The sequence below is a fragment of the Bombus affinis genome, chromosome 15 (assembly GCF_024516045.1).
Source record: "Bombus affinis isolate iyBomAffi1 chromosome 15, iyBomAffi1.2, whole genome shotgun sequence".
In the NCBI taxonomy this organism is placed as follows: domain Eukaryota; kingdom Metazoa; phylum Arthropoda; class Insecta; order Hymenoptera; family Apidae; genus Bombus; species Bombus affinis.
The window spans coordinates 6,869,340-7,413,690 of NC_066358.1; the positions used below are offsets into that span (position 1 = coordinate 6,869,340).

Below are 544,351 nucleotides of genomic sequence, written 5' to 3' on the forward strand. Positions count from 1 at the left end.
GAACTCACCTTGAAATCTCAGTTTCCTAAAATTTCTGCAGCGTAACGAAATTAGGAACGGACAGAGAAAGGTTGACCATCCTGGGATTCGGAGCAAAATCGTGAAACGAGCACGGTTCAGTGCACAAGCATCGATGAGGTCGTAGAAAGAATTGGAGTGGTATTCCGTGAGACGCCCATGGGTGCACGTCACTCGACGCTGTTTTCGCATGAGTTTCATGTTCGTGGCTCCTGCCATCAATAGTCATGTCGATGTATTGCAAGCTATGACCCGATGACTATCTAAAGGCACACGGCTACGTGACGGAAAAGCGGATATTCCGTGCCGGAAGTTCCCGTTGCTCCCGATGCGCGTACCTGAAAGAATTTTTCTAGTTTCTCCTGCGGTATTCGCGCTGATTATGAATATAATCCTCCTTTCTTGGTGTTTGTCAGACAACCGAGAGGCAATTAAAACGTGGTTACTAATTAAGGAAGAAAGTCGAAGGGAAATTTATTACTTCTCATGGATCTTCTTTCGATCCTAGTCCATATGACTTATTTATCATTTTCTTTTTTCATTGAAATTTTGCAGGTTTGCTATAGCATAGTCTGGAAGATTTTTATGATATTTGTGATGAAATGTATGCTAGAGCAATGAGAGGCAATCGAAGCGTGGTTACTAATTAACGTGGAATAAAATCGAAGGGAAATTTATTACTTTTCATGGATCTTCTTTGAATAGTAATCGAGATGAAGTATTTGTAATTTTCTCTTTTAATGGAAATTTTATAGATTCGCGATAGTATAGTTTGGAAGATTTTAATAACCTTTTGTGTAAAATATATGGACAAGGGTTTGTACTTGTTTGTTAGACCACTAGGAGGCAATTAAAGGCAATTAAAATAAAGTCAAAACTACAGAAACAAAGATCATTTTCGTATGTACGAATGGACTCTATAAGAACGTGTAATATTATTCAAATCGATTCAGAAAGATAGGTATCGCGAAAACGGACAATAATTTCTAGATTGCGTGCAGCAAAATGATGTTTACAAAATGTGTTTCTCAAATATTAGAAATTTTATTTTATCAGACATTTCGAATGCATTTCTCGGAGCATTTCGCGAGAGCATTCTTGAGAGACTATCAAGAATGTTTGGTGCAAGTATCTTGGTGCATATTAAATGAAGTGTTAATTAATAGAAGGAATGTTCAGTGGAACGACACCCGTTAGATTGGCAGGGCAACGACGTCTTAAGTCGGCCGCATTAGTAAAAGTGAACCGCTATGGAGCAACACACCTCATCTCTCCTTCCGTTATTCTAACTGGCTGGAGATTTCAATGCGCGCATATACACAGCGCGAACTATATCGAAACAGTGCACTCAATAGATGGTTGAGCCTTATGGTTGAATGAGATTACCACAACGGGCGTACTAAGAAGGATACTCTTAATATAAAAATGTAAAAATTAATTTTTATAGTTCATTAAGCCGTTTCTTTACGATATTAGCTCTATTCAAATTGTATTCTTATTTTACTTTCAAATTTTAGTTCATCACATCGAAATTCATTAGAAGCAAAAGTTGATCACTTTCATATCATGTTTATGTATTTATGAGACATTTAAAAATACAATCGTATAAGTATAGTGCTCGTACGATGTTCACCGAATGAAAGAAATTTGTGTAGGTTCCATTTAATTTTCTATAGTTACGTTCATAGGAAATATAAATTTGCATAAACACTCGCCATCCATTTGTATATGTTTCGAAAGTGAACAGCTCAGTTTAATAAGCGAAACCGTAAAACAAATCATAGGAATAATCATCAAACGGTAATTGTCCAATTTTCCAACCACCGGACTAGTAATTTAATTATAGAAAAGCGTTCAAGCTGAACTCCTCGACTTTTATACTTTTGTATTCATCTAGCTTTCGATACTTGTTTTATGATAAAGGAGAAAGTTTCGTAATAATCGAACTGCAAATATTTTCTCAAGACGTAAAAACATTCCGAAGTAATCGCGCTTATTAGCAGAACCGATTTCGCGTTTCTTAGACGTGCTTTCCACGGATCGAACGTTAACCAAATCGTCTTAATTAACACTCTACTCGTTTGGCCAGTCGCCACGTAACCGGAAGAGCGATCATTACGTCAATGCAACCCCTATTTTTACGTTCGACGAACTTTCTCGCGTTCCTGCGACTCTCAAACGATCCTCAGACTGAAAACAGCTTTCTTAGTGTTGGAAAATGATGACGCGAGATGGAAAGTATGAGGTGTTTGAAGTGTTAAGGAGAGATTCTTACGTGCGTCTCATAGCCTACGGCTTATTTGCGTAGAACTTTCGAAGCTTCCTCGGCACGAGGTAGTAGAAAGCAGTCAAGATCGTCGACGTGCCTTGCAGACGATTGATCTACGACTCAAGGATCTACATGGTACGCGGCAAGGTTGAACTTCGCGGAAATCGTGTACAGAGCGCTCAGATAGAAACGTAAGAAGGAACTATTTAGTCGGTGAAATAATTTGATTGCGAAACAGAACGGTAGGAAATTTAAAAGGACTGTGTATTTTGGGCAAAAATAGTTGATATTTTTATATTGAAATAAATATCACATAAACAAAATATTCGAAATATATAATATAATAAATATTAATATGAGCAATCGATGATATAAATGAAATGTTAGAAGGTTATTTGTGTAAGTGAAAGCATTGAAATATTTTAATCTTTTAAGTATGACGTGACTTAAATGTTCCTGGTAAATAAAATATTCCGTGGTTAGATGAATGTAAATTTCAATTATTTAAGAGTAACTTGGTTTCCATGTGTTTGCTGAATAAAATACTCAAATTAATCGACATGAATTTAATTTGATTTTTATCAGGTGTAAATTACATTAGGATTTAATTAAATCTGCCTTAGCTATATGCATATAATATAGTATTATAAATTTGAATATAATATTCTCGTATATGAAATATCGGAAGCTTATAAAATTAATCGAAGAAGAACTTAAATTTTTTGAAAATAATTTCGTTTTAAAACAACTTACTCTCTCAGATGGAAGCATCTTTTCGATGGAAAACGAAACATTCAAATAACGATTCCACAGACGAATATAAATATTTCTTTTTCGCAAAGAATTTAAAAATACACGCGAAGCGCTCGGGTCGCAGACGAGAAAGGATACTTTCTTTCCTTTTTATCGGGGTACCGTGACTCGAGTCGCTAACGGTGAGGTTATTGCATTTCCACCGGACAGGATTCTCTGCATATCTCTTGGCTTTTCTTCATACCGCAATTGAAACACACTGGATCATCCCGTGTCATTAGCTCGCTCTTTTAATTTCTCGCTCGAAATTATACCTCTTTTAATGATTAATATTAACTGTACCACTTTTTCACGTTGTTCTCTTGAAAAACATTAATTCCTTACCTGTCAAAGACGTTGATAAATCGTGTAAAAAGAGAATCATCAACCGCGATCGTTCTCACAGAGAGCAATTAAATTAAGAAAAAAGTCGCCGATCTTTTTGAGGATGTTTTTAACAAATTCGAAACGGTATACCGTTTTATACCGGAAACTCCGAGGCTGTGTCATGCATCGACGCTTAGAATATGTTGACCGATATTACTCTTAGTCATGGGAAGGCTTTTTGTTGCAGGCTCAAGCCGATCAGAACGGTGATTCGAAAAAGATGTCAGCGTTCCTTCGGAAGATTGCAATATCATTTGTGCATCGTAATTTTTCTTTTTATTCGTATTACAGTTACGCCGGCCATAAGTATTTGGCAATATAATGCAGTTCTATCAAATGGCTGGTATTTTCGTTACTAATGGATTGATGAACTGTTTGCAAACGTACAAAAACATAATGTTACAAAGTATGGAGGAAAAGGAAACGACATCGTAACATTGACGATCATTAGAGGCTAATTAATGATTTTTCTAGTAAAATGTGCGATTGAAGTTTAAGTATACAAAAAAGGAATTGAGATTCCTCGTTGAAATCGGCATAAAAAAAATATATGGGATGCATATAATTTACAATTTACTGGCTGAAACAAATTTGTATAGGTTTCACTAAACTTTCACAAAAATTGTATTATTCAAAAATTGTTCAATTATTAAAATAGTAATTTAATTATAGTAATTTATAATAATATAATTATTTGTACACGCGATGCAATTCGATGAAAATATTGGTATTTCTATTACAATTGGATTGACGAGCTGTTTGCAAATGTACAATGAAAATTACAATGTTGTGAGCTGAAGTATGGAGGAAAAAGGAAACGAGCAAGTGTCCCAACATCGTTAACCCGGAAAAAGAGAAAGAAGATTGCCAAGTATCTTAAAAGCTTTCCCCGGCTACCTCGAGACCGGTATTGCTCTTTTACCGGAAATATAAGTGGGATTTCTTTGTAGCTTCGAACTCTCTGGTAAAAGTTTGTCACGGTTCTGGTATTACTCGTTACTCGACTATCATTATTCGTAATTATTCAGTCGCAAACCCAAAGACGTTTAAGCAATTTGCCGATAAATATCGCACAGTGGAGTATCCTAGAATGGACAATTTTTGTCAATAAATTCAGGACGTTATAATGTTATAACGAAAGCAGTTACGCTATAACGATCGCAATTTATCCTCTTCATACGAGTGTTAGATTATTTATTCTTCCTTTTAGGGAAAGTTTATTCACGATTTAACAAATAACGGTATATGAAATTTAAATAGGTCATTATTATTATTTTTATGTTATTTTTATCCAGCGATGACTTGAAGTTTCTCTAAATAGAAAATTTTAATATTTTAATTAAGCTGTCGGCTCTAGCGTATAATTGACTATACTGTACGTAAACGGTTTCAATTAAAATAATGTAAGGAGAAGGCATAGGTCTGAATAACAGCCGTAAAATAATAATCGCCCGTTATTCGTATCAAATAAAAATCAATTTTCCTGAAACCACTTACATATTTTCAACAATTGGAAAAATTTGAAAATGAAACTCATCAAAATGCCAAATCTCGCTACGAAAAATGGGGCTAACGTATCCCATTGTGTAAATTTCGGTATAAAAGATATTTTTCATTGCGAATATGAGTGACTTGAACAAAATATGATTTATATGACAGGAATGTACAACGAAACGTTTCATTTCCATGTTGTGATTGTCGGAAATGGCGAGAACGAAAAGTAAAGGAGGAGAAGCGAAGAGAATTCCTGTACAAGGAGGTGATTGCTCGAGGTGTACGCAGCATCTGGATTCCTCGTAATTAACGTGACAACGACCCACTGACCCACTCGATCGACGATTTCAGGAACCTTCGAAACGTCAGGGTGCAACCCACTCTGTTCTGAAATAAAATCGCTCAACAGGAATATTTTTCGCATACCAACGATATTCTCACCCATGAACCGAACTAAGCTGTCTGTTCTATAAATATAGAATCGTCGTAAAATTTCTAAGAAAGTCTACCTATCTACCTATCTCTTTACCAAGTAATAACGTAATCGATTTATACAGATATTAAATTTATTATTTAGCAAAGTTTCTGACAACGATTAGAAAGCTCGTCCTTCTCAACGTTCTTCTCATTTTCTGCGAAGAAAATAAAATTACTAGCACCGTGGAACAGTTCTCTCGGCGTCGATAAAAAGCAAACACGGCACAGAAAAGGACACGGTTCGAGTTTAGATAAGATCGCAAGGAAAATCATAAAACGAGGATACAGCGAGTCGAACGATTTACGTCGATTTCAATGATCGTCCTTCGAAGGATCTCGCGTGGTTCCATCTTCTGAAATAAATACGCGAACGAGTCGGCCCTGGACCCATTTGCATACTAATGTTCCATTCTCGACTGGTCCAGTGTGCTCGCGTGTTTTCGGCGTTCTGCCTTTTTTATTCACTTCGAACAAGACCGTAAAGATCGGAAGATACGTCTGGTATTCGTGATATCTCCGCGGGATTTTATTTTCTAATTATAGAAGTTAGTGGATTCTGTCGGAACTATTTTGAAGTTTCTTCGATGCTTCGATGCTTGATTCCAAGTTGTCTAAATCCATTAATATATAATATAATCGTGTTTGATCGATTTGACAATTCGCTCAAAATGTTAAATTTTGTATTCTAGTTATTATTCTAACATATTTTTCAACGTTCTTCTTGTCAGAAAATTTCGTTACAATGGTTTAAACAAACTACTAGATTTATTTAGAAATAGACGTGAAAGTCGTCTCTATTGCAAATTCGTCTACCTGACAATCGTGCAAAACATAACTAAAATGCTGTTTTATACAATTTATTCGATAATGGGTATATGTATACCTGAATGATTACTATAAAACGATATTTCCAACGATAGATTTTTAGCATTGCCTTTATTATCGTTTATTTTCGACAGTTACAACATGCCTATGATTTTGTGAAATTTTTCTCACATAAAATTGTAAGTACACGAGAGCAAAATCTGGCGACTTTTCGTCCATTATAATTTCAAATAATAATGAAAAATATTTCCTTTGCTACTGACGAAAGTGTACAAATAATTAACGTCCAACACGCGCTTCTTTACAGAACAGTTTATTTAGTAACATTACACCGTCTTTTTCCTTAATTTTAGTTTTAATTAACATTTACGATTTATTTTCGAAAGGTTCGAAAATACGCTTATGAAAGAACTCTTCAGTCATTTTATTCCATCGTAATTTCCACTAATAAAAGTGAAAAATATTTCTTTTACTGCCGTGGAATTAAACGATCGAGTGAAAAAAATACGAAGCTATTAAGAATCCTGTTTGCGGCGTCATACGCAGACTATGAGTAATTCCGGTTGGAATTTCCGGCGTGGAAGAGCCGTTCCCCCACAATTTCTACGTCTTCCCTTTGGATTAAGAGCGGACGACGTTTTCCATATAATTAGTCGCGAGTACAGGAAGCGGCGAGGAATCGTAGAACGCGAGCGTGTCACGTGAAGCCAGAAAACATGGAATCAGGGTCGCGTGACCGAAGACCCTGACAGTGGCCAACTCGCGAGATTTTGTCTTGTGAAACCACTTGAAAACGAATAATTATATAAAATACAGGAAATGTGACTTAACATGTTTCCCACCTGTGGTTTACAATCACGGGGCATCCTGTAAAACGAACAGATAGATAGAAAAAAAAGGTAACTAAGAAATTGTAACTTTGATTCGATTTGGAATTTATTAGAAATAAAAGCAAGGTCTATAAATCTTTCTCATTAGCGCGTGTAATTAATGTTTCTTATCGTGGGTTATTGGAGTGTGAAATTTCGAGATTACGAAGTGTAGATGTTAATTCTAGATGGAGGGAAAAAGTTGATAATGCAACGTGTACCTGATGCTATTTATAGCGATTAAATTAATTAAAGAATTCGTGCGAGATAGAAGTTATTCGACTGTGATAAGCGGAGAGTATCTAAAGATTATATACATGTATGCAAAATGATAATTAATTCCTAGTATATGTATAATCATTCGCCAACATTTACATGCTGTTTCTTCTTTGGAACTAATAGGGGATAGTTTGAAACATATGTTGTTTAATATCTGACAGCCGTCTGCTTTAGGTAATTAAAAATGTTATCTCTAAGAGGTAGGAATCGCTAGATCTCATAAATAGTATAAAAAATTTGTATATCACGGAATGACAGAATCGTTGCAATTTCTACTAACTAACGGGAGTTGAGGAAGTTACAAGAGATTTATTGCAAACATACACCGAATAAGAAATTAATATACACTAGGAATACCAGTCTTAAACGTGCAATTAATGCATTATATACACGATAAAGTATATGCGGTTTGTTAATATAGAGAATAATTGATCGTTCGAATACTTTGATTTTCTCTGCTTCCAGCTTCTAATATAAATTTTCAAACCCTTTCCAAGTTTTATCCATATGATCATGATAGTCTCATTACAGCGATCTAATAAGATTTCAAAATGTTTCCTATAATATGCACTATAAAAAGATTCTAGAAGTGTTCGAATATTTGTATGAATCAATGGTCGCATTGTCTACGATAGCTAATGGTCCTCCTGTCGAATGAAATACAAATACGTTGCAGATAAAATGACAGATGAGAGAAAACTAATCAAGTGGCAAGTATCGAACATTTTGACACCTGTATGTAAGATCACATATGCCGACCTGTCCTTTATAGGTCAGAGACTGCACGATCACAGTGAACGAGGTGAACGCTTACAATTCTCTTTTGACAGAGGCCGATTCCAGGTCTCCAGGTCGAGTCGTCTGGATGTCCGCTTCGCTTCGCGGCTCGTCGCGTGGCCACGAAGGCGAAATCGCGAATATTTATTGCGCAACTGCACGAATCGAAGCATTCGCCGTTAATGCTTTGAAAAGGGAACGCGCCTGTGAAAATCGAATCATTGCCATTTAATGGTAAACTGGCGTTGCAATTCCTTTCGTTATCTAATCCACTCTTTATTCCGAGGAATTTCTCATTTATTACGTACATTTTTCTTTAGCGCTTGAATTTGTGGTTGGCCTAACGAAATTTCCAGCCCACTTTCATCGAACACTCGATTTTTTTAAACAAAGAAAGAACATGTATTTTTGGGAATTTGGAGAGGCTCCAAATTCCCAATTGCTCCTTATGTATTTTGTTCCTCTTTTGGAAAAATTGACATAGTATTTCGAGAAAATTTGGAAAATGTTTTCGTTGAAAAACGTATCTGTGATTTAATCGTGAAAAGGACGTTCGTCACTAGAAATATATTGTGCCGTAGTTTAAAGGAGAGCTGAATTTCAAAGTTCAGACGTCGATGCTTAAATCTTGCCGCGAGATATATCGCTACGACGCGAAACTGCTTCGCTAAATATTTATGAACGGGGTATTCATGAATTCGATCGTAACGTGTATCGTTTTCGCGAGTAATCCGTGTTAACCCTTTGCCTGCGATTTCGTCCGTAAATCAGGGTGTCGAAAATACTGTGCCGACATACAGACTCTGTCGATTTTCATGAAAGCTGCCTTTGCAACACAAAACGCTTACTTTCTTCCACGTTCTAAACAGCAAGATTTAATCATTCCTTATTAATATTAATAGAACTATCAATGTGAATAAAATTCTAATTCTTAAGTTTTCAGATATATGTCGGATTTTAAAAAAATGCCTTTTACCGAATTTTGTCTGATTTGTTGGAAAAATTTGTAAATATGAACGCACCTGTTGTATCACGAAGTGTGATATTTGTTACACGTTGAATGCTTTTCATTACTTTAGTTGTGTGCTTGTGTTTAAAAGAAAACCTCGTTGTTTCATTAGTATAGCACATATAGAATATAAAAATATTAAATAAATTAAAATTTGTTAGATTCTGCAGAAGATTGGTGTCTTAATACCTGCATTTAGTAATGCACATTGTACGTGGTTTTATCTTCTCCTGCATTATGTAACATTTCTTATACCATTCATTTTAGTTTCTTTGGCGTTATTTCCAGCAAATTACTTGAATGGCGTCGAAAAAAGAAAAAGGTGGTACCCATTCGTTTCTTCTCTTCCGTAGCCATAAACTCTTCTGACTATAAAATTTACGACTTCGCAATTCAAAACTTATAATTAATTCTCAGAAATGCTGTGAGTATCGAAAGTGATATATCAGATTCTATCAAACCGTCTCTTGTTCCTCTTGTTTTCATTTTCTTGAAACCGACTGGAATAATTTTGAATCTTAGAATCACCAAATTGGCCAAAATAAATGGTTCCTTTCAGGTCCTCTATTTTAGCCAAATATTCCAAAAGTACTTAAACGTAATTTTCATGCTTCGTTCCTCGCTAATCCTAATCCTAGTCCTAATCACTTCTCCATTCCCATTACAAATTTCTCCAGCTTCCTTCATCGTCATCAGGAATCCATTCAACCGAGAACAGCTCGGAACAAAACACTGTTGGTTGCATCACTCGATTCCGCGAAAAAGAAGTACCATGATAGAAAGAGAAGGCTATCGGCGTTCCTCGGCAAAATCGGCTCGGAAGAATGTCCATTTTCCTCGGCACAGTTCCAGACACCCCATCGGGCGAAGGGTTCCCGAGGCAGATACGGCCTTTACCAGGGAGTGCCTTTCCCGAAGCAGAAAAGCGGCAGAAAGAGAATCAGAAGAAGAAGGAAGAAAGAGGGAGAAGAAGAAAGAAAGAGAGAAGGGGCCTGGTGGAATAGTGGGGCCCAGTCGGTCGAGGTCTCACGCCTTCCGTCAGTCCTCAGTCTGACGGGGAGCGTACAAGCGTCAACAGCCTCGCTGTTCAATTCCTACCTTCTCTCTGTGCGCGTTCTACCATCAGAAACCTCGCTGTGGAACAGCAATCTCGTATTCCACTTCTACGTACCCAACACGATCCTCCAGGGACCATAAACAAGAAATAAATTCGTCAAAGTGGGACCAGTCGTCAAGTGAATGCGACCTCAGCGCCATCTATACGAAACACAGTACAGTAATAGTGAAGAACGTCGGAAATAATCGTTGAAAGTTCGGCTAATAATATCGGATAAACGCAATCAGGATATAGGTACACGTATATCTGGATATTTATCCAAGTTGTAAGTGCCGATGAGACATAGAGGAACGTCAGAGACGACGGCCTGCGTGGCTGACGAGGCCTGTCGACCGCGCCTCTGGATTCCAACGGCGGCGACACACTCAGCGCGCCCGTTCGATCGTCGGTGAGCGTTCCCTCGGTGAAAAGAGTGTCTACCTGTCGGTGGATCGGTACACGTGGAGGTAAGGGGCAACCAGGAGGACGTAGACGCCACTGGTGTACACCGCATACCACAGGAGGACCTGGCTTGAGCGGCTGGTAGAGGAAGGTGGGAGAAAAAGGATTGGTGGGGGGTTGAAAAAGGTTGGTAAGAGTCGGGCTGGGACGCGCTGGTAGAAAAAAAAACGGACTGACACAGAGGAGGAGAAGGCCAGGTAGAAGAGGAGACACGGCCAGGTAGCTAGTTGGTGGGGAAGTCGTCAGAAGGCGGCCATAATGGCCTGACGCGATCTCTCGCGAGCGGCGGCTACAGCTGCTGCGAAATAGCCGAGAGCGGCTCTCTCGTCCACGCACGCGTATTTTGCAACCGGGCTACGTCTTTGGAAAGTGACTGCGTAATCGCGAGTGGAGTGTGTTACCGGGTGGAGTCCTCTGTAACGTTGTTCCGTGTGTACCTTACGGTCGCGTGTGTTCCTTGAATTTTATTCAATCGAATCGATGGTTACACGGTGTCCGATGATTCGATGGTTCTGAATGGTTGTTGACTTCTTTACGCGTAGTATGTTTCTGCTCCTCTTCCGAGAGTATTCATCTTGATAGAAGAGGATAATAAGCCAAAACGACGTAGAAGGATCATCGCAAGAATCTTCGGTCTACTGATCAGTGATCACTAGTATTGGATCCGACGGGCTGACCCAGCGAATACAAAAATGAGAGGTGCCAATCAGGATACGGCGACGCCGTACTGTCGCTGCAGAGTCCTTTACTTAGGCAGTTCGGTGCCCCATGCGAGTAAGGAAGGTTTGCTAGGGGTGCAAGAACCTTTGAGAGAACTATACCCAGAACAGGGTGCCTTGGGAGCACGTGGACTGGACTCCTGGCTGAGCGTCTGGAGCAACGGCCTGCTGCTGGAGAATGTGGACGAGCACCGCAAGAAGGTCACCAGGTTCTTTCCCATCGAGGCGCTGCACTACTGCGCTGCTGTGAGGCATGTCAAAGGCGGAAGCGGCGATGCCTCGAACACGAGGTTCCTTCCCTTGGACTCTCCCTTCGCTAGAACGCCAAGTGCCAACCATCCGCCGCTTTTCGCCGCGGTTCTGCGACGAACCACGGGTATCAAGGTTCTCGAATGTCACGCATTTATATGTAAGCGCGACATGGCGGCCAACGCCCTGGTCAGGTGTTGCTTTCACGCGTACGCGGACAGTAGCTACGCCAAGGGCCTTGATCCCTCTGCCACAACGACCAACGGAGTCACCAGTGGACATCCTTCGAATAACAGTCTCTACCATACGCTAGGAGGATCCAGTACTACTCTAGACAGTCCACAAGCGACTCGTTTAGACGCTACCTCAACAGACGACCTTAGCTTGTATAATGGAGATGAGAATCATAAGGTCTGGGCCAGAGGTCGAGAAGAGGTAGACGGCTTATATCAGGAACAGGGGACCCTGAGAAGCACCAAGGGATCCAGACCTCGTCAGCTGGTCGCTCCACCTCCTCCACCGCCTCCGCCCCCTCCACCTTCCCAACCTTTACTCCTCGAAGAATCTTCATCGTCCTCAGTCCGCAGAAAAGCGAACAAGAAGCTCAAAAAGCTCAAAAACCGATCCTCTCACGAAGATCCCTTGCAACAAGCTCACCTTCATCCTCAGTTGCATCAAGGAATATACACTAATGGCCATGGACACCATACTCTGGGTCACCCAGTGAGGCAACAGCACTATCATCCTCATCCTCTGCCACCTAGCAGTCGATCAGTCGCAGGAACTTTGGCCAGACCAGCGCCAGTTTTATTGGTACCAGCCGCAACTTTACCTAGGAAGGCTCACCATCATCCTAAAGGGCTCAGACCGATTCCAGCAGCCGCTCCAATCGTTCCGGTGTACGCTCCACTACCTGTGGTGCCTCCTCCACCCGCTGCAGCCATTTATCCAGCTGGAACTTACGGGACAGCTGGAAACAGAGGCAGAAGACAGCATCTTGAGGCGGATTCTTCGACCCTAGGAGCTTCCAGAAGACTAGCTGCCTCTCACGCGGATCTTACCACCGCAGAGATGAGCAGAGCAGCTGATAGCCCGGAGAACGAATCGCGTTTTGGAACTGGAATCTACAGAAGAAAAGGTCACTTGAACGAAAGAGCGTTCTCATACAGCATTCGCGCCGAGCATCGTAGCAGAAGTCACGGAAGTTTGGCCTCTTTGGGCTTCAGCGGGCAAAATGGAAACGCGCTGCCCAAAGAAGAGAAGAAGGACAGGGAGATTGCTCAGTTGGTGGCTGGTTTGAATCTGGATGACAGCCCTGAGAGGGTACAGCCGATGCCAGCTAACTCGAGGAGCGGTTACTCGCACCATCAGCAACAGCTTCAGCCCCTACCTAGGCCACGACCTCGTTAGGAATTTTCTGGATGTCGATTCTTATTGTAATCATGAGAATTAATCGATGTGTCAAGTCTGCAAGTTATACAGTCGGTCCAATATGAAGGCAGATGTTGTTCTATTTGGATTTTGGTTGTTGAAGACGCTTTGTTGCTTCATGGTAATGTGAAAAAGCTTGTTTGAGACTGGACCGTTTAGTCAGAGACCAGATAACAGTGTGAACAGACGACTTGGACCGATTGTCTTTCTATTTGTTGAATAAGAACGTACGGTGTTGTCCATTGTTTTGGATGGAAAGTGATTCTCATAGGAAATTTGGACTCGGTTTCTGGAGTCTATGGACTGTTAATCGAGGCACTAGTTTATGGGGGAAAAGATTGGTTCGTGGTGTTAGCGTGGAAAATCGCGATGGGTGGTCGAGTGCCCGACTGGTTCAGTTGGCTTTCGTTTCTTGGAAGAACCTTGCCCGAGTAGGAAAATTACGGATAGGCAAAAAGCTGAAGAACACCCGGCCTCATCTTCGTCTCGCTGGTTTCTACCTGTGACCTCGATCGTCTTATCTCGAGAGTCGATCACCTTTGTCGAATTCAGGACTTTGATCGTGGGACGCATCGAAAAAACTCGAGTAGAAATCCAATTCGAATAAATTGAGTTTTAAAAGATTTTTGTGAATTTTCAGATGGGGTTGTAACATTTTTATTCTTCTATTTAGAATTTCTTCGGTTTTATTTATATCTTACTTATTTTCTTCGTAAATTGCCAACTATTTCTATTTCTACTTTTTAATTTGGAATTTTATAATTTTTATTTATGTCTCGATTCTCTATATAATTTGAAGTTTTTCGTTCTTTAACACTGATTATTTCTGTTGTCGTTTTTCGTTTGACAAAAGGTCCGAGAATTTTTATCGCAGCTGGCGGAAAAGATTGACGACGACGTAATATTTTTGCGCGACCTTCCTGTCGCGAAATGAACAGGCTAATTGGGCGAGCTCGAATTATTGTCGTCCAACGAAGATCGTTCTAATGGCCGGAGCTCGTTAGACACAGACACGCAACTTTGCAATGCTTCCTTTGAATTCGCAGAATTACAACTCTGTTTAGGATCCTCCTTCACTAACAGAAAATTACTCAGGAATCGTAAAAATTCGTCAACAATCAAGAAGTCGTCTTTTCCAATATTGCAATCGTTCTTTATTTGGCAATTCGTTAATGAATTTATTGCGCACGAATTTTTGAAATTTCTACAAATTAATCATAATATAAAATTTCGTTTAATACAATTAGAGGATTTATTAAGAACCTTTTTAAGAATTTTCTCTCTTTTTATTTGTTAAACCTTAGAATTTCTTATACTCGGTTACAATATGAAATTTTGTATGAAACTATTGGAAGATCGTCTTTGTTTAATGAAATGGTCATTTTTCGTGTTATAATTTCTCTATGAATTCGATTGAAATTTCTTTGCCGTATTAATGATGATTACCTCGTTATATTTTGTTATAATCGAGGAATGGTATCAGTGGTTTCCCCTAGAAAAGATTACGCGACGGTTCGAATCTCCGACGCACGAGTTACAGCCGACTTGCTCGTGAGAACGTGAACGTTAATCTTAATTGCATGAGAAAAAGTTATGCTGCGAGGGTTTCGAGAGCCTTAAGAAACAGAGAACTTTGCATTTCACCGCCTTTCTTTCGTATAATGCTTCGGGAAAAGAGCGAAATAATTAAGACGCTTAGAAACCATGTTGATCGATTCAATGCATTGAAGCACAGCAAAAAAATAACTATATTGCAAACATTACTTCTAAAAAGTCTGTCTTGAAATTTACAATTATTTATCATAAATGAATTTATGAAAATCAGTAAACTTGTTCTTCAGAAATGGAATGTTTCATAATATCTAAGCGATCTTGCGCAGTTAAACTAATATCGTTAGTAAAATTTTACAACTTACAAGTTATCAGTATTAACTTTCCTATATAATAATCAACAAGTTTGACGAGAAATGAAATTTTAAAAATTGTGATTAGATTTTTTATGGAAACCTTCTAAGGCGTAGAATGGATATAAAATGCGTGTAAAATAAAAAAATATTCAAAGTGTAGTACTCGTTATAATATCGATGACAATATTATTAGTTATTAAATTGTTGTGCAAGAATGCTCAAATATAATAATATTAACTAATTTACAAAAGACAGGATAGAGCAGATTTTGACTTCCGAAAGATTCTCATCCAACATTTTCTACGCCAAAATTCTTCACCAATAATTTACACGAATCTATCAGAAAGTTAACGCAAACACGAAGAATGAACGATCAACGTTATCGCTTTCACGACAAATCAAGTTTCGTAAACGCGATTAATCGCGAACCGGCCTTGCGGTATTAGCCTCAAATCCTGTTACGACCGCTAATTACTCAGATCTATGAAATATCCCACGCAACGCATGATAATTACGATCGTTTGCATGGTGTTCGCTTCTTTATCTTTTTATTTGACCTGCAACACGATGAGAAAAATGAGAGGAGATTGTAGGGGCGCCAACATTAACACGAGGGGGATTTGCATCGCATTCCTTTGACGTACGGCCTCGTTTTTCCATGAGAAAATACAACGATAATGAACGACTGTTTAATAACCACGGAGACATCGAGATTGCTTAAGTCTAATAGTTCGACGCGATTTCGCGCTTATGAGAACGAAATCTGGGAAATCCCAGATGCAATCTCGAACACTGTGCAACAGTATCACCAGCTTACGGAGCTGGCAAACACGTTCCAGACAATTAACCTAACGATCGTAATTAGAACGCGGTTTAATGGCGAGGAAAATTTCGCGAGACCTCTGATTCTCCACGTTCTAATAAAAAATTGAGAGATCATTTTGATCTCCGTGCCTTTTTGTCGAAAATATTTGACATTAGAAAATTTGCACGGATTTGTCCTTGGCGATAATTTGAAAATTTCGTACTTTGAGAGAAATATTAAAAATTGAAAGGGTGAGCCGAATAGATTGGATTCTTGTTTTTCAATATAATAATTATCCATAATTTGGCGATAATAAATATCAAATTATTTGAGAAATATCGTCGTTTCCTAATTTATTTGGAGGCTACATTATTGTTAATTCAAAAGAATGATAGGTATTGTTTGAAAAGGATGATAGAAATACGATATTTTGAACATGTATAAATAATGAAATAAAAATATTTAGTAATCGTTGTTTTAACAAAATGATGAACATACTTGGATTAATAAGTCGAAAATATTGAAAGATTATTTTTTAATCAAGATAAATTCCTCGTCCGTCGAAAAAATTACACGGAGGGATTGGAAACTTAATTAACAGCAACGATGAAATGGAAAAAGAGTCTGAATTAATTACCTGAAATTTTACTATTCAATTCAGAGACGCGTGTTTGCTCAAGCATCGAGCATGCCTGTTTCGAAACTGGTTACAGATATCTCGTATGCTCGGATGAATACACATTCCTATCGTCGCGTATGCATATACAATTAGGCTCAATTATTATCGATTCGTAGTCGACGCGAGTCTGTTACGCTTGCCGCGACATATTTCGTCATTCAACGTGGTTTTTCTCTCTGGCTTTCTCATCTCTGCACTCTGAAGAAATATGTACTTTAGCCCGATGAAAATGAAAAATATCTTTATCCATCGAATCATCTGTCTTGTTTGACTTTGCTAATATTTTTCAGTTGTTTTTATAGGTCTATTAAGCCATCGAATATGTACTTATGAATATTATTTAAATATTAAAAAAGCCAGTACATTTGATGCTTCAGCTTAAGAATAATCCATGGTCATGGGAGTGAAAGGAATTCTTCGTTAAGCAAAATAATGTCAGTGTATTATATTAAATAATATCGGTAAATAATAACGAATAATTTCATCGGTAAATCTGCATTTCCTTGAAAAACCGGCAAACTTGCTTCCACCGATCTTATTAAATCAAGAATCGAACACTATTGTAATTTCTTCAGCTTATAAACGTTTCATAATCTTTCGGAAGGAGTAAATCTTTTTTTAACTGCATGTTTTATTATTAAAAGACGTCAATCGCCTGTCTGTGGCTGGAAGGAAAACAAAATCGGAAAGATTACAACGTCTACGATTCTCGACGTTCCTTTCTTGCTAGTCGAGATTGCGCAGCGATCTTCTGACAGGACGAGAAAAAGGACCTAAAAGGATTAAAGGCATAAACGTGGTTAATGATCGGCAGACGAACGTATGCAAATGAATGGGTATCACGCAGCATAGCCTGGAAGCGTTGCTTTTTGCTGCTCGCGCTTCATCGATCGCATTGATCGACTCGGTGAAAAGTGTCGCTTCGGTTTCGCAACGAGTTTCTCCGTTCTCGCGACACGTAACTCGCGACGATTGCAATAAGAGAGAGAGAGAGAGAGGGGGGGGGGAAGAAAAAAACTGGAGAAAAAAAGAATGAATTGCGTGGTAATTTCAAGGTATCGCGAGTGCAATGGACCGAATTATGCCGCTGAATATATTATTCATAGATAGCAAAATCCCACGTGCTTTGCATGATTTCGTTTAGCAAGGTCGTAGATACATTTTCGATGGAAGAATCGAAAGGAGAATTGAAAACAATCTTTCTGCATCGAAACGAAGTGATTTGCAAAAATTGCTGGAGTTTGCAAATTTTCGTCAAAGGCGCGATTAAAATGATGTTAATGAATATATGAAACTGAATCTTTTTCATAATAAAATATAAAATTCACAAGAATTGTCCATACAAGCGAAGAAATCGCTAAAAATCAAAAAAATTCACAAGTTGTCCATAAGAACCACGTTTCAGAGTTGATTTTTCCAGAAGATATATTCACGAACAACTATTTCGTCTATTCTTGCCTCCACCATGTGGTTATGGGTTTAACAAACGGAAACAAGTACGTGGACAGGCCACGTAATCACTTTTCGTAACCACATTCGGTGGTCGAAGGAGTTTATGAAACACTGACGACCCACTGACACTTATCAGGCAACAAACTGAAGTCTCTATCTTGCGACATGACGAAAATTCCTTTCACTGTTCGCAAATTGGTTGTTCTCGAGTGGACCGTTCTTCAATTCTGATGGCGTCACTATCTCAAACGAATCTGAATACAGTCTCGTTATAGCAATCAAAATGTTTCGAAAATTTCTGTGAAGAAATTTCAACGTTAATTCGATTTTATGCAAACGATCTACCAATTGTTCCGTTCGTTATAGTACTAGAAATAATTTGCTAAATTGGCCACTAAAAGTCAGAAAGAACTGGAAAAATACACAGAGGAAATCTCAATTTCAGTTGCATTTTATGACAGGGATCTTCCAATTGTTCCATTCGTTATAGTAATAAAAAGAAAAAAAGATTTGTCAAATTGGTTATCCAATTTTCCACGCTAAAATCGCAAATTCTTCCCTTCGACAGCGAACTGTTAACTGTGCACGCAACGAGTGCCGTAGCTTTTTTATTCTGTAAAAGTTCGATAAACAGCGACAGCTTTAGCAAAGCGTTAGCCAGCATGGGAATCAGTGCCAAACGCCATAAATTGTCCGACTTTGCAAAATTGTATCGCGACTGTTTTTGCTCCTTTCAGAATGTCACGTTTAATTCCTTCGCTGTGCTGAATTTAACAGAAAGAAGTGTCCTGTTCCTTCAAACTTAATGGGGATGACACGCGAGTTTTCGTGAATTCGCCTAGTCATTAAGGTTATCAGGCTGGAACGGAAGTTTCGCTCGTTTGTTCCTCGAGGTTGACAAAAATTAGTTTTAGTAGCCTTTTTAACACGTTGTCTACCACGATGAACACCTACGTTACTATATCTTTTTAGTATGTTCAAAGGAAGATAAATTTCATGTACTAAAAAATTATTAACAATATGAATGACTTAGGTAACATTGTTAGAAAAAGCGCAAATGTGATATAATATTTTGTAAAAATCGAATATTACACGACGCAGTGTATATATCAATGTATCGCGAATCCCAGTGCAAAATAGTATATAAAAGTGTATATAAAATTCGCGTGGCAGTCAACGTGTTAATTATCAGATGGTAGCATAAGTAATCTCTAGACAGCGGATTTTTATGCATTTGTAGGAAATTTGAAAATACAAAATAGTAGAGAGAATACACATAATATAAAGTATCCGAAGTAGATAGCGCTTTCTATGATACTTGGTAGGTAAGACAATTTTCTACCAAAGTTCCACTTTTTTAAATATATATTCACATGTATACTCATAACATATTTATATTCTCAAAAATATGAATTTGCATAAAAATCCGTCATCTAGTAATCTCACTTTTTATTTTGCGTGCTGATTCGTAAGATGAAATGAAATAATACGTAGACTGCGGATTTTTACGCAATTGTGGGATATTTGAAAATGCAAAATTACACGGAATGCGCACAATATGTGCGGTAATACAGAGAATATCCGAAGTATAGCACTCGTTATGATATCTTAGCAGGTAAAGAACATTTCTGCTTAGGTTCCATTGTCCCAGTTGCGATCAGAAAAATTTTAGGTTTGCATAAATATCCGCCGACTAATAATAAGTAGCACGATGATTTATATCGATGCTAATAAAACGCGCAACCATTGAAAATACCTTACGATATAGTAAAGCCAATATCACATAAAATGAAAGTTATATTTTTCATTCCTGTTAACTTTAATACATTTATTTTATTCTAAAGTAAAATTTACTCGAAAATAAAATGAAAGTATTGAAAGGGATACTAAAAATACTTTGTCCGCTTTTCGTCGAGCTTATCGAATTTTCTTATTCGTAAATTTAGCTTCACAGCGAAAGGATCGAACGAAATATCGAAAGAGCGACACACGGCTGCCTTCGACGTTCTTAAATCGCGATCGAGGACAAGGTTAACAGTTCCGTAACAGAGATCAGCCCGGTGTCATAAAAGAAGAAGAAAGAATCGATCTTCGAGAGTTGCAAGTCGAGCAGGAGGTGTGCAACTGGAACTTATTTATTTAATCGTATGTGCCAGATGATTGTATAGGAAGTTTCAACCAGTGGAGTGTTTTCAACTCGACGATAATTATTGTACTCGAAACGAACCCTTCGATCGAACAGAATCGTATAAATCGTGGCAAATATTTGCAGAGAAAGGTTCTCTTATATTCCTTCCTCGATGAAGTTCAACCTTCGATGATAATTGCATCGCGGATAACAAAAAGATATCGTGTTTTACTCTGCGAATAATTGTACATTTCTGTTGAAGGGTGAAACGAATCGTTCACGGTCGATAGTAGTTAGAGTTTCTTAGGATTTTCTAGGCGGGAATTATTGTTATTAACTCTTCGTTTGACGAATAAAATCAACACTAACCATTAAAGAGTAAAGCAAAGGAGAAACAGGTGAAAAGAAATTAACAGATCAAGGGAGAAATGGGCTGCTCAAACGAAGAGTTAAACGAAAAGCGGAGATTGGGCCATTCAGAAGTCAAATTTATCGAGGAGTCATTTTTTTTAGAATCTTTTTATTTTACTTCAATAATAATAATAATAATAATAATAATAATAATAGTAAGTAAATTATTGTTAATCGTTGTTTACTAGAATATATGATTTTACGTCGTTTGATTTTCGAAAAAAAACGCAAGATAGACGTCGATGGAGTTGATAAGTTTGGTTTCTGTGTGACTCAGTTGCGCGAGATCATGACGAAGCGCAAACGATTATTTATTTATCGTGGTCTGTGCTTGTTTCGCGGACGTGTACCGTAATGAAAATGTATTTATCACACGGCGAACGCGATCGAGTCTCGCATCTGTTTTCTGGTAGCTTCGTGTTGCCCTGCATAATGCAAACTTCTCTCGTGACACGCTTATGTCTACATCCATCCTCTTACGTAAGCCTTTTAAAGATCACCGATTCGAGCATGCAGAGTGCTATTTTCTTGTGCACGAAATATTCAATAAAAGTCGAGGAATTTCCCTTTCAACTATTTATCTTGTATTTTTCTGGGATATTTGTGTAGTTTAAAATTAAAAAGAATATTAACTCGGGTATTCTTTTATTCTTAAGATAATGCGATTTTTGTTTCTATTGAGTTCTAAATTGATATGAGGTATAAAAATTAAAGTTCCGCTGTTATTAATTAAAGTCTAACTCTGTTAGCCACTTTTTTAAGAAAATAGATATTGCTCCGGAAGAATGTTGTTGGAAATCATAAGATGAAGTAATTTTATCTTCGTCATTTTGGAAGATCGACAGGCATATCTGATTTAATTCGATTCAATTTTGTTGTGTTGCGGGTTTTTTGTTTTTCATCCGATATTTGGTTTCTATAGCGTGTGCAAAAGCGTCGTGGTAAATTTTGTAAATTGAATGGTAAGCATTCTGCATGGGACGAGTTCGATTCAAGCTCGAAGAAGAGAGCGAAGACGTTTCTCCTAAAAATGGCGCGCATGAAGTACCAGAAGCGGAGATCCGTCCTATCCTCTTGAATTACTTGTGAACATATTATGTATATTGTTACGTGTCGATTGCCATGCAAGATTAATTAATAATAAACTAACAATGCAACTAAAAATCGGTCAGCAGAATTTTAATTTTCTAAACTGAAAGCAAGATGGAAAATAATAATCGAGAGGTTGAGCGAAGAAATAGCACAAATTACAAAATCTCCGATTTGGGGAAATTGTTTTTAAAAATGACTTAACAAACGAAACACTGAACATAGTATAAAAGAAGTATGTTATAAAAAAGAAAGCTTTTATTACCTAAAACAGAAATATTCCTAACAGAAAAAGAAGAGAAATGCAACTCTAGATGTGGATCATCTTACGAACCATTCAGAAGCCACATTGATCAATTCCATAAATTGAAAAGTGCAGAAAAGCGATGATATTGCAAAACGTCGCTTTTTTCCATTCACCTTACAATTTACTATTATTTATATGACATCTTTTTACAAATCTTTTAGGCAAACTTAAGTCATTTGTTTCTTGAGAATTAAAGATTAGATATTAGAATCGTGTACCGATATGGTGAAATTAAAAAATTAATAAAAAGTGGAATTACGATCAATTCGAAGTCACTTCTAAGAGGTTCATCGATATTTAACACTCTACAACGTCAGACTGCGGATTTTTGTGTATTTAGAGGAAATATGAACCTTGCACGTACTATGCAAAAATATACGAAATATGCAAAGTAAAGTACTTATTATCATTTGAGTAGATAAAACAAATATCTATCTAATCTTCATTTTTTATCTATATTCATAAAAATATAAAATCGCATAAACATCCGCAAGTCTATTAACAACAATTGTATCGATATGTAAGTATAAATAATTTTATGACAAATAGTACGGTCTTAGTTTTCTTGGCGAGATACGCAGAGTTCGATAGATGTTAACATACAAAGCAGCTTTGATAAAATAAGCAATAAATAACGTAATACTTGAGCGGTGCTATGCGCTATGTGCTATTTTCAGTCGATAGGGATAATTAGTCACATGTGTAGACTTTCGTAATTGACTATACGCTGGTCTCTTCACGCTCACACATTCGTCGACCACATTCCATTCTCGCGTGCAATTTTCAGGGTTAACCACAGCCGACGATACGCCAGTTTCGCGATCGCGGTAAACGTCCCTGGAATGCAAATCGCCTTGATTGGCAGCCTAAGTGGAACGCTTTTTTTCCTTCTTTATTTCTCCTCGACGGTTTTGAAAACGAGTCTCGTTGAACTCTTCTATCGCGAATCCTTCATTGGTAGACCTACATTAGACGTGTTGTATTTCCAATCCAACGTGTCGAGAATTTTAATGAAATTTCCTTGCATCTCCTTTATTGGCTCGTTTCCTTGTTTTCATCGACTTGTTCGCTTCGCTGGGATTTCATTGGAAATTTCCACGATTAAGTTTATTAATAATTGAAAATTGATTTCACGAATGTTAGCTTCTAAATCGTCCATTCGAAGATTCAGATATTCGCGATTAATACTTCGTCGTGGTAAAGTAGAAATTAATCATTGAAGATTAGTTGCGAAACGTTTAGCTTCAAAATGAAAGCTTTGGAGATCGGAAAGTTCTCGATTAATAATTATAGAAGATTAATCTCGAAGCGTAACAATGATCTTCCCGATATTTCTTATTTTTTATTTGCGCAAACTTTACAACCATAATAAACAGGATTCCCATTAACTCGTCTCCAATAAACAGAACTAACGAGTCTCCTAATCACGAAGAAACGTGTCTCCTTGCACATGATCACTGCCAATCGTCACGTTTAATCTGCAAAAACAGCATCACGGTTGATCAGTCTTAAAATTCTCGTGATACGCAGATTACCGGGATCGAGGCGATGACACCAGCTGTTTAGACGTGCCAACCTTACGGCAGGTCGAGTGCATCCAACCGATTCGCGTTCCTACAGCTAATTATCGTATATTACGCGTTCGTACGCCACTTTCTTCCCCCTCAACTCTATGGAAGTCTCAGAACATCCATCTAAATTACGATTGAAATTACACTTTGATACCTGGACGAGCTTCTGGAATAGTCCTCGATGATGATAGACGATTACTTTGAACGATGACAAGATATAAAGAATATAAAAAGACAGCCTTGGATTATGAACGCGCGAGAATCGACCTTCGTTGTGCATCTGCACCTGACGTAACTCAGAAAATCCGTGTCCCATCCTTTAATCCGTTTTCCTTCTTTTGAAATCATCGATATCGCTATTTTTAATTTTATCTTTAAAACTTGCATAATTAATCATATAGCAACTGATAGATCACGGGTTTTCATGCAATTATGAGATATTTGAAGGTACAAAGATTACTTTATACGTATTAGTTATTTTCTTAAATTTAAGAAATAAATTGTACGATAGTTGAAGATAATCAATTTTGTTTGAAGAAAAATTATAAAAAGAAAATTATTCTCAAAAAAGATTTTGCTTTTTTTTTATAAAATCTTTCTTGCTCAAAGGATTTTTCAATTTTAAATAAATTGATTTTTCCCAACAGCTATACCGTATCAACGTGGGAGTGAACGGTATAACAGTACTTACTAAAACAATGGTAACACAAGCAGTCCCGTTACAGATTGAAATTTACAAACAAGAGTTACCGAGCACTGCGAATAATTCATAAATTATAATATGATGGCGATTTACGCAAACTGCCGGCAACTAAATCGTGGGAAAGATTCAGGAGAATAAAGATCCACCCCCACCCCCCATAGAAACTTCTTCAAAATTTCTAGATACGTGTTATTCATAATAATTACATTTTCTAAATAACTAAATTTTCGGCATACCATTATCTAAGCAATCGATGATTCTTTTAAAAAATTTTATGAACGTTCAGAGACTTTTTCATAGACTTTCCTCTAGAAAACTTCCACGTTGATTATGAAATAATTATTCTCAGGATTTAGATTTTTTAAATGCAATTTCCGATAAAGTACTATCCACAGCTTCAGAGAATTCTTCGTATACCTTCTCTGGAAAAACTTTCAGATTCTTTTTAAAACTATTTTTTCAAGGATTTTCCGCAATGAAACTATTCAACCACAATCGTAATTACAATCGAAGGACGAATACGCATAATCTCCTAAGACGTGATTACCAGATAAGAAACGCGTCCTCGTTTAAAAAATACGAGAGAAGGGGTGAAAATGTAGAATCGAAAGATTTTACATGCGTAACTGTGATTTTCACATTGAAGGTAATCATCGATTGGAATGTGCCATCGAGAAAATTACTCGTTCCATTCGAAGTACATGATTTTACAATTAACTAAAACTTTGATCGAGCAGTTTTCATAAATTTTACGACAATTAGAGAAAATTAATTTTAATTAAAGAAAAATAAAAAAGAATATTATTTTTCTCTTTTTACGATATTTTGTTCCTAGAATTTTTAATCTTTCACAACTAGAGAGTGAGCAAGATTAGCAAAAATCATCAAAGAGAAATCTTAGTGTCAAGAAAATTGATGAAACAAACAATTCAATGATAAAACAAATGCACGTATACTGCTGCTCATAAGAGTATTATGGCAATATTCTCGTTACATTTATTGAGAAGCTCTGGAAAATTTTATTTTATTTACTACTTTATTATCTACTTTAAATTATAAGACAGCTACGAAGCAACTGAAACAACATATCTGTAGAAAAATATCAAGTAGATAAAAGCTGAAGAGAAAAACATTCGATTTGTACGAGACATCAGAAAGTGTTTGAAATAGTTACGTTCGGCAGTGTACGCAATGCGTAGAGAGAAAAATGATCTTTGTTAAGTTTCCATGTAATTTCGCCGTGAGAACATCAATAGCCTGCATTACAGTTAGAAGGTAACGCGACAATTTTACAGTTACATATACGTGCACGCACAAGCGTATACGCTTTTAGGTAGAAACAAGGTCAGCGACGAAACGACACGGTCATTCGTGAAATTCCGTGCATCAGTTATCGATCGATATCTAATTACTCGTAAAATTTATTTTTCTAACGGGACTATGTAATTGAGGCGATTTGCGAATCGAACGCTGCACCGTTACCATATTAAAGTAATCATTTTTTCGTAGTATAACGACTTTGTTATCTGCATCTTCGATCTTTTCACGGGCAAGAGTATTGGTACTTTAAAGGTACAGGGATATTTGCAAGAAACGATGCTAATGTAAATATTTTCTGAGAAATTCCAAAAATGGTAAAATATTCAGGGAAATTATTGTATTGAAATAGAAAATAAAAAAGAGATACTTCAAAAGGTTTCTGGATACATTTAATAAGGATATGATGATGATTACTTTGAAAAACGTACATTATCACGAGCAAGTTTGAAAATGCAAATTATTACGAAATGGAAAGTGTAATAATTACTTTTTTAATTATTTTTTTTTTTTTTTTGGAATCTAAATTATGATCGAGTTATTTTTACAAATTCAAATGACCATTCGATTCTTTTAAAAATCTCATTTATGCTAATTATTTCTAAGAACGCAAGAATTTCAGCAAGTGAAAGATTTTTAATTTCTAAAGAAAGGCAAGACCAAACTACATGCAGGCACTTCGGTTCGCACGAGAGATTTTCCTCTACAAATGTGGCAGATGAAAGATTAAAAGAGGCCTCCAAAGCAAATTACACTTTCAATCGTCTAGGTCAGCGAATCCGAAAGAAACACGAAGGTTAAAAGACGAGGTACGATAAATTCCAGTATTACCTCCAATTGTCCACGCGTTTCTCAGTCGTTGACAATCGCGCGTTCCTTTTCGTACGAAGCAGACTGTGTAATTGCATCACGCATGCTCGCGACTGGATCAAGAGGAAACAAGCGGAGAACAGCACAAAGGAAACTTTTAAAAGAGGTCTGTATTATAAACGGGGAACTTGTAAGTGGATAATGTATCCGGTTTTGAATAGGAATGAGAAAGAAACGACCGATGCATGACGCGAATTAAATTAATTAGATTAAAGTTGATAATGGGGATTTTAGTTTCGTTTTAAGGTAGAAACGACAAAGGCCTTCTTGTAGAACAATTTGATAAGTAATAATGTTGGTCAATTGACAAATTATCAATTGTGCATTGTAAATTTATCTTTTATAATTTTATAGCTTTATGTCAAATATAATAATCGAATGATCAAAAAGTATGGCGAATCGTTTGATAGCTTATCATAAGGAAACGTCAAATTTCAACCTGGTATGTCAAAAAGGAGGGTTGTTACAATGGAAATTCAGATTATTCATTTTTGTACTATTTTTCTTATTTAATGGCATGTAAATGTGTTAACAAAATTCTGAAATATGTTATAGAATATTTGTGGATCCTTTTGCCGCGAATCCTAGACGCAAGAAATGAGAAACGCTAAAAAGTATAGATTTCGTGTTAGGATTATTAGTTAGAATGTTAGGTTAGGATATCGGCGTAACTATTGTCCTCAATATTTATTTTTCTTCAAAGCATCGATTGCAATATTAGTACAATAAATAAAATCGACAACACCAATGAATGTAATAAATATTGTTGTGTTCGCTATATTAGGAAATATATGTCTGACACCAAATGGCATTAAGGACTAACGGTCAGCCATTTTCTTCCAGGAATTCCAATTGTATTTCGCTCCACTTTTGCAGAAGGATATAATTGAAGAGCGATTATCACTGAAACACAGTTTCAGCGTCCAGTTGTCGCCTTCGGAAGGAGATAATAGAACCAATTATGAAACCAATGTGAAAATATGATTGAATGGTGTAATTACCGAACAAATAGCAGTGCTAGAGATCATTTTCGAAGATCAAAGGATATTTATAAATTTTGATATTTGTGCAAAAATCTACAATAACCAGAAATGCAAAAACATCGAAAACTTCGAAAGAAAGCAATGCAGTATTGATGTATCAATGTCATCATATCAAATTGAAGTATCAATGTGAAAATATGGTTAAACGATATGACTATAGAGGAAACAACGATGCTAGAGATAATTAGCAGATACCACTGGATATATTTATGAACTTGGATATTTGTATAAAAACGTTGCATAACCGGCGATTGAAAAAAGAAATAGGAGGCAGCGACAGCTGCGAAAGCGAGTCGATGAAAAATCAGCGGCCACGATAACTTCCGCTTCGAAGCGGTATCCACCAGCTGTCGTTAATGAAACGATACCTACGTAGTCGTATAATGGTACAATGCATAAAATAACTGGACATTATTGTAAAATTGCCGGCATGTATTAATCAAAGCAACCGCAAACATGGGAAAGGAGGAACTTCGCCTGTCTTCCGAGAACCTGAAGAGTAGGTGCAATCACTTTTTGCTGTCAATATCGGTTCTTGCAGCTTTTAACAGCCTTTGCCCTCCCCCCCCCCCAAGTTTTACGTTCCTTTAGAATAAATCGTAAAGAAGTGTCCAGTTTTTTCTTTTTCGCCGAAACTGTCCGTATTTTTATAAACCGAATTAAGCAAATATAATCAATTATAAGCAGAGATTTATTTCATCAATTAAATGTTATAGCGAGTGCTATACTTTGAATGTTCCGCATACTTTCTTGTATTTCTATATATTTCGGTATATTTTTGTATATCTTTGTATGTTGCGGAATAATTTTACATAATTTTGCATAATTTTGCATATTTTTTCATATTTCTGTATGTTTCTGTATATTTTTGTATATTACGTGTATTTTACTCCTGTTTGGAATTTTACTTTTCCTATAAATGCATATTACTTAATTATTATTTAATTATTAACAATGCTCTCTTTTCTCTAATTATCTTTAGAATGAAAACGAAACAATTCTTTTTTTACGAATAAGAAAGAAATAATTCTCGATTACTACGAAAATAATTTTAATTATAATGTCGTGTTTCATTTTTTATAAACCTACTAATGTTGACAGCTTTCCAAATTATGATTGTTTATGAATACATATAATTGGAAGCATAGGCAGTATCCGAAATATAAATTTACTAATTCAAGGGCTAGTGAATAATTGTTTACCTTAATATCTAGAATAAATAAATCATTGATAAAGCAATGTAAATTGTTGCCTGTGTCAAGGGATTATGTCTCAAAAATTGGAATTGAAAAAAGGGAGGGCTCAAGCTAAATTCGTGGAATAATTGTCGGTTGAAAGCAGAAGAATTTGCTGAGAGCGCGTTTATCGTTCAAACGATTACTTTCGCCGCGATAATGTCGCCATAATGGAGAAAAAGGCGATCAGATACGAGGATCGTAAACAAGAAATTAAAATATGCAAATGGATGGACAGGGAATATACCTATAAACAGGGGTACTTTACAGCGTTCTTGTACCGTTAAAATTACTATTTCCAAGTCCACCTTATTTCAAGATGAACTTTGATCCCGTCGTGTATGAGCGATCACATTAGTGATTATTACATAAGAATAAGCGTGTCTAATGCGATCCATCTAGGCACACACAGCTTGAATATCAAGTTCAGGATGAAAAGAAACGAAAGATTCGTGTGGGAAAATATTTTTTTATGGAAACATCACTGGATGCATTTTTCTCCTAGATTTTTGTCGTGGATTTTTCTGATAGATCCCTTTCATCGTTCGAAATATAAATTAAATCTTTAGAAAGCGCAAATGTATTATAGAATATGTCGATTTTGCAACTTGCAGCTGTTTTTATAAATGTTATTTCAAGGTATACATAAACAATTTTAAAATTGAATAATCGAATTCCATATTACCAAAACTGTTCTTTTAATCGGTTATGAACTTACACATGTATTTTTATACCCTCTTCGCCGTTCAAAAAATGATTTTTTTATTAAGATTTCGTAGCTATATTACCCATTTTCAGGAAACTAAACTTTTTAAGTTGTATGACTATCAAAGTTGTTCGAAATAAGAAAGATGAACAAAAATGGCCATGCTTCGTCCATGTGCTGCATCTATTATTAACGAAATAAAAGTTAATATAATTGTTCTGTAAATATCCTTTATTTTAACGACAATGATCTCGTTGAAGTCTAAGAGCGACTAATTGTAAGAACAAATTTCATCCTTTCTCTTAAAATTAAAATTTTCATTTAATAGCCGAATATGTAAACCCTTTTGTTACTGCTTTCTCATTATCACTACTAAATCTCGTCTACTTGATACCCACAAAATTACCATTTACTATTACATATTCCCAATATATTCTCGTTATCGATATAATCTATTCAAACCCACATCTAATTTTTTTAATTAGAAATTTCATTTAATAGTCACTTATGTAGAACCCAATCTCCTGCTCCCCATTTTTCTCAAAAAATCTCTTTCATTGCCACTACTAAAATCTCGCCTACTTGGTATTCGAGAAAATTACCATTTACTTTTACATATTCCCAAAATATTCTCCTTATCAATTTAATCTACTCCATGCTTAATTTTCTAGCATTCCTCCGTCAACAACGTTCCTGTCGAAGGCCAAAGAACGACTAACAACCATCCGTGTTGCTTCACGCTCGCCGGTCGGTGAAGGAGCAGGACAAATAAGACCAACTAGTCTATGGTGGAACAGAGAGGGCAACTGCATCGTTGGAATAACAGTACTCTCACATTGGTGAACGCCGTCGAAGCAAGGTACCGTTATCGGTTACCGCGTTACCACGCCGACGAGGACCAGCGACGGAAACCAGAGAATCCAGACTGCTCCTCAGCTTCTCCCGTAAGGCTCCTCCTCCACCTCCTCCTTTCTTTCTTCGTGTTCTCGTTGCTCCATGTGTTTCCTTGACCCCACGCGTCCTTTCCCGGACAGAATAAAGATGTTGGTCACTAGATATACGATGCCAGTGAAAAGTATTATTATCAAAAGTACTACTAAAAGTATTATTATAAGTATAATGATACTCTAATGGTATTATAAATATGTTGATATTTAGTATGGGTCGAACGCTTCTCACTGTTTCTAGTTTCTAGTTGCTTTATTATAAACCTGTTGTTTCTTTTGCGACATATCTGTCTTTATAGGAATTTTGTCAAATTTTCTATAAGTGTATAAAAATGTGTAGTGATATGTTAATAACTTTTGTATTAGATATTTTTCACGATGTCGTTGACAGTCACTTATCCTGGAATTTATTCGTGTATATGCTCGTATAGTAATTTTTATAGATATTTTTTTAGATATTTTTTACTGTTTTGCTGATAGTCGCCTATTCTGGAATTTAGTTTTATATATGCATATATTAATAAATCGTGACTTGTATTGCAGATTTAAACATATTTTGTAAAATTATGCTGGCTTTTATTAAACTTTCTTCCGTCCGCTGCTGTATATATTCAGAGTAAATCTCGTTATAGTTGTTTGGTAGTCTGATCTCGGTTAAACATTTTGGTTTATGAGCTGTCTTTTTGAATTTATAGAGATGAATTTGGGGACGATGTTAATGGATTAACAATTTTGGATTGCTTTCTATATGCTAATCTCAGGTCAACTGTTTGGACTTTATTTTGACCGGATGAAATGGCATGGTTTCTGATGACTGACGTTTAGTTGAGTGGAGGATTTTAGGGCTAGAATTTTTGGATTTTGCGAAAATTATAATTAGGTACTAATTGAAATTTATTGAAACTAAATTTTGAACATTTTGATTATTAAACAGTTTAATTTATTATAGATAAACATTTTAATTAACAGATCATTATCAGAATAGAAAATATTCTTTTTAGAAAATATTCGCTGTATTCTTTAGAATAATTATTTTCGGCCCACAAAAGTCGAAAGAGTTAAGAGTGTCTGTTATTTTCTCGAGGGAAATTGTTCGTTAGAAAACGTCTCGAAATTTCTTCGATAGTAATCACACGTGTTCCTGCTGTGAGAGACAATGGGGTTTGGTTTTCTTCTGTAATTCAACTTCGATGTAAATGTTTCAATTTAGTATTATAATGGTAATAAGAGACAGGAACGTTTTTCAGTTCCTCGATACTTTCGGTCTTCCCTGAATGATGGTTACCACATTAAATGCACCGTAATTAGCGTAATATACGTAACTAGTTTTCGACCTACTTTCCTACTGTTGAATTTCTTCGGCTTGCTAAAGCGCAGGAGTTTAAATAAACTATCATTACCAGTAGTCTATTGTAGTTTTCCAGTACCTTTTGTTCCACAAAAGTACTCATCGAGTACGTGGAAACGTTTAATCGTGATCTTTGAAATTTCGAAATTGGTATTCTCGTGTGTCCTACTTTTCCTGTCTCTTTTTGAAGAATATTCCGTATGATAGTTATAGTGGAAAAGGGACGAAAGGAAACAGGAATGAAGTAAATTTCGTAAAAGATGTTGTTGGAAAAATTAATACTAATTAATAATAAAATTAATAATAATAAAGAAACACAAAATATCTTTAATTAATTGGTATTTCTCACGATCGAGAAAAGATTGGCATTTTTCTTATTAATATTTCCTACTGTTAAAAATTAATATTTTCCTCATTAATATCTTTTAAAAGGAAAATCAATAGTTCAAGTCATCGAATTCTGCCTCAAAATATTGAAGTGTGTAATTCTCCTCAACGAGCAAAATAAGCAAGAAGAAAAATTATCTCTCCACATCTTCCAAACTATCCACTTCCCCAAAAAGTGCAAAATTTCTCCAAAAAATAATTCTCTAATATATTCCAAACTGTGCTTGTTTTCTCAAAAAGGCCAATAGTGACAAATTTTCCTTAAGAATCGAACAAAAACTAACATTTCTTGAAAAACTAATTTTCTAAGATATTCTAAATCGTCTATGCTCCGAGAAAAATGATAAAGTACCAAATCTCCATTAAAAATTCAAAAGCTAATATTTCTTCAAATATTCCAAATCTTTGTGAAAAGCCCAAAATCGTTAGATTTTCGTCGAAAATCGGTCACAACAACACGTCTCATCTCTTACCCTAGCCACGAACGTCAAACTCACGAGAAGTAGATATCGATATTGGACCAATTAATCGCAATGATGCGTACGTGTCAGGCGAGGCACGACGCACAAGATTTCCGGTAAAAAGCCGCGACCAGACATTCACCCTTCCCGTGGAGCAGCAGAAAGGCTCTCTCCGTCGATCTTTATCCTCCTGCTCCTCCTGTTCTTCCTCCTTCTCCTCGCTCCAGCGTGGAGGAGCCGACTCACTGGCGAGAGAACTCGAGTCTCTCCTGCGGAACATCCCCGGCAGTTTCACGTCGACGGTCATCCGGATCGACTCGTGGCCAAGGTCGATCGTCAACGGCAACGTTCTTTTCGTGTGAAAAACGTCGGTTTTTTAATATTTCTTGCTGAGCAGTCGATTGTCTATTGAAAATCTGTGCAATTATAACAGCTGATCATCCATTGAAAATTTGTGAAATTACAAAAATCGATTGTTCATTGCGACAGTCGATGATCTATCGAAAATTTGTGGAATTACGCCAATTGGATTATCCATTTGAATATTTGTGAAATTACAAGAATCGATTGTCCTCTGTTACAACGATCGATTATCTGCTGAAAATTTGTGAAATTTGAAATCGAACAAGTGTTTCTTACATTTCATCTCATATTGTGGTATCGATACAAAGAAGATGGAGGAGTCCGGGGAACCGTGGATCTATACGATCTAAGTGATCTATACGATAATATGGGATTCGTGGCGGTGGTGCGCTGGTGTTTTTCGAGAAACTTTAGAAAACTTTTGTTTAGGAGACTCTGTATGAGGATTTTTGGGCGAAATTGAGATCGTGGAGCGATTGGAAAGTAAGTGAATGAATTTTGATAGTTTGTTGCATATTCGAGATCACGTTCTACAGAAGCGTCGATGGATCTCTGACTCTGGGATATTATGGTGGGGTACTGTGTCCTCCATTTATTTTTGATTTAGTTATTTTTTAGATATCGTAGCTTTCTGTTATTTACACTTTCTTGTATCCGACACGAGACTGTTTAATCATCGGTTTGAACTTGTTTGAAGTAGACATTATGATATTAAAATCGTACTTTTCAATCATCTTAATACCCTACTTTTACTCATTCTCATTATCTATTAGGCTGATTAGAGTTCACATTTGCTGATAATTTTCTGACATGGAGAAATCAAGGTTATTTAATAACAGGTTTGAACTTGTTTAAAGCAAGTAGTATGTCAGATTATGAATATTTTTCAACCATTTAAAACTATCTTTCTATCTTGCCCCTCATATATCATAGAATTAGAAATGCAAATAACGAATTAGAATTAGAATTACAAATATCATCTGCCTCCTCGATTTTAAGCAGATATCTTCTTTCATCATCTAAGATTCGAACGGTTGCTTAAATTGTACTTTCTTCTACCTAGATTTTATTTACCTATCCGAAATTGGCACTTCTATCGCGAAGAGACGACTCCGATACGATTTTCCCTGGCACGCGAACAGTTTCGTGCGTCCGGTTACTTCCGTTCGTTTATTCGATTCCCATTAGACCGAACTCGGCTGGTAAACGAACCGTGAACTTGGTAATTGCAAGTTGAACGATCCACACACGCTTTAAATCCGGCCGCGCATGTTAGCTTCTCCACGCGATTCGTCGACACGTGATGCTGTAATCTGTTTGTCGACCTTAATACCGTTGCCTTCGACGCGGCGAACGAGGATCCTTCGTCATCCGTAGCGCTGACAGTCGCCTAAACGTCCAACAATTGGTTTACCTTGTAATTGGCTGTAAATTAATGGAAAGTGGCAAACCAAGAAAACTAGTGGCTTAGAAAGATTAATAGCAGAATATAACAAATGTTTTAATATTTCGATAGAGATCCTGAATAAGAATTTCTTAATTAATATAAACCTTCTTCCTCGAATCATTAAATTTTGAATATCTTAATTTTTGAATACTTCAAATATTAGATATTTTAAATTAAAATCGATATTGTTATTATGTTTCAAATGTTTGAGTCTTTTAATATTCGCAACTTCAAGCTTTTTAGATTTTGGCAAACTTTCATTTGTATCCAGTAACTTTCAAATCCTACGGCACTGCAGTGGATATAATTCGGACTCTTTCCTTCCAACGATTTGAAATCGAAGTAGAATCTTGTCCAACGAGGTTTAGCCGAAATGAAAATAAGAATATTTAATTGATACGGTCAAAGATCAGAGAGACGTATAACTGTGAATCGAGTCTAGTTGTAAAATTTACCCTCGTTATTCATCTTGAGCAAAAATTAAACGCGTGCCTTAATTGTCGTTAATTGACCGTGCCTTAACTTAATGAAGCATTCAACAAGATTCCATTTTGTAAACGCACCAGAAACAAAATAGTGGTCCATAAAATTGAACGAAATCTGTTTCTCGTGTTCACGAAGCGTTAACTTTACGACTACATCTTGTCAATTAGATTTATTTTATTTTTAAATAAAAAAAAACAATACGTTTTAAAATAAATTAATAAACATAATAAATCGTATTATCCTTCTAACCAATCCATCTTTCAGCCTTAGAATTTTATCAATCGACTTTCCTGGTTTCATAGTATGTACGTGATAGCAAATATTCAAACGAAGAGCATAAATTAAAAATCGCTAGGATTTAAACGAAATTTTCATGATATTCATAAACGAAACACATACGTAAGATTTTCCAACACAGAAATATATTTATACAAAAATTATTTATCAGCACATACATAGGATAGAAACTAAGTCGTTAAAGCAAATTTTGAAAGAAATTTGCCATCGGTATTATTGTGTTACTAAATCAAAATTTCATATTAGTCCATAATTCGAACGAACAAGTAATCGAATTGAAAGTTCAATTGAAAATCTATGACCAGGATTCCAACTATGATCATCTCGAAATCGATTCGTTCCCGTTGCCGTAATTAGCTGGTCGGATCGGTAATCGTCCAATTTTCGATAATCAGTTTCGTCACGACCTCGGCGTGCAACGGTGAACACGTGAACAGATGGGCTCCGTTTACGTGTACGTGTCAGCGACAGTTATTCTCCATAATACGCGAGCCGACAGACGCCTTTCTGAAAAGTCCCTCGATCCGGCTAACTGTAAAAGATTTCACGCTGCTTCGTTTCCCAGCAGAATACGACGTAAAATTAGAAATTATAATTACCAACGGATATTCTGTACCTTCGACTTATTTTCGACAGAATTTTATATGGTTCGCATCAGATATTCTTTTATCGGTTATTCTTTATTCCTTTCTCTTCCATTAGACCACTTATACAGGTTTCAAGTGGAATAATAAAGAGTAGCGTTAATCACTAATCATGACGACATCGCTAACGTTTTTGGGGATATCAATATCCAAATGTCGAGTGGATCAATTTTTATATACAATCGGTGACAAAGTTTCGCAATGATATATTAGGTTTTACGTAAGTGAGAATTGAGTGGCGGATTAAACGAATTCTTTTATTGTATGGAGAACGATGAAATTTGGCAATAAATTGGGTATTTCTACGAAAAAAGGAATTGAAATTTTGGGACTATGAGTTGGGCGTGCAATGGCTGAGGACTGCAGTAAACCATTTTAATTCTACGAGAAATTGGGTAGAAATTTGAATACACTTTTTGTTTCGAAAAGAATTGAATATCGAGTAAGGAGGGATTGCAATAGATGTTTGATTCTATAGAAAAAGGTTGATATCTGCGGACGATGGATTGGAAATTTAATAGTTAGGTATAGAAAAGAAAAAAAGAATTGAAATTTTGGAACTGCGCAACAGTCAACGTATTAAAAGAAACGCGACGAACCTCGCGTTGAAAATCGAGCGGCGGTATGCCGATGGCATGCACGCGATAATTCTACACGAGTGGGTATCGAGTGCCGCGTACCCGCGATTTCTACCGCGGTGAACAATGCGATCTTTCGCGAAATGCAATCCCTTCTTGCCACTTGGAGAACCATATTCTTCGTGTGATTGGCGAGCTTGTAAATGAGTGACGGCGCGGCGCCACGAGTGTGAAAATTTCGCTGGAATTCGCTGATGCAACAATAGCAAAAACGTTCCAGTTATTATGTTTTGCGAGCAGACACGAACTATAGGCAAACAACGATTCATCTGACATAGTTATGGGACAGTAAATCTTTTCGATGATATACACGAAATGTTTGTCGGGAATTATAGGCTGAGAAATGTTCGTAGGAACGATATTATTAGGTTAATTAGACTGATGATGTTTATGCAATTTCATGTTTTATGAATGCGACTTACGATATGGAACTTTAATTAGAGCTTTGAATATTTCATAAATTTCTGCTCTTTGTTAATGTCCCCAAAACTTAAATCAACACTCGTAGAGTTTTATATAAATTATAATGAATATTCTTCATTGATGATGTTTATCATTTAAAATGTAAAATGTTAGGTGATTAAGTAGGTCAAAAACAAGTAACCCGATAAAACTTGTCCTAGCTATTTACGATCCAGAGATACTTGTTAAGATGGATAACCGATCATAAATGTCTCACAATCTCTGTTCCAACAAGCACGTTTCACGCTACATGTTTGAAAAGGATACAGTCGATAGCCTTGATTAAAAGTACCGCCTTAAAGGGTGAAATTACGAGCTGCCCGCCACTTTTACTCGAGCCCAGATTCGAAACGGTGTCTGTCGATCGTTCTTCATCCAGTCCCGTCTTGCAATTACAGTTTTAATTGCCATTATCCGACGTGATACGTATTCTCGAATAAATTTAACGCAGACTGCGGACTGGCAGCAAGGGTCCGTGGAAACGAGGTGAGATCCTGTCCAGATCTCACCTCTTTCGAATCTTTCGAACTTTGTTAACTGCCAGTGTTTTTAAACAAATTTCTGAGGCGTTCATTGTTTATGCTTAGGTTCGATACAGATGTTACGTGGTTGATTTTTCAATAGCGATACCGTGTAATTAAACGGGTCTATAAATACAGTCACAAAAGTCTACACAAATCTCTTAAATGTAAAATACAGTAAAATCTCTATGTATATGTTTTGAACGCGTTAAGACACATATTGTTAAATATATAATAATTTACGTGTGGTGTCTGTACTTCCATGAATTAACACAATTAAGTGAAGATGCATTGATCGATAGGAGAGATGGTGTTTCCATGAAATAAAACACGATTTTTACATTGACTTTGTATTTAACCTTTTTACGTTTACATAATACTTAACATTTCTATAATACTTAATATTAATTAGACTTTTATAGAGCAGATTTCTGAAATAAGTAGACTAGTTTCTGCTTTATTTTTATTATTTATTTTTATACGTCCATAGAAGAATTGACACAGAGTGTATATAATATAGAAAAATATATAAAATATCGAAAGTATGTCATTGGTCGTTACAATATTTAACGAGTGAAACAAATCTCTCTACTTATTTTCAGATTCTATCTCTTTACTTGCATTTATAAAAATTTAAGTTGGCATAAATATCCGCAGTCTAGTTATAAGAATTGCTGTTTGATATAAAATAATTACTATTTCATTGGTATAATTAATCGATAAAATTATGAAAAGAGATCGCACATACATATTTAGAAAACGATCGAGACTAGATATTCTTCATAAGGATGGTTGAATTGTTCCAGAACGAATGACGTCGCTCGATGAAAACACGACGAAGAGAAAAGCTCCAGGGAGCTTAAAAGAGATACAGACGTGGATCGTGCTCTAGTTTAGATCTAGAGCCGAATATGTCTTGCGTGGGAATGTCCTGTTACGAGGATGGCTTCCGGTTGGCTGGTCCCGCATCGGAATGCTCCCTCAGAAGCAAGGCTCGCATCGATGCCCTGTTCGAAGATTCGAGGTATGATTTTCAGTTAGTAATTCAATCGAGACTCGTTTTAGAATTTTTAATACAACTTGATAAATTGTTTTGACTCGCTTTACAATTTTTAATACAAGCCAGTAAAAAAGTACTGTACCAAACTCAAATAACAAACTATACATCTCTTCATTAATTTCGCAAGACAATACAAATTTTATAAAAAGATTCCTAAAAGGCTACAGTGAAACTTATTGATTCAGGTCGATCTACGGATCGAACATTGGCGGTTGGTATGGCGCGGTATCAACCATGAACTCGAATCGTCTGGAGGACATGGGGGTGGACGAACAGAGAAGGGTGAACAGCGCCGTGCAGGCGAGGATCGAGGCGATGTTCGCTTCCGTGGAAGCCGAAAGCGAAACACCTGGAGAATGCGCCGCCGCGATTTTACCGGTAAATATATCGATTACTTTCGTCCGTGGTTCTTCGTCGTTTTCGTGCCACCAAACACTTTTCTCTACTCTCGTGAACCAGTAGAACGATATTATCGCTCATTGTTGGTACACTCATTAATCAAACTCATCGTTGGTATCACTGCTAGTAGTGTATTGATCTCGAAAGTATGCATACAGTGGCGTTTATATTAGAATCTTTCTTCCGAAAGAATTTTTCTTACATTAAAGATGCAATATCGTAATTTTAACTGTAGCAATTGTGGTCTTTGTAATGAAATATTACAGCGTAAGTTTCAATGCACTTAACTTAATATTATTAAATACACGACTTACATTCCAATATTATTAAAAGACATTTCTTTCTGCTTTTACTGTCAAAGTTTCTTTTATTAAAGATAGAAAATATCACAGTACAAATGTGTTAATGCACTTGTCGTTTCAAATGTCGTTAGAAGACATTGCTTTCCTTTCATTGTCAAACTAGAGTTGGTCAGAAAATTCTTCCATCGTTCGAATTTCTTCCATCGTTTGTATATTCATTCGTCGAGATACGAGAACGAAGTCAATTCGATCGAAATTAGTTGTCGTAGAGTCGAATGCAGCGCGGATCCGCGCAACAAAGATTTCACTGCAATTAGACGGGATCACGAAGAAAAAGAGGATTTTCACTTATGTTAATTCGATCGTACGGCCGCGTCGCCGCGTCCCTGCCCCCGTGCACAGAAAAATCTCGGGGAATGGCCATTCGTTCCACTCTCGAGACGAGTTCGCAGCTGTTCGCGCCTTGGCCAAGGATTCACCTACTTCGCGGCCTGAAAATCGCCTCGAAACACGCACCGACCGCGTATTTCATATTTCGCTACGAAAACCTCGGACTTTTACGGACGTTGCACGAAAACGCCTCGCTGTCTTTCCATATTGCTTTTCTCGTTTAATTTCATTGCATTTTTTTTTTAGAAGAAATATTAGCAGAGCGTACGAATAGACTGGGGATTTTTATGCATTTACGAGGAACTTGAAAATCCAAAAGTGCACGTAATATGCAAAAATATTTAAAATTATAAAGTTATATTTTGCCTGAGTTTCTTTTTTTTTTAATTATATCTGCAAAAATATGAATCTGCATAAATACTCGTAGTCCAAATATGGGAAATACGAGAATATAAGAAAGAATGAAATATTCAAACGTCAAACGAGTTTAAAATAAAAAATGTTCTAATCATTTTATATAATCCTGACTTACTCGACAATTCGTTCGTGTACAAAAATCAACGAATTTATCTGATACATTTACGAATGGAAATAAAATTGAGATCGACGTATAATTGGTCTGGTGAACTGCTTGCTCGTTCGAAGACGAAGAGAAGCAAAAAAAAAAAAAAAAAAAAAAAATAAAAAGGTAGAAAAAGGGTAATAAAAATAGAATTTTTGCAGTTTTGTGCTCAACTGGAATATGATCTAGTGTTATTTCTAGTTAAGTATGAATTTAGGTGGATGATTATGAAGAATATTTTTCGAATATTTTTGTTTAATGTCGAATTAAATATCTTTGCTATCTGATGCTTCCATACAGGCGTGTATTAAATAATATTTAGTTGAATGAGAGTAGAACGAAACGTGCTGGCAGAGATTAAGAACGTCGTAACACTTAATATTGCGTACTACTAATTATGCGACACGGTCGAGCGCAATTTTCATCGAGTAGGAGGCGAATATCGTTCTTGATGTCTAGGGAACGGTGGAAAATATGCCGATGAGGATTGTTCGTACTATGGAAACATTATTTCCGTTCGATTTCAAGTTCCATCGCATGATATCGTGCCATAATCTTTTTCAAAATTTGATTTCTCCTGGGAAAAACCTAATTTGAAGTATATAGCTGCAGTATGAAATATAATTGGTGTAGAAATTGAACGATATATTATATTTTCTTCAATTCAACAGAATGATACACGACTTTCTTTCTTTTTTTATTTTTCATAGTTCTTCCTCTCCAGGTTAGGGCCTAATAGGTACTTCCACTTACGTTTGATTTACGCTTATGGTCTACTTTTCAATCAGCAAGCTTAACATTTCTCGTACTTAAACTTGACAATTACAAGAGTTAGAATGTACAGTGGAATCTCGATTGTTCGAGTCCCGTTTAACCGAAGTGCTGTACTATCAGAGGTGCTCTGAACTTTACGGTAACTACATTTTTTTTCGAAACTTTAACGCGAAGAGTACGAAAGTATAAATAGTCAAGTATTGTGAAAGTAGTTAAAAAAACTTTCAACCGTTTAAATAATTAATTAAACCTAAATACGTGTTCAGCATCGTACTATCAAAAGTTTTCTACGATTTTACGATTTTATAATTTATGAAATTTATAATTTAAGAAAGTTAATAGATTATTCCGTATTATCCCAGTTTTCGACTGTCCGACATCGGCCCGGTCCACATCACCTCGGATAATCGAGATTCTACTCTACCTCTCCTATCCTTATTCTCTATACGTTTATTAATTATATTCTATCGACGTCTACACTTCGATAACATACAAATCCAAAAGGGGAGATAAAATATGAAAGTTCGATAATATAAAATATAAAGATGCAAAAATATAATATAAAACACACAAAGTAAAATTTGTTTTTTCCAGTCATGTCGGTCCGGTGGTAAAAATGCAAAATCATATTCCCCCGAACGTAATTACGTAATTAGAATTTGGATAAAAAATTGTTTTATCTGTTAAATATTGTAAAAGGTACCATACTTTGGATATTTCATATATTTTCGCGCGTTATATACATCCATTTGCATTTACGCATCTTCAAATTTTTCATAAATACTAAAAAGTCCGCAGTCTCTCGATAAGTACCCTAAGTCATTCTTAAAGACAAATTGCATGACTTTCCTCGAGCGGCCGTGGTCCCAGCGATTTTTAATCATCACTTTCATTCCGTTCACGATTCGCGAAGCGTGACGGGGCTTGCTCCTGACTATTTGGAGCATTGAAAAATTCCCCTTCGTTGCCGCGGATCGGTATGCGGATTTTTCTTATTGCCCCGCTTTTATGGCCTCCCTCTTCCGCATCGTTTCGTTGCGCCATCCTCGATGATGCCTTCGTCGAGGTCAGCAACAACTTCAGATCATTGCCTCGACGCCCATAGAGATACGATCTTAAGACCTGTAGAATTTCATCCACGCTTCGAATTTATGAGCTTTTATACTTATCAGATCTTAACCGTCCAATATGTGCGGATGAAGAGCACGTTTTATGAAAGATAGCTGCTCTGAAGCTGCGATGGGACGATAAAGAAAATGGGTAAGTAGGTTCCTGAGAAATTTGAAAAAGGGATGCAAGAAGAACTCATACAGCGTCTCGTGAAAAACGTATTCGAACACTTGTAGAACACTTGTAGAAACTTTCGTGAATACACGTATATCACGTGTTACGTGAAACATTCTGAAATTTCATTAACACAGATCTATGAAATTTTATACAGAATCGAGCAAAGGATCATTTTCCAAATGTACAACGGGGTGCAAAAGAGATACATAATTAATTCTTCAACTAATTGTAGGACTGCATTGCTAACATTAAATTGATTATTTAATTTTTCAATCATGGAATTCTAAAATTTTGAAATATATGACAAAATATCTGATAATGATAATAATATTAATTTTACAAAGATTATACATTCAAGATAGTTATTAATATTTTTTGGATAAATATATATTTCTATTAAATTACATACATTTTCAGAATGTTTTCAAACTTGACCAATACAATCATGAAAATCGTGTCTCATTAAAAATATTATTAATACTATTAATTTACTGCAAATAATTCGTAGAATTTATATGCATATTCACTGGAAATTATGTACATACTCGACCTTGGTACATTCAATATATTCTTTTACGTATTTTATAAACCGTAAAAATGTCAAGGTATCTCAATTTCTTTCGTCGTGTGACGTTCAAATATAATCCATTACCATATCGACTATTGTCCATCATCCGCAAATATGTGTCCCCATATGCAAATCAGCCTCGTCATTACATCGGAGGATGGCGAACAAAGACTCGTAGAACGATAAAAGAATATGTCACGTTGTTGTCTCTTCCAGAACAGGATAAGAATTCATCATTTTACTGCCTCGATTATAATCGCATAATTGCGTTTAGAAATAACTTCTTCATTAAGAGCCACTACAGTCTACATCTTCATGAAATAAATATCCATTCCTTAGAAAACACGAGAGACAGGAATTTTTATAAAAATGGCACTTTATCTCGTGTTTTGACGTTCTTCCAATGAAAACACGCTGCGTCTCATAATTACAAAACCTCAGAGAAACTTTCAATTTTTATATATTGTATTAAAAATATTTTACATGTCGACACAAAGTTTGAAATTATATTAAGAAACAAGTTAGCCTTTCCTTTCCTAAAAAAAAAAGGGTAAATTATGTTCAGTGGAAAAAAGAAACTCGTTAGAACGTAAGAAAAAAGTAAAGAACCGTTTATCTTCGTTTCATAATTGCAAAACCAGCATGACATCCAAATTATACAAAAAAGTGGAATTGGACAAGTTGACTCAACAATCGAACTCGCGACAAAAAGAAATTGTAATAGGAACTTTCAGTTTGGCTGCTCACTTCTAGATATTTCTAACCGGACTTATCCTATCTGTTATTATCCCATACCAAGTACTTGTATAAAAATGGAGAAAATGGTTTCACGCTTATGACAGGCAATATACTTTTCGTTTCGTTCATAGAAGATAAGGAGATAAGGTTTAGTAAGTATTCTAAGCGTGAAGATAACCGATACTTTACGTTTCGCTTTTAATGGAAACGTGTTTCGCGCGCATCGTGAAACGTTTTACACTGGTCGTAGTTGGTGCTAATGGCCGATGAAAACTCCTGATAACGGCTCACCATCGATTAATCTACGTAATTTACACCGTACTTGCATCTTGGTGAACTTTCATTATCCTGTCGTTCTTGGCGCCTCCTTGTGCTTCTAGTAGATGTTATCTCTTTCTCGTCCTGGTGATGTCGGTAAAAAGCGAGGTGCTTGCCACGAACTTGATGCTCTTCGATATTTCCTAATTTGGAGTACTATAACGATGTATCGATGAATCACATTCTATTGTATTTCTTGTAATTTGGTGCACTATGAAAAAGGGGCTTAAGTGGCCATTAAATGGCCATTAAATGACCATCAAATTATCCTTCCAGGTGAAATATATGGGCGCAGCACCTGTGGGAGGTCGCGTGGCAAGCGTTCGAGGCCTCCAAGAACCCCTACGTCAGCTTCTGGAAAGAATCCAATGTTCTGTGCGGGCGGAACTCGAAGTCTCCAGACGAGGGTTGACTTTCCGCACGTCTGACACCTGCGAGAAGAACAACCCCTTCCGCAGGATCGCCGTGTGGAGTGCACTGAGGCTTCGCAATAAACGCATGCCATCGGGAGAGCTGCATCACGCTTTCTTGCCGTTGGTCGGCGATCACGAACAGAGCCAGACAAGCGAAGAGAAGCACGCAGACTTGTACAGGTGAGCATGGCGATGGAAAGCGCCATCAGGTGAAATTAATGGCGTTGTGGCTACCTGTAATTAATTTTCAGTTCACGCTTGGATTGCAAAAATTACTTTGAAAAGGTTTATTCGGTTGATTTCAGGGAAACTTTGGTTTGAGAAACTTTGTCCAGGATGTGGATATTTCAGATTAATCATTTTAGAGTTTTAGGTATCTCGGTATTATGTTTTCCAGTATTTTACAGGAACATACTGAATTTTTAGGTATTTCAGGAATTTTCAGATAATCATTTTAGGATTTTAGGTGCTTTGGATAGCCAAATTTTATATCTTGTGGTGTTTCGGATAATCGTCTAAAATTTTTATATATTTTAGATAATCAATCTGGCTTTCTGGATGTTCTAGGTAATTATTTTAGACTTTTAAGTATTTCAGGTAATCACTTTAGGTTTTCAGATATTCTAGATAATCGTTCGAATACACATAAATAATGATTAATTACGATGATGGATATAAATATAAAAAATGATTGCTTTTTAATTACTCTACATTATTCTACGTTTTTGAAGCGTATTTTTGGAATAGTTGATATTTTTTAATTAGCGTTATACTTCATTCAAACAAAAGTCCAAATAGAACTACAAAAGTAGGTTTACAACGATTTACGAAATTACAACTAAATTTAAAACACACGTGTTTCAGAACAATGCGTGGCCTGAAAACGACATCAGACCACTATTCACCGATATTTGCAGTAGTAATGCGACGACCAGGGGCGACCAGGTTACTAGAATGTCACGCGTTCGTGTGTGAGACGGAAGAGGATGCAGTGGCTGCTGCAGCGACCCTCTACAGATCTCTACTCGCTGATTTGGACGCGAATCGACGTCGGCCAAGGCACACGAACGGCGTTGGTTGCATGAGCATAGCCTCGGTAGCCTCCAGCGTCAGAGAACCTAGTCCAAGCAGCAGGCTCAGCACCAGAATGAACATATTACAATCGGAAGCTATCAGATCGACTCCTCAACACCCTGTGAGACCTCCAAGAACGAAGAAGACCTCCGTGTCCAGCTCGGTAACGGAGGAGGAAACTGAAAAATCATCTGGTTTACAAAAAGCTCCCAGAAGAAAGAAGAAAAATTCCGATATCAAAGCAGAAGACGTTTTGGAGGCTCGAGGAAGAAGAAAAGAGGCTAGTCCGAAAGAAAAGATCGATCCAGTGGTCCAGAGCTTCAGTTCTATTCAGACGAACTTCGACGCGAAAGTTTCCAAGAAAGAGGAACGCGAAAATTCGAAAAATAAAACGTTCGGAATTAAACAAGAATTAAACGCTCCTGAAAATATCGAAGTAGAAAACTCGAATAATTCTGCGAACAAGATTTACGACATAGGGGCCAATGGATTCTATGAAACAGTCTATAACAAATACGAGAAGCATCCGATAATTGGAAAAGCGGGGAAAGTCGAGAGTCCGGCGCAAGAAACTCCGATTAAAGAAGCAGATGACGCGAAGGAAAGGATGTACGAAAAATCTCATGGTTCCTATGACCTGAATAATCCCGCGTCCTCGAGAGACGCGTCTAAGGATCAAGAAACACACTCTGCGAGGTCAGACGTTATAATCTATGACAGGATCGAAAGACCAGACTGCAAGAGCGAAGAAAATGCATTGTACGAACGAGCTTTGAAGAGAAACAGCAAAGAGAGGCTCTACGAGGAACACTTTAAAGATGTTGACAAAATATACAGTCTTGCCCAGGAAGAAATTTACAGTGGCAGAGGTAGCAAACTGGGACCAGGGAAGATAAAGAGTTCGCAAGAAGATATATTCTTCGGTAGACGAGATAATAATAACGAGATTTATCAGTTGAGCCAGGAGAGTCGTGGGGATTCTGTGTCAGTGGAACGAAGAAGATCCAGGGACCAAGAGAAGATCATACCTGGAAGACGAGTGAGCAGAGTGGTTACCATGGATAAACCTTTGAAGAAGCAACTGAGCGATTCCACGTCGAATTTGAATTTGATAGAGCATAATCAGCCAAGAGTCAGGAAGAGAAGCAGAGCTGGAAGTGAACCACCTGTTAGCAGGTCTGAGGATGCTACGAAGGCTCTCGAGGAGACTAGATTGAAGAGATCTCAGAGTGATATAGACGTGGATAGAGGAGATTTGATGACCAGAGTCGAGTTGCCCAGGAGAGGAAGCTTTTTGAATCCTGGAAGCGCTAGGAGACCTAATAGTATCAAAGGTGGCACTCCTTTGGGATTCACCGAACTTTTTGATGAGTTTAGGAATCAGGAGGGTCTGACTAGTGTCGACGACATCTTGGCTGCTATTATCGGTAAGTATTAATCGAGAAAGCTTCAAAATTGAAGATTTACTATTGTTTGATTAATTTCAAGAAGCTTTGAAGATGCAGATTTATAGCTGACCATATTGGTTTTTTATGAATTGCATTTTTTTTTATAAATTGTAGGGGAATTGTAGGTGTAATTGTAGGGGAATAAAATAGAAACGATGACGAGGAAGAAACGTATATTATTATACTAATATTATTATAGCACTTCCTCTTACTTTTATGTTAATAATATTATATGTATTCTTTTTCTTTTATACATATAAGTTTCGTTTTTTAGTTAACTTTTACACGCTGTGTACTATTTCATTGTGCCTAGTCCTTAATAGGTTAATATGAAATGCTTTTCTATTTCATATTAAATGCCTCTTCTATTATCACATTCTATTACTGTGTTATTCGATTCCTTTAGATCCTGAAGGGATGTCATTCAACGACTTGAAACCCCTGTACAAAGAGTTCTTGTTAAAATTGGCCGCCACACTGACACAGGATGAGCTATATCAGAGATCAGCGAGCATAATGAGGAGGCGTCGAAGGCCGCAACGAAGACGATCCAGTCGACGAACCTGCTTACTTGGCAGAGCTATCAAAAGGTCTGTGTCGAGGTTGAAGGGTGGACCGACGGAATTCACTTCCGTGATCTTCCCTGCGAGAAGACTGAACGATAGTTTCGGTAGTAGCTCTTCTTGCGACGCCAGGAACAATCATAGGAATCGTGTATTGGCTAATAAATTGGGCAAGAGAAGATCTTCGTGGAGGACGAGTAAAAATGGCGCCTGCCATACTACTTCTGAAGATAGCGACACTTGTAAGTGTTGTAATATGTTTCAGCATCGTCTCAATATTTCTAATTTCTTATCTGACACTAATATGATACAAAACTGATGTATCCGATGTAAAACTTTCTGAAACAACGTATACGTTTACACGATGTATCGTTTAAGATTCAGCATTTTTCAGACAATTCCGATAATCTGTCAAAGAAATGCTTTGAACAAAAATATTAAAAATTTCAAGGCGACCTTAACTTTTTATGGGATTAAACATTTATTGGAAACTTTTAATATCCAAATGTATAGCGCACTGCAAGTTGACTAACTTTTGTTCCAAACGTTTCTTTCGCAGATGATCGGAAATGTACATATATTTCGTTTATAGAGCAGAAAATTTGTATAGTCGTATGAAAATACTAAAAAATGATACGAAACTTAATGTACTTAAACATAATTAATTAGTATGTAAAATAATGCAATGGTGTTCAAATATGTTTCTCCTTTTTTTTTTTTTTTTTGTACCCACTGTAAAATAGGTTTTACTAAAACCCGATGATATTGCTGTTCAGGCAGAAGACTAAACAAAAGCGCAGGAGCGGCAGCGAACAGGAGCAGCAGCGGTTACGTGAGTTGCAGCGAGTGTAGCTACGATTCGGAGTCGTGCACCTGCGTGTCAGCGGACAAATGCTACTGCTCGTTGTCGAGGAGGATCCCGACGCAGCCTCACGTTCCTCCAAACACGGTGGTATGTGCTTGTGACACTGACAGCTGCTCTGAAAGCAATAAGTGTTACTGTGCTCGGCAGCCGATCCGGCCGACGATACTGGAGCAGCTAAGGCAGAGAGGCATCGTGCCCTCTGAAGGCACCCTCAGCCGAGCCGGAAGCCCGGACAAAGCTCGAGCGGTCAAGACCGGCAGATGTCGAACGCCCTCCCAAGGTTTGGATGTACTCAAGGTAATTCGAAACGTAAATATCCTAATCCCTATACAGGATAAGTTGTAAATGTTCGTATTTCAGGAGATGAATCTATACACATTGCAATAAGTAAAAAACATCTGATGAAAACACGTACCATATACTTCAGTTTTTGAGTTGTATACGATTATACAGGGTGGTTGGTAACTGGCGGTACAAGCGGAAAGGAGGTGATTCTACGCGAAAAAAGAAGTCGAAAATATAGAATAAAAATTTTTCGTTTGAGACTTTGTTTTCGAGAAAATCGACAAGGATCTACAGTGAGATCCGTTATAACGAGACGTGATAAAGTACACGCGTACCGAACGAAAATTCAAAGTCGATTTTCTCGAAAACAAAGCCTCAAACGAAAAATTTTTATTCTATATTTTCGACTTCTTTTTTCACGTAGAATCAGCCCCTTTCCGCTTGTACCACCAGTTACCAACCACCCTGTAGAACATTTTTGAACTTCATAGGACAATTCTAAAATTCGATATATTCTTCGGTAATTTTGTATCGAAGCTATCCTTTCATTCGATTGTTTCATTAAATATGCGTTTTTCTCGTTCTCTAGAACGCTTAAACAGTTTCAATAACATTAACGATACAGAGTAATATTAATCAAGTTAAATTAAATCGAACTGTAGGAAAGTTACCCCATCTCCGATTTCGATTATTTTTGGATATGTTGTAGAAATCGATATTTTGAACAACTTTTTCATACGGTGGTTTTGCTTAGTTTCCGAGATATTCGCAAAAACCTGTCAGTAGCGATACAGTGAATTCTGCCTATAGTTGTGAGTTTGTGGCAACGTGTGTATCAGCATTGATTGGTAAATTAACGTAGGTAGTAAAATAATCGTTTCCTAAATTGTTGATTGTTTTATCAACCCATTCTCTAATCTCTTGTATTTCTTGATCTTTTATAGAGAATTGTTAAGATGAGAGGAATGAACGGTTCATCGGTCCATTTCAACTATTAGAAAAAATGTTTGTTTGATTATAAAAGAAGAAATTTTAGTTGATTATAATACGATGAATGAGGCTTCTTATTGTTTTTATTCGTTTCCAGAAGCAGTCATCGTCAAGCTACGGTAGTTCGAACAACTTCGCCCTAGATTACGACCTGTTCAATCCAGGACGAAAGTCTCAACAGTCTTCAGACAGCGAGAAGGTGCTAGTCGTTAGTGCTAGAGACACGCAGGGCCGTTTAGTGTACGTCGGTGGCGCTGACAGAGACAAGAAATGCCTTTCCCATTGTTCCAGTCGATCTGGAGCGCATCACGAAGCCCTTTCGATCAAGAAAAGCGCGGAAATCGCGGCCATCTTCGGCGCTGAATCGAGTAGAATCAGCAGGCGAACCAGTAACGCTTCCAGCGTCAAGAGTTCCATTAGTCTGGAGGCTGGTTTAGGATATTTACCATGAAGATCCTTTTTTTCCTTGATAAAATTACACCCTCTACTTGATCTGATTGGAAAATTATAAGGATTAGAAAATATAGTTATATCACAGGATGATTGTGAATTAAATTAATGCGTCAAATTATACAGTAATGACATTTACATGACCTTAAGTAAAAAATAAGGTACCGAAAAGATTAAAAGATATAAATTTGTCCTAGCAATTTTCTAAATTCTTTTTTGATAATTGTTTTCTTTTTTTTTTTTTTGTAGAGATAATATCAAAGCAGAGAAATTTCTTTTTCGCGTATAATTTTAATTTTTAACATTTATATGCGCATTCTTTTTAAAATTAAATAAAGTATAAATCATTAATCAATCGTCATGTTACAACTTGATATCGAAAAATATAAAAATGTCTATTCTTGAGGATGAATTTCCGATCAGATTTAGTAGATATTATACATAAATATACATAAATATACATAAATATACATATATAGCTATTTTTTTATTTTTTATTAAAAAAAGACACCATTTAGCAAAGAGGTGTATATACTGAAATAAATACTTCAAAGAGAACGTCTAGGAAGAAATACGTAAAAGATATCGAACTATTTTTTACGACGGCATAAACGCTCCAGCGATAATAGTTTCTATTTTTACTTTTAGAATATTATTTGTCTTTTACTAAAGAAATACCTTGAACTCGCGTTTTTGATATTCAATTACTATTTAGTTGATTCAAGCTAATTGGCATGAAAAATCACGGGAATGTAATGTCTACGTATATATTGATATTATAGCGCGTGTATATTAATTAATAACGGTACCATATTCTCGTTTCCGCGAGACTTGATCTCAGCAAAAGTGGCTCTGAGTCGAGCATGCTAAAATTAGCGATTTACTGTTTGCACTACAGACATTATAAAAAAGGAAAATATTCAATACCGTCATTCGTGATAACGTGTACGAATATCTTGCAAGTACCTGCATTATCACTTGTAAAATTTTCTTTCCTTTATTTTTGCATTCTTGACAATTATTTATAGATCAAAGTATCTATTGAGATTTAAACAATTTTTTTATTCGTCTTTTTGACTGCTGTTTAATGTATGCGTGAAAATAATTCGCAATGATAGCTGATCCAATTTAGTATAGATCTGTTTGTAAGATTTTTGATTGAATATGATCAATTATTAGTTTGTATGTTTGTCAATCCTCTGTTGCTACACAGGACCTGATAACTTGACTAAAGATAGTTTAACAAACGAAGCAAGGGAACAGTGCAATACCACGCGCAGCCTCGTCTCTCCTCTCCTCGAGTCGAGGTAAATTATCGTTTTATTATAATATGTACATTTCTCGTGTAATGTGTATGAAATATGAGGCAATTCATATTGCTGCACAGATATTTCTTCATGTACTATTAATAAAATCTTGATCCATTTTATGGAATTTTTCTGTGTACTCCGAGGGAACTTCTATGTCTTTCAGATTATCCAAGCCTATTTCCTCTTCTGTCCTAAAATTTAAGAAATATTCGCTAAGAATTACAATTTAAAAAGGAAATTGGAAAAGATATAAGATCGTAAAATAGGAGCAAAAAATTCGTACCTGATCAAAATATCTACAACATTCTCACAGGTTAACAACGCATTCTTATCCTGTTCCCATTTATGATACTCTCTGAGTATTATATATGTATTTTGTGTTCTCAATATTTCCCTGCCTTTCCTTGTTGCACAAAGTTGAGCTAAGGCTTCTAGTAATATGATCCTAAAACACAACAGAAAAATAACAATTTCCATTTAGAAATATTATTGATTTCATAGACACGTTTCTGCACCTGATATCCAAGTCTGGCTCTCTCTGTTTCGTCTCTGACAAATATTGCAGACTAGTTGGTAATTTATCATTGTCTTCATCATCAAACTCTTCTGGTCCAGCCAATGGCAACAGAAGGTATGACAAAATATCCACTTCAGGACTTAATAACCATTCATGATTTTGTACGTCAAAGCAACAGTTTTTTAAAGTGCCAGCAATTCCACCGCGTCTCACTAAGCTGCCTGCATATTCTGTAAAAGGAAGTAGTCTCTGGATGACACTGCGTTCTTTGTCCATTAAATACCTATGGACAGTAAATTCGCAATTTGATGAATTATAATTTATAAACATATTAATTAGCGATTAGATATCAATTGTAAAAGATTAATTAATGATCACCTTCTTACATGTGGAGACTGACTGAGATTACTGAAAACTGGGCCTAAATAATGAAGGTTGGCTCCAGAATTGTTATAATGCTTTGCAGTAAATGCTGCCACTATAGAGTCCCAAGTATAACCGCTCGTTTCAATAAGTGCTATAACTCTATCAACCAAGTGCTGTGGTCTGGTCATATTGGAAAGGATCATACAGCATGGATCTGCCAAGATGCTTTCTTTGTCCATTATACAACTACCATGGAAAGGAAACGATGAAAGAAAAAAAGAGGAGTGTTATTTGGTTTTGTTAATAATGTGTTTACCTAATACAAACATGTATTAGATTGTAATTATATTTTCCATCCTCTGGTTGAGTTTCTGATATCAACAGAAATGCACTGGCTCCTGCTTCATCTGCGGTTATGTTTATTAAAGCCAGAGCTGCATCTTTGGAGATTGCCGCAGAAGACTCTTGTGTCAACGCAATTAATTGCGTCAATAAATCTGGAAGTTTTAATAGCAGCTCTCGTCCTTCTGTGGTTCCAGTTACGCCTGACATTCAAAGATTATTATGAAAATTAATAAAAATAAGAGGTTAGGATCACAAACATTCACACTTTTTGATCATAACTACTCACTGAGGACATTTTCTAATGCAACAGCTTTTAAGTCTAGTCGCGTATTCGGATTTAAGTATTGACAAATTTCTTGAAGGGACTCCATTGTAATTCAGTAACTTTATAAAATAAAATATGTATCATATATTGATCGAACACGCGTGAGAAAACAACTATAGTGGCATCTAACGGTCAACGCGCTAAACTGAATAAAATGGTACTAGGGTAACTATTGGCAGTACCTGTTGAAGTCAAAATAAGTCACGAATTTATTTTGGGTAGAAATTTCCAGCATATGTTGACAGATGTCTCTAACTTATCAGGACCATTTTCAATATGGTGTTCGTAACCACGTGGGTACATAACCTGTTCTAATTGTTTACTGGTAAAAAAGCAATATTTATTTATAATACTGTTATTGAAATAAAAATCGTTAATGAAAAATGACGACTGACGAAAAAGTAACCACAGCAGAGGAAATATTGAGTGACAAATTGCCTGATATTGCAGACACAAATAATATAATTATTGCCAATAATACGAAAAAAGTAAAAGCTAAGAAAGAGAAATCATTCGAGCAACAAATTCCAAAAGGTAAACCAAAGTCTGGTAGGATATGGAAGGAACAAAAGAAGAGGTTCGTAGAATAAAGAAGAAAAATATATTTGATTTTGTTGAGGTTAACCTTAAGGGCTGTGTTTATTTTATAAACAGGTTTTCATCTATCGTGAAAACACGTGGCATACGATTGTCCTTTGACAAGAAACAAAAATTGAGGGATGATTTAAAACACGTTAAAGAAATGTCAAGAGCGATAAAGGCAGAAAAACAAGCAGAAAAGGAGGCGAAGAAAGAGAGAAGGAGGGCTAATCTAAAACGCACAAAGGAGAATGAGAAGAAGGGTGAAATTGTACAAGTTGTAAGTGTCATTGTTAATAATTAAAATTGTTCCAGTATAAAATTAAATTAATAATTTAAAAAAATGTAAAATTACAATTAAATATAACGTTTATTTATAGATTACAAATACTGCAAAATTAAAGAAGATCAAGAAGAAACATCTAAGAATGATACAAAAAAGAGATACGCTCAATCTGTAGAAAAAAAGCATTTGTTGAAACTAATGTTTGTGAGCTATTTAAGATGGATAACAAAATTGTCTTCCTTTTATGTATTAAAAAAAAACAACAAATGTTTGTGATGTATATAAAATCTAAGACTATGTCATTCATGGTAAAAGTTAGTATATCATGTGATATATCAACAAAATGTGCATTTCGTTTACAAATACAGTTTTTAAATCGAATATATGTATATGCTTTTTAAATGTCATCACAATTTGTAACACGTACATAATCTTACTAAATATCATCATATTCCTTAATTTAACCAGTTTCGTTAACTGTTCGTAATTCCTAATTGTTTTTCTTCTCTTGCCTTTTGTTTTGATACAAAGTCTTTAAGATTCTCTCTCAAGTTATATCCATTTTGGTTAACCCACTGAAAATAAATCATTAATGAAACTATTAAAGCAATTAAAGCAATGCTAAGTTAAAATGCTAAAAAATTTACCATCGTTTTGACCCATTTTGGGAGATTTTCCTTATTTTCATGCATCAGAAACCTAAAGAATGAACGAATCAATCATACTTCTAACAAAAACTTTTCATTTATATTCTGCTAAATTATCAACAACCTTTCATCGACTAGCAATACAGCTCCCCAATCGTTTATATGTCTCAAGCAACGACCTAAAGCTTGATTCAATGCCCTAAAAGCCTGTATACTGTACCACTCTGAACCCTTCAATAATCCTCTCTTAACGTTCATATCATTATAACTCAATTTCATATCAATCACAGGATCTTTCCTTACTGCATATGGTATTCCAACCTAAACAACAATATTGTAGATTTGTTCGTGATTTTCTCTTTTCAATTCTATTAAAGTGATTTAAGTGGTAGAAACTTACAGTAATGACACAACGTGCTTCATTATCCTTGAAATCAATTCCTTCTGCTACTTTTCCTCTGAAGACAGCCAGAAATAAAGCTCCAGTGATTTTTCCTCTTTGTTTATCAGATGTTTGCTCTATCACTTGACGATATTCATACATGATATCTTTAAGATCACCACCATGGCGTGGTTCTATAAAGATTTGCTTCACACTGGTGATTTTCGTCCAAATGGAATTATTTATCCACCTCTGCATTTGTGTGTGCATCACATTATAGGATGAGAAGAAGCAAAGGATTCCATGTGGCACTGATTCACAAACATCCAACAATACAGCACCTAGTTCATCCTGGAAAAAGATCATATATCAGATATCTCAAACAGAACAGGACAATACTTTGAAATAATAAAAATCTCCAATTAGTTAACGCAATGACTAAAAAAGCGATTTTATTATAAGTGCTAAATTATTATATAAAGGGAAATCAGAAATTTTATCAAAAATTAAATAAAATTGTAAAGAAAGTGACATAATACTTGAAAGGTTGAATTTTAGTATGCAATAGTGAATACGTTAAACTATTCTCAAGAGAAAATGTGTAATTTTGTTATTAAAATTACAAAGAAGGAAATATATATGCATAACATACTTGAAAAGCCCAGCTGTTCACAGATTGATAATTCGCCCTCAGTTTAACTTCATTCGGTCCTTGAGGTATGCAGATTGCGTAAACTTGTTCCTTGGGTATCACGTGGCCGGTGTTGAGCACGTGTGCAAATGACGTTCCCAATTCGCTTTGGAACGACGCAGTCGGACTCAGAGTACCGGACGCGAGGATTATAGAGCGCGCTTGTCGAGCAAGCGGTGCAAAGGTCACACCCGGATTCATGCACAGTAGTTTCAAGGTTCGTACACGCTGTGTACACACTTTCGAAGACAACCATGTATTCTCAGTGGCCTGCGATTTTGGGAAGAAATCAGAAATTCTGTGAAATTCCTTTTAAATACAATCTTTTTTAGGGGAACAGAGATTTCAAATTCTATTAAGTCAATTGAATCTGAAATATTTCAAAATAGGAGAATATAAAGAATTTGTAGATCCTAAAAAAGTAAACTTATCATCTTTTTATTCAACATTTGAAAAAATAACTTTCCAATGATTCCTAAATCCTAAATATAATATCATTGGTGGTTGCAAAATTTTTTAACATAATCGTCTTAGAGAATTCTTCTATTTCAAATTATTTTTTCCATTCATAACTTGGAAAAATAATTTATATGTGCCTTGTAAATTTGTTTAATTCTCTTCAATTAGACGCAATTGTAAAAAACGAATTTTCAATTTTACACTTACGTATTTGAAATCCTTTACTGTGGTTTCTGTTATACAGGCCCTAAAGTCGTTCATGTATTCGCTAGAAGTGATCATCCGTATAGTGAACATTAGTTGTTCAATTAATTTCTTGGTGGTGGGTGAAATGACCGGCTGTAGCACTTTCTGAAATATTCTCCTCTCCTCTTTCGCTCTATTCGAATCTGCAATTGCTGCGTTGCACGCTCCCAGGAAACTAGTATACATGGCTTCGTTTAAACCGTTCATGTTAAATAATTCTAACAGCTCTGCACCGGTCCAGTACGGACTTGAAAGATTATCGCTGTTGTAGCCCTGTTAACAGAATCTACTATATTGCAATTTTAGAGGAAGATCTTTAGAAAATATTTAACTGTTCGAAACAATAGTTTTACAATTTTATAACAATGACATAATCGGGTTAAAATGAATGTGGTAAAAGAATTAATAGATTAGATTTCTCTAGTATTAAATAATTTGAAATTAGATTAACTAAAAATGAACTAAATACTAAATAATTGTGGAATTTCAATTAAATTAATTAGATACCATAATAAAATACATAACAAGGTATAATATCTTGAATTGAAAACTGGATTGAAGTGCCAGATATACCATATGTATTTTGATATTATAATCAAGCGATCGTGTAATTTTATTGTATAAATAATTTCTTGAGTAATTAACAAAAGGCTTACGACTTTATCGACGACCGTGGTTTTCAGAAAATTCACCAGCTTGAGGGAATACGTTTGAAGAGTTCCATAAATCTCGGAATCTGCAGCTCTTTGTTTCATAAGAGATTCACATTCAGTCGCAACGGCTGTAAGGTGATCCTCGCGAAAACTAACGCTTGCAACTTCTCTGCAGATGTCTTCTATATTATGAGCTTCGTCCAAAATAATCACATGGCCGGCCACATCGAGTTGCATCTGAATCAATTATAAGATATTCTATGAAACTTCAGTAGAATATTTTCTACGTATTATTATAATAAACAGACTCACGCTTTCACGAATATCGGGATCGACGATGTAGTTATAAGGGCAGAAAATAATGTCCGCCTGTTCCATCAAACTTCTGGCGGCAAAATATGGGCACAGTCCTTCGTTTTTTCCGATGGTTACCAAGTCTTCGATGTCCCATATATCGTCCAAACCTCGACTTTTCGCCCCGCGAAACGTTGCAATGATCTTTTTGTTAGATTCGTTGTAAAACGGACAGCCTTTGTGCTACAAGAATTTTTTGGATTTTTAACTATATTGGAAAACTCGGCTTCGAAGTTGGGAACAAAATGTAGAAGTTCGTCTGGAGAACATTTTTACGCAAGGCAATTGTTTGGGAAGATTATCGAAGAAATTTTGGGAACTTTGCAATTTAGGAATTTCTCCACGAAGATTTCCTTTTCTCGAAACATTGGAACATTTCTTCGAAAATTAGAACTTGGAATTTGTTCACGAAGATTCTTTTTACAAAATTAGAATAGAGTCAAAGCGTTGGGAGGAGCAGTTTCGAAAAATTTCACGGACAATCAGAAAGTCGATTAATTTTCGGGATCTGAGTGAAAACAAACATTTTGGGTGTCCAACAGGTCGTTGCAGAGCTCAGTTTTATTTTTCGTAGTCTCTTGGATGCAAGTGTGCTCTCTACTGCTCAAAATAGTCATTCTGAAAAAAGAAGAAAAAGAAAGAGCAATCAAATTAGAAATTTCCTTCCAATGTAAGCCACTGAAGAACTTCTTCTTACTTTTTGTGCCTGTACGAAGTTTTCCTTAATTCCCTTACAACCTGTTCGATTTGCTTGTGCGTTCGCGTACCGTAGAATATTTTTGATATCTTCTTCTTCTTTCTAAAACGATAATATACATTTATATGAACGAAAATGAATTGAACAATTTGATTACGAAGTCGGAGTAATTCTCACGAATTTTCATACGAGTCCTCGAAATCTTCCTCCTCGTCGTAGTCTTCGCAATAGTCCGTACATTTTGTATTCGAGCTTTCAGCAAGGTCTTCTCCATTGTTTTCGTGCGACGCCGTTGATTTGCAGTCCCCTGAAACAAATTCCGCTCGATAAAAATATTTAAATCTGTGCTCTACCGTCGTTCAGTTCAAGAAATTATGCTTGAGATTCTTTGACGAGAGAAAAGGTATGTCAATAATTCTTTTCTTCGGTAAGTATCTTTCTTCTGCAACCACACTTTTTACAATTTATCCGCTATCAACCGAGGAACTCGTGTTATTAACTCAAAACCTTCCAGTAACGTAGAATCGTAATACCAATGAAACATAAGAAATTTTCTAATTTTATTTTTTCGAATAAAAATCTTTCTTCCACCTCTTGCGCCCAAAAATGTGACAATACAAAAAAATACAAATTATATATAAATTTTCTTTCCATTTCTAGAAGCTTTGTTTCGTTTCGTTTATTAAAGAATTTAGTGATTCTTTACTAAAATTAAAAAAATCTATATCTTCCTTAATCTAATGTTCTTCCAATCCCTGCGTCTTCTTATACACTTTGAATTTGTTTATTTATATACGATAAAAATACAAAGATAAACAAAGATGCGAAGTATAATAAAATACAATGAAACACTATATAACAACAAATGTCATTCCATTGGAAAAGCTTGCCAATTTGAAATCTATATGCGCTACATCTCAATCTTCTCCAACCCTTTCTCTCATATCTTTCCTTGTATATTAAAATTTTTATGGAAAGAAATCCTACGCAAAGATTATTAGAGAAATTACGAATTTTTCCCTGAAGATTTCTTGAAAACTTGGAATATTTCTTCCCGGTCGTTCGTAGTAATACATTGCGAGATCCTGTGCACAATAAAAAAAAGTCGAATGCGAAATAAGCGCCGAATCCGCCGATTCGTTCGTGGATCGCAAAGAGCAGAAAAAGCAGCTGCAATAAAAAATATCACATTCTCAAGAAATTTCCTAATCTCGTATAATAAAAAGTAGCTCTCGAATCTATATCCGTTATATCTCAGCCCTCTTCAACCCCTTCCCTTATACATTCCAAGTCCCGCGCCATTTATACACAATGAGGAAGCCGAATAAGAAATAAGCAAAAATCCGCCGATTCATTTTCAGATCACAAAGAACAAAAAAAAAAAAAAAAAATACAGAGAGTAGAAAGAAGAAGAAGAAGAAGAAGAAGAAAGAAAATAAAAACGAGGCCAAGGGGCGAAACGTCGAAAAAGGGACAGGAATCTTTCATCGAATTCGCATGATCCCCGGGCGCATCCTCGATGCGAGCGATTTCTAAGGGGCGCGCTCGACTAACTGAAAAGGATTACGCTTATTTAGGAAGTTCCTCGCCGTTGAAAAGGATCTCTTCTCCGCAATACAGACAGAAAGAGAGAGAGAGGGAGAGATCATCTTTCCTCTCGTTTTCGCTCGTTCTGTTCTATTAATGCCTGTGAAAACGAGACGAGGAGACGAGCGAGAGGAATGTCAAAACAGCGGGATCGGTGGCAGGTGAAAGGGCAGGGAATCCATTGAGCGGGATCAATAGGGGTGGTTTAATCCACCCTCTCGCTGGATGTCGACAAAAGGGGCCAAGCTACTCGAAGGAAACGCACAGATGGGGCCGAAGAAGATGGAGAAGGGGCGGTTTTAATCCTTTCGCGTGCCTCGGTTTGCTTCGAGTCAGAAAAATAGAAATGATGGTGAAATGACAGTGAAAAGCCAATGAAATGGATGTTTATTCGTAAGCGGATTTCGACGAACGCGCACGAAGATCACTGGCAGAGGTCCTTCACAGGCTATTCGAAGATTTTCGAGAGGTAAATCCATTTCTCGATGCAGATGGGGTAGTTTGATGAATGATATTTGACATGATGTTTGACGAGGAGGAATGCGAGGTGAAGCCATTTCGTGATTGAGGACGCGGTACTGTGATGGATGATATTTGACGTTGATAAGATTCGAGCAGCAGGTGGATAAATTTCTACCGATGTAGATGGGGTGGTACGTTCGACGTTATTTTTGTGTTCGTTGACATCGTCTTTATACAGACAGATTTTATTTTTATATCGATATTTCGTGTGCATAATATATTTTAGATTGTCTTTAGACTGTATTTTAAGATTGTATTTTTGGATGGTTGAACCAATATCGATAGGATACGAAGATTCTGTTTTGGAGGTGGTATTATTATGAATATTAATCGACATTATTTTAATGATTCTTCGTGAGTTTCTACATAGACGTTTTGTAACATTGTGTGATAAGATTATTTATTAATTTAGGACGATCATAAAGTATCTGATTTTATCTTATCGCTTCTCACGAAAATTCTTCTTGGAGATTTAAAATAATAAATATTTAGAATGAAGTGTAAACAGTGTGTCGTTTCCACATTAAATACATAAAAGTTAAAAAATACACATTTTAATTACGAAACTATCGTCTTCTAACGAATTTCACGTCGAACCATTTCCTCGAAGCGATGTCTCCACCAATATTCAATATTCAATATCCGTATATGAAGGAGAAAATCCTAAGTTTCAACATGATATACAAAACGATCAATGAAGATGAAAATATTTGACGAACAAAAGGAAGGTTTCAAAAATTGATACAACAAAATTAAACAATAATTCATATAATATAAATTTTCTCGACGCGATGTCTCCGTCAGTATTCAGTATCTGTATAAGAAAGAGAAAATCCTAAGTTTCAACGTGATATACAGAACGACCTATGAAGATAAAAATATTTGTTGAACAAAAAGAAGATTTAAAAAATTAATACAATAAAATCAAATTATAATACGTACACCGTAGTGTAAATAATTAATAATTCATATACGTATGTTATAACACCTACTTTTATAATCCTTTAAAATACAATTCCATTTTCATAAATGATTCGCTCCAAACGCAGAGAAATGAAAAGTTAAATACCAATATGAATAAGTAATTCTACCTTGGAGAACCACTTACGTACAAATACAAATATTTATTTCGTAGAAAAAGAAATCTACAGGACAAACACAAAATGCCAATTACTCACATAGTAAAGTAATCTATAAAACAAATTTGTCAACAATTTTCTCGAACTTTATTCAAACGTTAGTACATTTATAACTAACATCCTATAGCTATGAACAAATAGCTAACAATAAGAACAAGAAAAGGATATTCAAAATCTACTTCTTTAAACGGAAATTTACACGTTCATGGCTTTGGCATAAACGAGACGATACCATGTATAGTGTAAATAATTAATAATTTCTCGGTATATGCCTCCGTAAGCAATTCCAGCCGATATCGACTATCCTATCGAAAATTCCGGCTTAACGAACAACCATTTTCGAACGAATTCGAGGTGGAAGCGTGTCCTCGACGTCTCCATCGATCCCTTTTGGCTGGCACGAACGCAACAACCCGCAAGTGTCCGGACGTCGAGGGCGTAATTCGATGGCGACGTTAAAGGGGGCGTCTCTCAGGGGTGCGATAACTTTCGGCGTCGACTGTATCGCTGGATGATACCCCTCGGGGTTTTCTCCCCTCGGGTGTTGGGGTGTGTTTCGTTGCCAGGCAACGACACCCTCAAAGTCCCCGCTCTGATTGGCCCCGTCCCGCTTCTTCCTGTCTTAGCCTCTCTCTTCTCACCCCCTTCGACAATCAGCCAGCCGCGACCGTGCCTCCTATCGACGATCAAAACCACCCTTCCCCTCTGCGCCCCTCGCTTCGCCCATCGAGCTGTTCCTCAGCGACGAAAATGGAAAGTCGAACACCTTTTCTGCGCTCGATTGAGCCGAATTCGATTTATTTGATATCCACTTCCACGATTTTGCTAATACGCGATTAACCCTCCATTCATGAGTCACCTCTTTATTTCTCTGTACAAAATCGTCGAAGCGATTTACATCTCGTATAGATTTATCATCGATGGAATTTTGAAGAAAAATTGAAGTAAATAGAAAGAAGAAACAAAGGAAATATTTTTGTTCGTTAACTTATGACTTACAAACAGTGTGATCGGCTAAAATTAATAGAATAGAGCGCGATTTCGAATCTCTCGACTTCTGTGATTTCTTCGATCGTTTCGACTGCAGTGGATCGAATTCGATTTATTCGACGTATCTACTTGTACGAGTTTCGAATATGATATGGATATTTGATTAATTTTCTTCACTTGTGATTTCTTTGATCATCGCTTTCGACGAGTAAACTATAACGCGGTTGGGTTTTATAAAATCTTTCATTAAGATTTTGCATCTCTTTTCTTTTTGCTTTGATACAAATGTACAGTTTCGGTATAAATTTACAGTCATGTTTGAACCATCGATTTCGTGCAGGATTCCGTGTTGAGGGAGAATAATCTCAACTTGCCCCAAGGACCTACTTTAAGAATCTTCTCGTCGAGATGTTCCATTTTTCGTTTGTTTTAAAGTATCATCACAAAGTTTCTGTTACATTCTCTGTAAAGTAGGACGCGAACGTTAACCTACTCCAACAAACGATCCATAGATCCACAAATAGCAATAGTTTCACGACACTATCTTATCAAACGATGTATGCAAAATACATGTAAATGAGTTCACAAAAAAAAAAAAACATTAGAATTATATCTATAGAAATATGAATTTTTCTCAAAAATTTGTAGTTATAAAACAAAATTATAAAATAAAATAAAAGTAGATCACAAAAGTAACAGAAAGCATTCGACTTCTGATTAGGCACAGCATAGGTATTAATACTTATGGGCGGCAGTATGATTGCTAGAAGCATAAATTTCTAAGTGAAATAAATAAATTTAACAATTACACTTTACTACCTTGTGCTATTAAATTATTTTAACTAAATAAATTTAGCTGCTTACGCGTGGCCAGTGTAATCGCTAAAAGTTTACATTTTCGGTATAAATAAAAAATACTGGTCGCTAAAAGCTCCAATAAATTATTCTAACAAGATAAATTGAACTACAGTTGATGTAACTCATTGCGTAAATGGATTGAAACAATTTTGCTGATCACGAACGAAATTACAATATGAGATAATAAAAACTGTGCGGTATTCGAATATCAAAGTTACTCGCTGTACTTAATTATACGATGTACAAATTCAAATTGGAATTAACCTCGTCGAAAAGCGATACGCGAGAAAAGTGTTGCATTCGAAGATCATCAGTTTGGCGCGCGAAAATGTCAACGAGACCGCTCGAATCCGGCAATTAATTTGATTCTCGGTCCACACGAGTTAATTCGTATCACCGTGGCGATATTTTGAAATTTATTATACGGCGCGTAAACCGAGCTTCCTCCGGCAAGCAATTATACCAATTAACCATCGGCTCTCATTTCCATTCGTTGATTCGTTAAAGTATCGCGCTACTCTTTCATTCGATCCATCCCCTCTTCCTCGCCGAATTAAAATTATCAAACAAAAGATTGACTATAAAAACGGTATGACTGCGTTAAAAATGAAAATCGAGCGCAGAAATATGCGCTCGTATTTTTCTTTGATCGAGGAGGATTTAATTGATATTTAATCGCGGAGAACGACCTTTGTTTGGAACGAAATCGAGGTCAAGATGCGTTCGATGATATCGCGCGTTATTGACAGACCCCAAATGAATCGTCCACTGTGCCGCTTCTTATCTTTGCGAATAATTCTGGCCGAGAAGGAAGAAGCAGAAAAAATGGAAGAGAAGAAAATCCAAGAGGAACAATACGGTATCGTGTCCCGTTGCGTATTTCATTCCCATTCATCGTGGCCAGTATGAATGAACTCGTTTCACGTCGATCACTCGCTCCGTATCTCGCGCATACTCGTTCACGTATATCGCGAATAAATAAACAGTTGATTCCGCGAGCATAAAGCGGTCGATTCTTCGATTCTAGCCCGTGGATCGTTCGTACGATTTGCTGCGGAGGATAATTAATATCGGTTATCGTAAGCATAATCGCTACTTGGAGAAAATATTGGAATATACAGGGTGTGGTCGAATAACGTGCACAGATGGGTACGGGGCGATTCTTTATGGAAAAATGAGAACGAAATGTGGAATAAAATTTGTTCATTTAAAGTTTAGTTTTCGAGAAAATCGAGTTTGAAAATTTATCAAGTATACTTGAACATGAATATTAGCTGCGATCTGTGGATCGTGAATTTGACGCGAATTCTTCTACGTCAATTTTTCTCACGTTTAAACAAACGAAAAATATTTTCTAATTTCGTAACATTTCGAAAAGATGTCGAACGTAAAATTGAAACGAGAACACGCATGCCAATGACATGTTCTTCCATTTTGTTCGAACAAGAGATAATTTTTAAAATATAATGGGTCAAGGAACGTAGCGACATTAAGAAACAAGGGGTAAATAATCATTCTTCAAAATTCGTACGAAACTACTTTGTTCCTGAGTTCGTAGCAAACTTCCTTCGAAACTATCTCTCCTGAAAAAGATCTGAATTTTTACTTCCTAGAAGCGAAACGTTCTCCATCAAAATATCCGTATTTTTTCTTTTTAAAGGGTTTAAATATCAACACATTTTTGCGCAAAAGAAAGAGAAACGAGGAATACGAGGGGATAAATTAAAATATGATTGGTATCGTAATATCGTAAACGAATTTATCGAAAGTTGGAGTAGAGTCACCCCGGCATTCCTTTTGTCCGAAGTTGTCCAGAGAATTAGAGATTATTAGCGGGGGGATTTCGGTCTCTATCGATATGGCTTTTGTCTTGGCTCGCCATAAAGTTTCGCGAGGCACCGCAATCCAACCAATTAGCAACGATTTGCTAAATCAAGCCGCAGCCACGAATTAATTGGTCCTCGACTTTCTTCCAGTACCCCAACCCCCTGCCATTCCGCCCTTTCTCGTTTTCTTCCTCGTCTGTCGTCGACAACAAATACTCTAAGTCCTCTTCGATGAGAGAAACCACCGCTCCTCTCCAAGGTTCACCTCTTATTTTTCTTGCTCGTTTTTCCCCGCCCGGCTGGAATATCGCGTTAAGAACACCGGAAGAAGCCGCGATCCGGGATCCCAATTATCGGTTCTGTCGAGGCGATCTCTTCTTTTTTAAGCAAGAATCCGTTTTATTCTTTCCTTCGGGACCAAATAGGGGAGACAGTGTTTGATCGATATTTTAGAGCAGGATAGAACGATAAAAAAAAAAGACACTCAAAAACAGATATTTTGAGATCGAGATATTTGGTAGATGAGGTCTGACTTACTATTTAGCCAAGATAGATTGTTGCTCAGAATTATAACATTCATCTAATTCTCTATCTATAGTGCAGTTAATTAATTATCGTACGATTCTTCCCTACATGTATTTTTTATAATATGAGATAATATATATGTGGATCAGTGAATTGGATTCTTTTTTAGAAATGAAGTTAACACAGTCACGAACTAGGGCAACGAATTGTTTCTTATCTTTGATTTTTCGAAACGCAATACCTCGAAAGGATTCTTTCCTTCTCCTTTCTTTGTTCTTGTCGGCAGGCGATAAACGAAAAAGAGAGGAAAAAAGAAAGAAAGAAAGAGGAATCGATCGTGGCCATTGTACCGCTGGAGATGGATTAGGAATTCTGCGATGCTGTGGCCCTCGACAAAGGGATTACGGGAATTTAAACGATTCGCCGTAGTTTACGGGTGCATCGTGTCCATATGTCGCGCACATCGGCGCCGGCATTGTGTCGCCGGATCGTTTCGCAATTCGCTCGCGCAGCGGGTGCATCGCGAAAACGCGGCAATTTCAATGCGAACGTTTCTGCGATGCTGCGCCCGAATGGGGTCGACGCCAGCTCGTTGATTAATTCGCGAGATTTTTCTCTTTTTTTTTTTCTTCTTTCGCTTAATTATTCGCCTGTGATTCGAATGCAGTTAGAACAAATTAGAATTCCGAATGAATGCAAGTAAATAGAATCAATCTTCAACGTTGTGCGACGCTTTGAATTTATTATATGTATTTTACATACGTAATTTTATTTAAGTTTTATTTGTTATATATTACTAAATATTATAATAATTAATTGAAATTGATATTTTCATTGGTATCTATTCTTACTGGCTGTCCATTTATTTGTCTACCTAACTCTGTATGAGGAGCAAGGGAAAATCGAGGAATGTCGACTTTTCGTGATTTTCCGTTTTATAACTGTGACATATTTCACAACTATCAAATTAGAGAATTGCACAACTATCAAATTACAACGATTATGATGCTTCGAAATTTCTGCATAAGACAGCATTAAAAATTTGGTATAGGTACTGATTAAAAACAGGAAATGTTCACTCTGTACTCGAACAAAACACGGATAAAAATATTTTATAAATCATATTAGAGTTTGTTTTATTAATCATTCCTTTCTTATGACGACTAATTGTAAGTATGTAAACTTCATTTTATGAACAGTGCAGTCGAATTCACTGAATCTTACTCCTCTTCTGGTGGACTACAATATTCAAAATTAATTTTCCCAATAAAACCATTTTGTGACATTCCTTGTTTTTCTCCTTTTCCTTCATCAATACGTATCTAAATGAAAAATAATTTCGGAACTATTCCCAGATTATCAATATGGAATAAAAGAACGTTTTCTTCCAGATCCTCGTATTATCCTTCGTCCTCGTCTGTTCGTATCGAATCTTACTAAGTTACTCTATCTTTTATTTCTTCTTTCGTAAATTTTCCCTTTGTTTCTTGGAAACAATCATTGTACGATATAGATAGATGGAGAACCTTAAAACAACACCTGAATAATCAACAGCGAATGAAACAATAGCCTTTTTCAGTTTATCTATTGATTCTGTGTGGTCATTTCAAAAGCTGTTCATAATTCAGTAATGAATAATCTACAGTGTGGCATAGAATTATTCGCACAGTCGAGAATGAAACAGAAATTTACGAAACAATAAAACGACGGAAAGGACTTCTTAATATTTGCTGTTTAAAATTGAAAAATTGTAGTTTGAAAATTTACGAAATAATTAGTCATGACAATCCTTTAAAATTTTGCCACGTCACAAAATTAACGCTGACAACAATAGCAACGATACTAAAAAAACAGCTCCTCTAAGTTATAACGCAAAAAGAATATCCTACGTTCCAATTAATATTTCATAATGAAAAGTATTATTTTCAATTCCGCTATTTGAGAATCTCGATCATATTATGTCTAAATAAAAAGATGTCAAAAGAGCCAATTTTATTACATTTTCACCTGTTGACGTACTAAAATTAATTCATAGTACAGAAGATTAAATTGTAAGGAAATGAATGAAATGGAACATCAATTGTCTGTCTTTCCACGTAAAGCCAGAAAGAATTAAAATTGCAGCAATGGAAGCTACGCGAATGGTGGTTGAATATACGCCATTTCTTTGGCGGAATAAAAGCAACGTGGAATCATTACATTCCTGGGCAAATAGGGGCGACGTGATCGCAATCCTCGGCAATAGTTCACGGCGTAGAAAAGACCGAGCCAGTGGAGGCGGCCAAACAAAGGGGGTTGCTGGCGATCGGGGCCTCCTCGTTTCGCGAAGAAAACGGGCAAAGAGTCGACGAGAATGCGGCATCCGGGATAGCATCCCCCGTGTCGTACAGAAACGTTATTAGCACGAGCCTCTGCTTGTACAACCACCCAGTGACCTCATCCCTCTGTGCGTTGCCTTTGCAAGGATGAAGAGAACGCGGAAGAGGAAAAATTGAGAAAAAGAGGGTGCATTACGATGTAACGTATGAGATGCACGTTTGATCGTTCCAGATTCTTAATTTGCATTGCATCGAGAAACGCGTACGTTCGTAAGCATACGGTTATGGATAAGAGAAATTTAATGAGAAATTTAAATAAAAAATCGTTCAGCTAAAATTTCTCACTGAGAAACCAGTCGATGTGAGAAGCTACGATGAGAAGTGGACGAATCGATTATGAGAAATTCAAAGGAGTATGCCAAGCATCCGAATCTAGTTTGTGGAATTATTTACCAAACACCTGGGATAAATACAACGGAAAATTTAATAGTGCAAATACTGAAAGACGAACGATGAGATGAAAATGATACGGACGAGACAAAATCGTAGCTGTATTAGGAGGTTTTCTTCATATGCTTTGAGATTCTAAACGAAATTGTAATTTCAAAGGTCGTAACAAGTTGCTAACGATTTTTTAATAACATCTAGTGTTCAAGAAAGGAACTGTATATCTACGGAGATTCGATAAAGTTTAGAACAAAAGTATCTTTCGAAAATTGACGGCCTTAAAAAAATTAACGATATTTCGTTAAATTATTATTTCAATGAAACGTAATAAGATATTTATTTCGAGTGAAAAAATTGACATCTTTGTATGTTGCGATCTAACAAATTCGCTCGAAGAATACCAAAACTATTTTGATAAAATAACGAGAAAATAAGAAACGAAGAAAAGATGAGAAAAGAGCCGAAGTTTCTAATCGAGAATGCTTAAGGGCAAAGCAAATACGCAGGGGAGAAAAATGCCTGCCTTAGTCGGATCGAGATACGGTTACTGGCGGAAAGTGAAGAAATAGGTCGAGCAAATACATAAATAAAAGGAAAAGTAGCGAGAGGAGCGTTGGGATTAAAGTGGGATGGGATCGGGGAGGCAAAGAAATACTTTCAGCGTTGGAAATACTTTTCTCCCAGCGATATTACTTTTTCTCGAACCAAGAAAACATTAGCTCCGAGTGAAAATGAGACACAGAGAACCTGGCAACCACGTCGATATTACGTTGAACGGAAAGAAAAAGGGATGAAAAACCGGCCGGAAAGAAAAACGCAGAAAAACCATCAGATGGAAGAACAGAAAACTAAAACTCAGAAAAAAAGGATAAGTTTGAAGGAACAAGATGGACGGGAGGAGAATTGCAAGAATCGTGAATGATCTATCAGTACATATGTCGATTACTGTTGTTAGCCCTGCTTGGAGGAAGGGAAAAATCGGGAAACGACGGAAAACCATTCAATATTAAGAAAACCATTAGAAAGTGGAACAAAATGGAAAGTTAGAAATGGTGCAAGAATTCGAATGACCGAAAAACGGCCAAATAGTAAGAAAATCACTAGAAAGAAGAAGAAAATTAAAACTCAGGAAATAGATGAAGATAGATGAGGTGTATGACGCAGGAATTCTACGTCAACTACTACCACTAACGCTAATGCTGTCCCTACTCGAAGAAAGAAAAACTTCGAAAACTATAAAGAGCCTTGCGATACTATAAAAACCATTAGAAAGCAGAACAAAATGAAAGCTCATAAAATAGACGAGATCGAGGAGAGTTTCAACGTGGAACAGAGTACGGCGCAAGAATTCGAAGAATCGCGGATGATCTACCACTATACTACAGCAAACTTGTAGCACTAATACTACCCCTTGGAGAAAACGAAAAATCGTAGTGGAGGAAATGGTTCGAGGAGGAAGCAAAGAGACAGCGAGAAACGAAGAGGGAAGTGTGTACCGAGGGACAGGAACCGGTGTTTGGTCGACGGGGGTTGGGCGAGGAGGGTTCGGTCGCCATGGCGACAAGCAACCCCCGGGACCCACGGAGCTCGTCGCCGGGGTTGGTCGAAAAGGGTGGCTCAGGGCGTCTGTCGGGCAGGTTAGGCCGGGCGTATAGCCCGAATGTCACTCGACACAAGGGGGACACAAGGATGTCCTGGACGCGAGCGAGACGGAACGTTCGTTCGTGGGCTGTGTGAGCGAGCAAGAGGTTAGGGTGCGAAAGGTAGACGGGAAATGGGGGGATCGAGCTCGGTACAGAGAGAGACTCTGAGCGGAGGAGAGGGTGCAGGCAGGCCAAGATGGCCGACGACGCGACACCCACCATGTCAATAACACCCTTCTTCGACGCAAAACCGAGCCAACCTCCCTCGTTTCGCCCCGAGAGTCACCCTCAGCCCACCCAACGTCGCCCACCCACGCCACTCTCTCACCCATCCCTGCTTTCTAGCAGCTGCTTTTCCTTCCACGACCTTTCGTCAGCCAGCCAGCCAGCCAGGCCTCGCCTGTTCCTGGACTATATTCACCGAGGACGACGTTGATGCGCTCTCTCGCCGCGATTTTCCCCGGCTTCTTGCCTCCGCTCGCGGTAATTAACGCGACGGATCCCCTGCCACCAGAAAGGGAAACGACTACGGAGGGTGGCAAGAGGGACAGAAAGAGAGAGGGAAGAAGAGAGAGAGAGAGAGAGAGAGTATGAGAGAAGGGAATTCACCGACACACGGAGCGAAAGCAGCACTCGCAGAGGCCATTGCTAGCGAGGGCGTAATTCCGTTAAGTGTCTTCGTAAACTTCGTTAGCTGCATTTCCCGACATTACTCACCCCAGCGCGCGTTTCTACGCACCCTGCGCGCTCGCTAGCTCGCCCCTGATACGTGTACCGAGCATGTTCGATGTATCTCGGGCTACGAGTACGACCAGTGAAAGTGCGAATAGTTTTTCTTTTTTTCTTCCTTTTTTTCCTCTTTCTACCGAGTGTTCCTACTCTGAGAATTTAGAGAATTTAGTAGAGACGAACGTAATGTCGAAAACTTATGATGAAACGTACGAGCTTCTCGGAGACCATGCTGATCAGCTGAAAAGATTAAAATGCAAGTGTTTTCTAAAATGTAACTTGGAATTTGCGATTATTTGTGTCACGTCTTTGTGATAAATAAATTCGTAGAGGAATATCCTCTGTTTTTTGAACAGTAACCACGCGCGTAGGTACATGGCTCGCAAATAGGGGACTTTATAGAAAGTGGAGTCGGTCAGTTTGGCTTTTGAGAAGCTCGTATTTTAATTTAATAGCGAACGATGACGAGATGGAAGAAATATTTGGAGATATTTTATGAAATAGTCGCAAGAGAGGATTTATCTTTATTGGAGGAATCAATTACTAATATTCGGATCGTGTAGTTAATGCGCGATTGTTCTTGACAACTTTGGCGCTAGCAGGCATTAAACGGTATCAAACGAACGCATTGACAATCTGTTTGTACTTGCTAAGCCCCCTTAGGACATTCGATTTGCAATTCGTGTCATAATTAACGATCATCATTATCATTCGTAGTCATTGAAATGAAACTACAATCGGATTCGCAACATTAATATGCTTTACATATTATCGACGGAATTAATAACCGCGTATGGTATTCATTACATCTCTGCCGGGCCATGCATCAACATCACTTAACATTCTAATTTAACAATAAAATCATTCGATCCCGTGTCCCACGTTTCCGTGCAATTTTCGATGACGATCGTACTTGCGTTTGTTACCGTTCGATGTGAACCTACCGTGTCTAAACAATTTCGATTACGAGCACGCGTTATTTTATCCATTAAAATTGCTGTATACATTAAATAGGGAAATATAATTAATCATAAATATTCCACGAATCGTATGGTTTGGACTGCAAACTTACTTCTAACAGAAAATCAAGGATACACTTCGATATGCTCACAATGCTCCAGGATTAACCAATTAATATTGGTTCGCGTTATTAATACGTAATTGAAAAAAAAGTAATTCTTCCTCCCACATGCCAGAAGCATTTAGAATCGTTGAAAAATTCCTGAAATTCTTTAATCTAACGTCTTCGACATTTTTCTTTAATTCCTCCGCTTCAGTCTAAAAAGAACAACAAAACGCCAGGAACGAAACTTCATTTGAGAGTCATTCGAGGGTGTGGAAACTATTTTCACGGCGCGTCGTTCAATACAGCTTCAGAAACTGAACGAAACAAGTTCCTGTTTCCTTTCGAGATAATCAATGCGGGTCGAGCTTTAGCTTTTCAAAAACCGGCCACGCGTTGTACCGACGCGGGAAAAGCAGATGTTGCAAAATCGGTTAGGTCTATTAAATATAATAACCGACAGGGGTTTTCATGGTTGAACGAGCTGGAATATGTTACGTAATATTCTTCGTTCTTTTGCTGACGGCCTTGCACAATGGAAGCAAGAGGCTGGAAGCTACGGACGATGCGGACTTGCATCCGCTTCGAAAGAACCTTTTTCCATCGCGAACTGTTACCATATTTTCGACTAGGTTAACCATGATTAACTTACGTGAAATATCCTCCTGGATTTGCTTTTCCAGTTTCTGGTTCTGCACTTCGGCTGGAACAGAGAAAGTATCGAGCATATTAGAAATTTGAGCTATATTTACACGTATCGTGACATACTGTTTGAAATCAGTTATGCAATTAGCTAGACAAAACTGATCGTAATTTCATAGGAAAGGAGTGTTGAATTGTCCTTTGTCACCCTTTCGGCACAGAATGGCTTTGGGATTATGCTATCGCTTATAAAATGTAACTTAATTTAATTTAGGCCCACTCTTTTCAAGGAGATCGCAACAACTAACTGGTTAACAATAACCGGACATTATCTGATAATATTCTCATAATAAATGCGTAAAGGTATCTTTTAATGTGGCAATCAGAAAGAAATCATAAAAATTTATTTCGACTGATTAACGCGTAAATCGACGTAAGATTACAAATATAAAGACATATATGTAAAGATTATAAAAATCACATATTTTTCTGTGGCACATCGAGATCCGCAAAATTTGTTTGAAGTTGTTTCACCGACGTGTAACAATGTTCCAGTCTTATACAAGCTTAAATATAAGAAAGTTAGAATACCACAGTGCAATAACCACTATTTCGCTGTACCTAAAAGGGAAGTCCTTAAATGTTAACGTTAACGTTTCAGTTACTTCAAGAACCCACGTCGCCAAGTGTTCATACGTAGCTGTATCACGAGTCAAAGAGTGCCAACATGCCCGAAAGAGATCGCAGCCGCAGATTAGCGTCGTTTCGGAGGTGATCCCATTCGAAACGCTTAGCACGCGTTTTCCGGTAGCACCCAGTGGCACGCATCGGCTATAAAGCTAGACTCTATCTAGGGAGCGAGAGCTGGCAAAGGGTAGCAAAATGGAACGAGACGACGAATACTAGTTTACCATGGAGCATAAGAAAAAAAGAAAAAGAGAGACGAAGAAGAAGAAGAAGACAGAGATCAAAGGAGAAGGGAATTGAACTGAGTAGTAGGAGGCAAAAGAAAATATCCCAGGGCAGGCACACACACGGCAACCCTCTGAAAAGATCTCTGCTAATGGGCATTATATTTTTCGTTAGGAGAGCCGACGGGATTATGGGCCTGTCAGAGGCCTAATAACTGGTCCCTCGGTGGGCCACCTCGCATCTGATACGGGAAACGGGGCCCTTCTCTTTATACAATGTGCGCATTAAAAACACTAATCGCAATGCGCACGAGCACGATCGCGTATTGTACTAGCGCATGGGATCATCAAAGGCCGCCGACCAAAGGCCGGGGGAAAAGCTTTTGCACAGTGGCCTCTCTTCACCTCTCTTTCCCGCTCGCTCCTCTTTTTACCGGCCGACCTCGTGAGACTTCTTCCAGGCCCAGCGAAGAGTTTCGTTTCTATCGCCGCCCACTCTTTCGCCTTTTGTGACCCCCCGTTTGCCTCGCGGGATTGATTTAATTTCTTGTTCCGCGAGAACTCGGTAACTTCGACAGAAACCGTGGTGCGATACATTTTTTCTTCGTTTTCGTATTTCTAATACGACTTTCGCGCCATGATCCTTTCCTAGCAAGATAACTCGCGGCTCTTCGTAAGAATAAATTTTTTTAACATTCGGAATAGATGTCTCGGAAGAGAACTTCTCAGCTCTATGTAATTTGAATATGGAGCGTCCTATGATCTTTTCCTGAGTCACGACCTTCTTCTATAATGGGGAAATAGCTAACCTTTAATCTCTTCGTAAAAGAAAACTTTTGTAAGAATGTATATCATTTGTTCTATAAAAGAATATTCTTGATAAGGTAAAGAGACTTGATAAGGTTACTAAATAGAAATTGCAGAACAGAGTTTTTCATTTTCATTTCTTTTCAACATAGTGTCTTCTGAGTCACGACTTTTCCCCTATAATAACCGAATACCTTTAACTCCTTTGTGAATGAAAATCCCCTTAATACGATAAAGAAAATACATAAGAGAGGTGTCTCAGAATATAATCCCAAGTTGGTTTTTAATTAGTATTAGAAACCTTCACCACTAAAAAGATCACGACGACCCTCGAATAGAAAACACTTTGCGGCCCAATATACCATTGAGAACACAAGTTCCATAAAAAAAGAAAAAGAAAAAAGAAAAAAAAGATGAGTTATTGAGCGAATTTAAACTGACTTAGAAACGATGGGCACGATTAGGAAGGGTGCTAGATCGAGTGGTTGACATACCTTGCTTTTACGTGCTTCCTTTTGTGCTAGACTCGTGTTTCGAGTACTATAGATTGATCTTTGTTTTGTTGTTTTCTGGTGCAGGGGATATAGATGTAGGTTTTTTTTGTTGATCGTAGAGGCAGGATTGAGTGAAAGGGTTGTTTCGGGGATTGACAGGGTGGAATGACTGTGGGAGATTATCGATGAACCGTTTCGCTGATTTCGAACGATGAATATGAGAATTAAGCAGGGATGAAGCACTTTACAGAGGGTAGTTCGAAATTTGAAATAAAAAAGGAGAACCAGGATTTTTTTTCATTGCAATATTCTAATAAAATAGATTTGAACGCGACGAAACGTAAATTGTAAAATGATTTTAATTAGTTAATCTGAATCGAGGCTCTCGGTCAATCCGATCAACTTAGCTTCCCCTTAATTTCTCAATTTCATTACATAAGTACACGATTAACGTTCAATTCTTAGAAAGAAGCAAATTACCTGCTTTACTACCAGAAGAAGACATAAATAATGGGAAATCCCAAAGCAAATTTAAAAAGATAATGTTCGCAACATCATCCTCTTTTTTCTCCTTTTCAATTTATGGGGTTGATCAATGTGAATTCTGAACTGCTTAATTATTGGTAATGTTTTATTAACCAGCGAGCTGGCGCGGCGCGGTAATTTCTGGTGAATTTGTAATCGGAGTCGAGTGTTAATCAGTTTTGACAATTTCGTTGGAATTAATTGCGTGCACGCGATTTCAAAACTGCATCCGATATTCAGCTCGCGTTGGAATACGTGATCCCGATAAACGCCAATTTAATGCAAAAAACAAACACCTTAACGAGATTTATCAACATCGATTTCGCGCGGAAATATTCATAATTTCATTACCAAAATTTTCCACGAGGCAGACTTTTCTCTCATTTTACTTTACTTTCTCATTTCTCATGCATTTCTCAGAAATTTGTTTCGCCCTACGAAGAGCGTAATATATACTTCGTATAGTTTTGCATATATTAATAATTAACTCTCTAACGAACCCTAAAAAATTCTCCTTTTATCTAACATTCATCTAAATTTCCCTACAAAGAAATATAAGTTCCAATTAATCCTCCAAACAACTCCAAAAAGTTTTCTTCGTCACTCACCATTCCCATTACAGATAAATCGCTATAACTAACCCTATAAGCAATTCTAAAAATTTCCTTTGTCACTTATCTTCGCCTAAATCCCACTAGAACTAAATACTAAATGTGGCTACTCCTCTAAACTATCCTGAAATTCCGCACATCCTATTAGAACCACAACTCCAGCCACGATAAACGACTCAACAAATTTTCCCCAGTCACCTATCATTACCTAAATCCCTAAATCACCGCCACAACTAAATGCTAAGTAGAAACTAACCCCCAAAGTCACCCAAATCATTCTTTCTGTTCGCCTATCTTCGCCTAAATCACGCTAGAATTACATATCTATATCATCTACAATTACAACTACCCCTCTAGACGACCTCTTACCTTACTAAATGTTCACGTTCATCTGAATCTCACTGAAATGAAATATTAACGAAAACGCAAAAAATGAAAACTGGATAATCGAGATCGGCCATTTTCCGTGATCGAACCTGCCCCTCGGCGTGCCGACAATTTCCTCCATCGTTTCGTGAAGGGGTTGCGGGTCTCCTGGAAGAAGGGGGGTTAGCGGTGGTGACGCGCTGACGGCGGAGGGTCGCTGGTACGGAATTTGAAGCCTGCGGGGACGGCCAGCGAGATATCCGAGGATATTATCCCTCGGGAAGCCGTGTAATGAAACCGTTCCGGCGCCCCCGTGCTATTATCCCCCCTGGCAATATAAGCCGGACAAGGATATAGGTGGCTGATACGTGGCGCACCAGCTGCACCCCGCCACGCCTTCCCCCTTTTATATCTTCGCCAGCCGCAGCCCACACCAATACACCACCCAGCTCGCCTTTCGCAGATAAGCGGAGGCGCAAGATAGGCGAGCCGCGTCAGCGGAATAACGCGACGTCATCGTCATTCGAGGGTTCGCTTAATTGCCTGACCGTTCCAAGAACCGAGCAGCAGTAGCAGCCGCCATCTCGCGCAACCCTTTCGCCAAGGGTGGCAACGACGAGGCAAAACACCTCAAGGGTGGAAGAGGATAGTGGTACTGCGACAGGGGCAGACGAGAAATTCTTTGGAGATTTTTATCGGTTCTTCTCTCAGGTCCTGGACTCTGTTGGTCTTTTCTTTCTTCAGGGTTTGAGAGGAAAGTCGATTTAGTAGGTTTTTTAGTGGGAAACGAAGCTGGCTCGATAATTACTGTACGAAAATAATTAAACATTATAATGAACGGATCCGTAAAAGTCGTTTTGTGCAACTCAAGGGATAGTGTTTCGCAAGTGACGATATAGATTTAGGTTGGGATACATAGTTAATGATCTCCGACGTGTAAAATATAGAAATTAACACAACAAAATTGAATATAATGTATAAATTCATAATTTGGCATCAAATTTGTCGCGCAAAATACAGAAATATAGGACAAACTCAACTAACCTATTGTCGAGAAGTATGCATCCTAATGTTAGGAGAAAAAGCAAGATTGATATGTTTATTTCAGAATAAATTCTTTTACATATTTCATGAAACACGTAAATTACACCAGGGCGTTGCATCCGAAACGCAAACGATAACAAGATTGACCGCGTGGTAGGGGATTATCTCTCGTTTTTCCGCTTTTCCACCCTCGTTTATTTCGTCGACGAACGAGCGGAATAAGGGCGCAGGCTAGCAATTACACCATTTTTTGTCTCCCTTGACCTTCGCGGAAATTAAGCCGCTGCGGCAAAAAATAATTCGCCGGCGAGCAAACATTTCCGTCCGGCCGATTTTTCCCTCGGCGTCCCCGTGTTTATTCTGTTTACGGTAATTAAATGTTCGCTTCCGGACCAAGCATTTCGCCGAAACGGAACGGAACCGTGTCGTGGCGCGATTAGCCGAATTAAAGAGCCAGCGAAAGCGTCGAATCATCCCCTAACTGTCTCTGCCGTAGTAAAAGAACGCGTATCTAACATGTTTTCGGAATCTCGAAAAACATTTTCACGCTATTATAACCGTGCATTGTAACTAATCCAATCATGACGTCTAATGAACGCAATGGAAAGAAATGGAATGTGAACAGAAATTTATTTCATCCTGTAAACGTTATAGCTAGACTGCAGAGTTTTATGCATTAACGAGAAATTTAAAATTGCAAAAATGTACAAAATGCACGCGATAAAAAATATTCAAAGCGAAATACTCGCTACAATAATTTAATGGGCGAGCAAGTCTTCATGTAGGTTACATTCTCTCAGTTATGTTGATAAAAACATGGAATTGTATAAAAATCCGCAGTCTAGTCACGATCTACAACAAACCATCTTCTCTAAACAAAGTCACTACGATATACTCCAAGTGGAAATCCTACGAGAAACCATCTTCTTAAACAAAAATCTATGAAAAACTTTGCTCTCTTCGTACAACTTTCTTCGACGAATGAATCGACGTCTTTTAAAACCGATCACGAAGAGATCGACTACGAAGTGTCGTAAGAAAATTCAAAGCAAAGAGCAAAGTTTAAGATCGCCAGAGAGTGTGGTGGTAACGAAAGCAAGAGAAGGAAAGGAAGCAAGAAGAAGGAGGAAGAGGAGGAGGAGGAGGAGGAGGAGGAAAAGAAAAACTAAGAGAAAGAAGAGAAGAAACGAGAGAGGGCAGAGAGAACGATATATTCTGCTCTCGGCACGTGCACGCGGTTAAAAAGGTTCGCCGCAAGAGAGAAGTTTCGACGTGCCGCGCGCTGGTTTATAAAAGCGGAACCGGCTGTCGTGATACGGATCTGACCAATCATAAAAGCCGCATAATGGCCACTTATTCATCCATGCCGGGCCGTGGAACGAACAAAGGCGGAAATTAGTCAGCTTCGGTATGCTTATTAATTGACTGACATTTCCGTCATATTATTGTACAATGAATCGAAAGCGGACGGTAGAGCCCTCGAAACCCCCGCGGCCAAGTTCTACCCCCCTTGACAAACCCCCTCCATGCCGCCCGTCTCTCCATCCACCATACACCATAGTCGTCATCGTCGTCGTTACTTGGGGGTTGCACATCGGGTTTCATAGAAGGTTTGGAACGTAATGCCCGCGTTTCTCGTCGCCATCGATGTCTTCGTCGTCGATTGGGAGGATTGTGTTAATTGTACGTGGCGCTCTTTCATTTAAATTTCATTCGAATATTTTTATGGAGGGTAACAAAAACGTACACTGAACGGGTTATTTCAGTGAAAAACCCATTTTCCGGATGGTTTTGGTGATTTTTTTAAAAAAGAAACTATAATACTCTTTGCAGTCAAGCTTTCAGACTATATTTATACATATTTTAATAACATTTGTCGTTTCTTTCGTCGAGAAAGAATCGAAATTGATGACATCATATGCCTCACGCAAATGACAAAAGAAAAAGCTTGTCTCGCGATATCCGCCACTTCGTTCTACTTATTTATAATGAGAACCACTCAAAGAGATTCTTAATTAGGATGACTTCGGCTAGGGCAGGTATTAAAATGAAGAAAGTAGATAATTAAAAAATAATTAATAAATTGTGTGGTCTTCATATTGGCAATTATTTCTATTATAGCTATTAATTGCATCGTAGAATTAAAAATCTATTAATTTACATCTGTTTATGAAAAATCTGTTTATCTTTAAATTGCTCAATGAAGAAGTTTCATAGTATGGAGATTGCAATGAGATACAAGAAGACACAAATATCTCCGTGATTTATAATTTTACTAGTTGATAAATATACAACAACGAATGAAAAATCTATTAGTTTATAGATTTTTTTCCTTCCTGGCGACCTGATACAAGATTAATTAAAAAAAAAAAGACGAGGAGAAACAAGGATAACGGATTTCACAAAGAGACAGACAGAGATCCTTTGGAAACTCGAAGCCAGTATTAGGCAGGAAGGAAACGACAGAACGTCGAACATGCCGAATGGCGAACGAGCGGCCGACTAAATGGAGTCGCTCCCATCCTCGAAAACTAATGACAGTCGAAAACGCGATCGCTTTGCGAAACGAAATGGGGTGGCTGGTACAACCGAACCAACCAACCAACCAATCCTCGCCACAACCATGGATGATAAAAAAGAAAGCAAATAGCGAGAGAAGAGAGAGAGAGAGAGAGAGAGAGAGAGAGAAGAGAGAAAAAAGAGGAAAGAAAGGAAGGAAGAACCGCATGTCTCAAGGGTGCTTGGTGCGATTCCATCGCGAAGGACTCATCCTCGGCAGCCTGAATACTATGGGCATTCAGAGCCCTTTTTTCCACGATAATTACACGCGAAGCCACTAATTACGGCTTTGCATGGCGCGCATCCTCCAGCCAGGAGAAAATGGAAGAAAGAAGGAGGAGGGTGGACCGGTTGAGAGACAGGGGGTGGAGAGATCGCGGAGAACAGGCGAGACCCGGGGATTGGAGATAGACGAAAGATGGAAAATGGGGCGGAAATTAAAACGTTCGCCGCGGATTTCTTCGATTTTCCCACGAGCCAGTTCTCTTTCTTTATTCCTTTTTTCGAACGAGTTGCTTTATATTTGAGGTATATTTCGAGAGAATTTGATACAATAAACCGAGGTTTGTAAATAGAAATACATTTACAGGTAGAAATAAATTTCTGAAGGAGAATCATTGTTTCTAATGTTTAATAATTACAGACATTATCGCAGGATTAACGATCATTGACAGTCTCTTTCTTCCGAATTCCAGTCATTTCTTTGTGTTGTAGGTAGGTAGATAGATTGGGGTTGAGGGTAACTCCGTCTTACGTTATTAAACGATCGTTTAACTTTATGGCGAGTAATATTAAAATTATCATTGAAAAGTGGGTAGAAGGGAAAATGAGACACCACCGCACTAAGTCAATAAGACTATTAGAAGCCCAATATAAAATATACGACAAAAAGTACACAATACGCGATACCCAAATTATAATAAATGAACATTCAAGCGAAACGAGACAGTTGTCTTTACAAGTAAAAAAAAAAAAAAAAAAAAAAAAGAAAAAAGAAACACAAGAAACAGAGGATGTCGATTAAATGTTCACTGATTGAGCGGTGATAATATTACATACAACCGCTGAACGTGTAAATATTTTATCGAATTTGGAAAAACAAACGTAGCACTCCCGAGGAAGGGAAACCTGTCCTGAAACGTAAATTCAGAGAGTGCCCTGAGGGAGCGCCCTGAGGGAGCGAACCCCGGACGACACTTTCATCCCGATTCCTGTAATTAGAATATTAATCGCGGGGCTGTTCGAACCCGGAGTCTGCCCTCTTCCCGATTATGCATTCCGTTTTCCATCCCCTCGCCATTCAGCCGGTACGCGAGTCCCATCTATTTTGTTTCTCCCTCGAATGATGTCGCGAAAGGGGTTGAAAACTTCTGTGAAGATCACCGACGCTTTAAACGTTTTCATTTCGTGCCACTGTCCTCTCCTCCATCTTTCTCGCGCCCTTTTTTTTCTCTACGTGAACAGGCATCAGAGCATGAGAAAGAGAGAGATAGCGAGAAGAAAGAGAGGAAAAGGAAATAAAAAAAGCGACAGAAGGGGGAAGAAGGAAGGAAAGCAAAGGGGAGAAGGGTCGCCATGGCGTCCACGGATCTGTAGCTGATTGGACGATGGCAAGGGTACGCGTTTTTAGCCTCCCTTCGGATCTGCCCTCATTGTCATTTTAATTTCAATCCCCTCGGGGCCAACCAAAGGTGGAGCGAATCAGGGGCGAGAGCGGTGCACGCACGGCACCCTTCGCAAGATTACCACGACGACTTCGGTATAACCAAGGGGACCCTCTAACGGGTGTCCCCCGAGAAATTTCGGATACCACATGGATTACCCGGGATGAATTTTATGGGTAGACGACTCGTTTTATTGCATCGCTAAAAGCTACGTTTTAGACGCTTGAATGTTGATTTGGTATTGGGAAGCGTGGTTCTGGGGTTTGATAGTGGTTTTTGGGAATGGCTTTTATACCTATCGACAATAGTCATTCGTTCTATGATATTTATTCTACTATTCTACTATTTATTCGTTTCTTTTTTCTTAAGATATAAATTCATTTTGTAAAATTATGACGACGCATTTTTACGTTTCTCTATATAATAGGATTTCTTAAATGCAAATAGAGATTGAATTAGAGTGGACGTTTTAATTCGAAAAGGGTTTACTAAAGAACGAGAAAAATACGTACTTCAGGGTAGAATTGTTAATTATTGATTTCCAGCTTTTTCCCGAATTTTATTGTCGTTCGCGTATTTTATACGCCACTATCCTTCCGCAGCCACTTCATTAACCTTTAAAAGCTACCATCAAAGGAAATCACGTTAAATTTATTGAGGGTAAGATTCCACCGCGGCAGACATTTTTTCATTTTAAAGATCAATAAAGTCAAACAAGTGGAATTATATATTTTACTATTTTTTAACATTAGACGAAAAGTGTCGAGATTATCGTTTGTAGTAGTTATAAACAATATCGATTAATATCGCTGATGGCCTCTAAACTTTCTGTGATGAAAAATTTCGACCTTTAAAAACATCATATTCGTCAATTAAAAAATTAAAAAGGTTCAACTTTTAAAAATCTCCAATTTCTAATGAAAAAGGTTCAAAGCCCGAAGCATACAGATCGTCAAAGGGTACGCGCCAAAAACAGTGAAGCCAGCGTCAAGATACCTCAAAGCATGGAAATTTGCATATTTATGAATTAATTCTAGCTTAAAAAATTCAAGCTCCGAAAATGTCCAGTTTCAAACGAGAATCTTCCAAAAGCGAGAGCATCCAGATTTCCACGCGTACATACGAAAAAGCTGCAAGACCAGTGGCAAGAAAAATCAAGAGACAAGAGTTTCTCGCTTTCCCGTGACTCTCTGCGAGGTACAGAGTTCATGAGCGGAAGTGTCGTCGGCGGAACTAGTTTTTCCGGGGGTGTTCCACGGGCGAGAAAAAAAGCCGTGGCAGCCGGCGGTGGTTGTTCTTTCGCCGAAATTAAACGAGCGCGGTTCATCCCTCAGCCATCCGGCAGCTTTTATTCGATTCGCGATGCGACAGCCGAGATAGCCGACACACACCGTGCGGCTCATCCTCGTCCCCTCATCCCCCCTTAGACGCCTCTGAAAGCTTTTCCACCAGTCAGAGGGAGTAGATAGGAGACGGGGAAAGACACGAACCGTAGGAGAGGAGAATAGAAGAGGGAACGGCCAACGACGACAGAGATTCGAGATAGAAAAGGCGAGATGTTAGGTATAAGAAAGAGACAGAGACTTAGCTAAAAGAAGCGATATAGAGAAGGGAGTGGAAAAGAGAGAAAAATGAAGCAGAGAGGGGGTTGAATGAAGGAGGATGGCTGATGTTCCATCATGGGGAATGAAAATCAGGGACCCCCTGGGGGCTCGGAATTAAAATGGCTGTCACACGCAACCGGGGGTTGTGCTCTTCCTGCGGAAAACCTCGCCGAGAGGAGGCGGCATGAAAAGAACCCCTTCCTTCCCTCCGATCCTATCCTCTTTCCTACTTCTGCAACATTTTTTCCCTCATTACCTTATCTCTCTCTTTTCCTCTTTCTATACTTTCTTTTTTGTTTTCTGCGCTACGCTTTTCCCATCGCCCTTCTCATTTTTGTTGCTTTTTCTGTTTGTTGTTTCCTTCGAGGGGGTGGAAATATCCGTAGGGGATGGAAGCGCGAGTAGTAGCTGTCGTTTTATTTCGGTGTTGCAAATGAGGTCTAGACGTCGATTATTGTAACCTAGAGTTAGGAAATGTTTACGGATGGCGAAGGGTTGTTTTGACCACGTGATTCGAAGTACGGTGTGTAGACACGCGATTGATTTGAGTAGGTTGTAACATATGTGACACGCTCGATTCTCAAACGAATCTTAAAAGACGCGGCTCTTAAAGAAGATAGATTACAGACGTGTAGAAATTAAAAGGTCGGAACTGAGGAAATTTTAATGATTCAATCGTCTTGAAAATAAGGGAATTTAATACATAGATATGTTTTTATTGTAAAGATATTTACCTACATTTAATGGAGAAAATTTTAATCAAAAAAATATGGAAGCACAGTTTTCAAGGTAGAGGAAATGTATTTCTTCATTCTACATTGCAGAGAAAAAGCTTTTCGTAGCAAAATTAATCGAATTTGTCTATTTACCTATTCATAAGCCTGTTAGTACAGTGTTTACAAATTTTAGTATGATACATTTCGATGAAGAATAATAAATAATATTGAATATTCAGCAGCAAGTCAAATGGTAAAAGCGATCTAACTGTTCCTATCTACAATTATGTCTAAGTGGAAAAAACTGGGGTAATTTGAAATCGCTAGGTTAATGGAGCGTGACTCGTCGTTTAAGCGAACGTTTCAGCGACTACGTTCAATCAAACGTGATGCATTAAAGTACTCGACGAAATACACGAAGAAACGGTATTCCAACCGGTAATGAGCTATAAACGTTTCTATTTATTCAACATTACTGACACGAAAGATCTTCTTTTACATCAATATTTATCGAACTAAAACACATACACATACAAAAAAAGAAAAAGAAAGAGAAATTGAGTAAATTATTGACGAATTAAGCAAGGTTTCTATAAACATAAATTTTTCTGAGGCTTCAAGAGGCATACATCGATCGTTGGATCACGAACCGAATGAAAACCATGCCGATTGAAACGCTGGCTTTTAAACAAAAGTTGCAAAACCGAGATAGCCTACAACTCACGCAGTGTTTCATAAAATCCTGTCAGGATAGAGTTGCGTTACAGTTAATTGGAAATCAACTGTGATCGCGTTTGCCCTGTTTAAAATAGTATGAAAGGGGAAACCATCTAGCAGGACGCTTGCTGAGCCGCTTTGAGCCGCGATAATCGCGGAATACACAGTGAAGGCTCGATTTTTCTTCAATAACGACCTCCTATTCATCTTTGAAACCTCATAAGTTAATAAATAATTAACTAGATCAAGTAAAAAAAATATTTATACACCATTATATTTATTATAATATTTACATACTAATTAATTGCAAGTGCATTAAATTTTGTATCATTCAGTAGCACTTTACATGATTGTAGAAATGAAACGTGTATGGAACCTGATAAATAGATGCTCTATAGGAAAACAAGATACGCGCAAATACTGTTCGCAGTTACTATACAATTATAAAATAACGCGGAAACCCACCACATGCGTCAGAGATATATTTGCAAATATCGGATGATCTTTCGTTGAAGGATCGAGTCGACCTTAAAGTCGATCAAAACTACCCACGTTAACTCCGTAACATACAAAGATGTCTGGCAGATGTCAGGTCTGCGAGATGCCAAGAATTGTACATAGTAATGTACAAAAAAATGCTATTTTTAATACACATCGAGTCCTATTTCATTATAATCGTGCAACCAGAAGTTCAATTCATATATGTATATTGGTTGAACCTCCAAATGTTAGCGGCGGATTCTTGTGTAATAACCTGTCGGCTAAAACTTGCCTGGTACAAACGTGACGTAACCCAGTATATTTTTCAATTAAAAAACGACCCGAACCCAGCCTGAACCCGAATGAGAAAACGAGAAAGAATGTTAAAAATCAAACCTTGCCTAATCCGCGCACAACGTAACCCGCGAAACTACACACTCGCAAAAAAATTACACAACAAAGCTAAACAACCCCTAAAAAGAGAAAAAGGAAGGAGTACTAAAAAAGACGAAGAGAAGGGCAACAAAAGGAAAAACTGGTGGCTGGAGCTGGTCGAACGACGTGGCCTTTCTTCGCCGCGAGGCTAGACGAGGGGTTAATCCCCCGTTGGCGGACGGGTGATATCACGGGGGGTGTGGGCGCGACGCACGCGAAAATTGCGCCTTTTTTTTCGCGACGATGCCTTTTTCCCGGGCGTATCTGGCGCGCGATATCTCGCTGTGCGCGCCGTCTTTTCTTCTCATTACCCGGCTGCCCCATTCCTGGCGTCTCTCATCCCTCTTTTCTGGTCGTCGACGGGGGAAGAGGGGGATGAGCGTCGCCCGTGCAGCGTCGTCATCCACCCCTGGCCTCACTGACTCATCGGGGGCGTCTAATAATGTCGCCAGCCAGGCGTTCCGCGTACCACATCCCCCTCTCGGCTTCGGCCACCCTCCTCCACCTCCTCCTCATCCTTCTCCTCCTTCTCTATCCTCACTCGTGGGGGTTGACGGCGGTGGAAGGAGGGGGTGTGACGGGTGGCGAGATAAAGCGGGGAAGACGGACGGAGTGAAAAACGAGGCGAGGGCGCGAGTAGACGGTGACGGGGCGCGGTGGGTTCAGGTGAAAATGTGAACAGAGGGAAAATACGAGGGGGTGAGAGAAGGGAGAAGCGAGACAGAAAGAGACGAATAGGATAGAGGGAGCAGAGAGAGGCCGCACCATCTCTGCCGCCGACAAAATGAGCCTCGCCAGCCACCGTCCTCTTCCCCATCCCCTCTGCCAGCCGTGCACAGCCCTTCTAACGCAGGCTGCAACCCCCCGCAACCGATGCAGCCGCGGGAAAAGCAGCGAGAAAACGATTCGCGCCATCGGCTGTACTTTCCTATCTTCGTTTCTCTTTCTCTCCCTCTCCCTATCTTTCTCTCTTTGTTTCTCTTCCTCTATTTCTCTGTCTTTCGAAATGGGGAGGAAGAGTTTTCCAACGGGCTTCTGCAACTTGTCCCGCGATTGTTTCGTCCCTTTTCCTCTCGTCTATCGTATCCGCCTCCCTGTCTGCAATACCTCGCGAGTTCCTCGTCTTTGTTCTCGCGGATTTGCCCGCGTTTCTCGCAGGCGGCTGCACGGGTATCATGCCAGCTAGTGGAAATTTTGCAGGGATTTTTGGTTTTCCGTTTTGGTCTCGCGGTGGGTCCGTTTCTTTAGCGCACCAGGTTGATTCTATCGCAACGTTTGATCGAGTCGCGACGCACCGCTTTTTAACGCGATGCGTGGCAATCTGTAGACATGTTTTTCAGACTGCAAATTGTCTCAGGTTTGAATTATTAGGAATTGTAATGCGAATATATAATCCGTTAAGATATACAGATATAAAAGACTACAAAATGTAGTATACCACCTGTGTCACGTTTGAGATTTCGAATTATTAAAAATTTCGCCAAAATATTTTTCAAACGCCATAGAATGTTAAGTTCAGGATTGCTTTTATCCTAATCTTTCGTCCAAAATGTTTTCTAGAAAAGTTGCTGGAATTTTCATAGACTGCTTGATCCATAAAAACCAATCGTAAATAGAGAAAAATCTAACTTTTGTTATTACATCCCTGTGCATCGCTCGGGATGTTACAATACGCTGGTAGACGGATTAAAAGAGCCAGTAAATGTTTAATACTTTAATAGGGAAAGGAAAGCGATACCGCGTAAATCGAGTCTCGCAATATACGTAAAGCCGGCTTCCTGATATTGACAGGAACCGGGAGAACTTACTCCCCTATCGCGACGATTTGTTTTGCCCTTATACTGCCAGTGACACGTTGCGCAGATAGGTGTGGTGCATGCCTCCGTATAACCACCCCCGCTTGTCAAGCTCGTGCGCGCACGCGGATGCGTGAAACGGTGGAAGCGGATGGTACATCCGCGACAACCAGCAATAATTAACTGGAAACTAAATAAAGTAACCTCGTTCTGTAATTTGTCCGCAGAATTGTTCAGTTGTCGCTCGAACATTTTTTAGTTTATATATTTCGAAAGTTGACAAATTTATACGATTAGCAATTGAAAAATTGGGATATTTAGAAATTGGAGATTTTTGCGTTTGATTATTGGAAATTTGTGACCGACGAAGATTAAAAATTTGCGAGTAAATCAAAATTTCTACATTTATGGAAATCGGAGTTTCGAAATTTGTTATGACTAATCGAATGTTCGGGAAAGTGGAAACGTAGGAATTTCTATATTTCTGAATCGAAGCGTGGGAGTTTCTGCGATTGAAAATTTGACGATCTCAAAATCCAGAAACGTCGACATACGCGACTCGAAAGTTTAGGAGAATCAAAGAGCGGAAATCTTCATGCTCTCGAATCGAAATTAAAAAATTCGCGATTTTGAAATGACCAGAATTGAAAATCAAGAGTGTCAAAGAATACGAATTTTTACAAAGAAGAAAACGCAAAATTTTAAGCTACCCAAATGAGCTGTAAAGTTTTCAAATTCGAAGTACAAAAGTGACGAGAGAAATTTTGCAGGTAGCAGCGTCCGAGAAAACTGATGATCTGCGCGTTATTAATTATCTCCAAGTTGCACACATTGCGCGGTGTAATTCGAGTTTCTCGTAGGATCAAATTATTTGCGTTTTACACTTCGTTAAATGAATTGAAACATAAGTAACCAACGGTTTAATGAACGCAGCGCAGAGTTCGTTTATTTACGTTTTAATTATTCTCGCTTTCCCTTCGCCGGCCCGAATAAACACGCCCTTAAAAATCCACCGCACGAAAGAAGTTTATTATTTTATGCTCATTACCATGCACTGCACGGCAAAAATCAATTATACCAAGATCCGCGAAAAATTGTAATTTTCTACCATCCTGTTAACGCTCGAAAATAATGAATAAAATTAATTATGCCGAAAATCGATATAATTCCACAGCGAAACTTTTCTTTCGTTTTATTTCGATTAATTCGTTCCGCCTTTCCTGTCTTAAATTAATTTATATCATTTTACACTTCTTCGATTGTCGTTTTTCATTCGGTAATAGCAGAAAATAAATTTCTATCATTATAATATAATTTCATTCATGAAATTTCGCTCATTCAGGCATCGTTTATTATTTTCTCCCTCGCCTCCTACGCATTTCATTCAATCTTCCTGTGTTATATTTCCGAATAAGAAGATTCAAAGATTCATTTGAGAAAATTTTTCACAGAATCGCTCTTTTTTCTTATCTTGTTCTACCTTTCAGACTTTTCATGAAATATATCGTTCACAACATATCTATTACGTTATTATTGCAGATTGAATGGAAAATCGACTGGCTAACGACGCTTGTGAGAGATAAAAGTCGAAACGTAGAACGAGTACTAATTCAGGTGAGCGTAGGTTGCTTAGATCGTAATTATCATTGAAAGAACGCCTTCGTGATTCCTTTTTTCGTAATTTAATCCGGCGCGGTTTGCGTTCCCTCTTTCCAGTCAACCTAATCCGCTCGAGTTATTTTTGTTACGAATTAATGAAGCAACAAACGAAGAAAAATAGAAGAGGAAGTAAAGGAACGCATGTATGTATGTGTGTATATTTTTTATTATGAGAATTCATTAAAAAAGTATGTATGTTTATTTCCAGTATCTATATTTTACTAGAAGAAAAAAAAAACACTTTACAAAAGAAAATTTTAACTTATCAATTGTTTTCATAGTTCATATTTTATATTTGTATTATTAAATTGCGTAATTAGTTAGATCGTCTTTTCGTGACATATTTATTATAGTGTTTTAACGAGCAATAAGATTTTTAATTTACTAAGACAAATTTTCACATACATCTACGACGGGAGATTACGTATATCAGAAACGACTTTTTCGCACATTCTTCAAACTGAAGTTGGTGAATCATAAAAAGCCACGATTGGGTCTAGAATGGTTCAAGAAATTATTGAAATATTTATTGTACCACTAATGTTAAAAAAATCGCAAAACGTAATAAAATTACCTTCTAACGATCGCTTCGATGACAGAACAAAATCTCCAGACTTAATAGAACACGTAAATTACTTGATAGTGAAATAAAATGACACCTAAATCGTTATTTAAATAAAGATTACACAACGACCTTTATCCTTTGAAACAAACACGAACAAACTTGCCGCACGATGTGAATACATTTTTATCTTTCAAATGCTGCGAACTGTAACATTTTCATTTTCGAAAAGTCACGTCCGTTCGAAAAAAGAAAAGAAACAAGAGAGGGAAAATAACCAGTGGAAACAGTTACATTATCGAAACGAGCGTTCTCAATTACACGGAAAAAGAGCGCGCTCGAAAACGCCCGAAAATAAATATGACCCGAGGCTAGAATGCGCGCGAACGGCCTTCACCACCCCCTTTGTGAACATACACAGAGAGAAGGGGTGGGTGGTTAGTGACTGTATTTTGACTTCTACATCGTTCGTTCTCACCCCGCGAAATATAATCTCGCCGATCGCGCACCGCCATCAAGTAGCAATATCCTGGAGTAGACACGTGCAATGCCGGACAAAGCGCTTCGATTTCGCTGATAGCGATCAAAGTAACTTTGTTCGCGGTTCGCCGAGCCCTGTATTCTCGTCCGCCGGCCAGATTGTTTCTCGTTCGTGTTCCGTACACTCTTCGCAATTGTCGCGAAAAATTTCCCTTTTTTACTTCACTCTTTTATCAATATCCCTTTTTTCTCCCTGTTAATAATTTGACAGAGAAAAATGGTCGACGGAGAATTTTTATCTTGCGAATAAGACTGAATTTTGTTGATTAGAATTGATACAGAAATTTCGAAGAATTTCTTCATCGTTTGTCCTTTATTATTCGAATTTTATTTGCCGTGTATATTTTGGATCAACATGTTGGAGAAACTTTCGCTGTTTGTTTTTTAGGTAAAACAGGTAGAAATAAATTAGATTCGAGAAATAAATCAATATCCTTCGTTTTGTTTAATATATCGTTGAATATAATTTCTGTAGAGCGCAGAACGTCTATCAGAACCGGAAATAAAAAGGCAGAAGGAAATAATTCAACTGTTCAAGAAACAGTTAAATTCAATTTAACCAAAATCGAAGGTCGGTCTTGCCCAAAAAATTGTCAAATTCCATGTAAAGCCTTCATCAAAGCGAGAAATAAAAAATAAAAGGAAGGAACTATTTCAATTTTATAAAGACACACAAATCCGTTCCGAATAAAATCATCTTTCTCGAAAGAATCTTCCAATCACAACCTTGTAAAGAATCTCTGCAGAAACTAGGAATAAAAAATAATAAAAGAAAGCTATTTCGACCTTCCAAATCCACGGTACACAAAATTAAAAGTAGACTTCATTTTCCTGAAAAAGATTTTCGCACAAATTACAACGACGTGTAGAATCTCTTTGCCATAATTAGAAATGCAAAATGAAAGAACGAAGCTATTGCAATCCTCAAAAGGACATACAAACCCTATCCAAATTGCAACCCTGTGCAGAATCTCTGCCAAAATTAGAATTGAAAAATAAAAAAAAGAAGCGATCTACTTCAACCTCCAAAAGAACAACCAAATCCGTTCTAAATAAAATCAAAAGTACACTTTATTTTCATCCCCCGAAGTTAATAAATTACTATGTGCAGATTCTCTGCCAAAACTAGAAACAAAGCAACTATCCCAACCCCCGAGAGAAGCTAAAATCAATCCTAATCAAAACGAAGACTAGACTCCATCGTCTGCAAAAAAATCTTCAAACTAAAACCAGAAACAGAAAAAAAAAAGAAAAAAAAAGAAAGAAAGGAGAGGAGGAAGAAACTTGGAAAAGAGGTTAGGTCGAAGAGTGGAGCTGGCGCGTAGGAGGAAGAAGAGGCCAGCGAGGAAGAGGGAATTTCGTAAATCGAGTTGGCCTTCCCGTGGAGGGTGTCGGTGCGTCTGTCCACCATATTGATCGCGAAGGCACCCCCGGTTGCCTATACAGTCACCTACACTCCCGTACCCACTCGTACACCCTCTCACTTCTCTCTGCACACACAGCGAATCAATGTGGCAGCCACAGGCGCACACACAGACGTTCACGTCTACAGCGAAAGATACACGTCCACGCTAGACGGTTGGCGCACATAACGTATAATATGTACATGTATATGTGTATGTACGAGAGGACAAGAGGGTGGGAATAGAGAGAAAGAGAGAGAGAGAGGGGGAGAATAACATAGGAGAGAAGTACATAGAGATCCGTTACAGGACCAGGGTTTAGGGGTGGCTTTCACCCTACGGTCCAGAGGGGGCTGTCGGCTGGCGCCGGAAGGAGGGTGAGAGCAAGAGGGTTGGCGGCTGCTGCAGGCGTGGGCGAGGGGTGGCTCCAGCTCGCGGGGGTGGCCAGGAAGGGAGGGAGATGAGGGACTCGGCTGGCGTTGGAGCCGACACTCACGGGTGCCGGCGTTTCCATGGCTACCACCACCCTCGCTGTGAACAAGCCCTCCACGTCATATTGGCATAGTATATTCCCCGCACCATAAAGCCAAATAATCTACCGAGTGATCCAATCTGAGGGGCCGCGCGATATACTGGCGCACAGCTGCGTAGCGACACGCAGCACACGATCATCCCGTTTCTTCCCTATTGCTCGATGCCTTTGGTCACGAGGAGTTTGGCGAAGAGAAATAATGGACCAATGGAAGCCATCGAGAGTCTATTCTGTAATGATGACTGTGTATAGCTTCGACCCCTTTCCCTGTTTATGATTTTGCAGTCGACTACATGGTGTTCATGATTCTTTACGGTGCATGTGGAGGTAGGAGAGCTTCTTTATCTGCGTCTTAGGATTTGCGAGTGACAATTAGCAGCTGGCATTTGCGAACGAATGAATCGTTAGTTTGAAAATATATACCAATTACCATTTTCCTGAAACACTGTATATATGAAAGTATTTCGACACTTGTTATACGAAGCTTTTATGTATATATTGCATGTGTCATACTAAACATTTTGAAACTTCATTGGCACTAATTATATTGGACAAATTTGAAACTAATTTGAAAACGTATGTAGAAGCTACAAGATAGTTGCTGCAGACATACGCTTAGTAAATAATTAGTATACAGCATGTTAAAGATAATCCCAATAAATATTGTTGCTTATTAGTATAGTAGATAAATTGCTGTTTAAACATGTTTGTATAAAATATCTTCTAGTTACTATGTGCATTTTCTGATTTGTTTCAAACTTCGCCGATATAATCGTGATAATCAAGTCTCACCACAGTGCTAGTAAAATTTCAAAATGTTTTACATAAGACACATAATATATTCATAAAAATGCGTTCGAAAAAGCAAGTGTTCTAGTACTCTCGCGAACAACTTTATTATTTATATAAACAATGCATATGTGTATATAAATAATGTATGCCATTATATATATGATATCGTCACATTTGTGATAAAAGATATAAATAGTCGGACGAACAAGAATGATTACGTAGAATGTTGATGATGTTTTTGCTGGTCGAAACTGTTTTCATCCGAACAAACATGTGATCAGTTGAAGCGAAACTAAATAACCGGAAATCTACCGGAGATTTTGTTCGTAGGAGTAGAAGTGTGGGCAGAGATCTTTCTTTTTTTTTCTGGAGAATGAGACGCGGGGAGGTAGAACTCCTACGTTCTCGTCTAAAACTCTTGGAAGCCTGAAGAACACTCGCGGATGGAGTATTCCAGCATCAGCTTCTGCTTAGTACACTCTCGCTCGAAAACTTTCCATCTTTGTAGGTCGTAAATAAAACTACGTGCAGTTGCTTGCTGCTGTTTAACTTCCGCGACACCCCGTCGTTACATCGGTATGCTACACCGAGTGTGGTTCTATCAGAAGCTCGATTTTCCGATCTTTCACGGGTTTCATCTTTGGATATATATATCCATTCGATTAATCGAAAAAATATTGCAAACAAAAGCTCGTTGATATGGAGCGAAAAATTTACCGACGTATAAAGATATTGAAAAACATCATAAAGAAGAGAAGTTGTTTCGTACTTTACAAAAAGCGTCATAGTTTTTATCCTATTTATTTATATTGTAGAGGAAGATGAATTCAATGACGTTTAGTGGAATATGTATCATTGTATCGTCGCTCGAAAAGATCGTAGCGTTTTTGTTAGACAACGAAATGTTTAAACAAGCACTGCTCTTTGTTAGATGCTAAAGCGAGTTAGAGGCAGAAACATGCAAAGTTCGTTAATAAAGTAGGTTCTTTTTTCTCAGTAAGACTATGTCGAACCTCGCATATACAAGAAATTTTGCATCATGGCTAGAACTTTTATCTCTGTCTCATTCGCCACATACGCTATAGTCTAATTATTATTTATCAGTCTTTGCAAAGCTTATTCGAAAGACAGGCGACAAATAGCGGTAATTCTAATCTCAGTTAAACTTTTCTTAACGTTCGCCAAGAATTTTTCGATATTTTGTGATTTGTGGAAATGGAAATTTTCATTAAAATTATAACGTAACAAGCTGCTCGTACTGTTTGTTTCGGAGTGTAGTCTCTGTTTTCTGTTTTTAAACGAACATGGATAGCTTTCGTCGAGGAAGATACACGGTTGGTAAAAAATTAGACGCAGTACCGACGTATTGGATCGAGACTGTGGAAACAAACTGACCGCCTCGAGGTACTTTCCGCGAATCGTTTAGTTACATTTGTTTCCGCTCCCTGTTTCTGGACCATGGGTTTCCCCTTTTACGTGTACGTGTCTCGCGATAACTACTCGACAAAATTGCACAAGCCGCGATTCGCCACCATCACGCGAACCAAATTATGAATTTTTCTCGCGATATTTCAAGAATTTTCCTTTCTTCCCATTACAGTGAACGGAAGATTCTACTTATTTTTTTACCGAAAGATTTCTCGTTGATTTGAGAATTTTCTGTTTATTATTGTAGTTATTATTGTAGTAGCAACATTTTCTTTGTTAGTCTGACGATGAGATTATAATAGGATTTAGGAATTTTCTTATTTCATTTAATTCGAATTTTTATAATTTCTTTTAATTTACAAATTTTTCTCCGATTTGAGAATTCTTATCAGCGGTACTATCTGCTTTATTTGGTAATTTGAGGGTGAGAAGTTATACTTAGGTTTAACTTAAACAATTTTCTTCTTGCATAGTGGCTACAAATTGAAATATACAGCTATTTTTCAATAAAGCATTTCTTTTACACGCTTTCACGTTTCATTTCCTAATTTCCATATACGTGTGAAAAAATACTATGAAATTTAATATATCTGCACGTAATTTTCCTGTTACGTTATCCAAAATAATTTTGGGAACTTTGCTCTGCCAACAGCAAGTAGTTTTACCAATTCGAAAGCCACAGATCGAGCCGTACGGACTTACAAAAAATTATAGCACGCAGCATGGCGGCAACGAGATCGCCAACTAGAGAAATCCAATTCACTGGAACTGGAAAGGAAAAAAGAAGAAATCGCGTTGAAAGTCGATCGAACGAGTACGGCGAGAAAAGCAAGCAAAAGCTCCGGTCGGATTTATGAATTTATATCGCGAAACGTCGGCGACGCTCGATCTTCCCTCGAATTTGTTAAACAAATCTTCGCGTGCAAACAGGTCGGCTCGCCGGAAGCGAGTACGCGCGCGCCAATGAAATTAAAGCCCGCGCGTTGTTCGTGTGCGATCAAAGAAACAAGAAGAAGGAAGAAGAGAGAAAAAGCGAGCAGAGGAGAGTGGGCAGGAAAAATACACGAATTGCAACGATTCAAGGGCCATCGTCGAGAGTTGAAATTACGAGTCGATTTATAACGCGAGACTGATAAAAGCGATCTGAAACTAGTTGATATAGGTTTTAAATTTTTTTCCCCGAGAAATAAAAAAGATACGTAGGAAGGAAGGGTAAGGGGTAAAAAAATTGAGGATTATTAAAATATTTATCGACGCATCTCTTTACGATCGAACACGTCGGCTCCAGTCTCGAATTTTAATAAAATGGAAAAAAACGTTCCGGGCTTCAGGAGGATTTGACAAACGCGAATATAATGTATTGTCACGGTTTCATTTTATTTTAAACCCGTATAGCTAGAATTTCGCTTCCTCGTATGAGAAAAGATTCTCACCGATTGTAGTCTCTCATTGAGATCGAAAAATTAGAAATTGGTTATTGGTATTTGCAAAGGATATACAGTAGAATGAGTACAGGGACGAATGAATAAGATGTGAATTACGAATTATATATAGATTGATGTAAATTTCAAGTCACATCATGTTGTACAGAATTATATCGTTAATGGCAAACGTTGTATCATTGCGATATTTCATTAATGCTTTTCTTAAACCACTAGTAGATCATCCAATAATCATTTCTTGATCGATTCAGATACATTCTAGAACTCTGTTTTTTAACATCGAAATTATGAAAAAGAATTTGCTATTTCAAGGATTTTGTCGTTGTTTATAATTCCACCTGAGTTCTACAATTTTCTGAAACTCGAAGAAACGGAAGTATTTCAAACACCGTGGTAAACCATGGAAATTTTTGTTCTTTTACGTTGTTAATTTGTGCAATGGATTCTTGTAAAATACCTATTATTCTAAAAAATGTTGTTTCTAGTACGAATACTTAGCTTCCACGTATTATATTGATCTTAATAGATTAAATTTCTGAAATAGGATAGAAAAGGATAATAAATAAATTCTGGAAGAATATAAAATTACATCTAACGCTTCCTGATTTCACTGTTGCGTACCGCCACGACTCTTAATTATGCCAATAATCCGCGACGGGCGAGAAGTTTTCGGGACCCCGGCTTTTTCCAAATAAATTTCACATCGCGCACACGTAACTTATCATAAACTGCCTCGTAACGACCGGCCAGAATAATCGTATTAAATTAATGGTCGCGCTCCTGAACGTCCAATTAATTACAACTTTTGCGATAAAGCCGGTTTAACGCGTTAACACGCTTTAGATTCTCCCTTGCCGTAGTTCTTCAAAGAATCTGCTATTCACGTGTTTTACGTATAGGATATTAACAACGAGTTTCGTGAATTTATTTTCTTTATATCCAAGCTAATTGGCGTCAACCAGATTGGTGCAGGTTTTATGAAAATGTAATTCTAAAGGATGTTTCACTTTGACGAATTTTGAGAAACTGAGAACATGTCGCTTAGTTAAGAAGTTTCAGAATTCTGTCTAATTCTGTTGTAATTTCTAAAAAGCTCTGCTTTTATTTCGTTTCCATTTTCGTGGTTCTGTTCCGTTCTATTCTAACTATTGAAAGGTCCTATTTTTATTCCCCTTTAATATTCTTAGGGTTGCACTTTGTTCTGTTTGGTATTTGTTGTACGAGAGAAAATTTCCAGTACACAAGGAAACGTCTAATATACAATAAATGTACTAAAAGCACATAATATGAAAAAATGCCGTAAAATTCAGTGTGAGCTATATTTTAGAGAAACTGTGCTGATTCATTGTAAATTAATTGTAAATGAACGTTGTTGCTATTATTGAAAATTTGACGCAGACAACCAAATAAAGTAACGTAGGTATTCAATCCGATACAAAGTAAGGAATAGACGTGTTGCAATTCATGTAACAGAGATAAAAAATAGAAAAAGAGTAAACATTTCTAAGGATGTTAAACTGAAAATGAGGGAAAGGAAGAAGAACGCAGGAACAGAAAATTTCCCAGACAGAGATCCTCAAGGGATCGGTCTTTCCTATCAAAAATACGTGACGACGAGGAAACACTGGTGTCGCGCATGGAAGAGCAATTAATAACGCTCCCACGGAATTATATCGGCTACGGAGAGTAGGGCTCAGGTGTGCAAACAAGCCCGCGGCTGAAATTACCGAAAACTCTCGGCTGCACCGGGATTTAATCTCTCGCCTACGGCCGATTGCCTTTGCTTTCCGAGCGCACACCTTGTCGCCATCGGCGATGCAGCTAACCCCTACTAAATATACCCCAAATCTAATTTCAAACTGAAATAAATAGAAGAAAAAGCAGAATTCACGAAAAGAGAAAAAGAAAACAAATAAGAAGGAAGCTGCATCAATTTTCTTTAAATCTTCACTAGAATAAAATCTCGGAATAAATTCAACAGACAAAGAACGACGTCTATGGTGATCCCAGGGATATTTGCGTTTCTTATTTCGCTTTAATTCTTTATGCGTAAATTAAATACCGATTTCTGGAAATATCGATTGGCGAGGGAAAATTGTGGAGGGCAAAAATCAAAAAATGGCAAGAGCCGGAATGGCTGCTCCCAGGCGGATTTCCTTTGCAGGCAAAGTCAGGTAAGGGAGCGACAGTTGGCCCTTTGAAATTCGAATTGTTCGTCAGCGGCGAGTGAGCAAGCGTTTCGTCGGCTTCTCCGGTTTCAACCGTCTAACCGCTTTCAGCACACTTCGGCCTGGACACCGTGCGACAATAAAACACATGAAAAAATGTAAAATAAATCATGGACCGCTTCCTTTTTGGGGACGCGGCCGCCAGGGCCACGGACGGAACCGCGGCTTATTTGCTAACACGGCATCATCCGGCGCACGCTCTTTTAATCCTACGATTATACTGCTCGCGATGCTCGTGAAAATTTCTCGAGATACAGCTGAATAGATTTTAAAGGGAGAGTTGAATTTTGCACGTTTTTACGGTATCTATCTCTGAGAATATTTTTCTTCCCCAGCTGATTAGAACAGGAACATTGAAAAATTCTGATTTGGTTTTTTTTATAGGCCACGAGAATAGAAATAGGTTTACACGTTTTTTGGAATATCCGAATATTAATTGAAAAAGTGTTTGGGATTGTACGTGTTCATTATCTGTTTGAATTGTTTGCAGACTGCAAGATTAGAGTGGTAGTTTGCAATTTTTCGGGTAGCTGTTTCACCTTCCAATTTTATACAACAATTCTTCTTAATAGATTAAAAGACTCTTTGGTTATGGAAACAAGAGCAGAATCGGGATATAACCATTGGAGACTGCGTTACTTCGTAAAATATCGTTTTTAATCGGACCATTCTTCTTCCGGTGCTATGGAACAACGGCGATGTAACGAATTTCAATTGGGAAATAAAATTTCACCAGTGATTGCACGTGAAACTCGATACATTTTCAAGGGAAACCCAAAAGTGAATAGAATATTGCATCGAGCGGTTTAATTTGTGTTACCGCATCCTGCTAATTTTTGAAAAATGGAAGAATTGATCTGTTCGTTTCGATTCATAGTCCATAAATCTCTGGATCGCTCGAAATCTACTTAAAAAGCTCTGCGTGCTTATCCGCACACTGTATTCGTGTAATCTACAAACCAACACAAACTAAAAATTAATCGATTCACCAATCCTAACCAGCTGAAAGACAAATCTACAAAAAACCTAAAATTACCCAATTATCCTACTCTTTCTATCCTAAAACGGTACCGAAATGTCTTAAAAATCGCCAACTTTATTCTCGCAACTTGCAAAATCTTAAACCTGTTAGAACTGTTCGCTAAACTGCGCGCGTTATTGCATTTTTGGGAGGTTTAAGGTTCCAGAAATATAGAGAGCGCATGTAATATCCAAAAATAAATAAAACATTTAATACAGAGCATTTACTGCGATATTTACTACGATAGACGAAACAGGTTTCTATTTAAACTTCATTTCCTCGATCAAGTTCCTAAAAAGCACAAAATTGTATCAACATCCGCAGTTCATCGTTCGCCTCGTCTATCCAACTCGAAAAACAGACAATTTCACAGCAAATCCACGGCTCGAAGAATCAGACCTTACAAATACCAATTATCCATTCCGATTCGTACGAATGAGGAATTCGTTACGCGATGTTTATGCCGCGTGTAATGGACTTAATGCGATAGAGAGACAGAGTCTGGTACGAGGTGGTCAGATGGACGCACAAGCGGCAAGCTGATTGTTAGAAAGAGAGATCCATGGAATAGGTAAGCTCGGAAGCTGGGAATTAGCAATGCAAGTGGAAAGCGCGCTCGTGCACGCGCCGGCTGACCAATCAAAGGCCTCGCGGCTCTCTCTATGAGGCCTATCGGATCCCTTACGTTTCACCCCCGTGTATGCATACGGGCACACGTGCACCCGGAACGTGGACGCGTAGCCAGGCCACCCTATTAACTGGCCGGTCCCTTCCCACCCTCGATTGAATTTCCATGTGTGGAATTAATTGCACGCCGCGCAACGGTTTAAAGCTTACAGGATGGATGCGCCGAATAGCCGCACGCGCGATGCGTAATATCGTTTGCTCTGGCGAAAGACCATCGGGCTCTGTGTTTTCCTTCATCGAGTCATCAGGACTCTAAAGAGAATCCTGCCTCGTCTTTTGTTCGTTCCTGTTGCCGTCGATGGCGGTTTGTATGGAGCTGTGGGAATATTTTTGACGATGATCGGCAAACGACAAGATGGATTTTTAAACGGTTGGATTGGATGTTCTAGGTGTGCAGGGAAATGCGTAGGATTATTTTAGGTGGTAGAAGCATGGACTAAATTAAATACACGATGTAAGTTTCTATGGAATTTTAGGACCAAGGATTTTCTTACGCGAGCCAGTTGAATATTTAAAGAGCTTCTTGGTGCATGGATTAATAAGGAGGATTATCGTAGGTGAGAAAGTATAGACCGAGCTAAACATGTGCCGTATGATTGTTCTTTATGGATTGTCAGAAAGAAGCATTCTAAATTACCTCCGTTAAAATTACCTTTATGAAAAAAAACTATTTCTGCAGTGACAGTATCTTCTCTTCTCGACCTAAGCTAAGCTTCAAATCTCCAACACTTGAATCTTTCTTCCAGGTCACCAAGAGTAGAACCAGGCTGATTCCGGTACTCGACAACCTGGCGTTCAGCCCGAAAACGCGAAAAGCTTCATCGTAGAAAGACAGTGACGGAAGTGGAGCCGCTTGTTCGTCATTTGCCAGGGGGTTTGTTTGCGCTCGCTGTTCTCGCGTAGATACCGGAGCCCTATTATCGCGATGGCCGCTTGTTTCCTTCGCCGTGGCGAGGGGAAGAATGTACGAAGGCTATACGAAGGGGAAAACACAGAGAGAAAGAGGGAGAGACAGAGAGGAAAAGAAGCGAGGAAGCTGGATGCTTGTTAGCAGCGGTAACTTGTTAGTCGAGCCACTCCAGTAGAAACTAGAGGAGGAGGAGGACTCTTCTTCTCCTCGGATTTGTTCCAGAGAGACGTTTCTGACGCGAAACTCGCCCCAAGAACAAGGAAATCCCTAGGTTTCTTTCGCAGCATCCTTCCTCCGGAAAAGCCACCGGAAACCGATCGAATCTCGATCGTTCCACCAGCTCGATACGCCCTTAACCGAGGTTCGCCTTTGTTCGAATGACCTCTGCTACTTTCTTCGAGAACCATTGTTGCTCTTCGATAGAGTCTTCCAAGAGCTTTCTTAAGTTTTCTCGCGAGTGACGTGGTAAAAGATTTATTAGGAAATTGGTACGAAGCTTGCGTACTTGTGATTTATAGGTAGATGATGAAGCATTTGGCAGATTATGGGATTTTTGTGATCTTTCTTGAAGAATTTTTCAAAGAAAGATATATAAAATATATATTGGTATGTTGATTGGTATTTTGTAAGCCTATCGTTCTCTTCGTTTCTTCATGTTTATATCTCTTTGTATATTTCGTTTTGTTCGAATACTTTGTTCACAAGAAATTTGGAGTAAACAAAAGGGAAATTAACATTGAATACTACAACCAAATAATTAAAAACCATCGATATTTTAGTAATATCTATCGAGATGTAACAAGATGTGAAGTCAATACTCTTACAATAAATAATTTTATAGAAGTAAGTCAATCAAATAACGTACTAGGCAATGAAATTCTCTTACGTCAAATAATTTTATGCGAGTAAATTATTTGTCTCTGAAAAATTCAGTATCAATAATTTACTTTGGTAGTGAACTAGTGAAATTTAAAAATTTGCAAAAGATGAAATAATAGATCAGTTTTTGTCTTCTGAAGTGCATAAATACGTATGAATGATGATATAACGCAATGTGAATGATGCAAATATGTACGAGATATAACGTGCAAATTGTATAAATTTGTTTATAACCGAATTTTCTCAGGTTATAAGAATATTTATGCGATTAAATGATTAATATGCGCAAGAGATGTTTCTGTGACACGAAAAGGGGTTGTTCGATTGGAACAGGCCGCGTACTTTTGGCTGACACTGTACACCACTTACGTGGCGAATATGGGCACCGTGAGGGCAGAACTCCCTACAGGGTTGACGATCAGGGTAAATATGGCCACTGTAATGGCGTCCATGCGACATTTTACTCTTTGACGTGCCGAACGCCTTTACCAAAGGGATACCCTCTCTATTTTACAAAACTAACCGGACAAATTCGATATTTCACTTTCAATCAATTTCAGCTAATCAACGATAGAGGAAAAAATGACATTTCGATCAGACTCGTTTATTTTCCTTTCGACATGTTTCGAAAGATCAAAAAGAAATTTATTTTCTATAGAATACACGAAAGCCATCGAGTGTTACTATTTTAGAAGATTTCTTTTACGAATTGTTCAACCAAGCTGAATTATATTTATCTTTTTTTTCTTTTTCAAATAAAAAATTTCGGACAAACAAACAAACAAAGAATTTCACGATTCCACAGCCAAGTTGAAATAAAAGATCGTGGTCCATAGTTAAAAACATTCGACGAAGCGCGCGTATAAAAAATAGAGAAAAAAGAACGAATTCGAGAGGCAGGAAAAAAAAAGAGTTCGTGTTAGTGTTATAAATGCATTAAAATGGATAATTCGCGTGCTGACGTTTCGTGCGATATATCGGCCGTTTTAGTCTTTTTTTCTCTCTCTCTCTCTCTTCTCTACTTTTTTCTTCCTTCTCTATCACTTCCTTTTTTTTTTTAAAGCCCACACGTTTTTTTAGTTTGAACAAAGTTTGACCACGTTGAAAACTGGAACGTTCACAGCTCTCGTGTACACGAACGGACTTTGTTTACTTTCATCGACCACATGATTTCATTTTTACCGACGATCTGCTTCAACGCATCCCAAGTGTTCTCCTCGAGCTTTTTTTCCTCCGCGTACACGGAAAATACCATCGGCGGTTTTTCAGGTTAATTAAGTCCGTTAATTTTTCACCGGCTTTTCGTATCACCACGACAACTTTATCTCCTTTTTTTTTTGCACGCTGTACGTTGTACTTTAAGAAGGTTCTCTTTCAATTTCGGCGTAAAACTTAAGCTTTACACAAAATCGACTTAAAAATTACACACAAACATCAACATTAAGCAAGATTTATATTATTGGCGGGAAGTTTGAAATTATTAGGCGTCCCTTAAAGCTCAAAACTATAAAATTGTCTGACGTTAAGAAACATTTTTGTCAAAAATCTATTGAACTGGAGGAAATGATAGTTGAAGAATTAATTCAGAATTAATAACAATATATATCCATGTTCGTGGTCTTCGATTCTATGCGACTCAATCGCGAAACTTTTAATTCCAAATTCCTAGTCAATAATGTATTTCTTATAAAAAGAAAGAAAAAAGGACATGATATATACAGCTTCGTTAATTCGTTTCGTCAAGAGCATTCGACAGGAGCACCACCTCGCAGCTTCCACTCGATGCTCGACATCACTCTGATGATCATATCATTTTACCATTTCAAACGATTCTCGTCGGACGAATCGTTTTCGAAGGTCGCGTTGCGCCGAAGAACGCTCACTCGAGAGCGGGAAGGGAGCTAAAACGAGGAAGTAGAAAAACCTTTATCCTCGTTTAAAAAACACACCACTTCGATCCCTTTATTAGCCGATAAACGAGGAGAATCCGTCCTCCTGGTCTGAAGATCGCGTTCTATCCAATTAGAAAAAGAACGAATCCTCCCTTTTCCTTCCGGCATCGATCCTTACTCTTTCTCTCTTTTTCTCTCTCTCTCCCTTATAGGATACACGCGACGAAAGAGATAAAGAAAAAAGAGAGAGAGGGAGAGAGGGAGAGACAAACGTCTGGCTAACCAGCTCGGAGAGAAGGGTGCAGGATATCGAGAGGAGAGACAAGAACTCAGCATTCGTAAGGAGGAAAGGAAAGAGAAGAAAACGAATGTCGAGGTCCTGCGGGGATCCTCCCTGTTGGCGGGAAACGAAAACCTCGGCAACGAACAAAGAACAAAAGAGGGACGAGGCAGCAGCTTCCTTCATAAAGGCACAAAAGTACCATCTTCCTCGAGGAAGCCTCGAAGCCAGGAACCAGAAGCAGAAAAAGAGACAGTAAGAAGGAGAGAGAAAGGGAGAAATAATAAGAAAGAATGGGATATCTATTCGGTAAACAGACGGACAGACAGATGGACGGACAATGATGCTCATCGTTCGATGGACAAAAGCGTCTATTGCGTAAACACTCGAGGAGGAGCTGACCCGAACCAGCCCGTGCAACACAATGCTCCAGCCAGACGAGAAACAGGTCGTCGTGCAACAGCTACTTTTCACCGTAGATTAGCGGGATCAACAGGAACCTCTTCGTTCTCTCCTCCTGCCCCTTTTTCCATCAAACCGTTTCCCTGTTTCTCTACCGTCGTGTGTTTCGATCGATTTTACCGTTTGATAGGATTCAGCGAAATTCAACGGAGGTTCACGGAGGACGCGGAGGTTAAGGATCGTTTTTCGCGCAGAGTCCGATTACCATCGAGGTTTCCCTTTCTATCACCGAATGTGTTTCTATTATTGAATGGAGTAAACGATCTGATCTGTGGTCGAACCGGAGAGGTTACGATTGTTAACTGTTGCAGAATGGGGACATCGAGACGATTTTTTGGTACAGGTTTCAAGAGCTCTCTCGTCTTCTTGGGATTGTTTTGTACAGTGGGACGAGGATTCTTTGGGAATGGTTTCGTTCGATGGAATTCCTTGGGAAGAAAGTTTCGATTGGCGATAGCAACGCGATTACAAGCGAGGAAGCCTGAAAGAAACACAGATATCGGGGAGCGTAAGGTTTCCTGCAAACTTCGTGAAATTTCATTTCGATTAACTCTAAGAAACCTTAGAAACGAGCAGCCGTGTCTTTACAGTTCTAAATCTACGATTAATTTTCTTGCTCGAATTGGTAGGATTAAATTCGGGAAAATTGGAAGATAGTTTAGTAGAGATATACTCATTGTATCTGTACATTGTAATATCTTTTTTCGATTTAAATACAGAATTTACCATTGCTAGTATTCAAATATTGAAATATAACAGATATCTCGAAGTATAGCTTTACTTATACCTTAAACCAACATATATATACACCTATTTTTTTATCTATATTAAAAATGTTAAAAATGTTATCCATATTAAAAAAAGTCAATACGTTTATGGCCACGATTAAAGCAACACAAGTTAAATAAAAATTCGTTTTACCGATTAAAACTTACAACGAGTATTCTACTGCACGTATATCACGTACCCTCTACACACAGTCTGTATATTTTTGCATTTTCACATTTCGCATAAACGCATAAAATATTCGCAGTCTATTTATAAACGTCATTTATCATTGCAAGTGCTAAAACATCCAAATGTTACTAATATACCGTTGTAAATGATTCCAGTTTCAAAATACGAACATATTCTCGCTTCGCGTGTAGCTAAGCAAAACGCGTACGAGGAAAGGAATTAAGGAGGATCAAAGGGGCCAGATCCCGGAGTATTTAATTAAAGGAATTAGAAGCTATGCGATAGACCGACGGCCGGGATTACCAGTGTACGCGTTACGGAGAAGAGGGATACGAAACATCCCGCGGGACACTTTGCTCGTCTAGATTTCCCAGCAACGGTTGCTTATCGTTTCCTCTCCCTTTCTCTCTCCGGGGAACGCGAGTCGATGAAACGAATTTTGCGGCCCTCCCACGGGACTAAATTAAAAGCTGCAACGCGCCCGAATCTAGTTTGCCCTCTACTAGACTGTTTCAATCATTTAGAATGCGCTTCTAGAGATCCCTAGACCGACAATCTTAGAATTTTCGTGTTTCGCAAAGTTTTGATGCGAACTTTCAAAAATTACATTTATTTATATTTGAATCAGATTGAATATAATATATTTCGTGTTTCGCAAAATTGAGAAAATGAAATCAATTTGTTCTTCATTTCTTATAGATACGTAAGATAGAACACGATACATCTAGCGTTTCAACTGTGCTACAATTCCCGAATTGTTTACGTGTTGACCCTGTTATATTTTCCCGATCATTCTCGACCTTGTTATATTTTTTCAACGCTAAAAGATACCTTCGATTCGAACGAAATATGGGGAAAGTCTGACTGGCGTGTACGATTTCACCTTAAAAACATCGCAAGTTGTTTTTGCTTGCCAGGATGAGAACGAGATTGAAATGCAAAAATTCGCGCATCGTAACAAGATTAAATCTCAAGTGCAACGAACACCATGATCGACTAGGATTTCCAAATCTTTCGCGCATGAAATAAAATTACAAAAATACATCTCGTTTCTTCTCTAACTTTAATTACTTCAATCGAACGGTGATTAATATCACCTGTAATCTCCAAGTTACACAGAACAAAATGTTAAACTGCTAATTATTATTTCACAAAGATATCGCGATAAATCTATATGATATTGATAGTAGGAAGTAATTACGCTTTTGCTGAAAATTGATAGCAGTGTTTTTTTTTATCGACTACATACTAGCCCCAATTCTCGATTTCATTCTTATTTGAAGAGCACGAGCTCTTCGCGCTCAGTTTCCGCACTCCTTTCCCCCTTTAGTTTTCCCAACCGATCCACCACTTCTAACTTTTCCTCTCTACATAATAGTTCGTTTACTGACCATTTCTCTACAACTTCTCATCAACCGTTCCCTCCGTGCAAGTTCACGTTTCGTTTTTTTTTTTTCTTTTTCTTTTCTCTCCGTTCTCGTTCGTTCAAAAGCTTACAGGCCACCCCTCTTCTCCGCGTTTCACAGCGATAGATCCTTGGATCCTTCTTTTCCGCCCTCGAATACTTTCACGAAGGTCTACGGAGCATAAGAAACAACTTGCCCCTTCGGAGGTTGAACCTTGCACCGGTAATAAGATTTCCAAGCAAATCGATCGACGCTCAAGAGTAAATAAATAAGACGAGTATGTTAGATGTTTCTCGAAAGGAGAAACGTCAAATTGGATCACCAAAATCGCAGCAAAAGAACGTTGAACTCGTATGATGTTGTTGGTGATATTGGCGAAACATCGTGACTTTCATACGATAAATTATCCAATATTTAATAAAGATAACAAACAAAATCGTGGATTTTTTTGGTAAAATATTAAGTGTCTCGGAAAACCGTGGCTTTTGCTGTAAATCATTTGAAATTTTAGACCTTTGGAAACGTAACAAAGCGATAGAGGGAAAGTAATTGAATTTTCGCAAATATATGAAATTTTCAAATACTATAAAATTTTCTATTTATGCTCTCCTTGTTATAAACTGCCGGATTTTTTTTTGTAAATTATTTTCGAATAAAAATATTCATTTCGAGTACCTAATACAAGCAAACTAAATTAAAGCTCTCTATTTACATTTCCAAAACCACTGAATGTATCAAAAAATACGCAAGTGCCTTGAATAAAAACGTGAAATAAAAAAAAATCGAATTTACCTATTTATGTTTCTGCCACTATAAAAAAGAGTATGAAACATAAGAGAGAAATTATATTCTTCAGAAATATCCCAAATGGCTGTGCTCAAATGAAAACTGCGAAAACTTTCAACACGATCTATACCATCTATGATCTATCAAAGCTGATAACCAGAAAATTTCACAGCACCCGTTATACCGTGCGTCAAGAGTGGCGTCTAATGTCTGCGTTCTCATCTAACTTCGCCAGCCTTCTCCGGTCGATCTGGAGAAACAGGGGGGAGAAACGAAAAAACAAAAAGGGGAAAAAAGTGAAATACAGGCAGAGAACGAGAGGAGAGAGGCGAAGAACAGAGAGAAGAGGGGACGAGTTATAGTGGAGGAGGAAGAAGAGGCACGCTTTTCTCCGGAAGATGGAGTAATGAGTACGGTCAGCTAGACGAAAGTCTAAAAAGCGAAGTAGCTTCGTCCTCCTTCACATGTGTTCAACAACAAACGGCTTGGCTGCCACTCGAAAAACTCATCAGTGCTCCTAGATGCGCCTTGTCCCTCCTAGGACCAGCTCAGCGATAGACTCGATCCGATCTCTGGTTCCAAGCAAACGTTCTCGTCGTGAATGTATAAAATGTAAAAAAAATATATTCTTCGTTCGTTTTACGTTCTTTCGTAAGAGCGATGAAAATTCTAGGGATTTTAAGAATCACATAAGAATTACAAGGATATCGTTCGTTCATAAGGATAAGTGAGAAAGAAGAAGCGTATTTAGAAGAGGGTGTAAAGTATTTAAACTAATTTCAGAGAAAATTAAATTGATAATTTTTAAAATTCTACTTGGATATGATTTTGAAAACTCTATGGGTATTTCTAAGTCTCCAGTTACGAGATAATTTTCTTTGGATAATTTTAAACTCAATTTGAGCGCTTTTTATTCGTAACAAATTTCGCAATATCGAAGAACGGCTCGTTGTTAATACGCATAATTTCTTAAGTGTATGCTATAACGTTACCTGAGGCCCTAAAAATTCTTGTGCCCGCTAACGAGATCGTAAAAATCCCGAGGCTGTATCACGGTTAGTAAAAAGTCTAGACAAAACGTTAACGAGTTTGATATCTCAATTTTGTACAAATTATATGCCGAGTTGAAACAAAGTATTCCATACGCATCTCCATGTGAAAAAGTAACTTTTTAAATTTATAGAGATAGAAAAACACGAGCAAATTTGATAAAATTTAAACTATCCTCGGATCGATTTCATCAGAGCAATACAAAGTCAATGCAAAGAGAATTCAAGAAAGCTTGCCCCATTTTAATTCTCACCGCGACAGAGGATCCACCCTTGTTCGCAAATTTTAAGCAACCCAATACTAAAGCTGTTTTTGTTGCCAAAAGTATTGCGATTATTCAACAAGCGTATAACTAATTGCAAGTTTAAATCTGCGATACTTGAAATTCCTTCACAAATCTCCACCTGTCGATTCAGGATAATTTTGTAACATTTTCGCTGGAAGCCCCAACAACCGCTAAAAGAAATTAACCTACGCTAGTACCTACTAAACGCTTGAAAATATTCTCATGCAAGGAGGCGCTACTACCAGGAAGTTTTCCACTTCCGCTATCCTATCAGTTACAGTACGACTCTGGCTCTAATCACAAGCCAGAAAACCGCAAACCCAACCTAAACCTACAGTACCGAGAGTGAACGTGAGTGCAGGTGGAGCCAAAGTCCAGGGTGCTTAAATTATTCAAATGTAATCGCATAATCGTCCACTCGATTCCAGGAATATTTCCTGGCTCGTTATCTCGAGTAGTCTGACAGGAGATGATTGGCGCGGGCCGATCGCGACAAAGGAAGTACAGAAATAAATCGCGGCCGCGGCTCGGAGCTCTCGCTAATAACTCTGCCTCTCTCTTTTCCTCTGTGTTCCTCTGTTTGCGCGAGGGTAGCCTGAATCCCGGTTACACTCTTCATCCGTCGCTCTCCACGGAGGCTCTCCCGGTCCCTCCGGCTGGAAACGGAACCGAATAAGAGAAGCGGGAGAGGCGGCGTGGCAAGAGAGCCACAGAAAAGAAGGGTAGGACTCTACGTAGGGTGTGCACAGAGGGCAAAGAGACGACCGGTGCATGTGCAAGGAGGAACACGCCTGTGCACATACACGCTCGCATGATTCTTCGTACACACACGCACGCGTGTGCATGCGTTTAATTAAACGTGTACGTGTACACCTAGGTATGTATAAACACGTATAAACGCAAGTAAGGAACATAGGTACATACGATGAACACGTATCTGGATATATGTGTGAATATACATATGTACACACGTATATGGGAAACATATATTAAATATGAATGGGGAGAATATACGTATAAACGTGAATAAGGAAAAATATACGGACAAATGTATATACGAAGAATGTTGCACGCATACATGAAAAATTTATACAGTACATATGTACTGTACATATTCCTCATACACATGTGTTTCCGTATATTCTTTCTTACCTGCGTATATACGTGTTTGTACGGATATACGTACACGTACAACGCAAATAATGAAGAATATCGGAACAAATATATATATGAAGAACTACGTACATGCTGTTATACACTGTATATACATATATACTGTATAAATTCTTCATACGTATGTGTTGTCCATTATTCATATATTTTTAGACACTATGTATACATATATATGCATACGTATATATAGGTGTGTATGTATGTATACACTGTACATATAATACATACACATGCGTTGCCATATATTCTTTATACCATATATATTCTTCATACCTGTTCATACGTGTATTGTGCACACGTTTCCAAATATACACACGTGTACATGTACTTACACGTATAAACGCAAATAAGAAAGAATATACGATCGTACACGTATAAGTATGTGGAACAGAGGAGGAGAGAAGAAACCTTGTCCGGGTCGGAGAGAACCAGACGAGAGAGAAAGAGTCTCTCTCGCTTCGGAAGCTATAGGTGAGCCTCTATAGAAGGCCAGATGGGCGTGGTGGCTGTGACGGTTTTCGTCCAATGGGAATTGAGGATCCTCCTGGCTAGAAGGACAATGTACATGGGCATTTTGCGTGTGATGGAGACCATCCACGAGGACGGATCCTCGACAAAGAGCACCAAGTCGAACGACGAATGCCATCCGCCTCGGCGAGATCCCTCAGAGAGGCCTCTTCCTACGAGCAGCATCCGGTTTAGTCGGACGCGGAGGACCGTCGCGGAGGGAGATCCCGTGGATCGATGCCACTGATCGATCCGAAGTGCACTCGTATAATACGCGGCGGAGACGTAGGTCTTCCGACACGATTCCACGATTCCTTCTCGGTGATGGAAAACGACCATGGTGTTCCTCCTGGGGATTTTCAGGCAACGAAGAAATTGCGACTGCGGGATATGGACTGAGCTGCTTTTTAGACTCATCTTCTCTTCTTCAAGTCCTTTCTGTTTCAACTATCGTGCTGTTGGTCTACGCGGTCAATTGGAAAAGGGAAATTTTCTATTGTCTATCAGAGACGGCTCGGATTGTTGTTTAGTCATATGCGAGGAGATTCTTAACTTATTTTTATTATCGGCGTTCGTAATCGGGAAAACGAAGAAACGGATATTCCTGTTTTCACAGGAATTTCGCAGATCGTAATTTCCAAATTACAGGAATAATGGGAAAGAGTGTAATATTAATGGCTATCGTTGATGTTCGTGGGAAATTGAAGAGCAAGATTCCTGTTCTTGCAAGCAAGCATCTTCGAGATTGTAATTTATTTGCGCGCGAACAGGCGGATAATTTTGATCCGCGTATGAAGCCGAAGGAAAACGTTTCTGTTGTGTATAGAGAAATTCGTAAGACTGTAATTTATCCTCTCAACAGAGAAATAGATCATTTTGATCAAGATAAATGAACGAAACGGTTGCTCTTCAGGGAAAATGAATTGTGTTTGTAATTTATTTTTAACTGGAAAATATCATAAATAAATTCAATCGGAATAATAGGAAATTCCGGGTACCTGGATTTCTTTGAAGCTCTCTCTAAATAATTAATAATATACGATTGCTCGGTGAAAGATGTATTTTCCGGGAAAATAGAACGATACGCCATCACGATAATTGTAAGTTAAATAAATTTAATGACTGTAATGCACAAGTGCTCGAAAATGTGATATACATCGAAACACGATAATGGCAGAGGGTAATTTCGAGAGTGGCGATGTTTAATAACGCATCAGGCACGGAACGCGTAGTCAGTTTCCAGCGATGAAGGTTGCGGATCGGCGTTAATCCTCTTCCGGATTTATTAAATGTAATATTTAATTCTCGATTAATCGTCCGCCAGGTCCGATTCAGGCGTCGATGCAAATTACTCTCGTCGACGAGCGGTGGCAAACAAATCGCGGGATACCTTGTCGAATATCGAATTTTGCAAATATTAACTCGACAGCTTTCACCACTTTCGCGGGCAAATATATCGTCCGCTTTCACTCGCGGTTTATCCCCCTTTGAAAGAAACCGTGTAAAATGTTTACCAATGATAGATAGAGATATTATATAAGCATACTAATTTGATACAATTTGATAGAAAATTGCAAGTGTAATAAAAACAACGGTGAAATTAGAGATGGAAAGAATATAAGCACCGGTTTAGTCGAATGTTACATTCTAGGAACGATATACATTACAATGTAAAAAAAATGTGGTTTTATATGAATAATATAACGAATAAATATCGCAGGTTCTGTTTCAATGTGTAATTCTTCGGCTGAATATGTTCATTACGTATGAATAGCCGTAATGAAATTGATATAAGGACAATAAATTTATGGATAAATATAACCGTGTTTCTGCCTCGATAAAAGATGAAATTATCTAAAATTAACAGAAATAATTACGAAATGGAAGTCTGGACGTTACGAAAGGAGTTTAGAAAAAGGATAATCCTAAGCTATAGAAATCTCAAAGGAAACTGATCCAAAAACCAAACTATCGCAAATCAAAGAAATCTATCCTAAATCAAACTACTATATTGGGAAAACAAATTCAAAAATCAAACAAATCTAAAATAAATCTACTGCAAAACCAATCAAGGATTATTCGATAAAAATAAAAATGTACATGAAAATATCTCTATTGATCATTTTCCCGTGTATAAATCAAAGAAAACTAATCCAATGCAAGCTATGATAATGCAAAGAAAACTATGCCAAACCAGAGGAATCTAAAATAAATTTAATCTATCGTTATATTCTCTGATAAAAACAAGAATATCGCATGAACATCAAAGTAAACCTACTGATCATTTGCGCGTGCTTAACTCGAAGATACCTAACCCAACCCAAAGCATCATAATCGAAAAGAAACTAAACGAAAGCCAAACGGATGAAAAATAAATCTACTTCACCAACCAGAAAGAAATTTTTCAATTAAGAAAGACGACAAATATCACATAAACATCAAAGTATCCCTATCGATCATTTTCTCAGTTATAACTTCAAGATCAATCCAATCGAATCCAACCCAAACCACCATAGCTGTAAGGAAATCAGGAAACCAGGAAAAAGTCAAGATCAAACAAATGTAAAATAAAGCTACTCTAAAACCAAAAGAGAAATCTCCAATAAAAAAGGAAGAAAGAAATGCCAAATATCAAATCAATAGGGTAAATGAAGCGCATTTATCGCTTCCCAATTTTTATTCTCCCTAAAATAAGATTGTTGTCTAAGGCAGAACGCTGAAAGGCGCGTAAAATAGAAGCGCGTGTATCCGTGTTTGCCGTCGGCGTAAAACAAAATGGAAGCCCTCTCGTTAAGAGGCGAACGGGACTGGTCGTGTCTCCTGGCCGATCGATATTATCATAACAAATTCCCATCGAGTGGTCGAATGCCCGATGAAGCTCCGTACCGGTGGTCTCATTAAACGCAGCCTCGTATAGCGCGCGCGGCCACGTAATGAGAATCAGTTAATTAGTGCCGTAGCACGGGGCGGTTTCGCTTCGTGTATACCAAGTGCATCACGTGCATGCTCGCCTTACACGCGTGTGGAAGGGAGGAAACGGATATCGCCAGCGTAGGTACCGAGAGACCGATGAAGAACTTACGGTACAGACGTACCTGACGTATACTAACGTACTACACGTTCATATAGTACCACACGTATACAGAGAAGTACAGACGAAGAGGGAAATTGGAAGAAGAGAGACGAGGGATAGGAAGCTGTGAGTGGTCGTGAAATTTACTGCAACATGGAAGTACCTTCTCTCTCTCTCTCTCTCTCTCCCTCCCCCACAATAGATCACTGCTACTACTCTTGATCATAGGTGGACTGCGTATTTCTATGCAAATTAGTACCTTTGGAAATCTAATTAAACAAATGGTACCTAAGTAAAAACTGATTTTTCATGCGGTGAATATCACGACAAATGTATATATCTAGTCAGTTTGAGAATTGTATATTTACTTTAGCGTGGAAGTATCTTCTCCTTCTGAAGTGATCACTGCTACTCTGCTTGCTACTCTTGGTCATAGGACGGACTTTCTCTTGAGTTAGAGTTAGGTGTTCTTGTTTGAGTAGATGAGGTGGTTGAACTGCTGCGATGGCCATTTTGAGAATCAGTTGTCGAGTTGCGACGAAGCTACACAAGTTCTCTTGTCCTTGATTAAAGGCTATTTCATATTCTGTGGAATTTTCTTTCTGACGTTTTCTTTATGGAGCTGTTGAGTTATTTCTACGAGGATGAGATTACGTTGACATACAAAACTTGAAGTCCCTCTACTTTTGACTATAATTTTTATTTTTTGAAATTTCTCATAAGAATCGACTTTTACTTGCGATCTTCTTAGGTTTGCGATGACTACTTCGAGAATAAATCGTCCAGTTCTACCGAGGAGATTCGATCGATACAGGAAATATGAAGTTTCTTCAATTTTCTTTCTATTGGAATTTCTCTACAGTTTTATTAATCGCAAGCTTTACGATTAATATAATGTAATCGAATTTTATGTATATCGCATTTATTACGAAACAGAACACAGGTAACACCGCAAATTTCTCGTGTCCAGAATTTCGTTTTCTTCGTTGGAATTATCGCAGCATCTTGAATCGGCGCATCCTTTTTGACGATGCTTCACCCTCGAGGACGAGTCGAAGCGGCTACGTTCTTACCCTCTGTTTTACGTATCACGTGGCCGACAGTCGCGTAACTATAAAACCTCCATTGCCTGACTACAGATATTTTGAAAATAGATCAAAAGATAGAAATACAAACATGAACTTTCCTATATTTCGCTTTCATCCCCATCTTTCGTGCTACTATTGCCAATTCTAATTCTCTATTCGTCAGATTGCAGTTCACATAACATAAATGTGTTCTTTGAACCGATTCAAAGAGAATTCGTAGACTATTTTCGACGTATTATATTTCGAAATACAGGATCTATCGACGGGAATGGAGAAAAGTTTTCGATAAAAGTAAGACGCCAGATCTCTGCAGACTCGCGATTTATACTTTCATTTCGATACAAAACTTGGGAAGTTTTATCAAAGCAACATGGGGTTGAGGATTCAAGAAACTTCTCCGATATGAAGTTCTCATGTGTTAGATTCGAAGATCACAAATTAACGCTACGTCTTGTTTTAACCTTTAGGGGAAATTATAAATTAATCATTTTAATTCTTTCGCTATCAGAATATCCACTAATTCGGAATCTATCGATACCTAAACTGCACAGTTTCTGTAAAAATAAACGAAAGTTCCTCGAGTGTTTCCAACCGACTCTAATTCCCAAAATGAAGGGCAAAGGAAAAGATGAGAAATATTTCCTTTTTGTAGCACATTTTGATCGTGGCAGCTAGGATTATGGAACTATCAAAATGTACACAAAATGTCTCCATAAAATAGCGTCGAAAATTTAACTAGCAATGGAAAACAGGGGATGTTTACTTTGCATTGAAATGAAACACGAAATTCGACGAGAATTGTAATTACTCTAAAATAATAACTCGAATGGGGATTCTTATGGAAATTGATATTTTTAAAAATATAATTAAGGAAACAGAAGCCAAGTAAAAAACTTTCCTGTGATGCCTAATCAAGGTATAAGCTTCATTTTATAAACGATACAGTTAAATTCATCGAGTATCGATCGTTGAACATGGGTCATATGTTACAACCTAATATAAAGGTACTAAAATATTGAACAGATTCGAAACGAGCGCAGGAAACGGCCGCGAAGTTCTTCGATGCCCATAGACATCGGTGGGATAACCGAAGCCAGACAAAAGCGCGCGATGGAAGAAGAGGGGTGGATGTTGCAGAAGGAAAGGGATAAATATTCGAACGTGGTTTTCATGGAAGTTCATCGACGCGACGCGTGGAGGGCGCAGTGACGCGAAGGCGGCTTTGTTTTCCACGCTCGGGAATATCCTGGAATCCTGGAGGAAGCTCTCGTCCCAACTCTCTTGCCTGCGACTCCTTTCCAGTCGCATTTTTAATTTCCATTGTCGTCGACCGTACCTCCTACCGGATGCATCGCGAACGCCCACGACCAGCCACTTCTCTCTTACCCCTCTCTCTAGCCACCCCATTTCAACCCCTTCGGTTCTACATGCGCAAAACGGAGACGTCGCGATAAGCCTTCTGGCCCGCGCTATCCTGCCGCGCTCTCCTGCCGAGAGTAATCTTCGCCTGACTTCACTTCGAGTGCCCCTGTATGCGTCTTTTCGAAAGAAGCAGCGGTAATAACGAGCAATTTGGGCGGTATCTCCGATTTTTTTCAAAGTTCAATGCGTTGAAACGCGTGGGTGTTTGAATAAACAGGGTATCGCGAAAAAGAAAGTATCGCAAACAATTCTACGTACTTTTGATTGTGAAAGGTAGACGGGTTAAGAAGAAGTTTAGTTTAATGTATATTAGTAGAGTAGTCGATTAACAGGATTAGATTTAGCGAAATAAAAATGACGGAATAAAAGTTAACACGGTATGTGCTACACCGAGGTTTAGGTAGTTTTATATTGGCTTGGCAACTAAGTGATTTTGTCAATACCGTCTAATGGCAAAACCCACAATCATTTAATTGCCCAAGTGCTTATTTCCTTGCGATATTTTGCTTATTTAGATGGCCCTTTTTAACGCGTTAGAGCTTGAAACAGTCGAAAATACAGACCAAATTGCTCACTATCATCGAAGCTGTATAGAAGCTTCCCTTTTTTGAATGTGGAGGTTGCTAATTAGAGAGAGAAATAATTGGCGAATATTAAATGTTTGTTACTACAGATCATCATTGATTGCAGACCTAATAACAATTTAGAGTGGTTTCTTTCAATTCGAATTAATTTATTTATACCAATGACGAATATTTGGTAGTACAAAATATTCCTCTTGTCTTTATAAATCTATTTATGTTTTCAATTCATCAGGTCTAGTAGGAATTTAGGGTGGTTTCTTTCAATTCGAATTAATTTATTCGCAGACAGAGTGTTCGTTACGATACAATAGTTGAATTTATGATTATTGATCACAGATGTAATATCAACTTGAATAATATTTGCCTATCTGAATTAACATGTCTATAATCTATATTTATTACTTTGTCCATCGACCAAAATGATTGATGAATGTTGCACATTAATTACAACAGAATATTCAAATTTATTATTCCTCACAGATCTGGTCTTAACTCGGACAATTCTTTCCGATCTGACTTAATTTATTCATAAATAAAAATGATTATTATTATGATAAATAAATATAATGAAATATTAATCGCAGCAGAAAGTTTCAATTTAATTACCGATCACGAATATAGTATCAACGTGGATGATCTTTGCAATCATGACTTAATTTATCCGTTGACAAACATCGAATATTAATTACAAAGAATATGTTTATGCAGAATACATGTTACGCATAATATACAAAATGAACTATGAAATAGCAATTTGTACAACTTCCTCAACTTGAATTAGCTAATTCAATTTCTAATTTCAAGTAGGAGCAATTACTTTTAAACAGGTGAAAAATTCTATCAAATTCGATAAGCCAATTCAATTTGACGAGTCATAGATGACTCGTTGTTCAAACTGATTGGAGAAAGAGCTTTTAAAATAAAAATCGAATCATGACGGTTGAAATTTTCGAAACTGAATAGGTTGACAAAAACGTTCGAAACGAGAATAAAGATGAAGAGGACAGAATAGGAGGCAAATACTGCGGACAGACGCTTTTATACGACTGCGATCCCGACCAAGAGAAGCGCATAAGCTTTCCAAACGAATTGCTGCACGAATTTAATGCTCATTTCCTCTGTGTGCGGCTCATTTAAATTTTTGTTGCATAAATCCCACTTATTGTAATGAAATAGTTGTCCCTCTGCATCCAGTTCATCGAGTTTCCCGGGATTTTGTTCCCATTCGTTTTCGGCTTTTACAGTTGTATGTTTTGAGATATTATACTTCCTAAAATACGAACTAACGCGTGAGTATATGATGGATGGGTAGATAAATCGACGACTAGTTTACGTGGAAAATACTCAAAGGTCTTGCGTACAAAATTTTTCCAACCAAGATACCAGATTTTTACCGTTCTTTAATTTTCTCCATACTACGTGGGTCACAAATATTACACCAATGTACTAACTAATGTACTAACAATTTGTACTAAATATCAGCATGTACCCTAATACATATTGCTAGCAGTGTATTTATCATTCCATACTTTAATGCAGTCAAAAACGATACTCCTTAATCAAATAATGGATCTTATTAATATTAAAAAAAAAAGAAAACAAACAACTTTCTTTCCAAAAAAGAATTTCTCTGCAGATTATTCTCAAGATTTATTTGTAAGTAGACCACGGGATCTCTATGCAAATTTACATTTTCACGAACACAATTATAGATCTACGAGGAAACTTGCTTTACCCATTAAACATTTGTAACGAACGCTTTAAAAAATCTAGACATTTCGCATATTTCTTCGCGTCGTATACGTTTTGTATAAAAAATGTCAAATCTCTCATGAACCTTCCAAATAGCCGCGGTCTACTTACGAGTCACCGTGTATGTAGGGTTCTGTTCCATTCTAACCGCGCCAGTAGCTTCGCACCGCGTCCACCAGATGGAGACACGTACACCAGACCTGGAATCCTGCATGGGGGCGCGATCAGAAATTCGTGACCTTGAAAAATTAATCGAAGGATCGCGCGGAGGGATCGATCCATGGTAGCATGGCCAGTCGACTGTGGGAAAGCATAAAGGGGCTAAGCGTAGCTCTCTGGAAAGTCACGGGGCGGCGTGAGTGCCCGCGGATCGCCGCGATCGCCAGTGACCAATTAAGAGAATTAAGGGTCATTAATTAGCATCCGCTTCCGCGACTCGCTCGACGATTCTTCGCCGCTGTGGGCACATTATTCGACGAAACGATGTGCCCGCTTCTCTCTTCCGTTTCGCAATCCGACTGAGTAGTCTCTCATCGCCGGCTGCCAAGAATTTTCTCACCTAGTTTAATTCACGTCGTTTTGCGCTTCGATCGCAATGGCGGTTCGCCGAAGAGCGACGAGGAGAAATACCAATGCGCCAAGGGAAAACATAATAACGAGGAATTGCTTCGTGGAATGACAGAACCTCGAGGAACTTGCGAACTCTGGTCGTGAGAATCTGGTGTTTCGATCGAAAGCTCGAAAGATCACGAGCAGTTAATGAGCACACGAGGAACGATCCCTTGTTCGCGTTTAGAATTTCCTTTAGAATCTTTCGTGTCTCATCAATATGTAATTCCAATCTTTTTTTCGAACCAGAGCTTCCGGATATTTGTCCCTGATTCTTCCTCGTCTGTAATATACCTCTGTCACTCGAGCACTTAGCAAAACATCGAAACCGGCTTGAACAAATGCAAGACAAGTTCGCGGTTGTTCGTACGTTTCCTATCGTTCGGGACAAATACTCCCGTAGAATGGATTAACCACGGCTATAACGATATAATGTGTAGATCCAATGTTACACCCTTCAAATAATGTATCGTTGTGGAGATCGTGTTCCTTTACAAAATTATCGACAGTAGGTTAATTGACCAGCTCGCATTAATCTTAATCTAGTGAAATTATGTGTACCTCGTCACACTGTTAGACAACCGAACCTATTTTATCAGGCTTCTTACACATCTAAATACGGTCACGCGGATACCATTGGTAGAGTTTGCAACGCGGCCAACAGATTTCACAATGATCTCGATCTTTTCTCCGATACCGTCGATAAAGTTGAACATTCTATATATTGCTTATCTTCGCCATACTGTTCCTGTGCCGGACTAATCTCAGCGCCTCGATCCATGTTAACCGATGTATTAATTCGCCTTCGTTACGGACCCACACCACAGATACACTGACATTAACTTGCGTAACCTATGAATAGTGCATGCGCCCTCGCGCACTATCTCTACTTGTGCTTTTCATCGAGCGGAGCATTTTGTTTCGTTTTGTGCCTTCTATATCGTAAATGTATTCTAATTGTGAGTTTTTCGTTGTATAAGTCCCGGAAGGACTTTGCTCGTTTATTATACTAAGGTTCGTTTAGGTTCATAATTAGACCCATATAAAAGGATCAAGGTCTGACTTATCAGACGAAGAAATTGAAATATTGTAATTAACAACGTTCTACATTGTTTTTGTAAAATCGACTGTTGTGTGAATACCTCTTACACCCACTGTATATCGTTTTATATGAAATTGAATTGATTATGTCATGAGGCCCGCGCCTGATTATTGCAATAATTAGTAATTCACATCATCAAGAAGCTTAACGAAGATCAGTTTTAGGAATGACTTATTAAAAATTTTTAAAGTGTCTTTTTAACGCGCGAATAGTCGATATAGGAATTTCATATTTTACGTGCATCATTCACGACAATTACCGATTTTCATGTTGATCGATTATCGATTAATTACCGATGATATTTGATAAAAAATATTCGAGAAATGTTTATATAAATAGTATATCAGCATAAATGGTATATAAAGGTTATATATATAATTATTTATATATTTATTTAATTACATGTATAATAGTATGAAAAGGAGGGGGAACTGGATTGTTTCGAGAGGAATGCGGATACAGTTCGAGAGGCTGTGTTCGGCATGTGAGAAATCGAAATCGAACAGAGGCAAAATAAGGGCAGAAACATCGTTCACGGTACTTTAAAGTTCCATGAAGATGAAAGAAGACGAACATACTGACGAGGAACTTTTCTGAAAGCACACGCGTTTGAAAAGTTCTGTACTTAATTCGCTGTACTTGAAAGTTTTCTCGAGGTATATTTTGACGAAGATTGTTGAATGCGCGTTCAGTCGATAACGTCGATGGACTTACGAAGACCTACCGCAGTCTAAATGAAGACATTCTTTTTCTGAAATTCACATTTTCGCAATTGTAGAACGAAAAGCTCATCGAAACAATAGACAAATTTTGTACATATGTTGCCCAAACTATCGATTTATTCGCGTTGCGGATTAAAACATTCTGTCGAGATAAATATTCGGGGTAAATGAAGTTTTATTTGAATCCTTTTTCGAACTTCGAATCACGATTTTCATAGAATCGTATAAAATAGAACGACCTACATTTTGCGCATTTTTGCATCCTCGAATTCTTCATAAATATAGAAAAATACGCGCTCTATTCGCCATTGTTCGAATCGTTCGTTATTTAATCCTATCGCGAGTAATCAGGTATCTATTTATATATTTACATTTTCGAAGAATCTTTTCGATTTTTTAATAACAAAATATCAAAACCATTGTGAATTCTCACTCTTCTATACCAAATTTCGACGCATCAAAACTTCACGCTTACTCGTATAATTACATATTCGAAACTAAAAAGAATAGATCGTTTCGAGACTCATCCGTCGAACGCTAGAAAATCAAACTCAACGAGAATAGTAGCAACATCGCAAGAAAATAGTTACATCGCAAAAACAACGCCAACCTATTCCTCGATGCCGGCCCGAAACTTCGGACACCCGTTTAAATACCCGATAGCGTTTATTTGCCTCGCAGGTTGCGCGCTTATGGCCGCTGATAAATTTCTGCGGCAGAAAATCAGGCGCGACCGTGGTTCTCGCAAAACGAGAAAGAGTAGAACGAGAGTACAAAGAAAAAGAAAAAAAAAAGGAAAAAAGAACAGGAAGAACAAAAATCCAGCAACGAGCGAACGAGCGAGATAGAGAACGTTATATACGGAGAATCTACGGTTCGCGTAATGTACACTCGCGCGAATAAAGCTGGTTGACGTGGTGGGGGTTTGACAGGGGCCGCGGAGTGGGGGTAAGAGGAACCGCAGAGACGCAGGAGAAGAAAAAAACACGATGCGAGTAGAAGCGAGAGAAAAGATAGGAGAGAAGGTAGGAGAACGAGGAGAAGAGAGAAGTGGTCGATTAACCGGCAGAGAAACGAAGAGAAAGGATTAGCAGAGAAAGGAGGGGGGAGGGGTGGTAGAAAGAAGGTGGACGGCATCCTTTGATCTTACGCACACACGCTGCTGGAAAAAGGACACGCGCATATCTTCCGCAAAGACCCATACATATTCATGATGCCGGTGTGCACGCACGCGCAAAAAGCCGCGCGAACACGGCTCGCACACAACGCCACTAGCGTTCGCCGGCGACGCGCGCTATCGCTTTTGTTCAACGTCGTGTGCACGCATATTGTGCGTATGCACGCCATAAATTCGTACGGAGAAAGAGAGAGAGAGAGAAGGAGGGAGGGAGAAGCGCGCAGAATGCGCGGGAGAAGTTTCTGCACTTAACTAAGCGAGGAGGGTGTCGCCCACCTTCCACGGCCGCCACCATTCCTTGCTTTTCTGCAAGGTAAGGTCCCGGAGTCGTTCGGTGAAGCTTGCGATAATGAAACGCTGGACCTGGACACGCGATCCGATCCTACGGAATGGCGCGCGAGGATACGCGCGCAGTTCGCTGGGTTCGTGGGAAAAGAGGGTTGCTTATGGTATAGTGCGTTTAGAGCGAGGGAGCGGACGCTCGCTCTTCGTCCGCTTTAGCTTAACATTGGAAGATGAACAGATTAACGCGGCGAAATTTTGTCTTTGGTAAAATTTAGAAATGACGCTGCAAACGAGGCAAATGTTTAGTCGAGAGGCGACTGTAGGTTGATCGTCGTCGTGAAGAGGACAGTTGTTCTGGCTGTGCAGGTGGAACGATCGACGCGACCTTGATCTTTCTTGAACAGCACGTTTACTGCACCGAGGAACGATGATCTTTTATACGGAGAGCGAACAATGATCAAGACATGACACAGTTTGACGATTAAGTAAAATACGGAAGCTTCGTAATTCACGATGATTAAATATACAGCTGAATTGTTGGCGCCACGACGTACGATTCTGATTTCTTTCGTCGTTGGGCGATTGCTTGCCGAATCGGACATCGAACATCCATTTGATTTAAGAATGCTTTATGTCGTGCACGAACGCGACCAAGTAAAGACCGCAAAACTTAGACCGAGCAAGAATCGAACGAGCATTTTTGTAGCATTTTATGAGCATCTTTTCGATTCAGCAAGCGAGTGCCAAACAGCAAACTTTTCAATTCCATTTTCTCGAAACCGTCTTAAATGGAAAGAATTATATTGTACATTTTCGATACAAATTTTCATGTAGAATCACCCGAATCTCATTTGCGCGTGTAGTTTCAATAAATATCACGCTTGTGACTTAACAAACCAGATTTTATAGGGAAGATTCTTTAAAGTGAATTGTTCAAAATGCTTCATAACGAAGACTGTTTATACACTGAATTAAATAATTCGATATTATATAAACGAAAAATAGGGTACACCATAGTATGAAAGATTCTGTGTGACAGCGATATCCGCAACAAAAATGTCAATCAACGCAGCGACATCTAGAACACTAACCTACTTTATTATCACAAAAATCGTCAAAAAATCACTACACTCACTCGAAACGCTAAAAAAACCGCGCACGCTAAAAACAGTTCGTGTAGCAAAAGAGGACGCGGTCTCGTGTTATCGCAACTTTTCGCGTCGTTATCCAAACGCATTCGCCCGAAAAGCTTAAAACCCAGTACAAGCTTCTCTGCCAAACAAGAAACGGAAGGGAAAAAACGGAAAAGTCGCTGAAAAAAAAACGAAGCGTTTCACGCGATCCAGGGGGTTGAATTTCTCTCTTCTATCCGCGTGTTCTGTTTAGATGCGCACGGGGTTGCGGGGAAAACAAGCTATTTTTATATCGTTGAACACAGCAAACTGTGGAAACAGAGGTGGAAAAAGCGCGAGATGGGACGCGCCGATCGCGAGGATCAAGAGGTCGAAGGTCCAGCCTTCGAACAACGGTGGGGAAAACAATCGAAATTTCGATGCCGTTAATTCCCAGAGATTCCACTGTCTGCGGTCGGAAAACCCTTCGGTTCCTGGAACACGCGAAATTCCCGCGGAATTGGAGCGTTACAGTGACGATTAAAAAGCCGATTGATCGACGCTGCTCGATCGAACGCGTCGCGCCGCCTATCAAAAATTTATTTATTTAGACGGTTCCCTGTACCATCCTGTAATTCGACAAACTGAGTTTCCACGTTCCGAGCTTCCGTTCGATGAGGATTCCGAAGCTACGAAATAAAAACGAACGAGATAAACAATCTCGATAACCACTTTTGTGCCTTCGTTCGCTCCATTTTTACATCTACTTTTGTTTCGTTTTTTCGAAGGAACATCGATGCACGGTTACGTAGAATATCGCATATCTTATGAATTGTAGTGATTTTGAAATGCGTTGTCAAGGCCAACGTGCTGAGTAGTTTCATCGATACACGTAACAGTCGCTTGGCCTGGATTTCTAAGATACGTGTAGAGGACAGAATTTTCGATGCCACATGTCGTATTTCGAAGATTTAATACAAGTTTGAAATAGCCTTTGATTAGATTTAAAACACCTATACGTCACTACTCGAAATTATTCGAATTACTTCGATAGTTCCTGGACATTGCCTGAACGTAATTTAAATATAAAACAGTTTTTATAGCCCTGTGTTTGGATATTTTTGCATATTCCGTGTATTTTAACGCCTTGCAATTCCTCGCGAATTCGCAAAGATCCGTAATTAATTTATATAATATAAAATACCAAAACGTGAAATCAAACGTTAGATATCGAACTTGAACGATGGTTAGATGACACATCGAACGTGAAAATTACTTCGAAATGTGCTCTGAAGAAGCGAACTTGGATATTCGCAAAGCGCCGGAACAAGCTGCAATATACCGATAAGAACGCTATAATTATTCGACCAACTGAATCTCCCATGAAGATGCTACAATTTGATAATAAAAGCAAACAGATAAACAATCGTCCTTCCGCGATAACCATTCATCTACCTTCGTTTGCTCCTATTTCGGCTCCATCTTTTCCCCTGTTCCTTCTTTTTTCTCTCTCTTTCCCTCTTCTTTTTTAAGCTTGGAAGGCTGAAAAGGAACTCGAAGTTCCAGCGTGGGAAGGCTGGACGTTTTGGTAGCTGAATGTTGCCGTGCAAAATAATTCCGTTCGCGCACGACTCATTAGAAATTCAGACGGCGCGCAATTCGTTCGGGAATATATGTGTTTTACTGCTGGATTATGCCGAATTAAAAAGCCCGAATTACTGCGATCTTTGGCGCACACCAATTAAATCTAATTAGCCGATATGACTGGATGCTTTAGTAGAAATAAAGGAACGTCAACCTCGCTCCTCACCATCGTTTACGGCCTTTGCCTTTTTTTTATTTTTCATATTTAGTCGCATCGTTGAATCGTCGCGTGACATCTCAAGTTTTCGAGATCCCTCGAGGAATATGTAAATTTCGCCGCGCTCGAAAAAAGTATCTTAACGATGTTTGCACTTTCGCCACGTGAAAATGCTGATATTCCACTGGCTACCGGTATTGGTCCCTGTAATCTTCAAGGCGGCGCCGACCTCGAGCTAATCGGTTGGAATTTATTAACACGGTTCGGCAATTAGCTTTTACAAATTGATATATATTATGTGAATCCTATCGTTTGCAAGTCCAACAGATTTATAAGTAGACTGTGGATATTTATGTAAATATATATTGTTATGAATTCATCGAAGGAGATCGTCGAATGTAGACACCGGACACTGAGTTTGTCGAATCAAAAAATTGGACAAGGAGAGCCGGTTAACCACCTGCACGAATCACCAACGTAATTTTAATGTACTATCGATAAGATTTTAAATATACAATTTTGATTTCATATGATATAGAATGACGGATAGAAGAAAGTTTAAAATTAATACAGTGTGTGAATTTTAGCAACTTTGTACTGTATAAATATTGTATTGTATATTACATCATTACATTTATTCATTGCTTTTACTAAATATACTTTATACTTTCTTTTATCCGCCACTGCGTATCTACTCAGACCATAAGAAAATAGTAAACGTTCTTTTTCATTATCAATCTGTCACTAAGGAAATCACAGAACCGTATTCGAAGATCGTCAGTCAATCTCGAGGTACGTCATTTATGAAAATCATCGATAAGACTTTGACGTATATCATCCATTGGAAATAAATTAAAGGCCCCACGCGCACAAATGCGCGCAAACGAGTACGTATTCCTATCACGTGTCGCCAAATTTCTACCTAGCATTTCCAAGTAATAATTCTCCACTATCTAGATCATCGCTAACATTTTCAACTGCATTGTTCGAATCATTCTAACTTACACAGACCAACAGATAAATCCTACATTGGTCCAGGAAAGCCAACACCATGTGGACAATTTCGAGCAACTCAAAGTGTCCACTCCCCTTCGTTCTCCAAAAAAGTGTCTATCACCGTGTCCTGTTTTAGTCTTCCTATTTTTTTCTTTTTTTATTTTTGTACAATGCGTATAGCACGGTAGCGCGTCACCAGAACGTTAATCGTGACGGAAGAGCCGGGTATTCGAAATGAAACGAAACGAACGAACGCGAGAAGGCGAAATCGACGCGATTCAGGAGAGGGAGAAAAATTGCTCGCGGAGGATCGGCGTGAATTGGCCGAGCTGGGGCGCCTGGCGCCCGCAATTTACCTGCAAAACATTTCCGGCCGAACGAAAAATGGCCACAGCACGTCGGCCCGTTCCACACAAATATACACGAACGCACACAGGCTGTGTGATACACACGAATACAGAGACGATCGATTCCACGTGAATTACATCAGGGAATGCGCGGTCGAATTCGTCGGACGAGCCAATTCACCGGGCCGCGGATCATTCAAGGCCAACAGTCAATTTATCTCCAGACGGTTTATACGCGTCATTTTTCATTAACTTCGAGCAGCGCCAGCCGGAAGGACTACGAACGGGAACACGATCGCGTTCCCGAGGGCAATGGATGCTGGTTTTATGGAAATTAAGCAGAGCTAAGGAGAAACATGGTCGACAGAAAGAGAGAGATAGACTCATAATGGTCCTCCGAGTGTCGGGGCGTAAGTGGAAATCTATGGTGAAAGGTAGCAGACTGATTGGTCCAGAGATGTTTTTTCTTTCTTCTTGAAAAGTTAGAGCGGTAGAAGCTTGAACATCTTAGCGCACCTTGTATTTCAAATGAAACTTTAATATCTGGCGAGGATCACAAACTTTAAATTACGCGTGTTTTTTGGGAAAAATGTGTGAATACATTACCATCTCATATATCAACTATTTTATTCATATACAAACTAATTATGTATAAACATAAATGATCTGAAGATAGTATGGAAAATTTAAAACTGTCTTCTACATTTTTAATTATATTCTAAAAAATATGAATTGTAATAATTGATATCGAAGATAGAATGTAAAAAAAGAAAAGATATTGAAATATGTGTAAACATAAACCATCAGAAAATAGTATAGACAATCCGAAAGTCGTTCGTTTTCATGGTTTCGACAGTGTATTTGATGTATCATAGGTGGAGTCGCGTAAGGAACTCGATCGAGCAGCAGCGATTGCACGCTCGGTTTGACCAAGCTGGCGGCTCCACGGCTCCAGGATCTCCCTCTACTTCCGAGAAAGGATTCGCGATTCAAAAAGCGCCGCCCCTGCAGATTCCAGACGACCCGCGATCTTACATAATTCCGCGCGCCCAGCGAGAGAAGATCGGCCGCCGTCCTGGAATCGCCCGTTCCAGGAGTTCTAGGGCTGGGCTAACGATTCCAGATAGCCGACCCCTGCTTCTGACTAGCATCTCTCCCGCAGACCCCCGATTCTTTTAATCCGCCGTTCCAGAAATTCGTTTCTTCCTCCAACACCGTGCACCCTTTGTTTCAGCCAGCACGCGTTTCCAAGGAATCAGCAAACGTTCAAACAAAGTCGAAATTTTAGGGACTAATCCCGCTTTCCCTTGCGATTTTCTTCCTTTCTGACTAAATTTCAGGTCTCATCTCCTTATTTCTATGTATATTGGGTCATGTGTCCGAAGCAAAGTTGCGATTTTTCGATTGTTATTTCTTTGGTAAGAAATGGATTAACGATTGCTTTCTTGTTCATGAAAAAAGATCGTTTGCTCGAAACGAAGTGAGAATTTCTTGGTTTAGGATCCTTTTTTCTCGAAGACATTCAGAATTCTTCCTTGTGTACGAAATCACATTCGTTAACATTACTATCAATTCGAAACTAATGCTACAGAGATATCGATAGAAATTTCTGGCGAAAGAAATTCGCAAGACAGAATTTCAAGCAGAGTTTTGCCATTATGAGATTCTTCGTTTCACCGGCGCAACATAGCGATATTAGATTGATAATTAGAACAAGTTTATGAAAATACTCTACTTTGCACAAGCCAGGAAAAATTCCAAATTACTGTGATGAATTCTCAAACCGATATCTCTACTAATTCAATAAATACAATCCCCGAAGAAATCGCTTCGTCCATAATAAAGTATTAACTATAACCCGTAATCGACACCTACAGAATATTTAATTACATATAATCACGCTAATAATCATCATCCTCGCAAGGAAAAAAATCTGAGACTCCACCTCTTGCTGGAGTCAGCCACGAACCGGAAAAGAGTTAGAAAACGGTCGATGAAAATGGACGAATCATGATCGTGGAAGGACGAAGAGGAGCAAAGACGAAGAACAGAGCGCGGAAAAGGCACAGAGGGGTGAAGAACGAGGAACGTATAAAGGGAAAGGGTCCGGAGAACGTCGGGGACCACCCGAGAGAGGAGTTCAGGACTGGTTGGCAACCGGCGGCGCACGCCATACCTTTGGGGGGTCCCTTATCTTCCGCGTCTGACCAGGACCATCCGGGACAGGCAAGACCTGTCCGCGAACCTTTTGCTCCCGCGAGCATTCTGCATCCTATTATCGATCAATAGCCGCGTATGCTCTTGCATAACGTCACGCTGTTACCGTACCTACCTTTTTGGGAAAATTCCAGTAGATCGTATTTTACACAGATACAGGTAATTCTTGTCTTACGAGTTTCTCTGTATTTATATTTTGACGGATTTTTATCTTTACGAATCTTTTGGATCAGAATTTTTACTTTAACACTAAATACGTATAAAACAGTATAATTTGAATGGTATTAATTCAAGTAAATAGATTTATATAATTATCCTTCGATCTAAAAATAAGAATCGATATTGATTTTGGGAAAAATAGCTGTATGCTATTAGCAATTTTAAAGAAAAAAGAAAACCTAAAATCCGTCGTTTTGACGGCCTTGGCGGTTTTTCTGTTGGATTGTAGGCGACGAAGAAGACTGCGGATTCTAATACGAGTGTGTAATTTTATTAACATAATTAAGGAAATGGATCCTACTAATGGAGATCTATTTGCCTATTCAAGGTCATAACAATTACTTCAAATTGAATATTTTTAATATTTTTGCACGCTACGTGCATTCTGTACATTCTTGCAATTGTAAGTTTCCCATGAACGCCAAAAAAGGCGGCAGCCTAATGACCATGTATGTTTGGGATAATTAAGGTTAATTAATCAGCATTCTGATTATTGAAAATTTTGAAACCTGTATCGATAGGAGATACGAATCATTCGAAGTTGGCAATTGGGAGAGAGCTGTACGAATACTTCGGTGAGTCGTATTTGCGAAATTATATCGTATTTTCAAGCTATATTTTGTATTTACAAGACTCGAGCTAATTAATGGTTCATTAAATTGATATAATATTTTTAATATCCGAGATATTTCAAGACCTCGCACTAACGGTTAATTATAGATCATGGCTTTCGAGAATCATTTGAGAATTCAATCTCAACACCGTAATGATTGTTGGCTGTTAAGCTTATAGAAAACTGAAGAAACAAGAAGCAAAGTTACGTACGAACCTCAAACATCGCATGGCACGTGATGTTTGAAAATTAATGGGAATACGTACTGAAACAACACTACTTTGCATAAACACAGCATAGCCGAGGATAGAAATAATAAAGAGGAGTAAGAGGTAGCCGGGAGCGACACGAATCTTCCCTTGGGACACGTCCACGAGGCTGGGTATCGGTGGATATCGGTAAACAGAATAACGATTAGCCGATGTATTATTTTTTCAGCGTAGTCGGGGCTTCGTATCGACTGGCTGTGAATAATTGGCCTCGTTAACCGCCGCCACGCAATCAATTACGTTCCCCGGCCCCGTAATCCCTGAACGCCGCGGTTTATTATTGCAAACTTGATAATTTCGAACGTACCTGCTTACCCCCGAGGAACCAATCATCCTCGTCGAATCGAAAAATCGATCGTCAAAATAACGTCAACGAGATTAAAAAAAGGGAACAAAAAAAGAGAAAACTACCACGTAAGCTGTCGTGGTCATTGAATCATAATAAGATCACATCCAAATTGCTCGGCTGCAAATCAAATTGGTTAATGGCATAATGATGTGATATAACACGACGCAGCATATTATTCTAAATTACAGTAGCTCGCGAAAGTGCTTCAACACTCATAGAAATTTTTTAGGAATATAATTAGGTGTGTTATACGAAACGTTTTGAAATTACCATTTGACATTGGTCGAATTTGAAAAGAAACAAAAATGCATATGCAAGCTGCAAGGCATTTATCGCAGATATATATCTCAGAGATGGTGCAAGTATTTGAGCGAGGCAATCTTAGCCACTAATTATATGATTAAAATCACTGTTTTCATCACCCACGTTTTTGCTCGTTCGTTCTCTCATTTCTGATGTTTCTTCTAGCTGAACTTACAATGTATTTGCAACGTTTTCTCTTTCTTTCGTTATTACTCCATCTCCACCGATCATATCTCGATATTTGCAATGGTTTTCATTATCCTGTACCAATTTTCAGATCGAATTCCAAGACGTTGAAGTCTAAGCGATTACCTCGCTACCTACGACCGTTTCATCCGCCAAATCGCATCGAAACCAAAACAGAGAAAACTGAGAGAATCATGGAATACGAAGCAAGCGTGTCGCCATTAAAATATCAAAACTCTCAAAAACTGGAGTTAACCACTTTGATTTGCGTACGGCTCGTGCAGTACACATATGGTCGTGCTTCTCGATTCTTTCTGTCGAACTTCACAGACATTTGGCTTCCCCCTATGAGGAATAATCGCGTAGCGATCGCACGAGCCCCCAACGAGAAAAATCGGCTCTAACGTTTCGGCGATTCGCGAAAAAGGAGGAACAAGCTCTACCTTGCGCGTATGCCAAAGCAGGACAAAGAGCGGTACGCCGGCTGAAAGCTGAAAAGAGAGGGAAATAAAGGGAAGAACGGTAGTTGAGGAATGGTGCAGGGCTACCCGCAGAGCACGCTACTTGCTGTGGCAGCTTCACGAACGAAAGACAAAGGAGGGCCCACGCTTTCATCCATGCCGACATTAAGGTACCTACCGTATACGCTCTTTTGGGACACAATAAGGTCCGCATGCGGGTCCAACGGATCTCACGTCTTCTACGTACGCATACAGCTTTCTTCACAATGAGAATCTGTCTCTCTTTCTCCCCCTCTGAATCTCCCTTCCTTTCCCTCCTCTCCTCCAGGGTTCTCCACTGTTCTCGTCACTCTATCTCTCGATCTCTGTTCCGTTTGTTGCCCTCCTTTCGCTCCCTTTCGATTTTCTCTACGCTTTTGTGTCTTCCTTTGCTCGCTTTCGCCGACATTCTCTCCCTCTTTCGCCTCCCTCCGCGATTCTGTCTCTTCCTCTCGCTGTTTCGCAGCGCCTTCCGAAAACTGTCCTCCGCGTGCTTCGTTTTAGTGCACTCGCGCGATGGCACGGCTCTTGGTTATTGATACAATTAGGAGAAATTTGTGAGGCATTTTATTTTGTTCCTTTTTCTCGTTAGGAAAATTGGATGTCAGGACGTAGAGGTTCGAGTCGATACGTATTTCTAAATCTGCGTTTTGTCTCATAGTTTCTCTTCACAAGGCTCCAACACTAATCGTAATGTACATGTACATGTCTTTACATGTTGTTTTAGAACGAATACTCGCGAATGGCGAGTAAAATCATGAATACAATTTGCGATAGTGTTACGAGTGTTCGACAGCAATACGAGTGTCAACGCCAATGTGTACCGCGACACAGTTTTAAGAAGACCGGAGAAGACTAAAAGTATTCATATTAAGGGTTTTATCGATAATTCGCATTTAACAGAAAGGACAATGCATCATCCAGACGTATTCCAAAATAAATATCATCGTATGGTGTATTGTAAAGAATGATCGCACAGAATATTGAAAAAGAGAAAATACGCAAATAGGGAAAAAATCGATACGAATTAGAGACGATTTGGCTTTGAAGGAGGAATAAAGTGGGATTCGTTTTAAGATTGGGTATCATCTACCGGTGAGCCATTAAAATTTCACGAGCCACCAGTTGAAACCTGCAAAAATTCTACCTCCGCGCAGCCCTTTAAACCATTTTCTCCCTCCACTTTTTTTGAGAAAAATTCTCTCAGAAACGCGACTCCATCAAGAAACGCGATCCCGTGAAAAATGCTATGTAACTTGAAAACCAACCGGGGAAAAACATTTTCGCTGCCAGTAAAATATTCCATTTCAAAGGTAACAGATTTTAGTTTTAGCTACGTTTCAACGTCAACGTTTCTGTTAGCCCCGCTTCCATTACCGACTCTTGTTCAAGATGTCTAGATTTTAATAGATAAAACCTCAAGGGAACAAATCCCTTTTCCTTTGCCAAGAACAGACCGTCGGCACTTGTTCTCCCTTTTTTGGCCAACTTCAAATGTTCTGCCACGATCCTCCAAATTAAATATGATAATTAACCAACATGTAAAATTATGAAATCGCACACAAAGTTTCGTTGGACGTTGGAAAATTGCCAACTTCTACTAAACCGTCTAAAAACATAGTTTAGAATTTAAGATAAGGAGATTCTAACATATGATCGAACAGATTGCTGGTTCTTCGTAGCTCGCGACAGAATCCTTTCAGTTCGATTCAATTCTTGAAATTGCCTGTGTGTAACGTAGTAATCGAGCAAGATAGAAGATTGCCATTTTACAATGTGCAAGTGAAATTCTACAAAATTGCTCGAAGGTTCACAGAATACTACAGGAGTTTGTAAACTTACATGAAAATTCTACAAACTGTCATAAAGTACTACGAAGTTCCATAAAATTTCCCAGGGATTCGCAAAATTCAACAGAATTCAACAGAATTTACGTGAGATTCTAGAAACATTGACAGCAAGTTGTACAAAGTTACGCAAAATTCCACAAAATCCCATAAAATTTCCTCAAGTTCGTCGAATATTTGCCGAGCTTCGTCTTTCACAAAATTTCCTAAAACTTGTCAAACTTTCGCAAAATGCTGTGAAACGTCAGTGAACTTTCGAAAATTCAACAAAATCTCTAAAATTCCTTAAGAAGCCACTGGCAACCCATGCCAAAAGATGCAAATAAGCTTGGAAATCAATTCAGACAGCGGTATAAACAGACGATTCGTGCAGCAGGAGCCGGATTGAGTGCGGTGAAGCGATTATGTTCGTTTCTGGGAACGATGCTCGACGATGGTACCACGGTTGGTACCTTTCGTCGCAACAAAAGCCCCGGGAGGACCCGGGCCGCGGGTTATTAATGTCAGAACGTCACAGAAGAGCGTACTCCGCGCGGCGGAGTTGCATGCTGAGGCGCAAAGACGATTCACGACGACGTCGGGGCCGACATTGCCCGGGACACAATATATAATTCCCCGTTCGCCGATAATTATTGCGACTCGGCAACTTTCATACAATGGCCCCTTCTCCGTGGGCCAGCCTATTCCGAAACTCTAGCTCGTACACGGCGAGTCGAGACGAACCTGCGCCTCGTAATAAAGTGACATTAGCAGGCATGCGATTCCGCGATAAACTTTCGAAATTTATACCCCCCACGACTTCTCACGATACACCCCTTTATCCCCTCGAAGCCAGAAACATCGTTTATTTGCTGTTTATACGGTAAGAGACAATTTCGACTTTGCAGATTCTTCGATAATGACGAGGAGCGCCGGGTTTTAGCGATGGCTGACTAATACCAGCTGAATTCACGAGATAATAAATCTTTGGTTTGACTGGAGTACGCTTGTTGTATGCGCTTGTGCGAGCTTGTTGTTTGGTCGAGTGCTTTTGCAGTTTGGTGGACGTGAGGTTTTTGACCCATCAATAGATTGGGTCGAGAGAGACTCGTTGTTAATTTTTTATTAACTTTGCCATTTAATCGAGAACGTAGTCATTATTAAACTGGGATTTTTATGCAATTTTGTACTTACTGTAACGTAGCCAAAGGACGCGCCTTACACAGCGATTTATCGCGTAATTGTTCATTCTAAACTTTCTGTCATTTTGTTCCCAAGGGACTGGGAGAGCCAGTTGTTGCGTGTTACGTTCACGTTATTTGAGATCAACGATTTTTCTCGTGTCCGTTGTTTTATATCGTAATATGGGATTCTGACAATTTGGGAAGATGGACTCATTTATGGAATTACTGCTTTTTTTCTTCTTTTTTTTTTGTTGGAGAAGAACGACGATGCTACGTGGTCGACATCGAAATTTTTCGGTAGCTTCTAGACGTCACTGATTGATATTCAGATCGAGAGGCATAGCAACTGTCATATGCGGAATTTAGATTTTTGGTATTCATCTACGTGCTCCATTTTGATAACTGTTTTGTTGCTTGCCATCGTTGAATAATATTTCAATTTGCAAGTGGTCTTAAAGTCAATTCTTCTTTCATAAATTCCGGAGCAATTATTAAGAAGACTATACGAATGTGTAACTATCGGAAATTTCTAATTTATGGAAAACACATCTCACCGGACAACCAGAGAAACCATGTCTCCGTTGCGAAAACAGATTACGTTTGGTTAAATAATGATCAAAAGAACGTAGCAAGATTAACTTAGTTCGAAATCGTATTGAGAAACAGTCAAGTTACACCTTAAACATGCAAAACTTCAGCAAGCATATGTATAACTTCAATTTCCAATTAAAAAATTTCTTTCTTCTTTTTTAAGGAGCAACTCGAAAAAAGGAAGGTTCAAACCATCCTGTAATTTTCATTATTCTATGTCAACAAGGTATTGTATTACATTCTTACAGAATCTTGTTCTCTCACAAGCTTCTGTATATTCCTTATTTTTTTAGTGAAATCCATTCGTAATCGCGACTTGCTTCAAGACTATATTAGGAAATATATAATATAATATAAATAAAATGATATATAAGAAACGAAAGAGAGAATGAATGATCCCTGTCTAACGCCAACGAAAAAGTGGATTATACTTAATATTTATACTTAAATATCAGCGCGTGTGATTAGACAGAGAGATAAACATTCAAAATATTTCAACTGAGCCAGAAAGTAGGAATATATTAAAAAATGTCATTCAAGTTTCAGGAAAACTGCACATTATATGCATTTCTTCATCCTTGTTCCGAATCCTCATTCAAATGTCGCACTGTGCGCAACCTCGATGGTCATCGTGGATCGTGTGTATCGATTAAACCAACGTCATAGGGAGAGTTTTCTAGCAGTGGTTGGAGGAGCTAATGATTTATTTCCGCTCTCTGAGGGCACACGGGTCTACGGCGTTTCGGCGGCTAGCAGTACCACTCGACCTCCGTGCTGGAGCGTGACAGTGGCAGATTTAAAGGAGCAAGGGAATTATAACTGGAAAAAGGAGCATGTCGTGCCCGGGCCGAGTCGCAGGGACAGGCTGTCATGACTAACGCTAATCGAGGCACCGCAGTACACTCTTTCGTTCGCCTAATTACGAATGCGTACTACAAAGCGTATCGAGTGTCGCGCGACACGAGTGTTGAAATCAAAGTAGGCCGCCGGGGATCCGCACGCGCCTCTTTCGATCACGTTCGAGGGCACCAAACAGCCAATTTTTGCTCAATATGAAGTAGAAAAATATTCGAACGCTCGTTCCACATCTTTTTTACGAGCACGTTAAGTGTGTTATGGTTGCACAATTTTGAAATTTCGCTGGCACTGTTACGAGACCCGACTATCGTGATTATATTGGTAAAATGTGAAACACATCTGGCAATATACATACACAGGAATGAGAAAAACAAGGTGTATTTAATATCAATTATATATTTCACGCGGATTAATTAAACAATCTATTATCTGTTATATTAATATAGTAGGAAAAGAGGAGAAATTCTGCCAGATTTTACATTGATTAATATTAAGCAATGATAATCTTCATCATCCTTATTCCTGTCGAATCACCGCACGTTTTTATATACAAATTTTGTTCGTCGTTTTAATATCTACAATATACCCTATAAATATCTACCACGTATTTCGTGACGCCCTGTATAACGTATGTTCTCAAAGATTTCTCACAATTAATGTTAAATATCGAAAAAACGACCCATAATAGAGAAATTAATAAAAATTGTTTAATTTAAAAATTACCGAAGAATAAAATCGCCCTATTATGTAATATATCTAATCTGTATTATCTTCCTATGTTACTACTATTATCTTCCAATCCAGAGATCAAAGATTCAGTTATTTTCTGATTGAAACGAGTACGTAACACCTTGCACGATTTTCCCCTGGCAACGCGACATAGCGTGGAAACGCGAGGGAAACTGCTGGCAACGATGATACGCTAGCATCAGAAAGGTACCAATTAATCCCAGGATTTCCTTCCTCCACGCTAGGACACATTCGATCCGCCAAGCGGAAAGGGGTTTCACGTGCTCGATAATTCCAGATTCACGAGGACGTTGTCACGAGAGAAGGAAGAGAAGGCGGAGGAGGAAACCCGGGGAGGTTCCATCCGTGATTTCGGAAGCGGAACGATGCGCTTCCTGACTTGTTCCAATTGCTCCTTCGACGTTTTCAATGGGAAAATACACAGTGCACTGTGTATCTCATCGTGGATGAACAAAATTTTATCCTTCGTGAAAATGCAGAAATTTGTCATCGACGATTAATGTGGCAGAGAAAGTCAATTTTTTTGTTATATAAATTATATGAAACTTATACGAATCAGGTATTCTTTCGGCAGAGAATTACGGACGACTAAAATACGAAATTTGTATCAAAGAAACTAAAATGAAAAATATGTGACAAAATATATAACGCAAGAAGCGGGACAAAAAATCAGCCAAATCTCATAACATTTTTTTAATACTGAAACTACGGACAATTAAGATGTGTAATGCAAGGAGAAAAATAAACTAAAACATTATTTATATATTTTATAAAAAAATCGTTTAAGTTTCCAAAAATACAGAATGGTAGGAATCTATAAAATTATTGATGTCACTTTCATCACTCTGATGACGCTAGTATCAAAGACTTGTTACTTTAATTGCATTAGTATTTCAGTATTAAGATCCTCAATTTCACTAATTAATATTTAATAAATAAATCGTTCAGAGCTTATCAGAAGCTCCTACGCAATTCGGCGATAGATATCACGAATAGAAGAAAGAAGAAGCGACGTTATAGTCTCCATTCGGTATCCGGTCGAATATTAAGATCACGAGCTATGATACGTAACCCCCTGAAGAGTTTGTGAATCATCGGGCCCGACTCTCGAACCTAACTCCACCCCCAAAGAATTTTCAGAGAGACAATGGCCCGTCTGCGTCGCGACTCTCCTGCCAGATAAGAAATGACGCGATTGTCGATAGAGAACGCTCATTTTTCCTCTCCTCGAACCGTAAGAAGCATCAGATAAAACGTTTACGAATCTCAGATTGTTCTCTTCGACGATCAATTTTAGATACAATTCTCGCGTCATATTTATTCCTTGGAAAAACACATGAAAGATGATTTTCATATTATGCACTATTAATTCTATGATTCACATTGTTGCGAAATATTACACAACCATCGAAGAATCTCAACGCAAAAAAACGTTTCAGAGTCACCGTGTCACGATTTAATAGTCTGTGAATATTTATGCGAATTCACATTTCTATAAATGCAAATAAGAAAATGGGATAGATATATTGACATTTATTTTATCTTCTAAATATTATAACGAGTTAGTACTCGTTCTATATTAATAATAACTCTTATACAATATAATTATACTATTACTGTGATACAAACATAAAGTCTAATGTATAAGATACACAATAAATTTGAAGTACGCAAAGTCGAATAATTAAATTTACAGAGAATGTATATCTGTCCTGTACGCTTTCGCACACCTAAACTTCCTACACACGCACGAGCATCCTCAGTCCACGAATTACAGAAGAAACTTGGATCGTTACTTTCCTCTATTGCCAAATTTTACGTTTATTACATCGAACAGCCAAAATTAGCTTCACGAAGTAACATGACACGAAACATTGGAAATTCCAAATGCTCGTAATTTTTCGTCCTTTGGTATACCTCTAATTTTAGCAACGCTGCCATTTCATGCCCCTAAATCAACCGCCAACGATAGTTTCCACAGTGGAGAAAACTACCGCGACAAAGTAAAGTAGTCAGGCAATTATGCAAATGCGAAATAATAACCGAATGGTAAAACGCAGACGCGAAACTAGGCGGAAAGGACGCGTCGTCGTCCTTTCGCGAGCTGGTACCGGTAAGGACGAGGCGATTGCGACATCCAATCTCGATTCTAATTGTTTAGAAATTGCGCGAATCCCGACCAATTAGCGGCATGCACTGTGAAAACAAGCACGGAATCCGGCTAACGTAAGGGCTAACCGAAATGGTCGAATAATTTAAATTAATAGGACAGCCGGAGGACAAGCTGACAGCCGGTTCACCCCGACTTCCACCACGGAACTTCTTAAACGTTCTCCTTCTCGTGCTGCTAAAGTCCTTGATTACACGCTTCGTACTTTCCGCACGCCACATAAATTCCTGCTTCGAGCGATTTCGAGTGAGGTTTTAATTATATCTTGGCGACTCTTTATTTTATCGGAGGTAACGACTACTGTAGAAAATTGATACTTTCTTTTTTTATTTCCTGTATTGGAAATTCAACCTCTTAATATAAAAAGTCTTGTTTGATTTTTAAGTCTACGCTGGCGATTCTTTGTTTTATTGGACGAGAAAATTGATTCTGTTGTTTCTCGTATTGGAAATTGAGAATTGGAGAGGAAAATTGAAACTGACAACGCACAAATTTTTCTTCCGTCTGTTCGATGTATCAAACTTGTTTAGGGTAAAAGACAACATAATAAAAAGATAATAATACAAATGAATATTATATAGATTTATAAAGATTAACGACTAAAATAAGCAAATTTTCAAACAAAGGTACAAACAAAGGATCGTATCTACTGTCCATTTGGTTGCTGAAATTCAAATTTTTCTTTTTTCTATCTACCAGTATTTAGTATGTATTAGAATGAGAAAATATCTGGATTCCTATTATTTCACTGCATTGACTTTTAATTCTAAACAAAACATTGTTTCCTAGGATAGAAACTTAAATTATGGTGTAGAATTACCATATTTCGTATGGAAGAAAGTATGTACAATAATCAGAAAGCTCCAACTCCAGATTTCTAACTTTCTACATTCTAATTCATAAATAAAATCTTAATATTAAATAAATATATGTAAATGAATTTTAGAATGCAAGTATTTACTCACCACGTTTTTCCATGGAAGTCGACCTTGCATCAAACATGTAAAAGCTACTACATGTTTATTCTAAATAGATGGTTAATTTTCCAATCATTTCTCGAGACCGTTCACGACAGTAACAAGTTCCCGAAAAGTTCACGAACTCGAGCAGCGACGAGCCGGCCAATTTAAACGACGAAGACGTGGCGCGACGTGGAACATTATGCATCTCCCGCGAGACAGAGCACGTCGTTTGTTGTACTGACGCGTTAAGAAATTGTCTGCGAGACTTTCTGAACTTTCGAGCGAAACTCGACGAAACTTTAATAAAGTAAAGCAGACAGCAGTGTTCAAGTTTGAAATTTGTACAACACTCGAAAATCTGTCGCAATGGGGTGAAACGTTTTCGATCGAACGCGATTTCGATCTAATAACCGATTATCAGGAAGTTATTGCGAAAAGTAAATACGAAATACGACGAGTTATCGGTAAAATAGAACAAAGACATGACGCGAGAAGACAGGCTTAATTTACAAAACTGTTTAGATGACTTTGAGATACGGGAGAGAGTTTGCAAACATTATCAACACCGTGACCGTAAATAGAGAGGTTCCGTAGTCGATACATGTAAGTTCATTTTTTCTATCGTCTCATAAGACATTGAAAATTTGTAATATGTTGATGTATATAATTTATATATAATAATGTAATAATACAGTATATATTATATTATATAATATATATAATTATGTAATAATATAACATTATTGTGTATATAATTTATAACTAATTAAAAAATTAATTAAACTCACCAACATGATGATCATGCCATGCCAGGACACCACAAAGAAGAGCCAAAGTTTTCCCACTTCCTGTTGGACTCTCCAGAAGGCAATTTTCCTGTTTTATACAACCTTGTATGAGCTGTAAAAGTACAATTATTAGTTACTATTAATAAATCATTATAGCAATATTCCATCTCTTCAATTAGATACTTAAATTATAAAAATTCTTACCTGATTCATTACAGCCACCTGACACGAGTAAGGCTTCACAGGAAGCTTCACTTTAATTCCAGATATCATTTGCTCGTGTTGTATATTCACTTGAGCCACAGTTTCTTCTTTCTGTTTATCGTCTGGTTCATTTTTTATTTTGGTTTGTTTAATGTGACTACCTTTGTGTTTCTTTTCATTATGTTTTTTTTTAAACCATGTTGGTTTTGAGTTGAAATCATCAGAAGAATCGGAATCATTGTGATCGTGCATGTTTCTTTTTTTTGGACTTGGACCTTGTTGGTTCCAGTTAAACATGGAAGTCTTGGATTTTGAACTCGTGTTGTACGTAAGTTCTTTAATATCTTCATCTGATTTTATACTGTCTGTAGATTTTTCAAATTTAGATAGTGTCTCTTCGTCATAACTTGTATCTATTATCGATGGGTCTGAAGAATCCTTTTCACTTTCTATTATTTCATTAGTTAGCACGATATCACTTTCATCAGAAGATATCTCGATATTATTTGGGCTTTCTGGACATAACCTTTCAACCTGGGATCTTTCATACGTTGAATTATCTCTTTTCAGACGTAATCTACTCATTCTATGAACAAAAATATGCACAATAAGCTAGAATCATCAAACAACGAATGATACTTAAACAAGTATCTTGAAATACAAAAATGTATAATATTTTAAAAATGTCTTGTAACTTAAGAATTTTTTTAACAATTACTGCATCACTGTGAAGTCTTTTCAATGATATTCATAAAATGTCATACAAAATGAATGCAAAAATCTGAGGAAACAGAGCAACAAGCTAATATAACCTCAAAAATCATATACTATCACGTGTACAGTTACATACTTTGTTTCTTCAAACCACTCTTCTAGTTTTAATTTGACTCCCGTGTAGGTGATGAACACGACCACTGCACTAATCACATAAATCACAAGCATCGATTAAAATTGATTAAAGTGGAAAGAATCATCTGGTGATTATGACCACACGTCACACGTGTTTCCCGCGTCTTTATTTATCCTTCGAAACGCGATAGTTTATGTTATTCACATTACGCGCGATATTTAAATTACATTTTCAAAGAAATTCATAAATACGGTTGCGTGTTACAACGAATGGAACTATGAAAGTATAAATTAAACGTGAGAAATATAACTCTGCAAGACTGATAGATGTCAAGTTTTTGAACAGTCACGTGACTGAAGTATCACGTGCACGATATTTGAATTTTGAATGTCTTTCGTGGAAAAAGGTAGCCTTACAATTTATTTTCTAAAATACAATTACACATCGTTATAAACATACTTTATAGGAAAAATTACCGGAAAATAATTATATTATGCTACGTATCATTTCATAGATATGCGACACGATAGAAGAAATTTTCTCTTTCATTTTCATTTTTGAAATTCATATTATTTGAGCCGCTTATTTATTAAATCGATATCCTCATAAAACAAAAAATAGAGAAAATTGATGAAATTATATAAGATAACCAAGAACCAAGTGCTTCGGCATTAAAATTTCGATAATCTCTACTACTTTGACCAATATATGACTCATTTAAACATTACGCGCAGTATTTTTTCAAAAAAGCCAAATTTAACCTAGGAAGACGTTGTGTATCTTGCGGTAATTCGCTTTCATAACATATAAAGGAATCCTGCCATCAGCGTCGACTAAATATACGGGACATTATTCCACACGAATCTCGCCGCGGAAACATAATTTCTGAAGCGAACAGGATTAGACAGGTGAAACGCGTAGCCCCTCGGAGTCTTAATTCCGATGTTGTTCGGTGACCTTCATAAACAAGATACGTCTCTTCCTGACAGAAAGACGCGGGCAAAAAGGAGAGAAAGGTAAAAGGAATATAATTTCCGCGTGTGATTTATGCCTCCTGGCTGGTCCAACGGATCAAACTTCTGATTTACGTGGCTGTTGTGTCCCGCAGTTTCGAAAGCGGTCCCCATCAAAGGGGGCCACGGAATTTAAAAGCCATCCGGCGCGTGTGCGACTTGAATAAGGAATCTCACTCTGTCCATGAGAAGAGAAGCATCTCAAGCTGACATGAATCCTTATCAAATTATCCGAAATTCCCACGCGCGACTGGATACACGACTTTCACGTGTACTTATGTACTGTGGCACACGGAAATATTTGAACATTTATAGCAACATGGGATTATTTTCGTTACCTAAGCTTCAACGCTATAAAATTGAATCGTGAACGTTGCATAGAATAATCAAACTCGTTGTACACAGATTCGTGAAAGTATTCGAACATTAGGATTAAATATTACAGGTAAACCTTTTGTGAATATTATTGCGTGTCGAATTTCCGCATTTCGAAATCACAAAATTAATTTAAGAAATTAGAAAATATTTGGTACAGGTAGTCGTATATGTGTCTCGGAGATTATACAAATATTTAAGCAGTCAATCATCCATTATATTAATAAATCTTAGTTTTCAGCGGGACTGTATTTAACATTCATTATATGCTTAAGACGGATGTTCATGATGTATAGTAACTTTTTACTGAATATACATTTGCAATAAACGTAATGAAATTTCAGAAAGTTTCGTACAATACACATAGTATATCTGTAAAATTTTTTATGCTAAATTGTTTCGAATACTTTTACGAACCAGTGTACGTACGTCCGTACGGACATGAATTGAACGTGTACGCGTTCATGTTTCCATATCACAAACGTAGAACGTCTGAGAGAGACCGTGTCACGTATATGCAATGAAATTACTCAGACTGTAGAGAGCATTTTCAGCTCACGTACTTTTACTCGAATGATCCTCGCCGAGGAATCCTTGCGTTTTCACACGGTTATGATGTATATCTTAATGATAACACGCTGCATGGGAGGAATACGTTTCTCTCATAACTCTCGATTCACTTCGCTGTCTCTGGTAGGTAGTCGAAAAATGTGTAGATGAAAAGCATATATCGCCGGTTCCTTGATCATTTCAAATCCTACTTTCAAATCGCTTACAGCATCCGAACGAATTAGGTGAGCAAATGTAAGAGAATCATTAGTACACAAGATGTCAGTTACAATAGCTTCGAAGAATAGATCGAATGAAGTAGCTTCCTCAAAGATACTTTAAAAAAGTTAGTAAATTGCTAATAAAACTAAAAAAGTTCAATAATAAATAATGTATGTCCACATTTGTTATTTCGTTACTTATTTTATACACCAATGACAATTTAATTTTTGAAACCAACGAATTAGAGCAAATTAGTTGATTTTATTATTATTCATACATAAAATTGAATAATGATTTATTCCTCTGCTTAACAAATATATGTGATTACTGGTTCACGTAACATTTAGTATCATTCTAGTTTCTTTTCATCAGTTTATTAAAAATATAAATATAATCGTTAATTTAGATATCGACGCGACTGAACAAACGTGAAGTTTAGAATTTCTTATTTTATTGATAGGAAGCAGAATCAAAGATGTGCGGATTAATAATACGTGACTATATCGAATACGCAATATACGAGCCATAAACGCGTGCCGAGTCTTCAACATTTCGGTTTTACGATCAACAGACGTGATTTACTTCTTGGTTCCCGGCGTCTGGTCGCTTCACGCTCAACGAGGGTGAGCATCGTGTTCGTCCACTGGGCTGTAAGTTATGCACAGCCAGTGTGATATCCATAAAATACGCCGAAGGGGCCGAGGAAGTCATTACTATAGGAAAGTGTGGCAAATTGCGTGTAACACCCCTCCCGAAAAGTTACAAAGAGTCCTCGGCCGGGTTTACGCGCCGCCGACTGTGTGACACGTCGATGAAACTCAACTCTTTTTCCGTTTCCCATGAAACAGCCTAAATATCCATAAAACGATCAAACAATATAAACATAAAACAAAAAAACACATATAGCTGTAATATGTACAGCACGATGAATCACGAGTATCTGCCGCAAATTTTATACAAATCTTCCAATCTGTCGGCTTGTTTTTCAACAATTCGCTAATTGCGCAATGCATCGATGAAACTCAACTCTTTTTCCGATTGCCAAAGTATCTGGCCAGATTGTAAATCTGCATCAAACAATTCACCGACATAAATACCAAAAAACGCACGCAATACGACTCTAATGTAATACAACGAACGAATAATCGAATCTTCCAATTTTTCCATCTGTTTTTTCAACAATCCGCCGCCAATCGCGCAACGCGTCGATGAAGCTCCACTCCCTTCCCGCTTCTCGCGATACTGCCTAAGTATCGAGCCTACAATTGCGATCTCCATAAAACAATTACCCAATACAAGCATGAAAAACGCACGTAGCTGCTATACTATGTGATGAATGGCGAGCGGCTGGCACAAATTTTACACAAATTTTCCAATTTACCGGCCTGTTTTTCAACAATCCGTGGCCGAACAAACACAGGCTGGTAAATAATGTCCGCGTTGTAATAACAAGCGGGGAGTACTCCGACGAATTAACACGAGTACCGTTCACGGTGTTCAATTAATCAAGCGAAACACGGGGGTGAGGGTTGTCGCGTGATCCCATCGAATGATCTGGGTCAAAGCAGCGCCCTCTCTCCAATTCCTGTCAATGCGTGCGACTCGTTCGAAACGGCGAGATACCTTTTGGACAAAAGCTTTCCACGAAGATATGCCTGATTTCAGGGTTCGGGTTGGTGGAATGGGCACGTGAATCGAAAGCTGAGGCGAAATTACGGGGTACGGTGGGAAGGAAAAAGAAAAAAGAAGGAAAAGAAAAGAGGGAACAGAAATATGAAAGAGCGGGAAAGATCCCCCTGTCGATCTCGCTGGTATCCCGTGGTCACCCTGTGCGAATCCCGGGAATCGGTCTTTCTCGTGGTGGTCACGAAACCGGCCAGTGGAAGACAGAGAAAGAAATATGAAATATAAATAAAACATATTCTTACCAGCAGCAAGTGCAATAAAAATGCGGGGAGATCAAGAGGGATGCCGGAGGAATACGTAATGTGCTCTCTTCTCTGCTCTCCGCCTATCCTGCTCTCTATCTCGTATCTCTTTCAACGTTCGCCTATATACTCTCCGTCGCTGCGTTTCTAATTTTTATTTTCCTGCTGGTCGATGATCGAAATACGTAAGAATTTCTGGACATTGACGGTGAGATTCTATTTTAAGAACGATTAAAATACATTTCTTACCTTCAACTTTTATCTATATACAGTTCCTAATTTTCATCTTTGTCGATAGTTTTAGACATTCGATTAGCAACGACTTCTCTTTCATTCTGTCCTCTGTAAAATAAGCTCGGAGGCTATTCGTTAATCAACTCTATAATCGAAGAGTAAAGAACAGTATGTGGAATGTTACAATTTCTCTAAAATGCTCTTGGAATTCGTTTATGTCATTTTCTTGCAACGAATGATCTCGTGGAAGTAAATAATTTCCTATTCACTGGACTGCGCATTTTTACGCATACAAAAATACACACGATACGCATAATACGCAAGGATACATAAACTCTTCAAAGTAGAGTACTCGTTGTAATATCTAATAATTAAAACTATTCTCTAACTAGATTCTATTTTTAATAGCCGCAATCTATTAATTAGATTAGATACTGAGAAGTTTATGAAAGATAGAGCTGAGCAATTTGCTTTCTGGAAAGCTAAAGTATACAGTAGCGAACAAAAGAAAGTGTATAAAATAAGAAGCATAGAAAAACAAAATTACATCTAACAACAACGACGAATAAATATAATATACGTGACAGGATAAGCGACTGTTACGAATATGATAAAAAAGTTTTACTTCGCAAGTTATCAACATTAAACGTTCTTTCATCAGTTGCTGTATCTATCTCCCTTTACACCAATTTTTTCCCCCCAGAAGACGAACACGAAGAAGAATAACGCGAGGAAGAGACACGAGAGAAAGAAACAATTCCATAAACGAACGTAACGTCGCTGTATTCCCGGCAGCATCTTCGTCACCGAGGGAAAGGCACGCGGCAAACAAGCCAATAAACCGAATAAACGGTCGTCGGGACTTAATTAAGGAATGGCGACTGCATCCACGCCAACGGTGCCTTCATTTCGTCCGGCAGCTTTATCGCCGGTGCTTATCTATCGGCCATGAGATAAGATAAAAGGGTCAGAGTCGAGGGGGACAGGCGTAGATAGCCACCACCCTCTCCTCTTTGCCCCAAGTACGAAACTTTCGGGGGTGGAGGATACCATATGCGACCTTCTTCGTCCGCTAGAACGGTCCTATGTTCTCTTCTATCTTCCTTCTCGCACTCTCTGTCGCTCCCTTTTTACCCAGGGACAGAGACTTTTCCTCTTTGTTTCCTCGGGAGCTGGAGGGTCGAAAATCGAGCACGTCGTGTCCAGGAGCACGGCAGAAAGTAAAATAAAAGAATCATGCTGGCTGGGGACCGGGGAAACTGTCCATGTGCCAACTCCTACGAGATGCATATGTTTTGTCCTCGATTGCATACTTTTCCGGGACTTGTTAAAGTCGAAGACCTCGAATTTCGTCCCTCGTGTCTGCAAGATCGAAGAAAACTGATTTACACGGAGCGTAAAATGCGTCTGTAGTTTGGCTTGTTTGAATCTTGCAACAGTAGAATTTTCGCTCGAAAGATATGTAACATTCTAACATTTAGAGACGCAATACCCTAAACTCTAAAATATCAAATACGTTTCTTTAGTCCATAGCTTGGAGATCGAACGAACTGGCTATAAAAGTGTCTGTAGTTTGATCTGACCGGATCTTGGAAAAATGAAATTTCCCAAGGCGGCTTGCAGTTCGAAGTATAATCGTAAAATTCTCAAATACAAAATTGACAAGTTGTAAAATACCGTTCTAAGATTCCAAGACATAGTACCCGAAAATACAAAATGTTGGAACCTCGATAGAAACGTCTGCGATTTCTTCGCTGTGGATTTCGGAAAAGTTCGATATCCGGCAATGATGTCTAATTTGAAACGTACGATTCCAAGATCAGGACGCGAGTCTCTAAAATATAAAATGTCAGAACCTGTTACAAATTTCAAGAATTGGAATTGCATTCTATATTTCAGTTAGAACCGCTAGGATTTTGGAAAAGTAGATTGTTAGAAAGTCACAACGTTGTAAAGTTATGAAACATTGGTCCAAGATTTTAGAACGCCCGTATCGTAAACGTCAAAGACGTTACACGAAGAATCTGTAACGAAAGAATTTGAGTTTCGAACAGGGGAATCACGAAGTATAAAATTTGATTTCGTGGAAATTTTCGATTTGTTCGTGCTCGGTGATATCGTAGCAGCTTGAAAAATTCCATCGAAGCATAGGTACAGAAGGTAGAAGAGTGGAAGGCGAGGGCAGGACTGGAAGGAGCACGAAGGACAATAACTTCTCGACGAGGGCAGTCGAGGGACATCGATCAGATGCGATCACGGTGGAATTAGCCGTCCCTTGCAGGACTCTGGAACTCCTTTCGCCACCCCCTTTTGCTCGGAACCACCCTTGTCTGTGTTTCTTCGACCTCGACAAAAGGTTCGTCGACGATAAATGATTCTATTAGTGTACGCCGACAGAAATGCGTCTAGAACTGACGTAAGGATAAACATTTAATTCCCTTTGTCACAATATATTCATGTAACCATCAAATTTGCGTTACCTTTTTCGCTTTACTTCTGAAAATTCATTTCCACATATTCGTACAGATTAATGCAAAGTTTACGAAATACGCGTAATATGCAGAAATATATAAAATATCACGATTGGAGGCATTCGTTGGAATATTTAGCAGGCGTGACAGCTTCTCGATTTGGATACCATTTTCTTAATTATTCTCACGAAAATACGAATTTATGTAAACATCCATTACACTCTGTGGAACAATTAGTGGTCAAAGCTTGTCGTAATAGAAATAATATATCAAAGATTCTGAATATTCGTATGTATGTGTTTTTAACGTTTGTGTGTGTGTGTGTTGGCTTGTGAACGAGTGGCCACAATATTTAAATTAAATTCGATAGTTTAACAAGAATCCATTTACTGATGCAAAAGAGAATTTCGGAAGCGTTAGGATTCCTTAAATGGCTGCATATATTTTTATTATGAGAAGATGACGCTTTTGATACGTCGATAAATTCTTTATCTTTTTGAATTTGATGCCAATAAACCGTTGTTAAACTTAGATCGATTCGTAGAACCCTCTGTATATGTATACAATATATATACACTATATTATATACTATATATTATACATTTTATAATACAAAGTATTGTTAAATCGAATAAGGTAACATATACGCGTTTGAGGATTGCAGGAACAATTTCGGAAATTCGTAAGCAGCTCGCAAGCCACAATTTGCAGAGTTACGGAATGCTTGAAACACGTGTTACGAGGGTGAGCGATCAAGAATGCCATAAAATAGCGCTATAGTCGAGGACCTATCAAATATTGCGCGTGTTCCAACGAAAGACGCGCCGAGGAAAGTGAAAATACAAGGTGAGGGGTGGGTCGGTATGAAATATGGATAAGTTCGGTCTGACGCCACAAAAGGAAGCGTCATGGTAAATTAATCGGTCGGCGAGGAACACGCGAGACGTGTGATTTAATAAAAAGCCTCCCTTTTAGGATGGAAGGGGTGGAAACCAAGTCGCCACCCCCCGCCGTGTAATAAGTTTAGTTTCCACGAGGAGATAGTCATAAAACAGGACGTGCGTTCGCAGCGTGGTGCCTTGTTCCGCAGATTTCGCGAAGACGTTTAGGGGACAAGCGTTTTTCTCCCTTTTACCACCATGGTCAATGCCGAGACATTGTTTCGCCTGAAGTAAGGTTACAACGTTGTTACCAGATTACTGATATTTATGCAAATTCATACTTTTCTACAGGCAATTAAAGAAATGGTACCTGAACAGAAATTTGTTTGACCTATTAGATATTGCAATGGGCGTTATACTTTGGGTATTTCACATATTTTTGCGTATTATTCTGTGTATTTTGACATCTCTATATTTCTGATAAATGCATAAAAATCCACAATTTAGTTATAGTATTTTCTGGTAGGATTCTCTTTTCCTGCACATAATATCGCCGAATATGGTATTTCTGAAAAATCGTACATCAGAATTGATATTTCCTTTCCTGTATATTCATCTCTGATGTAATTCGTGATTTGTTCTATCGATATAACACAACGTGTTTACGTCGTTTGCTTTTCTTTCACTGCCCAGCTTCTCTTTCTCTTCCTTTTTTTCTTTCCTAACGATGTAGAACGTCTGATTTAGACTGGGCGTGGCTGAATCTACTTTGCGGCAAACGGCTAATTAATTTCACGTAGACGGAAGGTGTGCTAATATGGATATTTTTCCAATGGCCCACAGGCTGAATTTATACAGCAAATTAAGTCAATTGAGTATTTTTGTGTGGTTCGTTTTTCTTTCCTTTTCTTTTCCTCTTTGTTCCTTTTTCCCTTTCTCAGGATGTAGAGCGTCTGATGTAGATTGGGCGTGGTTAATTCTACTTTACAGCGGAATGGCTAATTAATTTCACTTGAACGTAAGGCGCTAGTTTGATTTAGTAACAGCCGTACCTCGCATATTTCCTTATAAAGGCATTTAATTCGGTCACACCGCTTATCTTATTACTCATGCAATCTTTAAGCCGCCGCTTTGATAATTGCATAGCAGGTAATCGCGCCAGGTGGCTTATTCGAGAAATCATGGTTCCATGTTGCTCGCATTTTATTCGACGCCCGCGTTTAACCTGTTATATTGCACAATTGGAGGAGTCGTGTTTTCAAGCCTGCTGAATATTAAAAGGTTCAATTAAACTGAGATAAGCGTCGTCGAATAAAAAACGCGAGGAAGGGATCGAATTATATTCTCTTTTCTTTTTTTCTTTTACCAAGCCACCGTGTCGTTGCAATTTCCTCTTTTAATCGTGTGTGTACGTGGTATTCAACGTCGCCCCGTCATGGTGTCCGCGTTTGTGACATAAGCTGTCACGAGTACGAGCTACGGGCGCCGCGTAAAAGAGCGAAGAAACAATTGGAGTTTCGCGTACGATTCTTATCAACACGCGATCGTCGTTCGTCACGCGCTGGACAATGTTAATTTTTTATGTTTTATCACTTCCCTCTTTACAATCGGCCCGGGCCTATTATTAATTCATTATCGCGGCAACCAGCTGGTCGTTTAGTCGTTTATGGGGATCTCGCGAGCCTAGACCCCTTTAAGCTTCCATTAAAAAGTTGTTAGCAATATTTTCTCAAGGATCTTTCTCGTATCGTCGATTTATAAGACGGCGCACTCGCCATTCCTGAACCTTTCTTTCGTAATAATAATTTTTCCGTACGAAATGATTCGTTAAACTGTCATTAATTCTGCCTTATTACACATTTTGAGCGTCGAGTATCGAGTGGCACGGGGAATTCGTAGAGTTTTTGACAGTTGATATATTTCATTGTAATCTGAACGTTTATTTGTAATTTGTATTCTACGTTCGCGAATATTGTACGATTCGCTTAAGCACCGTATCTACTGCCAGTGCTAATAAAGCTATCAATTGGAAATTAATTGCTAGAAAAACACGACTGGTCGATTAAATATTACAAATTTTGGAGGAATCGAAGTTATTGATGGAACGTGAAATTTCTGAAAAACTGCACATCGAAATAAATATTTCCTTTGTCCGATATCTATTTGTGACTCGCTCGCGCAATAAATCCACAACGCTACAGCGAACGAAATTAATTTAACCATCGCTGCCGGCATCGATAAAAATATCGTCGAATCCGAAACCATCTTCTTGGAGCAGCAATAAAACAACGACAAACCAGCGTGACCAAATTATTGTCAGCCCGAGCGAGTGGTATCGTCATCGACTCGCCACGCGTTCTCCCCGCGGTAACACGAACAACCCCATGTTTTCCATCCCTCTTTCGCTCTTCGTTGATCCTTGACCTCCCCGCTGGATCCTGCAATTAATCTGGAATTGGATAGGGCGTCTTCCGTGGTGCAGAAACGCGCCACGCGAAAATATCGAGGAATTGCGAGAAAAGAGGCGGTGGCTAAGCAAAAGAAGGAAAAGGAAAGAAAAGATAAAACGAACTGCGAGGGAAGACTCGGAACGACCAGCCGCGTTCGGGAAACAGGGACGATCGTGTAGAGGTGGTGTAGTCATCTCAATTCTGTCGCAGAAAGCGAGGGGGTAAAGTTCAGTCGAGTGAGAGGGCGGTGATCATACAGGACATTGAGCATCGCGACGCCGACTGCGCCAAATTATAACTTATTTTATGACTTTTTTGCACCGGCCATTTAACCTGCCGCGCTACAGGGGGTTGCTATGGGGAGCCACGGTGTCCTGGCGAGAAATTCGGAAACGAAGTCACACCCTAATCACTTTCAGGTTTTTCCGAAGATGGGGTTGGATCGGCGTTTTCCAGAATCTGCCCTGAGAAATGATAAGCGAGCTCCTTCCGTCGCAAAACCATTGTCATCGTAAACAATTTAACTGCTAATTAATGGTTCAGAGAACTTCATAGATCGTGGAACATTATGGCAAGGCGTTATTTTATATCGAGGATACTCATTTTTATTTTGCCTATCTCCGTGAAACTTAGGTTGTCCGAAAAATGTCTTTCTTTCGCAAACCTGTTTACAACAATGCACCTCCATAGAAACGTGAAACGAAGTCTGTGAAATGTCGCGGTTTTTATCTCAACAAAAAAAAAAAAAAAAAAAATCGATCGTACGTAATTCGACAAAATGATATAAAACGAAAAACGTGCGTCTATTATTTCCTCATAAAACGAAAGAAACTTTTCGGACAACCTTTGCCATTATTAAGTTGATGTTGATACAATTCACGTTTCGCTATTGCAAATTTATAATAATTACAAATCGCGTACATTCTAGAAATACAGTTGTTACAGTCTCTTTCGTGTTGCACGGCAGTTCCTTTTCAAACAACTTACCATACATTGGAAAACTCTTCGATAACAGATGGAACTACTTTCAAATCGATACTATACGCAAAAGTATAAATAAATATGCATAAAAAATATAAATTGACATAAAAATGTACAATCTGATCGTAGAATACTTGCCGGCAATTTTTACAGAAGCTTCGACTTGCTGGAACGTCTCTACGAATCGGAGCGGCCTGATTATTATCGTCGCAGCGATTCATCGATCCGCTGCTCTTTGTGCGACTTCAGCAATTATCATGGCGGAGGGCTACGTGGGAACGTCGGTAGCGTTGATACGGGGCGACGTGGCCGTGTATTGTAATGGTTATTAGCGTCATTTAATTTTCTGTCGACGTTCGTTAATCGTGGCCCCACCCCCCTCAGGTTCTGTACCCGAGGAAATGGTCGATCCATTTGTCAGCGGCGCGCCGGAAGCGACGAAAGATTCGTCCGATGGACGGACGCGCAAAGGACTTCCTGCATATCGAGCATATTCCTATTTATTCCACGAGGATTATTTATTCCAGAGGGAATAAGCACGATGCTGCCGGTGTTCCACGTGTTTACCAGCGTTTCGCTTCTCTCGTTCATCCGGTTATTAGTCGTAAAATTGGGAAAATGCCACGTCTCTTGGATAAGATCGTGTGATCTCGTCCGATATTTACTGGCTGCACCGTAATTCGTGTTTTCGACCTGCATTCTCACGAATCGAGATATTGAAAACATTAGCTCGTGAGATATTAAAAATTGTAGAAATGGTTTTAATTCGTAGCTTGGTTTCCGTGCTTATAAAATGGCAGCTTCGGTAAATGAGGAAAATAGGTACCATTAGCACAAAGTATTTCGAACGGATTTAATTGATATTTAAGACACGATAGAATTTTTAGATTTCCTGCTGCCTTAGAAATAACGAGAGAAGGGAATAGGAAAATTGAGCAGATTTCTGTCGCATATTTTTCTATATATATTTTTCGACTTGCTGTAGCATGAAAATTACTCGGTTCTAGAAAAACCTTGTCTTCTTGTCATAATTTAATCGTTGTATTCTATTATAATTTATTAGTTTATTATAATTTAATGAGACACGCTTGGTCCGCGATATAACGACAAATATACGTACTTATAGGAATTATGCGACATAATGAATGTTTAGTTTATTAAAAGCGGAACATATTGGACAGAAACGTGGATCCCTTTCGTTACGAGCCTGTCAATTATTTAAGAAGATTGCCTGGTCTATTTCCAAACAATTCGACTTTTCCCTGTCACGCGATACGATTAGCTTTAAGTTCCAATATCCCATTCAGACGATCCAGTGATACTCGGTTTCACCGATCCTGGTCATCCGACAAGCGATCCTGGCTTATCTCCGCAAAATAATCTCTTCATCCACACCGGGGGCTAATCCTTGGGGTTGATCCCCTTGGAGCCACGATCCACAAACCAACAGGCTAATCTGTGTGTCCGCACGAATAATCGTCCCTAAGACAGAAGAAAGAAAGCAGCCCACTGACTTTCGGATACTTTAAAAAGACGAAATCGAGCCGGCTTCGTTCAGTTATTCGGTCAAGAGGAAAATTCTTTCGAAAGGCAGCTCGTTGAAGATGTTCCCGGAAGGAATGTTAATTTCTGTTACCCTCGTGATTGATCGTTCTCGCTTCTTGTCTCGCAACGAAGACTCTTCAGATTATTTTTCATATTTTGCGAAAATGTATCTCTCGAGTCTTTTGATTTTCAGATTAGATTTTATGTAGAGTTTAGAGAGATTAAGGTTGATTTCGAACTCTATTCTGCAAAATAGTAATTTGGATAACAAACCAATTCGTGAATCACAGACTGTAGGGTTCATGCAGATTTTTAATTTTCCAATGCCACTAGCAGAGGCTAACGTTGCAACAAGTGCTACATTTTGGATATTTTGTACAGCTTTGTGTACTCCGTTGCATCCATTCTTGAGCTTTTTAGTTTCTCATAAATGCTTAAACGATGTTATTGTTAATAATCGTGCAATTAGATAGTCTTACGAATTAAAATATTTCTACTGATCGCATTAGGATCTATAAAACGTCAATAGTTGCTTATACGCAAGTAATAAGTAAAAGCTGATTTCTTTTTAATCTACAAATCAGCAATTTTTGTTTACGTTATAAAGTAAATATCGTATTGACTATGGGTAGTCGTCTGTAAATATATCCATAGAAATTGGAAAGTTCATTCGAAGATAATTCACAAAACGCTTAAACTATTGGTACTTAGCGATGACCAAAGACATGATCTCTTGCGTGAGCATGTTGGAGCCATTAAAAGAGACACGTCGTTAAAACGGTTTATCACGGGCGAACAGGTGTACCTCGTCCGTTATATTCTCTTTTTTCTCCTACTCGTCGACCTTTAACTTGACTCCATTGGGTCGTTTAAGGGCAACACGACATTTTCCCTCCCCTAAGGACACGCTCGTTATGATCACCATATGTAGCCGTCATTTGGGGCCGGCTGCTTCACGGAATGCCGCTCCAAGGAATATCGATTACGGTAATTACGCTTATCTAGTTTACTACCCGTGTAATCGATTCGGCTACTAGAAACCTCACTTAACGCAAAAACTTTATTATCTGCCGGTCAGCCAGGAAAAGCTGTAAAAACTTTTATGCCGTCGTCATCGCCGTCGAAGAAAGAAGACGAGGAACCGACCATTCCCGAGACGATGACGGAATTTTCGGACGAAGAGATAAACTTTGGTCGAAAAACGCAACAGCGACTAGCGAACGATCGAAGCAAGTTTTTCAAGCCTGGAGAAATATTCCAAAAATTAGTAGAGAGGGCATAGACGTTTAAAAAATTGGAGAAAGATATTTTGAAAATCAGAAGAAATTTAGAAACCAATAGAATTCTTGTCAGTCATCAAACTTTTGGAATATTGAAATAAACGATATAAACGATAAGCATTGTTCTCTTAAAAAACACTATTGTTCATTTCGACCGAATTTTTCTCATTGATTCGCCTCGTTACTCTCTACGTTTAACAACTCGTAGCCTTATCGTTTCACATAAATTTACAGTAAACAATCATCAATCTTTGACAAGCGTATAATTAAGAGGTCGTTTCACCGAAATCTTGCCGCAACCACGGAAACTGGAAACTGGTGGCACGCGGACCGATACGGTAGTTACAATCCAAACTGCCGATCGGAATTGGTAACAAGGTTTCCTCTGGCGGTGGGCAGTGGAGGGATCGAGCGGAAACGATGGAGCCGTGAGCGGGGGTAGCGGAGAAGCGCCATAAATCTTGGTACAACCGAGGGTGTGGTCAAACGCAGTGTCGAATGACCGTGGTCTCGTCTACAAATCTATAAAGGGACGGTGGTGGCCGCCGCCCCCGCTCGTCCGCGAGCGTTGCACGCGTGCACGCTCCGATGCGCGTGTCTTTGCACGGCGCAGGAACAAACGAGCCTGTGGGACCGCTGGTCAAACACACTGCACACCTCTCTGTCGTCCGTAATATGTTCTCGTCACAGCCAACCGCCGTTTTCCCCTTTCGCGGAAATTGCCGTTTTTCGGTGATTTATCGTAAACCACCCCTCTCGCCCTGCCGCGTTACCTCGTGTCGTTCGTCGCGATGCTATTTTCCGACTGGGAGGAAAGAAGAGACGAGAGCGAGTTTCGAGGTGTTCAGCACGATTCCTGGTTTCTATGCAAAGTGTGCTGTGATGGTGTGCGGGGTGGCTCGTGGCAAGCTTCTTCGAGACGAACGTTGAGACGTCCACTTTCTACGTAATTGGACATAATGGTTTAGCCTGCAGCGAGTAGCGTTAACACGCGGATATATATTTCAAGAATTTCAAACGTTATTTATTTTGCTGCGTTCTTTGCACGATCTTCTTTATTAGTCGCGTTTTTCTATCACTAAAGTCTTGGTTAAGGATCAGTATCTTGGTTGAAATAATTTTGTTTAGGAATAATAATTACAAATGATCAAAATTCTCTTCGATTAGTCGATCGTCAGTAGCTGGCTTTTTCACAAAGCGCTATTTCTCAGTTCTATCACTAAGAGTTTCTTAAGCGCCAAGAAAAAGCGAAAGAACTGTCACCATCGCGCGTGAACTTTTATTCCAAGTTCTTGTCCTAAATCTTAGAGGTTCTTTTTGCCAATACTACGTCTTTCTGTTGGTTGAAACAATAGCGAGATTGGAATATAAAAATTCGTGGAATACATCAGAGTGAAACACGCGAAATAATACGTTACTCTACCAACTACTGTGGTTTAATACATTAAGAAACCTTCAGCTGGTCGACTGTTGCGAACAAATGTATACGTCGATTATGCCTCGCACACTGTGTACTCAGAAACTAGTGTCTCCCGCTCTTTCTTTTCCTTCCTTTCACATGTTTCAACGTTTATGTATGAAATCTTTGACAGCGTAGAAATTTTTGAATAGAATTTTCCATCGGAAAAGGAAAGATGCACCTGTCCGTAACGCGCGTATCCCACATATTCGGCGGCCGTTTAATTTCCCTCGGAACGATAATCGAATCCGCGTCCGGCGGGCGAGCGTGACGCTTATTGGCGTGCAGCACACGCGTGCACCGCGGGACGCGGAATAATGACGGTGAATCGACGCCGGTAGGAAGTGTCCCATATGTCAAATCGTTGCTGGACGACCGCGACACGCCAGTGGTTTCTGGTGTTGCGAAACGAGCGCAGCCGACGCTTAGGGGAAGACGACAACGATGGTCTGCCGTTATATCGCGCTATTGTTACATCCTTTCAAACGTGAAATCATATTCAAACTTTCCAATTTCATTCGTTTTACAATTAGTTCTGCGTCGATTCGTGTTACTAGAGGAGTTGCTGTCACGTCGATTGAAGCTTCGGAATTTTCTGAACTCGTGTTTATCTCAATTTGCTTCCGCACTAATTTTTTAGATCAAGCTTGAGCTTTGGCCTTTCAGCGAGTTTGGTTCTGCTTGCACTTTGATCCTTTTTTGGTTCGGTTAATCCTCTAATGTTTGGGAGTAAATTTTACGACGCTGTAACCTTCTAAGATAGTTTTAGTACAACGCAAAATCATCCTGCCATGTTCTATTTGCAATATTTCAATTGGATTACGTGTCTCGAAAATAGGCGGACATGCTCCGAACTTCAATTTTAGTAGAGCAGCTTTGATAAATATAGGTCTTAAATGGTAGATACATGGTAAAACACAACATTGTATGGTAATATGGTATCATTGTATCGTATGAATACAAATTTTGTAATATTACGTTATATCACATGAATATCATGAATATCATGCCATAATATCGTATAATTATGTCGCACGAATATAATATTTTGCGATAATATTATGTCGTTATACCATACGTAACATAATATTCCGACCACATTGTATCTATCTTCTTTTCCTAATCTAATTTTCCTAAATCTAATCTTCTTATAATTCCACGCAACTTTCTCTACGTTTAGATCCACCCAATGCCTGGCATTCTAAAGACAGAAATATTCCGAAACCGTCTCCCTTCGAGGAAGTAACGATACTTTCTTTGAAGTATCGCGATACTTCCGAGAGATTAATTAACCTTCTAACGGTTGCAACAGTGCGTTCTCCGGAACCATATGTCCGTAGAAAAAATCCACGATGATAATGATTGACGTGTTCCGCTAATAAAAGACGCTCCCCAAGCGGTCTAGGAATTTCTCACAGCGAGACAGGAAGGGACACCTGGAGGATTCGCGTGGAACACAGGTGAATCCGTGAAGTTGCCGCTTCGACGCCGCGCCGGAAGTCACTTCCTGCGAATCGCCACCAGCAGAAATTTCGCCTATTATTATCCCTCGATTCTGCCTGTCTTTTCTCTGCAAAACGTAACCAAGTCAATTCTTACGCGTGTCGCTAACCCAACTATCCATTTGGTTCCCTCAAATCAGGATAATAAAGAAGAGTCTATAGTGACAAGGCGATCGTAACGATTCCAATTGGACTATTAGCAAATTGCAAGGATCAGTATCTTGGTTGAAATAATTTTGTTTAGCAAAGATAATTATAAATGGCCAAAATTCTTTTCGATTACCGGCAATCGTCAGTGGCTGGGTTTCCTTTAAAGCGCTTTTTCTCAGTTTCTATAAACTCGTATGTGCATTTCATTCTCATAGCGTCGAGGTTTTCTTATTCAAACGAAGTACTACGAAATCATACGAAATTTAGTACGTTTGCTTACGTTTAAATAGCATAATAGATACAACTGTATACAACTGAGAATATTCATTCATCTCTGAAACTGTCAGCTTCTCTTGCGTAATTAGATTGGGAAAGTAACTATTTTCGCCAGCTTCGTTCGGTTCTTCGGAACTAACATTTGCTCGATCGTAAAAGAAAGGATTAAAATATATCGGTTAGGATTTCCTGTACTCGATAATCTGAACATTTCGACTGCAACCGAATCAAACGATAAAATCACGCTCTTAACCTTCCGAAAACTCAGTAACCGTTAAACACGCGTATCAAAAGATCTGGCTACCAATGAGCAACGTTCTTGACCGACCACCGATCTCTTCGAAAGACGCAGGAAGTGTTGATATCAATAAAACCTGAACTTTTATTCCTCCCATGGCTTATTAGCCAGCATTAGGTGGACAGTTTGATCGCCGGTCTACCTGCTATCGGACACTACGATCGCCCTGACGAAGCGCAGGAAAAAGGAACATAATAAACAACTCTTTAGGGTCCCGGGTTGAAAAGAAGAGAGCAGCGCGCGATGCAGCGAAGGATTAAATTTCATGACGACCGTCTACTAATGACTCCGTCCGAAGAATTGGCCGATCGAATCGATTATAACCAGTCACCGTGGGCCCTCTAAAGAAGAGAGAGAAAGATGATAAAAAAGGAAAAAGGAAAACCACGAGAAGGATGTTGAAAAAGAAAGAGAGAGAGGCAGAGAGTCCTCGTTCGTCGTCTCGATGGATCGTAAACAGGAAACGGGCGGACCTTTTTTCAGTCGGCACCCAGGGTCCGTTTTTCTGACCAATTTGCAGCCATTAACGACTCGATCTTTCGGTTACACGCGCAAGAATTACGCTACGCGGGGCCGAAGAAGGAGACGACAACCGGGTATCGACCGTTCCAACCCGTCACAGACAATTTAACACCTGGCCTAAATGGTTTGTTAGCGCATAATATCGGCCGGCCTCGACAGGATACGGGACATTACAATATGGAAATGACGGGGACCCACCGGCCCGTCCATTGGACAACGCACCTCGGGCGCGGCCAATTTCTGTCATTTTAATACGCCCGCTCCGCGGACGAATCTACTGATAGGGAAACCGAGGACACGCGGGTAACGATGCTTCGGTATAGTAAGCTTTGATCTTGTATGTGGAAGAAGCGATGCTTCTCCCCGATCCTCTGTCTCTCCTCAAAGTTTGATTCGTCATTTATGTCACATACTGTAAATTTATTTCCGAATTGAATTTTTCATATTTCAACTGCACTTTCTCCTAAGATCGTCAAACGAAGAGGTGACAGCTACCGGAACAACGATAGTCGTCGAAATGTCCTGAACTAAGTATAATGTGTGTAATATACATATATAAGAATAATCGCAGTGATTACTTTATGTGCGTCACGAGAGGAAAAAGATCGAAAATCGCCGGTCTACATGTTTGTTAAACGTAGTACGGTGGAGTCTCCGATATTCGAATTTACAGGGAGACAAAAATATTCCGATAATGGAACAATCACTTCTCTGACATCAAATCCCTTTCGTTCGAATAAGGGTCAAGGATATCGTCGGTTTGCTATAATATCCAAGGATATTGAATGGCGAATGCTTAAACGCGAGAGGTGATTATATGGAAATTAATTTCTTAAAGCTATACGGTCTGGATTATCCTCGTATAAAAAAAAAAAGACACACGTTGGGTAGTGTAATAAATGTGTATGTAACTGAATGATGTAAATCTGAACTTGTATGAACTGTAAATGAATATGTATATGTAGTGGATACGTCGTTAGTATAAAAGTTGGAGTAAGAAAAATCACGGTCGTGCGAGATAAGGAAACCCGGTGCATTAAATTGCCAGCCCGGAAACAATCACGTTGCCGGTGCTAATGGCGAACGAGCAAGCTTCGCGACAGGTTGGTATATGTAATATATCTTTTGGCGTGTGCAATTATCCTGATGCTCGAAGAAGGAGAGGGAGGATCGGGCGGATCTGGCGTGGACGCGTAATCGCTCTAAATTGGCCGGAAAACAGGCGAAAGGTCCCTCTGTGTTCGGCACACCGAAACGCGATCTTAATCCTCGGTCATCCTTGAACGATTTTAATGCCATTCATCGCTCACCACTGAGCTTTTCCACGAGTTTAATGCCGCTCATCTGCCGAATTTGTAAAGCGTGCGTTGTACACGTACGTCGAATGAATCGAGATAATCGTTTTCGTTGATACGCGATTCGTGGAAGACAGACGGAAACTGGTGCAACACGAATGACCTTCTTCCAAAAATGAGGTATTTTTAGGATATCTATTTTCATCCTCTGTTATAAGTTTCCGAGTTTTTCGATGTTCGATAGCATATGAATTTTCTCTGCATTTTGAAAATTTTGTCATTTATACTTGTCTTAAAATCTTTTTGGGATAGCATAAAGGTAATGATTCGACGTAATAATTTTTATAAACGAAAGAATGATTCTCGCGTGTTTAGAAAATCTCGCAATTTTAACGTTAGGTTAAATTACTTCGAGCTATTCTTTGTAAACAAAGAATTCGCTTTAAAGTACGATCTAGTGGCAGAAAGATCGGTTGCAGCGTCTGATCTCAGCTGACAACCAGTTGCCGATAATCTTAACGATCTGTTGTTGACTGCAAACGATGAATCAGTCAAAGAAAAATTGGAAACTTCCTGGTGAACGAATTAAAGATAACGTTGGATGGTGAGCAGCGATCAGCGACCTGATCACGACAAATTTAAACGACGATGATGCGACACCGAAATAAAAAGAATCCGCTACTTAATGTGTTCCCACAGCATGTGTGAATTATACTGTAGAATCTTGCCTTTGTTACACCACACCTGCGGTGTCGCGGAATAATTTCTATTTCCATGAGCATCTGTGAAATTTGTCTAGCCACCCTGTAATTCCCCGTGTAAACGTCAACGAGGCCGATTAGTATCAGCAGGAAACGTAATTTATGCTCACGAATTAAAGGGAAGCCGAGTTTCTCTAAATTCCGCTACCCACAGCTGTCTTCAATTACTCAACCGCTATAACAATCGCTAACTTGTACGCCAGACTGCTGTCACAATTTGCCTGAAACGAGGAAACGATCTTTCAAACGCTATGTGAATGCAGATCCTCGTGACGCGAACACTCCACACAGCTGACTTGGGATCGAAGATTTTAAGACTTGAAAATTCTAGATAATATTATACCATCAAGGAGCGACGTTGCATCAACGCGACATTTAACTTGTAATCTTTGTCCAGTCAATCTAAATTAATTGAATCTTGAATTTCAACATTTTAATTACGAGAGGATGTTTCAAGGGTTTACTTCATATCCTCCCTACTACTTCTACATCTACTTCTTCCTTCGCTTATACACATTCTACGATATAATGAAATTTGAAGAAATCCAGGTACGACAAACTATGATTTTCTAAAGTTCCCTTGCCAACTCAATCTGCGACTTACGCGATCAACCTTTGCATAGTTTCCCCTTCGATTTATATTTTTTAAACATTCTTCTACCTGACGCTAAAACGTTCCACACGGAAGCTAATCTTATTTCGTAATACAAAATCGTACAATTTTTGACTGAATAACTTAATAACTGAATAATTAAGAAACTCGAATCTATGTCGCACAATTCAATTTTGCCCAGAGGAAGCAAGTGTAGGATGAGCCGGACCTGGAGGATCGTCCATAACGTTGACGCGTGAAACAACGATCTCAAAAGCGACTCAAAGCCACTGCTACTCGCGCGGTTGGTCACAGTAAGTGAGCATACCTCGTAGCGATAATTTCTCCGCGGAGAACGTGAAACACCATCAAATAAATGCGTGGCCCCACACACTCTGTTCCGACTGAGACGCGTGGAGGAGGACAGTACGATGGTCTGGCGCTGCGCGTTCGACGAAGATAGGCTTCTGGGCCCTGAACGACGGTGGTGGGGTGAGTCAGCTGGCGGTGGCTTCTGTGTGGGCCCCTAAGCAGGGCCCTAAGGGCCTTAAGTACGGTGGGGCGCCTTATCTCGCCTCGTTACTTCGCCTTAACGGCGGCGAATGCTTGAAATATCGGCGCGGCGGCTTCCGTAATTCCGTATAGAAACGCCGCTTAATTTGGCCATTAGTGCGACCACGGTAATTCAGACGACCGCGATTACGCTCCGGCTTTACGGAAACCTCTGTCCGCCAGCCGATTTTCACCTGGCACGCCCCTGTCTTATCGGGATTCCAAGATTGTCTGCGATCCGTCGCGTCCCCGGGGTGAAAACACCGCTTTTAGTCGGCGTTCGAAGAGGCTTTTTTCTTTGCTGAAAGATTGTCTTAGCACAGAGGTTTCGTTTGCTTTCGAGCGTATGGGTTGCAGTGGTGGCTTGATGGATGTTTGTACCGTGATCGAGAACACAGATACGTAGTTTGCGGTAGAAACGACCGGTTGGTTTTTAACGTGGTTTTGTTAAGGTGCGAGAATGTAGCTATCAAGTAGGGCATTTTTCGTGAAACGTAACTCAGCGAATAGTCTTCTTAGATCAAAATTGTCGAAGTCTTTTTAAATTTATAAAGAAGGATTTATTAATACTTGGCATAAATTAGTTCAAAATATAAACAATTCTGAACGAAAAGAGTATATGAACTGAAACTGTGATTGATTTCCTACTACATAATTCGTATTCTTCTATGATACTATTAGGTTGTCCCAAAAGTTTCTTTCGTTTCATAAGTAAAATAATGGATGCACAACATTTGTTGTTTTATATTATTTTATGGATTTATGTATGATCCATTTTGTAGTAATGAAATAAAATGGGTTAATAAAATAATATAAAACAAAAAATGTTGTGCATCTACTTCCTTATAAAACGAAAGGAACTTTTGGAACAACCTAATACTAACCAATATCATAACATACTGAATCTAATTTATCATCTTCTTCTCAAACTTTCATTGTATCTGTCGAACTCACAAATTTCCATTAACTGACGAAATTCTCCTGAAATTTTCACCCGATATATATTATCAAACTTAAACCGTGCATACATACCAGAGGCGGACGAGCGATCTATTGGTACGTGTTCCATTTAATTATACAACGCTGGTCATTATGCAAATACGCTCGGCGTCATCGATAATTCGAGTCCATGACTGTCAACGTTTCCCGTTGGAATATCACCGATACTACAGTTATCAAAAGATACCCTAAACGATATTTGCTAACGAATGGTTACTCGAGTTACCTTAAATTCAGCATTGTGAAATTCAATCTTCAACTTTGCACGAAACAATGAGAAATTTCTCATACCATGGGTAGACTAGCGATTCTTCTGAATTTATGAGAAATTCGATGGTGAAGAAATAGGCCGAACGTGCGCGTGCTAGGAAAACACAAATATAGAAAATACCGTAAGTATAATACTCGTTGTATTATTTACAGCAGGTGAAATAATTCTATACCTTTATGTACCATTTCGTTAATTATATTCGCAGAAATATGAATTTGCATAAGTATCTGTTAGTCTAATCAGGACAGACCACTAGTCGGTAATACGCTAATTAGAGCGCGGATGTTTATGCAATAATGGGATATTCGAAAGTGCAAACATACGCGTAATACGCAAACACGAATAAAACATCCAAAGTACGCCACTCGTTTGTAATAATCGATGGACGAGGCAAGTTTCTTCCCAAGTTTCATTTCTCCAATTGTCACGAGAAGAATGAAAATTTCCACGAATAACCGTAGTCTTTTCATCGTCAAATTTGCCTAATTACCACGTGAATCACTTAACTCGACTTTAATATACTTCTGGTCTCAAATAACCCCTAGCCTACCCTATATTTGGGGGTTCGAACGTTCGGTTCTGTGCGGTTGGGAACCGGTTTTCGTCGCAGAGGACCGCGTTCCATCGTCTTTTCGCAATATCGGGAGATTGCATGAGACACGCCAGCGAGCGTCCGACCATTACGAATCAATAAGGGAACGAGGACGAGAAGAGACTTTCCGTGGGACGTTTAATTTGCCCGATGGATCGCGGGCCTGGCTTTTAACGACTGAAAACTGCGAACCGAGGACGCCGGTACCGGCTGTCACGGGACAGGGAGACAGGATAACGAGACGTTGACGGTCCAATTAGGTCCTAGACGCGCCTCTAAATTGCATTGCGAAACGATCCATGGATATGAACCTTCCCGCCGTTCCAACGGATCGTCCAGGCTTCCTCGATAGGTTAGGATTATTCCATGCGATGATGGCTGTCTTTGTACGGCTATTGATCCGAATTTGTTCGATGTTTAACCCATTCGTGATTGAGTCTTCCGTTTCCTCTTACTCTTGCCGCTATTATTTCAAGCTTACAGAATTTTATATTCGTCAAAGTGCCTTCGTTCCTAGTGTAGTATATAAATTATCGTTCATGAGAATTTGAACATTTGGGTTGGATCGTAATAAATTAATGTAATTACACGAGATCATTATACTTTAGACAACGATGTTCGAGTTTGATTGAAATGTACGGGTTAACGATGATATTATTATATATAATTGGAAGACAGTACTCGCTATCCTTTTGTGGAATCACCAGGCTATGAACTAATTTGCTATGTAATATTCTAGTTGTTATTTAATACTGGATACACCATCTGGTATTTATTATTAAAATATCACCGCTTCGAAAACTCTCGAAAACGCTTGTTGATGTTATAATTCAAAACTTGAATTTTGATTTGTGTTTAAACAGCTATTACTAGATAATACCTGTAGATGTTAATGGTAAGTATCATATATGTGTTAGAGCATACATAGCAAATTAATTCATAGTCTGCTGATTGCACGAGACGCTAGCACTTACTGTCTTCCGATTACAGACTTATCATTAATTTGCACACCATAACCAGTTAGCTGTTGCAAACCTCTTTGAAAAGCATACCGTGAAAGATAATCTATGACGAGTATATTCGTCAAAAACAACTAACTGGTTATTACACTTGAACAAAGATCTAAATAATGCAAAGCGAAGCTCTGGAAAGCCCCAAGCCAACATCCGAGACGCATCCTGGTCCATCATCCACCTACTCCTCCGCGTCTCCTGAGAAACTCACACGGTGGACTCGCGTTTAACGCTATCGTCCGATTTATCGAGCGTCCGATGAAGATCGGAACCGGTCTCCTGTGTTCAGCCACCAGCTTCCATTCTGCCGTGTTCACCGCGTCCGTAGACCGGTCCCGCGCGTTCTCGTTCGAAGCTTTTGCCCGCCGCTTCCGAAGTCACTTTATTAAGCATAGCCAGCCAACCAGCCAACCAGCCAGCCGCAGCCACCGCCACCGCCGCCGCCGCGAGAAACGACAGAAAAAGCGAGAAGAGAGAGCCGCGAACAAGACTCGGTGTGAATCTCATCTTTTATTCAGCCAGCAGCTACTTGTATGCGCTCTGTGGCGATAGGAAGGGCGAGGCGGTGTTGGTGGCCGGAACAGAGGCACCGCGCCACTTAGGGTGTGAAATCGGCGACGTGCCATCGAGAAATCCGACTGAAGCACCCCGCTGTCCCCCTGGCGAATCGAGAGTCGCCAGGAACCCCGATCGAAAGAATTCAACGAGAATCCAAGCGACGAACGCCGCCCATAAAGTCGTCGTGGTCCTGGTATGCGGAGCGGAGCGGTCCGCGTCAAATCGTGCGGCACTTGACACGGGCTACGTTCGCTCGTTTCGAGTACAGGTATTTCCAGATGGTAGGACGCTCCTTCTGCAGGGAGGTATGGATGAGTGGAAGGTTTTGGATTGTTGGATCTTGTGGGGTGAGAATGGTGCGGTTGGAAAGGTGGCACAAGGTGGTTCTTCAGATGCGCGGTTCTTAACCCGCGGCTCGCGGATCTCTTGCAGCCGCTAAGTCCTTTTACATGCGAGTTATTATCGTATTTTTCCAATAAAACATATTTAGCACGTATATGTGCAATATATTTGTTTGCAATAGCGCTTCTTTCCAAATTTGGATCAGCTGATGAGCATTTTAAGCAGACACATTACGTATTTGCCGCGTTATGCGTTTAAATTTCGAGTTTACTACTTTAGAACAGGAGAGAAATATTATATAACGACTGTAGATTAAAATTTAGCGTATCAGACGTCCAATTGTATCATACAAATTTGTTAAATTGATAAATCAATTTTTCTATCGTTGTATATTATTTATAATCGAAGCGTTGTCGAAAGGGAATTTCGTATGTAACAACTTGATACCAAGATTCTGCTGTTAATTAGAAAATACTCATAAATTTGCTTCTCAAAAATCGACGCTGCTTTGTAGAAACCAAAACTACCATTATTAAGACAGAGAATATTTTAACGCTACAGCGAGCGATACTTTTGGAATGTTAAAGAAGACGAAGAAATATTATTTCCAGAATATACGAGCTTCGATAGTTATCTCCTTGCAAAAGAACTTATTTCCCTGGCGAATTTCTTGCGTCCCTCTTTAATTCTCTCTGGTAGCCGGCTAAGGGCAATATTTGTTTCATTACCTGATAAAAATTCATCATAAAAACGCAACCAACTGTTCGAACGAGCCCCGATACTTTCTCCAAATTGAGGCAATTTGAGAATTCCACGGCATTCGTTTGAGGAGAATGTCAAAGTTACGGGAAAAGCGGAGTCACCGTAGTGAATTTTTGCCATAGTGAGGGTCAATTACCGAAGGACAAAGTTCGAGCAAACGGGCGCCCTGCGTGTCCCGTGGCAGTCATTACGCGGCCTTTATGGCCGGTCATTTAGTATGCTTTTTAGCTGCGGGTTTAACAGCTGTGCGTTTCACAGCTATACGCGGCCTGGCGTGCCGCGTTTCACTCTTCGTCGCAGGGAATGCACGCAATCGTCAGAAGAACCGAGTGCGTGCGGCCCGCACTGTCTCCGAGGAACCGGGACAAGCTGTCGAAGAACCGATTATCCCTCGGAACCTCTCGCGACTTACCTACGGCGATTCCGCCACCGGGATATCGAGCGTTGTCCGCCTGCTCGTAAATTGCTTCCATAATTGTCTCTCGGATGATAGGTCGGCCAATTAACGATGGTAATTAACAGAGGTCGCCGCGGTGGATATCCTCGTGTGGCAGGAAGATACCGCGGCTTCAACATTTTAGCTGAACACGTACTAGATCGTGCAATTATTTACGGTTCACCGTGAGCAGCAGTTAACACGACGTTACCTTTACTTGCAATTTTTAACAATTTTTACAATTTTTATCTACGTGCAAATTATTAAGACGAACGTGTTTGTTTTCGGTAAAATTAGTTGGAAATGTTAGTAGAAAGAATTTATGGCCAGAGTATGAATCGGTTTTAATTAAAACGAAAATGCTGAAGTGAAAAATTGCGTCTCGTAACGATAACATAGTAAATCGAAAGCATAGTACGTTTAATTGTACCTATATAAGTAAGTACATTTTGGTGCTCGAAAGATGGGCTTGACATCGTCGAGGGAAAAACAAATCTGGGTATGGAAAATCCAAATCAACGTACTGTTTGAGAAGAGTGCAAATATACAAACGTGTTTGCCGAAGCATACGTGTTTTTTTATTAGTAACGGTCAAGCAACGGCTAAAGAAACGTTGCATCTCAGTTAAAAGAAGGTTTAATAATTTCTCAAACAAGATTCTCCAAGTAGAAGGAAGAATTTTCATAGCTATGTTTGGTTTCGTAGTCGAAACTTTAAACTACTCTATTACGCCGCTGTATAACAGGAACCTTATAAATAAAACTAAGAAATTTTCAAGTTATCGTCGACAGGTTTGACAGGCTGAATTTTAAGCTACCCTATCACTAAGCTTAACTTCAATGTAGATACCTCTAAACAAGGAAGGGACGAGTTTTCATGCGACCGTCAATCACGATCCACTACCAGGGATCTCGGTACCAGCTGTCACGACGTCTTCTTTTAACAAAAAAAAAAAAAAAAGAACAAAAAAGAAAGAAAAAGGACAGGGAGAAAAAGAAGGAAGGAGCTTGGATTACGGTGAAAGAATCAGGATAACGAGACGTTGACGGGCCAATTAGACCCTAGAACGTGGCAACAGTTTCCTCAGGAATGACACGTTATGCCAGTTTTAGAGGGTTGGCGTATCCGGTTAAAGAAACCCCTTATTTTCTATACCGATCGAAATTTCAGGAAGAGACGAATTATCTTTGATTGAGATCTCAGTCGCCATTATTCTCGATATTTTCAGATTATAGAAACATATCCAGATTTCGATCGATTTTCGGACTAAATTTTTCCTCTATGAGTATTAAATGTCATAATCAGAACTTAAAAGAATGAAAATTCACTTAATCTTCTAAATCAATTAATTTACATAAAAATTTATTTACCATGTTTCTTTATTTTATCATATATTATATAAGGATTGATGTACGCACATAGGGAATTTTTATTATAATTTAGGGAATTCACTGAGATTCTCCTGTTTCTCTTGGATTCAAAATTGGCCTGAAGAGTAACAGTGTAATCATCCGGACGATCGCTTGGATGATTTTTCAAGCGATCGATTAGCAATTCTTACAAAATTCTCTTTATATAATAATTTTCCTCTTTAAGAGACGATCCTTATTAAATACTATGATATCTTAGATCAATATAGAAAAGGGAATTTTTACTGAAATGTCTGTCATTCTTCTTCTTTCTTGGAACTGGTTCAAAGTTAATTTCAACAGACCAGAAACCATAGTTGCAACAGGAATTGCTTTAGCGATCTTTTTTTGAGGATCTAGAAACTTTCAGGAAATTCGCAGTAACTTTCCTCGGGAATAATATTCGTTAAATTTATCATGAAATCTTGAGAAACGATCTTATTATATTATCGATACTTTACTCTCGATTACGATAATGGTACGAATCTTCGCTATTAATTTTCATTTTTCATCGTGATTGGCATAGATCTAGGAACTTTCTGAGGAAACGCGTCAGATCTAGATCCCAGAAACTTTTTGCAGGAGTGGCCAGGTCGAACATAGAGTTCTCGTTAGACATCTATTTGCAATGCAAAGGAGAACGCGTTGCAGAAATGTGTTGCTCGTTAGAAAAGAACCGGACGAGTGGCTCCCCTCGCGAGTAAGTTTCGTGCCGCTAGTTTGGCCGGCCTGCCGTCGGCCGGTCGAACGGGAAGCCCCTTAAAACTCTTTGCGTGTCCGCGTTGGGAAACGGAAAACAGGAAAGGAAGATAGGAACGAACCGTTCTGTTCTTTTTCCTCGAGATTTCCTTTATCGACTGGTGTGTCCTGTATTTCTTGGCTACTCGCTAGTCCAGGAAATAAGAAATTGATATGTATCTTTGCTTTTATCTCAGCAAACTTCAGTACCTCTATCATTGCTTCCTTCTTTTGGGACCTGACGCTTCCGCGTATGACGGTTTCATTTTCGTACCATTCCTGTTTCGCAATTGAGAAACTTCCACGAAACAAATCTCGTAAAGACTGATAATTGGCGAATGCATTGTTCATTTTTGGATGTCGAACTTTCACGATAATTGGCGGATGTCACGCCTTCTGGTTTTCGAGCATATACATTGCCTTTTGATATTTGTTAGCCAAATTTCTACGCATTTATGGGAAATTTGAGGCTGCTAAAGCGCTCGCAATACACACAGGTAATACATATAAATAATATAGCCTTTGTTATAATATTTGCTAAACGATATAAATTCCTATTTAAATCTTATTTCTTCTTCCTTTAGCCACGTCCATAAAGATTCAAAGATGCATGAGAATCCACAATCTAGTTATTACGTTTGCATTAACATTATAACGTTCAAAGAAGTGTCAATCGAAAGCACACAATGGTAGAATATATTTGAAGTTAGAGAGTACAGAGGGAAGAAAGCCTGTACCAACGTCATATTTGTTTCCGTTCTCTCGTAATTAGCAGATCGGAGCACATCAAAATTTGGTATACGTAAAAAAAAGCAAAAATCTTAGATTTTCGAGAAGCAAACATCCGACGCTGTTTTTCGCAGCGACAACTGTAACAGGTCGTGTGACTTACAATCCCGTTGTCACGGATCGTGTTAATTGGTCTTTACAGCCCTTTACAGCCGCGCGGCGGTTTAATCGTGTCGCTTTACAACCCGCTTGGAAACCCTTAATTCGTTTACGATCGCACCCACGAGGCTGGACGCGTAGGTGTCATAGTAGAGAGCTCGTTTCGAGCCCCTGGGTTCATTAAAATCCGCCTTCGCGTCTTTTGCTTTTACTGTTACACGGGCGACAAGCTTCGGACAGCTGGAATCGTTCGGTAGACTTGAGTTGAAAGATTATGTTAGTGGCTGCAATTAGTGTTGCGAATCGGTCACGGATAAGATAAACCGCGAAGGAGATCCGAGTTTCTGCTTTAAGATTATTTCTCCTGATTAATTTCAGATTCTGCTTCCAGATTAGATACTTTTTCGTACTGGTATTCGAAGACGGATTTATTTTTTACAATTCGGAGGAGCTATTTTTGTTGCACGTTGATTCACTCGTTGTTTGCACAGAATTTTTTTAAGATTTCTTCTTATTTATTTCTTCAAGATGAAGTTCTTTGTAAAATTTTCTTTCGTAAGTTGCAGGATGAATTTATTTATAAAACTTGGAGCAACTGTCTTAGTTTGAAATTACAATGCACTAATTACCATGCAACAGACGAAAAACGATAATCAAGTTCACGCGTTACCAAAATTTTGACTCGTTTGAGACACAGACTACGTATTTTTCCATCCCACCGAACATTTCGGAAAATCATCCCTTGCTTGATCGTTTGCGAAATTTGACAAAGTTTCATCTACTCTCAAGAAGCCTATATTCGGGAACCTAACGAATTGTTTGAAATTACGAAGTTTACAAAACACGAACTTCTCACGTTCTTCTCGCGTGTTCTTCGTGTATCATCGTTCACGAACGTGACCCTTTCGTAGAGAATTACAAAAAATCCCAAGTATTCCTAACCTGAAAGATACGAATATGCAACGTATAAGACATAAGAATACTTGAGCCTATCTCTGTAAAAATCACCGAAAGCCGTTCGTGAGGTTCAGAAGCCAGATTCTATCGACCTTTCCTCGTTACTTCCTGCGCGATTGAAAATTTCCACGCGCGCAGGGTGTCACGCGTCGTCATTGTAATTCCTGGCCGTGTCTGGCGAGCGATCGTCCCTTAGAAAGTCTCTAAATAACGAGTCTGGCTTATCTGGTCGCATCGAGGCGAGCCACCCTTTGCCTTTATAGTGGAACGCAGCGTGCGTTGAAAAACGTACACGCGTGTTTCTGGGGACCAGGTCGGCCTGTTAACGGGAGTCTGAGGTGTCGCTGTTATTTAAGGGTGGCCGTGAATGGGTTCTGTGACGCGTTACCTGCGCCACCAGCTTTTTTCGAGGAATTTTTCCGGAAGCCCAATGGAGAACTGGAAGGATTTCGTTTTCTTCCAAGGACGATTAATGACGGTTTCTAGTGTATCTTGGTGGGGCGAAAAATGATCGCAGTTCTGTTATAATTTGCTGGATAATTTTTTAATCGAATACAGAAATTGGGATCTTTTTTTCTTTTGTTACAGGAATTTCTTCTTGCGTTATCCTCTGAAGGACAATTAATGATAATTTTGAGTGTTTGTGGTGGGATTTACAAGATCGACAGGATTATTGCAGCGTTGGTATAACGTGATAGAATTTCCGAAATAGCCAATTTTTCATCGAATATAGAAATTTGATTTATTTCTGTTGCATCTAGGTTGTAATTGTTACGAAGAAGATTTGTCCTTCTTTCATCGTCGAGCCCAGAGTAATTAGGTTTACTTTGCATCGTCTTTTAAATATTTACGGTTATGAGAAATTACACAAATTATTCGATTATTTTGTATTTGTATAATTGAAGGGAGGAAAAGAGTAAGGGTATATTTAATTTGGAAAACCTGGGGATAAACTATCATTTTAATAGAGAAATATGTTTAGGTTTGAATAGAAAAACCTGTATTTACACTCTGCTGGAGAAATTTGCATGTTAGAATTTTAACATCTGTATGTTTCTAAATGTTATACTTGTTACATCATTGCAGAGTAACTGCATAGCAAACAGCGCAAATGACAAAACTCTTAAATTAAGTACCAATTTTATACATCATTTACTGTACTTATTTTGTTCGTGAAAAAATACACGTGTACCATGATTTTTCTACTGAAACCCGCAATTTAATATTCACACAATTACTATCAGCAAAAACCAAGGTATAGTTTTGTTTCATTTTAAATTATACAGTTATCAGTTGGATTGTTTTTGCAAAAAACTCATGAATATTATATTCCAAATACATGCCACTTTACGCATTATATTTGGATTTCTATTTCTAAGACTTATCTTAATAATATGGCTGCAGAATTTATCGTAACTATCGCATTTCTGGGTGGTAAAATCCTGTTTCACTTAATTAGCTCAGTCCTACTTAATTATTCGCTGTGTATGTTTTATTCAATAAATTACATACATAATTGTTTCATATTAGTCAAGTGTACAGTCCTACTTAATTATTCGCTGTGAATGTTTTATTTAATGAATTACATACATAATCGTTTGACATTAGCTAACTTACTCTAAGCACAACACTATATAGAATAATGCGTGTTATTTATTCGATCAAATGAAATATTTTCTTTGATATTTGCTGATCCCAAGCGTTGAAACTCGCGCGTACTCGTTAACGAACCGTAGAAGCGACGCGTTGCGATTGACCGAGCTACTGCGAGTCACAATTTTTCCATGGAAAATTATCGAGCACGTGGAACGCGCCACGCGTTTAGCTATTTTCCTGCATTCTACATCTACGCTGTCCACCACCACTTTTCCTCTGGCTAAATGAATCCTGCAATTAACAGCGCGCATAACTCACTGACCTCGCTAATTTACTACCGATACCTTGCCGCTGTAAATCACTTTTTCCACGACGGATATACAACGTGGCGCAAAAGAAATGCATATAATCGGAATACATTAGCCATTTCGTTACTCTTTCGTTTTTCCCTTTAATTTTCCGACGCCGCGCCACCACATTGTAATAGTCGATACAACGCTATGTTTATAGTTGCAAGATCGCAGCCGTGTTAATTGGTGTCGTGCTATCAACGTCGTTCCTTTAACATCTGTACTCTGATTTGTATTTGTAATTTCGCGTATTAAATCGCACTGTTGGTAAATTCTCATTTTTACTTTCAGCGATCTCTGACATCGCGAACAGTTTTCGCGTTTCTTTATGCTTCGTTGATATTTACCAAGGCCAAAGTTGGAACTTGATGGATTTTTTATCTTAATCGAGGTAGTGGATTTTACCTGCGCACCCCGTAAGGGATTTTTGATACTAAATTCCGCAGTTAACAGATTAATGGCTACTTTTTCCAATGTACGAAACGACGACAGAATATTTTGCTATTAAATAAATTTGCTGGAGTTGGTGTATTTTTAATTACGTATTAATTAGCAAGCTACGCATATAGCTATAAAGAGCAATATGGGATAATCGTGATAATTGATCGAAAGTGGTTAAATAAAGAAAAGTGGAAACCTAGCGTAACCTAACATAACGATGTAATGAATAGTTTCACCGATGCTGCCATAAGAAGCTCATAAATAATCGATTTCATGGGGGTAGAGATAAGTTTGAACAACGGATCGAGCGCTGCGTATCGAAAATTAAAATCGAAGCGTCGGATCGCGCAATTACGCCGCGTATTACGACTTGCGACGTGCGCACGCTGTGGGCTTTTAATTAAAAAGATAAAACATCGGCGCACAAAGGGCAATCGACGCCACGTTCGATAGCAGTATATTTATTAATTAATAAAACGACCTATTAATAAAACGATTAACAGGATTTATTAGGTAGGTCGGCGGAAATTGAATAATACACGTCTCGGTAATTTCACGCTGTTACAGGGGATTTATTATATTTATCACGACCTAACAGCTGCTATTTTTATCGTTTTCTCGCGTCGATGAAGCAACGTATCGCGATCGTAATTGATTTAAAACGATTCTCGCGGTCATAATCTTTATATCTTGCTATAGTTTACCTCCTGCTCTAAGAGATTATTTTCAACGGTTCGTAGTAGACCGTGGATCATCTAAATTGAATTATTCGATGATAAATTCAGAGAGCAGAAAATTATTTAATTATTAAAAAAAAAAAGAAAAAACAGTGAGACAGACGTTGTGATGAAATGAATAATCTTGTTTACGAGAAATATCGGACTGATTGATTTTGCTGTTTTCGATAACTTATTTTCGTGAATATAGAGAAAATATCTGAACAGTAATGAAACAAGCTTTCAGCTTCTTTAGTAGTAAAAATTGTCTAAATGTATACGGTGTGTCTTAACTTGTCGATTTCAGTACAAATGTACAGAGAAGTACGTGGACCACCATACCACGTTTCTAACCATAACGCAAACAATTTTTGTACGCTATTTAATATTTATCATATAATATATTTATGTAATAATATTTTGTAGAGAAGAGAAAACCTTACCTGGGCATAAACAATTTTTGTAAGCAGGGAGAATGATTCGAAATACACCTGCGACTTAACTAAAAATACTGTAGCCACAGCGTGAAAGGAACTTTACCCCGATAATAAACAATTCCTGCAATTATATAGAATAATTTAAAATACACGTCCTGATGTAAATATCGGTGATAGACAAATTTTTATTGGGCTTCCATAATCGATGTACGAAAATAACGGTAACCTAATCTGACTACAGAGAGGACAGTGCCGTGCCTGAAGCAGCCAGCGCCCCTGATCATCGAGCCCGGAGGAAAAAATCGAGAAGAAAATCCAGCTGCGTGGTAAAAACGAGGGCCAGGACGTAACGGAGAACGCACTGTTGGAATTAAGGTTCAACAGGAATGAAGGATGGTGGATGGAGGTGGAATGAGGACAGGAATGGTCCAACGACGCCAAGGGGTAAAGGGGGCACCGGTAGAGAATACCAGAAGACGACCGTTCACCGCTGATGGATGGAGCTCGGTGTCTCCATTGGCGCCGAACTGATCGTCGCCTTTTTTAATAATTTGGTACATTCCTAATAAATTTTAGAAGAACCATAATATCAGATACATCGCAAGTGCATTGAGGTTGTCATCTGACGAAAGATTTGTTACCATATCTGCGCTGTCACAATGTTTAGAGATAGCCACAAGTGACAGAAACAAAACAAGAAATGAGAAATTGAGGTCGACGCTTGTCAATCACGCGCAAAGGTAAATTATGCTACGTTTCGAGGATTTGCTTGGGGATAAAAAATTATGTGATGAAAAACGCGACTCGATTCTAACGCTACGTAATATTCTTCGACCTTGACGAAGATTCGCCCAGAATCAAATTCGTCAAATCGTGTGTGTCCTGTTCCGAAGATAAAAGCATCAACCACGTACAATACCATGTATCATCCTCTGACCTTCAACCTCGCTGGTCTCTTCTCATCCGTATCATATTTTCCAAGTAGCGAAAAATGTCTCAAGTTTGAGAAATATGTCGAGTCGAGGCACAAAGTATAGAATAAGATAGAATTGAGAAATATAGAACAATCTAAACAATTCTATACAAATTGTAGATTTGCTTAAGAAACGAAGGTGTTAGTTAGGGTGAAAATTGCCATCGCGGGCCTCCAGTACCATCGAAACTCTGCAAAAGCTTCACGGGATGAAACCGAGCAATTTCCACGCCATTGGTCGACGACCAGGAACGTCCAGTTTTTCACGAAGAGACAAGTGTCGCTCGACACCATTGCCCCCTCGCGAAAACCACGTTCACGTGTGCTACCTGCTGCAGAGGGATCCTCTGACTGGTGACGCTCTTCCAACGGCCGGTCGGACAGGTAATAACGACTCGGAGGTCGTTTTCTCGGCTTTGCCTCGCCTGACATCCGCTTCATCCGTTTGATCCCGGGCTGCCGGCATGTCGCCGGAGAACGAGGAATTAATTAAATTGTTGCCGGGTAAGGTTCGACTGGTGGCGGTTGCTGCTGCGAGTCTGCTCTTTCGACCAGGGGGTTGAACTCAGGTAGCTGTATCTTAGATCCTGTACCGATCGGTTCGAAGGTGTCTACCGATGATTCTAGAGATCTCTGTTCCTTCGAGAACGCCGTTCTTTATCGCTTCGCTCTCTGTCACGGACTCTCTGACACTGAGCACTTTTGCGTATGGTGGTAGCATGAAGCGTTGATTTTAGATAAAGAGATTTGTCGTTAATTAGACCACTTGGGTTCGGATTATTTTTTATCTTACTCGCTATTTGATCGCTTTAGGAGTGATTTTATGAAGGGCAGAAAGAAACGTTGTTAGAATTATCTCTTATTTGGGATACGAACATACGATATCCAATTTTCGAGATCAGTATCGACCTCTTTACGTGGCTGACGCTAGAACAAGGGCCATACGCTAGACATAGGCACCATTCAAATAATCTGGCAAAGGGAATTTCTGCTCGAATTGACGTAGGCTCAAACGTTTTAAACCCTTGGACAATAATAACAGATTGTAACTCCATCAGCTATGCCATTAAGAAACGAAGATACGAACCGATACAACGTATATGATCATCGCTGTACTGATTAATTAATTAAAAGATTTGCTTACTGCGATGGATTAACAGATAGCTGGATATATAATAAACGTGGATGTAAAAAAACATATCTTTAATCAAATTCATTCTTGTATGGTGGTAAAGTATGACCTTGATCGTAGATAAAGAAATTTGTTAATTAAATTAGTTACGTCAACATTATGTTCGTACACTGTTCTTTTCAAGGAAAAATGAACTAACTTACTGATTGTACGTTTAAGTAACAAAATCGGAAAATTTATTGAAATTCATAAGTTGATCGATTTAGTGTCCAAGAGACTCGTTGATATTCGCAGCGATGGGCTTTAAAAAATTAAGCGAAGTACAAAATATTCGTTAATCGCCGATGAACGTTAGAAGACATCGGACAACTGACCTTCAAATACGTACACTTTCTATCGAATTTGCTTGAAAATATCCAGAGACGATTTCCAAGATTTGTAAAGAAAGGAGAGGGTTAGGCGAGTCGTCGACGTATCGAACGAGCGTTCGAATAAACAAAAAGCTGACAAGTTGCTTCCGGAACAGTGTCGTCTTTATCGGCGATCTAATTGATTGCGAGAGATCGAGTCAGCTTCGTATAAGGTCACGGCGCGCGGGCTTCGCTGAAATTCCGGTTCCCTCTTCAGCTTCCTCTGGTTCGCATAAACGGCCACTTAAGGTCTCGCTGCTCGACCAAATCACCGGATCGTATCGGCAGGCATGCAACAAAGCGAAGGAAAGCGACCAGGGGCCAACGGTTATCTCCACAAGGAAAGGAGGAACTGCGAGTGCTTTTAAATTCACTCCATGGACTTCCATGGAGCAATCCACCGACTTTAAACCTTATTCTGCTTCTGAAGTTTCCGTTGTTCATCCTGTGTTCGACGAATAATACTCGTCTGCCATTATTTTTTTTCTTTTTTTCTCATTTCGCCATTATTGGTAAAAGGAGTAGATATTCATTTTTTTGACAATTTTTATTCGTTCTGAGTAGGCGATGGTTAATTGACTTCTCCGGGTTAACCGAGTTTGGTTAATTTTTTAGGTCGTTGATTATTTATATAGAACATAGCAAGATTTTTACATAACTCGTCGCTTACATCAACAATCTTTTGGATACAACTCTGTCATTATCGATCAATCGAGTAGGTGTTCGTTTTATCGAGAATTTGTACTCGTTTTGGATGTAAACGAAGATTAATATCTTCGGATCAGCTGCTTTGATCGGTCTTCAAGTTTGTCGAGTATTACGTACGATTGTCGATTTTTACAACTATCACAAATATATCTCGTTACTCGGGTCTCTCATCTTCCGCCTACAATTACTTTACTAATCGTTTGAAACGTCGATTTAATTCACTCGCAGTAAAAGTTTCAATTATACCATATTTACATTTGCAACAATTAAAATATTTGAAATTCACTTGTCTTAGTCCACTTTCAATTTCGCGTTCGCCAGAAATTTCCCGTTAAAGGACCACACGGTTTAACGATTTAACAAATTAAGCATACCAGATTATTGTTCCATGAAAATCAGCAAAAAGCACACGAAGGAGGTTGCATAATTGAACATGTAGCAGTCGCAACAAAATTCCAGAAATTTCACGCTCATTATCTCTACATAGACATTTTAGTTCCACTATTTTTCATAAGATCTCATGAATACGTCGTCGTATTAAGACACCAAGGAGTTGTAGGGCCGGTTGGAACTTTGATTGCGCCACGATCGTTGGTTATTAGTTATTAAAGTACTGGCCGGCCATTACACTGGCCGCCTTTTCGAGGAACTTTCCTGTAGTACCTCACGCTCGTCCAAGTTTAATAGACTTTATTGTTTTACGAGCCAATTATAGATTACTTTTACGAGGCTAGCCCCGACCGCTTCTCCATGGGCTAATCGTACGTTTCTAATGAATCTACCAAAAAAACCCTCACAAATTTCGTGACCCTCCCCACCCTCACGCTCTTTCACAGCTATTAACTTCCTGCTCGATCCCGCCGTGCCACAAATTTTATCTGTTCGTCCACCGAGTACGTTATCAGTCGCTTCTTCCTCTTCTCTTCCCCAATTGTTCCAATTATTTTTCTCTGTATTAAATACGGCAAGAGATTGACTCCACGTGGTTTATGGAGAATTTTATGTAACTTTACTCGAAATATGTTTCTTGATTCATTTTTTCGAAATTTCTCCACCTCTTTTGCATATCGTGGATTCTCTTTTTATTCTGGATTTTTATCTTCCATATTCCACGTTCTTCGTCCAACTTCCAATACTCTTTTTCATTGATTATTGAAACATTCTTCTAACCCTGTTTCATTTATTCTTCCCAATTTTTCCAATTTTCATCACCCTCTTCACCAGGAGCTCTAACAAAAACACACGAGGACCAATGAAACTGTGAAGAAATCCTCTGTGCTTCGATGCTAACTCTCCTCCGAGGTTCAAACCTATCGGGTCTATTAACCGACGAAAACGCGACAAGAATTTGCAGCACGACGATCTCGCAGTTTGCAAAAAGTCGACGCGAACTGTCAAGTTGCGAAGCAACGTCACTCCGCCTTCCCCCTTTCTTTGATCTCGACACTGTAACCTTGGCTTCCGGTGGAGGAGCGCCTCTTTGTGTGTTCCAGGACCCCGGTGTCTGGATCTGAGACTTGCATAGAACGAGGAGCGCGATGGGGTGGGAGGGGAGGGGTGGGTGGACGAAGAGATGTTTATATCAGGTTGGACGTTGGTTTCTGGGTGGACGAGGCGCGGGTGTCAGATGCATTCGAGATAAAAAACGTGGTTCGTGCACGGTTTCCGGTGCACGTACTCCCTCCATCGAGAGGGAGGAAGGGGGGCGAAGGATTCTTCCCGTTCCCTTTGGCTACGACCGCAACGAAAACCGAAAACGTGGTGAAACTACGAAATATCCTCTCAACTCTTTTCACGAGCGAAGATAAGGATCGACGACCGAGCCTCGGACCCTGTCCTGCATCCTCGAGATCAGGATTACGCTGCAAGCGACATGGCGCTCGTTTCCAGGCGAAACGCCCGGATAAAAAGCCCTGGGAAAACGTGCTGCACGAGAATGACACGATTCTCTGGTCGACATTTGCGGCCGTTAGTGAAATTGTGCAGGGAAATTTGGTAAACGGAACAAGGATGAAAATGTATGGAGAACGAAGGATGAGAAACTCGTAGGAGTCAAAAGGATATCTGACAAATTTAGCGAAACAACTAGGAAGGTTTGTATTGGGTGAGAACGAGTTTTCTAATTTCGAAGAATGATATATTACGAGGATGCTGTGAAGTATACTTGAAATTTGATATAATCGTAGAATTTAGACGAGGGACAATATGTTGATTAATTGGAAGCAAAAAGTTCGTACATAGGTTGCTCTTAACTCGATAATATCCAATATGATTTATAAAATGCTGATCGAAAACTTAATCTCGAGTATCTGCAACGACTTACAAGCTCATATATCCAAAGGCAGATATACAACTGGAACAAGAAGAAAAGAAGCGAACGCAAGATTTACCTGGCGATCGTCGAAGAATTCAGAAGGATTTCGCCGGCAAACAAATTGACGATATCGGCCTGTGAAGTCACCGATTCATGCATATTAAACAGTTCTCTTTAGGGCCTGATTGCGAACCAGGCATTAATCGCTGATTAATTATTTCAACGGCCGTGTGCTGGCCTGCTTATAAACGATATACAGTATGTCGCAGAAATATTCGTACCGTCGCAGCTACTCAATTCGAATGAAGATCACAGCAGAGATATCTGATAAATTGTGTATTTTTATCCATCTCTTTATTTCCCTGTTATTTTATTACTAACAAGTAGCACTTTATTTAATGTAACATAGCTGAGAATGAAAAGAACGTGCTATGACCAAAAATGATGTTCTTTCTTCCTTTCCTAAATATCGTTGGTCGACGATGGTGTTTTAATATCTTCGATATTGCAATATTATGACGATATTTTTCAAATTACGGGCAGAATGTAAAAACCAAATAGGAAGACGAATTTGGTAGCACTGTCCTCCTCCAATAAACGATAAATGTGACTTGTTATGTTCTTCTTCTTTTTAACACGAGAACTAACACACCAATGCAAATGATCGGTTTTACAATTTCATAAATGTGTCAACCCTCGTTTAGGGACCATAGTCCCAGACGAATTAATAATACCAAAAACGTACCACATAACATGGAATATAAAAATATCCTATTATTACATATCTTTTACCATTTTGACTAGTTTTGGTAGAAATAGTTTCGTCTTAACTGTCGGTAGTTTTAACGTTAACATTCTCTGATATTCTCCCACAATATACAATTGGCAAATATCTATCAGTATAGATATATATTATAGCGTGGCAATTAGGCTTCTGATTGAAATATATCGTTTTCTAGAAGATAGCAATTGGCGAGGATATAAATGGAAATTTAAAGGAATCGTCGAATTCGATAATCGCGACAGTGCGGATACTTCTGTGACTTACTGTACGCACCAACACAGCCAGTTTCTCCTTTTTGCATGAGAACGAGGCAACCGTTGGCGTTTCTATAATTGCACAGACCGACGCTGTTAAGATTAATGCGCGTGTCCACTCATTCTGATCAGCTTTGGCCGAGGCGTAATCAAGATATTTCGCCGAGGCGGAGCGCTACAGTTTCTTTACGGTCAATTACACATATCGTGCAATTTCTCTTCGTGGCCCTGAGTATTTACTTTGTGCCGTAGTTATGCACCCCGATTGTTCAAGATTTACCAACGCGATATTTCGTCGAACGATTCACGCGAAACTAGGGCGCATCCGATCGATTCGATACACGAAAACCAGGAATTTTAACACACCTGTTTCTCCTCCAGCGTGATCCTCGTATTTGCCCTACTACGTGGACGCTTATTTATTTTTGGTAGAACGTAATACAGGGTGTGTCACGACACGTGAAACTCGCTTGGGGAGTGGACAACAGACGCAAAAGCAAGGAGAAGAGTTCGCACGAACATGCGTTCTATTTTACTCCGAATTTATGGATGGATATACACGTTTCTGTGTTTCAATAATCCGCAATCGATTACGTTCGTAGAAGACGATGGAAATGACTATCCTCGGTCTGTATCATTCGACGTATACCTAACATTTTTGAAAAATCGCGAGATCTTCTTACGCGACGACCGCAAGCTCGTACACAGACCGAAGGTAGCCACTTTGAGCGGCTTTTATGCAGGTGAACAGTTGCGGATTATTGAAACGCAAAAATGGTTACAGTTTTGAGGCAATATCAGATAGGTACGTCGTACGAATTATTTTCATTGTATCTGTGCCGCTCTTGGAGTGAGTTTTACGCGTTACGTAATTACAAAATTATAATTAGGAAGATTCGGAACGATTCGATCCTTCATGAGAGCTATCATAGAACACTATGACGCGACTAAAAATTAATACGTGGTCTATACGATGAAAGAACAAGCGTAATTTTATAAAACATTAAATACCACGGGATTAACATAACTTTTCTATTACTACGATATTCATCGAGTCTAGGAACGATACATATATACGATAATTAATGAGTTTTATAAATATTTTCAAATACAAATTCCACGATCCTCGATCTCCACGATCTACGTTACTCCTGTTCGATACCTCGACTGTGTAAAAAACGCTAAAAACGACGAAGATCGACGACGATCGAATGCAGCTGAACTCTTGTAGCTGCAGGCACATTTACTCCCCTCGAAATTATTAAAATCTGCAATCTTGCGCGATCTTTATTCCGCCATAATGTCTCAATCGCCGGCCAAATCGTTTCCAAATGCACACCCTTACGAAGGGACCACCACCACAAGCAAATTAATCGTCCGGTCTCGGCGTCATAACGATCGTAAGTAGGCGCCTCTGGTAGTGTCATCGGTTCTGGCTATCGTGCCATCTCTCAACCCCTTCCCCGGCGATCGCCCCTTAAATCAGCCTGGTCCGACTATAGGGAACATAATCGAACAGAAGGGGAAAGAGAGAGAGGCAGAGAGAGACGGAAGCCTTTTTCGATTTATTCCTCATACTCGGAGGCCGGTGTGGTCGGGTGTCGAAACACCTCGACCAATTATCGAGAAACTGGAATCCGTGGCCGAGGCAGCGGCCACCCAGAGGGCCCGGGCGTCCTCGGGGCCCCGCCAAACGAGCTCGCCCCATCGTCCGCTCTCGGAGTTAATTAAGCCCGATCTCTGCGCTGGCCGTGGACTTTATGCGCCGCGGCCGCGGCTGCGCGGCGATAACTCGAGAAACGTGAAGTTCGGTGTCGTTTAATACTACGACTGCTCCGAACGAACGATGCAGATATCGAGGCGAAAGATACGCATACATTTGAAAGTAATACAGGCGAAAGTATTCCGACACTCAGCATAGAATATTTTTGCCAATGTATTGCTTGCTGAACTTCATTAGCTATCGTGTAGCGAGACTCGACTGTCGTCGTTGTACTGGTACAATTTCGGACAGCACACTTTTAGCCATTGTATGTATCGCGATATATGGTAATTGCATTTCCGGTGAGTTTTTCATTTTAACGTCACTCTACGAGGAAGAATAGTATTTTAATACGACGTAGCTGAAAATCGGAGGAATCCGAACGTAGAAGCGATTTAGGAGCAGCTCGTAGGCTGTCCATGTTTCAGGAAACCAAAACTTATCTCGAATCAGAGATACGACATTCGAATCTTTCGACGATTTAGTATCACAACAGCCACTTTGCTATAAATTTCAATAACGTTAATCAACGCGTACATATTTCTCCTGGACCACCCACTTTCTCACAAGGTACATGGGCTAAGTGCACCTAATATCGCCCATGAAATTCCAAATCGTTCTCGAGTAAAAGATAAGGGAAACTTGCATACGAAACCATCAAACGAGAAAGACGTTAGTCGTGTTTCATGCGCGTAAAACACATATGCGATGTAGACTACAGCTTCAGTTAGTTGCCGATTTCTACCGACGCTATTTTTCAAAATATTACATCTTAAAAGACTAAAACACTTACTGAAAAACCGTAACAAAAATTTTACAATATCTACCACTTTACATTATAAGACCCATACTTTACAAACGGTGTAACAGATTTATAAAAGCTACACTGATGCACATACGAAATGAATGCAACGAAGAGCGATATTGGGACGTTTGACGGTTTGTCGAGAAGAGTTTGCGTTTGCGAAGATGAAATTGCTCGCCGTTGACGAAGAATAATTTCTTTCGCTTGGTCAATCTGTGCTTTGTCGATTTTTGTATTAAAGCCACACGAATATGTGAAAAATTTAATTTTAGTCCTACGGCTGAGGTAGATTCCAGAAGACATCATATGTATTAAATATCAAGAGCTGTCTCGATATGCTCATGGCCGGTAGCGTATATTAAAAGAACACGATCGAGAGATGCTGGAGGATTGGCAAGACGTAGGATCGTTGTTCGTGGGGCGCGACGGCACGAATAGAGAGATCGGCCAGACCGTGGTACGCGGTCGAACGCCGGTTTTATCGGCGAGGGTGTCGAAAAGATAGACATCGCCGGGGAATACGGCGACCAAAGCGAGATCACCGCCGCTGCTCAAGATAAGATCACGTCGGCCCCGCCAATACAGATCGTTTACCGAGACCGATCGGAGATCGGCTTTATGGTGTCCCTGCGGGATCCTTCGGAACCGATGCAATTAGATCCGGACAGTGGACATCCACGGAATCGAACGATTTTTAGACCGTTCCAACCGTCCAAACGTCCTCTGGCTTTCGAAGATTACGATGAGAATCGTACAAGTCCCAGGGCCGTTTTCGGATATTTTTATTACAACGTCTTTTCGAATGGTACTTCCGATGGATTCTTGCAGCAGATGATTTTACTTTTCGATATTGGGACGTTTGACGGTTTGTCGAGGAGAGTTTGCGTTTGCGAAGATGAAATTGCTCGCCGTTGACGAAGAATAATTTCTTTCGCTTTGTCAATCTGTGCTTTGTCGATTTTTGTATAACAACCATACAAATATGTGAAAAATTTCATTTTCGTCTTATGGCTGAAGGAGATTGCAAAAGACATTATCCAAGGGTATGAAAGAAATTCCATCAAAAGATAGAATTTCTAAAGACAACTCTTCCGTTTTAAAAGATAAACCACTGCAATCACAAGACACAGAATTTCTATCGGTCATCGAACGAAGCATCGCGCACGACCAGGATTTAAAAAGGTTCATGTCTCTGACGAGTAGTTCGAATAATCGAGAGCTTCGTATCGCTGAATTCGAACGCGTTAAAAGTAAACCGAGAAAGAGAAGGAAGTCCAGAACTATCGCGATAGATTTTTAAAAAAAGCTAATCAAGCTTTAAATTATTCAATTTTAAAGGAATTTTCCCGAAGTCAGAATTTCCAAAGCCTCTTCCGCATCAACCGGAGCATTTTCATTTTACAAACCATCGAACGGGACATCGTCTACTTGCCATTATCTAAGAGCAAAGATTTCCTTACAATATAAAACTTCAAAGAAGAAGAAGAAAAAGAAATGGTCCCTGTCTAAACTGAGAATTTCCATTTTACAAACCATCGAACGAAACGTCATCCTATTCGCAATTGCCGGAGAATAAAAATCCCCCAAAATACGAAATTTATAGGAAAACTCGGCAAAATGCAAAATTTCCAAAAGACAACTCCTCCTCGTCCAATGAAATTCAACGACGCTGGAAACGTCCTGCACGACGTAAATCCTGCGAAAATGATTCGGTTCGCCTAATAACTATTATAAACCGTGGCCGTGGCTCTGCAAGGGACAGGGTAGCGCGACTAGAACACCCTCGGTTTCGCTAATATCGACGGCTATCGTGGATCGCCCTCGGTGGTCGCACGTAGACACGACAAAACCAGCACTAATTTCACAAACGAATAAACGCGGGCTGGCCGCTGATCGTGAACGAGTCGAGCGTGGAAAACGAGTTTCGGGGGTGGAGGTTCTGCGAGAGGCGGCCGAGATGGAACGTGATAACGCGTGGGGCGATACCGATACACTGCTCGTCTGACGGAGATGAGTCAGCTGCGTCGACGAAATCGACTCACCCCATCGACAGGACTCGCCATTGGAACCATGCGATGCGTTCGATGCTAGCTGACCGCGATCTTCGTGCGCTATCGATCATTCTGAATCCCCGGATTTCGAATCGGTGGAATGGGCGGTGGTGCCTATCGGTTAAAATTGCTGGATCGTATTTGCGATCGTTAGACCGTGGATACCGTGCTACGGATTTTAAGTAAACATATTTGAGGCTGTGATTCTTAAAACTGCTCTATCTGCACTAATTCGTGAACTGAGAAAATCGAGTTGAAAGTTTACGAAGTTTAATACGATTGTCTGGAATTAGGAGTTAAAAGAATCGTATATTTGTTAGTCTTCAAGTAGAATTTTCATCGTATCATGATACATTCGTACTCTGTACACCAATCAGATGCACGTGGACTGGATAATTATTGGATTGGCAACTAAGCGAATGCGGATTTTGCTATTACCACCTGATGACAAAATCTGCAATCGCTTAGTTGCCAAGCCAATACATTCTTTCTCAGAAATGCAGTTAGCACAGTTGAGAAATGGATCAACGATTTGTGTCTGTGCGTAATACAACATCGCTTGGAACTCGTAATCTTAAAGAACGCGATCTCCACCGCGCAACGTTGAAAAGGAAATTGATCGTGAACGAGAAATCGGAATATTTCGAACGTAAAACGAACGTATATACGGAAGAACGAGGAGATCGGAAAGAATTACAGGGTTGGCTCGGTGAATGAAAAAAGGCTCGGAGAACAATGCGGCGAGCCCCCGCTGAAGCCGCAAACTTTATAACGTCGGGACCGCGAATTTTGCAGAGCAATCTCCTTCCCGACGACGAGATTGCGGATCACGCTGATGACGTGAGTCAATTGTCACGCGAGCCGACTGAATCCAATCGACCGGCGACGCCCTTAATGTCGGATTTTAACAAGCGGCTTAATCCTTTCTCCCTTTTTTTCTCGCTCCCCTCCGCGATTCTTTACCCTCGCCTACTCATCCTCCTTTTGCTCTTTGCTCTGTCTCGAACTCTCCCCTCTTCCTCCCCCGTATTCCCTCATCATCTCGATTTTCACGATTTCTCATACGTTTTTTGAAATCTTTCGTCATTTTCCTCGATCTCGTGCGAAATCGCCCGCTTCTTTTCGTTTCACTGTCGTTCTCCTATTTTTCCTTGTAAATTCCTCCCCTTGTCTCTTCTTTCTTCGCGAATTTCCTCGTAACTTCCGCATCTACAACCTCCTCTCCGCTTGTTCCATTTCCACCGTATAATTTTCTTCCATTTCTCCGTGAATTCCCTCTTATCCTCAACATTTACGACTTCTTCTCTATTTCCTCCACTTCCGTCGTTTTCTTCCGTTTCTTGCAAATCCCTGCTTCCTTCTTCACAGCCATTCGTCCGACAACCCTGCCGACACGTTTCCCTCGCCATCAAAAAGTGCGAAAGCTTAATTGGAGGAATTGGATCTTCCGGCCGGCTGCACGCAATCAGATGATTCCCGCAGTTCGAGCTCGCTGAAAATCCAACCGTGGAACCATGGGGAACCATGCGACCCAGGAATAGCAAGTGGGAGGTTTACGGGGGTGGCAGACGTCGTAACAAACGACGGCCAACTGTCTGCCCGCCATAAGGGGCTTTTCAGCTTCTGGATTATATAGAGAAGCCGTAACGGACAACTTTATACCAAGCCAGGTCTTCGACCAGTCCCTATCGATTCTCTCGATCGCCGATCCCTTCGTCTTCGCGTGTCCAAGATCTCCAACTCTCGTCTCTGGATCCTGGTAATTTCACGTGATTCGCTCCTCTTTCCACTCTCTTCGTCTTCACATCTTTTTCTCAACTTTAACTTCATGTTCCCATGTAAAGATCGTACAGGAAGAATACGACATGCAAGTAGGATTTTTATGCAGGTTTATACCGTTTCGGACGCGATCGAACAAGTGGAACCTGCTAAATACAGTGGACTGCAGATGTTTGGGAAGCATGTTTCGTTTTTATAGATCTGTGCCACTTTTGGGAAATTTAAAATTGCAAAATGTATGACAAACAAATATATACAGAATGTATGATACATAAATACACGTATGTAAAATATTCCAAGCAGAGTATTTGTTATAACATTTAGTAGACGAGACAAACCTGTACGTCTAGCTTCCATTATTTTAGAAATATAAAATCATAAAATCATAAATTCACAGTCCAGTGATTAAAACGATGGAAGTATACGTACGTCGATTAGGCTCGCACCTGGTTCCTTTCTGATCACATTAAAGTATTGTTTCTTTAGTTACAAAGCGACTATTAAAGTGAAAAGATCAGTGAAAACGTAATCGTCATATTTTTCCTATTATTTTCACGGGTTCTTCCACGTCTTTTCTTTCTCTGCTTCTCGTTTTCGTCTTTGGTCTTCGAGTTTGGCCTTCCGTTTCTGTTCGAGGGATGGGGAATTTGTTGCATCCGTTCGCTGCCACGTCGAAGATGGTCGTTTCGGTTCATTGCAGCTTCAGTCATCGATATCGCGCATCGATCGCGTTACCCGAAGCCCTGGGACGAGGATACGCCTGAGGATCGGTGTCGTTCGTTTCCTGATTCGTTTTCTTCTTTCTCTCTCGTGGCTTTCCTCTATATCGTTCGCTCGAACGTCGATCCGGGGTTTCTTGATGTTTCAAGCTTCTTCAAAGTGTCCCTCGTTTCCTGCTGACGTTATTCTTTCTTTTGCTTCTTTCTTTTCCCTGCATTCGCTTTATTTAATCCTTAGCGTTATTCTTCCCTTGCGTGGATCGATTCTTCGATTTTTTCGAATATTTTTCATTCAATATCTTCAATTCTCTCGTTTTCTAATATCTTGAGGCTATTCCTTACTATTACTTCATTCCCTCTCTGATTTCTTGAGCCCGCGTTTCTGTTTTTCTATTTCTTATTTTTTACATTCTAGGGAATACTTTTTTAATCTTCTAGAAGATCGTTGAACGTTCTGCTCTTTTCTGATTGATTCTTTCGTGGTTCTTTTTCTAGTTCGAATCTCGACATTTTTATGTTAGTGCAATACTTGGTCTTTACAAACGCATCGGGTAAAAGCGCGTTTCTATTAAAAGATCGTTAAGGATCACGGTCCAATCGAAGTCGGTAAACTGGCGAAGAAGTTGAAGCGGCATGCTGAAAGCACTTACGCGTCGATCGATTTCTGGACTAGTGGAATCGATTGCAAAGTCGACAGGTTCGTGCAAAGCTGCCACGAGCAGACTGTAAGACGGTGTTCCGCTGTCAGCTTAGGGCAAAGCCGATTACACAGCGATGAAATTCGAAAGATAGAGTCTGCTAGCTGCATCCTCCACGCCGATGAATCATCCACTCTTTCATTTTCTTTTATTTCTTCGTCGAAATTAAACAAGTTTTCATCCATAATGAAAACATACGAATACCGTAAAATCTCGGATGTAGAAATGATTCAATATACGAGTCATTGTATGGCAAGTAATTCAGTATATAAACTATTCTAATTGTACAAATATAACTTCTCTAACACTTGTCGTATATTTAAGGTGGCAATCCATGCTTACATTAACTGTTTATACTATATATTTTCAATAAATATTTCATAGTTTCTATGTACAATCTGAGACTAGTTTCAAATTTCACCAATATAATCGTAAAAATCGTGTCCCGTTACAACGTTAATAAAGTTTCTGGATACTTTATGCCACGCATGAAATTTTTCTTTAATAAATATTCAAATACTTTCGCGTGATACGATAATTCTACAGAGTTGACGAGAAGCAAGGATAGAAATCGTAAAATTAAAATTTATTATTCGGTCTAATAAGAAAATCAGGGAGTCGTCTATTATCGGGAAACTCGGGCTGTTCGAATGAACGAGATTCTATGGTGAAATTGTAAAAGCATGGGAAAAGTCGAAAACGAAGGAAATTTGGTATTTCGACTGGCAATTTTGCGAGCAACGCGTGTATTTACACGAAATTATTTACGCGATTTAATTTCACGTTGGAAGGATATCGCGCGACGCGCGAAATAATCGACGTGTCGTTTTTTTCCTTCTTTTTTAAAATTTTTATCGTTTCAGCGGAACCGATGCGTTTCAATAACGCAAAATCGGCGAATCGATTTGTCAATGTTATGCCGTGCCGATTTTTAACTCGTCGCGCGCCGTTGAAGAGGCGAATCGCGTAATGGGCCCTTGCTTTTCGGCCCCGATGCGATTTTATGCGGCGCTAAATCGAGAAACGTACGCGAAAAATTGTCGCACGATCGACGTCGAAAGCGAGAAACGAATAAAATCGGCTCGGTATCATTCACGAGCTTCTCCGATGACTGGAAAATTGTGAAGCGCAATCTGTGGAACTGAGTGAATAGGAGAAACAATATGCAATATATCTGAGCGAAAAAGGCGTTGGCTTTTAGATCAGTTTTCGTATTATTGAATGTGAAAGAGAAAAACCTCGAGAGGGTCTTCAAAATTGGGAAAAATATTTAAGAATTCCTAGAAGAAGCACTTTAGACGAATTGTTAGTAATTCATAGGAAGAATTGCGATGAAAAAAATGAGCAATGGAAGGAGCGATTAAGGAGAAAGAAAAATTAAGAGAGGAAAAGTAGTTGCGAAAAAGTAAGAGGCCACCGATTCAAAGTAAATAATCGTAAGAAAAACTCGTATCAAGGAGAGGAACTTAAATTAAATCCAACTGGTGTGAGGATTCCAATGACTTGATTGCACTTTCTAAGGGTCCATTGACTACGATGAGTTTGTTTCGGAAGAATAAAGAGAAGAAAGAGAAAGCTTAAAAAGAATGAAGTATATTTTTGAGAGAATTTGAATAATCGCATCGATGAATAAAAATACCTGAAAGCTACGTAATTGTTACTAATTCGTAAAAAGAGAAAAAATGTCTATAATCCAACAGAAATTCGATCCTGGAAGAGTTAAGTACAGGAGCTTTTACTGAATTACATCCCAAATTAAATCCAACCAGGGTGAGCAATTCATTGACTTGATCGGACTTTCCAAGAGCCTGCAAGAAGTTTGTTTCAGAAGAACGAGAAGTTAGAGAAGAAACTTAAAACCGATCAAGAAATCTGAAGAATTGGAATAACGTTAGACATTGGAATTTTAGGTTGGAATTGAACATTGGAATATTAGTAACAAATATACATTGAGCTACAAACATACTTCTTCCATAAGGTTTAACTTTACTTTGTAAGTATAGTTCTTAAACATAATTAACCTAAACATAAATTAATATCTCTATAGAGAATTAGTCTAGTTTTGAATATAGTTTCTTTATAATCTTCTTTATCATTTTTTCTTCATAATTTCTTTCACCGGACACAAAGAAATTTTCACTCCGAAGAGTTCGATTTTCGTTTGGTCACAGAAGGATCAGCTTGAAAATATTCGAGCTAATTAGACCGAGCTAAAATTGGACACCAGCCCAATAGTGGAAGCTTCATGGCTGATGTTCGTCCAGAACCAAGTGCCACCTGATAAGATCTGCTCCCTTAGAGAGCTATCAGACGGCTGAGAATAACAGACCAGCGAGTTTATGACCTGTGACAACTTTTTATGGAATATTTTCAGCCAGCGCCGCTTGTAATTGCCTGCATTAATTAGCCTTCGCCAATGATCGCCTTTTCGAATGCCGATACTGTTTAAGATTCTCGGTTACGGTATCTCCCTGTCCCTGAAGATGATAAAGATGATAAATATATTTCCATAAGTCTCATTGCATCTCTGTAAATTATTATTAAACCAGGAAATTATTTTTAAACTAATCTGGACACGGTGTACGCTAGTTTTTGCATCTAAGATTAAACTAATTGGTATATATATAGGTTACTCGATAATTTTCATAGATCGACAAAAAATTAAGCGCTTTGACAAACTATAAATCCTTGATCAACCTACTAATAAACTTTCACATTTCCTAATATGAAGTTTCCCTTCTCTCGTATCTATAGGTACCTTTTAAATACTTCAAATACTTTTTCGAAACGTAAAACCTGTATGAAAAATGCTGACGAAAATGGTATTAAACGAATACATGAATCTTTTTTCACAGTCATAATCTTAAAGAAATACCAATACACGATGTAAATTAATTGAAAATATTGCAAAGGAAGAAAGAATAAATGATGATGTGCGACTTCCAAACGGCAGCGCATTTCCTGCAACAAATTCTCCACGAAACCAATCTTTGCTATATCGACGAGCCTCTAATTGATCATCGCCAGGCCGATAATCTCGTAGAACGAGGGAATATACCGAAGAACCGTGCGAAAAACAGTTCGAAACGAACCTGCCCGGTGAGCCTGCGGACCGTTCAACACGATTAACAGGAGGAAACGAAGGAGAAAGAAAAAAAGGTGTACCAGGAACGCGATAATCAGTCGCTGGCCGGAAGGTGCTAACGGAATTAAGCCGGCGTTTCCTTACTCCTGGCTAATTTCTTGTGTGGTCCTCTCCCTTCTTCTGGAACGAGAGAGCTAAACGAGTCGATAAATCTTGCCCGCGTTCGCTGCATGCACTGCCGCATAACGGCGTGCTCGTGTCCGCTTTATATCGAGTCGCGTAATTAGGCCCAGAGACAACAGGTGAGCAGCCTGTGACACAGCTGCCGGCTTCCTTCGAAACGCTGACGTTTGGCCGGGCTTTTATCTATTCCCTGGATCGACCGATTCGACCGAGAGCATCTTCCGGATACGCTTCGTTGGAGCTGGCCAACGTGCAACGACAGGGAAATGGAAAATTCGAACGACGTTCAGAGAAAAGGAATCGTTGCGAGCTACGTAGTCCTTACGGATCGCTGGGGTAATTAAGGCGGATGGAATAGGAATTTTGAATAAGCTGCACTGTAAACTGACCATCTGGGATAACCGAGAAATGGAAATTTCCAATGTTGCAATTAGTTTGCAACGAGTTGAAAGATAAATCGGATCTGAATTGTAGATGCAGTGTGCATTTTTGCAATGTGTACTTTTACTACAGCACGATCTTTCGAATAGACTTTGCTGGAGTTGGGACGTCGACGAAACGAAATTATATTACATCCGTGGGTGAGAATTATTGAAAAACACGTGGTTTTATGGAAAAGGTGAAACTATCGATTAATTCGTCGATTGGTTTAATTATCATATACGTGAATCCACAGAAATGGAATTTCTTGACGAAACTATTTCTCTCCCAAAAACTCGTTCACTTCGAATATCATCGACGATAAAAAGGTCCAAATATTGGTATTCCTAGAACCATGAGGAAATTATAGGACAGTCAGGCCGTGGATTTACTCGTTAAAGAATCGACACCAAGAGCAAGAGCCACCCTGTATGGCTCGCTGGCAAGCTCAGACCTCTCGAAGATATTAATCGCGAGCGTCGCCGCTTTGCATAATTTTGTAATGCATCCCGTCAACGAACGATAGCATCTTTCGCACGGCGAGGGAACGCACGTGGGTGTTTTGCACCGCTCTCGTACTCCGCGCTTACGTAAGTCTGATAGATTGGAATTATCCGCGAAATTTATGTAGCTCGCCGGTCCGCACCGAGGAAACTCGCCCTCGTGAGTTTATTAACGCGCGTACGCCCCGGGTAACGAGATACCCGCCGTTTTTTCCTCATTCACCGTTATTATAGCAGAAAATTATACCAGAAAAATCCTCTTTAACGTGGGTTAACAATTTTTTTTTCCGAGATCATCGCTTTAGCAAAAACACCGTCGACGTTGCTCTATTTTTTAACCTCGCCCCTTTTAATTTTAGAAGTTCCGCCGGTGTTTCGTTTCATTCGATCAGTTTATCGTATCGTGGAAAAATTATGGCAAGAAGACCTGTACCCTTCGTCTATTTTGCCGATAGAAAAATATCCAAATATTTGGATCGATACAAGTATCGGTAAATTTCTGTTGTAAAAATTGCTGAAAACGAACGTTCGTTAGGCATTTCACCGTTTTACGGATGTATTCTGAAAAAAGAAGTTGGGTTTACGTATGTGGAAAGAAACGTTAAATAATTAAGATACATGTAACGTATTTTTGCGAATCCCGAAGATCTTTCCCGTAAAACAGTCTATCAATAACGAGAATAAGAAGCAAAGTTATCATCGATCCACGTTCATTTACAATTTTACAACAGACTTACACTCTGTCAAAAATATGTAAACGAATATTCGAATATTTCCAAGAAGTAATTCGTCTAAAGAGCGGAGAAAATGGATAGATCTCCAGAAATGAAATATCAAGTCGCGTTTCACGAGGGACCATCGCTCATAGGATCTCCACGATTTCCCTTTGCGCGGGCTCATACGTCAGAATCCAAGGCAGCCCGCTTCTAACAGCGAACACGACTCGTTTCACTCGGACTATTTGTCGCGGCGAATCACGGCGATCCGTAAAGAAAAAAGCCGACTTGACGGATACCCGACGGACGACGAAGCTCGTTTAACGAGCCGTTGCTTGTGAAATAGGAAAAAAAAAGAAAAAAGAAAAGAAAAAGAAACGAAAAAGAAAGAAAAGTAAATGGTCAGAGCATCGGGGTCAAAAGAAAGCACGAGGACATTGTAATCGTTTTGCACGATAATTTAACGGGCCGTCAGACACGGCTACACGAAAGCATCGTTCGTGTTTCATTTCACATTTTCGATTAGCCGAAACACAACGTTCCTTCCCCTTGTCCATTCCCTTTTATTAAAGCCTCTCTATTCCCTGCGACTTCTTATTCTACTTTTTCTTTCTGGCTGTCTTTCATGTTCTTGAAGTTGTTTTGGGGTATTTTTTGGCCCCTCTTTGCCTCCGTATTTTTAACCCGGTTTTCCATCTTTTATATTTCAGCGTTTTAGCAAAGGGGCAAGACTTCTAACGCTTTGACAAAACATTTTACGTGAATTATTATGTACAATTCGAATACTTAATGATAGTTCGTCGATACTTTGTTAAAGACAATTTTTAAAATTATAATTAGGTCGAAAATGAGCTGTTTCTCATTTTCTTCTTCGTATTCTAACTCGTACAGGTCCATCTAACTTCCTCGTTTCTCTTTTACTCTCAACCTCGTAGCACTCGATTTTACTTCGCTTCTCTTACCTCCGCCTTACACAATCTTCTTCCTTCTTGACGTTTTCCTATATATTTTCTATATTTCATCTTTGTTCATCTTTCATTCTTTCCTACGCATCTTAACTCGCGCAAACCCGTCTAATTTCACTTCTCTTCTCCTAGTCTCGGTTTGTTCTTCTCCCCTACTTCCTCTCACGCACTCTCTTACCCAATACGCGCCTTTCCAATACTTCAACATCCACTAACCAGTTCCTACCTCGACTCGTCCATTGTTCTCTTTCCTCAATCACTCATTCGCCAACATCCTCTAGCCACTTTCCTCATTTTCCTCTTCCATCCACTCCTTTCACCAATTCCTCCCATTCCGAATTTCCTCTCTCCGTCTTGAAACGCACGCAAACACACGTATACGCCGTCGCAGCCTCGAATAGCCCTCTTTCCTCTGGAAGTCGGGCGGCTGTGTTCGCGCGGCCTCCGGCTCTCGACAGCAGGCGCGGCAATAAATTTTCGCGCGCCGACACCGAGCAATATTTCCTTGCCGTTTGTACGCGCCAGTTCTCCTCTTTTTGCCGGGGCCCCCGGTACACGCGGATAAACGCGCTGCGTATTACGGTTAAACGGCGAGAAAAAAACCCGCCAGCCCGTTCCATTTCAATTTGCGAAATGGCGCTCTACGGCTACCGTGGCCCGTTGCTTGTCGCTGCTGTCGCCAGTTACCTTTCGCTTCGTGCAATCCGAGACCAGGATTAGGTCGCTTATTACGCAATTGATGGCCACTTTTCAAGGAATTTTGAGAAATCCCACCGAATTTTGATAAATCGCTAGTTCGGTATTTTCGAGGTTCAAGTAATGGTAATATCGCTGTTTCATCGGCTACCATCCGCTTGGCAGATTCAGCCTAGGGATGAGTCGATTCAATTTATCGTGGAATTGATGGGAATTCTTGAGATATTAGGTACGGTAGTCCAGAGCTTCGAGGGTTCAAGTGTCAGAAATGGTAATGTTTACCTGATTATCGCTATTCCCCTGGCTACCTTTCGCTCAAATTTATCGTGTGTTTATAGCGAACGTTCGAGATATCAGATATGGTAGTTCAGCGTTTTGGGAGTTTAATCGTCAATCATGATGATAATTAATCTGATCGTCCCTGTTCCGCCGGCCAGCTTTCTCTCGGGAGATTTGAGAACGAGGAAGAGACGGTGGATTTTATCGCGGTATCGATGAGAACTTTTGAGAAATTGGTTATGACAGTCGAGTGTTCTGTAGCAGGATACCACGCAAACTCCCTTTTTTCGAATTTGCGAAGCTTCTGATACTTTCTAATTAACCAAATAAAAAGTGTCACGATAGAACTATCCTCCTCATCGAACGTCGTGACGACGTTAATTCTCGACAGAGATTATCTCGATCGGAAAGATCGAGAGCCAGGGTGGCAATCGGTCCGTGACAACGACCAGCCAGAAGAAGGACACGAGAGTCATGGCTCGTTCGCGTGGTTTCCGCCGCTGGTTCCCGCGCTCTTCTACTTACAATGCCACATAAAATCGGGCCACAACGCACCGGCCAGCTTATTAAATTATGCTCGTTAGGAAGTTTCGAGTTGAAGCCAGCGCGTTTAACATTCTGGCCATACCAGCGCTTTGTCCCGCGGTCGAGAGGATTCGCCAGGAATCGAGGATCTGTTTCCTATCTGCATCAATCAGGAATTTCCTTCTTTCGTTCTTTTTCTTAACGGAGAATACCTTTTTGCCAACATAGGATTTTAATGGCTCGTTGATGCCATTTACCAACTGTTTTATCATCGAGCAAGTAGTATATACCTTCGTGTGTAATACTTTTCATTGTGTTTGCTTCATTCCTGTAATATTTTTAATATGGCTGAGTTTCGTGGGAGCTTGATGACGGTTTTTAGCGTTTTCCACTTGCTGTTTTTCTTCAACATGGGTATTTTAGCTATTTTCATTTATTCCGCAGTGATCTTCCGGTATCGTCTTCCGACGACGTAATCTTTCGCCTTAATCTTCTTCGCGCGATTATCAATTAACTTAGAAATTTCACTTGGAAGTAAGAAATGTTTGCACGTTTCAATAGATGTTACCTATGGCTTTTCTCGAAGTTGGATTAAAGAACGAAATTTCTTTTGTCGAATCATCCATACAAATTTTATTCTTTCTACAATTTTACAATGAACTAGCGACAAACTATTTTCAGTATCTTCGTGCACTCTGTATTCTTCCAATCGTTGCTCAGCTTTCAGAGCATGTAATCATTCAGTAATTTTAATTTTCTATAATTATTGATTCATGATCGAGCCTCTACAAGTGATCCATGTGTCTGAAATATTCCATCGCTAATATATTTATTAAAAACTAAATTAAACTTAATTAAAAACTAAGCATTGGTTGGCCATAATTTCATAAATACTTCAGCTTCGTTCGGTTCCACAAAATTGTAGCGACGTGAAAAATATTAGTCGAATCCTGGAATTCTCTTTCAGAGCCACGATATTAAAAAATTTACATTCGATAATGTAAATTGATCGAAAAGAAATCATCGCAATCATCATCGTTGCACCGGTGCCGCATAATCTGTCGCTTCCTGCTTTCAAATAAAAGCGAGACGATTATTGCTTCCTACACGCGTATTGTACATTCCAAATGAAAATGAAAAATCGTAACCACCAACAATCTTCGTCTTACAAATTCCACTCTGTTACACAGGGTTATTATTGCGATTGGCATAACGAGCTTATGTCCTGTTTTATCGTTTAAGATTGCAATAAGATTTTCTATTGAAATCGAGAATCAGGAAACCTGATTTCCCAGTGTGGCAGGCTAATCCAAGGTCCATTGTGAACGCGAAGCCATAAATCAACGCGATCGAAAGCTTTTTCCGCGGCTATCCACGTTTTTCCCCCGATGATTCTCATGATAATTATTATTTACGAGGTCCCATAGTATCGTCGGTTGCGTTACGTTACTCTACGATTATTTTTTTCATTCGTTTCTTTATGCGTCCTCTTTACTGGCGCCTCCTTCTCATCGTCGCTTCCTGCTTCGCAGCCAAGTCGTTCCCATTTTCACTAATCCGCCCTTTGTTGTTATCTTTCCCATAATTGTTGCTGCCCAACACGATCTTCCAATAGGAATCCTACCTTTTTATCGCTTTTGACGATCGTCCGTGCCATTTCTGTTTCTATTTCGTCCTCGTTTCATTTTCCCCTTTTTCAGCTACTTATCGTTTCATTTGTTTCGAACACGTCACGGATTTAGAAACGTACGAACGAAATTGGTTTACAAACGCGAATGATAAAATTTCATTTAGCAAGAAGGGAATTATCGTGCTTAATTTTGATTGGTTGCGTTCTCGCGTACAGTCTGCGTTGCTAATTATTGTCATGTCGTTAATTATATGCCGTTAATTATAGATTAATACCGCTGTCTAGATTTTTATTAAAGTATAATTATTCGCGAGCTTGGTTGATTATATTAAACTTTATAAAACCAACGAAAAAGTTGATACTCTGATATGAAAATAATTTACAGTTCTGAATCAACAGCAAATATACCTTAACCGTCCGTAGCGTGGAATCTCATTCCGCTCATTCTTACGATATAAAATTCATTTAAGCGAACATTAGCATCGACGTTTCAAAATAAGTCTCGTTTAAACCAGCATTGACATCGACATTTCTATTTTATAATTCGTGTCATTTATTTAAATAAGGTCCGTTTTATCGAAAACAGTACTCGATAGTCGGTACAGTCGACTGTTTCAAGTGCTGCTGCCTGTCAACAAATTGGATGCTGTAAATCGCGAGCGAAAATCAGAAGACCGAAAAGCAGCTGGGCTTCGCGGGAATTAAACGCATGGCCGATTAATTGCGGCCACGATACGATCGTTTCGTTTCGTTCGTTCGTTATCTGTGTGATCCAGCGTGTCCTCATTACCGCCTCTTATCTGTATTAAAATTAATAAAGAGAGATCGCGAGAGGCGTGCAGCTGCGTTGACCCGAGCGGATCACAGTTTCAGCCTCTCGAACGACGTCTGATCCCGTATAAATTATAGTCTTTATACTCGGCGTGAAACCACGATAGCGGTTTTACAGTGATCTTCGTCCTACGGTGGAATTAGTTCACCAGCTTCATGTAAAATTAATGAGAAGGAAGGAGCTGCACGGTATAAATGTGCTTCGAGTTTTTCGATTTATTCTGCAGATTAAAGTTCCAGCAGTTGTACAAGATTGTATTAAGATTGTCAATAAAATTCGATAGCGGTTTTACAGTGAACTTCATACTACGAGGCAATCGATTCGCCGGCTTACTGTAAAATTAATTAAACCCAAGAGCTTGGTAAGTCGTCCGACTTGTCGTAGACAGTAGGTTTTTTTCCGAGATTAGATAGAAAGTCGTGTTGAGATCGTCAGAAATGATCTTAATCTTTTAGTACCTTAGGTATTGTAAGGTCAGACATAACCATAGTGACTCAGTGATCCAGACTATAGTAAAGTGCTATAATCCTTTAAACCTTCTTTGGTCTTCGACCATAGTCTCAAGTAGATTACCCAATTCCAGTATTTCCTTCGAAAGTGTATTCTACGTTCTACGTAAGATACTATTAATAATTTTCATCGCGAGAAATATTTCTAAAATGTAAACGGAAATGAAATACTGTGAAACCAAATATCTTCGTTCGAAACGTTGTATAGATCGCCAACTGACGTTTTGTATGCAACAACTATATCCAATTATAATAAAAGTCGTAGTAGCTGTAAGATTGCGAAGCAGGCAAAAATCGTAGGACGAAAATGGAAGAGAAGAGAAAAGAGTGGGAAGAGAGAGAAGAAAGAGAAGAATCGGCGCGACGCGGCGCCCTGCGCCGTAAATCCTGTTACTCGGTGCCGGCGAGGAGAGGTGCGCGCAGGTGTTGCCGAGGTATTCTCGTTATTTATTGATTTACTTAATTCGGCCAACAGAGGACCGCGGGCCCCTGCCCGTTTGAAGAGAGCCGGCTCATTTCGTGATTAAAAGACGTTACGGACGCCTCGACGCAGCATGTGTGTGGCGGCAGTCGGCCCCTTCCCAACCCACACACCGCCCTGCACACCGTTCTGCACGTCGTTTGCACCCCTCCGAGCCGGTGTCCATATTTTTCCGGTTAACGGCTCTCGCCTTTCTCGGTTTATTGCGATTAGACAAGCCGAGAGTCGGATAAGCGCGGCCGAAGGTCGCTTTATGGCCGCCACAACGTTTAAGGACTCTGTTCTAAGGATTTCTGCAGACGTCTTAGAAAACCTAAGTTGCAATTAAATATGTTACGTTGCGTAAGCAGTTCTAAGCAAATAAAAGTGAATATAATGCAACAAGGTAGGTGAAATATCGAAAATAGTTTAGCGAAGGGAACAAATCTCCGTTTGGACTCTATTTCGTTATTTGTATTCGTAAAGATATAAATTTGCATGAAAATTCGTAATCCGCCTTGTGGCGAGACAGGCAGAATTTCATTTGGCGGATCTACGAACATTATACCAAACTTCTTCCAAGAAAAGAAAGCCACAGTTACAATTGATGCATATTCGAACTGGCGCAACGCGAGGACGTGGCCTGCAAACGTGCCAACGTGACCTGCGAACGTGGCTAGCGAATTCTGATTTCTGTGCGGAATCCGCGTTCAAATGCCACGCTGTCTGACGTTTCGAACCATGCGAAGGCTACGCTCGTACACTCATAGCGATCTACAGTTGCTACAAGAAGTATCGGCATTCTATTTATCCTAAAATTTATATACTAATTAATCAAGGTCCATAATATACTATATTAAAAAAGGCTCAAGTCTATTAAATTTCGTATCGGTACTTCCAACGGTACTTCCGTATGTCTACAAAAGTTTGGTACCATGAAATAGAAGCGTAGAATCTGGCAAAGAACCGCTTCATTAGAAAACGAGACTATGTGCTAATACCTCTTGTAGTCACTGTATATAAATATTCGATTACATTGATAAATATATCGATTTATCCAGAACGTCAACTCGTCTGAACAGGTCTAACATCCACGAAATTATCATTATTATCATTAGGTGGTAATAACAAAATCCGCAAGCACTTAGTTGCCAACCCAATAGAAGCTCAGTCCCACAAATCGAAATCCTCGATCGTCGAAAGTGATCAGGCTGGATCGGAGCGAGTGAAATCCCACTGTAGGACCGGACAGAGCTGCTCACCAGCCGGGGGTCCCTATTAATGCCCATTTCGCGTTTAATCTGATCGCTGATCTCTCAGAACGCGAACGGTCGCGACTGACCAGCAGATAGAGCGCGAAAAGTGATGAGAAGCGCCGAGATAAGGGAACGTGGTGGAACGGGTGGTTCGGATGACGGCCACGAGGCGGGAAGAGCGACAAGGACGATGGAAATACTAATAGCGGTGGGGATATCGGGCCCTGGAGCAAGCGGGTCCGACGCTGCGGGGGGCCTCACACGCACGAGCCAACACATCGCCTTGAAAAACCAACATCGGCGCCGACAAATAACTACCCATATTATCCGATCTTGTAGGCTACCATCTCACCACGAGCCCTTTGTGAGGGGGCCAGCGTTATGTATAGCGGGCCCCATGCAACCGAGACGGTAAAATACAGCCGTCCCCACCACCGGCCTTCTTCTTGGTATACCTTTGCGTTTCTCGTTTATTTTAAAGGAAATTTTGGCGCGCGTATTTTTATCAAGTTCGTCTTGTTGCCATGTTTCATTTTGGTATTAGACGGTTAATGTATCGCTTGGTGTCTTTATATAATTAAATACAGTCGTCCTGTCCATTGCTTCCCTCCTTTCGCGCTTCTTGTCTGTTCTACGTGAAATTTTGCCATAGTATGAGCTTTCGTGAAGTTTGTTGTAACGTTTAATTTTGAGATTAGACGCTAAATGTCTAGCATTAGCCGGCGTCGTTGTAACTTTAATGCTACAGTGGTCTTATCCACTTTGGTTTCTCTCGTGGGATACCTTTGTGTTTCCTGTTCATTTTCAATGAAATTTTCACGATGTTTAATTTTGAGATCAGGTGGTTAACGTATTGGCTGACGTCTTTATGTATACGATATGTCTATTATGATATACAGCCGCCTACTCTACTGGTTTTCTCCTTGGTACACACCTTCGCGTTTCTCTTTTATTCGAAATGAGATTTTGGCGTACGTCCTTTTATGGAGTTTGTTCCGTGGTTTTTGTTGTGACGTTTATTTCTGAAATTAGATGGCTGATGTCTTTATGCAAATTATACAGCCAAAGACAAGAAAAGAAAAAAGACAGAGTTTTAACAGAGTTGCCAGTCCTAACGTTAAATTTATCGAATCTCTTTCCTTTCTCACCATTAAAAATTGATTTCCTCAATAAATCTATCTCGTACCATTTTTTATATTTACTTCGACTCATTAACTCAATTTAATTCCACCTTTTACAACTGATAACAGACAACGTTCTGCTTGTCTTTCGTGACCATCGAAGTGGTTCACCGAACAAATAATAAAGTAATTAAAAGAGTGTGTCGTTGCTGAGGAACCAGTCTGCCGGTCGCTTATCTCGCCGTCACAGCGAGGCGAAATTTATATTTCCTGCCATTATTTTTGCCGCGTATTCCGCAGGAGTCTGGAAACGAATAAAACTCGCCCGAAGTACCAGGAGACGATACCGTTACGCGTAAATCCGCCGTTCTCGCCTGATACTAATAAAGACTGACCTGTCTGCTCGTAGGTGCGAAAAACGTCTCGAGCTCCAGCGGAAACGTCCATTCAGCGATAAAACGGGGATTAATCAAAGCGATAGAAACGTTTTAGCGACTCGAGAACCGCTCAAGTAGTAGAGCTCCTTTCCGAAGACTTTGAGATTGGATCGAGCAACGAGATCTTACGGTTAATTGAATCTGGCGCCATTGAATCTCTTCAAGTCGTTTACTCAATATTTCTCGAAATGTATACGGTGACCCGCCAAACCATTCGAACATTTATCGAAGAATGTTTCTGCGGATATATCACGCGCGTTGTACGAAACTCTCTAAAGTTCCGTTCGCACTGTAGCGAGACACGACTATCGCGATTACGATAGGAAAATTTGAAATCAAACGGGAAACGCGTGTACAAGATATTTATTGCAAATATACACTGAGAGAAAGATTAGTATATGGCTTGCATATTACGTAGTAGTCTTAAACATACAATTAATGCTAAAGATCGTCACACTGTATATCGTGGCTTGTTAATATAGCGGATAATTTGATTGTTTAAATAGTTTGGAGGTACGAATAAATATCTGTAAATGTAACTTGTGCGTATACTTTTAGATCCGTTTTAAATTTTGCCAATATAATCAGGATAGTCGTGATCTCGTTACAGTGCTGATGTGATTTCAAAATGTTTTGTATAATGTATGCATAAGAAGAAAGAGCCACTGTATATAGAATTTTTCATTGCTTTATATCTTCGTTGTTTTTTAAAACGTTTCGACTCGATTAAACCATTAAAAGGAAATGTTAAATGTTAAAAAAAAAAAAAAAAAGAAATTGAATACATCGAATTGATATATTTTGACATGAAAATTTGTAGAACGACGTGAATGGCATTCAATAAACAAGCATAGGTGTATCGAGGTATTAATTAACGTGGCATCAGCGCGATTAACGAAGGCGGGAAATTAATTAGTCAAGCGCGGATTTGACGGGGCGGTGGTTAATGAAGTGTAGAATTGTCGGAGTTTTATTTAATTACTCGGTGCCGAGTGGAGGACGCTCGTTAAAAAATTATAACGTCGTTAAAATTTTAACGAGGCTGGCTGGGCAGAATTTTCGAAATGTTCTATCATCGACGCCGCGAGAAAGTTTTTAATTAATTAGCCATAGCTCCCGCGCAGAATGTCAATGAATTTGTTATGACGCTATTAAAATGCCGAGCAATTATTTATAAATCTGACAGACTAATAGCTCAATCATTCAAAAAATCTTCCCGTTGTTCTTCCATTTTTTTTAAATCCTCCCTTGGCTAAATTTTTATTCGTTCCTTTATGAAGTAACCTCGAATTTAACCCTTTCATCCTTCCAGAACGATAATTCCATCCAATGTTCTATGATTTTTACAGTACGTTCACACTATGCAATATCCTTTTTCGAAACTAATTAACAGAGAAATACTACAACTGAATTAATACATCGAATCGAAAGTTCAAATAAAGAGAGGTAATTTGGACAGAGTTTTTCAAATAAATTTCGACGTACTCAGATTAATATAACACGTGAAAGAATAATTTCCTATAATCTCCATTAACACAGTATTTCAATGAATATCTTCGTAGTCAAATATCACGTCGAGCCATGTACGTCATTCGGACTACTCGAATATCATATTGATAAACTTCTCGAATCAACAATTATCACGTCACCTTCTTACAATAAGTAATCTTATAGAAGTAAATAATTCGTTTAAAAAAAAGTCTAATTGTAGAATAAACGATAAAAAGTATCTCACTAATTGTATGTATTCTAATGAAATTGGGAAAGTTACAAAACACGATGTTGATCAATTTGACTTTTAAAGCTTCGTTTAAGAGTGCAAGAAAGTAGCGTAGAATGTTAATTAGATGCTTCCAGCTTGTTCCCTTTTCTATTCACGCGGCGTAGCTAGACAACTAGCGCCATCAGGCCAGATCTCCTTCTAAGAGCATTCGAAGCGCCACAAAAGCGTTCGAGCGGAGTGAACGAAGGCCGTGCGACGTTTACAAGGCGTCCGATTAATTTCTCGTCGGTCGGGATGAATCTTTCGGTCCGCAGGAGGAACGTAAGGGCCGGTCTTCTGGCCTTTCATGGCCAGGAGACGCTGAAGGCTCCGCGGCACCCACGGCACCGATTGTAAATTAGGGCAAATTGATCGCAAATCAGCCGCGCCGGACGAGAGTCACTCCCACACGATCCGTCCGGGAAAGGGGAAGAGACGCAAACATGCCCAGCCCAGGACTTTGTACGCGAGACCAGGCCTTGAACGACGATGAGAGAGAAAAGTAATGCCCGAACGGTCGCGGGTTTATTGGCCATCTTAGTTTCCAACGATCGCCGCGAATGTAAATCCTCTAAACGACTAACGCGTTTAGCTTTGGTGTCTTGGCTTCAGGGAACGTTCCTAGGATTGGTGCTCGTTTATGCGCTCCTTTAAACAATTAGGCGATCGTTCTTTGCGTCATTTTGATTTTTATACCCGGCCTTTTGCGGTTCTACATATATATACACCCTGTTCATAATTATTAGGACAGCGTAACTTTATACCATAAGATGCGATGATTGGAATAAATTATCAAGAATCAATAGATCGGACAGAATTTTGCATTCATACCAGATAACGATTCAAGAATGAGAGGAACGATTATGAGCATTAATAATTATGAACATTACAAATGATAAGAGGAAAAATCTGGAATCGAATGATTAAAATAATCGAGGAAACAGCTTTACATTGTGACACTGAATACATGAATTTTATTTATCCCACGTTCTATAATCTTTATCTGTCTTGATCTAAGATCTCCAATCTTGTTCCAGATAGATGAACTTTGGCACTCACGTTCTACCAAAAATTATAAAATTATAGTAGAAATATTTATAATCCATTTGTCAATACACAATGATAATAGTAGTTGGAAAATTATCGTGCAGGAGATGGCGGGTTTAAAGGAGTGTGGCCCACGAGTACCTAAGAATCTTCCTGATAACGATTTTAAAAGGATCCTTGGAATCCCTGATCATCGGCAGAGCACCGTGTCGTCGAGCTCTGTCCCGAAGCATCTCCAGAATTCAACCACCCGTTCTCACCTGGACACCAGAGAGGCAGGCACCTTTCGAGGGTGAGAGAACTGTACCAATGTAACAGTTCGGTGCCTTTAAGCGGCTTCGAGGCGGCGGCATCGGCGCCCTCAAACGCGCCGACAAACGTTGTCCCGCTAGAAAGCCCTCGTTCCGCTAACCCTTTCCCAAAGCCAAGCCGCGTCTCGTTCTCTCATCGTGAAACGGCGATCGAAGGACCGTTTTCGGGGACCAGGTGCGAATGGAGAACAGGCCGAAAGTTTCACGTCGATGTGGTCTCGTTAGGCATTCGCAAGCCGAGGATTCCATTCGATCAATCGCTCGCAATACCATGAAGCTACCCTAAAATTTTCAATCCTTATGCTATACTATAAAACGCAATTACATCATCAGAGGACTGCGAATATTTCGGCTTCATTTTTAGGAATACAATTAAAAATACGGAATTTAAGTAGAGAATTTGGTTGACGTATCGAATATTGTACAAAGTAGTATTCTTTGGATATTTTATATCCATTCTGTACGTTCATTAAACTTTAAACATAAGATTGGACAAAATCTAATTACAAGTAAACGATTAATTGGACAGTCAAGCTTCTAAGGTTCTTCCTATAACTTCAATCGCTTGTGTTCTGTGTTCAATTTTTACACAAAACTCCTTGGACACTAGCCATTTTCAATAAAACTTCCATACTTGGTGTGGGCTATGACTTCTAAGTAATATACTTTCATCGTCGTCCAAACTGTCAAGTTATGCAAAATATTGGAACACAATTAAGCCATACAACTCTTTTCAACTTTCAAGAAGATATGGTAACTGCCGTAGCAGTTTTGGGCTACGGTGTGTATGCGTGTAGTACTTCATAGTCCGGTTCTCAAGATTCCACTCGCATCGTACGCGCGATAGCAACTTTCATCACAAACAGGAACGATCAAAAAGCTGCATCAGAATGCCTCCGGTCTTCCTTTATCCCAAAGCAAGAACTCAAACAGGAATCCCAATGCCGAAACTCTGAGAACTTAAAGTTGACGATGTCAATTAACAATCCCAGCCGCGGCCCAATTAATCAGCCAGGGCATAACCGAAAAACGAGAAGCAAGAACCGTGGACAAGCATCAATCTCGCGTCGGTTGCCAGCGTAAATCCGCTCCGTCCGACACTCTCCGTTTCCATTATTCCTCTTCCCATCGAAGACACCAAGCCAGGACCGAAACAAGCCGAGTCCAGAGAGAGAGAGAGAGAGAAAGAGAGAAAGAGAGAGAGAGTAGAGGTAGAAGGCTCGAGCCAAAGCGACCAAAGCCACGGATATCTATAGCTCACGACGAAGAGGTGTACACGACTAGAGAGGATGGCTCCCGGTCGCGCTGGATGGACACGGACAGGTCCGCATTGTATTCTGCGGCCAGTAAATCCTGGTGCTCGTAGTGTAAATGAGAGCCAGCCGGGGCGGGGAACGGTGGTACCCGGCTAGGCTTGGACCAGAAAGGGCCAAGGCTCCTCTCCGCTTCCAACTAACGCGCCGACGATGGCGAAACAGAGACGGAAAGATTTATCTGCGAGCCGCGAGCACGCCACGGCAACCCTTTGTCGCTGGCCGCGGTGAGAAGTTCGCATTTTTCGCCATTTTTTTCCTACCGTTCCGCGTCCGTTTCCGTCTCCTTCCGATCCTTTCGTCGGATTTTTTTCATAGTTTCTTCTTCTTCTTCTTCTTCTTCTTCTTCTCCTTCGGAGTTCTTCGTTTGGTGGACGCAAGGAAAGGCGGAGGAATCGAGGGAATCTGACAGGGCTCAACGTGCTTGATTGTCCACGGCTTGTTAGGGATACTTTGCATTTAGAGGAGAATTGCCAGATGGAGTACGAATTGGAAAAGAAGTTGGAGGTTGCACGATTATGTCTTAGAGGCAGATCGATTTTATGTTTGGTTTCGGTAATGGATACTGGAGGGTGGGTTGGCAATAGGTGACACGAAACAGATACGAGTTAATGTCGTGTGTATTTCGCAGGGAATTTGTAATTAATCCAGCTGACACGTTGTTGACTAGGCGTGACTAGGCGTGGTTGCTTTTATTTCCTATCACTGTTCTTTATTTCTTTCTACTAGAGACAAAATAGTCGACGATTATATATTATACAAAGGTTAATCTCTATATTTTGGTTGAACCTGTGATAATACGCGAGATCTTAGGCTACCAAATAAGCTGTCAGTTTCGTTAAACAAACAGTTACATGAATTTAATTTAGGTCGAGTCAGGGATCATAGCCGCCATGAAAAAAAAAACAGAAATGTAAGTAGTTACATTTCTTACTTCGATATAAAGTTTGTGAAACGACACGCAATATACCAGGCAAGCTACAAAATTCACATTTTTCGTCTTTAATTTTTCCTCTACTCGACCCACTTCCATTCTCTCCAGACAAAGCCATAATTACAATCAATTCCTCTCGATCTCGCGATCATTGCTCACGAAACCATTCCAATCGTTCAGAAGCACACTAACGGCGTCCTCCATCATTTCTTCCATCTCTTCCAGCCCGAAAACACAGCCACAAAAGTCCGTTTCCCCCAAAACCATCCAGCCCAGATAGACAGTTGGGTCAGACGTCGGAGACAGATCGATCGATCAGTCTAAAAACGCGTGCAACCTTAATTTCTCCGGATGGATCGTCACGTAGGACGTCCCTTCGCGTTCCACAGGGTCGGCCAAGAAAGCGAAAGCCGACCGCCGAGTCGGCCACTTTGCATAGTTTAGCGCTGCGACACCTCCCGGTGTCAATTAAATCCTCGTCGGCTATCGGACTGTGTCGAGTGGTCCATGGGTCCCCTTCAACTCCGAAACTAGCCCCCTTGCCTCTGTCGTGGACGAGTTTCGACGCCGATCAAAGACCACCGGGCATTCCAATTGCTTCCTAATCTTCGTATCGTCGGAGCCAGGCTTTTTTCTTACCTTTTAGCCTTTATCGGTTACGAGTTTTTGATTGATCTATATGGTTCCCTGGGGTGGTATTTTTTTCTCGATAGGATAGCGAGCAGGGACCAGTTGTCTCGAAGTGATTTTATCGAGCTTCGATATTCGAGATGAAGTTCTTCGTGGAAAGTCATTCGGTATAGAACGATGCTATGATTAATTACTTGATGAAGGTAATTCCGTGTTACTGTATATTAAATCTACTGTTTCATTTGTATATTGATTTATTTATACACTTCAGCTTCTGATTAAGGAATTTGAAAAAATGTTTACATGGCTTGAAACGAAGAATTGAGAAATGGTGCTCGATTATTTATTCGTAGCTGTTTTCTGTCGCGAGGAAACAAAATTCTAATTGTAAGCATACTTAATTATTAAACTGCGAATTCCCATGCACTCGTAGGAAATTAAAAATCGATTACTAAACATCGTTGGAATCTACATAATATGCGAAAGTATGGAAGATATCCAAAGCACAACGTTAATCGTGATACTCAGTGGATGAAATCCATTTTTACTTAGGTCCCATTTGTTTAATTGGATTTATAAGAATACGAGTTTGCATAAAAATTCACAGTTTACCGATCGCTAACCCTGAAACTACCCCTAAGAACTTCTTCAACGCTTCGAAATATCTTGCAGCAAGAAAATAACAATGGCTATTAATTTTCCCTCACTTTCTATTTCGAAATGGTTTCTCGGGTGGAGAAGCATTCTACGTGGCAGACAGACGCGGAAAAAGGATCCGTGCCTAATGGGAATCGAAGGAAACACGCGGCCCAGCCGGAGGTCCTCGCCGAACCAATTTGTATGCTGATGGCTATCTCCGTGGAATAATTTATAAACGATATTAAACCGTGCTCTTTGGCCTGAGCACGCTACACGCTTGGTACCGGCCAGCCCTCGGGCCCACCCCTTTGCCAAAGGGGGTGGTCTCGAATTTATCGTCGGGAATGCAATCTGTCATCGCGTATTGGCCGCGACTTCTGCGACTATTAAATGTAAATCCGTTTCGATCCACCGGGAACGAGTCAATCGATTCTACCACTAACAGACGACTCGCAAGGTGTAAGTGGCTTAAAAAGGGTGATTTTTAAATGTTTTCTCAATGGCCAATTTCCTTTAATTTATTTGAAATGTATTTATTATTTTCTTAAATTTATGTCATAATTAGGAACCGGGGATATTTCTCGAATGTATTTTCTATTTGTCCTTTTCCTTTTGGAGATGCCTTTTGATCTATCGAGGAAGGAAATAGAGTTTCCAAGTATAGTATTGGAAAGTGGAGTTTTCGAATTTCTCGACGAGTTTTATGAGATAAAATATGGAGATTTTAAGTTTCATATTAGACAAATAAAAAACTGAACGGGACTCTAAATGCAAGAGGAAATTTAACCTGAGAAATTCCATCGAAATAAGCGTCCATTTTAAATTCATAAAAAAGAATACTATACTACTATCACTGAAACTCAACAAAATAATGAATTATCGTTTAATTTCGATAATTACCAAGAGTTGTATTTTCTCGTATGTAAGCAAAGCACCGAATACGATAGAAAATTCAAGCCGAGAAACTCCAACCATACGAGCTTCCACCTTAAACGTTCCAAAAATATTTATGGAAACTTATCATGGTCATACGAAAGCTATTAAGAATGACGATAGCCTAACCCTAATCCTAAACATGGCATCTGCTTGGATTTCACAAGGGCGCAATTTGCGCATAAATGTTGCTAACAGGGAAAAACACGTTAAGGGAAGGAGTTTCGTTTCGCGAACGACTTTTTAAGAAACCGCTAATCCAAGCTCGAGGGGGTGGCGGCTATGCTAATATCGAAGCGGAAGGGGATACAAGGGGGTTGGCCGTATTCAGAGACAACGAAAAGACGAGCAGCTTTCGTGATCGAATCGATTACCGCGAAACTGGCTGGCTGCTCGGCGAACGCGCGGAATAAAATCGAAAAACGAGCCGCATAAAAGTCAACCGATACGTATCTCTTGCCTCCGCTGGAATCCCTGAGCCCCTTCCAACTGTTCCCGTGTTTCGTGATGGTTAAGTGATCGCGTTTTACGTGCCTCAACTCGGATCGTCGATTATTGCTTTCGTCGAGTTTAAAGGGCAGGACATTGATTCGTTATCGAACCCGGCAAATTACTTCTGCTTGTCTTTCGGCGTTTGAAAGCAAGGAGGACATTGAAATAAGAGGGTTAAGAGAACGTAATTATGTTAGGAGTATTGGTTTCTTTTGTAGATTTCTCTGCTGAAAAATTTCTATTACTCTAAATAAAGAGATTAAACAGAACACGATGCAGTGTATCAAGTAGGAATATCGATTTCTTTTATGGATATACTTGGCTTCCAACAGAATTTCTATTGGAACTACAAGCCAATTTTAATTCGATGCTTGTAATTCGTTGCTTATGATCGTTTTCTTCATTCAAATGTATTTCTGTAATTTAGATATTAGACAATCTTTAGTTTAAATAAATAAATAGATGAAATTGAAGATGAGAGAAATGCCTGATAGTCATGTGACACTTATCGTAGCTGAATATTTACCTTGCTTCTTTATGACATGCATTAAAGAATATGTCAGATGTTGAATATTAAAGAATATTTAGTTACAAGGAATAAATAAATAAGATGATGGAAGTAGGAGGAATAATCGCCTGCTTTTGCTGACAATTTATAGTAATCCAATCCTTTTCCTCTCTTTCTAACTGACACGTTAGATATTAAACTTAAACAAGTTGATAAATAAACTAATGAAAAGAAACTGATTAACTTCAGTAACAACTTATTCACAGTAGTTTAATGTTTTCCTTTCTTTTCTTATGTCACAAATTATACATGTTAAAGAGTTCCCTTAAAAGAATAAATAAATGACAGAAGAGAGATAAACCTACTAAATTACTTTCTGAAGCAATTTACATTTTAATGTAATTGAAATTTCTGCTATCTGATACGCGGGCTCAGAATGAAGATTATTCTGTACCGAATGAATTAGTACGATTAAATTCTACGCGACTGGCAAGGTTCATGAAGTGTTTCAAAGAGGCAAGTCTGAACATCGATGAAAATAATTCTGCTAATAGTTTCATGCTGAACACTAATGACAGCCTTGCTACCAGAGTTTCCTATAATTAGCGCCAAGTCGAACTTCAATCTCTTTGGTGCCCGCAATAATTCACACCTGCAACAGCCGCTGCCTGTCTTATTAACTTCGATACAGGGAGATACTTTGTAATTCAAACGCGTCCCAACCACCAATTAGCCAGAAGGAATTCCATAAAATCGCGAGTCTCCCGAGTAAACTGTTATATCTATCTATCAAATAGTTTCGTCGTTCACACTATTAACGTTTAATGAACGTCTTTCTAAATCCTTAATATCTTCAAGTTTCTATCATAACATTGGTAATTTATGAAATAAACTTTGAAGCATGGAAGTCATTGATCTAGCTAACTTTAACATATTAAAGACCAAATTATTGATAGACATATACAAATAAATAAAGTAGATTAAAATGTTAGATATGTGCATTATATAAATCAAAGGCACAATAGAGATTTCTGTAGCTTAAAGGCAGTGCTATAAATGGTTCAAGTTCTTCGAATATTATTAAATTGTAATATCTAAATTTTATTCTTTAATTTCAGTACCGATATTACTGCCAATTATAACAATTATTACTTGCCAAAATTTTCTCTTGCGAGCGATTTCATATCTACAAGAATGTAACTAAGCAAATGGAATCTCGATAAAGATTTATTTCACATACTATATGTTATAGCGAGCGTTTCGCTTTAGACGTTTATTAGAAATTCTTACACGTCATGTAGGTATATTTTTGCACTTTTAAATTTCCAATAAATGCATAAACATCCGTGATCTAATTACGATTATGGAAGATTAATACTCCGAGGCATCGAAATTATCAACATAAATTTCATTAGTGGCATCACACATAATGCAATTACTAATTATTTATTTCCTACTGAAACTTCAAGGTATAAATTTTCTGTATCTGATACAGAGATGAATGAACACAAGACATTTTGAAGATAAAGTGATCATCGTTTCCTAAATTAATCGCTCTCAATTTTTTGCCATTTCATTACAAGGAATTAAATGATCTCTTGAGCTTATAGACAGTATTACTCGTCGCAAAAGAGAAGAGAAATAAAACGTGAAAGAAAGAAAAAATTCGGGTGGAACGTTCCATTGGTAAATAAGCGGGCAGGCCATGACCTACTCCACCGCAAAACGCTCGAGCCCAGCCACATTTCCTGGCAGTTAGTATTTTCTCCCGACCCGAAGGTTCTTCCTTCCCTTCAATTTCATCTTGCTTCCTGCAAGACTATCCTCGACTTAATAGCGTTCGCGGATTCAACGTGCACGCACGCCACTCGTAATTGCCTGCGCGATGTTTGCAGATGTAATTGTGTCTCGCGGTCGAAGCGACCACGATAGAACATTTATTGGCACGAAGTGGTTGTTTACCCTTCGATTTTAATATAGACGGTCCTGGTGGATTTTGCTTAATCCGGCACGAACCTTTGTTTGCACCCGCTTTCAACTAATTCGTGTTTTACACGTTTACTTTGTTGGTCAGATTTTTGTTATTTATAATGATACATGTTAAGAGGTGATTTTATATAAGACAGTCGTCTATGGTATGTTGTAAAATTTCATGAATTATTTGAGAAGATAGTGGCAGGAAGATTATCACAGTAGCGATGAGTTCAAGCTGGAAAATGAATATTTGAGAATATTTTATTATTTACAATGCTATTTGTTAACGAGGTTTAATTAATCCAGGCTTAAAATAAGTTTCTGTCGTGGACTGACCTAGGTATAACCGAAATTTAAATTTGCATAAACCTAATGGAATTTTAATTTAACACCTTGTATGTCAGCAGAATCTGAGCTGTTCAACGCGAGAAGTTATTGCCACATAATGCAAATCATCTTTAAATGATAGCTTCCTGATTCTCTTCTTTTATTATCTACTGTACAGTTGCTATGGAGACAATATACGTCATGCATATTTGTCGCATGATATCTTAAATTCACCTCGAGACCTGATATATATATCCAAAAGTAATTTAAATTCACGTTAAATCAAATTTATTTAATCTCATACGGAACACGTTCAGTTCCTGTTTATTTCGAGCATTATTGCAAGAGATGAACCAAAAGATACGAAACATAGTATCCAAAGATATAAAGTCTAAAATACACTACGATAACTACATACGTAACATCTACATTATTCCAAAGGATGATACAAAAATACAAAATACATAGTGGCGGTCAAAAGAAAGTAAGATTGGAATGGATGCATTCCAGCAATTTTTACACTAAACACTTTTTACTATATTAGTAACAATTGTCAATTCTATAATATATATTGCATTTATTCATTACATTTTAATTTTTAAACTTCCTTTGGTTCGTCACTCTAAGCTCCAAATAAAAAATCCATAAGACCTACTAATGATATATAATTAAATTATGTTCAGCCATCCGAAGATACCATTCCAGTCTAATCCATCAGATATAAAATTTTGAAATATCTACTAACCAAATACAATTAAAAGATAAAAAATAATTACATTTTCTCACCTTAATAAGCTCGTTCCCGCAGAGATTAATTTGCACTTAATTCAAGTTAATCTATAATCAAGTTCTATTTAACCAGGACTTAACCGACGTCTAAATCACAGGGATCGGTAATGAAAGAACGCTGAAGTAATCCCGTGTTCGCGTTCACCGTTCGTTAATTGATTCCGTTTAGCTGGAACTAGGCAACAACTTGGACGAGCAATTATCGCCTCTGGCCGTGGTAAAAAATCGGCGGGAGACACGAGTGAAAGGATTGGAACGGTGTCAGCGGCGGCGGTGAATCGATTGCGTTGCATTAATTGACCATGAAAATGGAATGTCACGGCTCGTAGATTTTCCAGATTAGGCATTGCCGTGACTGCCACTCGTTTCTGCTCGAGAGATTATCGCCATATTCTCACCGACGTGTCCAACAGTCCATACGTTTTTTTCAACCGTAGCAACAGTTGCAACACCAACGTGGAAAATCTGCACGATCGTCCGCCATTTTTATCGTATATCTATCTGAATTTCTCGCAAATATAAAAGCGTTTCATTAGACTTTCATTTTACCTTTTCGTTCCTCCAGTTTTTCTACTTCGTTCTACTTCATTTGATTCTTTGTATCACCTTCTGTTAGCTACTTCCGGTTTGGACTGTCTCCATCGTTATTTGATCCTTTACAGTAAAACTCCATTTACCTGAATTATATTAATCGAAAGAAAATTTGTATTTATGTTAAAAGTAGCAACGTTGACAAGAATAATGAGAAACGGATAAAATAATATCGCGAATATACGTTGTATCACCAATGTATGCTGTTAGTTAAGTAATAGGTAATGGATGGAATTGATGAAATGCTATTTTAAAGTTCTATTGTATTTGATTTAAAGATTTATGCCTTTTCTGAATTACCTCGTCTAAACATTTGAAGAATATAAAAAGGGAACAAAGGAGAAAGAATAACAGTGGAGATGGACATCGTCAATTACAAATACTTTTCAATTTTATAATGGCAATGGAATTTCGCGGACACGGCGTAAAATCGCGCACATGAAACATTCATCGCGCTCGAGGATAATCGAAGGAGGTTAAGCATGCGACGAATTCGCCCTGGCGAGCGTTTCAAACATTTATGGATTAACATTTTCATCACGCGACGCTCGCGGTTCGTGCACGCCGAGCGGAAAAATTTATTTCTACCAAGGGCCAAGACGAGAATCCTGTAAATTTTTTACAGGTTAATCGTAAAAGTCTCCGACGCCGGTAAAATAGTCCTCTCGTTTTGCTCGCTTTCTTCCATTCGACAAAATGAATATAGTGCCCCGTGGAATCATTCGAACGCTTATCACAGGAAATTTTCATGTACATATTCCATTTGTTATGTAAAACATTTTAAAATTTCATTAGCTGTAACTAGACGCGAGTGTCATGATTATGTCGAGAAAGTTTGAAAGCAACCTGAAAATGTAATGTACAAATTGCAGGATATTTACTGCGCAAATATATCTAATAAAAGTAGTAAAAGTAGTATACAAATTAATTTATAAAAAATTAGTATAGGGTATGAATAGCCATCTTGAATATGCTATGTGTTACAGGTGGTTCCACTGAATATCGAGGCTTACTAACGTAATGGACAATTGTTTAAATCGTTTGTGGTAAGAAATATATATTTGCACTAAATATCTTGCAACTTCTATGCATATACATTTTCAGATTAGTTGGAAATTTTATCGATACAATCACAGTAGTCGAGTCTCGTAATGGCGCTAATGAAATATCAAGATATTCATAAAAGTTATCTACAAGTGTTGGAATATCTCCGCGAGCTACTGTATTCTCGAAAAATAATGGAGGGAATAAATATTCATACAGAGAGACCGTCTGCGCGTTTTTCGATACACCTTGAATCATCATCGTTCATGGCCCCGGAGAAAAAACGAGGAAGCCATTAAAAAATTTCAACATCGATTACGGTGATCGTTCGTTTCTTAAAAATTGCAAAATTAATGGGGAACACCCAGGCGAACCAGTCGACGTTCCGGAGATTTCGCGATTACGCCTTAACAGTTACAACGTGTTGCCATTGAGAAAAAAGCTCATAATTACAACTCGCGGCGGTAAACCGTCTTTTTTCACCTTTTTCGCGAACGGAGGTCCGGCTCGAGACGATGCGCCTCGTGAAAGATGAGAGATAATTCATCAATCGTTCCATAGCCATCGATAATCGAACTTTACTTTTTAATCGAGTACCAAGAAATTTCAAATACGCCGCTATCTTCTTAGGTCTGTAGCCTGATTAGTCATCGAGGTTACGAGGTTTGACGTATTCACATACAGTAGCTTACGAAAGTATTGGAATACATTACACGTATTAGTCGGAACACTTTGAAATTTCATTAACATTATAATGAGACCTGGCTATCAGTAATAATTTGTTACTATCTGTTGCCACATTTATCTATTTAATTTTGCTTGTCAAAATGAATAAGAATGAAAGTTGAATTTTTTTAAAAAACGTTCAAGAATGATTAAGAATATGGGACATGGTTTTGAAAAATGAGACATTACTTACGCAATCATTTGGTAATAGATATTAAATTAATATTAATAAACCACGATACTTAATGCGACCATCTCTAGCGCTAATTATATATAGACTGCGATTGTCTACGCGATTTTATATTTTTCTTAACGTGACTAAAGAAATAGATTCAAAATAAAAATTCCTTGAATATTCTAATAAGTGTCTTACTTTGAATAGTTTATACATTTGTACATGTTATATGCATTTTGTAGATCTTGGAAACCTTAAATATCCCAAAAACGCGCAGACATCCGTAGTAATTTGATAAGTGTATGTTGTTCCTCATAAAAGTACCAATGAAATTTTAAAATGCTTTACGCAACATATACACTATACACATAAAAGATTTCTATGACAAGTATTCGAATATTTTCACGAGATAGTATAGGTTAAACCTACCATGTTACCATTGTTGCACGTTGGAGTTCGATTGGGTCGAATATAGGTTATAGCCGGGTTAACCTAGCTTAAAACCACTGAGCACGGGTATTAACGCCATTGTTTGAATAATAACGATATGGTTCGCTGTAGTTAATCAAATCTGCACATGCAAATACTCGCGACGATTCAATATGTAAATGTCCTCGGCTCCCCATCGAATTTGCACAAAATTAACAAGCAACCCGAAATTTCCGCGGAAGTGACCCCAATAACAATTTCCTCGTCGTTACATCGTACACACTCGCACACGCGAATCGTATACGAGAATTCATCGCGAACCACTTTACTTCTTTTTTTGTTTTTGTTCGTAAACCTATATGTATACAAGAACAGACTCTGCTTTCTCCCCTCCCCTCTCTCTCACTCACTCACTCCCTCTCTTTCTCTCTCTCTCTCTCTCTCTCTCTCTCTCTCTCTCTGGCGAATTGGCGCGCGTGCATGAATTATTTATACTCACGTAGGCAGCTTGTTTACAACGTGGCCGCGATATTTCGTGGTAGGAAGAAAAAGGTAGCCGTGGAGCCGCACGTTTCCGACGACAAAAATGCCCGCTTACACGATCCCGGCCGGTTCTAATTATACAATCACGCAATTTGTACGTTCACGTGCGATTAAGTCGTTAGCTTTTATGGCGGACGCGGCGGAAAAATTAAGAGACTCGCCCCCCCCTGGGGGACCGATTTTTAATGGCCCCGATTTTATTTATTTCACCACCGTATTTTATCGTATGCGGAGAATGACCGTGTCCGCGGTGCTACAACGATTATTACGCTACTTACGCTAAAGATCGATCACGTGATTAACAGTGATTACTAGATCCGACGCCAGGTGGTACACATTCGCCTGACTCGTTCGCGCGCATAACCAACTTTGAAACTTCTGCTTCGTCCGTGATTCCTATATAGGTCAGCTTACCTGATAGATTTCCGATATCGTGGATTATCGTCTCATTCTTTTTGCGGGAAGAAAACATGGATTGGCCGGCTAGAACGCAACCCGTTGAAAGTAACCGGTTCACCGGAGCCGCTGTATCAGGTGATCTCTCGTTACGGAACGCAGCCCCGGAGCAGCTTCTTCGGTAAATTTCTGTTCTCGATCTCGTTTAACCTCACCCTTACACGAGTCCAATCGTGCACCTGGCGTACGAGCTCAATCGAAAATTAATAAAAACCACCGGATCGAATTTACACGGAAGTAAAGTGGTTGGTCAAGGCGAGCTCTAATTATCGAAATAATGAAACTCTTTGAGCTGATTCAAATTGAATGTTTGCGGAGATAATGACGTAACGGAGCGTCATGATGACGTTAATCGATCTGTTATACTTTTTAGTTACGAAGTATTTCCTTTTAGTCGTGTCTTAAGGTGTATGAACGTTCTTCGTACACCGTGCAAAGAAAAGATATTTAATCACGAGATAGGGTGAAAAAATACAGAGAAGAAAGTCAATGTCGTATTTTTAAATTAATATATGTATATATATATATATATATATATATTATATAATATATATATATAATTTTTAGTCACGTGGATCTCGGAGGGCGTTTCTGGGAGGTAGGGGCGTAGCAGGATCGGGCTGGATGGGTGTACAATATACAATGCAAGCCACGGAATATCACGGATTCTCGTGTTAGTTTAGAACGTTTCGATTCTCCTCGAGTTACACTTGTTTCTTTGTTTCCTTTTGTTCATTTATTTTATTGCTTTTCTCTCGACAACGTGTTCTCTTTTCTTTCTCTCTCGCGCTTTCTTTCTCGCTTTCTCTCTCTCGCATACTTTCTAAGCACATAGGACCGCACGCAACGCGCTTCGAGAAGTAACCGCAATGAAAATACAGGAGTGAAACGAAGATAAACAAAACGGGACCGATGATGGTTGAGCAAGATTCTCACGGAACTTCGATTGTGGAAAGATCGCAGCTTGACGTAGGGCCCCGTTACTCGACGATACGGCCCTGATTTGCGCATCAATACTGCGCGTTGCATTCGCGTCGCTTTCGAGCCTCGTTTGTGCTCGAATCTTATATTTTCGCTTCGACTTTTCTTATGCTGTTGTCATTCAATGGTTCTTTCTCGGTTTTTTGAAGCCGAAGAAGTTAACATTTTGCTCTTACAAAATTTCCTGTGCAGTTACATTTTCGTTTCAATCGACAGATGTGGCCACGTTTCACTCGTTTTCCTTAAAACAGCCCTACTTTTGTATAATTTTGAATTTTTCTCTGTCGGTTGGATAGTAGTATGATTATAGATTATAGATTTTAAGCAGCGGAAGTGTCGAGGAAAACGAGCTTCAGTCGCGGAAATAGAACTCGATCGGTCGAGTCTGGTGAACTTAACGCTGTTAACCCTTTGATCTCGATTTGATCAGATGAACATTTTTTATCTAACGATATTGATATTTTTAACGAGATTTTTTTGATTTGCCACTATGTCAACTGTTTAAGTGTCAAAGGAAGGATGGTGTTGGATTAATTTGTTTAAATCATCGGGATGCAATTTATATCCTAAAAAGTAGAATAAATGAAGGAAAGCGAGAAAAGAAAAAGAGAGCGGGAGAAACATTTAACGCATTTATTTAAAATTTTAAATAGGAAAAAAATATTTTAAAAATCATTATAATGACAGTTTGTAACTGGCAAAGTAGCATTAATTAATTAAAAAAAGACGTAGGAACAGAGATATAATAGGTATTCACATTTTTATACAATAAAACACGTCGGAGGTATCACGAGTTGTTCTATCATAGAATTAAAAAAAAAATAAAAAAAAAAAAAAATGAGAAGGACCCTTCGAAAAATAATTCTAGCGACGCATCGAATTCACCACAGCTGTAGTTCACTATTTTATACAATCGCAACATTGCGTGGTGTTACAGAACACGACATTTACATAGGAATAATATTTCGACTACCGTTAACCACAGTTCGCAAAACTGGAACAAACTATAACGTTAATCACTAGAGGCGGATTAAACGGAACTAATTACAAAACTTCACATTTTTACACGGTAACAGCAACAAAATTTTATATCGTATACTACAATCCGTCCCGTTGCTACATTCTCATTAAAAAAGAAAAAGTAAGGAAAAGAACGAAGGAATAAGGAGAGGAGCTCTTTATCGGCATGGAAGAAAGTAACTTTACATTTACACATACATCGATTGACGAAATCGAGCTCCGAGAACGCAAATTGCACTCCAACCCCCGATAAGACATCCACCAGTACTATCACCCTTCCTACAACCAAGCAGTTCTACCAATTTTCATCCAGTACGATATTAATCTGGTCGAAATAACCACCAGAATTCAAAAATGTTACCGACCAAAGGGTTACTTACGAGGACACACGAAATTGATCGGGTTGCGAGCATTTTCATCTTCCAGAAACAACACAGGCCCTGAATTTCTTCTTCTTTTTTTTTTTTTATAACGTTCTTAGGTATTTTTATTTTCGAGAAACTGATTGCTCGATGTTCTACGACAATTCCCGCGATTAATCTACATCGATCGCTAACGTTTATACAAACAGGAGGGACGCAAGGGTTGGGAAGGGCGAGTGGTGTTCCATTTTCGAAGCAACGACGTCGAGATGGGGTGGATGAACGCCTCGAGAGAAATCTTTCGGTGTCGTTTCGATTCGGTATGGAAACGTTCATGAAACGAGGTTGGTGACGGTTGTGCCCTCTATGCAGGCTCCGAATCGAAGAACGACGATCGATCATTCGATTTTTTACTTTTGATCATCTAAAACACGCGTCGACGCGATTTTCGCGGCCGAATAGCGAGTCGAATTCTTTTTTTTTTCTCGAATTATATCGTTCGTTTGTTGCACATCTTCACCACTTTCTGTATGGTTTGTTTGTTTTTTCGTTTTCTTCGCTACTTCCGAGGGCGTCGAGGCATGATCGGGTAGCGTGCGTTTATGCTTCGTTCACGTCTCTCTAATAATTAATATAATATTATATTCAATAATTAATACAGAGAGAGAGTAGTTATTTATATATATATATAATATATATATATAATATAATATAATATCACTAGGGTACATATGTACAGGGGCTGCAAATAGTAGAGGTGCTCTCGTATTGCAATGTCTCCCTCTCGCTTACACCTAAAACGCACGCGGGTAGAACGCAACCATTGTCGCTAGCCACGCTATTCGTTAATCTTTCCATCCTCGTGAAACACATTCATGGCTTTCTAGTTACTTTCCGAAACACTTTGAGCGTGAAATCTCTTGAAAACCCCAAAAGATCAAACATTATAGAATTGACGATCATTGAAAGCTTGGAATTTCAGAATTTTGTACTTCGAATCTTTTACACGAACTCAGTGTCTAAACAATTGATCCGACAATAGCCAAATGTATCTATAACCAGTGACACTGCACGTACTCGTTTCCAAGCCTTCCAGGACCATCAATCAGAGAAAGCCATTTCAAGGCTTCGTCAAGAAGCTAATCGTTCAAGACAATTGGATATCCCGAAAGTGTTTTCTCACACTCTAAGTGATTCGAAGAGTTCCTCTTGAAATTGTGCCCGGAAACAACTCTCACGTCCATGTAGCAAGGTCTCAGCCCCATTTAGCCACGCTCGTCCCACCCTTTCGTGCCCCGTAAACAGAAATGTACACCAGCAACGGTCGCAGAGTCTTGAAGCAGTGTCCAACGCGCGGAGAAGCCGGGCCCCGCGCGATTCATCCCGGCCATTTTATGTACACACTCGCAGGAAAACGGCGTGGTGTCCCGGAAGATCGAACCCGGCGAACACACGGCCAGTCCTCAGGCTAAAATTGCACTTCGTTATGTCGAGCGTCCCTCGTCCAGGTGCCCGGGGCCCGGCTCGCCATGGACCGACCCGGATCGGGGCACGGAGGATGTCAGAGACCGACGACCTTCTCCCCTGCTACGACGGCTCGGAGGTTGAGTCCGGCTCCCTCTCGTCGCCGGATAGCTCTTCAGGCTCGCAGGGTTCGGCCAACTGCTCGTCATCGGGGTCGTCGTTCGTGCTGGTCACGGGCTCGTTCTCCTGTCACGGACTCCCTCCGCCAGCGTCCGCGTCCCCTCTATGTCCACCGGGTGTTAGACTAGGGCTACGCCTCCTTTTCTCTTGTAAGCCGTTCACCATGTTCTCTATGGATTTTAGTTCACCCGCTGAACTACCGCCCGACGTTAGGCCAGCTGTTGGTGTGGGAGAGCTAGTTGGAGGCCTTGGAGGTGGAGACCTTGGGCTGAGTGTCCTACTACCAGGGGTGACAGTTTCGAACGCGGATCCGTGTGATGGTGCTGGTAAGGTGTACGGCGCGAATCGATGTCCTTTTAGTTGATGTAGAGGACTGGCCAGGGGGTGAGGATAGTGAGCGAACAAGGCTGGGTGCTGGGACGCAGCTAAAGCCAGTTGCGCGTTGAACAACATGCCTGGAGTGACTCCACCGTGGATTCCCAGGGGACTGGGTGGTATTAGAGGCCCTGGACCTGGGTATAACCCAGGTACCGGTGGATAGAGGTACGGTAACAGGGGCGGATGAAGCGGTGGACCAACCGATACGTCCGGTCGAGGCCCTTCTGAACCCGTTGGGCCTGGTCCACCGCCGCTCTCGGAACCCGATGACTCGCTACCCTCCCCTCTTTCGCTTGTTCGATCGTCCCTCTCGCGAGAGTGTTCGCGCTCGCGCTGATGATGCGCTGGATGGGGTGTATCGGGTCCCACGACGTCTAGAAGTTTGTCCTCGTCATCTAAGAGATCGTTAACCGAGTTGGAAGAACGACGCTTCTCGGGGGATGCTGGCCCACCTGCTGTTAGACGGGAACCGCCTCCTGACACTGTCAACAGCGCCTGCCTTCTGCAACAACGACGCGGAGTTAGCAATCTTTTAGGGCTCGTTGGGATGTTTTCATTTAATGGATTATTTTTTTGGGCAGGGTTAGCTTCATGGAAAGCTTTTTGGATTTTTTTAGTCACAGGAGGTTAGATTTATAGAATTTTTGGAAATCAAATGGTTATCATAGTTAGCCTTCAATTAGTTTGCTGCAGGCCAAATAGTTGACAGACGAAATAAATTTTCTTCCACGTTTTTCTTTTTCTAGCTAGTATATTACTGTAATATCATTACCATACAGGGACAGTTGGCCAAGTTTCTTATTAATTTATTCTTTAGTTAGTTAGCAGCACTTATCAGTACTTTGCATCACATTGGTTGAATACTACTTTAATAATTCATTGTCAGAAGCATTATTGCGCGAAGTATAGAGAATAATGATTTTAGGTTTCTTATTAACGTTGAAAGTCATATTATATGTTATAAAAGGAAAGGTTGTAACAATAACTTTTCACAGATTAGACTGTGAAAACAGAAGGATCGATTTTATGAAATATTTTACAACTATTTCTATTCAATTAAACATTCTATATATTTTAAACTATTACATTATTTTTTAGAGTCCAAGGAGTATTATAAATATTATTCCAGCGATATTTAGGGTTAATTCGTTGTATGTCAAAAATGTAATAATTATCGGTTTAGTAGATGCAATCATTTGAAATTCACCCTTTAATCGAGGTGTTTCGCACCTGTGGCAAATTACAGGCGTTTTAGCCGTCGCGTGTGATCGCTGTAGCGACACTCGTACGGCTGTTGCTGGCAAGCGTGCGTCTAAAATGTGTATTGATCGTGTGTTGTATGTATGACGTGTCAGTAGATCGATTATATTGGACCAAGTTTGTGCAATAAAAGACTATGTTTTAATTTCAATGCAACACAAAATATTCGATGCTTCGAAAGTACAGTTTCAATAAAATTATAATAAGACATGTAAATTCATCTTAATTGTAGTGAAACTTACATTTTTTTTTTTCATTTTTTTCAAATCGATTGCTTGAAAAAGAATTTTATTTATCATTTTTCTTTCTAATGTTTAATTACAACTTTGTGTTTATACTTTAGAAATAATGGATACGTTTAATTGTATCTTGTTATTTTCATTTCAAATTCTTTGATAGTTTCGACATATCGCGATATACGAAGCAATTTATTTTTAAACAATGACACGCTTCAATTTTCGAAGCAATTCCCTTCGAAAACCCTCGCGAATCCAATTTTCAAACCAATTTACCCTAAGAAACTTGACGATTTCGGGTTGAAAACCAATTTACCCCAAAAACCGCCGTTGCTCGACACTCAAATCGACCTATCTGCGCGCCTATTCCAAATCTCAATTACCCGAACGACGTAACTGGAAAATTTTATCAGCCGACTGATGTGAAACGAGTCGTCTGGAAAATTTAGAACAGCTCGCGCCTATTATTATTTTTAACAATAATAAAACAATAAGCGTAAAGTATTCTAAACAAAAATAAAAAGCATACAAACTCCCTCTTATTCTGTTCACCTTACTTGTATCCCCTCGAAATATCTCTGAGCTTAATGTCTCTCAGACAGAATTTCCTATTTATCTCATTAACATTAATATTACTCTATAAAAACACTCTTAACAATTCTCACAAATTTCGAATCACACTATCCACTTACTTAGCCTGCACATACGTAACCAACAAATTGACAGAACCAAATACCCTAAACCACATTCTCCTAATATTAGTTCCAAGCACACTAGATAATTTGAAATTTCGCATTCTATCGCGTTTTTCCACCAAATGCCAACAGATCGGATCTGTGTCGGAAAGTTCGGCCACTCGAAACGAAACCGACGATCGCTGGTGCGATAAAGCTTTTTTTAAGCGACCATCATGCAAATCAGCGTTTTTTAACGAACACGTTTCGGGAACGTAAGTATCGTGTAAGACTCGGCTTGAGCCGCTCGAGAGCCGGACGTAACGAGAGGCTTACCGATGCCTTAATGCCGCGTAATGCGATCAATGCACCGACACAGCCGTGGCAAAACGTCGACAAGGCTTGAAACAGAGAGCAACCGAGTCGATGGACAACGCGAACACGATCGAGAGAAAGAAAGAGAAACATTAGCGAGTACATTGTCGGTGTACTGGATGAATCCGTGAGCGTGGAAAGGGTGTTACGCTACTACGGTTCTCCGGTTTCCGACGCGCTTAAGTGCAAAAACACGTTAAAATCAATAGTTTGCGTGGACGACACGGGATTTAGTAAGCGAGCTCTACTCTCTTTTCTTTCCCTCATCCCTATGGTCTTCGATGGTTGAACGATCTGAAAGATCGAGAAGGGGAGCTTTCCACGGACTTGGAACAGATCCACGGTATTTACTTTTCCCGGAGTCGAGGGCGACATTTTAGGGTGAGATTAGGAGAGTGATTTGTATCCTTTGATGGTGGTTTGCGATAGTTTGCGAAGAAATTTTCAGACGTGTGTGAGAAATTATTGCATCTTGTTGGCGAATAAACGATTGAGAAATGATTAACCTCCACCCTTGATCGTAAGTATCGGAAGATGTGGTGGTTTGATACATAATTTCTCGAATTTGCGATGATCGAGATTTAACGAACGATTTATATCGTTTGGTGGTTTGAAATGGCTTTTCCTGAGACTCTGCTGGTGAATAAAAAACAGAGAAATATTCGATTTACATTCCCGTTTAGAAGCATTGGCTGACGATTGCAACGTTGAACTTGCAAACGAGAAGATAATAATTTAATAAATAGTAATTTCCATGTTTGACAATTCTCGGTTTGAAAGTAGTCCTCCCATAGACAAATTACATCATTTGTTTCGCCCTTTTTTCCAAAATTTCTACAATTTCTCACGTCATAGCGATTCGAAGATCGAGTATACTTGTGGAATTTAGTAGCCAGTAGTTTCTCGTTTCCTATTCTAATCTTCGCTTAAGCATCTGTGTATCAGCATTGCGATTCAACGGCTGACAAATCGCAAGATTATCCGCGGAATACGCGCGTCTCCTCGACCGATCTTGCTGCTACTTGCACACGCAAGTAGGATGAAGCAGGTAATTGGATTCACTATGTGTGCTTCTACTGTGCACACGGTCGTTCCAATTTCCAACTAGTTCACGCCTTGTACTCGTGATTTCAATGTTCTTATCATTCCAAATATCTTCTTACATCTGTAATCTCGCGGTAAAACACGAAACAAACAACAATTTCACCCTGCGATATCTGCAAATTCATATTTTGACGAGCAAACAGAAACTCGCGAACGAAACAGAAACTACGTAGAGATTTCTTTCTCTAAATATTAAATCTACGGTATTTTCTACATCTTCGCATGTTATCCATTCTACGTTTAACACAGACTTCTTCATCAATTCAACATAAACCTAAAGCAACTCCTATCACTAGCACCCCTCTGAATATTACAATACACTATACATCTTCATATTTCTTTGCGTATGATCATTATAATACATCTAACACAGACTTCTTTAGCCCTTTGCCAAAAACCCAAAGCAACTTTTATCACTTGCACCCTCTCGATAATCCCTTAGTGAAAACGCAACACCTACAAAGAATCCCACTAATCCTCCTAACCTAACCACCAAACTGCTAGCACCCCCGGCAACCCTTTTTCTTAAACCGCGATTACGAGACGAAGGGTGAGGTTGACTTCGTTAGAGGGAAAGAACGAGTCAAAGGTGGCGCATAATTTCACCATAATTAGCCAGGTCGCCGATCGAGTGCCTGTGATCGAACGTTCAGACAGAATAATGAAAAAATCCAGCAGCCCCGGGGTTTTGCCTTTGACGTTCGGCCTTTGGTGTATCGGTGTCATCCCACCCCAGAGATCGTGTCATCGTCGAGGATTTATAATCAACCCCTCGGAGCTTGCTGGGTCCTCGTTTTTGTGTTTCCACCACCACGTAGCCACCCCCGTGGAACAGCTTCGGTTCTCTCGTTGCGCACACCCCCGCTGATACTCTATGAAATTCTGTCAAGGCTCGATGATTCCCGTCTTCTTAATGGATCGTTGACGGTGAAAACGTCTTTCTCACGCTATACGTATATATATATAGATGCGCTCTTCTTTTTTTCCTGAGATATTGTCAGGATCGCGGAGGGGTAAGGGGATGACGACGATGCGATGACGGTTGGATATCAGGGGAATCATTATTATTTCCTATCACTCGAAAACACACGAGGGCGCAGGATTCGAGTGGCCGTTTCAGCCACGATGGTTCTGAATGCTAGCTGACGTATCGCGGAATTTCAGTTTGGAGCTGTTTGGGGTGTGATAGAAGAAGGAGCACGGGGTTTTAGGTTTTCACTATGTTGATTGTTTTAAGTGTTTGCTGGCAAGTGGAGTTTCACGCTGATGGCACTTTTGATTGGTTTATCGATTGGTTTACTTTGATGATCCTTCACTATATTTGTTCATATTGCTTCGTTGATTACGTGTTGCCATGGCTATTTATTATATAATATTTTATCTGGTTTTTTGGCGTTCCTTTGGAAATGAAGCTCTATGCTGGAGGGATTATCTTATCGGAGAAATTATAGTCAGTTGGAGAACTAGTTTGCACATCGAAGAAATATCATGACAACGGGTAATTAGAAGAATTCGTTCGTAGATACAAAGCTTCTTGGATATTAATACAATTTCCAGTCTGTATGAACTACAGAAGATTGACTAATCATCTCAGTTTCAGAAACAGAAGATTCAAAATCTAAAGTCTTTTGGATATTCTTAGACCACTTTGCCTTGTATTTACAGAAAAGACTGAAAGGTAGAAGGTACGACGTTTATACGATAGTCCTTTACATTTAAAAAATTAGCAGCCAGTTTGTAAGATTCATTTTCAATATCATTATCACAGTGTCAAATCAAGTTCAGTTTAAGAATCCGTCTGTACAATAATAAATAATTTATTGACAGAAGCGGCTCTGAAGAATACACTGCATCTGGCGTCTTTGGTTCAAACGAAGCCTCATAAATCTACAACCTCATCCCAATGTGATTCACAATCGTTACAAACGATTCGTGATTCGCGCTACGACTATAGCTGGGCATGGCGGTCTCTAAGATTCGAGGATTACGTCGATAGTGTCGCGTAAACGCAACAAATGGCGAGGCGTGGCGATTAATAACGCGAAGCCAGCGTGGAAATGTGGCCGCGGACAGATTGATTCTTCGTGAGGCACGATACGATCGTTCCGGCGCGCGCCTTGATAAATGACGTGACAACGAGCCACGCCGGGGCCAGTGCTGCCCTTTTTTTATTTTATCTCCTCCTTCGCTTCGTTCTTTTCCCCTCCTTTTTTACACGAGGAAAATATTTCTTTTTAACCGGCATGACGAATCGACTGGCCACGCTCGAGCAGCGTTCCGCGCCTCACGACTACTCGCAACTTAAAAACTTAATGAAATAACGCGACCGAACTCGCCGACACTAGGCACGCGATTATACCAAATCAGTCCAGTCATCGTGGCTTCTTTTTTGGTTCAGGGAAAATTTGATGATCGACTTAATCGAGATCCAACAAAGAAGATTATCGGGGTTAATGTTAGGGCCCCATTTTTAAGGATTCGTCCTTCACTGTATGAGCATCACGGCGCAGGATGACGTTCATACACGCGAAAACCAAAATGATATACAGATGACGATATGTCTAGAGAGAAATGATTCAAACTATTTCATTTCTTATAATCTAATTACGCTCGTAGATACGCGAACGAGGTTCGACTATTTGATCATTTTGCCTTTGAAACTACTTAAATTTCCTGATTTTCTCAAAATACCCGTGATCTTTAATTTGAGTCACTTAGTTTTGAGAAGAGCGAACGTTCGAGGCAACCATTGACTCGTCTGACCATTTTAAAATAACAATTTTTTAATGATGTTACTCTGCATGGTATCGCTGCATAATCCGAAAGTTTTGTAATTTTCGGGAAAGAAAGCAGTCGATTAGGCTCATGTCTGAAGCGAGATATTTCTGCTCCGTCTAATGTGTATAACGATTAGACCGGGGATTTTTACGCAGGTTCATATTTTTTAGAGTAAAATTGAAAACGTAGAACGCCGATAGACAATTATTTCACTTGCCAAATATTACAGAAAGCGCTGTACTTTGGATACCTCGTCTACCATTTCACGTCATGTACATTCTGCGCAAATTTTGCACTTCCGAAGTTTCTACGAACGCAAAGAACTCCGCGTGAAAACTCCAACAACGATTTCTACGTTTCTTTATCGCGACGAGAAAAGTGGCAGCGACGTATCGATACGAAGGATGTTTAAACCATAAGCAAGGAAAAAGGATCGAGAAAGGGAATAACGAAAAGAAAGAGGAAGGAAAATAAAGCAGGAGGCCTTGTACGCCGGAAGTAGTCCGCCCCACCACGAAACCGGCCTTTATGCGCCAGTTACTGGCTGTAGCGGCGATATAAAATTCAAAGCCACCAAGTAGCACCCTCCACGCTAACGACAGCGCCGCCCCTGAGCATCAGTATGCTAATCCGATGATTGGCTATGTTCCAACCCCGTTCGCTTCTCCTTCTCTCCCTCTCTCTTTCCCTTTCTAACCAGCGTGGCTCCATCTCCCGGTTCTCTGCGGCTTCCTGATGGGATCCGACCACCCTTAACCGAAACCATAAGCCAAAACTAACCCTTATTCTAATTAGGCGGCGCCACGACGCGCCCCCCTGCTTTGCATATTTTCTCGATTAACCTCGCCCTTTCTTTATCCGGCCGGTGCGTCGGGCGTCGCTTCAATTTCCGCGGAATTTCCTCCGTACTCTCCCCTCCTCCCGTGGTTTTTCCCATCGCCAATCCCACCTCCACCCTGCAGGGCACTTATCTAAGGAACCGTTGAAACCACCGGCCGCCACCTAGTATATTTTACGTTCTACGTTTGGGAAATAAACCGAAATTCGATGGCTTTAGGCTAATTGTCTTTTTTTAACGACGTTAGATTATTTCCGTAAAAGAAAATTTATTAAGTTCGAAGGAAGAATCTCTTCTCCTTCATTTCGTATTTCGTATTCCGCGTTCTGTTCGCTCTGTCTTCTTTTATGTTTATTATTCTATAATATTTTTACAACGTATAATCTATCTTATCTTACTGTATTTCTATTCTATTCTGTATCTCGGAATTTTCTTAATTCGACTGCAACAGGATTAAATAGAAGAAGTGTGGAAACCATAGATCTGTTACCTCTGTGGTAATAAAAATGTCATTTACCCTACGCTTTATCCTTCCAATTCGATTCTAAAATAATTAGAAAGAAAGACAACGACCCATCCTTCACCAAAAAATCACCCAGCATCCAAAAATCCAACTGTATTAATTATTAATTATTCTCTTCATTCGATTCTAAAATAATAGTGAAGAAAGGCAACAAAAACTGTAAAGATATAGGAGGGATTCGGAAATACAAATAATTTCCTTTATTTAGCACACAACAGCTATACATGTATCTTATACTCTGAAGACCTCGAAAACCTACTCGCACGCACGCTTGTTGTCAACCGACTCTTCCAGATGCTTCTAACGACTGACTATTGTCTTTTGTCCCAACTAAGGCCTGGACGCCCTCTGACGCTTACACACACGTTCGCATGTACAGTGTAAATGTATCATGTTCCTAACAAAAACTCATCCAGTACCGAAAAAACCAAGCTCTCATATTAATATACAGTGTGTCTTAACCGAGTTCTAAACTAATCGAAGGTACCAAAAAACCACATGTCACCGAAATTCGCCGCAACCCTAAAGCCAACCTGTGGACACAATTAAATTCCCATAAACCACCCCAAAGTCCGTCTAGTTGGTCCGTTTGTTAAAGTCCTCAGTGACGATACCTGAACGTCCCGTAGACGACAAATTGGCGAAGCTTACGCAGCTTTGACTCGCGTGTAGCAAGGATTAGCGAGGTTAACGAAGCTGGCACGAGGTTTATATGCATAGAGCGACTTAACCTCGTCAAGATTCACTCGAGGGCCAACAGAAACCCCCTGGATGAAATTGAAACGGGTCCGAGTATACGCGACCCTCGCTTATATAAGCTCGTAAAGCCGCGATATTGAATACAAATGGACGATACCAGGGTGCAAATGAGCCCCGGTGGAAGCAACCCCCGGCCCTGGGGGCTGACCCCGAGCCCTGATCCGTTCAGCTTAATAGCGAGGATCGAGGGGAGAGCATGGTAAGCTCGACGATCAATTAGGTCCATCTAGAAGACAGGATCCGGAATTGCTTTTTGTTCGATGGGGTTACGATCCGGAGAGAGGGTAGACCATTACGCGGTTGCCCCTTTCAGCTGGTTTCTAAAGGACGATTTTTTAGTTTCTGTTCTTTAATGCGAGAAAATCAGAGTATTCTAATTTTTGTGAATTTTTATCCACTATAAATTCGTTTGTTACTTTCTAAAGAAGCTTGGAAATATTTATCGATGATAATTTCGATACAGGGAATTACAATTAGAGCTGTTTCCGTAGGTTAATGGTTTTGCTAGAATATCTATATTTTATATTATTTTGTTTATAATGCTATAATTAAAATATAATAATTCGTGGTTGGTTAATTGGAATTGGGATTTTCCCAAGGAATTTAGTATTCGATATCCGATGAATTTCATCTTCTGACAATGATATCATTAAGATAGTAAACTGAACCAAAATATTTGTGAATTTTAAGCAACAGCTTTATTCTTTCTATTTTAATGAAATTTTGAAAGCGATACTCACTTTTTCTCGCGCTTCCCCGCCCCCGTGTCCCGAAATCCCTTCGCGAACGGGTTGTTGTCGATCTTCAGCTGGGTGATCTGCAACAAAAGGGAATTACAATGCTACGGCATTTCGTTAATGAGATATCGACGTTTGCGAGTAACACAAAACCGAGAATAATTAATCGAATACGCTGTCAGTGTTGGACAAAGGCCTCATTAACAAACATACCGGCAAGATATCATTTCGACAACGCTGTTACACATACCTATACATTTCGCTTAAATATATGGAAACTCTATTTCCACAATGTCTTCGACAATTCATTTCACATATTACGTCAAATTACGATAAAGCAGATTTAAAAATTTAAAGCAAATATTCTCGTTCAACGCAAATAATATCGTACAATATCTTACGATTCTTCTAAATAATAAATACCAAGATGTAAAATAAAAATCCTGACCCCCATGAAAGAAACCTATTGTTCATAAAACTTCAAGAAAATATCTTCAACCTATTAGCTCGATATTATTCAACGTCCCTTTAATTTATGTAAATAGCACAGCTTTTCCTTTAATAACGAATATAATAACGAAATACGTAAAATTTTACGCAGCCAAATATGAATTTATATAATGAGATTTTATGCTCCGATTGCCTTCACACATTTGCGATGCATTATACTACCTTTTGCAGAAAGTTGAAAACGAATCTCAAGGAATACTAACAGCTCAGTAAACGTTTAAAAAAATAAAAAAGCATAGCAGTTGCCACCTTTCCATCCCTACTAGAAAAACACAAATCTCTTCGACCAACGTCGAAAACTTAGCCGAAAGTTTCCAAAGAATAAAATCACACTGAGAAAAGAAAATTCCGCCGGAGATCGGTGCAACGGCAGAAATCTGGATTAATGGACAATTTTTTCGTTGGTCCAGATCTGGTTAATTAAAATCGCCTTAGAATGGCCAGATGGTTCCCGGAAGCAGCTTGCTTCCCGGTACGCGTTATTCTTGATTCTTGCGCGCGGGCGCAAAAGGGGCCCCTTGTCCGTATTTTTCGTCGCGCGATTCTTCCCTCTCCCGTTATCGTCTCTGTTTCCCGGTATCTCCTGCTTGCCAGAAGAAAGATATCGCCTATGTGGATCTTTTCGAGTGGCCTGGCCCTTCTGAGTTTCTCGAAACCCGGCTGATCTCGCCGGTTGTTTCCTGGGATCGTCGATTCCTCGTAACTTGGACCGATCGTTGCGGTATTTGATTATTGAAAAAGAGTTCTGGGAAAGAATGATCGCGTACAGAGGGTGGGACAATGGATGTCGAAAAGATTACGGTGGACTCATGGTAGAAGTTAGTGGAAATAACGGGGCTATGTGAATAACCTGGAGATAAGGGTGCGATAACGTATCTTCCTTCTTTGGCTTTCGAACGAATTTCTTATAGAAATTAAAGAAGGACGAATAATATTCAGTTTCGACAGAGCAACGATATTTTCTTAGGTTATAGAATTTATTTGTAAAAATATATTTGTAAAAATTGAAGGCTGAGACTGGACTGAACGACGCTTAGGCTAGATTTATTTTTTTACGAGTATAATCAAAATGAACATGTATACAGAGATTTGTTTTATCTACTAGACCACTATTGTGACGAGTATTATGCTCTGAACATTTTATACGAATTTACATACTGTGCTTCCTATGTTTATTTCTACGGATTTGGATTTTTCTTTAAATTAATAAATTAAATGGTATCTTCTTACTTTTTAAAATGTACCTAATTATTATAAATCAAATATATTATTCGATATCTTTTCTTACAAAAATCTTTGTCCAAAATTCTGGAATTTACTCGGATAGGGTTAAAGGGGATGTCAAGGTTTGTTTGATTTTTAGGTGACACCGTGATCGTACATTGAATTGCCAAAGGGTTGATAAAGATTAAAAAGCAATGTAATTTGTAACTGGAATATTCTTTACTGTAATTGACGCAACCCCGAATTCGTCGATTAATTCTTTGCTTTGTTTTTCGCAGTAATTTCGCGAACAAACGATTGGACGCTTGTTAATTAAATTGTCGAGGTCGGGCTGCAACCCGACCGTTAATTACAACATTTTCTTTAATTAATTTAATTAATTCGATACCCGGCCCTACCGGCTCGGTCCTAAACTTCGATAATTAATATGCAAAGGTAATGGCTCGATAATAAATTTCCAATAAAGAAACGGATAACGCTGTTACACTCAATCACCTTTGCACACACGAATAATGAGACTAAATATTAATTAACATGTTAATCAACTATTCTATGAAAAACATCTCTCCAATGCCTATTACGATTTCCTCTTCATCTCTCAAGATACCTCAACTATTTAAAGTTTCCCGCGTTTTTTATCATTATCATGTTCCTTTCTAACCTTCAATTACGAATCGAACAGTAATATTAAAAAAAGAAAAATAAAAACTAGTACTAAAATTTCCTACATAATTTAACCTATTCGCCATTTCGTTTTAAAAGCAGAGGATAGTTATGCAAATTCATATTTTTTCATATCATATTCATATTTCTATAAAAAAGAGTAGTTTCGCTAAATATTCTAACGTTGACTTGCGTGTTTTATATATCTTTCTATTTTACCCGAGTTTCGCGTATCTTCGCACCTTCAAACTCTCTACAAACGCACAGAAACTCTACGTATAAGCTCCTTTCCCCCGCAAGCTCCTCGATAAAAGCCGCGATCGATCCCCAAAACCCCTGTCTATAGAAGCGAAACCAAAAAAGAAAGAAAGAAAAAATCCCTATAAACCTGAGAAAGTCTCCAGACGACAATTTCCACCTGGAAACTTTTCTGCGTGGTAGAGACGAGCAAAAGAGATTGAAATCGAACAAAACCGTCGTCTCGACAAAAGGCCAGAGTCGATCAGAGAGTTCGTCGAGACCAGCTAGACTAACGAGTTTTCCCCTAGCGTTTTCGCAGACTCGATCGAGTCTGCCGTCAGCCGTTAACGGAAGTAGGAAGCAGACGTTCACTCACCTTCTCGTTCTGATAGGCGGTCACCGCGATAAACTCCGTTTCCTTGAAAACGTAACTCCTGAAGGTCGAGTAGGGAAGCTTCAGGATGTCGTTGGCCCGCACCAGGTGAAACCTCGGCTGGTACTTGTGCATCGAGTTCAATATCGTCTGAAACAACCAATGGACCGTACATTGGGACAGACTGTTTCAGCTCTGAGCTCGTGCTCGCAATCGTTTCTCATTCTCTCTTCCTCTCTCGAGCGTGCTTTTCAGGAAATCGACTGGCTGCCACGAGCAAAACCGCCTCCGCGTACAGGTTATCTGTGTAGGTTGGCAACACTGTTGGGAATACCTTAATGGCGGATCTGGATCGTGGATTAGAAATTTGGGTTAGAAAATATTTTTATTTGGGAATTTATGATACCAGCGTCTGATAATTTATCGAGATTACTGGACAGTTTTTTTCTTTCGAGATGGTCATTTACTGGTGATGGAATTTTTTACTAGATACAGAATACGGAGAAGTCTAACTAGGGAATTTAATAATTTCTAGATATGCGACTTTTGGTCATGGAAATTCTCACTAGACGTGGAATACAACGAATATCATTTAGTAAAAGGCGAAACGTGAAGATTTAATTTCTCGAAATTTGCCTTGGAAGCTTACGCGCTTTCCATACTAATTGAGAATGACTGGACGATTTCTTTTAGACAAAATAATGTCTCGTTGATTGAATCTTGCAGTAGATGAATTTTATTTTGTAAGATGATTATAAATGATTGATTTACTGGATTTGATTAATGAATTTGCACGCGATCTAAATGTTTTTTCATAGACATATTCTCAATATTAATAGAGGAATTTTCAAATGAAATAAAATTCAATTTTTTCCCACCTTTGTCTTTACCTTCTTCGGAAATTTACAGCCAGTGTCGGTCGATTTCGCTTTCAACTTGCTCTAACATCAGCCCAACACGAATATACTAGTCGAACACGATTCGAAAATTTACTTGCATCGAAGTACCGTCGATTTCTATACGAATCAAACTTTCCAGTTACGTGAAACGACGTTTTGTTCGCTAATATATTATACGCGATGGGCTGCTACAAACAAGCCAGATATCCCAGCAGAAGGGAGAAACCACGAGAAAGAGGAAAAGCAGGACAGAAGAGACACGAATTCTAGTCGGAGTTTATCATGCTCGTGGCATTCCGAAAGCGCGGTTTACAGATTGAGAAGATTATTTCGCAAAGCGGCATAATCGTTGCTCAAGTTGCATCATGCACCGCTGATCGACTCGTATAAACTCGTTCTAAAGCTCGTCTTTCTTTCATTTGTAAAACCAATGTCTCCGCCACGACGATGACGACTATCGTTTTTATACCTTATGCCAATCGTATCATCTCGATTTCTCAATTTTACCCTCAATCTTACCATCGTTAGCCTCCAATTTCCTCGCTACTTTAAAAATCACGTTACGCAACAATCCTTTATTCCTCTTGGATCTGATTTGAAACCAAGAAAAAAAGGAAAGAGAATATAAGAAACGTAAAAGCTCGTATAAAAGCGATAATAATTTTTGTCAATATTCTTCGCTATATTTATTTACGAAGTACACAACTCCGTGATTTAATTGAATATAATCCTTCAGCAATATAGCACTCGTAGTATATATATACAGCATACATGTAATATAATGAATATTTTCGAACCAATTAAAATCTGTTGGACAAGAACCAAGAATGCTAAAGTACCTCTGCTGGTTTTCTAAAAAAAGAACAAAAATTGGCGTCCGCGTCCTTTCCTTTTGGAACACCTCAGTTATTTTCCAAGTTTCCCTAAATTTCGTAAATAGACGGCGAAATCTGAAAATGCAAAATTGCACAGGATGCACGTAACATGAAAAGATACACAGAGTATGTACAAAGTACAAGGTTTTCTATGATAATATTCGATAAGCGAAAAAATGTTCTTTTCTTTTTCCATCTGTCCAATTATATTCTGAAAAATCACGAAGTTGGAAAAAATCGGCAGTCTAATTGGAGATAGCGGAGAAATCTGAAGGATCACGGAGAACTGTAGGATCCAGAGGACACGCGAGAATAAGAAGCTCCGCGAGGCTGCTTTTTGAAAGAAACGCCGGCGCAATCTCAGTTTTTAATGGCGAACGCTTTAAGAGCGATTCGTGGCAAAATAAAACGATCGGTTCGCTTTTAGTCGCGTCTGGTTGCACGCGCGCCGACGATGCAAATGGCGCGGTAGCAGCTAACAAGATTGCACAGGACATTCCATCGTGGAATGGACGCAGCTTCGTTGGCGTCTCGATAAATCTACGTTCCATCCTGGAGTCGCGGTAATTACGCCGCGGAATTTTCGTAATGGAGAACAGCAGGCCGGTTACTATTTTATAAGAAGACGGCCGTGGCGAACGATCCTCCGCTTCTGACGAACGAACTTTCAATGGAACGCCATTTTTCGTTATTTGTATTAAACTTTTGTGTTTTTCAATCCCATCGCTCTTTACCGATAAATATTCAGCACTGTCTATGGACAAATATTTATACAAAGAACGAGGATATACTGTCTGTCTATTACAAAATGCTGGAGTGGAAGAAATTATACCATTTAATGGAAAACCATTTTTGTTATGTTACGTATATTGGACTTTTGTGTTCTTTAAATCCTTGTCTCTTTTTCTTTTCTTTTTTATTGATGAAATAAATATTCAGATTTATTAGATTCGATCTCTAAAAAGGATCGAACGACGAAGGCGTGTCTGTGACAAAATGTAGGATCGGGAGAAATTATGGTAATCCTAAGAGGAAACTTAAGCATCGGTCTCTTTTATCGTCCCTTTGAATCAAATTCGCTATTAGACGTTATATCTGATCGTGTGGATGTAAGAATTACATAAATCCAATTATACAAGTCTCGCGAGATACTGGTTAATCGACGTCATCGATTGGATTCGAAGCTTCAAGTTAGAAGATAAGAAGGTTTCTCATCGAGCCATTATAATTCAATGGCGTTAACACACCATACGTATTTTTTCTATCTAAACACGGTTTCGCGATATTTTTATAATATTCAAGCTGCGATTAAAAATCAGGAAATTTGAGAAAAAGAAACTTCTGTAATCATTCGAAATCATACACTATAATTACAATATAGTAATTCACGTATACGGGAGATTTACCATATACAGATGAAATTATCTCAAAATTCGGAATTTGCATAAAAAGCGGCAGTCTAATTAAAACGAATGTTATGCTTTTTCTGCACGTGCTTCCTCATCACGTGTATTCTGCATATTCTATACCATCGTATTTCCCATAAACGCATAGAAATTCCATTCGTAACCAGCATCCAACCACCTCCAAGCTTCAGGCCAGAAAGCTTGTCTAGCCGACAACGAACGATGAAACGAACCAACAAAAACTCATCCATCTTGTCAGGCAAAGGACATCGCGCGACGTTTCTTGTCCGCGCCCACGTCATCCGCTCTGAGAAACCAAAGTCCTCGAAAACGAACGTTGGTTAGAAACGAAAGGGGAGGATGAAGGGCAAAGGTCCGCGCGATAACGGCCCGGCAAAGAGAGAAACGGTGTCCAATGGAACTGTGGATAGCGAAGGATGAAGAAGAGAAAGGGAATAGCTGCGACGGACCCGGCAATAAATAAAACGGCGCGCGTCCAACGTGGAAATCGCGATCACGCGAAAGAGAGAAGCTGGCTAGCCCGCGGCGGCCGCCATTACGCGCGGCTCCGCACAAAGGGGAAATAATTAGCGCTGCTCGACTGATAAGCCGGCCAATCTAGGCGTTTGTCATTAGCCTATCAAAGCCGAATACCAGCGAGTCTTCTTGCTCTTTTATTTACGATCCGCCTCGACTCGGTTTCGTTCGAAGCTGCCAGTTGGCAGAAGTTGGCGTTTCTGCTATCTTCGTTCCCTCTGCTGGACCTTCGGCCTCGACACGCCTCCGGCGCCGTGGAAAATATGTGCGAACGTAGATCGCTGCAATTAGTACTTCTCCTCGGTCTAATCGTGTACCTGAGCTTCCCGCTTTTCTTTTCCAAAGTATTCGGCTCTGATTCTCTGCAGAAGATTCTTTGAGACGTTGAAGTGGGATCGTTTCTTTATACGGTGTCCTTTATCATCGAATCGATGAAATCGATGGCTTGTTTGAGGATAAATTGAACGAACATGGGCAGGTTTAATTGCGACGATTTCGAAATGGAAGTCAGGAAATTGTTGAAGTCAACTTTGATAGTAAATATTCGTTGTATCTTGTTATAATTCTATGTCGAGTACCAGAGCTTCGTTTGTTACACTGTAGCAGGACGACATAATCTTTCAACGAAATTATTCAGCCACGTTAACACCTAAAACGTCGTAAAGTCAGTTCGAAAGTAACCTTACAGCGTCATCGTCCGTTCCAAACCTACGAAACAATCGTCCACCTACATTTCCAGTCCTCGAATAACCAACTACGATCCACGCGTACTGGACATCGTCGATCTCTCAGAACGCGAGAAACAAAACTGTCGTATATAGGTGCCAGGAAATATCAAAAAACGACCAGTCAGTGAACAGTCAGCCACAACGAGTGCTTAGAACGTTTTAGATACGCACTCCGCTGTAAATACATAGAAATCCAAGACAGAGTGATTATACAGAGACTGTGAATGTAAACGGAAATTCGAACGTTTAGGAATACGAGTAAAGAGATGGAAAGTAAGCGAATATTTGTTCCACTCTCTAACTATTACAGCGAGTATTATCATACTTTGGATATCTTACACGTTCTTTTTATACGCACTTCGCGTATTTCTATGATTTCAAATTTCCAGTCAACGATAATTTAATCGTACAAATATACCAAGACGTATCGTAGAAGGTAGTAGCGTGAGCGTAAAGCAACTGGAAAGCAGCGAAGCCAAGGTACGAGGAGAGGAGGCTGGTCATGGAGACGACTCCGGCGACTTACATACGTATCGTGCCGCGTGAATTGACCGGCCAGATAAAAGGGGTGGGAGAGGCGGACACCGGAGGCAGGAAAGGGGGAGGCCGAGGAAAGTGAGAGAATATCCTGGCCGACACAGAAGCCGACGCTGCTAATGACTCTGTCCGCGGTAATCTCCGGGTGTTATCTGTCCTGGCTACCTGGGGCCCACCTACTTCGAATCACGAACCTGCACACGCTTCCACCTCGTTTCCTGCCGATCAGCCGCCGCTCGAACGCGCGTCGTTCTCCGCTTCCAACGACTTTGCCCCGACAACACGACCACTGCTAGCACTTTAAGCTCGCTGCTGATTATTTCCCTGGTTGATCGCTTGCCTCTTTTGCTTTCAGCTCCACGTTGTAAAGTTAAAGGATCGAGGGTTATGGGTGGCGGATTTCGGAGACGCAATCTGAGATGGCGAGTCGCCGTGCGTTTATAGACCAGCTCCTTCGATATTATCAGAGCGCGGATTTTTACGTACTTCAAATTTCAAGGAAAATGCAAAGATGCATAAGTGTACGGAATTCTAGTAAGGCACAAGGTAACGCGAAGAAATCTTTCGTCGTTATACACTACGATAGTCGTAGGCGTATAATACAACACCTTTGGATCGATGGACATCCGTGAAGAAAATAGATCTTGCCTCTCGAATTCAACATCAAATTCTTATTTTTTGTTGCGTGGTATTCTGATCATTCGGAGGATCAGAAGTCTCGAAGAAACCATAGAGCTCGATCGTTCTCTCGAAATGTTAATGTTTGTTCGAACGTCGGCGAAAGCCAAAATAATTCACGCGAGATGGTTCTTCGCCGAAACAGTAAATCAAAAACACTATACTCGTCTTCCGTAGGTACACGATGATCTCCACTCGAAGTCAAGCAACATCCACCAATATCAAACACTCGATCCCCGCTAATCCCCTATATTCCAAATGGAGTAAGACGTTCCAGCTTCCTACTCAACTTCCTAAGCCAACAAAGAGAGAGTACAGATTCTATAAGAGGAATTCCACAGCGGACACGCGTAGTCAGCGAGGTCCTGGCCGCGTTGTTTGGTCAACCGATCTTACAGAAGGGCAAACAAGTCTCTCTGAACGCCGAAAGGGTTTGCCGGCGAAGGCTGCACATCATCGACGGCTTCTTTCCGCGCGGAAAGTCGCGCGGCGAGAGAAGCGGACAAACGTGGAGACAAAGAGGTGCCCTGCAACCCTCTTTCTCCCACTCTCTTCCTTTCTGTTTCTTTCTCGCCGCGGCTCGAGGCGGCCCTTTTCACTTTGAGGGTTAAGAAGTTAGCTGATGGTTCGAGGATTACTTAGACTCCGTACATAAGGCAACTGTGCGCAGTTAGTTTGCGGTGCACACAGCCTCTGAAACGACCGGAGAGAGCTTCCTTCGCCTTTTTTCCTCTCTCGGTTTTCCCAACGACCGCCTTTCTCCCACTGAACTCGGACTCGGCGACGCTTCTGACGACTTGCCGTTGCTCCGCTCTCGGCTTCAGGATTTCGTTGTTTCCCCGGATCTCTGGCATTTTCGGTTTTAGAAGCGTGTTATCGTGTCCCGAGGAATTTTTTAGGTTCAGCTGCCAGTTCTGCGAAGTGGCCGACGAAGGAAAGTTTAAATATCATTTCAATTTTATGGTAATTTCAGAAAATGGGCTTTTATTTCACAAGAGCTGCGAATAGACGCCATACGATATCCCGAAATGGATAGTTAGCGTTAACACGGTGAAAAGTATCTGGTACAAAGTTACCAATACTGATACGTCAGTGATAATTCCATAAAATAATATAATTTGTTCTATTGCTGCAAGATGGATCAGACGTAATTCGATAAAATAATATAAAACAAAAAATGCTGTGCGTCTGTTATTTCTTTATAAGACGAAAGAAACTTTTGGGACAATCTAATACTATTCTTCTGTATTATTCTAAGCTTCGAATAATTCCACATGGCAAGCTTTCTATGCTAATTTTAGTGTTTACTATAACGTGGCTCAGTGAAAATAGAAGGTTACTTTATGGGAAGCTAGAAACTTATTCCTTAGCTGAAACATTACCTGAAACCATTATTTATCTATTATCATTCATTTTAAAACTATCATTATCACGCTATTACGTAAAAGCAGAAGGTTACTTTATAAGAAATTCGTAACATCATTTCACAGATTGTTCCACAGAAATCCTCAGCATCTACTCGTTGCAACTCGTATTACCCAATGTCCCTAAACAGCGCCTAATCGTCAAACCCAGGCACTGGCAACTGTCGCAAAGCCTTGAGAGCCCATCTCACTCCGAACCTGTCGTGCAACGTGTCTCAAACAACCAACATGTCCGAAACATCTGCAATTAACCCGTTCCTCTCCTTCTCTGTCTACTTCTGGCTAATCGCTATAACTAAAAAGGTAGGTCGAAGAAACAGCTCGCGTCCTTGGCGCGCGCAAGAGAAAGCACAGAAAGAGAAGAAAGAAAAAGGAAAGAGGAAGAAGTCGGAAGAAAGAAAAAATAAGTCCATGGGAAGAACCTAAGGGGGTAGAAAAGACGTTAAGCCGCACGCGTCGTGGCGAAGGGGTGGAAGAGAAAGAAGAAGGGGTGGTGGACGAAAGGGTGGCGAGAACTGTGGCGCCACCTCGGCAGGAAGCGGCAGAGGAGCGAAGGCAAGGCGCGTAGAGGGTCCTCCGTGTGTCGGGGGTGCGAGAAAGAAAAGGCGAGGCGGTGCGGCCAAGGGGGATGGAACGCGGAAGAGGAGAAGGAAGGAGGTGGTCGTCCTAGTATCGACCGGCTGAAAAAGGGGTGGATTTTTCTACCCCTGGGCGGAGGACCAGCATTAGGGGGACGTGTTCTGGACTCGATTACGACTAGCCCACCTCTGATCTCCGCAAACCACCAGGAAACCCCTCTACCATACACTTTCACCCTGTCTCAACTTCTTTCCAAGATCCCTGTTAGGGGTTGCTTCTCCACTTTCTTTCATCTTTTTATTTTTACTTTTCCTCTTTCTGGTTCGTGCACTGTGTTTTTGGGACGTTGTCTGCGCTTGTTGGAAGTGTCGGCGGGTCTGAGGGTGAAAGTTTTTTTATGGTCGTTGTTAGGGGTTGCGTCTTGACCACGTAATATCCTTTTCTTTTCCTTCGGTTTCTGAGTTTTCAGAACTGGCTTTGGGATGATCGTTGTGGATGTTTGAAGGTTTGAAGACTGATGGGATTTTTGTTTAAGGTCGATGATAGGGTTTTTTGACTTTGTTTCGTCTTTATATGTAATTGAGATTGATTTCGTTAATAGAACGCTGTTTAAAGAAGTTCAGGTGTCGAGTAATCTCAATCATCCTATACCGGAAAACTGGCAAAATGTAATTTATACAACGATTAAAGCCAACCAATTTATGCAAATATTTAACAAAGTCTACTGTCGCGTTTTACGACGAAACACATTCAAATTATTTTAATCGAATGTAAAAAAAACCATTCAACCATTTGTTGAATTACAAAACTATCTCCTTCGTTTGGAACGATAAAATCCCTCTCAACGACAAATCAATCAAATTCTCCTAAATTAAAATGCTTAATATTCTGCCAATGAAAAATACACAACCCCTGGCAGGACAAACACCTCGACAATACACCTAAACAAACCTTTCAAAATCACACTGTCGTCGCTGAATAAACTAAGTAACCCAAAGTAACGCTCTAAACAAGCCAACCTTCTCCTTAACAGAGAAAGAAGAATAATAACTGGAGTTCAGAGGACCGATCTAAAGTCTAAAGTGCCTGTGAAGCGAAAATCACTGGCCCATTCTGTCCCACGCGGCCATCTGAATAGAAACTGTGCGAGTTAATCGGCCTGGCTGAACTTCGACACCGGCTCGCTTCCCCGGAATCCAATTAATCCCCGGATCGGATCTAAGTTCGGGGAAGTGACGCGTGGGACTGTTGGCGTACCTCTTCCTCGAACGAATTACGCGTCTTCCGCGATATCGTCGTCGTCGTGGTTGCTCTCTTGACGATCGTGCGCTGCAAAGAATCCGAAGAGGGAAAAGAAAAATGGATCCTCGGGGGCTTTCTCCGGCACTTTGCTCGGCCGGAAGCTAATTGGCCCGAATCGAGGGTGGCTTTTCCATCATCCGGTTCACGGCATTATGGCCGACTCGCACGTGAGCCTCGCCATCGACCAATGGGAACGCGAGTCGATGCACTCGAAGAACGGGACTCGACCGCTTCCCAACGATGTTCCTCGCCTTTCTTCCTTCCTCGCTTCCTTCCTTCGGCCTGATTCTGCCCGATCCGACGCGATAAAACCCCACGCTGAACTCGATAAACGCGTCTGATTTATCGTGAGAGAGGGTGCTTTCGAGATTTTCTAATCTTCTTAGGCAGGTCAGCCCGTTGCTCGGTAATAAGCGGTTTGAAAATCGGACGATCCACGAATTAAGGAATTAAGGGATGACGCAGCAGAGGGCGGTGCAGCGGAAGGGTTAGAGGTGTCGGATTTGGTTACACAGAGACAATTTTACTCGGAGAGAATACTCGCTTCGATAAGTCGCTGGTCCACCGAAATATTAAGTCTGTCCGTTTCTGATGATCGTTGGTCATCTGCCGAATCTTTGAGCATTTTAGAATTGTACCTTAAGAAGTTATTAATCAAAAACTCTACATATTGCTACGCTATAAGTGTACGTGTATGTTTGGTTTTGGCGAAATTCGTCTGAGATCTTGCGCATCATATTTTGTCAAAGCTCAAGCAAAAACGTGTTTCCCTCTGTGACGATTGAGAAGAAAGAACTTTTTCTTACGGTCGTAAAGAAGATCCTGTCTTGGTCGAAAGTCTTCTGGCAAAGCAGAATACATGTTGTTGTTTCACTGATACTCTTTCCTGTTTCCAAGAGAATAAAAGTTTCCTATTTATACAAAAGTGAAGCAAAAGTTTCAGAGGATACACTTCGTTTTGTAACTTTTTTCTTTTTTTTTTTTGGAATTGGAAAGACAGCAGCGAAGAAATGACTGTTATTTCGTAACTAATTGGAGATTTTAACAGTTTCGTTCGATCTTTGGATAAGACGATGGAATATCTTCGAGACTTTGCTCCTTATTCAGGAGGAATCTATCGTTGCCCCGGTTAATCGTAAATTATGAAAGCCAGTGTCGAGTGAACGGGCCACGATAGTACCTATTTACTTTCATTCGATGATCAAAGAACCGCGTTGGGCCGATAATTCTTATCTGAGCGTGGACAGTGGTCCCATTTAGGCTTTGAAGTGCGCGTGAATTTGTCTGCAATTCCGGTGTCGAAACTAGAACCGTGGACCGTCATAATGGAGCCAGTCAGTAGAGAAGTTACACTGATCTGATTCAGAAATTGAAAAATTAAGAGATACAATTATTTTTGATGCTTTAAACTTGCAATCTACGATTCTTCATACCGTCTCCTTGCAATAAATGAACTATAATTCAACTTTAATCTAATTTTAATGTAATTTTAATGTAATTCAACATTAATCGTGTAATTGGGTGAGAGGAGAAAAACGTGCGATTCGTAATTAAATATTAATCGAATAGTCAAGTATTAACGTAGCAATTAACGTAGCAATTTTGTTATCCAAGTAATAGAAATTAAATTAGAGAATTTTTAATAAATTACGAATTATAATGAATGGAAGTATTGCTACGGGATAAGTAAGTTCTCCTTAAGTAAGTTTAGATTGCAGGATGAAGTGATTTCGAATGTTGTTTGCTCGGCTCGATCAGCACCCGGTCAACAGGGGCCAAGATGGCTGAATAAGTCGATTAGCGAATCGATTGAGGAAATTAATAATAATGAGGATGGTGGTGATTCTTGTCTCTTTTCAACAAGTTAAAACCGATTTAAAGGAACTTGGGAGAAACAAACTTGTTAACATTATCTTCAATCTCTTTCATCCACGATTACAACATTACATAGGTGCAAACTAAAAAATAAAAACTAACAAGTGTCTTTGAAAATTATTCGCCTTTCAATATTTAACGATTCACCTTCTCTTCGACTAATCGTTCCATCAGGAAAAAACAATGAGATGAAAAGTACCTAAAAGGTATTCATTCCTTAACGCTTAACACTATAGTTTCTTCGTTTAACGATCGTATCTATCGATCGTTTCATTAGAAAGAAAAACGAAAGACTAAAAAGATAGAAATATCAAAGAACGATTAAAAAGTGTGCGTAAAAAGTAATCACCTTTTAACGCCTGACGCTTCTTCATTTTCGTTTCTACCGATCGTCTCATCAAAGGAAATGGAAAAGACACGAAGTTGGAAAAATTAGCGCACAGACAGAGAGCGTTTCTGAAACGTAATCACCGTTTGACGCTGAATAAAATTCAGCCTTTTTCCCCGCCGATCGTCTGTATAGATCGGCCCGACGAAAACGACGATCGAGAAAATAAGGGAACGGGGGAGAAGTGGAAGAAAAAACGCGATGTTCGAGGAATCCAGTGTTTAAATACCCGGCGGACGAAGGAAAAGGTAGAAACAGCGATCAAGGAACGTGCGACACGGCGTCTTTTGAAAAACCGCCCGCTCTGGATCTTTGCACGATTTCCATGGGGCGCGGAGGAGAAAAAAAAATCCAGCGGTGGAGAACGTTAAACGGAAATCAGCCGGCCGCTTACAAAGAGCCGACGCTTCTGGCGGGGGTGGCAGACGGGAAGAAAAATTCTTTGATGGTTGGAACGGTGGCGGAGGGCGTAGAAACGCGCGATGAAAGATGGGAAACGCCGCGGGGACACGGTGGTGGCGGGGGTAAGTGTGAAATTGCCGCCGATGTTCCGACAGGAATTTTCCTTCTCTCTGTCGCTGAATATTTTCCGCGGCCGGAATGCTTCAGCGCGGAATGTTCCTGCCTTTCAACGCGCCGGTGGACGCGCGGAACGATATGGATTTATTCTTGCCACGGTTCCGCTATCGGAGAACGTTTATCATCGCTTAGATCGAAGATGTTTGAGCTTGCGAATGTTAGAACGTTCAAAGCTTCGAATTTTTGTCAGCGTTCGAATCGCTGGATGTTCGAGTGTTCGAAACTTTCAAATCGAACTTTGTGCGCGAATTGCTGGATGTTCGAACGTTTGAAACTTTCAAATCGAACTTTGCGCACGAATTGCTGGATGTTAGAACGTTCGAAATGTTCAAAACGAACTTTGTGCGCGAATTGCTGGATGTTCGGACGTTCGAAATGTTCAAAACGAACTTTGTGCGCGAATTGCTGGATGTTCGGACGTTCGAAACTTTCAAATCGAACTTTGTGCGCGAATTGCTGGATGTTCGGACGTTCGAAACTTTCAAATCGAACTTTGCACGCGAATTGCTGGATGTTAGAACGTTCGAAATGTTCAAAACGAACTTTGCGCGCGAATTGCTGGATGTTCGAACGTTTGAAACTTTCAAATCGAACTTTGTGCGCGAATTTCTGGATGTTCGGACGTTCGAAACTTTCAAATCGAACTTTGCGCGCGAATTGCTGGATGTTCGAACGTTTGAAACTTTCAAATCGAACTTTGCGCGCGAATTGCTAGATGTTCGGACGTTTGAAACTTTCAAATCGAACTTTGCGCGCGAATTGCTAGATGTTCGGACGTTCGAAACTTTTAAATCGAACTTTGCGCGCGAATTGCTAGATGTTCGGACGTTCGAAACTTTCAAATCGAACTTTGCACGCGAATTGCTGGATGTTAGAACGTTCGAAATGTTCAAAACGAACTTTGCGCGCGAATTGCTGGATGTTAGAACATTCGAAACTTTCAAATCGAACTTTGTGCGCGAATTTTAAATTGCTCGCTAAGTAACTCGATAAATATTTAACGGTGCAAGCTGGAGTATTCGAAAGACGAGGGGTCCACGCGATTTCGATCTTCGAATTTACGATCGAACATTCGGAAGTCAGACACTCGCAAAGATAAAACAGCTGTCGCGATTACTCGTTTTCCGAAATTTCGAATTCGTCGCGCTTTGGCTTGCGAGATCGAAAACTGAAAATCACAGAACTGACGCGATTTCGATTCACGAGATTTCAAATTCTCCATTGCGAGTATCGAAGTTGAATACCTACAAATTGTTTGCAACGTGAAACTCGAGGAATTTTAGGCCTCCTAAAATAAAAATTCTCTAAAAGATAAATATGTGATTCTGAAAAATAACTTTCGCACAACCGCAACGCAGCAAATTTGTATTAACCATCGCGCAACTCGCGTAATTCCAATCCGTGGAAATTAAAGTTGCCAATGCGAAACTCCACGAATTTAACATTTCTGAAATAACAAACTCCCTGAAAAAAATGGATATTTCAAAAAAAAAAAAAAAAAAAAAAAAAAGAAAGAAAGAAAGAAAAAAAACATTCGTGTAATTGCAACGCGGGAAATATAAATGAGGCGCCGCGTGGTTCGACGAAATCAATCTCGGAGAATAAAAAAATTCGCTGAATTCGAGCACGTGCACGTGTGCGGCGCAGGAAATACGAATTCCGGTGATTAAAATCCTGTTTGCGACGGCCAGTACGTTGCCCTAATTGGAAAATTGAGTTGCGTATGAACGAAATGCGTTGCAGAACAGCGCAATCGTCTTTCTTCGAACGATTAGTAGCGGATAGACTTGGTAGAAAAAGTGGCTTGGTTATCGTGTTATCGCCGTGCACTTCGTATTGTGTACCCGACAAATGGTTAAGCTGTTGCTCATTAGCTAATCAATTACAAATTTGCCCGATACCAAAGCAAATAACGCTATAAAACTGCGAATGTCGCGCAAAAAGGAGTCGCTTCTTTATCGTAACTGGTGACAAACAAGATAAAACAGTCGCGTACCCGCTTGTTACGCAACTGTCGTTTACTTTTTTTGCAATTTTATTCTCGTTAAAATAATAAAACAGAAAGAGAGAAGCAGAGGGACATTCGTTTTTCTGCGTTTAAATTGTAAAATCGTGAACACGTTACAAGGGAAGGGGGAGAGAGAGAGGAAATAACCAGCCGCCTTTTTGCAACGCCGTTTAAATGAATTTTCGAGACGTAGATTCGATGAATCTCCACGGAAGAAAAATAAACGATAAATGCGTCGATAATGAAATATGTATAAAAATGCTCGTTGTAAAGGCTGGCAGGCTGAAAGGGTGAGATACGACTTCGTTACTTTTTATGGAATATTAACGTCCGTCTACAATGTTCTCTTTTATATCTCTCTGTTTAATTACGCATAGCGGAATCTTAGCGTAAAACGTCTAGCAAAAATATTCCACGAATTGGAAGATTCAAATACAAAAGGTTACGTCGTCGAGCAAATTTATCGAGACCTTGGAAGATGGAAATTACAGGGAATAAAAGTAGCTAGTTTAAGAAAAATATTCCATCTGTGGACAAACTTCGGAACAACAAATTATATTCTATTGAGTATTATTCGAGGTACTCGAAGATAAAAATCGAGAAGAATAGAAATATCGCGTAGAGTAGACAGTTTCAAGGAGAAATTATGTCATCGAATATTCCTCGAAGCATCGAAAGAAGAATGGTCGAAAGATTAGAAACGTTTCCACATATTTAACAAAAAAGAAAAAAATAGACTCCAACATCGACAGTCTTAAGTAACCACGAGAAATTACGCGTATCATCAAAAATATTGTACAAGACATCGGACCTGTCGAAGGAACATCTCGATAAACATAATAAAGATTATTATAACCAATAAAGAATATTCCACGAACCTTGTAACTTTAAAAATAAGAAATCATCTCCTCAAATATCCCTCGAGTGATGAAAAAACGGCGGAGTAAATGAATAGAAAAAAGATTATCTTTTAAACACCCTCTTCCACCCCTCAAAATCAATCTACAGTTCCGATTGTCCCAGGAAACAGAGAAAAGAAGATATTTTACGGACGATATCCGGACGTTGCACAGCCGTACTCGATCCCCGTAACAATTTCCCGGACAGTTTCCCATCGAAACACCGAACAACCCCCTTCCACCCCCTTCTGAATCGAAGATCACGATGACCAACAATGGTGCTGATTGAAAGCAATTATCGGACCTTTCTTCCTTGTACTTTTTAACTTACCACCGCTGTCACACCCCTGTTGGCTTCCGCTCGAGATACCGTCAGCCCTGTGATTTTCACGTGGGGTGACGAGGTCAATCGTGACCCACGAAGAGAAAAAAAAAGGAAAAAAAGGAAGAAGAAGGAAAAGGAAAGCAGAAGGAAAGAAGGAGAGGAGATGTAGCAAACAAGGGAGAAGAAACTGAATACATCGCCACCCCCTTCGTTTTCGGCTCGCCCCCTTTGACCACCCTCGTCTTTGACCACCCCCGGGAGGCTGCTTTTTTCGAATACAAACGAGCCCCTCTGGGTGATGTTTTTCTTGCGCTAGGCGGAAACCAAGATGACCAGCGTGGATTCTTAGCGCAGAATGAATCCCGAGGGGGTTGTCGGGGGTGTAATTCGTGGCGGAGGACCGGATGGGGCGAGTTCGGTGCGTGGAATTTGTTTGAATAACATTGGATCGATCAGGGCGGTTCTTTAACGCGTTGACTCGCACGCCAACTTGATGTATTTGGCACACACTGGCAGGCCGCGATAATTTGAAATATACTACGCCATAATATTTAATCTTTGCAAGGTATCTATCACGTTGTATTTGCGCACTTCTTTTCTGCCGATATTATCTAAATCAGCCACGCTGCTGAATATTATCTTATTTTAAACGTTCTAAAAAACTGAGTTATCGAGGTCAACGGTGGCCACTTAATCAGCGTTTCAAGAAAGAATGGCAAATTGAGGTGATATTTATCGTCGTCTTCAGTGTCTAACAGGTTTAAATGTTTATCATTTTCTAGATTCTATTTATTAGGATTATTCCAATATACGTTTAGAACGTTGGCCGATCTTTATTAGGATTAATCGAGTTATCAGGTGAATTCGGATCTATCGCCACCTTTCAACTCTATTTTATATCTCTACTTACGAATTAGTATACTTATCTACTAATTGTAGGTAGTTAAAGCGTATAGTCATCCATAAAAAAAACTTTTCGTACGTTCTAAGGCCATTCTCGTTAAAAGAGGATGCTACAAAATTTCACTGCGAAGCGTGCAGACTACTAAGGACAGAATATCTTAAAAATGAAAATAAAAAGAAAAAAAGAAAAAAATATAATTACAACGGACAAACGATTGACCAGGTGGACAAAAAGCAATCGTAAATGTTTCAAATCGATCTTTTTCCTTATGAAAGAAACGAGAAAGGATGAAGTTTTCTGATTAATTTGGTAGAATCGATTTAGTTGAATAATAGGATATCGCTTTTGAGTATCATAAAATTTGAGAATGGATTCCACTTTGGTTGTACAGATAAGAAACGCCGTTAATCGCGAAATACGTGTTTCTTAATGTGGTCGATTAAACGAAATGCTAAAAATACAGATCGAAAATGTCAGCCAGCCAGCCACGCTGATATAAAAGGAACGAAATCTGTCCGAGAACTACGCGAGGATCGCTATTTTACTTTCCCTTCGAATAATCGTGAAATTAAAGTCGATCCAGACGACGTATAATAAATTCATTAAGAAGTGGCGAGCACGTCGATCAGCGGCGATCTAAAAACATCCCAATTCTTCCGCCATATTTTACTTAACATCCATCAAGCAAAAAGCAGTTTATCCTTCCCTATGGCAATAAAGTTAAGTAATAAAAATAAAATAGCGGCGACGTTAAAGAAGCGACAATTAACGAGACACGATAAAACTAACGATTAACCGTCCCTAGACCTAAGCTACAAATTTCCATTCGAACAAGTCACAGCTGAAGGAAGAAAAAAAATGGTCGTTTAACCGTAGAAACTGTCCTCACTTTCTCAACGATTTAACTGCGATCGAAATCAAAGGCGACACCGCGTGACATGCTACACATTGACAAGATCAAAAAAAAAAAAAAAAAAAAGAAGAAAACGAGCTAACCTCTAATAAAGAAAAAATCAGAAAAAAGAAACACAGAGGCTCGTTAACAATTAAAGCGTTGACAGCAGATGATGAAAGGAAGGATACAAGGCGTTTCTTTTGAACGACGATGCCTTTTCACAAGGACCCTGTGAAAATAATGTCGTAAATATGGGCTCGTAAAGAAGATAGGAGGAGCTAATACATACACTTTCGTTTAAAAGTTTGGAGATTTGCTTTTTTCAACAAGCACAAGCTTTTTCCTACCCTTTTCCAACGTATGAGAATATTACGTTTCGTATGTTTTGTCTTTAAATAAAATACAATTGACTACAAGGAAAGGACTTTCTTCTGCCAATTATAGCCTCGAGGCTTTCAATATTTTTCGCGACATTACTCTACTTTTGGATGTAATAAAATATTTATAAATTCTGCGATCAACAAATTTTTAAATCCATCTAAAAATCTCTCGTCTCTTTTTACGAGTCATTTTATCTTGGTCATCGGTCGATTACGTTGTATGTACACTTGCAAAATCCATCTAACCGAGACTCGTCTGTTCCTGTTAATTGTTAATTTTGTGACTGTAGATATCTGCAATTAAAAATTGCTTCTTTTTTTTTGACGCATCCTCGACAGCAAACGAGGAAACTGAAAAAAGAGAAAGACCCGGAGAAATTTGTCATTTTATGAACGTTGCGAACGAAGAACACAGGGAGAATCGACATTTTTCGTTTTATCAAACGTCGAAGCAAGAAACCATTTACATTTCACGTATTTTCCAAAAATACGCGCCAATTCGAGTAAAATTTACTGCGATTTATTGCAATGAAATTCTAATATGTCAGAAACTTTTGAACAGGAATGTATACAGAGAATCGACGTGTGCGTTAAACGTCGTGATCGCTTGAGAATTATACTGTGTGTATATTTGTTTGTTGGTACGTGTGTAGGTTTTCCGTTTCTCGTTTCATTTTACGACTTGGAACCGTCAGATTTCGTGGATCGGAATTTATCACGAGAATATCCGTGACCCCGAGAGACGTACGGATAACCTCGGGACTGGGCCTCTCTATCGCAATCTGTCTCAATAACTCGACGCAACGATGCGTGGCCGTCGATGCTGGTAATTGACGTGTCGACCCGTTTTTTCCGTGGGAAGCTAGGCGATCTAGTTTTATTCGTGCAACTTGTCGCCAAAGAACCAGAAGAAAGAGAGAGATCTCGTTTGAGAATCGTAGATTTCGGCGAACATTTCGATTGGAAATTTTCAGAAAATGCTGAATGAAACACATTTTCAATCAGATGATCGCCATTCGAATATAAAAAGCCTATGATCCTCGATAAATTATCTATCCATCGTGAAAATGTCATTTACTAAAATTTCTCAACAATTCTATAAAGTTATCTGAAATACAAATACAGGAACGATAGTGAAGAGCCATCGATTATTATAACATTTCACGTCTAAAATAAACCGCGAAAAAATTCCCAATACTATAATCAATCAAATCGATTTAATACAATGTACAATAATAATATTTCACGAGTAAATCTGATTTAAAAAGATTCTGAAGAAAAATTCACGAATAATAATCCACATTAACAGACATGATAATATTTCATATATGAAACCATGCAGCCCAAAAAATCCTAAACACAAATCCAAGAATAATTGTCCACAGCAACTAAAACCTCCAAAATAGCTAAAAGAATTCTAAACACAAATTTGTGAATAATAATAGTCCACAATAATTTATACAGTAACATTTGTATCTAAAACTATTGAAATTCAGAAAAGTTCCAAATATAAATGCAAGGGTAATAGTCCACATTACAGACATAATAATATTTCATGTATGAAACCATGCAGCCCAAAGAAATCCTAAACACAAATCCAAGAATAATTGTCCACAGCAACTAAAACCTCCAAAATAGCTGAAAGAATTCTAAACACAAATTTGTGAATAATAATAGTCCACAGTAATTTATACAGTAACATTCGTATCTAAAACTATTGAAATTCACAAAACTTCCAAATATAAATGCAAGAATAATAGTCCACATTAACAGACATAATAATATTTCACATATGAAACCATGCAGCCCAAAAAATCCTAAACACAAATCCAAGAATAATTGTTCACAGCAACTAAAACCTCCAAAATAGCTGAAAGAATTCTAAACACAAATTTGTGAATAATAATAGTCCACAGTAATTTATACAGTAACATTCGTATCCAAAACTATTGAAATTCAGAAAAATTCCAAATATAAATGCAAGAGTAATAGTCCACATTAACTGACATAATAATATTTCATGTATGAAACCATGCAGCCCAAAGAAATCCTAAACACAAATCCAAGAATAATTGTCCACAGCAACTAAAACCTCCAAAATAGCTGAAAGAATTCTAAACACAAATTTGTGAATAATAATAGTCCACAGTAATTTATACAGTAACATTCGTATCTAAAACTATTGAAATTCACAAAACTTCCAAATATAAATGCAAGAATAATAGTCCACATTAACAGACATAATAATATTTCACATATGAAACCATGCAGCCCAAAAAATCCTAAACACAAATCCAAGAATAATTGTTCACAGCAACTAAAACCTCCAAAATAGCTGAAAGAATTCTAAACACAAATTTGTGAATAATAATAGTCCACAGTAATTTATACAGTAACATTCGTATCCAAAACTATTGAAATTCAGAAAAATTCCAAATATAAATGCAAGAGTAATAGTCCACATTAACTGACATAATAATATTTCATGTATGAAACCATGCAGCCCAAAGAAATCCTAAACACAAATCCAAGAATAATTGTCCACAGCAACTAAAACCTCCAAAATAGCTGAAAGAATTCTAAACACAAATTTGTGAATAATAATAGTCCACAGTAATCGATATAGTAATATTAGCATCTAAAACTATTGAAATTCAGAAAAGTTCTAAATATAAATGCAAGAGTAATAATCCAGAGTAACTGATATAATAATATTTCATATCTTTTCGATACGTTTTACTATCAAAAGGCTTGCAAAAAATTGCAAACACAAGCGCAAGGCTAACAGTAGCATAGTTACCCATCTAGTATGAGTAACAACGTTTCACGACTAAAGGTATTTAATCGAAACGCAGACCACTACAAAGATATCTCACTGGACCGATGTAGCAAGTATTAGGCTGTCCGAAAAGTGTCTTTCTTTCGCAAACATGTTTTTTACAACAATAAATCTTCCAAACCAAGTTCGTGAAACCAAGTCCATGAAATGTCGCGGTGTTTATCTCAACAGAACAAAATCGATCGTGCGTAATTCGACAAAATAATATAAAACAAAAGAAACTTTTCTTCATAAAACGAAAGAAACTTTTCAGACAACCTAAAGTACTCCATCGAAAAATCTGTCGTTTCCAAGGAAATATTCACAAAATGATGACTTCGGTAGTTGAGTGGCCGAGTTCGGTGGACAATCAGGAAACCCCGGTGTGTAATTAGACATGTTTGCAGAGGCATCCACGGAGTGGCACAAAAGGTGTCCACGGGCCCTAGGAAGCGCCAGAGAAATCGGTAGGAGAGCAGAGCACAGAGAGAAAGAGAGAAAAAGAGAGAGGAAAACCGTGCAAACACACGGTTGTCTCCCACGGAGGCAAGTAAGCGAGAGGTCGAGGTCCTAAAACATTCAAACGACAAACAACAAGGAGTCGTCTTTCCAGCGACTGTCGTTCGAGCGTCCGCTAATGGAGTTTGCGCGGCGGCACCTCTGATGTCCGATCGACGAACATCCGTGTCCCCTGGACCCTCGTTCGAGAAACGGGCGCCGCGACCGACCCGCGCAAACAGCGCCATCCGACTCGCATTTCCAAATCTTCGGCTTCCGTCGAAGGTTTTTAGGCGACTCTCGTAGCAAAGAGGCTTTTAGACGGTTTCCAAACCGATGAAGAAGTCTCGTGTTTTTAGGCCGATTTGTTCGTTTTTAAGATCAGAAAAATGTGGATTAATTTCAATTTAGTAACTTAGTTCGCATCGCGATTACAATCTTTTTGCAGTCGCGAACGATCTTCCGTTAAGGGTCTTAGGCAATTCTTGCGGTGACAAGGTTTTAAATGGTTTCGAAGCTGTGCAATTAAATTTTTACAGCAATTTAGTATTTTTCAAGGGGAAATGTAAATTAATTTCAAGTTAGATTTCTTAGAATTTCCAACGATCCTCCGTTAAAGGTCTGCGGAAATTTCTACGGTGAAAATGTTTTTAGATGGTTTCTAAACTGTGGAAGGAGTTTGTCAAATTAAATTTTACGCATTTTTGCAGCAATTTAATTAATTCAAGGGAAACCGTAAATTAATGTCATCTGAGATTTCTTGGAACTTTCAACGATCTTCTGTTAAAGTCTTTCTCATGTACGATCATCCACGATTTTCTGCCGTTTACGTCGCTTTTCCTCCGAGCTGTTCTATTCTACGATAAAAAGCAGCGATTAAGATCACGTCACGGAGCAGCGGAGGATCGAAAGAGAGAATCGCAGGACGAGGAGGAACGAAAATCAGGGTGGATTGTAAAATCGCGACGACGTCGTTGGCGGCGCAGCTGTTCCGAATTAGAGGCGCCTATAAAAAGGCTGGGTTCCCGCGGCGAGCCGCTTCGGCAATCTTATCACCTCGGACCGAGGGTGATAATTAGATTTCGCGAACTGCCAGGCGATTCGTCGAACTGCCGTTTGAAGTTCAACGCCACCGCAAGACCGTCCTGGCCTTCGTTAAAGCCGCGCGACTTTTCAATTAACGCTCCTCGAAGCTCGATCCACGTGGTATTTCGGGAATACGTGGTCCTTTGATTGTCGACATAGACGACGATGAAAATCGTCGTTATTTGCAGATCATGGTAAATAAATTTTAATGGAAAAGTTGGCACAAAATTTTAATTCTAAATGTTGAACGTCCTTTTATCAGCTACCGTAGATATTATAAAAGACACGATAGCAACCCGAAGAATCACAAACATGTCAAATATTGGATTATTCGAAATATCAGGGAAATTCTGTTTCGAAGCGTCTTGCAAATATTTTTCAAGTTAAAGCGATCCCGGGTTTAAATGTTTGAAGAAGCGCCTCGTATTCTTCGCAAGTGCTTATCTTGATTTCTAAATTTTATATGAGAACAGCAAGCGTATAATACGCGAGTCGATAGTTTATTTATGGCGACTAAGATTATCTTGCTGATGTAAGACTTTCGTCCGAGTAATTTATCGTCGGATTGGAGAAGAATATTTTGTTCCGGCGAGACTCGTACCTCTGTTTCTTAATATTACGCTATAGCATAAATTACAGCTGTTAATTCGCTAGCCACAGCTACTCGCTTATAACTTGATTTTTTAATACCTAAAACGACTATTTTCGATAACAATAGGGAAAACTTGCATAAAATTAATTCCCCGTATGAACTGCGTTGGCAACTAAGTGGTTGCCGATTTTGTCAATACAACCTAATGACAAAATCCGCAATCACTTAATTGCCAAGCCAACAGATGACAACTGTGAAATCAACAAATTTATGCAATCGTTAAAAATCAAAAGTACCAACGAGCTGCCCAATTTTTCTACCATACGTTGACTTCTCTAACGTTTTCTCGACTCGTTACGATTCCATAAACGCAAGTGATTCTCTAAATACGCTGCATCGATCTGCAGCCAAACGTTTCAAGTATAATTGTTATTACTCGGAACTCGGTTTGGTCGGTAAGTGATGGAAGTGTCAATGATAGTGGATGATAGAGGAAGAAAACGGTTGTTCCATTATTGCGTCGACTAATGGCCGACGACGGTAGCCGCGAGCACGGAATGATGGCCACGCGTGGAATTCGAAGGATCCCGAAGAAAATCCGTTTCCGAGCGATCGGCGCCTCGATTTCTCCGAAACGCACCAAGGCCGGTGCACGTAACAGCCGTTTCGATTCTTTCAGATAAATCTTTACAAAGCTTGCGCGCAACAAACCCAGGAAATTCTAAAAACAAACGCTTAATAAATTAAATATCGAGCTATAGTCTCGAGGTAAGACGTACACTTTAGAGCAGATGAAATTCTTCGACAAATATCCGGATTTCTGACGGAGCACACGTGCAACATATTCTGAATCAGAAACGAAGTATAGATCGTTTAATACGTCAGATTCTTAACCAAATATCAGCGCGTGAAAAACGAATCTCTGAGAAAGTACATCCAAATAGTGGGATTTTTAAAGAATCACATACCCGGTTCTATCGGGGAAAAATTAAATGCGCGAGAAGCAAACAAATACGTGGATTCGAAACGAATTATATAGATTTCACGACGCATAAAATTCTCAGCAAGTAGCTGTTTCTAAAAGATTCGGAACAATAATTCCTACCGTCTATAAAAATATCGATCTGCCCCTCAGTCGCTCGGAGATAACAATTTTTTAATCTAAACATCTCAATGTTATCTACTTTCCTGAAAACTAAATTCCATCGCGTTTATATCTACAAGGATTACGATCAGCCAAATTCCAACTAACTCGCCGTTATCAACTCTCAATTCTTTAATTACAGCGATGTTTGATCCGGAAACACGACTCGTTGTTCGATCGTTGATGGAATTAAACGATCGAAGGAAAGAAGATAGTGAAAAAGAAAAGAAAAAAAAAAAAAGAAAAAGAATTATTACACTCTGCAGCTTCTTTCAAACTCTGCCAAATCACGATTAAGTAATTTGGCCAATTTTTTTCACCGTTGCATCTCTCGCTGCAGTTCCCGACTTTTCGCAAAAACTGTGATCTGAGCCAATCTGAGGAAGCTGGCCCACGATCCTGAGGGACGTCGCCGGTCTGTTTTTGGCTGGTCGGTGGCGGCCGTACAAGCGGCGCCTTTGAGCAAATTGAAAACATCGCTGGATTCGGCCAATTACCGAAACATAATGAGCCCCGTTCTACGTCCCGCTCTTTTCCCGCGCGATATAGACGTCTGGCCTCGGCGAAATTCTACGGGCCACGGGTGTGGCGCCACTCGGCTACGAGGAACTCGCCGGTTCGTGGATTTCCGGCTTCTGCCGATTCCACGCATCTGCCGCTTCCTCCATAGGCCGACCAAACGTTCGCTGAATTGCCGATCGAGCTTCTTATTTTTAACACATTGTTGACCTGAGACGTGTTCAATCGTCGTACACAATCGCCGTACATGCAACGTTGTTAAAGCGTAATGCTTGGTTAGCCTAAGGGGGATGAATGGTTGTCGCGTAACAGCACCAAGAGCAAGCGATTTTTATGAATTTTTTCTTCTCTTTTTAGGTCAATAGTTACGTGGGACTAGACATTTTTTGGGACGTAAACATATCGTCTGGAAGTACAAATGCGATCCTTTCAATTTTCATTCTTCTTATCGTTCGTTAATATTTTTAACTGCCACAACTTCGACAACTTCTTAAACTGGCTCGCGCGATAAATGAAAGATTAATCGATCAATCAGTTTCGGGCGACGCTCATTCGTTTTGTCACGCATTTCCCCGAGGATTGAATTTCAAATTTCTACTCGATTATTTATTCGTAAGATTTTTCATTCAAAGGAAAGATAAATTTCTCCTCTAAACGCTACAACTTTCCAATCTTTCGTATTTTTTTCTCGAAGATAGGTTCAATTCTGGTGTGAAATATCTAACATTAAGGAAATTTCGTAACCTCTGCGTTCCGATGACTGCGACAAATACTGCACTGCACGCCAACAATGATTACATTGTGGAAGACGATCGCAGGACGTTGTACAATGTACAAATCACTCGCTTTTATCGTCGTTACGCGAGAATCCCTTCTTAAAATTGACAGCGTTCATTATGTAATTTATGATCGTGTTCGTCATGCACCTTTCGTCACGTTCGGTTCAAGCCTTTCAAACCTACCGTCTCTTAAGCCTTCGTCCATTCCAGAGAATTTTACTTCGAAACTTTCGTTCGTTTCTGCCGCAGAATTTACTTCGTTACCGGTCAAAGTAATCTCGTTTATCGAGGTCGCTAATTGATCTTTATGCAGTTACAGGAAATTTGAGAGCGTAAAATTGCGCAGAATTCACGTAATACCAGAAAACGTATGAAACGTCAAAAGCATAGTGCCAGGTACGATAGCTGCCAAGTAAAACGATTTTTCCACGTAGGTTCTGATCTCTCGATTATATTCTAAAAGATACAAGCTTATAGAAGAACTCGCGCTCTGATCATCGTTCTAACCACATTTTGTGGTTGAATTATCTGCTCGTTATTACGCTTTGGCAGTGTGTTACCAGCTTATTATTTGCGACGAAAGACCCAGACTTGGCTTGGCCGAGCTTCGAAACTTCGAAAAAACCCAAACGACAAAGGAAAATTTCCTAACTCTACTGCACGTTCTAAGATAGAATAATATCGCAGAGTTTGAAACTTCACGGTTTATATAGACGAACTTTCACCACGTACAAACCTGCTGCTTGACTTATGGATGACCACATCCGGATCAACTTAAAGATATATTCCAGCTAAAACGAAATGCCTAGCCAATATACATACAGTCCACTTTTAAACTAAGGAACAGAGAAATGTTTCACTTATTCAAAGAAAAGAGTTGCTGCCTGTGAGCCATAGGAAACGACGATCGTAAGTTGGATTTCCGGGTCACATGTCCCTCTGAAAATAACCTATCGCGCGATCGACATCACGCGGACAGACGATCTCTATAAGGAAAATGGCTAGCCATTCTACATATCTTTACAGTACGACAAACGACACCAATTTCTATAAATAACGACGTACTATAGATCTGTTCGCGACAATGGATCAACAGCGTATAAACATAGTGGAACTTAAAGACTTATTTTTACCGTACGTCGATGGCGTGTTTCGCGCGTCGCGTGTCGAAAAGTTCGTATAAAGCTCGAGAGAGAGCCGATGCTCTTTATTCGACTTGTTTCCAAGCTCGAGTAATATTTACCCTTTCTTCTAATGCGACCCTCGTTGGGCTGCTGCTTCACGCATGGCTACGGACATTTGCATTTCGAAGTGGTTTTCCTGTCTCTTTTTCACGTTTCCACGCGATTTCCCTTTCGTATCGCCAATTGCCAGACTTTGTTCGCACCCTCTCGCACGATAATCCAGCGATTAATAATCGGATCAGGGACGCTCGTGCAAATTTGTAGACGTGAGTTTGTTTTAAAATAAAAATTCGAGAAATTACTGTTAACGTTACGTGAGAATTTACTGTGTAGTCGGTTGGTAGACTCCGAGTTGGAGAATATCTTTTCTCGTCTATTAAAGATTAATAAATTATCAAGGAATTGTAAAGAACACAGCCTGTTTTCCATATTTTTCACGTGGGAATTCTATGTCTACCTGACCAGTACATCGTAGAATTTGTATATAAATTTGCCTCACCCAGCGAATATTAAAAAATGATAGGAGAATTATAAAAATTGTACCCTTCTTTGGATGTTCCACGTGTCCATTTCTTTACGCCTTTAAATTCTACAAAAATGCTGGGAAATCTGTGGAATTAATATGTGGACACTGATAAATGAGAACAAAACAGCAAAAATACAACCAGCAACGTAACCAGCAATATGTCTGAAACATCTATTCGAGGGAGTAATAAACATCCACAAAGAAAAAGCGATATAAAATTCATCTCCAACGTATCTACTAAATTCCTCCTGCCTCCAAAAAAAAAAGAAGAAGATACCATTTTTCCTCACAGTTTTCATCCTATTTTTCGCCATCAACGAAAAGCAGGAACGCGTGGTCAAAGTCGGCGAGAAAACGACCGACGACTCGAAAAGAATGCGCTGCGAAGCGGCCAGTGCTGGACGGCCATATTGAAAAATGAGTTTGAAATGATAAAATACAATCTCCCGAGCTGGAGGAAAGGGGGACGGCGTTTAATGGGTCCGCTTCGTCGGGACGGCTTCCTGCTTAACGCCGAGCCACTCGGCCACGTCCGCTCGTTCCCCAATTCGCTCTTTCCCTTTCTCCCTCTCTGTCTCGCTGCCCGACGATCGGCCCGCCAATCATAATTTCTATCAGAGCCACCTCCGGGTGACGATAGCCGACAATTCACGAGATTGCCCGGACGCCTTTTGTCTCCGCTGCCCCCGTCGCTTCAACCAATCTTGCCACGCGTTCCGACGACCACACGCTCTTCCACTCGCGTCATTGCGTCCGACTCTCCTTCCTCCCTGTTCGCCAGACGCGATCTTCAATCGAGCTTCATACCGTTTCAGTCGGTTGCAGAGCTTTCTTTCGCTCAATTTTTTCCACTTCATCAGAGAATGCGGGCTAAGATCGACGTTTTCCAACGTTTGAGCTTCTTCGAGGGTTGCGAGAGTTCGACGTGTCCGATTCTTCTTCGTTTTACGCGTTAAGCGATTAGGATTCGATCGAGTTTGATAGCATTTCATCTGGTTGTAGAATTTTTCTACTTAATCCTTTTGGTTTAATCAGAGAACGTTTGGGATCCTTCGAAGGTTACAGGAATTAGACGCATCTGGTTATCCTTCCTTTTAGGATTCCACCGAGTTTGGTACTGTCTCAGGTGGTTGGAAAAGTTTCTTATTGAATTTTTCCGCTGTTTTCCACGACGTCTGATCTTTCTTCCCATGGGAAGACAGTCGAATTACCGTCTTAGAAGAGGCTGTATCCCATCTGTTATTATTCACTGCTTTCAAACTAGCTGTTTCAAACTTCCTCAAACTACTGCCCACTTCACGAGAAGACACAAACATTTAGTCGGTTTAAAAAATTTAGTAACGTAGCCGATCGCGTCAGTCAGTTTGTTAATAGATTAATAAAGAAAAAGAGAAGAAAGAAGAAGAGAAAAGGAAGGAATCGCGTGAAGCGAGTGAACGACGTGTATCCAACCCTTTAGCCGATTTACCCCGTGGACCGTGAAAGCGTCGCGACCCGGTGACGTCAGTTTCCGCGAGCTTTCAGCGTGGAATCGCGGCCAACTCGCCATTCATCGTATTTCAGACGCGTCACGGAAATCCACGCGCTGTTCCTTCGCGTGTACGCGTGTATACGTAGACAGAGAGAAGAAGAGAGGGTTGGGAAAAGCTTAGAGGGTGGTTTCCAGAAGGAGCGCGTCAAAGAAGCGGCGGCCTCGTCGCGCACCTTTCCCCAGCCGCGATTGTGCGAGGAATCCGCGTAATTAAGCGGCTGTTGCTCGACCCGCAGCCACTCCCAGAGACTAGCGTAAGAAACGCGAAGAAGAAGTGGCCCTGGCTGGGTTAGACACGCTCGAGAATTCACTGCAAGCTTTAGCAACAGAAAGAGGCAACGGGAGGATGTTACGTCTCGCGCTCCTGTGTCTCTGGACTTTGAGTTTGGACTCTGCAATTTGAAACTGGCACCGTTTCTCAGCTCGTGATTGGAGATGTACGGTTTCTAGAATTTTCGTTTCATCTTTCTTCAGGTTGAAGCGAGTTCGTCCATGTTTTATCAGGTAAAAGCTCGTCGAATGGACTCTGCAGGAATTTGAGTCAGCCGGAACTTCGTTCTAGATTCAAAGAATATAATTTCCCTGCTCTAAACTTGGTTAAATTAATCTTACACGTCGGTGTTTCCAAACGCGAACCCGTATCCGCCAAACATTTTTCAAACTAGAAAATTCACTTGCACAAAAGCAAGCAGCTTCTTAAACCAGGAGCAAATAAACCAGCCAACCGATCGAATGATTTTCATTTCAATTTTCCTGTGTATCGGGTAACTTGCCTCCCAATCGTCAAAACCAAAATAGCTCACCCGTTTTCAGTAAACTTTTCATCTTCGAGTGGAATATGTCCTAGCACTGGTAGCTAAGTATATCGACGCTCGATTAGGCGAAAGCTTGCTCTCGCTGCTCGATTAACTCCCCGGGGATTAATTAAGCAATTCTTACTTTAACTTTACCCTGCATTGGCCAGTTTCTCTGTGAGCCGTTAAAAGATTCCGTTCGCCCATTTCTAGTGAACTTGTGATCTGCAGGTCGAAGGTGTCCCAAGAATCGCTCTCAAGCCCAGAAACCCTGTCTCATCCGCATCTCGTGATGATGGCGTGCCACGTAGCTCAGCCTGCAGGCCACGGTTCGCTGCCTCGGCTCCTTCCCCGTCTGTCTTTCTCTTTCTAGCGCGTTGCTGTCTGCTGAACCAGCCTGGGAGAAGATGATGGATCCAGCAGAGCGGGAGGGGATGGATGGTTACCTTGGTAGGCAGATATAATGTAGCCAGCTGTAGGCAGTCGGTAATCACATGTTTGTTTAACCTCCAAAACCCCTCATCTACGGGGTCGGCCCCTCGAGCACCCCGGGCCACCCCGAGCTTCGCCAAACAAAGATGTCGTTTCTTCTTTCTCCTTTTTCGTCGATCCTCTCCCTTTTCCTTGCCTCTGTTCGTTCCTCTCTCATTTACGCTCTCGTGACTCCTCCGGTCTTCGTCTAGAGGCTGCTGGACGTATCCGATGGGCGCCAGCCTCACAAAGTGATGGATGACCTCGGTCCACGGCGCGTATTAATGGAGCAGAGATTTCACGCGTCTCAGAGCCTCGTAAAGCACGGATTAGCCGCGTTTTTCACGCACCAGACGGCTCCAGGGACACACGCGGCTACCTTCTCGCTTTTGGCTGAGCTGCTCTTTGCCATGATTTATCGTCCTCTTGTTCAGATAGCCCAGGGATAATTGTATTTTTTGAGAAGAGCAGGCCGAGGTGGGTGGAGGTTAGGCTGACAGGATTATTAGCTTCTTTGTTTACTCGAAAGGGTTCGCTGCTTTTGTGGAAGTGAAGAATCTGTCTAGTCGAGGTGGTTCGAAGATGTCTAGCCTTGCGTTTGGAAATATTGATGAATGAGAGTAATTTACTAAATTCTGTCTGCAGCACAGAAACTGTATCTCTTGAGTTTAGAATGCGAAGCTCGAGCTCGCTCAAATTACTTCTTTCTTTTATTCTCCGATATCCGTTCTATCTTTAACTTATTCAGTATCAGCGCGTGTATTAGGCGAATTAATCTCGTATCGTTTAAGCCAGTTCCATGATTTCATCTTCTTCACGATTAACACGATTAACACACCTTTCAAAATCACGAAATAAAACCTCAACTATTTTGTCAACTCATCCTGTGCTCCTTTAACGATCGCTTCTTAACGACCATGCACTTCATTAAAATATTAATAACTTCTTTGCAGGGATGGAACTCTCTTGTTATCGAACGTGGAATGATCGGTCTAACGAAATCAAGGAATAGCAGATATCATTTATTCTGAGACCCGAATCCAATCAAATTTCCCAAAAACCTCTTCAAAACGTCATCAAAATTCCTCGCTAAAGAACATTTCTAAAAACTCTCCGAGAAGTCGTGTCCGATCCGACGATAGCTGGTTGAAAAGTTGGTCGGAAGCAGCCTAACATCTTCAACGAAAATTCCCAGCGGACGATGCCGAAGGTAGCAATCTCCGTTTCCTTCTCGCCGATCGGATAATTAGACGTATTTGCGAATGCCGTGGAATATTCGACGTCGAATCTGCAAAATTCCTAACGATTACCTATTACGCTGTTCTCCGAGCCAACGAATCGAACGTTCGTCCGATTAATCCCTTCGCGAACATTAACCGAACGCTTGGGCGCTGCTAGGTTTTATACGGCGACGATACGCCATCCTTGGCAACAGTCCGATCCAACCTGATCCAGCTACGACTCTCCCTCTGTTCGTTGCACATGCGCTCGCAAATTCGTTGCGGATACTTATGACTACATTATGGCTGTGGATCGGCCGTGCAACAGGAATTACCGCGGCCGTTATCGAGCAGAGCGCCGATCCGCCGAGTTCCCGACGGAAGTTGCCTTATCATCCTGCATAATTGCGAGAGGAGAGGCCGCGCAAATAGGCGAGCTTTCGGTTTTCTTGCCGAGGTATTCCTAGGCGGAACCAAACGGATAAGAAAACCGAGGTTATTGGTCACGCAGACTCGAGCAGCTCGGTCTCTTCGTCACAGTTCGCCATGGACCATCTTGGTGCGTAATGTGGATTCCTCCGAGGATATAGCTTCGCCGTGTACGAAGGAGTTTCTGTTACAGGCTGATTATTAGCGGTCCAACAACGTGGAGAACCAGAGGCGTGTCGCTTTAACGAATGGCGGTTGGAATTTTGTGAAACAGTTTGAGAAATTCTTGGAAATTTAGGCTGACTATCGGTGGGATTTGCGGCTTTCGTTGCGTCCAAATGGGTGAAATTGTGCAGGTGAAATTTCCAGGTCTCGCATTTATTTCGAGATATAGTTGTACATGTTACGTAGTTAGGCATGGTGAATATCATATATCCCTAGGGACGTTAAATAGGTTAAAGGAGAAAAATAAGGATGAATCTGAGAATGTAGTGTTCAAAGTAAAGTTCATCGTTGGCAGTGGAAACGCGGAGAATTGAATGTAGTTTGAACGAATGGTGGAGATACGCGAAGTGGTTTGAAAAATAGTTGGGAATTTTTAGGAGCGAGGAGAGGCGAGTAATTTGCGAAACGTGTTGGTTGAATTGTCTTCAAGAGGACGATGATGCGGAGATATACGCGAAACGGAGAAATTATTACGACGAAAAATTGATGTTGCTCGGTTGGGCGAACTGAATATGCACTTTGCACATGAATATTTTCTATAGACAAGGAAAAATTGTACGAGGAAAATAGTACAAGGTCGGGCGTGACTACAAAGGCATATAAAATGTCAAATATAAAATATACAGATGGCATGAAATATTTAAGAGATAAGACGTACTACCTATTACTCGAGTTTCACTTTTTTATCAGTTTCTGGAAAAATGAGAATTTGCATAAATATGCGCAGTATAGTTATCGTCATTACAGCAGCATCGTATCATTTTACTATACGTCACTATAACATTATGCAGAGTAGATGAAGCAGTTACATTAAAAGCCAGACTAATGAACTTCATCAAGGTTAATCGTTCGATTTCTGCGGAATTAACCAGTTAGCTGTTTTCCACGAGTATACTCGTCATGAAGAAATGGCAATATTTTGCGTTATGACCAGCCCTGTAACCAACGAAATTAAGAAATAAAACGGTAATTTCATTACAACTTAATTCTATGTTATAACAGCCACACATATTCTGTGTTTGACGAGTATACTCGTCGTCGCTTACTTTTTGCGACGCGTTTTAGGTACACGCTTTTCGAAGAAATCGCAACAGCTAACTGGTTAAATATCGATCACGTACTCTGCTACTAAAATTACGAATTTTTCAAGGATATAAATATACTGTAACAACCGCGTATGAACCGCCATATATCTAACCTAATCAAAGCAAAAGAGAGCAGTACGCTATTACATAAGCGAAAATTTTGTGCGTTAAATGGCACAAAAATAAAAAATCGAGGCGCAAGATTCACCATCCTCTCTCTCCAAAAAATTCTCCGTAAATTCTCATAAAATAAATAAAAATGCTACGTTGTTCAACGACCCAAAAAATCAGCACCTAAAAACTATCATCTCCTGACGTCTAACGTAAAGTAAGTTGCAGTGCGTTCAACGACCTAAAAATCATCGCCTGGGAAACTACTATCTCATCTGCCTGCCAAAAATCTAACAGACACGAAACGGCACAAACTATAATATAACTAAAAACCCTGTGTGTATTCGACGACCGAAAAAATCAGCGCCCAAGAGCCGGCATTTCCTCCCCCAAAGAAAATCTCTTTCTCCAAATACGTATCTACCTATATAACCCATACCTGCACTATAACTAAAAGGCGGTAATACCTATAACTAAAAACTTTGTGTATTCAACGACCCAAAAATCACCGCCTAAGAGCCACCATTTCCTCTCGCAAAGAAAATCTCTCTCCAAACATAATCTCTGTACATACACCTACATATAAGCTATATCTGTAGAAGTGTACATCCACACGCTTTCACCAAAGAGGCATGGGTGCTCCATCAAATTCCTATCGACGCGGTCGGTGCAACGGCGGCCGAGGTGTATCCTTTGGTGGTCGCACGACGTCGTTCCACGGCTGGCAGAAGGGGGCAGAAGGAAGGCGGAGCACCGTGGCGCCATGTCGCGGGGGGTCCAACGGCACCCACACACCCTCACCTTCGCATCCATGTTCCTCTTCACAGTACCTTCCTCTGTGTTTCACCAATATCTCTCTCTCTCTCCCTTTCTCTCATAGCCTGACTCTCTCACCAAACCAACACCACGAAACTCTAGAGTCGAAGGGTGGAGGCACACCGACGCCAGGCACGGTTATTAACCGTGGACTCTATCGCTGGAGGTGTGCTGATGGAGGCTGAGATTTGTGATTTAGATGAGCTCACCTCCGGACAACGTGGCTCGCCCCCTTCTACCTCTGCCCCTCTCACAAACTCGAGAACCGCCGCCGCCGCAGCCTCGAGGGCTTTGTTTTAACTGTTCAAAGTTTCAGCTGCGGCAGGCCCTTAACTAGTCGCGGCCAGGTATACAAACCAGGGACCCCCTCCGTGAAAAAGGAGGATAGGGGAGGTTGATAGAGGCTCGCGTTGGGGGTTCCAGGATCTTGGAGGAACGTCCTCCAACGGACTGGTCCGCCGCGGGGATTTGAATATGGGCCGGGGTCTGTCTTTCTTCTTGCTTTTGCTTCTTTCCGTTCGGTCGTTCCTTCGTTTTTTCGCTTTTCGACTGTTCTAGGCTCTCGTTGGCGAGCTGCAACTTTCTCATGCACGCGAGATCTTTCTTGCCGTTTTGTGACGCTGGCTGCGACGTGAACTCGCTTTGCAAATATGTAGCACACTCTGTTTAGCTTGGACATACGAGTGGAAGTAGCGGAGTTTGCAACGTTGGTCATGGCGCGAGCGACAGTGTACTTACTTCTTTGTGGATGGTGTACTTTTGAAATACGAAGCGAGATGGAAGTAATCGTGGTGTGTGACAGGTGGTGTAAGAGTCTTCCCATTCGGCGGACTCTTCTTCTTGGCTCTGTCTGTGCGCTTTTTAGATTTTGGGTTCCAGTTGGAAGTTTTTCGTACAACGAGATATTTCTTCCTTGGGATCTTTAACGTTCATTCTGACGTACGGTTGTTTTTGAGAAAGCGTAGTTCTTTATGGGCAAGAAATACGCGATGTTGCTCATACGTCTAACATCAGATATATTCCAAGTCATACATCAAACAACGTCCACGTTTATTCCTCCTCGTATTTCTTCATCGACTTGCAATTAACAATTCACAACTGTCTGGCCGGCTTAATCTTCTCGATTCTTTTTCCAGAAACGTTTCTCATCCATCAGGAGGCACGCAAAGACTCTAATCTCGTGTACAAACCAGCGTAACAATTCCATGCTGGAAACGAACACGTAGCTCGTAGAAATCACTGTGGCGTTTTAAAAACGCCAGAAAGCCAGAAAGGCCGCCGGTTAATAACCGTAATGTAAAATATAAAATATGGTGGATGAATCTTTCATTCTCGCGTGGAACGGAACGAAATGGGCTTGGAAACGCGACGAATCGAAATAACAGCGTTTAATGGCGAACGGACGAGGGAAAGCGTATTTCGACGCTCGGTTCAATGCGGACGTCCACATGAACAATTTATTCCCTGCGCGATTTACATGACCGGCGGTGCGCGCTTTTATTTACCCGCGACGTGGAACGCGTGTATTTTTCTTCCTTTTTATTTCTTCTTTTTTTTCTTTTTTTATCGAAGAAAAAAAGCGCTCCGCCCCCGGTGCGTGTCGTCGTGAATACGACACGCGACCACCGTGCGTTTCGCGCTATAATTCACTCGCCGCGCTCCGGCGATCAATTATAAATTTTCATGATCGGTTGACGTCAACCGTTCGAATGACGAACGATGAATACTGCATTTCGCCGAGCTCCTTCGACGGCCTGGCGTTGCGAAACCAACGCGAAAAGAAAAAAAAAAAAAGAAAGAGAAAAACAGCAACCTGTGTACAGGTGGGAAAGTGGTTCTTGGAAGACGTAGTACTACGCTAGAACCTTGTAACTTTGAGTCATGGAATAAGGTAGCGATAGAAGGACTTTGGAACAGGCAACTTTGTTCCTTAGAAGTTTCTTTTAATACGAAATCGAACTATGAACGTCCTTAATAGCTAGACCGTGGTATTTACATAAATTCGTATTTTAATCGGTGCAATTAAAAAGTGGAAAATTGCTTTATCTAGCAAACGTTATGGAGAGTACCCTGTATCTTCGATATTTCCTACATTTTCGCGTATTACGTGCATTCTATGTGCACTTTTGCGTCTTTACATTTATCGTACGACTAATAATACGGTTTCAACGTAATACGGAAGCGTTTTAAAACACTTTGACTGCCACGCCGAAATCACATGTTTCGCTGAGGACGCCATGGAAGTATTTTTATCATTCAAAACATATAATGGCAAAATAATAATAAATTGATGATGTAAGACAACATTCTTCCCCAATGGACTTCTTATCTTATTGGTGGTCGCGGGTGACCACCGTGGCGCCTTGGTAACAGTTGATAACGACATATTATAACAAGGCTTCGTTTATTTCAACAAATCACTCGCGCTCGTTATTTCCTCGTAAGCAAAACGCGCAGAATATATTGTTGAAACGCGTAGAAGATATTAGTAAACGGTATTTGCTCATTCTATATATAATAGTAAGGTATGTTCGCGTTTCTAACTTCAATTATATGATTATAAAGCAGCATTTACGATTATTTTCTAAGCTGTGTTTATAATAATATTCGTTGATTAGCCCTCAAAGATATGGACGCAAACACAGTGCACCGTTAGATGCAAGATTTGTTCTCATTTTTTTTTTCTTATTGATGTTCTAATAAAACTGTTTAATTGTTCAATGAGGCATTTTTTATTTCAAAGTATCTTATATTTATCGGTTATATTCAAAATGCCCTAACTGCCAATTGTCGTTCAATCTTTACAATGATAAGAAGTTCAAGCGTTCCGGTTAACAATGACCAACGTGGCAGTCAAAATGTTCAAACGGTTTTGTTCAAGCTTTTCACACGTTTGTTAACATTGGAAAAATACAATTAAGAGGAAGATGATCGAAAGAACGATTAAACGATGACGATCGACGGATTTGAAAATGCTACGAACAGAGTAACCATTTCTGTCCCGATAAAGATCGTTTCGATCTCGATCGAAGATACACGGCGTTCTTGAATTTCACAGAGCTTAACACCGTCAGCGCCATCGTTTTAAAAATTCATAGGGAAGCCGTGTCATCCCGTTTACGAGATTGATATCGCGTTCAGGTGCTGACACATCCAGCAGTTTTCCCGCTTTGCCTCCATTTTTAATGCGGCTGACTATAGCGCCAAGGCGACGCGATAATACGCCAGCTGTCAAGAACGGGTGCTAAGGACGATGAAATAATAATTCGCGGCAACTACCGGTCAGTCGGCAGCGAAAGAATTTATTCACGAGTATAGACGCTTCTTCGTGGCCCCCACCATCCCCTTTTTCACCCCCGTCACGTGTCAAAGCGAGAAAAAGTGGTTTTCCGGGCTCGTAGTGTGGAATAGCTTATTCGCTCGAACAGGTGTTTCAAGCCGCACGATTTTCTTGACGCTACAGTGATTCATTTTGACGTTATCGTTGTATCCGCTTCTCGTACTGCACAGGTGAGACAGGGAATTTCTTTTTAATCGAGTCATCGATTGGAAGTCGTTTCGTAGAACGTAGACATTTTTTCAAGAATTTTGAAAAACTTGGACTTTGGATTCGTTGAAAATTCAGCACAGCTTTCTGAATTCTTTGTTTTATGTTAAAATACCAAAATTTGATAGGGCTTTCGAATGAACACAAGTAGATGTCCTAATACTTGCAATTAGTGTGCTGTCGCTCGTAAGCGAACACTTTGCTCGATTTACATTAACGATACACGAATACTAGTAAAATATACAAATCAATGGCAAACTAATGATGAAAAGCGCTATTTACTATCTCGTTATGGAATTCTCGTGGAAGCGTTAAAATATTCTATGTGTCATAGGTCGAATTATTCGCTATATAACATCTTCATTAACCTAAAACAACCTTCTCTGTTTTACCTGTACGTTGACAACTGGCAAACAAGCTGAAGATAATGAACTATAGCACCGTACTGCACCACCGTGTTTCACGCTAAAATAACACATGCCAATTCTTCTACCGTGTAGCTTATACGTTCAAAAGTAAATTTTGTCGTGTCGCAATATCCCTGTACCTCGGCTCTAACGAAGCACGAAATAATCCTGAGTCATTCTGTGCGTGTTATCAGTTAAACTAATTTTTCAAAATTTAATTTACATTTTTTAATCTAATTTAGAAATTACAGCTACCTATACACTTTCGGTAACCGAAATGATCCCTACAGCTACGAGAAAAATTCCCCAGAATCAGTAGGCGGGAGAATCAAACCTCGCAGATTCGGCAAAAAAATTCCTGTTCGCTCGGTTTCGCTATCTATTTCAGGATTGCGGGGCGGGTTCTGGGTCGTCCTTCCAGGAAGATGGAAACGGGATCCGGGCGAGCGCGTCGATTTAATCGGTAGCCAGGAAAGGGGTCGCATAAATAAGATCTATCTCGCGTGGAACACGGGAATCCTTTACCGCGTAGATAAAAGCCGGGGACACCCCGTAGATAAGGCGCCGCCTTTCATCGCGCCGACCCGATAAACTGTCGTCTTCGTGTTTCTTGACGTTCCTTAAATCCCACCGGGTACACACCGGCTACCGCTCCTCTCTCTCTCTCTCTCTCCTCCCTTCCCTTTTCAACCCTTTACAGTCTTTCTCACTGCGAGCGTTTCTCGCCTCGACTGTTACCCGCAGATCTAATCTCGATACTTTGCTCGCCGAGTGCCAAGCGTGATATTGAATTTTAATGCAGGCTACTTTGTGCTGGCCGGCTTCTTCGATTAACTCTTTGAACCCGCGGCCTCCGCAGGGGTGGCTCGCGATCTCGTCTACGACCTTCATCTGTGCGACCGAGTCGAGGCAAATAGGCAAAACCATTCGTGGCTTATGTACAGGGTACGTGGAAGTTCTAAGGATCCGGACGCTTCCACCGTCGATAGAGAAACGAGGAAGGACGTTCAAGTGAAATAAATTGGATTTAGAATTTTTTGAAAAATACAATTGTTTCTTTTTTATATTTGTGGGGATAATTCATTCGTTCTGATCGTAAAGTAAAATGTGTCTTCTTGGGAATCTAGCTGCTCTAGCTTCCACTTTACTCGAGTCTGACTATGTTTCGTGGTTCAAGAAGAAATTCGTATGACAATGAGAAAGTGTTAGTCCTACTGCGATCTTCGAATGTTTGTATTTCCTTCGAAGAAAACAGGCTCGCAATATCCCAAGAGACCACTTTGGTCGAACTTGAGGCATATCTTAACACGCTGGAAAACTACAATTGTACGATAAAAGTTAATTCAGAGTGTTGACAACGCAGTACAAGTGGATTTATTTTTGAACGAGACGAATGCAGGAAATGCTAGGTAAAATTCCCATTTACGAAGAAACTGTGATTACCAATGATATTTCAGAAGACCGTTTAATCGACGAGACTTATCTTACTTCAATCGTTCGGAGAATTTCAACGAAACATGGGTCACCGATCGGGTGAACCACGAAAGACGCCAGTAGAAAGAAGCGAGAAACGGGCATTGAACGAAGTTTAAGAAAATCGAAAATCATCGCTATCGCTGCAACGTTGGTAATACTTCTTGCGTTCGATGCATCATCTAAACGATGCACGCAACGATTCACGCGCTCGCGGAACAGGATGTTTCCCACGGTGTATGAGTGGCGTGAAATTTTTCCTTTTAAACAGAGATTTATTGCTGGATGTTAAACGGTGAGGTTGAACGATGGTTCGTTATCAATATGCTCGTCGGCTGCGTCGTCTAACGCGGTAGACCGCCTTTATTGGCGACAGAGCTGCCAATTGAGGCACCGGGCATTAACATTAATGCCAGTCCCCATTGTGCTAGTGTCCTCAAAGCGAAGGTGAAATCACAGGTTCCAGGCAGAAATGGAACTCACGATTCGTGGCCTTCGAAGTTGCATCTAGGTACGTTCTATTGGAATCATCGAATTCGATATACATTGGATAGAATCTTACTACCGATCGACCATACTTCTCCTGTCATCATCGTATCATGCTAGCGCTATCGTGGAAACAAGCCTATCGAAAGATATAGGTGTGTTTTGTTTTTTGCAAATCTTGCAAAATCTTCAACTTTGCACAGTGGATTTTTTCAACTCTGAGGTAGAACTTGGTTCGTGCATTCTTGATCGTTGCAGCCGCTTATTCGAATTATATTGCGAAATGCCATTGCATGGGGAGCATCGTAGCTAATGGAGAAAACTCCTATTGTATAAATTGTTTAATCCACAATTTGTATAAATGAAGTTTCGCAGTATTTTTAGTTTGACTTTTCTAGATTGAAACTCTCGTCCTTCTATGTTATCTTTACAAGAATGGAACAGTATTAATGGGATATTTACGCATTTTTTGGAAAATTAAGATTTCTACGACGTACATAACAAGGTTAGAACTATAGAACTATACAAAGTGTACAAAGTGGAGTACTTGTTGGGATATTTAATGGACGAAAGAAATTTCTATTTATTTGGCCATGTTTAGACAAATGTAAAATTGTGCGGACATCGGCAATCGTAAGATGTTTGCTACGCTACAGGAATTTTTGAGTAGCGTCAAGATGCGCGGTATCTTGTTAAAGTTCCATGCGAAATAAAATTCTTCGAAGCTAATTTTCTTTGCTCTGCCGTCCGTGTTGTAGATTCCAGATTGCGCGTTTTAAATTTTATACACGAGAACCACTCATATTTCATTCTCATTCACCGAGTTTGCTTAAGCAGCCTGACAAAAGTAACACTGAACCAGCTAAATCGAACCGATATTTCCCTCAACTCGAGGTCCCTTCCAAACTCGATAGATTTCGTTTGATAAATTTCCATATTGAAAAATTACGATACAAGTGAGAATCGACGGAAAGAACGAAGCAGAGCTGGAACAGTTAGAAAGATATCCCACGATAGAAAGCACGGTGACTCATCGTCGCAGGTTACTTGGCTTGGCCATTCCGCCGACTGTGGTATCGCGTCCAGCTTCAGTCAACGCTAAAGCCGACTACTTGTTGCCGGTTAACAGCGTGGCATTTAGCGTGTCGACCGGCTAAATACCGATACACGTTAGAGAGAAGGCTGCCATCGACTCGTCGTCGGCGTTCCTGCAAGCTGGCCAACATCGGAGCTCGTTCTCCTTTGCGTCCGGAATTTTCTGGCCGGTAGGTGGCCATCATCCCCATTACACCGGCTCATTATGCTCCGACGTATTTCCATAACGACTTGTTAGCCACGAAGAACCGGGCGCGAGCGTGCTTTCCAACCATGTACCTACCTGGACGTGCACCCCGCCGTGGGTGGCGCCCCCGTGGGAAACCGAGGCCTACGCCTCCTTTTCTTTTACTTCATTTTCGATCTCGTATCCGTAAAATGAAATTGAGAAATATCGAAGAAATATCAGTCGATCAGAGCTCCGTTTCTAAACGAATCGTATCGTGTGTTATATAGAGGTTCATAAGCTCAAAATTAGTCAATATTAGGGTATCTTAAACGGTTAGGTGTTCTTGACGAGTATACTCGTCGTGAAGAAATGGCAATATTACCGACGAGTCTTGTCGATAACAAAATTTCAAAATAAAACAGTGATCTCGTTACGGCTTGATTCTATGTTACGACAGCCACGCGTACCTTACGTTCGACGAGTATACTCGTCATCGTTTACGTTTTTCGCATACGTTTAACGTAGACACTTTCCAAAATTTTCACACAGATCGCAACAGTTAGCTGGTTAAAGCGTATTTTATAAACGGTATGTTTAATCGTCGAGGTTTTAATTGATCGTCACCAGTCTTTCTACGAGGATTTACATTTTTATGCGAACGAGGAGAAAAGATGGGACGTAGATGGACGTTTGTTCGTATTATTTCGCAGATGGAAAAGTTATGACAAATACCATACACTTCGGAAGTTTAATGTACCTCTCCCTGTCGTGCACGTTTTGTCCATTTTTAATCCGCAGTCTGACCGTGACTTTTCCTTTACGAAAGGTGATGAAAATTATTTAGAAGAGTGGCGAGCATCTCGACGTGCCTACAATCCTCTTAATTTAACCGATCGACTAATTATTATTTGACTTCTAGCTTCAGTTATTATTATCGCTCTATCTTCTGATAAACTAAATTTACTGCGATATAAATCGTATTTTAGTGCGTTGTGGGCGGTGCTTGCATCGGATACCGAACCCGCCGCGTTTCTATCATTCCTTTATTTCCCTTGGCTTGTTTTCCTTTTTATTTTACGACGGTTTGGTTGCCATGGAGCAACGTTTCCCTCGTTTCCCGCCACCAGACCCCATAAGATTTACTCAGTTCACGATTACGCGGTTTTCAGAGGGGAGAGAGGAGAGGGAGGACGGTGGTTTAATTGGGAACGCGCGGTCAAGCCTCGATCGCCACTCGACCGCCTCGTTACGGATTTTGTTAATGAAGACGTCGAACCCTTAGGGATCTGCACTGGAACGAGTTCTGCTTGGTCAGGGGATTTGAGTTTGCTGCGATCTTTTAGCTTCTCTTCGTGAAATAAGACCAGATTTGGTAGAATTTGCGGAGAGAATTGGACAGATTGATTTTTGAAGAAAATATTTTTTTTTTATATGAAACTTTGTATAGAAATATCGAGTAACCGTGTATAGTATACTAACCGGTCATTGGAGGAAAAGAACTCGTCTAACGTATACACTGGTCTTGCATCGAGCAGTAAAACGATAAATCTAACGATAAGTATAATAAAGTGTGCCTAAACGATATAGAGAATTTACAGTCTGCAATGAATTTTCTAATTAAATGCTGGAAAAAAGTTAACCAGTTAGCTGTTGCGACCTCTTTGTAAAGCGTGTACCTAAAACGTGTAAAACGAGTATACTCTACAGTATGTGCTACAGATATACCGAGAAGATTCAACACACAGAGAATATCCAATCCACTTCACACATACACACACACGTTACTCTAAAATTAAAAAAGAAACAAGGGAATCAGATTAGAGAAACGCGATAGCAATCGCTGGAGAACCATTGGTATACTCCTAATTATGTAACAAATATATAATAATTATACACCGATATACCGTATAAAACCAATGAAAAATTTTACGCGAGAACTATTACGTCCACCAAGAGGAAAAAATGTACCAAACAGTCCAGGTGATAAATCGTACAATCCGAGCATACAATGACGAAAGAGAAGAAGAAGTTGAAGCGTAAGAAACGTGGAAGGATAAGGCGAAGGACAGAAGTCGTAGGTAAGAAAAGAGCCGCGAAGAGATCCGTGCAAGAGCTGCGACTAACGAAGGAAGAGCAAAGGGAACGAACGCGGCGACGCGATGCGACGCGACGAAGGTAACCGCGAGTTTCCCGGCGTGGCAGTGTTCCCAACATGGCAATAATATGTGGTGTGGACACTTTTATGGTGGTGTGGACGCGATCCAGCCACCGATCCAAGGCCTCTAACTCTGGACAGGTAATTTACAGGGACCTTCGTCGTCGATTGAGACGTCTGCCGGATCGCGTGGAGGCATGCAACACGCACGTTTCCTCTTTTCTCTTTTAAGCGTTTACGCTCGATGTGCTCCGCTGCAAGAGGCATCGCACGGTGTTTCGCGGCTAAACAATTAGATCGGGTAGGACGAAGACATCGAGCAATCTTCGCAAGCGAGTTTCCCTAGCGGGGAAACAGCTGCGGATCGATCTGCATATGGTTGACTCGCGCGAATGTATTCGCGAGTCGCCGATATCGTGCTACCTATATCAGGCCAGAGCTACCAATGGAATGCGTTCTGAGATGGGTAGGAAAAAATTCTATGGGGAACGATTCCTTTTCGGTAAACTTGCGACCGCTCTTTTCGACCATCTTTGTGATTTAGCGTCTTTCAGGCTGATATTTTTTCGTGCATTATCCCGACAGGTAATTGGGGATTTACTCGTTGTTTCTTTTGCATGAATATCGAGTCTCGTTTTATTTAGAATATGGGGAAATTGTCGTTCAGAGGTTTGGTTGAATTATTCGCTGATTCTTCTTTTTCCTCTGCGCTTCTTCTTCTTGTTTCGGTAAGTTGGACGCAAGCTCCAACTGTTGTTTGGCTCTCAGCGAAATACTATTTCGTCCTTCGAGCTTTATAATTTTAGCGCTTGAGAATAGCGGAAAGGCGAGAGATCGTTCTGAGAGCACCGAGATCTTTAAAATTGATTATTTCGCTCGGAATCTCAGATCGCGAAGAACTCGTATTTCTTCAAAGTTATACGACAGCCGATATCAAATGTTTTTCTCGTTCGCATCTATCGCATTTCACGATCAACGTTTTTTTCGTACAAGTCCCGACACGCGAGTCGTTCGATTTGTAAAAGTCCAATTACCTTTATCAACCACATTCCGACAAACTTGTGGAACTTTTCTCCAACCTGAATTGCAATATCGATATCGTTAAATGTTACAAATCGAACGAATCATAATATTACTTTACCGATAGGCCGCGGATTTTTATGCGCTCACAGGAAATTCGTAAATGAGAAACGGATAAATTTACGCGTAATATGACAAAACGTGTAAAATATCGAGAGTACGGCGCTTTCTACGATACTCGTCTAAGTACTCAGCTATAGCCATAAAATTCTTGCTTCTCGCTCTTGCTCGAAAATCGCCATACTAAACGCTTGTCAGCTGCTCTTTATAGACAACTTGTAAGCTACCACTTTCTGTTTCTCAATATCGAGGAGCGATGTTCCAGCTCTTCTCGATATTTAGAAGAGCATTCTCTCTCCGTTCGTCGACTGGTTTCAGTCCAACTGGTTGGATACTCGGGGCATGGGGAGCGTTGATTTATAACAAGCCTCGATTAATAGCAACAGAGGCCGGTTGATTAAAATATCAAGCGGGACGAAGTTTCTCTCGCCAACCGGGGGCCTCTTAATCTTAGCGCAATCTGCATTCTGGTAAGTCGCGCCGCGTCGACACGCCGCGGACTTGTACGCGTAACTCAGCTGTATGCAGATGCGACACGCAGCTGCGGACTTGTTAATTCACCGACGATTCTCCTGGCTATTTGGCGCGTTCGCGGCTTCGCCTTACAAATATGATGTTAATGTAACGTTACCGGCAGCTTCTTTTTGCGCCCATCGGCCAGCTCCGATTTACGGACGAAGCGGCGTAAGAAACTCTACGTTTCTCGGTAATTAGACGGCGGATGTTTGCGCGAGTTCCTACTTCCAAGGGTACAATTCAAGAAGCAGAGAATCTCGATCGCAGGATTGTTTCGCGCGTCATGAGATCAACTCTATCGAATGTACTCGTCGTTCTTGTAAAAATCATCGTTCGTAAATATAAATCTCTGGCCAACTTCATCTGGTAGCTGCAAACGACTACCGCTTCTCCATCCTGAAGTAGGTAGGGTGCCCTTCTTAGCCTCGGATCGCGTCCGTGCACCGTAAAACGCGGAGAACTAAATTTTGATTGGACAGCAGCGAAGCGAGAGGGGCGGTTAGCCCGAAAAGAACGTCGATTCTTTTCCGGATAAAACGTTGGAAATGGAAGAGGGGGTAAGAAACAGGACGGTTATACCCTCTTGATGTATCGTATCGAGGATCTATGATCCCTCGAGGTCCCTTGCGGTGGACCGTAATCCCGGAACCCCATATAAAGCCACCGTAAGAGATAGTTGGCCGTAATACGATAGAGAATCACGAGAGACCGAGAAAGAAGAGATAGAAGGAGAAAGAGAAAGATTGTGGGCCCTTTATCGCGTTCGACGATCGGCATACACGAGCCATATGTCGTTCGTTCCTCTTCTGCTCTTCGTTTATGTTGCCCTTTCGCATTATTTATCCTCCAACCCCCACCCTCCTTCGTTGGTTCACGGGGAGAAATCCCGCTACGCCCCGTGAATTATCCAGAATTGGCGAAAATTGCAGGCAATTTTCGTCAGCCCGCTGACCGAACGTCCGAGAACTCGAATTCCAGTTTACTTTGGTCCTTTAAGGGGCACGTCGAGGAACCAGCGTCCCCGGGAGCTGTCGCGTCAGCAACATGCCGTCCAGAAGGACAGGTCAACGCCGTTGCACACGTGGTGTCTCTTGCTGTACGTACGCCTAATTGTAAATTGGGTAATCGATGGGCGGTGGGGTTGCAATTTGCATGACGAAGGGCTGCGTACAGTTGCTTGCGAGACTATTCGAAGGAACGTCCTGCGAACATGTTGCGATTCCATTGTCGATGTAACGAAACAGCAACTGGCGTTGGCAAAACTCGTTGCGTCTTTGGCAGACGATGTCTGAATTTTTTAAAGCGAACGTACACGCGTGACGAAGCTGAAAGACAGCTGATCGCCAACCACCGCTAAACAATGAAATACAGTAGGATCCCCTATAACGCGGGAGATAAAGTGCGCCATAAGTTGCATCAATACGGGACCCACAGCGAGAGAACTAAAATAAATGGTTTTCCTAAGCGACACAACTAATTCTTTCGAAAGATAACCGTCACGGAATATGTACACCTCCATTTACAAAATTAATGGTGTAACTGTGATTTTCCAGGCGATTCAAAAACGCGTATATTGTTCGCATGGCGGCCGGTTTCACGTGAAACCGATGATGTTTCGTCGGAGGCGCCATGAAGACATCAAATACAGTACGAGATCGTTTCATCCTTCAGAACGATACGACCAGTGTTACTTCGCTCTGAATATCTCCGTACTATATTTTTGCAAATTATGCACGCCTCGTGAAAGACAAACCGCTCAGAGGAGAACAGAAGTCGAAACGTCGGCGAGGTTTCAGAAAGCGAGGGACACGATGAATGCAAGTTAGAATCAGAAAGTTGACGGCCGGTTTCCCGTGAAATTGATGATCTCTCGTTGGAGGCGCCACGAAGCCACACGATCGGCCCCAGGCAACCCTGGATTATGAATGGACCGCAGGTTTCCTCGATTGTTTCGCGCGCAGGTAGAACTAACGTACACAGCAACGACAACCTTCAGAGTTCGTCCCACCGAGGAAATTATACGATGCCATGGGATTCGTTAAGAAAAATTAGTGGCTCGAGGCCTTGGCGGATGCCCTCCTTTTCCAAACCATCGATTCGGCCGGCAAATTACCCGGACCAAGCCGAAACAGTGCCACTCAGCGTCTCTCGGTGATAAATATGAATGGCAACGCTACGGGCTTTTTCGTGGATTCCGAGCTTTCCACGACCTGTTTCTTTCGACCAGAGAAACACAGGTAACTGAACGCTCGTCTGTAACTGCATCGATATTATTGGCGAAATTTTACGAGACGTATCTTGCTAGTAAATTGTGGATTTTTATTAAGTAGAAAATTGCACAGAATACGCGTAATATGAAAAATCGTATAAGATGTGTAAAATTCTGTAGTAATTGGTAAATGAAACAATTTTCTACTTAGGTTCTATCTTGCTTATCGTATTTTCGAAACCATGAATTTGCACGAGAATTCGCGGCCTAGTTATGAGTTATGAATAGATAGATCAGTATGTTCTTTTGTATAATAATAAAGTATATATAAAGGAAATTATGAAATTAAATAGAACACAAGTTTTCTAGGTTCCGAGATTGCCAGACAATGTTGCAATTTGCAAAGATTTGGAAATAGAACAAATTTACGAAAGCGTCCTCTTCTTAATTCATCATTGGCAGTTGCTAAGATTCGTAAGTAGAGTTCCTTCATAAAGAACGTAATTATTGCACATCCTGTCAACGACAAAGGACATCTTTAAAGTATTAATCTGCACATGCAGTCGTGTTTCTGTCTCAGTAAAATTTTCCATTAATCTTTTTAACCATGTAACTCACAAACCCTCACTTTCGTATCTAAGCCATCCATGGGGGTTGGGGGTTCGTTACTGGGGAAAATATGGGGTGTTCTATGGGTTCTCGAAAAAACTGACGCTTTGGGGTAACGTTGCTATCGTACTTGCGCGACTTAAAGATGCTTTTGAAGCAAAGCTCTACCGAGTGCTCAGTAGCTGAGAATTTCCCGATTATTAACTGGAAATAACTGGAAGCAAAGAAATGTCAAAAAATGTGTAACAGCAAGCGATATTTATTTATCAAAAATCTATGTGCGAAAGGTTCAAATAATCCAGACGAAACTTACTAGTGGATTGGCAACTAAGTGGTTGCGGATTATGTGAATACCACCGAATGAGAAAATCCGCAATCACTTAGTTGCCAACCCAATACATTTACTTTCATAGGAAGTAAAGGAGGTGCAAAAGCTTTTGTATCGCGATTAACGTTCAAATGATTGAATTTCTGTTGAGAGGGTAACGTGGAACGGTCCTTGGAACGAAACGTGTTCATTTATTTCGATTGCATTTAGTGGATGCGCGAATCGCAGGAAAAGAGAGAAAAGGGCAGCGGAAAAGAATTTCATCGCTGGCGCGTTAAACGGTGCCAAATTTAGCCAGTTTCACGATGATTTCGATACAACGTGAAAAACCTCGGAAGCTTTATGCATATCTGGAGCGCGAAAATCGCGTCGATGGTTTTCATTTAGATCGATTCCACCAACTGGTTGGCCTGCATCGACCAAATTCAATTCTCGTCGCTATCCATCTGATAATTTGCTTTTTATTTACTAACTGCGCGTATTCTAAAAATAAAACTACCGCAACTTCCTCTTCCTTTATCCTTCCGTATTTCTGCGAAAGAAAAATCGAACCATCGAAATGCAAACAACGTACGAATCGTCACTTCCATCGAACGACTGTGGTTTGACAAATATTTATTCGAAATGGATACAAACATTAAAATTCGTCTTCGCATTGTCGATTATAATTATTTCTAACATAATGAATATCCGTTTGCAATTATATTTCAAATATACAAGCGTGTTTTAAACCTGAACGTATTATATCTTTTCGAAGGTAAATAGCAACAAACGAACAATATTAGCTGATAATAATAATAGCATCAATTTACTTAATACTGGCCTCCGCAATTAATATTATTAATCTCTTTCGAGTTTTCCAGAACCTGACCACAACACGCGTTTAATCCCAAAATCAAATGTAGTAGACGCTACTAACTGCTAGAATTGCTGCTCCATAAACGATGGAAGATACGGTTTATTCTACTGTTCGCTTCCGATCTTCCTATTGAAACGCTCCGGTTTCAGCAACGATAAAAGAGAAGGAGATAAATTTGAAAATCAAAGTGGCAAAATGCGAAGGACAGGTAACGTTTCCTCCCCATGCGTCAGATTTTTTCGAGAACCGACAGAACCACCCCTATTTTCCCCAGTAACGAACCAACCCCCGAGGATGTCGCGCGCTCGCCAAGGTGCAAGCGCGTCCCTCGCGCGCGCGAATCGACGAGATAAAGCGGCGCGATTTTCGATTGAAGTTTCAAAGGGATCCGCGGTGGCTTTGTTGCCTCGCAGACGCAGCTTTTTTTCCCGAGTAGGGGTAACGATAATCGAAGATTAAAAGTACCCGAACCTCGTGTCCCCGCGGAGTACGCGTTTTTGAATTTCCTCCAAGCTTCCCCCCTCTTTTTTCCCTACTGTCTAGTCGTTCAAACCATCACCGGCTAAGTAATCACGGAGAAACGAGCCTGATTGGTCCTCGCCGATTCCACTTTGCTTCTCATAATGGAGAACACTTGAGCGATACTTGAAAAATTTCTCCAACGATCGAGTCGAATTTTCCCTCCGGAACGGAAAGATTTCGAATTTTTTAGACGTTTAGTGCATTATACAGGGTGCAGTGATTTTTGTGTCAGTGATTTTTGGGTCAAAAGATTTTCGAGCGAGCTTTTTATCGGAACGTATCGTTGGTTTGCTGAAAAGAGTGTCGTTTAAAAATTGTCGATTTTAACATCGTGCTGGTTGTTTGCGTCTTTTTCTTGTCAATTCTGCTTGTCTAAGTAATCCATGAATACTCGTAATATCCAGGAAGTAGCATCTTTTTGTACCTGGACATATCGTTGCTTTGCTATAGTAGGATACAAGGAAATGCTTAAAAAGTGTGAAATTTGGGATGTTTTTTAATATTTTTTAAATACAAGGACGAGCTATTTCCTCTGCCAAGAATATCATAATTTTCGATTATTCGATATAATTACGTACAGTACTGCAAAAGGTACTGGCAAAGGCTTTTGTTTTCCAACGAAACATTCTTTTACCAAATTGTACGTTTCATTTTTATTATATCCAAATCTAAGAAATTTACGTAAATACCATCGTAAATGTAACAGTCTAATACTAATACCAATACTAATCTAATACTATAAATGACAATTGTTTTCGTAGCTACTATAAATCGCGCACTTTAAAGGATTTGAAAGCTTCTTAATAGTAAAATGTCTAATACGACATAAGATATCTGAGAAATAAGATAAAAGGAAAAGGCACACACACGCATACATGTGTTCGATCGACATAATAACTGAAATGGCGAAGAATTTAGGGGCAGCAGGGAGGAGCGAAAAACCGTGGAAAAAGGAACGCTTTCGACGAGAGCTTCAAAGTTAAACACAAATGGGGAGGAATCTTCGGATGCTTTTTGTGCCTCTTCTTCGTCCCCGCTGCGGCAAGACAGCGGCTCGAGAGCCCGAAGAGGCCTCATAATTCAGCTGTTTGCGTGAATTTTAAATTCGACGAAGCTGCCACTCGCCTCTCTAAGCCTGGTCGTTGCTCAACGTTCTCGCTCCACCGCCAAAAAGCTTGTGCTATTAATATTTATCGAAACGTTTCGACGTCCTTATCGAGAAACTGACTGTCGATTCGACGTGTTCGATGCTTGTTCCATGGCCATTTCGCGCGAATATATAGCACAAGGGTGCTTTTATCTTCATCGAGTTGGAAACATGTGACGCGGAGAATCGGAATCCAAGTGGAAGCCAGCCTCTTACGATTTGATTGATTAGAGATTCGTCGAGTATCATGATAACGAGCAAGTCTGATGATGGCAGCAAAATTGGAAGGAGAATTAGAAATACGAGAAGTTTCAGGATGATCGATGGAACATCGACGCTTCTTTTTATAGAAAAATTCGAACATTACATTAGTTGAATAACAAATATCGTTTGGTTTGGATAGAACGTGTTAATAAATATCGGTAGCTTGTTTTAAAATAAAAGTTTTAATCAAAGTGAAACGTCACCGCGGTGGCGAGGAAATCTGGCGGCGAGAACAAAATTCGAAACGTTAATAAACACTGTAAGATCGACGAAAGCTTTATTTTCTAAAGCAGAATTTAAATAAGTCACTTTTTAAACAAAAGAGGAACAATCCTTCGCTTGGGGAATATTAGAAAATTCCATATCTCCGACAAAATCCTTTAATGTTACATTTGAAAGTATTAGCAATTAAAGGAATGATAATTTTCAAATTGGATCGTCTCATTCAAAGAGATCTGTAATTTCATCGAACCTGACGTAACATTTGAATCTCTTGCTCTTTCATCGAGTAGAAACGATTCGTTTAAAGGAGGCATCCGCGATCGTGGATTTCAAGCCAACAGATATATAAAAGGGAGAGAAAAAAAGGGAAAAGAAGGAAAAGCAAGGCGAAGACTTAGGAGTCGGACCTTATTAAGCCATTGGACTTTCTCCTTTGTCATTTCTTCCCGCGTGGCCTCGCGCTCGAACAAGAGATACAAAACGTTCCGCGTTGCGTGACTCACCCCCGCCGCGGTTTTCTTTCCATTTGCGCAATGGAACGATGTCTTTCCTTCGTACTTTGTCTTGGAGGGGTCGCCTCACGTGTAATTCGCCCCACGTTCTTTTTTCTTTCTATTCGCTCGCAATTGGATACACCCCGTCGTTTATCCAAGTTTCCATTCAGAATTCGTTTAAATAAATAATCCTTACGCTTCTCCCTGTGTGGTAATTCTTGAAATAATTTGTTTTATACTCGGCTTCAATCGTGCTTTTGTTCAAGTTTCGTTTAAGATATAAAACAAATACAAATCTCTGTGTATGAGTCGGAATGAGAATTCGAGTAATTTTGAGAATTTTCGTTGCAACGATTAGAATTATGCTGGCTTGAAAAAGTACTTTCAGACGGCACGGTATTCGAGAAAATATTTTCGGACACTACGATATTCGAGGAAGTGCCTTCGGACAGTACGGTGTTCAAGAAAATACTTTCGGACAATAAGGTATCGAAGAAAGTGCTTTTAGACAGCACGGAATCCAAGAAAGTGCTTTCAGACAGTAATGGTGCCCAAGAAAATACTTTTGGATAATAAGGTATCGAAGAAAGTGCTTTCAGACAGCACGGTATTCAAGAAAGTGCTTTCAGACAGCACGGTATCCAATAAAGTGCTTTCAGACAGCACGGTATCCAATAAAGTGCTTTCAGACAGCACAGTATTCAAGAAAGTGTTACCAGACAGCACGATATTCAAGAAAGTGCTTTCAGACAGTACTGTATCCAATAAAGTGCTTTCAGACAGTACGGTATTCAAAGTTTAATACGAGCATTTAAGCCCAGAGAAGGATTCGATACAGAAACATATTTGAACATTTATGGAAATTTTTGTGGATATATCGGATTGTAACACAAATTCCTGTTTTTATATGTATTATAAAAATGGCGAAGACAGGACAAATTGTTGCAGGTTACAATTTAATATTACGAATTGCAAGGAACATTTTGGAATTTTACTAAAATTGTCAAAGGACAGAAATTCGATTGTCTCGTTGAAATTGTAAGTGGTTTACTGGCAACAAATAAATATTCAGTCAACAAATTACTACACGTACGTACTGCGAATAACAGTTTAAACGCTTAAAATAGGACTTATAAAAAGAATGGCAAGAAACATGTATCGTGCACTGTTTCTCTGTAATATAACGACAGATGAATTGCGTGTAAAAAAATTCAGAAAAAACGCGTATCATTCCCTCCAACAACTCATTCGATCCTTTTACATTCCCACTAATAAGAGTAATCATGCTCGAACACTGTTCATCCTTGCGATATTCTCTTTTTCCTCTGCGAAAGCAAAGCAAAGCTATCTTCACACTTGTCCACCATCAACGATCAAGCGAAACACGCGATACACTGTAGAAGGATCGCAGTATCATCATCGTGGTGGATTTCTGCCGCGTCATGATGCGAAAAAACGCGACTTCTCGCGCTAAGCTCGTTCGGGGTGGTCCAGGATCAGCACGAAGCGTGGCATTAAAGGATAACCACGGGTAATCGCGACTTCCTGACCGCCGGCTCGTTGCGTGGTCGTAGCAAAAAGCGGTAAAACTTTGTTCAAGGGCCTCGTAAAATAGCCGGGTACGCGATATTAATGGGTGAAAACGCGAGAACGCGTCGCCCACGGCGCTGATCGGAATCCACCTCGCCCCGTAATCAACGAATCGTTCGGGCTACACGCGAATAGTTACGGCGAATAGTTACGACTTTTCCAGGGACAATTTTAATGATTTTCTCGGTTTTACTATACGCAAAAAATATAAATGATCTTAACATCTAACTGCCGCTATGAGATGGAAGTTGCATTATTTTCCCATTTTCCCATGGGATTCTAGAATATCTGAATGAAAATTTGAATTTCCAGTTACAGTTTGTAATTACAAGGCTCAAGGTAATTGGCGCTGCATGCGAATAGTTACGACTTCTCCTGGCACTATTTTAATGATTTTCTCAGTTTCATTAGACGGAGAAAACTATGATTTTAACTTCTAACCGACACGGTGAAATAGAAATTATATTAATTAATTTTCCGATGGGATTCACGGGTGTCTCAATGGAATTTTCAACTCTGACCCGCAGTTTGTAATTATAAGGCTCGATGTAATTGTGACTATACACGAATGATCGCGAATTTTCCTCGTACTGTTTCAGCGATCTTTTCAATTTTACTGTACACAGAAAATTATAATTTTAACTTCTAACTGCTATAATGAAGCAGAAATGGATAGAGGGTGTTCCAAATATGACATCGACAAACTCTGTCAACATATTTGGAAGATTACTTCGAGCAAAGAATATTATATGCATCGTACAGATAAAGGTATCGATGGTCTTCGAGTTAGGACGTTATTTCCATATGCATCGCAATGAATTGTAGGTTTCTGAAATATGTATGTTCCGTTTCGATAAGAGCTGATCATTTTGAACAATTTATGTGTCAGTCCAAGCGGTATAAATCAGTATAAAAAATAGTTTGAAATAAACGGCTGTCATTAAAAGTTAAGTAGCTCCGATACATCCGATGACTTGTGTTTCATACTACTTTGTCTTTCGTAATCTCGAAAACGAACACCGAATCGACCCATCGTGCGTAGAACATTTTTCCCTTAAAACGATCAACCAAACACGTTGGCAAAGTTTGCAAATCGAGACGTGCGACAGTCTGTGTATTGATCTTCCGATGAGATTCCAGAGTATCTCAACGAGAATTTGACATTCGATTTGTGGTTCGTAATTGCAAGATTTTCAAGATGATCGAAGATTAGTCAAATTTTGCATCGTGTGCTATTTCAGAGCGAAATTATAGCAATGTTTATAATATCTGCGATGCACCAGGCAATTAAAAAGCGATTAAATATAGCAATTAAGAATTGAAATCCTTGTTATTCATGGCACATCGTGAAAGTTACTTTTCCCATTTATGCACCCAATGAGAGTGCCACGAGAAAGAGGAAAATCAATCATTGCGAACATATCCTGAAAAAAACGTATCGTTTTATCCAACAAATGTTTTTGATATATTCCAAATGGTATAGTTCGTAAGCAACTGGAATCCACAAACCTTACCCTACACAGGGTGCACCAAAGCGAGGATTACAGTTGCGAAACAAAGTCTCTGCGATTTATTTCATTCTCGTTCCACGTGCATGTTTTACTTCCTTCGGTTGACAACGTGAACACGTGTCCGTTGTAATCGCATTGTAATCCCAAGCTATTAAAAGCTGCGCCATTTAAAGGCCAGAAAAACTACGAAATCACGATTGTCAGGGAATTTGAACGCGATATAAAACGAAGATTCGAGGGAACGGGGACAATTTCTACTAAAGTGTTCGCAACGTTTCACATGACTACTTCTGCATAATCTCGTGGTTTCTGAAACGCTTCCGGTCGATTGTTACCGGTTGCAACATCGACAGTGTTCCGAGTGTTAACCTAAACGAACCGCGGGTTCCTCCGATCCGAGACGAAAGGGAGAAAAAAGAAGTAGAACGACGGTAATAATTATGGGGGAATAACAATTACGACGAGTGGAATGCAACGTTTTAATAAGAGGCTCGCTTTTTCCTTGGCTGCATCGGAGCTGCACCTGGATAGCGCAACTGCGCCTTTTTCTCGGACGGAATCACGCGATGCTTCTTCAATGATCCTGCTCGTTAGTTCGTTCGTGAAAGGTGTACACGGAACCGTGGCGCATCCACAAAAACGTTTAGGAACTGTGAAACATACTTATGATTGCTCTTCAACTCCGTTTTAAAGTATATTTTTCTTCGTTTTTCAGTTATACTCGGCCTTCATCTTGCTCGGTTCTTTCCATTATTTTCGATCCAATAAAAGTCATTCACAAGCTATAAACAATCTACTTTACTATATCTCTGGGTAATTAGTGTCTCTAATCTCACATCGAAATATATTATCTTTCTTTCTTCGAGTTGTACTCCATCTTAACCTTCCTCGGTTCTTTCCATTATTTTCCAACCAATAAACATTATTTCTAAGCTGTAAACAATCTAACTTTACTGTATTTCCGTATGATTAGTCTTAAACTTCACATCGGAATATATTATCTTTCTTTCTGCGAGTTATACTGCGTCTTAACCTTCCTCTTTTCTTTCCATTAGTTCCAATGCAATAAAAATCATTCCTAAGCTGTAAACAATCTATTTTCATATATTTCTCGGTGTGATTACTCTTGAACTTCGCTTCAAAATGTATTATTTTACTTTCCCCGAGATATACTCTATCTTAACCTTTCCCGGTCCTTTCCATTATTTCCCACCCAATAAAAATCATCTACAAGCTGTAAACAATCTACTGTACTGTATCTCTCCGTCCGATTACTCTACAATGTATTTTTCTTTCGTCGAGACGCGCACCATACGAACCACGCTACGTTCTTTCCATCATTTCCCACCCAATTGAAAAATCGTTGCAAGGCCGAAAATGTTATTATCGTGGCTTATACCTTCGAGTCCCTTTTCGAGTAGAAACGAAATTTTCAATTTGAACGCGTAAAACTTTCGTGGGATTACGGGATGACGCTGAAATTACTGTGCGATCAGTACTTGTATCGAAAATACCTCGAAATGCAAAGAGTTCTCTCAGTTAAAAATTCGGAAGCTATCGGCTTGGCAACTAATCGATTGCCACCTAATGACAAAATTCGCAATCACTTAACTTTCACAGTAACTTTCACGATGTGCGATGAGTAACAAGGATTTCAATTTTTAATTGCTATATTTAGTTGCCAACCCAATAGCTTCCGAATTTTCAGCCGAGGGAACTCTTTTCATTTCGAGGTATTTTCGCCTTCCAATCTATCGTTATCATACTTATAGGCTGGATTCGTTTCAATTCTGTCGTATTTATTGGGCTGACAACTAAGTGATTGCCACCTAATGACAAAATTCCCAATGCAAAATCACGGCACATCGTGAAAGTTACTTTTTCCACTTATGCACTCAATGAGAGTGCCACGAGAAAGAGGAAAATCAATCATTGCGAACACATCCTCAAAAAAACGTTTATCCAACGTCTGAACGTTATCAAACGTTTATCGTTTCATCCAACAAATGTTTTTAATATATTCCAAATGATATAGATCGTGAGCAATTCGAATCCACAAACCTTACCCTACACAGGGCGCATGATTACAAAGTCATGATTAAAGTTGCGAAACAAAGTCTTTGCGATTTATTTCATTTCCGTTCCACGTGCATATTTCACTTCCTTCGGTTGACAACGTGAACACGTGTTCGTTGCAATCGCATTGTAATCCCAAGCTATTAAAAGCTGCGCCATTTAAAGACACTTAAAGGTAATGACATTACCAACTAATGACAAAATCCGCAGTCATTTACTTGCCAACCTAATAAACACGACAGAATTGAAACGAACCCAGCCTACAAACATGATAACAATAGATTCAAAAGTAAAAATACCTCGAAATGCAAAGAGTTCCCTCGGCTAAAAATTCGGAAGCTATTAGGGCGGCAACTAAGTGACTGCGGACCTTGTCATTAGGTGGTAATGACAAAGTCCGCAATCACTTAGTTGCCAACCAAATAAACACGACAGAATTGAAACGAACCAAGCCTATAAATATGATAACGACAGACTCGAAGGCGAAGAGTATCGCGTAGAAATAAGCCTTGTAACAATTTATACGATGAAAAAACGAAGTAACGAATTTAAGAAAAAGGACGATAAAGCGTCTTCGTGGTATAGTTCACGAGCAACCGGCCAACGATAGGGTCGAAACGATTAGTATCGAACTACAAGCGGTGTTTCCCGACGGTAGCCGATGATAATTGTCGGAGATAAATGAAGGAAGGGCCGCTCTCTCCGCGGTGGTAGCCATCGGTCACAGGGAAATAACACGAAGCCGTAAAAGACTAAAACGACTTTCAGGCCAGATGACTCGGTTTTCGATCGGTAGACTGCTTCCCATTGCTTGGCTCGCTTGCCAAGTGGTTCCCCCTAACCAACCACCGTTTTTCGAATACGTTATCGGCCCTTTTGGACGAGATGACGATCCTAAAGCTGGAAACTTCGTTTCATCGCGTCGTCTCATACTTTTGGAAATGAATTAACCAGTGTCAGGTGTTTCGAATATAACGCGAATTTTTCGTAGATTTATAGTATTTAGGACACTGGCTGTACCTTTGTATCGAAACAGTTTTTCGTCATTTTGGGGTTTTCAGCAACCGATCCTGACGTTTCTAAAATACAGCACGAAATAAGAAGAATTGCAGAAGATGAATCGACACGAGTCAGCTTCTTGTGTCCAAAGTGTTTCTCGATCTTCCAACGAATCATACATTTAGAACAACGAATCTACAACTTCTAACGAATCTCGGATTCACGAGAGACAAACCTACATTTATAAGATAGAACATGAAACAGTAAGAATAACGAAATAAGAATAGCAGAAAACGGGTAAACACGGGTCAGCTTCTTGTCTGAAAATGTTTCCCGACTTTTCACCGAATCCTACATTTTCAACGAATTTGCAAGCTCGAGTAAAGCTTGGATGTACGAAACATAAGACACGCGTATTTATAAAACACAGCGTGAAATAATAAGAACGAGGAAAATAGCGAAAATAATAGAAAAGGAGGAAACACGAGCCAGTTTCTTCCTTGAAAATGTACCTCGATTTGTCAATAAAAACTCTACAATCCCCATCGTATCAACGACGACCAAATTTCTAGATTTACAGTTATTTTACGGATCTACAACTCCGAGTAAAACTCGTACGCTCTACCGAAACTAGAAACACGTTCCCCCTCGTCTCGTCACCTCCGGCTGTAAACTAACCTTGTCAGAAGAGAAAAAGGAGAAAAAACAGAAACTGAGAAAGAAGGAAGCAACAACGACGTACGAGAGGGTAGCAAATTACAAGGAAAATTTTCCTTTTGTTAGTCCGTACGAGGTAGAGAGAGTTATTTTTCGTGGATACTACTCGTGGATAAGGCGAAGCAACGCGATGGCGGCGTGGCGTGATGTTGTTGGAGGGTAAATATTAATTAGCGCGGGCTCTGTGTTCATTTCGTTGTGCGCCGCTTTCGGCCCCGTTTACACGCCGGCGTTCCTCGCAGCGGCGTTAACCCGAATAAACACATTTTCGGCCGGCGCCAGTCACACCTTCCGGGATTTTGGCTTTCCCGAATAATTAAACGAGGCCCTGAACTCCATGCCGCTTCCGGCCGACGAATTTCCGCGCTCCACCGTCCGAATTTTACGCTTCGTATCGATCCTTCGCTATTGGTCAATTGGAATTCACGTACTGCATAAGTGTCGCTACGCACGCTCGCGTTTTGCAAGTACGCGCACGCTTACGTATCTACGGATTGCAAATTCTTGCAAGCAAACTACGGACTTTCATACATTTATTGGAAAATCAAAGGTAGACAAAAATCGACGGAAGAAACATATAAAATATTCAAACGATAATGAACGAATTTGCATAAATATCCGCAGTCTATTCATAAGTATCTTAAGCGAATTTGATTTCTTTTACGGATTTATTACGTTGTCCCGCGATCTTCGTGTTACCTTTGCACGATATAAGCGATGTTTATTAACAAATAATATCGATCAAGTTATTACAAAGACAGGTAAAAGAACGTACATGTAGCAGTGGTACGAGTACGTCGACTTTCCAACGGTTTGGTCTGCCGTTTGTTCTTTTCTCACGGTGCAATTCATTTAACATGTTTATTTCTGCTATTGCCTGGCATTTGCATATCTTTGGCTGCGTGTCAACAGCGTCAGATTGCAACGATGCAGGCGTTCAGGTGGTGATTTTAGTACCAGTATACAGTCAGCGGTGCAGTGATCTTTCTCGCTTATTTTCGCGCGTGGAATAACCTCGTGCCGATGATGGTTCACTCGTACTCGATCGGTGATCGAACAGGTTCCAGCGTACTTGCACGATTTCTCAGACTCGATTTTATCACAAAGCGAATATCTCGGGCGAAAGCAATTTTACTCAGCGTTCTCTCATCATTTCGCCAACAGACCGCGCGTTTTTGTACGTTTTTACATCTAACTAAGCCAGTAGACGCGTCTTTGAACCCTCGAACCTTATGCAAAATAAATAATTGCATAGAAAATCGAGGCAAAGAATGACTTTTTTGGTTGTACATGTTATTCGAGCAGATCCTATACTCGCGATTTCGTCGATTTTTTCTACCGTTTGTCCCGTGGAGTTAATCGATTTGGCAAATAAGCGGCTGATATCGGCCGGCTCGGCGAAACGAACAATCGGGCGGCAGAAGTGAAAACGAGACTGCATGAAAAAATCAGAGGCGAACAGAGCGGTGAAAAGCAAAGGGGGTTGACGAGTAGGAGGAGCAGCAGTTTTCTGTCGCTCACCATCGAAGCGTGAGGCGGACAAGTCCGCGGCTCTTCGTCCCGGTTTGTCCAAGCTAAGCCGGCGCGACATCTCGAAAACCACGACACGTCCTTTGGGCCTTTCCTCGTCTTTTGCCACGCTGTGTATCCTTCGACGTGTCGCGTTACGCAATCCGTCGACCAGGGAATTTCACGACGCTCGCACTCCTCTTTTTCTCTCTTTCTCTCCCTCTCGGTTTCTTTACTACAGCTACCGCAAATTTTTATACGTTTGTGGGAAATTTCAACATGCGAAAACGCATGGTGTAAGCGCAAAGATAAGATGCAAAGTGTTTTCGAAATTGTGCTACGCTATCTCGTGAAAGACTAAAAGTACTGGAAATTGAAAATAAATGTTAACGTTAAAATGAAATGTAATTTAAATTCGATGAGATTCATGTCGAAAACGCGTACAGAGTGAAATTTGTTCGTACGGAGCTGCGAGACTCGAATACGCGCGTTGCCAAGATCGATTGGTTGCTACTGAAATTAAGAATAGTGTCGAGCATGGTACACGATTTTGGTTACATCGTCGGGTTATGAAGTAGGACGATACGAGTTCTTTATAACAGCACGTGACTTTAGAGTTACCACATCGATATATATTTTGTACGTTTAATATCGTAACGCTTTATTGTGTTGTCATATCGTGTATCGTGTATATGTTTGAATAAAGAAATATTTCGATTCGATCGATGAGTTTTAAATATCGTACAATGGCTGAGAATTCATCAAATATCATTGCAATTATTTTCGTACTTGAAACTTCCTTAAATTTTATTAAATTCCCATAAATTTATTCACAAACCTAGAAACCTACTGAATTGCAAACGAAGTACTGTAAAGGAGGCGTCTTGGTGGCGCGACATTTAAAACAGAAATTCTGATGCAAAGGGATCGTGAAAGTAAAAATTGGCAAAGACGGGTCTTCGCGAAGGTAAACGTTCGGAAAATAAAAATTCTCGGATATTAAGGTTCATAAAGACAGCAACTGATGAGTATCGATATTCGTAAAGATAAAAAATCGTACGGATAAGAATCCGCGAAAGTAAAAATTCGTAAGCGAAAATTAGAATTCGCAAAGATAATATTGGCAACTAAGTGATTGCGGATTTTGTCATTAGGCGATATTGACAAAATCCGCAATCACTTAGTTGCCAACCCAATAGTTCGCCGAGGCAATAATTCGCGAAGATAGAAATTGGCAAATATCAAAATCCGTAAGGACGGGAATTCAAATTGAATATTGAAAGCAGTGTACATAAAAATTCGTGGCGATAAGAATTCGTACAGACAGAGATTGGCAAATATTGGAAATTTGTACAGCGGCGATTAACTTAACGTGACGAGTACTACTCATACGTGTACTTACGCGATTTCTGTTCACGAACACTTTCGCTGGTGGAAGAAAAAGTGAAAGGAGTCGATGGCGGGTACAACGAAGAACGATAAATTTCGGTCGGAATATTCGAAAGGTTCGGTGTCCCTGGTCTATTTCGCTTTAGTGGCGCCATGCGTGAGCCGGCGGAGGGGCGCGCCCGCCGAAAGAATTCCAGGAATTCCCGTCTCCCCGAACACGGGGGAATTCTTCGCACTGCCTGGACCACTTTGTCCCGGCGACCCTTTATTTTCCTTTCGTGCCGCTTTTTCTGCGGACTCGCGCGCCCGACACGCGCGAAATCGTCGCGGAAATTCGGTCGCCTCTAAGAAAATTTCGCTGGAGGAAATCGTCGCGAAGGGTGAGCTACGAGACTCGAATTCTTCGTTTCACGTTATGAGAGGATGCTTCCCCGCGTCTCGAAAGTCAGCTCTATGACGTTCCGAGCGTTTATGGATTTTTTTTTTTTTGGACGTCAAGGTTCCCTTCTGTTTCCCTTTTCTCCCTTGCAATTCTTTCTTCGGCATCTTGCTTTCACGAGTTTCTATACGAGATACGGTAAGAACGCGTTATTTTGAGAATTATGGTTTTCTCTTCTTCTTCCTTCTTTGCATTTCTTCCTTCTTGCACTTGTTCGTTCCACGAAAGACGTTTCTACGTAGACGATCAAACTGCAAGTCAAATTTCCCGATTAACGAAACGACGATTTTCCAACGATGTTTCAGATGCTTGATAAGTTCTTCAGATAACTTGATATTAAATTGAGCAGCCGAAAAACGAATTGTAGAAGGAGAATAAATGAAACTGGTGACTCGAGATACTTGAAAGTTATTCCATTTCGATCGCTCAAGCCTAAATGCAAAAGAGACAAAGAGAACGCGACTTCCAATTTTCCCTTTCACCCTCTCAGAAACCATCCCCTACGATCGATTTTATCCGACAGTAGGAAGACCGGTAAATTAAATTTACTGCACGAGAGCAAAGAAAAATGTAATACTCGAAAACAAATAAAATGGAACTGTCATTTAATTTTCCATCGCCCTCCAAGAAACCACCCCCGACACCGCCTAACTGAACAAACGCGATCAGTTAACCAAATTCCGCGAACCTAACCAACTTCCTACCATCGACCCCGTGAACGTCCCTCGTTTCCACCGAAACCTCCATCCTCCACGAAAAAACCACCCTCGATCATCCCTTAACGTCGCACAAATTACGACACCTCGAGCGCGTCGGCGAAAATTGCCCGACGAAAACAGCAGTTCCGACAGGGTCCAGCAGCGTGTGGGATTAAACCAACCCTTTGCCCACGGCTCTTCCACCCCCTCCACGGGTCTCTTACAGCGATCCTTTTCGAACGCGCGTGCAAAAAAGGAACACGAGGGACAGTTGGATCGGTGGAAGGGACTGTGTCTGCCCTTCCACAGGATACACTGCACATTCCCTGTCTCGCTCACCCTCTCCCCACCCCTGGCCCTTTGGCAGACACGTAGTGGGGGCGGCCGACCGCCTCCAGAAACGCCCTTCTTGCTTCCCCGACGCATATGCTGCGTCGTATGTGCAATATGTGCACGCGCATGCACGTTTGCCCCGTGAGACTGAGAATGCCTGAAAGTGTGTACGTGTAGGCGCGCGCGAGTGTGCGTGTTGGAGCGTTCACACGAAGCGCGAGCGCGCTATGAGGGAGAGGGATGGCGAGGAGCGGAGTGGTTACGGTCTTTGTCGTCTTCTCTGCTCTTTGTTAACAAGCTTTGCAAATCGGCCTCTGCCTTGGATGAACTTCTTCTTCTTCTTCTTCTTCTTCTTCTTCTTCTTCTTCTTCTCCTTCTTCTTCTTCTACTTTTTCTTCTTCTTGTTATTAGTCTTGGTCTTAGGTTTGCGAGCTTCGGTTAGGTTTGTTGCATAGAGCAGAGGTGGGAACGATACGACGGGATAGTTGGGAATTTTTTCCAGGCTTCGCCTTGTTTCGGGTAGTTTGCATTCTGACAGGATCTGCGAGAAAAATGTGTTTCTCAAACTTCTGCGTTACGTTTGCTTTTTAGCGCAAAGGCGGCTATGATATGCGATGTTTGGGAATTTTTGCAGGTTCATCGTTCGTTCTCGATAGTTTGAATCTCGGTGGAATTTGAGAAATATATTTCTCAGGCTTCTTCTTCTTATTATTATTATTATTTTTGGTCTTAGGTTTTGAAGTTTGCATTAGGATTGTTTTCGCGCAAGGGATGGCAATGATACGAAATAATTGGGAAGTTGGTTTTGAGTAGTTTGAATTTTGAGACTTCTGAGACTTCTTCTTATTATTATTATCATTATCGTTAGTCTTGGCCTTTGCTTTGGAAGTTTCGATTAAGTTCGTTTAGCATAAATGTGAGAATGATACGGAATAGTTGGGAACCTTCTGCAGATTTAGCGTTGTTTTTGAGTAATTTGAATTTTTAGAGGCTTTGATAGAAAACTGTGTTTCTCGGGGTTTTCACTTTAAACTATTTTTGTATCGTATGTTGCAAAATGGAAGGCGAAATAAAATTTATTGAAAGAATTACTACGAATTTTAGACAATTTGAACTTTCTGGACACTTAAGGGCAAGATATGGGAAATTCTAAAGAACCTTTCCAAGTATAGCACTGCAAGAGGATGTAGATTAACGGTGGAACATTTGACATTTTTTTCACAATTTTGCACTACACCTTGCGTGATTTCCAATTAATGATTTTCACATCCGAGAAGTAGAAAATGATGCGAGACAACGATTCTCAGGATCAAGATATTTTCTACTGAAAATATGAAAAGAATCTCTTAAATATAAAACCATTCTCAACCGGAAAAAAATGAGGAAAAGTGCGAAATAAGGGAAGAACGTTTCGGGAATAGGGAATATGCTACGCGATTCGTTGCTAATGATTCAAAGCGAAGAATATTCCGCGGCAAGTTTTTCAAAGTCCGTGGCGTAAAAAACGGCGTTTCTTTGAACGGGTCACGATTAATTTTACAAGAAGAATTAACAAGCGTGGATGATATAGCGCGTTAAAGAATTCTCGTCTCGAATTACAAGAAACTTTTCCGCCGTGTTTCACCGGGATAAAAGCCCGCGGCTTCCTTCAGAATTCTTTCTTCCACGCTCTCGCGGCGTTTAGAATTATTCCAGGCGAAGCGGCCGGGACTTTAGCGTCAGTTGTTTGCGAAAACATCGTCAAGGGTGGTAAATTACCTTCAACGAGAGAGCCTAGGATCCCTTCTCCGAGAAAGAACTCTTTCAGGAACATCTTCTTACCGACCATCCAAGAGCCGGCAGGATTCTACAAAAACTATTTAGCTGCTTCGAGGTTACACTTTGTCGACTGCCTTGGGAACCAACGTTTCAGATAGTCGACGTACGAAATTTTATGCCGCCGCTGAACCAGCAATCAGCCTCCTTTCAGAAATATCATCTTTCGCCAAATTCTCAATTTCTTGCTACCTTCGTCTTTCAATTTTCCATATTCGCTAGCAGTATCTTCGAATTGATTATCATCTGAGAATGGAGCGAGGCAATTTACAAGTTTCGATATTAATGATACTCAATTACAGCTGAATAAGTGTAAACGTATAGTTCGATCGTTCGTACGTACGTGCAACGAGAAAGTTGGCCAATGGAGTGAACTTATTTCGCTCTGGTCGTTGAGGAAGAGAACGAACCGATAGAAAAATCGGTCGATGAATGCAACAAACTAATAGAGGAATCATTAATCAAGCGTCAAAATACTTTCACGAACCGGCGTATCCGCTATACGGTATCGATTAAATCACGCGTCATCAATCACTAACAATTACACGTTGAAACAGGTAAAGATAGAAAATTGGGCAAATTATCTCCAATCCGAGAATTGCAGAATGTATGGAAGAGAAGAACGTTTCAGAAATTTTTTCGTGAAATTCTCTGTAGAATTCGTTGTTGATGACACAAAACTAAGTAGGCATTCTGTATTATATAGAGATAGAAAAATTGGGAAAATCATTTTCAATCCGAGAAGAAAGGGAAGAAGGTTGGAGAAATTTTTCCAAGAAATTTCCTGTACGATTCGTTGCTGATTAATTGAAAACCAAGCGTCATAGAAAAGTCGAGGAAATCATTTTCAATCCGAAAATTGGAGAATGTACAAAGCAAGAGAAGAACGTTCAAGAAGCTTTTTCCTAGGAATTCCCTGTGTGAAATGTTTGTTATTGATAATTCAAAAACAAGTATTCTCGGGTGAAAATCGGCGCAAGAGAAAAATCGTCGGTTCAATTTTCCTCTCCGTCGGGAGTGGGTTTGACGGAAGTAAAAGCGTCGGGGGCAATTTCCGCGTTTCGCCTTTGAGCCGTCCGTTTTTTTAAATCCCTGTTTTTCCACAGTTTTTCGCCGCGCGTTCGACGATCTTCAAACGCAAAGGCGATGCGAAATACAGGCTGCAGAACACAACCACCGCCGAACTCCAGCTCTTTTCTTCGGCCAGTCTCGTCAAGGAGCACGCGTTTCTTTCCCTAATTAGAGCCTCCGTGTCTTTTGTTCTTTTTCGTCTGGCCTTCGTCAACGTTCGATTATTTTGATACGTCTTTCGTCGACGTGGCCTCGAGAAAGTCGCTTTGAAACTCTCCGTTTCTGGGTTACAAGAAACGAGCGAGTTAAGGAACGTTAGTTGGGTTTAACCCTGTCCTGTTCTTCCGGCTAATTTCGACGCGCTTTTTTCTTCTTTCTTTTTGGTTCTCAGCATCGAATTTGAGCAAAATATAGGAGAATCGTTGGTCGTACGTGGGATTTCTTCTTTCATTTTTATGTTGAATATTTTATTGTGACGTTTAAAGTCTTCTAATGTGCAGAAATACGAGCTACGTTGCAATAGGTATGAAAGGTATAGTTAGGTGGTTAGGTGGATATAAAGAAGCGCGTCGTTTTAACAACAGAATCGCCGACGATTAAGGTACAAAACTTATACTAGAGAAATTTAAGCGCGAAGTATTTGACAAAAACATTAAAATTTGTTCATATAAAATTACAAAGTAGTCGTTTTCATCAGATTTATTCCAGGCTTAGTTTTTGAAAAAGTACAATTTGAACGAGAGCACAATGTGGTAGATCGGTAGATCGTTTACCGCACATTCATATACTGTTCTTTACGCGTTCGATGAACACAGAGCAATAATCAGCTGTACAGAGGAAATCTACGCAAAACTGTACAATAGTATCACGAAATTATCGCTGCTTGATATTTTATAATCCTCAAATACGATTCCATACGTCATTTTGAATTTCTATGGCAACAAAATGGACCATACATGATTCAATGAAATAATATAAAACAAAGAATATTGTGCGTCTATCATTTCCTCATAAGACAATAGAAACCATCGGCATCATCAGGCAACATATCAATACTACCTGGTGATACTAAAATTCCATTGACGGTATTTCAACACCAGTCTGGTTTCTTTACTTATATTTATTCGCTGAAACATAAATTTGCATAAAAGTTCGTACTCTGCTCAGGAAAATATACTTTCGAAAAACCTTCTTTCCAAACCATTGCGCAAACAGATCGTCGTTCAACCCCTCGACACTTTCGACACTTTCGAGTTTCCGTATGGAGAAAGCTTCGCGTATCACCTAAACCTTCCTATCCAATTATCATTTGCCTGGCCCGTCAAAAACTCACCCTAAAAACCTACTTCCATCAGCCATCTTCCGGAGCCGCGAAACTCCAGTTGCTCCGTCCCTCCATATATACCGACATATGTACGTTCACCCCAAAAAAGAAGCTAGTGGAAACCCTCTTACAATTCGTCCGGCGACTCTCATACCCCTTGTGTCCCACCCCTGACACACGTAAAACCATTCAGAAGAAAAGCATCCGTCTCTGTGGATCGCCATTACACATCACAAGAAGATCCGCGGGAATCCATCAGCATCGCCCTTCGCGTGCAACTTCGCCTTCCGTTAACGCCAGGGGTTGCTGTGCGTGTTTGCGTCCGCCGGCAAGAGGGTGAGAAACGCGGCGACTCTCGATTGGATAAGACTGGATTGGCAAGACAGATCGTTCGGGATCGCCTTACAAGCCTGTTCGATTCTATTAAAACGAGCCGACGGGGATTGCGACCGCCCCGAAACTTCCACCGCCCCACTACCGAACATAAACGACGGTTCTTTGCGGCTGTGGGAGACAGCCGTAGAGGTTTCTAGGAGTCTAGTCGCCCGACACTGTGTCCCGGGGGTGGCTATCGTCGGTTATTAATGGATCCACAGTGTCTCGGAGAAGTCAGGACAATGTGGATTATTTTTCTTTTCTTTTTCTTTTTTTTTAGAGAGGAGAGTTGAAGGAGTAGTTGGAATCGTAGACGAAGGATGGTTTCGTGCATTTTTTGGAGCGGTAGACATTTTTGCTATCTACTGGAGATCGCGAGGTTGAAGGATTTCTTCGATTTTGTGGTTTTAGATCGCTTCGGAAGGCGCATCTCGCAGCGATCCTGCAATTTTTATGGTTTCATGCTATCTCGTTGAAGTTTTAACAAACGAACGTTCACGAGATGCTAAAAAGACGTTTGACAGACATTTTGGAAACTGGAATTTTTGTTATAGGAACCAGAAATTTTGCATAGGAGTATTACGATTTTTTTTAACGGTAAAAGCACATTGAACTTTTTACGACGACTCAATTAGAACGAGAAATTCTGCGCAGGGACTGGCCAAGGGAATTTTCTCATACGTTGAACCTTAAAACACGACATGCACGATTCTCACTGCGCGTTAAACGTTTCCCAACGACGACCACACTTTTCTCCGTTTCCTTCAAATTTCAGACATCCTTAACGCTAGAGAAATATAATCGCAGCAGGAAATCGAGACAGTGGTTTGGTAGTTACCGAAGCAAACTGAGATTACACTGCATTTGCTCAACTATCGGCGAAGGAAGACCCGCAGTCTACGGATCAAAATATTCGACCGAGTTGCAGGAAAGAAAGCGAACTGTCCCAGCGCCTCCCTATCCATCGAGGGCGTAAGTAGTCGCACGACAGTCGACTCGCGGCCTGATAACGCCAGCTGACATTCTAATTCACGATTTATGGCGGCGCGTGTCACCTGTCGCGTCCAACTTCTTCAAAGAGAGACGATGATCGACCGGAGGCAACAGCTGTCGCGGTTTTGCGCCGTGTTCTCGATCTCTACAATCGACTATCGATCTTTCCAACTGGTTCACTTACGAATTCACCCAGACAAAAGGAGCGTCGGCGTGTGACAGCTGTCAGTCAGCCGTCGCTTTTGATGAACCACGAAGAGAACAGAACGGCGAGAAAGAGAAAAAGGAGAGAGAGAGAGGATCGATGTGCACGAGGCTTAAGCTCGCCGCGAGGTCAACCTGACGGTTCCGTGTTTCCACTGTAATTTCGTGGCGTGCGCGGTGGTCTGCTGGACTTCCGTGCCGCGGTCAACTCGACCAGATAAAGAGAGAACCACGCTTTGCCTGACTTCTGCCCGGGCAACTGGCGTTTGCCTGTAATTTCGCCCACCGAAACGCCGAATTTGGGTCAGTTTCGACCTTTCTTTCGTTTCTTTAACATTTGAATAATCGGCCCATCAACTTTCCATTGGAACGAAACGATTAATCCGTTTCCAGAGAGCCTCAATTTAAGGAATCGAGTATCCACTTCGCGTCTTTAAATCTTCTGTAAATTGTAAAAATATGACGTTTGACGTTAAATGTGACGCGCTTTGGTAAGAAACGATTCAGACGAGAAAAAATCATTCTTTTTTTTTGTTTTGTATGTTTTCTGTAGACATAAAATTATGCCTTTTCCAACGAGATCAAACCGAATTTCCCAATAATTATCGACTTCGGAACTCGCAATTAAAGTAACGTATCAATAAGGAAAGTAGGCGCTTGTTTATCGCATTAATTAAAATTACAAAACGTCTTTAATTGATCGCGCAAGCTTCACTGCTCGAAGATAACGTAGAGTTCCTATGTATACGTAGCCTGATCAACCTTAAACGAAACGCGTAACGCAGCTGGTAACGAAACAGGCAACCCCACTGCATAACTTCAGGTGCATAATTCTCAACGAGTGCGTAACCTTCAACGCGTTTATCCCGCAAACTCACCTTCTTAATTTCTTTTTACCAGAGCGCGTCGCATGTGCGTGCCCCTTAACGGCAATCGATCTTCCAAAACTCTCGAAAGCTCTTTAACCACGTCGCCAAACGAAAAAATTAGCGAACGAAGGAAAATCTCTTGCGACACCGGCCTTGAACCTGACCGACTATGGTCTGTCCCTGATAACAAACGACAAGCAGGCTTGTCCTCTCGACTCTTAAACTGTCATCATCGAGCCACTGGACGCCGTAACAATTTACGATTAGATCGTTTAATTTCGAAATTCTTCGTTTAATTCAACTGTACTATCAGCGAATAAAATACGAAATAAAATGACCAGTAACGATTTCCGTTATATTGGCAAAAGTTTGTGTGTTTCGTTTTATTTCGTATTTTTATTTCTAATGCAATAATTTGATGATTAAAAGAACGAGGCCCGTGTCGCCAGACTGCGACTAGCCCTTGGTCGTTAATCAGCACCCGCATACGTCGTCCTACCTCTTTTCCCTTTTTCTCTCTTTCTCTCTGCCACCCTTTTTGTCCCCCGCCGATCGCGCGCGAGACTGCAGTTCATGAATAACCGCCTTTCGCCTTGTTCGGTTCTTATTGGCAGCGGCGCAGGTGCCAGCCGCGCATTAGCATTCGACACGTGCAATTCGACGTGAGCCGGTATCGTTTTCCAGAAATTGGCTGGAGGTAGCCACCGCATCTTGTACGAATATACGTTATGGTCCGCTTTCTCGTTTTATTTTCTGCATAGCTTCGGGCTTCTTATTATATTGTCGAACTGTCGAAAGTACGAGGCATACGCGATGCTAAAAAACCAGCTTCTCAAAAGCCACACTAGTTCATTTTCTATCGATTTCTCGTTACGTAAGTATCCGATTAATGGCCGATTTTCAAAAGGGAATTATCTACTTGCTCGTTTATTATAAAACGACGTATGCAAATAGCTGGTAGGACAAAATTCCAAGATAAACTGAGAAAATGGTGTTTGGAATATTCTTGTTTCCGGTTTACGCGGTTCTCTAGTTGAGTAGCTTCTTAACCACTGGAACGTGCAACGGTGTCTGAGGAAATTCAGCTTGGCAAATAGAACTCGAGTAGTTTCCGCGCCAATCGCGTACAACGTTTACGTAATCAAACAGTTTATGCAACTAGAGATACGCACGTATCAAAATGTTCAGTACCTTTGCTAAGCTCCTTCGACGATTCTTCCAACATTCTTCCTCGTTCGATCGAGTTTAAAGATTGAACAGCGTCAAGAATTTCACTTAAAACGAGTCGAAATATATTTTCACGCTTCGTAAAAAATTCAGTGTCTTTCTATTTTTCGAGCAATCAAACGATAAGAAACTCGTTACTCGACCCGATAGAACCTGACAAACACGGAACGCTTCGCTGGAAAATAAACGTATTGCGCGCTAGTGTTGGGTCGTCCGAAAAGTTTCTTTCGTTTCATAACGTGATGAGCAACAATTTCCGTTTTATATTATTTTGTTGAATTAGATATGATCCATTTCGTTCTATTTCTATTATTATGCTCTAAACTAATATAGAACAGAAGCATCGTGCGTCTTATTGAGATACGTACAATTTTATGTCATTTTTAATTGTCTCGAAAACAAATGAATGTAAATTGTTCAGTCGGTTAGCAGTCGGGTACGGAAGAAAGTGCTGAGGCGCGTGCAAGTGTGTATCGATGAATATCTTTGAAATCGTTTATCAAATAAAAATATAATTTGTCTAATATAAATTCTAAGTGTAAATTTACTGTTCCTATAGCATTATTTCGGCTATTAAGATGCAAAATTCTCAAAATTCTCAATAATTTCCTTATAAAACGAAAGAAACTTTTCGGACAAGCTAATTCTCGTCGCAGACTTTACACCGTATGCTCGAAACAATTTCATTCGACGGCGGACAAAAGACGGTCAGGTAACTCTGATAAAAGCACGTAGCGTCGAAACTGGCGATTACGATCGGAGTCGAGCTGCTATCGGCGAGGATAATTGCACGACATCGGTGTTGGAGACACCGGCTAACGAAGTCGAACGAGCCGCGTGCTATAAAGATTGTAATCAGTCACCGCGATGGACGGCAAGGGTTGTTAGGGCCGGAGGAGTAGGCGCTAAACAGCAGATAATGAAACGAGTCGGCCAAGTAATTTTATCGTGGAATTAACGCGGTTCGATCAACCCACACACGCCTCTTGCCGCCTGGAAAACCGATCGTTCCTCGCCAACACGTCGACTTTCGTACGCCCACCTGGCGAGTGTCTTGTACGATAAAGGTACGAAGAGACGGCAGTTTAAGTATCTTTTAAGGACGATCTTTCTGCCAGACTATAAGTCCAGTTATTATACACATGGGCGTGAGAGATTTGCATGGGGAAATTTAATCGCCTTGGTCGATTGCAGAAGTTGAAGATTCTGTAGAACGAATCTTATGGCGTTGTATTTGGTCGAGTTAAATTGCCGGTTTAATGAAACCAAGCGCTGTCTTTTACTGTGTTCCCATAGGACGCCGGTTATAGACAGAGCTTGCGACGAAGTTTTCTTATCAGGCGTGATTATACGAACTGAAGCAATTATAAGTAGAAAAGTGGAAACTTCTAACCGTACGTAGCTTTAATTTAGCGTTGTAGCGCCTGATCAGAAGGTTGTAACCAGTTGCGGCCAGAGTTTCTTAACAGAGTTGGATAAATGCTCGATTCGCGTACGTAGATCAATCTTAATTTTCTCCAACGAATATTCGATTCCACGAAATCCGGAAACTGTATTTGGTCCGTGGAACAGCGCTCCCATGTGCTCGCGCGTCAGTGATCCTAGCAGATAATAGTCGACCATATAACGATCCAACGAATTTACCTAAAGCGAAGATCCAAAGAGGCGAAAGTCGATGAATCGTTTCGATGGGAACGAAAAAGAGAAGTTAGATTTCCTAATTTTCTAAAACAATTCGAGTCCAGGAGATTCTACTCTTCCCGTTAAATGCAAATACACCGGTCGCTCGATTTACGCGGAGTATCCGTGGATTCGTTTCACGCGAATAAAATGAGAGACCAGTGTACATTTATTATTACTACATTTATTATTATTATTTTTATCGAATTACGTACGATCCATTTTGTTCTGTCAAAGTAAAGATCACAACGTTCGACAGATTAGGTCTCATGTTTGTATAAAGATGCATCGCTGTAAAAGACGCGTCTGTAAAAGAAAGACACTTTTCGGACAACCTAATATTTGAAGAATCCTAGCAGGCAATAAATAGGAAAAATTGCTTATTCAATCTACGCGATAAGAACGTTTATACACTCACGTAACTTATTAATTTATACAGTAGAAAATACATAATTGCACAACGCAACATGTATCTAAAGGAACTAACAGTGGCAACTAATAACAAGAAGAACGAACGAAGGATCTCACCCGTAAAGAAAACCTTCTCGTTTAGGTCTCACCCTTGTCGTAGATAGGAAACGAAGGGAACCGCGATGCGCTGATGCAAACGCAATAATTACGCGTATCTGGCCCCCTCGACGTTCGTGGCGTACCCGTTATGTCATTATCCCATTTATTATAACGATCAGCAGCCACTATGGACCGGATTCCACGCCCGTTTCTCGCTCGACGAACGCAAATTGCCCGGCACTGAATCGACCCGACGCGATGATGTCTTGATATGGAATGCGCGATCGTTAATCGACTATGGAACATGAAGCTACGTCGGCGTCGGCTACGATACCGTACAATGATAGATACTAATATTAGTATCGGAGTAGCAAGCACTAAACTGAACAGTACGAAGAAAGCGAGAACTTTGGGTTCGTCTTTGGCGCGTTTACAGTCTCTAGCATTTGGATTTTCCACGTTGACATAGTAACACAGTGGTGGGTAAAGGAAAATTTAGATTAGTATTTAAGTAGAAAGTTACTAAAATGAGCAATACCAACAAAGTGACTATTTTGAGTTCGCCTTTGGTGCGTGTGAAACCTCTGCTTGAAAGCTGCTACGTTGTGAATATTAGCAATTTCCGTACTATCAACTCTTCGCCATATTGATAACTGGGTTGCTGATATTAATGCAAATTTCAGATTTTATCGATGTAATTAAAAAGAATTGAATTTACATAGAAGATCGTTTCACCTGTTAAATATGGCATCAAGTATCACACTTTGGATATTTTATATATTTTTATATATTACATTTCGCAACTTGGAATTTCTCAAATGTTTAAAGCTGGTAATTTATGATAAGCTAACAATTATGTCTCTTTTATGCTATATATTATATTTATTCATTGCTCTTATTAAATATAAATTCATTATACTGTCTCTTTATACTTGTTACTTTATTTAAACTTTCTCTTCACCGCCATAGTAAATGTGCATGTTCAGGGATCAAGAATGACGAAGATTGTCGACTGGGTGGTTCTCCATGTTCAGAGGAAAGGATTGTCGACCGCGTTGACGCAGCTTTTTGCTAACCTTGCGAGCCATTTGTACGGCTGTGTGGAGAAGCTGATGATCGCGAACAAAGTGGGACGTTTATGGTGTTTGACGATATTGGTGAAGTTCAAAGTAATCGTCACGTTTTTCCTCGTGCGCACAAACATTCGCGTGAAAGCGGTCGTCAGACCAGAGACACGCGTTCCACGTATCCGTTTTGTGTCTTTTGTTTGCTACTTTTATGAAGTCAGAACTGTCGTACGATCGAACTAATATCGTTAGCGAAATTTTCTAATTGATCGATATTAACGAGTTCGTTAGCGGACGATAACGACTAGACAAGATTTTCCGAGTTGCTCATCGAAAAATCATCGACGCAGCCAAAACACGGGTTTTCAGAGGAAAAAAAAAAAGGGAAGTAAAAGCAAACGAAAAAGAGATTTAAAAAAAAGGCTTTTATTCGGGTATAATCAGAGCCGAGGGACGTGCAAATTCACCGGAGCCAGAAAGGAACGTGTGAACGAGCCCTCGTGAAATCCACCTCTTCGCCACCCCCGTCGTTCCGGTTAGAATCTGCCGCAGAATTCGCGCGCGCGATCGTTACCGTAGAGAGGCGTCCCCGAGGGAAATCTGCAGGAGTGCGTGCCGAATGTGGTCATGCCAAACGATTCACAGAGACGTCTGCGAGAGAGGGTCTAAGCCCTTCCCTATCCTTATACTCTTCAAACGCGATTGATGACATTTCGGAAAATTTCAACCTGATCATTCTTATTCGATCTCATCTGCTGTTTAAGTGGCAATAATTCTATCAATATTGGGAATCTTCCTGTCTATTTAGAATACACTTTTTAATCTGTCTTATAATTAAAGAATTAAAGAATTTGCAGATATAGATGCTGTAAAGTAACAAAATTGTTCTGTAAGATACGACGATCACAAACGCCATTGACTTCTCCAGATTAATTTAATCGGCTTTTTATATACGATCATATATATATAAATATACTTGTATTATATATATAATTATATGTATAAAATAGTGTACACCCAATTCACAGTATTTAACAGTATAGAGGCAACTTTTTATTAAAGCCTCGGTTTATCGATTACGTTCGGTGGAAAAATGAATTTGCACGAGCATTCACAGTCTAGTCGTCAAATTTCCCAAATCTAACACCTGATTTCATGCTGCATTTTAAATACTATTGCGTTAGGTTGTCCGAAAAGTGTCTTTCTTTCGCAAACGTGTTTTCCACAGCAGTGCAGCTTCATACAAACGTGAAACCAAGTGTTTATCTCAACACAACAGAATGAATTCGATGAAACAATATAAAACAAAAAACATTGTGCGTCTATTACTTCCTCATAAAACGGAAGAAACTTTTCGGACAACTTGATACAAGTACGTAGCTGCGTGTAAAACTTTATGTCTATGAAACTGTTGATTTCGCGGGAAAATAGTAAACAGTGATTTTCATCGTTACCTTCCTATAAATTTATATATTTTAAGTAACATTCGCGTATTGTTAATACAAATCGACCAGAGTGTCAACATACTGCAGGTACGTGTCCACATGGTCCCAACTCGAAATCAAAGAGGGTGTAGGCGGGAGTGGTGCAGCGCAATGGCGCGTGCAACACGCTCGCGAGTGCAGGACACGCGAGTGCACGGAACACGAATCGGGTCGGTGTTGGTCGCACGACGAACAGCAAAATGGCCCCCGACCACGGTCGAAGCTCACACGAACGACGCCTCGATGCGCACGCGATTCCGTAATGAGACAACGTGTGCGTGTGAACGAGCGAGCGCACGCGTGTGCTAAGCCGCGTGGGTGCGTGCACGCAACGAAAACGCGTGGGACTAGCGTACAGAAACAAACAAAAAAAAAGAAAGAAAAAAGGTAACCACGTCGAGCTCTTGTTCAACAAAAAGTAATTCGTTGTTTGTCTGTCCCTGTTTGTTTGCCCTTTTATCCCTCTTTTAGTTTCTGTGTATTAGGATGTTGTTACCGGCAATCGGCGTTGAGAAACGTGTTTTTTTTTTAGGGTTTTCGGCGGAAGAATAGGGAAGGTTGATGGGTTTTTTTTTGTTCAGTTAACAATGCTGTTTCTGTGCCCATTAATCACCGTGAAGTGGATGTGGGTTTTAAGAGTTGCCAACTTTAATATCGTTCGATATTTCGCATCCACGTTTCATTTTCGTATCTCGTTTCCACGTTGTTCTTTATTCTGATATTCCACGTGTAGTGGGACAAACAAATGCTACGGCAAATAAAATTCTAGAAACGATTATGCATCCACTCGAAGGTCTTGGGACATAATTATTACAACGTGGTAGAATATAATTGTTATATTACAAATATCACGATCGTTATATTAAATTTGTTATATCAAAACTAACGTATATCCAGGTTGAATGAGAATGTAAATGACAGATCTATGTAAATCAATTTTACTCTGTAGCCGATAGGCAGAGATCAATAAAATACACACATGGCACATACATTAGCTTAAAATTCGAATACGATTACGTACACAGTAAAAACACCAAGAAATGGTATCTACGCGATAAAGAACACGGACCATTTTACCAAACTATCAAGATTTTCTTAAAGACAGACTTTTCGAAGCTTTAATTCTAGCATCATTGTAGCATTCTAATCAAAAGGAACCTCCTAAACCATTAAACAACTTTGGAAATAACATTGTCTCTCCCTTCTCTCTCTATCTCTCTCTCTTCAACCACCCCAAAGCCCACCAAGCGCACCCATCAGCCTCATCACCCGATACACTTCAATTTTTTCCACTCGTGATGACTGTTCCGCGCTCGGAACAATTTCGATCGCGAGTCACCGCGGGTAAAATGGGAAAAATCAACGATGGGATGGGGTGGGGTGGTACGGGGTGGAGGGATGGTAATGGAACGCTAAGCGACATGTCGACAGAGCAGAGAGGCAGAACTACAGGTGTGCAGGTACACGCTAAGCAAATCACGGGACGAGGAAAAAAAACGGGAGCGTGCAATTTCCCGCGTATCGCTCGGCTCCTCTCGCCGGTACGAAGCTTTTCCACTCGCGATCGAAGCCTGGACACACTGGATAATTAAAGCTGCGAGGCACGTTTGATCCAGTTTCGCTCGATTCGTTCGTCCGCGCTGATTGTTTCCCGTTTTAATTTTCGGAATATTGGAAAAAGGATACCGGCTCGAACGGTGCACCGCGGGAAATGGACATTAAAACTGATTTTCCGACCAACCTCCGATTGGACCTGTCTCTGACTGATTCCATTTTTTTTTTTTTTTTTTTTTTTTTTACTACTTTTATTATATTTTTTCTTTTTTTCTTTTTTAAGGTTGTTCGCTTCTCGAAGTTTCTCGCTGATGTTCGACGTCCAACGTGGCCGAATAGGATTTTATATTTTGTACGAAGGGTAGGCAGGCTGACTGGATTTTTAAATAATCTTTGGTGCGGGTTTAATAAGAGATGTTGCGTTGGTGGAGGAAAATTTGAGGAAATACGAGAGGTTTAAAGCTGTGGAGGAGTTGGAGAGTTATCAAGTTAATTGGAGCGGCTGCTCTACACAGAGTTTCTTGCTTATTTTAATATCTTTCTATCTCTAACCATCTACTGGTCTTCAATTTCTGATATTTGTCATCGTCTGCTGTCAAAAGTGTTACTCGCTTGATCAACGTCTACAAACAATCTTCGCGTATTCTAAAACAGTTTGCCAAACGAGTTCTAAGTTACCTTTCCAACCAATAACACACGCTTTACTTTGTCGACTTTGGCGTATCGTTAAACTCCATTTGACACGTAGGAAGCTTAGAAAATTTCAGCAGAGTGTTGCGATCGATCGACGAATCGGTAACAAATATTAAGAATTTCCAAATGCTCCAAGAGTTAACAAATCACAATTTCGTAATTCTACGATTCCATCCATCTTCCCATTACGAGAATATCGGTCAGATTCGCTTATGACAGATTCGAGGGAGGAAATTCAGGTTGAAAAATCTAAGAACGACAGATAAGGAGATAGATACTCGCGAGAAGAGCGGTGATACCGACGCCAGACGTGGAGAGGTTGCGCTTTTGTCGAAGCACTCGAAAACGAGGAGTCGCCGGATCTTCTTTATGCCAGCAGTTGGCCGATCCCGGCTGAAAGGACGACGGATGCCTGCTCGCGGCGCGGATTAAACGCCGAGATCAAGTATTCTTGATAAAGGTAGCGGATCAAGTGGCGCGGAGAACGACTAAATCGAGGGAAAACCAGCGACTCCGAGCCTCTGTCGCTCCTACGTCGTTTCTCTGTCCTGCAACTGACATACAACTGGTTCACAAAAGTACTGGACCGTTTATCAGAGAAAACATTTACGTGCGTCTATGTTGTGACGTGTTATGATAAAAGACTCTGAAATTTTATTAACACTCTTACGATTAAATCGGTGAAATTTCAGACGAGTGCTGAAAAGCGTACAAGGGAGTTACAAGAATCCCGCGACGAAATTATCTTGTAATTTTTCCAACCACTTAGGGCTGGAAAATTACCTAATGGAACGAGAAGCCAGTCGCAGACTGACGAGCTTCTGTGTATGTACAGATACGTCCTCTTCCGTCTTTGAATCTCGAAAATTTACTCCAAACCATCAGCTGCAATTAAAGGATTGCCTGAATCCTACTACCATTCAAACACTTTTTAAACCAAGGTTTCCTCCAGAACTAACCAGACGAAGATCCATCAGTAGACAAACGACCTTCCATATGTACAAATGAGCCTTCGGCAGCACTAAACTACTGCGTTTGAATCTTGAAAACTTTTAGGTGAAAGTGTGAGTAGCGCTTAAAGAATGTCGAAAATCTCGCCATTAAAAGCTTCATCCTTGGCGCGCCTATCGAACCAAAATCTCCTTATTTAATAGCTTCGCTTTAAAGTCAATCACCGTTAAGAACCGTTTAAACAAAAGGCGGATCGTTAGACGAAGCTTGGACAGTCCCAAGAAAACAGTTTCAGACGTCCTTGGAATACGGATTTCGACTTGACTCTCGGTGTTTCCCTAATTTTCCTCGAACCACGACACAATTGGAAGACAAGTCAGGCGAAAATCAGGAAAATTAGCGCCAACAGCACTCGGACTCATAGGGAGCGGACGGATCCGTAATCCTCGGCTGCCTTTTGTCGGGAAAATCCCATGGCGACAAACAAAAATGAGACACTCGACTCGTCTCGAGTCCTTCGAGATGGCTTCCTCGAGTGCTCGTCTTTAGACCCCTGACACACGAGCAAACACAGCTCCAGCTAAAGGACCACGAGGTCAACAAACACCGGGGAAAACGGTCAGCTCCTGTTGCTCCCGTTTTCCTTTTTCTTCCCTTTCCTTTTCTGTTTAAAGGAGACTTGAAATCTTTGTGAATTTGGCTTGCCAGGAGCGCGGGAATTTTTGGGATCGTCTTGTTCATCGGACCGTGTCTTCGGGGTTAATGGATTCGGACTTTGGTCAATTCCTCGTGGAAAACTCGATGAAGTTTGTCGTCGTTCTTGGAGGTTTTCTTTGTTACCTGAGATGAAGGTTCTCGTGGTTACTTGATGGACACTTCGGGACTGTGTTTTGGGGGTGGAAGAGGGTTTGTAAGCAGAGGTGTGTTTCTCGAGAGGGTCTTACGCAGCTTCGAGGATGTTTTCAGGTTTTTGAAAAGTACTCGAGCAATCCTTTTTAACAGCATTAATTGGTCACCTATGTTGGATTAAGTTGTTTGGAATATTTCAACGCAAATGTACTCGAATGTCTTAGTCTTCTGTACACTGGAACAAGGGACTCGTAGTAGCCACTTTGTCTGCCTTTTAACCGAGTTCTCCTGCGAACAACTTTTAATTAATTTTCGAAAGAAGCTGGAAATTCGAAAGAGTTGTAGGTTGCTTTTCTCAAAGTGACATATGATATATTCACGTGAAATTGGAGAAGATTTAGATCATCGTTTCGTTGCTTTCGAATCTGTTTAAAAAATTCTGCAAATTTCAACACCTTCGCCTATTTTTATGAAAGCGGACTGCATTTAAGATTGAAGTATAGTCCGTGAGGGAAAGTTTGCATCGTTGTAACGACGTACATTTCTAGATAAATATCAAAATCCATAGGAAACCTCGTACGATTAGAGTTTTATTTAGAAAAAACGACTCGATCCATGTGACAAAGGGGTTGAAAACCGAATAAAAAGCCTTCTAGCTAACAACACATCTCCGAATCACTCAAGATAACGGTCCAGCAGCTGACGATCACCTCTGAAAGCCTCGTTCCGCCCCACATATCGCGAACCAAAGCAATACTTGAAAACCGTGCTCCTCGAATCTTCCCCGAATTCGGAAAGGGTTGACCGGCTCCAACAACCCTCTTAGAACTGCCTCTTATACATTTTCTGGGCTCGTGCACAGGCTCATAGAGTCTGGAAGACACAAGTGAACCGTGGTTAACACGGTGGTTACCTCCAACCTCATCGAGGACCCATTCGGAATAAAATGGAAAGACGAAAAAAAAAAGACTGAGAAGAAGCCTGGTGTGGCGTATCGGCAGCCGGTGCTCCACCATAGAACGATAAGAAGAAATCAAAACATCCAAGAAGTTGACAAAGAGACCGACCCTAACTCTATTCGTCTTCCCAATATCGTTGTTCATTTATCATTCTTTATCTTGGAGTTGCTCGTGTAAAGAAATATGGAAAACACATATTCCACGTAATTTTATTAATTTCCAAATATTCTCAAACTTTGTCATTCGTTGACAACTGTCACCACCATTTTACGTGGTAAATGTATTACCATAATTCTCGTCACGAAATCTGCAAATACGTGTTTTAGGTGTCTAACTCTATCCAGTACCTATCTACAATGAACTGAACAAATGCAAGGGAAGACTGAGAAAATGGGAAACCTGCTGGCGCATATGACACACGGTGTTTCATCATACAGCGGTAGGAAGATATGGAAACGAGCGAGAAGTTGATAAATACATTGATCCTAATTCCACTCGCCTTACCAAATCCAAAGTTATTCGTTTATTCATCTCTATCTCAGAATTCTAGGTATAAGGAAGTGCCAGAAACATCTATTCCGAATTAAACTTGGACCAGACACCATTTCACTCGATCGTATTAACCTATTATCGGTTCTTGTATCGCACCTACCGTCTGGCATTAAAAAATCTGCGAGTACACGTCGAGCGTACGTATCGCGATTGCCCCCGGCTGCGTGCAGATCGAATTCGCGATGAACCGGAAAAATCGAAGTAGAGGCTGAGAAAATAGGAAATCCGTGCGGCAGTACGAAGAAATTGGAACGATCGGACCAGAAGACCAGGGCAGAGAAGAGAAGAGAGAGACGAGAGTAGGCTGAAGGGATGAGGAGGTGGAGGACGAGGAGGAAGAGAAAGGCTGCTGGTCGTAACAAAGGTCGGGCTGTGCCAACCATTGACATCGCTCTGGGCCCCGGCCTGGAGGACTAGATTTCACGAGCCAGCGATGCAGGATCCTTCAAAGGACGCCGACATGGGACTGCCGCAAAAAGGATTCGCAAAAAAGGAGAACGGTGCAGCGTCCACCGGGCAAAAGGGGGCCAGGGGAAGTGGTGGCCGCTGAAAGAACCAGGCTTCTTTGGTCCGACGTTGGCTTCCGCAGACCCACGGCCTCCCCTCTCTCCCTTTTCTCTTTTCGTCTTCGTCTTCTTCTCACAGAAAACGATCGAGAGACCACTATATGCAACCCGGCAAGGAGGCAGGAAGAGGCAAGGGCGAGGCTAATAGAGAGGAGCGGGCCAGGCCACCATCGGGACACCGGCTGCTGCAACTACTTGACGCCGAAATCCATCGCGATAACTTAATCCGCTGGGATTATGGGCACACGAATTCTCGCAGATAGGTTAATTCGAGTGCTTTCTGCACTCTGCACTTCATACAGACTAACGGGACAGTATATCATCGGCTTGTCGTTTTCTAGGTAGTGACGTGTACGAGGTGATCGCTCAGATTGTTAGGTTTTTATAGTATTCATAACAGCTATCAGGGATAGATCAATGGCAATTTGGGCTTTCTCGCGTTTGGTAGATTTTATGCTATCTATAACGATTAACAGGAACAGGTTGATACCGCCAAGTTTTTAGATTTTGATATAGGGAAACGTGGCAGCGTATTGGGAGCTCGTTGTTTGTTAAGGTGGAGGTGGAGAGCAGAGCGAGCGAGTTTGCTCAAGTTATTAGATCTTATGAGCGTATTCTTGATCTTAGGAATGGCTTGTGTTTTGAGTGGTAACCTTTTATGCTAATGAATTTGCAGAGCGATATGGCAGATAGAAAATTCACGACGTAGACAGGAAGTTGTAAGAGATCGACCACTCGGTTGCCACGAATTAATCTTTCGCGTTAATAAACGTACACCGTGGTATAGAAAACAGAACATTGAGAAAACATGCGGCAAGTTTTAAACGATAATTTTTTCCATGAATTAATTTGCAGGCTCATATGGATACGCGAAGTTGTAAGCGATCGACCAAATAGATTAATTTTTTGCGTTAATAAATTTATATGTTAATGTAACAGATAGAAAATTGGCGAAACGAAGTAGTAAAGTGGTCATCGTCGAGGACGGAGACTGCCGCGTGCACGCGGCCTAACGAGCTTTTAATCGGTCGATCGTTAGGTCGTTAGCCGGGCAAACGTTAGCGATTAATTGCGAGACTCGGAGCTCCAACTTAGGCTAGTAAGTAAGTAATTGTTTGGTTGGCGTTACGTACAGTACTTACAAAGCCGTGCTTGTCGCTGATGTTGTTAGTCAGTTTGAGCTTGTGGAAGCTCACCACCTTCTGCATCCACTGCTCACCGCTACTCGGCGAATCAGGATGGATGTACATCCTCTTCGGCATTTCCGGGTCTGCCTTCCCCGCTACCATCCACCTGCTACTCGACAAACACGTTCAAAAAATCATTAAAAATCTTTTCAATCGTAACATCTCTTTATAAAGCAGGAAAATTTACATCTTTTCCAACGATTCGACAGATTCGAACGTATTTCACATGCGTAAGCTTGTCACGTGCTCGTCCGCTTGCTGCATATTCAAATTGCAAACGTATTGAAAAGCGGTAAAAAGATCTCTTCAATTTCTATACAGTTTGCTTTTAAAGAAAGGAAATTTAGGAACCTGAGACTGTACACCTTTCTGAGTATTTTCAAAAGATTCAAGGATTTTTATACACGTAAGAATAGACGTATCGAAAGATCTTGAAATTGTTGGAAAATTATTTACGATTGGGTAGAAATGAACAAAGGAACACGTCGATTTCTTCATCTATCGAGTATGTCGATCAGACACTTCTGATGGTTAATGATATCAGAAGCTCGCGTTAATCGAACAAAGATATTTGCCTAATCTTCCTACGACACCTAGATGTTCATACCGACAAATTTCACTCCTATTTCAACAGACAATGGAGGAGTTTGAATATTTTCCGAAAAATGTCAGCATAAAATCGAAACGACTGTTCTTCCAAAACAGTGTCAATAAGATGCAAAGTGTTGACACTGGCGACGATGAAACAATGAAGTTTCTGCCAGGAAATCAGAATGACGATCCTTAATTTCTATTCTCTACAGAAAATTAAAGGAAATTCCCACAAACGTACACGGTTAGCTTTCCCCACAAAAATCGTTGTAAACTACGTGTACTTAAATTTCCTATGAAGAGTTAAGAATTGACCATTTTCAGCATAGTTTTCACGTTAAGTCGAAATTTCCAGCTGCTTCTGTCTCATTCTACGGGACCAGACACTCGATACAGAAACAATTGGCGAATGCAACGAGAACCAAACGGCGAGATCCGCGAACAGAGAAGTCGACACACGGCCAATCGAAAGGCAGACCACAACGAACGATTACATCACTCGGACGACCGCAGCCACTTTGGAACTCGTTCGACGAGTTCTTCTTCGTCCGCTCGTTTTGACCCACCTGCGATGGATTCGAACGACCAGACACGCCTCCCTTCAAAGACAACAATCGTGATAGCCGGTGCTTAGAGGAATCAGCCGAGAAACTCGCTCGATCGACACCTTTTCATCCGCTTCCTATTTGCCACCCGGTATCTGCAGTCGACTTGGCCATTTTTCTTTCACTTTCAGATTTACCAAAGTTCCATATTAAATTATTTCTTTGGGACTCGAGAGTCGAAAGGGACGTGATATCGTGTGGAATTTGAGAAAAGTCGACGCTGACGTTTGGGGTGGAAATATTGGGTTGGTCACTTAGTTGCTAACGTAATATAACGGCCGTGGAATCTTAGAAAATTGTTATTTGCAGGTTATTTTCGCGAATAAATATGGCGAAATTTATAGACATTTATCTATAACTATAGACATTTATTAGATGTTGCGTACATTTTATTGAAAAATTTGTCGCCAAGAGGAACTAGAAAAATTAGGACAGTTCGATTATTCGATTAAATCGAAGCATTATTTTAATTATATATGAAAACTAATCGCATTACAGGCAGAATTATTTAAAGTGTAATCTTCGAGAAACTAAACGATTAATCTCGGCAAAGTTGGTCACTTTTTCTGTGCAACTCAATTATCGTTCAAATTTTCCACCATTATTGCCCCATTCTACGTTTCACCAAAGAAATCAAGATTTCTCCAAAGGATATCACGAGTTTCAAATCTCGCGCCAACATCTCCACTCTAAAGAACCTCTAAATAAGGAGATATGAACTGTTTAAGACAAACACCGTGGCTCTAAAAGCGGGAAATGAGAGTGCATAAACGATTTGGCCGACGCAAGAAAGCGAATAGAAAAAGAATACCGTTTCGTACGTTCGTGAGAACGAGCGCGACCATAGAGGATCGCCATTTACGTGACAAGGAATCTCGAAGCCCAACGTGGTTTTCGCGAAGTCGGTCGACGAATTTCCCGGCTGCTTTCCCGGCCGGCCGATTATGTTCCGTTTAGCACCCTCGCGACGCGGAAAAACGTTAAACGGAGCTAGACGATTGTGGCAACGCTCGTGAGAACGCGTGTCTGCACGTTTCGGCCATCCAGGAAAAAGTTAATGGCGAGCTAATGACTGGCAGAAGGTTGAATCGCTCGGTTGGAATCATTGCAAGTTACTTTACAAAGCAGTTTGTTTGGAAAAACTGGAACAGCGGCGAGGTTTCTTCTTCCCCTACTCGTTTGCATATTACTGTGCAATCGTGGGTATTTACGTAAATGTAGAAATTTGGAAGATTAAAGAAAGTAGAATTTTATTTAACAACGTGGCACGTCGATCGGAGAAAGTAGAATTTTATTTAGCAATTTAGAATATTATTTTGCTATTCAGAACTCCGATCGTGTTAAGTAGAATTTTATTTAGAAATTTAGAATTCTGCACCATGGAAAATATATGGCGACAACGTATGACACCAAGAGAGAAATTTGGGTTACAAGAAAAACACGTTGATCGATTAAAAGAGCGGAAGTTACGATAGAAGAAGAAGTTCGATTTCCTTTCTCGTTAAAACTCTCTTGTTTACATTTATCATTTTAATCAGACTTCGTGGAAACTATAATTTTCATGGACACGTGGACCAGGAAAGAAAACGACGAGTTAAGTTATAAATCGATACACGTGGTTAACGGCTGGCTTCAATTTCAGGCTCGTTATTTCAAGTGGCGCGTAATCTTCGAGCCCTGATAAGCATGAGGCGCTAAAATCGAAGCGAAAGTGTCGCCTGTGTAATCCAACTTTGGTAGGTGATAATTTCGAAGTATAAATCTTTTTCCTGAGAAAAATGTCGGTTAAAATTGCCGGCTGAACGCTATCGGCGGATAAACGGTGCTTTTGGTAACTCCTCATTTCGAGACATAAACTTCTCGCCGAGAAAATTGGACGTTATGAAACTCAGTTCGACAGTTATTAACCAAGAAAAAGTTCTATCGTTTCGTTCGTGATGGAAATAAGAAGAAAACCATAATTTTATTTAACAAATTAATGTTATTATTATTTTAATGAACGACTTTCTACATTTTTCGCATCCTTCGTTTCTTTTCTAAAAGAGAAAAAAGAAAGAAGATGGGTGAACTTTCTTATCCGACATGAAGCAAACAATTAAATTAAAGTAAAAACAGCTAATGAGAGGAAAAGTTGCTTTCAAGTTTTTTTTTCTTTAAAAATTACAAGCCGAAGAAAAAGGAAAGAGAAAAATATGTTCCGGTGAAAGATGTCGATGAGGAAGTGGTAACGTACGAGTAATCGGATAATTGCATTAATTTCCGTGTTCGCGGTCGTCACGAAAGCTTGGACGCAACAGCTTGGCGGTTCGTGATCGCGATTCGTGGAACTATTCGAATCGTTAGAGCGTTCTAACCATGACAATTATACTGTTACAAGTTTCACCTAGACCCTTACCTGTTGTGGAACTTGTATCTGTAGTCGTCCGCTGCGACGATGTCCAGCAGGAGGATGTATTTGGCCTTCGCGTCCAATCCGGAAACTCGGAACTTCATCTGAGGGAACATCTGCCTGGAACCGCCGATCAACAGACACAGTTCGATCAGATAATTGCAGTAACATTCATTGGAATAAAATATAATTATCGAATAAAGTATATGGTTGACAAAATTTTGATTAAATCCGCGACTACATATTGCACACAAGTAATTAACTCTGAGTTTAATCATCTAGCAAATGTTCTCAAAATTTTGTCATCTATCGATTAATTTGTATTTTAAACCAGCCTTGAACCAATACGAAAGAAAAACGTAAAGAAATGACGTATTTTGATTAACTCTGAGTTTAATCATCTTGCAAATGTTCTCACAATTTTGTCATCTATCGATTAATTTGTATTTTAAACCAGCCTTGAACCAATACGAAAGAAGAAGGTAAAGAAACGACGTATTTTGATTTTATTCGAACCCCAAATATCCCAAACTCTGTCGCTTATTTATCAAAGCTTATTGCATCGTTCACTCACGTCAACTTTCCACGTCCAATACATCACTGTAATGTCCATTAAGAACTTGCAAACACACATTGCGCTCTTCTTCCTCGTCTTATCGGTACAATTTTCAGCCAGCGATAATTCAACCTACAAAGGACAGCTTCAGTTTGTTCCCAAAACTCTATCACCTGTCTATTCATTTCTGTTTCACAATTTTCCATCTATTGGGTTGGCAACTAAGTGACTGCGGATTTTGTCATTAGATGGTATTGACAAATCCGCAGTCACTTAGTTGCCAACCCAATATTCTAACTCGTACTCCAACAAACATTAACCAAACCCACATAAAAGCCATTAGCCCTGAAACCCGACTATGCTAAACATTCGTTTGGACTGTGCATTTCGACGCTTATTGTATCATTCACCTACGATCATTTACTCTTTCTACCACGATGAAATCATATCACTGCGATTCCCATTCTGCTGTGTTACGCTCTTTCTTCTCCGCTTAACCGCGTATTAATAATTTCCAGGGAAAAAGAATTAATGCCAAGTCTATTGGTCAAATTCTACAGATCCTACACGAGTTTACTCGTCGGATCCTATTTCATCGTTCAAGCGACAATTCTATAAAGACGTATCGCTGGAATGAAAAATCTACGATGCTCGCGTACCGCGCTCCGTCGCCCCCTCGTCTTATCCACGGGATTTTCATTGGAATGCCGAAAGTCCGGAATAGAAACGTGCACGAGTCAATCGTGGCCGCTGTGACAGCGGACCGAGGCGCGTTCCCGCTGAATAAAAAGCGGATGCTGTCGCGAGAGAGAGCATCAGCACGCGGCGAAGAGCAGTTAGGGAGGAACTCAGTGCACGCCGTGGAATTATCATCCCGCGGGAAGAAAGGGCGCCTTCTGTCGCTGGAGCGCGCGTCACGGAACGCCTGGCCAGGCATTTCGGCGTGTTTTCACTTTTTCTAGCATCGCTTCGGACACCGCTGCCAACCGTTGGAATGTCGTGGCTTCGTGAAAATACCGGCCGTGGTCACGCGGAATTGAAATCCTTCTCCTCCGACTTTCGACGTTCTTGCGACGTTCTCCGCGAGGCTGAAGGCTCGCGGAACGCAACATGTGCCCCAACTGCGCGCTGAGAGCCGCTCCAGGGGCCCAATTGAAGTTTCCAACAGGCTACGAAGCACAGGTGAGAATTTTATTGAAACGTCGGCGAGCTGAGCGTGCTGGGTAGCGTAAACTGTGGGAGTGGCTCGCCAGCCAAGATGATGGTTCGATTTCGGACGAGATGGATGCTTCTTGGTAAGCTGGACCTGTTGGTAAGTCGAACCTCTCTTAAGTATATACGTCCCGTGGAATTTTTCCTCTTACTTTTGCACGCGAACTTGTTTTTTCACGATGAATAGGCTGATTTTTGAGACGTCCACCCCGGACACTTGTTTCTCGACTGATTCTCACACCTAATGCGACTGACAATAACCGATGGTTACAGCTTGAGCAACGTAGAGCCGAGTTTGCGAAACGCTTCTACGATAACGATTTAACATTAGAGCCTCTATTGTACTCTGACGTAGACAGACTTTGTAAAGAAAAAACCACACAAAGCGTAGAATAAAAATGATAGACGCCACGCGACCAATTTTCGTACACCATGACCGAAGCTTATGGGACACGAGGATACGGAAAATGATCTCTGGAACGAGGTTAAAAATTCTTTATTTTACAATAAACGTATTGTCGTATATGGAAATGTAAATAGAAAATAAAAATACTAAAACGAAGATCGTTTAACGAAGAATGCAACGTCCTTCTTGATCTGAGCGTACATAAAAATAAGCAACATGGTGGCTCGTGATTAACATTTGTAGCATACGTACGAACATACTGAAAATCTTCAAACGAAATCAACATTTTATTTCACAGAACCAAAGGGAGAATATTCCTACCGAAAACGATAATGAAAATACAAGGAGGAAAATTTCGATACAGCAACAAAGACGCGTCTAAATTACCATGAGAGCGACGAACAAACCGATGATGATCGAACCATCGGATCGAAGTCAAGGACGCTTGGTATACCGAAAAAGGGATTATTCTTGCTAATATCGTACTTAGCGAAGAAGATGCTCGATAAAAGAGCATGTGTGTCGCAACGAGTGTCGTAAAACCTATGTGCTATCGTGTCAAGCATGGAAAAAACTGGCGACGATAAGCTTTGTTGACTCCATAGCGTTGGTCGGAGCTGGTGATTCGCGCGGCAGACATAACACGATTAATAAAATCCGAAGAACGCCCTCAGCCGCACGGCTTCAATTGCTTCGACATTGATTTTGCTGCGACATTCTGGACCACCTTGTTCTACGACATAGACGTTTTAGACGACGACGAAGGCTGCCCGTAACAAATAATCTACCATTTAAACAGCTTATCGTATACAAACTGGGAAATTATGGCGGCACTAATGAATCGACGAGTTAGGAGAGATTACGAGATGTTAGGGAGATTAGAAAGACGAAAGAGAAATTAGAGAGTGTCAGGTCCTTCTTTCTTTGTCTGATATCTCTGCCTTTATCTTTGCTTTATTTAAACTTTATCCTGTTTTGAACTTGGATAAATTTCTTTGAAGAAATGAGAAGCTTTCATACGAGTAGGTGAATGGGAATCTTCTGCAACTTCCGATTTTTCGTTAATGAAAAATTGAAGAAAAATTGTCCGCCAGTAGCTTGCTCCGAGAAACGAAAAACTAAAGAATCCTATTTCGCTCGTTACAACGCCTTCCTGTTTCCTAAGTAGCCTCCTTTAAAATTCATTCATCAACCCTGACACCTGACACGAAGAAAAGGACACGGACGTGGCTATAAGAAATAATTGCCTATCTCTCTATTTTCCAACGAAGAGTTTTACCAAACAATACGAAATTCGATGAAATCTGATTAATAAAATACACACTATAGAAACAAAAGCAACTGTACGCGAATACTTTTTCTAGCCACTGTATCTCCTTCCGAAAAGAAACGAAGAGGAAATTTAAGAAACCTCGTTCCTCCTTCCACCGTACACCAAATTCCGCAATATTCAATCATCAACGCCGACGTCCGACGAGAAGAAAAAAAGGTAAAAAAGAAAAAAAAGGAAGAAAACAGAAGCAGAAGAAATAAGTGGAAAAGAGAAATAACGGATGGATAAGTATACTGTTCTAGGGGGTCAGGAAATTAAAATTCCTCAAGATCGGGAGCTATAATCCGAACGTTCCAATTTACACCGAGCCCACGGCTGGTTGCCGTACGTTGGAACGGCGTGGCTCGGACTTCCTCGCCGGGGCCAGCGGTTTCTCTCTCGAACATCGCAAAAAGAGTAGAGCGCACGTTCGAGAAACGTTTCGCGTACACCATTATGGAAGCTGCGACTGCCTTAAGAGAAATCGCTCGGTGCGCCTCCTTCGAATTATTGTACTTTTGTATGCTAACGGCGCGAGTATCCTTAAACGTCGTCGTTATAACGGCCGGGCCAATTACGGTAATTAGCCGCCATAAACGAGTAGCGTCTGAGAAAGCACCTTCGTGCACCGGTTGAACCCCTTTGAACGTACCACGGAACAATACGGCCGCTTCTACTTCCACCGATAAATACAAGTCAGGTTGTCGCCGCGTGGACATCCGTTGCGACGATCCATTGTTTCAGGTCTTAAGACTCTGATAATCAATTAGAGATCCTAAATGTGGATGTACCGAGTGTGCGAGGGCAGCTTCCTTTTAATAGATTGTTAGTACTTACGAATTGTGAGGTTCCGCGAGTTGAACTGCAACTCGAGGGAAGATTGAGAGTCGATCCGAGTTATCTCTGCGCTCTGGCTGATTCGCATGAACCTCGCATGCTCGAGAACGAAAACCGAAGTTTTAAAATACAACAAGATCAAGATACCAACTCTCACCTTCGCCTCTAACAGCCAGTTCGTGAGTTCAAGCTCGCATAGAATCAGGAAAGATTGGTTCAAAAAGAAAAAACAAACTGACAGATCTAGAAGAAAATTGACGAAGAGCGAAAGCTAGGAAAAAATAGATGTGAAAATCACGATAGATTAGCAGACCATCGAGTATCATAAAGCGAAGTTACAGAGAACTTGAACTCAACGGTGAAGAAGGGGGATGAAAAATCGGCCGATCGGACGACTTTAAAGGCCGTTCAGGGATTTTTGGTAGCATCTGCCTACTGTGCTGAATATCGTGACGAAGGGTGGGATCGATTCTCATTCACGTGGAGCACACAGAAGGACGGTAAGCCGGATTATCCTTGCGATGCTTCGGCAAAATATCCCGCGGGAGGATGCTGACGACCGACTCGAATCGCTGGACTAACCTTCCTGAAAAACTTCCAGGCTTCTTTTTATCGTTTGTTCCGCCGCGCTTTCCTTGTTTTTCGAGCAACGGTAGCCATGAATAAATCAACGTGCAAGCCTACGTGCGGTGAACTTCGTTGAGACTGTAGGAAGTACTCCGTTGGAAACGTAGAATCGATTAAATATTCAAACGAACATAAACATCGTATCTAGATTTATTGCACATAACGTGTGTGCTGTGTTGAGCAGCGTAGGTTCTTTGGTAGAGAAGAGACACGAGAAACTTTGTGCTTACGTTATAGACTAATTACATTGACTCTTGTGCAATTTTTATTTAGGAAAAAAGACGTACATACGTTTCCTGGTTTAAGTAGAAGTATGTTTAAGCGAGCATTTCTCGAAAGAGGAAAACCTATCCAAAAGACAGTTAAACGGAGGCCTAGATAAATCTCATTGTAAATTCCACAGCCAATCAAGAAACTACAAGATTTGCCTCAAACTTTGACAATTCAAGCTTCTAAATCGAGAATGAACTTCTTCTTCGAAAATATCTTTACGTTTAATAGAATTCCTGTTCGTTGCCTTCTACCGAATAATTTTAAACGTAGTAAAAATTGATCAAACGTCGCTCTAAAAAATGTAACACGACTCCTAATATGTGCAGGTCTATATTCTTAAAATCCGACTAATCGATCAATCATTAAAAACGCTCGTTTCAGTAGCTTAACGCAGCAGTTGCGTCGTCCTGCAATACAAAATCACCGGTATACTTGTCGAATGAGCAAATTATCTGTTCGAACATCTCACGAGACCGCTGAAAGCTGTAAATCGTCTGATAAAACTGCTCTTTTCACTGGCCCCTCTCTAACTTTTAAAAAACTGTAACTTTTAAGGCATTCGATAAGACACGAACGAGAGAGAGAGGGAGAGAGAGGCGAAGGAGAAACGGTAGAACGACTGTGTCGGTTTGTAGAAGAGACGACGAACGACGTGGCACGGACCGTTAACGAGCATCGAGGAATCGGGGGCCGTTTTGGTCGATGAGAAAGGGCGTAACCCCGTGACATTCCTTTCGACGACGAGGCATCCTCCGGTTTAATGGCCCCTCGTACAGATTACGGAAAAAGAAATTCGGCTCTGCTTCTCCGTGGAACACGGACACGTGTTCGGCCTTATGATTTTATAAGAGACGAGTACCCTTACGCTCGGTTGGGAGCACACTCTTCGGGAGGATGGGTTAGGTTCCTGGAACGTTCGGATCCGGCAACCTTCCTTTTGCCACGTTTTTTGGCCGAATGGTAGGTTTCGAACAGAATTTGAAGGGTTTGGAGAGAAGCAGACTGGTTTGCAAGAGTTTTTGTTGGTTCGATAAAGTCATAATACCGTGGGTAGGTTTGATGTTGATTGGCAGAAAAATTACTGTCATTTTCCTTCTGGGTAAATGTTGGAATTATTAATTTCGTTCTGAGAATAAGCTTCTCTTTTTTTTTTTGTAATTTAATTAATTAGAAGTTCTGAGAAGTTTCTTGGATTATGAATAACAGGCTCCACGGAAGAATATCAATCCTTCACGGAACCTTCTTTTGTGTCATATGTCGACGATCTGTTCCGTAATGCCATACGTATCGATGTCTTATACTTAAACACCTTGTGGCATTCATCGGATTGTCGTAACGAAGTGTATCATTTTGCCCACGCAATTTCATACGACTCTGCGTACTATCAAACAGATTACTTGCTGCAACGTCCTCTATAGTGGAAAAATCTACCGCCTTTGCTTATTCTTACATAACAAACGCTTCGATCGACATGAATATCTAAAACAGAGAATTATTCCCAATTTTTCTTCCGAAGCTTATACTCCTTCAATATCGGATGCATCGACAAACGCCATACAACGCAAGCAAACTTTAGAAACAACCACGATACTTCCTATGTCTCTTCCAAAAATTCCAAACGACTATTTCTCTGTTATCAGACTTATCGTCAAACCTCGAGCAACTCAGCCAAACAATTAAAATATCCACTAAAACCACCGATGCAAAACCCGTAATCTTCCTTATTTCCCTCCCAAAAACCTCGATTCTTCGATATCAAACGCGCCATAGCGCGAATCTCACATCAAACCACGTTCAACAGTGTCAAACTTCGAGGACACCTACAAAATCCATAATATTCTTCGTGTCTCTTTCAAAAATTCCAATTTTCCTTTGTTGTAAAAGCTAAACTCCTCGGTCAAACTTTCAAAGCACGAAATATAGTCGCCAAACGATGACTGCTCGTCCTTTTTTCTCTTCCAAACCGAATTCTACGATGTCAAACGTATCATCGGCGCGAATATCGCGCTAAACTTCGAGAACACCCAGTACAGGCAATGTTCTCGGTGTTCCCGCAGTGTGTGGCAGGTGGAAGCGAGCTCTCGCTTCCAGGAAACCTCAGGAGCCCGCGGTGATGTGCGAGAACGAGGAGGACTACGGCGACGAGGACGATATAAGCGCGGTGAGCAGCCACGTCCCTAAATTCTTCTCCCTTTCCCTTTGTCTCCGGTCGCATCCTCGTCCCACTCGCTTTTCATACGATTCCTCTGTCCTCTTTCTCGCCACCGTCGCTCCTCTTCTTCCTTTTATTCGATAGCCGGCTCGCCGGATCCCCCTTCGCAGTATTTGTTTCTCAGACGGCGCTAATTTTCGGCGTTACGGCTCTATCGGCCGAGGCCGATCTCCAGATCGCCTCGGGCAAACTTTGGCTTCCTTCGACCGCGGCCTCCAGCCTCGTTAACCCACCGAATCGAAGAAACTAGACGATTCACCAGGACACCTGTAGATTGGCTCTGTCACTTGGTTTACGTGCATCGACGTCTGGCACGTGTATCAGCTTCTGAACGATCGCGAGAGCAGATTGTTGAAGACGATTATGATGAGAAAAAGTTGCTAATTACATAGTGATATGTATATATACATATTTACGATAGGAATGGAACGAGAGGTTTGACGAAGTTTGTGTTTGTTTTTGATCGATTTGATTGCGATAATCCTTTTGGTTTTTCTTTTTATTTAGGTTTGGCCTTTTTAGACTTTTCCTGTAGATTCATTGCACAAGAAGATTGCAGTAGAGGTTCGATGATGATGATGATGATGATGATGATACGAAAGTAATAATTATTTAGCGATATGCATATCGTTTATGGCATAAGTGGAACGAGACGTTGGACGACGTTTGAGCTTGTTTTCAGTAAATTTGATCGGAATGGGGCGGATGGTTGTCGAAGAGTAATTTGTAGTTGAAGGTGGAATTATAGAATTACGAAGTTTTCTGTCTGAGAGAGTCGACGAGTTTTTATTCAGTTGTTCCACTTTGTTTGATTTAGTGTAAGGTGGTTGTAGCACATCGAAAGGAAAAAAGTGAAAGTGTATAGATTGGTTTTGACGTACGATGAAAAGTGAGGAAGATAAGATGTCTCAGTAACAGGAGAAGATAAATTTAACGAATAATTACCAACATAAAATTAATGTCTCGTCATTTTTCATCGTTTTTTTTTTTTTTAGTCTCCTATTAGAAATTATAATCTCTCCAAATATGCTACATCGAAAGGATTCCTAGTAATAGAAGACGGTGGAACGATCAAGAAACGTTGTAAGAAACGATCGATCGAAGCATTTAAATCAGTAGAATCATACTTGTACAAACAGCGACAAGGGATTATCCTTTTCAGCAGCCGTTGGATGAATAATAACGGCAAATGGGGAAGAAGAGAAAAGGCCGCACGTGTGCGCATGAGTGCGTCATCGCGCCAACATACGATCGCCATTCGATAAAATCCACCACGGATTTACGACGATCCCAGGATCGTTAGATCATCCGGCGCGATCCTCGCGAAATTTGCCACGTTCCAGCCTGTGTTCTCTGAGTTATCGCCTTGTTCTGCCTCGAATATAACATAACGTTTCCGTTTTTTCTTCTCTAAACATCGTGGACTATGTCATATCAAAAATCATCAAGGCTTGTTTCATTTATTTCACGTTGACTCCTTTATTCGTCGAAAATATCATGTGATTTAATTACTATCACAAGATTTGTATAAAAAAATTCGATTTATTCATCAGCACTGACAAGATCTTAAAATAATGAAGAAAATTAAGATCTTTGTTCGCAGTGATATGTAAATCTATTGTTAAACGTTTCTAACTTACGGATACGATACTTACGATTAGGATCTAATAACGAGAGCGATAACGGAATAAACATAACGTCGGTAGATGTTAATTAACGTTCTTATCTACAAATACATTACCAACCCGTTTATGAAAACCGTACGCCTACGAAATAAATATTCCTCTTACTGTTCCCACAAATAAAACATACAGCATCGTTGGCCCATTAAATTCAATAGAAAAAATCGATAAAAATGAGATCGCTCGTCGTTCTTAAATCCCTCACGAACGCGTTAAATTATCGCGAACAATCTTCCTCTGGAAATCACAGGAAATAAATATTCCTTCTCTCCTTCCACCGACTCTCGCCGCTAATCCATTAAATTCACTGGAAAAACGAAGCAGAATTAAACCGAGATGCTCTATCACTTTGAATTCCTTAATTCCTTAAGAACCAAGAAAATAATCTCGTTGGCCGCGAACCACGCGCAATCCAGAGGAAAAAAATAAACGACTGAAAAAAACATGGAAGAGGGAATATTCGTTGGTAGCGAAATCCTCGGCAAAAGGCGTGGAATAATTAAATCGGAGGCATCGAGCAGCGACTACGATTCGTCTCGCGTTTTATGCTCGCTGTGTTCCATAGCGGGCCGGTTTTTATATACGCGCTTTGCCGCGCGTTCGCCTCGGCCGATAAATCGAACGTTGAATCGTTATTTACGGGGCGTGATTACCAGCGCGACGTTCGCGCCGAAAGCGCGCCCGCAACCCGGTAGCTTTCCGGTTAATTTATTTTATCGCTAAGCTTCGCCTACCGATGATTTGCCGGCCGTTGCGTTGGCCGCCTTTCGCTTCTCCACCGCCGACGATGCCCCCACCGTGACAATAAAATTGAAAGCCCCGCTGCGTTTTATGGCGAGATTAAAAAACGCGCGGCGGCCAAGGCTTACTGTAAATTGCGGGCAGCCGCGAGCCGAAGCTCGAACGGTGAGCCATCGAATGGAAACCAGGATTCCGTGAGATAACGCCGTAACACCGGCGCAGATTGCCTCGCGAAAAGCACCCGGCTAAATCATGGATCGCTCTCTTTGTTTAAGAGGATCGCGTGATACCAGCCACTAGTAGCATACGCTACACTCGATATATTACGTTCGCCGCGTAATGGAAGAGACGATCGGCATTCGCCGCTGTGGGTAAACCTGGTTCATCTTTGAACGTGGAATGAGGATGTTTGCGTTAATTGAACTGCGTAAGACGAATGCAGGGGCAGTTTTAAGAATTCCATATTTTACGCGTTACAGTCCAACAATTTAAAAAATTTGAAGTGGTTGTTGGTGAAGGTGCCCACAAGAGATGCTCTTGACGTTCAACAAAGTTTATTGAACTATTAACCTATTTGCGTTATGGCTCTACTTAAGAGGACTGGTCCCTATCACCGCGCGCGGTCGGTCGTAGATGCAATAAATGACATCCGAATTCTTCATGGAGTTTATCCGAAATTTATTGTTGAAAACGATTGGTAGACAATGTTACTTCGCAAACATCGCGTCTTACATTCTTTATAACAGAGGAAAAAAGAAAAATTATTTATTTAAAAATGATAAGAAATAAGAAATTAAATCAAATTATTTCTCGCGGATTTCTTTAAAATGGTCAATACAATAAACTGATATAGACGAGATGCTGACAAACGGGTCAAACGTAAACTCTTACATCTGAAGAATATTTAGCGACTGAAATAAAAAGCAGTCGCAGCGCGCGTAATAATCCGCGCTTGGATGCAAATGGGTTAACAATCAACAGTTAACAATTTACGATCAACAATTAACGATTAACTATCAAGAGTTAATAATCACGTATCCCTAATAGTGTTTGCTTCGCTATGGCGCTAAGTTTGGCGAAACCAAACGGATTCTTTTCTTTGTTGCCCCTTTGTTGTTGTTTATTAGATGTACACGACCGTTGCCACGCACGCCTTCTTCTAGAACACTCGGCGAAAGGACCGTTGGGATATCGATGGCTCATTAGGCACTTCGACGATATACATCGTCGCCGAGTACCGCCACATCTTTATCTCCATCAGCAGTCCATCGGATTTGAAGTGTGCCGGCCGCGACAACATCAACGACGTAGTATGAATTTCTTGCAAAGTTGCGAACGAAGCAGCAAAGCGTTCGAATCTCACCACGAAACTTAGCCTCCCCCATCGGGATGAAACATTTACGCGATGCCTAAGGAGAACTGGTTCCCCGAAACAAGCGTTTGACGTGAATTTCCACGACACGAAGAATTCCTCACTTTTCATCGTTTCAACAACGACATAGGAGTCTCCGTTGTAAAAAATGAAAGTCGACCCTATAATCCCTAGCAGCGTGAATTTTGCCACCCGACTTTTCATCCCTCGTCTCGATAAAACATTTAGACAATGGCCAAGGAGAAGAGCCGCTTCACCGAAGCAAGCGTTTGAAGATGAGGCTGTCGTCGACCGGTGGATAGAATTATTGCCAGTGGCGTGGATTTTCGCCACGCGAAGGCTTTGTTTCCGGCGATTCCATCGCGCCGAAGCGTGGATATCGCGCGCGCGTTTGCACTTCAGTTCAGCTTCCGGGGGGATGCTCGCGTGCGACTTCCATCCGCCGGCGACAATGCGCTTTTTCCCGGAGTCGCGTACACAACGGGCTCGCTCGGCGTGGAAACGAGCGGCGTGCGCGACTCGTCCCATTATTTGCCCTCCGCGGCGCGATGTTTCTATCGCGTTAAGCCGGCGACGGTGACAGGGTGCGATCCGGAAGGGACTCTTTCACGCGTCGGGGGACAGGTTTTCGTCTTACGGGAGCGGACAAACCGCGAGATAATTAAGCCTCGTGCTTCGTGTTCGGAGCTTGCAGCGCCATTCGAACGATCCGCGCTTTGCTCAACTTTCAATGACGAGGTGCGTGTACGAAGACTAAGCTTTTCCTGTTGTCGATCTCTGGTCAAATGGTTTGACAATGGACACGTGATTCTGAAGTAACGAAGACTCTCAAGTATCGGTCGATGCACTTGTGAATCTAATCTTAAAGTTAAGATAAGTAGTCTTTGGAAGACACAATGTTTATGTGTCTAGGTGATATTTATTAAACAGAATTACAGAACCAAATGTATTTAAAATATAAGTGAGTGATATGGTATAATTAACAAAGTGTGCAGGTAAAGAATTTATGGCTTGTTGACAGTTGGCCAGTTACTCTCAGACTGACTGTAGGTAGTGACCCATGGTCCCTTAAAGACTTTGAACCCCACTCTCTATACAGTAGTGAGTATGACCTGAGTAAGTGTCCTGTTCAAATGCCTGTGTAGGTGTCTGCATAAGACTATTTGCTTCTATGTTTGTAATATCCTTGTATTCCAACATATATATTAGGTTGTCCGAAAAGTTTCTCTCGTTTTATGAGGAAATAATAGACACAAAACGTTTTTTGTTTTATATTACTTTGTCGATTTACGAACGATCCATTTTGTTCTGTTGAGGTAAACACCACGATAATTCACAGACTTGGTTTCTGGTTTGTACGAAGCTGCACTGTTGTGAAAAACGCGTTTGCGAAAGAAAGACACTTTTCGGACAACTTAATAGACCGATACAAGTATCGCGTGTAAGTACTCGTAGATTAGATCCTAACGTATGAATGTCTAACTCTTAGCCATTTGCACGTTTCGAGTTTCTACGTGGATTGATACAAGTATCATCAGCACGTAGGTATTACGAATATTGCGTGCAAGTATATAATCAGATAACAGCATACATTATTTCCTTTAATATTTCATGCTGCTTCCGTAATATCGATATACATATAATACGTCCTAAACACGATGTTGAAAATTAAAACCATCTACGAAAGAGGAAATTTTAAAATGACGTAGGAAAATGGAGAAAGTTATTCATTGAAGGAAATGACGAACGATATACTAGAACTGAATCAATCTAGAAAATTGGTGTAATAAAATTGGACGTTTAATACGTTGCAATCTAATAGACTTTATGAAAGTATTTCATTAATGATATAAAGTATCGTAAATGCTAGAAAGATTAGATATACGCTACAGAGACAGTGTGTATTTATAGGCAATTCGCAAAAGTCTGAAAAAACTGCAAAAATTCCGTCCGAAAATCAAAAATACCCTTTCCATCGACTGTTGCGTCAAAAATTATATCATTCGTGCACGAACAAGAACTCCATTAACGCTTTCACGTCCGGTTGTTATCAACTAGTCGCCAAGTGCATGCCAAATGTTACACCATGTTGATTTCCCAAAAGTTTCCCAACTTGACATTTTTTACCACAAAATCGCCGGCTACCGATTAAGTTTGGCATTATTTGGCTACCGATTAAATCTATGCGAAGCGTCAACACGACAACGACTTAGCTCCGCTAAGAATTCGCAAAACGTGACTAATCGCCCAAGATCGCATGACGCCGCAGTGGCTTTGCCAGTTAGTTACACTATGTTGATCGAACAAAAGCTACAAAATACCCGTAGACAGATTAACGTGACGAGTGACCGCGGGAAAGAAGGATCATCGTCGCGGAAAAAGGGATCGACGGGACGAAATCGAGGGGGTTAGAAGGACCTTGCCTTCCGAGCAAGCGTGAGCGGCCGAAGGAAAGAGAAAGAGAGAGTCTTGTCGAACAAATCGGTACAAACGATCGTCGTAAAGCAGTTAAGGCGAGTTTATATACGCGTTTCTCTCGCAGGGCCCCGTGGAGGCGGTCGAACCGAGATGACCAGCCCCGATAGGGAAACCGATAGTCGCTGGCCGAGGCTTTCGAAGGCTTCCTTTATCCTGGGGCCGCGGTCCAGAACCCCCGCGGCGTGGAACTTTTTTAACTGGATCCACGGAGTGGGTCCGCAGCGGACTGTATCTCAAAGTTGCATCCTCCTCCTCCTCTCCACTCACTCTCCCTCTCTCTCTTTCTGTGCGTTTGAAAATTTAAGTTCTCTAAACGCGAACACAGGTACGACGACCAGGGCGGAGACGGATCGCGTTGCCCGGACGATTTAATTCCGTTTTCCTCGCTCGGGTCTGGAACGAATCGCCTTTGTTTCTTCGTTAGTCGCTTTGTACGACTCTGTGCTTCGGTGAAACAGGAGGGTGGACGAAATTTGTGTTTAAGGAATTTCAAAGGCGATACCGTGCTACACTGTTCGTTCGTAACGTCCTTGTTGAGTTCTCGATGTAACTGTGATTTGACGAAATCGGGCACAGCTGTTCTTGCAATTTCTTTCGTTCCTTGGCAGCGTGTTAATCGCAACGTGTCGTTGATATCAGTATCTTTCGAATTCAAGTGTTGCTAGAGCACATTCTGTTAGAATCTTTCGAGTATTATAGATATATATCTACTATATATTGTTTGCTATACGTATCAAATGATATATTTGTTACACATACATAGAGCAACATTAAAATCTTTTAGATTCAGGTATATCGTTAATACACTACGTATATTAGAAGCTTTCAATTCCATTTAATTTCAAGTGCGTTATATCAATACGCTACGTCAAAGACACTTCATTTAGCAGAATATTAATTATAATTTCACTACCAGCCTTAATCAAGCGTTTTTAGTAGAAATCGACGAAAATGTCAACGCATGTGTGTACTTATGGGCGACAGTGTAGCTCGCTGAAAAATGATTCACGTTCCTGTCTTCGCGTGTACGCGTCACCTCCACCACAATGAGCCGTGCACCGTATCCACTTGAGCGGTTGAAAGGGGATCCGAGGTCCACCTTTCACGCCCGAGGACAATAATTACCCGCGTCTCATTTATACCAGGCTGGCCGGGGAGCGGCTCGAAAAAAATACCGTGCTCCTTTTACAAAATAACACTCGAACGGGCAGCGCTGTCCAAAAGCCCCGGAATGATCGGCCCCCTAACAATGATCGACGGAACGCGGCTAATTGCATATTCATTGGGCCAGACAGCTCGTAAACAGAGCCCCGAACAACGCCACAAAATTCGGGAACAGGGAGCAATGGTGTTTGAATCCATGGGGCGTGAATCTTCTTTTAGGCCTTTTAGGAAATATTTCTTGGCAGAGAGGATGTTTTGGAAATTGGCTTTTCAGAGCGATCTGATTGCATCGTGAGAAACTTGTGGAAAGTTGCATTGGGAACGCTTTAACGAGTCGATGGCGAAGATTTAACAGCCAATAAAGTATAATTAATAATAAAGTAAAAATAAAGTAAAAAGTATCATAAGGTTTCGAAGATTATAATTGACACTGCATCTATCCTTAATTACACACATCGATGTATCTCCGATCGCTAACGTAAGTACGTAACGTCTCCGATTACCTTTAGAGATTATGTTTAGCAAATCGTCGTGTTGTAATTAAATGAGCAATAAAAGACATAAGTCTTGGACAGAGGTTTGTTTCGACTATCAAATATCGCAAGAAGCGTCGTACTTTAGATATTTCACACATCCTTGAACGTTATGTTCGTACTATTCGTTGCTGTACTTTTTTAATTTCCCATGAACGAGTAGAAGTCCGTACTCTTATGACTAATCCGATATAATTACCCTTCGTGTCACCGGGTGTATCAACGTCTTTCATCGATCGAACAGTCGCCTGTTTCAAAAATTCACGCTTCATCGTACCCGCGTTGAAACTTCAAAACGATAAGAAAATATATATAAAGAGAATTCAATTAACTGCTACACCTAAAATCTCAAAAAAAAAAAAAAAGAAGAAGAAAGAGAGAAGAAAAAAGAAGAAAACATATACGTTTATTCCCAACTCCATTCACCAGCCACTCAACCTCCCCAAAAGCTCGTAAATCACGCTGCAACCTCCGACACCTCGCAATCATGCCCTCCCTCCTCTCGCTCTTTTGCAAAATTCGCGGAAACCAGCCGCACACGATAGACGGGCGCCGCACGAAACGTCGTAGCGCAGTCTCCGGCTGAATTTTCGCGGGTTTCTCCAGCAAGTGGCCGACGAAAGTCAGAAAAGGAGGGTAAGAAGGTCCCGTGCTGCACTGACTGGACGCCGTGGTTTCCTGTGCGCTCGGCCAAGGTCAGCGGTCGAAATTCCCGCGGCCGGTCGACCCGGCATAATTTCGGCCGTTTATGACTCGCCAAGAACAAATAATAATTTAGTGGGCGTCTACCGGCTTCAACCCCCCGAGATACGTAGGCCTCGGCTCCCTGGCAGCCTAGCCAGGCCGACACACTGTATAAATAACGAGTGGCGCCAGCCGAACTTCCACTGTTACATTATCTCTTATGGTTTACACACGCCACGGCCCCCATTATACCCCGTGCCTATCCACACGGTTCACTCTCACACACGCGTCAAACAGCCGAGCCTCGTCTCTCTAACGTCTGCCATCTTTCACCCTCTTTCACGTTCGCAGAGGAAGAGAGAAAGGTTTCTTCTGCTCTTCCCCTTTAGACCTTATACGATTTCTTATTAGTCCTCGAGCTAACTCAAGGTGTGAGAAACTTGAAGATCGCTGATCAGTATACCGGGTGACTCTTCTCGTCTTTGGAAGTTGCTTTTAAGAATGGCTCTGCTACGGCAGCTTTTACTTTGTCAATGGGACTTTCGGTTAACAGGATCGTTCAGAGCTGTAGGTGCGTTAGCATTTCGCCGATAGGACGACATTAATTTTGTACCTGAATAACGAAACTGAGAAATATGGTACCGATCGATGGCATAAATAAGCATAGGGGCAGGTTGTACGTTAATTTATTCGATGGGTTGCAAATTTGGGATGAAGTTTTGGAAGAATTTGATTCCAAGGCTTTTCGTGTCTGTAAAACACCTTCTGAAAAATTCTTCTTCGGTGCCAAATATATTTTTTCCAGTGACTCTTGCTGCTGTTGTACCAACGCTTTTCTTTTCTCATTCCTTTCTATTGTTTTCTTATTCGTAGTAGGTAGATCGAGAAGCAGACAGAGAGAGAAAGAGAGAGAGAGAGAGAGAGTAGTAGGGTTGCGAATGTTACGCGATGATTTGAAGGAGCTTATTGGGAAGATTGGAGAGGAAGACTAGTGCCAGAGGGCTCTCGAAGAAGGCTGGTGAAATAGATGTACAGTAGGAGAAACGCTGATCGGCCGTTTAACCTCTAATTTCAAACGAGCTCGAGATTCGTGCGGATTAGCTGGAGAAACAAACCGGAGGGTTTATCGATCCTCGCTTCTAGCCGACGGTTGTTCATCGAAGGTGCGAAAAATGTGAAGGCCTCTCTTGAATTATAATGACGCGATCGATATGTACCGGGTGTGCCAAAATTAATTTCGCTAATTTCCAACACTGCGAACTTGATGTTGTACAACGGAAAGAAATTAAAAGAATCGGACTATGTAGTTCAATTTTAGATGCAATAAATCTACGAGTGAATGATTTCGTTGCTTATTAAAACACGTGTAGCCATAAATTCGATCGAAACGCAAGGGATTAAATTACCGAGTCTTCATCGGACTTCCTCTACAGGTACATGAAGATGAAACAATATATGAAACGACTGTAGATTAATGTTCTATAGATTTTCAGATTATCCACACTCTGCAATTTTCAAAGTCGATTATTTTTATAGCGTGTAACGAAACACACAAATGAATCGATCAACTCCATTAATGAAGTTTTTTGATTCTTTGAAAATTACACGCTAACCATGCGTCCTGACGCTAGAACCGAGAAATTTTAGAAAAGATAAAACTAGCCAGTTGAGTTTCTACGTGGCTCGAATATTCAGTTACAAATTCAATGTATTGGATTGGCAACTAAGCGATTGCTGACTTTGCCAATATCACCAAATCACAAAATCCGCAATCACTTAGTTGCCAACCCGATACAACCATACGAAAGATTGCAAAGTCCACTCGTAATAATTTCTACAAAAGCGGACGCTTGACAAGATACGAAAAATACAAAGAAATATTCAAATTCTGAATAGTGACGAATACACTTCTCCTCCTGGTGGATAAACTTACAATTTACTGTTTTAAAATAAGCCAACGGGATCTAACCGAGCGAGCAACTAAAACTACCCTAAGCAAAAATTCGAGAAAATTTCAAAAGCTTCACAGACAGCACCGGGACGTATCTGAAACCGACGTTAAAACGATGGAGCAGAGGCTGTCGCGTTGAATGATCCCGAGAGGAAGACGAGTCAATTAATTGGCGGCTGGACGCGGCCCTTATCGATTTAAAATCCATTCGCTCCGCGGAGTAGCGTATTCTCGCGATTAGTATCGTAATACGTGGCCCGTTGAATCGTCGTTTGCCCAACCCGGCATTATTTTCAACGCTCCGTGTGTTATTAAGATCGACGATAAAACCGGTGCAGACACGAAAGCGCCAACGATCATTGTAACGTAGACTCGCTCGTTCGTTCGTTCGTCGTTGGTTGGTTGGCGCGCGCGCGAGCACCGACACAACCGGAAGACGAGCTCGAGCACGTTCCTCCGGCGATCGTGTAACCCGTGGCTACCGTGCAATTATGTCTTTGCCGAGAATTTCCACGCGTCACGGCCGATGAAATGCGCAAATACTGCGATTAACATCGGCGCTCTTTTCATTTTTTTAATCGAATTATCTACCGCCTTTCAGCTTCTATTCTAAACACTGATCGGCGATAAATAGGCAATTGAAATGTGTATTATAAACGGCGGAGGTGTGACAAAAAAGGAAAGGGCACGATTCTGTCTTAGTGGAAAGAGATATGTAAGTGCTGGAATAATTTATTTCAGCCTTTACGATTGCGGTAATTGGACTATAGCGAAGCATAGTGAATTATGATAATACAGCGATTGTAAACGGAGATATAATTGTAAGAGATATTTCGAGCGATCGAGGAGACGAGAGTACAATTTAGGAATAAATAAGAATTTAATTGATGCACCTTTTATTATTTATTATTCGGTTCGGTTCGTAAGACAAACGACATGCTGAAAGTTTACAGTACTCGAGCGATAAATCAGGCGAGTGTTATAATCGATAAATATGTGCTTCTTCCATTGGAAATTTTCACTACTTTGTATCGGAAATTTTCGCTAAATTTACAGTTTGCAAGAAAAGAAAAAGAAGAGACGATATAAATATATCGTAGAAATGAAAAATGACTTCCTGAATGAGAAAAGATGAAGAGACTGTGGATACGGTAGCTGACAATACAAATTCTAAAATAGTCTATACTAGCTTCTACGTTTATCTCAAGTTTTACATCCTAATTTTACCGCGATCGAAGAAGCTTAAATTATCAGCACCGATTTGACTTCTTTTTCATTTTCTAGGAATTTAGAAAAATACCAAACATCGAAACACGCTCGTCTATACTAAAATTTTTCACCTCTGCGACATCATTTACCATTTGAATCGCTGAAATGGAGATGAAGGATCGTTAGTCTCGCGATGCTTCATTTGAATGCACAACTTGCGATATAAGTAGATTGTTATCGACGTTCTGGTTAGAGGGAACAAGTCGTTTAAATAAAGGTCAAAGTATCGCTCGGATAGGTAGACGATGGTGTACGTTCGTTTCTTCAAGTATAATTTCCATTCTTCGATTATGTGAACGAATAATCGAACAGGTTGAGTGCTTTTTGTCTGGCTACCTACGCTTTATTATACCAAACTTGCCAATATTTTAACATACATTTTCCACGGATAGCTATTTACGATTTATTCTAATTCCTCTAAATGAAAATATTCTCCGACTGTAAATTTTTCGCTACAACTTCCTTATCTTCAACCACGTTGATTACGATCGAACGAAGGAATATGCGATGCATGTTTTGATTGCTGGCGAATTAACGAGCGGACGTAAATTAACAGAAACTTGCGGTGGCGCGAATGAGTGATCCTGTACCCTTCGAATTAATACGACCGGCTAAAAGTATGCTGGCCACATCCCGTGCAGGCTGCAGTGGCAGCTGGCGAATAGCGGGGTACCTATTAAAGTCCTCTGGATAAAGCGCGAGATTAATTGCCCGCATGCAATGGGTAATTGATCAGATCCAGCTCACTACTCGCCTCTGCGATGCACGTGGATCGAGGTAACGCGATCCTTCCACAGAGAAATATTTTGTTCGTTATTTATTTACCTGCCGATACCATTTTTACTCCTTCTTCTCCATTTTTTTTAATCTGGAATTAATTGCGTAAAAAAAAAAGAAGAAGAAAATGTAAACTCTTCTCGATTAAATCGTTCCGTATCGCTTCGCTAATTGTATTTGTACTTTTCGAAGATGCAGTTCTTGTTTCATTCAGGCAGAAAGATATGTATGTGTTATGTATTTTTATTTCTTGGAAATTTGAATTCCTTTTCGATCTCGTGCTCCTTAGTCCTTTATTATTGAGCGTAGATTAGTGATTTTAATTTGGCGCAAAATACAAAGAGCGTGGTGAGTTTTGGTAAAAAAAAGACGTGGGAAATTTTAGCGCTTCCGTGATTACTGAGCCAAAGAAAAATTCTTCAGCTAATAAGCATAATCGGTGGCTGTGACTAATACAATTAATTGGCCTCTTAGAACGATCCGGGAAACAAAAGTTTAACATTCATTATAACTCGTATTGTTCGGGAGTTATTTCCCATGATGATATAAATTATAATATAATTACACTTAGTTAGACGCTCTTATTACACCTATTATAATTCCATTTAAAAAACATGCATCTGATTCTTGCAGAATAAAAGTACAAAATACATAGTCCCAAGATAAACTGTTTCAAATGGTTCACATGTTTCTCAGTCAATTTAAATAATTCTACTAAATGATTTTAATAAGTAGTTTGGAATAATTTCGTTCTCTTTCGCGACTGTAAAACACAATTAACAAGTTTCGCTCGATATTTCAGATTCATTGACAAGATTCAAGCTTTTTCTTTATAAATTACGAAAACTTAAACGTTTCCTTGTAATTCGTGTAGTGAAATATGATAAAATCTTTACAGCTTAACAAAGCAACATGTACAATGACTACGAAAGGCATTTCCATATAACCTAATTTTCTAACGAAACTAATTTCTCGTCAGACGACATCAAGCAATTCTCCTCAATCGCTAAATTTTCCACCGAACAGATTAACATGTAAATGCTATGATAAATACAACGATGTGCAAACACTTATCCCTCAGTCGACGCTCTATGTCAATCTATTTCCATCCTACGATAATATTTTATCCATCCAGCCATTTTATTCTTCACCCATTTCGCTGCTTGAGCTTTAACGTAATCAATAAAAAAGAAAAAAGGAACGAAATTACGGTTAAAGAATTCTCGCCGTCTTTCACAAGCTTCCTCTCTCCTCTAAACTGAAGAAACGTATCCAAATTCCCGCGAAAGAGCCCGGCAATTCCAAAGAAACCGTGAAACACGCGAGCGAGAGAAAAAGAGGGAGGAGAGTGGCGGCGGGCCAGAAGGTCGACGATATCAATTAATTCGCGAGAGAGGGCGAAAAGACGACGTTTGCCAGGGTGAAAGGGAAAAGGGTGTCGCGAAGACGGGGCTCGTCTCGAAGAATAGCCGCCACAAGAGCGAAGAATGTCGCGGGACGAGGTGAAATGAATTCGCGCGCGTCTGCAGCCGCTGTTCCCATCTCTCTCTCGTTTGCCGCGAATTTCAACCCTTCCTCGCGTTCTTCTTTTCTATTTCATCCCCCTCCAATCCCTTCCTCCAGGCTTTCCATCTATCTGGTTGCATTTCACATGGAATTCACACGTCTCGCGTGTACACTCGGTGAAAAAAAGAAAGGGGTGTAGGCGAGTGTATCCGAGGGGTGTAGGTCGAAAGAGGGCGAATAAGGCGGCCGTAACAGCTTTCTATTTGCATACTGCCTCTCCCTTTTCATCCGCGAGCTCCCTTTCGACACCGGCGTTATTTGCATTCAGAAATTGGCCGGCAACCACCGCCGCGACCTCCTTCCTTCCTTCCTTCCTGCCTCACTCACTGCCACGAGCAATCGAAACTACCTTCCAACCATCCCCCAAGATCAAGATTTTCGTCGACTATCTTGAATCGATAATTTTTGCAAGATTTTTGCCACGGATCTATGTGCGACTCTTCAAGCGTAGAGAGATAATTGGAAGAGTAGAACGATTATTCGTAATGAAAAGGGGTACTTGAATTTTTTAATTCCACGAAGAATTTTTCTTCTAAATTTTGAGAAGAAACTAAATCTTTAAGTATTTGTTTGTGGTGTTTTAAGAACCTGGTTCGAAATTTCTCCTGAATTCGTAAGGGACTAGATATTTGGATACTTATTCTCGATTTTCTGACAACTTACCCCTAAGTTCTTGGGAAATTTCTTCTCAAACCAACTGCAAACTTTCAAATCTTTCACTCTGTTCAGGAGAAGTGAGATTTGATAGGAAGAAAGAATGGAGTCGCGTCGAAACACTCGCAATTTCTTAAGAACCTACCTTTCAGTTACTTTTAAATCTCTTTTCGAGATCAACCGCAGGATCTGACACCTCTGACTGCTAGCCACCTTCGAGAAACGATAAAACCATGGATGCTAACGATCAAACTACTATTTTCAATGTTCCAAACGTCTTCCCCTAAATCGGAATTATATTTCCAAATATATGTAATTCAATTGTATTTCCAAATTTCCTTCGAATCAATCATAAAATCTGCAACTTGCTACTCGCCATTCACAACTTCCAAAAACGATGAATCTTGAAGGAAAAGGATCAAGCCACATCGAAATATATATATACAATCTTCTTCAATCTCCTAAAAGCTTTGCCTTAAGTTACAATATTTCCAAACTCCCCCGGAAATCTACCACGAAATCTCAAACCTTTTACTCCCCATCGATAAAATCCAAAAGAAGACGAGCCACACCGAAGGACGATACCACGTACGTACATTGCTTCAATTTCCTAAAAATCCCCTGAATTATACAATTCCCAAATTCCCTAGAAACCAACCAGCAAATTTCAAACTTGTACTCGTCACCCACCAAATTCCACGAACGATAAAATTCGAAAGCGAACGCAAAACTAAATCGCGTCGAAACACACACACACATATATATATTCGTACATATTTCTCCAGTTTCCTAAAAATCCCCTGAATTATACAATTCCCAAATTCCCTAGAAACCAACCAGCAAATTTCAAACTTGTACTCGTCACCCACCAAATTCCACGAACGATAAAATTCGAAAGCGAACGCAAAACTAAATCGTGTCGAAACACACACACACACATATATACATTCGTACATATTTCTTCAGTTTCCTAAAAATCCCCTGAATTATACAATTCCCAAATTCCCTGCGAACCAATTGCAAAATCTCGAGCCTCTTAGTCGCGCCATTCGCCAAATTCCAAGAACGATAAAATTCCAAAGGAAAAAAGAAGAGGACGAAAGAAAAGAAAATTAAATCACTTTCATAAGTCAACCCTGCGGCTACCATTAGCGGATCGTGAAGGACATCTTGGTATCTTGCATGGACAATGGGCGCGGTCGAGATTCTGGAGAAGCAATCCAGTCCACAGGACAATCTGTCAGCGTTGCTGGTAACCGCGGCGCGTTACATATTCGCAGATACGCCGATAGGCGTAACCAGCACGGTACAAAGCGAGGAAAAAAGCAGCGGAGAGACGGTCACGTCCTGGTAAACGGTCGTTATCTATTCACACCGCTCGGACACCAATATAAATGGTAAGTGGGATACACGCAGTACACAGGAACAAAAATGTACATGTGTTTCTGGGCGGGCGCGAGCGCCCTTACGCGCCGCGACTACTCAACCCTCGTAATTCCTTTTTCGTTTGGTGCTGCCTTCGTTCGCCGATTCTGCTGGATTCTTCTTTTCTTTATCGTCTCTCTCGTTCTACTTCTCTTTTTCTCTCTATCGTTGAATAAACTTGGAGAAAACGTTTTAACGCGAAGCTATTCACTCTTCCAGATTTTTATTTATGCGGAATTTGATGCAAAGAAAGGTTCGAGCACAGGACTTAAAGGGGATTTAAAGGGGAATTTGGATATAAAAAATTCGATCTGAATGTTAAATATTTTTTCCATTCAAAGTTTCTATCGAAGAAACCAAAGGGGAACTGCGAGAAAACAATAGAAGAGATAAAATGAGTTGCGACATGTTCGCGAAAGAAGAGAATAAAGTTAGTGAAAGCGCGACGTTTCTCCGATTAAAAGAAATTTGACTCTGAGTGTGGAATATTTCAGCGAAAGTTTTAAATACAAAAAAACTCAACGCGAAGAGAATTTTGCTCAAAGAATTAGGCTGCAGGCAGACGTAGGACGTGGGAAATTTTGTCTAAAAGAAATTCTCGATATTTCACGGTCAATGTTAACTTCCAAGCAAACTTTCGCGGTAGGAAATTCAATGTAAAGAGAGCAAAGCAGATGCGATTCGAAGAAAATTTTGAACAAAGAACACAAAGTGATTTTTCTAACCAGAGAACTCGATGTAAGGAAAATTTTAAGTATAAAACATTCGACCGAATACTTTCGACGTATAGAATTTGATGCAATCAGAATTTCGACAGATCGATTCGATTCAAAGTAGGCTTCTTAAATAGAAAAAAATCAAAAGAATACTTCTAACTTTACTATATATTATTTATTTAATTACAATATTATACATTTAATTATAAGCCTAATATCATTAAGTCTACCAAATAAAACTCCAGATAAAAAAATCACAACGAACTCGAGTGCATACAAAACACACGAAGGGTAATTTCGAATGAGTGGATTCGAGAGGCATTCACCGTGATATCGATCGATTTTCGACCTCCATCACGGCTACAACACATGTTCGTGCTTTCACGATCGACGGATGGATCGATCGATGGTAGTCATCGATCGCGATGCATCCGCTCGAATTCGACATGTGCTCGTATGGATTATTATACGCGCACGTGCATGCAGCCAACTGTGGTACATCCTCGCGATCAACTTCCGTATCGATTTATGCGGTTCTCGACGTTTCGTAGCGGCAGGATAACATGTTTACACATTCGGTTTATTTTCACGGTAATTTCAATGGTAAAGCCATTTTCGATTCTATAGGTTATTTATTTTGCAAAATATGCAAGATCGGTATCTACATCGAGGTGCATTTCAACGTCAAGTGATTTCGAGTATGCGATTCAATGATTTCGTTGTGATTTAAGCTCATTTGCAAAACCAACGTAGTGACACGCTTTTTCCGTGAACGAAGCTCAGCCAGGTGAAGTTCTACCATGAATAAAAGATGGTACACTGAACTCGACGAAATAATCCCAAAAATTCTGCCAAAAGAACGAAATTTTTAAAAATGGAAAGTCCTAAACTACCCTCCCCCCTTGAAGAAAAAAGAATAAAATAAAAGAATCCGTATGAAAATTTCAATTCTAAAAACACCACTTTTACGCACAAAAATCAATGATAAAGAAAGAAGCAAATAAGAGAAATAGAAACAGATAGACTTTTACAAGAACGAGTACAAAACTAATAAAACTACAATTTTTCTCCAATTAGAAGAACGACAAAATTCCATACCGAGATGGTTAATTCCAGTCACGAGATAATTAGAATTATCGAGGACAATCTGATTTTAGATGGAAAATTTCATAAATAGTTAATATTAATTATAGTAACAGATTGAACGTGATATTTTTTCTTGCAGCGTTAAATACGAAATAAGGTAAAAATCGTAATAAATATTTTTTAAAATTGGAGAAACTTTAAAGGAAATGCGTAACGTGTTAAAAATGTGCGCATGTGTCCGTAATTTCGAAGCTTTAGTCGAGAGCCGTGAGAATTTCGTGGAACAACCTCGAGTCTAATTGCGAGATAAAAGGTGCACTTCCCTCGCGGTGTTATCGCTGCGTCGGCGCATAACGTGTAAGTTACACGCTCGTAAGCCCGCATTACGCATGCTAGATAATAGGACGCTAATTATTTCTAGCCGCGGCCGCTCGCTAATTTATTATACCCGGTCAGAGCGCTTCTTTCAGCTGGCACCATGGATCATCGGTATATACACGTTGCTGAGTACCGCATTCCGCTCGTAACCGCGCTAAAAAAATCCCGGCAACGATCGATGATCGATGGACGGAAATCCTGGCAAATTTTTCGTAATCGTTTTCATCAGTATCATTCACCAGGTTTTAATTACTCTGGATTTCCTATTTTTACTGCATCCACTTCTTTTATTCCCTTTTTTGTTAAAACGTTGGGCATTTGTTCGTTATATATATATATTTTTTATTTATATTGTAAAATTGGAATTATGAAAATCATTGTTTCTCAATTGTAAAATAATTAAGGATAATCCTGATACACAATTAAACGTTGAAAAGGCGCGTGTAAATAATTTTGCATTTTTTAAATAATCTTCCATTAGAACATTCCAACTAAAATTCCACACTCTACGGTGTAATACTATGTTTTTCAAAACTGATTACCATTTTTCTCGACTAACATTTTTAATCTATTCGTCAAAATCTATTTAGCCGATATTTTTAATAAATAATTTTCTGTCCCGTCCAAATATAACTGAATTCTTTTTTTTATAGTTCAATAGGAATTTTTTTAGGAATCTACGATAGAATTTCGTCTGGGAATTGAAAGAAGCGGAAAAGAAAGGATGGTCACATGGACAACTTGCCTTTAGATTCCTCCACTTTCTGCAGAGTTGGCTTTTCCTCCCCACTCTCGATCCTACTCATCCTCCGACTCCTCGTTTTATTCAAACACGAATGTCCTTATCTGGGATGGCACTTTGCAGCGTGTTTCAAGGCTACAAAAGCCTGTACACGCGATTACGAGATAGGGGATCGCGCGCACGCGAGCCCAACAGCTTCGGCCTTCCTCGAAGCCGAGCGGGTTTCGCGTGGACGCGAGGCGTTGAAGGATGAGCCGTCTGTCCGCTCGCGATCTGCCAACCGATCTGAGAACCTGGTTGACGCGAGTGGGCGGCGCCGATTGTCAGATCCTCGTTAAGAGTGCAACGTGATTTCGCAATAATCTCTGGCGAGTGCTTAGGACGATAGAGAAGGAGAGACTTTTTGGCTGATCTTTCCGGTGAACTTACTCGCGTTTTTAGGCAAGTTTGTTTAATTAATTTAATTACTTGGCAGTTACTTTAGACCCGCTTTTTCTTCATGATTAAACAGAATTTTTGTTTCGGTGTAGAGCTCAGTGACGTAAATTTTTAAGTAGAAATATAATTCATATAAATTTACTGGTTTATTTGATCCTTTTCAGGCATGTAAATTAATACTGAACATGCACACTCGGTCATAAATATTAAAACACTTTGCTGTTATTAAGTTGGTGATTCCAGTTGGTGGTTAATCGACCAAATTTTGATATTCACGCAAGGTTTTTTCTCCGTTCTGCGCCTCGTAAAAGAAATCCAACGACAGTTGTCTGAAACGATACTCGAAAGAAATTTTGATGTCGAAGAATCAGCCACGTTTCCTACGTCCATCACAAATCCGCATAAACAAGATTCGTGATTTGCCGGATAAAACAAAAACATTCATCGATTTAGGACATTTTTTAAAGAGAACCCATTGATATTTAAAGAGAACACGAGAGAAGTAAAATTACTCGATGGCATAATATAATGAAACTACGCGGACACTGATAACGTGAAAATTATCTAAAAGGGAAGAAAACTATTATGTAAATAAATTTACGAACATTTCTCTTTTTCGAGCAATATTTTAATTAACAATAAAATCATTATTTTCAAATAATATTATTAAAAGCATATCTACTGAAGTTTCTAATCGATCGTATTGCCTGCTAGTATTTTTCACATATTTATTCACGGTGACTCAACTTTCGAAAAAGTGACGCAATGCCAACCAATTATCTATACTCTTCACGCGTGTATTTATGATAATCCTCTTACGTATCGTAGAAATAATCGAAACGCAAATCGAATTAAAATCGAACACGGATCTCCGCGGAATAAGCGAGCCTCGAGCGGTTAATTGGCATCGAATGCACGCGCTTTAACTAAAATATCATTCGATACCCTCGATCGACATTAATTCCATGACGCGGCGGTTTCTTTTTCCTCGGCAATCGGTTATGATTTGCACACGTTACGATAGCCGGCGAGCCTGTATAGTTTTTCCTGGGAAACTCGATTGCAACATTAGCAGCTACTGGATACGCGTATTAAATTATTTACTGTTTATTGAAACGTTATATCTTTGGCGTGCGGTAGCCGACTAATTTCTCGCTGCAACGCAATGATCCCGACGCAATTCCATACTGGTTCTTGTGCAAATTTTTCCAAGCCTTCGTTCGAACGTTCCAGTTGGAAAATTCTAAAATCGTTGCAAGGAATTCTTCCGAGAATAAAGAATTTCGTTTAGATATCGGATAAAGTTATTTTGAAAAAGTCCGAAATTCCTGGCTGGCATAGCGAGAATTCTTAAGTTGGACTAAAGCGAGCTCGTCAACGTCGGCCAATCGTCCCAGTTAGATGAAGAGAAAATTGTAATAACATCGTAACTCTGTTTTATGTCGAGATACGTGTGGGATAGATGTCAATTAATTAATGATCAGCTTAATTACCGTGACACTACATTTCTCTCTTGTCGTAAATCGTTCTCCAACCACGTCGTAAATATAGACTAGCATAAAAACGATATAATTGGAAGTATAAAACGTAATAAAGAAATTTGTTCAAAAACATAGGCAGAATTTTATAATTTTATAGTAGCAATTCTCGCGAATGACCCTAACAAATTGTTAGTGTTTAAGTTGAAATTTCTTATACAGTCCTTATCCTTTTATTCTCAACTTATTTCGGAATCATGAAGTCTGTCATTTTTGTCCTCATCTTCCAAGCAACAACTAAGATTCTAAGATCTCTGAACTATGGTACGTCTCGCACAAATTCTACAACAGTTTTATAAAATGACAGTCGATACAACGTTGAGTCACGATCTTTACCAATAAACAACTATACGGCAAAAATCCTACTTGTCTTTTCAACATAACAGCATACTTTTATATCACTCGACCGACTAATAAGAACCGCTAATTGTAATCGCAAGTTCTACGCAAAGAGTAAATCGAGAGTATTTGTTAGTAAATATATTGTTAACTATATTCTAGTTTTTCTTCAGCACCTATCACGACCTATCCACCTGATTAGCAAGAAACTCGTGGAAAAGTCAGACGCGGAGAAAAATAAAAGTAAAAAATATGTTTGTTTACAATAAATTAATTCGCAAACATCCCGATCGACCGACTATGTTACGAAAATCCAGCTACGACGCCTTTCCTTCAGCACGTCGTTGAAAATCAACTCTAACAAGCATCGTCATGCTCTGATGCTATTTCAACGATTAATAAGAATTAACGAGCAACTCATCCAGAAATCAGACACGCGTAGAAAAATAAAATGAAACTTACGCTGCGCGAGGAAAATCGAAATAACAAAAAAAATTCTTAATAACAGGGTTGCATCGAGTTACACATGGAACGCATACCATCACCCCCCGTCGCTTACTTCACTGTAGCTCTATTCTCCGCGCGGAGGAGGCAGAGAGGCGTAGAGCGCGCGAATAAAGAAATACTCAGCGACTCGACAGACCTAATTACGAGCCACTAAACCGAAAGCTCGAGCAATCAATCTCGCGCGCGTCGAAAGCGCCCCTTCTCGCTTCGCATCTACGACACCGACGCGCGTTTCTTTTGTTTATCCAGCGATCTACACGCCGCGCGCTTACACCCTCCACGCTCTGTCCGACGTATGTTTTTCCAAGCAACTCGAACGCATCTCATTTCCCGTGTTAGTTCACACTTGTAGACCGCGTCACGTCGAGAAGAACACGATACAGTAAGATAGGATTATCCGAATCATTCGAGATTCGACGTCTTAATTTTTAACTGTTACTGTTTCTTTTCTTTTTTTTTTTTTTTTCTTTCATTTAAGGTTTATAGCGAACGTTTATAGAAAATCGTGAACGACTTGGTACAATTGCAATTACATTTACTTACGTGGTAGTGAAAATGTGAAAATAAAGGTTGGGATATTTATCTACGTACGTAGTTCTACGCGATAAAAAATCATTGTGAATTTATATGCATATACGCGTTTAGTATTTCCATTTGTATAGTTGAGCGTGCGTTTTCATTTCTTTAGGCAATATACACTGGAATGGTTAATATCCTCGCGTAACTTCGTGATCTCATTGATATTGCTTTATTCTGGTATTACCGAGCCATCGTAGACTGTGACGAGTTATAGTTAGATTATTTAATTTTGCGATTTTTAATCCAATTTCATTTCGTTGCTAATAACATCTATCGCAGAGAATTTAATATTAAGCCTTTATAGGGTGGTACTTTGGAGAAAATTTGGAAAATCCACTTCCTTTGAATCGTACGATGATTTTTCCAACATTTTCTTGCGTCTCTTTATTGTAGAGTGTGATACGTGTACTCGAGGGATCGTTTACTGAATTTCGATGTTTACAGTAATCTTCGATAATAATGTATACCACGTTTCGTATACAAATAAAAATAATAAGAATGGCTACAGAGTTTATTTATTTTAGCGAAGCATGTTCCTGTTTTATCAGCGTCGAAAAGATCAATTTGAACGAAACTATAATACTAGGTTCCTACCTTTCGCGTTACTTCATGCAGGATGGTCAAAATATCGATAAATGAACATTGAATTTTACATTTGAGGTTTGGCAAATGGTACAAAGCATTGGAAACAGAGAGTCAGATTCCTTGGGCGCGCAGAGTATTCAGAGTATAACAGCTTTTGTTTCTTTGATGTTGCTACTACAGTTCGCGTATCTTGGAAAAGTAGGTTCTTCCTCTGGAAGATGATTTCCCACGTTTGTTAGTTTCGTTGTATTTGAGATTGTTGGTCGACTCTGGACGTTTCTTTTGTTTGTGATAGTACGATGTCCCCAATCGCCTGTGTGGCCGATATTGATCGAAATTTCAGGTGAGTTAGCGGCTTTGTGTTGCAACTGCATTGTTTCAGTGTCAATTTGTACAGTATGCGATGCAATAATGAAATATTTTTATCCATTTGCACAATTTCCACGAAACGTTGTAGATGGAACAAAGTTGATGAAAATGGTCAACCCCACCCATCTGCGTATTATAATTTTTTGCAAATTCAGGGCAAGAAACGACGGCTGTATCTGTGTTCTTACGCAGAATATAGACAAGTACAATAAGTGGCAATATATTTTTACCACCATCCAATAATTATTAGGTCAAAAGCCATAAATTTGAAAAATTTAAGATAAATTATTACGGTCGTCTATGATACGCTATTAATTAATCTTAAATTGGCAATTTTTATTCATTTAGTTGCCGAATTTCATGTGTATTTTTATGACTCTCTTAAACATTTCGAAAATACTTATTTTTACTAAATATCTTGATCTAATTTCTAACATTTACTGTCTAATATCCTAACAAATCCGTATCGTATCGTATCAAAGTACTTTCTTTTTCCTTTAACCAGCGATTAATATAACAACACAGAAAATCAACAAAAACGGAGACGTCGTGTTTTCTGAAGAAAACTATGCCGCCAGTATGATATTCCGTGGTGTGTTACCGTTATAATGGGAAAAGTGTCACGCGAGCTATGCGATCGAGATAAACTAGGAAGCGACGAACGGTTTCGCGCCGATAAAACGCGAATATTTGGCAGAGAAGGGAGGAAAATTGGGCGGAGCCGCGCAACTGAGCACCCCCTGTAAGGGGATGAAATCGCGCAAGCGTTGTAATATTTGATATGTTAGAAAACGTTTGATTCCTATAAAATTGTAACAATTTCGTAGAAAAAGGAAGAGGGTCATATAGGACAAATAATAATAAAAAATTCAGAACGCAAATGAAATGTTGAAAAATACGACGAAGAAAATGGAGCAATAAAGGAGAAAAATTGGAATAGCCTAATCGTTGGCTTAAATAATTACCACACCATTATTTATGTCACTTTATCGTGTTTCGTATCTTTGCTTGGTGAACCTAAGGTACACAACGATTCCTTCGTTCTTTTGTTACCAAACTATGGGTGTTTGCATCTACCAAAAGTTAAAAGTACAAAAATGTATGATACGTACGTTATCTATGAAGATACAATATGCAATATTCAAAGTTACTATTCGTTGCAATATATTTAGCGAGTGTATGAAGCAGCCTACATACGAGATGTTCTTTTTATTTATTACTCGTACAATACCACGTGTTTAATAATTCTGAGCAAAGTTCATGATCGAATTTCAACGCATTGAAGCTTAGCTTCGCCTAAGTTCCGTTTTAGTAGATGTTAACCCTTCCGATGTACGAGGTGCTTATATAAACGTGTGTCGCGTTTAGTTATCACAAATGTTAATACGAACACGATGTATTAGAAGTAACAACGAACGACGTGTTATTAAAATGGGCAAGCGTTTACAACACTTGTAAGTTTACAAGCAATGTCAACAAAGTGCGAGCTATTGAAACGTCATTCGTAAACAGTGTCGACTTTCCATACACGCCTGTCGACGTTATTGCCGTTCCGAGGTTTAATTAAGATTGCATAAATTATCCCACGTATCTCACAATTACTGTCATTAATATCTTACAATAAACGTCATTCATATCTCACGATCCTGCAATAACCACCGATCTATTCCCTTTAAATCTGCCACAAACTATTAATTTCATTTGATCGGATAAATAATAGCGGGATTTATTTTCCAACAAAGGTAGAGCTTCATTTGCACATTGCACATTGCACGTATCTCCTCGTGCAAAAGTCTTGCAGCGTAATTCGTTTCTAATAAACTTTCTCTGTTTGATACAAACACTACGAATAAACAACGCGATATTTAAGTTCCCTCGATAAATACAGAGATACGTTCGTGTGTGAATGCTTAAATGGACGCACCATATGCGTCAATGTCAACAATATACGACGGCTACAAAAAGTATTTGTACACACCGCTATTTTTCAATGAATTGTTTCTTGACCAGCTTGTATACTTTCTTTCCATTGTGCCAAACTTTATAATCGTACGAAAATACCACTGAATAGTACGACATTTAATACGACTAGACCTAATTAAACTAGTATACAAACGCTGCAATAAACATACCGTGGAACTGCATTTATTGCAACGAAATTTTACTTAACGTTCGATTAACCGAACTTTCGCTATTCGAATTTACTTATCTGAAATCGACGAGCTGCTGTCGTATAAAACTGTATCAATATCGATTAACATTAAACTATGAATGCAGCTGTATAAACTATTTGCCCTGCAACGAGCTCAAATAAACCGAGTTCCATCGCAGCGTGTGTAAATATTTCTCTCGTAGTCGCTGTACGTTGGCAACTAAGTGATTGCGGACTTTGTCAATACCACCTAATGACAAAATCCGCAATCACTTAGTTGCCAACCGTCAAATAAATCTTCGAACGAAAAAACAGAAACAAAGCTCACCGCAACGGTTCCACCTGGTCCGCGCGAATTCGAAGGGCAGCTCGCTGTCCCGAGGTCGACGCCACGTGGGAACCGTCCAAGCGTGGGAGGGTGTAGCGGGAGCACGAAATCCCGGTAAAAAAGACGAAAGGATGGGGTGCCGGAGGGGTAGCGCTGAAAGGGCGCCCCCGCGCCTTTCCCGGCCGCTTTCGTTTCCTTCTCGCCGCGGAAACGTCGATACACGGCCGCCTGCGATACCACTCTCTGACACTTCCACCACAATCGCAGAGCGCATTTTCAGGCGCGCTCAGGCCACTACGGCTAATTACCAACCCCCGAACGCCAGGGTTGAACGCGGCACGAGCACGACCACGAAGGAGAAAGCATCCCCTTCGCGGCCAAAAGAGAAACTGAGAGCTCGCGCACATGCGCCACCAGCGGCAAAGGCGAATACACGCTGCGTGTATGTGTGTACGCGTGTATGTGTGTACAACGTATACAAGACGGCATGGTGGGGCACGAGAGAGAGAGAGAGAGAGAGAGAGGGGGGGGGGAAGAGACGGTGCGATGTTTAAAATATGGAGAGAGCAAGAGAGACAGCGATCGCGGATTGATGCCACAGGTAAAGGACGACGCAGAGTAAGAAGACACGAGGGAACATGGACAAATGAAAGTTTTTAAAATTGCTAATTTATTTGTGTATGTACACGTATTAGTAATTTTTACATTGCGTATTCAACGACTATCGACTTTTACGCAAAGTGGAAGAATACGTGGAATTCTAGTAATTCACGAAAATAGTACATAATAATAATAATAATAAGATAATATTTTTATGATAATGTAGCGGCACTCGACAACAAAATTTTCCAACGGTTTCGTCGGTACAAAGTATATAGGTCGTAGGAAAAGTTTCTTTCGTTTTATAAGGAAATACTCGATGCACAACATCTTCCGTTTTATATTATTTTATCGAATTACGTATGATCCATTTTGTTCTATCAAAATATGGACCTCTCCTTATTTAGAATATTTCTGTTTCACTAAATTCTATTTTCTGCGTAATAGCGGTCTCCAGGTCATGGATATGCATAAATGAAGATGTAGAGTTTTTCTTCAAGTAATTACTTGAACAGTTAATAATCGGCCCAGTACGTATGATAAATTTTCAAATTTATCTCGGTTTCTCTCGGAAACGTAACGTTTCACGAAAGAAATTTATTCCACATGTATTACCTACTTTCATATTTAGGATAATATCCTACCGATTATTTTCTCCTATTTGTCCTGGAATTGATCGTGTTCAATGAAAACTCAGTCTCGGACGAAAAGATGTTATTCTACATTTCCTTCCCATTCTTTCGAAATATACGAAATCACTCGATCGCACTCCGTACGTAAAATAACGTATTGCATAAAATATGCAGAATACAGTAGTGGTCTCTACGTATAATATTCAATGTACAATAAAACAATTAGCTTCCCACTTAGCTTCCGTTTTCTTCACTATATTCATAAAGACTTTGAATTTGCATAAAAATCCACGGTCTATACGTTACATTTATTCACCGCTTTTGTCAAACATAATTCGATTTTATAACGTTTACAATTAAACTTTCTTTCGCGCGCTACTGTATTTCGTAGAGGCGGTCCGCGAGACGAACGCCGAGGATGAATAAAAGAAAGGATGATTTTTAGAGAAGATAAAATAAAAGCATTGCAAAAGATTCGTACAGTTTTAGAAACCTTCCGAAGAAGGAAGGGAACTCGCAAATAGTTGAGATGGCAAACAAGGCAACTAAGAATAGCTAGGATTTGGAATAAAAACGAAAAATGATAATCGATGATCGCGATAACGGATACAGGGGACAAAATCGAAAGTGTGACACGCGATTCCTCGCGATCCTGCTACAGATAGGATTGTTACGCGAGCCAGGAGCCGGCGATTAGATTATTTCAACGTTCCTCTTCGACACCGACCTTTCTTTCTACCTCGACCCGATGCCAAAGAATAAATCGCCACCGATCGTTTCACCGATACACACGCGAACGCGTGACGGAAATCGCTTTTGTTTCGGCCGTTCCTCGCGAGAAAGTCGCGATAAAACGCGAAATATCGTTCACGAATTTCTGTGCTTGTTATTGCCGTTCGGTTACTTTGTTCAGAGCCGAGTACTTGCTAGCGAAGGCGGAAATTTTTAGCTCCTAACGAAAAGAAATGAAGAAATTTTCTATCAGATAAGAATCGTTCGCGAACCTTCGTGTCCGAAGGAGTGGAATTTTTAAAGATTTGCCGTTGATCGGGCGTCAACGAGAACGTGTTCTGTGAAAAAATACGACACACGAAGTTGCTGATAGTTTAAACGGAAGGTGAATACTACGTTCAACGTGGTCTAATAGTAACGAGACTGATTATAGTGGTGGTTCGTAAGTACCGTGATTAAGTCGCCTGTATTTTTCTTTATACGACCTCTTAATTCACGTTGACACTAATAACATTATACCACAAGTTCCAAACCATTTTTCGGTCGACATTTGTTACTATGTTTTATCAATATGAATACAGTACAAATTTGCTTTACACACGGCCAATCTAATATATGTACAAGATATAAGAGGATATGTTTGCCTGGTGAAGTTTGGCCAGAATTTTATAATTTCTATATTTATTATCTCTAAATTTTATAATCTTAATATAACATCGTATATTTTGATATTTATACAGAAGCTTAATCAAAATTCCGTGCAATTTTCCTTCTTCGTAATTTTCCTCGACTATTTCTTCCTCTCTGCAAATTCGTCTCCAAGTTCAAGTAGATTTTTTCAAGCGATCAGACATAATGTGTCTCTCACCGAGGACGTGCAGACAGGTGTCGCGTTAAGGTACGAAATTATCGTGCATTATCTGCTGGACAGGGTACAGTAATTTCACGGTTACGCAACGAAATGCGACATCGCGTCCCTTGTCGCGATCGGACACCGGCTATCGCATGATGAAATATACATGTCCATTTTGACGTTTGAACTTGTACTTATCGTTAATGTCGCTCGTCACCGTTATCTCTGACGAACGCGGCTTCTTTGCAGCGACAGGAAGTGGACAGTTATCGAGGGAAGGGGAAAACGATCGTGTGAAGATACCGGCGTTCCTGTTCGTTCCACTGCGATATCTTTTTTTCCGTCTGGAACGAAGTTCCATTTGTTACTTTCGTGTCGTTCTGTACGTGTCGAATCAATACACCAGCGAAACGCGCGATCTTTCATTAAACGATATGCACGATAAATTAATTGAAAGCAATTTATGGGCTGGAATAAAGAAAGATGATTATTAACGGTAGAAAATTCTTGTAGAAAATTGGACGAATATCCTGATATCTTTAATTTTTGTTCATGAGTATACTTCAACTTTTTAAACGAGATATTCATCGTATTATGCAATTGTCGTGAGTAGATTGTTACAATAACGTTGGCTCTTAAACGTGATGAAAATTGAGCAGGTTCTCTGCTACTTTTGAACGATAGCGTATTTTATAACTATAATTATGCTCAATAACGACTATGAAATTACATTTTACTACGAGTAGTAGCATTATAGTAAAATTGACCTATACTTATGTAAATGTTGCGTAATTATGTCGTGTGTGTAGGGTGTGCAAGGGAAAACATGAAATGCAAGTTCAAAAATGAAATTTCAGTTTCTCGTTCACGAAGGACGAAGAAGGAAGAAGATTATTTTCGGCCAAAGCGAAGAAAAAGTCGCGACACGTTTGCAAAGAACTAAAATATGAGAGAATTTATAGGAAAGGCGGTAAAAAGGTCACGAAAATTTCTACTCTTGAAGCAATTATTAAGATATGCAATGATATCATCCGTTGATTTATGCTCGAACTTAACGTTTCTACTGTCTCGAGTTTCCAAAAAGTCTAAAAATGAATTATTATCGTCGAAAACAGACTAATTCAAAGGTAGACACGCGTGTGCGAAGATAAAATTGGAGAAAATTTTCGAACGAAAACGGAGAAAAAAAGTAGCGAAATCTCAGCGATGAATGAAAACGGAAGAATCTAAACGCGAGACGGGAGAAATGTCAGCAAAGTTTCGGCTCGCGATTCTATTACGTAAGACACTGAGCGAACCCGTGGACAGCTTTATGGTTTGTTGGCTCGCGTGCTTGCCGCCGGTGCTTTATTTGATTTAAAAATCAGTGAAATTAAGTTCCATAAAGCAGCCGCTAAACGATCTCAACGGACTGCGAACAGGCGAGCCCGCTGCTAACCGCATCAAATCGTCAGAAAGTTCTCTTTAGTCACGGCCAGAGGCCCCCGTTCTCTTCAACGTATGCTTAGACACTGTCTAATTGACTCGTTTAACCGGCCACTTCTCCGCTTTCCTCTGTCCAATACGTTGCCTCCAATTTCCACGATGTACTTCCGCTTGTTACACGCGACCAAAGCTGTAATTAGGCGTTTCTTCAGAAATTTAACGCGAGTAGGAACCATTAACCAGTTGATTTTCTCGGAACGATAGCTGCACTGAAACGTCGAACGTCTGTACGGCCGCTTAATTACGCTGAATTTCATTAACGTTGCAAGACACCGACGAGCTACCGATCGCGTGAACGCTGCACAACTTTGGAATCAGGCACCGTCTTCCAGGACATAACTTTGTTATCGCGATGTTTAATGCAAGACGCGAGAACGTTCTGAGCTTTCCAAGAAATAACCGAGAAAGATAAGATCGCTGTACGGTTCGCCAGCGTGCACGGAAACATAGGTCCTCGGTGTCAGAATCAAGGTGCAAATCGACAAGGAAATTATTATTATATATATGTGCAATTTATATGTGAAAAATTCCAAGTACAAAGCCGACGGTATATACAGAATTTTCTATTTGAAATTAGTTTTAATTTATCATATGGTCCGACTTACATTCAATTGCTTTTATCAGAAAACTCGTTTCTTCGAGTCTGAAGGTCTTAAAATATTTATAATCGTAGGTATCAGTTTATCGTTCGATGGAAATTGTCATTTAAGAAACTTTTTCGATTTTCTACTCAGAATCGAATCTGAGGAGAACATATAGAAGTTTGCTATAGACACTTTGCATGGTGACTTTTTGGTCCACAATATATGGCTTTGATGGAAGTTCACAACAAATTATTCAGATCAACTTCGAAACGGGATAAATGTCACTTTACCGTCATCGACGATGTAGCAAACATTCCTACCACGCGTTAAGAATGTTTGAAGTTAAAACAGTGTCGCGTATAAATCTCCAAAATTATCTCGCGAAACCATCTGCAAGAGAGTGCAAACTAACACTTTGTTGAAGTTCAATTTTACGACGAACTATTTCCCAGATCGCATTCAAGCAGATAATAAAGCTTACAGAAAGACAGTTCACGCGACATTTGCAAAATTACCTGCTAAAAGGGTCCCAAAAAGACGAGCAAAAATAATCGTCCTCCGAATTACCCTCTCGCCCGATTTCCAGCGAACCATCCGAGAAATCCATCACCTGACGTCCACCGCTCTACGTTCCAAGAATCCTAGACGAATCCTGGGAACATCCCCTAGTTATTGTCTAGGATAATCGGACAGGCGGCCTGCGCTCTAAATCAATCTCTTTTGCTAAATAATAAGCATCGAGTTAAGGGCAGAAAGAGGCTGAAGACGAGGTGGACGACGCTGCACGACGATCACGGATAATTACACGCGCGGAAATTGCGGCTGGCCCAATCTGCGTCCGGTGGTCTACGTCTCAATACACGCGCGCCTCTGTCTCCCCTTGGTCCCTCTTCACCCCTCCTCATTCAACCACGTTCGTTCCTGACCTGTACCAGTGGCCAACCACACGCACCGTACAACTTGACGAGGAAATAGGCGCGAGAAGGACGACGAAAAATAAAAAGAGAGAGAGAGAGAGAGAGAGAGAGAGAGAGAGAGAGAGAGAGGAAAAGAAACACAGTGGAGCGGCATAATGCCCAGGGTGCTGCAGGGCCCAGAGAACTCTGGGCCTCTCTCCCCCTCCATAAGTATAGGGCTCGCTTAACGATGTTTGTTTTATACATTGGCAGCCTGTTCACCGAACCTGTAATCTTTCTAAACGAGATATTACCCGGGCCCGTCCGCGAAAAACGAACCTGCCCGCTCGCTACAGCTATAGGACTTGACGTTCTCTCCTCCGGGTATCGAACTGGCGAAATTGGCCCACCAGAGCCACAAATTGTTCGCCATTCAAGACTACGCTCTGCATAGAGAGAAAGAAAGAGAGAGAGAGAGAGAGACTCGTGTTCGGCATCCGGACACGGGAGGTGAACTTAGTTCGGTTGTGAGAGTCCTTGGAAATTTCTGGAGCGAGCGATCAGCGGACATGGTCGTTCCGGGGACATGAGGTCGGTGAATGGATTGCAAGTTTAGGGCATAGCGACATCCTCGTGGCCTCGGTACAGAGTTTCGTGTAAGATATTCTACAAAATGCGAAATTTATGTCGTAGCAGAAAATTGTAGGATAAGTTCGAATTCGTAAGTTAGTTCGGTGGTTGAAACATTGGGAAAATTAAAATTGAGGGTTCGAGCGTTTGGGAATCTTGTAAAGTTCCTATAGCACGAATCTTAGAAAATTTATCGAGAAATAATGGTTAGAAGAATGGGTTTGATGTTCAGGGGATAGGAGGATCTTATTGTTTTTGGTGTGAAGTTTCATGCACGAGGTTTTTTACAAACTCTACATTGGAAGAAGAAACTGTACAGTTTGGTAAATTAGTTCGGAGGTTGGAAAATTGGAGACTAGAATTGGCAAGGTTTCTTTTGAAATCTTGGAGACCCGGAGCGTTTGGCAAATTCTTGTAATACGAGTACTTGAAATTGTAGGAATGTCGACTAGAAGAAAATTTTCAAAAATGCAAAGGAAGCTCGATTAACGACTTTGAAGATTGGAAAATACATTTGTCGAAGTTTTCGAAGCTTCGTCGAAGTTGGAATATTCAAATGTTTGAAAATGTTGCGTAAACGACCTCCACGAAATATAAAATTCATGTCACGTAGAATGAATTATCATACGAATAATGTGCGCTACTATATAGCGAATATATTAATGATATTTACATATACAATTAATGTATTATACATTATATAGTATTACTTGAGAAATTAGAGATGAAAGAGATTACTCAAGAAATGCGTGAAATTGAATCTATATATTCGTACACTCTTATCAGTTACATAACTGCACAGTTATGAATATATGAAATGTATCGTAGAATCAGTTGGCAGAACCACATTTTTCTAAAACGTTAACTTGCCCGAAACCAATCTACCTAAAAATTCACGAGCCTAAATATTCCTTTAACTTGGCTTTTGTTTTTAACTCCCGCGCAATATTTAAAACGGATAATTTGAAATTCAAAGTTGCGGTAATTATTGAAATCGCGAGGAAAAAGAAGAAAACTACAGACGTAGGAGAGGAAAGGCTAGAGGTAGAAGAAACGATAACAGAACTAACAAATGCGACCGTGGTATATAGTCGTGAGTTGGAATCACGATCCAGATACACACACGCGTATTGTACGGCGTATGGTTCTTTCCCGAACTATTATAGTTCGCCTAGATATCTGTCCCCGTGTTTTCCATCGCTCTCGAAACTACCCCTTTTACGTATTTCTCCCCTTCGTAAAAGTTTGCGCTTGAAAGGATTTCCGATCGTCGAAGGACTGGGGAAAGTGTGCGCCGACCATAGAGGCTTTGAATCTTTAAAACGCGATGAAACGTGGTTCAGGACGGGGTATAGTCCGAGCAAATCGTGTGATTGGTAGATCCAGACAAGCTAGATTTTACGCTCTACTCTAGCCTAGATGAAGGTTTCAATAGTAAATGAATTATTAGTAGGATTTCGATACGTTTATGCGACACTTAACGAGGTAAGAACACGCAAGATGCACGTGATGTGAGGGATGAAGCATAAAATTCAAAGTAGACGAAAGAAATCTTTCTTCAGGTCCTATCTGTTTAACACTATCTCTACCAAAGCCAGTCAAAATGACTGGTCTTTAAAAAATACGTAACAGTAGAATACTTTTATATTTACTGATGTATTATTATCTTACAAAAGAAACTCCATGTTTTGAGATCATAAAAACTATATAATAACAACTTTAATTATAACAATAAGTACAATAATGAAGAATATTCAGTACCAAAATCTTTGGTAACAAGAATATTAAAATAAATTTTCATTGGCAAATATAAGAATTATAATATAATAATAAGCGTAATAAGCGTAACAGAATAAATAAAATACAAACATAACTTAATCGCGTACATGAAAATATCAATTTGAGTAACAATCCGTATTTTATTTATGAATTATAAGCGGACCGCGATATTCCGTACACGTATAGAGAATTCTCTGGTACAAAAACACACAAAGCGCGTATAATATGCAAAAACGTATAAAATATCCAAAGTAAAGCACTTGTTATAGTATGCAATAGCTGAAATAGTTGCCTAGCTAAATCGCATTTTTTAACATTGCTATGGTAAAAGTATGAATTTGAATAAATATCCGCAATCTAATTGTGAATTGTATGTGAGTTTGAATTTTATTCGAGTGTATATACTGTCAGAGATTTCATTTTTCTAATTGGCATAGGAGCTCTGCGATAGAAGTTGAACTCTTCGATGCTTTACGAATTAATGGTTTGATTTAGATGGAAATTTCTTGTTTGTTCTTGTCAAAATCTCGCCCTTACTCCACTGATGTAAATCAATTAATTTTACAAAATATACGCAATTAATGAAAATTTTCCTTATCACGATCCAATAGTTTATGAATTAATCTTTCACGTTGGGATTGAATCTTCTTTGAAAATACGCATCTTTGGCAGGCAAAGAAAAATAGCTGCTCTGTTTGCGAATTTGCGAACGAAACAGACCAAGAGTCGATCAACGCGATTTTCTGCGGTTTCTCGTGGCGACTTCTCGTGTTTCGCCTGGCAATCCGTCATTTTTCTCACGACTCTTGCCTTACGCAGCTACCTTCCGTCACGAGGGACAGCGATCGGTAAGACTGGCTCAACAAAATCGCGACACATCGTCCAAATTATGTGAAATCGCGGAAAAAGCGCGATGAGTACATTTTTGTCCATGCGGCTTGCCAAAGAAACTTGATATTTCATAAATCACGAAGAAAGTGGAAAAGTACGTGTTTAATTTTATAATCAATTAAAAGAACTATTTTGATCATTTCAAGAATAACTGACAGAAAACTGTACTTTAAAACTGCTATTCTGTGAAAAGTGGAAAATCTTATTTATCGTGTTTGTTATATGTACTCTTTATTTTGCAATGTCTTCTATCTTTCTACCAGGTATATCGAGATTGAATTTTGCTTGGCCAATTTAAAATATTAGAATTTCTAGAAATACACACTGGCTCACATTCTCACAGCTAACAAACGCAGGAACACGCTCCCTCTATTCGTTGATTACAACAACCAAATCGATTCCAAGAGTTCAATCATTAATGGATAACTACCGCCTATTGTCATTCGGAACATCAAGTAATCAAGTGAACCAAAGAAATACATACTATAATTGAATAGAAACCTCAAATAAGAATATACAGCACATTTTCATCAAAGTTGATTTAACGACAAAACGTGGTCCTACAGTCGATCGTTTCAGATATACACCGTCGCAGATATTTCGTTGCAATGTGATGTAATGTCGAACACGCGAAGCGCGTTATGTATGAAATTTATGCAACAGTGTAACATACGAACCACCGCTTCTTCTAAAAACGAATTGAATGTTCTTTAGACGCTCACTCGAGGTTTCCATTTAATCCAATAAAATGAACACTTACCGGCCGCTTTTGGTGATGACCATTTCCGTGCCAAGTTTATGGAATTTTTCCCAGAGTTCCTTGCCCTCGAGGGTTACCTTGGGATCATCCACGACACCGTCTTCCTCAGGATGATGAGGAGGTACGAGGGGATGGTGAGGCCCTGCGAGGGGGTGATGCGGTGCCAGAGGGTGTGGCGAGGTGTGCAACATCCCCGGGGGTAAGGGAGGCCTGAGTGGCCTCATCGCAGGCCCACCAGGACCACCCTGATGATGGTGGTGCAACGCTGCCGCCGCGGCCGCCAGGACAGCTGCTTCTTCGGGCGTATGTGGGCCTAAGCCTAAACCTGAAACAAGATTTTTCTTCTTAGTTTTGAATATCGAGGTGCGTACATATTTTTAGCGCGGTTCAATTAACTTCCTATCAGAAATTTTTAGCTAAATTCATCGGGAATTATATTATATTGTTAGTTTAAATTTTTAATTTATACACATATAGTATTTCTTCTTGGAGAAACAGTCTTTAGTTTGACATAGTCTACTTCGTATGGCATAATAAATTTTTGAAGCTAGGATGGATCGAATGTGATTGAATTAAAAGAGATATTACAAAAAATTGTATGTATTAAATTTTTAAATAGAAGCGTGTTCTGTATCTATTCTGTATCTGTTGACCTTTAATGGGATTAATTGATTAAATCAATGGATACGTTGTTAGAAATGCGATGATTCTCTTACAATCTCTTTTGGTTTCACTGAACGAATTGGACTAGAATGATATATTGGAAAACATGTTACTATTCTTGGTATAAGCTCTGAAGAATTAGGTGAATTTCATTACTAGATATGGATACTGCATGTAGCAGAATATACTACTTTTTTAAAGGTTCTTTCAACTAAATTCCAACTATAATTCCAACTTCTTTCTTAATTTATTTCTATTCAATTAATATCATGGTAACATATATATTCCTGTTCTCAGTGTTCCAACTTCCCTCCAGTTTCTTTCATCGTCAGGCTTAAATTTGGTTCGAATACACGTACTACTTTATTCTTCGTTTCGATACTCTTAATTATTCGATAATCGTCTTAACGTCAAAGAAATACCATGCTCTTTTTTCCCATCAGCTGTTTTTGTAGATTCGTATGTAGAAAATTCCGAGAATTAATTCTGGTCATTTCGATAATTGCCTGGTAAAGATCCGATGGTGAAAGTGTAACTGCATGGGATTAAATACCGAGAGAGAGAACCCCGAAAATTATTTATTTTATCGCGGCAACTGTTAAATAACTGTAATGCACGGGACGATAAACTTTATCTTCCGCTCTGGCCGCCGTGAATCGACAACAATATGCGGCCGCTAGTGCCGGTTTGATAATGCACATTTGCAATTCCCTCGGTTGTTTAATTAAAATATTATTAGCGTTTAATTACGACCGAATTAATACCATCGCAAAAATAATAATAACGTATCACTTTTCGCTCTCGTTCGACGAGCGTAAACCCTCAATGGAAAAATATCCTGCGCGGAACGTTTATTCGCTGGTGACCTCCGTTTGATCATCGAAGAACGTAAAATTAACTTTTTATTATGACCTAATTTTAACAATCACTGAATTTATCTCGGTATTCAAATGAAACTGAACTTCAGGTTTAAAGTACTAGATAATAATATACATCTAGGTTTGAGAATGGAATCAGCGAGACCTGAAAATTAATCAGAGCTGATTAAAATTTACTGTAACATTTATTAAAGAAAATTGAATTTCATAATATCAATGAATTTAATAATTTGATGATAATATCTACTACTGCTAGATATGAAAGAATATAATCTCGGTTATGTTAAAACTGCTTCTCTAACGAATCGGAATAATTTCTGCAGCCTCGTTTCATCGCTAATTGTGTATTTGATCATTAATTATTAACTTAAGTAACACACTGAACTAATAATTATATAATGCGGGATATGCTGAGAGGAGTCGCCAATGTTACAAATATCAGAAGTTTGTATCGGATAAATATCGAACGATGTTCGCGTTCCGCGGTTGCTTTCTCAAACAATCGAAAGGGAGAATCGAAGACGTGGTTTTCATCGCGATCGACGCGATCGATACGAGAGAAGGGCAATTGGCTGGAACAGAGATTGCTCTATTGACCCTCGAACGTCGAACGCGTCAGCTCTATTTTTAAGGTGCTGCGTATATGTTGAAAGAATTACGAAGAAGCGTTGGCGAGCCGCTCGCGATTCCAAAGGAAGAAAGGAAAAGAAAAGAGAGAAACGAATCTACCTTCCGGCAACTTTCAAACTTCTTGCAACAGAGCATTCAGAGGGCACGAGAACAGGGGCTGAAAAAAGTAACCAGTAGTTTGAACGGGGGTTGGAAACTGTCAGCCGATCCACCCTCGCCAACTTTAAGCGGCTGTCTTTCATTCTTTATCCCTTGATCTCGTTGATTCTTGAATCTCTGAGTCTCGTGTCGCCGATCGTGCCACAATTGCCACGATTATTGCAAAATCTTCTTTTCTAAGCTGTGGATTCTTTAACAAAGCAGAACGTTGTCTAGTAACTTTGACTTTAGTCAGATTCTTTTGCAATTGTTGATGGATTTTTTAGTTGATATTAATTTTGCTAAGATTCTACCGTGATCTTCGAGATGAAGATTCAACCTTGAACAAATATGGTGAACAATATATTTATATATATTGCAATATATTGTATGGATATATTGTACACATTGTGTATATTACATATATGTATTGTATATATGAATATGGAGGATATATAATATATAATCCTCCAATATATTTTTTATAGTTATTTATAATTATTCTTACGTACATTTTGAACGTGTACTAAAAAAATACTGAACACGTATCGTGTCAACTCGAAAAAATAACGTTTGAGTAAGTAGCGCACATCTCCGAAGGAATTAATTTTAATCTTTTTTTAATAGAACCCACTACTTAATCACGCAATTAGCTAACTGCTTTCAGTTACTCATCGCGTTATATCCTACTATAGCAATGTTTGCACAAATCGAAGTTATATTATTATATCGTCTAATTTATCGTTCTATGATAAAAGTGGCATGGAAGTCGACGCGAGATCTTCATAAATTCGTCGGTTCCCTTTCAAGTAAATTAAGAATCAATTACATGCGACACTTAAGATAAGCAAAGAAGATGCGATCGACTTTGAAATTCCTATTAGCGGTACCATCCATTCGCTTAGTTTATCGATATCTTCTTCCCAAATGAGATTACCAGTCCCAATTAAACAGATTGCCGTTTATTTTAGAATTAATAATCGCTACGCTAACACACACATACACACACACACAAAAAAAGAGAGGAAAAGAAAAAAATCGTTGGCAATTTTTACCAACAAACAATCTGCATGGGAAAGAGAACCTTCTATCCGACCATCGACCGCTTTTTCATGCGAACAATTTCATTATTTACAGCAGCCTATCCTTCGATTCCCAACATGTTTTCTCTACTTCCAACCAATCACGAACTACCTGTTGCACCAGGGGCAAAAAAAGAAAAAAAGAAAATAACCAGCACTTTCGTTCGCAAAAATTTCGTTCGACCTCCGACCAGTTACAAAACTACACTTTGGTCTAAAAAAAAAAAAAGGATGTTAACTACCACACAACCTACACTTTTGTTTTACTCTATTCCATTCTATGAAACGATACACCGAACGATACATCTTCTTTGTTCCAACAATTCTACTTTTTGATAGAGTAGATCGTCGATTATCGTTAGAATGTTAATCACAAAAATATGGGCAATTAATAACGTATTTATTAAAAATTATATATGTATATTTCCTGATTTAAATGTTCGATTTCAATTAAGGAATTACTATAGAATTTGTTATATATATAATATATCATATATATATATACAAATATAATATGATATAGTCTATATAATACAGGGAATAATAAAACGTAATAAATACAGGTAATACGAACATCCGTATTTGAAAATCATACTTGTTAACTAGATTTTTCCAGATCAATGGCTTATTCAAATGGACTCGTTACTTTATTAGTTCGGATAATCGACATTTTATCCTCTTTAAGCACTGTAATTTGCAAATTTTGTTTTCATCGCATTCATCCAACCTCTGATATATCCTATAAATACAAAAGGAGAGAGATAAATTGCTAATTACACGTCTACCTAAACGAAAATGATATTTCATTTCCAAACTTTCTGACGTTTCTATTCTTCTTTATTTTGAATCGCCAATAAAATCTCGAAATTATTCATAAAAATTGCAAATTACAGACTTTAAAAGAACGAATATTCTAAACTTTCTCACTGTTCCTATTTTTAATCTTTATTCATCGATGCAATTTTGGCACATCGAAATTGCAAATTACTCTATTTCCTTAGAGCAGAGAAAATGATTCTTTCATTAGTCCCGTTTCTCAACTTTTTCAACGTCTCTGTTCTTCTAAATCTTTACATATCAAACCAATTATCAACAAATTGCCATCTCCACCAAATCAGCTTAATGATTCGCGTTTACGAGGTTTTCCTTTGCGGTGACTTTTTATCCGCGATTTTAAATGAGCGTAGGTACTTGACCGAGCCGGCTGCGAATTATCATTCATAACGATGCAAATCACGATTATATTATTTATGACTAATGACGCGGTTAATAGTTAACAACACGGACACGGCTCCCGGTATTTTCTTTCCGTTTCAATCAATTACCGAGCGCGACGGGGAAAAATGCAAACCTGTTGCCACCGTTAATGACTTCATGATTGTTATCATACAAAGTCTGCACGAGCCGATCATTAACTCCATACTGTTTATCTGTCTCGTATACCGTTCCTTCGTGCATCTCGTGTTCTTAATGTTCACCGCCATTCTCTTTCATACTTTTTACGTACAACGAGCTTCGATTTTATTATAGTCGAAAGAATAAAAATTAATGTCGCTATTTGCATTCTAGAATTTTACACAATCGAAATTAATACATTGTTTGATAGACGTGCAAAATGTTAACAACCCTAAAATCGATCGACTCTTTTTAATAAACTTTGACCTTTACCTTTCACTTACCCGGCCAAAAACTGCTATCTGCTTTTAAGAAAAGACGACAATTATAAGATTTAAGCGACGCCTTTGATTCTTACATATTCGATAAAAAAAAAGGAAAAGTAAAACCTAAAGTCGATAGATTTCAATCCCAGCATCTTTACTGAAAAACTGGGCTGGTAATCTGGTTGAAAGTAAAAGCGTAAAATTTGAAGTTTCAAAGTATAGGAAATTTCGTGATAATTCTCACGTGGTTAAAATTGTTAAAATTCGCAGTGGCCGCATATTACACGCAGAAAGGTTGTACAATTTGCTTGTTGATTTTCTTCCACAAGCTTTGTAACGGAGCAATTGCATCACGATGTTGATATTCCTCTCGGCGCGCAGCGGAAACCTGGTTATTAATAATTTGATAATATTATTTCAGCATAAACGAACGATCCACGCGGTGCAATTAAATTGCATTGTTGTTGCGTCGTCGTTGAAACTCGCCGGCCCCGTGGATATTTCGACGAATTTTCGGCAAAGAGCGCGGCAACTTTGGAAAACCAGTACCTTCAACGTTTCGCGTTCGACGCAATTATTCGTGCGTTACCATTCGCCGAGATAATTACTGCTGCTCGTGTGTTTTATATTTTACATGTTAATGACGATGATTCATCGAGGTCGTTGCATGTTTCGATTTCCAAACCACTTGTTGGCTCGAATCATAGATAGACTAAAAGAATCCATATCTTCTTGATTTACGTTTATATTAAAATATTCGATATCTTAGAGTAGGCGATAAGAACTGAATATTTTTCTCAATTGAAATTTATATTAAAAGATTCAGTGTCTTAAGACACGCGATAATAACAAAGTGTATATCTTTCTCTACTTAGATTTATAATAAAAAATTCAATACCTTAAGACATGCGATAATAAAGCAATATTTTCCTTGACTTGTATTATTACTCTGAAATAAATTTCAAATTTCACTATCTGAAAAGACACGTACGAATTTAGAATAACTATAAAAGATTTCATATATTTTTCCCGATTTAGATTTATATTAAGAAACTGAATACCTTTTAAAATACGCGATAAAAGGTACCTATATCGCGTCGATTTAATATTACCACAAAGTTAAAAATACTTACTTTTCTCTAACCTAACTTCTCTCACTTCAGAAAATCGCTCTATAAAGAGGTTAAATCAGAATATAAATACCAATACATATATATAGTATTATTATATATATTAAGTATGTGATTACCGTACAAAGCTTCGTTCTTCTTTTGAATCGCTTCAAGTAGAATTCCAGCGATTGAATTTCCAAGGGAGCAATTATCGAGGTAGAACGTCGACCGAACATGGATCAGAAGGAAGGTAGAAACGATTTTCCGGGTGAATCGCGTACAACAGGAAAAATCGAGCGGTCAGTCTCGATAAACGATCGCTCCATTTTTTATCCGGGTGAATTTCACCTGGAAACGTGGACTACAATGCCAGCCGCCATTAATTGCGCCGCTTTCTATCGGTCGTCCGTTTTTATCCTCCCCCCTCCCCCCAAGAGCGGAATACAGGGTGTCTCGAAACGTACATGGCTCGATTCAACTCGATTTCTTTCACCAGAAATATTGCACAAAATATTTACACACGACACACCCGTTTTGTTAAAAAATCGATTTGTATCTGACACTTCCATTTTGTTCAAAAATCAACTTCGAAAATAGAATGCATTTATCGACACTCATCATGATATAAAAAGTTCTCTGTACTATTAATCAACTACTGATGTTCGTTACCACTTATAGAAAATACCGTAATTCGAAAATATGATAGCACGTGACAATGTTACAAACAAATAAAATTAGATTAACAACAGGACACATTCCTCGATGCTTGTCACGACACAAAAATATGATCGATTCTTTCGTAAGTATATATCGATCTTTTCTACGCGTGTTATACTACCAACTTTTTACATATCGATTATACAGAACATGTTATGATTTGAAAGTATTATGACACGATGAATAATAATTTAACTATTAATCGAGCTTATTCTAATGAAATATTAATTATGATATGTGAAAACAAAATTTAATTCTATCGATGGTTGTTATAACGTAAACGATACTATAGATTCTTTAATATATCGATTTCCTTACCTGCACTACTAGCATTTGTTATCGATTATAGAAAATGTTATAATTCGAAGATATGTATTAATCTATCATTTGTAGTTGATCATTTGAAAATATTCAGAAGAGTTAATTTCCAAAAAAAAAATGTTATGATAAACCAACGCTTATTATGACACGAAATATTTGATCGATTAATTCTTTGCTATATCGATTCTTCTCTTTACATTATTGACAATCGCAATCGATTATAAGAAGCGTTATAACTCTAAAGTATTACAGCACGACAAACAATAATTCGACGCTTAATCAAACTAATTCTAAAAAAAATAGTACTTAATTTTTAATAGTGACGCTTAAGTGATTCGTGGAATGAGAATTTAATCGATATGAAGCAATAGTGAACAAGATACAACCGAACGAGAGTCTTAACTATTAAAGATTGAAGAAAATACTGTATTTACGCAGTGTTACATTACCTAAGCTTTCTGAACAACAGCTCGCTCATTACACAGGTAAGTACGCAGTACATTCACTAATTCACCAATTAACCAAACGAAAACAAACGACCAACAATTTATCAAAGTTCCGCGAACACAACGCTAACCTATCTTATACCTGCTTCGTATACGTCGCGTCTAAACTAAACATCAGTAATTACGAAATCTGCATAGATGTCTCTGCGGTCGGACATGTATATCCACCATGGCGCCTATATTCAAATCGAAATCTAATTAAATAAATATTCCATTAAGCTGAAATAACGATCAACTCTGAATGTTTTTGCGTAATAATTTACCAACTAACGATATGAGATAATTTATAGATTATAAATTATAAATTAAAAATTCATACACTATGGATTTTAGTAACTTTTATACTAAAAATTATTCATCATATTGGTAACAGTCATCTATAATATATATTACATTTATTCATTGTCCTTATATATAAATCCATTTTGTAAAATTATACTGCCCTTTTATATTTCTTATTTTATAAACTTTCTTTTGCCTGTTAACATGTGTTATGTATATAGCACGAGGAATAGAATGATTTCAAAATTCCTTTCTAGAAATGTCCTTGTTTATTAGTGAACTTGTTATATCCATTATTTCTTATTATCGCAAATACTTGTACTGTTTTAAACACTGATATTGTTTCCTTAGAAATCGATGGACTTTTCATGTATAACTATAAATTTCCAATACGTAACAATGGATTTTAAGATGTTTGAGTTGATATGAGAGAAATTTGAGAACTAAAAAGTGGTTGGTAAAGGAATATAAAAGATTTGTGAACGCAAGAGTTTAGAGTTCGAGCTGAAGCTATATTACAACTTGAATAGTTCTTGAGCGAATTTCGAGTAAACTTTGAGTCAAAATTTGAGCAAAATTTGAAAAATTTTGACAGTGCAAAAGATCGAACCGATCGAACGTGGAATAATCGACGATTCCGCGACACCCGGCCTGCTTTTCCCGTTTTCTTTGAGCGTTTTCCTCATTCCGGCCGTTTTCTCCGGGACCACGGGTTACGCGGTGAAGTACGTGGCGCGAATTTCGAATGCGGCGAACATCGGTCATGCCCTTGGCGAGATTAATCGCTGACCGGCTGCGGTCAGTTGGCTAGCAGCCCGGGTAGAAAAGAGGAAGAGGCCGAGAAATGACGGGACAGACGGCCAATAAGAATGACGGATTGCTTGTTCCCAATGACGCATCGGGGAAAAGCGCTACCGTGCAACTTTTCTAATTCTAACGTCTATAAATCGCTTTCTAAATCACTAAACTGATGCTTTCGCAACAAGATTAACGTTAGAAAATTCTTCAAAGATAAACGACGTTACGTGTCAAGATTTATCCATTAAAAAGAAAGGTTGTAGAAATTCTATTTATGTTTCATGCAAGTTGATCGAGGGTAGATTCCGTTTTATTAAAAGAGGAAGTTCCAAAAGATCAGCGGATGTACGATTTATGGATCACTTTCTAACTCTACTGATCCTTCCTCAAACGGGTTAACAAAGTTCTAATTTTCATTGGAACCTTTCATTAGAAAGAAAAGGTTTACAAGTTGTGCGAAGATTAAATCGATTCTCGAGAATGAACCGAAGATGGAACAGCGATGGTTCGACGAGATTCTCCGAATAGTTTTGTATTAGAAGAGCAAGTTTTAGAAGTTTTAAGAATGTACGGTATACAAGTAGCTTCCTACGTCGATTTACCGATCCTTTTCAAGATATCAATATTAGAAAATTCTTCCAAGGTAAACGAATTACGTACAAAAATCTTTTTCGTTAGAAATAGAAGTTGTAAAATCAGCTCAGGGTTGCGTTTCACTGTATCGAAGATACAAGAGCGATAATCGAAAGAACAATTTTTGTATTGTATGTTTAGTAGTTACTGCACAGTAGTTGCATGGACGTATGATCGACTTAGAGCGACGTTCGATGGTGTTTGCAACGAACGAGCGAGTGCTTTGCATTTTCTAGCGCAGTAGCTTAAGTTTAGCGACAAACGATCAATAAAGACTCCGCGGTTTAGGAGCACGCTTCGCGCCTATCGCCTTCGAAACGAGCATCGGGCGGCTCTTCGTCGACGGATATTCTTCGCACGTCTCGAGATACTCGGGCCGAGGGCCGCGCCGGGGAATGCAAACTGACTGCAATTTAAGAGCCGAGGGAAACTGCGAGACGAGAGCACGAAAATTTCCGCCGACCATACCTGCCAAAATCGATCCGTCTCCGCTTCTTTCAACCACCATTCTCTTCTATTAAGAACTGTTCAGGCTTGTTCCACTAAGAAGCTCGCGAGCTTTATTAAACGAGGATCACTTGTGTAGAATAACCAAAGTTCAAAGAAATCAATCGATATATTGGTTTTCCATTTAAAGGTTTGTAAATAGAATTTCGTATATTTATGAGGAAAAAGAATTGCTATTAATTATAGCTTTTTAACTAATATATCAGCAATATGGTTTCACAATCGAAAGTGTCGTTAGCATGAGTTTTGATTAAATTCCATGACCGCGTTTCTACCAATTACTAGAGATTTCAATAGTGCAGAATCTGATCTCACATCCTTGACAATTTCGGAAAATCAACGAATGCGTCTCGAAATATTCGCAAGCTCTCGCAAACCATTTGAATCTATTCCAAAGACACCGAGATTAAAATTAATGCGAAGATTAAAACTCGAGATATTCGTTGAGGTGTGCAAGATTCGTGTACTATAGCGGCACTAATTTAATTATGAAAAAGCGTGCTGATGCCGCATGTTTTACAGTTTAGAGTTTTCGAAACCGTTTAGAATCGTGGAATTCTCAGGCCAGCGTGTTAATTTCTTGAAAGAGCGCGGTTGCTCGGTCGGACTTGGTGCGACGAGTACGCAACGAAGACAACACGTGTCGACGGGCTTGGCGAATTAATTCATCGTTGAGGTAAACGAAGGGAATAACTAGCTGAAGCGGATGAGGTGGACGCGTGTAATAACGAGATGTCAGATAAGACGAAGCGAGGCGAGTCGGCTGAAAATCGCTTCTCTCCGCGCTCCGATTCGCTTGTTCGCGCTGCTAGCGTGACACGCAGCCGCGTGCGACCGATACTCGACGCCGATCGCGCTCTGCACGAGATCCAGATCGCCGGAAATCGGCGCGCGTCACGTTGCGCAGCTCGGAGACAGCCTCTTTGTGCGCTCGTCACGTCAAACGTTTGCAACTTCTTTTTGCACAGACTTTTGTTCAACGATCGCAGATGATTGAATCGTTCCTTTTTTGTGGTTTACCCTGACTATTGAATAAAGCTTCTTGCGCTCCTTTTTGGCACTCGAACCTTTGGCCGAATTACGTCAGAATAAAGATCACGTTTCCTTGGTTTGGCACCAAACGTTTTTCCAGACTTTCGTCCAACGAAAAATAAAAGATCGAATTGTTTCTTCTTTCGTGAATTTTCCTTCCCCGCTACCCCTTCCGTTTTAATTTCCCTTACAGCGAATATCTTCATTTCCAGGTTTCGTTTAGTCGAAATGAAAAATGGAATTGTCTTTTCTATCTCTTTAGTTTGCATGATTGACATCGACGCAGTAATTGTAATTTCGCAGTTTGATTATTAAGTTGATCGTAGAAGCGAAGAGTATTTCGGTACAAAAAATGATCGAAAATGGAAGAAAGCAATTCATACACTGTTCGTATTCTTCTTTGACTAGAATTTTTCTTATTTCTGAGGGAAAAGGATCGTGGCTATTCTTCTTCTATTTCATGATCAAATATTTATGACGATTATAGTACATTTGAAATACCCTAGTCGCTATCGTTTATGAATAATTTATTCGTTCAAAAGTAAAATTATTATAATTCTCGACGTTATTCAAAGTCAAAGGATACGCATGACACTCCAAGGCACTCGCAGTTTTGCATAGTCGATAGTCTTCCAAATATTTCTAGCTTCACGTTTTCCAAGAACTCAATTTCTTCGAAAATTGTTCATTACTTCTGTACCATTAATTCGCGTTTATGTACACACTATGTACCTTCCATGGACACTGTTTCTTCCTAAACGAATTGCGTCAAATCTTCCACTTTCCTTCGCTGCATTCATCGAAAAAATAACGTTCACAGAATTAAAAATAAGAATCACAGAATTTTGCTTACATATGTTGCATTCAACACGCCACTAACTTTACGAATTAACGACTTTTAAACGCGAACGTTCGAAAACATTAGAAATTTGTCCATCAAACGACGAACTCCCTCGCGACGTCCAAATCACCGAAGTTGATTCCGCGATCCTTGTTTTTCAAAACTAACGATCACTACTGTCCCCTAAATCGTTTCCAACGCTCACAGAACTGCAAAGTTTCACTATTCTCACGAGTCACACTGTCACGATCGTAATTCATAATATCACACCACGGGTCCTCATTTTGTCGCCGACAAAAATCTGCCAAACGTGTTCATCTTCATCGAGAAGTTTCACAGGAAGAGGCGAACGCATGGCTCAGAACGAAAATCACTAATTGCTGTCGAAGATTGGCGCAGGAAATCGACCGGACAAACTGCTCGGAAATCATAGTTGTTCGTCGTCAGTTCGCAATCTCAATTTGGCCATCTTGCCTTCGTTATTTCATTGATTTTCCAATGGAATCCGGATCGCCGTTTTTGGCTGGTTCGTTATCGGCTTCTCGATATCCAGGAAAGATACAGCGAAATCCATTTTTCCAACGATATTGCCTGTGCAAGGATTTTTGGAGCAATTTCCAGCGTCCGATTAAACCGGTAGCGGTTGCTGCCTTTATGGTATCATTGCTCGGACGATTTCCAAGTTCTGGAACGAGCAGGAGGAGCTGTTAATCATCCCGTTGAAGCAGAACCACGGGCACAACACTGTGACCCGCGATGGCTATCAACGCCGGATTAATTCACAGTTTCTCCGGCCGAGATTTATGGAGATAGCGATGCTTAATTCCTTGCGGTGCGGCTCTGTTGACAGCTTTTTTATCTATGCTCTGTTCCTGCTAATGGATCTTGAACACCGCGATCGCTCTTTTCTGCCCTCTCTTCGATCATTCGTGTCGTTTGCTTCCATCTATTGTATTTCTTGCATGTCGAAAACTCGAAGATAACTGATAGAATACTTCCGTAATCATGCTGTTGGAATCGTGTCGGAAAATATTTTTGCTAACTTCTCTTTCCAAACAACGTAACGCCGTCGCTCGAAAATTTCGAACCCTATTTGAATTTTCAACTTTTTCGTATACCTCTTCTACGATAGAACCGTGGATATCGTAATTGTTGCTTTTATCTTTAGACGTAGTTAATAATATATTTTCATATGAGAGTGATATTACGAATAAAATAGTTATTTACTCGATGAAGTGATTATTTAGTTCTTTCGAAATGCCTTCGAGTCTTTGAACCAGCGTTTCTTTCATATTTGAAGAGGATCGAAAGCTTTAAGAGACAACTGATAGCTGACGAGCAGCTCGTAGCTGCTGTAGTTTTCGACTTGTTCGTGTTAACGAGCGTCGTTTCCTTTTCTTATCTGTCGTCCCTTCGATGACTCGTCGATTGTTCATCCGAGTTGCTGCATCTTAACAGCTTCGAGAAACACCTGATAATAATCGACGAAGAATTTTCATACCTTTAGCCTCAATTTCTTACTCTCTTTTTTATTTCCTGTGAAAAATTCCCTTCTCAAACGATATGACTATGGCTTCCTTTTTCATTCGAAGAAACTTTAAAAGACACTTGATTACTCACGAAAAGCTTTCACCTTTTAAAGCGTATTTTATCGAGCGAACTTTAGGTTGTATTTTTGGTCCTTTTTCGAAATAAACTGAATCTGTTTCTTTTAACTGGGAAGCAACAAACATCTTTGTTGATGTTAACGTAAAGGGGAAATTGGATCTTTTTGACGAATAAAACGAATAAAATTTCTCTGATGGCGACGACTACAATGCGCCAGCCGCTTAACAACATGGCCGACATTGCGCCAAAGAAACGCGCCAAGAATTCTTTGCGCTCCTCAGCTCCGTCTGCTACGTTCGACGCCGGAAAAACAGAAGAAATCCTGAAACGACAAGGAGTAGCTTTCCAAAGTGTTCTGCATACTACGAACGCGACACCACGTTGATTAGAATCGTCAAACCACCATTGCATTCTCACATAGTCCAAAATCCAAACTACCGATCAAAGACTCGAAATCGTTTTCGAAAATAAAATCTATATCGATACAATATCTTACGTTTAAGCTACACTCACATCATTTGCCAATTGTACGCTAAATTCGACAATATCGTATTACCAAACAGCGAAATTGCAAGTCGATCGATTTTCCCAACCAACGGATTCTATTGAAAATTTGTTTAAATTCGTAAATTGTACTCAATTCTTAGATTCCGTAAAGTAGCAATTTCAAACATTTGCTCGTCGACCATTTTCTGCTCAACTTTTCCGATCTGTCAGACTTCGAAAATAATTGTATCATCGTAAAATTCATATGAAACATCGTTGCGAGAATTAATTCGCGCGGAAAACAGTGTCCTCTGTCTTTAGAAAAGTCAACATTTATAATGAGAATCCGGATCGAATTATCAGAGAATTTAATAAAATATTAGTGAAAAGGATCACTTTGTAATTCGGATGGTCGTCTGCGATAAGCCAGAGGATTTAAAGGCGAAGAATAATTACGGGGCGTTAATTAGCCGGGTTTTGCCGCGTCGGACGGCGACCAGACGGGTGTTCGCGAACAAAAGCACCACTTTTCCAGACTTTTCCCGTCGGACGCGTTGCGTAAGACGCGCGACATGTGGAAACCGAGCGCACTTCCGGTTCAGGATGGCACAGCGCCAGGACACAACCGGCGAGACGCGAGAACTTTGTCTCGCAGCTTGCGGAACTTCAGAATTCCTCCTCCCCCGCCCCCTTTTCTTCTTTTTCGTCCTTTTTCGAGAGATTTCTGATTAACGTGAAAAATACGAACTTTGATTTTCTCATTGTCGTACGATATTCTAAATCATATCGTGCACGAATATCAGTCGAGTCGTCGGACATCGTAACGTTGCTAATAAATTTTGAAGAACCTTTGAACTATTTCGAATTTGTTAAAGAACCTGTAAGCGAGTAAAATAGAACTGGAAAAATGTGAGCTTCTGTTTCACACGAGCAGAAAGTGGAAGATATTTTTAAATAATTTTAAGTCAATATTTTTGTTAATTTCGTGTAATAAAAGGTCGTTTGAAACAAGTGATTTATGCAGGACAATCGATGATGGTGGATTTGAATTACGACACAGGGTAGCTTGAGCTTCCATTTTGTATTCAGCTGACACCTGACGCTCGGAATACGCGTTCTTTTTAATTCCACTAAATTATTATATTTACGACAATTTGATTAATTCTCATCTTCCTCGGCAAAATTCCTTGAAACGTCCACTGTTCCTTAACTGTCAAATAAGTTTCTTACGAACGATGGATTCAGTGTATGTTCTGTTTTAAATTTGAATAAGCAAGAACGGGAGACCGTATCCAAAAGACTAAGAGTTTGATCGACTTTGAATCGACCGAGGAAAAACTTCGACTTCGCTTTATTTCTGCAATTCGCGGGATCAACGAATTTCTCCGCAACTTTAACTCGCTGCGTCGAGTTTCCGCTTTAATTTTATTTTAATTAGCAGCTGGCACGAAGACGCTCGAACTAGTAAACGAATTTTCATTTCCTTCGGTTTTCTTTCGTTTGGTTAATACATTTTTCCTCGATTTTTGAACGCTAGTCGATGATCGAAAAAATGACAATTTCAAAGTGAATCTGCGTAAAATCTTGCTGAGAAGCAAACGAACACATTGACAAAAATTTCTGGGAAAAAGGCGAGGGGTGTTGTTTTTTCACGAGAAATGAAAAATTCTTCACTTGAAGAATACCTAGCAAATTCTACGTCATCAAACTAAAACATATACGTTGATCATATTCCAAAAGGAATTATTAAAATTCTTTCTCGATAAGCGTAACAATACACCAAACAATTCGCTTTTCCTTAAAAGTCGTTCTTATCGTTCTCACATTGTAATCTCACATTGTTTCGTGAAAACAGGCACGTAAAACGATGCAATTCTCATTGAAGCAAATTTTTTCCTCATAACTGTCACTAATCTATAACAAATCTCTAGAAAATTCTCTGCGCATCAATTTTTCTTCGCCTTCCGAGCGAATTATTCTCGCTCGTTTTTAATAAACCTGCGCGAAATTCTCCTCGCAGCAATTATTCTGCGTTGGCCAAACAGACCGATTTCACTGTATAATAATGAACGATATAACGTAAGAGCAAAACAGCAATACAGCAAACTACGAAATCTCTGAACGAAACTCGGTAACAACGTCGTCTGATTAAAGTGACAGGCGGCGAGGCAAGAATACAGTTAACAAAACGAACGAACGTGAAACGTCGCTGCAGCCAACAAATGTATCCGCGGCGTGGATGAATAAGCGATGAAACGGTTGCATCGCGTGGCAGACGTCCGTCTCTCTCGATCTTCGATCAATCGTTAGAGAACCAGCAACGTCCAAACGATCAGAACCGAGAAATATTCTGATTTCTGCGATCAGTGATACGCGAAAAGCGGAGAAAGTGAGCGGCTCGGGTGAATTCCGCGCCGAAATCGCGGCGGTTTGCGCAAACCGCGCGCAACAAGTTCGACGCTGTCGCTCGTAAAACAAACCAGAGCCACGGTAATTAAATGCCTGTCGATTTTTCCGCGGTTGTTGCTGGTATTTCGGCGAGCATAAGGGAATCGCGCGACATGTACAGATTCGCGAATTTTTATGGACATAATTTAAAGCATGAAATCTAAATGGAGATTCGTTTTAGCAAATAAAAATTGCAACGAGTATTATACTTTCTAGCGTATTCTATTCGAGTGTATTCTTTCTGGTTTATCGCCATTAAATTTCCTATAAATGCGTGAAAATCCGCAATCCAGTCGTGTATTTTTCCCACACGAATTTTCTCGGTTTTTCGATAAAACTTCCTCGATTTCTCGCCGGAGTCCTTCGATGTTTCACGCGTAACGACGAATTTCGTGTAGTCCCAGTCGGTTTGAGAAAGGGAAGATGATTTATGGATGAACGTAGGAAATTTATATGGCGGAGAAAGGATTTTAGGGTTTGAGAAGGAGATATATTTTAATCGAATATATCGAAAGCCTGTTTGGTTGAAAATAATTTCGAAATTTAAGAAGCGACGGTGTATCAGTTTGAAGTAGAATCTTTAGACGAACGCACTGAGAGTTTATTTTGGCTAAAATAATCTGAACATTCTTGCTTGAACTTGAGAATAGAATTTTGTGTCGGATTTCTCAATTTGAAAAGGACCTGTGTTTCAATTTCAGCGTCTGCCAACCACGCTGATAGCTTATCCCGAGCAATATTATTTTCCAGTTTGACAGATGATTCACCTAAATGCGAGAATGGAAGTTTCACACGGAGGAATCAATTTGGCCAACGCAATTTTGGAATGGAGAAAACGATGGTGTTTAAATTCGAGAATAGAAGTTGCAAGCTTTTTTAAAGAAAGAAGATTCACTTCGGTGAATCGCAATTTGATTTCTTTGCGAATTTCGAATTTTAAACTACGATTATTATGAACTGCAGGCTCGTATGAAAGTTTTATAGAAAGTTCCCCGGAACTTGTAGAGTTTCCCGCCGTATGAATCTGAAAATTGCCAACTTTGACGCTCGAACAATGCTTTCTGTCAGATCTCTTCACACACTAATACTAAACTTGGAATATTTCTCAGAAACCTACGAAAATGAAAGCAAGCCGCCTCTACGGCGAATCCTACATCCGCCAAAAATCCAATTTTCTTCCCAACTTACCAAAAATCTAACTGCCCTTCCCGACTGAAACTTCGCCGACAGAATCAAACAGAAACTCATGCACGTCTCATTTTGCAACTCGCGTGGCATGTTCGCGACCGATTCAAGAAATTCCACCGCATAGTTGGATCCAATTTCAAGTTTGAGCAACTTGCTCACTGAATTCTAGCCGCGAGACTAGTATTCGAAACTATTCTTAAGCAGAATCTAGCATTCGCGTGTTATCGTCCAGTGAAACGAAAATCTCGTTCTCGTCGCTACTTCAACTCCGAATTAAACACTCGCTGCCACTGTGTTTTAACGTCTCAATTTAGATTCTACCGGTAGCCAGAAGCAAGATCTACGAGGTGTATTTGTCGCAACATCTGATTCATCCGATCAACGTGTCTTTTTGCGCTCCAACACGATGTTTATCAGATTCTACGATTCGCTTATCAACGGAACAACCTGTTCCCGCGTTGGACATGTCGAAGGATTCTCAATTGGAAGGTAAAATACGTTTGGCCGAGAGATTGACGCGTGATCCATGTTTTTCGTCCGTTTGTTTTAATAGTTTTTTGTTGTATAATTACTTGTCTGAATGGTTACCGAGGATCTGATCAGACAGATGTTCCAGGCAGTTTGTATAAGCTGTGTTTGTATAAGATGTTGCTTGTTTCGCAAAACGATTAACCAGCAGCGGATGAACACGACGTTGCGTTAAATGGCGATCTCTCACGATGAATGAAACTCTTACTCTTCGATTTTGTCGAAGATAAACGTACTTATGTAGATGGTTTAGCAATGATTCGTGCGTTGTTAACGAAATTACGATTTTATTTAGTGTTGTTTCGTAAAAGTAGGTTCCTCCTTATCTATCTGTAGCCTGTATTGTATCGAGAATATTCTAAAATAAATCTAAAGGTTGTGCAGTGTACTAATTTAGTATTGTACTTTAGAAAATTAAATTTTCTTTCAAAAACTTGTTCATTATATAGTAACCACTGTACGTATGATTCGCAAGATATTCGCAAATTAACAGTTCCATCTATCATTCGTTCTCTTTTCCACGTATTTGGACTTCCGGAGAAGACTTATCGTACTCTATCAACCTAAAACACAGAGAATTTGAAGCACAAGTTGTACGGTTTAAAGAAACTAACGATTCTATCCTCTAGTTTCTTGCAGAGAAGGCTGCATCCTTTTGTATCGACTGAAAATTCTTATTTGGACGAAGTTTTGTGTAATATTAATAATCTAACGATTGTATATGACACATTTTTCATGTAGCACCTATTGTCATGCAACGGCACTCGTCGGTAAAATTCATAACGGTTTCCGTCCAGTGAACCCGCTACACAAAAAACCGTATTTACAGATAGATGAGTTTATTATAGATCCGACAACCTTAGGCGGTTACCGAAGATTAATCAAAATCCGTCGTTTTTGTCGTGATCATATGCCCTCGAGTCGACTACCCGAAAAATTAAAATTCGTAAATAAGGTCGAGAGTTCAGCGTCCGTTGGAATCTTTCGAGAACATCTTCAAAATTAAAATCCCAACGCCTTTTGTCAACTCCGACGGTTATAAATATAGCGAACAGGGTAACGAGGCATTATTTTGTTATCGAGTGACACGAGCAGTAGCAGCTAAATCGATGCTTCCCTTGCGTCGATCTATTCGTAATCACGAATCAAGACAGCAGTTGTGTCATACGACTAGTGTACACGTAGGGTATACTTTAATAAACTACATAGTTAAATATACTCTGGTGTTTTTAAACCTAAATCGCTTACATACACCTCAGTCATTTCAAAAAAGACACCGACCTTCCTGTTTCAACTAACCTTTTTACTTATCATATTCGAAACTCCAAGCACGACTTCTACGACATTAACAAGTTATTGTCACCTACTGTCTATTATTTTCTTCCGAACAAGACGATTGATTTAAAATATCTACGTGTTACACTCAGAACTTGAAACATTAACAAACTCTTTACATCTGTTATCTTTCAGAAAATATCCTAACCTTCTCTATCAACTTGGAACGTTTAATCATTTCTGGAAACATTCCAAGAAGCTTCAAAGAATGAATTTTTGTCGAATCTACTGTTTTCTAAAAGATACTCCAATCTTAAAATCATCAAGCACATTTCCTACAACGTTAACAAATTAGACATTTCTATTTTCTTCCAGAGGAGACATCAACCTTTCTCTGTCAACATAAAACATATTGTTGAAGTGAAGTTCAACGCGAACAAACAAAAGTAATTCCTGCAACTTTAACAAACTCTTGCCACCTGCTGTTCTCCAGAAAATATTCCAACCTTCTTCATCAAATTCGAACCCTATCCTACTCCATCGAAGTTCAACATCACCAAAGCAAATTTTCCTCCTTTTTTCTAACGACCGAAACAGCTATTTGTTACACTGCATTACACCTAAAGCTATATCAATTACACTGCAACCTACGAATCCTAAAACAGTGGACCTAAACCTGCGAGAAGTACACATTCCACGTGAAACATTTTCCACATCGTCGCTACTTCCTTCAAAGCCTCGGATCACTTCATATCGCTCGTATTACACCGAAACCTAGGCTACGTATAATCACAAAGCTTGATCCTGGTCGAATCACAAGACACTGTAGCTTTGGAAACCGGGAAACCGAGTGTAATGTGTCATATGTCTCACCTGGCGGCGTGATGCCGTGAGGATTGAGATGCGGATGATGATGCGGGCTGCTGAGGATCCCTTTTCCCTGTAGATGATGCGCCGTCGGTCCAGGCGAACTCGTGGCTGGCAGATGCGCCGCCGGATTGTAGAATCCAGCGGCGGCCAGGGCGGCAGCGCTGAAGTAGCTGGCCGCTGCCACCGCCGAGGACGGATGCGACAATTCCCTCTGGCTTGGCAACGGGGGCGGCGTTTCCGGCGCGGCGGCCGGGCTTCCCGGTCCGCCGGGTGGCGGTGACGCGCTTCCTTGAGACGACGAGCCACCCAAAATCGGCGGATGTGTCGTCGCAGCGGTCAACAACGACGAGACGCTGAAGTCCGTCGGTCGCGGGGCGGCCGGCGCCGGCAGGTGGCCGCCGGATATGTGTCCGTTCGGGTTGCTGGACGGCGTGCCAGCGATCGAGGTCGCGAAGGCCGAGTGCTGATTCAGAGCCGTCGCTGACGCGGGGTACGCCATCCCAGGCCCCCCCGCCTCGGCCCTCGGCCCCGTGTTTGCACCCTCGACCACGTTAGCCTCCAATTCTCTGCGTCTACGTCGTTGACCCTCGATGTCCTTCGCGGAGGAGTCCACCTCCTCCTCCACCACCTCCTCGAGCCGTGATCGCTGCTGTAGCGCGGAGGGTTGCGGAGTGCTGGCGCAGTGGGTACCCCTGCACGCTGTGTCTTGTTCGAATCTCATCGAGACGGGCGGGTCTGCCGAGTCGCGCGAGATTCCTCTTCGAGTGACTCAAACCGGAGAACGGCGTCCTTTTATACTCTTCCTTCCTTTCTTTTTCTTATTTCTGACGTTTGTATCGATCTCGTATTTTACACTTAAACAATCGGATTTCAAACACGCACAATAACACAGATACACTTGGCAATGTTGGTGGAAAATCTTGGCGATTGGTTTTACACTTGGTTGGGGGTGGATTTCACTGAACCTCGCGATGCCACGTTGTCGACCGTCGTGTATGTCTCTGGTGGTCGATTCTTCGGCATGCTCGAGTTTGTCGATGGTTTAGGAGCAACGTGTTCGAGATGTTCAGGAGCGTAGGCCGAGGTCGTCGCTGCGTTGTCGTCGCGCCCGCTGCGAGCTCCCCACGAAGTCCGTCGCGAGTCGTCCTCTCGACATCGTACGTCTCGTGGACCTTGCGCGTTCTCGCGATTCCTCGTTATCTTCGAAGCGCCGCCAAGGCTTCGATCCACCACCAAACAATTTCTCCAAGACGTATCAAGCCCCGTGCTGTCTGTGGAACTTTGTATCCGGGGATCTCAAAGAAACACGACGAAGCACACTTTCTCGATTCACCCGAGGAAAGATCTTCCTGTAGAATCGGCGGTGGCGCTTAGACAGAGTCACACCGTAGCCCAGAACACCGATTGCTCTGACAAGTACCACTATACGTGCACGTCGAGGACGTGTTAAATCCTTGTGTCGTTCACTGTTCACTGACTCACTGTGTCGTCCACCGATGTCCACTCGAGGCCAGTTCCGTAGAGCACTCACTTCCTCGACACGAATATCAACCGCGTTCGAACGATGCGAGATAGACACGGCGAAACGCGACGCGAGCACGCGACCAATAGGGTGAAAACCTGCTTCTCGTCGTTGTCTTCGCGAACAGTATCGGGGAGAGCGGAACGACACGAACGAGTCGAGTCGAGTCGGAGCAGCGTCCGACGGCCGGACGACACAGGCCGGGGACGAGGACAGTTCGGACTAGCTTCCGATATCCTTACGCGAAAACGCAAGGCAAGAGAGACAAAAAGGCAAAGAGAGAAGAGAGAGGGCTCTCCAAACGAGACACGGTGATCGGGTGCTGTGCGCGCTGGTCGCCTCGGTCGGGGCTGGAGAGCGGACGAAAGGTGTTACTTGGGTGGCGCCGCGATGGTCACTGAGCAGCGCTAGGATTGACACCTCCTCTGGGGGCTCACCCCCACACCTCCCGCGGAGGTGTTGGTGTGCTAAAGTCCTCGTCCGGATTCAGGGCGTGTGTACGCGCGCGTCTACGTGAAGACGGGGGGCGGCCGCGTGTGCGTGTGTACAGACGGAACGGAGTGTGCCTGCGCCGCCGAACGGACGCGGGAGGCGTGAATGCTGGAGGGCAGCGACGCGAAGACTGAGACGGTGCAGGGGCTCCTCCTCCCTTCCCCTTAGACCGTTCGTGTAGCCGCCTAGTGGGGGAACCTGCCACGACAACCTAGCCGACGCACGATGCACTACCGCGTGGAACGAGAACGGGACTACTAACCGGGTCGCGTGAACAACGAGGAGAGAGAGCTGTCTACCGAACCCCCACCACTTCTTCGAACGGGCGATAATGAGCGCTCGTAGTTCGGATTGGCGTTCCGGCGCCAATCCGAGCGGCGTTGCTCTCGACGCCTTTTCCGACGTTCCCTGTTTCCCTTCAGCGAACGACGCTTCTCTCACTCTGTCTTCGTTATCCCCACCATGCACGGATTCTACACACAACGCTCCGGACGTTCTTCCCTCGACTCTCTCTCTCTTTCTCGCGCGCGCGCACAGCCCCCACCACCGCACGTTTAAGGGTGTTAACCGCGAGTACGCCCATTAACACCACCCTCCCCGCGGCACCGGGTTGTCGAGCGGGGGTTCCAGGGGGGTGGGGACGATCGACGTTGCTCGAAGCTTCGCTGTCGAGAACGATGCCGATTGACACGTTGCTGGATTTTCACCGGCCTCGCCGCACACCCACCGATGAAACCAAGCTGCTTTTCGCGATAAGAGCGTGACACTCGCGGTACGTTTAGTTTAAGAGCGCCTGCAGGGTGTCAGATTCTGTATGACACAGTCTTCCGAGAATATTCTCAATCTCTAGATTCTTTCAAGTTAATTATATGTTACTTTTTCAGATATTCTCAGAGTATTCTTGAAATCTAAGATATTTGCCGAAAGTAACATTCTCGATGCTTTAAATCGAATTTTGTTTAAACTCGCGAGATTGCAAATCCCAGCTGATATTTCTTTCAACTAATAGATAAATAATCGCACGACACAAATATGCAACCAAAATTACTCATGTTCCAACAATTTCATGTGCCTCCAATTTCAGCCTGTTACATAGAGCCAACAGGAATTCGCGTCCCCGCGGCGCGCCGGGTACGCGCCGAGCCTCGACAGCCGGTTTTCACCATTAATCCGGAACGGCACTTCATCAGTCATAATTCAAGCCGATTGGCCGTGTCAAGAGCCGTCCGAGTTTTCCGCGAAAAGCCGAGTGAGAAATTTTCGCGAGCTGTGCCAAAATTCGCGCTAGTCAGCGTCACGAGCATCACCCCGCGTCTCTCCCCCACCCTTCCTTTCTCGTACGGATCGTTCGAACCGACCTGCGCTCTGCACCGCGAGAACCGTCAACGGAGGAGAAACCATTGATCCCGCCCATTCCGCCCCCACTCCTTGCCCCTATCCCCTCCATCGCGCGTCACGTGACGCCTCCCAACAACCCGGTTCTACGTCAGTATCGCGGGTTCCTTCAGCACCTTCCCCTACCCCCATCCCGGTTCCGCCCCCCACCTCCACCGCGAAGCCACTCTCGGTTTTTCGCCCCGGTCGTCGTGTGGCCCCCTCGTCCTTCGCGCCGTCGAGTGTTAGCGAGACGCCCAGCGCGTCACAGTGTTGCCAAATCCGCGAGAGCTTTTCCACCGTGATTTCCAGAAACACTCTGCGCGATAGCCACGCTACGAAATCGGCCCACAAGATTACGTTCCTGCGCTGGACGAGGCGACCCGCTGCGTTATTCTATAAAGGAGTCGGATAGCCGAGCATGTTTCTGTGGTGGTTTTTCGAGTAGGAAATTTTATTAGGAAATATTTCGAAAACATTTCGGTTGATATTGCGATCGTAAAGGAGGTTTGAACATTATTTTGAAGGTTTTCGACAGCTTTTATGGATCTTAGAATCTTCTTTATTTTTCTGTTAATCGAGTGAAGAGAAAATTTGATTAAATGTTGGGGCTCGAAATTGGAATCGTACAAAGGCGGCGAAGGTGGTTTTGGAGATTTTGGGAATCCGTAACAGTTGTGCTTCTGTTGAAGTTAGGGAAAGGAAATTTGGAGATTCGAAATTGGATTTCCAGAGGAGTTTACGATTATTTCGAAGGGTGTAGGTTACTTGCTAGTTCTGTTCCTTTAAAAAAGACAGCTCGGTTCTTTGAATTATTTTAGTAGTATTTTTCTATCGTTAACGAATTTCATAAATTTGAGAAAATTATTTTTCCTCAAATTTTTATTTTAATTATATTATTTAAAATTATTTTTCGAAAGCTTACTTTCCTCCAAAGTTATTGATGTACGTGCTGTTTCATCCCAAGATGTCTTAGAGATTCCAGAAGTTTTGTTAAGGTATTAAAACCTTTTTTGATTATCAACATTCTGACACAATACTTGGAGGATTCTAGTAAGGTTAACACATTCGTTGGTCTTAAAATGTCGTCTATTAAAAGTATCTTTGTCTCAAACATCTAACAACGACTATTCCAGCACACCATTGTTCTCTTTAATCTTGCGATTCGTTAGCTCGAAGTGCGTAAGAATAAAAATGCAAAAGTTGTGACAGATGTATTTTGTAGATGCAACGTGTGCATCAATAGCAAATGAATGAATTTGATGACGCGATGACGTTAAAGGAAGCCTGTGACGATCCAATTTCTGCATTCTTCTCTACAGGCATCAATCGTACAATCGATTAATATTCGAATAAAAATTCCATTTCTTTTCTCCCGTAAATCTTCCCTTTCGTCAAATTCTCTCATATTACATAGAATATTCGATTTATAACAGTATCAAGGTTCTCTTATCTAATCTGTATCGTTAAATAAACTCACTGTAGAGCTTTTTACGCAACAAATTACTTTCATCGATCCTCTCGCCCCCAAAAAACGTAACGTTCAACAAGTTCCACTCAGCGCGAGCCAATCAATTAACGAATGACTGGTTGAGTACCGTTCGAATCAATGAATCAGTAAGAATATTCCTCGAATCCCTTAATATCCAATAATAATTCGCGTGTAACCATAACTATTAGTTTCGCGTCTAAATGTACAAATTCAACGATTTCCAAGTTAAATAAAATAATATAGCGATGAATGGTAATTGTATTGTTCTGAAGTGATTCAGCTTTGATATCCAAATCTAGCCGCGACCACATTGAAACCCGTTCACGCGCATTGTGAATCGCATGGCCAGTGTAAATAGAGTCCACGGACCGCGATCGATTCGACTGGCTTTCGTGTTTCGAGCCTCGACAGCGTTTATCGTAGCGAGAGCATTAGTGTTTACGCCACGATTCTTTCCTACCTCGAATCTTGAAAATTTTGAAGCCAAAACGGGCATAGAGTCTGTTCGAAGACGACCAAAATTATTTCGAAATCACTAGAGGTTCTATCGCGGTTTTTATTCCGTGTCGAAAAATTCGCCGGAGATTTTATTCATAAATTTTTATTCAACCCTCTCACGCTGCGCAACGCCGTACTTTAACGAGTTTTTAGCTAATAAAATGATCAATGTATTTGTTGTATCTTCTTTATAAAAAAAATTGCGGATATTAATAATCGATAGAACGTAACTTTTCCTTTAAAAAATTCGATCCTCTAAAGTTTAATTAATGCATGCTCGAGTTACTCGAAAACTGCAAATATCTTTTTATTTTCTATTTGTGTAAGAATTAATCTAATAAAATATGACCATATGCATATACCTAAGTAGCGAATTTTGATCTAATAAATTTACAATTGTCGTGAATCGTTCTTCCGATTTGGCGGACAGTCGTTCACGTTAACTCTTTGCGGTCCTATGTTAGGCTCAACTCGACATTCTATTCCGTTCGATGTTCAATTTCAACTCATAAAATGTGAAATACCGCGCTGTTATATAGCTTGTCCAGGTTTCTCGTGCTGTACTGTCAAATGCTTAATATACACCGTTAGCTGTCGAGTATCTGTCAAGCAAACAACCAAGAACCACCTCTGAAGTAGCAAAGAGCACACTGCACGGAACAATCCTTAATAAAAATCTCGCTTAATCCCATTGCATAAAGCAATCTGACTCCTAAACATTCTAATGGAACGACTTTTTGCTATCATTTTGCCTTGAAAAAAGTTTAAGATGCTTTCACCCGGACCGCTTCCGATTTTAATATATGCCGTTCCACGCAAGAAAGAGAGAGAGAGAGAGAGAGAGAGAGAGAGAGAGAGAGAGAGAGACTGGTGAAATGGCCACGGGGAAGGTTTCACTCTGGATAATTGGTTTCTTGCGAAGATCTTGCGAGGGTTACGGCCGCTGCAGGAAAAGTGATTCCGAAAGGAAAAGTAACGCGAAAGAAGTTACCTCGTTTTCCGGGGGAGGCAAAGAAGCGGCAAGTTACGCGCGATACAAAGGCTCTTCCGTCTCGATCGATACTGCTTAACATCGGTTTCGATGGTTTTAAGACGCGCGGCCACCCGAGCACAGCCGTTCGAACAGTTGCAAAGTTCGCCGCGGGAGCAGCAACAAGCTGCACGGAACCGTATGCTGCTGCGTTAAGCCCTGTACACGCTTACGAAATTATTTTATTATACTAGACATTCGTTTTAAGTAGAGAAAACCAGTTAACTCGTCACGCGGATAATAATCTTTTCATTTAGAGATCCTCTATCTGCTTACATCCCTGTTTAGCTGCTGCATTAAGCCCTGCAAGCTTACGAAATTATTTTGTTATATTAGACATTTTAAGTGGGGAAAACGAGTTAACTCGTCACGCGGATAATAATCTCTTCGTTTAGAGATCTTCTATCTGCTTTCATTCTTGTTTAGCTGTTGCATTAAGTCTTGTACACACTTACGAAATTTTGTTATATTAGACATTCGTTTTAAATGGGGAAAACGAGTTAATTCGTCACGCGGATAATAATCCCTTCATTTAGAGATCCTTTATCTGCTTACGTTCTTGTTTAGCTGCTGTATTAAGTCTTGTACACACTTACGAAATTATTTTATTATACTACACATTGGTTTTAAGCGTGACAGATGAGTTGGTTCCTCATTTTAAGCACCGCTCCTTTTGAAAACATACGACCAATATTATTTGTACGTTTTAATCTGTATGTAAAATAATGAACATTGCAGTAGAATTCCATGTATTTGAACTGCATTTAGATAACTATCGGAATGAAATTTTAGTCAGTGTGCAAAATAATGAACATTACAGCAGAATTTCATCTAAGTGAACTCCATTTACATGGCTATTGGAATGAAATTTTAGTTAGTGTGTGGCGCAATGAATTCTCGTCGATTGAATCCACTTGTTTGACCATCAACTTCTACCGTATGAATGAAAATTCATAGCTAGCGAAGAAAATCAATAAATACTATTACTATGTTAATTCCATTTACGTATATCAACTGTTTGCTCTTCGATCGATTCGCATAAATGACATTCTACTGTATCTATGAATCGTTCAGCAACCACATTGATCAACTTCATTAAAAGTGATGATGAAAAGTGACGTACGAAAATACCTCTTTAAATTTACATTCTAAAATTCACGTTTGCTTTCTATCCATAGTAGTAAGACATTTGTTCCTTGAAAATTTAATATCAATCACCTCCCCACTTGAATAACAGAATCGACAAATTTGTGGAAAGTGAAATTGTTCATATGTACTGTAGTCAAATATTGAAGTTCTTCTCATGATCAATACTGTTTCTTTCTGAATGAAAAAAGAAGTCTACTATATATAAGATTGCATTAAATATTTAACATGCGATATATAGAACAATATATTAATGCTCATTGATTTCTGGAACATAGTAAAACGAACTTAGTTTACAAGTAAGTAATACGAACCGTTACCATAAACGTGACTATAACTTTAATCGATTCGTATTACAAGCGTGCATATGGTTTTACAATACTTATTTCTCCGAAATAATTTATCTTGTAAGATCGTATGTACTGTAACTTGTTCTGTAACTTCGTACGAACAAATATCTACATGTTTTACAAAGATATTCCGAAATGGTAATTACATGGTAATTACACGTATTTTGTAGCGTGTTCAAGGCTTTACTCATTACCAGACTTGTAGTTTACTACTCGAGGCTGCTTAATAGCTCCATTCACACATGACTCTATAATCCTAGCGCTGTCACAATGCGGATATATCAATACAGAAACACTTTCATTTTCATGCTCCTATTATTTTCTACTTTGCCTCTTTGTCCTCTATCTGACTCGTATACGTCGACTATAATTCGAAGCCCCGAGGCCAATGCTTAAGTAGTTCCGACCACTATTAATGACTCATCAATCAATAACTACGGACTGATTTTCTTAACACCGAATCCCCTAGGACCTTCGTGAAATTCATATTTTTCCAATTTGACTACATATAAGGTCTCAAACATATAATCTTATTGACATTATATCGTTATATATTCAATATATATGCACACGCGATATTGTAAAAATCTCGAAATTACTTATGAACACGCAATACATACTATGGAGAGTGATATTACTTTGATATTTCACACGTCATAACATTCTGTGTATCTTCATAACCAAATTTAGCATTATATGCAAATTATATTCTTTAATTCCCGTATCAAGCACATTTGTTAAATGTCGGCATTTAAAATTTCTCATAAGTTGATAAACATTGCCAATTTACTCGTCAGCTGCCCAATTTCCACCCTTCTCGTTGCACCAAAGTGTCCATGGTTCTCAAAACCTCCAAGAGCCCCTTATTCACCAAAGGATTCAAGAAACTACACCAATCTATTCCTATCTCTCTAAAACAGTCACCCATCGCCTGATAAGTATCTAGAATTCGACGCTGGTAAGCGTTGGACGAGGCAAAAGCTCGGCCAGGCCAGGGAACACGTCCGACGGGCTGAAGCAAGAGCAAACTTCGCGTCCTGGAAGGAGCCGGAGAGTCCAGTCGGGGCGAGAGGGAGATGGATCCAGCTTCGAGGAGGAAAGCGCTTAAAGATAGGGGGGAAGAGAAAAAAAAAGGGAAGGAACAGGGATAAGAGGACAAAGAGCGTGCATGTGACGGGGATGAAGAGAAGCTAACCAGACGAAAGAGTGAGAGGAGTGGAAGGGAGAGGAGAGGTGGTCATAATCGCGCAGACCGCGTCATAATCCGCGACGAAAAACATTTGACGAGCGCGCCTGGCTGGTAAACGGGCAGCGGGACGGGGCGTGGTCTGAACTGGCTCCGCCCGCCGCGAACAACAATCCCCACTATCGCGTTGTAGCGGGCCGTCAAGTGGGGGGTTCCCCGGTGTCGCGGAACGCGCGGAATCGCCGGAACCGAGGGGTGGGGGGTCCGCGAGACGAGGACGGAGACTGGCGCGGCATTCGTCCCGTGACCACGACCCGAGCAGGACGGAGAAACTCGGCCGCGCCGCTTCCTGCCTTTTCTTTCACGCGCTTCTTTTTTTTTTTACACTGTGCCTCCGAGCACGTACTCGCGTATATACGTAGCGAAACGCGTCCGCGACCACGCCACCGGGAATGGACACCTACGGCGGCCAAGTGTATCGATGTTCGAACGCCGTCTTTACGATCGACACTCGCCACGCTCTTGCCGCGTTCCAGATTCTGTCCGCTTCTTCCCCGGATTTTTATTTGTCATTATTTCGAATTAAGCAATGTGTTTCTTAATCAGAAATTTCTATAATTATAGAATTAGAGCTAGCGAAGGTATTATTAGTTCCAGTTAGGTTGACTTCAGTTCTTGCAGGTATAGATATAACGATCATAAGAGAAGAATACGACAGGGATGTTTGTTTTGATCTTAATGTCACTTTATGAGTAAGAAGGAATGTTTCGATGTAACATGGAAAGAAGTTGTTTTCGTTTACTTCCCAAGTAGATTGGACATATGTTTCTTGTAATGTCTCAGATCATTTGGTAATTATATTGAGGATGTTTTTGTCGATTGTCTGATTCCTTATAAGTAGGAAGGAACGTTTTAATGGAATATGCAATGAAGTCATTTTCCATTTACTTGTCGAGTCAGTTAGACATAATTTTGTTTCACGCAGTGTCTCAGATTATATCCTTCTATCTCTATATACGTACAAATGCACAGAATACACCTTCAAAAATATAGAAAATGTTCAAAATGGAATACCAATCACAGCATTTAAAAATATCCCACACAAATTTCCGTAATCTAGTTATAACAAGTAATTTAATACAGTTATCCTGCCTAAGGTTCTTTTGCAATAAGAAAATTTTGCAAAATCGGAAAATCATCTTATCGACGAGTGATTTCCGTCTTGGTTGACGAAACTTATCAAGTATCATCTAACGGACTAATTTCTCCTTTGCATAATCGTCAACCTGCCTCGACCACTCGCCATCAAAAGACGTATCGACTGACCAAAACCACAATTCCAAGATCTCGGTCCTCCGACCGGTCCTCCAACTGTTGTTATCAATTTTCTCCATCATATTTCCTGTGCATCGATCATCCTAACGCTGAAATTCCACTGTGCAACATCGAAACCGATAACCGATCTCTCGTCTGACTGTTGCACGCAAGAAAATTGACTCGCGGATGCAAAACCGTCGGTGATAGAAGATTATAGCAGACGCCTTTGAGAGGCGGCGAAGCGGATAAGAGATCGGCAGCCACGGCCTGTTCTGCTTTTATTAGGACGCTTAGCCTCGCTGTGAGCTCGGCCAGGAGATAGTCCGCGCCAGATATTCCGTATTTTCTTGTATAATACGGCCCGCTAAATAAGGAGTTTCCAGGCGACCGGATCCCAGCCGGCGGTTCAACCATCGGCCAATCACCGTGTACCGATCCGATCGGGAATTTAATGCCGGTAATGATCGCGAGCCACGGCTGGCCAAGCCTCCGCAAACCGGCCCGAGTAAGATCTAATGCGTAATTGCCGGTGCAACGGAGTTAGCCCCAGTCGTTAACACTTTGTTCGTTGCATCGTGCTTCCAGTGCCGTTTCCACTCATCACGTTGCACGCGTTCTATGATTCCACGATGTGATAAATTCGTTGCAGAAAACGATTTCGTTATTGCTAGAGGATCGCACGATGATTTTCCCGCGGCGATTCTATCCGCACATTTTTCTTCGGATTTTAATTGACTTTGAGAAAGCAAGAATCGATGGATGTTCCTTTGTTGGTTCCTTCTGCTTGGATTAATCTTGGTTGTTTCCGCTGTTGTTGTCCGACACAGTTATTCTGGTAGGCAGAGAAATATGTATGTAATTTAATCGAAGATGGTTTATATTTTTACTCGTGAGGATTTATAGAAGGATTAAAATTCCTGACGCGAGAATTATGTGGTCTTTTATATCGTTGAATTTCGTTTAATTTTTTCCTTGTTTCGTAGGCTGTTGTAAAGTACCTGTGATAGCCTGAAATATGTAGTTTGATTGAAGATGGTTTATATCGTTAGTTGCGAGGCGTTACACGGAGATTAAAATTATTGATGCGAGAATTATACGAGACTTTTGTATACTGTTGGCTTTCTTTTAGTTTCTTGGTTGTTTCATAGATCGTTGGAAAGTCTGCGTGATAGCGTGATATATTGCGGATCATGAAAGTATTCGAACACTTAGTGTAGGAAAATTTACTTTGTATCATATAAAACATTAGTGCCACATTCATTGTTATATTTATATTTATGATCATGGTATATCTCGCGATTATGCTTTCATTATAGCGCCACTAAAATTAGTAATATACAGAAAATATGATCATAGCAAGACGTCTAGCAGTGTCTACGATACTTTTCCCTAATTTAATTCCCTACGTTGTTTATACATAGTTGTGCGATTTTATAAGATCATATGGTGTTTCTGTATATTTCTGGTAATATGATTTCATCAATTCAATCAAATTTGTTAATGAAAACATTATTGAGAAGATTTAATGGTATGTCTAATACACTGAACCAGATTAATTGTTATCTTGAAAATTATACTAATACAATGAAACATGTGTTATATAGGGCGAGTATGATCATGTGTGATTCTTGAAATGGATTTAATTTATGTATTTTTATATATTGTAAACAAAGCTAATACCTTATCATTACATTATACTGTGATCAATACATACATAGTTATATCAATTACATAGAAATATATTAAAGCAGCTTTTACATTTTCATTTTATTCTAAATATCATATATTTTTCATATTAACCCATTATGCCTCGAATATTTTTTTCTTCGTACCACTACAAATATTTCACGCTGTTATTCGATAATTTACCATATCTGTGCCAAAATACATATATCGTTAGAAAAGTGTATTAAATAAATTTCACATGGAAGTTAGCCTCGCGTAAGGACATCCTCTTCGTTTTCTTTTTTTGCCGACCAGAACTATTGATTCATGAAGAAGTTTCTATAAGATAAAGAACGTATACTAAGTAATCATGCGACTTATGAAACAGTATCGTCTAAACGTTAATGATTTATTTCTAAAGTAGATCCAAGGAATAGTACATTTTATAATTGCCAAACAGTGCGATTATAATTACAATTACAGTCGGTGAATAACAGCTTTCTCAAATTCTATCGATTTGTGGCGAATTCCGAGGAACAGGATTTTCATATAACTTTTCTAAAACAAATTTTGAACCTTCGCATCGCACCAGGTGCATTTATAATGCGTTAATAACGCTATTCGAATAAAACATTGCACTTTGAAATAAAATACTATTGTTTCTCCAAATCTATCGATTTTCGACGAAATTTCGTAAACAGGATTTTCAGATAACTTTCCTTTTAATTCTCGCGATCCCGTGAAACACTTTGCACCATCAGGTGCGTTCGTAACGCGTTAACGATATCATTTGGATAAAAGATTGTACTCGATAGAATATATTGAAAATATAAAATACGATCGAAGAAGGATTAATGACGAAATGAAAAGACAGGGACTGGGAAGGGTCGGTGAGACGACAGAACGATCTCGCAAGCGACTCGCGAAACGCGCATCGACCGGTCACCGAGCGGATATCGAACGTTTTGTTGGTCTTGGCGGTGCGATAAAAACGGGCCGCTCTATCATCCCCGTAAATCTCTGTCCGCTGGTGTGCATTTCCTTTGAAAGTGTTTCCTCCGTCGCTCGGTTCGCTGGCCTCCTCGGCTTCTTGCGCTCTCGCGACTTTATTTATCGCGATCCACCTGACGATTCGTCCGCCTCCAACCAAATGTTGCGCAACATTGCGTCGAATTTCGCGCGATATCGCGACCACTCGAACGATTACCACGCTTCTACAATTACTTTCGCTCGATTTTTAACTGCGAAAATATAAATCGAGTTGGACGAGCCTCGGTGTGAAATTGATTTTCGATTTAATTTATTTCTTGGCATCGTTGACTCGGTGAAACTACAAAGCCGGTAGAATTAGAGCTCCTTGACAGTGGCGTTCGTGATCGTAAAATAATCGATACTCTTGCGTTACGTAAGACTTCCTAGCGATGATAAAAAACGAAAGAAAATCATACAAAGCCGTTGGCTTCTCACGGTGAACTTCGTGTCGATCATGAAAAAATGAAAATCGATTTAGTATTTAGTATCGATTTTGAAACTGTTTAACTTGCAAATAAAGAGAGAATGAACATTGTTTTGCGTTTGATATAAATTTTCGAATTAAATAGAAGAACATTGGGAATTCTTGATTGAACAGTTTCATTACGCAGTTCTGGAATCGATGACAGCGTGTTCGTCGGCGAACGCGACAGAAACGTTGTTTACGATTACGTAAAAGGGGAGAAATATCGAAGTGACTGCAACTGATAAATATATTCTGCGGTTCTTGAGTTCCAAACGTGATTAAAGAAGGTAATAAAAGACGGCGGATTCTTGCCATATTAATTAGTTGCAAGGTGTATATGAAACCGCGAGAGAAGCATCGAGACTCGGCAGGGTAAAATTACTTTGATTTCGTGAGTAGTACGGATACGATAGGATAAGACCTGATGTTGCTTTGAGCTGATCTTTGGAAGCAGTTTGCATTTGTGGTGCGCATTACCTGCGGTGTATTGAGAAACGAAGACAAGCAGCGAGCGAAACTAATTAGTTCCACCGTGAAAATATTTACCTGCTATTAGAAATTGATACAATTCCCTGAAATATTATACCTATGAAAATACGATATTATATGAAATTCTGTCGCGTAAATAAAATTTTGCATCGCTAAATTTTAGAATAAACTACAAACGAGAATTAGTCAAATACACGTTGCTATGTGCGCTTCTCAAGAACCAAGCTATCGACATAATTTAGACACACGAAACTAGGATCACAGTGTGCATGATGGCGAAAGTGAACGGCAATTCATCAATTGGAGAAAAATCACGTCGAGAATTTCAACTGTTCCTCTTTCGAAACTCGTCTGGCTTTTCTTCCTCGCGCAATCTCAACTTCGTGGACCATCCTGCGGATGCGCGTAGCAGTATGAGGCTCAAACCAAAATCCACGAATTTGTCATTCATCAATTCCAAATTAATTGAAGCTTCCTTCTTTCGCTTGGAAATTTATCCTAAATTTCTCCTCGTAAAATCTGAATCCTGTCACGAACCTTACCAGTAAAAGTATTACACGCAAACGATCGATTTGTCATTCGTCGACTCGAAATCAGAAACAGTCGCGTCAAAAATCCAGACTTCCCTTCGCCTGAAACTCACATGGAATTTTTTCCACGCGAAGTCTGAACCCTGTGGACTACCTGTCGCGATTCCACGCCGCGGTTCAAACCTCCTTCCGCCACGGTCGTATTTCGAGAACCAAGATCTAACAAACCACGACGCATACCGGCCGCGTACATCGTCGCGCGGCCTATAAATCTCCTCGGCCCATAAACAAAGCTTTTGATGCAAAAGGTCGTTGCAGCATATGCGTGACGAGTTGGTCGGCTAGCAGCTCGCGATGCACACACGTACACAGCATACGGATATACGCGCGTACACACAAAGACACGTATATGACGCGAGAGGGCGGGTGGACGCGTTGCCGGACGAGCCGAGGGAACAGAGTTGCTGACGCTGTTGCTGAACCCTGCTGAAAGCTCTCTGACGGCTGAATTTAACGCCAGCCTCGTCGACCCGCCGTGTAACTGGCAGCCTTTGCGCTCCAGGAACGTGGCCAGTTTCCACGATCGCCCTTTTGACTCTGCATCGAGAGACAAAGAGGGATGCTTGCCGCGGGTACATGGTGTTTCGTGGCGAACGTTGACGAGCTTAGCACGAACAATCGAACGTACAGCGGAGGTGATTTTTATAGTTTTTCCAGCGATTTTTCGAGGTAAAGCAAAGTGGAATTGGAATCTTCTCCGATGATTTTCGCACTCTATTTTTTTTTTTTTTTTTGTCCTCTTTTGTTCGCGGATTTTTAGCGTTTATCGATCTGAAACGTACGTTTGAAAATTTCGGGATTTGCCGGTAGAAGGGGAAAGTTTCTCGAATGATTCTAGAGCTTTGTGAGTTGCTTTTTAAAGGGGATATTGGCGAAGTGGCGAAGGTCGACGTGATCGACCTAGTGAAACTATCGTTGGACACGAAGCGGCATGATTTTTATAGCTTTCGGTGGTTCGGGGATTTCCTGAGGTGGCGCGAAAGGTCAATTGGAATTTTCTTCGGTTTAAGAATTTTGGTATTCGCGAGCAGAGGAGAAAAGTTTCTCGAATCATTCGTGGACATCGTGGGCTACTTTTTAAAGGGGATATTGGCGAAGTAGAGAACGTTGACGAGATTGACGCGAAGCTACTTTTATAGTTTTCAGCGGTTTTTGAGATTTCTTGAGCGATTTTCTTCGACGACTTTCGAACATGATTCCTCGAGAATTTTGAAATCTGTAAGAAAAATGCAGATTGTTACATTATTTACGGGCTTCGAGGATTTTTTTTCATAGGAAATATTTGTGAAATGATGAAGATCGACGAGATTGATGCGAAACTATGACGTAGAGTTGATTTCTATCGTATCTTTTAATCGACTTCGACATTTCTTTAAGGAAGAATATCGACATTGAAAAAGTTGGTACAAAACGACCATCAAACACAGTAGGATGGTAATTTTGAACGCTTCTTCTATTTCCATCTTTCAATTTCTTGCCATTCTACATGGATAACATCAATATAGAGTAATACAAGTTGACAAGCTTATGATTAATGTGAAATATTTATCAAACATAAGAGAAAAGCTTGGTAAATTTGTTTCTTCGATTTGTGAATATTAAGAAGAATATTAAAACTAGTATTAATTTATTAATTTAATTCCATTCGTCGATTTTATTGGAAAACGTCGCTACTGAACTGTACTATTAAAGTATAGAATTATCTTGTAGCTGAAATGAAAGGTGTGGAAGAAGCTCAAAGAGATATCAATCGACTGTACATATCTGTAATGGATGCGATTAGAAGGCGTTGACTGTCAGCAGAATAAGAGACTCGTTTTCGACGTGGAACCTTCCGCGACAGTAATGGGCGTTGCGTGATACAACTCGTCACAGGTGTGTTCACCACGATATCTCCATATGTTGTACGTCTCTTTCCAAAGGCACCTTACTTCCACCCATCCTACGCTGTTAAACATCAAAAAAATTTGTCTTACAAGTAAAACCTGCCATCGATTGGCATCTCTTCGCAGCAAATCTTCGACGAATATGGACGCAAATTTTCTTCAATCCCACTTTACGTTATTTTCACGTCGACAATTTGCACCTTGTTATTCCATTTTATTTCTATTAACAGAGAATAAGGAAAAAGAAGACGGTTACTGCGGACGAATATATTTATTGGTATTTATAACATTCTTCTCTTCCCAAAACGCTCAAGTCGAGGTAAGAAAATTCTCCAACTATTAGGTTGTCCGGAAAGTGTCAGACGCGTCTTTTACAACGATGCATCTTTATACAAACGTGAAACCTAATCTGTCGAACAATGTGACCTTTAGTTTGATGGAACAAAATGGATCATACGTAATTCGATAAAATAATATAAAACGGAAAACGCGCATCCATTATTTCCTTATAAAACGAAAGAAACTTTTCCGACGACCCGATACAAAGATGCCTTAACACTGGAACTGGCAACTTGCAATATGCGTATACCTAAGCGTGTCATGCATAATTAATCAAATTAAAATTAATATAACGAAATAGGCAAGTATAATATATCAAATGAACTCTGATATGCTCAAAAACGCTTTTAAATTTTTTGAAAAATAAAAAACCTGATCTTCCATGCTTCTACCGTTAGCCCTGCTGCGAGTCCTCGAGCTTTTACATTTGAATTTCGCTCTTGTTTCGACGATCGGAAAGACCGATGATTTACAAAATCTCCGGCGCGTTTGCTTCGTTTTCCTCTGCGATCGAGGAAACTTGTCAGTGATAGAAAAATAAGGATCGGTGTTTCCTCTGGAGCTTGAGAAATCTGTTAGTGACAGAGAAATACGATCGAGTGGAAGATAACGGAAATAACGCAACAGGGCTAAACCAATGCTCAGCCATTCGTAACTCGAAAATCGAATGCGAAAATCTTCTGCTCCGTCCTCTTCTTCTTTAACCCGTTCGAAAAGCCGCAAGAAAACGAAAGAAAAGGTCGTTAATCACGGCCGCAGACCGGTGGCCGGATTTCGCTGGCGACAAACAGCCGTAATCATACACCAAGCGTATTACTTACCGCGAAACGTGGGTAATATGAACTGAATCACAGCCGCGGTGATTCCCACATTCCCGGAATAGCGTCACGCCGACGAGGCCGAGTTCCAACCCCATCCACAGGCCGCCTCCTTTGGATCGTCAGCGACCAAACCTAAAACCGCGACATCCACCACCGACCAATTAGCTTCTCGAACGCAAAAATTGCAATCTCTGGTAAGAATATTTCGTATTATCGTAATTAGGCCGGCAAATAAACGAAAGTTTGTAAAATAAATAAGAAGCAGACACAATGGTGCAGTCAGAAGGAATAAGCAATGAGAGAAACAGCAGAGTTTTGGAAAAAAGTGTTGCAATTGACAAGAACAAACGAGATGACCTGTTATCGACAGATGTTTCGCAGGACAATATTAATTTTTTGTAATGGTATTTTAATTAAATGATAATGTCAATGTTGTTTAAAGTAAATGTTAGTTATTTTAACGTTGCTATTAATTCAGGGTAGCTATTATACACAAGTATGAATTTTCAACTTCAACATTTGTCCGCCACGGCGTAGAAAGGGTTTACAAAATGAACTTACGTTTGGTAAGAGCGACGAATAAATATATTGAGTTGGCGACTAAGTGATTGCGGATTTTGTCAATATCACCTAATGACAAAATTCAGTATACGATAGAACAGTTCCAGCGCAAAAGTTAATAAAATTCACAGTGTACCGATTTTTAAAAAAATGTCAAAACGTTTCTTACAATACACGCGACACGTTATCCTTACGACAGCAATGATAGTTGGAAAATAATTTTCGAAATCGTTGCATGCTTATTACGTGTTTTGTGTTTTCTACGAGAAGAAGAATAGGGTGGGTGGAAAAGCGAAAAAGGGGAGGGCAGCCGAGTAGCTAACCGGCGAAACGGCCGGAACAAACAACCAAACGGCCGAAGAAAAAGCTGGATACGCCGTCTGCGCGGCGCCTCGCGATTTTCGAATTCTCTGCTCGCGCGTGTGTCTCGGTCCTCTTGATAAGCGTTCGTGCTTGATCGATCGCGGACTGTCGTGGCGGATGAGACGCGCGATTAAAGAGAATTCCACGGTCGAGTGTCTGATTCTTGGATGACAGTTTGAGGGGATGAAAGGTCGATGACTCGTCGGCTTTGCTTCCGATTTTCGAAACTAAAATCGTAAAATCATCATTGCTAGACTGCGAAATTTTATGTATTTATAGGACGCTTAAAATTACTAAAACGCATGCAATATGACAAAATATACGAAATACCCAGAGTACAGTGCTTGTTAAAACGTTCAACGAAGGAAATAAATTACTTAGCTTCCACTTGTTTAATCACGTTACTAAAAATACGAAATTACATAGAAATCCGCGCTATAGTTATTTCTGACACTGAGACATCTACGGAGAGTCGAACGATGGATTTCTCCCAGCAGAATGGAATTTTCAAAGGTTTTCGTAAACGCGTGAAAGTCTCGTCTGAGTTTCGGTGTTCACGCAATTTCACGTCCTCGTGACATTTCCTTGAATCTAACGAGGTTGTCGTAATTTTTGATTATTTAACATCACCAAGAAGTGCATCTTACGTGGAACCTACCCGATAGTTTATTCTATAAATATTTTTCCAAAAGCGAAAGACACCTGAGTTTTAAACAAACACAACGAGATTTCCAAAAAGAATCAAAATTCGATAAAAAATTACCAAGATAGAAAATAACTGACTAAACTGGAGGAATTTCGAATAAAACAGGATTTTCGTGAAATTTCAAAGATAAAAATACGAAGAAATTGGGGAAGATTTAAACGAAAGAGAAGATAAAGAACAAGTTCGTTCGACGTATACGGATACTCGAGTTAATTCGGAAAAATCATGCGGAGAAATAGTTCGTCGGGGTAGTTTTCAGCGCCATAACAACGCGAATCTGATCGACGGATAACGAGGCGAAAGTGGGAACGCCTAATTGTTGAGCGATCTCGTGAAGGAACCCTCGACCGCGATATGTACAATTATCCGGCAACTACTCGGCCCGATTCGTAACAGTCTTGCCGTGTACAACGTGCAGGGACCTCGAATTGTATTTCCAGGAGCCGACTACCCGAGGTTAATTGAATTATCTCGTACGTATGCAGCCTGCCACCCATCCGCCACGGAATATCGCATTAGAATTCGAATATCGTCGACCAAGACCGATGCATTCGGTTCCCTCGTGAAATTTCTATGTGGAATGAAATTACTCATCGAAACATTATCGTCTCTTTTATCTTGCAGCGGAGTAAAATTTTTCTTTTCGATGTTCGATGAATAACAGAGGGAGGAAAATTCGATAAAAAAGTGATTAACAAAATTTCCGGTTGAAATAATCTGCTTTTCAATCAGTAGAATTTTGTACATTTTCTACCACCTTCATCGACGAATTTTTAGGGAGAATACTTTTGTCAATGGCATCGCTTGCATTTTTTTTTTCTTTTATTAAAAGTTCATATATGACAGCAAAATGTGCGATAGCGATTTTCTAATGGCAACTATATAATACTTTCACATGGATAGATATAACCTTGGGCTGAATTTAAGAAGCAACAAGTGAAGAATAATTTTGTAAATTAAACACTTGCTTCTGAAGAAGGAATAACAGATATATAAAATAACTTGAAATTTCTATTCATTCGTAAAAACAGAGATGACCTAAGAATCTTGTCGTAATATCGTAATACAAGAAGCTAGACGATAAAGATAAGACGACCAATATTGTACAATATAACTTGCTGCGTACTAATGCAATTTTCCTTTCTTTCTTCCTCCATTTTCTTTTTTTTTTTTTTTTATACAATATAAGACTTGCGTCGTACTATAAAACGTAAAAGTACGATAAAGAAGCTGTTCGAGCCATTGATAGCGCACGATAAGTAAAGATTCATCGATAGATGTCGACGAGATGGAAATCAAGAGCAAAGTAGAATATTCGCGGCGAAGATCAGACAATTAATCGAACGCGAAATAGCAAATCGAAGAAGAAACCATCGCGGTTCTGCCCTTTTTCCTCTCTGTTTTCCCTTTCTTTCTCCCTCTGCAGCCCGTTTACCCAAACTATCAATTGATGTCGAGGCACAAACAGCGGCGGCACGGTTTACACACACGCAGCTGCACCCCCGAACAGCGTCGATCCAAACAGAGCGGATATATCTGCTCGTCCATCTGTCGTTGTGTAACGGAACACCGGCTAATAGTATTAGAAATATATATATATATCTGACTAAACTACCCCGCTGTCAAACCACTCGATCGACGCACCCCTGCCCCTCCGTTGGATTACGTCTCTGTAAACGCCTCTCCATCCAGTTCTACCCCGAAAATCTGCTAAAACGACTCATTGTGCTCGTGCACGGCGTTGTTGAGTCACCGTTACGGTTCATCTCGATGACTCCGTTACGTGTTTCCGGTCGGTTCTTAGCGGCGGACACGATGTTTTTTCGAAAACGAAGATTGTTAATACGGATGAGAATAGGGGTAGGTTTGGGGAATTGTGGCAGCTACGGTTAAATATTGCGAAGATCGTAGGTGATTCTGTGTAGAAATGTTCTTCATTAATTTCTTTTTTATTTGCTCGTAGGGAAGTTGTTGTCGGTTCTTTGAGAATCGAAAATCATTGATACGGGTGAAAATGGGGGTAGGTTGGAAAAATCGTGAGCGCGATTAAATATATATTGGAATAATCGTAGAAAATTCTCTGTAGGCATTTTATTAATTTCTTCTCTGATTTGTTCGTGTGAAAGTTATCGACGATTTTTTGAGAGTAAAATTGAAGATTATTAATAGAGATAAAAATAGGTGTAAGTTTGGAAAATTGTGAGTCTAATTGGATATTGGAATAGGCGTAGATGATTGTGTATGGAAATGTATTTAATCAGTATCTTCTTTGATTTCAGACGATATTAATTGTTTATTCTATTTCTTTTTTTATCTTTTGTCAAACAACCGCACGAGAATTTTTGCAAAGTGTTACGTAAACTGTAACTCGCCACTTTCTCGAGTCGCTTCGCTGTTTTACAACAGAAAACTGCTTGAGGAACTAAGAAGCTTCTCAAAGACACGTCAAAGAACCCTTCAATTAAAAGAAGCAGACACTCTGCTTGACAATGGCCCAATTAACCTTTCTTGAAACTTTTAGCAACGAAGCTTCCAATACAATAACGAATCCGCGTGTACCGAAGAAAATACAAAGATCAGGAAAATTGGAAAATTATTTCTAACTTTCCTTCGTTTCAACGCAAAATCATTCCTCTTAAAAAAGAATATTTCTTCGAACAGAATTTCCTTGTAATTTTTATTCGCTTTTCCAAACAAACCTATTTTTTTTTTTTTTTTTTTTAACATTCCTTCAAAAACAATTTCTCAATTTCTAAACCAAAGCAATTTCGTCCAGAATCTTTCATCTTTCCAAGCAAAGTAATTTATTTCCAGAAAATGTTTTAATGTCCCGGCAATAAAATTTCCACGCGATTTTCATTCACCCTTTCGACCAGAGTCACCTGTTTGCCAGTTGTGGTTTAGACCGGAGGACTTCCGCGACTATAGTATCTTCTCTAGTATAGTATCTTCTCGACAGACATGCAACGTCCACCTTCCGATTGTAAACGTGGAAGCGACAAGGGTTAGCACGGGTCATGCAAAGCCACGTATTTCCGTCTGCCGTCACTCACCGCCGCCCTACATTGTTGCGTTTGCACTGATCTCTTCGAAAAACGCGCAACGAACGTCGTGACAAATTGAATTTTCTACAAAAGCCCGGCAGTAAACCGGAGTCAAAGCAGATTCCTACTCCTCGTTGCTCGTGTACTGGACACGAGCCATTATTAATTTCTTGTTGCAGGAAATTTCAATTTTACTCGACGCGATATAGGGAAATTTTCTACTTGCTATTTACACGTGTACTTTTCAATTCATTGGTTGTTCAACGACGACTAATTTACTAATTTTAAAATAATTTTCACGACGATTAATTTTGCGGTTTTTCTCTTGGTTGGAAATTTATGTATAAATAGATTTTCTACGAATATACTAGTTATATATAATCTTGCATCATTCTGTGCTTAATTTTTCAGCAAGCTAAATCGAGCTTTCCGTCAATCGATGTCCAATTTTCTAGAAATCTACATTTGTTTTTCCAGCAATGTGAGACTCATCTTGCGGCAACTTGAATTTCATTTTTCATGTAAATCTACATTTAGATTCTCAGAGTCTTATTTCTCAGAAATCTGAGAGTAATTTCTCAGCGATCTAACACAGATGTTACACGAGACACGTATTACAGTTTGATAAAAATATGTAACAGGCTCTGCTGATCCATCAAAATTTACATTCTTTAGACTCTCCGAGTTACGCGATTATTGTTTCGAAATTATCAGAAGGAGATCCAGCGATTTCGAAAGTATTTCAGCTGGAAACAAGGTGAAGCGTTGTCTATTCGTAGTTCGACTTGAAATAGTGGCGCGCTTAGGCTGTCAGAGAGTCTAAAAGCGACGTATCGATTAAGCAGCAACGTTCTTCGGGAGAGGGAACACCGTGGGCTGGCAAGTGAAATTGATCGTGAGCATTAACCTAACGCGAAAGACTACGCTGCTCGATGTTCGTCTCAACTTCGTTTTTTTCCCAAAATTTACGAAGAAGAAGCTTCAAACCTATCGCCACTGTCTTGGTCCATCTACGATCGAACTTATGCTAACTACATGCAAAACACGACTTACGTACAAAGAGGAAAAATTCAAGACATTTTAAGGAATCCAAAAAGATTTTCGGATTTATTCTTTACATTTTCCCTTCGTCTTCAAACTCGATTAATTGGAATTCAAGTTTGCTGCTCTTCGATCCACAAGTATCTACGTTGACTACCATTCGATGGATTTTGCGTGAAAAGGAAAAATTCAAGAAGCTTCTTTCTTCATTTTTCTTTCGTCTTTGAACTTCTGAAAAATGTAATCGATCCGAGTTCGCGTTTCTTTGTCCCTCGAGCGAGATTACGTCAAACAGATCCTAAGATTTGATGACTTCTGTATAAAAAAGTTCAAGAGAAGAAACGAACGAACGAGACGTTCTAAGAGAAACGACAATTTGAAGGAGTTTGTTTTCTCATCTATAAGCTCGTGGAACGTTGCTGATTCCAGTTCAAGTCTGTTACCCTTCAACCGTGATTATGTTAATCATAACTACCATATAAAAGGGAAATATAATAAACTGTGCTAAAAATCTGATATTTGATTAATCCAAACGACTACTCGATACAAAGGTATTTGACTCATGCACACGTTTATTGCTTCTGTTTAACGTTCAACGCTTATAAAAACGTCAATGAACGTCGATAATGCTGGATATTGCGTGGACGATAAAGCAAAGGAGAGCTTCGTACTGAAGCGCGATGCACGAAATTACTCTGTAAGCAGAGTGATAAATCGTGAAGCGTAGATGGCCAATGAGAGATACAAAACGCCTAATTACTCGAAGAAGCATCGGTAATAATAGCGATGCCGATGATCGAAGCGACGATCGTGCAACGTTTCTCTCCGCGAAACACGCGAACGACGTCGTTATTTCATTGAATTATTAATTCTCGCCTCTCCGTTTCTATCTTTATCTACGGATATAAAATTATAATTTTCTGCCCCTTTCGTTGTCCCTTGTCTCTCCATTTATTTTCCCTTTGTTTCTTGTTTCGTTTTCACCCTGCACGTAGAAGCGGCGACGCTCGAGCGACCAAGGGACAAATTTTTCCTGGCTAAAACTATAGTTTTCTTGCAGATAAAAGTCGTTGACATACGACGCGATTTTATTTTCCTTCCACGGTCTATGTCTCTATAAGAGCGCTAACGTCTCACGTTAACAGAGTATGGTTTGTCGCATATCGAAACAAGTTTCTGCGGTGACATGTGCCTTCCAACTGTTTAGTCCATAAAACTGACTTTTTAATGCAAATAATCGTACGACAGACTTGGAAATATCTCTGAACAGACAGAATTTCATAATAGTCTGCTGCAGGTTATTTCTGAAACGGATCAAAGAAATCTTCATTCGAACGCGTGTTTGCTTCAACGTTTTCGGACAGTTTACCACGCGCATAAGGCTACATCGATAAAAATTAAGGTACACAACGAAGATACAAAGAGCGCAGTAGCGTTTAATTAAACGAAATCGGAAGTTGCGTGCATCGATAATAATTAAAGGTTCGACTGGATCAAGTTAAAATCTAATCGAAGGAAGATTGTAAAATTGCGAAACCTCGTGAAACCCAACATCATCCTCGCCTAAGGATACCCATAATTCAAGGGAACGTAAACTCACGCACATGCAGTTAAAACTTATACGTCAAGTTCGCAGCTAGTACCTTCAACATTAGCAACTTCACGGTAAATGTTTGAAATGCAATTCAGTTGCTCTGGTCTCGGCCTCGCGTTTACATATCCGTACGTATCTTCCTTAAAAAAGTTGGTTCACGAGGCAACTCCGAAACGGTAAGATTCAACGACGTTAAATCCCGAAATCAAATATTCCTCGATATTTCGACCATATTACCATTGGAATATAATTTTCATTTCGGAGTTAGCCTAACCCCAGAACGACACAGTCGAACCACACTCTATTAATCTTCGAGTCTTATCCAAGTAGGATCACGAGAAGGCCAGAAACCTCGAAAAATCCGAAATTCTAAATACCGAATGCCAACGTCAACGACGTGGATGATTCAATGGCGCGTGAACCGACATACCCGATGGGGGGGCTCGAATTTTCCAACGGTTAGAGAAGTTGCAGAGAGGGCTACGAGCGAGTCAGACCTCACCGCGGAGGGTAAGAAACGACGATGGTTAATTAATGGATCGGCACGCGAGGAGGGCCCGATGGGCAGGCTGCCGCGTCTCGGTTCCCCTGGTCCCTCGACCGGTGACGTGAAAACGCGCCTAGCTGCATCCTCTTCTTTCCAACGTGGGCCCGTTTCGGTTCTTCGTGCGCCCCTCCACAGCTGGCCACGAATCTCGCGGCGGAGCACCGAAAACCCCCCCTATTGTCGGGCTGTTTTGTCCCGTCAGTCCTGGCCGCGCAATGCGATATCTATGGGTTTCTTTTGGGGGCCTGTGCCGAAGCCGCCATTATACCGGCTCGCCAACCCTCCCCTCCGAGAACCCGGACTCGCCCTCTGCCCCCCTCCTTGTTGTACCCCTATTTAGCGATGGGCATTGAATCCTCTCGCTCTCGTTCTACGTGACACGCGTGCTTTCCAGAAATTTCACGCACCTCATGGCTAAAACTTTGGTTTGGGCAAAAGACAGATTCGAGACGGTCTTATGGCCCGGTACAGCGACTGAGAACAGTATCGGTGCGGTATCGTATTCGTCGCAGCATTTACGAGCTGTTGATCATTCGGGCGCAAGTATATCGAGCTTCGTATCTTTTCTACGACTGCACGAATTTGGTACGTAGTAGCATTTGTACTGTGCTATAGACTGCACGTACTGTACGTATTATATTGTACGTACTGTATGTAGTAAATGGAATGGATGGAATGGAAGAACCTGGTAAAAATACGCCTGGGTGGAAAATAAATAGCTAGATATTTACATTTCAATACTGTTTGTAGCCGCTGTATAGGATTATGCTGTTATTAAGTTTATGATTATGGGCTTTACCGTGAACCTTGTTCTGGCTGAAGAGCAGCGTTTATACGGTGTTTGTGTGTTTTCCAAACTTTTGTTCGGGAATTTTCCTCCGCAGCGAAGGTGATGGAGGCCGGTAAAAGGACGACAGTCGTTGTCGGTGGTAATGTAGCGGATATTGAGGAAGGAAGGGTTGGATATAAAGATAAACGATCGGAATGGATTCCGAAGGTTAATTCTTCGGGTTTCTGTGGATCCTCAAATATTTAGACAATTAGGACGAAAGTATCCTACATTAATATTAAGCACCTATATCGAGTGCCAGAAAAAACGTCAAAATGAAACGTGTTCACGTTAAATAGAAATCTGTCAAATTTACCTGATCCCTTCTGTATTACCGAAACTCATAGAAACCGAAATGCCGAGCTAATCCTCGATCAAGGACCTACGTACGTAGCGTAGGAAGAAGCGATTACATGCTCGAGGCCATCGCTAGCGCGAGCGCGGACACGGTTCACAAGGGACGTGACAGGCTGGCGGGACAAGTCGACTCCCTCTCTTTCTACCCTTTCACTGGGAAACGTGTGTGGAAGCCGCGGAGGACCGGTGCCCTCTCGGTACCTCTAGTTTCGCCTATTCACGGCGGCGCGCACGTCGAAAGGGATGAAAGGCCACGGGAACCGACACGACTACCGACCAGTCCGCCTCTGGACCCTTCTTCGAGGCGACAGAAAGAGCCGACGTTGCTGTACGTTCTCCCTTCTCTTCTGCTCACTCCCCCTGCCTCCTTTGTCCTTCTCTCACGTCCATTTCTCTCACATTTCGTCCCCTTCTTCCTCCTCCTCCTCCTCTTCTTCTTCTTCTCTTTCTCTTGCTACGCTAAGATCGCCTACTTCCACCCTTTCTAGCTCTTTAAGCAGCCTAATTATTGCCCTATCGACATAGATGTCTTGGATCGGATTACGCCGACAGAACCTCGGAACCCCTCGGACAACGATCCGAATTTTCGGAGCCTTTTTAAACCATCCAGCTTCGCCTCGTGATCCTCGTGATTACGTTGGTCGAGGTGAAGAAGGAGAGAGGAAGATAGAGATAGAGATAGAGAGAGAGAGAGAGAGAGAGAGAGAGAGAGAGAGAGAGAGAGAGAGAGAGAGAGAGACAGAGACAGACAGACAGAGGATTTCTTTCGAGCATTTTCCTTTGTCTCGATGAAGATTATAGTGTTTTTATAAGGGTGATTTTTAGACCAGTCCGTGGAGAAAGTTTGTGAATTTTTGGCAGCTTTTACGATTCCATTTTGCTCTCACCATTTCCTTTTTTCTCGGTGAAGATCTCGGTGTTTCGATTTTTGCGCCACGCTACGGAGACAATTCTGGGCATTTTGGTCATTTTTTTTTTTTTATTTCGTTTTATCCTTACGATTTTCGTTTCTCTTGATGGTATGTTTATAACGTGATGTTTAGGTTACGCGAAGAAAGTTTGCGAATTTTCTTCAGTGTCTTTTCTTCTTCTTTTGGTTTGATCTTTATTCTCACGAAGATTTTTATCGTAATATTTTTGATTCTGTTCGTTACGATTCCACTTCATCTCGAGGGAGATTCTGATGTTTCCGTAACGCGATATTTGGGTTGGTTTGTAAAGAAAGTTTGGAAATTTTGGTGATTTTTCTTTGCTTGAGATTGTTATGCGTCTATAGCACGATTTTTAGGCGAATCCGTAGAGAAGGTGCGGACGTTTCTTACGAAGATTTTCATCGTAACATCTTTTATTTTATTCTTACGATGTCGCTTTGAATTAAGAAAAGAAAACGTGGAATCGTAGGGTAACATAACTTTTAATTGATTTAGCTGCGTGGGAAGTTGGAAAGACTATATAGTGGAAATGTTAGAAACTTTCCATCTTCCTTTTTTTTTTTTTTGATATTACTATTTTACGTCAACTGCACACGGGAATCTAGTTATAAAACAAGCTGAGTAACGTAACAAACATAGTGTAAGGAGCAAGCTTCGACGCAAGTTATTCTTTTTATCCGTAACCCACTTTACAGGTTGTTCTTCAAGGTAATTATTGTTGTAAGAATGCGTAAGTTGCACGAGCACGTATTGTTTGTTTTGTAGATACTTTCCTGTTACGCTTGGAATCTCCGGTATACGCTTCTTTGTTGTGACAGAATTTTACGACAAATACAACTAAATGAAACTGCAAGTTAAAATTGCAGTTTTTCTATGGCACTGTACTGTAGCACCATATAATCATGCGATAAATTCGTAATAGGATACAGTCACAAGTTTCGATATTAACTTCCAGTACACACCGTAGAGTGATCTAACAAATTATTCACGTCATACCTCTTCTTTCAACCTAATTTCATTCTTTCTCGGATGAATTTTTACTCTTGCTTAATTATAATCGTACATTTGTCATTGTTGTATGAAATTTTCTTCGAAACTACGCTAATTTATTAATAGACAAATTTAATCAACGAAACGAAACATCGCACAAGTAAAGTTAAATTGTGAAGTATAATTTTCAACACTCATCCAGCGGAGGGATTGCTACCGCAGCCATTAAATATTTCACTTTATCAAACGAACAGTCCACCAAGAACACTTCTCACCCCTACGTAATAATTAAATTTACTTAAAAAAAAAAATAAAATAAAATAAAATAAAATCACCGTTTAATCGAGCAACAGCGATTAAACACGATCTAGCAAATAATAATCCACGACCGCCTTCGCCTGCAAGTATTAATTAAAATTTCCCTCGAGTAAATTTTCCACTCGTAATACCAATTAAGAGTTAACGTACGCGAACGATCGTCTAATTGCGACTATGCGACTGTGGTGTCTAATTATCCAACGAAAATGAACATTTCGGAGGGTTAAAGGCGCGTGATGGAGGAAAAAATTGTGGAGAAAATCTGCCCTGCCTCGTGCAGGGCGAAAAATATCACTCATCGGAAGTAAGGTTGTCGATGCAGCCAGCACATGAATATCCAAGCACACGGCGGCCATCGATAATTCAATATCGCACGTACAAGTCCCCTTTTGTCGTGGCATGTCACGCCATAATGACGCGTCTTGTTCCTCGTGAAAATTTCATTCCGCTTTGCAAGACCTTTTCCACCCCCTTGGTACCGATGAAATTGTGCTGCTGCCTGTCGTTCCACTCCTTGTCGTTCGCCTCTCCTGTGATCCCAGCACTTCCGTTTCCATCCACAGAAACGATATAATTAATATCGGCGAAGGTTCGCCTTATAGACGATTCGCCGGAGGAAATTGACTTTACGGGATACCGGTGAAAATTGTTTCTCGAATCGACTAGGAAGGGTCGTTCTGACGAAGGTAAATGGCAATTTGGCATCGTGGTATTGTGTTAGAATTTATTATACGTCTCTTTATCGAAGGGCTGTCTCGATAAAGGCAAACGATAATTTCGAAGAATCGCGTGTTTTTCGAATTTCAATTTCGTAATACTAAAATTAAAATAAGTTTCTCCGATTTAGAATTACACGACTTTTAGTTTTGAATTTTAATTTACTTTAGACTTTTTTAATTGCACGGCTGCTATTAACGATAATAATAATACATATATATTAATAATAATAAGGGTTGTTTCGATAAAGGCAAACGATAATTTCGAATTTCAATTTCGCAAAATTAAAATTAATATTCTTCCATTTAGAATCCCACGACTCGTAGTCCTGAATCTTAACTTACTCTAGACTTTTCTAATTGCAGAGCTGCTATTGATAATAATCTTTGGAATAATAAAAATCCTCGAATTTTAGTTCCCAGAAATTAACATCGATATTTTTTCGTCTCCAGTTTATTTCGAATCTTGCAAGTTTAATAAATATTAACCCAGTTTAGATTTCTTTATCGCGCAGTTATCTCCTGTCACGAGAAAATCGGCGATCCGAGTAGTTCGAACGTTCGAAAATTTTAGAATCCAGCTGAATCTTTCCTACGATTTAAGTCAAGTTAGCATACGTATATTTTCATATGAAATGCATAAAAATCCTATTTCCTTACGAAATGTGAAAGCACGAAATTCCAGAAGAGGAAAGTGTTTCACCCCGGCGGTGGCCACAGGCTCGACTTACTCGACGAATCGGGGAAAACAGAAGGAAACTCGTGGACAAGTCTATCTATAGACGCGTTCCAGTTCGCGTGGCGGAATTCACGGTGGGGGATGTCGAGGGATACGATGTCCAGAACTCCGGTTCCGCTTGCTTAGACCTGGCTGAAACTTGCTAGATAGGATCGATGAAAAGTTTCGGACTCGCCCCGCCTAAGCCGTCTTCCTTCGACCAACACCTGCGATCTATACGACTGCCAGCCTTTTACGTATTCATTTCCGAACGATCGAAAGCGCGCTGATTCGCCGTGGACGCTCGACTTTATCCACGTGGAAACTGGGTCTCTAATTCGTTGCCCCGCCGCTCGAGCTTCCATTCCGCAACTTTCACGTGGTTCTACTTGTTAAACGATCGCATTTTTCCCTGCTGAGACTCCTGTATATTTATCGACCTTGATTACTTTTTATACTTTCTTTCAAATATTCATGGTACGTTAAGATTGCTCGACCTACTATCCTTGGAACAACCACTTCGATGTGCTAACGCACCTTCAGATCTCCGGTTCTCCAATTACGCGTCTCGAAATTGAAATAAATCAATGTTCTTCATGCCGAAATTCTCATCCCAGCGTGTTAATATCCCTTAACCTGCCACGTTAACGTTCCTCCAGTTCTCGAATTATGCATTTCAAAATTTGAATAAAATAATTTCTCGCTACACTAAATATATTCTCCACCCTAAAGTACTCATGGCAGCGTGTCGATATCCCTCAACCTATCAGCCCCAAAATATTTACTTCGGCGTACCAACGATCCCCTGTTCTTCAAGTCCACCCCAACGTTTACTCATCCTGCTCCAAATATCTTGATATTTTCATAAAAAAAGAAAAACCCCTGTTCTCTAGACGTTCGCCCAAACGCACAAAAGTTCACCCCGCCCCTGAAAACGTCGCCGCACAGCAGTGTGTCACCAGGCAGCGGTTAAAATCGCTGGCCTAACCCAAAGGCACCCAACTGCCAGCTGCTACGATTCGATTCGCGCGAATAATCGTGGGGATAGCTTCTAATTAATTCAGAGGCGCGGAAGGTTGGCTTCGCGGCCTCGCATAGGCGAGCCGCGTGGGTGGAAAGGGTTGCAGGCAGCAGAACTGGACACCAATCGCGAGTGCAGAGTAGTTCAGCCTTGCACAAAACGTTTGGCTCGCGACACCAGTTACTTCTCGGCCACTTCTATGCGTCTGCGTTGCCTCCGGGTGGCGTGGGGGCGAATGGGATGGGTTTCTAGCCTCCTGGCGAACAAAATGGTGCCACCGACTATCTACGATCTTAGATAACAGCCCTGCGCGATTATCTAGAACCAACTCGAGGTAGTTTTTCTTCCATCAGTTCTGTCGGCCGAGGTTTACAGCGAGGCGAATTATTTTCGTATCAGCTCGAGGTTCACCTTGAAAAGCAAGAGCAGGGGTGTAAGCTAGTGCGTAAAGAGACTGTGGGGTGTTTTGTGGTATTATTTGTGCTATCATTTGCGGTATTTCTATGGCACGATGAGTCACTATGAATTGCCATTCTCTAATATTATTCATTTATCGTCACCGTCGCTGTAAGTGGACATTCTCATTGGCAGATAGGATACCGTTGGTTTGAAAGGGGTTGGAAAGTCCTTCGAAACATTTTTCAATGACAGTGGACGATTATGGTTATTCGCGTCGATACGTAATTTGTATCTGCATATTTAGTTGCTGCATAGGAAATTGAATCGCTCGCAAGTTTTTACTTCGCTGATAAATATCGCATTTGCCAAACTGAATCTCGTCGCAGTTTTTCATCGATCGATGAACATTATCCAGTGAGTGTCGTTCTATCGTTAATTATACAACATTGAGAAGATCTCTAGTGGAAATATGAAAACTTCTTTAACGAATATTCTGAACATACATTTGCGTGATTTTCTTGCATGGGATTCAGTTTGGAGAAAGCATCGTGAAATTGCCTGTCCAACGTAAATTTTATATTTAGCAAAAGTGAAAAACTTTTCGATACTTAATCGTCAGTTTTTGAATAGATAGTGTAACTGATAATTATTATCAGGATTCACAATCTTCTACCAAAATTATTTTAGCGAATAAGCCAGTAAGTCATTGGAAAAGTGCATTGAATCCTGTACAAGTTACATTGAATTAAACGTATGATATTTCAAGAAAACTAACACTAACTATGGTTGAGGCTTCGTTCCGCAAAATGGCAATTTCATACGCTTCAAATTTCATAAATTCATTGGGTTGTTCAGGAAGTTCGTAGAATTCTTAATCCCTTGCCCTACTATTCGCTGTAGAGGAAGCGAGTCTATTCTAGACGTATCGTATAGCAATTTTATGCGAGTAATTACGACATCAACGTTGTCAACTAAAGGGTTGATAGGATATGATATCAGTAAAGGTACAGTATCCACGATCTTCCGAAAAATTTCGCGATGAATTTTCCAAACAATCCTACGTGGATACAGTTCGATTATCCAACTACGGGAAAAGGCAGTACGACGAGCTTCCTTCTACAGCTCTGCAGTTATGAATATTCTGCATTCGAGTTTGGCTTAAAATTACAGTAAAATGCAATATTCTGGTAAAAAATGCTCGCTACCATGTTTGCTGCCTTTGAACGAAACGTTGCACAACGAAACAAGAAAAGCAGTAATTCTACTGTAAAATACCGTCGTCCGAAACGATTACTCAAATAAACTTGTACTCCACTGAACTTGTATTATAGCGAAGTTGTACAGGTTGTAGACTGCTCAAATTCAAATCTTTACGATTGCAATTAACAAAATAGCTACGTGTAGATTTGTTTCGTTTGCTAAATATTTCAGAAATCCCCATATCTTGCCAATTGATCCTTCAACGAACCTACTGCCTTCGGACAAACGCACTAACGCGTTAACCAAATAGAAGCTACGTAGAGGTTCGTCTCACTTGCCGACTATTATTAGGTTGTCCGAAAAGTTTCTTTCGCTTTATGAGGAAATAATAGACGTTTTATGTTTTATATTATTTTGTTGAATTGCGCACGATCCGTTTTGTTCTGTTGAGATAAACAGCAATATTTCACAGACATTTCACGTTTGTGTGAAGCTTCACTCTTGTAAAAAACACGTTTGCGAAAGAAAGACACTCCTCGGACAATCTAATACAAAGATCCTCGCACTTGTCTATTAATTTGCCAGCGTTTGATCCTTCGACGAACCTACAAATCAAATACAAAGTCTATAGTCTTCAAATACAAAGCAATATTCGCAAACGAGAGAACCAAAGAGCTAAAAGACAACGAGAAATCGATGTCAATTTTCCAGTTCCCCATCGAATAACTTGGTCCTTCGACCATTCCGTATCTTTCGACACTACATACGTAATAAAATGGGCATTTTTCACCCTGGTGGAGAGCATCCTTTCTTGAAATCCAACGCGAAGTCGTAAGAACACCTCGTGGAAGGCATCTACGGTGGAGCACGGCTGTTCTCGGAATGCCGGGAAACAGGAATTCTTGGAACGAATTCCGCGTGTCTGTTCGCGAGGACTGCACGAACGGAAAAGAGAGAAACAAGGGCAGAAGGGAAGAACGGAAGGCGGTCAGAGGTTCAGGAAACACGATCCATCGGCGTTTGGCCGTGAAAACCGCTCGAAGATGGAGGAAACCCATGGAAAATTCCGGCCATTCTATACTCCACAATAGGAATGCTCGCGTGTGTTTCGGAAATTCTCGAACGTTACGCGGATTGGAGAGGCCAGGGGTGGGGAAGAGACGTTTCTATTATGGGCGACGCTTTTCTCCTCACTCGAGTCGAGGGTGCACAGCGCGTCGTGCATCAGCGCGAAACATTTTGTGCGCACGAGGGCTCCTTTCTTCGGCGTAGCTCCGGCTGTAAAAACAGGCGTAGAGGTGAGCGCCAATAGAGAAACGCCCTTAGGGAACACCCTGGCCCGCCATAGTGCCGCGAGAAACCCCCTTGCAAATCGGAATTTGCATAAATATTCGCATAATTAAAGCGTCCTCGGCGAGACTTCACGTAGGTTGTTGCACGTTGTTTAAGTTGTACAGACAACATTCTCAAACTCGATCTTCAATTTTCCGGATTTGATCCAATGATCAGATTTTTATACCGGTGCCCTTATTTCTTCATTAAACGTATTTTCTGTCGTTTCGTGTTGTGCAAATGATTTCAGCCAGTTTGATGTACTTGCATCTGATATATGTAATTAACAATTATGTTATAAGTAGAATGGTGTGCTGATACTTTCTGCAGCCATTTTATACTACAAGGCACCGATGACTTTTAGTATAATAACAAGGGAGCTTGCACTCAGCTAATTGGGGTAATTGATAGATACAATTATAAATAGGATGGGAATATTTTTTGCGACCAATGTATGTTAGGACGCATCACTAGCTTTTTAAATGATGATGGAAGAAGAAGACGTCGTGTAGTTTAGGTGGAAGAAAAAATTCCAGAAATGGGAAAATTATCGGAATAATCTCGTGGTAAGAAAGTTTGAGCTAACGAGGTATCGGCTAAGAACTAATAAAGTAACCAATGAAACAGCTTGATGAAACAATTAGTGCTTGCGATATTTTACACGCGCTATCGAATTACGATGATTACGATGGAGAATGTTAACGTTAGCTGAACAATCTTCTCGGCTTTCGATGAGTAGAAGTTATACCCTGATAGGAAGCTGTGCTTCTCATTTTTATTACGCGTTCGTACTTTTACTGTACTTACTTCTCACGAATTATCTTCCTCGTTTGTCGTGGATTATTCTCAGTAGCTTTTTCCAGCTTTCCTGTTGCTTCGTTCTTCAACGAAAAATTACAAGCTGCGAATTTTCGCACTGGTTTCGACATTTCCTCTCATCTCCAAATGCTAAACTTGTGTCTCCCATCGACTGTTCCGACATTCTTTCCAAGTTTTAAAGTAAAATAAATTAAAAATGTTAGTCCAACTCTTCTTGTTCCAAACGTAGATATTCGCTCGTCTCGTTACGATCTCCATTAACGATAAGCCGTGGATTTTTATACGTTTACGTGAAATGTAAAAGTGCAGAGATGTACGGAATATTCGAACGCACGAACGTTACAGCAGAGAAATATTAAGGTGGAGTTGTCAATCTGCTGTCTTCGGCGTAGCTGGCGTCTGTTAGAAACCGTCACTGAGGTGAGCGCCGATTGAAAAACGCCCTTAGGAAACACCCTGACCCGCCATCGTGACGCGACAAATCCCCTTCGAGGTAAAACCCCGTTCCAGGACTGGAAATACTCGTCTCTTCGTTTGGCGAGGAGAGGGGGATTTCCTGGAATTTTCGTTTTTGAATGAAGAAAGAGAGAGAGAGGGGTGGGTTTTTTTCCTTTGAAAAAGAAGCGAATAAAAGCTTGGAACAGATCGTTAAACAGGTCGTCGTTCCACTTCTTAACTGTTATATTTCCACTAATTCGTAAAGTGGGCAAACTTGAGTTTAAAACGATTATGACGTCTAATGTTATTTCGTGCAGGGGCTTAAAGGAACTGAATATTTGCCGCTTTCTCAGTAGAATTTTCATTGCTCGTGTATCATCGTAAATTTGTATTCTTTATATCGACGACGTGGGTTGGTTGATTAGATCTCTTTGGAAAATTGGGTTGGAAAAGTTACGAATTAGAGCGAGCAAATGATGAATCTCTCTTGTGAAATTGTGCAGGAATGCAACTGTCGTGGAATATTGTAACACCTTCTTAACATATGTCTGTCCTACCCGAAAAGAAATATGGTCAGGTTTTTAGCAAGTACGATGACTCGGGATTAGATCTAATTTATTGCAATAAATTGATCATTTGCAAGCTTCCATCTGTTCCAAGCTTTGTTCAAGAGTCTACACCATCGAGCAAAAATGTTCCTCTTTAAGTGAATTTGTGTTATTCATTTTTCTTAAGAAACATTTATGAACATCTTTTCGTTGTCAAGGTTTTGAAAGTGAAGAAAGTTGATATCTTGAAGAGAGGATTCGCGTCGAATAGATTTAAAAAAAGCTCGCTATGACTTCAAACTCGTCGTATTTTTCTGATCAACTTTGTCCCAAAATCCAGTAATCGTTTGAGGAAATATTCGATTTTTTTACTAATTAAAATGATTTTTCTGGCCAACTTCTGACCAACTCTCCCGAAATCTAGTATTCGCTTCAAGAGATATTTTATTTGCTAATTAAAATGATATAATTATTTGATAAATATTTTCTGGTCCGTTCTGCTTTACCCGCGTATTTCAAATATCTTTATCTTCTTTCCACTTCTAACTCGCAGTTTCTTAACGCGATACACGCAACGAGAAATAAATAATACTCGCGATAGGTAGAATCGTCGATGGGTGGTAGGTTGGCGCGTTTTCCAGTGGAAACGGTAGGGAGAGGGCTGTAGGGGGAATGGGGGCTGTAGAGGTTGAACGCAGGCCGCAACGTGGAACACAATGCGGCTCGTTTCACGGCCGGCGAATGTCAGCTGACATTGATTGCGCATCAGACATTCAGTGGCTGCGATTCGCGCCGGCCGCGCGTATTATGCGCCTCCGGCTCGCTTCCGCGCCAGCTCTGTAATTTATAATTTCCAGCTACGTATCCGCTCCAGCCTCGACAACTCCCCGCTGCGACGCGTTATGCGTTTCGTTTTCACCAAGTTTCACCGATCGTATTCCAAGCGAACGATGAATTTCGTCAACGCGGAACAATTTCAAAGATCGACGTTTGCCAACTTTAAATAAGAAAAATAAATGCAGCCGTTTTGTCACAGAAACGACGACGAATTTCATCGACGAGGAAGGATTACAAAAATTGATGTTTAGCATTTGTAGCGGCACGTGAGTCACAGGACAATTCTAATCATATAGTTGTTTTATCGAGATCGTTAGAATACAAGTAATGCAAGAACAATTAGACTCCGGGCAAAACAATGTAGCCGCTACGCATAACCGTCGAACAAAGACGAATTTGAATCTTCCGACCCCACCCCCCTCCCTGACCAGTATAAATAAACCGACGCAACCAAAAGAGTACACTATCTAACAGTATCATCGAGTATCTACGAGTATCAACGAGCGATCTACCGAGTTACGCGACGAACATTTATCGAGTATTCATCCGCGATTTTATACTCTGTATTAACGACCCAGCGATTATAGGCTGTACCTTAATTCATTATTTTAAATAAATTCGACGGTTACGACAACAAACGATAACCACAATTAAATCTCACGGCCAAACTTCCGATATACCTTGTCCTCCACACATTTTTGAACAAAGAGGAACACATAGCTGCGACGATTTCTTGCCAAGGAAACTTTTTGTACAAAGATAAAGGAATTTTTGAAGCCTCGACTGGTACAATCGTTTCTGTGCAAATTATAGGAAATATTTGAAGATGCAAAAATGCATAGAGTGCGCGTAATACACAAAAAGAAAACGAAATATCCAAACGACGATACCTGTTACAATATTCGAGTGAATTAATCGCCCATCGCGTCTCCGCTTTTCTAATTATATTCGCAGATACGAATTTGCACAAATATCTATTGGGTTGGCAACTAATTGATTGCGGATTTTGTCGATACCACCTAATGACAAAATCCGCAATCACTTAGTTGCCAAACCAATAGTAACGCGTGAAACAAGCGAGGAAATCTGCTTAGATTCTGTTTCTCTATGGCGCTTACGAAAATGAAAATTTCCATGAACATCCGCGGTCTCTGTCAATGACTGAAATTTCCTAACGCGAGACGTTATCAGCGACGTACGTACCTTTCGTTACGCATTAAAGTCGAAGAGACGTACAAAAGGAGATGGAGTAGGAGCAAAGAAGAAGGATAGAATAGCTCGTGGGTCGGCATGAAGACATTAATCGCGATGCCGGCGACGAGAAAAAGCTCGAAACAGCCGAGGTGGGATGTTCGGCCAAGGCTTAACGATTGCCAGCAGCTGGACGGCCAGTTCGCAGAATTTATCATTATTCGATCATAACTCGTTAACCGTGCTTTCTTTATCGGTCCATGGATCCACGCGGATCCGGCTCGTTACAATCCTCTGCGCGAAATTTGCATGATTCCTGGCCACGAGTAATTCCGATACCCGGCTGTGATTTATCTTTTATCTCTGCCCCAACCACTCGCCGCTCGCTCTCCTTCTTCTTCCCTTTCGTCTTACTTTGCCTTCGTTTTGTTTCGTGATTCGAGGAAAACGAGTTATTAAGCGGCAGTCGCGTTGCGAGGACGACTCGTTTTTCGAGCAGCGTTCGAGAGAGGATTGGAAAAAATGACTTTTCAAACGAAGAATTTTTATTGTATTCTTCGAGCCAAATTTCCCAAAAATCAATCGACAGCTTATATTTAGCACCATGTGTACCAAGCACCACGTGTACTCGACCTTCGATCTAGTTTTCAACCTCGATCTTCTCAAAAACCAAAACCTCCAACGCAATTTCTTTATTCTCTATTTTCGTCTTACTTTAACTCATGACTCTCCGACTTCGCTCGTACCACGAATTTAGGATCACAGTGTATTTAGTAGATGAAACCTGTTTGCGTTCCATTTCTTTACTTCCATTCGTGAAATTATCAAATTGCACAAATTATCCACTTACATTATTAACTATATTAACGTGCATTAAGAAAAAGAATTAGTAAAATTTTAAAATATTCCACACGATACATCGGAATACGAACATAAATCTTTTCCATACCAAGAAATCGACCACCTTCCCGAGCCAGCGCGTATCAAGTTCGAAACTTTATCGTATTAAACATCGAACACGAGGAGTTCCGATTCTCGAACAAACTCAGAAAGAAAAAAAGAAAAAGCAAACGATCAATCACGGTGGTAAAAACGAGTCCCACGTTCGAATTCGGGTTAAGGTCGCTCGTAGCCGATTTCACTAGCTTCTCCTCTCCCTTCTCTCTCTCTCTCTCTCTCTCTCTCTCTCTCTCTCTCTCTCTCTCTCTCTCTCTCTCTCTCTCTCTTTCTCTTTCTCTCGTGAATCAACCACGTTGATCGTACCGGTGTTCCGCCGGTTCTCTCAGTCCGTCTTCCTATTCTTTTTTCTTCTCTCTTTTCTCCTTTTTTTTATTTCCCGCGGCGCGTGCATTCATAATGGAGGCACGTCACCGGGGCCAAAGCGGAATTAATGACAGACGTCGAAGAGCGGCCGTGGAAACGCGGCAGCCGCGGTTTCACAATGGCTGCGAGAGCCGCGGCGAATACCGGGCCGCGTGCGACCTGGTGGGAGTGCCTCGGATAATAAGGGGTTATTTCCAGTAGCCGGGCGGGGCACGGGGTGACATGTCACCACGTTACACGACCCGTTCCACGTGAAATCGCGCGGCCAGCAGCTACCACGGTTCATTGTTCCAGTGTCTTCTATTTTCGGGTAGATTCTTCGTCGAGTTCCTTCAGGATCCTCAGTTTCGTCGCCACGTTGTCAACGTTTATGGCTTGGCGATCCATGGAATATATGTATGTGTAAAAACGTTGATAAAGACGTTGTTGAAGAGTGACATAAAAGGACCAAACAGAAATTGGCCAGAAAGGTACGAGATAGATGCGGCTGAAATAACAAAGTCATGGCTTGTGTAGTATAGCAGTGCCTTAGCGTATCGTTGATCTGACTTGATCAAAAACGATCTTCGTAAAAAGGATCGTTAGTAGCTTGAAAATCGAAGCTACCCTTCTAGTTGAGACACGACGTCTTTGGTTTTTATCAACAGTTTATTTATGCAGGTAGACGTCAATGATAGATGCTACTCTTATGTTTGAGATGAGACGCTTTTAGCTTTTATCAATACTTCATGTGTGTAAGAGAACATCAACGATCAAGTCTTTGTAGTTGAGACGAGACAATTTTAGTTTTCATCAACATTTTACACGTATGTGTAAGTGGACATCAATGGTAGACGCTACTCTTATGTTTGAGATGAGATGTTTTTAGTTTTCATCAACATTTTACACATATGTGTAAGTGGACATCAATGGTAGACGCTACTCTAATGTTTGAGATGAAATGTCTTTAGCTTTCATCAACATTTTACATATTCAGGTGAACATTAATGATAGATGCTACTCTTATGGTTGAGATGAAACGTCTTCAGCTTCCATCAACATTTTACATGTTCAGGTGAACATCAATGATATATGCTACTCTTATGGTTAAGATGAAACGCCTTTAGCTTTTATCAACATTTTACATGTGCAGGCGAACATCAACAATAGGTGATGTCTTTGTAGTTGAGACGAGATAATTTTAGTTTTCATCAACATTTTACACATATGTGTAAGTGGACATCAGTAGTAAACGCTACTCTAATGTTTGAGATGAGACACCTTTAGCTTTTATCAACATTTTATATGTGCAAGCGAACATCAACGATAGGTGATGTCTTTGTAGTTGAGACAAAACAATTTTAGTTTTTATTAACATTTACACATACGTGTAAGTGAATATCAATGGTAGACGCTACTCTAATGTTTGAAATCAGATGCCTTTAGTTTTCATCAACATTTTACATGTTCAGGTGAACATCAATGATAGATACTACTCTTATGGTTGAAATGAGACGTCTTTAGCTTCCATCAACATTTTACATGTTCAGGTGAACAGCAATGATAGATGCTGCTCTTATGGTTGAGATGAGACGCCTTTGGCTTTCATCAACATTTTACGTACGTAGGTAGACATCAACGATAGGTGAGGTCTTTGGGTTTAAAATGAAACTTTTTTAATCCCTGTCAACATTTTACATCTGTAAGTGGACATCAATGATAGCTGATACCCTCGTAGTTCAGAAGAGACACCCTTAGTTTCTATCAACATCTTACAAACTGACATCAATGATATTCGAAAAATCTATTATTTTCAAGTCACGTTAACCACCTAAATGCAAATCCAATTAATATTTTACTCCATTTTCTTACACTAAATACATCTTCAACGAATATCTTCTAACTTCTACGTACATTTCCAAGTTGGTTTCTAATCTTAACCATCATAATCATGGTTTATGTCTCGTTACAGTGCGAATGAAACTTCAAAATGTTTTCAACAACATCAACAATATTTCATATATTTATATCCAACAATATTTCAGTCTGTGAATCTACGATCCCAATGAGTTATGCAATGTGTACGATGTTTTGCAAATTCTCACGCTGTTATCACAAATCGCGTCATCAACCCCGTGTGCATCTACATTAAATTTTATCAACCTTCTACGAACATCCTCTGCCCAACGAAAATCCTGAAAAATCGTTCGTAGAAAAACCGACGACAGCAACAATGCCGTACAATTGGTCGATTCGAACAAAGCGTCGGTTGGTCCCGAATCTCGCAACGCCGCGAAACGTGACGCGGCAAAGGGACCATCGGTTTGCGTTTTCCGGTCGCGGCGGAAGGGGGGGACGGGCGAGGTTTAAGCAGAAGCTTGCGTGGACAAGGCAGAAAATTAGCGACATCCGCATTCAGCGCTAAACCGTACTGCTGTCTCTCCGTCTCTCTCCTTTTTCTCTTTATCTCGCTCGGCCATTGTCGCCGGCTCCTCGACTGTGAAACTTTTGTTGAGGCCTCCGTTCCACGCTTTTCCGTAGAAAGCCTTGGGTCCAGGCGAAATTCAACCACCCCCGAACCAGCGTCGCCGGCGTCGCCAACTTCGAATCGATACCGAAGAGAGGACCGTTTCTCGTGCGGAATCGCGCGATTCAATCGCGCGGACGTTTATTTTCGCTCGCTACGAGCTTCGATCGTGTCTCGAGGACGCGACTCGGACTTTGCTCGCCGGATGCGATATCGTTTACAGCGGAGGTTGGGCCTCGTGCTCCATGGATTCTTGCGGACGAGCGTATTTTTACGATTAATCGGTTTATCGGTAGCTGGTATTAATATTTCGAAATATAAAAGCAACGCTTTGCGGCCGGCGATCTTCTCCAACTTTCGTTCCGGTCGTAAAACCTACTTCGATATTTGAGTAGAGAACGAAGTATCGATCATGAAATATCGAATATGTCGATATCTTAGGTGCAAATTAATACAATAACGTATCTATTGTATACTGTATCATATCGTAGTGGAACTGCATATGTTTGAACTAATAATTCGCTGACTGTGATTCAGGAAACAAACCGATCGACTATCCTCGCGTTTGATCCGATTGAAAACCATCTTAAACGAAGTAACCCATTCCAAACGGTATCTTAAACAGAACAAACAATCAATAAAATCATTTTAATCTATTAACGAAATAAGACAAAGTATCTCGTCATGCCAAGTAAACGATCCTACAAAATATGACGACATAGTAATTGCTCAGCACTTACGATCGTACGAAGATAATTACTCACACATTCCAAGCACGTTTTAACATAGGAAGGCAAATATTGGCCGGTTTAGCGCTTAGGCAAACTATGTTCCTGAAAGTACATGGAAAAACCTCAGGCTTCAGAGGATCGAAAAATAGTCTGCGTGAAAAATCTTAAACGAAAAAACGAGTCTCGTGGTTGCTTCGAAACAGCATACTCTAGAAACTGGGCAAGACCGAACACGCTAAAAACATTCTGTTCCGTAGTTGCTAGAGACAACACTGGCTTGGCCTGGTTTGCTCCGGTTCTGTTATTTTTCTATTACTATTGCACCGCGGCGGTTGTCGGCGCGGAAGAAAGGCCACGGCCCTTTTTATTTCAGTATTTTCCCCTTTGTGCTGGACCAAGGCGGCCCCGAAGGGACGATGGAAGCGCAAGGAATCCTCGGCAAAGGGGTCGGAGAGGGGAGATTTGAAGGCAGAATTCGTAAAACCGGCATGAGAACCCGCGGAATGCTTTCGCATAAAGACGCGACCCCATAAGACTTCATCCCCCTTTTATACGGAACGGTTTTCGCCCCCAAAAAGCGCGTCCCAGCGAGCGTGGACCGTCGTACGCGTGTGTTTGTGCGAGCACGCGGGATCGATGTTTCCTCCTTCATCGGGGAGTGTAGCTCGTGCGTAAAAACCAACCCCCGACAGCCCACCCTTGCTACGCCGCTTCGTTTCTTTGCTCGCGAGCAGAGAAAAGCTGCGTGTTGATTATTCGATGGCACTTTCAATCAATCGAAGATTCCAAAGGCGATTTGGTCAGGCTGTTAGTCGGAAAGACGAGTCGATTGAGAAACCGTAATCAATTTCTTCGATTACCTTAGTGGACGAAAGATAGTTTTCGGGTTGATAAATAATTTTTCTCTATATGCGTTTCATATTTTTCACCTTTGCCTGTAGTCACCTATAGTCATCTGTTCCAGAGGATGTTCGCCGCTTTTATCCCATGCAATTCCGTTTTGAAAAATTACGATATTCTTTGTGCGAATTATTCTTAAAAAGAGAGTAACGAGGAGGAGCCTCTGAATAAAAGAATTACAAGGAAACGAAGCAAAACCTACGTATCGAGTTTTCCACGTACAGAAAATTGACGGACAACTGTTCCATTTTCTTTCGTTTTCAGTTAACCTTGAGTTCTTCGAAATTCCATGATATTTTTTAGAATTATTGTACATGTTCCATGGAACCATAGTTCTCTTAATCAGAGATTCTCTTCAAAATATTTAATCTTCCTCGCTGGTTCTTAAATAAAATTTCTAAATCACAGATTTCTTTCCCATTAAGAAGTATAAAAGCCGCGTTTTCTAATAATCACTTGGATCTGACATTTCAAAATCACTGCACGGGATAACTCAATCGCACGGAACAGAGGAATTCGAAGGGGTCGCGTGACGCTGCGAAAAACTCCCGAGACGACCGCACGCTTTATTAATTTCTATATAACAGTGATTAGGTATTCGGAGCCGATATCATTACGGGGCCACCTAGAGGTAGGCGCGTTTAGCAATCGGCTGACCACAGCCGACGAGGGCCGACTTTTGTTTGGCCGTTTTGCCAGCCCTGGCGCCACAACGGGATCACTTCGGCCTCCATCCCCCCCGGGAGCAAACGTCTCTCCTGCAACCCTGTGGAAAGACGACTGCAAGCTTCGTGGCCTCTGTCCTCTTCGTTATCCTTGGGTTACTAGGTCCAATCGATCGCCTCCTTCATCGACAACCCGGTGTCTCTGATACTTTTCACGACACGACATTTTTTCCCTAAGATACGTACGTTAGTGTACTTACACTCATGACGCGTCAAAATAACGGAATAACTGAAAAGATGTAAATTTTAGAGGCTTTTTCAAATTTACAAAGAAATGTCCGTGAACTTGGTGGATTTTTCACTGACTGAAGGGAAGACTGAAGGGAAGATTTTTATGAATTTTTATCTTAGACCAACCAGCATTTATGATTTTTAAGAATAGGTGTTTTTGGCATGTGAATACTTTTTCAACTGTCATCGTTTCGTAAATTTTTAAAGCGACGTGCAGTAAATTGGAAAACTGTTTGATTAATCGATTTCCAACGAGGCTCGCACGCTTTGGTAGTCTCAAACTTTGGTTTTTATTCGTTCGTCTACTTGTAATATTTTTCAAACAACATAAACTCAACCTATTCGTTGTTCAACACCATTTTACGCGACGTAGAGATTATTTCATTCGATAGAGGCAAATGTGAGACTTTTTCACATTGCTAAGCAGCAACTTGCAATGATTTCGAAAGAAACATCGACTTAATTAAATAAATAAATAAATATAATTCGTTTATGACGTGGTATAATATTTTTTACTTTATCGTATACTAGCTATTATTTTGTAATATTGAAAATATAATTGACTATGTTTGAGAGTGACGCTTATACAGTGCAGCTTCGTTTATATAAATTCCATTCGTACAAACAATATTTTAACAGTGTATAATTAACTGGACGATAGTTGAACTTCTATTATCTGTCCATTGTCTATCTGTCTATTATCTGTATCTGCAATTACTAACTACTCTATTCTAATCAATCTACTTATAGAAACGTCTAACAATAAAATGACAGTAAACAATAGGAGCACGCGTTATGCAACATTCGCAACATTATCGTGTATTTAAGAGAAAATATTTCCCATTAACTGAAGGAAAGATCATAAATGGTGCAAATAGCTAGGCTCCTAATATATTAGGTTGTCCGAGAAGTTTCTTTCGTTTTATAAGGAAATAATAGACGCACAATGCTTTTTGTTTTATATTAGTTTATTGAATTATGCACCACCATAATAATAGAAATATAACGAAGAGAAATTGTCGTTCGTCTATTGTCACCTTATGAAACGAAAGAAACTTTTCGGACAACCTAATATTATTATTATTATTCACAATTACTATTATACAATTAATATTATTATTATTATTACAATTAGTATTATCTACTACCCTTATTTATCATATGAAGGTATTTTTAATACACCTTCTAAAATAAATTGTTATTAACGTGTAAGTTTTAGTTGCATCATTTTTTCACAAAAATAATAATTTAAGGAACATTTCTTTCTACAAAGTTCTACAAGTTCCCCAGTGACATGTAATTTCGTTTTATGAGGAAATAATAGACGCACAACCTTCTTTTGTTTTATATTATTTTGTCGAATTACATACGATCCATTTTGTTCTATTGAGATAAACACCACGACATTTTACACACTTGGTTTCGCGTTCCTATGAAGTTGCACTGTTGTAAAAAGCACGTTTGCGAAAGAAAGACACTTATCGGACAACCTAACACCAAAGACCTGGTTATACGAACCAATCATCTGTCACTTAATCGCAGGTTTATCTAAACGCAGTTCTGTCGTAATTACAACATCCTTTGGAAAAATGTACCGTCTAAAAGCAAAGGTACTCCATACTTTGAAGCAAACTGTAGCCAAGAAGAATCGATCATTTTAGACTTACGACCAACCGTGCCAGATTTTCCTGCGATCGAACTAGGAAAATAAATCAATTTGACGGAGAAGTTGGTCTAAAAGCAAACGGTGGAAATGGAGATTCGATGGAAATCGAATCGTATTTGCTCGATATTTTTCTCAGTTTGGCGTTATCTGCCGGTTATTAGTGCCATTGGTCACGGGTCGATCTTAGGAAATTCGCTTTAGTGACAGCGGCAACGAGCGTTCTCCGGCCTTTGTCCGTTTCCCAAGTAGCCGCCCTTAGTCAGGGGGTGGCTTTTATCTCTGGGCGGGGTGTACAGTGAGTCACGATAATATTCGCGCTGTTCCCACTGCTTGCAACGATACGGTGCTTTCCAAGTGGCGTGGTAGAGGCGCCACTGACAGGGCTAACTCTCCGCGTCTTTTAAGTTTACTGTCTCGCGTTGGTTTCCGCAGAAGTGTAGAATCGCAGCTCAACGGAGAAATCGAAATCGCGATGGTACGATGGAATTTAGTTTTGGAAGATGTCTGTGACAGTCAATGGAGAATTCGAAAGTAAAGGTACTCGTGTCGGTAAGAAATCGAAACGTAATCTTCGAACATTTTTTTAGAACACTGCACTGCCACCATCGAAAGATATTTCGATCCCTTTTCGAGGTTTTGACGTGCGTTAGGAAAGGACAAATTAGGAGATTGAAACCTTCGGGTGTTTTTTAATTTTTAATTCGATCCACTTCCCCAGCGAAAAGGCACTTTTCGAAAAGGAAATATTTGCACTTCTTGGCGCTGTCCTGAAATGCATCGGTGAAAAATTCTAATTTCTATTTACGGTTTGCATATTATAATATATATCGTCATATAACAATATTATTCCCAAGTTATTCAACAATTACAAACATCTGCCCATAAGTTTCTGCCGATTATATCGCAGATCGATGACTTTGATATTTAGTCTGTTCAGAAACAGGATCGGATTTATCAATAATTTTACGAATAGCTTCTAACAAGAGTGAAATTTTAGATAAATCGTCGCCCGACTACGTATCGAAACGAAGCTTAAACCGTACGTTTGCGTGTGATATTTATCAACATTTATGCGAATACTCTGACCGATCTTATCGAACTGACCCTCGTCCGCCAACAAACTGTTCTTAATCGGTTCATTGGTCCGTGCTGCGAGTGCCAGGACAATTTCAACCACCCCGAAGAAACAACCAACGAGGAAACAGGACTCTCCCGAACTTCCTCCGCAAGTTTCCTCAAGCTCCAGCGGATGTCAGTCACAGCGTTCGCGTTATCCACTCGAAACCGGAGATCAATACCTTCCCCAACACTGGAGACCAGCGTTAAACAAATCTAACCCTGTTTCATCCTCTGCTTCCATCCAATGGTTAACGAAAATTATCGATCGAATGCGGAGATCGCATTTTTTCTAATTTTTGATCTACGGTGTCTCGATGATTTTCGATTCAGCTGATTTTTAATACGAACGTCTGTCGTGCGCGTATTGCGGAAATATTTTTGGCGATTCCGAGACGCACACAGCGAACATTTGTAAATTTCCGTAGCTTTGTTTTATTTTCTTTCGACGTACTGTTTCCCTAATTACGAGACGCAGGCGGAGGAAATTAGCGAAGGATCGTATCAAATGCAGGCAGACGGAAAGTTTCCTTACAGATTTCCTCGTTTTCTATTGTTTTCCCGCATCCACGCTCTTACGACGTACGAACGTACGAGAAACGTATATTTGCAAACTCTGCGACACACTCTATGAATGTATTAAACATGAGACCTATCGTTAGAATGTTTGTGCATTCTCTGTGAAGAGGAGCAAAGAGATGGAACCTACATAGTAATTTTGTTTCGTCCGCTAAAGATTCTGACGAGTGCTCCACTTGGCATATTTACATCTTAACTTTCTTTCGTCTGCCAGCCTAACTCAACGATCGAGACTCAACCTGTAAGTAGGTGCACACAAGGGACGCGTTAAGTGACGATCACGCGTTGACCCGTAAAAACCAGGCAAAATCGACTAAAGAAAGAAACAAAGAAGAAAGAAACAAAGCCTACGTAGTAAGGAAGAGATCTTTCGGCTACTAAAAATTACAACGAGTACGCTGCACACTTTAACTTTCTTTTGCCTGCTACGATGACCCAAAAGCTCCGATCCACCACGTCCGCGACCAACGTGTTAATCGACGATCTCGCGACGATCCTTAAAAACCACCCCGAGCCGCTCGAAAAAATTGGAATTACCCTTGGTTTTTCCGGATCATCGTCGTGTTCCAGGTACTCACACCAGCGGTACAGTACGCGTCCGTTCTTCCTATCGAGGTCCGTTCTTTTTCTTCCAGCCTCATGGCTGTCAGGAGCGCTGTTGGCCATGGCGCCACCATACGCGGCGCGGCAACGCGACCAAAGAAAGAAAGAAAAAGAGAGAGAGAGAGAGAAGGGGAGAAGTGAAAAAGAAGGACGAAGAAAAAGATAGAAAGAGCTGAGAGCCGGCGTTGCGTCGGGAGAACGAACGAACGAAAGTGCGCGCTTGCTGGTCGTTTTCTAAAAATAAAATGGCGGCCGCGCCGGAGCGACGTTCTGCCGAGGGGACGAAAGAAAAGGGTGAAGAAGGGGAACGAAGAGAGGGGTGGCAGACGGGGTGAAGGGACAGGGGGAGGAGAGAGAGAGGACCACCGGAGAGCCGTTCTGCGATTAGACTTACAAAACAAACGGCCCGCCGGTTCGGACCACGCAGACCAATGGCGTAGCACACTGATCCCGACAAGGGACACGAGATAATTGGATCAAGAGCCGGCGAGAAAGAGAAATGGAAATCGCCCGGAGGAACGAGGAGAGAGGATTTCGCGAACCTGCAGCCACTCGTAATTTTCGATCGGAACCAAGGGCGACGACCTTGACTCACCACCAGCATCCACCTTTCCAAGATGCTGAGAGTAGGGTTTGGCAAGAGTATGCTAGAGATAGCGCATTTGCTGGGATAAGACATCGCCAGGTTTTCCTCGGTCGAGATCCAGTTTCGTTTTAATCGTCGTCTGGCCGCTTCTCCAGAGTTTTCAGATTTTTGTCTTGCGAAGAGTCTCAGGGGTTGCAACGGTAGTTCGAATGATTTTGAAGGTCTGAAGGCGTTTCGTCATTGTTTGACGGGGTGAGACGCTGCGAGGTTGTCCTCGATCGAGACCTAATTTCCTTTCATCTGACTGTTTCCTGGGAGTTCTCGGATTTTGGGATCGCATTAGTGGTCCGAATGATTTTGAAAGGCTGGAAGCTTTCTGTTATTGTTTAACAGGATGAGATACGTACTGTGAGATTGTTCATCATCGAGTAAAATCACTCGTAGCATACATGCAGACAAATAACAGGAAATACTATAATAACATGAACATGAAAAGGGGAATTAGTTTTATTATATCAAACTTCTGAGATTTCACATATAAAAGAAACTTTAAAATTGATATTTGTACACGTGAGTTTTATATGACGTTACTAGCTTCTCCACCAGACATTTCTATTACATCGATAACAGCCAACTATTGTACCTCGAACCATATGTACACTACGCTTATTCGTTGCTCATGCCAAATTAATTTCCCCTCGTAAAATCACAGTATCTTTACCACACTTCTTGTAACATAAGTGACTACTGTATCCAATTACAAATCCAACGTTTCAAATAACATAACAGTTGTCAAAGATTTCAATAATTTCCCAATGATCTTGCAAGTTCCTTTGACGCTTCGCAACCATCTTAATACCTACGAACGAGGCTGTACATATAAAAAGCCCCGATACACGTGGCCCGATCGTATGACCCGGATCGCGGTCTCTCGCGCGATTAATCCCGGCAGAAAGAGGCGCAGGACACTCGTTGGTCCGGGAATCGAACAGAAGGTGGCTCTCCACCTAGACGTTTCACATCATGGTGCACACGCGGGGATGGCGTACAAGACAGAGACAGAGAAAGACGGAGAAGCAAAGAGAAGAAGAGAGAGAGAGAGCGAGAGCAAGGGTGTCCACCTCCTAGAAACGTGTAGTAGCCTCTAGCCTCTATTGATCGAACTGCCCTGGGCTCCACTGGAGTGGACTGGACACACCAGCAGCAGCAGCAGCAGCAGCAGCAGCAGTAGCAGTAGCAGCAACCCCTAACCATCTCTTCGTAGGGCGGTGGACGTGTGTGGGTGCGCACGAACGCGAAACCCTGCCGGCCAAAAGACGGCGAAAACGGCTCGAGGCTACTGGTCATCCCCTGGGGGTGGCGGGATACTTGTGCTACGTGTGGCCTCCGCTGCTCTCTCAATCTTCTCCTAGTATGCGTGTGTTTGTGTGTGGCCACGTCGGGTGTGTTGGATAGAGTATATCGAACGCGTATGGGTGCGAGCGTGTGCGAGAAAGAGTGCAGGATACGTACGTACGTGTGGGGTCGCTTTATTGGACACCGGGTATTGAGCGAAGGTGATCGTCTAGAAGGCGAACACACCGGCGAAATATGAAATTCCAGGGCATTCGAGAGGAGAAGCGAAACGGAGATCTTGTTTTTTGGAAGTTGGTAGATGAAGTTTGAAGATGTTTCAGGGTAGACGCTTGCCAACGGGAGTTTGCAGCAAGTGTGATCATGTACCGGGTTTGATTTAATTGATTCGCGTGCTTCTCTACGAGGGTCGATTCCGCGAATTCGATTATGGCGTATATCCTAAAGTATTCGATGGGAAATTCCGAAGCATTGAAACTGAAGCAAAGAGGTGAAAACGGCTTCACTAAGTTTGGAGAGGTTTTAGAAGGAGCTCGAGGGAAGTGTGACTATGTATTTGACTCGTAATTAATTTAGGTGCTTCGCGGTGTGGCTTGATCCTACAAATTTCGTTATAACGTACATTTTAAGGTATTCGACGAGCAAATTGCCAAGTATCGAAGTCGAAGCAAAGAGGCGAAAACAAAGGTTTTCGCAAGTTTGAAGAGGTTTTTCGAGTTTGAAGGAAGTTTGATCACATATTGCCTTTGTAATTGATTCAAGTGCCTCTTGATGAGGCTTGATTTTGGGAATTTGCCTCGAGATACTTAAAATAAAATTCCGATGCGTTAAAAGTGATACAAAGAGGGAACGATATTCTTTTTTCGAACTCGACAACGTTGCAAGATAACGTTCGTGAGAAATACTCTTAATTGGTCACTGTAAACGACTCGATTGATTCACAAACCTTTAATCGAATTTATTTTTCAAACATTCTCCAAGGCGTCTAATGATTTAAATCTTTTATCGTTTCATACCGAAACGATACAGTATACGGGTTTTCAGTTATTTTTATCGAATAAATTTGCAATTATTTGAGAATTATTAATGTCTTGCAACCTATTAGGTCGTCCGGAAAGTGTCTTTCTTTTACAGACACGCCTTTTACAACAGTGCATATTTATACAAACATGAAACCTAATCTGTCGAACGTTGTGATCTTTATTTTGATAGAACAAAATGGATCATACTTAATTCGATGAAATAATATAAAACGGAAGATGTTGCGCATCCATTATTTCCTTATAAAACGAAAGAAACTTTTCCTACGACCTAATATTTTCAAGATAATTCTTCGATAATTCTTAGTATCTTGTTCTTTAAAAATCTAAAATAGCTTTATACGGAACTGAATTTTCAATTCGACAGAAGTTGTAAGTATTCTGACGTCCATATGACGTCCCAGGGAAGTTCTAAGTTGGTATAACCTTCGAATTCCGAATTCAGTCGCTCGTAGGCGTTCTGACTCCTGCACTTGGACGTTAACTTCATCCTCGCCCACCTTGCCCGGAATCGTTTAACCTGCTGCATTAATACAATCACTTAACCATAATATATCTATCCTGTCATCGTCTAATTTCTTTAATCTCGTCACCTACAGTCTATTTCCACCTACAGGCTAACGCGTCTCGCATATACCATCCGTTTCACCGGAGAAAATTAAACAAATAGCTTCGAATTCTTTCATCAAATTGTTTAAAGATATTTCTCATTCCACGCAGTGGAAAATGAAAAAAAGAAAAACAAATAGCTTCTCCAGTTCTTCTAAATCATTGTACAACGTTCTTATGAAAAAAAAGCAAGTTAAAAATGTTCTTTCTTGGAGAACATACTTTTCTATCTTGTTTCCTCTTAAGGATTTTATATAATAATTTAACAAAATAATTCGAAACCCTATGTGTTTCATTTCTTCCATCTTTCTCTCTTTCTTTCTTTGATATTTATATATATAATGATACAGAAAAAGAAAGAAGAAAAAAGGCAAGTTAAAAATGTTCTTTCTTGAAGAACATACTTTTCCATCTTCTCTTCTTTTAAGAATTTTATATAATAATTTAACAATTTAATAATTCGAAAACCTATGTGTTTCATTTCTTCCATCTTTCTCTCTTTCTTTCTTTGATACTTATATATATATAATGATACAGAAAAAGAAAGAAGAAATTGAAAATTCCTTTTTTCAGACATACTCCTCTAGCTTCTCTTTTCATCGGAATTTATCCAACGAGAATAGGTCAACGAAACGAATTAAAAGGACAAATAAATGAGCAGACTGTAGGTCACGCGAGAAGAAACGAATTTTTCAGTTCCATCGAGCGATTTAACCGACTAATCGATTTCCCGGGGGTTGAAAATCCGGGCTTCAACGTGGTCGCGTGACAATTCCAGTTATAATGCGATATCGTTGACAGTTCCATTAACTATCGGAGCCGAGCCGCGTTATTACCACCTTGTTTGTCTTTTTCGTGCTCGATCGAGCGGCGCGTGCTATTGAAATTCACCGGGTTAACCAGCGTCGAACCAGCAAATCGTCAGCGATCATAATTTGTCCACGCTTCGACCCGATCCTATCGGTATTTATTATTCCGTACAACGTGCCGTGCCGTTCGTTTTACCATTTATCGTTACGATAGTTTGTATTACGCGGATTTTTTTAAACGGCGAAGCAGATTTCTTGATTCGAAATCGCGCACGTTCATACACGTTTCTATTAATTTCGATTTTCCATCGCTTTTTACGAATTACACATTATTATACAAATGCAACAGAGGTCATGATTCTGGACATGGAAACGGCACATCGTAGGTAAGTCCAAACAACTAAAATGGAAACTAAAATAATTCTACTGGCTCATTGGCAGACGCTCCAACTTAAACATGCAGAGTAAAATAATGCTATATAAAGTCATATGAAAACCTGTTTCGACCTATGGCATCCAATTATGGGGAACAGCGAGTAATTGCAACGTAGAAATTCTCCAACGATTCCAATCAAAAAATCTAAGATCCTTAATAGATGCACCTTGGTATGTTACCAACGAAACAATACATCGCGATCTTAAGATACCCACAGTTGAAGAAGAAATATCCAAATTCAGTAACAGATACAATACAAGAGTTAACAACCACTAAAACCCATTAGTTACCCAATTACTTGACACGACGGATCAGATCCGCAGACTAAAAAGACAATACACTTTAGATTTAAGCATTAGATTCAACTAGGATCAAACATACTATAAACTCTTCTAATCTAATAAGTTACAGTACCACGCCAAAATAATTTACTTATAATTCTCAATGAGAATCGATTGTAAAATGTCTACCAAATAAAACAAAAAGATCCAACAGACTGACGGTTCAAAGTGTTACGACAGACTGGCCTCCAGCGCTTATTTGGGAGGGTTTTTATACTGAGGTTTTAGTCCCTCTGAAGGGGTTGTCGTCTGGTGTATGTCAGAAGTGGTTAATATTTGGTTGGTAATATTTATTTAGCTGTGGCATGCAGGACGTTTAGCCTGTCCTGTTACTGTTTCTGAGCGTGTGACAAAAGCATAAAAATCCGCAGTCTGGAGATCATAGAAAACGAGTTAACGAGCCAGAGGGACGCCGTTATATCTGCCACATATTCGAAATAAAAAGGAAAAAAAGGAAAAATGCCGATTAGATTACAAAGGCCTGGTCCGGTTTGTTCGTTCTAACAAGCAGAAATCACGGTGATTTCGCGCGATAAAACTGGCCAGCCTGTTGTTCCAGGCTGCAGGCCTGCTATGAAACAATAACACGAGCAAACGACAGAGAAGGGGCAGAACACTCCGTTAATCTGTACGGACACGGTCGCGATCCCAAACGATTATCCTCGTCGTAAGATATCGCGAGGAAACCGGTATTCGCGGAGCAAATAGATCGCCTCCGGTGCGGCTACCATACAGCTGTCCATAATGAACTATTCTCGCGGTCGTGATTCGCGTGTCGTGACCACGGCCACGCTAATATTTAAATGGAAAGTCACCGGAATTCCTGTTGCTGTTACTTTGTACCGAACGTCGGATACGCGGCTCGATTTATCGCTTATTATTAGATAGACGTTTATACGCTGATGGGAAATTAAAGCGTGGAAGAATGTTACAGAATACGTTTAACCCTTTGCACTCTTATGTTGAGTGTGACTCGACATCAGTTTTTATCTGAGGAGCTGCTTTGTCGAGTCTCGCTCGGCGTTCTTTCATGTCCACCCTTTTTTTTTTTTTTTTGCGAAACGTGCCAGAGAAAAGCAGAATTGCATCTTGGAAATTGTTTCAAGATATATCATATAATTAAAAATTAGAAAATACAACAATTTAAGTGAATTTCTTCCTTCCTTTATTTATTCAAATTGTCTTATTCTTTGGTTGAAATAAATTTCAAATAAAATACTTAAAAGCATTGGGAGATGCTAATAATGAAATTGAAATAAAATTCGGAGTGCAAAGGGTTAATACGTTGAAATGTGGAAAATATAAGTTCGGGGTAAGGTTACCTAATATACGAAGATGTTTGATACGAATTGTCGTTTTTGATGGAACTCTGATCGAACTCGTGTGTCTCGTTTAGGAAAATATCAGCTGTTACTGGGGAATTTTTGTGGAAATAAATGTTGCTTAAATTATTATTTTTGTAAAAAGAAATGTAAGCTAAATTATTATTTTTGTAAAAAAAATTTAACTAAAACTTCCATGTTAATAACAAGTTATGTTAGAACGCGTATTAAAAATTCCTTCGTATGATAAATAAAGATAGTAGATAATACTAATAGTAATATTAGGTTGTCCGAAAAGTTTCTTTCGTTTCATAAGCTGATAATAGACGAACGACAATTTCTGTTTTATATTATTTTATTGAATTAGATATGATCCATCTCGTTATATTTCTATTATTATGGTCGTGCATAATTCAATAAACTAATACAAAAGAAAAAACATTGTCTATTATTTCTTTATAAAACGAAAGAAACATTTCGGACAACCTAATAGTATTGGGTAAAATAATACCAAACTATTAAATGCTGGTTTTATTTAACATAATGTCATATTATTCACACGTTTGTTTAATGAAAAATATAAAAATCACAAGTTCGTAAGACATATCGCAGCAGAAAAGAGAACTTGTACCAGAGTAATAGTTTAAATGAACTGAGATACATGGAAATTCTATAATGTACTGTATATATAATATGCAAATTTCTACAACAGAATGTACGAACATGCATCTACGTAGATTTTTCCATTCAGTGTGACTCAGTATTCATTAACGTCCTTATCCTCCCAACTGTACCTTTGGAAAGGAAAGGGTTACGAAGCAAGCAAGCTTAGAACTATGAATTACACATGGAAATATTACGAACAAATATCATATTCGGAATATCGATTTAACAATATTAATTATTAAATATCGTCATAGCGTTAATTCATCAATGAATAGTATTCATATTGTTAGAATGATCGAGAACCTCTTTAACATCGACGAACGCAACATCAGTGTCTGTTATTGAAAAATTTGTATTCTTCTATTTTGTCAGTTCTGCGCAGAAGTAAAGCTTTTACCTTCAAGAAATTTTCTCTATCTGTCGTCGTCGGAACTTATAATGTGAGAACGCTTTCCAAGAAAGTTGCACGGTCCATGTTTTAAATAGAACCTATTAAAAAGTTCCATAACTCTTACCATTTCTGCTTTTAAAGAGCCTAACTCTCTAAGGCAGTTGAAATCACACAAACGAACAGACAATCATTTTCTGCGTTTGCCGGTATTTCTATAACGTGGGAAATACGTTGCAATTTCGTGTCATAGGGAACCTAAGAATTAATTAAAAAGAATTAAAGAAAGATGTTCGTATAGCAACATTGCAAACAAGCAATTTTTGTTAATTTCTTTTGGATTAACCATTGGTTATAGGAAATCAGATCTTCTTTCAGGAGACAGATGGTTAGTCTTGAAGTAGAAACGTAATTTTTTCACTTTAGTTCGTTTTATCGTTTATTGTATATATTGTATATTATACGTTGTATAATATATTGTATATATTGTATATTATACGTTGTACGTGTCTCGCGATCATCTTTGACGGTACATTGTTGGCGTGCAGTGCAGCATTTGTCACAGTCATCAGAATGAGAAAGTTAAGAAATTTCATTAAAGTTAGATAGCCTACGCTGGGATTGAACGTACCTTTTAGGGAAGAACCACGAAAAATTGAGAAATTGTGGCATTTAGAAGAAAGATTTACTTTCTGCCACGGATAAATGCGGTTCGTACTGTTAAAAATCATATTACCGATGAATGATGAAAGAAAAGTTTCAGGTTCGTTCCATACAGAAATTTCCATACAGAAGTGAACCAGCCTCGCCCGAAATTGATCAATTAGTTTCTCTTTAAAAAGCCATTAACCGTGGCAGTTTAGGAAATTAATGAACGATAAGGAGAACCGAAAGGGAAGAAATTACGTTCGAACTTGGAGACTACATTTACAGTCCAGTGCCATGTAACTAACAATTATAAAAAGTTTAAAGAAAAGACTCGTAGAAATTTCTCAGTTTTATCGGCGTTACACGAAAATCCCCACTCTTACAATTTTCGTCTGGAAACTCGGAGAAAAATTCGCGATCTCGTCATCAAATCACCGCTGAATCAAAGCAGCTCTTACTACCACACCAAAACACTGGCGAAACTATTGTAAACTATTTTTAACAAAATCCTATTTCCATGAACCCGGTCTGAAATCTGCTGCAACCATCGAACCATGCGAAATAGCAGTCTAACGTAGGATAATGAAGCTAGTATAAACCGTTGCACAATGTAGAGATCGTCTGGTGTGGATTTTTTTACCGCGTCGAAGAATCTCGAGCGTGAGCGAGTCGATGAGAGTCGTGCCGGATAGAGATATTTAGATTACCGATCGGGACCGATCGTAATGGAGCTACTTAGCTTACGACCGATCCCGTGAACTGGATCGACCTAACCGTTTGCCGATTTCCTTCCTACGAGAACATCGTTGGAGAACGTTCCATGCTGCACGATAGTTTCCAGCGCTCAGCGTTTTCGTCTCGCTTCGCTGACATTCCAGATAAATCGCAGCACTTAGAGGTAGAAAAACACGGTGTTTCTGGGTTCCTAACTAGAGGCGATGATTAGGTCTCTTTTCGGAATTAGGTCAGTAGAAGACATTCGAGCACCAGTTTATTTATTATTGCATCTTGTATCGAAAGATTAGAGCGGATTAGATTAGAGAGATTATCTATTAGTTCATCTATTATCAGCTTACGAAACGAAAGAAACTTTTCGGACAACCTAATACAACAGATTGGAAAGATATTGCAGTGGTTAGAGTACTTAAAAGGAACTCTGTTGCACGACGATTACATTATCCATAAATAATCTTGTACGGGTGACTTTCAGCACGAATTTGGTTGAAAAGATTGACGCAAGATACGGTAAAAGGTAAAGTAAGAAGGTTGGAGCAAAAGGTAAATTTGTGTTGGTAGAAGGTGGCCGCGTCGCGACGCGTTACGTGACGACGCGGCCTCGCAGCCACCATTAAGTCGCACGCCCGATGAAAATACAACTCACGGCCGGCTTGTCGCTGGACTTTAACGTTCGCGTGGAAAATAAACAACGCCGGCCGACACAACGATTCGTGTCCCGGGCAGACGTGCAGCTTCGTAAAATTCCACGGGTCGTTTAATTACGCGCGAAAGGACGCGCGACACGCGAACCCCAATCACGTTCACGTCGCGATTCTTCTCTTAAACGTGCTATGATTCATCAGGGATGAGACAGAGATTCTCGACAAACCCTTCGGAAAACCGATCGTACGACTATCCCGTAAATGGTAAAACGTCACCGTAGAAAAGGACGACATATAAACTGTGTAGTAAAGTTTTAGTCCTGCAAGCGCGCGTCGTTTCTCGAATTTTCCTAAATACTACGAAATTTCCTGTCCGGACTACTTGTATAAAATTTCTATGAGAGATTACTATCCAGTAGATGATGAACAGCACGATCGTAAAAGAGATCGTAATATGTCGAAGTTCTTCAAGAAAATTCTACGAACCAAGTTACGAACAAAATTATCCACTAGAACGACTCGCGAAATAAGATGAAATTCTAATTCTCCTCGCGCCGACCCGTATAGAACACGTTTTAAAAAATTACGTTTCCATCGTTTTCCACGATCCAGTAATTTTAAGCGTCAAGCGATGTTTCCAAAGTGCTCGATCGACTTTGCCAAACCGTGACAAACGTTCTCGCAAACCATCGAATAACACGTTAGTTCGGTGAGGAGGAGAAGGAGGTGGACGATAGAGGGATAGAAAATTGGGGGAATTTGTTTGGAAAAGTTTAAAGGCGGCGCGAATTCGAGCGGTTGGAAGCTTTTCGAAGGCGATCGGCCGAGCCATTATCGAATTCGCTTGGAGAGGATCGATCGGCCGCCGGGCTATTATCGAATTTGCGTGTTCCGGCCATGGTGCGCGCGTACAAAGTGCATCGGTGACATGAAATAAACAAGGTTGCAACGCGTACGAAGTTAGCTGGGCGCATCACGGCACAGAGCCTCGGAAATTCGAGGCAACTTGCCATTACGCCGGAAACACCATTGTCCCGTGGCCGACGTAGAGCTCGTTCAATCGAATTACGCGAGTACTCGACCCCCGTTTCACGGCAAATCACCGTAGCGACGCGTCGAGTGCTTGTTTTTTACGGAAAATTCATGGGAAATGTGAAACAAAATTGCCTATTTATTAATTCCGCAACGAAGGTCCATCTTTCGAAGGATGTTGATTTATTTACCGATGATTGTCGTACCGTCTATGGACCACGTGGTTGGAAAGAGATTGTTGGTGAAATATGCCGAGAGTCGATCGATGCGTTCATAGGGAATTTCAAAGTGGAAAATTACGCAGAATTTATACGATACGAAGAAACACGTGAAATATCCCAAGTATCTATGGCTAACGTAATACTTGGTGTAGGCAAAGCGATTGCCATTATGTTTTCGAACCGCTTCACCTACCTCGTAGAAAGAAGCAACATTACCAGCCTCCGTATAGCCTCAACAAGATAAGAAAGAATAATCTCTTTATACGAAAAATTGACCTAATTCGCACGATTTCAAACTATAAGACGGTCGTATGAATGGAAATTCGGAGCCAAGCAATCTAATCTTAAATAACTTTAACAAGTCACCGATGGATACTTAACTACCTTTCGTTCTAAATAGCCAAACTCACCTGAGAGTTAAAATTCTATAAACGATAAATCAAAAAATTGGATTCAAGCAAATTTAATACCATCGATATGATACGCACTTAGCGTTACCTTCTCGAACCGCTTCACCTACCTTGTACAGAAAATCAGCATTATCGTAGCTTCAACAGGGCGTAAAGGAACGAGGTCCCTAATTCCACGGGCCGATTTTCACGGTCCGCCAATAAAACCGAGTCTCTCTTCTCGTCGCAGCATCTTCAGGGACCGTCTATCCACCACGCGAACTGTCCTCCACGCTCTGATAACTGCCACCCCCGGTTGACTTACGACCCGCTGCCTCGAGGATGCCGTTCTCCTTTTCCTCCTTCTACCCTTCCATCCCACCCTTTTCATCCCTCTGTTGCTCGCGACATTAAAAGGAGGGGGTGATAGATGACGGGAAAGGCGCCTCGAAGGGACGCCTAGCATCTTCCATTCCTTTGCAAGGAACACGAACACCGAGGCCGTGCACCGGATACGCTTTCGCGGGGACGTAGACGCGCGTGCCGCACCCCCTCGCGTATTTCACCCGAGCAACGTCACTCTTCGTGCTAGGAATTGCCCTCGTGGACGTGGCTGAATCGGATGTGTTGGGGACCCACCGATGCATTTGGTTCGCTGTAACGTGACTTGTTTCTTCTCTTTTTCCTCGCTTCTATGCTTTTTTTTTTCTTGTTTGCATTTTCGTTCCAAAAGTGGAAGCGATAGGCGGAGTTGCGAGGTATCGGTACAGGTTTTGGGGTATTCGTGCGACTTCGAGGTAGATGGCAATTTATGATGAGAACGTAGTTGTTACAACGTAGGTTCAGCGATCGCTTAATTATAATTGAAAATCTTGAAAATTGGATGCTTCAACGCACTGTTGTTCTCTCATCGGGATGATACGAAGCGCGAGAGACGCAGCTATCTCGAGAGACGTTCTTAAATTATTCGTTTCGGTGTTTGGTACAGTAGCAAAATTACAAAGTTGGTATAGCTTTCGATATTCCGCGTGATATTATTTTTATGAACAACACGTTCCAAATACGCTGCTTTCTTTCGTCATGTTCCGTTTCGATTTTGGCCTGAAAGGCTCGAGAGACAGAACTGGCTTGCCTGGAGTTACGGAACACATTGACACAGATTTTGGGGCAGTTCTAATGACTTCGAACTGGTGGTGATAATTTTACTGGAGGATCTTGCTCTGATTTACATTCAGTGACCACACTTGGCTTAGTCATAGTAGGATATTTTATATGAACTGAAATAGATGTTCTATTTTATTAATATTCTTAAAATACTTTTTTCAATATTCAACATAGTTTCCCTACCATTTACATACACTTCACGTCTCTTGTAAATAAAATATTCCACAAGGGACGAGGTATCTGAAGAGATACAAATGCGAAGAGGTGAGAACAAGAGCGTTAACTTTGTATAATTATATTATAATTTTATCTGCTGGTATAAAATCGATTGATAAAGCAGCGCTTCGAGATATCTTCGTGACTTTGAAGAGGCAAATTTCTATTTACTTGACATCAATTCGTAAGTTGAAGCGTATACAAGAAGAAAAGCCAGGAATTTAGAAATAACATCCCGTTGTTAACATCGTGTTATAACGTCACACATACAACCTACCGTATCATTAAAATCCCTTGATTTTACACAACAACTAAACCCTTACAAAATATCTAAAACGCTAGAATATTGATGTGTATAAGACAATGATAACGATAATAACAACTTCGTAGTAGGTTGTCCGAAAAGTTTCTTTCGTTTCATAAGTGAAATAATAGATGCACAACATTTTTTATTTTATATTGTTTTATGGATTTATGTATCATCTATTTTGTAGTAAAAGAATAAAATGGATCAATTCAATAAAATAACATAAAATAAAAAATGTTCTGCATCTACTACTTCCTTATAAAACGAAAGGAACTTTTCGGACAACCTGATACCATGGAAATGAAATTCTTAAATTAATTTACATCGAATTAATCAACTTGACCGATCTAAACGCTACTTTAACGCGATTTATTCCGCCCGATAAATACAACGCACTCGAGTTTCCAGTGTTTCACCGTTGGATTGTAAAGTATGTGATTTGTACAAGTTGATCTCGACTCGAAATAAAGAGAAAACGATTTGGGTTAGGTTGGCTCGGCGGAAATGAAAATTTCACGGGATGTTCCTCGGTCGTAGTCGACGTACGCGTATCTGGGGCGAAACCACTGGGGGTGACAGAAACATTCACGAGGGCTGTTTCCGCGGGGTTAGAGGCGAAGTCTTTCCCTGGCTAGTTTTGCTGATGACACCGCTCCCGTGGTGCTGGCAAACCGCTTGTAAACTCGAACGATCGCCATCCCAACACCAGCGTCGTGAGATTTTCATCGAATTACGTACATCTTTGATTACGAAAGAAAGAAGGATACGCATGAATTTTACCTTCATAGTCTTTCAATTTTAAACTTGTGTTCGTTCGTTCGACGGATGCTTTCGAGACGAAATTCTGTTTAGAAGAAACGGTATCCATACGAGGCTTCCTTCTTCTTCTTCTTCTTCTTCTTCTTTCATTGACTAGTACGAACTCTATTTCATCTTTTATCTTCAAACACGGGACATCGTCCGTCAGTTTTGGGGCACTTCGAGCTTGAAATTTACCCAACGTCCAGGTGGACAAATTGTAAAATAGAAATTAAATAATAAAAAAAAACTTCAAGCTTGAAATCCTAATTCAAGTTGTATAAAATCTTCCTCTCGAACCAGCCAAGTTCTTCTATTATCAAACGTATAAGATACTAGCAATTTCATCCATAGTTTTGCAAAATATTTTAAACACCTCAAGCACGAAATTCTGACGGTTTATATCGTGCACAAGCCTCTTTCAGTCGTCAAACATTTTTCCAAAGGAAGCTGATCTACGCCAGAATGTTTTCATACTGATAACTAGACAGTGTGTGTGTGTGTGTATGTATGTATACGCATGTTGAAAAAGTTCAAAGATTCAGAAAGATATACAAAGCGATCGTAGCGTGTATCTACGTAAAGTAACGATTTATCAAACATTCGGCAAATGAAACAAACGTGCGCCCTGTTGGCAAAAACAGCGTGGAAATTTGCATAAACGTCGTCGATCGTTATTAACAACCATGCATCGCCAGAGAAATCTCGTAGCCCGATAAACCGATACAACTCTCTCCTCTATCAATCGTCCCATCTCCAATAATCCATCAACAACCTCCGCTTCTCTACAAACCAAATCCTCGCTGCGCTCGAAGAATTACCGAAGAATTCCTCGAAGAACGTGCGGCAACCCCTCGGAAGATTGGCAAGATCCCTTTTCAGGGATCGGCTGACATAAAGAGGAACAAGAGCGAACAGAAGCAGCAAGTGAAACGCATGTCCCGGCGCTTTTTACGGGGTTTCGGTCCGACGACATGTTCCAGGGCCCGGAACGAATGGGCCAAAGTCCCGAATAAGAGAAAAACAGACGATAGACAGGGTTTAGAGAGGAGGAGGGAGGAATAACAGGGAGGTGGGAGTTAACGCGACGAAGAAAAGGGACCGTGGAACACCCCGGAGATCCGAGATCGAGTTAAGATAATTGCTCGTTTGTTTAAACATTTGACCGGCCGATGGGGCGGCTTTTTGCTCGCTTTCTCACCGCGTCCGTTCTTTTTCATTCTTTTTACCAACCTCTTCTTATTGCTCTTTACGGCCATTGGCTCGTGGTACAGCACACGTATTTTCCTAATCTTTAAGGGGTGAGTTTTATAGTTAAAGAACGCGATGATCAGGCTGCAAGTATTCGCGCGATCTTATATCTCTGTGAATGGAACTGAAGAAATGGAACTTGAATAGAAATAAATGGTAAAATTATTAACTTACGAACGAATTATCAAATTATGAACATTTTCATCGACGAGAATCTTCTTTCGTATGCGTGAAAAATGAGTAGAATGATTTGAACGTAGGTGGCGAAACGAAATGACCAAAGATTGTGGCACGTGAATTTAGTGCAGCGTTTTCTTTTTTTATTATTTAATTTGTACTTTACAATTTGTCCAGCTGGACATTTGGCAAATTTTTCTAACTTAATTGTTAAATAACATGTGGATGGCTAATCCCAGTGGGATACCATCTTCGAGTTTGGCTATTTTATTTCTTCAGTGAGGTCAGCGGGGTGTTTTCTTTTTAGTCTTTTGCTGCAGCGTTTTTTTTTTTTTTTATTATTGTTATTTAATTCGTACTTTACAATTTGTCCAGCTGGACATTTGGTAAATTTGTTTAACTTAATTGCTGAATGTGGATGGCTACCCCCAGCGGGATACCATCTTCGAGTTTGGCTATTTTATTTCTTCAGTGAGGTCAGTGGGGTGTTTTCTTCTTAGTCTTTTGGTGTAGCGTGATTCAAGAAATAATTTTTCAGAGTTTAAAGTGTTTCAAAAATAGTAGACGGAATTATAGATACTTTGCGTGTTCTAGGATGAGCTTCGACCAGGATAAAAGGACATAGTGCAATAAAACGTTACAGTACCGTGCAATCCTAAAAGGATATGGTCTGTATCTGCAAGCCTTGGTTCTGTTATCTCGTGAGTTTAAGATGCTTAGTTTTTTTAACTTGTTCCTTGATTCCAGATTTAGATTCCAAGCTTAGAAATTATTGTAAAAAATTTGAAGTTTAAACCGAGAGGATCGTGGACATCAACAGAGAATTTGTAGTCCGCTACTTTTTTATAATTCCTGCACATGACATTGAAAAATTGTTTTCCATGTGTCCTGAATTTTTATCTTGTACGACAACAATTCTGATCGATTAATTGGTGTTTCGACGATATTGATAAATTTGATATGACAACTGCAGATGTTTTAATCCTCGTGAACGAAGGCACGTAAATAAAACTGAAATTTATAGTCGATCAGACAACATGTGTTCTGACTCTGTATCTTGTACGAAGACATAAATATGTTCCATTAATTGTTTTCTCAACGATCTTGTTCAATTTTTTATAAGAACTGCAGGTATTTTAATTCTCATGAACGAAGACGCATAAATAAAACTGAAATTTATGGTTGTTCAGACGTGTGTTCTGAATCTGTACCTCGTACGAATACGTAATATTGATCGATTAATTGTTTTCCCAACGATCTTCATCAATTTTTTATAACAACTGCAGGTTTTTAATTGTCGCGAATGAAGGCGGATAAATAAAATTGAAATTTATGATCGATCAGACAACACGTGTTCCGAACCTGTATCTTGCACGAATACGTAATTTTCATGAATTAACGGTCGCCTCGACAATCTCGATCAATTTTGTATAACTGCAGATATTTTGTTTCTCACGAATGCAGGTGTACGAATAAAACTGAAATTTCTAGTCGATCAGATAATATCCGCTCTCTGTTTCGTCGTATTTATAAAACACTTTTCAAAGGACAGCCAGCGGTAGACTATCAACTGATTTGAACGAGATCTCGATCGATACTAGATGATTCAGTTTGTAGCAACAAAAATCACACGTACAATTTGTAGCAAAACACGTTGGAAAAATCACCTCTACGGCCACTTGTTCTGCACACAAAGAGGAATCATCTCTATTTACCCAGTACTCCACCCTAACAATAGTTGGGCGTTTATCTACCCCCGCTGACTCGTCACGGATCCATCTCATCCAACAAACAGCTCAATCAAGAACCCGTAAACACGTTCAACCGCCTCAAACCCTCTCCCACTAAAAAAAAATCCCTCTCTCTCTCTTTCTCTCTCTCTGTTCAACCAAGTCAAAAGAAACGTTCTATCGACGAAAGTGAACGGTGGCATAAATTCGATAAATCCCTGGTTCCTGTATCTGCTATTCTCCTAAACAGGCCACGGATTCCTTCAATTTTTTGCTCTGATCCCATAGCGGAGACGAGGACGCGGAATTAAAGGATAACAGTGGCGAACAGATATAAGAATCCTTTTGCACGGATGGAGGATCCGCGGGCACGATGGGTCACGGGGTCTCCGAGGCACGCATGGTTGCACGTAATCAAACACAATGGCCCCAAGGATGCAGAGGCGCATCCAGTGGCAAAGAGACAGTCGTAGAAACCATTTCGCGGCCGGTTGATGGCGACACAATGAACAAAAAATCCGGCGGAGCAGGCAGAATGGAAAGAAGCTTCTGGAAGAAGACGCAGCTAGACGAGGATGGATCTGTTTAACAGGATGATGCAGCCTGATGAAAAGGAAAGAAAAGAGCCTGGTGGAGTATTTCTGAGTCGATCGTTTTCCCCGTAGGCATTTCAGGCCTAATTTCCCGCGGACAAAGAACAAGAGCAAGGCCCTTCTCGCCGTCTCTGTTCCTGACCGATGCTTTTTGTCTAGGCCAACCAGTCTCTCGAGTCTTCCTGCTTCGAACCAGACGATCGGCTCCTATTTCTTTGATGTTTCATCAACGTCCTTCCATCGTTCTTTATCTTTCCAGCCGTTCGTCGTTTTGTTGCGAGATTCTTGTTCTTGTTCCTTTTCTTCATGCTACTCTTGCTTCGCTTTTTTCCCTTTCTTCTTCCTCTTCTCGGCAATGGTCTATCGGTTTGCTGGTTTTTGCCACTAACTACGCGTAGCCTGGATGATTATGGTGATGTCTGTCCCCGAGATCCAGCTTCTTTATGGCTGATTGCCTTCGCTGGAGACGTGTATCGCGCGAAGGCTTAGATCGTGTCGCGATGAAACCCTCGCAGGCCACCGTAGAGGAATGTGCATCGCAAGAGTTAGCCATCTCTGGCCGATTGGATGCCGCGCATCCACGATCCTTCGCCGTGATATTTTTTGTTCAAGTGGCAGTTAAATTATTACACGTTACGTATATATACGTCACTTCGGATAACGATGAATAAACTTGGTAAATAATTCCTCGTTGAAATTCGAGATGAACTATTTGGTATTACGTGCTACGTTTCGAATAATGACAAATTTAATTAATTGCTTTCTGCGATGTTTCTCGCCACGAATTAAGCGTAAATAGGTAGTTTCGTTGGAAAAAAGAAAAGAAAAAAAAGCGGGTTATTTCAATAAATCTGTATCTCTACCTTAACTGGTGAAGGTTACTTGTAGATACATAAGACTTGCATCTATAATAGCAAGTTCTGTTCGCAAGAAACAGCACCGCCTACAGCATTCGACGAATACAGCCACTCATAAATCACGTGAAATCTCTTTCTTCAATTACGAATCCGCTTGCCATTGAAAATACCAAAACAGATTTGCGGAAGCTGCAAAGAAAGCGCACGCATCCTTCGATATTTCCAAAATTCGATCAGCGTTCCGTTTTATCTGCTAGGTTTGACCACAAAGAGAGTGCTCGAGTGCGCTCGGTTTCCGCGACAATGGCGTTCATAGTAGAAGCAAAGCGTTGTCGGTCTAGAAGGCCTAATTTTAAGCAAATTTAGGCCCCGTTCTACCATTTGGGCATCGGTTAAGCGTGTCGCCTGTCTACCTGGCCGAAAAGGAGAGGCCCGGCCCTGTCACGCTTATCCAATATTTCTCGACATTGTCACGCTCCCCGCCTCGAGTATTTGCCTCGTCATTGTCGAAGACCCAGGACTCTGTAGCACCGTGGCAATTGGATTAAACGTATCCATTACCATTGGACGTCGTCCTTTTCCCGGATCATTTTTCGTTCTTCGAATTTTGCAAATCCGCACCGATACGTCCAGATAGATAAATACAGAGAGAGAGAGAGAGAGAGAAAGAGAGGAATTAGAATTAGGAGGAAGCAAGGAAGAATGGGCTTTTCTTCGAGTTTGTGTTTTCCATCGTTTCCGGTTGGATAGATAGAACATGGTCCAAGAGTTTGGAATGGTTCCAGACAAGCGTTCTTTGGGGTTTTAATGTTTCTCGGGATTTTTAGGACTCGAAACGTCGGATTGTTAATTTTGGAGATTCGGCTTCGAGAGGCATTTGCGTTTTATTTGTTGCCTCTATTTCCAATTCACGGAACAACGTGAAATTTCTTTGTTTGTATTATATTATATTCAAATAAAAGCAAGGATATTTCGATCAATCTTATTCTGTGAACAAGTCAAACAATATCAGACTTGCAGAACTCAATACAGTAAGACGATCCAACAATATCAAACTCGTAAAGTGGCGTACAGGTAAAGGAATAAAAACAAACTGTGAAAACTCGTGCCTCGCGTATCACAGCCAAACAACATCGCCATAAGCGACAGACCAAGTGGATTTCCTATCCGGTTGCGAAATTCTTACTTGCCAAGTCAGAAACAAACGACAGGAGGCAAGCAAATTCCCAAAACTTCTGTCCCGCGTGTCACAAGCAAACAACACACATCGCCACAAGCGACAGACCATGTGAATTTCTCCTACTCAGTTAGAAAATTGCTACTCGACTTATCACAAATAAATAACAAAAGGAAATTCACAAAACTTCCGTCTCCCATATCACAACCGAACGATATCGTCGGTGGCAACGAAACAACTTGAATCGATCAGTTTGTCACGACTCGTGCTTTCCATGGTCGATCGAACGAGCAAACAACGCGAAACTTGGAAAACTCAGTTGTATCGCAACCAAGCGACGTTAACCAGAAGCAAGAAAGCCAATGAGGCCGAGTTCGAAAAGCTGGCGGACCAGGAGGAGGGCCGGTTCCCGATTACCGATCGCGACGATTTATTCCGTCAGAGCGACGAGCAGGCTGCCCTTTGTTCTCGGTGACTTACATCGATAATCCCGCTCGGTCCCGACACGGTGGCCCCTCCCGCGTCTCCCCTACGTGTCTCGTGGCGCAATATCTCGACGGCGAGGCTCGCACGCATAAAGGCAAACCAACGGCCCTGCTGGGTCCAGGCTGCGGTGAAACCGGCGCTTCAGCCTCCTCTCTTCTCTCTCCGATCCTCTGCCATCTCTTTCCTTCTCTATCTTCCCTTTCGCTCAGCTTGTGTGTGTACGCTTGTTCAACGTTCACCGCCCCCTCGGCCTGGCCGTCCTCGTGGCTAACAAGAGGATTCACCATTCACCTGTCACCGGGTCCGAGGGCGGTTAGTTATAGTTTATTTATCGTTTCCACGTAGGCTGGTGTTTGAAATACGTTTACACCGCTCGTATGTTCACCCTTTCTTTCGGTGTGGGTATGGCGCCGGCGTGTGTGGTCCGGCGCATACCAGCGAACGCGGACGGACAACTATTGTCCGCGCGGCGTGCATCCGCGCGGACAGTTGCAAGCCGACCGCCTTGCACCCGGACCAGAGATGTCTTAAGCAGATTGCCCCGGACCGCGCATGCACCGGCCAACGAGCCGCCACGGAACGCCACTGTAACGCGGCAATTTCGACGACTCGCGATATTTTTTCACTTTCCATTTCACTGGCATACGCTGGTTGTACGTGACAGAGTCGTTTCGCTTTGCTCTTGCAACTTTGTGCCAGGTTTTTCGACGCTCCTCGCTGTTTCCATGCACGTAGGTACACGTGGCGATGCTGGTTTCTGAAACGTCGCGTGGGAAAATTTTTCTTCGTTTTTCCTGATATTTTCATTTTGTAACATTCGCGTAACTCGAACGTGAGATACGCGGCGTACTTTGGAGCTTCCGGTTCGCGGGATTTCGAAAGATTTCCTTTATTTTTAGAATGTATCGATTCTTCAGAGGGATTTTTCTAGCTTAATTATGTGGGTACGTGTCGTACTCTGGAGCTTCCGATTTCTGGGACGGAAATCTACTTCGTTCGATGCGCGAAGCGACTGGAAACCTTCCGAAAACCCTCGAATCTTTCCCTCTGTTATTACATCCTTCAAAATGATAACTTTGTTGAAAGTTTCCCTGCGACGCTACAATCCTTTCCTTACCTTTCCCGTTTATCGCATAGGTTCAATATGAGAAGAGCTTCCTAAAAGTAGCGTTGGATCTGTACATGCGAAGCTTTTAGTAAATTAGGTATTTGTAAACAAAGATAGAAAGAGAATCGGTAACTTAGAACTGCCCAGGCTACTACCCTATCTCCATGACCATAGTCCCATAAATCTCAAAAAAAAGAAAAAATAAGAAAATTAACCTAACCAAAGCTAACCTAACGCCGCCTTTCTCCACAAATATACCTCATTTTCCATTTCCCTAAAATTTCATCGAAATACCTTCCGAGACGCGTAAGATTTCCCGATTTTAAGAACATCGCCACGATGCACGAAACGCTGCGTTTAAGAGCGGTAACTACTCCATCATCGTTTACCAAAATAATTAACGTGGAGTAGAAAAAGGACGCAGACCTATGGAAGTGTGTCCAAAGTATTAACGGGACGCAAACATCAACCTTATCCGATCGGCAGATCTCTGGACAAGGAAAAAGAGGAAGAAGGACAGAGATAGAAAACAGATTCGATATTGCCGGAGACCCAAAACGTAAAGGGTAGTTCCTTGTTGGGTAAAGGAGGGGATAAAGAGCCTTCTTTTCTTTACCTGAATATCATAGGCGAACGTTTGACACGTGATGACAGCTCATGGCGCCACCAACCCCCTGGTGTTCCATGGCACAGCGGGGATTCCGCCTCGGGGCCCAGAGATTCTTTTGTTTCAGCCTCATTAACGTGTTGCCAAACCCTCGACGTTCCACCTCGGGGAGCGTCCTGGCTCCGTCAACGACCTACTCGAAATCCATGAGCCACCACTGCGATCCACTGCAACTTCCTAACGGTCGTACGAATCCCGCGGTATACGCGTCATCCTGTCTTCTGGACGTTGTGCAACGATTTACAACGACTTCTTACTTCGTTGGAAAGTTTTGCGAAATTGCAACGCAACTCACAGATTCTAATCTTATTTCCTAAAATTGACAGACAACAGAGATCGATGGATGATGATTTCTGATTAGACGGGGCGCATAGATTTGTGTAAAATATTTTTTGTGGCTCTTAAACGTAGATGGTGTAGAAGGGCTTTCTCCTAGTGAGAATTTTCATAAAATTGCAGTGGAAGGTCAAATTCTAATCTCATAGGACTGAGTGATGAGACAGGTCACAGATGTTGATATCTTAGGTAGCTTGGGTGGGTCGATGTGTACAATATTTTTATTTTCTCAACATAAGGAATGTTTTTATCCATAGTGGGTTGTGTATATTTTAATTGTACGTCGTGTGGAAAGATGATTATCCTCGTACTTAGGTGAGGACTTTTATAAAATTGCAGTGGAAGGTCAAATTCTAATTTCCTAGGATTAGGAGATGGGACATCTCCCAGATGTTGATATCTTAGGTAGTTTGGGTGGGTCGATTTGTACAATATTTTTATTTTGTCAACATAAGGAATGCTTTTATCCATCGTGGATCGTGTAAATTTTGGATTAAGAATTTTTATAAAACGCAACCTCTAGGTGTGTGTAAAAGGGCCTTTTAGATTACATGAGAGAGATAAGAGAGATCGATGATAAAATCTAAGCGATACAGCACATACAGTTACTTAGTTTGAAGTCAGGAAATCTACGAAATAAGTTTCGACGTTGGAAATTGATGAACTAGAGGTCGTTAAGCGAAGAGATTGCTAGTCTAACGCCGGGCAAGGTTTCGTCAAGCGTTGCTCTAGGTTTCAGCAAATCTCAGACAATTTGTAAAACTCTGACTTTCCCTTTCGAGGACAGATAACTCATAATTTACGAGATTCCTCAAGATCTTGACAGAGATAGCGCGATAACTCTTTCTGACGCCTTTTCAACATCTCTGAGAATAGCTCGAGAGTATTTGGACGTTTTGGATTTTCAGTTTGGAATTTTTAAAAACTCCAAAAATTATCGTACGTAGAACAGTACACGATATACGTGCGTGTCTAGAAAATTTTAACGCGAATACCCATATCTTCGACGTTTATGCAGAGGTACACAAATTACTCTAGAAGAATTCAGTTTTCTCAAATTAAAAATACTCTTTTCTATAATGTCTAAATTAAATGTTTAAATTCTCTATAATGTCTTTCCTTGTATTTTGTATATTTCAAGCTTACCCTTTACCCTTTAGATTTAAGCATTAGATTCAACTAGAATCAAACATATTATAAACTCTTATAATCCAAGTCACAGTACCAGGCCAAAATAATTTACTTATAATCCTCAATGAGAATTGATTAAAAGTCTACCAAATAAAAAAAAAGCTTACTCTCGTACCAAACGTAAACAAAACAACCGTGTGTCTTTAAAAAAACGTTCGACATAAAATTATAAGGAAAAATCACGTGCACCAACGATTAGACTGCTGATGCTTATGCAATTTTGCATCTTTATCGCGTGATTAAAGAAACGTTTATTAATTTACTCCAAACACGCCGTCTGTGGACTTGCGGAATCTCAAATTTCCCAAAACTGCGTTAACACCAGTTTATCGATAATAATAATTTCGCCGAAACTTAAGGTGCTTTTGAATATTACGAAAAATACGACTGGGCCGATAATAACCGAAAGAACGCAGCGGGATGATTTTCACGCTCTCTTATTTCATGCTCGTTTCTTTGTCCTCGCGGGTTACAAGCGATCACGCGGAATTTTTTCGCGAAATCAGTCGTCAGCGATGCGTGGACGTATTGTTCGCGACCTAGGCACCGTGTTAATTCCTGTTTCGCGATGGTCGAAAGGATATACACGCGAAACTACTAACAAAACTAACAACGCTGGTCCACCCGTGATGAAAAGACATCAAAAAATAAAAAAAGAAAACGAAAAATATATATATATACCTATATTCAACGGCGTTGGTCGACTGTTTGTAATGCAAACAGTATCGATCGACGAGGGTGGCTGGGGGTTGAAAGCGGCGGAAGGTGTAACGGCTTGTGTTTCCTTGCTGATTAAATTACAGCGAGCGTGAAAATGCTTCGCTGAAACCACTAATTTCTAACGGAAATAAAAATACAGAAGAGCGGGGAGTTTGATAGAAATATTCGCCAGCAATTTCCGGCCCAACTTTCGCCACTGTACAAATAAAAATAGGAGAACCAGAAGCTATCGAATGGCGTGTGCGTGCGTGGTGTAAAGAGTAAAGCGTTTCGGTTTGCAGATTTAACCGATTGCTTCTTGGCTCGTCAAAGTATTCTTGTAGAAACCTTTCGTAAATCGTATTACACGTATTGTGCTAAGCGTTCTGAAATTTCATTTATAGCAACGTTTATGATTTAGAAGCGTACGAGAAGAACCGTCCATGTTATTTAATTTCTCGATTTCGAACGATTAATTGTTTGCCTCGCACGAAAATATATTTCTTGAAGATCTGTGAAAATTTACGACGAATCAGGTATAGAATCGTTTCATGAGACACGAACGTACGTGTTTAATTCCAGGATCAATTAGAAAGACAGTTTGGTTAATTAATAATGGTTGTTGATCATCGAACTGACAAATTATTCGTCGTGTTTTGTGCCTCTGATCTTCGATCATGTTAGTTACATTAAAGTTTAAAACGATTAGGTGACTTGCCATGGTTCGCATACATTCTCAGACTTCACCAAAATTTCTGTAACTTCCGCATACACATATTCAAACTTTTGCAAGTTTTACCAACACATTCGTAACAATGGTGTCGCACCGCAATGTTAATGAACGTTTAAAAGGTTTCATAGAATACGTTCGTTAATGTTGTTTGCGTTGGATATACTTCAAGCGATTAGGTTGAGGGCATAGTAAATCATGGGAAAGTTGAAAGGTTTCAATCCCTTGGCCGATTACGATCCTAACATTGTTCGGTTTTGCATACCTGCGACCGAACATTTAACCTGAAGTGGTTAGCTTCCTGTAGAACTGGAATTTTTTTACTACTGTATTTCTCTTGTGAGAAACTCTCTTTTTCGCAATAATTGTGATATTGGAAGTTTTCCATATTAAAGACCATCCATCGTTAACGATTCTAACGTTCGAAATCCAATTCGTCAATTCGATACAACGTATTTTTACATCTTAAAATTTGCCAATAAAATAAGCAACTGCTGAGCCTCAGAGAAAATTCTAAGAATCTACACGCTCTTGAAATCCCCTTAAACGCTACAACTACCACACCAGTCAATTTTATTTTAAAATTCTTACTTCAGGTTATATTTCTTTTCCACAATGACGTAATTACTTTCGCAACGATAACTAAAATAACAATACAATGCATTTTAGTTTGTTTCTTATGTATTCAAACTGAAAATAATTTTGTATCAAGGCTACTTATACCAGTACCAGTCGAAGTGTAAAAAGGTCCTGCAATCTGTTTATCGAAGCCCAATTAACCAGTTTCCTCGTCTTGTACAACTTGCCACACGTTTTTCCAATTTTTACTGCGTATCATTCGATATGATGATATCAGTTATCAGGAAAATTCCGGATCGATAACTGGATCGCTAGAAATACCATACCAATCGAAATGACTGGTTCTATTACAATTTTATAAATTTGTTAAGCCTCCATATGGATTAATAATACCAAAAATGTACTCTACATAACATGGAATTCCTTCTTTAAGAAAGTAATTTCTGATTCTATTATTACGTGTTTTTTAAAGACCAGTTATTTTGACTGGTTTTGGTAGAAATAGCTTCGTGTTAACTATCGGTAGTTCTAGCGTTAAATGCCAAAATCCAATGTACCAGTGTGACGTAACAAGCTCCTTCCTTTGAATTCCTCGTATATTTGTATTACGACAGCAGAAAGAAAATGTAAGGTTTCTAAGCAATGTTCGTATCAGTGTCTTTCATGTTTGAGCCTTTTCGCCACCTTCTTAACAGTCGCCTATTCTGTAACGAATATTACATTTACTGACTTGTCAAATGCAATTCTACTTTATAAAATTATCATACTTTTTCCATCGCTTACATTTCAACTCTCTTTTATCCCCAATCGTACATTTCCGTGTCTATTGCTCTTTAAGAATTCCCCATAAAATAAGGAACCATGAAACCACACGAGCTACAGGACAATTCGAACCATGTTGTCGTTTTACCTCGGAGTATCAACATCGTTAAGACACACATAATGCAATAATAAATAAACTCGGGGCAAAACCATGCGTCGCTACGTGCAACAGTCGAACAAAGCCGAATTTAAATTTTCCGGTACTCCCCCGACACGATCGTAAGGCGACCAATTTTTCAATCTCAGTCTCCAGCGATTTTATTAACGACCAGTGTAACAGTGTTTAGCGAATCAGTTAATACCGAGCGTCTTAGCGAACATTCTCTGTATTTATTAATTATTTTTAAATATATTTGACGCTTTCAATATCGAGTAATCTCGTCGTTTAAACCATACGACCAACCATCCTCTACAAACGGAAAGAAAACTCGGAAAAACTACACAGTCTCTAAAAATGATTTAACCCAGTCAAAGTGCAGCATGCGAACTAAGAGCAACTCCGATACCGACCAAGACCAGCGAGCGCAAACGCTCGACACACGACCGATCGTGTCTTGAAACGATAGAATTCGGCGGGACGACGATTCCCGGTGGAAATAGCGAGGAGTAGATCGATGGGAGGCGGGTGCTCCGAGTCTGCACGGCACGACCGCAATTCCATCCTTTTCAGCGGCCGCTGGCCGCGACGATTCCCGGATGCCGGAGTCCCGCCGCCGAATACTGCGAATTCCACGGCGTCCCGGCGGCGGATTCGGTGATTTGCCGCCGCGACACGCCGGACACGAAGCGGCGCTTGTAACGCCGGCGTGTTCCGCCAGTGCCGATAAACACTTCAAACCCGCCTCCATGTCCCCGCTTGACAGTCCAAGTTACGCTGATGAGCCGCGAACGAGAATCAGAGAAGAGAACACCAGCACCGACTTTCTTCTTCTTCTTCTTCTTCTTCTTCTCTGTTTGAGAGGGGAAAGAACGAAGGTAGAACGGCGCTGATTTCTGAACGTGGCCTGCAAATCGTTCTCAGCCGGCGATTCGATCGTTTTGCAAATACGAAGTATTAGGCTGTCCGAGAAGTTTCCTTCGTTTTATGAAGAAATAACAGACGCACATGACTTTTTGTTTTATATCGTTTTGTCGAGTACGATCCATTTTCTTCTGTTGAGATAAATACAGAGACGTTTCACAGGCTTGCTTTCACGTTTGTATGAAGCTACATTGTTGTAAAAAACACGTTTGCGAAAGAAAGACACTTTTAGGACAATCTTTTAACTGTTGTATTTTTAAGTTAAGTTTAGGGTTAGGTTAATGGGGGTAGGTTTTATCGTCTTTCTCAGGCTTTTCTCCGTGGCAAACAACTTTGCCGGAGTTATATGTTTAGAGATCTTCATTCGCGTAACCTTATTACGCAGTCCTATGTTTTTGATCCTCGTAGAAAATTACGTTGAATTTTTCATTTGTCACGCGTTACAGGCTATTCCTTCAGGATATCGAAGTAGAACCACGAAGAAGTTTGAAGGAAACGTAATACGAATCGCAACGAGTATAAAGAACACACGAGGATGCTGTTTCCTAGAGGATGCTAGACTCCCGGCTGAAGTCGAAACAAACTTTAACGAAATAGAGTGGAAATTTCAACTCGCAGCTTGTTGAAATCCACTTTGCAACCTGCGCGACGACGTGGATCGTTAAAATCGCCACTGACAACGCGACCCGTCTCATCGCCTCGTTCGTCAAATGCCCCAACGAACCTCGAGAAACTCGAAACAGAATCGACGGCTAAAATTTCAACTTACGATACAACGATTTCAATTGCAAATTCGATAGAGTCCAGATTCCGAGGGAAACGTTCAAGAAATACCAAGATCTTCTGAAACCCTTCCATCAGCTCGTAATATAAACAGAATCCCCTCGTCTAAAAAACGTGGTGAGGCTGCCGGAAGTCGCTCGATCAGCGCCAAGCAACGCGAAATACTCGATTCCACCTTGTCTAACCAATCCGGCTTATCACTATGCATAAGACGAGAGAAGAGGTGGGTTGGTTCGATAGAAATCGGGCAGGACATAAAGACCCGGATCGGTATACCATTAATACTCCTCTCTCATCTAGCCAATCCTCTTACTCGCAAGAACGGTATCCTCGCGCCTTGAGTCCCCTTTAATTAGTCAGCCTTGAAGAGAGGACAGACTGCGGCGTCTGTGCATAAGAATCGGACAGAGAATCGCGCCGATTCCCTCGCTTACTTAACCAGAAGAGGAATGCCTGGCTCGCCTTCGTTAGACAGAGAAAGATCATTAATTTCTCTGTTGAACCGCGTGCCCGAGAGAATTCGATCGACACGGTTGTAATATCGCAGCGAGACGAGGATGAAGAGATAGATACTTTCTCAGTGATTCGGAGATAACGGTACGCCACTGAATTTCAGTGTAAATTATTTTGTCAAATTTCGAAGCGGAGGGGCGTGTTATTATTTCGTATTTTATAGCAACAAAGTATCTCCGGAGATCGGGGAATTTGCATTAAATTCTCAAATGCTTCCAATTGGCGGTGTATTTGGACTAACGTCAAGTATGGAGTTGGCAAAAACTTGCGACAGTTTCTTCCTCGGGTGCAGGATATCTTTTTGTTTTATATTATTTTATTGAATTACGCACGATCCGTTTTTCTTCCTATAGGGGGAAAAATGTGCATCCGTCGTTTACCTGTACAACGAGAGAAACTTCCGGGACAACCTAATAGCAAGAATTCTGGGAAATTGCGAAATTTCAAAGCCTACGTTTCCTGCACCGAGCCACTAAGAAGATCCAATAAGAACTGCTACTTGATCCCTGAAAAATTTCCAAATTTCCAAATTTAGGCTTCCCAGCGTAGATAAAGCTCCGGAAAATTTCAGAATTTCCAACTTCAAGCTCTCTCTTATACAGAAAATTCCAATGAATTACACAGTTCCAGGGCTTCGAGCTTCTAATGCAAATGAAATTAATACAAATTTCACTGATACACGTACATACATAGTTTTACGTATGTGCACGTACCTGTAGCTAATTATATAAATATAATAAAAAATAAAATTGCCGAAAAATAGCGAGAGAGAAACGTCTGGCTCGCCTGCGTCAGAGGGAAAGATTATTAATTTCCGTTGAACCGCGTGCCCGAGAGAATTGGATCGACACGGTTACGTATGTGTGTGCGTGTGTGCGTTACGTATGTGAGAAAGAGATGCAGATAGCGGTCCTACGGTTGGAGGATAATGGCCCAGCACCGCGACCAACGCCGGACAAGGGAGCACGAAGGACGAGGAAAGACTTCTGGCGCCACTCCGGGCATACCACTCGCTTTCGTCCGGCATGGCCTCTCTTTCCCTTTGCTTTCTTTCTTCCTCCACTTCGTTCTTTCTTCTCTCTTCTTCGCCCTGTCTTCTGCAGTCCCTTCGCTTCGACTTGGCTCGGCTCGCTCGCGTACACGCTCGCGTCTTTCTCCGTTGTTCCAGCCTCGATCCCACACTGATATCAACCGGCATCGCAGCCTAACTTATTGTCTTATTATTGGACCACCTAGAGAAGCGGCCTGCTTTTCCATTCTCTGGGTTTGAGAAAGGGGCGAGGAGATCGAGGAGAATCGTCGAGAGACTCGGCCAGAGTGTTGGAAGATCGCACGCGGAGCTTTCGGTGGCTGCGAGCGTTGGAAGAAGAGCGCGGGATGACGAGGGTGGTGACGAAAGCGGGCTTCGGACGAGCAATCGATCGATAGATCGCGCATTTTCTTCGTGCCAATTCCTATCTTCCTAAACGTAATTAAACGAGCGCACTGCAAATAGGAATTTACTTTATTCGTCGTACTTTGTGTGTTTTGTACGCCGTGGTTCCGCATATCGCGGTTCTAGGCATTTTTACGATCTTAAATTTCCTGTAGACGCACAGAAATCCGCAGTCTGCTAATTAGAAACGAGCCTGATGGTAAAGTTTAAGGAAGTTTGAAGTATAGTTTGCTGTTTATTGTATTATGGTTGCCTTGGATTTCTCATATGTAATGCGAATAGTATTTAGTAATTATGCATATGTTATTAGGACAGAAAGAATGGCTTCTAACGGCAACTAATAATAATTATTAGATAGCTGTATCTAACAGTAATATTTCTTTCTTATGTAATCATCATTTTATGTATTATTACGTATTGCCATTTAATAATTAGACTGGAGATACTCTAAAATCGATACACTGCAGACTTTAATAATTGGTCTCTATTAAAAATTATTTACCATATCAGTAACTGTGTAGCATACTGTAGCAGTTGGAATCATTTATTGCTCTTATTACTATACAAATCCATTTTATGAAATTATAACTTCTCTTCTACTTCTCATCTTAGAAACTTTCCATTGCTCGACGTTATGTTCAAACGAGTTACGAATAGCGTGAATACACGCACGTACAAACAATTCGATATTCGCTAGAAATCCATATATTACGGTAAGCGTGGATAATAACGATAAAAGTATAAGAATAAAAGTAAAGCGTTGCGAAATCACCTGACAGTATCTTACATTAATAGATGATCGACGATCCTCTCTTTATAACTTTTATAGTAAACGATGCTCGACCTGCAACATTATCAATCGAAGCTACTAGATCAATGGCGAATTTTTAATTCGAAGTTGTACCTTCGCTGAGACTTCTTTCGTTCGTCTCTAACCCCACGTAAATTCTCATATTAAACAAAATCGAGAAATTGATCGATCAGACGACCGAAGAATTTACGTGAAGTTAGACGAACGAAAGAAATAACAACGAAGGTACAGAATTTGAAGTGAAATGTTGGACCCGGTCGTTTGACCGAGGCTGGTAAGATAAGCGTTAGTGTTAATAGTACCGTAAGAAGTCGTAGCCCTCGTGCATACGCGAGAATGATAATGTTCGTTCTACTATAGTAGACAAGAAAGCGACAATGTCGCCAAATTGTCAATCGTATCGTCGTTCTCTGTGTGCATTAACATAATGGTAGAAGAAGTTCGAGTCGAAGAAGCGCCATTATCCGCAGTTACGAGTGAAATCGGTGCCATTACAGGGAATGCCTTATGAGCTCGGGCGGGTGCGTAAAAGTGCCACTAACTAACAGGTTCTATAGAACGCCATCGGAGGGTATAGTAAGCAATAAATTGCGCACAACAGCCGTCTAAGGACGGAAACCAAAGAGACACTTAAAATCCACTGTCTCTCTCGTGGAACTGCATAATTTAACTCGACTCCATTAAAACTTCGGATAAAACGGTAAAACGGAACCGTGGAATAATTACGATCGAGCAACTGCGTTCCCGCTGGGCTGAAATTCCCAGCTGAAATTTGAAAACCCTACAATCTTTCCGTAATTTTCCCGATTAATGTACGAATAGCTTCCAGAAGTATTTATACTTCTCTATATATATTTACTTTACGATGAAACGTTTCTCTTATCAGCTTCTTTATCTCATCTCGATCATATTCAATTTTTGTCGTCGTACGAAAGCAATTAGTACTTTTACGCTACTTGGGCTTCGTTAATTACAACGAATGCATCTGTATGCAAATATCTTCTACAGTGTGTTTTATACAAACGAACAAACAGAGATTAGATTTATTTTTCTATTACGTAATTTTTAATTGTCACGTTCAATCCTGGATTTAATTCAATTTTTGACGTCGTACGAAGGCAATTAGTACTTTTACGCTACTTGGGCTTCGTCAATTACAACAAATGCATCTGTATGCAAATATCTTCTACAGTGTGTTTTATACAAAGGAACAAACATAGATTAGATTTATTTTTCTATTACGTAATTCTTAATTGTCACGTTCAATCCTGGATTTAATTCAATTTTTGACGTCGTACGAAGGCAATTAGTACTTTTACGCTACTTGGGCTTCGTCAATTACAACGAATGCATCTGTATGCAAATATCTTCTACAGTGTGTTTTATACAAACGAACAAACAGAGATTAGATTTATTTTTCTATTACGTAATTCTTAATTGTCACGTTCAATCCTGGATTTAATTCAATTTTTGACGTCGTACGAAGGCAATTAGTACTTTTACGCTACTTGAGCTTCGTCAATTACAACGAATGCATCTGTGTGCAAATACATTCTACAGTGTGTTTTAACCAAACGAATAAAGAAAGATTAGGCCAAACTACTTCAGCCTTAGAGTCCTAGCATTATTTTTCTATTACGTAATTCTTAATTGTCACGTTTATTATTCTTAGAATTAATTCAATCTGCGTCCTGATCGAAGCAATGTAAATTCTAAAAGCCTCTCCACCGATCATTTCACCACTATTCTATCGACTCTAAATCATGACGTTGATTCTCTAAATTTCATTCCAATTTCCAAATTCGATTCTGTTTTCCTACTTTTCTCGGTCGAAGCTACGTAAATATGCCGAAGCTTCTCATCCCTAAAACCGCGGTCTTTCTCTCACATCAATTGTTCCACTATTTATCACTTCACAAATCCTATATTTTCGCTTTTTCCAATCTCGTTCCGTTCGAATCGCCCCAGAAACTTGTCGAAGTCTCCCCTCCAAGAAAAACCAAGGATCCGCGTGACGCACCCTCTTGGTCCTAAGTCGTGTCGCGTCGTAAAGCAATTAACAGTTATGGTAATAATCGCTAACGATCCCCTAAACAAGGCAGGCCTAAACAAGGACAGGTCGAACTGAGGGGGGAAAAAAACAGAGGAGAGAAGAAAAAAAAAGGGAGGAACGAGAGGCGCAGGGCAGTGGAAGGAGGCCGAAAAAGGAGTGGCCTGAGTGGCTTTGGTAGCAGGAGGCAGAAGAGGCGGCGGCCTAACGCGACGCAGAAGAAAGAAGAAGAGGATGACTATGACGATGAAGAAGAAAGGGAAGGTCGATCGAGCGAGGATTATACGACTGGACATTTCGGGCATTTTTACGAAAGGGACGCGCAGGAACGCGTGTTCTATTAGCTAAGACAAAAGAGCGGCGCCTAGGCGGGGGACGGGACCCCCGAAACTGTCCGACAGCGTTTATTTATGCGGCGAACCGCGGAAAAAGATGTAAGTCCCCAGGGTCCCTTCTACGGTGCATTCCGGCCCCGGCTCTACCACCGACCGACAGGGATATTATCTGCCGCAAGGATATAATCGACGTGTCCTCCGACTCGTGAGGACACATTTTTGCCGGCCACTCGTACGAGAACCAGCGTCGCTCGACACGCGTCCTTCACGCCGCTGTTTTTCGATGTTTCAGGAACCAAGCGGTAAAGAGCATCGTCGTTCTTGATCTGTGCTTCGCGAATGAGAAACTTTCCGAGGGACGTTTCGTTAATTGCAGGAAACGATCGCTCGATACGCGAATCTTGCGTGCCGCTGTTTTTCTTTTTCCTATTTAGGAACCAAGCGATAGAAAATTAGCATTTTCGAACTGTGTTTTGCAGACGAGACGCTTGCGAGGGATATGCGATTATTTGAACTGCAACAATTTTTTAATGGCGCAACTGATCGATATGGAATCACAAGAAACGATTATACGGTTTTTGGTACCTGGTTCGGGAATGAACAATTTCTTAGCTTTTCACGTCTATGGAAACATACACAAGTTGTAGCTGGCGTTATTTCTCGATATCTTCTAACGTTCGAGTAATCATAATTGTACTTGCAACTCGTATATGAATCACGATAAATATAAAACAACCTCGCAAATTTTTATTTCGCACAATATTCCCAAATTAAATTAAATCGGATTTAACAAAGCAACCTGCCTCGATCCAAAGCCTCGCCACTCCGCGTTAAATTCCTGATATGATATGAAATTCTTAAATAAAACAAGCCAACACGTAGAAGACATTTATCTAATAGACGATACGTGCACGTGTATGAAATCTATGAAAAATTGTCCAAGTACTTACGAGTTCCGTTGGTGGACGAAGAACGAGCCATTTTTCACGACAGTCACACCTCGCTGATAGGATCAGACATTGTTGCAGCAACAATATCGGTGGACGCCTTTTTCGCTCGAGCAGGCTGGCGTTTCTTGTTGCGTTTTATTTTGCACAATGTCGCAAAGCAGAGAGAGAGTGGAGCCTGGCGCAATAAGCGATGCACTCTCGCGCAACTTTATCGTAATCGATGCAAATTTATTCCGCTCCTCTCAAAGGACTTTGTTCTGGCCTGATCCTCGATATTCCTCCTCCCTTCTGCCACCCCCTTACGACGTTCACTCCCTTGAAAGAAAGTAGATCTTGCAGTCGACTTTCCTTCTTTTTTCTTCCTTCTTCTCTTTAATTTTTTCCTCTCTCTTTTTTTCCCTCTTTTTTAATGAATAAAACAAACTGCGACTCGTCCGTGCAAATTCGCTATTGCTTTTCGTTTTTCTGTCTTTCTTTTTGGCTCAAGTAGCGCAGTTCCATCGATAATCGTCGTCCACAGGACGGAATTATCGACGAAGTGCTTGATAATCGAATTGCGTTTTAAACGGCGAATGGAAGATGTTAGTTTCGGAATTGCAACGTTATTTCACGAAGGTGGAAGCAAATAAGCGGAGGAATGGAGGTTCTCGAGCTTCGAGCTAATTTATGTTATTTCGACAAGTGTCGTAGCAGTAAGAGAATTTTCCATTTCGTAGCGACAAAATCTTGAAACCTGAGAGTTCGCGATATTTGCCAAAAATCACGAATATTGTGCGTTTCAAAATGTTGTACTTCTCGCACGAGTAAAAGTCCGGAAGCTTGCGCGACTTAAAAACATGGAATTTCGAAATTTCGAACAAATCTGACTAACAGAGAGCAAACGTGAAATTTGCAGACATGCACGCGCTATAAATTTCCGTCAAGCGGCACGCAGTAATGTGAAAATATCCTGGTAAATGAATACGCGTACGTTTCGAAATTCTCCACGATATTTCCATATACAAATTTTATTTCCCAGGCCTGGGACAATCTCGTGGAGCGGTTGTTGAGCGATTAATGAAGGCGTGCGCGGCGCACGAACTTCTACTGATATTCGCGTGCCGTTTCGTGAAAAGGACGATAATTATGGCTGGCGCGAAAGCACGTAACGTTCGTGTTACCGTAAATTGCCGGCCGAGCACGGCATTGTGCTCTTGAAATCGGTGATTAAAAAAAGAGAAAGCTGGGAATGGTTTCCTTTCTTCGACCGTTTCCACGAAATAAACAGGCGTAGATGGAAGAAACGATGAAAATTCTTCCGAATCTAATCTTTCGCAGTTTAATAGGCTGTGTCCTTAACAACCATAGTCGTATATTTTCAAATTCATAATCTCCAATCGTTTAATTTAGTCCAGAGGATCGACACATTCTAAATACTTTTCAGTTTGGTAGAATAATTCAATCGTTGAGTTATGTGTTCCAGCCTCGGCAACTCCCCGCTGCGACGCGTTATGCGTTTCGTTGTCACCAAGTTTCACCGATCATATTCCAAGCGAACGATGAATTTCGTCAACGCGGAACAATTTCAAAGATCGACGTTTGCCAACTTTAAATGGGGAAAAATAAATGCAGACGTTTTGTCACAGAAACAACGACGAATTTCATCGACGAGGAAGAATTACAAAAATTGATGTTTAGCATTTGTAGCGGCACGTGAGTCACAGGACAATTCTAATCATATAGTTGTTTTATCGAGATCGTTAGGATACAAGTAATGCAAGAACAATTAGACTCCGGGCAAAACAATGTAGCCGCTAAACATAACCGTCGAACAAAGACGAATTTGAATCTTCCGACTCCCCTCTCCCCCCCGACCAGTATAAATAAACCGACGCAACCAAAAGAGTACAGTACCTAACAGTATCATCGAGTATCTACGAGTATCAACGAGCGATCTACCGAGTTAGGCGACGAACATTTATCGAGTATTCATCCACGATTTTATACTCTGTATTAACGACTCAGCGATTATAGGCTGTACCTTAATTCATTTTGAATAAATTCGACGGTTACGACAACAAACGATAACCACAAATGAATCTCACGGTCAAACTTCCGATATACCTTGTCCTCCACACATTTTTGAATAAAGAGGAACACACGACTGCGACGATTTCTTGCCAAGGAAACTTCTTGTACAAAGATAAAGGAATTTTTGAAGCCTCGACTGGTACAATCGTTTCTGTGCAAATTATAGGAAATATTTGAAGATGCAAAAATGCATAGAGTGCGCGTAATACACAAAAAGAAAACGAAATATCCAAACGACGATACTTGTTACAATATTCGAGTGAATTAATCGCCCATCGCGTCTCCGCTTTTCTAATTATATTCGCAGATACGAATTTGCACAAATATCTATTGGGTTGGCAACTAATTGATTGCGGATTTTGTCGATACCACCTAATGACAAAATCCGCAATCACTTAGTCGCCAACACAATAATTGAATTCTACTAAACTGAAAACTATTTAGAATAAGAAGAAAAGGAGGTTCGTTCAACGAACACGACCATAAAATGCGAATGTATTCTTTGAACGATCCTTGGCAAACAAATTTCTATCAGATGACATCTTGGACGAATTATTCTGATAAATGAAATTCGAATAACTTTGGCCTGCAATTCCCGCTACGAAATAAGACGTAAAGGAAACAAGAAGATATAAGAGAAAAAGGGGCACGATCGGTGATCTTAAAGAAAGGAACACGAAGGAACGACACGATCACAATCAGAATCACCTCGGGCCCCATTTAACAACGACAAGCATAGAACACGACCGCAGATCAGTGGTCACCCCATTTGACCAGGGCCCTATCGTTGATCAGCGCTGGTGCGAATGACAAATGTCTGTAGGGTCATCGTCCACTTGTACATCCAAAATACCAACGACAAAACGTCTTCTTCCCACGAATCGGATCCTCCTACTATATACAGTGGCTACTACAAAAAGTATTTGCAAATCATTGAATCTATTATATCTACGCTTATATACCAATTAATTAGATCCGACTATAATAAATTTCATTATCACGATAACGTTCCATAATGTGCCACGTAATAATTTTCATTACCATTTAGTAGTATTTTTATATTGGGTTGGCAACTAAGTGATTGCGGATTTTGTCATTAGGTGGTAATGATAAAATCCGCAATCACTTAGTTGCCAACCCAATACAACCACAAGAATTTGATGTTATTAAAAAATGCTTCAACGTTGAAAAATAAGGATTTATAGCAATACTGTCCCTTTAGCTATCGTAATTCGAATAAGAATAAATTATTCGAGGAGGCTACCATATTTTAGACGTTGAGCATGTGACGTTCTATGCAGATGGTGCATTTGGTACCTGAGAAAGATGGCTTATTGTTCCATGAAATTTCGTATAGTGGTACTGTAAGTGATGAACGTCAAGTTCCTTAGAAACGAGAAAAAACTTCTCTGATTGATCTTAATCGAACAGTATTCGAAATATATAAGAAAATGTTCTATTTTTCGCACTGATGTGATGAAAATTCGTCAGAGAAGGAATTGTATTTGTAAAAAAGTCTGATTGTGCCATTCATTTAAACTTGCAAATACAGCAAGCACCAATTCTGTTCGTTCTTTAAATGACTCGCATAAAAACGAAGAATAAGTTCTTTTTATATTTATCACAGACGTATATGTTTTATAACGTGAGACGATGTTGAACGTACCGGTAACATCACCTTCTAACGCTGTTAATAATTAATTATACCGCGGGTGTTTAAGCAATTTGATATTTTTATAAATACAATTCAAGAAATGGAATCTAAATAGAAATTCGTTTGCTCGAAATCGTAGCAACCATTTTTTAATATTTTATATATTTTTGCATATTATACGCATCCGGTAGATTCTTGAAACGTTAAAATTCCTCAAAATGCATAAACATCCTCGGTCTATTAATTATTTACAAATGAAAATTGCTCTTAAATTCCGTACCACGGTGTTTCCACTGGCATATTGGACATTATTCGATAAAAAGAAAGATAACATCTTTTAATTTTTCCACTTGCAGTGTCGTCTATCGGAACACTTCGATTATTGAGCCGTCTACGGTGAAGCTCGTCGATATAGTTAAATCATTATGATAATCGTGCTGCCTTGTTGACAGCAGACCACTCGATAAACCAGAATCTAATAAAAAAACGCTTCAGTGGAAAGTAAGAGTATAAATACTCTTATTAGTATATATTCGTATTGCTAAAATACAACTCGTCAGTCGAGAATTTTCTATATTATTTTTATTTCGCGTGTCTTCGATAGATATCGCGCGAAGAACAACGAGTTGGGCCGGTTTATCTTGTCCCTGATTGATAAATTAATCGGCATTAGGAGACATAACACCGACACTGTTCGCCAGATCGAAATCGAAACGAACGTGGTTCGGGTTCTGAAGATTCCAGGCCTCAGCTCGTTTCACGACAGATCATCCAACCACCCTGACATCATCAATAACGTATCTGCTGATATATCTAGGCGTGTCTGAGGGTTGACGCAAGATTTTCTTGCGTCGTCGTTTCGGATAAGATTCTGTGAAAAGCTTCCTGTAAATATAAAGAACGTTTTACGAAAGAGTACATCCTCCGAGAAAGGTAACATTCTTTGAAAGTAAATTAAAAAAAAAAATACAAAATGGAACCCAACCAAACTGAGGAACCTACCTACAAAGCTATCTATAAACGATGAATCCGCAAAAAAGCAAAGGTCCGTCGCCTCGTAACAAGTATCCAACAAAGAGAACTAAATAGGAGAGTTAAAAGTCAACTGTCCCATAAACGAAAAGCTGAATGAAACTAAACAAGAAAGCCTACCTGCGAAACCGTGTCCCATAGAAACGAAGAATAAGCCGTAAGCCTCACGGCAAAGCAAACTTCCACCACCTCGAGTAGCGAACTAAGATAATTGCATACGTATAGAGGAGGGTGAAATTTTAACTGTCCCGTAAACGAAGCAAGGGAAGGTCCCGCGGGAGCCCATCGAAATACTTTTACGTCTCCATAACGCGCAATTCTTTCTCTCTCCCTCTTCTACTCGACTTTATAACGCAAAATTAATAGAGCTTATCCCTGGCAATTTATCATGGGATTACGGTGCAAATACGTCAACGGAGGGACCAGTCGTCCACCCCTTCTCACCCCCTTTCGACTTCTCGTCTCTTCGTGGCCTCTTCCCGTGGACCATGGCGCACCATAGGCGCAGCAATCGCTTCCTGTGTCAATAAACACGGCTCACCCCGGCACCCTAATTCAAACCAGCACCCAGGGGGTGATCAACGAACCGGTGCCATCCCTTCTCCCTAATGTTCCTTCCTGAATTTTACAGTCTTTCCTTTTTCGACTCCGATACCAGAGGACAGAGACTTCGTTACCACGTAATCGAGGGTGAGCTGTCTAGTCGAGGGTGAGCTGGTTCACGATTGGACCGTGTCTGTCGCGTGGGGGAGGGTGGAACAGGCTGGTTAAGTGAAAAAGTAGCTAATGGAATCTTGTTCGCGATTTTTGCCCGCTTCTTTTTTCATGGTGTTGATTGGCTTTGGTTAAGTGGAAAGTATGGTGCGTGTACGTGTACGCGGTGTGTGCACGGCCAGGGTGGTGGCTGATAACGCTGGGAAGATGCACGTGGAGTGACTTTTAATTAACAAGAGACACCAGCGAAGGAGACTAACTGTTTGTCTTTTTATTTGTACGTAAGTTACGTTTAAACCGCGGATTTTTCTGCGTTTATTGGAAGTTTCAAGACGCGAAAATGCCCGAGATTTGCCTTTTTTCATATTCACGAAAATATGAACTTGCGTAAATATCCGCAGTCGAGTTACGATCGAACGCTCAGAGGAGAGTCAGATGTAAATACTTGGTTGGTTGATTGTTTTGGATATTGTGAACTTAAATTAAGATATTTCATGGCAAAGAATATTAGTATATTAGTACTATCATAATATTAGTTAGTTGAATATAGAAACAGAATTAGGAAAAATCCAATCATCTTCTGATGGTAAGTAGGAGAACAGTCGATATACTTAAGAAAAGAGCGAGTTTGATGATTTTGTATGAACCATCGCCGCGTTTTGCTATTCTAAAAGGAAACTTATAAGATAATAAAATCATCCAGTGGAAAATAAAATATTGTACCATAAACGACAAATTATGTGCACAACGTAATTAGCTAAAAGCATCCAAAAGTTAACGATGTTGTTTCAAATTTGTTATCAAACCACAAGAGATTCTTCTATCATCCTTCTATCTATCAGTACCAGATAATACAAAACACTTGAACAATTTCAAGCGAGAAACTTTGCAAGCTGCTTATAATACTTATCAGAGAAATACGATAGAAAAATTGACACAGAAAAATCACAGTTATTAGTATTGGAAAATTAAAAGAAATTCCCAAGGTATGTACGATAAAACATTCGATATTCATGGAATTCAATAAAAATTCAACAAAAAATCAATAAGAACGTAGAAAATTTACACACAACATTTCACTTCCACGAATTCGTTTCATATTCGAGGGACGCTGATTTTATCGGACTATAAGCGGACAGGATTTGTAAAAAAGTATTAACATAGTCGTGGCGTTGATCGTCGAGCAGCCGAGCAATTTTTTGTGACACTGGTCGAGGAAAGGGTGTCTCACGGGCGATTATGCGCGAAAGGATGAACACCGGCTCGATTTCGAGCATTGGGGTCGCAGACGAAGACACGACACCCCGTCGTATCGCTGTCTGCCCCCCGGTGGCTGCATTATTTGTTAGCAATTTTCCGAGCTGTCGGCCGGCCCCTTCTACCATCCGATCCGGCTCGATCGTTATTGCGGTCATTGTCATTGTAATCCGGCCGGGAATAATGCATAATACGAGAGAGTGTGCCGCGTGTGCGTAGCATCCAGTCACGCCGATGCAGCATCACGTCCGCGAATCGATCGGCACACGGATCTCGACATATCGTTGGATTAATCATCTCTTACGAGAATACTAACATCGTCTTTTCTGTTGTATTTGTTGTGGTTGACTGATAGAAGAACGAGTGGATGAATTTGTAATAGAAAAATATATTTAAATAAAGAAAGGTGTAAGTACAATGTATAGGTTTATGCTGATTCAGATCCTCATTCTCATGGTGTTACAATACAATAGAATCGATAGGAAGCACGTTAATATATTTATAACAAAAGGACATTACCAAAAAAGTTAACTAACTTTAGCTAAGGCTACAAGGAACATAAATAGAAATTTATTCATTAGTTCCTTTGTTCCTAGAACTTGTAACCCAAAACATAATGCTTATTCAAATCTCTCCTTATTTAGAATATTTTTATTTCACTAAATTCTATTTTACATACATAAATAAAGATGTAGAGTTTTTCTTCAAGTAATTACTTCAACAGTATTCTAAACATATATTTTCTAAAATTCTAAACGTGTATTCTAAGTATATTTTCAGGGGGTAGGAAATAAGATGCTTCTTATTTTCGTCGTTATCGTTGGATTAATCACTTCCTTGAAGGATACTTAAATCCTAGTGCTCTAAATATATTTTCAGGTAGAATAATGAAAAAATTCTTTCTTATTCTTACTGTTATCGTTGGATCGATCATTTTCTCTAAGAAAGCAATCATCGCCTCCTCTATTGTACACTACGTATATTCGCAAGTATACTTTCTAAAGTTCTAAATACATTTTCAGGCGATTGTTAAACAGATACTTCCTTGTTTCTAAAGCAAATATTTTCTGCGAATTTTCCGCAGCCGACCGAGCAACGTGATTTACCACAACGTTATAAATATTAAATACATCAACTGTCCGCGAGATATAGTTGAGGGAATATGAGGATACGAGGGAAATATAGAAGGCAGAGTTAATTGTGTGCTGCGAATAAGAGAAAGGACGGAGGAGAAAGAAGAGAATCGAGCCAAAGTAGAAGAACGCAGTGTGTGATAAATCGGGTAGTACAATTCAATGTAAGATCTTAGATAATACAATAAATAAATAAATACACCAATTTCTCCAAATTTCATAAAATTATTATAAAATACCGACGAGAAGAATATAAATATACGAACTCTTGAAATTCTGTGTCACAGCCACGGTATTAAACCACGGAATTTGATAAATATTTGACGGAAAAATTGCGTCAACGCAACGTTTTTCCTTTTAATAAATCGAATAACACGAGTGACAGTACGTACATTATATCGATATAGAAACATCAGTTCGTAAATGGACGATGATAAAGCCGGCCACCCTTCACAGATGTACGAGGTATTAATAAAGCAAAGGTAAAAGGGGTGGTTACCTGGTTACAGGTTCTTACTGTCTTACTGTCCACGTGAACCGGTCGATGTCGAAATCCGATTACGCAATAAAGATTCGCAAGGGAGTAAATAGAAGACGGCGAGACTGAGGCGGGTTTTGCGGTCCGTTTATCCCGCCACGAATCGTAATTTGTAATATACCGACGTCCCCGGGATGAAAAATAACGCGCTCGAACGGCGAATAACGCGTCGACGTGGCCGACCTGTCGAACGGTACGCCTCGATGAGCCAGGAAGACGTATACCGGGTGAGACAGCCGATGTTCGTTCATGGAACCAGTCGACTGATTGATGAGACCTCTTAAGTAACCCTGGATTTGCGTAATTTTCAATTTGCGAAACCGAGAGGGCGATGTTTGATGTTTGCAGCGAGGTGTTGCGACCACGTTGTTTATAAGCGAGTTCCACGTGATTTGAATAATTTTCCAACGACATTTTTATAGAAAATTAGTAGGTTTAGGAGTACATAGAGACAATGCAATTTGAGTTTCAATTAAAAGACAGCTGTCCGTAAGTCAACCTATAGATCGACATCTCTGAATTTGAGAAATTTGATCATCGATTAAATCAGCAACTAATTAAAATTTCATCCGAATAATCGATATATAAATGGAGTGATAAGTAGCTGCTTTATTATTAATACGATAGAGTATAAATCTATCGCAGATTATAGATCATTCTTATCTCCTGTACAATTTTCGTTAAAAATTCTGCTATTTAAGAAAGATTCACTCTTAAAATCTTGTCCGCTTCCAAACCGCTTAACCACTATCGGACTGGGGATATTTTTGTCAACATTTATAGAAAACTTCAGAGTGCAAAAATACATAGAATTGGCGTAAACGGTGAAAAATGTTGAAAATGCTCAGGATGAACGACACGTCGTAATAATTAATCGACAGAGTCAATCTCTAGCTGGCTTGCATCGTTTAAGTTACGTTGACAAAAAATAGAAATTTACATAAACATCCGCAGACTACCCGCTATTAATCAATTCTCCGTTGACCGGCAATTAATTTTCCGTTTCTAGTACCGCGTGACAGAATTCTATAACTGTGTCCAATTTACTGGATCATGCAGCTGACAGCGGCCACCCGGTAGATCGCGTGGATCGCAACGTAAAGCAGCGTGAAAAGAAACGAGTGCCGGCTGACACGTAGCCCTTTGAACCAGGACAGGTACATAAAGATATACAAGTGCAGGCGTCGCAATTCGGCCGGTTCCACGACGTGTAATCACGTATGCAAATGGCGACGGTACGCGCGCGCGCCAACGCCAGTGGAACGGGTCGCAAGTAATGCGTAACTGTCGATATCGCGGCCGTTTCGCACGCTGACAGGACAATGTGCACGCGCGACCGCCCGCGAGCTGGTAATTTGTACCAGGGGAACGTCCGGTTGCGCTCGCGCGAACCCGCCGCGGCTGTTTCGTCCCACCAGACGCGTTCTAACCACTCGTCTCTGTCATTCTAACGAAGCTTAGCGATTTAGAACGGTTCGACGATCGTTAACCTCTTGGTCTGTGATTTTTAACACACGATATCTAATTAACAAGTCGATTGGAATATTATACCCAGACTGCAGATTTTTACGCAGTTCCATATTCTTACGAAAATAATTCGAAGAATGGTGGCGCACGTAGAAAATTCTGAACATCATATTTTCGCATAATTCGTTCGAATTTCTATTCCAACGTCAAAGATGACGTACGCGAAGCTGGTAAAATTACTCCAAAAATCGGAGGACTCTCACGAACGAATCTATTTCCACCCCATAGGATCCATGGATGTTATGACAATGATCGCGATGAAACGACGAACGAGAAGCGATTCGACGCAATCACACGTGGACCTGACACGCGATCGTCGTCACTGGTTGCATCCGTGGAAAAATGCCACGTGAAGGGGAGGAAATGTCAGCGAGCGGAACCCAAACTACAGCCGGAAGTCGGTGGTCACGTGGCCGGGGCGACGCGCGACATTGTGTACGGTATAATAAAGCGTAGCCTATGTCTGTCTTCGTGGAAACGTAATAGCTCTCTGTCTCTCTAGCACGCTGATTTATGGTAGGATACGTAGCGATCGCATTGGGACGGCCCCCTTTCTGTCCACGTTGGGGTTGCGTTAAGAGGTCGAGGGCATCAGGATCCGGCCAGAGCAATTGGGTTTACTGGTCCCGGGGATTGGTCGGGATTTGCTTTGCCTAGACTGATAGTATCCGTGGCAATTAGTAGATTACGTTCGTTTATGCAAGATTATGTAAGACTTTGACTCTTAGGAGTTGACTCCTGAACGATAATATAGTTGGATGTCAAATAGGCTACTTTCATGCAATTTCTGTATCTTCACTGATACGATTAAGGCACATGGAACCTACGTATTGATTTATTTTGCCAGTTAAAGATCATAACAACTACTTGGAATATTCTGTCGGGTTAGGTTATCCCAAAAGTGTCTTGTGCTATCTGCGGACAACTGCTTTATCCGGTAAGGTTTATATTTACAAGCGTGAAACTTAATCTGTCAAGTGTCGTGGTCTTTATAGCAATGCAACAAAATGGATCGTACATGATTCGGTAAAATAATATAAAAGAAAAAATGTGGTGCATTATTTCCTTATAAAACGGAGGAAACCTTAGAGACAATCTAATACTTTGGTATATTCTATGCGTTTTATACATCTTTGCTCTTTCAGATTTTCAATAAACGTATAAACATGAGCAGTCTACTCACAGAGGACTATGATAATTTACGTTGAATTACTAAGATTGCAGGCATTTTATTTTCTTTCGTATTTTAAATTCTCCGTGGTCTGTCAATCGCTTACATTCTTAACTCTAATAATCGAAATCCTAAGAAGAGAAGATACTTCCGTAATACGTTTCGTCCCAACGTGATTTTTCACGTATCAACCTACGTCCGTAGGTAGAAATTATTTGCAAATAAAATTGTAAAAGCTGTTATTGATGATAACGTAATACGATTTCTCAATATTTTCACGCATATCCATCGAGTTTGATAACCAAGTAGCCAGCGAAACCGAAAAGGAAAACGAGAATGTTCTTCATTTAACGAACGAGAAAATCTACACCGAGACGACCACTAACCCAGCAAATCCACGCAAAACGTCCCTTCACTGACCCGACAAAAATCCATATCTCCCCGGCTGGACAAGCCAAAGAAGGGTTGTTAACGGAACATTAACTCCATCTCCTCGAAGCGTTTCACATAGAAAAGAAGCAATCTCTTAATTCTCCGACTCGGTGGGATCACAAATTTCCTAACTCATTCTCATTTCGAGCACGTACCCTCGGAAAAAAGAAGAGAAGGGAAAAAAAGGAGGGGAAAAAAACGGTCTGGATAGGTCGGCAGGGGTGGGGAAATCAGCGTAATAGAGAGATCGGAAGGGGAGAATGGTGAGTCGAAGCGATCGGTCACGGTGTTCTTATGTTAATACCGCGACGGTTCTGCTCTGCTCGTCTATTCGAGCGCGCCGCACCAGCGTGGCGAATCCTCGAGTTTATCGCGGGGGTGTGTAGCCACTGTAACCACTAAAACCATCGTCGAAGCGCGGGGAAGGTGGCGACCAGGGGGTCGCGACGACGACGACGCCGCAGAAATTCAACGTTACGCCTAGGTGGAAACGGGAAAATCGATAGAATGGGAACGACCGTGGCTTGTCTAAACAGATCGTAGTTGAATAAATATATCTGACGGGAGGATTATCAGATATACTTTCGATTTTATATCTTCTATTAACTTCTAATCGAATTAAAGACAAAGTCACTTTGAAGTGAAGTAAGTGGAGCGACAGATTTTGACCGACGAACGATCTCATAGTCAATGAAATGAGAATCAAAGGGTCTTCCGGAAATTTCCTTCCAATTATCCTAATTACCTAAAATCTATAATTTCATGGAAATTATTAGAAATCAGACCAAAGACCATTACGACTTCAGAGCAGCGAATGAAAAATAAGAGATCTTCTAACGAGCAAAAATTTCCTATCGGGCACTTGAATTACCTAAAATCCACAATTTCGTAAAAACTCGCAAGGAAATCGTATCGAAAGTCGATACGATGTCAAAGTGTTCGATGAAAGATAAAGAGTCCTCTGAGAACCAAAAGCTTCCTACCAGCTACTTTAATTCTGCCTAGAATCCCTAATTTCTCAACAACTCTCAAAGAGTCAACATCACCAGCGTCATCGTAATCTCAAAGTGTCTCACCCAAAATGGAAAATCCTGTCAAAACAAAGAACTTTTCGCCTACTCGTCAGAAAGTTCTCATCAGAATATTCAACTTCGTAAAATCTGGCCAAGAAGAAGATCACGCGAAACAAGATAGCCGCGTACGTCAAACTACTCAATGAAAAGCGAACGATCTTTGTTGAAACGCGCGGTACCGAATTCATCGCGCGATTGATCAGAAGGAGCAGCCATTAACCTCACGTCGAAGAGTCAGTCGTGTTGATCGTGGAGCTCGCTGGCGAATTATTAATCGCGCGTTCAAGTCCGAATCAATCAGGCGAGTGACGCGACCGGCTGATAAGAGGTTCCAGGCGAGTGGATGGAGAGACCACCATGGACGAAGTCGATCCGCAACAACCGAGAGACCGGGGGTCGATAGTTTCCGCGATTGTGAGAAACCATCGGTCCAGGGAAGCTGTGTGCCAGTGATGTAGAGGGCTCTCCTTGACCCGTAGGTAGAGGGAGGGCCTGGTGTTGTACCCCGCGGAGGTTGACTCCGGCACGGTGGTCCAGGTCAACAAATCATAATCGTGGCCGCGACCGGGTAACGAGAGGAGAGGCTGAATGCATCTTACCCGTGAGAGGTTCTTCTGTATACAGGGTGGCTTTCGTTTCACCGAAGACTCGGTCATGTTCGTATCGTCGAGTGATGGAAATATGGTTGTTGGATGGACAGTGTGACAGTATAACGGTTTCGAAAGTGTTTCGGTGGATTGGACGTGTTGTAAACGGTGGTTCTCGTTTTCGACGAAAATTGTTCTGAATCATCCTGTAGAGACGATCTATCGTTATACGGATCTTTACGAGTAAAGTTGATGTAAATTCGATATGGATGATTTGCAGTGTTTTGAAATTGGATGATACGTGAATTGGGGATGTTGTAAATGGTGGTTTCTATTTCATTTTGGTAAAAGTTGTTCTGAATCGTCCTGTAGACTCAACCGTTATGCGGATAATTTATGGGTAAAGTTGATACTGGTTAATGCAAGTACCAAGATTTCGAGAGTTTTGTAATTACATGATTTGCGAATTGCGGATTCATGAATGGTTGGGTTTGTTTTCGTTGTACACAAGATGGCTTTCGCTTCATAGAATTGATTCTGCTTTGCTTGTTGATGTTGAATGGACGATGTACTACGAAAATTTTTTTAAACGTTTTGCATCTAGGTTATTCATTCGTTGCAATTTTATGAATGGTCTTTTCCTTGTTCTTGGTAAAGTTAGTTTCCAATCTATGACTATTCCACTGGTATTTCCATCGGTATTAGTCATCGCTGTATTCCAAATCTTCATCATAAATTCACCAGTAGCTAGAGAACGTTTGACCGAGAGGAATTTAATTTCCACTGCTTGGTCCAGGATGACCTGGCCGCTAAGCCACGGACACGGGCGACTAGGATCATAGTATTTAATTCGTGGTTCATAAATCGGGGGCATTCGTGCGGGCCCCACGTCCGCGAGTCGACCCATTGGGCTCCGGGACCACCTTGTCGCGGCGCGGCCGAGCGTGGGCCCCAGACGCTCCGTGCGCCACGTTACGACCTACCTGCTTCTCTTGTTCTTGCTCTTGTTCTCGCTCATGACCAGCCCCCCTTCCTCCTGCGCCATACTTTCTCCCTACGCCGGTTCCTCCACCTTTTCCGCGTGTACACTGGGTGACTGTTTCTTTTTCACTTCACACGATACCATCTCTATGAGATAGCGAGCATGAGCGAACACGAATACGAGCTGAGAATCATTGTGATGTAAATCAAGATTTGGAGAATTCGAATCTAGACACGCGTGTTTCGATCCTTACAGATAATATCGTCTCTTTGGTTTCTTTGGTAGAACCTCGAAGAGAAGTTCGAAGAGGTTGGAATGAGTTTGAAGAAACTCGAAGACAGATTGGCGATGTTTACGAGGTTGGAAAGGGAGGATTGGGGTTAAGGTTAATATGGATGATGATTGTAGAGATCTCGAGGAAGAGTCTGTGGTAAGGACACCTGGGATGCGTCCGTTTTGAGAAGCACTTAAGGGAAATTGGCCTGAAAGTTGCTTGATCGGCGTAATTTTGGAGGCCTCTATTGGCCAGATGCTTCTGCTTCAAACAATAACAAATCAATCTTTGCCTCTGGTAGATCGGTAGAATCTTTTGTAAATCTATCGGACTGTCCATTTGCTTCTAAGCCAGTCGCTTCTGATCATCACAGAAGGTCTGCTAAAATCGAAGGAATCTGCTATTCGTCGCTATAAGCTTACGTACAACGCTATCAAACCTAGTCAAACTCCCTCAAACATAGAAAAAACCTCGTCAAGCCTCAGAAACCAGGCAAGAATCCTCCGTCTTGAGTACAAAACGGGTACATCCCGAACAATATCAGTGATCAATTAACAAAAACCAAAGCCAATGAGAACGAAGAACATGATGGATGATGGTTGAATCGCGGTATCGAGAGAAACGAAGCTCTCTGGCTGGCTCATTACCGATGCACGCTCCTAAAACCAATTCTATGGATGGGCCGGTGGTGCGCGACGGCTAACGAGACGTCTATATTATTATGCCTTGGGAAGAGTGGCGCGACGTGGGCCCCGAAACGGGCAGGCTTGCGTCGGATATTAGCCGCGGGGCCCCCCTCTCGTCAAAGGGGCCCACGGATAGAGACGAGGAGAGCCATTCGGAGCCGGGGACCACCGTGAAAGAAGGGAGTACACTCTGGACCTCAACAGCTCCTCCTCGTTCCTCCTTCTCCAATTCCGTCTCTCGCTCTATCCCGCTACGCTACTCTCTCTTTCTTCAGCATCTCGCTCGCACTCCTTCAATCAGCATCGTTTCTCTCTCTTCTTCTTTCAAGATCAGTCTTTTTTGCCGCTTTCGCCTCACGGCCGGCCGTCCACTCGATTCTCAGCCGACGAAAGCGAGTTTCCTCGGCTTTACAGCCCGGCCTGCCAATAACCGCGAACACGTAATTTCCTACAGCGCCTACCATACGCATTACCCGTCGATTTTTTGCCCCACGGCCCGCCTAACCAGGTGGAATTTATTGCGGGGAAATGTCAGTTCGGCCGCCACCCTGCGCGAGCCACGGCGATCGTTAGATCCAGGCCGGAGAAAATGGCCGATACCGGCCCCCCGCGCTGCCAACAGGAAGCACGGCAGTTTGAAGACGTTGGAGAACGTTTGGCCGAACAAGGATCATCGACGTTCGAGAACCATTCGTGTTAATGATCGCGATCCTGTTAACAGGTTAGAAGCTTGAAGATGCCGGACTGTAACAGAGGGTTTTTTGCAATAGTTTGTGGAAGAGTGGGTGGACAGTGATATCGGATAAACGTGTTGGGCATTTGTTACGAAGATGTCTGGTAATTCTCTACAGAAATTTTAAAAGGTAGCTTCATTTTACAGACGTCGACGAATCAATTTCTGTTGTTGCATCTTCTTATTGGAAACGAACATACCGTTCGAAGCATTTGAAGGAAAATATTATATAAAGCTCAATTTCGCACTATTTTTGTGTCACCTCTATAGGAGGAGAAATCTAAACGATTTAACGAGAAACCCCTCGTTAAGCTTCTTGACCCGAAACTCAAATAATTATATGTATATTCGAATTAATATTCGTCATACACGTCATCTTGAGTTCATTTCAACAAGTCCTAACAATTAAAACACTGATCGCTGATTAGACGTTTAATAATCCTCGCTTTCAGGGGCTGAATCAGTGGCGCACCTGCCAAGCAGGTGCAATCGCTATCCGACGCGTTCTATCAAACCAGTTTCTCCTCTGACAGAATCTTGATCGACCCCGGTTGAATCAAATTCACGGCTTTCAACCCTGGGTGAGCACACGACGTATCAAAGGCGTTCATTTTACGTCCACTTTAAGTCTGAACCACCTAATCTCACCATTTAATATGCGTGTCCTAAAAATGTCTGGTACAAGACATTTGCATAACGCTATAGGTTATTACTTTAGAATTTCTCAGCAGACAATTATTTTCATAATATTGCAATACAATTGTCTCATCAATAAGCTAGGATAGGAAGAAGAATCCTTACAGTAAAGTTTGTTGTAGAGAATATTGAAACGACCTGTAGTAGGAGCAAAAAGTGAGGAATCGTAAATTCGCTTTCCTTGAAATAGAAAGAATGACACAAAACCAGTTTAAAATTCATTTTCATAAACTACATGTGACAGTAACACCGACAGCGAAGACTTCCAAGTGTTAATTCTGCTACGCGTGTGTGCCACCTTGTACATGATGCTGTTTCCCTATAGCGTCACACTTTTTAGTGACATTCTCTTCGATCCTCCATTCGGCTTCGATTTTCTAGTGACACTGTCGCGACAGTTATTTCTTCTCGTGCAACCCGTATAGATTATTCGTACAGGTCTATTCAGATTATGCGCTATAGATTACAAAAAGAGGAAAAGGAAATATATCCCGACATACTTAATTTCTTGAACGAATATCGAAAGCATTGTGTCTATGGAATAAGGTAAACTCGCGTGTTAAAAAGTAACTAGATATCGTGGCATCAAATTGCGTGAACATAGCCGCACAAAAACGTGCAACCCTGCGCTGTTTTACAGTGTTGCATAAGAACTTAAATTCCCAGAATTTCCCCCAGAAATTGAAACGCCCTATATGAGGAACTAGAGTTCGGAGATGTCACGCAACGGACTAGGAAGTTTCATACTTTGTCACAGCGACACAAATACTGTGCGAAGTTATGTTTCGTAAGTTAGGATCAGAAAGAAGGATCAGGTCCACGAACTCAGGAAGTTCAACAACAGCCGAGATCCCCGAAAATACCTTCTCCTAAAATTGAAATAACCTGTATGCAGCGCGATAAGCCGAACATCATACGTCTCCTCCGGCGGAGAGTAGGAAACTCAGCTTCCAGTACGTGATCCCAGGAAACGTTGACGAGTGGTGAATAGGCGGGGGGGTGGTAGCAAAAACAGCGAAAGGATCTTTATGTTCCCGTGGAGGGACGTGTCGGACGTGGTGCACAGCGGGCTCTGGGTAATTAAAAGACGCAATTGTCACGTCGCGGAATTAATGTCGGACCGTGGTGACCGGCGACGTATTTATTAGCCAGCCTTGCAGATCGATGTGCCTCAGATGGCGCCACTGTGCCTTTCATCTGGGTGGTGGGGGAACGGCGGCGATTCGAAATGAAATTCCGCAGGGCTCGGCTGTGACAACAGTTCCACCGCCATCGGTGGATCTTCTCTCCCGTGTCTTATGTTTTAATTGTTCTCCGCCGCCGCGTAAATCCTAATTAAGACTGAATTATTTGGCTTGGCCGCACGCGAGCCACCGGCCGAGCGTAAGAAAGCGGAGCCGCTCCGATCGCGAGAATTCCGCTCGGTTCCAAGGACGATCCGTTCGATCGGTCCCCGTCCCTTCCTCTTAGCGTTCTCGTTCCTCTGTTGCGGCCTGTTCCGCTTCCTTCTCGCAATGAACACGCGCGCTCTGTCCAACGATCGAACAACCGGGGATCGACGCTCTCGACCGATTTTCTTCCAACTTGGCGTGGCAAATACTCAGAGTTAGAGGAATTAGAGAATTCGTCAGACTGTTTTCGAGAACATCGAATTAAATGAACTTTAAAAAAGATTTAAACAAATTATGTTCCAAATTGGATAAAATGAATATATTGAAGCGTGGATACGAATTCCGTTAGGATTTGAGAAATATTTAAGGCGAGGACATTTGGCGAATATGACGATAAAAGTATTGACAATTAAAAGCTATTTAACTTCTATTTTACCAATTAATTTTAGCCTGACCTAGATCTACGAAAGCAAAACCTAGTGCAGCACACTCTTGGATTTCCCAATTCTCCGCAAAATGATAAATATCAAGGACAAAATTAATTATCCACGACTCTACATCTTTGTGACCCCATTCGTTTCGCTTGCCACGAAAAAAGCCAGCAAAAAGCGGTCCTCTAGTTCCGGCGCCAAAATAACCACCCTTACAACACTTGGAGTTTCTTGCGCGAGGTGATGTATCATTGGAGGACACGAAGAAGGAAAGGAAAAAAGAGGAGGAAGAGGTAGAAGGGTTGGTAGACGCGGCGAGGGGGTGAAATTTCACGCTGCGCATACGCGGGACCATTTAACGGCGTCTGCCACTGAAATTTGGTCGCGCGACGCCGAACCCGCCAAGCGGAAATCAAGAAAGGCGGTTTAGGAAGAGTAACGGCCACTAAAAGTTCCGGAGAAATTACCTGCAGCCGCCTAGTACTAATTTGTCAAATGGACTTCTCGTTTTTCTTCTTTTCTCCTGCTCTTTTTCTCCGGCAGCTCCGGAAGATAAGGCGAATATATTCCAAGTTGGAGAAACTGGGTTGATCTACGAAAATTCCGTCCTTTTCAAAGTCTCTGTGCTCGTCTTTATTCACTTTCGTTGCTTTTGCTTGCTTGCAGTTGAAAATCGATCGATAGTGCAACTGTAGTTGTACATTCATCGATTCTTCCTCGTAGTTGTAGATCTTTGGTTGCAGAGAATCGCTGGATTTGCTATTACGATAGGGCAGGTATATTTTCGTTTAATCTTCTTCCACTTCCTGAGCGTAAATTTCCGGCATTTTGGAGTTTCAGAATGTTCAATGTTTCCAAATAACTTGCCTCTTCGACTCTTCCAACATAATTTTTCCAATATCCACGATTCTCACTATTTTCAAAAGTCACCTGTTTAACGCTCTGACATCCCTCGAAATACATCACTGCAATTCAAAAAGACACTCGGTCACCGTCTCCATAATTAAACGTTCAACGAGACGGGCAAACGTTTAACGTTTAGACTACTATAGCAATCGATAATGAAATCGGATCGAACAAGAGAAGAGGAAGCTAGCAGAGAGAGAGAGAGACAGAAAGAGAGAGAAGAGGAGGTCTCGGGAGGCGCCTCCGACAAGGACGTCGCTTAAAGCCCGGGATCGGTGGATGACTGTGCATTATCGCTGATTCCTAGGCCAGCCACGGGATTTCCATGTCCGGGGCTGGCAGAGAGAGGAGCCACCGCATCGCCATCAGCATCGCCCGACCCCACGACTCGACTTAGCATAGATTAAAGTCGCGCACACGCCGGCAATCTGCCGGATGTTTGTGCGAGCTCCGCCACGAGAAATCCAGCCAACCTATTCGAGGTGGGGATCCTGGTTTAGATAAAAATCGGCACGATCGTTCCTCCACCTTTACGAGGTAAGCGGCCAACCCGTTGCCGACTTGCAGTCAAATCGAAAATTTTGCTGAGAACGTAGGACAAAATCGGCACTCGCGACTCGATTCAGGTCGAACGAATTCGGCATGTTCTCGCGACGAGTTATCGCGTCATGATCGCTTTACGAGGTTTCTTTTTTCGAAGCTTTCGGATATTTCAATTTCATCTTTCATCTTTCGGGCGAAGATGTTCCTCTGATGTTTTCTGCGTTAAAAACAGCAATGTATATCGCGCGGTCGTAGAGTAGATCTTCTAGGTCTTTGGATATTTCAACTTGGTAACTTGACGATTTGGTTCTCCCGATTCCTAACTTTCCCTGTTCGACAACGATATACTGGAAGATTTGTAATCTTCTCTATTGAAAATTCCATTCCATGAAAAAGGAAAAGAAAAGACACGCAGAAATCGGCCTGCAAGAAATATCCGCAGCATCATCTACCTGACAAATGTTCCGTTTATAGCCACAACGCTATAAACCGGCTAAGCTAAAAAGTTTCAACGACATCTATAGAAGTTGGGCGATCCTCGAATCGAATGAAATAAATGAATCACCTTGTAGATTTCGCGGAATGAGCCGGTAGGTCCTGGTAGGTGGTAAGTTTATTAAGGCTGGTTTGAAGACTGTGTTTGAAAATTCACAGGCAATTCCCCAGCCTCTTTTACATTGTTCGCGGGTGGTGCGGCGTCGGCAATGATGTTGCCGGTGAATTTTGGCCATGGGCCAGCGTGCTTCAGAGGATTTACGTCTGTTTAATTTTATGGTATTTCACGGTCCGGTTGGGGATGAAGCTGGACCAGTGTCTCTCAAAGTCTCTCCCGCGAATTTCCTGGTAAAACCTAATTTCCGCGTCTCACCGATGTTCGACCCATCGACTGCCCTCAGCTCTGTAAACGCGCAGCAAAATTTTCAATTCCGCGTACGATATTTCACATATTTAGAACATCTCCTCCGCTGTATCTCCTTTTCAACGATAATTTCAAGAGGATTTTAAAGCACAGCATGCGACTTCATAACGAAAATAAAGCCGTATAAATAATATAGCAATATTTAGACTGCCTATGTTTCTACATTTTGTCTGAAAATTTAAGTCTGTGAAATACGTGATACACTGTGATATACCTAAAACATCCATTGCAGTCTGCTCGTTATAATAGTTAGCGAACGAAACAGATTTCTATTTAAGCTGCTCTGTACAAAACGAGCGGCTAACTGGTAACGCGTACCGCGAAAAGACACTGGGAACCTGGCGTGGCGATAAGGCTGGTCGGAAGGCAAAAAGGGCAGAACAGAGGCGATCCGGGTGAGCGATGCCGCAATTAGCCAGGATGTCTCCGTGGAAGCGGCGGTGGCTCGGGAGCAGAGCGTTGGCGTAACACCTGGTCGCCGTGTCCGCGTCGTGCTGCGGTTATTGCCGCTGAAAATTTATGGAAAACGACCAGCCAGCGTTGATTAATGCGCGCGTATTACGCGCGAGCTCGCGCTGCCACCGGCATCGGTCCACGGGGTTAATTGCCGCCGGATTATTGCGTCATGGTGTTGCGGGTCCAGCTGAGCTTGCGCTCTACACGCGACCAATTTTTAACCGGTCAACGTGTTGACGCGTGTTCAACACGAGCGCGACCACTTACGAACAATCTTTACGTTATACAAATCATTTTGCAATTTCATTGCCGCTGTATCGAGACGCGACAACCTATCGCGATTACGTAGATAGAATTTGTCTGGAAATCTACGTGGAAGCTACAACGTACCGGGTACAGGTACATACAGTGGCTACAAAATGTATCGTTGTATTTATAGAATTTACATGCTTAATTGGATCTATTGGGTTGGCAACTAAGTGATTGCGGGTTTTGTCATTAGGTGGTAATGACAAAATCCGCAATCATTTAGTTGCCAATCCAATAGCTACATTAAATTTCGTATCGGTTACAAGCATCTTCGCGTGGCTACGAATTTTCATGTTACGAAAATGAAGCGTAGAAACTGGTAAAAAGATCCGTCCATTGGCAAATACGTACATTTTGTAGCCTCTGTGTTTAAAAGGAAAAAGATCAGGAAAGTACTCCACCGGTCAATCGTTCGTTCTATCAATGAGCTACAGTACTTTCTCAATGTAGTCGTCCTTAAGGTTTGTTATATATTCCAGATGATTATTTAAATTGTACGCTAATCTTTTACTGGGTGTATGTTTGTAAAAAACGCGTTGCATCTTCTATGATACATTTTCGGAGTCGCTTGAAATTTCATCAACGTAGCTAGGACAGTCGCGCCTCGTTACGGTGCTAATGAAGTTTCAATACGTTTTGCATAACACACGCGGTATATGTCTTTCAGTTAGCGAAAAGTAAGGGTAGTTTTTCTTACGCTGTAAGAGAGATATGATTTCTTTTAATATGGGAAATTGTTCATCTTCCTGAATTCTCGTCTAAAAGTAGAGTGGCTCGCGATTCGTTGACTGGACGTAAGAGCAAAAATAGTGAAATCAAAATAAAAGAAACCCTGTACAAGTTTGCTAAATTACATTTCCACTTCCTACTTTTATGCAACAATAATTTTTCTTAAATTGCTCATAGACTAATTTCGCGTTTCAAGAATCTTTTGTAGTCTCCAACTCGATCAACGTTTTGAAAAATGTTGTCGCCTAACTCGCTGAACCTTAGCTTGCCGAAAGAAGTAATATTCGCTGGAACGAAGAAGACGGACTCGTCGACTAATCCACTCGTAGCCACCCCCTCTAACGTCGGTGTTGCACGAACAAACAAAACAGCGTTCTCAATCAGCCACCCTCTTTCGTCACGAGTTAACCATGCCGGATCCTGGCCCCAGGTTTGACCCGTTAAATCTCCAGTCGAATTGCACGGGGTAGGAGGGGGTGAAGAGAGGACGAGTTTGGGAAAGGGTAAGGAAGTGGAAGAAGAAGGAGGCCAGTAAATTTCGCCTGGTTCGTGCACACACCGAGGCATACGAGTAGGACGAAGCCAAGACGGATTTAAAATTTAAATTTTATTTGATTATATTTGAATTTAATTTCGTTACTTGTCCCCGGAGGGGTGGCTCCTCGATCTCGCCACTTTACGCTCGCGCGCACGCCTGTGCACGTCAAGAGTGTCGCTATTTTTGTGTCTGTGCGAGCGAATGTAACAGGGGTGCAGCTGGTATTAGAGAATGTTTAATGGTAATGACATAGGGTGGCTCTGTATGGGGGAGATATCGCGGTATTTCGTTAGCCGAGAAGTAAACAGAGGGAAGCGTAACAGGCTGGATGATTCCCTTGGAAACTTACACCGAATGTTCGTCTAACGATGTTATATTTGTCAAATTTTTCAATTTCATTATCGTTATCGTTGGCGTTGGATTCTCCAAAAACAGAACAACTACCCCGCCTCCAATTAATTAATTTATTGCAACGGACAACGATTTTTAACTATCCCCTGGCGTCGTTTAACTTATCAAAACACGTGTCAGATCTAACAAAATCTACTAAATTAAGTCGATCCATTCGTCACGAAGAGCGGCTTAAAGAATCTAGCGAAGTATCGTGAGTAGTTTCCAAAAGAAAGATGCGAGCGAAGCCTGTGATCTTCGCTACTCTACAACCCCGAAGCCTGGCAACTCCCAAAAACGCTTCTTCTCGTCGTCTCGCCATAAGAAACCGCCGCTATTTACAAACACGATCTATTCGCGCAAGAAGTCTTGAAAAAATTCCAAAAATCCCAAGAATCCAAAAACGAGGAACACGAACGTGATCACAAACCTCTCGAGTCTCTAAAATCTCAGGATCCATCAGCTTCCAAAAAGCCCCATCCCTTCTCCTCGCTGCCGCCTGCTTCTCCAAAAAAGAACCGCCCTTAGATCCGATCCAATCGATTTAGCCGCAAGAAGCCCTGAAAACACGTGCGACGCAACGTGCCAAAAAGAAGCCACTTTTATCGAAAAAGGAAAGTGCGAGGAGAGTCAGATTACCATCCGGAGGCAATGAAGGTTCGCGGTGGGGGAGTAGATTCCGGTACGATTTTCCGTACGTGTTCGGCCCTGGCGGTGACGAGTATCTCGGCGGCGGGGTTGTTCGGGGGTGGGTGTCATTCTGTGTCAACCACAGTGCCCTCTGACGATGACATCGTGGAACGCGAAAGGGGATGAAACTGGCTGCGGCGTTCAACTCTGGCCTGGCCTCGGCAACCAAGCTGTCTCTCTCTCTCTCTCTCTCTCTCTTCCTCTTTCTCTCTGGCTTTGCTTTCCAACCCCCACACCCTAAAACCTTCCCTCTATTCGTTCCTCTGCACACCCCTTTATGTAAGTACAGACCGCGCGCACACAGCCAGCGTTTGGCGTGGAGTCGTCGCTTCACACGGACGCGTCCAACGGCCGCGGGGGCGGTTTGCTGGAACGGGGGTTGGGCGGCGGTGGCGACGTAAACGCGAACATAGGTAGAAGCCTCCAGGGCGGCAGTCGTCGGGTTTAAGCGAGGGGGTTGGACTCTGCCTCTTATTTGAAGACAAAGTGGATCGGATTAGAGATACAGATTTCAATTTGTTCGCTTCCACTCCCCCGGACTCTCGCATCCAACCCTCTCTCGTTTGCGAGCCGGTGAATATGCCCGAGTTCTTTCCCATTCTTCCGTTTACCACGGTACATTCTTTGCGACTCGAACGCAACAACGTATGAATATTTTCCAAAATATGTTTTTTCAGTTGCAACGTTTACGCCTCTGCACCTTCGACGCTGCAACTATTGGATTGGCAACTAAGCGGTTGCGGATTTTGTCATTAGATGGTATTGACAAAATCCGCAATCACTTAGTTGCCAATCCAATAGTTGCAGCGTTGAAGGTGCAGAGGAGTTTACGATGGACAATTAATTCGTAGAATTGCATAATTCTGGAAAAGTGTGGATCGTTGGCTGGTTTTTCTTTCTTGTTGGATGCTTTTGTTCGAGAATTTTGACGGCTCTGACTATGGTCGAGTATTAACCACGTGGACGTTACGTCGGGTTCGAATAAAAATTCTTCCATGGTTTGTGTACTTTGTACGTATTTTTGAGAAAACGGAGCGATTAAAATTATTTTCGGAGTGCCATAATACCAATCATAGCCGAGCATAGCAGCGACAAAGCGGATTTCGGTTAAAAGTTTACGCGGAAGAATGAAATTTCCTTAGAAAATGCTAGGTTTCATGAAAACAGAACGATTCGAATTATTTTCGAGAATTCGATAGCAATGATAATTACACGTTATTATCTAAATGGAATAACAACCGGCCGTTAGTAACATGCACGAACATATTATTATCACATATTACGATCACTATCATCGATTAAATGTTACTTGCAAATAACTAATAGCACTGCCATAAAAGTGTATACCATGAAATTACGTTCGTAAGGAAGTGGGGCGAAAAAATTCCACCGAACTCTTTCCTCTATGAATAAATGTAATCGTGAAAAGGCCACGTTTGATAAAATAGTTGCAATTCCAGTTTCCAGAGCAGACAACGTGAAAGTGTGAGTTGGAAGGATGGTGGTGGAAAGCAGTTGTAAAGAACGCGGAATCGACAATCCCCGCAGGAAACGCAGAAACGTTTGCCGATCGTCGAACGTTTTTGTTATCAGTCGACGTTTAATCGAACGACGAAACACACTTGACCCGATCGCGAATTAGGAGACAGTCGCAGCGTTCTCCTTGCAACGAAAGCATCGGCTCAACCTCGCCATTTTTCTCAAACGATCCTCCAGTCTGTTGAAAACATTTCTAAAAGCTAATTTATTCATCGATATTCGATTTTCGTTCGTTCGAATAATAACAATCGTTGCTGTTATTTGATATCGTAAACGAAAGTAGATATTTGTTGAGTTCTACGTCGACCAATTTGCGATCGTGATAACGATAGAACCAAGTGCATTGTTTTATGTAAATAGTTACGTTTGTTTCGTATAAATATTGTGTTAACAAAATTGCTGGAATTATTGTAATATTTCGTGATAAAATAACGGCTATTCGATACGTGTTCTGCACCGTTTGTCGTCGATGACTTAATTAGTGCGGTTTCGTTTACGTTCATCGTGGTAATGAATTCGACGCAAGATAAGGTACCTTGCGTTGTAAATTCTTCAGATTCCTAGTAAGTACGACACTAATTGTAAAGATATTTCTCCGCATTCTGTTTAACTTAAACCTTCGCCTCTTCTAATTTATGACTTGATCGGAGCAGCTGATTTTATGTAACACGCGAGACGAGATAGTATATTTCAACACCTTGCAAGAATCTTATTTTTCTTAGCAGCGGGATCATTTCTTGAAGGATCATTATCATGTTAAGAAGTCAATTAAAAACGTCTCTCCAAAATCTTCAAAATCAAAGGAGAACGAAGTGGCATTGTACTAAGAAAAATCGCGATCTTTTCCAAAAACCAACATCAATCTCTCTCCGAACCTACTGAAAGAAACAAAATAAAAAAAAAGAAAGGATAAAGCAAATGCAACGGGTTTACAAAAACCATGAGACCTCTAAAGAAGAAAAAAGAGAAAGAAACACAGAGAATGAAGAAAATCGGAAACTATCAAAATCTGCAAAAGAGGACAGAAAACTAATGAAACATTGTACCGAGAAAAATCGCTTCAAAACTCCAATTCCGCCATCTCTTCGAAACTTCCGAAAGAAGAAAGAAGCGAACACCGAACATACAAAAATCAACACCTTCAAGAACCAACCTTGATATCTCTTCGAAATGTCAAATAAAAATCAAAATAAAAAAATAAAAATAACAATAAGAAAAGAAACAAAAAACGAAGAAAAGCTGAAACCAAGAAATCCAAACGCCATCTTCGAAATCCAACCTATCTCTTCGCAACCTCCGGAAAAGAACGAAGAAAGAAAATGAACGTGAACGTCCAAGGGACGCCAGGAAACAGCTCGAAATACTTTCACCGGCGAACAAACGGTGCCCGTACCGTGACGAACAATGACCGAGACGAAGAAGAAGAGGGGGTGAGAGATCGCGTTCCGAGATCGCGTCGAAAGGGTTGAACTCGCGGCCTTACAAAGGAAACGCCGACGTTCTTCTCGCGATCGTGGCCAAGGATCTCGCCCATGGTTTCTCTCAACCGGTCGCACGTATATAGATCGAGTGACAGAGCGAAGAGGCAGAGGGGAGAGAAACAAGGGGGTAGGAACGAGGGGGTGTAGAAGAGATGGAAGGGGATTACACATACCGTCGACAGGTCGGAAGTCGGACCTCGGTAGTCTGCGCCACTTCCTTTGAACCCTCTCACTCTTTTTCTCTCCCGGTTTCTCTGTCCCTTTTTCTTCTTCCTACTCTTCTTTCTTTCCTTTTCTCTTCTTTTTTTTGGAGGGAACGCAAAAGAGCTAATTAATTTCTCTCCTTCCTTCTTTCTCGCCCCCCACCCAGGGACCAACCCTCCGTAGACGCGTCTCCTCCGCCGTTTATTTTCGCTGGCGGCGAGAGCCTCCAACGGAGGGATGGAGATTCGAGAACGAGGGTGAAGAACAGGGGCAGCACACGAAGGAAACGGCCTCGTTTCCACCGAAACTCACAGGATTACGCCGCTGTTCTTACGAAGTTCACGGATTTTTCTTTTCTTTTTTCTTTTTTCTTTTTTCTTCTTTCTTCTTCTTTTTTTCAGACGTTCTTCTTTAGAGAATTTTACGACTTTGTTGTTCGGTTGGTGTTTAAGGAATCGACAAATGGTCGAAGATTCGCGCATAGGGATTCGTGGTTTGGGTGATTCGTAATCGTCTTTTGCGGATTACTTCCGAAGCTCGAGAATATTTTGCGTATTTTATACACGTTGTCGTCTATTAGTCGAATACTCTGTTGTTGTATTGTGATTTATCTGCGGTTTACGACAGTGCGATTCTACGTGATGAAGTAAATATAGCGCTCGAATAGTCGAGTGACGAAAGATGTTAGTTTCTAAGATATCAGATAATCTCTTCCGCAGTCAGAAGTCGAGTAACTTTCCCCTCACTTACCCTCGGAATATTCGCAATGAGCGAATTTTCTGACTTCGTGATCTGCCATTCGTGAAATCGACAAGTATTTAAAAATTCGTAAATACCTAAAATATCAGTTGTTGTCCGTGTAGGTTCTTCTTCGAAGAATATTCGTAAAGATGAATTTTCTTCAAAATCGTCGACAGACCGCCGATATTTATGCAAATTCCTACCTTCGTAAAGTGGACCAAAGAGACAGAAATTGGACAGAGATTTGCTTCGGTTGCTAAAAATTACAACGAGTACTCCACTTTGACAATTATCGATCTCGCGCGTTCACGATTTTCGTTATCCGTGAAATCTCGGGATAGAACGAACTTGGAACGGTAGGTTTGAATTGTACGGCGATGCAAGAAGGGAAAGGGACAAACACTGTCGCGAGAATGGGAAGATCGGCCGAAACGGGGCGAGGCTGGTGTCGGTAAATGGAAAAGCTACGACTCGTCTTTAATTAAGTCGCGAAAGCCGGGGCTAATGAAGTCGCTCTATAATTACTAATTAATGTAGAAAAAATTGCGAGATAACGAGAGGCACGGGGACGAGTTTTTCAAGGAGTTTGAAGCTGTTCGCGGCCCGCCGGCTGACACCGCCGCGTTGCCACGCTCGCATATTCAACGCGCTTTCAGGGCGCGCGCGCGTCGTTTTTCTTCTTACAAAAAAAAAGAAAAGACAGAAGATGTGACTCACCGTATCTTCTGCTATAACCTTCGCACGCTATCGTCTTTACAATTAGAAAACCTCGTTCTAATTCTTTATTTGCCACGCGATGAAAATCGTCAAGTTGCAATCCAAATTCTATTTGTTATTTTATATCGTCGTGTGTTGGTCGTCTAAAATGATATTTACGTCCAAATCATTTTCAGGAAAGTCACGATGTTCGTAAGGGCGAAGCAACATGGTGAAATTTATTTTTGACAGAGAAAGGAAAGATGCGACTCGTCGTATCTTCTCCTGTAATCTTCACGCGTTATCAGCTTCCCTGTTGCAACAACTGCAATTTTTTATTTGCAACGCGAACATAATGAGAATCATAAAATCGCAATCCAGATTGTTATTCTATCCTGATTTACGTTGATTGTCTAAAACGACGTTTATAAGCGAATCTCCGAGATGCTCGCGATATACTTCAACACCATCAAACTACACCACTAAAACATGTATAATACAAATAAACGCACAATGTAAAGCAACCACCGGATGTTCGTTTTTCCCAAACTTTACTAAAATCGAGCGTTCTTTCGCTGTCTCGATATTATTGGCTTGGCAACTAAGTGACTGCGGATTTTGCCAATACCGCCTAATGACAAAATCCGCAATCATTTAGTTGCCAGTCCAATACATTAAAAATAAGGAAGTATAAAGATTAGATCAAAGAAAGAAGTACATTAAAAATAAAAAATTCTCCTTTCATACCATACTACACAAGCAGCAAACCAAGTGTACAGCCATTCATAAGAATAACAAGTAGCAATAGCTGAGAGTCTCAGACGAAAGTAATTATTTTACTTCGAAAGTAGAAACGACCTCGATCTTTACTTGAAGATCATCCACATCGCGACACATTGTCGAATAAATCCACGAACAAGAAGCTCGACACATACAAACATTGCCTTTGGATTTCACGTAAGAAACGCTACCAACAGCCATTTCAACCTGACACACGGTCGTTCGATCGAAACGCAGCTTAACGCGCAGGTAACCGCCTGAAATCGTTGCTGAGAATACGAGAAGCATGTCCAAGTGCACGTCGAAGGAGGTAATCGCAGCTGAGAAGCATTCTACGCGGTAATTCCACGGCGAAGACCAAAGAGGGCTCGTTAACGAGCTGACTGACGACAAAGGCGAGGACGCTAAATAGCCAGCCGCTTATTAGTTTCCCCCCATTGTGCCGGTGCAGGGCGAGAAACGGGCGCGCGTGTTTCATCCGCGCAATCGCGGAGCGGCTCGCAATTATCGGCGCGAAACGCGAGCCGGATAATTGGGACGTTCGCTAATTAGAATATTGCGCGACCACCTGCACGCGTGCCCTTTGACGCGGAACGTCGTTCCGCCGAACAACCGACAAACCGGCTTTTAATCGGCCGACTCTCAGACCTGGAAAATCACGTCGCGAGGCTGCAGTTGAGAAACCGAGCGATCTTTTACGCTTCTTCAGAGATCTGATGTGTTTTAAGTTATAAGAGTTGCTTTGCGCGACAAATTCTATGGTTTTTCGCGTATCTGCGAGTGCATTTACGATATTTAATCGGTTAAGAAACTACGGAGCTTTGAACATTTTAACCGAAAATGATTTAGATGGAAGCAACTTTTGAGTATTTTTGCCAACACGCCAGGTTTTTAGCAGATTTCTGGTAGAAACGGAGCGAATGTCGAAGATCGAGGGAAATTTCTACGTTGCAATATGATCAAAATAGACCTGAGAATATTTTCAGGAATTTTATAGGTACAAAGGATGCAGATCTTTTTCGAGTACCGTCGGTGTACAACGTATAAATATTTTCAAAGCAGTGGCAAGTGTCTTTTTTTTGTTGCGAAGCGCAAAACGTATTTCCGACGTGCAGGGCACATCGTTCCTCGCCGAACGCTTCAAAACTGAATCTACGATAATGTTCTTGTTACGAGTTATTTTAGTTTTACGAGATAGTTTGGTCTCGACGTTTTTTATTTCACGTCGTTTTTTTTTTTTTTTTTTTTTTTTTATTTCGTTTGTCCGATAGTTTATTAGCTATTGGATTGAGATTCGTATATACTTATAGCGATTGCACTATATACAGTTATCATTTTCTCTGGCTCTCTCGTAGCACGTAATACCGTTGTTGATAATAATCGTGAAGATGATAATTTATGAGAATTTAACTCGGCTATCGTAGTTTCGCAATGCAGATATCAGCAGCTAAGATCTCTGGGTTTCTACAATGTGCTTGGAATTAAATCGATCGAACGACTTCGATGAATGATTGCATTTAACGGATCTGTGGAATTACAAATTTCTAAACTGTTCGTAGTTAAGCAGAGCATGAAGAACACGTGCATCTGATTTCCATAAACAACACAGCCCATCGAATACTATCTACAAAGCTATAGTACGATTTACATATAAAATACGAAAATAACTGAAAGCGTGTGAGAAACATTTCGAAACTTGAAAAATTCCCTTCGAATTCGCAGAAATTAACGTCTACTTGTTCAAAATAGCTTTTCTACGACTAAGATTAAGCAACTACGTTTCTAGAGACTCCCCAGGAAGCTCCAAACCCCAAATGATCGCTTTCAAACCAACACAAATCAAGATTCATCGGTTCTACGCAACAAGCAACGTCGGAAAGCTTCCCAAATCGCTTCAAACCTTAAAAGTCGCCTTCAAACCTATATAAATCAACCTCCGTCGCATCTTGTTCGCGAGCAACGTGGAGAAGCACCCAGAACAGCTTCAAACCGCCAAAAATCGTCCTCAAACCTACACGAATCACCGTCTATCGTTTCTGCTGAACAGCCAACGTCGGGAAGCTGGTCAAACATCTTCAAACGCGCAGAGGTCATCCTCGAACCTGTACAAATCGACGTCTCTCGCCTCTATTTACCAAACAACGTGGAAAAACGTGTCAACTACGTTCGGATCTCGACTAATCGGTCTGGAATCAACGCGAATCAACTTCTATATCGCTTCAGCTCCGCGATCACCGTCGGAAAACTGTCAAACAACTTCAAACGGCGGAAAATCGCGTTCGAATCGACACGAATCAACGTCTGCTTGTGGCAAAACATCAGCTACTGCGTAACCAAGATCTCGAAAAGCGACGTTTCCGGAGCTGAATCGGCGGGAGATCGAGGGAGAGCCAGGGAGAGAGCGGTCGATTGACGACTGGTCGCGCCGCCAGAGGGCTCCAGCTCTCGCCGTCGGGGCACGAAAAAAATGCGAAAGGGGGCCGGGAACAGGGCTACACGAGGGGGATGGCGGAGAGAAGGCGAGAGGGAGAGAAGAGGAAGAAACGGAGGCAGCTCGCAGAGGTGTGGCTAGCCGAGTGTTCCAGAGTGGTTCTTCTGGTTTCTGGTTGGCTCTACGGCCGACGGGAGGCTTAACCAGCGAGAACCGGACCCGGGCTTCCCTTCTTTCGCCGGTTTTTGCCCGCGTCCGTGTCTCATGGCCAGTCGTAGGTGTCAGAATGCGCTTCGCTCGGTCTGGCCCAGCCGATGCGATGCGGCGCGCGGCGTCGAGAGGCGAGGGACGGCCGCGCGCCGGAATTACTCGGCTATTGAGATCGGCAGATAGCCCCGAAGAAATCATAGTGGCCACCCACGAGACGGGGCATGCTCGACCGTGCCCCTTCGAAGACCACTCGCTCCGTTTGTCCGCGCGCTGGTCGACTCCGACCCACACAGATCGTACCAGCCCGTCACCCCGGCCAAGCTGACGCTGCGAGACCGCTGATTTTTCTTCCCATTACGATTTTTCTTTCCTTCCACTCTGACCTTCTTTCTTCGACTCTTCCATTTTTAGAAGTATCGGTATTTTCACGAGTTTTGCAGCGATCGAGCTGCAGTTTCGGTTAAGGTTGATCGATGGGCCGATCGATGATTTTTGGAAATACGGTCAAACGTACAGAGATCATACTGGGATCTCGAACGAAACGATTATTTGATTATGTAAATAAATATTTTATTTACGATATACTACCTTTACAAGTACCAGCTTCATCATGTATTTAGTTATGATATATTTATTTGTGCTATATACAATATGTTTTGTGGTATCGAAGATGTGGTTAATTATATTTAGATATGACACTTCTAATTATAATATTCTTGCTTCTCTGACAAACATAAGGAAACATTTGTTTCAACCGAGAAGCGAAGATTGCTCCATATCTTTGGATGAAATTTTGTACGTGTACGTCTTTGGTGATAGGGTTGCTGAATGAGTTACAAGTATAGCGCTTTATCACAATCTTTCATGTTTCTTAAGATCCTCTCTCTTTGGTTTCCAGATCCTTGCAAGTTGAATTTTCAACTGTTCCCAAATTTTCGCACGAAAATTGAAAGCTTCGTCAGACTCAAGAAGATTGAAACATTATGGAGATTAGATCAAGATGCAGAACTCCTGCACATCATCACCTCAATTTTTCTCGTAGTCTCTTTTTCCTTCGTCTTTCTACTCTAAGAGATTGAACTTTCAAGTCGCTCGAAGCTTTTCCACTATAAAAAATTAGTATACCTTCGGTCATTAGAACGCTCGAAACATCGAATCTTTCCTTTATATTCATCTTCATCGTCATCCTCGTTATATCACGAGAATCTCTTTCAATTCTCGTTCGATTCACATTTGAAACAGTTTCTCATCCGATTCGTTGCAACGAACATTTTTAAGAACGCGTTTTACGTCAATAAACTGTCAAGACCACCGATCGACGATATATTTCAGCGCGTTGAAGCCTCAACGATTGAAACAAATTTGGCTGTCGGGATAAGGCGACCGTGCCGATAATTCCACGAATCATCGCAAGAATCGCGCAGCGCGTTTAATAAGCGGTTAAAGAACGGAAGCGTTGCCACGCTTATATTATACTCATCTCGCATCGCCAGGATGTGGAGTGCCCTCAGCACCGTCCCCGTGGAATGAGAGTTATTTATTATCCAACGGTGCCGACAGCGAATAACACCGTACACCTATGTTGTAAAACTGTCAAAACACGTTTGTCCACGCTGTTGGCGATTCAACGATTAAGACGAGCGAATCGTTGCCGTGTCGAAACGTTTCGCTTTCCTGGAAACGCTGTCCGAACGATTTGCATTTAAATTACGAGCGTATATCACTGGCACGTTGTCCAGTCGCTTTTAGCGCAGAGGAAAAAAGTAGGAATTATAAGCGGAGCTTCGGAAGGTACGATGCAGTTTAAATAAAGAAATTGGCATGATAATAGAGGTGTGAATATTTCTTTGGATCTTGAGAAGATCTCGGCTCATCCACGCGGTAATTTGCTTAGTATTACTTGGCGTTGTATTTTCTTCAATTGCCACAAAATGAATTAGACGCAATTCGATAAAAAATATCGCACGTCCTATCGTTTCCTTATGAAACGAAAGAAACTTTTGGGACAACGTGATATTTAGCGAGTAGACTGCGTTGGTCTTTGTACGTTTACGGGAAATTTGGTAGGCGTAGAAAGTATCGCAAATGTAGCTACTTGTTATATTATTATTTAATTTATACTTATTTTAATATATATACTTATTATATACTTATTATAAAAGTACGAAATTTCTTAGAAATACGCAGTCTATTTAACGGTTAATGATATTAATAAATTGACAAGTTACAGGTCGTAAATCGTAGAGGTTTCTTTCTCCACAATCTTATAATCGTACAATAAGATAGGTAATTTGTCAGTTGTATTTACTTGCGAAATTTTAATCCTTTCATTGGCACACCTTTTGATATATTAATTTTGTGCATGTATATTAATACTGGAATCTTTGAACTTGTACAATTTCGCTGGTAATATTCGTACAATTGCGCAAGACAGCCTAAAGATGGTTGAGATTTCAGGATACAACGCTGCCATTTTATTAATCCTCGAGTAGTATCGTCGTAGGTAAACATGGTTTAGGGTAGCTTTAAATTATATTAAGTGATTTTCAGGAACTTAATATAGTATAACGAAGCAATGTAATTATAGTAATCCAATTGTACAATAATTACGAGTTTGTTCGACAACGTAACATAGCGTACAGCAACGTGGCGACTTACAAGAAAACGATCTCTGCACGCACACTCCGATAGCTTCGACGAAACGATACCGCCAACTAAACTCCTTGAAACTTCCTTCAACTACATTTGAGAATTCGGAGAAATCTGCGAAAGCAACCACGCAATTGACGAAATGTAATTTCAACGAAGATATATTTGGTTGGCAACTAAGTGACTGCGGATTTTGTCATCAGGTGGCAATCACTTAGTTGCCAACTCGATAGGAGATAATTAATTTTAACGTATCGTTAAATAAAATCGTAACGTATGGTGAAATAAAGAAGCTGAAGAAGGAACGCGATACGAGTGGCGAAAGAAAGTCGATGTTATACGAAGGAAACTGTCGGTGGAACATGATGAAAACTTGAAGAGGACGTGAATCGCGTCGCGGGACGAAGGAATTTCGAGAAGGAACGCGACGGAAGGATTCGCGTGGAAATAACAATCTGCCGGAGATGATTACCTGCTTCGACGGGCTTGGGCTAAATCGTAAATTTCCGTGGGATCACTGTAATCTGGCTTATTGTTACATTCTCGACTACGTGGGTGTGCTACCGCCGTCAGGCTACTCCGGCTGCTTCGTATTTTCCTCCGAGCGATAGTGTTTTCTTTCAATTTATAGAAAAATATCGATGGCACGGTCGATCGTAATGAAAAGAACGTTCTTCCCTTTACGGAGCATACTTCGAAGAAAACCTTGGTTTTTTTTAAATATGTATATATATGTCGAGTTAGCATTAGGGTTGCATTTACGAACCTTCATTTGGATTAGCCATTTTTTAGTATACAATGTAGGTGATAGTTAATGTGGTACAAATATGATTATTACAGAATAAAGTTCATTGGCAATGAGCAATTAAACTACACAATAATTGCTGAGGTTATTAGTTGTATGAAGGGAGGAACGCGTGGATAAATTATAAAGTAGAAAATATATTTTAATACAGAAGTGTAAGTAGAAGTAGGAATATAATTTGAGCTGGTCCAGATCCGCACGCTAGCAGTGTTACCCCATAACTGAAAGCCCCGAAGCCATTGTGACATCAATCACATATCAATCCACATTAAAGATAGGATATCAATCGCCGAGCTTCGCACTCTTTTGGACACATCACCGCCTTATCATCATAGCCTACACAGAAGCTATGACACGCCTTAATTCACATCATAGATAAGACCTCGACCCGCGAACTTCGGACACTTTTCCACATCATAACCTACACCGAGCCCCCTCAACATCCTCAAACCAAAAAACATATAAACCGAGACTTCAGCCAGCTCGGGCAGTTCTTCTTCTAGCCTCTGTTCTTGTACAACCCCTTCTTCCGGTTCAGTGTCATTCTATTCTTGTAAGTGCGAAATTTATAATACAGTTCGAAAAAAGAAAATTGACAGTTGGGTTACGACTCAGCCCGGGTCTACCTTCGTCACAGTCTGTTGTCTATACGCTGTCGATGGCTTCAGTGCTTGAGAAAACTGAAAAGACCAGATGTAGAGTCTTCTTAGAAGTGGTGACCACTTCAACAATAGTAAGTTCTCACTAGAGACTTATATTACAATAACAATGATTGCTTAGTCACTAAATGAATATAATAATAAATTGACAAGGTGATTATATGACTATCACAGAATTTGACAATTAACATGCTAATGACAATAGTCTTAGGTTCAACAGGATAGCAAATGCGCTTACTTCTCAAAAGTCCAAGTGGAACTGAACTTATGTACTTTACTCTGTACCTCTCTGTACCTCTTGTCTCAACTATATTTTTAAGGAGAACTATACAACTACGTCATACCTCTTTTAGGTAAAAACGTCCATCCCGTGGCCGTAGCTACGTTTAGCGACCAGATTTATTACTTTTAGATTTATTAGAGCCCAAGTCTACTGTCATAAATCTCGGGCAAACATAATCGGATTAAATCATAAACAGCTACTTCTAAGTTTTATTACTTAAGTGCGGTTATAATAAAAAGTCTAGACTAAAGTATTGGAGATTTTCCCAAGAATCCCAAAGGAAAGGCCCCGATGTTCTTTCATCTCCGACGTATATATTTTTTTGTATATATTTATGAGAATCTATATTCGATAGAAATTAAATAGCTCCCACGTTTTATCCTAAATCGGGCGACCTTTTCGGTTCGATAGAAGCTTCTTTGAAATAAAAAGTTATGGTTTCTGTTATCACTAAGTAAGTAGATTAATCGTAGAGACTGTGAGTAGATATATCCTATGTTCTATCCTAATTTAGACGACTTTGTACAAGTGTAACGATCGCGTCACTGGAGCTTCTATGCTAGAGATGCTACCTTTTCGATTAAATCGGAACGCTCCTTAGAAAAATCATGGGCTCTGCTATTAATCCAAATAAATAGAAATATACGCTTCTTCTCGAATAAGACGAATATCGAAATAGTCGGACAAACTTCTAACGATTCGCCATTTACTAATATTCGTAAATATTCCTCGACGATTTAATTGGAATTTTCTTGGTAACAGTTGCGCTGAGAGAAGCATTTGGCAGACCAATTTTTAGTAAACAAAAGATAGAATATTTCGCAGATTCGGTGCATTAATTGAAACGTCCACGGTGCTCCAAGAGACGCCAAGATACTCGAGATGTGGGCGATTAACGCGCGAGGCAAACAGAGAAACTCGGTCCGAAATATTTCGAGAATTCGGTCGGATCTCGTGTGCGAATAAATATCGACGACCAGACGTAGGTAGAAATATGCTAATTCCACGTATTATGCTAATATTAGTCCGCGTAGACGTTCGCGTGGCCACGCTTTCAGCGAATTCGCTGGCCGACTTGCCGCCTATCTGTCGTAATCGTCGATGAAATAACGCGTACGTGTTCCATCAATTAATTTCTCGCGCTCTTTGCTCGCGCCTCTGCAAATAAATTAATCGAACCTATGGGAATCATCGATGAACCCGATCGTGTGTACGTAGTCGACGTTCTTTCCACGCTCGAGGAATTCTAATCAGAGAAATCGATATTCCTCCAGCTGTTATTATCGCCGCTATTTGCATGAGTTTGAATTTTTACTACTCTGGACTTTTGGACCACCTTGTATTTTATTTTATTATTTATATTTTTGTCCGCTTCAGTACAGATCATTCTAAAGAGAAATGTCTTCACAGTGATTCCAAATCATACTAATCGATAGTTTATGGATTGTAGTTTAGAAATCATCTCGTACTATTATAACTCCTTTTTTTTTTCTTTAAACAGTTCATAAATTTCATTGATAAATAGCGACAGAGACTATGAGAGTGACTCGAGTCAGATATTTCTCACGCAAATATTCTTGTATGTTATTGTAACGTAGATTGGTATAGGAGAAAATAAATTAGAAAATCAGCTTCTTCCAGTTTTATGCTTTTTTTATTTTTAGATACCATCTTCACGATCATCGGCACGATTAATCTGTAGAATGTTGATTCTTCTCTTGAACTTCCATTTATAAATCTGCTTGTATAATCGGGACTTTTCGAGTGAATTTTTGCCCATAAATCATTTGCTATAGCGAGTACTCTATTCTGGACGTTTTATATATCTTTGCACATCACGTCCACGTTTTGTAAATTTCTCAAAATTCTCATAAACACAACAAAAATCCACGTTCCATATATATAATTTTCCAAATTACTTACTTGATATTCATATCAATTATAATAAAATTCCAATTTCCAGTTCGAATTCCTGCCTGCGAAACTCCCCACAAAACAACGATTCAGCAAGCAAAAAACCGTCAAAACCAACGAAATCAAACGTCATTATAGTTTACGCGCGTTACATCGTAGAATGGCGAACTCGAAAAATCTCGCAGTTTTGCGAGAAGCGGCGAGGAAAATCACAGGCAGAGCGCGAGGACGCGGTGGCCAGTCGCACGGCCGCGCAGCCCCGTGACAAGCGGTCACGCGAGTTCCTTTAGGCGCGCGGGTCTCGCGCTGCTGCCCCCAAATTGCCCGAAATTATTGGCTTCTTTTGTTTTCCCGTCATACGCCGCATGCTTCGTCGTTCCATGTCATTTCTACCTGTCTCCGTGACGCGCCACGCTCCCACCGCCCTCGCGCCTGCCTTCCACTCCTCCGCCTCCTCTTCCATCGGCCTCAACGCTTGGTTCCCGCGCGGTTTTCCTCGTTCGCGCTTCGAGGATAACCAGAGTTCGATGAACCTGCTCTACTGAAGATGCGAGCTCCGATAGCAGTGGACAACGAAGATTCGAATATTCGTGTGGGAAAATTGGTATGAAGATGTTTGAAGGAATGGTTTGACCGGGTTTGCGAATGTTTCAGGGCTTAACGATTAACGCCACGTTTCATTTTTGACATTTTTGCGTAGTTGGACAGTGGACGGATGCAGTGAATAGTGGGAAATTCCTATTAGAATGTTTGCGAGTGTGGTTGCATTGGGTTTGAGAATGTTTAAGAGCTTAACGATTAACGCCATGTTTCATTTTTGACATTTTTTCGTAGTTGGACAGTGGACGAATGCAGCGGATAGTGGAAAATTCCTATTAAATGTTTACTAGTGTGGTTGCATTGGGTTTGAGAATGTTTAATGATTTAACGATTAACGCCATGTTTCATTTTTGACACTTTTTCGTAGTTGGACAGTGGACGAATGCAGCGGATAGTGGAAAATTCCTATTAAAACATTTGCAAGTCTGGTTGTATTGGGTTTGAGAATGTTTAAAGGTTGGACGAACTTCTAACGATTGAAGAAGCAATGCCCCAGACTAAATAGTCAGGTGTCGCAAAAATCCTCGCTGCACACAGTGTAACAAGATAAAACTCAACTTTTTAAATTAAACTCCACGTAAATCCTACTCCAAACTGCGTAAACTCCACGGAAGAAACATCTTCCCATTCATAAACCTGTCTTACTTGGCGTAACTGTTCCCGGTTTTGCAACCTCGTTTCAAAATCGATTGGAAAATTAGGCAAAGCATGCGATACTCTTCATCATCGAGGAATTCGAAGCGAAATGGCCGGAGTTCAAACGATCGGGCGGAAATTTGCGAACAAACATTATATGCTTCCTGATACACAGATTCACGAGTGGCGATCCGCAGGTCTGTAGGAACGAAAGGAACTGCGGAGGCGCAGGTAGGAGTTTCTTGGCCGGAGCCGCTCATTATTGCGTCCATTGTCGTCGTTAACGTGGCGGCATTGTGCCGCAAATGGCCTGTGAATATTACCGCGGTGCCCTTTACGAAACCGGCCCGACTCCATCGCCCCGCCACCAGTCCACTGACTTTACGAGGATCGCCGAAAATTCCGCGCGGCCGTCGCGAGCTTCCCGCGATTTACGCGTTTCCGACTTCCGGCGAGCGCGACGGATTTACGGGCCAGCCGGCTCGCGGCCAATCCAACCGCTTTCCATTCGCCCATTTTATACGCGCCACCGGAAAGATTCCGTGGATAAAGTGTAAATTTCTACGACACAAGTTCACCGCATTCGCTTCATCTTCTAATGGGAATTTTAAGGATGAGTTAAAGGGTGTCGGAATTACTTCGCACGTAGGATTTAAGTCAACCCTTAATTGGACATCGGTATGCAAGTTTCTGAAAGAGGTCTGAATTTTTATTTCTCGCATACTATTACCATTTGAAGGAGAATTTTTCGAAGCTTTTAGTGGATTTTAGTATCTACCTATCGCCAATTGTAAGAGACGTGTACATGTTTATATTATATCATTTAACATAATAGTCGTATTGTATTTATGCGCTGCATGTAAGTTAGATCGCGTTAGAAATACTGGGGAATTTTAGAGGCTCCAGCATTTTAGTGCCTAGCTGTGATTAATCGTTTATAAGGAAATATAATAGACAACTTCTTTTGTTTTATACTATAATATTGAATCACGTACGATCGATTTTGTTCTATTGCCACAAAATGGATCGTACATAATTCAATGAAACGATATAAAACAAATTTCACAAAATCCTACACTCTGGATAGAAGAGATAACGAGAAGCTTATTAAGCGCTCATCCACAGCTACCACGTTGGAAAATAAAATTGGATACTGTAACATGAGCGCAGAAAACAACTGTAAACGACAGGTTGCATTAACGTAACCTGGGAGTATGACACACCGACGAGTTTCACTTCTGCGTGACTCGAGTGAATTCGCACAAGCACCAGGTTATCGAGGCGAGGCCCAACGTATATCCACGACGCGGACACCTTTCTCCCGCCATTACACCGGTCGTTCGGAAGCCATTACACGAATAAAATTAGGCGACGGTCCGCGAGCGAGGCGGCCCAGAGAAAAAAGCGACTCTCGGGATAAATCTTAACCAACGTAAGAAGCGGCCACGGCGAGTACGTTCCTCATTCTACGCGGGCCTCGATCAACAGCTGATTCGAGAACCGACTGGAGAGCCTGCGTCCGCCTGGGCAAAAAAATTGATTTCTCGATTCCGAGTACCGGATCCGAGGCATTGCATCCCCGTTTCCGATCGCGTCGGGTTCGCGGAACGTCGAGGCAATCGAGCGAATTTACGATCAACCCTCGAGTCAACGAACAACAAAAGTCCGAGCACCGTGTTACCGTCTCTTTCTCGTTCGGGGATTCGTATTCGTAGCCACCCTTATGCCTAATACATCGCGAGCACTCGCGGCGAGCCGACGTTTTTACAAGAGCCGAGGCACAGACCGCAGGAGATTTCGTCTCCTGGAAAGGTGATGCGGCCGATCGAGGCCCGATATCTCGATCGGCCGGCAATTAATAACGTTGATACGAGAGCCGCGCTGTGACGCAAGTCCTACGGCGACTCTGCGCCGAGAGAACCATCCACCGATCACTCGCAAGATGAGAAGCGTTCGTGTAATACAGGATGACTTATAACCGACGTTGCCGCGGTTCAAAGAGGGTGATTCCGCGGGGAATAAGAAGTCCAGGCCGTAGAACGGAATCATTCTTCGTTTCCGAGAGACTTCGCTTCTCATGTTCGGTTTGCAGCGTGTGCGTTTCATTCGTCGACTGCTACAAACGATAGATAAGATGATAGACCAGTGTGAGAGAAATAAAATGACAATTTTGATAATGTCTTTTGTAACGATGTTTAGGTCGGTTGAGATTCATGTCGAATCCAGTGAAGATCAGGCAAACTTAAACCGGACTAGGTAAATTGTCGATAGTTTGGTACAGAGACGCGTACTCTGTTCGTTATTTGCGTGGCGACCGACAAAGGTAACTGACGAAGAAAGAAAGCAAGTTTGTCACGTGACAGGCAGCGTGACCAATTTTCGGTAATACGGTACGCGTTTTAAATTATTTATGAATCTTAGACAAGCAACTATTGATAGAAAATATACAAAATTTTGAACAAAGGATCAACCTACCCTATTTTGTCCTACCTAGTGCTCATACCCAAAAATCGTACCATACGTTCCTGACGTATTTCCCACGTAAAATGATCCCTAATTACGCTACCAATGAAAGGCATCCTAGTTATAGTATCAATGCCAATTACAAAGCAGCCTGAGCACAACGTAGAATCTGACGTGAGCTAAACGGAGAAGAAACGTCGAAAGAGCGGACGAAGGTGAAACAGAGACCACCGTAGGAGAAGTGGAAGAGAGAGCAGCGGATTACGTTGGAGTAGAGGCGGCAAAACGTCCGAACGAAGGAAGATTGACTCGGTGCGTGTGGGCCGCTCTCCCAGCATCAATTAGACGTCGCATGGAGGAGTGTGCACGCGTGCACGGGCACACGGATGGTTGCGTGAGTGTGCTGTATGCACCGGTGCACCGGCGTTGGATCGTCCATTGTGTTCCATCGGACCGGTGGGCTCGCAAAGATGGCCGTCTCCGCGGAGCGGAGCGGAGTGGCGCGGCGCGGCGCGGCGAGCCGAGCCTGGAAAACGGCAAAAACCGAGGCCGGCCGAGACCCGCCAAGTGTTTCGGGGCCGCGACAATTAACGACCGCCGGGCGAAAATCGTTTTATGTTTTCATCTTGGCCAGACCGCGCGATCCTTTCTTTCGGACCTGCGAGCTGATCGACGCCGAAATACCCCCGCCCATTCGTCGCCTCGTTGCGAGAGGATAAATTGCGATTGATTTGTGCGGCTGGTGGATTCGTTGGATGGACGTCGACGATCTTCGCGGCGTTGCTTGCGTTTCTTACGAAACGTGTATCGAGCTTTTTTCAGACTGAACGACGAATTTAAGAAGAACAAATATATCGACGATGTGATTGGTTTCAGATGCTGTTAACGTCGTCCGGAGCGAAGATTAAATTTGTTACAGCAGATTGAGTTTCGGGGGTGAAAAGGTTGCTTGGAAGACACACGCAGAAAGGGGTGAACGATCGTAAAGTGTGAATCGTCGAAGATACGATTGGTTTCAGGTGCTGTTAACGTTTCTCGAGTCTGGAGTGGATTTTTTATCGAGTTTAAGCTTCGAGGGTGGGGAGGTTGCTTGGAAGAAACATTGTTGTTAGGAAGATCGTTGTTAGGAGCTGTGAACAGCTGTTCTGATAAAACGTTTGCTTTGCATGCTGGAAGAATTGGTTGAAAGAAGTTGAAGAAGAGATGATTTTAAGAGACATTAGCAAAATTGATTGCAAAGCATCCAAGAAGAGATGGATGAATATATCGAAGATGTAATTAATTTAGGAGCCACGTGACATTTTTAAAGCGTAGATTAGGTTTCTTACGAAATGATGAGTTTTGATAGTGGGACAGGTGATTAGGAGAAATGTAAAAAGGAACGTGAATGAATATACTGAAGATACAATTAGTTTCAGAAGATATTATCAATTTTAGCGTGTAAATTAAGCTTCTTATGAAGCTTTTATCTTCACTTTAATTAATATTAATTACGAAAAAATACAAAATCTAGCACATCGAAGACGCAAGTTCTTTTTAGAAGCTATTAACATTTTTGTTAAGTGTAAATCACGTTTCTTAGGGAACGTTCAGTCTTGAAGGAGAAACGTTTCGTTAAAAGAAATTCCAAAAGGGATGTAAATGGATATATCGAACATGTAATCGTTCTTAATACTTTTTGTTTGACACTTTTAAAATGTAAACTACGTCTGCAACGTAATGTCAGGTTTTGACAGAGGAAGAGTTTGTTGGAAGAAATTCACAGAGGGATGCGAATGAATATATCGAACATCCATAATGTACATTACGTTTCTTATGGAATATTAAATTCCAAGGATAGAAAAGTTGATTGAAATACAGCCAGCGTTCATTGGATCGAGACAGTAATCCGATATTACGAGTGTGATTCCACTATTAAAAATAAGTTAAAATTCCATCGTAAACGTTACTTAAAGATGATCGATATAATATTCTCGTGTGGAACGTAGCGAGGAAGATTGCCGAGCGCAAAATGCGATTCTCGATCGTCGAAGAGAAAGAAGACAAGTAATTAACGCCGTGGCGGACGGGCCAAGATGAAAACATAAAGCGACTTCCGTCCGGCAGCCATTAATTGTCGCTCGCATCGCGGCTGATACCCCGCGGAACCGATCAGTTCGCTTTTTATCGATTTCTCGTGCCGGGAATTTTTAATAGTGACACCACGCTTCACGTACTTATGAGACCTGGACGATTCGCTCCTAATTAAGCAGCACGCTCGATCGATCCTTAAAATCAAACTTCTCCATCGTTATTCATGATTCGGGGAATTTATTGCTTTGTATTTTCTGCTTTCGACTCGCTACATTTTAATTACCGCCGGCATTTCCAAGCGATATCAGGTTATCGGTTACAGGCATCGATAAATCGGAATAGCGCGTGCAAATAATTTGTCCGTAATCTGTCTCGCGTAATGCGTACTGCAAAATAATCTCACGGACTGAAAAGCAAGTAATCTGTGGGCTTTTATATCATTTTAAATTAGATAATTTCGACTGTTCTGTGGAGATCATTTCTAAACATCTTGAATTCATGCCTTTTGCTTAGGATTCCACATAGAGGAAATAATATTACGTGAGATAAATTGGATAAATTGGAATGAAAAGACGACACGAATCGAATGAAATAAATAAATAATATTCCTCTTTTAGTTACGTTCTACCACGTTGCAAAATAAATTAACATTCGTGCAATGGTATCAAACTGTCGCAATCTTTTAATAAATACAAATATACCTAGGAAATATTCATTCGCGACAAGCAGATGAAAAGCCATCAAATATCAAACTTCAAATGCTTCTAATACCTAGGAATCTGATTGCAAAGAAAATCGTAAGGACCATGTCCGCGATTCTATATAGCCTTAAAGAAATCCTTCGCAAAATCCTCGGCCACCATGTTACCGTACAAACAAATCTCATAAGACCAAGGATAAGTATGTATATTAAAAAGCAGGATTTAGCTGCTTCATCAAGTCGGTCGATTTGCCCGAGAGGGATTCATCGCAGCAACTAACGGAGGGTTGCGTGAAAAGGTCATTACGCGAATAATAATCTCACTCCTTGCTTTTGTCACGTTTCCATCTTAGTTATAAACGAAACGGACTCACCGCGCAATGGAATAACGTTTTCATTTAGAGCGAGTTTCTTCAACCCGCCAACCCCTTTCTCGCCACCGCCGCCGCTGCCGCCGCCCTCCCCCATTTTTCCTCTGAAACACCCCCGGTCTTCGTTGAATTTTCATTCGCGGGTAAACCCGGCGCAGCCACCAGCCACGGGCAAAACGAATAAAGTAAAACAAGCGGACGACGTCGCGGAAGGAACTCGAGCAACCCTCTTGATATATGTATTTGCATTCATCTAGTACGAAAACGTGCACAGCCGCGATATGTACGTAGAGCGCGCCGGTGAAACCGCTTTTCTCCTCTTATTTTCATGGATTTGCGCTCAACGAGAAGCACCCTGCATTATTATACCACGCTGGACGATATACGAGACACATCGCTAAATATCCTTCCTTGTTTTTGTTCCGTTAATTTCACAACGATTCCTCTGTTTTTCAGAAAGAAAACGAAATGTTGTTCATATCACTTCTCATTTGACTTTCTCGTATCTGGAAATCTTCGTACGATTGGATCTTTGGAGGATGAAACGCGCTCCGAAGGATGCGTATAGTTACATATCCTTGCGAACTGTTGCTCCGTTAATTTCACCTGTCCCTCTTCGTTGAACGATCATTGTTCTTGTCTTCATCTCGGCGAACAAGATGTGCTGCAATATATAGAGTATCTTTCAATTTTGCTCAGTCTTCTTTAGGACGGTTGTTTATCGTCTACGTAAATCGAAGCATTTGTACGTTAAGAAACGAGTAACGAATGAAGTGATTCTATCTTGGAAAATACCTAAATCGAAGGAAACCCAAAGCTACGAAATCCGAACATAAATCAAGTTTCAAAATGCAATATTGTAATTATACAATATAAGAAGAAACTATATATATACGATATTCTAACTATATTTGACTATATAAACAACATATCGTAAGGATATACGCTATAAACTGTACATTCACCGATATGGTAACCGTACGCATCCTAGAAACCATAAGATATACCGTACATTAACATTGCAAACTTAGCAAGGGAACGTCTTTCTACTTGAAACCCCGCGCCAATCCAACCAAGCTATGCAACCCCACCGAACAGCCGAGTAATCCAGCCAAGAAACCGCAAATCCTCCCGCAACGAAACCGAAGCTAACGCCGCGCCACGCCACGCCGCCAACAAGAACAAAACGACGAGAAAAGAAAAAGAAAAAAGGGAAGTTCTACAAATCTCAGAGGGTTGACATTCGTCGTAGTCCGCGTTCCGTAGAACCGTCAGGCATCGTGGACAAAGAAAGAGCGCCGCGGTTCCCCCTGTCGAAATTATCCATCGCGGATGAATAATCCTTCATCGACGAGCCTTCAAAGGCAACGACAGCCGGCTCTCTGTCGGAAGCAATCAAAAAGATCCAACACTTGGCCTCGGCCGGGGCCCTGTGACTCTTCGTTCCTCTTCGTCGTATCGTCGTCCTCGTCCCCTCTGTCGCCGATAAATCTCGTCGTTTTGGATTTCGCCGTATTAAGAGGAGCAAAGAGGAGAGGCGGAGAGGGTCTTTTCTCTCACGGCCGAAAATAATACCGGGAACGGGGCCTTTGGCGGTGTTGGCCTCCGCATAGCGCCGGCGCCTACGTTTTTGCGACGCGTCCCGTCGCCCAAACGCCTGGCACATGCACCGGGCAGAATAAATCCCCGGGCATGCGAGGATTACTTGGTTCGTAGTGGCGAAAGGCCACAGCGACGCCGAGGGTTGAAGACCCCGTTTCCAGTAAATTCGCGCTCCGCTTCTCTTCGCCTCGCACGAACACGCGGATGCTGCTGGGTTTTCCCGTTTGCGAAAGAGGGCGAACCGCTTCCGACGAGGTTTCTCCAGAGTACGAGCGTATTTCTGCTTTCGGAAGACGCCCGGTGGTTGATTCGGATACCTTCGAGCATCGTCCATGGTTTTCGAATCCGAGTTCGAGGATGGTAGATAAACGGACGTTAATCGGAGCTTCTGTGACTGCGATAGGATGCCTGTGGGAATTTTTGGAGGCTACGGGCACCAGGTTTTCGAGAGGATGATCGATGGTTGATGTTGTCGCTTTGGAGTATCGTTAATAGTTGGCGAATTGAAATTGCAGGGTGGTAGATAGACAGACGTTAGTTGGAAGGTTTCCTCGGAAAGTATAGTGCTTTTATATTTTGGAAGAATTATTTTCCATACCTTTAAATTATCTTCTTTGAATCATCAATTCTCAACTGGTATCGTCCAGTCACTAACGAGCACGACAGCTTCGATCGAACTATTAAATCATCCATCTATTTCTACTTCGTATTTTATACGTGCTGTATATCGCATTTTGCATGATAATGACGCTCGATCGATGAAAAATACCAATTAAAATGAATAAGTCCGAAGTTAATAGGCTGCGAATTGAGTGTTTGAACGAGAACAAAAGATACCGTTTTTTAATATAATAGACGCACAGATGAGACTTCAAAGGATCATCGTCGAAGCGACGCATCTCTCTCGACGAGTGGTGGTTCGATGAAATCCGTGAGAGTCGAAGTCCGCTCGGTCGGAATGGCCACGGAAAGAGAAACGGAATGAAGAATTAATATCCCCGAGCCCCCGTATAATCTGGCCTGTGACGGCTTGGCTTTCCCCGGATGCCGGAAAACGCGGACCTGTGAAATTAAAAATTCATCTGGCTCTGGTACCGGATGGGGGTGGTTGGGGGCGGCGGTAGAAGGCGTGGAGCTGTCTCTGGTGAAAAATTGGCAGGCATTTATTTCCTCGTTAACGGGACACTGCAGCGTGTCCTGCTCGTGTCCCCGTGACCCGATACTATTAATTTCCTTCTGTTTCCCTTTCGAAAATCAGCGGAACCCAGTGAAAAATTCTAGGGGCGGGACGTTTTTCCACAGTCAATTACAGGACCTTTTCTTCCGCAAATTCTTCGGCATCTTTCAGGATACTCTCCTTCTGAAATTCTGTACTTCGGAAATTCTCTTCCCAGTAGAATTCTCCTCTCTCTAAAAGTCTTTTAATATTCTTTCGCCATATTTCAGAAAATTTTTCTTTCGGAGTTCTTCTCTTAGAGATCAGCATCCTTTAATTCTGAGATTCTTTAATATCCTTTTACCTTTATCTTTTATCTTTATCTTTCTTCTGAAACTATTGAATACTCTTCTTCCTTTCTTAAATCGCAAAAATTTTCTTTGTGCCTCTGATTTCTGTAATAAACACCACCTGTAATCCGGAAATGTTTATTCGTCCCCAAATACAATATCGTCTCGTTGCAGCTACAACTAGCGTTCGACAACAGGTAGATGCGTAGATTGTCTTCCGCCTTCTAACAAGCAGCCACTTTCACCGAGAATGGGGAACGACAGGGTAGAACGTTAAAATATTTACGAAAGCAGAACGACACGGAGAAGACCCACTTTCACGACGAAGGACTTGCCAAAGACGTTTGTCCGTTCGGAGAACCTGACCTCCGCCTAATGAAACGGCCAAGCTCCACAGGGACACAATGAAACGCTCGAAGGTGTCTTTCAGAGGAAGTTTAGCAGTTATGATAATCGGCAGTTGGCCAAAGCGAAAAGAAGCAACCCTCGCGACAGAAGAAGACCCAACGTAAATTACAGGGTAGACCGTCTCTTAAAAATCTACGCGATCCATAACAGGTGCCTGGAGAATCGACTGAAAAGCTAACCTGAACCGACGTCAGTCGAACGTTTCAACTGGGCTGCTGTTGGCCATTAATCGATTAGACCTCTTTTGGTTAAATGAAACGATTAAACACACTCCTCTGATTCGCCACGTCCAATTACTTTGACCAACTTCTGTCTAATTAATTTTTATAGGACACCCTGTATAAGGCTAACGAACGATTCCAGCTTCCGCTGGAATATAACCCTCATATATGACACAATGTCTCCACGTACGTGGTCTGGCCATAACGTTTAATTATGTACCCTGCTGTTATAAAGGGTTCACATCAAAGAAACAGACTAATTAGCATTTTGTGTATGGTGATAGATATATTTTCATTATTATAATATATTGTATATATATTTCAGAGGTAAATTGGGTCGATTCTATTTGAGTCTACTTTTTATACCGTTCTGTGTTCCCACAAAGTTTGACAAAATTCTGGGATGCTCGTCAATGCGTTTACAATTTTCCTTAAGTGATAATTCGATAAAGCGAAGATAATTCGAAAAACGAAAAAAACAGTGGACAGAAATAGCAAAGAATTTAAAGACGATTCAACGATAAACAAAATTCACTGAAATTGCTTATCGACCAAGGCCGACAAACACCAAAAATAGCGTACATCTCGCTGAAAATAATTTCTAATAATTTTGCAAACTTCCGCCTACAGTAAATTTGAAAGAATAGTCTCTGCGATATTTAATAAACTAATTAAAAAGTACAAAAATCCTACTTAAAAAACATATGTACGTACAACAAGGTAAATTAAAAAGTGCAGTCGGAAAACACCAAAGCTAAATTTCAGTGGAAATAACTCGATGAATGTTCGTCTACGACAAATCCTAAAAACTATACTAACCAGGACTTCGCTATTCAACGAAATATTCTTGATGAACCTCGACAGAAAATTCTACGGAGAAGTTCATTCGGCGTCGTTGCATCATAGCGTTTCTCGCGTCGATCAATTCGAAGCGAACCGTTCAATTCGAAAACCGCAGAGGCAAGTCAGCTCCTTTGAGGCTCACCTGCTGCCACTTCCTCCATTCGACCGCAAGTCGTAGGCGAGTTGGCCGTCGAATATCTGCAAATGTTTCGCGACTGCACGCGCGGAACGCGCGATACACGTACCGGAAATCCATCTGGGTTCGCAGAAGCGTGCGTGCACGAGTCGTGGATTCTACGCGAGGAAGAAACACACCGCAGTATCCTTCCGGCTCCGGAAGACTGGCTTTCATCGTCCACTGAGAATTCGAGCGGCGGCGTTGAACACCGGAAATACGCGCGCTTCCGAGTATAATGTCTGAATTACATGTTTATTGAAGCATGATTTTTCGTTCGCAGATCGAGGTAAAACTAGTTTTTGAAATTTTGGGAATTTTACTGCCGATGTACTTGACCCGTGCGTGTTCCATATAACTTCATCTTCGATCAAAAAACAGAAATTGTATAAAAACGTATATACGTGGGTTTGATGACAAGTTCAAGATTCAAGTTTCTCGATAGTGCGATAAATATCGATAGATGTCAATTATATTTGCTCAATGTAGGTGTATATTGTACACCTACGTTGCTGTAGGCAGCTGGATATTGCATTTAATTGGATGTGATCTACGCGGAAAGCTTGGCGAATACAGTGTGTTTACCTTGCAAAAAGAACTGTTCTATAGAATTTTTCCAGGTTACAGCGAATATGTGTTAATTACATTTTCTCAGTGAATATTACGTTACATTAACGATGTTGTGTTTAATTACATGTAATTTGTATGAAAAAAAATACATGTTCATTTTGTGAGAACTGTTTTATGGAATTTTTAGACGAGTTCAGGAAAAATAACGTTCAACGGTGAAATAAATACGCGAGTTTTTTTTAATTAACGTTATGAATATTCCGTCTAATTGCATATGAACTTGCGTGTACGAAAAATTTCGCGAATAGATGTTGACCTCGTGCAAAGAGCTTCTTAAAGTACCTCCCGACAATCGATGTTTCTCTACCTATTTCGTATACCAAATACACTCTGATAATTTGTTCCTATCACGAAAAAGTATCACGAGCTTAATGTTTCAAACAGCAGAAGAATACTACGCGAGATACTTGGATTTATTTAGATTTAAATTTAGATTTATTAAGATGGGTGCCTGCTGATAATTAAGCGAATTCGAGAGATCTATACGTAGTTACACTTTTCTGGGAAATAAATGGAAACGCTCATTAATTTCCTAAAAAGCGAACCTGTCGTTCAGGTTCATAAATCCACGGATGGCAATGTTTCGCGAACATCCATCATCGAGAGTCGTTATCTAAACAGCGGCAGTAAATCTCACGGGGGGAGCGCGTAATCGGAGATTCTAATTAAAAAGAGGGCCGATGTTGTTGCTATTGTCGAGCTCTTCCACGTTGAGGAACGCCTCGAACCGTGACTATCTGAAATCGCGGCGGTCGCGTGGTGCCATTTAGAGAATGACGCACGATGTAACCGCGGCATTAGAGCAATGTAAACGTTCAATTAACGCCCGTGCTATATCATTACGCTGTCCCGTTTTAAACAGACTTACTACGCCTCTTTTTTCAGTCACTCCGTTACACATATTAATTTGTCGCTAAATTGCTCCATTTTCTTATCAAACGAACGCGTCAAGCTTAGACCTGAACGATTTCGTTCAAATGTAATTTGTAGCTCGTATAACTTTAGATAAAATAAAATAATATACCAGACAACGAATGAATTACAGATTCTTATTTAATTGCCGATCTCTATTGCGATCAAGGCTTGATATAATCGAGCGATTTATGAGCGCACTAAATCATTTTAAAGAGAAATTCGTTAAGATCGTAAAATGATATATAATTGTTCCCCATTTTTCAAGTCTCACTTGCAGTTCATTGTATTTGTGAAACGTATACGTAGATAAGTCGAACTGCAACTGAACTCGAGTTAAGGAAATGGCAAACACTAGTTTGAATTTTTAATTTTTAATTTCCACGTAATTTTAATCGGAGAAGGATGGAGACGATTGTAGGAAATACAAAGATACTGTGTATCTATAGACAAACACATACACTCCGGCTGTAAAGTTTGCAACGTTGCTTTTAGATGCGATAAATCTTTCTGGTTTTTCTTTTATTCTGACAAGAAAGAATATCATAAGTGCCATATCACTGAATCTAGTTAATTACAATTTTAACGCTATACAAAATATGTTATATAGATACATATACAGTGTTGTATGTGTTACAGTATTATACGTTATATATGTTAAATAAAAGTCGATTTTCTCGTAAACTGAGCCTTAAAAAATATCTTATCCATATTTTCTCCTTATTCTTTCATAAAGAATCACCTCGTGCCCGCTTGTACATGTCATTCGGCCGCACCCTGTATATATAATACATGAATATAACATGGTAAAGTACCATATCATAAATAAAATATTTATTTACCAAAGGAACTCGTTGTTTCTTCCAAAAATCTCGCATGCTCCGAACGTTTGAGCCGCGTATTTTCAACCGTGTAATTAACCGTGTACATTTACCATTTCTTCGACTCGAACGTGCAGATACGCGTCGAAAAGTATCCGTGAAAAGATTAAAACAGAAGCTTCTTACCACAGCCGAAGCCCAAAAGCTAAAGTAAAGATTCTCGAGCAATTTAGTAAATGGCACAAGGCAAAAGAGAGAAGTTGACCGGATACGCACGCAATTCGGTGCCATCTGTACTTCCTCGTTGATAGGAATGGCCACCGCAGCGCTTTGCTCGCGTGACGTAATATAGTAATAATGGTCCTAGTTTTTTTGTCGGGTAGACGACAGACGTTGGTACGGACAAAGGACCGGCATGACGGTTTCTGCGGTTTTGCGGACGAACGTTTTGCGGGCCCCCGAATTTTCGAACCTCGCTGAACCCTCGTTTCCCTCAGGGACCTGGCCTTTCACACCGTTCCCGACTGACGGAAGCGACGGAAGGGACAATTGGACGCGTCCGCGGGGAAACTACTTCCTCCCACTTACGCTAATTGCGAGAGCAACCGATGCCTCGCTCGAGGACAACCGGTTGCCCAAGAATTCTTCGGAAAAAGTATAAAACTGATGTGCCTTTCAGAAAGAAGGAAAAAGGCTATTTCTATTTTCTTTCTTTTTTCTTTTTAAGGGAAAGTTTCGAATGGCACTTGTTTGAAAACAGATAATAGAAGGACCGAGGAGTAATCGTTGGAATATATTCTTCGCAAGTTTGAAGGCTGCAGAAATCGCAGAAAGTTACCGAGGACTTGGAATACGTTGGAAATAGGGTCCCGAAGAATTGCGGAATTATTGAGAATTTTAGGGAACTCTGCGAATATTCGCAAGTCCGATGCAAAGGCTGGACGAGGATGAAAATTAACGTGGAATTTTAATGTCACGAGATTTTATAGGACGGAAGTTCGAGAATTGTTTTAAGAAATCTGAGAAAACGTACCAGTCGCTGTAAAATATGGAAATTAACGGACCGAACTTGAGAAAATCTTTTTCGAGTGAAAGAATCCTAGAACACACGGTATACGACCAATCGGAAAATTTTGCCAAATAAGAAATGGGATTCTGGGAAATTCGATACAGAACGCAACGGCGAAAATAAAATTCTAAAGTCGTTGATTGTCCGAAACGTATTTCTAACTTTATTCGGAGCAGTGTGTAGTCAACGTCGGCTTTATTTTCGTCGAAACGAATGGAACCAATGCTAAAACGTCATAACGCACGGTATAACTGCTATGGCTTGTTTAATCCGATATTCAACGGGGGTGGAGTTGAGAAAAAAAGGCAGCGCCAACGGTAGAGAACTTTTTTCTCGGTGTCCGCTAATGAATCGACAATTTACGAGAGTTTCACGGGTCGCTGCAGCCCCGTACATTTTGGCATGCTCGTAGCTGCTTCTCATTCATCCCTCTTTTTCTCCTCCAACCGGCCAGCGATTTTTTCTCCGCACCCCTCCTAAAGAAAACAGCCGAGGATCTTGGAGGAAGATCGTGAACAGGCTGTGTCAGTGATCGATGATTCCAACATCGGAAGGGGTGGCTCTTCGTATGGAAAACGAGGGGAAAAAGCGGACCTGAGTCAGGGAAAGGCAAATTTCGCAAGCAACTATATACTTCTTCCCCACTTTTCCTTTTCCTTTCTTTTTTTGAGAACGTTAGATTAGCCAGAAACTTTACAGTAATTAGATATTTCACGTTAAAATTGTTTACATAAATATAAATTAGCAGCTGCTGCGACAGAGATGCAGCAGCATTTTTTTTAGAAATTTATGTTCAACCAAAAGGTCGAACTAAAGATCAAGTATTTTTCTCTTAAAATAAATTTAAATACTAGAACTGCCTTGTTACTGCTGTCCAAGTGATCGTTCGTAATAATCATTCCCTGACCTTTACCAATAACTTTGAACAGTGTACCTTCGAACGAACAAATGAAGGAGAAAAATGAAGGAACGAAATTTAGGTCCTAAAGCGTTCGTCTTTAGTCTCTGAATTGAATTGGATAGAAATAAGAACTAAACAGAGTGAAACTGCAATTTAAAGTTCTCGTCTATGGTAACCGCAGCAAGAAAAATCTTCCTGTCTATTATAAGCTCGTTTGTGGACACGCTAACGTGACCGTCACGCCTCCGCTTCCTGCGTTCCACTTGTAATCCATTCCATCACGGCACTGTGCCGTCGATAATTTCCAATAATAACAAGAAAACAAGACGAATCGCCTAACCTGGCGTTTCTCCCTCAAAGTAGCTGAATCAACTTACGCACGCAGTTTATTCTGTTTAAAAATCCATCGCATAATACATAGCATAATCGGGTGTCCGTTATAACGTCAAGTGTGATAAATACCTCAGCAGGCTGATCGAAGATTAATTTCAAGCAATCGTCCGGCCAGCTCTTCCCGGTGACTTCCGATGGCACATCCGGAATGGAAGCGCTCTTTAAGATCCGCTGCGGTCGACGTTCTTCAAGTTATTTTAATATCCTTCAATAGTGACATTTCAATACTTTGATACTTTGAATATAGATATATTAATATTCAATATATTAATAATACTAATAATTGCTAATATAATTAATATTATGTATTAATATAGATAGATATTTTAATATTCTAACTTTTTAATTCTTATTTTAGTAGTGAATATTTCTAACGGTATTTTAATATCTATAATATCATATATTTGAATATTCTAATTTCAAATATCAGTATGGTTTCCACGTTCTAATATTTGTTAATATTTCAATATTCTCGTATATTTTTAATATTTCTAATAATGCGATATATGTGCGTACACAAGCTTTCAATCGTGCTGCAAAAATACAGAAAAAAAGATTATTTTTGCCGTCAAAAAGTCGCAATTACGTCATTTCAGATCCGTACGAAACGTTCGAGTCTTAATATCCAGTCGTACGTGTATAATGGAAATGGAAAAACAGGGAGGAACGAGCCTGGACGAAAGAATGAACGAAGGGCGTTCATTAGGAATCGTACGGTCGGAATTTCACGGTGGCTAACTGGCAACGAGAGACTCCGCTCGGATCGGCCGCGCATACTTATTTTCACGACATCCGCGGCAAAAGAAGCGACTATTCGACACGGTCCGCTGCGCTGCCGATGATAGTACTTCGAGTGAAATTGGTCAGTGTGCTGGGCAACGGCTAAGGCCGTCGAATCGACCATAGTTTACGGTCAAGCAACCCCACGTAATTTCCATGGAACACCCTATGCCTACTTCCTTCTTGTATCTGAATGCTTGCTGCCACTTCTTTACGAAAAATTTGTCTTTCCTTTAAATTTCTTTCCAGAGGAAGAAAATAATTTATTTGGTAGATACGGTGGCTCGGGAAACTGTTTCGACACTTCGTGAAACCTTTTATGGTACGAAGTTTACGTAGCACTTGCAAAGAATTTCCACGTGACTTGCGAGGCTTAAATAATTTTTCAACTACCCTTTTGTAGAAGATCAGGTAAAAGTAATTGATATATCTTGAGTTCGTAGGTATTGTGTTGGCAACTAAGTGATTGCGGATTTTGTCATTAGGTTGTATTGACATAATCCGCAACCACTTAGTTGCCAAGCCAATAGTAAGGGATCTGTGTTAAGGTACAAATCAAGAGGCAGGTACTTGTGGGTTTGGAAAATGGTACCTGTGAGTTTGAGAGATTAAAAGATCAAAGTAGGTGAGATATATCACGTAAATTTTAAACTGCTTACAATTTCCCCTTCATATAGCATTGTTAATTAAATCGGGTATTTCCTGTAAGCGAATGGGATCACACGCGATTATTGGCAAAATTTGAAGCATCTGAAGATGTGTATACGACAGTTACGAGATATTTATTGGCAACATACACTTGCAAAAATCGTCAACGTATTGGATCAGTCATTTATTGACTATGTTAATAAGCCACGATATTTAACGAGACCGTATTATTAATTTAATTGTACATTTAATTAATATTAGTCTAATTGTACATTTAAGACTAATAGTCATATTGTATACTGTATTCTGTAGTATTCTAAAATACTAATTTTGTACTAACTGTATGCTTGCAGTAAATGTCTTGTAACTTCTATGTACATACTTTTTCACGTCGATTTCATATTTTGCTAATGTAAACGGTGCCAAGGAAATATGAAAAAGCTTCGTACAATGGACATAATAAATTCGTAAAAGAAACTCCGTGCTAAATGTTTGAATATTTCCGCGAGTCGTTATATATTAAATAAAATGAGCGATACTCGTGTCACGTTATGGTGTAAAGGAAATTTCAAAATGTTTCGTACAATGCAAATAACATATTCGTAAAGGAAATTCTGTGGCAAGCGATCCAATATTCTCGTGTGCCATTGTAGCTTAAAATGGCTTAAACAGGCAGAGTAAAAGAGCGAGAGAGAGAGAAAGGAAGTTGGAAAAAGCGATCCATCAGGTAGAGAGGACAAGGAACAGCAGAATATCGCGCGACCATTCTGATTCAAATTTTTCGACCACCGTCCGTTTCCACCCCCGTTTCACGGGACACCAGCGCGTACAACGTTTCCAACGGCGTTTACAAAACACCGTTTGCCCGGAACACCCGTTAATCGTCCCGGAAACGCGCGTTCCCTCTCGAAATTGTTTGTCGCCCGTTTTCCGGCCCCGAAATCCCAAAATACCTTGCGCAATTATAAACGTGCGCGGCGGACGTATTAAACGGAAACGCAGGCGGACGATGAAATTACTATGAAACTACTGAAGTAATGATACAAGAACGAAATTATCTCGAATTATCTTTGATTTTATACGTTTTGCAACTTACGAGGAAATGACCGATTTGCGATATTAAATAAATTACGAAATTAAAGTAAAGATACGGAGAGGGAAAATCGTGTGAAACTTTTACGATCCAAAAAATCACGACGATCGATTAAAAGGATCTCATGAGAATTCTCAATAAGAAATAATGAATATTTGTGTAACGTTGAACGAGAGAATTTTCTATCGGGATAATGTCAGAGCCAAGGTAATGTAAATTGACAGGTTTTCACAGAAAGAACAATTAACTACGATTGCCCTTTTGCTATACGAAGGAATGTTTACGAATAATTAACCGCTGGTAATTAACAGCGACATAGCGTATCGGTTTAATTAACGCGCGATCTCTTCGAACGCTAAAAGATTCACCGTTTAATCGATCCTGTTGTTTGCAGGCTCCAGATTCGTTTCGACACGAGGGAATGAAACTTCCACGAGCTTATTAGCATCGTACGAATTCGCAATTTGATATCTCATAAATTAGCGATTGAACGAATTTCTCTTTTCTCCTTGTACGATCAAAGGCACGTTATACATTAAGACCTTTACGTATTTCCTGTAAAAATGACGTATAATAATGTTTCCAGTCCGAAGATTACATTTTCTGAAGTTGGAACTTTATCTCACTGAAACAAATTTCAATAAATTCTCTGGAATATTCTTACGGTATTATCAGAAATATAACGATAACGATATACAAAAAAAAAAACTGTACATTCTAACGCAAGAAACAAACATTCAGATTTTATTTCAGCAAAACGAACATAACTAAGTCTTGCAGAATATTTTTCAGTGTTCCGTGTGTAAATTATTGCTGCGAGCAGTGGATCATGAAAAACAATAACAGCAGTATGAAAAGAAATAAATAAAAATTCCAATTTTAGTTTCCTAGACAGAGAGGATGAACTAAACAAGCTGTAGCAAACAAACGAAACTTTTCAAATAATTTCCCCCGTCGAAATTATTCCCAGAGGCAGCGGATCATGAAAACCAACAACAGTATAAAAATTCCAGATAATAGCATCGTCTAAAGCTTGCGCTATTTAATCGGCGGAACGCGCGAAACATCTCAACTCCATTTTACCAAAGAAGCAAAAATTTGTTAAATACAAAACATACGAACTGACTAAGTAAAATTTCGCGGGATAATTTTTCCACGCTAGAATACTTCCCACCATATGCGATGTATCATCAACTTAAGGCCCTTTCAGGCATCGCCGAGCATCTGGAATCCTTCAATTTTCCCTGCGATACCGGCAAGACATCGATCCAGCCATAAGGCCGCTAAGAAACAAGAGCAACACCCCTCGAAACGGCCGTTAACGCGATGGAAGCTCGTTCCCAGGACAAGGCAACGATAATGGCCCTGTTTTGACAGCGAGACGGCCCCGTTCGTGAAAACAGAAGTACGCCTTCATTGTTGTCGGCGCGTGGAACACAGAGCGTGCGGGGGTGGCGCGCGACAACCGAAGAAAAGTAAATCATGTCCGGCCGAATCATCCCCCGTCGAGCTGTGTTGGCCAACAATGACCATTGTCCGGCCGATACGCGACCACTCGAAATGATCTCCGGTCACAAGTCATTAGCTTTCCATTTTAAACCACCCCCGCGTTGTACGCTCGCTCACTCTGGGGACAAGATCCTCTCTGGGGGTGAGTTTTAGGGATCACGCGAGATTCAAGCTCGTTGCTCGTTCGTTCATTGTTCGACGACCATGTATCTTGTCCAGGGAATTTGACACACTCAGGGGTGAGTCGTTTGAATTGTTCGAAACGAGAAATGGACGTTTAGATACGACATTCGGGTTGGAGTTATTAAAATTTAATCTGGCGAGAAGCAGTAGCTGTGAATTCGCTTCGACCCATATTAGCCGCGTTAGCAGTTTCTTCTTTCGTGAAATTATTATGATTCTCGTTACTACTAAACCGGGAAATGCGCTTAACGTGCGAGATGCGTATGTTGGTGAAAAAAGGGAATCCTCGATTTGGCTCGGAATTTAACTTAACGAGTTAAATTATGGTGGACGAGAGAATTTAATTTAGGATTTTCTGTGGATTATTTCTATTATTCTATGCTCCTTCGCGACAAGTGTAAAAATAATTAAAAGAAGTAATTCCCCGCGACAGAATTCACACCGATCATGTACAAATTCTACACAAAATTCGAAAAGGATTCATTTCTACGCCTAACGATCGCGCGACAGATTATGAAAAACATGAATATAGAAATCGTTTGAGGAATATCTCACGAACGTGTCAAAGAATCGGAAAAATCGCAACGAGACTCTACGCTTCTGAAACTTTACCAATGCTAACGCTGCTAAGTGGAATTCTAAAGAATTCTTCGACAGTTCCAAATTCCCGCACAAAAATTGGAAAACCATACAACTGACTGCGAGAATCTAAGATCAAGGAATCTTAAGAAGAGCAACCGATCGAAGCAACCTGCGCGATATCAAAAAAGCAAGGACAACCGATCCCAAAACCGAGGAAAGAGGAGCAAAACGAGAGTCTCGGTCGTAGAATGATTTACGAGCGGCAGGGGGTTGGTGGAAAAGGGGCGAGGATGAGAATCCCTGACGTAGCAGAGACAAAAGGACCCCCCGATAACCAAGTACGGACGGACTGTCTGTCGTCAGGCTGTCAGTGATCGTCTACGAGCGTTTGGCCCGTTCGTAAGGTCCACGCGAGCAGGATGGAAAGAGTTTTGTGGAACCCGCGCTGCAGTCGGGCAGACAGAGGCGCCATCTTAGTCTGCATTCCATTGTTTTAGATGATTCATACGCGGCCCCAGACCCGGAGGGCCTCCTAATTTATTAGTTTGAATATCGAGCAGAGAGAGAAAAAGAGTTGGGAAGAAGAAGAGGAATAGGAGGATGAGAAGGAGGAAGAAGAAGAGGAAGAGGAGAATCGACGAGACGGGCCAAAGAATGGCGAAGGGCGAGAGGAGCCGACTATCTGGGTGGCCGGGGACCGTCTCTTGTTTATACTCTCGTCTCCCGCCCTCTTCGGGCCCTTCTCCGCCACCCTTTCGCCTCGCCACGTCTTCTTTCCTCCTCTTCTCCTTCGTTCCATTTCTTTCTTGTCGCTCTTCGCGTTAGCTTGTCCCTTCTATCTCTTATTTTGCTTGACTATTTCGAATTTTGCTTATTTTTGCCAGCAGTTGGTCGTTTTCTGACGAGTATACTCGTCATGAAGAAATGGCAGTATTCTGTGTTACGACGAGTATACTCGTCGTGCGTAAAAAGTACAATAGTTAGAATTTACCGCTTAAATTGCAATTTAGTAATCGCAGTAAATTGCAGTGATAAAATTAAGAAATAAAACAGTGATTTCGTTACAGATTAATTTTATGTTGTCACACATAGCCTGAGTACACTCATCGTCGCTTACCTTTCCCGGCACTTTTCAAACTGGTCGCAACATCTAACTAGTTTAGTAACACGATGCTGTGAAACTGGAGTGGTTTGATTTAATAATACGTTAGTATCACGGTTTTTCAGAGTAGCAGTTTGAAGTATCTTGACGTGGTGAATTTGCAACAGTCTGATTTGGAGAAATATTGGAATAATATTTGGTTTGATCGTTTTAAATTTTGGTCAGTTTAAGCGGAAATTTGGAGTAATTAGACGTGGTAAGTTGGTAAATTCGAGGTGGTCTGATTTGGACGAGTATTTGAACGATATTTGGAGATTGTTTGAAATTTCGATTGATTTTGAGAGAATCCAAACTCTCTTAGTGATCTCTTTTCGTAAATGATAATTGTGGGTGTCTCAGAGAGATGAGTTGCTAATATTTACAACGAGAGAATGATGATTACAATGATGATTACAATGAGAGAAATTTGACGAATTTTTATTATATTTAGACAATAATTAAAGAAAAAAAGTCAAAGTGTTTAGTTAATTTTAGAAGAGTTGAGTTATGCTTCTTAAAAAAGGCGAAATTGATGCAAACGAATGCAAAGATGAAGATATTTTTATTGGATGGAGGATACTCTATCGACGATCGTGGAAGCTAATAATAACCGACGAAAGCAGCGGGGCGGATTTTTTAAATGCGCTTCGCCGCGCTATGTAAATTCCGCTTCCCGGCATTTCTTTTCGTTCGCGCGATTCCCTCGCGAAATTCCGGGAATAAAATGCTATTCTACGGATCCGTGTGGCACACCTGCTGTACGTGATTCGCCTGTCTAACGTTGAAATCCTCGGGAAAAAGCTGCCGACTACCGAGAACCCGCACGATCAGGGGAAAAACGTCGCGTATTATTAGGAAGACATTACCATGACATGTTCATTGAGATATATAAACCCTAATTGATCTGTGCGCTCCTAAAAATAAAATAGGAACGTCCTTGCAAGTCTTCCTTTGGTTAGTTAATCTCTGCCTGCCTGGTCAAAAATTTGGAATTAAAAAACACTCAGGTACCTTGTCTTTTCTCCCAGATGGACGTCTGTATGTCACAGAGCATGAAACTTGCATCAAAAAGTTGAAATGAAAAATACGGGGAAAAATATAAAATACGAGAGAGTAACCAGACTTTGCTCGTATAATGTTTTACGAAATATCATTTAAATCGTCAGAGATACACCGTTGCAAATTTATACGATTGTCCTTTATATCCACTAAGACGCGATAGTCCTAATAATCCAAAGTTCTCGTTTCAAGACTTCCTTTAAGGAATCAATACATTTCTATCTGTCGAAAACCTTAGAATTGGGAAATATCTCCTCTTTTCACCCAGACTGACATCAGAGAGTGACTATCGACGACTGGAGTATGAAACTTGCGTCAAAGAAACTGAAAGGAAAGCTGCATGACAAAATACACCGTGTTACCCTTGACTCGACACCACTGACCAAGTAGCAATATCTAACAAACACGAAGAAAATGAACAATTGGTCGAATTAGAGACCAAAGGATATCTACGAAATTTATACATTTTACCTACGTAAATAAGAAAAGAAATTTAATTTTACCACCTGTGACATCCACATGCTCTGACACGTATATCAGATACGAGATAATCCAGCACTAATAGCATTATGATCAACTACCGTTCGGTCCTCAACCAGGTTAAACCCAGTAGCCAGTGTTACCTTTGACTCGCCACCATTGACCACCTTCATTGTCGCTGAATTAGCGTCATCCTCTCGTTCCGTATCTCCGGTGGAGCTTACGCAGCCGTTTACGAGCGGCGGTTCCCATTACCCTGAGCCATGAGGCCCCATTCAGCTCTGCTTCTGCCACTATTCCCATCCCGTGGTTGGCGTGGCGTGGCATGGGCCTAGTTTTCATTCATCTCCAGTCCGCTGATGGCCCCGTTGACCTCGACCAGGACCCGGGATGAATATTACGTCGGTCCGTGCCGCGCTCGTAATACACTTCTCTCTCTTGCCCCTTGCCCCTCTTCTCTCGTCTTCCTGGTCTGTTTTAGCTCGCGTAGTCCGCCTGCTGGCACGTCCTTGTTCCACCTTGGTCAAGCAAGCCACCTTGCTCTTGCCCCGTAGCCTTTTTTTTCTACGTTTGGCCACGACCCGGCCGAAACGTTCCCATAAGATGCGTATCTGGATACGTGCCGTGAGGCCGAATCGTTTGACGGAACTCGAGCCCTCTCTTTTTCCCATTCGACGCGTTCTCCACGACCAGGTTCTCTAGTACGAAGACGTGACCGCGTCTTGGATAAGTTTATCGCACGAGCAGAGGATGAGCTTTTGGTGGGGGAGGTGGTAATGGGAGGAAGTGGTGATCTTTGGCTTTGCTTCTTTTTGTTAGAGTCTGCCTGTTGGAGACGGTTTGGAGAGGTTTGTTGAGGTTTGCTTTGGTTGATGAGGATTTTAGAGTCGATCTCAGACGATGGCATAGATTTTTACATAGTCCACTGGTAGAATACGATAACGTAATGATCTTTGAATTACGTAACTGAATTTCTTTGACTTTCGTCCGTTTTGACAGAGTACGTTTGTTGCATACGGATTGAAAAGGTTTGCCACAGTTTGCATCGACGGATGAGGATCTCAGGACTGATTTTGAAACGATGATGGTGTAGATTTGCATGGTTTAACGGTAGATTATACAGATTTCTCTATAATAGGATAACGTAACGATTTTCGCAGAGTCTGTTGGACGCGGATTGGAAAGGTTTGACGCAACCTGCTTCGACGAATCGGCATTTTAAATGGGGATTTCGGAAATGAAGATGACGTGAATTTCCAGCTAGTTTAGTGGTAGGTTACATGAATTACGGTGTAAAGGAACAGCGGGATGATCTCTGGATTTAGTAAATGAATTCTTTGACTTTCGTTCTTTCTGGCAGAGTTTACTTGTTGGGTTGGGAAGATTTGTCGCGGTTTGCTTTGGTGGATGAGGATTTTGGAGTTGATTTCGCAGACGATTATAGCGTGGATCTAAATAGTTTCGTGATATAAATGATATAGATTATGATATACATGTCCCTACATTAGGATAACGATGTTTGAGCGAAGCAAGTGAATTCTTTGATTTTGAATTCTTCTTAGCATGGAGTCTGTTTCTTGGAGGATTTTAAAGCTGATTTCTTGGACATGTCGATGGTTTACATTTATATGATTTAGAGGTAATAACGAGGTAAACGGATGATTTCTAAGTTAGATAACGAGCTAAATGATCTTTCAATTTGATGGTTCCTCAACGCTATTTGATAACGCGATCCAATAAGACGATTTAAATGTCGTTAATGATGTACTGTGACGTGTACACCAACCTCCGATGAAATGAACCCTGTATTTTCATCGGAGATATTATTCTGGCCAAAAAAAGTTTGTAACTTGAATCCACCGTACGTCGTGCATGACAAGACATTCGAGGTGGACGTTGATCGCGGAGACGAAATCGTAGAGACGCGAAATGATAGCACGGCCAGTCAAGGGGACACGCGAAACCGGTGAATGAAGCACGTCGGCCTCGAAAGTGTGGGAATCCTTCTTTTTCCTAGCGTATTTCAACGCGGTGTGCTCTGAATTCAAATAGACGTCGGACTGTGTACACGTCCGCGAATACGCGTTGCTCTTCCTTCAGCTGCAAAAAGTTCTCGTATCGCGGGACACGTACGATCCTCGTCCTTTCCCGTCCCGCGGGAAGGTGCACGAAACGCAAGAATTTTATAATTCTTGCTTTAAACGCAGAGGTTCTTCGTTTCGAGGCGAAATTTCATCTCACCGAAGCTTCGCCTTCGTTTCGTTAAATATAATCAATTCTAAGCTTCGTCTTCGTTTCTTTAAATATTTATCAAATCATTGCATTGCAATTCGACGTCGTTTACTCTTCACTTGTTTCTTGTATCGCTTGAACGTTGAACGAACTTTTTTGTTCTCTTCTTTCAAGTTCCTTAACGCTAGTTACGATCTATTTTTCTTCGTATTTTCCCTATGGCTTAGAAATAACTGCCGAAGAATAATTTACGGTTTCATAATTTACACCCATTTGATATTTCTAGTGTCAAACTGGAATGTGGTTACGATTAAGCCACTCAAGGATCAAATACTAAACGAAATTCACCCTGATATACTTCGAAGAGAAAAAATATATACATTAACGACGTTATCCGACATGGTTGATCATTGGTAATTTTTTTACAGTGGTCAACATATTTTCTTACATCCGTAGATATAATTTCTTGCCTTTATAATTGCGGAAAGATGGTTTCGACTTTCGTTAACGATTCTCGCTTAAGAACGAGTTATATTTCTTTGCTGAGGACGTTTTGAAAGATTGAATAATTGACTGTTGAAATTTGATTATATTTAAGAGGTAGTTTGATGGCGGACGAAATTACACAAAAAAGGGAGGGTTAAGGTAAATGAAAAATAACGAAGAACCGCTGCTACAAACGAACAGATGCGACAGTTTTTCTGATGCAAGTGGTATTTTTCGGGATAAACAGCAACCAGGATATTTATCGTCATTACCGCGGTGAATTCAACGAACTGCACAAAAACCACGACCCTCGTCTTTCCGAGAGAAACTTCTTTTCTCACTGCTGCGAACTTCATGCTTCATGCTTCGAACATGTGCAACGAAGATGATGTGCGTTAAATGTCAACCGTCTTCAAAATTTTCTACACTTTAATATCCATAGCATATTACGGTAATTTAAATTGCTTTTAAATTTGGAAGGATCAAATTATTTTTAAATTATATCGGCCACGAGGGAGTGTGTGCAACGTGTTATTAATACGTTTATTCTACTAAAGCAACTAAAATACATCTGAAATAAAAGAAAAGATCGCGTAATCACGTTATATTGGAACGATTAAATATTACAACGCGGATTCTTCGTCAACGACACACGAAAAAACACGAATTTCTCATAGCACAAGAAAAAACGAATTCGCTGTCGAAATAATTAAAAACTAAGAAAAGCTCTGTCATAGCCGAAAGAAGAATCCTTTCTCGAGATAATTAACGGCTAAAAAAAAAAAAAGAAAGGAGAAAAGAAAAAAAGTTGGAGAAAAGGAAGCGAAGAATCCGGTAAAAAGGCTGCTATACTCAAATTTTCTCGCCCGTCAGAAACACTCGCGCGCCAAAAAGACCTTAACAAAAATTACGAAGAAACACAGGAGAACGAAAAAGAACTACGTAGCCGCTGTTACTTGTCTCGACCATCCGCGAGATGAAAGGGGTGCCGATCGCGTGCTAATTAAAGGGGAATAAAAAAAGAACTATCTCGCGGCCGCGGTGAGAGTTTCGCTTGGCCATGTCAAAATCACAAAGAAAAAAAGGGGTTGCGATGGTTGGAAGACGTTAAAAGAAGAACGAAAGGAAGGAAGAAGGAAAGGAAGGAGAGGGAGGCAAGAGGAGGATTACACTCTTCCTCGGGAGGGTTCTATGAAAAAAAAAAGGGGCGAAGCTGGTCGAAAGACGAGGCTCTCTAAGAGGGAGGGGAGGGAGAACAACCCCCTTCGTTAGGAAACGAGGCGAGTCCTGAGAGGTTCGCCAAAGAGTGATGCACTCGAGGCCTGCATCCCCTAAGTCGAGCGATGAAAAAACATGGCCGACGACGAGGACGAGGACGAGGACGACGAGTCGAAAGGTTCTGCCATCGAATTCATTATCGACTCTCCGCCTACCGAGTCTCGATCGACTCCATCGGACGTCCGCCGAGGAAATTTCTTCGTCTGTCGTTTTTCTTACCTCTTCATTTTTTCCTCTCTCTTCCTTCTTTTTTTCTTTTTTAGTTTCTTCTCAGCGAGATTTTAATTGCAGATTGAAAATTCCGCAACGATGGTGGACGACGAGCAGTCCATGTGGACAATATGGTTTGCATTGGACAGTAATTCGATCGACTGTTTTTTAGTCGCAGGAATGAGATGGATGGGGTGTTTGACTTACTTGGAACGTAACTAAACAGGGGATGAGAGATTCGTTGAATGTAGAAATTTTAGAGTATGGTAAGATGGGAAAATAAAAGTTTTTCAATATAACAATCTTTAAAAATCTCTCGTCCTGAGCTACGGTTAAACGTCAAATCTCCTTGAGAATATTAGAACGTTACGTGTCGTAAGCGATACTTAACGATTTATACGAACGATAGACCTCTACGACTCCTTAAAACCCAAACACAACTAAATTTTATCTAATCTTCCCTAAAATAAAAGTTGAGATATGCAAAATCACAGAACATAAAAATTCCTCTTTTACCAAAGTCAAACACAATCAAATAAAAAAGTTATCACGATCTTAAAACTAAAACTCCATCAAACTCCATTAGAATTATCCCTAAAACTTACAAAAATTCCACGTATCGCAATCTCAAGGTAAAAACCTTCCCCACCAATCTATCCAAAACTTTTAAAGTCTTCTATTAAACAAACCTCGAAAAATGCCAACTTATGTCACGACGATTCGTAAAACCATTTAAAATGTTAAACAACAGAATTCCAATATTAAAGCTGAATTTAACCAAAACTGTTGAGAATTGTGGATCTTAATCGCCGAAATAAAAGTAAAGGAACGCTAAGGTTACACTTAGAATTCATATTAAAATAGTTTTGGATTTATTTAATAAACGATTCCCAGGATCTTCGTCGATGTACATTTGCACGCGTCTCAGCACCCTCTTTGTCTCGCCATCTTCCATACCACACTGCCAATGGAACAATTACATTCATCTGTTTTTCGCTCATAAACACACATATTCACTACTACGCGGAAAATCTAGTCTAGCACACAAAATTATACATATCTCGATAAAAACTTCCACGATCATTAACAGAATAAGAATTCGTGAGACTGTCGAAAGGGTTAGAACGGGGAGTGGGGAACGTTCATCGACGTCGTAATCGGCCATTATTTCCACCGGTGCTGATCGAACGGTCCATCCAATCAAGTTGGTCGCATTTTCCTAATAAGTACCGACTATAAATCCATCGAATTATTTTTGCTCGTTCTCCGATGATTCATATTGCTTCTTTCGAGACCTCCTGCGAATCCAGACCGTGGAAACGTGCAACGAATGTTTACTTCCGACGCGACCACAAGGGGCTGACCCGATCAACCTTAATTCCAGCTACCATTCTGGTGAGCGTAGATCGTTTATGGTCACTCGAGGTGCAAGTATCACCAGTTACCCTCCTATCGCGACGCGTCTCATATCGTAGAACGTTTAAGATTCACCGATTGTTTTTGGATTTTTAATTTTTCACGAGGGAGTTACATAAATCATTCGCATCTTCTATTGTTCGTTCCGTATACGACAATTGTAGAAACATTCGCGAATATTCGAATAATTTGGTAATAAGAGATGGAAATCTTGAAAGAGATAGGTTTCAAAACAATTATGGAAGAAATAAATGAAATTACAATATGTTGACTATGGATTCTTATACAGTTTCATAGTTGCATTAATAGAATCAAAGAAGTATTACGCAAACATTTATTTCATCCATTCTATTCCATTAAATCTAATAACAAGAATAATTCACTTTTAATATTTTTTATATTTTTCCACGTTATATGCGTTTCATATATTTCTGCACCTTCCAATTTCTCGTAAATGCATAAAAATCTGCGATCTAATTATACGATATCGATATTTCTCTGTGCTTAACGATCGATACAAATACGACAGAAAAATACATAATTGTATTTTGTAAATTGTACATAAAATAAAAAGAATTTTATATTACAACGCCATGGAAACGACATGAATCGCTTTAGTCAGCAAACCGTCTGAAATATCTATCTGCTCCTTCGATTAACGAAAAGCTCCAAGACAGAAAATAATAGTCTTCGATGCATCGTGACCATTTTTTCCACGATACTCTGAACCGCCATTATCCTCTCAATTACCAATTCAAAATTCGACTCGTGAATGCTTAAACCAAATAAAAGCAACGAGCACTCGATGGAATTTTCATTCGCGACGACCCAGCGTCGTTCTACTCGGTGCACTGATGGCATCCCATGAATGGTACCTCGTCTATTCATGCGATCCGGCAAAGGCCGTCGACAGAAGCGTCTTCGAGCGGTTCGACTTGACTAATTGGCAATACTTGACCGTCGAACGCGGCCATAAACGAGCACCGCTCGATCGGCCACGGGGAGTTAAGCGCAAAGACGCGTCCCTTTTGCTAGAACGTGTCCTACGACTCCGATTCCAGGATCTAGCTGGTGCATTTATGATCGGCGCTCATCGATAGACCTCTGGGAATTCCGTATCTACACGCGAAACGCAGCTGATCGCATCGACCCGTCAGTTATTCTTGTTACACACGGAAATGCTGCCGGCTTCCGGTGCGGTCTACAGCTCGTGTCCATTTAACGACCACTTTCGGCGATAGATCGTTTCGGCTGTGTACTTGGACTCCATAATTGGCCTGTGTGTTCGATTTCAAATTCTTTCGGTCGTTTTCCATACGATCGTATCTTTCTAACGTCAAAACGTATCTTCGGTTTGGACGAAACATCGGGTGCCATAGAAAGCACAGGGATGACCTTCGTATCTCTTAAACGACTCCACCTACGAGATAATTGATACGATCGTACGATGACGCTTCTTATGTTTTATTCGCCTAATCGTGTATACAGAACTGTGCGATTTTGACTAGCTAGCTCGAGGAAGATCGTACGTTGAAGGATTAAAGAAGCAGACATTCGAACGAACATTATGGCACGGGTGACGAAACGATCTCTTACATGGTATGCCCGGCGGTCACCGATCCTTCGGACCATCCCTGTCCCCAGGTTTCGCAATCAAGCAGCGTAGGCCGGTCAGTTTGTTCTAATCAGTGGTGACCGCGAGTGCCGAGGCTAACTCGATCAGCTAACGAAGCTAATTTTCCGCCGTCGAACCGGCCGCTGGTTCCGTTCACCTAACCAACGATCCCAAACCACCGCAAACACTTAACCCGTTGCTGCTCCCGCGGGAATCCACGGGGGTGCTGGAATCGGTATCGCGATCACGTGGACGAACGCTACGTAAAAGAATATATGCCCCCGGTGTCCGGTAAACTGACCGCGATTCCACAGATTCGAACAAATATGTACTGAAACTGACGGGGAACGTGAACGAATGGGATTCTCTCTCTCTATCTCTTTCTATCTCTCTCTCTCTCTCTAGCTCTCCCCCTCTGTGTGTGTTTTCGTAGTTGCTTCATGTACCAAGAGATCCCGCAGGGTCGTATGGACAGTGTAAATGCGGTTGATGGTGTTTGTGCAACGAGGAATCGGGTGCTGATGTTAGGGCAGTTTGAAGACAGCGATTTTGGTTTCCGACTTGGCTATTTGCAAACTTTCGAATCAATAAACGCGGCACGTCAGATTGGTTCTCGAGTAGAGAAGGATATATGGCGAATGGGATGGGTTTTATCGGACGATACGATATGGAGATTATCGTTGGTGCGCAAACATTGCTAGATGCGAAGAAAAATAGCTACACCGGATGTGGTTTACGTATTTACAGATGAACGCGAGGTGATTCTTCTGACGAGGTAAGAGGATATTATTCCCAATTGAAGAAAGTTACTATAATATGAATTTTGAAGGGTTCGTAAAAGAAACATTCCATAGCTAAAAATGTCTGCTTCCATTGGAAACAAGAATCTTCAATTTCTATATTATAGTTGTAAAAAAGAAGATAACTGATTTGTAAGAATTATTTTCTAATAACACACCGACGTCAAGCGCGATGATAAACACCATAAAATTTGCAATCCTTGTAATTCGTGGAATCACTGAACTTCCTAACTGAAGGAAGCTAAAAGATTCCATCGAAAATGTCTAATTCCTCTATTATAACTGTGGCAAAAGAGCGTACTCGTGTAACGATTGTCGCTGAGAACGTTTTTCCGCCGGCACATCTCACTCGAATCCCTCGTACCCCTGCGCTCTATCGCTGCAGTGGCCCAATCCATGCAGAATGTCTGCCACCACCGTATGAATCGAAAATTTCCAGCTGGATATCAGACTCGAACAGCACGCTATTGCGTAATATCAGCCGATATCCTCCGGTTGTCGGCGTCATAGTAGAGGCGATTTGCATGCGTGGCAAACGAGCGGGGGCCTGGTCCTGCATAAATCCAAATTTGAGTACGCCGGGGGACAACAGTTCTGCCGGTCTGTCGGCGCCCTTTCATGTTGGATCATACTTCTGTTTGTCCCCCGAGGGCTTCTGTTGCTCGCGTCCTTTCGGACTTTGGCCGAGAGGAGAGTCCGCGGGACCCGCCACGACCCGGACGCGAAAAGACCAAGAATAGGAAGAGAAGGAAGGCCAGACACGAAGAGAGGGACGACCGAGGGAACCAAAAGAACCAGAAGGAGCAAAGGGAAAAAAGAAATTCACACACATACGCGCAGCCAGAGAGCGAGAGAGTGAGAGAGAGAGAAAAGAAAGGATTAAAAGGAGCCGCATTGTCCTGGCGGATCCGCAAGAATCGTCGGCCGCCGGATGTGCGGCCAGAGTACAAACGCGAAATCGTCTCTTTCTCTCAGTACCGGCCCCCTTTTCTTCCTTAAGCTACCCCCTTGATCAACCACCACCCCGTCGATCATCCTTCATGAATAGTTATGATACCGTTTCTCGGTGGAACTCGGCGATAACATCAGGACCACACATGGCGGCACCGCGTTGATTGGTGAGTACGGCTGTTGTAATTAGTCGGTGGACGGGTCTGGTAGCGTTTTGCTGCGGCCACGAGGCTCTTCGTCGCTTTTTGTCGTCAAGTCAATCTGGCTACGGATCGTACGATCTCGCTGTTTTTCTTCTTTTGCTGGAGACACTGTTACGCGGTTCGATCTCGTTTGATGGGGCATCGTTTGGCTGATTCTTTGCGCGGTTCGCGCATAATCGATCGCACGATTCTTAGGAAATTGAGTGCTAATTGTTGTTTTATTGCTTGAAGCGGTGAAACTACTTTTTAGATCGTTGCAGAAGGTTTGAAAGGAGATTTATTAGAGGAACTTTCGCCTAGATGGAGCAACGTTCTTTCTTCAGAATCATTTGCAAGGATTGTTTGCGTGGCTTTTGCATAATCGATCGCACGATTCGTAGAAAATTAGGTGCTAATTGTTGTTTTACTGCTTGAAGCGGTAAGAATGTGTTTGTTAGATTGTTTGAAAGAGTTTGAAGGAAGATTTATTAGAGAAACTTTAACGCAGATGGAAGAACGTTCCTTCTTGAGGATCATTTGGGTGATTCTTTGCGTGGCTCTTGCATAATAGATCGCACGATTCTTGGGAAATTGGATGCTAATTGTTGTTTCACTGCTTGAAGTGGTAAGAAGGTTTTTTAGATTGCTCGGAAAAGCTAGGGGGAAGATTCGTTAGAAATTTTATATAGTTTGAAAAATGTTCCTTTTTGAGAATCATTTGGATGAATGATTTAAGAAATTAAACGATACCCTTTAATTTACTATGGGAATATCGAACACCAAAATAGTAGAAGTTTGTATGGTTTGATTTAGTTTGTTTGAAAGAAGATTTACTCGAGAGAATTTTCTGTAGTTAGGGGAATGTTCCAAATCAAACGCTGATTATTATCTTGTTAGGGAATTTTACGTTGAGTTAATATTTCACAATTCAAGATCGCAAGCAACACGGTAATTTTTTAAAGTTTCAATAATTTTTCGCGCTTACGTTACTGTTTATACCACTTTTTACATTTTTCACGAACGAGGATTAAAATATCAATGAAATTGATTTCTGAATAGTCGAAAACGATTGTTGCATAAACGATGGCTTTTAAATTGGATTTAAGAGGCCCGAAGCTAATTCCACGTTGAATACGCACAGAAAAGGGCACTCAATTTGCCGAGTACTTTCACTGGCCAGCAATTTCTCACGCGGCGCTTACTCCAAGACGGTGGATCGACTTTTTCGGGTGGATTTCCAATTTCGTGCAAAATTCCAACGTTTCGCAGGTGCACGCCGCGTTAGCCGCAAGAAACTCCGCAATTCCCGATGCTGTCCGTTGGTTTTTCTCCTCCCGTTCGTTCCTGATCCGTCGTGCCATAAATCAGCCTCGTTTTCGTGATACGTATGTAAGTAACGTATCGTACGTGCGAGCTCCGTGAGAAACTAGAGCAGAACATGACCGTTTTCGCTTCTCAGTATCGATGTTTTCGCTTAATCATTACGATCTTCTCTCGTTTGTATTTTTCCAACGAAGAAATTCCCTTGTTAAATTGTTCCGTTCTATCCTGAGATTACGAAACTTTGGAACTCGTAAGTTTGTAAAATAACAGATAATCGGAACACATTTTTTCCATTATTACAAAATAATAGCGAATAATATCGAGAACGATACAGATAGTAACAAACAAATATAATCCAATATTTCAATTTTGGAAATTTTTCCATCTAGAAATGTCCAATTGCAACGAATTTTCGATAGAGAAGCAAAAGGTATCTGTTGCCATACAGCGACACAAGATCTATCCTCTGGTGTAGCAACAACCAATTAAGTCGCCATATTACTAAATACCATTAACTATTAAAAGCACGTAATTCGATACTAAAATGCAGGACTAAAGGCATCCACAATTAACTCGATAAATTTTCTCGGTTCGAAAACGACTTCCAATTAAAGACCACCTAGCCTACCAACGTAACACCTTAACCTATCAATTAGCCATCGACAATAGTCCCTGAATCCTAATAGCATCGTCTTGAAAGGTCCATCCACTTGATATGGACACCCGGTCTTAGCGATCACTCATCGATTATAGCCGGCGTACAATTATACACGAGTCCCAAACGGCTCTTAACAACCTGAAATCAGCTCTCCCTTTTTCCCTGCGTTTCACTGCCTCTGGTATCCGCTTCTTCTAGTATTCAACGAGCGTGTTTGGTATCGTTTGGTATCGGTATCGACGCGAACGATCGCATTAGGGGCGGACGACGCACGAGTACACAGTGTGTCTGTTTCGTCATCGTCGCGTTTGGATGACGGTCACGATCGCGCGACATCTAGCATCGAGCTGGTTTCTCGTCACCTGGGCCCTCGTGGTCGATCGTGTTCGGTTAGAGAGGATCGTGGCAGGTATTCCTACAGCGACTCGTGGCGGATAGACGCGAGACCTTTCACCGAATTTCGCCGCGTAAAGGAGAAAACGAGCGTGGTTAATAGCGCGCCGTGGACGCACGTACCTACCCGCCGGCAAAGGATCAAAGGATCACGTCGCTCCTACGCACGTCGCATCGTCCGGCTGCGGCACGCTGATTCGTGATGGGCATCGCACCGATTGCATTATGAACACCGGCTTCCTCGGACGAACAACCGAGAGGAAGTGGAAGAGATCGTGCAACTCCCGAGGAGAATGATTCTGCTTCGTGCCTCTTTGGTATCAAGCGGAGCAAGGATTATTCGTGCGATAAGGAAAACGATGCTTCTATATTGCTCGCAATCGTGAATTGCTATATGGCGTTATTCGTGTATCAGCTTCTTTGTCAAATCGGTTGACTTCGCCAAATAAAAAGAAAAGAAAATTGACCATGTTGTACGAGATACTATTTCAAGTAGAATTAATTTGATCCGTGTGCGGTTCATATGTGACGTTTTTGAAGACAGAACACGCTTGGATATAAAGCTGATATTTGTGTACGAACGTTGATAAGTCTTCAACTATCTTGCGTATCTTCCTACGTTTCTGGATATCTGTTCCAGATAATACACGCGTCGATTCATTGCTCATTGTATTATATACAAGTCCATTTTTAAAAATCCTACTGTGATAATTGTTGATAAATTTCCTTCTGTCGCTGTGTACGAAATCTTAACGTGTAATTTAACGACGATGGTTCTTTTATCATCGATTTTTTACGCTTTAAACGTTCTATCTTGTATCTCCTCGAGAAAACACCTTCTACCATTCAGAAAGCCTTCTTGTTCCGTACTCCATCTTCGAAGAGGTGTTGTACGAGTCTTTTAGCGGAGGATCGATGGCGGAATAGATTAGTGTGGTTGTGTAACCGGCTTGGGTCTCGCGATGCAACCGGTGGAGAGGTATTAGGTCAAGTAAGTAATCTTTTAGCGGTCACGGCAGCCAGTGAATCCCTTGGCCACCACGATGGATGTATATATCCTGATTGGTTTCCGTCCCTTCGATCGTCCCCCGGTTCTTCGTTCCACGGCCCATTTTCGATATTAACGCTAATCGTGCTTGTGCCTCGTTGTCCACCGGCTTCCACCACGCGAGGGACCTTTTGTGCCACGAACAAATTCGCTTCGACAGTTTCCACCATCGGGGGAGTTCTAGTCCCTCTTGGTTATAGTATAGAGCAGCCAAGGTTGCTACATATTCTGACAGACTTTGAATGTCGATCCAAAGTTCGTTTAGCGATGTTCGCGAGGTAAGTTGATTTGTTTGGAGAGGTTTCAGGTTGTTCGAAGATTTTTCAAGGACTCGTGGAATTAGCTTGAAATTATTTCGTTTAAACGACTTAATCAATCGTCCATTCTAATTCCTAACTTTTCTTGAATAATCGTTACGTATTATAATAATCGCTATGAACGTTGAATTGTTTACAATTCTATCAATTCTTTCGCAATTTTCGTCAACGTCGATTCTCGTCATCCTCGGAAAGAAAATAAATAGCAGCTGTTTTCAATATCATTGAACGTAATTAGCGAAACGAAGAAGTCGATGAAAGTCGAGCCTTTCAGGTTCTAACTGAGCAACCAGAAGCATCGCGAGTCAGTGGATGGCTGGCAAAACCGTCGAGCAAGCTGCGCGACGTAGATCATCGTATCTTTCAGAGCGATCGGTAGACGACGGCGTCGTCGACGACGCAGAGAAGCTGCGCCGTGACGCGCTTGTAACTCGATGACTCGATGGACCAGGATAAAATGTCCCAGTAAGGGGATGGAGAAAGGGTGACGCGGTTTTATCTTATCAGATCGAGAGCGGCTCCCGTGGCGAGCTCAAAGTGCTAGGCCAAGCCAGACCGACACGACTACCAACCTCTAAAGATAGCGATGGCTACTGTTTCCAACTTCGTTTTCAGGTAATTCTACCTATGATATTTTACGTGTAAAATTCAAGAGAAATTACAGCAGCACGGCTTATACTCGCTTGTTACATATCGCTAAACTGCAGATGTTTATGCCGATGTTATTAATTTTATAATATTTTATATATTTCTTTATATTACGCGCAGTCCTTGTATTCCTGCACATCTCTATCCTTAAATTTCATAAAAATTTGTATCTCTCATTCTCAAATTTCTTACAAGTTTCTTCGATATTTTTTAAATTCCCCGAGTTTCTTATAAATTCATGAAGTTTCTTCAAAATTTCCTAAATTTCTTATAGATTCTTCGCATTTCTCGTCAGTTCCGACTTCTTCTAAATTTCTTCAATTTCTTATAATCCCCTTGAACATCCTCATTCTACGCATCGCTGCATTTCTACAAGCAACGAAAAATTGCTATACTCCTCTCTACCAAACACTGATCAATCTCTACGAAACACTTTGCTCTGGTCTCGAAGCTATCGCTACAATGAAAGAGCTAGTGATTCCCTGCTGCCTCATTACCGTAATTAGAACCTGCACGATGATCTCGAAGCAGCATCTCGTTGGGACGAACCAATGGCAGCTTAAGAACATCCAAAGAGGAAGAGCGACCGTGCCTGTTTCAATCGAAAGTTTTTATAAGTCCAATGATCGTCGAATGTAGAAGCTGGTCCCAAGTATGATCGACGCTAAACGATCGTGTTCCACAGAGGCTTACGATCGATCGCGGTTGAAAATGACTGGTCGAACCACGATCCATGATAATATCGTGCATCGTAACGAGAACGCCGCTCGTAATTAATAAATGTCGCGTCGATTCTAACATCGCAATTGCCCGGCGATCAATTGGATTCGCGATGCATCGAGATGGTCAGATGCGCCAATATCTTGATCGCGTCGCGTCCAGTTGCCAATTACATTTGTTTTAACACGCTATTCGCTATTTTATTCGCCTTCGTAGGTAAAAGAAAACGGGAATAGAGAAACAGAAACGCGAAGCATTACTTCGATAATTTAATCGACGTACCGTGTGCGTCATTATCTCGATCAATGCGTCGAAGATGTAAATCATAGACAACATAATCGTAGTGATACGACTATATATAGAAGTTTGAAGAAAAGTTCTAACTGTATTTTAACGTTGCCTAAATTCGATCATCGATTCGACTATTAAATTCAATCACAGGTCACTGTCGAGTTTCCCTTGCAACCTTTGAATCAAGTCAGAATCGTACGACCACCATCAAACTCTAAAACATCTCCAACCAGCGTAAGATACCTACACTCTCAATCGTGAATTCAATTATTAAATTCAATCATTGATTGCAATCAGCTTTTCCCTTTCGATTTCTCAAACATATTGGCTTAACCATCGTCACGTTCTAAAGCATCTGCAACTAGTTTAAACAACTTAAAATCTCAATCATAAATTGAAGCATTAGATTCATTCATAGATTACAACCACCTTTTACCTCTCAACCAAATCAGAATCCGAAACGTTACCATCTTCGCGTTCTAAATTAAAGCATCTGCGACCAGTCTAAAACATATAAAATCTCAATCATGAATCGATCTCTTCAATTTGATCACAGATTGTAATCACCTTTTCCCTTTCGATTCTCCAAACATGTTGGACTAACTATCTTCACATTCTAAGGCATCTGTAACCAGTCTAAAACATCTAAAATCTCAATCGTGAATCGAACTGTTAAAATCAATCATAGATCGCAACCATCTATTTCCTTTCGACTTTTCAGCCAAATCAGAATCATCCCACCATCGCCGTGCTCTAAAGCATCACCGATCCGTCTAAAACATCAACAAACATCAAACAGTTACCATTTGATCAAACAGTCAAGCATTTCCTCAAGCCTTCATCTAGTAGATTAATCTTTAAACACCGTCAAACAGAGTTCCTCGTTGTACTAGACGGCACAGGAGGCGTGTAACGCCGATGTCAAGAAGCTTCTTGTCCAACCTTTGCGTTCCGAAAGAAGCAACACAGTCTAAATGGCTCCGAACGAACCTCGTCTCAGCCTGCAAAACTAAACACAGCGGAAACTCTCAGTCGATTGCCTCGCAAGATCGCGAGTCTTACAACTAGGCAAGAAGAAGCGGATCTCAAAGGATCTACAAGATGATCTGTGACGCGAGGAGGCGACAGACGTCGACTCTTCGAATAGACGCCGTCCGGTCATCTCTATTTCTGTCATCGGCGAGGTTGCGTAACGTGCACAGAGGGAGTACACGTATTACGTACGTGGACCAAACGCGAGTATCGGCAGATGCAAATAACGAGGATGACGATTAGCGTCCGGCGACCTGACGACCTCTTGGCCGGTGGTCCAATTTGCGGCTGCTTTGTCCAATTACCAGTCATTAGCCATTACCATCGGCTGCCGCAACAACTCCTACGCCGCGCGTTTAGCTTCCTCCAGGCCCGGCCAGGAACCGTCTCGATCGCTTCCAACCAGATCTTAGCTCGGATTGTTTGACGTACGTAGATATGG

The 544,351-nt window shown here is 40.5% G+C and overlaps 6 protein-coding genes and 2 long non-coding RNA genes across 20 annotated transcripts; 3 read left to right on the forward strand and 5 right to left on the reverse strand.

Annotated features, from left to right (window-relative positions):
- Positions 1–10,229: 10,229 nt before the first annotated feature.
- LOC126924845 (uncharacterized) lies at positions 10,230–15,359 on the forward strand. The gene has a single exon (XM_050739776.1). It carries the CDS (start codon positions 11,447–11,449, stop codon positions 13,130–13,132), a length of 1,686 nt encoding a protein of 561 aa, XP_050595733.1. The 5' UTR covers positions 10,230–11,446; the 3' UTR covers positions 13,133–15,359.
- Positions 15,360–27,555: 12,196 nt separating this feature from the next.
- Positions 27,556–51,297, forward strand: LOC126924836 (uncharacterized). 6 transcript variants are annotated; one of them, XM_050739739.1, is made up of 10 exons: positions 27,556–27,934; positions 30,048–33,365; positions 38,184–38,401; positions 38,623–38,815; positions 44,052–44,368; positions 45,053–46,689; positions 47,117–47,515; positions 48,050–48,225; positions 48,286–48,435; positions 49,511–51,297. In XM_050739739.1, the coding sequence occupies exons 3-10, from the start codon at positions 38,289–38,291 to the stop codon at positions 49,862–49,864; spliced, it is 3,339 nt and encodes a 1,112-aa protein (XP_050595696.1). In that variant the 5' UTR covers positions 27,556–27,934; positions 30,048–33,365; positions 38,184–38,288; the 3' UTR covers positions 49,865–51,297. The 6 variants fall into 6 exon arrangements, with proteins under 6 accessions (XP_050595696.1, XP_050595697.1, XP_050595693.1 ...); XM_050739740.1 differs by adding an exon at positions 49,368–49,428 and having other exon boundaries at positions 48,050–48,435; positions 49,511–49,640; XM_050739736.1 differs by having other exon boundaries at positions 48,050–48,435.
- Positions 51,151–52,849, reverse strand: LOC126924852 (protein HGH1 homolog). The gene is made up of 6 exons (XM_050739784.1): positions 52,688–52,849; positions 52,373–52,601; positions 52,069–52,302; positions 51,689–51,973; positions 51,457–51,618; positions 51,151–51,364 (listed from the first exon to the last, which is right to left on the reverse strand). The coding sequence occupies exons 1-6, from the start codon at positions 52,770–52,772 to the stop codon at positions 51,259–51,261; spliced, it is 1,101 nt and encodes a 366-aa protein (XP_050595741.1). The 5' UTR covers positions 52,773–52,849; the 3' UTR covers positions 51,151–51,258.
- Positions 52,850–52,980: 131 nt separating this feature from the next.
- Positions 52,981–53,972, forward strand: LOC126924862 (coiled-coil domain-containing protein 86). Its single transcript, XM_050739807.1, has 3 exons — positions 52,981–53,303; positions 53,381–53,585; positions 53,686–53,972. The coding sequence occupies exons 1-3, from the start codon at positions 53,110–53,112 to the stop codon at positions 53,764–53,766; spliced, it is 480 nt and encodes a 159-aa protein (XP_050595764.1). The 5' UTR covers positions 52,981–53,109; the 3' UTR covers positions 53,767–53,972.
- Positions 53,923–220,304, reverse strand: LOC126924837 (Fanconi anemia group J protein homolog). 6 transcript variants are annotated; one of them, XM_050739747.1, is made up of 17 exons: positions 217,500–220,304; positions 214,585–214,689; positions 214,033–214,500; positions 139,680–140,265; positions 139,476–139,587; positions 72,020–72,070; positions 57,898–58,027; positions 57,721–57,822; positions 57,548–57,641; positions 56,982–57,206; positions 56,673–56,906; positions 55,978–56,289; positions 55,273–55,581; positions 54,639–54,971; positions 54,363–54,559; positions 54,239–54,290; positions 53,923–54,166 (listed from the first exon to the last, which is right to left on the reverse strand). In XM_050739747.1, exons 4-17 carry the CDS (start codon positions 140,262–140,264, stop codon positions 54,065–54,067), a joined length of 2,838 nt encoding a protein of 945 aa, XP_050595704.1. In that variant the 5' UTR covers position 140,265; positions 214,033–214,500; positions 214,585–214,689; positions 217,500–220,304; the 3' UTR covers positions 53,923–54,064. The 6 variants fall into 6 exon arrangements, with proteins under 6 accessions (XP_050595704.1, XP_050595700.1, XP_050595705.1 ...); XM_050739743.1 differs by having other exon boundaries at positions 214,585–214,712; XM_050739748.1 differs by lacking the exon at positions 217,500–220,304 and adding an exon at positions 217,001–217,455.
- Positions 220,305–220,445: 141 nt separating this feature from the next.
- Positions 220,446–385,972, reverse strand: LOC126924840 (optomotor-blind protein). Of its 3 annotated transcripts, none has more exons than XM_050739756.1 (7): positions 383,680–385,972; positions 363,473–363,797; positions 320,149–320,262; positions 316,513–316,666; positions 234,682–234,828; positions 231,672–231,748; positions 220,446–222,886 (listed from the first exon to the last, which is right to left on the reverse strand). In XM_050739756.1, exons 1-7 carry the CDS (start codon positions 384,395–384,397, stop codon positions 222,076–222,078), a joined length of 2,346 nt encoding a protein of 781 aa, XP_050595713.1. In that variant the 5' UTR covers positions 384,398–385,972; the 3' UTR covers positions 220,446–222,075. The 3 variants fall into 3 exon arrangements, with proteins under 3 accessions (XP_050595713.1, XP_050595712.1, XP_050595710.1); XM_050739755.1 differs by having other exon boundaries at positions 220,446–222,883; positions 316,504–316,666; positions 383,680–385,971; XM_050739753.1 differs by having other exon boundaries at positions 316,504–316,666; positions 383,680–385,971.
- On the reverse strand, positions 328,544–354,980 carry LOC126924873 (uncharacterized). Its single transcript, XR_007713737.1, has 2 exons — positions 343,359–354,980; positions 328,544–343,178 (listed from the first exon to the last, which is right to left on the reverse strand). It is a non-coding gene; the product is annotated as an uncharacterized LOC126924873 (long non-coding RNA).
- Positions 385,973–397,481: 11,509 nt separating the features above from the next.
- On the reverse strand, positions 397,482–468,025 carry LOC126924871 (uncharacterized). Its single transcript, XR_007713735.1, has 3 exons — positions 466,258–468,025; positions 401,372–401,503; positions 397,482–401,248 (listed from the first exon to the last, which is right to left on the reverse strand). It is a non-coding gene; the product is annotated as an uncharacterized LOC126924871 (long non-coding RNA).
- Positions 468,026–544,351: the final 76,326 nt, after the last annotated feature.

Excerpts from the sequence above, each read along its gene's own strand:
- LOC126924845 (XM_050739776.1), top strand. The coding sequence starts at position 11,447 with ATGAGAGGTGCCAATCAGGATACGGCGACGCCGTACTGTCGCTGCAGA.
- LOC126924836 (XM_050739736.1), top strand. The coding sequence starts at position 38,289 with ATGTCTTGCGTGGGAATGTCCTGTTACGAGGATGGCTTCCGGTTGGCT. Across the intron at positions 38,402-38,622 it reads GCCCTGTTCGAAGATTCGAG|GTCGATCTACGGATCGAACA; the intron begins GTATGATTTTCA and ends TTATTGATTCAG. Across the intron at positions 48,436-49,510 it reads AAGGTTTGGATGTACTCAAG|AAGCAGTCATCGTCAAGCTA; the intron begins GTAATTCGAAAC and ends ATTCGTTTCCAG.
- LOC126924852 (XM_050739784.1), bottom strand. The coding sequence starts at position 52,772 with ATGGAGTCCCTTCAAGAAATTTGTCAATACTTAAATCCGAATACGCGA. Across the intron at positions 52,602-52,687 it reads TGCATTAGAAAATGTCCTCA|GCGTAACTGGAACCACAGAA; the intron begins GTGAGTAGTTAT and ends TTTGAATGTCAG. Across the intron at positions 51,974-52,068 it reads CAGTCTCCACATGTAAGAAG|GTATTTAATGGACAAAGAAC; the intron begins GTGATCATTAAT and ends TACTGTCCATAG.
- LOC126924862 (XM_050739807.1), top strand. The coding sequence starts at position 53,110 with ATGACGACTGACGAAAAAGTAACCACAGCAGAGGAAATATTGAGTGAC. Across the intron at positions 53,304-53,380 it reads TGGAAGGAACAAAAGAAGAG|GTTTTCATCTATCGTGAAAA; the intron begins GTTCGTAGAATA and ends TTTTATAAACAG. Across the intron at positions 53,586-53,685 it reads AGGGTGAAATTGTACAAGTT|ATTACAAATACTGCAAAATT; the intron begins GTAAGTGTCATT and ends GTTTATTTATAG.
- LOC126924837 (XM_050739742.1), bottom strand. The coding sequence starts at position 140,621 with ATGCTTGTGATTTATGTGATTAGTGCAGTGGTCGTGTTCATCACCTAC. Across the intron at positions 56,907-56,981 it reads ATCCCGATATTCGTGAAAGC|ATGCAACTCGATGTGGCCGG; the intron begins GTGAGTCTGTTT and ends TAATTGATTCAG. Across the intron at positions 54,167-54,238 it reads CAAAATGGGTCAAAACGATG|TGGGTTAACCAAAATGGATA; the intron begins GTAAATTTTTTA and ends ATTTATTTTCAG.
- LOC126924840 (XM_050739753.1), bottom strand. The coding sequence starts at position 384,397 with ATGAGATTCGAACAAGACACAGCGTGCAGGGGTACCCACTGCGCCAGC. Across the intron at positions 320,263-363,472 it reads GTCATCACCAAAAGCGGCCG|GCAGATGTTCCCTCAGATGA; the intron begins GTAAGTGTTCAT and ends CGGCGGTTCCAG. Across the intron at positions 231,749-234,681 it reads CCGCCTATCAGAACGAGAAG|ATCACCCAGCTGAAGATCGA; the intron begins GTGAGTGAACGT and ends CTTTTGTTGCAG.